The sequence below is a fragment of the Antechinus flavipes genome, chromosome 4 (genome assembly GCF_016432865.1).
Source record: "Antechinus flavipes isolate AdamAnt ecotype Samford, QLD, Australia chromosome 4, AdamAnt_v2, whole genome shotgun sequence".
Classification (NCBI taxonomy): Eukaryota; Metazoa; Chordata; class Mammalia; order Dasyuromorphia; family Dasyuridae; genus Antechinus; species Antechinus flavipes.
In genome coordinates, this window is record NC_067401.1 from 212,304,048 (window position 1) to 212,880,763 (window position 576,716).

Genomic DNA, 576,716 nt, shown 5'->3' on the forward strand with positions numbered 1-576,716 from the left:
ACACACATTTTCAATTTTGGTATCTTATTTATTTATATGGTGGGAGGCAGGGAGGTAGTTATGGGATGAAATACTTAGAACATCATTCTTTGCATTCTTTTGACACTTTTAACATCTATTCAGCCAGCACTGTATTCATGCAAATGGGAAGAGCCATACTCAAGAGGCAAACATTCTCCAAAATATTCCGTAGTGCTCAAGGGAAATCAATTCTGTCTTAACTTTGCCATTGAAGACTTCCCTTTCATCCCAAAATCTGATGACAAGGATAATTCTTGGTGAAGATAATTTCACACCAGTGAATTTTCCTCATCTAATTCTATCTACTATCATTGTGGGTCTTATTGTCTGCCTGTCTGTCTCTGTCTCTCTGTCTCTGTTCCCTTCCGCTTTCTTCTTGTTTTCAAATGAAAATTGCAAGTAATCAGAAACTGTATGCTAGGATAGATGAACAAAATACACTGGAATTATCAGAAGTGATTAGCCCTGTTGGTACCCCAGTTGTTTTCCAATGAGCTAGTAACTTGGTGAGATAGGCTATGGGATTTAAAAGAAAAGGATATGTTGAAATAAGAAAAAAAGAAAAGAAAAAAGATAATAATGATTTTTTTTAAAAGTGGGCAAAGTGGGAATACTAGGAAAAGAAAGAGTAGAAAAAAACATTCAGGAAAGGATAAATGGAGGATAGAATCATGAGTCAGAAGATAGAGGTTTGAATCCTGGCTGAGACTACATGTGACTATGCAAATCATTTCCCCTGCTGGGATTCATTTTCCCTGTCTTCAAAATGAAAGCTTTAGATTAGATGACTCTCGTGGGTCTCTTCCTGCTCTGAATTCTAAAATCTCAGTATAGATCTGGTTAAAAGATAATAGTTTAGAACTCAAATTGCACAGAAACTGGTAAACATAGACTATGTGAACTCCCTCCCTTCCTTTCTTCCTTCCTTTCTTTTTCCTTCTTTCTTTCACTTAAACTTAATTCTTACATCGGAATGTAGTATTGGCAAAATTAAAAAAAAAAAATTGTTTAAGTGCTTAAAGCTCTTAGGGAAAGTTGAATCTAACTTTTGCTTTCTATGTAACAATGTTTTTCTTTCACTCAAAATATCCCACCTGGGAACATTTACCTGTAATCTCTGCTACTGGAAAGGCAAGGCTCGTGGATCGAGTTCAGGAATTGTGAGTTGAAATAGGGCTAAAGCCAATCAGATGTCTTTTATTAAGTCTAGTACCAAGATGGTGAACTTTTGAGAGAAGAGGAAAGCTACCAGCTTGCCTAAATAAGGATGAACTAGTCCAGGTCATAATAGAGCAGCTTAAACAGATAGTTCAATATTAGAATAGGGCCATGAGTCTGGAAAAAGGTAGAGCATTGTTTTCTGATAAAAATATTTAAATGAAGAATTTTGTTGAATAAGATAAAAGTTAGCACAAAAAGGAATATTTGTCCTTGCTAAATGAGTCCTTTGCAGTGGTTTTTTTATTTATTATTAATTAAAGCTCTCTTATTTACAAAGCATATACATGGGTAATTTTTCCAACATTGACCCTTGCATAACCTTTTGTTGCAAATTTTCACCTTCCCCCCCCCCATCTGGCAGGTAATCCAATACATGTTAAATATGTTGAAATCATGTTAGATCCAATATGTGTATACATATTTATACAGTTATCTGGTTGCCTTTGTAGTATTTTAATATGGTAAAATAAACAGTGTCAGCATAGGTGGTTTGAGGACCATGATCAGAGAAGGATACTGGTACCATAGGAGTTCAATGCGTGCCAGTTTCAGGGGAATCATATGTTGTATCAGCTGGGGCAGCTGAAGAAAGAAAAAGGAAAAGTACAGTTCTTAGGATTCTGGTCCTTCCAAGAGAAAGCAATAGGGCTAATAGGGACAGTTAGTAGGGTATAATTAGTCACTGAATTGATTAGATTATGAGTTTCTTGGGGAAAGAAACCATATCTGATTTCATCTTAGTATTGTCAGTGCCTAGGATGCAGAAGATGTTTGCATGTGTTTGTAGAAGAAAATAGAATTGAATTTATTCAAATAGGGCCAGATGGGTAGATCAAATAGGTCCAGAAAGATGGGAAAGCCTGAAGGAATCAGTCAAAGAAGAATAAAAAATCAAACAGGTAGTCAAAGGCCAGAGGTTCTATAGGAGTTCAAAGCAGAAAACAAACAAGCCTAGAAACAGGCTAGCATCAAGGACATGGTCAGTTCAGTGCCCCAGTATTATGGGTATTTGTCTGGAGCCAATTCCAGCTTCTCTGGGCCCTGCAGGTGGGAATAAGCAATTAGATGCACTTGACACAGGTTGAAAGTGTGTGGACAGATGAGGAGCAGCAGCTATTGGCAGGTAAACTTTGATATAAGGCTTGTAACAACAACAACAAGCCATTGCACTTTTTTCCCCTTTAAAATACAAAAAAGGCAAGTGTTGGTGTAAGTTTTATTTTATTTTTAGTCGTCAGAGGAAGATGCCAGCAATGTTTAAGGTCCCTATTTCTGAAAATCAGCAGCACTAGATTGAACCAATCACACAAAACCTCTGGCTTTGCTTCTAAGTCACCTTGAACTTCTTAGGCATCAGCTCCATGCTGAGACTTGCCATGCAGAAATATTTGAATAAAAATTCTGAAAGTGAGAAATGCATTTGGCTGTGGGAGGTGTGAAGTATGATTCTGGAAAGAGAGAGAGAGAGAGACATGGAGAGAGACAAGGGGAGAGAGACACACACACACAAACACACAGAAACAGACACACACACACAGACATACACAGAGTGAGACACACACACACACACACACACATACAGAGACACATACAGACAGACACAGCAAGAGACAGAAAGGAATCCTTTATTCCATATTCAGCAGTTTACAGTCTTACTTTCACTGAAGATCTTTCTAATCATTATTCAACATGACCATAAATTAACACAGTTTATCATTCAACACTAATGATTTTCAATAAAAATGAAAACTATTAACACCAAGTAGACTGTTACTCCAAAGGCAGATTTGAATTGATATTGTCTTCTGAACTTTCTTCAGTTGAGTTCTGTGGTTCTAAGTGATCAACATTCAAATAAAATGTTCTATCACCTTACAGAATTTTATTTCCACTTTACTTACGGTGACAAGGGTGAATGAAAGACCTGAATTAGTCGATATGGGAGGTAAAACCTCTAAATTTACGAATCTCAAATGAATCTCAGATCTATTGTGTTTGAATCCATTAACTTTGAAAGATGTGGAGCCCATACTTGATTGTAATGTTAGCTATAAGAACAGAGATGGCATAACTGGAAGAAACTCTCAGTATTTAATAACAATTTTTTTCCCCAAAGATGTACTTCAGAGGCAACTAGTAAGTTGTCCATGTTGTCCATGAATGAATGGGTCTGGTAGAGCATTAACTTTGATGCCAGGAAGATCTCAGTTCAAAATGTGTCTCAGATCCTTACTAATTATATTAACCTGAATATTTAACTTCTGTTGTATCCATTTCTTCATATGGAAAAATGAGGATAATGATAATACCTACTTTCTAGGATTGTTGTGATGAATCAAATGAGATAATATTTATAAAATGTTTTACAAACCTTAAAAATATATAAAAATGCTAGCTATTATTATATGCCTTTGCTTCCTTAGCCAATCCTTACAAATGGCTAGAAAATGAAGAACAGTTTCTTGGTCACTCAGGGTCTTAAAGGAGGCCCTTCCCCTCTTAATTGAAGTCATGTTACATGACTACACTAAGAAATGTTTTCCCTTCAGATCCTTAAATAGAAGGAATATTGAAGACACCTATCTTACTAGTTGGCAGGACTGATTCAGTTTTGTCTTTGGAGAAATGATGGCTTCCAGAAGGCATTCAAATGCCTTCCTCTTTCTCTTGCTCAGATGTCACACTTTCAGAGAGAATTTCTATTGATTGAGTTCAACTTTTCAGCTCTTTAATATTGGCCCGAGTATAAGTGCCCAATTTAATTGTAGTTGTATACTAATCAGAATTTAAATGCAGATTTTTTGAAAGTGGAAGGATCCTTATATTTGTTAAATAATAAACTTGGATACTATATGGCCAGCTAGGTGGTATGCAAAGGAGAGTGCTGGACTGGGGAGTAAGGAAAAGATTAGTTTGAGTTCTGTCTCACATACTTGCAAGTTGTATGATCCGACCTCAGTTGGAAAGAGAGTAAGTGGGGGGGAGGGAGAGTGAGGGAAAGAGGGAGACAAAAAGAGAGAGAGAGAGAGAGAGAGAGAGAGAGAGAGAGAGAGAGAGAGAGAGAGAGACAAACACAAACAGAAAGAGACAGAGACAGATACACAAATACACAGAAAGAGAAATGGAGAGACAGACTCAGAGAGAAATAGACACATGGATGGACACACACACACACACACACACAGGGAGGGAAAAACAGAGACAGAGAAATCATTCCATATTCAGCATATTACAGTCTTACCTTTGGTCATTATTCAACATAATTATTAATAGTTTATCATTCAACACTAATGATTTTCAATGAAAATGAAAACTATTAACACCAAGTAGACTGCTACTCCAAAAGAACCTTTTTTTGAAAGAGAAGTAAATGTAATATAATAGAAAGACCACCTGCTCTAGAGTTAGAGAACCTGAACTCAGATCCTATTTTTCATGATCACTATGAGTGATCATTTAACTTCTCTGGTCCTCATTTTCTTCATTTATAAGAGATGGTTGGACCAGATGGACTCTGAAGTCCCTCCCAACTCTAAATCTATGATTCTGTGACAATGTAAACAGACTTAACATATTTCAATATCGATCTGAGCTTGTTTGGATAGGACATATACTAGATAAATAATGGAGCAATCCACTTTGTGAAACTTCTGAGCAAGAGATGTTTATTCTGAAGAATGAAACAGGTGTTAATTTAAATTGTGATTTCATTTGGATTGTTGAAGAAGATGCAAAGTTCTCTCAAAGAAGTCGTTTTGGCCAGCTTGATGCTGCAAATCTTGCTTTTTGACTTTATAAAGTCTCAAAAAGCATACAAAGTTTTATTCAAATGATCAATAGGTGATATTTGTAGAACTCAACATAGTGCTTAACACATAGTAGGTATCATGTAAATACTTATTCTCTTTTTTCTTTCCCTTCCTTTCTCCATTGCCAATTGATATTGAGTTTTGCTGGACATGTCACACAGGGACTAAACTGTTGAGAATATACTTTATTGCAGAGACTACCACAATATCAAAGTTAGGAATCTTGAAGAACTTCAGAGATCAGCTAATCCAACTGTTAACTGAAACACAGAACTTGACACCCTTCTTTTGTCATGCAGCCAACAAGCCCTTGTTTGAAAATCTCCAAGGACAGCCAATTGAAGACCATATTGTAAGGGAGTAGTGTGGTGTAGTAGAGAGAATATAGGATTTAAAGAGAGAAGTCCTATGTGCATGTCCCATCTCTGACATTTCTGATCTTCAACGTTCTGATTTGTGAAATGGATATGAGGAATGGTATACTGGAAAGAATAATATATCTTAGGAATTAGAGGATCTGCTTCTGGCTATATGTATGACCTCTGTCAAATGAAGAGGCTGGACTTGATGACCTTTGGGGTCCCTTCTGCCTGAAGATCTTTCTATGAAGACTACTTGACTCACAGGACTATTTTAAAAAAGATTACGGATATTCTAGCTTTGGAAAAATGGAAGTTTTCATTATCATCATGTTTCAAAGCAGTCCATTCTACTTTTAGAATGTTGTTCTTTATATCTAACCTAAAATCTTCTTGCCTATAATTTTCTCCTAGTCCTGACCTTTGGGAACAGACTATTTTTACTCCTTTCACATGATATTCCTTCAAATGTTGGTCTTTTTTTCCTTTCTCAGATAAACATTTTCAACTTCTTTGGTCATTTTATTGTGACTTGGCACAAGTCCTTCTCATCACCGTCTTGGTCATCTTCCAGCTGGACATCCTTCAATTTTCTGATATTTCCCTTTAATATAATATGCCAAGAAATTAATACAATAATACATATATATTTTGATTAAAGAACTGCCCAGGCTAGAACACGGGAAGACAATATGGAGTAGGTGTCATGAGGGTGATAGATTTCCAAGGTCATATCAATGACAATAAGCTTTGTGCTTATTGATTAAGAATATTTCATCAAAAGAGCCATCACTGAACTCCATGAATCAGTAGAGTCATTGAGGCATATATAAAGTCCAAAACATCTACATTAATTAATGATTCATGAGTGGCTTATGTCTACTTCAGGTGAAGAGGTTTCCAGTAGTTGATTTGAGTAGTCTAGAAAATGAGGCAGACTAATTAGTCTCTCAACTCCATCAGTTTATTTATGAGTTTCGGGAATCAATTTCATTTAATTTTAGAGAAATTATGCTCTTTTATAGAGTCAAAAAATGGAAACTAGCTACATTCAGAATAAGGCTTTCATAGAAAACATCAAGAAACCTAGAAGAACTGTAATAGATGGCATGAAACCTGGACTTCGCACTCAGTTCTCAGACAGGAAGTAGAATGTTATCTTGGACAATTTAGTACATTTGTCTGGGCCTCATATTGTTGACTTGCAAAAGGACAGAGTTTATTCTAGTTCATTTCTAGTTCCTTTCAGCCAGCTCTGATCTGATGACTAGATGGTCTCTAAATCTAATTGAATTTGTTGACTATTTATAAATACTGCATCCAAAAGCCAAAGTATCATGCAGTAATAGACGGCCAAACTTAGAGACAGGAAAGCCTGAGTTCAGATTGTGCCTATATATTAATTGAATGACCTTGGGCAAGTAATTTAACCTTCCAGTGCTCTGGTTAATGTACTAAACCTATTAGGGAGAGATGAGTTGCTGACTTTTTTGATAAACAAAAAGAGCTTTCATACTGGGATTTCACAGTAAAAGAAGAGGAGATGGGGGTGGAGAGGAGATTTTCACCAAATAACTAAATCAAATCTGATCTGCTCATTCAATTCAGGAAGGACCACCTCCATGTGCTTCATTATTTAATTTATCTATTTCTATCTTGGGGGGTGCATCTATTTTGTCTGCCTCCAATTAAGTCTTTTAGAGGACATTACTTTAATTTACTTTGCATAATTTCTATCACTATATAATACATAAGATTTTTTGGCTGCTACTCAATATAGGACAGTAGGATACCTGTAAAGAACAGCTCAAAGTCATTCCAACAGAGTGAGCCTATACACATTTATTTGCATAAGTGAGTTTTGACTTTAATAAGACCATGTTGTTAGATTTCTCAATAGAGATAGTGTGAAAACAGTTGAAAAGCATTAGGCTAAAAATTCAGAAGCCCTGGGTTCTAGTCACATCTCTGTGACTATGTAACTTGGATGTAGTTCCCTTGAATTTTTTAGACTCAAACTCCTTATAAAAAATGAGGAAATTTGACTAGCTGACTTAGATAGCTTTTTCCCACTGGCAACATACTAAAACTTTGTGTCTCTAATCTACAAAAATAAGAGACCAAATGGAGATGATAGGCAGTTTACTTAATAAGTTTTCAAATGAAAAAAGATCTGAAGCAAATTACAGAAAATGGATAATATCACACCAACATGGACATCCCCATGCCTGTTTCCTAGCTCCTTCAGAAAGTGACAAAGTCACTTTAGAGAAATATTACTGGACATGCACTTAAAGGCATGAGAGATTAGTGGAAAGAGTCCTGGACTTTGGGCTAAGGGACTTGCTTGACATTTCCAAATAAGGCTGTTTATATTTTATCTATCCTCATTATTTCCTTTCCTACAAAAGCTTAATATACTTCAAGTGTCCCCAGGATCCTGGGCTTTGTACTTTCCCTTTTGCTTGAAACCAAACTCATATCACTTACAAACCATGTGTTGTCTTCTCTCATAAAATGAAAATTCAGAAGAGAATGGACTTTCTTATTAAATCTGTATTTGTATTCATGGTGCTTACTATAGGCCCTGTACATAGTAAATACTTAATTAATGTTTTATTATTCATATATTTATTCCCAGTTCTGCTAATGGATTAACAAGCATTTATTGATAATAACTAACTATGTGAACTTACACAAAGTATTCTACCTCCCTGGACCTCAGTCCCTTCATCTATAAAATGAAGGGATTGGCTAGTTGAAACATCTATGAACTTCCAGCTTTGAATCTGTATGGCTCCATCACAGTTTTATCTTTTGCAAGAAGACGGAATTAGTTTAGATGAATTCTAAAGTTCCTTCTAATTTCCAATTCTAAGATTGTGTGAATATATATCACGGACAACTGTGAGCTTTACTATAATTTCACAAGTTATTAAACATGCTTAGTAAATCCACTTAGATTAAATCCATGGTTTGGTGAAAAGGGAATTAAATTTGATGGTGGAAAGACTTGGAATCAAATTACAAAGGGAAGTAAGTAAAGAAAATATTGAATCTCAAAATGAAATTTACTAAGCTATTGATGATAGAGCAGAAATATAATTAGGTGATGATATTAGTGCAGTGAATAGAGAACTGAACTTGGTATCAAGCACAACCTGAATTCAAATCCTATTTCAGCCACTGTATATGTAAGTGGACAAGTCTTTTAACTTTTTTTCTGTCTCAGTTTCTCCCTCTATAAAATGGAAAAGACAGTAGCTCCTACCTTGGGATTATTTTGAATACCAAATGAGAGCGTGTAAGTATAGTGCTTTGCTTACAATATTATAGAAATGATAACTTTATTATTATTATTAACCAGTGAAAAAGCAGATGTTGTAGATTGGATTAATGCTTCTATATCCAGAGCAGATATTTGAAAATAAAAAGGGTTCATATTTCCATAACACTTTACGGCATTAAAATACTTTCTTTATTATAACATAGTAAAATAGTCAATATAGGAATTATCAACTCTATTCTAGATATGTGAAAATTGAAGCTCAAGAACAAGGCAACCTATTCATGGTTAATCAATAAATTGTTGGAGACAGGGTGTGCATCCATTTTTCTGATTTCAAGTCCAAATGCTTTCTTTTTTTCTATTTCATGTTGCTGATAGAGTAAGGATGGGACACAAAACTAAGATTTCTGGGAAGATAAACTCACATTTCTCCTTAAGTGTAAATCACATTGATTTCATCTCAGTAGAAATTGCCTGATTATTGGTAATAAAGTTTCTTTGTTCCTACTCTTTGAAACCTCCAGTCTCCAGGGAAGTAATTCACTTGGTGTTTTTATGAGGCTAAGCAGAACATTGACTAGAGCAACATGAATTAAGTATTCATTAACTGGTATCTTTGACTTATAAGGATTTTCTCTACCCCCAACACTGAATATTAGAGCAGAAGGACTCTTTAAGATTATTCAGTTCAAACTCTTTATATAGATGGAGCCAAGGATTAGACAGAAGTGACTCAACTTAGGCAGTATTCATAATGAGACTAAAATCAAGAGTTCCAGAATCCTTGGCTAGGTGATAGTATCTTATACTGCTTTCTACATTGTCCACTGGTGCTTACTTTTGCCATGCAGGGGAAATGAAGGAGATGTACCCTTAAGAAAGTTTCAAAAGTTATTCTCAGGTGAAGAGTAAAGTCAATGAGACTGGTCGAATGGAGGAGTGAAACAGGATCTTCAGAGGATGGAAAAAACCCAAGTAGCTTGTAAATTTTGAATAGATTGTAAACACATAATAGATGAATGAGATAGGCTTGCCAAGAGACTCTTAAAATGGTTCAGTTGGGAAATGACTAATGCATGAACGCAAATCTTAGAGGCAGGCAAAGTTAGAGATCTGTGAACTTTCTAAAGGTTAAATAAGTGATAACAGCATTTTATTAATGCCCCTGAAATGAGTCTCAGCTATTAAATACATGATATGAATATAAAAGTTCCTTTAATTGGACATGATTAAAAATAATGAGATATGTTTAAAATAATGACAGTGGAGAACAAAATAATGGTTAAGAGAAATTGGTCTAAAAAGCCTAAAGTGATAGGTGCCTGGTGATTTCCTTGTTGTAAAGAGAGGTAATACTTCTCCTGTAATGAATTGGGCATTTGAGTACTTGAAATGAATTATAGGCCAACAGGATTTCTAGTCTCTCTAGAGTTCCTGGCATTTAGAATCTTTGGAACTCCCATAAGACAATAGCAGCCAAATAGAAGAGTATGATGCAATCCTTCAAGAATGTTTCATGGGATAATGATTGGGGATCATGTTTCAATCTACTCTCTATTTTCAAGAAATCCTTAATTAATCCTATCTTTACCACTTCCAGGGTAGCCTTGGACAAGACAGTCAATCTTCTCATGCCTCCATTTACTCATCTGGAAAATAAAGTGGTTGAACTAGATGGTCTCTGGGGTCATTACCAATTCTAGATTGAAGGTCCTATAGGCTTGCCCACCTCTGGGTCATTTCACTTTTGATCTGTACCTTCAAAGGGATCAATAGGGTAAAGAAAAGGAGTTTAAAATCTACCTGACAAATATTATTCCATTAATATTTTTACTTGAAAGGTGTAATGAGGGAAGAGGTAGAAAATCATGAGGTTTATTTAGTTTGTGTGCAGATGTTATGCTCTAGCTTCCCCCTTTCCTCAGTCAACACAAATACTTGCCACTCTATGTCATGGCTTCCTCATCTTTTGAAGAAATGGTTGAGAATAGACTACATTTTTGTATATTGAGAACCTTATCTCTACGTCATTTACATAAACAGAACCTAATTTTGTCCATACATAATATAGAAAAAATGGAATGAAAGACATGGGTAGCTGGATAGTGATACACACACACACACACTCTACTGCTGGTAGGAGTTGAAATCAGAGATCCATTTAAATATTGAAGTGAATATGTATGAATCTCAGATTATTTTTATTATTCTTAGGCTCTTTTTTTTATTCTAAGATTATGTGTTCTAGTAGAATACTGTATTTGAAGTTCAAAGTTATTGCTTTTGGATTTTACACATAACTATTTTTGGTGAGTCAGATACTGAGTAGTGACTTTGACAACTGGTTTTTCATGGTGTAAGAAGGAAGCACAGGTCCAAGTTATGGCAAAAATATAAAGTTTTATTTTATACAATACACTTTAGATTGATCTATTGAACTATTGTTCTATCTATCCACACACACACAAGTATCCTATATATGTGAGGGCTTCTATTTTTCAAAACCCTTTCACATTTGTTATCTAGATAATCAATTATACTATCTATCATGGAATAAGATGAGACCCTCAAATGCCATCTAGTCTAATCTGTTCATTTTACAAAAGAGGAAGTGAAGTCCCCTAAGTTGAATGACTTGCCTAAGGTCTTACAGATAATATTAGAAGCAAGATGTGAATTCAGAATCTCTACTATATCACACAACATAATGCCATGGAAAGAATATTGAATAAGAAGTCCTGAATTAAAATATTGGCTCTGCTAATTGTATCTTTAAGCAAATCATTTCTCTTTAGTTTTTTTTTCCTATAAAATAGAGATAATAGTTTTCAGACTAAGTAAGATAATATTTATAGATATTTTTACATATTGTAGAAATTTCAGTTGTTAATTTCTGAAAAAAAAATGGAATTGGGTTACATCATGTCTACAATTTTATCTAGCTCTAAATTCTTCTAATCTCACTTAATCATCACAATCATCCTAGACAGTATTATTGTTACTTTTTGACAGTTGAAGAAACTGAGATCCAGAGAAATGAAATGACTTAATGATCATAGAACTATCTCTTGACAGTGCCAGGATTAGAGTCCATAGTATATATAGCTTAAGAGTGGATATTAGTGTTACACTTAAACATGCCATTGTTTATGACATACATTCCTTTAGACTCCTGATATGAACACAGAAAAGAAGGAGAGAGGGGCTATTAGGGGCAGTCTAATAATATTTATTGTTGCATTGTTTTTTCAGTTATATCCAACTCTTTGTTATCCTATATGGGATTTTCTTGACAAAGTTACTGGAGTGGTTTGCCATTTCCTTCTCCATCTCATTTTACAGATGAGGAAATTGAGGAAAACAGGGTTAAGTGATTTGCCTAGGGTTACACAGCTAGTGAGTGTCTGAGGATGAATTTGAACTCTGGAATATATGTCTTCCTGATTCTAGATCTGGGTGTTCTGTCAACTTTGCCATCTAAACTACCCTTTATCTTCAGACAAAGGATCATGAGTTGTTTCTAGGATTAGCATTTGAATATTCTCAAATGTGTCTGGAGAAAATTGTAGAGAGGAAGGAAAAAGTCAAGAGAAAAAAGGAACTAACCTGCTTATCTAGTTGATTCCTGTCAATTTGTTGTCCTCTATCTTAAATGGTTCATAGAATTTTCAGAGTGACACAGTGATTGATTTACTTATCAAAAATCTGTTAAATGACTACTATTTACAAGGGTATGAGAGGTAGAGACTAGACATAATTTTATTATACCTGTGTCATAGGAAAACACATCTTGCCAATGTGGATCAGCACTTTGCTGTAATTTTGTAGACTTAGAAAGTTTTTTAGATCATTGAGATGTCAGGAGATTATGCTCAGAATCATACAACCAGTATATTTCATAGGTGGGACTTGAACTGATCTTTTGGTATTAAAGCAGATCATTATTTACTATTTAATATTGCCTCTTCTGACACTGGAGAGGAAGGAAGATAAAAGGAAAATGGTCTCTACCTCCAAAAACCTTATAATTACTGGGATTGGGATGGAAAACTATTATGCACAGGTAAATAAATTTTTAAAAATACATGAAGCAAATGCAAAATGCTTATGAGTAAGGAGTGCCTCGTAATTAGAGAGATTAGAGAAAGGCCTGATGTCAGTGATGACAATTGATCTGAATCCTGAATAAAGCTAGGAGACCTCAGAAGCAAGGGAGCAGGGAGAGCATTTCTAATCTGTGCACAAACATGGAAAAGAGGTAGAATGTCATGAAAGAGAACAGCAAGCAGGCCCAGTGACGAAAATTCAAATGTTACTATTGTATAAGCTTTAGCAAGGACAACTAAAATATGATTCAATTTCACTGAATATTTGTTTCTTGCTAGACCCTCAAAGTAAATGAGAAGTGAATATTTGGATGAGTGGCCTCTAATAACAATACTACCTCATTAAAATAGGTCCAGGCAAACACATTTAATAGACTTCTATCTACAGTAATTATAGGGAGTAATTAATAGGTTGTAGTCACGTAGATGTCTAGGCTAACTAATAGGGATCTGGGTTAATACAATTTGTAGTTGATTAAGAAAATGCCACAGTGATGATTAGATTTTAGGAGATGAAGAATGTGTGGTACACTGATGTCATTATTTACTTTGCTCATTATTATAGTAAGGCACATGTTTCAAGCTGCATGATATAGTGGGCAGGCTCCATCAAAATGAGAGTGTAATCCAAGGCTAGTTGTGAGAGTATCGGGGGCTTGAGTTCAAAACCTGATTCTTCTATTTGCTCTTTATATTACATCAGAGAAATCATTTTACTTTTCTGTAAAGGCCAGCTTTTCTTTTTTCACAAAATGAGGAGGACCCATGTGACAATCTTTAGTTCTAAATCCCCAAATCCCAGGCATAGGGTCTTAAGCATAGTAGGTATTTAATGATTTTTTTGAATGACATTGGCTTGTAGGAGAAATACAGCTAGCATGAACTGGAAAGATTTTATTGGTCAATGAGATCCAAGTAGATTATACCTGTTCTGTGGAGGAGAAGCCAACAGCTTGTCTAGGGAGGAGAAATAAACAATGCACAGATGAGTAGAGGGAGAGTCATTCCAAGAGCAATGAGCCTCAGTAAAAACCAAAGGGGAAATGGTGGGTTGCACATTAAATATCAACTAAATATCAGAGAGCAGTGATGCTAAGATGAGAGAATCAAATAATTTTCAGCTCTGCCACCTATGTGGTGATTTCATTTTCTGAGGAAGAAATAGAATGTATTGCTGTTTTGGGGGTGTCCAAAGGGGCAATTGCTTATCATCTGGTTTTCTTGGGCTGTGACTGGCCAGCAGCAGCAGAAATAAAAAACAAAGTACAGTAATGTCACCTCCCAAGAAACTGTGCTTTATGCAAAACTTCAAATCGACTCATTTATTAAGCATTCTCATGGGGATAAGATCCATTACTTATCTTTCACTGTTAGAAACACTATGATTAAGACAAGCTTGTTGACCTATTCATAGACACACAGAAAGATAATAACAGTAAAAGACCTGGTCCATTATTGGAGGAGAGAAAGGAAGGATATTATTTAACCTATCATCAATTTAAATGTTGGACTCTTCAAGTAGATATCGTACCTATTTTTGTGGTGTTAAGAGCATATAGTGGATGCTTAAAATGTTTGTTGAATCAGGTTAAATTGAACCTGAAACATTGTTAATAGTCAACAAAATAATATTGGTAAGGGAAAGGGAGATTTAAGGTCGTGATAAGTGATAGAGAATCTAAAAGTGATAGAGGAGAAGCCCACAGAAGAATGTTTGGAAATGTTGTCAGAGATGAGAATTGCTTCAGCCATAAAATTCTCAACTGGGAAAGAGACATATTTTACCAATATATTCAAAGGTACACATTTTCATTTGCGCGGACACATTTCTTTAAACTAGACAAATTCTCAACTCCATAATTTCTTATTAGATATGATCCTTGTTTGTGTTTTCCCATTAATCTTCCCAAAGAAAATCTGCCCAATGTTTTGGAAGCCTTTTTTCATTTTTTAATAACTCAAGAGTACCATATACTACTTGGGTTGTAGATCATTTATCTCTCTTTTTCATTACATGATGTCTACCTCCCTTTATTGTTACAAGCATTCTTGACAATATCTTCTGTGCTATTTATTATATACAAATTGTCATTGATGTCATGTAGTTATTAACTTATCTCCCATTGTACATCTTTCTGTTGACCTTTGGGTTGTTTGTAACTTTAGTTTTTTTTTTTTCTTTCTGAGATTATTGTAATAAATAGCCATGCAGCATTCATGGGAGAATTCATGGGGATAAGCTCATGGGAGCATATCAAAGAGATGAATTTTTGCTGCAGAAAGTGGTTTGGAATCATTGAAAGTCTGACCCAAATTCTTCCATGTAGTCTCATTTCTTCCTTCTCCTTGATTCTGTGTCTAGCTCCTTAACAATCTGTACGCCTTGTCCAGAAAATACACATATTGAAATGCATATAGGTGATCTGACACAGAATCAGGATGGGGACTCAGCTTCTCTGACTCCAAATTCAGAATTCCTCTTTTCTATATCATATCATGTACCCACAACTTATTAAAATTACTGCTCTAATCAGTCATTTCCCATCCCATCAGATAATGTCAGTTTCGTCTTTTTACTATGTTGTTTGACACTACAATATTCTGACTCATTTCCTCAAAAAAGTATTCATAGTCTCCAGAGGAAGGTGCTTAGAGAAATGGACTTTATTTCAATTATATTTAGGAGCAGCTGAAGGAACTGGCAATATTAAATCTAGAAATGAGAAGACTTGGGGATATAAAACTAACAGCTAGCACTTAAAAGTTTGCAGAACACTTTACAAGTATTATCTCATTTAATCCTCATGATAGCCACGAGAGGTAGGTGCTATTATCCTCATTTTTTTAGATGAAAAAAGTAAGAGAGACAGAAGCCAACTGACTTGCCCAGCATCACACAACTAAGAAGTATCTGAGGATATATTTGAATGCAGGTCTTCCTCATTACAAGTCTGGCATTCTCTCTACTATACATAGAATGTCTAGCTGCCTCCAGACATCATAGATATCTTCCAGTTTTAGAAAGGCTGTCATATGGAAAAGGAATTTGATTTATTCTATTTAATCTCACAGTAAAAAAAAATTAGGAACAATGCATAGATATTACTAAGGTAACTTTAGGATTGATAAAAGGATACCAAAAAAAAAAAAAAATCCTAACAGTAACATTTCTCCCAAAGTAGAATGGGCCATCTAAGTTTTCTATGATTGGAGGTTTTTAACCACAGTCTAGATGATCACTTCTCAGATAGCTTGTCAAAGGGACACTTTTTCAAGTATGAGATGGACCAAGTATCCACTGAAGACCTTTAGAATTCTGAAGTTCTATGATTTTGGGTTTTTTTTGCAATTGATCAGCTCTCTCATATCCTAATCTTGAACCATATTTTTTCCCAACATAGTTTTCACCATTTATTTTTGTGCCCTGTGCATATATTTGTACTTTCTCATTGCAGTTGCTGAATATCAAAGTACATGAGGACTTACTTTGGTTAATCTCATTAAATTCTTCAAAAAATGTTTCCTCTTTTAAAAAATCCTTGCAATAGGTATTGGGAAGCTATCCTTATCTTCATAGCGGTCTGTAGACTTACCATGTACAAAGGAAAATAACCAACTCTTCTATGAAATGACATTTCTTTTTGAATTTAGGTAATCTCTAAAAATTAGGAAAGAATAATCCACAGTTGGAGGACCTAAGAAGAGAGAGAAAAATAAAAGATGAAAAAACATCCTATTATTGCAGTTACAGGGGTGATTCAAAATCAAATTAGAAGGCAAGGTAGACAATATTATCTCAAGTTGGTGGTCCTGGCACATGTTGTTGCTGTCCTTTTGGGCAGTTGCTCTACTTGGAGATAGTTATCTGGAAGAGAACTTTACAACTATAAGATACTAAACAGAATATTTAATCCAGCCCTTCATTTTAAAGATGAAAAAACCCAGGCCCATAGGGATGAAATGATTTTCCTGGGATCATATGACTAATTGATGACAAAGTCACAACTAGAATACAGCCCTCTTGATTCTCACCTTAGTATCCTTTTCACTCCTCCTGCTTACTCAGTTAATTTGCTAATTTTCTTTCTTGAGAGACAGCATTTCATAATGCATAGAAGGCTGACCTTGTCAGGAAGTCTTGGTTTTAATTCTTGCTTTAGATTGATAGCTGTTTGAACACGGGTAAGTCTTTTTACTTCTTAATGCCCCTAGCAATTTACTAGGACTTTATGGTACAGATGATATGCCAATCAGTACCAGTAAAAGGTTTTGTATTCCTAAAGTTCCTCATACCAGCTATAACCTCCTAAAAACTCTCATACATAATATACACTAGAAAATTTTCACATATAACCAAAGAAAAAGAACACTTTAAGTCAATTTTGGAAAAATTATTATGACTGACAAGATGACTTAGGGAAAATGTAACAAGTCTCAAAGAACTTCCTAAATGGGAATAACTACAGACAGTAGTTGATGTATCCTTAAAAGACTTAAGATTTAATATTATAGGATTTAGAGCTAGAAGGGACCTTGGAGTTTATTTAGTCCAAATCAACCAATTTTATAAGTGAGCATACTAAGGCTGACAGGTGAAATGATTTAATTGGGGGGAAAAGGGGAAGGAGTCACTTAGGTTGTAAATAGCAGAACCAAGATTCAAAACTAGGCATTCTGACTCCAAATAAATCCAGGATTCTTGATGCTTCTCTGTTGTTAAAAGAGGTCAAACTTCTCTATGCCTTAGAAAACCTTCAAGTGATGAGAGTGGAATAGACAGTTGTTTGACCAAGGATAATACCCTGGTGCACACTCAATTAATATTTCTAGGACTCAATTTCCTCATCTGTTAAAAAAAAATGAGTCACTTGACTTTCATGGTCTCTAAGGTACCTTCTAGTTCTAGGTCTGAGATCTTATTAAGAGGATCACAGATCAATATGAAGGGTTTTTAGTGAAACAGAGATGAGAGAGTTTCTCTCTGGCCAAGAAGGTTCCCTAGTGCATGAGACAAAGCCCCAAGCTATAAAGAAATTGCCATCTCTATTCTTTTTTTCCTGTTTCTCTAAGCCATAGAAAAAGGAATTTGTTATGATGGATACAATGATTGTTATGTATCTACAAGATGGGTGGTAGTGATCTCATAAATCATTATTTTTTTTAAAATCACACAAAACCTTTATTTAATATCTTGGTGACCTTAGCCAAGTCATTTCCCTTAATCTTCAGTTTCCTTATTTGTCAAACAAAGGAGTTGGATCTGCTGTTTTCCTTGGTCCTTTTCATCTCCGAATCTGAATTGAATGAGTCTGCAGTTTCTTCATGAACAACTTAAGCATGATGTTGCATGTGGTACTTTCTGAATTGTTTGGAAAAGAAGGCTATTGTCTTGGAATTCAGTGATACAAGCAGAGATGCCAGAAATACAATGCCATAAGAAACACTGACTATTCATTCAGTAGACAGTACTGTACAGTCAATACAGTAGACAGTATCCTGTCTTGTATATTTTATATTCTATGGGGTAATGACTGGAGGGGTCAAGTCAACAAGCATTTATTAAGCATCTGTTATATGTCAGGCATTGTGCTAAATGTTGAGGATATTAAAAAGGGTAAAAAAAAAACCATTCCTGCTCTCAAGTTCACATCTAATGGAGGAGACAACATAAAAACAATGATGTACAGGAAGATATAGAAGTTAGAAATTGGGTATAATTAATTGAGGAAAACCCTGTCATTAACAGAGAACTTTATGTTTTGATAATATATGCCTCTGGGAGAATTATTGTTCTTTATTTCCATTACCCTCACTCTTTTTGCTGCCGGCTAAGCCATTTGAGAGAGACAGAGAGAGACAGGGAGACATACACAGAGACAAAGAGAGAGAGACAGACAAAGAGAGACAGACAGACACAGATAAGGAAAGAGACACACAGAGAGTGAGAGATAAAGAAACAGAGATTAAAAAAAAACAGAGACAGATACACATAGATATGATTTTCCTAGCCAGAGATAGACTAGACCCCTTCAACAGGGCATACCCCTATATGTCAGACCTCCTTTCTCTGAAGTATTCTAATTTTTTGAATATTCGATATAACCCTGAACAAATGAATTCCCTTTCTATCCACAGGTTCTTATGTAACTACAGCATTGTTGTGGAAGTGTTGAGCTTGGCCATTATACTGGAGAGAGCATGGTGTAATGGAAGCCAGAACTCCAAGGTTTGAGGTCTAATTGCCACTGACTAGCTCTGTGACCTTGGGCAAATTGCTTGACATTTTAAATTCTCAGTTTCCTCATTTGTCACATGTGGATCTTAATGCTTACCCTATCTACCTCACAGGGATGTTGTGAGGGTCAAATGAGGAAAAATTATTTCAAGACATTGTAACTGCAAAGTGGTCTATAAATATAAGATATTATTGGCACAGAAATGAAACAGAACCATGTTGAACTCCACATTTCTTAAAAGAATATGAAATCAATTAAATTAAAAGGAAGTAATTTTTTATGTTCTTTAAAGGTATGTTATTATTGCTTATTATTGTTATTACTATTATTAATTATTATTATTTGGTTTCTGCTGTTGAAATCAAATTTTCTTACAAAAGTTTGGTAGTAAGCTTCTAAGTCATATGTTCTTCTGGAGGTAACAAGAAGTTAACACAAATAATTGTTGGACTAACTTTGATATTTTCAAATGTCTCACTTAGAACTTCCTAATTATCTAATTTCACATTCGTCTTCACTGGAGGCAAAGGACACTGGCTTTAGGGTTAGAAGACCTGGATTCAAATCCTTTCTCTGATACATACTAAGTGTGGAGACTTGGGACTATTAACATCCCAGAGCCTTTGTCTCCTCTTCTGTAAACTGGGGTTGGGGAATGGGGATTGAACAAGATGGCCTTGGAGATCTCTTCCAACTCCAGGTCTGTTTATGATCCTATACAGTCACCTGTAGAGTTATCTAGGATAAATATCAAACTTAATGCTCTGTGAGGAATGGAATACTCTTTGATAGGTTTTATAGTAATCATTGTCATGTGTATATACAAATAAATGTTGCACTTCCACTCACTCCCAGGTTGCAACAACACTTATGCTTGTTGTGTTTAATAGTTGTAGGCAGCCCCTAAAAAGATGGGAAGTCATTGATGATGGATATTATACCCAGAATGCATTTTTGCTTTATCTGAAAGACCTAACAGATGGAAAACAGATGATGGTCACATGAAATCTTGAAGGGGATGATCATAATGTTGGGGCTGCAAAAGAAATAGCAAGAAAAACCAATTAAAGTATTTGATGCCCAGATACTTTATATCTTATTATCAAAACTTCAGTAATTAGATATTTCCAGTAGCTTCTATTTTCTTGTCTATTCAGATGTTCTATAATTTCATCAACGTGAGTACTCTTGCTATTGATATAAACCTCGATCCTTCCTTGTGAATTGCTGTAGATCAACAAATTCATTACTTGATAGCCATCCCTCCCATGTTGAGCCTCTCTGAATTTAGGATGATCCTCAGATAACAAGCATGAAAACTATCATGAAGTTTCTGTAACAGAAGATCCCTCCCATTCATATTATGATAAGGCATCAAGGGAGGACTTTGGTAGAGAATTTGCATATATAGAAACCTGAAATAATTTCTTGATATGTAATTTCTATTTTAAATGTAAGAATATTGCATGCTCTATATCATTTAGCTTATCTCTGATGAAACTTTGCTATTAAAATATTAATGTCAACATGTAGTAGATATGACAGTCCTTATATAATTTAGAACAGATAGTTTTAACATGAATGAAAGCATAAATAAATAAGCTAAGAAACAAAAAACACAAGTGTGTCTTGATCCAATCACCTAGGATACAACAAAAGATTTATGTTTGTGATTCATTATAATGTCATCTGAACATTTTGATGAATTCATAATGCTGGAAATGTCCTGATAAATGATCCTTTCTGTCATCAGGTATTTAAAACATTGTGTTATCTGATAACTGGGAATGCATTCAATTTAACTTGAATTATGTGTTAATATCACCCATGAGAATGTATAAAAGATATTTTTAGCTTCTTGCTCATTATTTATTGCCAGTAGTAAGGCAGCATGTAGGGGCATATTTGCTTACTGTGCTTAGGATTAAAAAAATTTCTTTGTCAGTTCCTTTCTTCATATTGAAAGACTTTTCCGCTTTTCTGTGTAAAGTCACAGCTGTGTTACCCAAGTGTACTTTGGAATAAAGCAAATATGCAATATTGACATTGTGAGTCATTTGGATTTTGTTCAGGCCTGCTTCCTTCAAATCCAAAAACCCAGCCATGTGGTATGTTACAAATGGAAAAAACAAGAATAAGGCTACCTCTCATTAATAAATCAGCACAAGTCAACAATTCTCCATTTTCCCATTAGAATGATGGACCTTCTTGAATCAAAAGGTTTGGGTAAAATGTTCAATGTTTGGGTATATTTTAAAGCATATTACAGTGCTGGGGGCTTGCCTAGCAATCTGGAATGTAGCTGTTATTTAAATCATTTATTTTTAGTGATAAAAGAGAAACAAACAGGCATAAGTGGGACTAAGGGTAGGCTATGAAAGCAGTTGCCTAGGGCACAACACATAGAAATATATAACAAAGGACAGTTTTTTCATTTCCTTTACAAAATGCACAACAGAGCCACATTTTAAAAAACATGCTTTGGGTACACAAATGCTGGGGTCAGCTGGGCAAACACACAAGTCTACCCTGAGCACTCTTTCCAAAAGAAGTTCCAACTACAAACACTGATTCTTCCATTTTGTATGTCTTAGTTCCTCTTTTTTTTTAAACTTAAGAAGCAACATAATTTGGCAGCAAGTGAAGCTTCCATTGTTGACTTTGAACTTTTATTTTAGGGTGGGAAACTTTTTGCTATAACTATTGAGCCAGAACAAAACCTCTGTGAAGATAAATAAATGGAGATAGCAACTTGATGCATTTTCGTTAGGGAAAAATCTGAAATACTCCACTGATTTAGTTTTAAATTAGGACTAAGAAACATAATTCAAAAAGTAATTGCCTAGTATAGCTAGTTAAGGTAAAAATATAGAAGAAAAGAGAGGGCTGTAGGAATGAAGAAAAAGGGAAACGGGGAGGGGAAGGCTGGGGTGGGTCAGGTAACCAAGAATAGAGAGACTTAGACAGAGAGACAAAAGAGGTAAACTCAAAGACACTGAAACAGAAACCAGAGATGGAGAAAGAGGCTGAAGGAAAGAAAGAGATAGCTGGAAAGACACAGAGATGGAGTAAAAGAGAGGCAGAGCCACAGTGAGAGAAAAACAGAAATTTGGGGGTGGGGAAGGGGAATAGGAAAGAACAGGAATCAGAGTGAGAGGGATGTGAGAGAGATGGAGATAAATGGAAGTAAAGAGACATCCATTCTCTCTCCCTCTTCCCTCTCTCTCCCACCCTTTCTTCGTTCCTCCCCCATCTCTCTTTCTGTCTTGTCAATGTTCTTTCTAAAGTTTGATGCCCATAACAGTACATAATGCTCTAATTCTGGTCCAGCCAAGTGGAATATTGTAACACAATTATATTCTTCATTCTGGATATTTTGTTTTTAAAATAAAGTATCAAGATTAAACTACCTTTTTTTTTTTTGTTTTTAAATTGGCTGCCATGAAATATTATCAATTCTTTTCAAACCTGTAATCTACTGAAGCTCCAGTCCCCTTCCCCTCTCCCAACCATCTTATTCTTTTTTATTTTTTGAATCCAAATGTAGACTCCTAATTGGGTTTGATATAATCATTCTTGTCTGTTGAAATCTTTTTGGATTTTGATTGTCAGCCTATGAATGTATTAGCTATGCTCCCTAGTGTCATAAATCTGCTAAGTGTGACAGCTATGCCTTCATCCAAGCTATTGATAAAAACATTGAACAGTACAACATCAAGGACCAAATTCTGTGGCACTCTACTAGTTGTCTGCACTCTGGAGGCATTAGTAATTCCACTCTGGGATTAATAAATTAATCAACATTCTTTTTTACTCCCCTAGTTCTGAATCTATTTAATCATATTCTTGTATAACCTGCATATTTCAAGTCATTTTGTTCACAAGGCTAGAGGAAGAAACTTTGCCAAATGACTTCCTGAAATATAGGCATACTCTATTTGTAGTATTTAATATTATAGGTGTTACTAAAGTAACGTGTCTTTACAAATTAAATTTTATTTTCATGAATATCTACTATCTCTCATACCCCTCCCCTCTTCCTCCTTTAAAAGCATTAAAAACAACAGTGTAGTAGCTTCTACCAAAAAGGAAATGATGTCAGTCTTGTAAGATGCCTTTTGATGAGCCCCCATGCTCCATTTCTAAGCAATCACAAATTTCTTCTTTAATAGTGAATTATACTCAGAAAATGCTTATGTGACCTTAAGAAAAATGAAATAAACAGATCTGTGAAAACAATGTGCACACTAAGGCACTGTTGGTACAGTTGTGAATTGATCTAACTGTTCTGGAGAGCAATTTGGAACTATACCCAAAAGGCAACCAAATACTCTTTGATTTAGCAATCCCACGACTAAGTCTGTATTCCAAAAGCATCACAAAAGTGGGAAAGGATCTCTTTTTGTAGTGGCTAATAATCGGAAGTCAAGGAGATACCCAGCAATTGGGAAATGGCTAAGCAAGCTGTGGTAAATGATTGTGATGGAATGTTATTGTTCTATAAGAAATGACAAGCAAGATGATTTCAGAAAAACCTGGAAAGACTTACACGAACTGATACAAGTGAAATGAGAAGAACAAGGAAAGCATTGAATATAATAACAGCAATGTTGTACATTGAAGAATTGTGAATTATTTAGCTATTCTCAGCAATACAATAAGCTGACAATTTAAGGGACTAATGATGAAACATTCTAACTGCATCCAGAGAAAGAACTGATTTGATCTGAATATAGACTGAAGCATGCTATTTTTCTCTGTCTTTCTTTTCTGAGTCTTCTTGTATACAATGATTATTATAGAAGTGTTTTACAGGATTGTACATGTATAAACTATATCAGATTGCTTATCATCTTAGAGTGGGGAGGGAAAGGGAGGGAGAGAGGGATAGAATTTGGAACTAAAACTAAAAAAAATTTATTTTAACATGTAGTTGGGGGAAATAAAATATACTTATCTACACATATGTGTAAATATATAAATAATATGCAAAATGAATACAAAAATGTTTATAAGAACAACTAAAACTCTCCTTGTTCCTAAAATCAAACTTGTCCTTGAAAAAGGGAAGGAAAGATGAACTTCCTTCCATGTATTGGACTCCTGGAATTTAGAGGAATAGAAGAAATCACTGGATTGCTGTGAAGATCAATGAGATAATACATGGGGAAACTCCTTGATTGTAAAATGGGCATAATGACAACATCTGCTTTGCAGGATTGTCGTGAGGATCAAATGAGTTAATATTTGCAAAGTGTTTAAGCATAATACCTAGCACATAGGAGGTGGTGTATATAAATGCTTATTTCTTTCCTATTCCTTTCCCCACTCAGTGACTTCCCATTGTCTAGGAGATAAAATCTAAACTTATTAGCCTGGCATTTCAAGTGCTCTACAATCTGATTCCCAGATCCCTTATAAACTCTGTTTTAACAGCACTAAACATGTAGTTCTCTGAACTAAATCCTTTATATTTTACCTCTGTTGACTTGAAAAAGCCTATAATGCATTCTCTCTCACCTCTGCCTCTCAAAATTATTATCTTTCTTCAATGTTCAGTTCAGGTGAAAGCTTATATGAATGACTGAATGAAAAGAAAAAAGTTTATTGGGTTCTTCTTGTTTACTAATTCCAATAGGGGGACATGTTACATATAATGAAATAATGGCCTGGGAAGAATTTTGATATGGGAAGTCCTGGATGAGGATTGGATTCACAGAGTGGAAGATTGTCACTCCAGTTCCAGTATTAAGGGCAATATTGATTTCATCAAGGTGTCTAGAATAGAAGTGAAAAGCTGAAGGAAGGGAGAAATAGATAATACATGAATGATGGCAGGGAAAATGGCAAGATGGCAGAGGTCAACTGCTGAATGGGATGTGAAGCATATTCTAGTTTAGAACTGATTAAATTTAGTCAGGAGTCAAATGAGTATGAACTCATTCTCTGGCCAACCAAGATAGGATAGAAGTTCCAAATCTGACTAGATTGAGACTCCTGCAGATTGGAGTTATGATTTCTCATGGTCTACTAGGGTGGGCACTGGTTTAGGTAGAGTGAGGAGCAGTGAGTAATGACAAATGACAAAATGGCTGTGGTAAATGGCCAATCATCCCAATTACCAACTACCAATTTTTCTTGTGCCATAATTAATTGGTATATGTTGCTTCACTGTCTCCATCAGGATGTCAGTCAATTAGACAACAACATTTATTAAGCATCTATTATGTGTCAGACAATGTGCTAAGATTTAGAGACAAAAGAGACAAAAGATAGTTGCTAGTTTAAGGAGCTCAGAAGGAATAGCTTTATTTTTCTCTATGTATGTCCAATAGTCAGAAGAGTGGTCTTATTTTTAATATTTATTTTATTTGCTTAATTTGTTTAATTTAAGTTAATAGTATGTTAAGGAAAAGATAAGTATAGGAAATAGAAATGGAAAGCACCTTAAAATATCATGTAGTATAGCTTTGCTAATTTTACAGATGGAGAAATTGAGACTGAGAGGGGTTAAGTTACTTGTTTATTGTCTGTCAGTGTCAGAAGTGAAATTTGAACTCTCTTTCTTTGGTTCTAAATTCAGTGTTCTCTTGTCTACATCATGGTCCAAAATGCACATATAGCAAATGAGCTATGAGCCACCAAAATTGATCTAGGAAAGGGATCCAAAGACAATTGTAGACAGTTCTTGGAAGAAACTGATTTGCTGTGTTGCTAAAGCTTAAAAAGGGCAGCTAAGGTGGTGCAGTGGTTAGAATGCTAGGCCTACAAGCAGGAAAACCTAAGTTCAAATCCTGTCTTACATACATCTTATCTGTGTGATCTTGTGCAAGTCACTTAACCCTACTTTTCTCACTTTCCTTATCTGTAAAATGAGCCAGAGAAGCTCATTTTAGTTGGCAAACCACTACAAGATCTTTGCCAAGAAATTACTAAATAGAGTTTCAGAGTCAGACACCACTGAAACTGAACAACTATAAAGGCAAAGAAAGTAAACAAGGGCTAGGAGGATAATTTTGAGAAAGAACAGATAATATGCATATTTGGTTAATGCCTTTGTCAGCAATCTAGGAAAGACTGGAGAACATGAGAACTTCTATGGAACTGGAGAAAAGAAAATGTTCTGATTTTTTGACAAGTGAAGAGAATGGAGCTTGCAAATTATAAACTGATCAGCTTGACTATATTCTTAGAAAAGAAAATTAAAATGTATCATGAAAGAAATGGTTAGTAAAATTCTAGAAAAGAAAATGCAAAGAAACAACTGAGAGGGAATAAACATTTTTATAGTGATTGCTATGTTCTAGACACTGTGCTAAGTGCTTTACGACTATTTGATTTTTAATGGTCATCAACAATAACAAGTATTTATTTAGCACACATCATGTAATAGATACAATGCTAAATGGTGGGACACAAAGTCAAAAATAGTCTCTAGTCTCAAGATACTCACACTTCAAAGTTAGATCATAACAGTTTAAGTTAATTTTCTTAACAGGATTCCTAGAATGGCAAATTGGGGAACACTGATGTAATTTACCTAATATTCTCCCCTCCTCTCCCTTCCTCCCTTCCCTTCCTCCCCTCCTCTTTTTCCTCCCTTCCCTTCCCTCCCTCCCCTCCTCTTTTCCTTCCCCTCCCTTCCTTCCTTCCCCTTTCCTTTTCCTTCCTCCCTCCTTCCCTCCTTCCTTCCTTCCTTCCTTCCTTCCTTCCTTCCTTCCTTCCTTCCTTCCTTCCTTCCTTCCTTCCTTCCTTCCTTCCTTCCTTCCTTCCTTCCTTCCTTCCTTCCTTCCTTCCTTCCTTCCTTTCTCCCTCCAACATACCTACTAGTTCTGTGATCTGGGACAAGTCACTTAACATATTTCTGTTTGTAAAATTGGAATAATTGTAGTACCCACTTCCGAGGATTGTTTTGCGTATGAAAAGAGAAAGCTAGGAAGCTTTTAGTAATAATTCCAACTCTCTTTTCAAGTCTATTTAATTTTTATAACTTTCTGTGATGTATTGCACATTTTTTATTGTTTCCTTGAATAATCTACATTGATCACTAAGCTCAGGATGGTTAAGGATAATCCTTCCTTAGTTTCTGAAGGCAGTAAACTTCGGTTTCCAAAAGCATGACTTAGCCACATTTGATTTTGTCAGCATGTTATTGATTGAGTTCACAAAATGACTTGTGCCTATTAATAGCAGGTATTGAATTCTTAGTAAATTTCTACTTATCCTGACAGCATTTCTATAGGGTGTTTCACTTGGTTTTTGGAAAGTAAACAAATATTAATTGCTTACTATGTATTAAGAACCATGACAAGCATAAGCATTTTACAGATATTAGTTAATATGATCCTTACAATGATTTTAGTTAATAGGATTTGAGTCTACATAGTTCTGAGTTTAAGGTATGCACTTTAACCACCACACCTGATATCACTAAAGGTTTTATTATCATCTTCTTCATGCACTCATTTCTTTATCCATCTATCAATAGAAAGGTGTTTCTTCATCTGTTTGACAAGGACATAATTTTTCCTATATTTTAGTAAAAAATATTTTCTCAAATCTCTTATGTTAAAACTTGTAAAGAAGGTAAAGAGAAATTATAGCGATAACAATAGGATTATCAGAATAGGGATAGCTATTGGTATATTTTGAACTGCTTGGATCTAGACCAAATCTAAGAATAGTCATTAATAATTTGAGGTCAACTTTGGTGATGTCATAATGTGGTGTGCAAGACAATATATATATATATTGTTTAACATTTTTCATAAATAACTTTTGACAAAGTGTGGTCCAGTCCAAGGCTGACCTCAGAGTCAGGGTTTTGATGACAATTCAATTCAGCAAACATTTATTTAGGGCACAATGATGAATTCTGGAGACACAAGGAGAGAAATTTGAATTCAAATCCTGCTTAGATATTTTTTTAAGTAAAAAAAAGAACAATAGAAAAGGAAAACAAAACAAGACAAGACAAAACAGAACATTTTAATGTACCCAGCAGAAAATCAGGAAGGATTCAAAATATATAACAATAAATTTCCTGTTCAAGAAAGGACATATAATAGTAGAAGAAATTATATTCATGAACATCAATCTTTTTATTTTCTTGTAGGTTGTTCTTTTGTTCTCTGTGGGGCACTTTTTTGGGAGTTTATTCTTTTTTTTCCCTCTTTCATTCCCCCTACCTTCCCTAAGCAGGCTATAGTTTAAAAAGAATATGTATATATATATATATATACATCCCACATCCACATACCTTTTCCTATTCCTCCTAATTCTTGCTTTAATTATGCTACATAACTTGTCTTGCTATTATTTACTCCCCCACTCCTGGAACCCTCCCTTGTCTTCTTCCCCCATCTTTTGCTTCCCCCCCCTGTGCACATATTCATCTTTATTTCTGTGTAGATTTTGGAGGGTGCTACACCCTTCCTTATATGTATAGTGCTGTTTATTTAATTCAAGGAAGTAGGTTTTCAGAACTCTGTGCCCTCCTATCCACTCTAACGCCTCTGTGTCTCAAATGACATAATTACTATTTTTACTTTAACTCTGCCCCATTCTTTCTTTTGAGTTACCCAATTGCTAATGTTAATCTCAAACATATGGTATACATTTCCATTTTTAAAAATCAACACTTTGTCCATGTTAAGTTTCTTGAAATTTATCTTTGTTATAGGCTCTTCTTATATGTTAAATTTTCTATTAAGTTTGGCTTTAGTTAAAAGTCCTGAAAACTGTGTTTGCCTAATATCCATTTAACTTCTATCTCCCTCAGTTTTTTCAGCTGTAAAGCAAGGATAATAATAGCATTTATCTCCCTGGATTGTTGTGAGAATCAAATGAGATAATATTGTAAAGCTCTTTGCAATTATTAAAGTACTTTATGAGTTTTTCACATTATGGAAGAAGTTTCTATTCTGGGAGTTATTTACATGTATAAAATCACAGGTCTGGAAAAAATGGTCTAATCATCAAATTTGCAGATAACACAAAACTACAGGGGACAGAAAACCAACCAAGTGTGTCCTGGATTCAAGCTTGTATGCACTTGTGAGGGTTGTTAAATTTCAACATTTATACCTCAGAAACTGGACAAATGCTACAAATCAGTGCTCGATTTATTATTTTCTTTCTTGTCTTTACTTGAGAATGTAATGGAGAAAATATTAATAAAGCAGATTAAACTTGGAAGTGTCAGGCATGTAATTTTTCCCTAGAGAGATGGTCTTTAAACATTTAATAGCCTACCTCTAATACACTTGATGAAAGTCAAAAACAAATTTATAGGCTAGTAATAGGGCACTAAACCTAGGCATTTGGGAAGTACAGAGCAAATAGTGAAGTCAGTACTTAGAATCAGGAAGACCAAAATTCAAATCTTGTCTCAGGTACTGAAAGTGGTGTGACCTTGTCTCTTTCAATTTCAGTTTTTTTCATCCATAAAGGGTTGGATTAAATGGCCTCTGAAATTCCTTCTACCTCTAAAGCTATGAACCACTGATAAGATGATATTTAGTAGGAATTTAAAAAACAAAAACTCAGAGTTGGTTTGCATGTTCAATATCAGTCAAGAAAATAATGTAATCTTATACTGTATAGGCCACTGGCATTTTGTTTTTATTTATTCATTTTAGTTGTGTTTGACTATTTGTGACACCATTTGGGGTATTGATAAAAATACTGAAATGGTTTGCCATTTCTTTTTCCACCTTATTTTACAGATGGGGAAACTGAGGCAAATGGTTAAATGAGTTGCCTAGGGTCACACAGTTAGGACATGTCTAGGAAAGAATTTGAACTCAAAACTTTCTACCTTTGGGTGCAGTGCTCTGTCCACTGCACTATCTGTTGTTTTTGATTTTTCTCCTTATTTCAAAGAGAACCATTATATCAGGAAGGTGATGCCATGATATACAAGTGAATTGGATTTAAGCAAGGGAGGGCTGTGCAAAGTCACTAATCTCACTTTCTTCCTCCTTCTTCCCAGCTTTTCTGGTCCAATGGCAAGAGATAGATCAGGAAAATGGCCTCAAGATGTAGGGGGAAACATTGACTTTTTTAACCTAAGGCCTTTAACAGGGCTCAGTTTGACTGAGGCAAAACCCAATCAATGATTAAGGCTAGATAAGAAATGAGGCAGAAAATAGCCTTTTTCACCTAGTCAAAAAAGTCAAACTCAGAGGCTAAGACCCTCAAGGCTCTTAGCCAAAATAGAAACAGTCACTATTTACATTCACTTTGAGTCAATCAATTACCAAGTTAGGGTTGGCCTTGAATCTCTTGTTGGCAAATCAATGAGAACCAAAGTAATTTGGGTTTAAGCCATTATTTTAAAGAAAGAAATCTAGCCCATAAACCCCAAGATATCTTGGGAGGTTTCAGTAATGAAAATTAGACTTACAGGTAAAAGTATAATTCCCTCAGTGCACAGAGAGAAAAGAAGATAAGGAAAAAAAGAAAGAAGGAAAGCAATCAATAAAGAGAGAACTATGTTGTCCAACTAGCCAGTTCCAGTTGGGTCCCCAATGGAGCAGTTCCTACAGAGCTTGTTGGCTTGTACATTGTTCTGAAAAAACTCCGGGGAGGGGAAGCTATGACTTGCAAGTGACTGTACCACTTACCTGTCTGGGGAAAGACAGGTAAGTACCTGAGATTATTAGGCAGTTGATTATTCTTCTGTCTTCTGCATTTTACCCTGATCAAATCAAACTAATGAGTAAGTTAAAAACAAATTGATAGGTTTGTAGTAGGGAACTAAATCTAGGTAGTTGGGAAGTACAGACTAATATTACATTAATTGTGGGCAATTAACCAATCAATAAACATTTGTTTATCTCCTACTATTTTCTAAGCACTGTGCTAAATCCTGGGATTGAAAAGGAGGCAAAACCATTAATTGGAGAATGTCTGGGTAAATTGTGGTATATGAATATTATGGAATATTATTGTTCTGTAAGAAATGATCAGCAGGATGAATACAGAGAGGCTTGGAGAGACTTACAGGAACTGATGCTAAGTGAAATGAGCAGAACCAGGAGATCATTGCACACTTCAACAACGATACTGTATGAGGATGTGTTCTGATGGAAGTGGATTTCTTTGACAAAGAGACCTAACTCAGTTTCAATTGATAAATGATGGACAGAAGCAGCTACATCCAAAGAAAGAACACTGGGAAATGAATGTAAACTATTTGCATTTTTGTTTTTCTTCTCGGGTTATTTTTACCTTCTGAATCCAATTCTCCCTGTGCAACAAGAGAACTGTTCGGTTCTGCACACATATATTGTATCTAGGATATACTGTAACCTATTCAACATATATAGGACTGCTTACCATCTAGGGGAGGGGGTGGAGGGAGGGAGGGGAAAAATCAGAACAGAAGCGAGTGCAAGGGATAATGTTGTAAAAAATTACCCTGGCATGGGTTTTGTCAATAAAAAGTTATTATAAAATTTAAAAAAAAAAAAAAAGGAGGCAAAAGATAATATCCTCAAAGAGCTTACAATCTAATGGGAGAGATAACACACAATATATACAAAACAAGTTATATACAGGATAAATAGGAAATAACACAGAAGAAAAGCACATAAAAGCATCTAGTAGAAAATGGAATTGTAGTTAGGACTTACAGGAATCCAGGGAAGTCAGTAGATAGATCTGAAGAGAGAAAGCTTATTCAGCAATGGGGGATAATCAATGAAAAATTCCAGAGTTGAAAGATGGAGTTTCTTGATTCTGACATATTCAGGAGGTCCAATGTTACTGGACTGAAGAGTATATAGAAAGGAGTAAAGTTTCTTACTGGAAAGGTAGAAGAAGCAAAGTTATAAAAAGTTTTCAATGAAAAGTAGAACATTTTCTGTGTTCGCTTGTACTTCACCCAGGTAAATTCCCAGCCTGGGGTCTTTCTTCAGATCTTCTTGGGTTGTACCAGGAGGACACCTGTTCTGCCCCAAGTCTTCTTTCTGTTTCACCAGTTTGGGGGGGAAAATCTGGAGAATGATGGAGAATGTGAGGAATGATAATTTGAGAGAGAGAAATACAGACACATCCACACACAGGAATAGAGAAATAGAATTAGAGAGATATACATAGAAAGGCAGAGAGAGTTAGAGAGAGACAAAAACAGACTAACAGTGTCAAAAGCTGCAGGGAGGTCAACAAGAGTAAATATTGAGAAAGCTTTTGGATTGGCAACTAAGGAATCATTAGTAACTTTGGAGAAGGCAGTTTCAGAGGAATGATAAGATTGGAAGCCAGATTTTGAAGGGCACTATTTTGAGCTGAGCACCACCAGAAAGATGAAGGATCTCAAGTTTATGTTATGTGAAGTAGGATCACCATCTTCTGGGCTTCTCCTCTCTCTCATAATATGATTAGGTCAGTTTTCCATGATAATTAACATTACTTTCACTGGGTTGGTCTAGGGGCTGGGCTAAAACTGTGTCTCCTTTGATTCTTCTTTTTGCTAGCCTCTGGCTGCAGTGACACAGTTTCCTAGTCACTTAAATGCATAAAAGAGATACCAATGAATTTAAGGCCCTTCAGACTTGGAAAAGTCCCGTGGCTACACAAGTCATCACATTCTGCCCTGCTAACAAGATGGTGTCCATGAGAGCAAGGGGGCTGAATCTATCCACATTAAATGCTAGGAGTACTGTTATTAAATATCTTTTCTATTCTATGAACAAGAAAACCTTTTTTTGATAGTTGTAGAATAAACTGCATTAGTTTTTATTTTATTCCAAAACTGAACCTGAGCAAACAGGCTACCATCATAATTTAGGCCCTTCCCAATACTGTGAAGATTGCCTGAAAGAAGTAGGGACATTTAGTTTGACAAAGAAATAGCTATCAGCATATATCTGAAGGTTTATAATGTGAAAGATTGATTAGAATCATTTTATTTGGCCTCAGAGGACAGAATTGGAAGCAATAGGTGAAAATTGCAAGAAGGCAATTTAGGCTGAGGTAAGGGAAAACTTCCTAACTGGTAGAGCTAACCAAAATCAGAATGGATTGTTTTAGGAGGTAATGGGCTTCCTGTCACAAATGTTCTTTGAGTCTAGGATTTTGGCTTAATACAAATAAAAACTTCCTAATGATTGAAACTGTTCCAAAGTGTGAAATGTTGTTTTGGGAGTTAGTAGGACCTCTCTAAGCAAAGGTTGAATGGCCATTTTTCAATGATATGCTGCTAATTCTGGTCAAGTGTAATTCTTCTATTTTTGAGATTCATTGTTTCTCTTAACTGAGAAAACAATTAAATAGATTTAACTAGGGTTTGCATAAATTCATGAATGATAGCTCCCCATAAAATATTCCTTGGTGGTACTGTCAAAGACAGAATAATGGTTTAGATGAATAGTTGCTTTGACCTGGTCTCACATTTCTATTCTTAAATTCTTACAAATCGATGAGTCAATGATAACTGGCAGTATAACTCATGATTGATGAGTTAGCACTGGATTTGAAATCAGGAATTGCATGTGTGATAAAAAAAAAAAAAAGGTGAACTTGTAGATGACTTTTACCTTTTAGGGCTGATTGACCATAGTCAAGAATGATATTAGAGCACAGAGGGCATTTTTGGATCCTCAGCTGACTTGGGAAAAGTGTAGAAGCCAGAGACCATGGAAGACATGGGAAGATCAGTGACATAGGGGAATGGCAGCAGTAAAGGGAGACTGGTACCTTATTTCCATTTTTAAAAATCTTATGATTTTTTTATGATCCAACCATACTGATTGACTTTCTTTTCTCATGTTTTGAACTGAGTATTTGTCAATCAATAAACCTTTATTAAACACCCACCATGTACCAGGTACTGCCTAAATGATGGGGATATAAAAAGAGGCAAAAGTCAGTCCTTGCCCTCAAGGAGCTCTCAAGCTAACAGGAAAAATAACACTCCAACAACTATGTTCTATAAGTTACGATGAGAGCCCTGTAAATTAAGAGGAATTGGAGAGGCTTTCTATAGAAAATGAAATTTTATTTGGAACTTGAAGAAAGCTAGGGAATTCATGAGGCAGAGATGAGGAAGAACAGAATTCCATATATGAGGGACAGCCAATGAAATCCCAGAGTCAAGAGATGGAATGTTTTCTTTGAGAAATGCCTAAGAGTCTAATGTTTCTAGATGGAAGATAACTAGATAGGTATAAGGTATAATAAACCCAGAAAGTGGGGATAAGTGATGGTTGACTTGGAAAGGCAAACAGAGGTTTTTTTTTTTTTTTTTAAACATATATATATATATATATATATATATATATATATATATATATATATATATTCTGGGGGTTAAAGGGAGCCTTTGTGATTTATTAAGTTTGTGTGTAAGGGAACATAGTTAGACATACACTTTAGGAGAATCATTTTGACCTCTGAATGGAGAATGGTCTAGAGTAGGGAAAAATTTATGGATGGTAGACCAACCAGCAGGTTATTGCAATAGTGCAAGGCTTAGGTGATAAAGTCCTGCGTCATGATGGTGACAATGTTAAAGGAGAGAAGGGGACATATTCAAGAGATGTTACAAAAATAAAATATATAGGCCTTGGCAACAAGGTGTCAAAATAATGAGGAGTTAAAGATGGCTTCTAATTGAGACATCTTGGGAGACTGGGTGATTCTGATGCTCTGGATAGTCATAGGGAAGTTTGCAAGGGGAAGAGGCTTTGGGGTAAAGCTTATGAATGTTATGAATTTAGTTTTGGACATGTTGAGTTTAAGATCTATATAGAATATCCAGTTCAAGATAGGCAGTTAGAGATGCAAGAATGGAAGTCAGTAAAGAGGTTAGAACTAGAGAAGTAAATTTCAAAATCACCAACTTAGATATGATAATTGAATACATGGAACTGATGAGATCACCAAATGAAACAGTTTAGTGGGAATAATAGAAAACTCAGGACAGAGTTTTATGGGACATTCAAGTTTAGCAGGTATAACTAGGATGAGAGTCCAGCAAAGGAGATTAAGAAGAAGTGGTCAAGACAGAATAGTGTTCCAAAAACCTAAAGAAAAAAGAGTATTTATCAAGAAAAAGGGATCAGCAGTGTCAAAAAGTGATCAGCAGAGTGGTCAAAAAGGAGAAAGATTGGGAAAAGTCCATTCAATTTTGCAATTAAGAGATCATCAGTAACTTTGGAGTATCAGTTTCAGTTGCATGATTAATCCAGATAACAGGATATAGAGAGTTAGTAGATCGTGAGAAAAAGGAAGTGGAGATAACTATTGTACATGATCTTTTCTAGGAATTTGGCCATCATATGGAATGATTGTTTGTAAACAGTAGAGAAATAGCTAGTAGAAAAAAAGAGGTTGAAGATATGTTGAGAAAGTCGGGGTGATAGAAAGCAATCTGTTAGAGAAGACAGGATGGCATGGCATCATGTGTACATGTATTGGGGGGGTTAGTTTAGGTAAGAAGAAGAGCTACCCCTTCATGTGAGAAAAGGGTGAAGGAGGAGATGGTGACAATAAGTATGTGGTTGATGTAAGATGAGGAGAGAAGAGGGAGCACTATGAATGACCTCAATTTTCCCCCCTGTAAAATATGAGCTAAATTTTTGACTGACAGAGTTGATTGAAGAGAAGCTATAAGAAATTTAAGGAATGATGAAAAGGTTTGGGAGATCTTTTGTGGAGAGTGAGATATTAGTAGGGAGAATTGAAAAGATTGTCTTGTATTAGTAAGGACCCAGATGAGGTTACGTAATGTAAATTTGTAATGGATTTGGAATGATTTCATGATTTTTTTCCACCTTTGTTCGGCAGTATATGTGAAAGCAGTGGATAGTAGGAGTGATCCAAGGGTAAGGCTTGGCAAGGCAAATTGGTGATGTGATTAAAAAGCAGTTCGGGACTTGAAAAGAAGACAGGGTAGAGTTGAATTGGTTCACTGTAGGATCAAGATGGGGTAAGGAGGAGAGTGTTGTTAAATCAGAAAAGAAAACTGAGGGGTTGAGGGATTGGAAATAAAGGTACTGATGAAAAATAGGGTTTGGGTTTGCTAGGAGAGGTGGGATAACAATAGGTTGTGATCGGATAAAGGAATTTCAGAGTTTATTAACATGAAAGTGGTGTTTTTAATGGATAATGGTAAGATTTGTGCTCGTGACTGAAGCAGAATGGAAGAGTAATTCATGCAAAATGAAACATTTGAGAAACTATGAAGTTGGAATGTTTGAGGGAATATCATTATACACAGTGAATTCCCCTAGTATGAGGACAAGTGTTGAGGAAGAAAGAATAATTTGTAATTATTCTAATTAGGTGGTAGATATGAATTAAGTGAACTTTGAAGAGGGAGAGGTTTCTGAATGATGATGGCAGAAGGATAATCTTGAAGTGGCAATGCAGAGCAAAGAATATTCCAAATCCCAACTCTCCTCCCTTGACCAGGATTAAATAAATGGGAAATGAGTGAAATTGGGGATAGTTCTGGAAAGAAGAGCCAGGGAAGCTGTCACTAGAAAACAACCAGCTCTCAGTGGGAGCCAGAAGATGAGAGGAATGGGAAAAGAAAAAATTTAAAATGAAAGCAAGTTTATCAACAATGGAATAGGTATTTCAGAGAGTATAATAGAAGGAATGAGTAGGCTTAGGGTGAGGCAATGGTGGGGGTGGGGATGGATTAAGGGAAATAAAGGAAATAAAGTGGAGTAGAGACAGATGGAGAATGAGTTTTGAATGATGAATAGTAGAGATTCAGAATTACTGGGATGGTGAGGGCATGATGAAAAGGGAATTTGTTAATTATTAAGGTAAGATTTTTAGATAGATTTTCAATATCCATAGGATTTTGGTCTCAGGATAGAATACTTTCAGAGTAATAGGCAGTTCAGGTGAGGAAATAAGTACTTGGAGTGGAAGCCTTATAATAGTGCCTACCTAACAGAGTTATTGTGAGGATCCAATAGATAATATTTGTAAAGTGCTAACTACAGTGACTGATATATAGCAGATAATAAATGCTTATTCCCTTCTCTGGAAAGGAGGAAACTGATGCTTGATGGAAGGGCATTTCTCTTCTGCTGTTATGAAGCAAGAGATCAGCAAAGAGACAGTGGGATGGAATGAAATTCTTTCCCCTAACCACAGAGCCAGGAAATTGGTATGATAGAATGACACTTCGTCTATACCACAAGGTAGGAGATGTGTATAATCTAACAAAATGATACTCTGCCATCTCATTACCTTCGATTATTAAGTGTAGGTTTTTGAATGTTGGGAGATGGCAAACATATGTTTCTCCATCTTTCCTTGATTCCTTTCATTTTTTCATTCAAGAGAATGAGAAAATCACTCAAAGTTTACCCAAGTCCTTTGAGCCATCAGGGTCTTTGCCATAAGAATTATAGTCCCAGTGAGAGGAGCCCGGAAGAATGGAGAGTACATTTGTTTGATCCAAGACATGAAGATTTCATTTATAGTTAGGATGAGCTTGAAGTGACAGAGGGACACCCCAAATCTGAAGATGACTTTAAAAGTTATTCTTATGTAAGTATAGGAGAGGAACGTGGCCACCCTCTCAGGTTAAGCAGTTCCTCTGATGTTGATCTTCCCTGAAACATTCCTCCATGTCATCAAGAACTGGAGACTTGGCTTTTCAGAATTTCCAGAAGTCCCTTTGTACATGAAATATTTAGATTTCTCTTTTACTTACTAAAAAACAGTAAAACACTTGGGTTTTATATAAATTGCAGAATAGACAGGTAGTGAAATATAGTTACTAGTTTTCCTTAAACACATGCACAAACACAATTACATACACACATACACAATTACACACACACACAATTACACACACACGTTAAAATCTAGAGGGTGTGTGTGTGTGTGTGTGTGTGTGTGTGTGTGTGTGTGTGTTTAAATCCCCCAACTCCACCAAAGAAGATTCGGTAATGGAAAAATTCCTTCATCGCACTAGGCAAAATGACAGGGGATATCTCATGAAAATCTATTTACAGAATTACTTTTCCATTCCTATAACCTTAAAGTAACACTGCCTTTCCTCTGGTAGGCTTTAGACTTCAATAATTCATTATATCGCATGTGTTTCTCTTACTGTGAAACTCTTCTGATTAAGAAGAGCTGACAGCTGCTGGAGAATGAAGTAATCCTCTCCTCCTTCTTCTCCCTCCTCCCTTCCTTCCAACAGCCATGCTTAATATTCCTCCAAGGTCAAGTTCAATTGAAAATAGGACAGGGTGACATCGCCATAGATTTGTACTAATAACTGGGTGTTCTCATCAGAGGCATGTTGGCAGCAGAGGGAATTTAACCTACCAAATGCTTAAGAAAGCAGAATTGGCTGCCAAAAAAGGGAGCTCCAAATATCTCAGCGTTCACCACAGATAGATTTCTCTTTCTCTGCAGTTAATAAGTATGAACCTCATGCCAGGATGACCCATTGGTATCTTTAAAAGCATGTAATTTCATATGGAAAAAAGCTATTTTCCTTAGGCTTTTATTTATAATCATGATTGTAAATTCACAGGATTATAGGATTTAGAGCTGAAGGAGACCTTGGAGATCATCTAGTTTTCTCCTTTCATTCTGAAAGTGAGAAATCCGAGGCTGGGAGAAGGTTAATGGATAACCAAAGGTCAGACAGAAAATGGAGACTTGAACTTTGGGCCTCTGACTCTAAATTCCACTGTCATAAAATCACTCAAGCTATTTAAATGTCATTAAGTTCAAAAACAGTTATTTGACTGATACTTAGGACCTTGTCTTCTAAAGATCAAGTGGCTCTCTGTTAATATTTGTTCAAGTGAGGCTTCTGCCTAATGATCTCTTCTTCAGGGCATCAAAAGACTTTTCTTGGTCATATGTCATATATGTAATAGTTCTCATTTAGTGGTTTTTAAGAATGGTCCTCAATGTAATGTAATATAATTATATTTGTGAGAATGGTCTGAGGGGTTTGATTTAATTTTTTAAATTTAATTTAATTTTTTAAAATGCCATCTTAAGCAGTAAATTGGGGCAACTAGATAGCACACTGGATAGAACTAGTTGTAAAGTCCGGAACACTCATATTCCTGAGTTCAAATCGGATCTTAGATACTTAGTAGCCACTATTGGCAAGTCACTTAACCCTGTTGCCTGTTTTCCTCATCTGTAAAATGAAGTGGAGAAGGAAATGATAAACCCCTTGAGTTTCTTTGCCAAGAAACTCCAAATAAAGAGTTCAATATGACTAAAAACAATTGAACAAAAGCAATAAATAATCATAGAATATTGTGGATAGTATATTATTATCCTGAGTATCTTTTGAGAAAAGACTTGAAAAAGATAAATTCATGGATGGAAACAGATATAGACAATTTCCCTGATGTCTTGTAATTTTGAACCAACCTGAACTTCACCAAAAACATAAAACTTCTTGTGTCATTGAAGAAATTAAATAAGTAGACCTAAAGAAAAGTAAAATTAACTAACAAAATGTAGTAGGAGGAAATAGAAAAAGAATGCTAATTTAATGGCAACAAAATATATTAATTCATTGTCTAGAAATTAATTTACCAAGACAGACATAGATTTCATATAAATACAACAGTAAAACTTTTTTTTTTTTCAGAAAAAGAAAGCTAAGTAATTGAAAAGATAATATTCATTTTTGGACCATGTCAACATAGTAAAAATGATGATACTCTACAGTTAAACTACAGATTTATTGCTATATCAAACCAATTACCCAAGGGATATTTAATAGAATAATACAAAAATCATAAAAATTTATTTAGATTATGAAAATTTAAGGAAATATAAGGGAAAGAATATTAAGGAATAGCATGAATAAAAAAACGAAGAGGAAAGGGATGTTTTAGATAGCCAGTTCTCATACTATCCTGCTAAATAATGACTAAAACTATCTGGTATTGAGGGAAAAAATTAAGGAAGATATATGAACTAAACTAAATCTAGCAAGATATGGGAAAAAATGTGCACAACCGTCTATTGTTTGACAAACCTAAGCATACAAATTACTGAAGAATGAACTTTTTATTTGACAAGAACCGCTGAGAAAACTAAAAAAAAAAAAAAATTAGCAGAAAAAATAGCTTTATATCATCCTTTTTAATTTTACCTAAATAAATTTCAACTCCTTAAACAATCTAAATATTAAAAAGTCATACCATAAAGAGAAGAGAATATAAAGAAATATTTTTCACAGTTGTAGGTAGGGGGAAAATTTGTAACCTGAGAAACAACAGAAGCAAGTAGAAAAAAGTCAAAACAGATCATTTCAATAGCAGAGTTACAACCAGGGATAGAGAGAGCAGAGCTTTGAGTGTCCAGCAATTTAGAAAATAATAACATTTGTAATCCTTCAGCAAACAGAAACAACTGGACTTGGCATAGTTAATAATGTGGAAATATGTTTAAAATATTATACATATATAACCTATATCAGATTACTTTTTGTCTAGGGGAAGGGTAAATAAAAGAGGGAGAGAGAAAAATTTGGAACTCAAAATCTTAAACAAAGGAATGTTGAAAACTATCTTTACTTGTAATTGGACAAATCAAATACTAATGAAATTTTAAAAAAGAAAGTAGTGGAAAAAATCTTATACTTGTAAATGAAAAAAAGAATAATAAGTTAAAATAGGAATTTTTCAGATGGTACATGTCTTCTTTCCAACCACTTTGGTGTCTGTACCTGAAGTTAGCTTTTTCTTGTCACTGTATAGTTCTTTGCCTTACTTCATTGGTAGACTCATCAGCAGCTGACTTGAGCTGTTCTAAGATCTCCATCCATGGGAGCCAATGTCTAAATAAACAACTAATCAATAATTATTTATTAAGTGTGTATATGTGCCTATTTATGAGGTATCAGGAAACCAAATAAAAAATAACCCTTGCCTCAAAATTACATTGAATGAGACAGCATGCATGTATATAAGTGTATGCAAAATAAATACAAAATACAGTCAGAGCTATTCTACCATAGAGCAGATTCCTAGGGTCTAAAGTGTCCCTCTGAGTACTCTATGCTTTCCTAATAGAGCTTTTCTTAAAAGAGTGTTTCACTTTGGGGATATTTGTCTCAGACACCAGAATTATAATTCCCAGTTCTCAGGTTTTAGAATTTTAGCTTTCAATAATATATCATTGTTTTTTTTTTCAAAATGAAACTAATTTTTTCTAGAATCAGGAAAAAGGAATGATATTGGAAACATTTCTTATAATAAAAAAATCTATAGGTAACTGACACAAATCTATAAGATTAAGTATTTCCCAGTAGGTAAATAATCAAAGAATATAAACATTAGCAAATGAAGAAATATAAATGATTAATTATTATCCTAAGGCTTGGGGAAGGAGGGAGAAAGAAAAAGACATAGAAACAGACAGTGGGAGAGAGAAAGAAAGAGAGAGAGAGGGAAACAAAGACAGAGAGAGACAGAGACAGAGACAGAGGGAGGGAGAGAATAAACAGGGAAAAATAAGTGGAGAGAAAAATGCATTTATTAATCATAACTATGAATGGGATAATCTTACCCATAAAAGGGAAGTAGCTAATAGAATAGATTAAAAATTAGAATCCAATGCCATGTTCTTTAGAAGAAACCTATACTTGAAACAGAGAAACACATGTAGTAAAAGTAAAGGGCTGGAGCAGTATCTATTATACTTTAACTGAAGTTAAAAATTTAAAAAGCAGGGATAGCAGACAAAACAAAAATAGACTTAAAAGAAATAAGGGAAATTACATTTTGCAAAAAATGCCACAATAAAACAATTAATACCAATATTAAACATATGTACCAAATTCTTAAAAGAAAAGATTAAATGCTTTACAGGAAGAAATAATAAAACTACTAGTGAAGTATTTCAACTTTTCTGTTTCAGAAAAGATAAACCTAATCAAAAAATAAAAAAGAAATTAAGAAGATGACCAGAATTTTAGAAAAGTTAAATATGATAGACCTCTGGAGAAAACTGAATGACAGTAGAAAGGAGTGTAAATTTTTTCGAGGTGTATATGGCACTTTCATAAAACTTGACCATTTATTAGGGCATAATAACTTTATGCCTAAATGCAGAAAAGCAGAAATATTAAAGACATTCTTTTCAGGTTATGATGAAATAAAAATTAAATTCAACAAAGGATCACAAGAAAACAGATTAAAAATTATTTGGGAATTAAATAATTTAACCCAAAAGGATGAACAGGTCAAAAAAAATCATAGAAACAATAATTAACTTCACTGAATGAAATTTTTGTTGTTGCAGAGATACTGCAATGAATTACCATTTCCTTCTCCAGCTCATTTTAAAGAGGAATTAACTTAGGGAAACAGGGTTAAGTGACTTCTCTACAACCAAATAGCTAGTAAATATCTGAGGCTGAATTTGAATTTAGGTCTTTCTGACTCCAGGTCCTGTGCTCTATTTACCTAGTTGCCAAAAATCAAAGGAGAGATTAATAATCAATCGAAAGTAAGAAAACCAATGAACTAATAAATAAAACTAGGAGCTTGTTTTATTAAAAAAAAAAAAAACCTGATAAAATAGATAATTTGATTTGAAAAGAAGAAAGAGGAAAACCAAATTATCAGCATCAAAAAGGCAGAGTGAATTTAATACCAGTGAAGATAAAATTGAAGCAATTTTAAGAACTATTTTTCCAATTATATGTTAATCCAACAATCTAAGTGAAATGAATGAATATTTACAAAGATATAAATTGCTCAGATTGACAGAAAAGGAAATAGAGTACTTAAATAGCTCTATCATATAAAAAGAAATTAAACGAACTATCAATAAGCTCTCTAAGGGAAAAAAAAGAGCATCAGGATCAGATGGATTCAGAAGTTCATTTTATTAAACATTTAAAGAACAATTAATTCTAATATATTTATGTAATATGTATATATATATATATATATTTATAGAAAAAACAGGTAAAGAGTTTTACCAAATTCTTCTTACAATACAAATATGATGCTAATAACTAAGCCAGGAAAAACAAAAACAGAGAAATAAAACCAGAGAACAATTTTCCTAATGTATATTGATGCAAAAATTTTAAATAAAATGTTAGCATTAGCAAGGACATTATAATAATATACCACAAAGTTCATAATCTATGAATGTGTGAAATTTATTTTATTTATTTTTTTTGCTGAGGTAATTGGGGTGACTCTTCCAGGGTCACACAGCTAAGAAGTGTTAAATGTCTGAGATCACATTTGAACTCAGACCTTTCTGACTTCAGGGCTAATGCTCTATCCACTGCACATCTAGCTGCCCCAACACATGAAGTTTATACTAAGAATGTAGGACTGGTTTAGTGTTAGGAACTGAGTATATTAATAACAAGAGTTACAAAGCTCACATGATAATCTCAATAGTTGCAGAAAATGCTTTTGACAAAATCCAGCTTTCATTCCTATTAAAACCCCTATAAAGAATAGTAATAAACAGAGCATTCCTTAACATAAGTAGTATCTATCTAAAAGTGTTATCTGCAACAGGGATAAGTTGGAAGCTTTCCCAGCAAGATCATAGTTGAAACAAAGATGCCCATAATATATTATCACTACTATTCAATATTATATACTAGGTGTACTAGCTATAATAATAAGAGAAGAAAAAGAAATTGAGGAATTAGAATAGAAAATGAGGAAATAAAACCATCTCTCTTTGCAGAATATGATGATACTTAGGAGATTCCTAGAGAATCAACTAAAAAATTAGTTGAAATGATCAACAATTTCAGAAAAGTTATAAGAGATGAAATGAGCTCATAAATCATCAATATTTCTATATATTACCATTAAAATACAGCAGGAAGATATATAAAAAATTCTATTAAAAAAACTGCAGATAATATAAAATTCTTGTGCCTGCCAGAATAAACTCAGGAACTTTTAAAGCCAATTAGAAAATACCTTCAAATAAAATTAGAGCAACACAATTGGAAAAATACTAATTGCTCATGGATAGGTAGTGCCAATATAATACAAATGACAATTCTACCTAAACTAATTTGCTTATTCAATACTATACCAATCAAACTGCCAAGAAATTACTTTGTAGAGCTAGAAAAAATAATAACAAAATTCATCTGGAAGTTCAAAAAGATAATATCTATAGGGAAAAAAATGTGAAGGAATGTGGTCTAACAGTGCTAAGAGCTTTCAAACTGTATTATGAAGTAGTATTCATCACAGCAATCTGGTACTGGATAAGGAACCAACTGAGGGAATCAATGATGTATTGCTATAATTTCCTTGCTAGTTCTAAAATACTATACCACACCATCTTGCCTCCTCTACTTTCATCTGTCCTCCCCCACTCCTGCTTAACCTTAATTGAATTTATCTTTAAAAGTAAACCATGTTTCTTCTGTACTCCTTGTAGTGGCCAGGATACTATTGAACATATTGAAAATACTGAACATACAGCCTCCTTAAGTTAGGTACTTGGTTAATGGGTAAAAATGTTTTTCCATGCAGTACAATACAATATAATGCTAATTATATGTATTGTGTTTAGCACTGGGGATTCAAATAAGAAAAAGACAAACTCTGCCCTCAATGAACTTATAGTTCTTGGAAAAAACAATACCCAAAAGGAAGCTGAAAAGTAGGATTGGGGAGACTAGGAGAATTACAATGACTCCAGAGATGTGGCCTTGAATCCAATTAGTGCATTAGCTTGAGAAATAAAGAGTTGAGTGGATTTTAGAATTCTCTATAAGGGAGGGTTTAGGGAGGAGTTTTTTACTTTGTCTTTCAACCATCAATCAGAGGGCAGAAGCTAGGGAGTGGATGTGGGATAGGAAGGAGGAGTATATTGATAAGGTGTGAATACCAAAACTAATATAATCTTCAGAGTGATGCATTTACTGGTGATTTTTTTTTTGGTGGGAGGAGTATTTGTGAGGATGATGGGGGTGCAGCTGAATCCAAGCACTACAGCTGGCAGGAAATGAAAATGAGATTTAAGAACTCAGGGAAAAGGCCCAGGAATAGTTAGGCTCTCTAACTCTTATTTTATAAAGAAATCACTAACTTTAAAGTAGATTCTAGGATTCTGAATGTTATTGCATCAGATGACTTCACTGAAGTCCATCAGTTACTGATATTTCATATATATATATATATTGTTTTTTGAGGAAGGAAAATTAAAAAAGAAATTGGAGGTTCTTCACATTTTAGTTTCAATTCCTTTGTGGGACTTTTATTGCTACTATTACTAGTGGTAGCTGACAGGGTGATGCATGATGACCTCTACTCAGCAATAAAAGAAGGAAGGAAAATTGTGGATTGTTCAGTCACTTTATGAAAAATAATGATATATTCTGAAAGGATGAGGTGGCTGTGATATTTGGGGAGCATGGATCAAAAGAGCTTTAATTGTCAGAACAGCTTTAAAAAAAATGCTGGTAGTTTACTAGAGGGAGAAATAGACCTGGTTCCACTACTTAAAATCCTCACAATGTGACTTTGGGCTAGAGATTTCATTCCCTAATCTTGCCTTTTGAGATAGGATCATAGATTTAGAAGTAGAAGGAATTTAAGAGATCATTTAGACCTCTTATTTACATATGAAGAAACTGAAGCCCAAAGAGCTTAAATGACTTAATCTTATTTGATATCAGTCTGGATTTGAATTCTGGTCTTCAGCATCCGAATTAAGCATTATTTCTTCTCAACTATTCTTTCTCTAGGTCAGGAGGGAAGAAAGACTTATCTTCCTGAGTTCAAATCAGGTGTAACTCTGGGCAAGTCACTTAACCCTATTTACCTCAGTTTTCTCATCAGTAAAATGAGTTAGAAAGAAAAATGGCAACAATTTGCCAAGAGAACCCCAAATGGGGTCACAAAAAGTGTGGACACAATTGAAAATTAACTGAACAACAATATCCCTTTCTCCGATCTATAAAAAATGATGCTGAATTAAATTTAGTCCTGACATTCTGTGCTAGACTACAGTTGACCTATTTTTCTTGTGTTTTTGTTTGTTTTGTTTTTCTTGACTATTATGAAAGTTTAGGAAAGTCTATTCCCCTTTGCTCTTCCTTAGCAGCAATCCTTGCAACCTTTAACATTCAATCAGTGGCCTAGTCACTCAATTCTAGCTCCAACGCATCTCTTGTTACATTTCTCTTTTTATCACCTCTCACCTGGACCATTGCAGTAGCTTTCTAATAAGTCTCTTCTGGGGCACCTAGGTGCACTAACCCTGAAATTAAGAGGACCTGAGTTCAAATCTCATCTCTTCTTAGTTGTGTGATCTTGGGCAAGTCACTTAACTCCAATTGTCTCAGCAAAGAAAAAAAAAGCATGCTTCTTTATACACATATCCCATACGTATGTATATATATTTATATATACCATCACAGATATGTATCTGGAGAGTAGTTCTTAACCATTTACTGCCACGTTGCTGCATACATAGATACATAATAATTTGCTGAATAATTAATATCACCTAATTTGATTAGGACATGGTGCTAATAAGACAAGGATCATAGGTTCAGTGATTATCAATCAACTTTGCTTTGTAGCTACTTGCTATGCTCCATGTCTGGGCCACATGTTTCAGAAATAAATGCTATCAGGTCACAAAATAGAGTTGGGGAGACAATGTAAATAGGAAGCTTAAACCCACTCTCACTGCTAGAGAAATAAATATTTAAAAGCACATGCCCTAGTGATGATGGTATACCAGTATCATTGGCTTTATATGGGAAGGACAGCATGAATTATAGTCTTTTGGTTTTCTACCTCTCTCTGTCTTCCCATACTAAAACGGACTGCTCATCCACAGCATGGCCTCCATTCCCTTGAAACCTGTTTTCTTCCAGGTCATAACTCTTGCATTAGTACACAGTGCTCCTTTCTCCCTCTTGGTATCTTGATGAAACAATTCAATTCTATATTATCTTTTTTTGAGACCTTGGCACCTTTATCATATTACTCAATGTGCATTGCCAAGTCTCAGCTTTGGATCAATTCCATAATCTACTGCTTTTGCTCCTAGTCACATCCTGTTGAATAAAGATGAAAAAAAAAAAAAACATGAAACTATACTGATTAGATCCACTATATATTTATATTATAATATATAATATATTTATTATATTAATTTATAATAATAATAATATAACTATATCCTTACTAATGCAAGGCGATTTCTTTATCTCCTTTAGCAATTTACTATCCCTCTTTCCACATAGTAAAAGCTTGGAAATTGACTGTTTTTTTTGGGGGGGGAGGGGAGGCAATTGGGGTTAAGTGATTTGTTCAGGGTCACACAGCTGGTAAGGGCCAAATATTTGAGACTGGATTTGAACTCAAGTCCTCCTGACTACAGGGCTGGTGTGCTATCTTGTACACCATCTAGCTGCCCTAAATGATTGTAAAAATGGGGGGAAATGTACATATTTGCAATATACGGAGATGATAAATAGCTGTTTGGTCCCTGACTCCTAAATGAGGTTAGAAATTTGGGGTATTTAACTATGCATAAGGAAGAGAGTCCTACAATGGAAAAATAAACAAGAAAAAGGAAAAGTCTTTTATGATACAGTTGGGTAAAAAGAATAATCAGCTGAGTCAAATCAAGGCTCAAGCATAGATGAATCTAGAGAGTTGTATAAGAGTTATAATGGAATTCTGAGGTGCATGGAGGTCAGGAAAAACCCTGTGAAGAGAGAAGAATCAGGCAATTATGAAAAATGGTTTATATTACCCAGAGTCTTTTCTCAAGATGGCATTCTTTTATGGAAGCCTCTCTATGGACCTTGAAATTAGCTATCTTGCTGGCATTTGGAAGATCCCTTTAATAATCACACTTTGGACTTGAAGCTATAGAAAGAGAAGAAAAAGAGTTCCTGGAGAATGTGGAAGAGGAAGAGAATGGAAAGGCAGGAAAGGCAGAACTGAAAGGAGAAATGGAGATGAAGAGTAAACTGTTTTCTAAATCTTTGATAAATCTGAAAGGTGAATGGAAGGAAACACAGACAGAGCATTATTAGCAGAAGTTAAAGACAGGAAAGTTGAGACATATGAGTCTAATAAAAATAAAAGGAATCTAAAAAAAACCTCTGGAAGTATAATTTGTCAGCAAGCACAATATTATGGATGAAAGCAAAGATTTGAACCCCCCAAACCCTAATTTCATTACAATACTCTCCAAATAAATGAAAAATTTGTGATTTTGATAACAGGCCACAAATCCAGGAAATATATTCTAAAGAATTTGTTTGAGGCATATAAAGTTTAAATATAGGGAAGTAAGTATAGCAGCAACAATATTTATAAAGTGTTTATCTCATTTGATCCTCACAAAAATCCTGGAAGATAGAATATTATTATCATGCGCATTTTAAAGATGCATATATTATGGTTCAGTAAAGCTAAGCAATTTGCTAGCACCCAACTATTAAATGTCTAAGGCAAGATTTGAATTTAGGTTTTTCTTACTCTAGGTATTTTATCTACTGTACTCTCGATATTTTATCTACTATGCCACCTGTTTAAGGGATTTGCCTAAGGTCATAAGCTAGTCTCTTCTGAACTTTAAGCCCAACAATCTATCCACTAGGCCATGCCACAAATAATTAGATGAAAACAGAAAAAAATCTAAAATACTCTTGGAAGAAGTTCTCAACAAGAAAAAGAACATTGGATTTGAATCCTGTTCTAAGTCATGGCTATCAACTAGATGGGAAAAATTGGATGGGTTATTTAATTTCTTTGGACTCTTAAAATAAGATGTTTGGATTAAATGAACTCTAACTTCCAACTCTTATCTCAAATGTGAGACAGAATAAAAGTCAGAAATTTTTCTAATAAGTGGAGGGATGAAAGTAAGAAAGACTAGAGTAAATAACAACTGTAATCTTGGGAAATGGATTCTTTATTGTGTAATGGTTTAATTCTGGTTTGCTATAATAAATCACATCTCTTGGTAAACAATATTTTTTGATTTACTGGTGCATTCACATATCTGCTGTGCAATGATAATTACTGTTTGTGTAGCATCTGAGTTACCTTCTTTCACATATGGTTGATTCAGGAAAAGCCCTGGTTCAAGATATTCTATGAATTTGCATATACTAAAAATCTGTAGTCCTAATTGAAGTGTTTCCTTTTGCTAGTAAGAGTAAATTATTTTTTTAAAAAATCTTTTAATGAAATAGCCTTGAAAGAAAAACAATCTATTTGATGACCCTGAGGTGGGAAGGTGACTTTATTATGAGGGTTTCTGGATATGAACTCACATAGAGCATGATTCAGTGTCAACTGAGAATGATCTCTTAAAAATATGGTAAAGGTCAGACTTTTTTCTTGCATCCTCTGATTATTGAGTTATGGTAAGTAGCTTGTAAATAAATTTTAGGATTGGATTATATCAGAATTTTCTCTAACTAGAATTCAAGATACTCTAGAAAAAAATATTTGGGCTATTACAAAGTCACTATTTGGTGACAGGACAGTTTTCTATTTTCTATACAACAAAATAAATGCCTGTGATATAAAAGATCAATAAAAGTACAAGAACAAATGTGTAAAGCATAAAATAATAATCCACCATACTTATTATACTTTCCTGGCAGGTAAAAGCACAAACAGGAACTGCTCAACAGTTTTCCCTACTTCCCTTTGTTGTCTATTTAACTCATGAATCTGGAACTACTCTAAGCCAGGCCTTTTAAAAGTCTCTTTCAGCTATGACATCCTCCTGTGGTTTCTGTAGTCAATTATGCATCTTCTCTGAGAAACGATGCAGTTATAGAAAACAACTCCTTCTGGGCATCTGGCACCAAATTGGGCATTCCTGCTCTAACTCTTAAGGTAGTAGCCACCAAGGCTGGAAACATACATCTTTAAGAATTACAGTTCAGTGACCTGTGCTTAGAGAATAGAAAATAGAAAAGCCAGCTATTGAAATCCAGGCTCAGTCTTGCCTCAGTAAGCACTAGTTCTCAAATGCATGTGTTGTAGCTACCAAGGATGCTACAGGCTCTTCCCTTTTTAGAAGTTTGTGGGATAGGTGGAAGAGTTTCAAGTGAAATGAAAGAGAGAGAAAGAGGAAAGGAAAAGACCAAGAAAGATAGACAGAACAGAGAGACAGAGAAGAGACAGACAGAGAACATGAAGGTCTTTCTCTCTTTTGATAGATACTAATAGGATAATTCTTTCTGGCTCAGTCACCCATTTTCTTTGACAGAGCTTCCCAGTCATGAGGACAAGTAAGAGTACCATAATATAACATATCTGAAGGTTCTTTTGACCATTCCTACACATTTTCTGTATACATCTGAGTCACACACTCTCTCAAATACAACACCATGGGTGAAAGGTCCAGGGGTCCTCAAACTTTTCAAATAGGATTCAGTTCCCTGTCCCTCAGACTGCTGGAGGGCCGGACTATAGTAAAAACAAAAACTTTGTTTTGTGGGCCTTTAAATAAAGAAACTTCATAGCCCTGGGTGAGGGGAATAAACATCCTCAGCTGCTGCATCTGGCCCGCGGGACGTAGTTTGAGGACTCCTGAATTAGACACATCTAAAGAACAAATTGGAAGGGGCACATATAGGGAATATATGGTAAAGCAACTCATAAGTTGTGATCTTGCTGGTTTTTTGCTAACCTAGTGATCTCATTGAAACTCCTGGGTTTGGCTCTACTGAATTCGGAATGGTAAATATTTTTTTCTGTTTCCATCTTCTGGCTTAAGCTAGAGTTCTTCCTTAGCTAAGGTGCTGTACTTTGCCCATAATTCAATCAGTCAAGGGTTTATGAAGTACTTACTATGTAACAAACAGTGTGCCAAATCCTGGTAATACAAATAAGGGCAAAGAATAGTCACTAGACATTCATTCTAATGAATGATAGAGACAATATGTGAAGAACGAAGTAAATAAAAGATTTATATAGATTAAGTGAGAGGTGCTTTTGAAGGGAAGGCATTAGCAGTGGAGCGGGTGTTGGTGGGAGGGGGGTAGGAAGAAGACAGAATTTGATCTAAGTTTTGAAAGATGCCAGGAAAGCCAGGAAGTGGAGGTGAGGAGGGAAAGTACCGCAAGCCTAGGGAACAGTCAAATCAAAGGCATGCAAACAGAAAACAGAGGGTTGTATTTGAGGAACTGCAAAGAGGTAGGAGTAAATGAAAAGTCTAGTGTGTGGAAGTGACAAAGCTTAAAGGAAGAGGTTTGTAAGAAGTTTGGAAAAGTAGAAAGATGGCAAGTTATAAAGGGTTATAGGTTATAAATGACAAAGGACTTTATTTTTGATCCAGTGGTAATAGGGAGCCACTGGAATTCACTGAGCATGAGTCAGTCCCACATTTTAGAAAAAATCACTTTGACAGTAAGTGGAGAATAGATTGGAGAAACCTGAGGCAAGAAGCATAATTAGAAGTTTAAATCAGTGGTCCAGGTGAGAAGTAATGAGGTTATGGTTTTTATTTATGGTTATGACTGGATGTACAGTCAGAAAGGGACTAATAAATAAATTCCTATATCCTATGCTGTTTCTAATCCAGCGATAATATCCAGAAGAGAATTTTTAGAATTTTTAGAATTTTAGGAAGGAAGTCCCTTCCTAGAAATAGCTAGGATAGTCGATGGGGCACTGGCTGGAGCACTGGGCTGGAGTCAAGAACACATGAGTTCAAATTCTGCCTCAGACACCTACTAGCTGCATGACTAAGTCATATACTTTCTGTTTGCCTGAATGATTTGAAGATAATAATAGTATGTACCTCCTAGGGTTGTTATAAGAAATAAATGAGATAATAATTATAAAGTGCTTGGCGTAGAACCTGGCACACAGTAAACAATAAATGCTTGTTTCCTTCCTTTCTTTCTTCACACATTCAGTTATCAATCTAGGTAAAAACCTTTATCTGCTTTTTCCTCAAAAGGAGAGGGAGATTTCTCAGAATCTTCATTCTAGGAAGCTTTCAGGAGGAAAGTCTTGCTACTGGGAGCCATATTCATTTGGACCACACAGCAGTCAGCCAGCTAAGTAAAGACCATGGGTGTATAATCCGTCTTCTGAATCCAATTTCCCTTCATTTACCATGAGTAACATTTCTATCCCAAGATAGTATTTGATTTAGATTTATCATCATTATTGCTTACAATCACTTCTCTTATGGGGATCCTTGGGTCCACAAATATACTTTAGGGAGAGAGGTGATCCACTAAAGAAATTCCATGAAAATTATGAGGATTATAGGAACCTTGGTTTTTCCTTAGCTTAAGTTTCTTAGGATTTTCCAAGAAAATGAAAGGCAGAAGATAAAAGAATAACATAGGCCTAACTTTCTCTAGGCAATGACTTGATCTTTATTTAAAATTTCTGAATTTATCATGTATATATGTGATAAGTCATAAACCTTCTAGAATTTGAGTAATAAACAAGACCCTAAAATGCCTTCTCAATCACCACAGGAAGATCACACTATGTTCAATGTAGTTCCAATGTTAACTTCATTTTATTTTTATTCTCTGAAAATTTATTGGAATTCTTTGGAAATTACAAAATAGTAGTTTCTATAGATCAAGTGTTGCAGAGTGAAGCAGCTAACAAGCTTATATAGAACAAGATTGATGCTAAAAGAAATGTGACCGAGATTTAGATGGAGTTAGGACTCCCTCAACATTCAACACACATCTACTACACACTCACTGCGTGTGAATAAAACACTTAACTATATGATAGAGATACAAAGATATAGTCAATAAAAGCTTGTCACTCAAAGAGATGTAATCTAATGGGGGAAAATTGCAGAAGCTAAGTGAGATATAAGAGAAAATTAACAAATGCAAAGGAGAAGGTAAAAGACTTAGAAATTTGAGGGGAGAGAAAACAGGATATAGGGAGGGGGAAGGTCATTATCAACTAAAGGATGGGGCTTCAGGGGGATGTACTTGGAGAAGGTGTTATTAAGGAAGAGGAAGAGAATGATTTAAATAGGTAAAGATGGAGTAGGTTTACTTCTGTCATGGAGAATGGATGGCAAAAACACAGACATGTAGGTGGGGAGATGAAAAGGGGTCCCAGAGCTTGTTTTAGATAGAATACTGAATAAGAGGAGGAAGGTAGAATGACATAAAGTGAAGTTGGTATTTTGGATTTGGATTGTGGGAAGCCTCAGGTACCAGGTGATTTGGAGCTACTAAAGGTTTGGGAGTAGAAGAGATCACGATCATATTGGCATATCTTAATATCTTAATAATTTCTGGGGCAGTTACAAATGATGTACAGATAGATGTGGGGCCTTGAGCCAGAAAGACTCATCTCCTGGGTTCAAATCCAGCCACAAATACTTACTAGCTATGTGACCCTAGGCAAGCTATTTAACTGTTTGCCTCAGTTTACTCATCTGTGAAATGAGCAGAAGGAAATAGCAAACCACTCTATTATCTCTGCCAAGAAAACCCAAAATGGCATCATGAAGAGTTGTAGATATCTAAAAACCAGTGTATAACAAGGTTACTCTGGCAGTGGAGGAAAGATGTATTGGAGAAGAAAGACTAGAAACACAATGAAAGGTTAGGTGGTTATTGCTATAGTCTAGGCTAATGGGGTCAAACATATAGAATAGAGATCATTAAACCATATCTAAGAATCCTAGCAAGTTGCATATTGATTAGAATATCTTAATATTATCTATGTTGTATTCTATTTTTATTTAATTTATTAAATATTTACCAATTACATTTTGATGTGGTTTAGGCTGCAGTTAGGAGTGTTATAGGCCTTCAAACAAAGGTGGCTTCAATGGAGGTTGGAAAAAAAATGGAATAGAGCTAAAGATAGTAAACTAGATTAGACATGACAACTGATTAAATGTGTGAGAGTTAGATGTGGGATTTAAATATGACTTAGAGATTCACATTTATAGAATGTCCCTGAAGTCTTAGCACAGGTATACTTATCTGTGAAAAATAAAATGAGGTGAAGAAACAGAGACTTAGAAGATGACCATATTTAAGGAGGTCTTATAATAATGGACACCAGAAAATGAAACAGAGAAGGATCAGTAAGAATAGCTGAGAGCCCTACAAGTGCTTTGTCACAGAAGTCAAGAGAGAAGAGCAAATCTTGAAGAATGGCAGTAGTTCCCAGTGTCCAATACTGCATTGAAGTCAAGGAGGACATGAACAGAAATTAGGTCATTGAATTTAATGATAAGTGACTTTAGAACATAGTTACCCCTTAAGACTTGTCTACGGCCCTCTTCTTTTCCTTATCTTTTAAAATTACAACATTCTTTGAGCACTGTAACATAGTGGCAAGTTATAGAATTCTATAAAATAATTTCAAAGAATTGAAAATGAGCTTAAATTACAAGTCAATAGAGATTACATAATAACCAGGCATATGATGATTATGAGAAGATAGTATCACGTTAGAAATAAGAAATCAAAATAATGTGTAAGTGAAAAGAAAATAGAAGTAATCTAAAGGATCTAATCAAAGAAATGTAATATTGTGAAAGAAGATAGGCTGGTCATATGGAAAGAGGAAGAGATAATAAATGGACAGACAGAGTACACATTTCTTTGTTGTTCTCTCAATGACAATAAATATAAGGAACTCTCCTGGATTCTTAGGGATGACTTTTTGAAAGGTCATGGATAGTGATCACACTAGATGGGAAAGTGTGAATGAATTGTAATCTGCATCTTTGGAAAAGATACTACTACATAGATAAAAGATCAATGATTAATTTGAATTTTTATTTTGTACAAGGCAATTTTATTTCTGAGTTTGTGGCATTTTACAATCAAGAGTCATTTAACATATCAGAGAACATAAAGATCTGTCTTTCCAGGCTTGAGCATGGGAGTCACTAAAAGAACTGTATGATTTCCTGAAAATTATTCAGAGTGATTTCCTCCTCCTATTCAATGGTAGATGAAACTCACATTGAGGTGGGAAATTAGTAAATTGAATGAACTAAAGACTTGTACTCTGTCACCATTTCTTAGACAAGTTTAAAAAATGAAAAACAATTACTACAATGAGGAGGCTGGATAAAATCAGAAGTTATTTCAATCAGCAAATGCTTGATTTCTTTGTCAAGTAAGAAGACAGAGCATCCAAGGATAGCAGTGGTTTAGAATAAATGGTAATTTGTAAATTATTACAGAAGATAATGGAAGACTACAGACATACTGTCTCATGAAACAATAAAAAAGAATTGTGAGGTAAATGAGCTTATAGAAAGTTTGGCATTAGACCCAATTAAGCCAGTTCAGACTATAAACATCTACAGAATCATAAAATTTGAACTGGAAGGGACCTCAGGGACTATTTAATCAAACTCTCATTTTATAGATGAGGAAGCTGACTTCTGGGTGATTATGTAAATTGCCAAAGGTCTATATAACAGAACTACAATTTGAATCTAGATCTTCTGAATCCAGAGTTAGGGCTTTTTCCATTGTATGAATGGTATAAAAGTATATTATAATGCTTAGAAATTATGCAAATTACAAATGTAGGAATGATAGACAAATAAAGCATTTATTAAGCATTCATCATGTCAGGCACTGTGCTAAGTACTTGGGGCAGAGAGACAAAAAATTCCTGCTCTTGAGTTCATGTTCTATATTCAATATGTATGTATGTGTGTATGTGTTTATGTGTGTACATATATGGATATATGGATAAAGAGAGACATTTGGGACAGAACAGAAATCAGAAAACCCAGAGAGTTGACAGTATCCAGAAGGTAGAGGATGATATTGGATATTAGAGATGTCAAGAAGGGTGAGGACTGAGAAAAAGTCATAAAATTTAGAAAAAATAGAGTATCATTAATGTCTTGGGAAAAGCAGGAGTAATAGGAGTCAGATTATGAATTGAGAAGTGAATTAGAGGTGAGAAAATTGAGTAAATAGGAGAGAAGTAAGATGTTCACTTATATAAATGAAAGTGTTATTTTTTTTTCTTTAAAGGATAGAAAAAGATCTGTTTATAGGCAGTAAGGAAAGAGACAATTAATAAGGAGAGTTTGACAACTTGGGAGATTGGAAGGTACAAGCTCAAAGGTACAGAAGAAGACCTGGTAATGGCAAGAATATCCACCTCATCCTCAGAAACTTGAGCTGAGGAGGAGAAAATTGAACAAGATGGTGAGGTAATCTCAGTTGTGGAATTGTGGAAGAGGAAGAGCTTGCGATAAGTGTAGTCTCATGAAGACAAGTTCCCCTATTGAGAAGGGGAGATCAGGTGATATCAATGGCTTGCTAATAGAAAACTCGATATAACTACTGCGAAAATGGAGTATCAATCAATGAAGAATAGAGAAAAAAAGTGTGCAGTAAGATGGACCTAGTTAAGATTTGCTAACAAGGGGGCAGCTAGGTGGTGCAGTGGATAGGATACCAGCTCTGAAGTCAGGAAGATCTGAGTTCAAATCTGACCTCAGACACTTAACACTTCTTAGCTGTGTGACCTTAGGCAAGTCTCTTAACCCCAATTGCCTCAAGGGAAAAAAATTGATAACAAATCTGAAGAGAACTCCTGAGTCAAGTGTGTGGATAAACACTCTTACTGAGAAGCTTAATATAGCCAAAGAATAAAGTGTGTATGAAAAAGTGAGCCCCTTATTATAGCAGATTCACACTGAAGGCCTCTTAAACATGAGGCAAAAGCTTCTTAACTACCCTATTAAAGCTATGAGTGAGATAATTTATCTTAAAAATTAGGTAAAGACCATTTGATTTTGCAAGGACAATTTTGGTGGCAATTCCCTTTCTGCTTCTCTTCTCTGTCATTGTGAACTACTTTTGATGAAATGATATTTAGATATTGCCTTTCAATTTGACTCTATATTGGGTTCTTCCTCATTTTGTTTTTGAGTCCCTTAGCAATATATCAACTTTAGGACTGATTTTGGATGTCTTTAGTTAATCTCCTGGTATCATAGATTCAGAGAATGTTGGAGCTGCAAGAACCATCAGCATCACTTAAATAAATGTTTGGGTTTAATTGTAGTAGATGTTAAGCATAGTATGCTACAGAGAGAAAAGAAAAAGGAGTTGTATAGTAATGATGGTGTTAGAATTTTAAGTCTAGTAGTATTTACTGTAGAGTTGCTTTGTAGACATACATAAATATTGTCATTTTCATTTAATTCACTTACATAAGCCTGCACAGAATTGGGTTAGAAGAGAAAAAGATACAAAATTGAGATAATATACAATCTGTTTGTATGGAATTTATAGTTTACTTTAGTTTTCTAGAGTCTCCCAGTCCAGTAGAAGTTTATGGCAAATATGTAAATAGTTATGAAGTAAATGAATGTTTGGAAAATTAGGACTTTGAGTATTAGGCAGAATCTGCTCTTTATTCAATATGTAGTAGGAAGTAATTGGAGGCTATAGAAGATTATGATCAGATCAATGTATAAGGAAGATACATCTGGCAGGATTTAAAATGTTTTTTATTAATTTATTTTTTTAAGATGACTTAGAAGAAAGGAGAAGCTATAATATCTATTAGGAGATTATTGCAGTTATCCCTGTGGTTTATAATTAGGACTTGTACTAGAATCATGCCAATGGGAATTGAGGGAAGAGGACAGTTGTAAGAGAGACTTTGCAGAGATGTAATAAGAAGGATTTTTTAACTGTTGCTATGATACGTGAAAGAAATATAGATAAAAGATAACCCCCATATTTTAATGTGGGAGATAAATGAATAATGGTGATAGTGATAGAGTAAATTCATATAGAAAAGTAGATTTTAGGAAAATGATTTCTCCAAGTAATCTTTATAATATGAAATAGTAAATTAATAAAAATAACAACAAAAAGAAAGGTCAGTATTTGTTTAATGCTCATTCTGTGATATAGCTCAGAAATAACAAAATAGACTTCTAAAATGAATCAATAGACACTGCAAAACAGTGAAGACCGAAAATAACATTGTTAATTAGTTCCTTCAAAATATGGCATCAGTGAAATACTTCTGTGATTGTTGAGGGCCTTTGGTTCTGCAGAGAAAATGTAGGGCAATAATAAGTGAACAGCAAATTGATCTTTAACTGGAGTTTGTATTGAATTGAGGGTAGAGTATACCTATACACCTTAGAAAAGAATAATACTTATAAGTAGTCATAGAATTCATGTTCTATTCATGCTTATGATCACTTTGGATAGAAGGCATGGAGAAGAGCAATTAAATTTGTGGTAGAAAGGAGGACCTCAATAGTTTTGAGCACCTTATACCAGGGTTTGATTATATATTCATATCACTATTTCGAAAGGCTTGGTTAGAGATAGAATATATCTGTAGGAATGAAGGGAACAAACATATATTAATCACTTAGTGTGATCTAGGCATTATGCTAAATACTTTCCAATGATTATCTCATTAAATCCAGTTATTATCTGTGTAAGTGCTTTACAACTATTATCTCAATTGATCTTCACAACAACCTTGAGAAATAGGTGCTATTTTTATCCCCATTTTACAATTGAAGAGGCCAACAGGTTAAAGATTTGTCCAAAGTCACAACTAGTAACTGTTCAAGATTGGATTTGAAATGAAGCCTTCCTTTCTCTAGGTCCAGTCGTCTATCCACAGGGCTACTTTATTGCCTCTCTCTCTCTCTCTCTCTCTCTCTCTTTCTTTTTCTCTCTCTCCCTCTCTATCTCTTTCTCTGTCTTTCTCTCTAAAATGGTATCATTTCCACAGACAAACACAGAACATGGAGATATAGTTTATGTATGCCTATGATCATTTTGACAAATGGCATGACACTGAGGGATTAAATTGAAGGAGGATTTCATTAAATTGAAGGAGGAGTTCAAGTCAGTTCAACTGCCCTAATTTAATTGGCATTAGGTAATAGATCTGAAGATATCTCCCATGGGAATCCCCTTTGTTGGCAATGCTAATAAATCATTGAAGAGCTCAAGACTAACAACAAACTTATATAAGACCAACTTGAACTGCTGAAGTGGACCTGAGTAGCAAGAGTGGAATAACCACCTAATTCCATTGGCCTAAGGCCAACAATATGCTGAGTCAGCTAAATAAATCAATACAACACAAGACTCATATCATGGGAGCTTATCATGCTACTGTAGTATTTGGTCTTTTTTGATCATATCTGGAATCTTGTTTAAGAAACTGAGAATAATTTTACTTCCTACCTTACTTATCCCTATCTCCTTTCTTCACCATATCTTCTTCTTCCTTTACTTCACCCTTTTACACTTAAGAAGTAGGGTGTGAATATGGGGAAAAGAAAAGGAAAGAAACTGGGATATTAATCTGGAAAAGAGAAGACTTGGATAGGGGAGGTGGGATGCACATAATTACCTTGAAATACCTGAAGGAGAGTCATGTGCAAGACAGATTAAATTAATTCTGTGTTGCTCCAGAGGTCAGAACTAGAAATAGTAAAGGGGAGTTCCAGGGATATAAATTAGCTCAACATAAGGAATAATTTTAATATACCTAAGATTTATCTGAGAATGAAATTGGCTGCTTCATAAAATAGTGATTTTCCTGTTTCTGAAGAGTCACTGGCTCACAAGGATTTTAGAGCTCAAAGGGATTCAAGGGATGATTGAGCCCACTCCCTCATCTAACAAAGGTGAAAAACAAACAAAGCAAAAGAAACTAAGGCCCAGATGTAATCAGCAGGATGTTGGAATGTGTTTTCAGCATAACTCTCCAAATCTAAAGGTCTTAAGAAAAGGAAGGATGAGCCAAATTTCTCATAATTAAATTTGCAACAAGAGGAGACAGAAATACTGCACAAAAATACTATTGGAAAGCTAAGACAATTCAAACTCTTGGACAAAAACAATCAAGTGAGAAAAGTTAGATACAAATTGAGCTCTCAAGTGGAAAAATCAACAGCAAGACCTATAAAACAGAAATAGCTGAATAAGTTTTGGTATATGATTGTAATGAAATACTATTGTGCTACAAGAAATGATAAGGGGGAATAGATCCAGAAAACTTGGGAAAATTTATATAAACTTATGGAAAATGAAGTGAACAGAACCAGGAAAACAATGTACACAATAACAGCAATATTGTAACAAATAAACCATGAAAGATTTAGCTAATCTGAACAATTCAGCAATCCACAACAGTGGTCATGCAATTTTATCAATTCCACTGAATTAGCACTTTGTAAGAATCCTTGTTTCAAGTCCAGAGTTCTGATCCATAATAATTCATGATGAAAAAATGCTACCTCCAGTGAGAGAACAGATGAACTCTAAACACAGTTTGTTGTATTTATTTGCACTTTATTTTTCTTTGATTTTTTTTTTTTTTGCAACATGACTAATATGTAAATATTTTGCATGACCACATGGATAATGGGTATCATATTGCTTGCCTTCTTAATGGGAAGGAAAGAATTAGGAACTCAAAATTTAAAAAGAATGCGTGTGTGTGTGTGTGTGTGTGTGTGTGTGTGTGTGTGTGTGTGTAATGTAAGATAAAATGTATCATTAAATAATCAAAGTTAAATTATACCAAAAGTAAAAAAGGATTGGGAAAGGCTTTTAGTAAAGGATGAAAGGATTGGTTTTGTTGGTTTTTTTTTTGTTTTTTTTTTTTGTTTTTTTGGTATTTTTCCCATAATGTACTAGTCATATGTCTTATCTTTTTTTTTCCTGGAAAAAACAAACAAAAAAAAAAAAACAAAAAACAATATCCTCAAATGATATCTGGTTATTCTGTCTGCATAGTAAGACATTTTTACTTGTATCATGTTTTCTTTCAAAGACATTATCTTTTGCATCTCTTCTGTATTCTTGAATTTTAAATGCCATTCTCTTGCTCAAAAGCTACTGTTATAGCAGGATTGTGCTCCATTTGGAGTCAGAGGACTTGAATTCAAACTAGTATCTTGCCACTTGATATCTATGTGACAAGAGCAGGCCATTTCACATCTCTGGGCCTGAGTTTCCTAATCTATAAAATGAGGAATTGGATTAAATGACCTGTAAGATTCCTTTCACCTCTAAATCTGTAATTCTTTGAGCTTTTATTCTAACTTGTCTACTGTTGTTTGTTTTACTTATTTCTGCTTATGAACTTGGATTTTTATTCTAATATAATATCTACTTTTTATTTTTATTTCTTTTTCATACTATTCTGGAGTTTCTTGTCATTCATTCAGAATATATATCCCACAGAATATATCTCAATTTTTTTTATCGTTTACTTTTTGCCATCACTGAAAGAGCAGCTATTCATTTTTTTTTTTTTTTTTTTTTACATAGAGGGCCTTTCCTATTTTTCTTTGTTCTTTTTGGGATACAGGCCTAATAACTTGGTCAAAGAGCAGACACAATTTTAAAGTTTCCTAGTATTTTCCAGAATGATTGAACCAGTTTTTAGCTATACCAACAGTGTATTAGTGACCTATTTTTCCATATCCTTCCCAGTATATGTTCATTTTTTGTCACATTAAGCGCATCTGATAGGTGTGAGATGATGCCTTAGAGTTGTTTTAATTTGCATTTCTCTAATCAAGAATGATTTAGAGTACTTAAAAAATATAACTATGAATAGGTTTGATTTCTTCTTCTGCAAACTGCCTGTTTCTATCATTTGACCATGTAGCAGTTGGAGAAAGACTCTTATTTTTTTAAAATAAATTTGACTCCGTTCACAAGAAAGTTTCATTATTCTTTCTGACTACATAATCAATAACTGAAAGGATACTTGTTTTCTATGTAATAGTCAATTGACTTCTGTGCCATATATGAAGTGTCATAGATGGAGAATTTAGCTCTATTCTGGACTAGAAGATGAGGAAATAAATAGCTCAATCTACTACATAAACTAACAAATGCATGGTTTACATAAAACCATAACACAGTGTACTTTGGAAGTCTAATCTGAGGCTCAGAAAGGGTCACACTGTCTTCTGGTTCTTCTGCTACCTGTATAACCAAGTCTTCTCTGAACTATCATGTCCCTGACCCCATGTATCAGGACACTGTCCAAGGATACTTTTCCTTTTCCTCTCTGTATTTTTGGGTAATGTCATTAGATCTCATGAGTTCAATGATCATTTCTAAGAAAATGACATCCAGATCTACATATTCAAATCTCATTTCTCTCCCGTGTGTCTCTAGACTTGTGTTCTATTAATGTTATATGATTTTTAAGAGAAGTTCGAATCCGCTTTTATAAATGATGCTCTCAGGCTCAGTTAAAGTAAAGGTAAAATTTAATTATACAATGCATGGGATAGAATGCTTGCAATAACAACACATACAGCAAATAATACACAAGAGGCAAAGAATAATAAGGATTATGATTAGAATAGCAGAGAAAGAGAGAGAATACATTACTCAGTATGATCGAGGGAGCTTCAACTCTAATTGGACCTCTGGGAAGGCCCCAATATTTCAGCCTGCGAGTCTCAATCGGGAAAGTCCTAGGCAGATCGTCATCTCCATAGGTGAGGCTTCAAAGTGGAGAAAGCTTTGCCCACTCTTTATAGGGGTCCAAACAAAGAAGGCTTTGGGCCAAATGAAGACCTCATCTTAGACAAGGACGCACCAACTAGGGCTCCAGGTGGTTATAATCAAATGTTGCATTGATAAGGGGGCCAGTCCTTATCAACAGCAACAGTTCCAAGGAGTGGCGAGTTCCTGGAATCATATAATTGGAGCTAAAACACTGGTGGTACATGCCTGTCTTATAGATTAAAAAGGAGAGAGTTGAAATATATGTTCTTATGGGTCAAGGAACGGTCAGGTTTTCATAGGAGAAGGAGTTAAAATATATGCTCTTGGGGTGAGAGAGTAGTCAAGTCCTCACAGGGGGAGTCACGTCCTTCCTCGATTGGGTTCTCATGGTTTACATGGGAATTAGGTTCATATGGGGAAAGTCATGTCCTTATAATGATTTGAAATGAACTTACTACTAATAAGGAGATTTCTTATTCAACTTGCATAACCAATTGCCTTTAAGCAGTAGGCATCTAAAATTCATCTTGTCTGAAACTGAATTCATCTTTCCTTTAACCCTAAATCTTCTTCTATTCCTAATTTCTATTAATCCCACCACCATTTTTCTAGTCACCAAGGTTTGCAACTTTGAAATTATTCTTAACCTTAAACTATATTCTTGAGAGTAAGTCCTTCCTAAAGGGAGGAGAAAGGAAGTCTCTATGCAACAGAATCATGGATTTTTAGTGCTAGAATGTATCTTTGAGATTATCATGTCTAACCTTAGGTCAGTAATATGCACATTTCAAAGGTAGACCCAGAGGTAGAAATAAATATTAGATCCTTATTTTCACTCAGTCAAAATTACAAACTATGATAATATAAAGGACTATATTTAAATGAGTCCAGTGAGAGGAAATCCATTCTCTCTTAAGGTAAACATTTTGGATAGCTCTACTTATGAGTAGTTTTTTCTCATATATAGCTGAATTGTTTTGCCTTTTATGTCCATTTTATCTAGTTCTGTCCTTTGGGATCAAGCAGGAAAAATACAAAAAACAAAAAACACTAACCCTAATTTTTCTTTCATGTAAAAGCCTTTCAAATTCAAGATAGCTATTGTGGTCCTGCTGAGTCTACTTTTCTCCAAACTAAATGCCCCAATTCAAATAAAAATATTCATTAAACCTATTATTTTAGTCACTTTTCAGTCATGATACTTCATGACACTATTTGAGGTTTTCTTGGCAAAGATATCAGAGTGGTTTGTTGTATACTTTCCAGCTCATTTTATAGATGAAAAAACTGAGGCAAAAAAAGGTTGTGACTTTTTCCACTGTCATACAACCAATAAGTATCTGAGATCAGATTTGAACTTAGAAAAAAAAAAGATAATTTTTAACATCAGATCTAGCACTCTAACCACTGTGCTATCTAGTTGCCTAACACTATTATATGTTATATATTATTAAGCCTATAATTAAAATTACCATACGCCAGCTACTATGATAAATACTGGGGATACAAATAGAAAGAATGAAACAATACCTTCTCAAAAGAATATTAAAAATGAGATTAGAGTCTCTCTATATATGTATATGTACATACACACATGTATGCACACACATATGTGTGTTTACTCTTGTATTTATAAAGGTATGTGTATGTACACATGTGTGTATAAGATTTGTATAGATATTATGATAAAATCCCTTGGTAGCTGATGTGGTTACTCAAAGAGAATATGAAGAAGCAAATCTATGATATAGTCATTAGAGGAATGACCACAATTAGAGGGTATGATATGGATGATGAGCTAGCAAAACAGAATGAGAAAGAGCAGTTAAATAGGCACAGAATAAGGATACACTATTATCCTAAAAATCCAGAGAAGAAAAAGAAAAAAGGAGAGGGTGTCCAAAAAGTGAAATTCAAAAGATGTCTTGATAGGAGTGAAGACTGAGAAATTTGTCATTGGATCTGGCAATTAAAAGATCATAGGCTTTTTGAAGAGTGGTTCCAGTTGAGTGATGAAGATGTATTAAAAAGAGTTTAGTGAAAAAATGAGAGGAGAGGAGAGAAAGTAGAGGCAATGGTGGTAGACAGTTTTTTTTTTTTTTCCCTAAGAATTTGATTGAAAAAGAGAGACTTAGAATGGTAGTTGACTTTGTGTTTATTAAACGTTTCCAAAGGAAGAGGGAGATGAATAGAAATAAAGGCAGTAGGGGATGGACTAATAAAAAGAGGCTGAAAATTCAACAAAGAGAGGATGAGTGAAATTATATGCTGCTGGAGAGGGTGGGATGAAGGACACAAATAAAGAGAGCCTCCCCTGCAAGGAGAAGAACTGCTTAATTGTCACAGACTGGGAGAAATGAAGAAAGAATAAGAACAATATCAAGATGTTTTGTGATGATGAAAAGAAGAGAAGAGAAAATGTATTTAATGGTATCAGTTTTCTCAGTAAAATAAGAAAGGATATCCTTAGCTGAGAAAGATGCGAGACTGAGTGGGGAGATCTGAAACAACTTTTATTGGGAGTAGTTTTGTGAAGCAATTAATAATAAGTTAACATTTATTTAGACCTTCCTATGTATCAAACATTGTGCTAAGTGGTTTTCAATTCTTATTCATTTGATGTCCACAGAAATTCTGAGATTTACATGTTATTATTATCCCTATTTTACACATCAGAAAACCAAGCTAAGCAGGCAAAGTGACTTGTCCAGAATCAAACAACTAGTAAATATTGGAGGCTGGATTTATATTCAGATCTTTCTGACTACAATTCCATTGTTCCCAATTAGGGAGAAATAAAAGGATGATTTTGCTATAGTGAGTGTCCAGTTGAAGTTGGACAACATGATTTTATAATGCACCCATTAGTGAGCACTGATGTGTGATATACTCCAGCTCCATTCAGAAGCACATGAGTAGAGACACAAGAGGCAGATGGTGGGAGCAATCCAGAGCTGATATTTGGCAAGGGATGAGTCATAATAGGAAAAGGAGACAAAGGATCTAAGAATATAAGAAGTTGAATTTCTTAACTTTTGGATTAATATTAGAGCAGAAAATGACTTCAGAGCACAAGTAATGGCTTAAAGTTAAAAAAGGTGGAGAGATTAGAGATTGGATTGAGAGGAAATATTGTAATGTAAGGTTTATTCTTGGGCACAATGTTTGGCTGATATAATTTTCTAGATGGAAGAGTCTGAGAAGAATACTCCAGGAAAGATATATACAATGTAGGTGTCCTGCTTCCTGACTTGGAACATGCATGGTGCTTGAAATACCTTACCAATGTCAATAAAAAGTTATTATATATATAAAAAAATAAATAAATACCTTAACAATAATTTTTTAAAATCTAGGTAGCATATCTATGGAATTTTCCTGATCTGTCATTTTAATAACTGAGGTAAAAAAATTTAGGTTAAGTTGGCATAATCTGTTTTGGTGAACCTCTTTGTGATTTGCTAATTTTTTTCCTAAATGCTCATTAACTGTTGCTTTTATATTTTTTCCTGGAAACTGAAGTCAAGCTATTTTGACTATTCCTTTTTTTTTTTTTTTTAAGAATTGGAATGGCATTTGTCCTTCTTTAGTACCTCTTCAGTTCTGCATAGTCTTTTAAATATTACAGACAATTGCTCAGTAATTACTGGAAGTCATTCTTTTAATATTGTGTGATGGAGTTTACCTCAGTCCAGTAACTTAAATTCTTCTAGGACGGTTAGGTGTTCTCTTATTATTTCCTTACTTCTTTTTTTTTTTTTTAGAAGTTGTCTCTTTATTAGCCATTTTCATTCTGTCCTTTATAGTCTAAATGTCTTTTATATTTGTAGAGTAAATAACAGCAAATCCAGATGATGATTATTTGTTTTCTCTTTGTCATCAATCATCATCATTCCATCCATCCCAAATATTAGTTTTCTCTTTCAGTTAGTATTTCTTCTCCCCAATATGTAGCACTTACCTCCTTTTTTTATCCTTAGCTTTTCTTAACCATTTTAGTTCTTTCTTATCTTTAGCACTCCTGTACTTTTACAGTAACAAGTCATACTATTGTATTCATTCCATGTTATTAGCCTTTGCTTCTGATTTCTGCACAGCATATGTCTTTGAATACTTTTAGTTGATAAATAAGTTTGTAATGCCAGAGAAACTGAGGCAAGAGAGAGATTAGAGAGTTTTTTTTAATATTTTATTAATTGGATAGCATAATTGACTGAACTCGTCTCAATAATTGACTCGTCTCAGATTATCCAGTTAGAGATTAGTAATTTATTAAATCGAGAAATATATTGGAACCAATGGACCATGTTGCTCCCAGGGCTGGACAAGACTGCCATCTTGAAGAATCCAGCATCCAGCGATGAATTTGAGTTCTTAATGACATATATAGGCACATGGCTCAGTTACAGGGGTAGACCAGGGCAGGGGCAGAGTCAGAATACTGAGAGCAGGAAGTTACAGACAAAGAAGGGGACAGCTTCACAGACCCACTTGGCTCTGTCAGGATGGGGAAGGCCATAAATTCTTACTAAAAGCCAGAGACAGGATGTCTGAATAAACAGAGGTAAAGATGTCAGTGAGGTATCCAGGATAGTCTTATCTCTTGGAATATTTTAGAGGGATAGTGTAAATTCTTGAGGACAGAAAGAGTCAAGAAGTCTAATAACCTTAAAGCAAATGGTTCTCAGCCTTAATGGACCAGCGGGGGGTTTTACAACTAAGGGGAACAGTTAAGGAAACGGAGACAAGGGAAACAAGTATAGGGAAACTGAGGTAGAACAGTTCAAAAGAGATTGTAGCATAACAAGTTCACCCATATTAACTTCTTCAGACAATTCCTGTTTTCCTTCATGATCAGAATTGTCAATTTCTGTGTCTTCAGAATTTTATTCTCTAGATTTTCTAATTTTCACCCTATCACTTTTGATTTTTAGTCCTGATATTTTACCTACTCTTCTTTTGAACCCTTTACAATTTGTGATCCGAATCAAACATTTATTAAGTATTTCCTAAAATCTATACACTGGTCACACAAAGAAAAACATGAAGTAGTCCCCACCCTTAAAGAGCTTTTATTCTTTTCAAGAAGACATGTACATAAATAAGTGTAATTGGAGGACTAGCTCAAGGACCCAGTCCTTAAGCCAATGATAGATATTCTCTGGATAATTTCAGTTTTGGAAGTCTCTGTCTGCTGCCAATCCCATGTATGGCTTCATCCATGATGACTCAGGGTTAGTACAACGTGATGAGGAAAACCCTTCTACTTGGCTTCAGAAACAGAATTATTGAAGATTTTGGAAAGTCTTAGCTAGAACTAAATATACATGTAAAAGATTAGTCTCTTAAAATTTTGATTGAGGAACATTAAGTAGGGGAGGCAAGCTGTTTGTTTTTTCACCTACCTGGGTACCTTGTGTCACTGAGAATATGGTGTCCCTGTTTCTTTTGAGATTATTTCCCCCCAATTTCAGATGAATGAACATTCTGAGATGGGAGTTCATAAATAATTTGGGAATTCCTGAGATTTATCAGAGGTCAAATCAACTGTCAGAGTGGAACAATGGTTGAGGAGCCCACCTGAGTGCTGGTGGCGGCAGAAAACATTAGCAGTGGGAATAAAAATGTCTGAAGACAAATGAAAAAGTATCAATAGCCACTGGAGGGAAGTGGAGATGTCATGTCCAGAAAACCTAGATCTCCTGAGCAAGGGAGTGACTTATCTGCCTACAACTGAACTTGATGTGGTGGACTTCATGAAGGGAGAAAAGGATTCTTAGAATCAAGATTTTGGAGGTACCATTTGCCTTCACCTTTTCCTAAACTTATTTCTCACTATGTTTGTGTTTTAACCTGGTACCCACTCTCCCAAGTCTTGTATATAAGGGAAAATGTAGCCTCAGTTGGGAAAATTCTTATGGGTAGCTACTTTTGTACTTTTGTAGGAAAGCTACATCACTTTCCTAAATATCCTTTTCTAAAAGGTAATTAATGTCAAATGATTGATATGGAGAACACATTGAAGGCTTAGGAATTGCAGTATTAGAAGGTAGATACTCTTTAGCTTATTCCTACAACTTAAAAGGGATCAGCAGTAGTTGCCTTGTGGGAACATTACCCCATCAGTATGGTTTAATTTGGATAAGTGGCCTCAGAAAGGGCTTTAAATATATATAAAACACAAATAAGATATATGTGATAGGTGGAGGCAATAGTAGCTAAGAGGAGGAAGCCTTCACATTAACAACGATGCTAGAACGGAGTTTTGAAGGCAAAAAAAATCTAAATGGCAGAAGGGAGTTAGGAAGTGGATTTCAGGCATGGGGGACTGTTAGTACAAAGGCTCATAGGAAAGATATGAAGTAATTAGTTTAAAGAATATAGTACTAGTATTAGTTCAACATTCTCCTATACCATACAGTTAGATAATGACTGAATGATCATTTATCAGGGATATTGTTAAGGAGATACTTGTGTAATTAGGAAGACTAAACTTATTGACCTCCAAAGTTATATTACTTTGCTTAAAATTTCATTTTGGACTGTTTGATAAATCACTTATCTATTATATGCTTCAGTTTCTTTATTTAATGAGAGCTTTGGACTAAATCAACTCTGAGATACCTTCCAACTTGAAATCCATGATCTTATCTCCAACACCATGTAAATTAACTTCTCAATGACATAATGATTGTCTGTTACCTTATCTTCCTTTCTCTACCTAATCATCCCTCATATTATTGCAAGAATTAACTTCCTAAAGCAATTCCTTAATCATATCAGTTCTCTACTCAGAAGAACTTTAGGAACTTTCTCTTGTTTACCATAGAAAGTCTACACTTCTGATCATGGCAGAATAGGGCTTAAATAATTTGGCTCCTGCTCTATCTTTCCAGTCTCATAGAGTGAGGTTGGAAATTTAATAAACAAAATCCCATCTCAGAAACTTCTTAGTTGTTTGACCCTGGGAAGTAACTCTTGGCTTCCTCCTCTGTAAAAGGAAAAAAGGTAGACTTGATGAAAGCAGAATCTTGACCATATCATATCTCTTACTCTCAATAAACTCTTGTTTTCTTATAAAAGACATTAAAATCTGGTCCCCTCCTCCCATGCCAGTTTTCTTACCCTCGATTTTCTCCACATTTTATATACTTTAGTGACACTGCTTTTTTTCCCCATTTGTCTAAGAAGATACTGAATCTCCTAAATATAGATATTTTCATTGACTGGCATATTTGGAATTTTCTTTCTCTTCATCTTTATCTCCTGGCTTCCTTTACTTCTCATATCAAATGTCATTTTCTCCAAGAAACCTTTTCCAGTCCCCTTTAATGCTAGTGCTAGTATCTTTCCTCTGCTGATTATCTCTAATATTTCCTGTATATATATTGTTTATACATAGTTGTTTAAGTGTTGTCTTCCCCATTAGAGACTATGAGACCCTTGAGGGCAGGGATTTTTTTTTCTCTCTTTTTTTTTCTTCTTTTCATTCCCAGGATTTATCATAGTCGTGACACATAAGTGCTTAATAAATATTTTTTGAGTTGACTTGATGACCTGTAAGTCTCCTTCCAGCTCTAAATCTATGACCTATAACCTTATTTAATTTTTATTTTTTATTTCATCTTAACTGGACTGATCTATGACTCCATGTTTTAATAATGCTCTCTCACCACTTCATGTCTTTGTTGAAGCCACCCTTCTACTTCTCTATATCAAAGGTAAATTCATTCCTTGCCTTCATGCATTTCCTTCCTTTTTTTTTTCAAGGTCCACCTATATTGTCATCTTTCATGTAAAGAATTATTATTTTTAATATTAGCTTTTTATTTTCAAAGTAAAGATAGTTTTTAACATTCACTCTTATAAAACTTTGTGCTTCAATTTTTTTCTTCCTCCCTTCCCCCTATTCCCTTCCCTAGATAGCAAATAATCTAATATATGTTAAACATGTATAATTCTTCTATACATATTATCATATTGCATAAGAAAAATCAGATCAAAAGGGGAAAAATTAGAAAGAAAACAAAAAAACAAAAAATCAAACAATAACAAAAAGGTATATTTACCTTTTGTGATCCACATTTAGTCGTCCCGGTCTTCTCTCTGGGTACAGATGGCTTGTTGCCTCCATCACAAGTCTATTGGAATTGGCCTGAATCACCTCATTGTTGAAAAGAGTCATATCCATCAGATTCAATAATTTTGTGGTTGCTATGTAGAATGTTCTCTTAGTTTTACTTACTTCACTTAGCATCAGTTTATGTAAATCTCTCCAGGCCTTTCTGAAATTATCCTGCTGATCATTTCTTATAGAACAATAATATTCTATAACATTCATAGACCATAACTTATTCAGCCATTCTTCAACTGATGGGCATCCACTCAACTTCTAGTTCCTTGCCACAGCAAAAAAGGGCAGCTATAAATATTTTTGCACATGTGGGTCTCATGTAAATATTTTGCTTGGCTCTCTCTCCTGAACATGTCATACTGCCCTTTGTGCTATATGTTCATGCATTTTCAAGTTGGAGAGTATCTTAAAGGCTAATTTTCCTCCTAATTTTCCAGAAGAGCTAACTATTATTCAGTAAAAGTTAAATAACTTACCCAGAATCACAAACATCTAGTAATTGTCTGAGGGGAGATTTGAATCCAGGTCTATTTAATTCCAAGTCCAGTGTTTGGCTGCTTCATACATTGTTTAATTAGATCATAAGCTCCTTGGAAATAAAGTCCTCTCTGTACATAAATGTTTATTGATTGAATACTGTAATTATTAGCAGTTCCTAAGGCCATAGGAGGGATTTTCTCAGGAGAATTATGTCCTTGTATAAAAGAGATTGATCTGGAAGACTTAAGAGAAAGCATAAATTATCTTACAATTTTTCACTGTCCATTATACATAATATCTAATGCTACTCCTACCAGATCCTTGAGAAACAGTATAGTGTAGTAGATAAGGTAATGAATTTGGGGTCAGGTAGACTTGGATTCATATCTCAGATATTAATTTGCTGGTTGATCCTAGGCAAATTTCTTACCCTCTCTGTGACTCAGTTTCCTCATCCATAAAATTAGTGAGTGGGATTCAGTAACTTCTAAAGTATCTTTCAGTTCTCAGTCTGTGATCCTTCTAAACTGAAATCTCTGGGGCCAGTTCCCAACTTTCACTTACTTTGATGGCCCAATTCCCCACAGGATAGCTAATGACTTCTCCTGTAAAGGATGGTAGGATTAACTCTATTCCTTATGAACTCTTGTTGCTGTGTTTCCAGATATTATTTAATAAATTAACATCACTTAACTTTTATAGAGAAATATCTACTCAGAAATTATAGCAAAAACCAAAGTATAACAATGCCACTTTTAATCAATAGGAGCATTGTCTCATCTATAGTGCCACTTGGTCTGTGGGGACGCAAATTTAGAGTTGTTCCTATAAAATGTTCCTTTGTCTCCCTTCCCTTCCCACTGGGGGTTACTTCTTTGCTCTGAAGTTTCTTGCTCTTTGGGAAATCCCTACTAACTTCAGCTCAATAGCTTGTTCCCTTGCTCAGCTGGGCTGATTTTTGACTTGGCTGTTTTAAGATCATTTCTCAAGGCAGCTGTATAGCAGATTCAGATATATATTTCTGATATCACCTCTGAGACTCTGAATAGTTTTGGATGACCTTTCAATCTTACTCATTGCCTGAGTGCTCCCACCTCAGAGCCTCATATCGTCAGAAATAAGGAAAGAAAAAAAAAAGCATACCAGGAACAGAGTCACCATGTTTTCATGCACATGTCAGACAAGTAGGGAGTTAATACAGCCAAAGTTTCTGTTTTTTCCTCCCCCTGTCACAAACCTAAAGATTTACAGCAGTTCTTCTTCAAAAGTCATCAGACAACGAACAAGCATATATTAATTTCTTACTATGCAGCAGATACTGTGATAAAGATTATGATATAAAGAAAGGCAAAAACATTATCCTTGTTTTCAAGAAGGTACTAGGAAGACAACATGCTAATAATTTTATCATTCAGAGTAATTGAGGGTAATCCTAGAGGGAAAACTAAAAAAAAAAAAAACCCTCTTATAGATAGTGGAATTTGAATTGAGTCTTGAAGGATAGGGAACCCAGGAGACAGAAGTGAAAATGGAGAGCATTTCAAACATGTAGGATGGGCAATAACAGGGCACAGCTTCAGGAAATGGAAATGTGTTATTCAGGGAAGACTATATAGGGAAGCACAGCTATATTATAGATGGCATCAAGAGGAATAAAGTGTAAGAGGCTGGAAAGAGGAAGGGCTTTAAATGCTAAAAAATTTTATGTTTGATCCTGCAGGTAACAGGGAGTCACTAGAATCTATTGAATGGAAAAACTGACCTGGTCACACCTAAGCATTAGGAAAATCACTATCAGTTGAATGGAGGATGATTTGTAATGGAGAGAAGTCTGAGGCTAAGAGACCAATCAGCAGGTTATTGCAATAGTTTAGCAGCATCAAAGGAGAGACGGGACATAGGAAAAAAGTTAAAGATGTAGAAAGGATAAGACTTTACAACAGATTGGATTTGGGGGGGGGATGAGTGTGAAAAATAGAAAATAATATTGAAATTATAAGCCTAGGTGATTGAGATTATAGGAGATTATAGGATTTAGAATGGGAGGAGAAATCATCTTCTGGAATTTTTTGGTATACACACAGTTTTGTTTTGAAGTTAATTAAAAGATTTTCCATCACCATCTGTAAGTGCAAAAGAAACAGTAAGTGGACAGCTTCACATTTCCTGAAGTGGAGGAAGGGTTTCTCAATTATTACCCTGAAGCACACTGCCTGGATACAACCAGTTAGGGGTTGCTGAGTGTGTTCTAAGAACTGGTTCTCACTGGCCAATCTCAGTGGCACTTTGGCTTGCTGCTTACTTGATCTACTTGTTCTTTTTACTATTCTCACATGCCTGGAATAGTATCTTTTCTTATCCCTGCCTCCCAATTTTCATGACTTTTTTGGCTTCTTCCCATTCCCAGACATGTACAAAAAAGCTGCCTATAGGTATTAAATCAACAGAAAGAAGGTATTAGAATAAAAGATTGAAAAAGGCTTGGTATACAAAATGGGATTTTAGTATAACCCCAGGATAATAGAATATAATTTACTGTCCATAGAAAATAATAATAATAACATACATTTCTTCAACACTTGATGGTTTACAAAGCATTTTAATTTCCATGAATTCATTTCAGCCTCACAATAAACTTATAAAGAAGTCAAGACTGGTTTTATTTGCTCCTTTATTCATATGAGAAAACTGAGGCCCATAGGGCTTAATTGAATAGTTTTCCTAAGGTCACATAATTAGTGACAGAATGAGCACCAGGATATTATTCTTTGTGTAGCAGTTAACAGTTTTCAAAATTATCTATTCGTTTCACAACGTTTTGAGATGGGTAAGGAAAGAGGATGGTGTCTGTGTGTGTGATTTTATTTCTTTAGGGACTTGTCAAAAAAAAAATTCCTCTGCTTTTTTAAAACTTGTTTTGGCAGTTTCTTGGAATACTGGGGATGAATGATTTATTTAGGATAATATAATCAGTATTTGTTAGAGGTGGGTCTTGAATCTATATCTTTCTGGTTTTGATGCCAATTCTCTATCCACTGTACTTTACTGCTTCTCTTGGTACATAGAGCAAATAAAAATATCTTCCTCTTACAGGTGAGAAAGTTGACTTTCAGGGAGATCAAGGCACTTGTCTAAGATCAAAGGACTAATAAATTATACAGCTAGGACCTGAAAGTGAATGATTATATTTCCTGAGTGAACATATTCTCTACTTTTGCTGTTCAATTTAGTCTGACTCTTTGGGCCCCATTTAGGGTTTTCTTGGCAAAGCTATCGTAGTGGTTTGCCATTTCCTTCTTCAGTGTATTTTACAGATGAGGAAACTGAGGCAAATAGTATAAGTGACTTACTCAGGGCCACACAGCTAATAAGAGTCTGAGGCCAGATTTGAACTCATGAGTGGTCTTTCTGATTCTCAAGGGCTCCATTACAAACCATCTAATTGTATTATGAAAATGAAAACAAAAACAGACAGAAAAGAGAAAGGAAGAATACATTTCCTGGCTTTCTGGATTATTTCCATTCAGCTTTCTTGAATTTTTAATTTTTTTTCTAATTTCTAGAATGAAAGGCACAGTACATAGGTCTGATGCCCCTTCTTTTTAAAAATGAGATCTTTCTTGCTGTCTCTAGTTATTAACACATTCATCTGCTTAATATTGTTTTGTATTATGTTGTATTTGTTTATGTGAATATGATTTCCAAATTGTATATTCTTTCCATGACCAGAAAGAGACAGCATACATTTGTTGTACCTCTTTGTCAGCCAATCAACAAGCATTTATTAAGAAACTCCTAATTGTAATCATTGTGTTAGAGAAAAAGAAAGGCGACAACAATTCCTGTCTTCAAGGAATGTGCATTCTAATGGAAAAGACAACGTGCAAATAAACAGATACATATAGGAAATATATCCAGTAGATAGTAGATAATCAAGATGAGGAAGCTATTAGAAGATGGAGAGACCAGGGGAGTCCTCTTCTATACTGATCAGCATTGGGATAAACACAGGGCTGGTTACTGCACTTCCAGTCCAGGAAGGAGAAAGAGACTTAATATAGAAGAAAAAGGGAAAGAAAGAGAAGAAAACAAAAGAAGGAAAAGAAGGAAAGAAAAAAAAAAAGGTGGCAGTTGGGTTGATTCTTGAAAGAAGCCAGAGCATATGAGGTGGAAGTAAGGGAGAGAAGAGTATTCCAGGCACAGGAACCAGCTTGTTCTACACTATGGATCTGGAGGTAGAGTGCCTTGTTCCAGTAAAGACTACCAGCATCTGGATGGGACTGACAGGTAAGAAAACTGGAGAAATAGGAAGGAGCCAGATTATAAAGAGCTTTTTAAAAACTGGGGTAAAGAGTAGAAAATGTAGAATGGTATCAAACAGTTTTAAGATGAAGAAAAGTTGGTAAACATCTTGAAGGCAGGTTGGTTTCTTTTTCTTTTTTCTTTTCCTTCTCTTCTTCCCTTCCTCTTCACTCCTTTCCCTCCTCCCTTCCCTTTCTCCTTCTTTTTTCCTCTCCCCTCCCTCCCTCCCTTTTCCCCTTCCTTTTCTTTCTCTCTTTCTTCTTTCCTTCCCTCCTTCCTTCCCTTCTTCTCCTCCTTCCCTCTCTTCTTCCCCTTGTCTTCTCCTTTCTCCTTCCCTTCCTCACTTCCCTCCCTGTCTTCCTTCCCTCTCTCCCTTCCTTCCTTAATACATGTTCGTTTTACTGAATTAAAAGGGTCGGTGTTTTGTCATAACTTCTCTGGTCTCCTGGATTTCTTGGCATGTGACCCACTATAGCTTAAAGTGCTAATTTAAACTAATTCCAGCTTGACCTTTCACCCTGATTTTTAAAATTTATTACAAAATTATTTTGTGATTAATATAGTGGTTTATAGAAAGCTTCTCTCACTTCTTTATACCCTTCCCCTTTTTCTCCTAGCTTCAGCTTATTTGTTCCTTGGAAATAATATAAAACTATATCTAGGTGGTGATCTAGCTTTCTTTCTACATCATGGTTTCCTATGTTTTTGCATTCAACAAAGTGCTATATTTCAAGTTTTTCCTTCTTTGTATTTCTTTTCCATCCAATTTCATTTGGTTTCTTTCATGCCTGAATCTGGTACATCTCAAGGCCTATATTTCTTGATTTCCTTCCCTTGTGAGTTATAGCAAAGGAGCCTGCTTTAGTCTCATCTGCAAATTTCATTTATCTGTGGTTCTGAATCGATAATAAAGATGTAAAATAAAGTTTGACTCCAGAGGCCCGGCTTGACACCTCCCTTCAGCAAGATTCATTTCTATTCATTTGTTTATGCTGTCAGCCTTCCAGCCATGGGAAGGATCCTGGCCAATACAGTTTGAAATCATTTTGCAAGTAAAATTTTGTGTAACACCATCAAAAATCCCTTTGGAAAATCTGAATATGCATACTCACGCTCTTCCTAGATTCATTTCTACCTATTTCTGTCTGAGTCAATTTTGAAAATCTGATCATCCTTATTGCTTATTTTGTGGTCACTTAAACATTTACTTATTTTCTGTGTATTGCTTGTTCCATTATTTCTCTAAACATTTAATTCAAATTTATCCAGTAAAAATTCTCTAGAGATTCTTTGTTCCCTTTTAGATAGACCATAATTTGTTTTCTGTACAACTTCTCTTCTGCCAGTTAAATTTAAGCCAGAAAGGCTATTGGTAAGAAAGAATATATTTTAATGAATGAATAAATGCTCAAAGTTTATGGTTAATAGAAGATTAATAATTCAATTAGGTAGAGACATGTAAACCAGGTGTTTTGGAAAAAGGTATAGACTGGGAGCCATTGTAGCTTTCCTCACCCTGTATCTATTACTCAGACCTGGGAACATGCCCAATACTTAACCTTCTCTCCCCTCACCTCCCAGGATGGGAAAATATCTTCACAGTATATGACTCTTAGGCAGATATAAACTCAAGGTGAGTCTTCTTTGTATATGACCTGTATTCTTTTTAAATCACAAGCCTTACAAGGGAGTGGGTTCTTCTAACCCAATGAAGTCCTAATTAGAATTAGAATCCTAATGCTGGCAATATCATCTCTGGGAGTCATAACATATGGGAAGTGGAAGATTAATTGGAGCAGTTACTATTGCTTAGAGCCATCTAACTAACTTGCATCTCTCTATCTACCTCTATAAAGTCTACTGGAGCAAGCCAACTATCAGTAGGTTCAAAGTCTTATATAGACTTTGAGCTTACTCTCTTTCCTTGTCAGGAAGAAGCCCAATCAACTATTATCAAGCATAACCAAATCCCAGACTATCCTGTTTCTATTGAGTGATTTGTAATGATGGAACTCTTTATAAACTTTCCTTGTCCATCCCTCAAATCTCTAGGTATCTTTAAAAAACCTTGGAAATACCAATTAGCACAACTTTGGAAAAGTCCATGATCTAGTTCTCCAAATTCTTTCCTGTTACTTCCCTTCTCTGAGAAACCCACAAAGTTGTACCCTTTAAACCCTTTAAAAGATCTGCTCATGGTGAAAATCTTTGCTAAGACCTTTTTAGGATTAAGTCTACTATATAGAATTCTCATTCTCCTCCTCTCCCCCTTTTTCCTTCTCTCCCCCCTTTTCTCACATATGATGTCTTTTTCCTTCCTGTGTGGCTAACTGGGTTAGTTTGCTAAACTCCTCTATGGATTTAACCTGCCAATCAATGGTGCATACTAAGTCCTCACAGCATATTTTTTAAGTAGATTCTTCCAAACTCTTTTCCTTGGTAACCCTATTGCTCTCCCATATCTATTTCATATCTACCACTTCTGGTGCCTATTTTACCCCTTCATTTTGTCTGTCACCTCTTCTAAATAAAATCTATCTTTTGCAAAAGAGAATGGCCATTGTGAATTTGTCACATGTTTGTTTTGAACTAGGAACTGCTACCCTGATCTCATTGGTAGGGATGATGGAGCACTAGGGTACAGAAATGCTGAACTCCCCAATATATTGGTTTCAGGTGTGATCTACCTGAATATTGGGGAGTGGAGTGGAGGTTAGCCATCCACCAAATGTTGGAGAGTGGAGGTTAACCCCCCAAACACAATGGGGTTTCAGGCAGGTGTTGGTATCTCAAAAGAATTTGTAGATTTAGACAAATCAAGAGGCAAAGATTTTATTACATTGCTGATAGTGGGCTATTGACTGATGGCTTAACCCTTAAAGGAGTTAAGGTCCTAATAGGAGTTAGTGAGGGATTGTGGTGCAAATAAGTACTTTTATAAAGAAGAATAACCTCTAGGGTTAACATAATAACTTGGCCTAGCTTAAAGGATATATATAGTAAGTGGAAAGTCATGATATTTTTGTCAAAGTGAGGAATTTGACAAGGAATTCAACCAGGGGCACTCCAATAAAGATCCCCTTAAGGATAATAGAAGGTCTGATTAAGAACAAAAGGTAGATATCAGTGATCTTCCTTGCTTGCCTCAGGGGGTACCTTAAACAGTAAAACTCAGATTCTCTCCTGTCAGTGTCCATTTACCTATCAAAGACCCTATTCTAAATAATTTTTGAACCCTATATCTGAGATTAAGATATCAAGACTGAGGGAAAGTGGGTGCCTATCACTCAATTTGATAAACAAGGAATCTACTATGGTGCTTATGGTAAGAAATTGTGAAGATGCTTATGATTTATTGGTACAGATAACTCCCACTGAAGGAAACTGTATTTATTAAGTCAATTTGTTATGTTCTCTACAACTTTTTGTTTTTGAGAGTTGCCTGGAATACTGAGAGTTTCAATGATTTGTTTAGAATTATAGTCAGTGGGTATCACTTGGGCTTAAACCCAGGGTTTCATAATACTGAAATCAGTTTTCTATATATTTTATGACATGTTGCTGAAGAAGGGACCCCAAAACTCTAAAACTTCTTGAAGGCGAAAATCTTCAACTCTGCCTCAGTGAGGGACCCTGCCAAAGGGAAACAAGACAAACAGTTTCATTCTGTTATCTAGGTGGGGTTGGTTCAGTCCTGAGCAAAAGAATTCCAACTCTATTGAATTAAAGAAACTCATTCAATTCTATTCAAATTCCAGCTCAAACTGAAACCCCGCTTGTAGATGAGCCAACTTGGGCTGTCCCAGCCCCCACTAAGACCCAATATAATAGCTTCCTTCAAGGAAGGTCTTTTGCAGATGGACCTCAGTAGCTCACTCAGCTAGCAGGACTTTCTGTCCACTGAGGACTGCATTCTCAGTGCAAAACTCCATTTTCCAATAGATCTGCCACTATAGAAGTCAGTCTCTTGGTAAACTGATTTCTATCTAACAATAAACTTTCATTTTGCAACTAATAATTCAGGAATGAGTGAATTCTTTTACTCCTAAAACCTGCCGCCGATTTAAAGGGGATTCTTAATAACTCTTTTATAGCTACAAATGTAGACCACTCAAATAACATCATTGCCTCTCATTAGAGTAAAAAAATAAAATCTGGAAAATATAGAAATTGAGAAGAACTTTATTCAAAATTATTTAGTCCAACTCTCTTCCTGATGCAGAAATTCCTTGCACAAATATCCCTGACAAGTGATCATTCAACTTCTACTACAATTCTCCCAGTGTCAGCAAAGGAGGCCTAAGGAAGAGTCCATTCCATTTTTTTTGGTAGTTATAATTTATTATGAAAATTTTCCTTATACTGAGCTAAAATCTTCTATTAATTCATCTACATTTAATTAGTTCTCCTCATTTAATCTACACAAAGTCAGTCTCTTACTTCTTATGTAGGGCAGCTTTTTAAATACTTAAAATTGGTCACCAAGTTTTCCCAAGTTTTTTTTTTTTCCAGGATAAAAACTCTCATTTATGTAAATTTGACTTTTGATGGCATAGTGTCTAGTGCTTTCAATATCCCAATCATTCTAAACTGGATGTCCTTCAGGTTGTCAATATTTTTTTTAAATGTGTTATCCAGATTTATATATAAAATTCTAGATATGATTTAACACATACAGAATACACTAGGTTTGTGAACTCCTTCATTCTAGAGTCTATATTTTTATTAGTCTAATTTTGTGGTCTAAGACTGTATTAGGTTTTTTTTGTTTTGTTTTGTTTTGCCAGCTCTAAAACATTGTTGGATTTTTGGATTTTCAGTTCATCAAACCTCTCCTCCCACTTTTGCCATAGGAATGGTAGTGTATTGATCTCTCTCTCATCCCACACTCGTATAACTGATGTTTGTTTTGTCCTAAGTGCAGGAATTTACATTTATCTTAAATATATTTTATTTATTTAATCTACCATTGCAATCATATCTAACTTTTTAAAAGGGAATGTGGTGCTTACCCAAAAAGCCAGACCTGGATTAAAATTCTATTTCTTCCACTTAGCTGTGTGATTCTGGCAATTGTCTTAATCTTTCTGAATCCAAATTGCTGCTTCTATAAAATGGGGGGATGATATTCTTACCACCTACCTAGTAGTACTTCCATAAGGAGAAATGAAAAAGATATAAAGTACTTTGAATATAAACTATAAGGAATATGAAATGCAAATGAAAATGTAAAAAATACTTTGCAAACTTGAAAATGCTGTAAAAATTATTAGCAGATTACTAATCTCAGATATTTTTGCAGACAAGTGAATGATTACAAAATTGGTTGCTTTTTAGTTTTTAAATCATGAAGAGCAGAACTTGGTCCTGGGTAAAATGATAAACCTAATAAAGTTTATCATTTCTTCTTCTCTTCTCTTTTGCTAGTTTCCAAGAAGATTTTTAGCTGACAAATACAGGCTAATGGGTGCAAATGGGTGATCATTCTCTCTTAGAGGAACCAAGTGAAAATGTACTTTAGTGAAGAGAACATTGCAGTTCCAGTTATATGAGACCTACTTTTGAATGGTACATTTGAGCTTTATTAGCTTTGTGACAGTGGGTAAGTTAGTCCAGCTTTTCTAGATTCAGTTTCCTCATCTATTAAATGAAGACAATAATATCTGTTGTAATTACTTCATAGGGTTGTTGAAAAGATCAAAAAATGTATGTCAAGCACTTTACCAACTTTAAAGGGCTAATGGGGATCCTTTGATTCTCTCGGATACAAAGGTATGTTATGGTTAGAATTAGGATCTGATATTTCAGGGAAGGGAATCTTTCTTGAATGTATGGCAAATAATACTTGATAGGCAGTTAACTACCTATCCATAGGTCTAACCCTGCTGAAGAAAAAAGTCTATCTAGAAAGTCTAACTGTTCTTTTCTAGTCTAGAAAAGTCTGTTATTGCTCTTCTGTTCCTTGCATGTGTAAGTGTAATAAGATCAGAAGAAACAAACTTGAATCCCTACTCTTAGTAGTTGTGTGGTCTTAGATAAGGCACTTCCCTTTCCTAAACCTATCTTCTGTGCTATAAAATGAGTTGTTGGACTAGATAGTTTTGAGGTTTCTTCCAGAGCTAACACTGAGTGATTCTAAGTTTGACTTAGGGAAGCTATATCAATTGCACTTTGTAAATAGAGTTATTAATCTCTTCTTAGGATGATGCTATAGGAATTCTTCAACCAGCTCCTGGTCTAGATGTTTTGGCAGTGTGCGATACCACATGGTTCCCCCAGACAAGAGAAGAGAAATCTTAGAAAACTATTCCAGTATTTTAATCAAGTGCCCCCAAAGGAAGAAAAGAGCCACAAGATTTATTTTATTTGACAAAACTTTAATTAGAAAACCTGTCTCCTCTGGTTACAAAAATTATACAAGCTGATAAATCTTGGTAAGTTATAGAGAGAATAATCTTTATGAACATTTTATACCTATTAAAAAAGTTAAAATAATTAACTGCATTCATCAGATTAATTTTTCCCCCACATTGTTTTCTAATATAAAAAAAGCATATAGTCATCAACCTTTATATAAACTCATATATGTCTGTAATAGCTTTTCAAGATGGGAAAGAGAGAATATTCATATATCATTGATGGTTTTTATAATTGGGGATGAATCAGAACTGCCAAAAAGCTGAAGCATGGTACTGTTCATGACCAATTTCATGTAATGAATTTGAATCTTCATCCAGATGCTGTCCAAATGATCTTTTGGAGGAACTTGGACTTCAAATGGATATTCCATAGGATTGTCCCACTGGAAACAATATCCTATGGTTATTTTCATGTTAGAACTTTTCTAAAGTGCCTGCCCCATCTTTTTGTAAGCAGTTTTGTACCCAAGGGGTTAGTATTGAGCTGGTGTATTGTGTTACCTATGGTAAAAGGTGGACTTTTCTCAGTGATTGGGAAGTCTTCCAAATAATGGGGACTTCCCTTCTCCATAGGCTCTAGGAATAGGTGAGAATGGAGAGTGCAAAGACTCATCTGAATGTTTTTGATGTGGCTTCTAAACCAATGGCTTGTACTCTGGCTTCCAGACCTAGATTGAGTGAGAAACCCAAATCCTGTCACCAATGGGCTTTTCCTTCATTCTTGGACCAAAATGACATTCCACTGATATCATGCCCATGGCCTCTAGCCAAGATGAAGAGCCATTCTCTGTCTACATACTGGCCAACATTGTTCTTCTGCTAAAAAATGTACAGATTATGAATAAAATATACACATGACATGTAATAGTCCCATTCAGATCCTTTTTCTGTATTTTCTTTACTGAACTTTGTTCTATTTCTGACTGTAATATTACTGAAATGTAACATTTTGCTTTTTCTATAGTGTACTTCAATTGCAAGTGTTGATTTGTCTATGCAATAGCATTTAATCATAAGAAAATTTTAACTCATTAATAGATCATTTATGGTTGTTTATGGAACAGAAATGAAGAACTTGAATAAATGAATTGGTAAATGACACTATAGTGGGTGCTGGGATATTAAATGTTATAACTAAATCTATTAAATCTTTCATTTTAAGACTGAAAGTAAGTGATTAGCTGGGAATTTCTTTCCTTCTTCATCCCTAAATGAAATGTAGTCCATACCAACATGATAGAATGAGAGAGAACCAAGTCATAAATCCAAAAAACTTGATTCAGTTAAGTTCCTAGACAAGTTCCATATCTTTTTAAAGCCTGTTTTGCCCATATGTAAAATGGGAGTAATGACATTCACATCACTTACCTCACAAAAGCTAATTCAGATAAATGTGAACCATTATTTTTGTTACTATTCTTTTATGTTATATTTATGGTGATGCTCATATGTAAATTAAGGTCTACACATTATAATGTAAAAAATTTAGTGTAGGTGCCATATAGACAAAAGGTAGATATTCTGTAGACAACTCTCAATTCACAAGTCATAGCCTAATACTTTTTTTTTCAGGCCAAACATTTTTAGACTAAAAATCCCTATTTATCTAACAAACAGAATACCAAATGAGTTCAATTAAATTGCATCCATGCAAAGGGGATATGACTAGCCAGCAGAACTAGATTTTTCTTCATTTGGTGATGTTCATGCAAACCTTTCCCCCTACCTCTATTCCTCTTGCTCCTTCTTTATGAACTATTTTATCCCAAAATGCCATGAAGTGAAAGTATCCTCATCAGATGGCTCTGTGCTCACTATCAAACTGGGTTGCTCTAATCAGAAACTATTTGGAAGGGGGCAGATGCTTAACTTCGGATGTAGACCTACATAACTTGAAAGAATTTATTTTGTAACCCTGGTGAACAATTTATCCCACATATAAATCCCACGTACAGAACACAATTATGATTAGAAAACAAAATAAAATAGAACAGAATCTACCATTTTGACATACTAAATGTACACATATATGTATTACTGTAAATATATATATATACACATATAGCCACACACACCTCTTATATATATGCACATCTATACTATGGTGATGTTTGGACAATATATCCACATGTCTACAATAACACACATGTAGCCACTCGAGGAACATATATGTATATACATGTACATATGTGAACATGTGTAATACACATACAGGCATATGCACACACACATGTGCACTTGTGTGTATGTAGTCATCTGTTACTGATTCAATCTATCCAAAGATAGAAAGACTACACCTGTGATTTCACTGGTATAGAAAAATCATGGGTAATAAAATTGCAAGTCAGTGTGCCCAGGCACACAAAATTAAACAAAAAATTAAAAGAGAGAAATTGTATTATTTTTATTTTATGAGGATTTTAATTTCACCTGAGCATACATGTTCATCTGGATATAAATAGAACCTTAGGATATCAAATGTCAAGGAATCATAAACTCAAGTTAAGTCCTATTAAATTAAAATATATTTAAATACAAATATAGCAATATTCTATATATTTGCCATCTGATGACTAGTCTCACCAAGTGTAGCAATACTAACTACTAGAATATTGACAATGGATAAAGAATATCAACTAAGGCAATGATTCTCAAAATGTGATCCAGGAATCACTGTGGAATCCCTAAGATAACCTTTTCTCCCAAGAGTTTGCAAGGACAAAATAGCTTTTCTAACAATATTAAGGAGTTTTAATTTCTACTATGACAAATATCTATGTAATTCATATGAACAAAAACTCTTAAGAAGTTATCAACAATTTTTAAGAGTGAAAAAGGGTGCTGAGAACAAAAGTTTGAGAACCATTACACTAAGGCATAGCAGGACTTAGGTCTACCTTGATAGAGGAAATATTCATAGAAATAAAATCAAATTCTTGAAGCTAAAGTTGGGAAAATTTCTTTTGTTAGTTACTTCAAACTCAATTTTAACAAATGGGAAAAATGATCACATATCAATTATACCAAAATTGTGTAAAATGCAACAAAAAGATACTAAAATTTATACTAAGAATTATAATAAAAAGAAAAAGAAAAATGATCCTTTGAGCATAAAAGTGGATTCATTCTTTTTCATTATATTCTACAGGCTCGTGAGAGTTGGGGTTGTTTCATTCTTTGTATATTCCCAGAAACTAATATTGTTACTATATTAAGTTGTTAATAAATGCTTGCTTTTTGATCAGCAGAGCAAATGAGTTTTTTCTTAATATTCTACAAAAATGTGGGAATTTCTCTAGAATTCCAAGAGAACAAAAACTTCAGTGGATCTGGCTGAAGAACCATCAGTAAAGGTTATTAATAGGATAAGAGACAAATCCACTATAAGTTTAAAAATTGAAGAGATAAAAACTAAAGTTGATTAAATAGGGCTCTATGAGAAAATTCCTAAATTTCTTCTCTATTGACAAATTCTCCATCTATCCTCAACATAATCTCAGACATTAATGGACTAGCTAACCCTCTTGCAGAGCTGATGATTTAATTGGAAGCACCTGTTTTTATATATGAATAATTAACATGCATTTGGCAATAACAGGTCTCACACCAATGAATTACCCACTTTTATAAAAGTAAAGGAATATTAACCTGATCATAGAATTTGAAACTGGAAGAGACTATAGAAGTCATCTAGTCAAAACTTCTTTTATCATTGAGAAAATTTAGGCTGAGAAAAAGCTAACAACTTCCCTCTGATCACAGAGTGTATGCAAAGGTTAAGATTTTTCATTCATATTCTTTAACTCCAAATTCAGTATCTTTTTAACGCTATCATGTTGAATTGGGTGGCTGTTTTTTTTCATTTTTATATTTATAAGACATAGATAATAACCTATCTCAGCTGCAAATAAATTAGGATGAAATTTTCTAGTCTATTGTTCAAGAAGCAGCAGCACATTGGCTGTCTATACCATCTGTGGTTACTTGAATTATTAATTCTTTTCTCCCAATTTTCTTAATTTCTTGCCTGCCAAAAATCTGTAATGGTGGTTACTCAGTCCTTGATGTAGTCAATAAGAAAATTATTTCTTTTTAGGGATTCTGGGTTCAAATATAAAATGGAGATCAAGCAATAGATTCATATCTAATGGAATCATTACCCATTTGTTAACCCTTTCTAGTAATTCACAAGGTAAAAGTTTATTAGTTAACTCTCAATTTAAGAATGATATTACTGGTTATGTGGCCATGGGCAAATCCTTTGATTTCTCTTAGCCTTCATTTCATAAGCAAAATGAGAATCATAAACAATGTGACATAATGAATAGAGAACTGACCTTGGAGTCAGGAAGAACTGGATTCAGATTGTGCTTCTAACATTCAGTAGAACACCAGCAAGTCAATTAATCTCATAGTGCCTTAGGCAACTATCTAAAAAGATAAATTAGGAAGGAGTTGCTGATCTGTATTGTTGGAGCTTGTTTCCACAATAGGAGTTATTATTCTCTACCTAGCTGAAATCACCAAACTACAGGAAAGCAAAATAAGAGGGAGAGGAAAAGAGAAAGAGGAGAGGAAAAGGGAGAGGGAGAGAAAGAAACACAGAGAAAGAGACAGAGAAACAGAGGCAGAGAAAAGGGGAACAGAGAAGATGGAGATATACATATCTAAATATCTAAATGTCTGAAATATCTAAATATCATTGTGTTGTTATGAGGTTACAAGAAGATAGTATATAAAAAGCACTTTAAAACATTTTAGTTAGGATAGAACTGTTTCCTGAAATGTGCCAATCTCTATATTTTTGTTTATGCTACTCCTTTCATTGGAAGTTCTTTTCTCCATTCCCTCAAGACTAAACTTTGCCTCATTTTTCAGGTCCTAGTTCATCTTCTTTCCACTATGAAATGTATCCTGACTTCCAATTCCAAACATTGATTCTTCTTTTCTCTGAGCTATAGCATTGGCAATCCTGTATTGGCACTTAGTTTTTTACATGTCGTACTCTGTTGGCTCTTGTCTCTTCTGGGAAGTATGACTTTCCACCTAGAATTGTAAGCAATTGTAGAATCAGAATCATGCTCTCTCTTTCTGGAATCTTACCCAAGTGCCTAGCCCACTGCTGAATCCTTAATTAGAACTTAGACAATTAAATAAGAGAAGACATCAAGAGCTCTCCTATTTGATTTGAAATAATAAGAAATGTTTGTGGGTTTGTCTTGCTCAGAAGAACTTTGTTTATAAAAAGTTGAAAATATTATCATTATGAAAAAGCAGATTTAAATGCCCAGGACAATTGAAAAAAAAATTCATCTCTTTCAATTTCCCAACGTGGAATCTTAAATTACATAATCATTAAATCTGGGATGACAGAGGTCATCTAAAGGCTGGGAACTCTTTGAATAATTGTAATAGTTTACATTGATATGGTGTAGCTTGGGTAGCACAATGGATTGAGTTCCAGTGGGAAGATTTATTTTCCCGAGTAAAAATCAGGCCTCAGACATTTACTAGCTATATTACTTCATTCTGTTTGCCTCAGTTTCTCATCTGTAAAAGCAACTGGAGAAGGAAATGGCAAACCATTCCAGTATCTTTGCCAAGAAAATACCAAATAGAGTCACAAAGAGTCAGACATGAGTAAAAGAGCTGACCAAAGACATTTATATAACATTATGTGCTAGACCCTATATAGGCATTTTACAATTTTTATCTCATTTAATCTTCTCAACAACCCTAGTAGATAGGTGACGTTATTACTTCCATTTTACATATGAAAAAACTGAGGCAAACAAACATTAAATAACTTGGTCAGGTTAATACAGACATTGCATTTGAACAAAAGTTTTCTTTGCTGGAGTCCTGACACCCCATCTACTATTGCTCCTTGCTGCTCCTATGTAATGGGCTGAGGCTTGAGTTGATGCACTGAGGTCCCAAGCACATGAGGCTAAATAGTAATTGGACATACTCTATTAATATATAATCTTGGAGAAAGAATGGCCCCCGCCCACTCTTTGTGCAAGTCCTGATGTGTTGTATAGGAAATGATGATTTTGGTGGGTGGAGGCAGGGGAGTGGAAAAGGAAGGGGAAGGAGAGACTTGTGGGATTGCCATTGCCACGGTTGGCTCAGCTCAGACCTCTCTCTCTGCTATCTGTTTGTTTCTCTTCTTCTTTTTGCTTTTTGCTCTACCCACTGCTTTTTGCTGAGGCAGTTGGGGTTAAGTGACTTGCCCATGGTCATACAACCAGGAATTGTTAAGTGTCTAAGGCTGGATTTGAACTCAGGTCCTCTTGACTTCAAGGCTGGTGCTCTATCCACTGAGCCATCTCCTCCCCCTTCTCCAAGATTATATATTAATAGAGTATGTCCAATTACTATTTAGCCTCATGTGCTTGGGACCTCAGTGCATCAACTCAAGCCTCAGCCCATTACACTCCATCTCTGTTCTTAGAAAATCAAAATTGTTAAATCTTTATCTCATTTAGTTTTGTATTTGTATCTTGGTACCTAAAAGAGTTCCTTGTATGTCACAGTTACTTATCAAATGTTTGTGGATTATTGATTAATCTAGTTCAAATTTTAAATTTAATGCTTAAAGAAACAGATCTAAAGAAATTAAGTGAACTAGTCAATGCAGGTAGAGGTATTAAATAGAGCCAAAACTTCATTCTAGTCCATCTGATACCATATACAAGTCTTTGCTACTGTAATATACTGAATACACCTCCTTAAAGTTAATGTTGAGAGCATGATCTTTTTTGTACAACAAACAAATGAGTACCAAGAACCCAATCAAATAATCAATGTTATTAATTAACTGGCATTTATTAAGCACTTACTATGGATCAGTCATTGTTCTGAGTGCTAGAGTCCAGGAAAAAAAATACAATCATAGCTTCCATAATTCTCTTCAATTTTTTATAAAAGTATTTTCTACTTCCTTCATTTCTGCTTTTCTCCTTAACTCTTATTCCTCAAGGCTTTCTAAGGTTCATAATACACTGTAAACAAACTTAAGTATTTTTTCCTTGGCTGAGGTTCCTAGCATTTGCAATTACATTATAGATGCTATTTGTCAAGTTTCAGACCTAGAGTCTGGGATATAGCAAAGAGCCTAGACTTAGTAAAGCTCGACTCTGGGTAGGACTTTGGGTGGGGGGAGGGAATAACCCTGGGTTTCTTCTCAAAGTCATTAAATCCATGAAAGAATTGACTTTTGATACAACATTCTGAGATCTCACTGCCTCTTAAAAAGGATTGCAGAATGAAAGGCATTATGACATTATGCCTTCTGAGAAAATAACTTCAACATATCTATTCCATATACCTCACCAGAAACAAACATAGCACAATGAATATATGACTGACCTTGGAGTCATGAATGCCCAAAGTCTGACATAAACTATTTCTGAGCAGAAAAAAGAATACTGGGTTGAAAGTCAGGACCTGGGTTTAAAATCTGGCTCTAATGCTTGGTACCTGTGCAATCTTGAACAATTGTATCTTTTCTGGGCCTTAGTTTCCTAATTCATAAGATAACAAAGTTGGGCTAGATGACCTTTAAAGTTCCTTCACACTCTAGCTCTGATCTTACAAGTTAGTCTCTCAGTGCCCTAGGGAACTCTTTAAAATGAAGTTAGGTACTCTTGATCTGTATCAATGGTTTAGTTTTATCACTGGAAGGTTTCTATAATAATGAAAACAGAAACATGTCAGCATTTTTCTATCTTGCCCCAAATAAAAATAATATCATCCAAGGGAATCTCAAGTACCAATCTTGAACAATGGATTGGATTTGGGGATTCAGTTAGTTCAGGTAACTAAATTTCTTCATTTTCAGTAGAAGAATTTTGGTTTGAATACTGGCTCTGCCATTTACTGCCTATGGGACCAAGTTAAATGTTCGAGTCACTTAATTTCTATAGGCATTGGTTTCTCCATCTGTAAAATGAGGTGGTTGAAATAGCAGAGGCAGCTAGGTAACACAATGGCTATAATATTAAGTTTGGGATCAGGAAGATCTGAATTCAAATCTATCCTAAAACATACTAAACCTTTGTCTGCCTTAGTTTCCTCAATTGTAAAATGGGGATACAAGTTAACACCTATATTCTAGTCTTGTTGTGAGAATAAGATGAGATTATTATAAAATACTTACCACAGTTCAAAAATGCTTATTTCCTTTCTTTCAAGTTTAAATCTAAGATTTTGTGAGAGCATTGGTCTCCCCAACACCAACCGCTATTACAGCAGTTTGAGTAATTGAATAGCTGCCCACACTGCAATTGGTATTCACCATTCTTTTTTCTTTATCCCTTTTGTGACAGAGATTGATTCTGCTTAGGGAGATCCCTATGCAGTCTTTCCCTCTGGAGAATGAAATCCTATTTTTTCTATTAGAAGCTGAAAAAGATACATTGGAGTTAAAAAACCAAGGAGAAAATGCTTAAAGGATAAAAGGGAAATACCCCATATAAAATACAACTTGTGGCAAAAACAAACAAAAAAATAAAAAAACACCTTTTTTTTTTGTTGTTCTTGTTTTTGTCCTTTCACACTATTGAGATATTTTGGTGAGACCACAGGGGCACTGATATTATAATTTGACAAATTGGCAAAATTGTCTTAATTATATTAAGACTCTTGGATAGTCACAAGTTTTCCATTCCTTCTTCCAGTCTGAGGGAACAAAAACAAGCAGCTTACATCTGTACGGCACAATTGCTTTATCCATATGCTTATTTTCATCATTACAGCAACCCTGCGAGGTAGATAGTAAAACTATTGTTACCTCCATTTTATCGATAAGAAAAAGATCTTGGAGAAGTGAAGGGACTTATATAAGATCATATGACAAATAAAGAGCAAAGTCAGAAGTTGAACTGAAACATTCTGATTCCAAAGTATCTTTTTTGAACTGCAACTATCTGACAGGCAACAAATAAATAAATAAATAAATAAATCACTTGTGGTTTCTATCCTTGATTGAAACCAATGAATGAGCCAGTTAGGCACTCACATTAAGTGATTATGAGGAAAAATTCCTAGAATTAGTAAAAATGTGATTTTAAGATACATTTTCTTTGTGATGCAAATTTCAGTGATTTTTAAAGCATATAAAATCACATGGATTCCTTTCAAATTTGGCAGGTTTTTTTTTTTTTTAATAATTTAGTATTTTGTTGCTTTTCTGTACTATCTTAGGTTTGATTAAACACTTAGATCTCCTCTAAAAGTCTCAGTTTCCTCCTTTATGTAATGAGGATAATACTTTTACTTCTTACCTTACAGGATCATTGTGTAGAAATACTTGATATAGAACAATAAGATACCACAGTTCTTCTGTGAGAAAGTCCCCCTTTTCCCCTTCTTTTCCACCTCAATTCATTACAACTAATTATTCCTAGTTCTTTTAATGGATCTTGAAATGGTAATACCTTCTATATGATCTAAACTAGACAGAATACAGACATGTGATTTTTTTCACTTTTATATATAGTATTTTTTAAAATACAGATCATAAAGGTCAAAATAAGTGTCAAATTAGATGAAAAGCTAAGGGTGAGGTTATATATGTAATTATGGAAATTCCAATTTTTGTTTAAATGAGCTGTTGATTCTGAGAAATTGTAAATAGGGAAAAAATAAAGATATTGCTTCTGTGACAATTTTTAAAACTGGAGTCTATGTGACAAAAACAGTTTTCTCAGATTTGTTATCTGAAATAGAAAGAGTTGAAAAACTTCAGTCTGGCAACACTTAGTCTCTTGCCAAGAGAACAAAAATGGCAATGTACCACTGATTTGAAGTATAAGCTTATCATCACCCACAACAACAACAAAATGGGGAAAATGACTAAGTTTTAATCTTTTAAACTATGGGAAAAAAGAGTTAGAAAAAGGATCTTGTAGGGAACTTAGTATTGGATTCAGTTAATACTAGTTGAAACCAACAAGAACTGATTAATATAATAAGAAATTGAAACTTGAAGGAGCACAACTAAAGAAGAAACAACATAGATCTATCAGTACTTTAATAGGGATGTGTTTTTATTGTCAGTGATAGCTGAATCATGAAGTTTCTGTTGCCTTAAATGTGTTCTTTGTGAAAGATGGCAAAGAAACAAAAAAAGATAAATTTAATATAGCATCTTGACCTGAGTAAGAAATTTATGAAATAATTGTAGAAAAAATTTTAATTCCTCAAAGACAGAAGGATTCTAAGAAAATGGAAAAGTCAGAGACTGTTTCTCCCCAAAATAAAAGATGGGAAAAAAAGACAATAATACCAAAAAATGACCCATCATCATTAAGTACTCACTTATGACTATCTTTTCATCTCTGTGAAATAGTGATGATGATGATGGCATATGCATGCATCAAGGATATATATCCTAGATAAAAATATGAGAAAAGAAGAGAGACTTTTTCTGATGTGTAGAGTATTTTTATGACTATAACACTGGAAGATATAGAGACTCAAAACCCTGATATGCTTATTGCTTGTTAGTTTTATAAAAAGCACTTAACTTGGTTGAACAAATTGCAGTCTTCAATATTCTTCCCAAACAAGTATCTCTTGCACATATGTATACAAAAGGCTTTATGAGACATACATATAGAGATACCTTTGTCTAACAATTCTGAAAACTGCCATGAAGTTGACAAGGGGAACCTCAGAATCCTAAAACTCCTTGAAGGACAGATTCTTCTTGAATCCTGGCCTCTGTAAAAGATCCTGAGAGACAGGCACCACCCCCATTGATAACACTCCTTACTGATAAAGCTTCCCATTGAATTAAAGAGATTCATTCAATTCTATTTAATTCCAGCTCAAACTCCACCCATGGGAGCTGGCCTTGGCTTGTAGCTAAGGCTTCTATTATTAAAAAAGCCAATTTTAAATCCTCTCCTTGCAGAGGACCTAACATGCCATGCCATGCCATGCTATGCCATGCTATACCAAGGAAACCTCTGCCTGCTGAAATAATATTCTCTTTCAGCATTGCCCTCTCTTTATCTTTACCTATTTCCCTAATGAGACTTTATACATCTGTTGGGATTTCTCTATTAGAAACTTTACTTCTTTGCCGGGACTCCTCCACTACTTTACTCCCTTGTCGGAACCTTGCCACTAAGGGATTTTGCCTTTCTATTCATGCACAGCAAAGGCTGACTTCCCAATGCCTATAATAAACTTCCTTTTATCAGTCTAGCTTTTGGGGTTCGTAACTTCCTTTACAAAGGATTTCTGTGCCTCCAGAAGGGGGTTCCCACAACTCCCTACCTTGCATGAATTCTAAAGGAAAGCCAAACCTCTTCATTGGTTTCCTGAACCCTGAACCTGCCACTAACCTCATCATTTAACTCCTTGACCACCAGGAACCCTAATCTCATCATTTTGGTTCCCTGAATATAATCTCATCATTTGGTTCCCTAACTAAATGGAACCCTGAAATCTAGATCTCATCAAAGTGATATCTTGACACCTGATTTTATCTCCATATCAGATTTTTAATATTAATAAATATGTTTTAGAGTCTAAACAAAAGGATTCTCTATTTAATGACAAATTTTTCCAAACATTTTTGTTGATGTATTATAACATTGTACTAATTACATCAAGCCCTAAAACACTGTAAAATATTCTTAGTGAAATTCACAGAACTTAAAACAGATTCTTCTAATCATTCATTTTTCTTATACTAGGGAATGTACCTGAATAGGCTTCCTTTTGAATTACTCTATCAATATATATCTTGGAAAGGTGCTACACATGAATAATGAATGAACTGGCCTAGAATTAACTAAGAAGGGGCTATGAATTTGGGTGGAGTTTGTGAGAATATGAGGTCTTTGTAATTAGGAATTGTTTAATTTATTGCATTTGTGTCCCCAGATCTTGTTCTACTGCTTGTCATACAGTAGGTACTTAACAAATGCTTCTTGATTGATTATAATGACCATAATGCATACTTCTATAAAACTCCATTAAAAAAAAAAAACAACATTTTATTTTGGCAGAAATTGTCTTTGCAAACTTTGCAAGTAGGAAAATAACTTAAAGTAGGGAGATACCAAGAATGGTAACGAAAACCATACCAAGGATTTCTCACACTTATTAAATCACAACTTATTTAAGGAATCCCATATTCACATTCTATCAATAATTCTATTTGCTTATGAATCAATTTCAAAAATGAAAATTACAAGCAACACCAAAAGTAATGGAAAGATTAATGATGGCTATTGCCAAAAAGACTTATTTAGAAAGGTATATAAAAGGCAAAATTAAGGTTGTCTATGACTAGAAGAGCAGATGTATCAATTGTATAAAAACAATGACATACAATGGATGAGAAAACCATATGTTACTTCAGTTTCTTCCAAATAATAAGACAATATGAGATGCATCCAGCACATTTGGTGGACCTTTTTTGGAAGATTTATATAAAGATGTAGAAAGAAATCATATAGGATAAAAACATGTAGGAATCACATGCTATATTTTTTGCAATGGGATACCTACTTATATCAATTTAAAGTAAGCATTTATCAAAATACAAAAAAAAAAAAACAACCCTATCATATTGGATTTTTTTTCAATGCTGTGTCATACTGTTGACTCAAATTAAGTTTATAATCCACTATAATACTTCAATCTTTTCTTCATGAAGTATTACCTAGTAATTTCTTCCCAATTATATACTCATGGCATTTATATTTTAGACATAAGTTGTATGAACTCATTTGAATCGCTTTTATGTCAGATTTCTATTTTATTTGATCCATTGTTCCAATCTGCTAAAATTTTATTTCTCTATTGCATTAGCTAACTTTCTAAGCTTCATACTGAAAAAAATAGAAAGCTTGTCACTTAAGTCATTCAAAGCAATAATAATATTGTTGAATGAAACAAAGCTAAGGACAGGACACGGAGGAATTGTATTAGAAATTTTTCCAGATTGATCTCAATCCACTAATCATTTCACTTTTGTTCCAGTCATTCAGCCAATTCTGAACCTACCTGATTGTATAGGGCAGTGCAATTTAGTGGAAAGAATACTGGACTTGGAGACAGGAGAAACCTGGGTTCTTCATCTGATGCTTATTTACATTGGACATTGTTAATAACTATGCAGTGTTAAATCATATTAAAATCCATAATAGATTATGCTACTATTATGCTCTAAAATTCCAACATTAAATAGATTGTTTTCTGGTCCTTCCTTTATCATGATACTATATATGTTCTTAGTATTATCTATTTCCCTCCCCCTTATATGATGTCTTCCCTCCTTATACTATAAGCTCTTTGAGGACACAGAGTTTTGTTTTCTTGTGTTTGCAACTTTGGTGCTTAGCATACCTTGCATATAGTCAACAATAAAGTCTTATCTATTAACCAGCATAGCACAGATGACTAAGGATCGAAGAACTTTGCTTTTATTAGAAGATTTAAAAAATCTATTCCTAACAACACATGTAAGAAATAAAACTAAGGCTCTAGAATACTGGAACAATCAGGATAAATCATGATCTCTATTTGCCCAGAGACTCAAGAACTGGTAATACTTAAGGATTGAGATATGGCCATGGAGGAAGTAAAGATCTTAGTTTGGATTTTTAACTTGTACCCAAAAAGTCTATGAAATGGAGACAAATGTCAGACATCAGTAAATAAATCAAAGCTTATGTTTATATTAATTTTCTAACCTACACATTAACTGTTGTTCTGGACTTATATTAGAAGGAACAGTAATAGCTATATAACTCCTTAAAGTTTTAAAAAAATCCTTTTGATATATTATCTCATTGGAACCTCATAACAACCTTGTGGAGGTGCTATTATTATCCTTAGTTTTACAGATGAGGAAACTAAGGCTCAATATATTAAGTGACTTACTCAAGGTTGCATACTTTGCAAGGGTCTCAAACAGGATTTACTCAGGTCTCTTGATTCTAACCACTATTACACATACAAATATACAGCAATTTGAGGACATTCCTCCATGCTGCACCTCCAAAAGTACACAGATGTACCCATTCTCATTCCATAATTCATGTTTGCCTCCCCCATTTTCTCTCACCTTCTGATTACTGCATTAGACTAGTGCCAATAAGAGCTAATTAAACCAGGAAGCTTCCCAAGCCACATATGCAGACTGCCAAAAATCTTCCATCATACAAGGACAATGTGATTCCTTTTTGGCATTTTGGAGTAAAAACAACTCTATAAAATTATTATCACCTCTAATTAGCACACCTGTCAAGGCAATATTCTTTGCCTATGACAGAATATTTCCCCTAGAGGTGTGAAATTCTACCATTTTGAAAGCCAAGGAACATACTAAGAATTAAATTCTTAAAATTTGAATTCCAGTGACTTTACTGAATAAAGAGTGATTATTTACTAAAATATACTGGTATTTATATACACATATATACATACATATTTAAAATTCTGCCTTGTATGATATAATATGTTGTATCATTCAGCACCCTGAAGAACATATTTTGGTTCGACTTTTTGGCTTTGAAGTATTCTCAGTGTCCAAAGTCTGAGTTCTGGGCTGTTCCAAAAAATCTGAAAGTTTGAGTAGTGGGGTAGTCTCCCTTTCCCAACCAGGTTTGCAACTGGCTGCAGAATCTATTGTAATTAGCAATTAACCCTGGAGTGTGGACAAAAGAAATTAGCATCAGTACACCCTGAAGTCCCAGGCAACAAGGTGCTAAAACAGGCTCAATATAGTTTAGAACTGGGAAAGAGATTAGAGATCCTTGTGCTTAAACCCTTTGTTTAATAAAGGAGGGAAAAGTGATAATTTCAAAGGAGAGGCAGTATCCTCTATCCCATTACCCTAGCTTATCTAATAGAATAGAGGAAGGAATGTTTGGATTTCTCAGAATCTGGGTTTTTGTCTCCACTCTTACTAAATTTATGAGAGGCTTAATAAACTTTGGGCTAATCCAGTCAGTCCCTTCAATTCTGAAAGCCTCTATTTCCTCATTCCTTTTTTGTATGTGATGATGGTTAGAATCCTTGCTAACAGTTAATAAGTTAATAAAAGTTTCTTTGCATGTTTTTAAGAGCACTATAATTGCAGAAGCACTTATTATATCTTTTTGACTTTAGGTAAGTAACTTAATGTTTCTAAGTCCAAATTTACTTATTTTTTTTAAGATGAGAGTTGGACTGAAAGGTTAAATAACCATTCTAGCTGAATACTGACAATCATATGATGTGATTTAAACCACAAAATACCACAATAGTATTATCTAAGTAGGTTTTTAAATGCACTGGAAAAAAAGCATCTTGAATTAATTATTAGACTTGTGAGATACCATGAATTTGTGGGGAGTTCATTCCCTATTGACATCTTTCCAGTTCACTCACTGATACATACATTTCTCACACAGGAAAACTACCAGGATGTATTCTCTCTCAAAGTAACATTACTTAGCATTGGAACTTTGAAAAGATGAAGTATGAATATCTATTAAACTAAATTCTCTTCTCATAAAAACTGACAAAAATGTTTGATTTTTAAATGCCTTCATCCTTCCCCCCTCCCCAAACAAACTGCTTTTGTAATGAAACAATGGTACATATTAGGGTCTGGCATGCAGGCTTAGAGAATGTAGTACAACTTTAGTTAAGTCTGCAGAACTCCTACATATCCTACAGATCCACATTTTGAATTGCTTTTCTATATATCGACTACAGAAATAGGAGAGGTGATATCTTTCTTGTATAGTCACTTTAAGCTGTTGCCTCTTCCTGTGATGCTCTTCCTCATCCTATCTCCTTTCAAACATTTTGCCCAACTTTCAAAGTCCATTTCAAATGTAACTATGATGCTTTCTTTGGTCCTCCCAGTTGGAGAGATCTCTCCTTCTCTGTGTGTATTTTAAGACTTCATTTATATCATTAACATGGCATGTATAAACTGTATAAACTACACTCCTATTTTAGTTATTTGTGAATGTATTTTTTTCTCTCCAGTTGGTTTTAAAACTCTCAGAGGGCAAGTATTTGATATGGTGATTTTTTGTATACCTATTCATATTGGCCTTATGCCTAGTAGTTATTCAATTAAGTGTTTTTTTTAAATGAATGGATACAATGCCAAGTGCCTCGTAAATGGTCAAAACCCATACCAACTGATTTACTTTCTGCATAGGCCAATGGGACTTTGGAGATGTTTTAGTTATATGATGGTATGTGCAATCCTGAACACTCCTTTTTTTCATGTTTAGGTTTTTTTTTTGTCACCTATCGTCTTTTCCTTTCTCCTCTTGCCTCTTTTGTTTTTTCTTTTTAGATTTTGATTATTATTATTATTATTTTTTTTTTTTTGGCAAAAGTGTTTACCTCCTCTTAGTAAAGCCACAATTTCTCCATTCTTTTTGGATATTGCTTGTATGTGGCTGCTATAAAGGAGATATAAAAAAAAAAAAATTAAAAACCCTGAGCAAAACCACACACTACTCCTTGACTCATGCCAAAATGTCTTTCTTTTCACCAGGTCACAAGGTCAGAGTACAAAAAATTCTAATCTCCAACATTTCTTGACCAAATCTAAAATCTGCTGAAAATTTCAAGCTTGATGAAGAAAAAGAAAAAAAAAATTATGTTTGAGAAAGTTAACTATACTCATAAGTTTGCTAGATGATCACAGAATTGAGAGATAGTTGGGTTTTTGGGATTACCCAGTAGCTTTCCCTCTGAAGTAGAGGAAACAGGATGTTGCAAACCAAAGGGAAAGTGACTTGGCAACTTATAGTAAATAGCATATTTGGGGTTTAAATTCAGACATTTTTATTCCATAAAAAGAGTAGTCTTTTCACTATATCATATTTCCTGAGAAATAAGTTTCTAAAAATTTATTGTCTTACAAAAAAACCACCTACTCATCTGCCCTCATTGTATATACCATCCTGGCATGTATCTTTTAGTATCCATTCAATTCCAGCCCATTCCTCTACTGAATAATATCAAGTCTCAATGACTCAAAACCAAAATCACTTTAGAAATGGCCCAAACCAAATTTGGCAAACCAAAGAAATAAGGAAATGTAATCAATGATGGGAAAGCTCCTAGAGAAATTTTAGAGGAAAATGCCTACTAGAGAGAGACAATGTGACATGGTGGAAATGTTATATCTAAATTCAGAAAGACCCAGGTTCAAATCTCATATCTGACCAGCTGTATGGCCACAGACAAATTATTTAACCTTTGAACCTCAGTTTCCTAATTCATAAAATGGGAATAATATTGTGCCTATCATATCTATCACATAAGGTTATTGTGAGATTCAAATAAGAAAGCATACCCAAAATACTTTTCAAACTTTGAGAAATGTAAAAATGTTATCTTTTTCAGAGGCTGGAAAAGAAGATCAGGAGTTCTCAGAGCTATGATTTTAAGGGTTTTAGAAACTCTCAATGTAGATACTCCTCTTCATTCTGGTGAGCAACTTTTCAATAACTAATTGTCACAAGAAATTGTTTAGGAATCTGAGGGGAGAGAAGAAAGCAACTTGCCAGTCTTAACCCAATATGTGTCAGAGGCAATATTCAAACCTACAGCTTCCTGACTCAAAGACCAACTCCTTATCCATTACATTATACTACTTCTCAAATACAAGCTATTATCATTAAATTCACATAAGCTTGAAGTATACCAATATAACTTAACTTGTCCTGGACATACCTCAGCAGAAACATATACTAATCTTATCATTATCCAGTATCATATCAACACCTCGGCTTATTATAGTAATGACATTCATCAAAATTCCTTTTGTATCTTAAAGATTAAATTGTGCTTAGTAAAATTTCAGTATGGAGTATTTTTTGTTTACTGAAATGTGAAACTGTCCTAAATGATCATAATTTTATCAGGTAACTAACGTAAAAAATGTTTTTGAAAGTAACTGGCTCTTGGATGGAGAAATACTGATTCAATAAATAATCAAATATAAATAACATGCTACACAGTGAGATCAGATGATATAATGGTTAAGAGGTGTAAACTCTTTTCTCCAATGAGAAAGTGAGTCCATTTCTAAAAGAATAGAGCCCTCAAAATCAAAGAGACATTGCTTACAAAGAAGTTATACTACAAGATTCAATAGGGCCATTAAGCAGTAAGAGAGAGAGAATGATGGCAGCCAGACTAATTTAAAAGCAACCCATAAGGGGAGTAGATTTTTGGGAAAAGATTCAGTCTTCTCACAGTTGTAAATCACAAGTCAGACCAAAAAAAAAAAAAAAAAAAAAAAAAAAGGCTGGCTATCTGTAGAGAGCATTGAGATAAGCAAAAAATGGGAAAACATAAATTCAATCTATCTCCTTTTTGATGTACTAACTGTTCCTTTTGCCAACTTCCAGGATCAAATATTGAATTGTTAGCTGGAAAATTAAAAACATAAGCTCAAAAATAGAAAGTCTGTAGAGCCTGAATTTTTGATTCTAAAAAAAATTGACTCTGAATTAAACTATGTTTTTGATTTCCCAAGGTAAATCTGTATGGCAGACATCAGATCATTTGGAGGTCAAATTTATCATTTTATCAGTATAGAAATCTATCTATAGTGATGCTCTCATTTAATAGCCATAATAACTTATTTGTAACTTAAGTTTTAGAAGGGTGTTTGGGCCACAAAGAAATTAAAAGCCTTCCTCAAAATTATGTTGCCATGTCCCAAGGCAGGACTTGAACCTAGGTTTCTGGACCAGATCAGCAAAACTAGCAAAACTTTGCCCATTCTTGGCAAAAATCTTTACATATAGCAGTAAAACAAAACTGTCTTTAGATTTTTGTTTTTAGCTTCATTAAGAAGATTTGTCCCAAATAATTCTACTAATAGTAATATACCTCATTGAAAGCTTAAATTTGAAAATAAGAAATACTGAAACTAGTATGTGTTTTTGATTCATGTCCAAAATTCTTTTCAGTTTGGAGTGTGAAAGAAATGGAGGAGAGAGAGAGAATATGAATGGGAGAGAAAGCATTCTCATTTCTTTTCTAAGTATGATAGCCTTTCCAGCTCAAGAGTACTTCAGCAAATAGTTGCTTGCTAACTATTTAATTTGAATTGAGAATAAAAAAACCTGAGGGAAAATAATGTGAAGCAGATTTTATACTTTAAAAGCCTTCTATGTTTTAAGTTCCTTTATCACACATATCATAGACTGAGGGAAAATGTTCTAAAGTTAGCTTAACTTAGGGAAATTTTATGGCATCTTGTGTTTTAAAAGAAGCTTGAAGACTCAAGCTTAACTTAGGGAAATTTTATGGCATCTTGTGTTTTAAAAGAATCTTGAAGACTTTCAGTCATACCTGAACCAACCAGATGAGTATTTGCCTAAGTAAAGATATACTACATGGAAAGGAAGAAGATAATTCCTCTAGATAATATGTTGGTGTTTGAAAATCCTTTCCCCTTCTGTTTCTAGAAATATTGTAGCTTTAGTTGGAGAATGCCTGTGGGCATTTCAGAACAAAATTTTGAGAGAATAATGGAGGTATTTGGATATTTGCACTAAACAGACTTTGGACCAGAGGGAATAAATGTATTCCTTGGATTCCAAATCACACAGAATATGGAAAAATAATGGAGAAAAGAGCCAGAAGATTCTAAGAGGAGAAAATATCTCAGATTGGGTTAGCAATTGGGAACCCATTCAGTGGTCTGCTATGGTTTTAGGCTGTTGAGCAACTGTATCATAAAAAATAACTTCCTTTGATTGCAAAATGGACATAATTTTAAATTCTCAAACCTTCCAACCAATCCTAAAATTTTTCATGTGTCTTAGTGGAATCATGTTTCTTAATGGAATCATTATCAGAACTAAGAGCAAATTTATTGTTCTTATCATAAATGTGATTTATCGTCTTCCCTATACCTCACCAAGATCAAGAAGGAGCTAAAAGGGGCAGGTTTTCCCATTTATTCCTGAACTTTTCAATGATTCGATCTCTAGAATGCCTTTCCATATTACAGTATCAAAGAAATACATTTTTTCCATATGAACAACTGGTTATACTAATGATATGTGAATCTTTAGATCAATCAAGATCAAGAAAAATCCTATTTTTCTCACATTAAAATAAATTTTAAAAGAATAAAATAAAATATATAAGATTACAAAGTAAATTGGAGTTTAGTGAAATCAAAGATGCACTTGTTGTCCTATCCAAGTTCATAGAACTCTTTGATTCTATCCATGAACCCAAGAGTAAGAACTCTTATCCTAGAATAAGATTAGATCATAAAGAACATGTCAGAGACCTACTGACCTAATTCCCTATCCAATAAGAGGAAATGTGATGTAGTGGAAAGAACACTAGATTTGGGGTGAGGTAAATGAGGATATATGTTTAAATTATGACTCTGCCATATCCTAACTACATGATCTTCAACAATCTCATTCTGTCTTGACTCCTGATGTCTTCAAAGAATGTGGGCATTATAATGCATGATCATCAAGAGGCCTGTCAGAATTAGAAGGGATTTCAGTTCTACTACTCTGATATTCAGAGAAAATAATTTCCCCAAGGCCACATAGGTAATATTATTTCTAAAGTCCCTTCCAATTCTAATATCCAAGACATAATTTAAATTCCTTATCATATGGAAATGAATTTTCTATGAACATATTGTGGCTAGGCTCTTTGTGAGCTAATAGTAGTTTGGAGACAATATTAAAATTGCCTTGGCATGTTTAATGCTAATGAATATGACACCTGAAGAATATCCACTCATGGGCTCAAATGCCTATGTTTGTGTACTCCTTTTCTGTATTGACTCATCTGAAGTTATGAAACAGAATAACAAATGGAGTATAATTGTTTTGTGACACAATGACAAATGATATTGCTTTGAAATATTGCCATTTAAAAAAATCAAATGTAGTATGCCATTTTCTTTTTAAGTGCCCCTCTGAGGTAGCTGGAGGAGATCTCTGCCCTATTCAGGCAGTGACAGATTTCCTTTGTGTTATTTAAGAACATGGAAATTTTATTGCTGATAAGTATATACAACTAACAAGAAAGGGTAATAAAGCTGTTACTTAAACTTTGCTAGGACTTCAGAACATTGATAATCATGAATTTAGTATCTTAAAATCTATATTTAGAACTACTGCCTCCCACTATTTTGTTAAAAAAAATCATAATATTCTAGTTTTCTGTACTAATTTTGATCTGACTTTGTAACTCTCCAATCATAAAACAATTCTAGTGTACTATACTGGTGCATTCAATAAAGGAAAAGCCCTGCCTATCTCTTTAACTGTCTATCTCTCTGTGGAATGACTCATTTGTTAGAAGATGAATCACAAATGAAGCTGTTTCCTCTTCAAAGAACTGTCTCATACTATATAACCTGCAGGCTTACTTAAATTATAGAGAAGATTGCTGAGGTCAAGAAGCAAAGTTAATCAACATATATAGCACCAGAGAACATCAGACTTACACCACTGTCCACTTGTCTTTTGCTCACGAAAATCTCTCCTAGTTAGTCATAGGAAATAAGCCAATGAGTTCCTCCAAAGGGTTCATCCGAAGCTGTCTGTAACCAGTTTAATAATCCACTGGTTCCACATAAAGTTTGTATCCAACAGCCCTGTGAGTCAAGTAGTCACCCTAGGAATTCTTTCAGTGCTGAAATAAAGGACATAGCACATAAGTTTAGGAGGAAGATGACACTTTTGTTATCTGCTAGAGACCAGTGATAATAGATTATTTAAGCTTCAGTCTGAGTCAGGAGAACATTAAAAATAAACCACTTCTCATTTTTGCACATGCAAAAATGTGATTATGACAGAAATCTTATAGAGTTACATAATGCAGCATCTACTACTCAATTGCAGTAGTCAGCTTTTCTATCAGTCCTAAAATTTGGTTGCTTTTAAGACTTGAAAATGGAAATAATAAAAGTTACTTTCTTTGGGAAAAAATCAGCTCAGAAACTCCCAAATGCAAAAGGAACAGATTCACTGATTATTATTCTTCTCTTAATTTTTTTGTCTTTGTATCTCTAACTATCTAACTAGATAGTTAATAAATAGTTGTTGGTTCCTAATAGGTTGACAAAAAAGCTTGTTCACAAGACGTAGCTTAATTTGGGATATAACCACAGTTTATTTTGTCTATGGCTTCAGAGACAGAAAATTAAGGATCTATCTGTATGAACCACTATAACTGCCTATACACGTTCACAAATTGGATTAGAAAGGATTTTTTTGCTTATACTATTCTTGATTTATAAATTATGATTTTGTGCAATACTTCTTTCCTAGTTTGCTGGAGTTGGAATAGTTTATAAAGGGTATACAGAAAAAGCAAGAATAAAATAAAACAAAATAAATCTCCATTTTGCTAGGAAATATAGGCACATTCTTATCATTTACGGAAAGATAGAAATAATAAGATTAAAACCCAGGCTTCATACATGTTGTCTTGATTAATCAGACAGTGTTTCTGAAAGCCCTAAGTAAGGAAGAAAAGACTATCTTCTAGTTTCTTTTATAGTAGGTGCCCAACTGATGCATTTTTACAAAGACCTTGTTAGTAGATTCCTTTTACTATAGGGATATAACAAACATCCTATCCAGAAGATACCAGATCAGGAACCTGACACTAAGAGGTAGTCTTTAAATAGTCTGATATTCTTTTAATGACTGCTTCCCACTATTAAGGAAGCTATGTTAAAGCTCCCCTCTGTCTTCACCTCTGTTCATATGAAGTCAGCAAAAAAGTAGGCTCCTTTTCTCTCCCTCCAGATCCCATTTTCTTGTCTACTTTTCCAGAGCACCTAAAAAGATTCCATACCAAAATACCCAAAGGTCAATGGTTTCATGGCAATTTTTGCCATTTGAAGGAATACTTGCACTGACAAAATCATAAATTTACTTGACTAAACAATATCCCATATCTTATACTGTATCACATGATTCTGTGGACTTTTTTTCTCCTTTTTAATCTAGAAAACTATGGAGCCTATTGCTTTTGTAACTGGTTCATAGATATACTAATACTGGTTCTGATGTAAAGATCATTTTTTACTTTCTCCAGTGTAAAGCTACTTTTATTTGATAATGCCTTTGATGCATTATTTTGAAGTCAAGTCCCAGAACAAACACAAACTCATCCTGTCCAGGCCCACTTCACTGAGATCACTTGCAGATTTCTGCTGGGGAAGATTTACCTTAGAATTGTGACATGGAGAGTCTAGTGTTAGCTTTCTTGTTTAGATTCAAGATGAATGACTTCAAATAATTATATATTCGGTACAAAGGAGTTTTAAATCAATCTCCTTAAATTTGTAATTTTTTCTTTGGTGACTCAGAGAGAGTATGTGTTTAATGGAACTGAAGAGATTATCAAGGACTTTGGAACAACTGACCACTTTTTTTTTTTTTTTTTTTTTTTTATGCGAGTGAGGGATGGGGCACCAAACATCTGAATCTCCAAAGGATAGCATTTTATCCCCAACTTTAGAGCATTACTTTCTATGTTGACCTTGAGAATACAGCTACATAGCATAAAAAAAATAACAAAAAGAAACAAAAATACAAAAATATGCCTAATTTCCTCTGGCTTATCACAGAATTTGTCAGAAGTCCCAAAAGACCAGATTCAATCCTGAGAAGAATTCTTTGAGTGTGGTAGGTCAGTAATTCCTAAACTAATTGACCATGAAACAACTTAAGGCTCAAAATCAATTGTCAGAATCCATCAAATCTGGTCTCCCATCAATGTGAATTTTGAAGCAGTATAGAATAACACCAGCACAAATTGGAATCCTAAAAAGTTCAGAGTTAAATAAATGAAACTGAGAAAAAAATATGTGGGTAATATTTTTGAGACACAGGGATGAGGCCTGACCTGTATGTAGTTTTATTGATATAGTGAAATCCTTGATAAGGAAACTCCCTCTCCCTATGCAGGTTGATACTTTCTCTACAATTCATAGACCTAGGGAATTGCCTGTGGGAAATGACAGCCAGTATGTCTCAGAGGCAGGATTTAAACCCAGGTTTTCCAAGATCTAGGGCCAGTACTTTATTTACTCTGACACATGGTTTCTCTTCCTGGTACACATTTTAAATAACTAATAATATCCATACATTAACATTTTCCCAAAGATCTTTTTTTAAATAGCATGTTTAACAAACTTTTTCTCCATGAATTGCAGTTTGAAAAATTTTGCTAGTAGTAAACTAATTTTGCTAGTAGAAGTCTATCATTGGATAACATAGAGGGCAGTCCTTTCCCCCTCCCCCCTAGAGAACATTAAAGGATTCTAAGTACTTGGGACCAGAACTTGCTGCAATATTCATGAATGATATGGGATTAAAAAATTATAAATAACCCTGAAAATAGTGACTTGTAAAATCTGTGCAGTATCAGTAATAATACATGCAGAGTGTCGTGCATTCACAACTATTTTGGTCATAAAATCATTTTGATGTATTTAATTTACTTACAGTTTATAAAAATAACACCTAGGAGTAGTTCTGAATGGCAAAGATTAATCTCTAGCTCTAAGCATAAGCCTTAGAGGAACAGATTATTATGGGAAATTGCAATGGGTAATTACAAAATGGACAGAGCTTCCACTATAGCCTCCTGAATTTGGTGTGCAAGAATGGCTATACAGATTTGCTTTGACCTATTAAAGTAACTTAGGAGCATCACTTATTACAAATAATTCTATTGCCTAGAACACAGGTTAACCTGGGTTTTGTGGAAATGACCAACGATGAGTTAGGCAAGGTAATGGATAACACGAGTCTTGCTGATATATGATAAAAAAAGATAAGCCTTTTGCTCTTTTTAGATAGTCACAGACAATTTTCAAGGAACTAATAGAAGAGCAAAATGCACCATTCTTTTAAAAACAAACAAACAAACAAACACTAGTTGGGTGTGTCTTAGAGATCCTGAAAGAAACATAAAATTGGGGGGAAAATCTAAAACTTTTATCCAAATTCATTAAACAATAAAATAAATTCTTTTTTTCCTAGTTAATGAAAATGTTTTGATTTTTGTTTTTTTTTTTTTTTTTTGGAATCTAGTGCATACTTTAAAAGTAGTGAAACTCATTTAGTATTTTGTTAATGAGATGGTAATAGCCATAGGAACAAAATAAATCATATCTCATACAAATTAATTCCCAAAGAATTTTTTTTCCCTTCTTTAAATGTCATCCCATACTCTGTGAATTAAAAACCAACAAATAGCAAACAAATGACAAACTCTTACTTTTGGATAACAAACTGAAAAGTTTGAGAACCAAGTCCTCTTGGACTGACTGGAACACACCACTCTTGAAGACTGGGAAGAGAATTTTCTTTTCATATCTTTTTCTCCAGTAGGATGACTGAGGATATCTACTGGCATCATATAAAGTTATTAGCATGAACACCATTTGTCAGATAAGTGTAAGCAAATGGAAGTACAGTCCTGAGAAGGCAAGGAGATATCCATGCAAGCTACACAAAATGGTAAAATGTAAGGGAAAGATTATGTTCTCATGTTTTAATATCTTTTTATGTATCCAGAAAGTAGGACACTATAAATTTCTATTTCCTAAAGGAGATGGAAAGAAATAATAATTGTTCAGATTCTCTTAGTGCTTAAATTTCTTCCTAGGGCTGAGTAAGACACAGGGAGTTATTCTAACTCTTAGAGCAAATGATGCTATTTCAATAAATTATTGCTGCAGTGTGCTAAGGGCCCCCACTTTGCTCTGGAAGAGCTAATGTACCTCCCAAAGTGTCATCCAGGTTTTGACTTAAGCAATGACAGAGAATCAGACAGAATTCTGAGGCTACAAAATTTTGAAGGGATGAATACTATTTTTTCCTCTTATTCTTTTGAATGGAGGAATGCTATTAGAACTTATCTGTTGAATTTGGCAGGATGGAAAACTGAACCCTGAATGGAGATAGTCACGAATATTCTTTGCTCCTAAGATCACTAGTCTCCTTTGCATATAAAGTTTCTGCTAAAATCTGTGGTGGAAGTCATATGAATGATGACCGAAAGGAATAAGCTTCTCCGGAATAGACCATCCCCCCTCCCCTTCAAAAGACTGAATATTTAATATCTTCTCTCAGCTAATCACCTGCCTTGTTTTACAAATAAACTAGAGTTGGGAGAAGACTTTGGAAATGGAAGGCAGTTCATGATGACTTTTGCCACCCTTCCATCCCCCAATCAGGAATGGAATTTTTTTTTAGGAATTTGCATTTCAGATGTGCAACTATGACGTAGAGATTTTGCCTCTTCCCATCATAGTTCTTCATGAGGCCAATGGCTTAAGTACCTTTAACATGAATCCACAGATAAAGTGAGTAACATAACTCTACCCCTAAATAATTTTTTTTCTAAATATTGACCTATACAATCTGTGTCTCTACAGGTATGATCTGGAACACATCGTTCATTTATTAGAAACTGGATGTACCTAAGGAAGGAAGAAGCAAACTCCCCTCATTAAGCTTAATTTTTACTTAGAATTTTTTCTTAACAGATAGATACATATTCACTTTGGAAAATGTTCTCTTTCCTCTTTAAATCCTGAGAAGCATTTTTAGTCAAAGACTGGCGTTCACCAATTGTGAGTGGTGCTTCATGAGTTAGTTTATCAACTTCCTTTGAAAAGGCGTCAGCCAGGATTGAGTTCTACGTTAATTATCTCCATGGCTCTCCCCTTGTTTTTAGCTGCATATTGCCAATTAAAGTACCGATGCAAACTGGCAGTATCCAATAGCCTTCTCCCATACCAGAGAAGGGAAGTGCTGTTTGATGTCAGATGAGATGGGAGTTTGCTCAGTCCTGCCTAAATCAGATATCACTTTGCTACTGGGAGTAGGGCAAAAGGCATCTTCTAGCAATCTCTTGTTATTGGAGGTGCAAAGCTAGCCCAGGAAGCACATTGCAGACTCAGTTCTGTCTGCTAGTGAGGCAAGCAGCTGTACACCTTTCACCAAATGGACTTCTCCACTTCATGGAATCTCCTAGAAAAAAAGTTGGCAATAGCCTTGGCCATCTACCACCTGAGGAGATCTGTGATCCCCTGAGAAAGTGGCCTGAGACAATTTACAGGTAACAAAGAAAATGATATTGTAGGAAGCTATAAGATGGTACTGAAATAGGTATAGTGACCATTATTTAGTGACTGTGGTCTGGTTTAACTTCACATTCACATTGATGCAAGGTACATACTAAAGTTAAGAGATATTAGAATATTTTATGCTAAGATTCAGTTAGTAGGCTCATGATGAGTGGTGAAGGTCCATTTTACTCTACTTTATAGGTTGCCCAGTTTTCTCTCTCTTTGTCTACATTCACTATCTATATTCCATAGCAGGACAGCTTTGCCATCTAGATCAATGAAGACATTATAATTGTGGTCTACACACATTCACACGTACACATACACACATATACATATGTTATGGTCCATATAAGGAAATCTGCCCATTTGCAGGTGTTATACCTATCTGTAAATGGGCAGATCATCCTGCCCAGAGGAGGGAAAACCATTTAAAGACCATTAAAAACCATTAAGACTATTAGCTCTGCTTTGGGATAAGAAAAATAACAAAATCTCTGACCAAGTGGGTACGGCCTTTTTCTGGTATCAGAACACATTTAATGTAACATTTTCAGAAATGGATTGCTTCACAAATACATTTTAATGTATTCATTGTTTTGTTTATTCTGCTTATCACAAGTCAGAGGTAACTCAGAACATATTGATAATTCTCCTTCAAAGTATATTAACCTTTCAGCTGATTTTGAATGGCTCTAACTGATTTTCTATATTTGGGCAAGACCAAAGTGGACAGTTGCAGAAAAGGCCAGCATGTCTGCAAATGGGCACTTTTTCCCATATGGATCACAATATATATTAAATACAAATACATGTATATGTATATATTATATATATATACATATAAACATATATATTTACACATACACAGAAAATGAATTGGGAAGTCCTTTGGTTTAGACTTAAGTTTCTACTTCCCAAGTGCATAGGTTTCCTTTGACCAATCTGTTCAGAAAACAAATATGAAAAGTGCCATGGCAATTTTTGATAATTCCTTCTTTTCCCTCCCCTTCCCTTTTTAAATGCTTCCCCCAACAACAACAATTCTAAGTCTTTTCAAAAATAACTTTTTTGACCTTCCATCTTATATATTACTAATTCACAGATTCTCTTGCAGAGTTTCACAATTATTTCCGGAAATTAGTCTATAATGACGACCAAGATTCCAAAGAGAATTCCTTTTCTGAAAACAAACAAAAAAAAACTCAACTCCTATTTCCACCCCTCCCTAGAAAAAAGCTGGCACTTTGATGTGTTGTAATTAATCCACTCTGAATCTGGCTTGCTTTGTTACATTTGGCCAGCCCAAGCAGCTGAGGTCTGAGCTTCCCTGCATCTCTGTGCGACATTTGGGAAAAAAAAATTAATTCAGTTTGTCTAAGCTTCTCAGACAGTTGTGACGTGATCAGGATTCTCTTGGATTTCTATGCACTCAATTTCTTCCCGCTCCTTTCGTTTAGCACGTTTCTTTTTCTTGTGGTGTTTTTTGGAGGGGGGGAAGAAAGTTAGGAAAACGGGTAAGATAACAAAACAGTGCAGAAGCGTGCAACTCCCGGTGAGCAGCAAGCATTTGAACAGTGTGAAGGTCAAGTTCGAAGGCACAAACAGGAGGGGGACCAACCCAATAAGAAAAGAAGTAACATTTTGCAAAATGGCTGTCCCATGCTCTTGTAGGGAACTTTTGATACACTGAGTTCGGGTGTGCTCAGTTGCTAATACAAATGTGTAAAGCAGGGGTGCACAGTGATCAATGGAAAAATTTAAAGTGTAGATAAGGCACAAGATAGAAATGCAATCCATGTCTACGTTCCACAGCGTCATTAAGCCCAGAACGCCCAGCTCTATTGAGGTGACACTGAGAATTAGCCAGAAATTTCCCAGAGGATGGATCACTAAGAAGAAAGTTAAAATTAACATTAGTAGGACTCCAAAGCCAGCAATCAGGACAGGCATGGTGACAGACAAACCATAGTGATCCATGAAAACAAAGGAAGGATTGAACACAATGAACCGAATGCTCTTGGCCAGAGATAGGGGCCTGAGTTTATCAAGTACTTGTATTACTTCCTTCTGCTTGTCTCTGCTAGTTCTGGCCACCAGATACAAGCGAGAAGCAATGATATTGCTTTCATCTCCTGCCTTGGAGAAAATAATATCATTTCGGAAGTGCTGGAACTCTGACTTTTTTAAAAAGGAGTTTTGCAGGACACTTATGAAGTCACTCTTGTTACTCGCGCTGATGTTGCTGACTTTCAGGAACTGGTAATACTGTTCAACCCAAGACACCGCAGTGAAGCCACTGCAAAGTCTTCTTAAGTCTTCCTGGACGGTGCCATTCCAGTACTCAAGAGGCTCATATACGTAGAATCCAATGACTGGACTGTAATTGCTGAAGTACTCTTGCTGCAGGATGGCATAGGAGACGCTTGGGGAGTCACTGGCAAGCAGGCTGATGATGTTGGCCCCATCACTGATCTGCAGACAGCCCATAAAGGAAAAGGAAGCATAAATGAGATAGAGGATGACAACAAATGGCTTCACATAGATATTTGTGATCCATTCATTATAATGTTCCCGGAGAAAATGCTGAATGAAGTGGTTCTGGTAGGGGTTGGTCTCATGATGAGAAGTCTGTTGATGTCCATCACTCATCACGGTCTGGAACCAGACAGGCTTACGATCTAGGTATTCTGCAGAAGGAATTTTGCAGCAGAAGATGCTGTGGTAACGGTTCTGCTCTAGTTGGCCAGCAAAGACCAGGCAGGAGCCAAAGAAAGAGAAAATGTAGAAGTAGTTCAATAGGATGGAGACACACATGTTCTGACAGAAGACCTTCACGGCCTCAATGTTGGTGAAAGGGCTGGCGCCCATACCAAACGTAATGAAGTACAAGGAGCTGGTCATGGTGTAGGTGACCATCACATCAGAATACGCATCTGCAACCCTGTCTTTGAAGGGCAGGTTCTCTCTGGTTCTCCGCCATCCTGATAGAAGCTCAAATACTCCCTTTGTTCCATGACCTACAAATAACAATACAGAATAAATGAATACAAATTCTTATTCTGCAGTTCAAAGGTTCTCAAACGTTTCTTGCTCATGGCGGAGTATTATTCTTTGCCATGAATACTCACTGGCACATTGACTGCTTCAGATGGCAATACTCTATAGGAGAAGTAAGAAACTTGAACATACAAATTGCAAGTATTAATTCTAGGCAATTAGTGGGAGACTCATAGATATCCAGGTGATTGGAAGTGTTAGTTCCATACAATTGATGGGGTGGGGGGGAGCTCCTCTAATGTCTATGTGAAAATAATAATAATAAAGAGCATTTATATGATGCTTTAAGATTTATGAAGCATATTACAAATGTTCTTACTTTATTCTTACAACAGTCATGGAAAGTAGGTTACATATTGACTATAAATTCCAAACATTTTGGAGTACACCTGGTATATTATGGATTATATCTCTTAAAAACCATGATGTAGTTTTAGTCAATTCTTGGTGGATTGGCTATGCTCAACATTGAGCTTAGATAGGAATATACATATGCACACATATATGCCTACCCCTTGAGCTTCTGGGTTCATTCCTCTTAGAAATCCTATATAACTGGTTATAGACTTTTAGCTTTCTCGACAAAAGTCTCTAAAAGTTGATCTACCAAGGCAAAATATGTTCTTTATCTGATTTAGCATATTTAAATTTGGGGGGACTAGGCTAAAGAGAAAATTCTTTGCCTCCAATGTTATCTAATTTTAATCGTTGAATGGGTATGGTTTCAGTCAAACTGTTGAACACCTTAATTTAAAAAGACCAACGTCTCCCATTTCATCCAGGGCCATCTACAGTCATCTTCATCAATATCATACCACTGGACCCAGATGACCCTAGAAAGGAAAGTGAGGCAGGTGATCTTGCCCAGCCTTCCCTCACTTAAATCCAATTCCCTTGCACCTCATGGCATCACCTCTCTGATGTCATGTCCTCTTCAAAAAGGAAGACAAACAAACAATAATAAACTCCAAATTTATAGAACTGCACATACAATGAAATACTTATCTGTTCTATGTTTTTGATACTTTCAGTACTTCCATACATTTTTTGGTATGTCTCAGAAAGTTATTCTTTCCCCTTCCATACATCTTATATACTTAAATAGGTTTTGAATTCCTTGAAGGAGAAAATAAATGATTATCTTATACTTCTTTTCATCCCTTATAGTACTTAAACAGTGTTGTATGTATGTAAGGTGCATGATAATAACAACTTTGCTATAATGCTAATGTTTATAAAGAATTTTTTTCAAACTATTCCAGTAAAGTGAGTCATTTCTAGTATTATAAATTCCCATTTTTCTCATAAGGAAATTCATCCTAAAAGAAATTCCTGTCAGGATTTTGAGTTGGATAGAAACTTAGGAAATTTTCTTATCCAGTTTCATAAGTTGACCCAGAAGGAAACTGAGGTCCAAAGAGGAAAAAAACATTTCCTCAAAGAGGTATGAATGATAAGTGGGGGAGCCGAGTTTCAAATTGAGGTCTTCTATTTCTATATCCAGTGCTACTCAAATCTTAATGCCTAGGAGTACATAGTTCTTGTCTTAGAACTAGGATTTCAACCCAAGTCTCTGCACTAGAAGTTCATCACTCTTTCAACTAGACAATATTTCCTCCCTCAACCTATCTTTTCAAAGTTCGATTATATGAAGAATACTACTAGCTGAGGTACTTCATTTAGGAAGCTGCAAGGTGATGTTAACCATTTCAAAAAAGATTGAAAATGTCCAAATTTCCATTTTTCCCATCAGAAATAAATGCAGAAAACTAAGTGGCTAACAAATTTCCATCTCCAGAGAGTTAGAGTGATAGGCTGTAAGCAACTAAGATCTACTGCTTGCTTTATAACCATTAAACATTCTGGAAGCACATACAAAGTGAATGTTTTCAAATGACTAATAGATTAACATGACTCATTATCCATATTAAGTCATGTGTTCTTGCTGATTTGGCTTCTAAGAACTTCTTGCTTAGATGATTAAGCAAGTGGTTTTGGGCTTTGGTGAAAGAATACATATATATACACATACAAACATTTACACAAATGTGAAGAAGATGCAAGAAACCAAAGGTACCATTCTAAAAATATAGTTTTCTTTTTATAGTCTATTATTTGGACATGATACTTTGTTAATATATATCCCTTTCATAGAATTTAGAATATTAAAGATGAAAGAGATCTTAGAGAGCTTATGGTCCAACCCTTAAATTTTGCAAAGAAAAAAACCTGAGACTCTGAAATAAAGCTAGGAGCCTAAAGCCAAATGAGTAGTAGAAGAGCAAGATTATAGCCAGGTACACCAATTTTTAGTTAGTACTCTTTTCACTACAGTGTTGATAGGTTGTTTAGGGTTGAAAGGCCAATCTCGTAACACATATGTAACATTCATCCCACTTTCATAAACTAATGGAGCATTTGATATAATGAATTATCACTATTTGTCCCTAGGGATATTCAGAAAGCTCCCAGTTTAGAAGATACCTTCCCAGAAAAATTTATAGGCAAAGTAAAATCAGTTACCAGTTTAAGCCAAGATCTAATACTTGTAGAAAAGAAATAAATATTTAGGAAAAGAACACTTCCCTTGAAGATGTTGTCTGGGAATATGATTTGAGTTGCAAAATAATAATAACAGGTTGGCCAAAAACCCAACACACAAAACACTGGCACCCAAAACACTGGTTGATAAAAATACATTTTCCTGGAATTTAGAAAAATGTAATCAAGATTTTAAACAGAAAAGGAAAATGGAGAAGTAAACTACATGTAGATATGGTACAATGGAAATAACTCTTGAATCTGGTGACCTGGATTCAAATTGAGCCTTTGATATTCAATACTTGCATGACATTTGACAAATCATTTAGCTCAAATGAGCCTCAATTAACTCATCTGTAGGGTTATGGAGAATACATTCCTGGATATAAGGAGACAGGTAGGTATGAAATACATGATGAGTTGTAGAATAGAACCATTAAGATCTGGAAACTGAAAGGATCTGTGAGGTGAAAGAAAGCTATTGAAGATTAACATGAGTGATAAGAAGAAGGAGTCTTAAATGGAAATGGAATTTTGAAATAAGGATAGTTTTGGGAGAAATATAATGAGTTCAGATTTGGACATGTTGAGTTTGAGATACTAAACTGATGGGCCAACATATTTTTAATAGGTATAGTACTTTCCATAATTATTATTCTGTGTAGTTTCTAGGACTCATTTTTAATCTATATCTAAGTATTTTGTTATTCTTCTTATAATTTTTTACCTTTGAGGAAATAAATGATTCAATATTGTTTTCAGTAGAATATGTACACACTTAATACACACATTTATACATATTTGTATTGAAATAGTAAGAAATTTTAGGTAGATTGGAAATATGTCCTCTCTTTATTTAATTTAAGCGAGCATTTCATACAACTAATATCTCTAGGTAGGGAAGTGGTGGTTGGGATACCATGATCACTACCACTACAAGGCTTTAATTTTACTTTTAATTCTATATGAAAGAAAAACTTAAGGTCATTCCCCTGGCATTTGTAATGAAATTGACATGTTCTAGGAATGCTAGCTGTCCTTTGCTTTTTATGTACAGTAAAGATGATTTCTTCTTTTCTTCTCCAGAGAGCTTGTCATGTATCCAGAGAAAATCAAAAGTATAAGTGAAAAACTCAGGGAGCATAGGATTGGAGAAAGGGCTATTGGATTTGGAAATTAAGAGATTTGTAATTTTAAAGAGAAAAGTCTCAGTTAAATGACGAAAGTAGAAACCCAAGCTACAAGAGATTGAGAAGTAAGTGAAAGGAAAGTAGATGCAATGAATGTAGACAGATTTTTATAGGATCACAGGATAAGACAATTAGAGCTGGAAAGAACTGAAGGTATCATATAATACAATATTTTCTCTTTACAAATAAGGAAACTAAAGATTAGAGCAATTAAGTGATTTGTTCAAGTCACATAGTACCAGAATTGGGATTTGCAAGCGCAACTTTTGATCACAGATTTATAGTTGGAAGTGGCTTCAGAGTCCATACAGTCCATTATGATCACTTTGCAGAAATGGAATTAAGGATTAAGTGACTTGTCCAATTTCATGTGGGTTGTAAATGGCAGAGTCTGCATTCGAATCCATGTCTTCAGACCCCAATAATGGATACTTTCCATTGGAGTTTGGCTGAGAAGGGAACAAGAGTTATATGATTATAGCTTAAGGGGATGATATATGAATTCAAAGGTGAATTCTTTGGGAATGAAGGAACTCTGGGTATGCTTCTAGGTGATAGAGAAAGTCAATGCATTAGAAAAGATTTAAATTTGAGAGAGTAAAGGGCTGAACATAAGAGTAATTTTCTAGAAGACAGAGGAATTGAGATCAAAGATAGAAATTGGCCTTGACGAGGAGAACTACCTCTTTATTGAAGGGTGGAGAAAAGAAGAGAATGGTGATAACATCAGGAGATACTGATAAAAACAAAAGGAAAAATACTCTAAAATTCAAAGCAGAGTTAAGAGAGTTTATAAACTATGGGTCAGTAAACTTTGAATCCAGGTAGTATTCTAAGATATATTATTAATAGGATGACTAGTGAACAACCAGAAAAGGAGACAGTAATCAAAAAGCATCTACATAAATTTATTTAAAACTGAGCAATATGGTTTTACATATTGATATATGTGTTAATTTAAAAAAAAAACAACAATTTTTCTTTTTCTGATATGTTTTAGATTGGCAAGAGTAAATGAATATTAAAGATACAATTTACCTAGACTTTCAGCACAGTTTTTGACAAAAACTCCCATGGTTTTATTGTGACAAAAAGAAATGGCAATATAATTAAGTGGATTTGTATTACACTAAAATCACAGAGTAGGTATTGACGATTTGATATTAAATTAGAGGGAAATTTTTAGTACAGTGTCCAGGAATCTGTGCGTAGGCATATGTTTCTTAATTTTATTATAAATATCTTGGCAGGCATTAAAGAAATATTTATAATTCTTTTAGATGACCAGAAGCCTGGAGGGATAGCTACAATACTCTGTGACTGTAACAGTAAAAAAATCTGAATAGCCAATATAGTGAATTGTATCAAATATGATAGGGAATAGGGAGAAAATTAATGAAAACTTTCATTTAGTTTCAACAAATAATACTCAAAAGCACAAATTGGGGGACATATTGGGTCAATATCACCTAATCTGAAAAGGTTTTAGGGGTTTCAAAATACTGTAAGCTTAACATGAGTTAAAAGTGTGATGTTGTAGCCAATACATTTTTAGGTATCAATAAAAGAATTTTAGTGTTCAGAACAAGAGGGAAAGAGCAATGACACCAAGAAACAGATTCTGGTTGTACTATATCCACAATATTTCAGTGAATTTTGAGTAATACATCTTATATAGGATGTTGATTAACTGAAGATCATTTGTATTGTGTTAAAGGACTAGAACTTTATTTGGAAAAGAGGAGATTATAGCTGTCTTTAAGTATCTGAAGGATTCTATTTATTTAGTGCTATACCAATCAGACTTCCAAGAAAATATTTTAATGATCTAGAAAAAATAACAACAAAATTCATATGGAACAATAAAAAGTCGAGAATCTCAAGGGAATTAATGAAAAAAAAATCAAATGAAGGTGGCCTAGCTGTACCTGATCTAAAATTATATTATAAAGCAGCAGTCACCAAAACCATTTGGTATTGGCTAAGAAATAGATTAGTGGATCAGTGGAAAAGGTTAGGTTCACAAGACAGAATAGTCAACTATAGCAATCTAGTGTTTGACAAATCCAAAGCCCCTAACTTCTGGGAAAAGAATTCATTATTTGATAAAAACTGCTGGGATAATTGGAAATTAGTATGGCAGAAATTAGGCATGGACCCACACTTAACACCATATACCAAGATAAGATCAAAATGGGTCCATGACCTAGGCATAAAGAATGAGATTATAAATAAATTAGAGGAACATAGAATAGTTTATCTCTCAGACTTGTGGAGGAGAAAGAAATTTGTGACCAAAGATGAACTAGAGACCATTACTGATCACAAAATAGAAAATTTTGATTACATCAAATTAAAAAGCCTTTGTACAAACAAAACTAATGCAAACAAGATTAGAAGGGAAGCAACAAACTGGGAAAACATCTTCACAGTTAAAGGTTCTGATAAAGGCCTCATTTCCAAAATATATAGAGAACTGACTCAAATTTATAAGAAATCAAGCCATTCTCCAATTGATAAATGATCAAAGGATATGAACAGACAATTTTCAGAGGATGAAATTGAAACTATTACCACTCATATGAAAGAGTGTTCCAAATCATTATTGATCAGAGAAATGCAAATTAAGACAATTCTGAGATACCACTACACACTTGTCAGATTGGCTAAGATGACAGGAAAAAATAATGATGAATGTTGGAGGGGATGCGGGAAAACTGGGACACTAATGCATTGTTGGTGGAGTTGTGAACGAATCCAACCATTCTGGAGAGCAATCTGGAATTATGCCCCCAAAATTATCAAATTGTGCATACCCCTTGATCCAGCAGTGTTTCTATTGGGCTTATATCCCAAAGAAATACTAAAGAAGGGAAAGGGACCTGTATGTGCCAAAATGTTTGTAGCAGCCCTATTTGTAGTGGCTAGAAACTGGAAAATGAATGGATGCCCATCAATTGGAGAATGGTTGGGTAAATTGTGGTATATGAATGCTATGGAATATTATTGTTCAGTAAGAAATGACCAGCAGGATGAATACAGAGAGGACTGGCGAGACTTACATGAACTGATGCTAAGTGAAATGAGCAGAACCAGGAGATCATTATACACTTCGACAACGATATTGTATGAGGACATATTTTGATGGAAGTGGATTTCTTTGACAAAGAGACCTAACTGAGTTTCAATTGATAAATGATGGACAAAAGCAGCTACACCCAAAGAAAGAACACTGGGCAACGAATGTGAACTATCTGCATTTTTGTTTTTCTTCCCGGGTTATTTATACCTTCTGAATCCAATTCTCCCTATGCAACAAGAGAACTGTTCGGTTCTGCAAACATATATTGTATCTAGGATATACTGCAACATATCCAACATATAAAGGACTGCTTGCCATCTAGGGGAGGGGGTAGAGGGAGGGAGGGGAAAAAATCGGAACAGAAACGAGTGCAAGGGATAATGTTGTAAAAAAAAAATTACCCTGGCATGGATTCTGTCAATATAAAGTAATTATTAAATAAAAATTAAAAAAAAAAAAGTATCTGAAGGGTTGTCATGTAAAAGATAGGTTAAAGTTGTTTTGCCTGACTTCAGAAGAAAAAATAAGGAATTAAAAAAAATGGAAGTAAAGAAAATGCATTATGTAGTCTTGATATCTGGAGAAAACACACATAATAACCTTCTGACTTCCTTATAATTGGAATTATTCAAAGAACTCTCCATCATTAGAAGAAATGGAACAAAGACCAAATTATTATTTCTTAGGTGGACTTTTGGAAGATATTCTTGGTTAAGCATGATCTCATTTATATAAAGTAGAATCTTAAGTCCTTTCCAACTTTGAGATTTTGTGACTCTTTGGGATCGTGGTCCAATTCTTGTCCCTTCATTCTTCTCTGAACACATAAAGAAAGGGTTGAGGACAAAGGAGGGGAAAAATAGTGTTTCTCCAATATCCTTCTCTTTATCTGAGACCCTTCTCCCTAATGAATCTACAAATTACCATGTGCTACATTTCATATAGTGAATTTCAGTATGAATGGAAATCTTCATATTGTGCTGCTATTACACTTGAAAGCACAAAGATAGTATAGAGAACCTTGGAATCCTGTGAATGGACACAAGCCATACTTGGGCTGCTCTCCAAGAATGCCATTAAGAAGCATATTTGACTGAAGAAAACAGAATGACTCACTTTCTCTGGTTCCCTGGTGCAAAGAAAATGTACTTCTTTGTGTCATTTAGCTAATGGAATTATGGATTACACTGTTCAATTTAGTGCCTTAATGATAGTTACTTAATAAACTGGACAAGTCACAAACTTCCTTGAATTTCATTTTTTTTTTTTAAATTTGTGGTAACACATGGCTAGACTTCTTGATCTTCTTCCAGTTCTTTGACTCTGGTATCAATGTTAATTTTATTTTTTTCTGTATTAACTAAACTGTTTGATAAAATCTCCATAAGAAAACACATTAGAGCCTTGTCTGCAGTCTTTTGATAAAATAGCCTGCCTTGATATATTTGTCTAATGAATGAGTGGATAGAAAAATATGAATGAATAGATGGATGGAAAAAATTCTTTTAAATGATACTTGAACTGGATCCAAGATAGACTCATTTTATCAATTTCAACTCAATGTACAACAGAGGTTCTACTCTATCTTATGATTATTTCTAGTTTTATGCATGGAAACTCCATTGTGGGCACTCATTAATAGGATTTGTTACTATTGGTTCATGATGAAAATTAGACGTTGATAACTGGTTTTTCCTTTATTATATTCTCCTATGATCATGTTACTGCTCCAGGTACATGACCTAATTCTTTCTTTATATTCATGGGCATGGCTTCTTAAGGTCTGATACATAGGGGTTTACTGGAATGAAGTAAAGTAGAGGAGAGCAGATGAAGCAAGCTCTCTCTTTTTCTTTATGAAGAAGACAAGTGCTAAAATTCATCTTTTGAAAGTTATCTCTTTCTCTATAGAGCCAGAGAAGCTTAGAAATGGAAAGGATCTTTGAGGTCATAGGATTATATAAATGTAGAGCTAAAGAGGGTCATAAAGATCATCTAATCTAAGAGATGGGACAAGTGTAATCCAGAGAAGTGACATCTCTTGTTCTCTACTATTGACTACTTCTTTCTTAGACATGACTATTTAGTTAGGAACTATAGACATTTATTCTATTCTTATTTACATAATACTCATGAATCATTTTTATATTTAGTTGCTACATTTATAAAATGACAACAAAGTATCTAGTAGATAGATATAGTCATAATATGAACCTAGAAGAAGTATAAAGATAATGATAATGTTTGTAGAAGAAGCTAATAAAAAGCTAACAGTGTGATGAAGGGAGTGGGGTAATGTTTGAAATTAGTGGTTCTTATTTTTTATGAGATAACTAACAATATCTCATATACAAAGAAAATTTTGTAAAGAAATTTCTATTATCTTATTTTTAAGTTATCTTCTTTGATAACTTTAAGACAGTATCATTCCCATTTTGTGGGTAAAGAAACTGAGACCATGCAGGGCAAATGACTTGCTTAAGGTCAAAAAGATAGTAAAAGATAGGTAGGATTTGAACCCAGATCTCTCATACCAAGAAATCTGTTTTCAATCATTCCAGACAGCTACCCCATCTATTTATAATGCTAAAAAATCTCCAACTTATGGAGCCTGAAGAAATTCTGTTTTCCATAACTAAGTTGTTACTCTTTTGGTTTAATAGAGAAAGCATGAGGGAGAATATCAGTGAGAAAACTTAGCTCTTCTAAACCCAAAACTAATGTCCTATTTCATACGTTCACTACTTTTCTACCTGTGAGATCACCTGGTTTTTCCACAATAAACAGAGTTAGATCATGCCCACTTCTCTCTTATCTTCTGGCATTTTGCCTGGTAGAATGAAATAGGAGCATGAAAAGGATATTCTACTTGCTCTATAAAAACAACCTGTTCTATTGATTGATTATTGGAATGTATCCACTACTGAGATCCCTGGGTACCAGTTACTTTAGCCATGCAATAATTAATTTAATTTTTCATTACTTCATAACCAAGATGAATTTCTCCCTCATCTCAGAATATACTTTAAATGAACAGATGGACCTAGACTGCATTAAAATTATCTAGTGGTTGAGAGCCACAGAGTTCTAAATTTCAAAAAAAAAGTACAAAAAACATTCTACCTTGCCTAAAGAATTTTCATCCTGGAAATTTTTATCACTAATATCCAGTTGCCATTAGGGTAAAAATCCCCCAAATCTGTTACTCTTTTGGAGTCATGGAGAAAGTATGAGATCTATATTACATTTAATTGTTTTTTAAAATCTTAACAATTTTCAGGATCTAAGAAAGATTTTAAAGTTAGAATCAGTTTCCTGAATAGAGAGATACCTCCCTTAAATGAGTGTACTTTATGGTATTGAATCCTGAATCAAATTGTCAATATTCTTCATTATTTTTGTACTTCTAAGTTCATATCATGACTATTCCTATCCACTGGATAGTTTTTTGTCATTTTACAAATGTGAGAACCAACTATAAAAATGATTCATGGGCATTATGTAAATAAGGATAGAATAAATGTTATTTATAGTTCCTAACTAGTCATGTCTAAGAAAGGGCTATCAAATTCTGCATACCCTTTGATTCAGCAGTGTCTCTACTCTATCCTAAAGAGATCATAATGGAGGGAAAGGGACCCACATGTGCAAAAAATGTTTATGGCAGCCCTTTTAATAGTGGCAAGAAACTGGAAACTGAGTAGACGCTAATCAGCTGGAGAATGGCTGAATAAGTTATGGTATATGAATGTTATGGAATATTATTGTTTTATAAGAAATGATCAGCAGGATAATTTCAGAAAGGCCTGGAGAGACTTACATGAACTGATGCTAGGTGAAGTGAGTTGAACCAAAAGAACATTGTACACATCAACAATAAGATCATGCAATGATCAATTCTGATGGACGTAGTTCTTTTCAACAATGAGGTGATTCAGACCAATTCCAATAGACTTAGAAAAGTCTGCATCCAGAAAGAAGATTGTGGGGACTAAAAGTGGATCACAACTGTTGGAATCTTTACAAACTGCTAACTCATTAGAGTTGATAGATTATTGATCTGATCTTACAAGATGTTTTGGGCCAGAACCTGAAACAAGGTACTAAGTAGAACTAATTGATACAATGCTTGTGTTCACACCTTTACTCATTGGAGTTCACATGTTTGGGAGATTTCGCGGTTTAGTATGAGATATGGGAATTCACATCTCCCTTGAAGCTCTTAGGGCCAGAGAGCATTATAGGAGAAAACCCATAATCCCTCTCTCTGATATATAAGAAGAAAGCAGAGGCCCAGTTTGGGGAGTTCAGCTGAAGATTGAGAAGGGAGCATCAGTTCAGTTGAGGAGAAGCACTCTCTCGGAGGTGCAACCAGATTCATCTTCATCTCACACCACTGTGGTGGCTGGGCTCCAGCACTTCCCCAACTGAGACCAAGATAGTCTGAAAGACTTGCCAGAAAGGTAGCCAAGCCCCAAATGAAGGAGACAAGAGATTCATTCCATCTTTGTGATGGATGGAGGCTGAAGATTTTAAAGTTCTTTTAACAGTCTCATTGTCAGCCATGCTCTTTCAATGGTGAGCACAATCAGCAACAGAACCACCTGATATTTCTTGGGTCTTCTCCTTCACTTCAAGGGTCTGCGCTATATTGGAGATTGAGAGCCAGAAGCCCTCTCTCCGAGGCAAGAGAGATCCATCCCATTTTCCTCTTGGCTGGCTGGAGGACTGAAGGACAAACCTTTGGATTTGGAGACATTCGGAGGGAGCTCTTGGAACCAAGCAGAGAGATAGGCCTCTAAGCTAACCGGGCTATATTGGAGACAGTAAAAGATCTGAACTTTTATCACCTGGCTGCATTTGGGGTAATTATTGATCTGAACTGCAACTAAGGCTGCCTCCAGAAAATCTCCCCTGAGAAACCTGCTCACTCCCAGAAAGAATCATATTATATTTATTTAAAAGAAGAAAATCACCACAGTATTTTCATCCTTTTTGTTGTTTGCTTGCTTTTTTCTTTCTTTCTTATTTTTCTCTTTTTGATTTGATTTTTCTTGTATAGCATGATAAATGTGGAAATATGTATAGAAGAATTACACATGTTTAATATATATTGGACTACTTAGTGTCTAGGAGAGGGAGTGGAGGGGAGGGAGAGAGAAAAAAAATTGGAACACAAGGTTTTGCAGGGATGAATGTTGAAAACTTTGCACATATTTTGGAAATAAAAAACTATTATTTAAAAATTTTTAAAGAAAATGGGGATTCTAAAACTAGAATAATAATAACAACCTATCACCTCAACATTATTGTTGTGAACTTTGTTGTATCCATATCTTCCTCTTAGTTCCTCTGAAGAACGCAAGAAAGTTTTTACTTTTCATAACTAATTGAATAGGCATTTTCCATTTCCTTCAGCACATTTTTTGATTTCTAATTCTTTTTAAAAGATGACTATTCTCTCTGTCTCGGTCTCTTTCTATCTCTCTCTGTCTCTCTCTGCCTCTCTCCTCCCCCTCATATCTTTCTACTTACCTACCTACCTACCTGCCTACCTGCCTACCTAAACTATCTCTGGGTTTTGGGTACTGACTTAACAGGGGCAGTTCCAATAAGCATTTGCATGGGTCACTGAACTTGTATGGATTTTCAGGTTGTTCAGCTAACCATTATTAGGAGTGCTAACTCGTCTTCATGACAACATTGGTCTTGATTGAATATGTAGTTTCACTGATAGGTGTACATAACCACCAGCAGAACTGATGCACTGATCTCAGTGGAATTGGCACATGGTACTTGTCCATATACTTAACACTATTAAAGCCACATGGTAACAGACATTATCAGACTTAGAAGTTTATTCTATACCATAATGGTCATCATTTCTCTGTTTTCAGTCAAGAAGTTCATGAATTCTTCTGGTATAGGTTCATGGTAATGGGACCACACTGATGGTAGGGTGTTGAGGCAAAATGATCAAGTCTTTGGATCTGGAAATTCATTGTTAAATTCACCCTTTGTGTAAATTACATGTTATTTTACCATGGACAGAGGTTTTAACTGATGAAGTAGGACAGGTATTTAATCATCAATGATCCCAGGAGAGATGTGTCTTACATAACTTTGGATTATCAAAAAATGTGTAGTCAGATATAAGGGGAGTAAGGGTAAATCTTTTATTATATGTGACAACTAAGATAATCAATAGATATGGTGAGATGACTCCTAATATTGGGTGTAAGAATGATATTCCATTTTCCATAGGCATACAAGGAGTAAAGATTGATTGAATTTTTAAATAATCAAAGGATCATAGTTCATAGCTAGAAAGGTCAAAGGGACTTTAGGGGGTCACCTAATCCAATTCCTTTCTTTTAGAGATGAAATTACAGAGGCCTAGAGATGCTAAGGGATTTGCCTAAGGCCACACAGCTAGTTAGAATGGAAGTCAGAATTTAAATTCAAATTCTCTGGTTCCAAATCTAGCATTCTTTCAACAGAGTTTAAATTGCTTCCAGGCATTTACTGGCCTGGAAAGAGTCAATTCTTAACTCGGTCCTAGAATGAAATTCAGACCTGAGAGGGGTTCACTGTATAATGATAGTAAGAGCTAATATTTATATATCATAATAAGGGTTACAAAGCATTTCGATTAAATTTTCTCATAGCAGGAGCCAAAGGAGATATTAATATCCCCATTTTAAAGATGAGGAAATGGGTCAGAGAGGTAGTGATATGTCTCTGTAATTTTAAGTAGTATTTGAAAAGAGATTTAAATCCAGTACTTAATTCACCATATCACACTGTCTTTGGAATCAGAAAGACCAAAATTCAAGTCCATCCTTTGACATTCCTCGTTTGAGACCACAGGACAATAACTTAACCTGTCAGAGCTTTAGAGCACTGCCTAAGACTTTAAGTTATTGATATGTTGTCTGCCTGCAATTGTGTGAGAAGTTTTCACACCAGACTGAAATAAATATGTTTATTTCAGAATTTAAATATTATGAGAATCAAGTTCTGTGGGTTGCATTGAAATGTTTCTTAATCATAATTTAGAGATTGATTCTCTTTTAAGTTGTTTCTATGGCTGATTGAAATTGATGGAAGTGATTGGAATTGAACTCAAGATCTCATAAGCCACAGCTATATTTAGAAACTAGCACCAAAGAGGGAAATTAATCTTGTGTTTTAATTATAGTTTTCTGAATATGCTGCATATGCAAAATAGATATTCCCTGACATCATTCATAGGTTCTATATAACTCTACTCACTTTTTAACTTAAGATGTGGCTTAAATTTAACCTTGAGTTCTTGATCTCTTTTAGGTCTAGCAGGGAGCTGACACAGGAGAAAATTATCCAGAAGAGTACTTAACAGAACCTCTTACTAGAATATAAGTTGTATAAGGACAGGTGTTTAAATTACTAACTTCTTTATTAAATTGCTATATATAGTGGTAGAGCCAAGATGGCAGAGTTAAGTCAAGAGCTCACCGGAACTCTCCAAAATTATCCTCCAACGAACTCTAAAATTACACCACAAATAAATTCTGGAGTGCAAGAATCAAGAAAAAATCAGGATGAAAAAATTTCTTAGGAGGTTGGCAGGAAAGGTCTGTCTTAAAAGAATGGTGGTTGGTCCACAACACATTGTAGTAAAGATCTGTGATAAGGCAACCAACAGGTCTTAAAGGCACCTGTAACAGTAGAAGCATCAACAGTTTAGGGAGTTAGCCCACAGACTGTTAAGGAGTCAGACTAGTTGTAAGGACATTACAAGGGATCCTTTGGCTGGCACTGGGTGCAGGATCCAGTTGTTCTGGGCCAGGCAAAAGAAGTAGCCTCAAGGGAGCAGAATTCCTGGCCATGGTTTCAGGGCACAAAAGAATGCACAAGGTTACTCACAGAAGAGGAGGAGCCCTGGTCAAAGACAGAAAGGAGTACCAAATTCCTGAGCTTCCAGGTAGAGGAGAAAATATTGCAAGCATCCAGAAAAAATAATTCAAATATCATGGAATCAAAGTCAGGATAATAAAAAATCTAGCATGTTTTACATTAAAGAATCAAAAGGCTTTGGACATGATATTCCAGAAGGCAATGGAGCTAAGATTACAACTAAGAATAATCATCCCAGAAAAATTAATTATAATCCTTCAGGGAATAAGGTTGAAATTTAATGAAATAGAGGGTTTTTAGAATTCCTGATTGAAAAAAAAAAAAAAAACTCACCCAGAACTGAATAGAAAGTTTGCCTTTCAAATATAACCCAAGAGAAGCATAAAAGATAAACAGGAAGGAGAAATCATAAGGGATTCAATAAGCTTATACTGTTTATTTTCTTATACAGGAAAATGATATTTCTAATTCCTAAGAACTTTATAATTATTAGGTCAGTTAGAAACAGTATACATAGACAGAAGGCATGAAAGAAAATTGACTATGATGAGATGAGTAAAAAAATAAAATTAAGGAATAAGAAAGAGGGATAAAATGAGAGAAGGGAAAATAAAGAGTTAAAATGGGGGAAATTATTGTACCTAAAAGGAAAGGAAGAACTTTTAAAATAAAGTGGAAGAATATAGGAGGCAGTCAATACTTGAATATAACTGTTATTATAATTGGCTCAAAAAGGGAATAACATACACACTTATTTGGGTATAGAAATCTATTTTATTCTACAAGGAAGGAGAAGGAAAATGAAATAAAAGAAGAGGGGAATAATTAAAAAGGGGAGAAAATTAGTGAGACAACCCTCACCAACAATGCTGTAAATGTGAATATGAATAATTCATCTATAAAATGGAAGGACATAGAAGAATGAATTAAAAGCCAGAATCTGAAAATATGGTGTTGACAAGAAGTACACTTGAATCAGAGAGACACATAAACATAAAAAGACTATGAAGCAAGGCACAGAGTTTTCCTTAAAATAATTAGTGTTTACCTAAAACAATAATGCAGCATTATCTGTAATGGGAATAAGCTAGCAGCCTTCCTAGTAAATTCAAAAGTTAAGCAAGGATACTGATTATCAGCTCTATTATTCAATATTGTATTAGAAATGCTAATTATAGTAACAAAACAAGAAAATGATATTGAAGAAATTAGGCAATGAACAAAAATATTACTCTTTGCATGTGGCATGATGGTGTATCTAAAGAATCCTAGAGAAACAACTAAATAATTCATTGAAATAATTAACTTCAGTAAAGTTTTCAGGATATAAAACAAAGCCACACAAATCTTTAACATTTCTATACTAACAAAGTCCAGCAGCAAAAGATAGTAATAGAAATTCCATTTAAAACAACTGCAGACAATATAAAATAATTAGTAGTCTACCTGTTAACACAAATATGGAAACTATGTGAACACAATTACAAAATGCTTTCTACACAAATAAAGACAGATCTAAACAATTGAAGAAATATTAATTGTTTGTGGATAGGCCAAGCAAATAAAAAAAAGAACAATTCTACCAAAATTATTTTACTTATTTAACCATTCAAATCATCAAACAATTTTTTAGAACTAGAAAAATCATCTGAGTCAAATTAGTAAGAACATAAGTCATTTCCCAGTTGAAAACAGTTAAAGAATATGAACAGGCAATTTTCAGAAGAAGAAATTAAGGCTATCTATAGTCATATAAAAAATGTTCTAAATCACTGTTGATTAGAGAAATACTAATTAAACAACTCTGAAGTACAATCTCACACCTATCAGATTGTTTAAAATGACAGAAAAGCAAAATGACAAATGTTGGGGTTTATATGGAGAAAAATGGGGCACTAATATATTGATTGGATAGTTATGAATTATTCCAACCATTTTGGAAAGTAGTTTTAAATTTTGCCAAAATGGCTATAAATCTGTGAGTGTCCTGTGGCTCAGTTATATCATTACTAGGTCTACATTCAAAAGAGATCAAAGAAAGAAAAAGGACCTGTATGTATAAAAATATTTATAGTGGGCTTTTTGTGTGCTGGCAAAGCATTAGAAATTGAGGGGATGCCCATCAATTGGGGAATGGTAGAACAAGATGTGGTATATGACAGTGAAAGAATACAATTGTGCTATAAGAAATGACCAACAAGATGGTTTAAAAAAACCAGGGAAAATGTATGAACTGACACAAAGTGAAATAAGCAAACCCAGAACATTGTACATAGTAACAGCAATATGTACGGTGATCACCTATGAATACGCTGCTATTTTTAGAAATACAATGATCCAAGATGATCCTAAATGACTTATGATGAAAAATGCTGTCCATCTTCAGAAAAAAAGAACTAATGGAATCTGAATACAGATTGAAGTATGCATTAAAAAAAAAACCCACAATTTTTTTCTTCTTCCTCTTCCTCTTTCCTTCTTTTCCTCCTCCTCCTTCTTTTTCCTTCTTTTTGTTTTTCCTCTCCTCTTCCTCTTCCTTTTCCTTCTCCTCCTCCTTCTGTTCCTCTACTTTCTTGTTACCATTTTCTTTTGTAATATGGAAACATGTTTTGTATGATTGCATTTGTATAATCTATATCAAAGTGAGTAGTTTCTTGAGGAGGAGGAGAGGAAGGAGTGAATGTGGAATTCAAAATAAAAAAAAGTCAAAATTGTTTTGACCTGTAACTGAGAAAAATAATAATAAAAGGAAAACAATTGTCATACATTGTAGAGGTCTGAAACTCTGAAAAGGTGTGCTTGAATCAGACAGCAGAGTACTTAAGGCTAATTATCTATTCAATGTGAGACAATGGCTCTATATACATATATTTAGATGATATGATAATGTGATGGCTCTCCTCGTGATTGAAGCTTGCTGAATGGGTGGTAGTGAGATAATTGTAGGCAAGGATTGGAGGGCTGGGGGAGAGAAGTCAGAGTTACTTGGCTGCAGGATTAGGAAGAGAGAGGCTGGAGACTCGGGACTCCAGAATCCAGGATACATCTTTGACAAGCCATGTGGCAGCTTTCCTGTCTCCTTCACTTCTCCCCCTAAAGAACAAGAACTTTGACTGACCTTGACTCTGATTGATCTTGAGGGATCTTTCCAGGGACCTAGCCTGGACATTTTAATACACAAATATGTACATATAAATTTTTTTTCAATTGGCTTTGCTTGATCTATAGTGATAATGGGAATAAAGGATTATATAAAAGAATTATATCTGAGTGTCTTAACTAAGGGAGATCAGGATTAGTTTAGCTTAAGCAGCTGTGACTTTGTATCACTTGTATTAGTTTTGGCTGCCTTAAATCTGCATAGCAAAAAAGTGAAAAGGGAAATTGACAATTACCTGATAGATGTCATCAGTGTTGGGACTTGAACTAAACAATTCAGGACAAAAAGGCCAATTTCACATGTCACTTCTTGAATCTTGAATTACCTGGATTTTCTGCCTTCTCTGCCAGAATTTAGTTTGTAATTACCAATATTCCATTTTATATTGTGTTATGTAGACAAAGGCAAAAAATATTACCCAAATAGTACCTGCAGTATAATGCAGTGCAGTGCAATGGACCATTAAAGGTGGGAGCCCATTTGGCAGCATAAAGGAAACCATTTAGTTCACTGAAATCAATAAACTTTAATTAGAGTCCTCCCAGAAATTTTTGCTTAGGGGTTAGTACTAAAATTCAAAATTCTTGGAGCATATGATAGCATGTAATAACTATGACATATTTCTGAAAACCATTTGACTCTTTTCCTTTTCTCAGGTCATTTGATTCATTTATTTCTTTGAGTTTTTTTCTGGCTTGGAAAGATGTATCACAACTTCCATTCCATTGCAATAGCCTTCAAAAACTTAAGATAAATTCCATGTAATTGGCCTTGGAAGATCAATAAGTTCAATGTATCTAAACATCAAATTGACATTAGTCAGTATGGAATAGTGCATGGAACACCAAATACAGTGTTAGAAATTCTGTATTCAAATTCTAGCTCTAAAAATTATTGACTGGGTTATAATCAGAAAGACATTTTAATTCCCATGAAATCTCCAAAAAGGGGAAAATAATAGTTGCTCTAATATACAACTTTGTTTTGAAGAATATGCTATTCAAATAGGAATTTTTATGATTTATTTTAATGATGCTTAATGCATACCATTAAAGAATTCTATCATTTTTTGCAAGGTTTCCTGATGTAAAAAACAAAACACCAAACTTCATCTTAGCAAAGTAGCTAATTTGTATTTTTACCATAATACCTAAGATACTCTCATGTTAATTTTATGGGGGGAAAATATGGCTAGATGGCAGTATAGTTGGGTAGATTCATAACTGATTAAATGGCGACATCAAGGAGTAATCATTAATTGCTCAAAGTTAATTTGCAATAGATTAGGTTTGCAATAGAATGTCCCAGGGATACATGATTTCACCTGTTCTGTTTAACATTTTTACACACATGTACAAAAATATATATTTGTGTGTATATGTATGTATTTTTCTGAATATATATATATATATACATATATACATATATATATCTCCATATCTGTATCTATATCTATATATGTGCATAGATACATACACTTTGGATAAAAACATAGATGCCATGCTTATCATTTATCAAACTGGAAGATGACACAAAGCTCACACTTGCATGATAAAATCAGAATACAAAAGCATCTTGTCAAATTAGAAACAGATTCAAATTTTAAAAAATGTGGATTTTTAGAGAAATACATATAAGTTTTAACATTAAAATAAAACAACTTCAAATGTAGAAAGGGGAGAAATAACAAGACAGCAATTCATGCTAAAAAAAAAAAAAAAAAGAACTGGAACTTTTTGTAGAGAGAAAGCTCAGTGTAAATAAAATATGTGATACAGTATCCAAAGGAGCCAAGATGACCTGCACTGATTCTACATTGAGATACAGAAGGTCAAGAATGAGAAGGATGAACATTTCTCAAACAAAATCAGATCTAGACATTTGGAAAAATAGCAATTGCTCATAGGTAGGCTGAGCTAATATAATAAAAATGACAATTTTGCTTAAATTAGTCTACTTGTTCAATGCCATACCAATCAACCTGCCAAAAAATTATTTTATAGAGCTAGAAAAATAACAAAATTCATCTGGAAGAACAAAAGTTCAAGTATATTAAGGGAATGAATAAAAAAATTACAAAGTCTGGTGGTTACCAGTACCAAATCTAAAACTATATTATAAAGCAGCAGTTATCAAAACCATTTGATACTGGCTAAGAAATAGAGTGGTGGATCAGTGGAACATGACACAATAATCAATGACTACAGTAATTTAGTATTTGATTAACTCCCAAACTCTGGCTTCTAGAATAAGAACTCACAATTTGACAGAAATTGCTGGGAAAACTGAAAAACAGTATGTCAGAAACTTGGCATAGGTCTATATATCATAATCCCTACCAAAATGAGTTCAAAAATGGGTATATGATTTGAGCATAAAGAATGATATCACAAACAAATTAAGAGAGCAAGGGATAATTTACCTGTCATATCTTTGGAGAAGGGAGGAATTTATGATCAAAGAACTGGAGAACATTATAGAATGCAAAATGGACAACTTTGATTACATTAAATTAAAGAGTTTTGCACAAACAAGATTAAAAGGGAAGTAAAAGGCTGGGAAAATTTTATAGTTAGTGTTTCTGATAAAGATCTCATTTCTAAAATACATAAAGAACTGTGTCAAATTTATAAGAATACAAGTCATTCCCCAATTGATAAATCATCAAAGCATATAAACAGACAATTTTTAGATGACAAAATTAAAGCCATCTGTCATATGATAAAATGCTGTAAATCATCATTGATTAGAGAAATGCACATTGAAATAACTCTGAGGTGCAACCTCTCAGGTTGACTAAGATGATAAGAAAACATAATGATAAATGTTGGAAGGGATGTAGGAAAACTGAGACACGAATGCATTGTTGGTAGAGTTGTGAACTGATTTGGAGAGCAATTTGAACTATGTCCAAAGGACTATAAAACTGTACATACTCTTTGACCTAGCAATGCCATCACTAGGCAAGTACTTCAAGAAAATCATAAAGGAGGGAAAAAGACCCACCTGTGCAAAAATGTTTATAACAACTCTTTTCATGGTACCAAAGAACTGGAAAATGAGGAAATGCCCATCAATTAGGGAATGGCTGAATAAATTGTGGCATATGAAGGTAATTGAGTATTACTGTTCTATAAAAAATAAACAAGTTGATTTTTAGAAAGGCCCAAAAAGATTTATATAAACAGATGCTGAGTGAAATAAGAAGAACCAGGAATATATTGTACATAGTAAAAACAAGAATGTGCAATGATCAATTATGAAAAACTTGGTTCTTTTCAATGATTCAGTGATCCAAAACAATCCCAATAGACTTTGGACAGAAAATGCCATCTGCCACCAGAAAAAGAACTATGGAGATTGAGTGTAAATCTACATATGCTATACTCAGGTCTTTTTTCTATTTTTTTTTCTCTCCTATGGTTTTTCTCTTTTGTTCTGATTGTTCTCTCCCAACACAATTCATAAAGAAATGTGTATTAAAAAATAAAATGAATTTTTGGAGAAAAGGAGAAGGATGATAGACTTTTCCCACAAATCCTTTTAGATTAGATCATATTCATTTCTAGGTGCCACATTTTAAGAAGGATATTGATAAGTCAGAGAATATTCAAAGCAATGCAAGTGAAATTATGTAGGACCTCTGGTTTGTGAGGATTGGTTCAAGGACCCAGGGATGCTTAGCCAGAGAAGAGATGACAGAGGTAGAAATGATGACTATATTTATATAACTGAACTGTTGTCAACATATAGGAGAAGTTAGCTTTATTCTATTTGCTTCCAGAACAAAGAACTAGAAACAATGGTCCTTGGGAAAGGCAAGGAAGAAAATATAAACTGATGTTAAGGGCCATATTTGGACTCAATATTGTTAAAAGGTGTATATTCTAAATAAGACTAATGCTGAACTAGTCTATACATAAGTCAAGATTGGCATTGACTCAAATAGTACAATTCTGTTTAGAACTAGTTTATTCTAATCCAGTGGAGAGGAGTGGTGTGATACAGAGGAAGCCTGTCATTTTGTATAGAATTTTAGTCTTGGAAATAAGAAGATCTGAGTTCAAATCTTACCTATGGTACCTATTAATTATATGACTCTGGTCAAGTTATTCAAAAATTCTGATTTTTTTAGTTTGCTTATTTCTAAAGTATGAATGAAAATAGTTTATATTACCTACCTCACAAGTCTCTTTTCCTTTGGGTCTAAATTTACTGAGAAAAAAAATATTTATAATTTTTTTACCACTTCTTTACCCACCATTCTCTCCTTGACCCTTGGAAATTTGGTTTCTGCACCACCTTTCCTGGAAAATTTGTCAAAGTCATTAATAACCTGTGATAATGGAAAAATGTTTTAAGATTCCACCATTTTACCTTCTCTCTTGACATCAGAAACATCACAACCACTTGTTTTTCACTCTATTTTTGTTGCCAATTTTGTTGTCAATTCAACAAATTCAACAAATCTTTCAAGTTGACTATGCAAAGTTCAAACACTTTTGCTAGTATTCAAAACATTATGTACTTTGACTCGCTCCAATTTTGACAGTCTTATATTATCTTCCTTAACTTACTTTATGTGAAACTGGGCTTTTCCCATTCAATATACATGGAAAGTTCAAATCAAATGATGTCTGCTCCATTAAGCCTTCTCTAATATACACTATGCACTCATTAATTTACTTATCACATAAAATAATTTATATTGTATTTATATCACATTTATATCATGTTAAAATAATTCATATTCTAATCTTATTCTTCCACAACCATTGAGACTTGATGGGATAAAAAGATTAACATATAGTTCTGAATGAGTTCATGTTTTAAATGATTATTAAAAAACAACAAAGGATAGTAAAGTAATGTGGCATATTAAATAATTATAAGCATGTGAGAAAACTCAGGCATTAAACTGTATAAGCAAAGTGAAAAGCATTTGGGTGAAGATGGATGGAGGTAGGTGCAGAAGTAATCCTTTTTTTTTTTTTTTTTTTTTTTTAGTAGATTATACTATAAACCACCAGGACAGAAAAAAGAAATTGGAAAGCAATTTTTTTTTTAGGATGCAGAAGAATGGTGTAGTATTCAGTTTTCTAGATAACTCCATGAGTCCTGTGTCTTCCAGAAGCAGAGTAGTAGAACATTTCTTGACTTGACTAATATTCTTCAAATGAAGAAGAAACCCCAAAATAAAAATTCTATTTGGATGTGATTATCAATAAAAGGGAACTACTAGTTGCAGAAGCAGAAAGGATGTCAAACTTTATGATAAATGACCACTCATTTCTAAAATATGTGACAGGAAAAGAGAGAAAGGCAAACTAAAATGACATAACAGGGACATTCATTTAAGAGAGATTTTATTTCAAAGTGTTCAGGGGAAAGATAGGAAGGCTCCATGTACAATAATTATGCAAAGAAAATCAACCCAGGAGGAGCAGGAAAACTCTAAAGAATTAAATCTTGATGGCACAAGGAGAAAAAAAGGGGAATTGTTTGAAGACAGTGATATAAATTCATAGAGAATTCATCAATAAATATGGCTTTTTAAAAGATCAATCAAAATGCATTTATCAAACCTTTAATAGGTACCAAGATTCTACTAGGAGATGAGAATTCAAATGCAATTAAAAAATCCTATTCTAAAGGATCTTATTTTCTAACAGGAGAGACATCAAGGGATAAACTGAAAAAATACAAATAGAGGACAATTAATCCAAGCTACTTTCAGAGAGAAGGCATTAGCAGTTGGGTTGGAATCATTAAAATTTCTATGTAAAAATCTAGAGTAAAATCAAGTTGTCTTGAAGGATGAGAAGAATTCCATGATATGAAACTGGAGAGAGAGTATAATTGTGGCCCTGATAATGGCTAGGGCAGGAGATACTATGCTATGGTATGTTTCCATTACAATTTCTGAATGTGTACATGAGGCAGGGTGAGAGATATAGGGAAAGAAAAAGGTTTATATAATGTCCAATGAATAAGGCTGGGAAAGGGTAGAAGGTGTGTCCAGGAAAGACTAGTACTTCTGGTGTGAGGACTGCCAAACTCTTTTCAGGGCTGTTTTCTACTTCTTGTGGAAACTAAAGAAGCTGTAGCACCTACACCTTGGTAAACAATTGGTAAACAATTTCAGCAGTCAGACTAAACTAGGTTGAGGGAGCTCAAATCCTTCAGTGAGTGAGTTGTCAACACTAAAAACATAAAGACTTCCTGATGGAATGGGCAGATCAATTAGTTCTAATGGCCATGAACCCAGGCATTATGGAATGCTTAGAACTTGGTTAGATTGTTGAAGCAAAGGTCATCCAATGTATTTGGAACCATCACCAGTCATCTTGACTTTGTCTTGACATTGGATAGTGATGACTCTGGAAGAGAGTGAAGCTTTTGACTTCATACAATTCTTCCCCACTTAAATCCAATTTACACAATTTACAATTACAATTTAGAATCAAAAGATATTACCCATGCCATTTTACCATGTCTACCTATCTCAAAGTCCTGTGGTAACAGACAAGTGACAAGATAAGAGGTAAGAATATACTGGGAAATGTAGAAATAACCTTGCACAGAGACAGCTCAGGCCATAGGGTCGTCTTCTCACTGGATTCAGTAGTGGGATTCATTAGCTTTCTGGGTGTCTGAATAGCTTTTTAAGGATCACACTGTTCACCTCCTTGTGCTAGAAAGGGGTTAGAAAAGGTCCCTTAAAAATCGCCTCGTTACCCAACCCTGGCCTGCTTACTATGGCAGGGCAGAGATCCTACTCTATGGTCAAAACACATTAAAAAAGTATAAAAACTTCTACAAAGATGATATTACTCACCATTAGCACATGGAGTGTATCCACATTTATAGACAACACAAAATCAAGTAGAATTCAAAAGAAATGTGAGATATGCAAATTTAGAGAATCCACTCCAAATGTTTACTTGGATTGTTTGAACTTGTAATGGTCTGATTAATTGCAGTAGGACACACTGTAATTTGGTTTTTAACATAGTGATTTCATTTTGGTTTTCCTTAAGGATAACAACCAAGACTGGAAAAAACAGATTATGATCAGGTTTGAACAACTTTAAAAAATAAAAGAGAATAATAATAATAAAAAAGTAAAAGAGAATAATAACAAGAGCTAATCACATTCAAGAAACTACAGGAGGATCCACTGGAATTTAGTAAGTAGGGAAGTGATACAGTAGCATAAGAAAAATCACTTCAGGGGCTATGTGAACAATAAATTGAAATAAAGGGAAATTTAAGGGAGACCAATTAGAAGGACATCTCAACAATCTAAGAAAACAAGAAAGAGATGGGGGGAAAGTGGTGAAGTTCTGAACAAATGTTCTGGCTCTATGAGGAAAGAAAGAAGTCTGATGTGAGAAATTGTATAGATGTAGAAACAGCAAGATTTAGAACCTGAATGGAGATGTTGGATGAGGGGGAATGAAGACTTCAAGGTTTGAAATATAAAAAAACTAGCACTATCATCGATAGAAATAGGCAAGTCTATGAAGATAATTCTGTTTTGAACATGTTGGGTTTGAGATATCTCTGAAACATTTAGTTTGAATCATTAGCTGATAGTCAGCTGGTGATGTAGAATTGGAGATATGGGAAAAAAATAAGGGATAAGGGTTAGAATTACCAATCTCAGAGTCATCTAAATAGAGATGATAGTTAAGTTCATGAGAATTGATGAGATCATTGAAAGAGAGAGTATAGATCGAAGAAGGTCTAGTATGGAGCCTTGGAGAACACCCACAGTGAGAGAACATGATAAAGATAAAAGCCCAACAAAGCGATGGAGAAGGAGTGATTAGACACTTAAAAAGAGAACCAAGAGAGAGTAAAGTCACAAAAAATGCAGCAATGAGAGATAAATGCAGGAGGAGAGGGTCTATTACAGAAAATGAACACATGGGAAGGTAACAAAACATGGTTTAGTACTGTAGGATAAGTGTCAGGAACACTGAGACTATAATTAACGGAAGAAAAGGAAAGTCAAGTTAACACAAAGGCTTTTTAAAATGTGTGATCTATTAGGACAGAAGTTGAGGAATGGGAAGGTGGAGATGGACAATTATTTGCTTTTATTTCCTTTTTCAAAATGAATGACTTGTGAATGGAATATGACAAAACAAAGATGGCTGATAGAGAATTGAAATTCAAGATAAAAATTCAAAATAAATAGTAAGAAAACACAGTTTCCCTGAATGAATGTAAATTACCTGGTTTTGATGAACACTTAGTCAATTAGCATTTATTAAGTATCTACCAAGTGGCAGACACTGTGTTAAGAAGTGAGTAGTAAAAAAAAATTGAGGAAATGTCAGTAAAATGTGAAAAATGGTGGCAAACATGAGAAGTTCTAGAAGAATGTAGAAGAGCAAATGTCCTATTTTTCAAAAAAGATAAAAGAATATAGTGTACATATTAAAAGCCAGTGAGTTTTAATTCCTGATAAAATTCTAAAATCAATTATTAAAGAGATGGTTTGTGATCATCTAGAAAAAGAAGCAGTAAACACAATGAGCCAATACAATTTCATTAAGACCAAATCATGCTTCTAAATAAACTTTTTTTTTTTTTTTATGTCTAGCAAGATTACCACATAAGAAGAATTCTGAAGTTTGCCTGATTTTAACCAAGTATTTGATGAAGTATTTTGTGCTGTTCTTATGGAAAAATAGATCTGTGAAGTAGGCAATATATAGTTAGCAGAATTCAGAATTGGTTGACTGGGAAAGTCAAAGTTATTAATGATTTGGTGTTGACTTGTCTTTTTTTTTTTTTTTTGGTGAGGCAATTAGGGTTAAATGACTTGCCCAGGGTCACACAGCTAATAAGTCTTAAGTGTCTGAGATCCTATTTAAATTTAACTGCAAAAGTATTTATCAGAAGCAACTTTGTATGGAAAAGAGTATTAGAGTCAGGAGATGATTTAAAATCTTTAATACTATCTCATCCTTTTCATTTCTGCCTACCATTTTCCCTGACTTGCTTTAAATTGCAACTAAAATCCTATATTTTATAAAAAGTCTTTCCTAACCTCTTTTAATTCTAGTGTCTTCTCTCTGTTGATTATATATTACTTGTTCTCCATTCTCTGTTTATTCTCTTCCCCATTATATTGTCAGAAACTGTCTTTTGCATATGCATATATATATATATATATATCCCTAGCACTTGTTTCCTTCCAAATTGCTCAAGTGATATGTCCATAAAGCTTTTTTTTTTTTTAATTTATTAAGGCAATTGAGATTAAGTGACTTGCCCAGGGTCAAACAGCTAGAAAGTGTTAAGTGTCTGATTCTGGATTTGAACTCTGTCCTCCTGGTTTTAGGGCCAGCACTCTATTCACTGTGCCATCTAGCTGCCCCCATAAAGCAGTTTCTAAAATTCTTAGCTAATAGGATGTCCTCCCATCCAAAATTAACTCAAACTTATTTTGTATACACTTATTTATCATTATTTTGTTTTTCTCCCTTGTTAAAATGTAAAGATCTTGAGGAGATCATATCTCCAAAATTCCCAACTGTGCCTGAAACATACTAAGTACTCAATAAATGTCTTTGATTGCTTAGATGAATGATTTGAATATATCTTATGAGCAGGTGCATTTCTTTTCTCAGTGTAAGCCACAAAGCCCCAAATATTTTATTCTGTACAATTTTTATTTATATCTGCTTATAAATCTTCTACATAGGAAGTATCCTATTCCCTGGAATCCTTTTTCTGATCTCTTACTATCAAGGGGGTATCAACCAATAGCTCAACAAGTATTTCTCAAGTGCTTACTATTTTCCAGTACCCATGGTAAATATATATAAATATAGAGAATTTTAAAATATCCTATTCATAAGGAGCCTTCAGTTTAATGGAGAAGATGATAAATAGACTCTTTATATAAATACATATAGAATAAATATAAGCTAATAAACACAAACCTATAAACAAATTTATATTTAATTATATACTGTGATTTGTACTGGATAATATTCAGCTGGGGGGATCAAGAAAACTTGGTGCCTGAGATACATCTTAAATGAAGAAAAGAATATTTTGAAGGAGAGGTAATGATGGAGGATTGTTAAAAAGTACAGTGGATAGACAATTAGATTTAGAGTCAGGAAGACTTGAATTAAAATTCTACTTTAAACATTTACTATATGACTCCAGACAAATTGTTCAACTTCCTTCAACCTCAGTTAACTCAGCTAAAAAAGACCCTTGATTTTGATTCAGTATAAGACCAAATCAGTGGGGCAGCTTCCAGTCCAAGCTCAGAAAGCAAACTCTGGGAAACCAGGTGTTTCCTAGAAAGAGCAGGCAAAGCTACCCCCTGCAAACTCCATGGGGTTACTTGTAAAGATCAAATGAGATAACTTATATGAAGCACTTTGTAAATGTTATAGTGCCATATATATGCTAGCTTTTATCATCACCATATTTATCATCCTCATTATTCTAGCCACAGAGGATGACTAGTATGAAGGTTCAGAGATAGCCATGGAGTATCATGAATAGACAAGAGAGAGGAGGTCAATTTTTCTGGATTACAATGCGTGAGACAAGATAATGTCCATTGGAGTCCAAAAGACAGTATGGAGTCACCTAAATAGAGGAGATTATATTTTATCCTAAAGGCAAAAGGAAGCCATTGGAGTTTTAGGGAAACAACACAGTTAGATTTGAAGTTAAGGATGGGAAAATAGCAGTAATGTATAGGAAAGACTGGAATACGGAGAGATTTGAGGCAGGGGGATCAATTAGTAGGCTAATGATCTAGGTGAGAAGCCAGGAGGACTTGACCTAAGTCAGTAGTTGTGTTAGGGAAAAGGAGAAAACAGACACGTTAATAGTCCAACTATTGTCTTATTCTCTCAATATCATCCCTCTTTGGACTGACATGTTAGCAGTGATGTCTTTTATACTACTACCATGTAAAAATGGACAGATACATTCTGGCCTGTTCATAGCTATTATTTGTCTTTTCAATGTCTACTAGGCTACTTATAAATTTCATTCTTCTGAGATAGTGATGTTCCAATTCTTAGGAATAAAGTATTGTCGGGGGAATATTGGTGTTAAGAATATGATGTCACTGAAAGCTTTGGATAATTTCCCAGATACAATCTGGCCCAATCTTATGTTACTCAAATATATCAGAATCAAGTACATAAGGCTCATGGGAGGCACTTAATAAATGTTGGTGAAACAAAATATGCCTGAGAATCTAATCATGAGGTCATCCATGTGTCACTCAAAGTCCAGAGTTTCCCAAGATGATTCTGGGTTCATTTGAGCCCTGTTTAATATCAGCTCTGGAACCCTATCAGAGTTCAGCTCTGGCTCTGCTTCCAAATATAGAAAAATCACAGAAATTTTAAATAAAATTTTATATCTAGATTTTTCCAAATGTAAATAAGAGTTCCTCTACTTCCCAGCAAGCAACTAAATAATATTGGTAATGGTTATAGCATAACTTTTATTTCCGTCACCATAGAAAATTTACAAGAAGAATTCTGGCAGTGGAGACAAGAAGGCAGAGTAAAGTTAGGAAGCTGGTCTAGCTCTCCCACTTTCTCTCAAAAACCACATGAAACCAAGACTTTGAACAGAGTTTAATGGAATGAAACCAATCCCCAGCTCAAGGTAGACTGGAAAAACTTTAAGAAAGGTGAGTCTCACTGGAATGAAAAGGGTGTTCAGTCCAGCTTAGACAGACTCTTGGAAAGCCAGTGAGAAGGTCTTAATCACAACAAAATAGTCACTGAGACCCTTGATTTTGACTCAATAAAAGCTCAAATCAATGGGATAGCTTCCAGTCCAAGCTCAGAAAGCAAACTCTGGGAAACCAGGTGTTTCCTAGAAAGAGCAGGCAAAGCTACCCCCTGCAAACATAAGGGGCCCCTGTGCTCAAAGTCAAGGCTCAGACCTCTAATGGAAGGTTGGCACAGCTCCCTATTTACCTTAAAAGCAGAGCTCAACCATAAAAGTAAAAAAGGAGGAAATACAAAAGGAAAAGGAAATAAAATGAGCAAGAAACAGAAAAGAACCTTAATCATAAAAAGCTACTTTGGTGATAGGGAAGACCAAACACCAACTCAAACATGGACAAAATATCCACAAAGGAAAACTCAAAGACTGATATGAATTGGTCTCAAGCCCAAAAATCTTCTTGGAAGTGCTCATAAAAGACTTTAAAAGGCAAATAAAAGAGATAGAAGAAAAATGAGAAAAGAAATGAGAGGTATGTATGAGAGAGTCAGCATCTTGGAAAAGAAAGGAAAAAAAAACTGATTGAAGAAAGCACCTTAAAACATACAATTGGGCAAATGCAAAAAAAAAAAAAATCCACTGAAGAAAACAAAATCTTCAAAAGTAGAATCACACAAATGGAAAAAAGAGATACAAAAGTTAACTGAAGAAAAGCATACATTAAAAACTAGAATGGGGCAAATGGAAGCTAATGATTCTATGAGAGAGTAAAAATCAGACAAATTAAAAAGAATGAAAAAAATGGAAGAAAATTTGAAATACCTAATTGGAAAAACAGCTCATCTGAAAAATAGATCCAGAGGAGAAAATTTAAAAATTATTGGTCTACCTGAAGGCCATGACCAAAAATAAAGAGCCTAGATAGCATTCTACAAGATATCATTAAGGAAAACTACCCCAGTGATCTAGAAAGAGGGGGAAATACTCAAAGATTCTATCGATCACCTTCCGAAAGAGATCGCACAAGGAAAACACCAAAGAACATTGTTGCAAAACTTCAGAACTACAATCTCAAGATAAAAATGCTGGACATTGCCAGACAAAAACAATTCAAATATCAAGGAACAATACTCAGGATTACTCAGGATAATGGTAGCTTCTATAATAAAGGATCAGAGGCCTGGAATATATTTTGGAAGGCAAAGGATCTAGGGTTACAAGCAAGAATTAACTACCCAGTGAGACTCAACATTATCTTTCAGGGGAGGTGTAGATTTTTAATGAAGTAAGAGACTTTCAATCAATTCTATTGAAAAAAGCAGAACTAAACAGAAAATTTAATCTACAAACACAGGACTCAAGAGAAGCATGGAAAGGTAAATGGGAAAACATTTATTATTAAAAGGTTAAACTCTTTACATCCCTAGATGGGAAAACAATACCTGTAACTATTGAAAACTGTATTACTTGGAAAGAAAGAAGTGGGTATCCTATGAATGGAGGGTGTGGTTCTGAATAGAGTCTGATGTGATGCTATCAAAGAAAAAGACATTAAGGGGTGCAGAAAATGTCTGTACATTAAAAAGAGGAGGAAATGGGAGTTTAATGGGACAGTTAGATTACAAGAAGAGCCACAAAAGACCTATTACAAATAAAGGAAAGAAGAGAAGGGGATGAGCACTGTCTGAAGCTTGATCTTATCAGTTTTGGCTAAGAGGAAATAACTTAATCATTCAGTTGGGTATAGAAATTTATCTAGCTCTATAAAGAAGTAGAAGGAGAAAGAAAGAAAAGGGAGAGGCAGGATAGAAGGGAGGGCAGGAAAAACTAGGGAAACAGGTCAGAAAAGGGGGAAGGGTTGATAGAAGACAAGGTAGGGTAGAGTGGTTTAAAAGCACTACTAAGGACTGAGTGGAAAGAGAGAACAAAAGTATATAAAGAGGAGAAAACCGGATGGAGGTAAATACAAAGCTAGTAATCAGAACTGTAAATGTGAATGAGATGAACTCTCCTATAAAATGGAAGTGAATAGCAGAATACATTAAAAAACAGAATCCTATCAATTGTTCGCCCTGTCCCCCTCCAAAAAAAAACAAAACACATTTGACATAGACACATACAGAGTAAAGATAAAAGGCTGGAACAGAATTTATTATGCTTCAGCTGAAGTACTAAAAGCAAGAGTAGCACTTCTAGTCAGATAAAGCAAAAGTAAAAATAGATCTTATTAAAAGAGATAAGGAAAGAAAGTACATCTTGATAAATAGTACTGTAAACAATGAAGTAGGTAAGGATACTAAATGTATATGCATCAAATGTCAGAGCAGCCAAGTTCCAGTTATAAGAAGAAATAAACAGCAAAACTGTACTAGTAGGGAACCTCTACCTTCCTCTTTCAGAATCAGACAAATCTAACCACAAAATAAACAAGAAAGTGAGAGAGCTTAATAGAATCCTGGAAAACCTAGACATAATAGACCTCTGGAGAAAATTGAATAGGGACAGAAAGGAGTACATCTTTGGCAGTACATGATGCCTACACAAAAATTGATTATGTATTAGGACATATAAACTTCACAATCAAATGTAGAAAGTCAGAAATAGTAAATGCTTCTTTTTCAGACCACAGTGAAATAAAAATAATTGTCAATAAAGGGCCAGGGAAATATAGACTAAAAACAAATTCGAAATTAAATAAACTAATTCTAAAAAATGAGTGGGTCAAATCACAGAAACAATACATAATTTCATTTAAGAGAATGACAATAATGAGACAACATACCCAAACCTATGGGATGCAGCCAAATTTAGGGGAAATCTTATGTCTCTAAATAGCTATATGAATAAAATTCTCTATTTTTTATTTGAGGACATCAATGAATTGGGCATAAAATTTAAAAAGCTAAAAAAAAGAACAAATTAAAAACTTCAAATTAAATCCCAAATTGGAAATTCTGAAACTCAAAAGAGAGATTAATAAAATAGAAATTAAGAAAACTTTTGTACTAATAAATAAAGCTAAGAGTTGGTTTTATGAAAAAACCAACAAAATACATAAATTTTGGTTACTTTGATTAGGGAAAAAAAAGGAAAAAAAAAAAAACCAAATCACTAGCATGAATGATGAAAAGCGTGAATTTACCACCAATGACAAAAAAAAAAAATTAAAGCAATAATTAGGAGTTATTTTGCCCAACTGTATGGCAGCAAGTCTGACGATCTAACTGAAATTGATGAATATTTACCAAAAAGTATAAATTGCCCAGGTTAATAGAAGAGGAAATAAATTACTTAAATAGTTCCATTAAAAAAAAAGAAATTGAAGAAGCCATTAATGAACCCCCTGAGAAAAAATGTCCTGAGCTAAATGGATTAACAAGTGAATTTTAGCAAACATTTAAAGAATAATTAATTCCAATACTATGTAAACTATTTGGAAAAACAGGTGAAGAAGGAATCCTGCCAAATTCCTTCTATCGTACAAATATAGAATTGATATCTAAACCAGGAAGAAGCAAAAGGGAGAAAGAAAATTACAGCTCTACTTCCCTAATGAATATTAATGCAGAAATTTTAAATAAAATATTAGCAAAGATATCATTAACAACATATCAGCAGAATAATACACTATGACCAAGTAGGATTTGTACCAGGAATTCAGGGTTGGTTCGATATCAGGAAAATAGTTACCATAATCAACCATATTAATAACAAAACCAAAAAAATCTATGAGAATCTCAATAGATGCAGAAAGCTTTTGACAAAACACAGCACCCATTCTTGTTTAAAAAAAAAAAAAAACACTAGAGAATAAAGGCATAAGGGGAGCTTTCTTTAAAATAATAAGCAGTCTCTGTCTAAAACCAACAGCAAGCATTCCTAATAAGATCAGGTTTGAAACAAGGATGTCCATTATTACTACTGTTATTCAACATTGTACTAGAAATGTTGGCTTTAGCAATAGGAAAAGAAAAAGAAAACAAAGGAATTTGAATAGGCAATGAGAAGATAAAACTATCACTCTTTGCAGATGATATGATGATATACTTAAGAGAATCTTAGAAAATCATCCAAAAACCTACTGGAAACAATTCATAGCTTTAGCAAAGGGGCAGGATACAAAAGAAACCCACACAAATCATCAATATTTCTATATATTACTGACAAAGTCCATCAGCAAGAGAGAGAGAGAAATTCCATTTAAAATTACTGTAGACAAAATAAAATATTTGAGGATCTAGCTGTCAAGACAAATTCAAGAACTTTATGAACACAATTACAAAACACTTCTAACACAAATAAAGTCAGATTTAAACAACTGAAAAAGTACCAATTGCTCACGGACAGGCCGAGCTAATATAATAAAAATGACAATTCTGCCTAAATTGATCTACTTTTTCAGTGTCATACAAGTCAAACTGCCAAAAAATTATTTTACAGAACCAAAAAATTATAACAAAATTTATCTAGAAGATGAAGAATATGAAGGGAATTAATGAAAAAAAATAAAAAGGATGGTAGCTTAACAGTACTAAACCTAAAACTATATTATAAAGCAAATACTCATCAACTCCATATGGTACTGGCTAATAGAGTAGTGGATTAGTGAAAAAATTACATACTCATGACACAATAATCAAGGCCTATAGTAATCTAGTATTTGATAAGCCCCCAAACTCTAATTTCTGGAATAAGAACTTAATATTTGACAAAAACTGAAAAATAATGTCAGAAACTCAATATAGACCTATATCTCATAACCCATACCAAAGTAAGATCAAAATGGGTACAAGATTTGGGCATAAAGAATGATGCCATAAACGAATTAGGAGAATAAGGAATAATTTACCTATCAAATCTCTGAGGAAGGGAGGAATTTATGACCCAAGACTAACTAGAGAACATTATGAAAGACAAAATGGACAACTTTGATTACATTAAATTAAAATGTTTTTGCATAAACAAAAACAAGATTAAAAGGGAACTACAAAATCTTTACAGCCAGTATTTCTGATAAAGATTTCATTTCTAAAATATATAAAGAACTATATCACATTTATAAGAATACAAGTCATTTCCTAACTAATAAAGGATATGAACAGACAATTTTCAGATGACAAAATTAAAGCTATATGTAGTCATATTGAAAAAAATGCTCTAAATCACTATTGATTAGAGAAATGCAAATTAAAACAACTCTGAGCAGACTCAAACATTTCATATTGACTAACATGTCAGGAAAAGATAATGCTAAATGTTGGAGGGGATGTGGGAATACTGGGACACTAATGCATTGTTAGTGGAGTTGTAAAATGATTCAACCATTCTGGAAAGCAACTTGGAACTATGCCCAAAGGACTATCAACTGTGCAAACCTTTTGACCAAACAATGCCATTACTAGGTCTGTATGCCAAGGAAATCATGAAGGAGGGAAAAGAACTCACATGTGCAAAAAATTTGTAGCAGTTCTTTTTGTGATAGCAAAGAATTGGAAAATAAGTAGATGCCCACTAGTTGATGAAAGACTGAATAAGTTATGGCATATAAAGGTATTGGAATATTATTGTTCTATAAAATAATGATGAACAAGTTGACTTTAGAAAGGTTAGGAAAAATTTGCATGAAGTCATGATGAGTGAAACTAGAAACAGGAATACATTGTACATAATAACAGCAAGAATATGCGATGATCAACTATGAAAGATTTGGTTCTTCTCAGTGCTTCAGTGATCCAAAGTAATCCCAGTAGACCTTGGACTGAAAATGCCATTTGCATCCGAAAAAGAACTATGGAGATTGAATGTAAACAACACATGCTATGTTCATTTCTTTTTTCTTTTTTTTTTCTTTCCCATAGTTTTTACCCTTTGCTCTGATTTTTCTCTCCCAACATAAGTCATAGAGAGATGTATATTAAAAATAAATAAATAAATGCATAAATTATTTGGCTTAAAAAATAGAAAGAAGTTGCATAAGAAACAAAAGGCTTACAAGAATATATGAACAAATATAGGAAGCAGAAAACATCCAGAAAGCCTAGCCAACTCACCAGACTCACTTGGAAGATAAAGAAATTTCACAATGAACAATTAGTTCTTAATAACTTTGATCTTGTACTATACAAGCAACTTACATCAACATCATGGAGGATAAACAAAAGTTAGGGATCTTCTGTTGAATCATTACATGTCTTTAGTGCCTCAGAAAGAAGATCTTCCTTACCTTTTATTCTCCATGAAGCTAAAGAAATCTTTCCCATTTGGATGACCTGAATCCAACTCTGGAATTCAAGAGCTCAAGAACTTGATACTATTTTTAAAATCCTTTTTCATTAGAATGCTAGATTGTGAAATCAAACTTTCTAAGAAAATAAATATCCTATTTTAGTATACAGAAGGCTGGAGTGCAAGAATGGTGATGTTGAACTCCCCTGTTAAAATAAGTGCAGTCATGTTTTCCATTTTCTCATCTGCTGAAAGTCACCATTGTTTCTGAGGAAATTAGAGGGGAATTTCTACCTTACCCCTTGCTATATTCTGAGCTAGATGTTCATGGGAAGGAAAGTACATGAAAAGGGACTAAATTAGAGGGCCGGTCCAGAGTTGACCAACTTCACAAATCATATTGATGGTCATTTCTCTGAAAAGAGTTTGTCCTTCAGAGTCTCAATCATTAAGACAATCAGACAGGTCTTCAATGTCTCCAAAAATAACTTAGGGTATGTACATCTCAGTAAGGAACAAACCTGGCAAAACTTGAGAAATGTCCATTTTGGTAATGCCCATATCCTATAAACCTTATTAAGGTGATTGGAAGGTTTACTAAACTGATTTGCTGCTTTCATAAGAATATTTGGAGACATCATCGTGGTAATTATGACTTTGTACTATTTTATGTCAGAATAATAAATACTAGTATTTAAAAGTATGTTTTTTGGATTAGATATATTGGCCTTTGCTGAAATTTTGAAGTTGGTGCTTCTTTGTATACATTCTGATGCTCAGAGAAGCTATCATGTGTGGTAGGTTTCTACATATTTTTGAGGGGGGAAGGATTCATTTTATTTTCATTAATTTGGCAATTATCAATTATAAAAGAACATTTCCTTATATAAAAATCATTGCCACATGCAGTTTGATTTGATTTCTATACAAAGTGAACAAACGAAAACTTGTTTAATAATTAAAATGAATCATTTTTACCATTGCAAAAAGTAGCCATTAATAAGTAATATAATTTTATGTTTCATTTGATTGCTAGATTTATAGGAAAGTTAGGTCTCTGTCCTCATTTATTTTTATGAGGTAAAAAGAAGGGGAACATATAAAAACAAAATCTATTGTCATCATTCATGTTTCCATTACCTTCAAATTGGACTTCATGAGTTTAACTGGGTACATATAGAACAGGATAATGGAGGCTGTGCAAATGGACCATATATCTTTTGTTTTAACAAATGATACTGTCTGAGTGAAAGGAGAGGTGTAAGTTACAATGTTTAGTGATGAATAGATAAGAGAATACAAACATGAAGGACATTTCTTTCCTAAATGTGGCAAAAGATGGAAGACAGAGGATAATTCAAATTAGAGTTGTCCAGTCTTTCTATTATATCATATTAGTAAGGAATAAAAGTCCCACAGATTTATGGAATTTATATATTAGAGTGAAATTTCTCTAGAAAGACTTCCATACTTTTTTTTCTTTTTCTTTTTTTCTTGCTGAGATAATTGGGGTTAAGTAACTTGTCCAGGATCACACAGCCAGGAAGTGTTAAGTGTCTGAGGCCACATTTGAACACAGGTCCTCCTGTCCATATTTTGATTTTTAAAACAGATGTATTAAGAACTTCTGATTGCTATTGCAAAAGATTTCATGAAATAATTTTAGAATGCTACATTTGAATAATAATTTACTTTTTTGCAATTGTTCTCTCATTTACTTCTTCTATAATATTGGTAGGATAGCACACCATAGGAATTGGAATACCAGACTACTACTCAGAAGAAGGATGGATCTGAATCCTGCAGCAGACACAAGTTGTATAACTGTGGTCAAGGTTTTTGGCCTCAGTTTTTATCTATCAAATGGGAATAATCAGAATAAATACCTTTCAAAACTGTGGTAAGTATCAAATGTAATAGTATACATAAAATGATTTACAAACCCCAAAGCACTGTAGAGCTACCAGTTATTATTATTACATATTTCTCCAAAAAATGTGTTTTAGTTGCTAATAAGTGACTTACAAATGAATGAATATCTGTAATGTAACATATAGAAGGCACAATTGACTTGGAATTGCTTTTGCCAAATAAAATGAAATCTCTGATAAATGAGATGCTTTGGGATCATCATTTCACACATTGGTGACCATTGTTCAAAACTATTCATGTAGAATATGTGAGAAGTAAGAGTAAATGAGTATTTAGCTCAAGACACACTCTAGAAAGTTACTTTTTATATGATATGCTGTCCAAAAATAACAAGATACTGTCCTCTATATATCTTATTTTGTTTAACCCATTTTTGTTAAAGGGCAAGGGCAAGGATAATTCTGGTCAGCTGTAGTGGAATAGCTCTACTCAACTTTCATAGAGATGGGATTATACAATCAGGATGGGGACAAATGGTTGGTGCAACAGAAAGAGAGCTGAGCTTGAAATTGGAAGATGGGGTTTCTTGATTTCAAATCTGGCCTCAGACACTAGCTATGTGATTCTAGGCAAGTTGTGTCACCCTGTTTGCTTCAGTTTCCTCATCTGTAAAATGAAGTAGAGAAGGAATGAAAAACTAGTCCAATATCTTTGCCAAGAATATCCCAAATGGGGCTCACAGAATCAGATGACTGAATGACAATAGTTATTTAATTATAAAATTTACCTCAAATTAAAAATTTTAAAGGATAAGATGATAAAAACTAGTATTTTTATAAATTATTAATGGTATACTAAAATACTATTTTAATGATAATGTTTTCAGTAAGAACAATGTGATTAATTGTTTTTCATTTATTTTACTAATAATGATTTAATGCTTTATGTAAAGCAATGAGAAGATCTGCTTCTAAGTATAGGAAATTTTGTTACTTGGATTTAATAGCTATCATAATTGAAAAAAAATCATTCCTCATAGACATATAGATCCAAATGGAAGGAACATATCACTGGCTATGCTTACTAAAATCATAATAATCATTTTTCAATCCCATTCAGCAATTATGCAAAAGTCTTTGTTAAAAATTTGCTAGGAAATATCCATTTTTCTTGAGCTTCATCAACTACTGTTTGAAAAATAGATTTTATATTTTTACAAGTGGGTTCAGCCCAGTTTGATGGAGCATTTCTGTATTTCAAGCTGTAGTGAAGACTGAGGCTGGTGGAATCCTTGAGTTTGGAAGTTTTGAGCTATAGTGGGATATATATATATATAACACATACACATACACACACACACATATATATATATGTATGTATGTATCTACACTAAGTTTGAATTAATATATTCTGATTCTATGATCATGGAGAAAGGGAATAAGCAGTTGGAGATGAAAGGAATCAGCTTGCCAAAGAAAGTGTCCATGACCATATACACTGGGAATCAGCACATAAGTAGCCTTCAAGCGTAGGTAAGATGGAAAGAACTAGCCTTTTTTTTTAAAGGAGGTTCAACTTGAAATCAAAATTTTTATTATGATGATTTTCTTTAACAATGGGTCAAAATTCTATAAAGTTTTTATGATTTCAGATATGGGATTTTGTTGTTGAATTAATTAATTTTGTAACATATTGCTTTATGAATTATGTTGGGAGAGAAAAATCAGTACAAAACAGAAAAACCATGTGGAAAGATTTAAAAAAAATCGGAAAAAAGTGAACAGAGTATGTGTTGATTTACATTCAGACTCCTTAGTTCTTTTTCAGGATGCATATGGAATTTTCTATCGAAAATCTATTGGGATTGCTTTAGATTACTTTAGAAGTGCTGAGAAGAACCAAGTCTTTCATAGTTGATCATTATACATTCTTGCTGTTTTTTTTGCTCAGCATCAGTTCATGTAAATGTTTCCAGGCCTTTCTAAAATCAGCTTGTTCATCACTATTTTATAGAACAATAATATTCCAATACCTTTATATGCCACAACTTGTTCAGCCATTGCACAATTGATGGACATCTTTTCATTTTCTGATTATTTTGTACCACAAAAAGAGCTGCTACAAACATTTTTTTTTTTTTAACATATGGGTCCTTTTCCTTCCTTTATGATTTCCTTAGGAGACAGACCCAGAAATGTCACTGTTGGATCAAAAGGTATGCACAGTTTGATAGCTCTTTAGGTATAGTTCCAGATTGCTCTTCAGAATGGTTGGATCATTTCACAACTCCACTAACAATGCATTAGTGTCCCAATATTCCCACATCCCCTCCAACATTTAGCATTATCTTTTCCTGTCATCTTAGTCAATATGAGATGTCTAAGGTAATAGCTCAGAGTTGTTTTAATTTGTATCAGGATTGTTACAAGATAAGTCGGTTGTCTAATTTTAGCATCGTGCTTAGTAATTCTCTGGTTCACTAGTGTATTTATTACTCATTGGAGTTCTATAAGATTCATAAGTTAGGATTTAGTCGGGAGAGTCACAAGTTCAGTGGAGGAGATTCACAAGTCATAGCTCTCACTATCCCATTCTTGGAGGAGAAGTCAACCTTTGAGTTCACACTTCTAAAAGAGCATATAAAAGGACAAGCACTAGAGAATTTTGGGAGATTCAGAACCAGGATTCAGAGAGAGCTGGAGGCTGAAGCTGGAAGAGACACAAGACTAGCAGCAAGAGGTATCGGAACCAAAGAAAGAGAGAGAGGTCTCAAAGAAAGCTAACTGGGCTATTTTGGAGGAAACAATAAAGGATCTGGACTTTTAATCCCTGGTTGCATTTGAGGTGATTATTATTCTGAACTGAAACTAAGACTGCCTCCAGAAGCTCCCCAAGAAACCTGCTCCCAGAGAACAATTATACTTTAAGAAGAATATTACAAATTTGCATTTCTCTAATCAATAGTGATTTAGAGCATATGAAAAAATATGACTACAGAGCTTTAATTTTGTCATTTGAAAATTGTCTGTTCATATTCTTTGACTATTTATCAATTGGAGATCAATTGGGGGAATGACTCGTATTCTTATAAATGTGATACAATTTGTGACACAAATGTGATACAAATGTGATACAATTCTTTATATATTTTAGAAATGAGACCTTTATCAGAAACATTGGCTGTAAAGAGATTTTTGTTTTTTTTTACCAGCTTTGTACTTCCCTTTTAATCTTGTTTCTGTTGGCTTTGTTTGTGCAAAACTTTTTACTTTAATGTAAATAATTGTCCATTTTGTCTTTCACAATGTTCTCTGGTTCTTCTTGGGTTATAAATTCCTCCCTTCTCCAGAGATCTAATAAGTAAATTATCCCTTGTTCTCATGATTTGTTTATGGTGTCATCCTTTATGCCCAAATCATATAATTATTTTGACCTTATTTTGTTATGGAGTATGAGATGTAAATTTAGATTACTATAGGTCTTGATTATTGTGTCATGTGTATGTAATCTATTCCATTGATCCACCAATCTATTTCTTAGCCAGTAACATATGGATTTAATGAGTGCTTACTTTATAATATAGTTTTAGGTTTGGTACTGTTAAGCCATCATGCTTTGTATTTTTTCCACTAATTCCCTTGATATTCTTGCCTTTGCTTCTAGATAAATTTTTTTTTTTTTGAATTCTGTAAAATAATTTTTTGGCAGTTTGACTTGTATGACACTGAAAAAGTAGACCAACTTAGGCAGAATTGTCTTTTTTATTATATTAGCCGAGAATTATTTCCAGTAGTTTTTTGGATGATTTTCTAGGATTCTCTTAAGTATATCTTTATATCATCTGCAAAGAGTGATAGTTTTATTTCCTCATTGTCCATTTGAATTCCTTTGGTTTCTTTTTCTTTTCCTATTGCTAAAGCCAACATTTCTAATACAATGTTGAATAATAGTGGTGATAATGGTCATCCCTGTTTTACCTCTGATCTTATTGGGAATGTGTCTAGCTTCTCTCCATTACAAATAATGCTTGCTATTGGTTTTAGACAGATACTGCTCATTATTTTAAAGAAAGCTCCCTTTATACCTTCTCTCTCTAGTGTTTTTAACAGGAATAGGTGTTGTGTTTTGTCAAAAGCTTTTTCTGCATCTATTGAAATTCTCAAATGATTTCTGTTGGTTTTGTTATTGATATGGTTGATTATGGTAACTGTTTTCCTGATATTGAACCACCCTGCATTCCTGGCATAAATCCTATTTGGTTATATGCTGCTGATATGTGGCTGTAATATCTTTGCTAATATTTTATTTATAATTTCTGCATTAATATTCTCTAGGGAAGTAGAGTTGTAATTTTCTTTCTCTATTTTGCCTCTTCCTGGTTTGGATATCAATTCCATATTTGTACTATAGAAGGAATTTGACAGGATTCCTTCTTCACCTATTTTCCCAAATAGTTTACATAGTATTGGAATTAATTATTCTTTAAATGTTTGCTAAAATTCACTTGTGAATCCATTTGGCCCAGGACATTTTTTCTCAGGGGGTTCATTAATGGCTTCTTCAATTTCTTTTTTTTTAATGGAACTATTTAAGTAATTTATTTTCTCTCCTGTTAACCTGGGCAATTTACATTTTTTGTAAATATTCATCCATTTCAGTTAGATTGTCAGACTTGCTGCCATACAGTTGGGCAAAATAACTCCTAATTATTGCTTCAATTTTTTTTTTTTTGTCATTGGTGGTAAATTCACTCTTTTCATTGTTGATGCTAGTGATTTGTTTTTTCTTTCTTTCTTTTTTCTAATCAAATTAACCAAAATTTATGTATTTTGTTCATTTTTTCATAAAAGCAACTCAGTTTTATTTATTAGTTCAATAGTTTTCTTAATTTCTATTTTATTAACCTCTCCTTTGAGTTTCATAATTTCCAAATTTGGTATTTAATTGGGAGTTTTTAATTTGTTATTTTTCTAGCTTTTTTAGTTGCATGCCTAATTCATTGATGTCCTCTTTCTCTGTTTTATTCATGTAACTATTTAGAGATATAAAATTTCCCCTAAGAACTGCTTTGGACTGCATCCCATAGCTTTATGTATATTGTCTCATTATTGTCATTCTTTTGAATGAAATTTTGCGTTGTTTTTAATTTCCAATTGGTTTTAGCCTATCTTTCCCATACCTATTATTGAATATAATTTTTATTGTATTGTGGTGTGAAAAAAAAAAGCATTTACTATTTCTGCCTTTCTGTATTAGATTGTGAAATTTTTATGCTTCTCTTGAACACATTTTGTATATTAAATTTTCTGTTTAGTTCTGCTTTTTTCAATAGAATTGATTAAAAGTCTCTTACTTCATTGAAGATATATCATCTCCCCTAAAAGATGATGCTGAATATCACTCTGTAATTAATTCTTGGTTGGAACCCTAAGTCCTTTGACTTTCAGGATAAGGTATCCCTGGTCCTCCCATACTTTATTGTAGAAGCTACCATATCCTGAGTAATCATCTTGAGTATTGCTCCTTGATATTTGAATTTTTTTTGGCTGACATCTTTTTTTTTTCTTTGAGATTGTTGTTCTGGAGTTTCACCACAATGTTCGTTGATGCTTTCCTTGTGGAAGTTCTTTCTGAAGGTGATTGATGGATTCTTTCAATAAATATTTCTTCCTCTGTTTTTAGAAGATTGAGAGTGTTTTCATTCTGTTCAGAGGTTTGGTTTCATGTGATTTTTGAGGAAAACTGGGAGAGTTTGAGCAGCTTCCTGATTTTACTCCACTATCTTGGCTCATCCCTTGGAAGTCTGTTGTTGTTTTTAAAATAGATGATGCATTTAGTTTTCAGCATTTAGTTTTTCCCTCTCCTTGAAATTACGTTGTACATATCTATGTTTGTATATACTATTAAATCTCTACTTGTCTTTATATGTAATTTTCCCACCCAATAAACATTAATTTCTTGGATGTTTCCTTCTTTTTTTTTTTTTTTTTTTGAGCCTTGGTGCTTAGCAGAGTATCTAACATATACAGCAAGTGCTCAATAAATGATTATAGAATGAATGAATGAATTGGAGGGTAGGGTCCATTATGTTAAAAAACCCTTCTAACCCTGTTACCACAATAGCTTGCTATGGTCAAGATTTTTTTGTTTCTTGCTCATTTTCTTTCCTTTTTCTTTTGATATTTCCCTTTTTTTTTTTTTTTAAACTTTTATGACTGGGCTCTGCTCCTGCGGTAAAGGTGATGCTATCCCAAGTTTTCTGTGCAGATCTCAGCCTTGATCTGAGCCCCTTGTGATTGTAAGGAATAGTTTGCCTTTTCTTTTCAGGAAAACAGCCTGGTTTCCCAGAATTTGTCTTCTGAGCTGGAACTGAAAGCTGACCCACTGATTTGCTCCTCTACTGAGCCAGGCTTAAGGATCTCAGTGGCTGATTTGTTATTATTAAGACCTTCTTACCAGTTTTCCAGAGTCTCTCTGAGCTGGGCTTAATATCTTTTTCATCCCAGTGAGACTGACCTTTATTGAAATTTTTCCAGTCTACCTTGAGATTGAGAGCGTTTTCATTCTGTTCAGAGGTTTGGTTTCATGTGATTTTTGAGGAAAACTGGGAGAGTTTGAGCAGCTTCCTGATTTTACTCCACTATCTTGGCTCATCCCTTGGAAGTCTGTTGTTGTTTTTAAAATAGATGATGCATTTAGTTTTCAGCAACCCAGAAAAGAAAAATTATTCAGGAGGATGAATGATCAACAAAATCAAATGCTGTCAAGAAGTTAAAAAAAAAGGTGAGGATTAAAAAAAAAGTTACCAGATTTTGCAACTGAGATCATTGGCAACTTCAAAAAGAGCACTTTCAGAACAGAGAGAGCTTTTAACAATAGCAGAGAGGCTGAGAAACCAGGGGAATTAAAAACAGAAATTTCAGAAAATGTTTTGATTTTGCAGGAATAATAATGTAAATGTAAAACAATTTGAGGAACAAATGGAAAACCATCCATATTTTCATATCATATACTATAACTTGAAGTTATAGTAAACTCAAAGTTCATTTTCATAATACTCTTTTCATTGGTGGGGGATTATTCAATATTATGTTTCTTTATGAGGGATGTAGTTAATGAAAGCTTGAGAGAAGAAATAATATGTATACTTCCAGGTGAGAAGTCCATAAAGGAAATAAAGATTCTGAGAAGAAGCTAAAGTGTAGAGAAGTTGGTCCCTCAGTCATGTTCTGTGTGATATTTTGGTTATTCTCTGTCTTTCTTCTGCCTCTCTCCTCTCTCATTCTCCCTCAGTCTCTCTGTCTCTGTTTCTTCCCTTCCTCCCCTGCTTTCCCCTTAACCCTTTATCCTATTCTTTCTAGATTAAATTGAGAAATCTTGGCATATATTCTCACAAAAGTAAAATATAAAAGAGAAAAGAAAAAGGGCTGGTTCAGGGCTATTGTCCTCATGCCATAGAGGCTGCCCCCTATGGTTCATGCCAAGAGACAATTTGAGTGACAAGGCATGATGATTTTGGGTGGTGAGGTTGCGAAGAAGGAACTTTAGTAGGGAATTTTATGTATCATTTGCTATGGTTATCAAGCTCAATATTTGGTTATAACCTACTTTAAGGGTTAAAGCTCATGGAAGTCAGAGGAGTCTAATTAAGTAGGTAACAAAATGGAGGACTATTAAGCCACAATGGGGTGAAAGAGATGGTAAGGTTGTATGAGAGACAAGACCATAATTGACTATTCCTGGGAGGGTAATTTGGTACCAGTCTTACCATTTATTGGTGGATCACATACCCCAATGGCCATAGGGACAGGCTCTCAATTTATAGATCACTGGTTTATAGTATAAAAAAAACCTTTGTCATAAAGTTATGTCTAGAATGACGTGAGGTTTTTAATACATGAGCCATTAAAAAAAAATTCTTCAGTTTTTAGTTCCCTCTCCTTGAAATTACTTTGTACATATCTATGTTTGTATATACTATTAAATCTCTACTTGTCTTTATATGTAATTTTCCCACCCAATAAACATTAATTTCTTGGATGTTTCCTTCTTTTTTTTTTGAGCCTTGGTGCTTAGCAGAGTATCTAACATATACAGCAAGTGCTCAATAAATGATTATAGAATGAATGAATGAATTGGAGGGTAGGGTCCATTATATTAAGAAACCCTTCTAATTCTATTTCTTTTCATTCTAATTAATTTTCAATATGAGTTCTTGGCTTTAGCCTCTGGATAGCACTGTTTTCTCTCAAAACAAATTTGCAGCCAAGCGTTGTTTCATACTAATTCCCTAGAAAGAAAATAGAGTTAAATGATTTCCCAGGAGATTAGCAGTATTGGGGTCCACATGAAAAACTAATTTCAGCAGTTGGATTTTACCACATTCTAAGACCTCAAAAACCCTCCTGTATGATATCTTCAACAAGCTCTAAATAGAGGTGACCATTTGGTCCTTAGGGCCTTCAAAAAATTCAATGTTGCTGCTTACAAGGTCATATTTAAAAGAACCGAATTGTAGAAAGTCCTCATTGTTCCCTTGTTAAAATGGTTCCCTCTTTTCCCCTCCCTGCCTATAACACCTCATTGATTTTTGTTCTTCCTCATTTCTATTTGCCAAAGGATAATCAGCAAAGATTGAACAGGGACACAGCCAAAGGAAAATACCACTCAGATGTCTATGACTATTCAGACTTTAAGTGGACTCCAGGGAATGTGTTTGTTGGGCCAGGTGGCTATCACACTCAAAAAATTACAAAATGTTGGAGCTGAAAGGAGCTCCAGAGACCTAATCCAACTCCCTTCTTTTGCAGACAGGCAAACTGAGACCCAGAAATGAACATTCCCTAAGCCAGAATGTTTAGCCATACATATTTCCGGAGATCCAGGAGTGCTCTAGGGCCTTCTTAGTAATTCTACAAAAGGTGCAAATTTTCAGGCTAAAGCTTTCCTCTAATTATTTTATGGAAGCCCTGGGCCTGGAAATGCTAAGCAAATAGCCCATTAAAGCATCCCTCAATAGTTTTTACAGGAACCTCTCACTACTTAATAGGATCTAAGATGACTCTCAAGTTCTTGAGGTGTATAGATAATGAGAAGATACCAATTAGTCAATCAATAAATATATGCATTTGCTATATGTGAAAAATACAAAGAATCTAGGACTCAGTCCCTGTTGACCCATCATTCAATCAATAGATTGATTTGTTAAGTGAATACTATGTGTTAGACACTATCCTATCTCTCAAGGACATATAGTGTAATTAAGAAGAAGAAAAAACAACTAACAATAGATTTCAGTCTACGATTAGTACCAAATAAATGGTACCAAGAATAAAACTGGAATAATGAGGGGAATTTTCAGAGAAACTTGAGACTTCAGAATCTTTGCTTAAAAGAGTAAAGCCTAACAGATCACCAGAATTGCTTTGAAAATCAAGTCCAATCAATTTGTTTCAACTGATTAAAAGTAGGTTAAAGGGTTTTCAAAGTCAATTTAGGATGTAGTACACATGGAACAGTATTTCTTAAAAATTTTTTTTCAACAGTGCTTTATTTTTCCAAATACATATAAAGAGAGTTTTCAACATTCATTTTTGTAAGACTTTGTATTTCAAAATTTTCTCCCTCTTTCCCTTGTCTCACCTCACCCCAAGACAGCAAGGAATTTGATACAGATGATATATGAAATTCTTTTATACACAGTATTTCTTATATAGCACTTTTTGTTCAGCTGGATTAATAATTTCTTTGTTGTAGGGATCTTTGGGTGGACACACATTTCTGTTTTTGTTGTTCTTTTTCTTTTTAAAATTTGTCTATTTCCATATTGTGGAATCAATCAAATATTTGCTGTTCATCTGCTATATGTAAGACACTGTAGAAAATACAAAGAATATAGAACCTAGTCTCTATCAACTCATCAATCAATCAATAGACAAACATTTATTAAGTGCCTATTATGTGCCAGACACTGTGCTGTCCTTCAAGGACCTATGGTATGATTAGAAAGACATGAAAAAAAAAAAACTAATAATAGATTCCAATCAATGATTAGTACCAAATAAATGGTACCAACAATAAAGCTCGAGTAATGAGAGGAATTTTCAGAGAAACTTGAGATTTGAGAAACTTTTCTCAAAAGAACAAAGCCTGGTAGAAGATTACCAGAAATGGTTTCAAAATCCAAGTCCAACCAATTTGTTTAAACTGAGTGAAGGTAGGTTAAAGGACTTTAAAAGTCAACATCAGAGGCAGCTAGATGGTGAAGTGGCTAAAACACCAGCTTTGAAGTCAGGAGGATCTGTGTTCAAATCTGATACCAGACACTTAACACTTCCTAGCTGTGTGACCCTGGGCAAGTTACTTAACCCCAATTGCTTCAGCAAAAATTAAAAAAGTTATTTTTAGACCTGTCCATACTTGTTCTTATGCCTTTTTATCTCTACTATTAAAAAAAAATTAGCTGAACATGGCTGAAGACTAGAGGAAATAATCCATAAATCAGCTTCCTTTTTCATTGATATCACAATTACCCTTATTTCATTCATCAAGTTCTACCTGTATATGGGGTACCTGATTTAGTAGAAAGATTTGATTTAGCTTCTTCTTCTAGCTCTAAATTATGATACCACAAGGTTTGGAGACAAGCATTTTTCTACGGGGAATCATGAAGCTATAGTCCAAATGCATGGTGGGTAAAAACAAATAATAGTAGATTACTAATAAGACCCTGCATGTCAGAGTTCATATAAAAGACATTACTGAGAGTGAACAATGAGCTAGTTTAGACATACATTGATAACAGCAGACAACAGATGGATGGCTTAGATGCTCAGATATAATTCTGTGATATAGAAAAAAATAAGAAAAAGACCTTCAACACATTTGGATGGAGCCTCTATGAGGGGTTCATAGAAATGAATGAATGAATGAATGAATAAGAAGAGCACTGAATAAGAAAGTTGTGATCAATGGTGGTGACAGTGGTAGTGACAATGGTGGTATGATGGTGATGGGAGAAACCATGCCATGAGATTATGAATAAGCCAGAGTGATTAAAGATCTCTGAGTTGACTTCATGTTCTCTCCTTCATTTCAAATTCTGAAAGTCAATAGAATCATTGGAGGGACTCTTTAAATGTTCTAAGCCTACATTTCTCGGCAAAAGATTCACATTAGTGGTTACTGCACAATTTTTTTTTAAAATTTTTATTTAATAATTACTTTATATTGACAGAATTCATGCCAGGGTAATTTTTTTTTTTAACAACATTATCCTTTGCACTCGTTTCTGTTCCAATTTTTTTCCCCCTCCCTCCCTCCACCCCTTCCCCTAGATGGCAAGCAGTCCTTTATATATTGGATATGTTGCAGTATATCCTAGATACAATATATGTTTACTGCACAATTTTTGATATCATTACTCAGTGACTTACTGTATTTTTTTTTTACCTCTAAATGCCATGCTCTATAAATGCCATATTCTTACTCAAAATCTAATTTTTACAGATTTATACAAATAGTGTACACAACAATTGTGCCCTTTGAAAGAGAAAGAAGTTATTAAGAGAACACCAATATTCATTCATTCATGTATTTAATATCTATTAAATATCTATTGTGTGCAAAGCACTGTACTCTATTGTTAATAGAGAAACAAAAAATTAAACTTTCAAGGCCTCCTTACTGTGACGCTTTAATTCTATAGACTTAATAAAGAAAAAATGGACAAAATACCCTTTTATGAAAGAAAGATGAAAAAGTCTTTTATAGTAAATATATGATCAAGGTTACAGGAATCTCAATGATATTATGGTCTAAATCATACCTGAAAAAAGAATGCTAAATTATTTTAGATTGTAATTTAATACAATAATTTTAAGTATTGAATTAAGCACACACACACACACACACACACACACACACACACACCTTTTCTAAATGTTAGGTATGTAATCTGCATTTGGAAGTAGCTTTATATTTGCGGCAATATGGTATGGTTTTTACTTCATAAATGATTAGTGCTTAGATGTCAGAGGAAAATTATAAAATAATAGAATTTCAAAGTTGAAAAGGACTTAAAGAACACCTTGCTCAACCAATAATTGAATTCAAATCTCTGCAATATAACTGACAAGTGGCCATTGAATAAGGCATTAGCTGCGGTGTTGTATTCAGTTCTGGGTAGCACATTTTGATAAAGGCATTCATATATCTGAGAGTAATAACAAAAGGACAAAGAAGATGGTGAATGATTGTAAGTTCATGACATATAAGGATGATTGGGAAAAAAACAAACTAAAGATGTGTTTTACCTAAAGGAGAGAAGACCTGGAAAAGAGGTCATGGGAACTCTACCCAAGAGTTTGAAGAAGAGTTAGACTTGTTCTATTTGGCCCCAAGGAGGAAATTTAGGAAGAATGGGTAGAAGATGCAAAGAAGGAAATCTGGATCTGAGATAAGGAAAAGATGTCTAACAATTAGTGTTATGCAAAAGTGGAAGACTACATCAAGTGGTGGTAAAAAGTGTTTTGTTTAAGGTTTTAAAGTAAAGACTAAATGGCTATTTCTTGGGTATGTAATAAAAGGATTTCTTTTTCAGATAAGAATTGAACTAGATGGTCTCTGTGTTCTCTTCTAATTTTGAAATTTAGTGATGAACCCAGAGGCAACGTATTCTGATTTTGGACAGCTCTAATTGTTTTTATTAATTATTTAATTCAATTAACTCTAATAGTTTTCCCTTAGATTAAATCAAAACTTGTCTCTTTGAAATTTCCATTTTCATTATTTTAATTTTTATCTTCTGAGTTCAAGCATAAGGAGTATTCCACATGATAAGCCTTCAAATATTTGACACTACATAGCTATTAAGCCTCCCCCTACCCTCATCTCCACCTCAAGTCTTTTTCTCCATACTAAACATTGCCAGTTCTGTCAAACAATCTTTTCAGATCTAGTATGGCTAAGTGTCATAATGAATAGAATGCTGAATATCATCTCAGATAGTCACTAATGTGAAGTTACTAAACTTCCTTAGTTTTATTCTGATCATTTGTAAGATGAGGCTAATATTAGAATCTATTTCCTAGAATTGTTTGTAGGAAGAAATGAGATAGCATATATAAAATGCTTTGTAACCCTTAAGAAAACTGTAAATACTTGCAATCAAATATAATTTGCATGAATATTAGGGTCTTACTACTTCCAAATGGTTAATCTTCTTCATAAAATATGGCATTTGGTATTAAATACAATACTCTTGATTTGGTCTGAACAGGACAAAGTTCAGCTGAGTAGTCATGTAATTATTTTTGAATTTTGTTTTGCTCTATATGTAGTCTAGACTTACATTCGCTTTCTTGATTACCATTCACATTCTTGACTCAAAGTTACATTGAAACACACAGATCTCTGTTAGAACTCTTATACTTTGTTAAAATTCCATTCTGTACCTATCAAAATAGAATTTTTAAAAATCTTAGTGTGAGACTTCATATTAATTTCAATAAAATTTCATAATTATTTACTTTGTGCCAATTTTCTAGTCTGTTGAGATCTTTTGGAATTTTGAATCTCTCTCTTGGCTTTATGTCATTTGAAAATTTGACACAATTATTAACTATACCTTTATCAAATTTAATGATAAAAATGTTATACAACATGGTGTCAATAATAGATATTTGAGATACTTCACTGGAGACTTCTTTCCAAGTTGACCTTGCACCATTAATGACTGTTTTTTGAATATGCCCATTGAACTCACTGATTATATTTAACCATACTATCATTTATATACTATTTCTCATTTCATTGTTCTACAAGCATAGCTTAAAAGGTTTTGTGAAATCCTAAATCTAAGCAAACTCTGTCACTTTATTAAAAAAAATACTTATAGTTTCATATACACACAGGGGGAGTGAGACAGAGAGGGGAGGGAGGGAAGAAGAAAGGGGGAGAGAATCTCATTAGAAAGTTATTAGCATTTTTGCTAATGAGAAGGTGGGATTTGAGATGAAAAAGTAGGGAAGCCAAGAGGCTAAAGAGGGAGAAAAGGGAGAAAATTTGAGTATAGTCAGGGGAAAGCCATGGAACTGGAAAATATACTGTCCTGTTTGGAAGACCAATCAAAAGGCTATTGAATATTCAAATATAAGATTGGTTATAAGTTCTTGGCTGTATGAGTGGAAAAGAGTCTAAAGTAAAATTGTTGTGAAAGTAGACATGAAATGACTTGGAGAGAAGTTAAGGATGACACTGAAATTGTGAGCCTTGGTGATTGAGAGGATAGTGATAGGAAAATTAGGCAAGGGATTGTTGAGAGGAAATGTAATTAGTCATATTAAGGTTATATAATATGAGTATATTGAGTTTGACATATCCAGTCCATTTCAAGATGTCCAAGAGAAAGTTGATGATTTATGATGAGAGCTGAGGAGAGAGGTTAGAGCAAGATATGGAAATATGGAAATCATTTTCATATAGATGATAACTGATTCCATAAAAAAATGATGAGATCACCAAGTGAAGATTCTATAATGGAAAAAATGAGGGCCTACTAGAGAACATGAGTGATATCCATGATTGGGTTTAACCTAGATGAAGAATCAGTAAAGGAAAGGAATAAACCAGAAGACAGAAGTTCCATGATAGATATGCTCAAGATCTGAGTATCCACAAGAAGATGATCATCAGTGTCAAAGGATGCAGAGTGATAAAAGAAAAATCTGAACTGAGAAAAATGAATTAGGTTTGGTGTTAATTAGATTACTGGTGACTTTGGAGAGAAGTTTCAGTCAAATAATATGATTTCAAGCCACATTGCAGAGGGTTTAAAAGAGAGTGAGAAGAGAGGAAATAAAAAGGCACTGTTAAAAAAAAAAAAAGTGAAGATGAAGTGGGATAACTCTTATAATCCATGAATATATGCAAAACACTTTGTAACCATGAAGTGCCATAAAAATGTCAACCATTATTATAAAGAAATAACTGAGGATCTGTCCTCAGGGCTGAGAATAGACTCTTCACAGAACATAATAGCACCTAAGTATTTTGCTTTTCCATTGCACTTCATGCATTTATCCTCTTATCCTCCCTAGTCTAACACTCAGCTAGACCAGATGACAAATGCCTTCAGCATAAAGGCATTGAACTGTTATAAGTAATGTTCTGTTAAATCTCAGTATTGGAATCCATTTGAAATGCTGATTAAACACCAGGCTGGCAATCTTGATGGTCTCAGAAACAGATATAGGCATTTTAGAGGAACAGATAGATTTACAAGTATATGGATATTAATGTTGGAAGTGATCTTAGCATCTAGACCAACTTTATCACTTTATAAAGGGGAAAATTGAGGTCCAGAAAAGCAAGTTATTTGGTGGAATTTACAACGCTACTGAGTGGTAGAACATTGGCTATAATCCTAATCCAATTTTTAACAGCACCTTGGAGATAATTTTACAATATTGTTTAGTTTCAGTATAATTTGAGTTGATAAATATTTATTTTATTGATCAACATAGATTTATCAAACATTGCTATGGTTTAGGGATAAAATACAAAAAAAATGAACCAATTCCTACTCCATTGAGTTTGGAAACAGAGCGGCTCTGTCAGTTTTATCTAAACTGTATTTCCTTCCTTCCTTCCTTCCTTCCTTCCTTCCTTCCTTCCTTCCTTCCTTCCTTCCTTCCTTCCTTCCTTCCTTCCTTCCTTCCTTCCTTCCTCTCTCTCGCTTCCTCCCTCCCTCCTTCCCTTTCTCCCTTCTTTTCTTTCTCTTCATAAGTAAGGTGAGATCTTCAGAGGCAGCCTCTTGCTTAATCATTTGGCATAATGTTACTAGAACCACAAAATGTTCTAGATCCTCTAATTTTGTAAGTACAGAAACTGAGGTCAAGACATATGAATGGACTTATTCAAAGTGAATTAAAGCAATAGTACAGTGACTTCAATACATACCCTCTTTACCCAAAATATAGAAATCTACTAAAATTTTTTTGTATGAATTAATTTATGATTTAAAAAAAAAAGTTTTAAAAGCTTTTCTTTAATGACTTTTGGTCTGAGGTTCAAGTTAACCCTTGCAAGCAGATAACTGGATGACAAGTTTTGTGGAATGATTTCAGTAGTACAAGGAAGATATTCATCCCTTTCTAAAAATACACCTTCCACCAGTTGATTGATGCTTGGGATTATCCAATTAGAGCCATTCCTTTGGCTTAAACATTTTGTCATTGATCACCAAACTTGGACTTTTTCTTTTTCTAATTCTTCTTATCACTCTCCCCTCCCCCCTCAGAATGTAAGCTAATTGAGTAAAGGGATTATCTGGTTTGCTTGTATTTGTTTCCTAGCACTTAATATATTATCCTATCACATAGTGAGCACTTACAAACCCCCCCCCTCCTGAAGGGATCATTTATAATTTAACCTTGACAGATATTTAAAGTTCAGAATAGATTAGTCTAAAATTTTTTTCTGGGGAGTAGGTTTTGGTATTATTAGGGAGTAGAAAACAATAAGTTTTATTATTAACTAATTACTATTAACTAAGAATGGTAGGATGGTATTAGTAAAAGGGGTGAGCAGAATGAGGCAAAGAAAGAGAACATCAAAACTTTCACTGCTTCACAATTTTACCTAAGAAAACCTTAATAATTTCATATAGAAATGAGACATATAAAAGATCAAACCAAAACAGAAGAAATTGACTTATGTGAAGGGGTAGGGACAGTTTATCTTGTATTCCAGTGCCTATAAAATATTCTTAAAAGATAAGGCTTAAGTTACGTTTGCTAAATAGAATTTAAATCTTTTTCTGTTTCTATTTTTCTTTATCTCTGCATTCTACCCTCCCTTTCTGTTTTGTCTGTTCTTTCCTTTCCTCCCTTCTTTCTTTTCTTCCTTCACATTTATTATTCCTCTTTGTCCCTGTGTTTCCTTTTTTCTTTTCTTTTCTCACTCCTTCATGCCCCCCCCCCCCCATATGTATTGTGGAACAAAGTTAAGAATTATTAAAAGATAAAAAAGCTAAAAGAAAGAATGGAGAGAAAATAGATGAGATACACAATCAAAATGACAATATTGACCTATGTAGAAAAAAAAATTGATAATGAAAAATCAGTAATAGAATATATATTAGTAGAGCTTTGTTAGTTTTAAAGTCTTTTAAATATATATATATATATATATATATATATATACATATATATTTTTTTTGTTTTTAAAGCTTTTTATTTTCAAAACATATACACATATAATTTTTCAACATTGACCCTTGCATAGCCTTGTGATTCAGATTTTCCCCTCCTTCCTTCCACCTCTGCCCCTAGATGGCAAGCAGAAGAATATGAATTGGAAAAGAGGGGAGAAAAGAGAGATCTTAGAAAAATGTTTTACTTTTCAGAAATGTTTCAAGGGGTTGTCTTCAGCTAAGAGTGTGGGAAATTAGGATGACAATACTTTAGAAGAGAACAAAAGATTTGGAATTGCCATTGTAGTGAATGAGATAGAGGATCAATTAAGAGATAAAGTACAGGGCTGATTACCTTGCTATAGTGAGTTACCACCTGATATTAGATGAAAAATTTATAATCATTCTATTCAGCATTCTACAGTTCTGTTCAGCTATAAGAGTAAGAATTAAGGAGGTAGATGTTAAATATAATATAGGGTTGGCATTTGGAATGGCATGATCAATAACTGGATAAAAGGGCAAGAGATTTACAAATTTAACTCTATAAAGTAGAATTAAAGTGATTTACCATAGTGTTAAGACTGAAAGGAGGGAAAAGTGTGGACAAAATGGGAATGATGGAGTGGGAAAATCTTGTTGGGTGGAGGAATTTGAAGTATTGTCAAGAAAAAGAACAAGATTAGGAGATCATAAGGCATAGGAAAAAATACATCAATAAAACATTATCAGATAAAGAAACTTTTTTGATTCATGAAGAAGAAAGTCAGTGCTACTGACATGAAATGCAATAGTCTATTATAATTAAGTAGACGAAGAAGCCAGAAAGTTAGAATGTTTGAGAAATAAACATGTATAATAAAGTTATAATAGCAGTTGAGTTGAGAGTAGTTTTACAATATTTTGTAGGTATTGCATGACTTGGGGTCAGAAGTTCTACCACATATGACATCAATAAATTAGCATCAATCATGACAATTCCTCATTTATAAAATGGCAGATATGGCCTAGATAATGTCTATTAGCCTGTGATTATGATTCTCAGAGCACCCTTTCCCCCATAGCATTTAACATAGTGTCTTGCCCATAATGTACACTCAAAAAACATTTACTGAATCAATAACATCACTATTAGCCACTACCAGCATCTCTACAAAGTTCTAAATTGCATGGTGTTTCTAGAACAACAACCATGTAAGGAAAATAGAATAGATAGAGCCTATCAATTCCATTTTACAATTAATTAAATTGAATCTTAGAGAGGTTAAGTGATTTGCCAGAAAGTGTCTAAAACAAGACTTGAATCAAAGTTTTCAGTTTCCAACTCCAGTATTCTTCTTAAGATGTTTTTGGGTTATCTATGTGAAGAGATAACATAGTATATAGAAAGACTATTGTAGAACACTCTGGAGTCATTGAACATGGGTTCATTTACTGTCATATTTACTACATATGTGAACTTGTCCAGATTGTTTAACTTCTCTGTAAGATAAAGAGGTTTGACTTAACTGGTATCTAAGGTTGCTTCCTGCTCAAAATCTATGACCTCAAGCCTAAAGCTCTCTTAAATGCTTGATAAATGTGAAGGATATTCCTATTCTTTAGATTCATCTTGTCAAGGGAACTGGAAAAGACATGTCAGACATAATGGATCAGAGAGACTTGTTTCTATATGGTAGTAGTCTATAGTTCCTGAGTCTGGAGTGATTCTAACAGTGATAAAGGGAACCAGAAAAGAAAATTCAAAGAAAGTCAAGTCCTGCCTTTCAAAGTATTTTGCAGACATAGAAAAGCTTTCCTGCCTCTGACGTCTTACCCTGCCACCTCCCCAATTTTATTCATAAATTACAACCCATCTAAACTTCATAATCAAACAGTGCTTGTGAAGCACCTACCTGATTTAAACCAATTCATCATCATTAAACAGTATTTATAAAGCTCCCACATGATTTAAACCAATTCAAATTTCCCCAAGGAGAAGTGAAGAGACACAGAACAGTTTGCAAGAGGATTCTAAGTCATGAAACATTAAAACACAAAGAGAGTAAGAATGAAATTTTAATCTGTCAGGAAAACAAATCTAGTTTCTTCTACGAGTATGAGATTTTTTTTATTTTGCTTTTTTATTTTTATAAATCATCTATTCTTTTTTGCCTTCTAAAAAAAGGGAATCTTCAGGTTAAACCTTCAAAATGCTGCCTTTTTTTCTTTCTTTCAAAAGTTTTCTTTAGATCTAAATTTACCCCTCAAGTAAAATCCTTAAGAAGAAACTTATCACATGAAAACCATGACAATATGCAATATACAAAGAACAAACTGGAACAGTAGCAAGTGTAAGTAATTTGGTCTGATTTAAATTTCCAAAGGCTGCTAAATAAAGTTTAGGAAGTAAAATTAAGGAAGAAGGAAGAGGAGGAAAATGAGATGGAGGAGGAGATGAAGCCTCTCATTAATAAGATTTTTAATGAGATCAATCAATGAACAAGCACTTATTAAATGCTACCATATACTAGCCACTGTGTTACCACTGTGAGGATACAAAGAAAATTATATCTTTCTCAGACCCAATCAGTTTCAATTATTTAGTTATTCCCCAAATGCCCACATCTGCTTTAATTTTAAAATTCATTTTAATAAATTCAAATTTTAATTCAATTCTTGATTTTTTTCTTTTGAGCAATCACTGTGTACTAGTTTTCTACATGGTAATGTAAGGCAGAGCTAAAACTAGAAATTCTGGTGTACAGGCAAATTTAATAATATGGGGAAGAGGGTCTTGCCTGAACACCTTGTCCTCTAGGAGGGTATACAGTGGAGAGAGAAACATCACCTGGAAAAATGTGGTGGCAAGGAAGGCAGTGCCCAGGAGAGATGATTTATGGCACCAGGACAGCTGGGGTAGATGAGGAAATAGACTTAGGATAGTTAAGCCATGTAGCACAAGACTAGACAAGAGGTAAAAGTATTTCTCCTTCAAAACACAGATCATCCTACTCCAGTTTTAGCTCTAGTAGAGGAAGATACACTGTTCTTTTCATGGAGAAATGTAGAGTCTCAGTGATGAAATAAGGCATCCATAAAGGAAATGGCAATTCACAAGAAAAGATTAAATTCCTGACAAGTATAGTTCATTCAAGTGATGTCAAGAGCTCTGAGAATGGGAGAACAGTGAGGGCTTGAGAAGTCAGGAGAGCTTTCCTGAAGCAGGTGAGACTGAGTCTTGGTAGATGATTCAGCTATAGACAAAGAGGAGGAAAATGGGGATAATTCAAGTGGGGAAAATACTAGTAGCATCACAAGTTTAGGTATAGAGTTGCTGAGGATAGTCTGGGGTAAGTTTGTGAAGGGCCTTGAATGCCAGACAGAGGAATTTTTACTTTATTTTGTAAGTAATTGGTCCATTGAAGATTTTTTTCCCCCATCAGTAGTGGGATGTGATCAAAGTAGTACTTTAGAAAGAATCCAGCAAGACTTTGCTTTACATTTTAAAGCAAAATGGGCTTAAAAGTGACAGTCTTTGAGTATATGCTCTGAAAGCGTTATCAAAAACAAGAACAACAAAGAGAACCATCTGTTCAAAGCTTTGCACAGTAGCATTATACTTAATTGAAAAAACAAACAAACAAACAAATATACTGGAAGCAATCTTTAAAAAAATCCAACGATGGGGAAATGGTTAAGTAAATCGTGTCATATTCATGTAATGGAGCTCTATAACAAAATCAGCAGTGGTGAGTAAAAGGAAAATAAAGAAATATGGAAAGACCTTTAGGAAATTAAGCAGAAAAAGCAGAGTGCAGATGATCTTGGTGAAAGGAAATGAGGATTGCAGAAAGAATCCTGATGGGAAGAACTGAAGGTTTTCTTTTTCATATTTATAAATTGAAATTAAAGTATAATTACCCAACAAATGACAAAATGTCAATCAATTTTTCCTTCTCCCACAGAACTCCAAACACATATTCATATGTTCTTGGTTTTTCTCTGATCTTATGTTTTCTTCTCACTTCCTTTCTCCCTTTGTCTCTCTGCCTTCCTTCTCTTCTCTCTTGCCTTGTCTCTGTCATCCTTTTCTCTTTTCTTCAGTTTCTTCTCCACTTGCATTTCTCTCATCTCTTCTCTTTTTCTATTGCTATATCTCTGTCTCTTCTCTTTTTTTCTCCCACTTCTCTATATTTATCTTTTGTTGTTGTTGTTTTTAGCTCTCCCTTTTGTTGTCTTTCATCTCTCTGTCACTCTCCGTCTTTGTTACTCTGTTTCTCTCTATCTCTGTCTCTGTTTCTTGCTGTCTGTGTTCTCTGTCTCTCTTTGTGTCTCTGTATCTCTACTGTCCTCTCTTCTCCCTCTCATATATTTCAAGATATCCTGTGTTTTTTTCCCAATTTCCCTATGAAATGAATGGCTAAGCAGCGTGTTTTGGGATTATTATCTGGTGATATAAAGGCTAGTTTTACATAGGGAAAGTCAAGGATATTTGATTCTAAAAATCTACTTGTACCTTGGTTTTATCTTTAATTATGTCTTTTATTTAGAAAAGTCACATGTTCTTTCTGCAGTTTACAGTTTAAGCCCTTTTTAACCCTCATTATTTTTTTTTAAACTTTGTCTTTTATCTCACAGGGAGGATTCCCAAATGGGAAGATGAGAAAACTGAGAGCTAGAGAATTCAAATGACTTGCTAGTGTCCCAGAGGTCAGACCCTTGAAAAATCTAGAAATTAAAGGGACTTTAGAGATGATCTGGTCCAAGTCCCCTATTCCATATATTAAGAAACTGAAATCCAGAGTTGTGTAGTGACTAGCCCAATGTCACAAAGATAACAATAGCAGAGTCATTATTTCAACCCAGGCTCTCTGACCCCAAATTCAATACTTCTTTTATTTATTTCACAATGCAGAAAATGCATCAAATGCCCAATAGAAAAGAGATATTTTCTGATCTTATACTGACAGTGTCTCAGGAAGGATCTAGGTAGGATGTGTGAATATAGAGGGCAATATTTAGAAATATCTGAATTACTAGAACAGGTGAACAAATACCATATATCCTAGGAGTATTTATTCCAGGACTTGTATTCCTTGGAGATTAACAGGTGAAGAAAAAGAAGTTTGTGATGGTAACATGGTTAAGGAGAATATAAGTTCAATGAAACCAGGGACTGTTTTTTATCATATGTTATTATACTCCTATCCTGGCATAATGCAGAGCATTTTTTCTAGATCTATAGGTTCTAGATCTATGATTTCATAAATGTGTGGAAACTTAGAGCAGGAAAAAAATTCTATCCACAAAGACTTACAACTATTCTGTAATATGTGATCTTAAAGAGTTTCCTAGTACATGGAGTGGTTAAATGATTTGCTTGTACTAACATAATTTAGTATGTGTTAAAGATGAGATTGACCTAACTCAGAAGTCCATCCTATATCAACTATGTCCCAATGTCTTAAACATAGCAAGCAATTAATCAGTATTTGTTGAATAGAATTGAGTTTAATTCAATAGCAGAAACACTCAGGAAAAAAAGGCTATATATAGTTTGCAGACAAAGCTTATCTGAGGTAGGATTCCAATAGTGAAATATGAATCATCCCTCTTCAACATTACAATTCACTTTAGATGCAAAATTTGCAAATGATAGGGACATTGACTTTTGGGATCTGGCCAACTGGAAGATAGGAAAATGAAATTGTGGTTACACTGAAAAGTTATGAGTGTCCCTAAGGATTGTTTAGAATGAGCAGCCTTAAGCAGATGGGGAGGTTTGTTAGCTACCAAAGTAATAGGCAAAGAATCACAGAACTAAAATATTCCCAGGCCAGATCAAAAGATATTTAAAATGGTTATTTGAGACACATGGTTTATACAGAGTACATGTTCCATAAAACTTATTGATTGGCAGATATGCTAATGGTCCAAAGTGGGTGTTAATTGTGAATTATTAGGATAAAATGAAAAGGGGCAGACAGAGGGCATCACATACTTTGAATTTTTAATTTGTAATACTGAACTTTAGAATACTAACCCACTCAACCCCTTCCCCCAAAATCCCCTCCTCAAATTATCTTCATGGATTTAAAGTAAAAAAAACCATAGATTTAGAGCTGGAAGGGTGTTTTCAGAATGTCTAGTTTATATTGGATTGCTTCTAGGCTAAGGCTAGAGGAGGGAAAGGTTAAGGAGGGAAGGAAGGGAGGGAAGGATAGAATTTGGAACTCAATGCTTAAAAAATGTTAAAATTATTTAGACATGTAGTTGAGGAAAAATAAAATATTAATGAAGCAAAAGCAATGTAAATGATCAAGAAGAATAAGTCAAAATTTACACTATAACTTTTTTAGACAAAAAAAATCTAATTCAAGGATTCTTCAGCTTTTTGTGTCATGGACCCCCTTTGTCAGTTTACCAAAACCTATGATACTATTCTTATAATAATGTTTTCAAGTGCATAACAGGGTAAAATATGAAAACTTATAAAAGACACTAATTATATTTAAAAATACATTTATGAATTTATTATTATCATCATCTGAATTTGTTACAGTATTCCTCCCCTTCCCAAAGAGTCATAGTACATAAGGAATAATTTTTTTTTTAAGAAAAAAAACATTAGCAAGGTGGATTGATAAAACAAAAATTCTGAAAATTTAGCCTCTGTAAAGAAGTGGCTCTACTCATATCTCTTCTTTGAAACCATGTTTGTTCTTTGTAATTTTGTATTTGTGCTATTGTGTAATACAATAGCAACAAAAATGTAAGTGGGAAGAGCAATACCCATAAAATGATTTTTTCTTGATTCTGATTACTTTACTCTGTATATGATCATGCAGATCTTTCCATATGATTCTATATTTACCATGTCTATTATTTTTTTATAGCACAGTTAAATTATATTACATTCATGATCCACAATTTGCTTAATTCCCAATTGATGAGTATATATTTTGGAAAATAAATTATTCTAAGATAAAGATGTATTGATTTTTTTTTCCTCAGCCAATATATCCATTGAGATGTGGAACCAAAATTAAAAATCTATGATCTAATTCACTCTCACATTTTGTAAATGAAGAAACTGAATACTTTAGTGGTTAAATAACTTGCCCAAAGTCACATAGGAAAGTTAATGATAGAGGTAAGATCTGAAAATCTGGATTCAAGTCTCAGATCTTTTACTTAGTATTGTAGCTTGGTGAAAATTATTTTTTAGACTTTAGTTCCCTTTTCTGTAAGTCATTTAAATAAATCCCTTCTTAGTTTCACAGGGCCATTGAGAGATTCAAAGGAACAATTACTGGCAGTGATTTGTAATATACAAAGCAGGGCAGGTAGTTTGTGAAGTGGATAGAATACCTGGCCTGGAGTGAGGATGACCTATCATTCTGAATTCAAATCTGGCTTCAGATACCTGGGTAAACTGAGTCACTTAACCATATTTGCCTCAGTTTCATCATCTGTCAAATAATTTGGAGAAGTAAATGGCAAACCCCTCCAGTATCTCTTTTCAAGAAAACTCCAGATGGGACAATGAAGAATTAGACAAGACTGAAACTACTGAAGAACCAATGTAAAATGAACTATGTAAATGAAAATATACACTGAGATATTATCTAAGCAGTGCTTAGCACATAGTAGGGACTTAATAAATGTTTATTTCCTTCCTCTTCTTACTATTGATTATTTCTTCCAGTTTGTTGGCATTATTCAGACAAAGCCTAAGAATAAAACAAAACATTTAAGAGGGAAGTTAACACAGACCTGTTATGAAATCATCAAACAAGGTTTATAACAACTGATAAAGTCTGTGCAGTCTAATCTAATCTCATAAAGGCAGGCACCACACTAGCTGTTAAGTAGCCCCTTGAGTGAATCCTTATTCAATGTGGAATAGAGCCAGAAAAAGAAAAGAATAGCCTAGATAAAATCCACAGTGCCAAATGAAGCTCAGAAAAGAACCAACTTGTCCTGTAATGTTTCCTATGCTTGTTGGAGTACCATTTCTTCTTCATATCTCACCCACAGTACTTTGTATTTCTTTCAAATATGTCTCTTGTCCATACATATATATGTACCACATATATATTGTACACACGTAATACATACGATGCTCCCTCCTTCCATCTCTTTTCAATTGGGCAGGATGGGAAGCCCAAAGAATCAACTAAAACTACAGTCTAATCTGGAATTGAGGATTAAAAAGATGGGGAAAAGGGAAAAGATGAAAGGGAGCAATAGATTGGTGATGCAGATGACAGTGACTATAAGACACACTTAATTCTTTAAAAGAACAGACTTGGAAATGTCTATGGTCAGCACCAATTCAAAAGCACAAAAGGATGTTGGGGTAGGGAGAAGGGAAAGAGAGGGGGTGGACTTTGTTCCTATATGGACAGTACAAGAAACATTTATTGATAATGTAGTAGTACACACTAAGATACATATTCTTCTTCTTTTTTTTATCAGATCTATGGAAGAAAGGGAAGAAAAGATTTCTTTTTTAGTGAAAAAAGACAAATTATACATACACACACACACACACACACATATATACACACATACATATATATACACACACACACAATCTTCTTTTATCCCATATGTAAATGTTTTTTATATATTATATATATACATATATAGAGAGACATATACAAGTATAAATATACATATTATACACACACAGACACTCATCTTCTGTTCATCTCATAGTTCACAGTTACTCACATATTTGTCTCCCTACCAGACATCTCATGGACATGAGAGCTGGGAGACTTATCTAAACTTTGCACCTTTCCCAATGCTAAGCACATTGCTCTGCTGCTGCTGCTGCTATTGTTGTTAAGTTATTCAACCATGTCTCAATTTTCATAACCCATGGGCGATATACTGCCAATGCTGTCCAATGAGGTTTTCTTGGCAAAGATATTAGAATGGTTTTTTATTGCCTTTTCCAATAAATTAACATAGAAAGTCACTTGCCCAGGGTCACACAGCTGGTGAGTGTCTGAGTCTGGATTTGAACTCAGATCTTCCTGACTCCAGACCCAGAGCTCTCTCCATTGAGCCCCCTAACTGCTTCCAAAATACTCTGTACATAGCATAAAATGAATTGAATTAAGCATATATTAAGCACCTGTTATGTGTAAGGAAAGCACTATATTCAAAGCTGGGGATACAAAGACTAATTGAGGAAGAATCCCTACTCTCAAGAAGTTTATATTCCACTGGGGGAATAACACATGTAGAAGGCAACATAATAACATGGGAAAAAAAAAAAAAAAAAAACCTCTCTTTAGTCAGAAGACCTGATCACAAATCCTGCTTCTGACCTATGTGATCTTTGGTAAGGCACTTAATTTCAGGGAACTCAGTTTTCTCATCTATGAAATGGGGATTTGGGATAGATGATGATTTTATGTACATATAAGATGTGTGTATTCCCATTAATAAATGTATATTACTATAAGGTTGTCTAAAAGTATAGAAGTGGCTCAGGTTGGTATTCATATCTCTAAAAGGTGAACCATTCCTTTCCAAGAGACTATATAACTTCTACCTTGAATAAAATTGTGGAAAAGCAGTGGTGGCCACTTCCTTCTTCCTTATCTATTTCTAAGAATTGTATCAGGTTAAATTTATAGCTATCTGCCACCCTTGAATATCCCTGGCCTAAGGATATGATATTTGTGAGGGTTTGAAAGGAAAGTCACTTCTCTGAGGGATGGTGGCCTTTATTCGTGTCAACACTTAGCCCCTTCCTAGAGAACACTATTTATATACAAGACCATCACAAATAATGAACAATGAATAAGCAAGCACATTTATAATAGAAAAAGGATTAACAGAAATTAAAGGAATTATACAGATTAAAATATATCAGAAAATATCCAAAATTGAATGACTTCCTTAAATAAGAATGGGATAAAATTTCTGCTCCACCAGAAAAAAGCTTTGATCTAGCCTAAGGAGAAATTCTCTTTCTTATGTCCCTAAGGAGGAAATCAGGGATGTGTTGAAGAGCTACTTTCCCTTCCATTTCCCCAGCTTCCTGTCTTTTCCTTTCAATGTCCTTCTCCCAAATGTCTCTGGTGCTAAACTTGTCACTAACATAGATTTATTGTGTAGCTTCAGCATTTTTCATTACATTTACGAATCAGATCTCTCATCAAACAGGAAGCATGCAAAATGCATTGGGCTTGGTTGAGAGCCCAGTTTTATACATAAATAAGAACACAAAAATTTGAAAAGGGAGAAAAACTTGTGAGGAATCCAGTCATATTCCTCTATTAGACAGAGCCATCAGACTCTGGATGAGGAAGATTTGGGGTCAAGATTGCTTTTGGTAAATATTAGCTTCTTGATCTTGGGCAAGTCATTTCCCCTCTCATTGCCCCTGGCAATTATTGAAGACTTTAAGTTGCAAATCAGTTGCTAATCAGTTTCTATCTAGGGATAGAAAGTTTCCATAAGAGATGGAGAGAAAAGGAAGGAGAGAGAAAGGAGGAAAGGAAAGAAGAGGGAAGAGGAAGAAGAGAGGGAAAATGAGAATTGATAACTAACAAAGACCATCAGGACAGGACAGAAATAGGTGGCAAAATTACAGAGACTTAAAAGAATCTAAGGCTCCTAGAGTGAATAATTGTGAGTTTGAGCAAATTGAGTGTGCCAGTATTTTAATTGCTCATATAGCCTTTATTGAGTGATATATTCTATCACTCAAGTGTTCACATACAATTCTGCTAAGACTGTATAGATCCAGACACTTAAAAGCTATATTGCTCTCTTTGCTAGCAATTTCAGTTTGTGAATCATCACCATTTTAATAAAACATCCCCCCTAAGGATGAGTCTATAACGGTGGGAGGTAAATGATCTGTTTGGGAAAGATTAAATGATGTGAATAATGACATAATAATACAATAAATAGAAAAGGTAATAATCTAAAATGTTTTTTGTCCATAAGGATCCATAAAAACATTATATGTAGATTTATCATTACTTCCCTTTGCAAATGATGTCATTGAGTCCCAGAGAACTGAAATCACTGGGCCAAGGTCACATAACTGACTATTCCATGGCTGAACTAATCTGTGGACTGATGAGTACCCTTTCCATGGTGATTGACTAAACTGGAGGCTGGATTTTTCCATTCATTGAATCAAACTGAAATCACAAAGTTTGGGTATAGTTTTAAACCCATAGAAGTCTATGGTACAATTTATTTGCCCACACAAGATATTTTCACGATGCTACAATCAGCAAGAAACTAGAAAGGAATTGGCAGCATAAAATGGCAATTAGGGTCCCATTCAGACTAGTGTGGCTAATTGGTTCACACTCAAATCCATAGTTCCTGTTTGAGTCAGCAGCTTCATTTGAATTCAGATTGGAAGAGAGAAATAGTAAATTTTAGGGAACTAGAAACCAAGAATTCTATATACTTCTTCCATGTAAGTATTATTCCATATAATTTTATATAATTGTTCCTTACTAAGTCTTAGAAAAATCATTTAATTATTTCATCATCTCTTCAAGAAGGGACTAATTATTACATGGGGACAGCTAGGTAGTACAGTTGATAGAGCAGTGGATCGTGGATAGTGCTCCTGGAGTCAGGAAGATCTGAGTTAAAATTTTGCTTCAGACATTTACTAGCTTTATGACCATCGACACATCACTTAACCTTGTTTGGCTCAATTTCTCATTTGTAAAAGGGGGATAAACTAAAGAAGAAAATGGCAAACCACTCCATTATCTTTGTCAAGAATAGCCCATGGACAAGTCTTGGATACAATTGAGCAATTGAACAGGTATCTTATAGTAACTGGTAAGGAAGGAAAGATGATTTTACAGTGGAAGGGTATATTGGATCTGAAGACAAGAAGACCTGGTAAAATTCCTGACTTATCCACTTAGTATTTGTGTGACTTGGCAAGTAATTTATGTTCTCTAGACCTCAGTTTCCCATTAAAAAATCTGTAAAATGAAGAGGGTAAACTAATTCTTGTCTTCTTCCATTTCCAAATCTTTAATTATGCGACTGCATGATTTGATGAAATCCTAAATGATTGTAAAGCACTATTCACATGAATAGTTCAAGAATTGGGATATCAAAATATAACCTTATTTTCCTAAAGTTAAATTATTATTGATAGAATTAAATATTAATGGTGAAGAATGCATGCTTAATATATTGCAGTAGTTATACAAGCTTGAGGGAAGCATTTTATTCTCTGAGCACAGGAGCTTAATATTCAAATTTTGTACCTTCTCCAATCTCACAAAGTTTTTTTCATAGCAGTGTGACATGTTGGAAAGTGAGCTAGACTTGTACACAGCAGTGAAGTAGACTAGAAAGTAAAATGTGAGATTTTAGTCTTACATTCAGATGCTTCTTATTCTTATGAGACTATGAACAAGGCATTTACCTTTCTGCCTCTCAGTTTCCTCAACTGGAAAATAAAGATAATTATACTCTCTTGTTTAAGCCACTCCAGTGGGCTCCCTTTTAACCCAAAGATAAAATATAAATTCCTCCAGTTTTAAAGATCTTCAGTCTCCACAATCTTCACAAATTTCAGCCTACTTTTCCAAACTTATTGTTCTATTCTCCCCTGTGAATGTGGCATTCTAGTCCACCTGGTCTTCCAGCCTGTTCATGCCATTCCCCATCTTTCTCCATACCTTTGTATAAGTCTATCACTATCTGAAATGTATTTCCTCTTTATCTCCAGCCTCAGAATAGTTTTAGATTCCTTAGGTAGGTAGCTTAAAGGCTATCTCTTATCTGTTGTTTATAGACCAGCTTACAGCTTTGCCCTGAGAAATTCTTTGTATTTAACATTTTGTGGATATTGTTTCCTTTATCAATGGAATATAACATTTTCAAAAGGGGCTTTTCTTATTTTTGCCTTTGAATCCCTATTGTGCTTTATCACAGTGGTTGCCAATTGGTCAACAGGGTTTTGTTGTTGTTCAGTCATTTCAGTTGTGTCCAACACTTCAGATCCCATTTGGCATTTTCTTGGCAAAAGTACTGGAGAGCTTTGCTGTTTGCTTTTCTAGTTCAATTTACAGCTTAGATTGTAGTTTTTTGTCCTTCAGTCTTGAAGAGGACCATGATATCAGGGAGGTGATGCCATCACATACAAGTGAATTGAATTTCAGTGAGGGAGGGTTGGGCAACATCACCTGCCTCACTTTCCCCTCCAGACCATCTGGGTCCAGTGGCCAGATAAAGGTCAGGATGACTGGAGATGACCCTGGATGCAATGGGAGACCTAGCCTTTTTAAGATGTCTTCAGCAGCTTAGAAAACTGAAGAAACAGTGGCTTAAATATCTTGTCCAGAGTTATGCCCAGCATGTGTCTGAGGCCAAATTTGAAAGTCCTGACTCCAGATCTATCCTTATTTCCATTATGCTATCTTGCTGCCTTATTCATTATTGAAAGAATTATGGTGTTGCCTATCACAGAAATGTCAGCAAAGTGCTTTTTAAATCTTAAAGTGCTACAGAAACATGAATCATTATTAATAAATGTTTGTTCAACTTGATCATCCAGGCCTAAAATGCATTAAGCACTTATTCTTATTAAAAAACAAACAAACAAACAAAAAACCCATAAGTTGGCTTGGGGTCAGTATCCTTAAAACTAAGAAAATTGTTGTTATAAAGTCATCAGAATAACATTTGTTATTTTTATTGCTTGAGGATGATATGAAATTTTACAGCTACAAACTGATTTATGGCCTCTTTCTTTTTCTATTCTTTATTAATTCATCAACTAGAACTCTGTGAAACGGGTCAGTGGTATTATTACCTTTTTTTACACAGGAATAAACAAGCACACAGAAATTAACTAATGGACCCATGCTTTTTCTAAGCCCATTAGCTGTCCTAACTCTTGTGTGACACATAGAATTCTGTTAGTTGTAGTGAAAGGAAGGTCATTGACCTGTCACAGAAAAGAAGAGAACATAGACAACCTATTTAAAAGTAAGATTTCTCTTCTCCATGCATGCACAGTGGAATTATAAAGATGGAACAATATTGCTTCCTGCTGCAGAAGGATCCCTTTAGCCTTACTAGGAGAAAGAAATTACTTTGACTTGGCAGAACCAGATCCTAAAATTATTCACTGTTAAAACCCCGTAGTATTGGGAAATGGACAATTGGTGCTCAGATCTTTTTTTAATCTTCTAGTTTTGTACTAAACATATTTTCAGCTAACAAAAGTATTGACTATCTCCAAAAATTAATAAAGGTCCCATGACCTTGGAATGTAAGCATCTTCTGAACCTAAGAAGAAAAAATGTGCTTTCAAGGACCAACTCTTCTTTGACTTTTTGCAGACTCATTAAAATCAAATCATCTGCATGTTCTCTGGGCCAATAATATAAAAATGGAATGATAGAAATATTCACAGCAATTGAGGAAGCCTCCACAAATATAAAAGGAAAGATGCCTCCAGCACCTGACCATTACCTGGACTTCTCTGGTCTATTGAAATTTTATTCATTTTCTGCTTTCCATTTGTCCCAAGTACAATTAATTTCATACAAATTGTCTGGTTAAGACTACACTCATGGATACCAGGAGTGAAAGTCATGCTTCTCTCTGATTTCAAATATTGATTCCAGAAAACTTAAGCTGGGAAAAGAACTGGTGCAGTACTCAGAGCTACTGAACACATCTGCTGCTCTTACACCCCCAAAGCTCAATAACTCTGCCTTTTTGGTTTGTGTTTTGCAGGGGCAATGTTTATTTCCAATTCTCTGTCTCTGCCAAAATTCTGTTTGGAAAATAGAAAGGCATTAAATAGTGCATTTATTAATATTTTAATTACTATTATATCAATACACTATATTAATAGTATAATTGTGTATATTAATAGTATACTTTTAGTCTGTTTTATTTGAAGTTGGTATCACCCTTGCTATACTAAGCAGGTATTCCTAGTAAAATATATTCGTGGTTTCAGTTCCCTAACTTCGGTTCTCTCAAGGAAGCAGAGAAAGCATAGAAATGAAAGAGAACTCATGTCATGCTCCTGAATCCTTGCTTTTTTTTTCTTGCTTTAGTGCCATCAGTTAGGGGGAAAGGCAGTGGTAGTGGTAAAAGGTGATAGGACACATTGCTGGCAAAAATTCTGCTTTAGAAAAGTTCCTATACCTGCCCTATCTACCATGCACCACACTTTCAAACTATTTAGACAGACTAGCTACAACTGCACTGGCTTCCCCCTTCCCTTTCCCTCCACCACCCACAAAGGCCTGGCAGAATCCAAATGACTTTCTCTGTGATTTCAACTGCAACCCACTTCATACATATGCTTCTTGCTCTTCCCTGGCTGCTTATTTCTTTTAGGATTTCCCTTATTTTCTTGGAAATGGAAATGCATAACCTAATCCCTCTATCCCCTCCAACCCATAATTTTCTCCTTTCAAATCAATTCATATTTAATAATGGATCATTTCCCTTTGCGGTCCTACCAGGAGAGGTGCCAGCACCAACACTGAACTTTCTGTTTCAAAAATGCCTTGAGCACCCTTGAAATGAAGGTGCTATCAAAATTTAAATAAGCGCTTTTTGCATTTAGCAGCTTTTAGGAGCTCATTAATGGCTCATTAATATGCATGAAACCTGACCAGGAGCAGTGAGCCCAATAGGGGATAATTAAGCCTTTGGCACTGGCTAGATGCCTCCTAATAGAATGTGGAGAACACTTCCATTTTTTTTTTTTTAATCTCCTAGGTCCTTCCTATTTAGGGATACCAGCAATGTGTCATTTTGGTTAATTGTCTAATATTTTGGTGTTTTGCTTTTAATATTTATTCATTTAATAGCATAATGGGCTGGGTAAGCATACACTGTTTACCTCCTGCATTCCCCCACCCCAAAAGACTGATGCCATCTGGTGCTAAACAAGTCCGCCCTCTTTCCTCAGAGAGAGTTCTCCTCAGAACTGGGAATCCATCAAAATCACAGAAGCCTCCAGTTCTCTGCAGTCCCTGAGTAAATGAGGATGAAAACAATAGAGAGGGAAGAGAAGGCAATGTTTGCATATGCTTTTGATTCCTGCCTTGGGGTTTGATCTTCCCTTGAAAGAGGTGTTTTCCTTTTTTCTTTTTCTTAAAGAATTAAATGAAAGTGTTTCATTTCACAAAACCCTGTGGGGAAAGATGGGGTTCCACAACATGAGATACTCTATTTTTCTTTTTATCTTTTTCTTCATGACAATGAAGAGGTTGGTGACATAAATAAATAGGGGGAAAAAATAAACAAAAATCCAATTTCCTTTTCTTGTAGAGGGAAACCTGATTCTTGGATTAGGGATTCCTGATTTCAAATATTCATGCTGTGCCTTGCCAACTCATTATGGGTTCAGCTGCTTCCTGCTCCCTGGTGCCAGTCTCCAACAAGATACTTTGGCCTGCCTTCCCTGGACTGTATCTTACTGTTCCCAAAATTTTTTCACTTCCTTTTCCTTGCCCAGCAAAACGCCTATTCCCTCTGTGCAGGGAACAGCCAAGTGTTAAGAATAACACTTTAAACAACAAATTGGTTGAATTAATGATTAAATCCATTTATTCTAATGTATGAGTGACTAATATGCCCCAATGTTATGCCACAGTTCTCTTTTATTATCCTGACTCAGTTTCCCTAATTATCCTGACTCAGTCCTGCCTCAGTTTCCCTGCTTCTCCATTCTGCAAAACCTCCCCTTCTTTTTTTATCAGAATATCTGATAAGGATAAAAGATCTTATGTTTTACAATATCAGAATGCATCTCCCCATCCCAAGCTATTAGAATATCAGATACTGTCTTATCAAGATGCCTCTTCCCATGTCCGGGGTGCCTCCCCCTGATTATGTCATCTTATCTCAGGTGGCTCGCACCACCCTGTCAGAGTCCAGTTCCACTCTCAGCACCCTGACACCGCCCCTGCCTTAGTCTACCCCTTGAGTCTGAGCCACGTGTATATATGTCTTTGAGAACTCAAATTGTTTGCTGCATTCTTGGAGATGATAGTCTCATTCAGCCCTGGGACCAAAACATGGATTCATTTGATCCCAGTATATCTCTCCATTTAATAAATTATTAAATACTCTCTAATCTCTATCTTGCTCAGTTTCTCCAGCATTATATCCTTAACCCTTCTAGTGGTATTTTCATTTTCAAAGAGGACCCATAAACCACAATAAATCTCTTGTACATAGAATTTCAGGCTCTGCAAAAAAGTGACGAATTTCAGGTTGTTCAATGGGTACTACTCTGGGGCAAGAAGAACTTTTCAGCATCATACCAAAGAATGGAGAATGCTTACCTGGGATATCTTAGGTTACAAGCCAGGGAATTTTTAGAGGTCTTTCAGAGCAGCTTAAGTGTAATTCAATTCAATTCAATAAACATTTATAAGTTCCTTCTTATGGGCAAGATACTATAGTAGGAAAAGGGGATATGAAAATAAAACATGGCATAGTGCATTCAAGAAACTTATATTTTACTGAGAGTAAGGAAGGTAATTGCATGTAGTTGAAAAATAGTGTACATGGCAGGGAGTTATAGGGAAAGGAAAATCTAGAAAAGATACCCTTAGAAAAATATTACTAAGTAAAGATCACTTTCACCTAAGGAAAGGGGAATTAGGGAAGATTATGTAGAAGAGGTGATTACTGAACTGACTCTTAAAGGACAAAAGGATGAGAGCCCAAGATGAGGAATGGAGAATGGCATATACAACTGACAAAAAATAGGCATGTTGAATTCAGAAAACAACTTTTAATACAATGTGACTGACCTAGAGTGGTCAAATATGAATGAAAAGTTAGAGAATAAGATGGAAACAGATTGTGGAAGGCTTTCTACAACCAGATAATGGAACCACTGCATATTTTTAAGCAGGGAAATAAGATGGTCAGATGAATGCCTTAGAGTATTATGACATCTCTAACACATAAAGATGGATAGAAGAAGAGAGATACTGTAAGAAGAGAAATCAGGTGGGAGACTATTAAAATAGTTTAGTTCAGCGTAAGAAGGATCTGGTCTTAGTATGACTGGAAATAAGGAAGTAGATACCAGAGAGATGTGGATAATAGAGTGAAATAGGAAATGCTATGGAAAAGGAACTTAATATTTCCTGATGGGAAATTATTCTGACCCATGCCTTTTGATGATCATTTTACTGTTGCCAAGTCTAGGAAGAACATCTCTCTACATCCAAACCTGGGAAAACAATGATTGGCCTTTCTCTCTGGGTAAGTCTCACAATTCCAGAAAGTGAGTTTGTCTTTTAAAAATTGTGATAGGATTTTAAAAGGGTGACTGTCTGTATAACTGACCTTTCTCCATTTGCTACCAACTAAACTCAGCTACCATGGGTATATATTCTTTTCTCTCTCTCTTAAAAGCATTTTTTTCCTGTTTTGCACCTTTGAATTCTCCCAAGCTATCTTGGGATTTACTGGCTAGATTTTTTTCTTAAAGACCAAGTCTTAAACCAAAACCAATTTGATTCTCATTGACCACCAATAGGTTCTAGACCAAGTCCCATATGATCATTGTTTGAGTCCTTATTAATTCAGACTGGATGTATATAACAATCATTTCCACTTTGGACAGAAACCCTGAGGATCTTCTCCTCCCAGATCCATTTATTTATTTATTTAGATTTTTTTTTTTTTTGGACCAGGTGAAAGACTTTGCCTCATTTGCTATCTAGCCTTAATCACTGAATGGGTACAGCCTTAGTCAAACTGAGACCTTTTTCAAAAGGCTGAGGTTTCCCATTTCATCCAAGGCCATTTTCAGTTGTCCTGATCTATATCTGGTCTTTGGATCCAGATGGCTCTGGGGAGAAAAGTGAGACAGATAACCTTGCACAGCCTTTCCTCCCTTAAATCCAATTTACTTGCATAACATAGCATCACCTCCCTGATGTCTTGGTCCTCTTCCAGAATGAAGGACAAACAACAACATTTTTCCTTTCAACCGATCCACCTCCTGCCCTGAGACTACACTTCTTCACTCTGATCATTTCCTGTGTGGCTGAACAAATTTCTTTACTACCAGATGAAAAGTACTATTCTAACCCAAGTAATTCCCATGCATAAAGATTTTACAGTTTATAAAATGCTTTTTGCACAAAAATCCTGTGAAACAATATCTTCATGTGTTATTATCTTCATTTTATTGATAAACAAATTTGTGACTCAGAGAAACTAATGATTTGCCTATGGTCACATAGTGCTAGTAAGTATTAGAACAAGAATTTGAATCAGTATAACTTAATGAGTCCAGGTTAGAATAACCAAAGACTTCAGGACATAGATATCTACCACCCTAACAAATGACAATAAATAATCATAAATCACCATAACTTGAGTTGCCATCATGCTATCAGAGTTCATTAGGAAAGAAATCTCAACAGGAGAGAAGTAGGCAGCAAAACCACTGACTCAGCACCTCTTCAGAGCATAATGGTGTCTGTGGAAAGCAGTGATTCATTAGCATCTTTGCTGCTGTTCCAAAAGGCTGCCTTCTTTCGATTTGGCACAAGTAGATTTTTTTTGATGGAACAGCCTGGAGGTATATATTGTGGGAACCCCATTCTGTGGAGTTCCCTGCTGGGATCCTGGTACTCATGACAGTGCCCACTCAAATGATCTTACTCATTCTTGTAATGAAACCGACTATTTCAACCTCTTCCATGCTGGGATGACCTGAAATCTCAACCTCCTATTTCTCAGAGCTGCAGTAAATTTCTATTCTTTTCATCTTAAGACTGACAGCTTACCTCCTCCTCCTTCTCCTCCTCAGACTTCTTTTTCTCTCCTTCTGCCTGCCTCTGTCTCCCCCTTCCCCTTTCCCCCCTCTCCCTTTCTTCTTCTGTCTCTCTCCCTCTTCCCTTCTTCTCCCTCCCCCTTTCCTCTTCTCCCCATCTTTCCCTCTCTCCTCCCTGTCTCCTCCCTATCTCCTCACTATTTCCTCCATGTCTCCTCCTTGTCTCTGCCCTGTTTCTTCTCTGTTTCTCTTTCTCCTCCTCTCTCTCTCCCTCTTCATCTTTCCCTCTCTCCTTCTCTTCCTCTCTCCATCTCTCCCTTTCCCCCCCTACTTTCCTCCTTTCCCCCTCTCCATCTTTGCTCCATTCCCCTGTGTGGTTTTGTGTGTGTGTGTGTGTGTGTGTGTGTGTGTGTGTGTGTGTGTGTGTGTGTGTGTCTCCTCTTTGAAAGAAAGACCTGCATTCGAATTTGTCCCCAGACACTTACTGACTTTGTGACCCTGGCTAAGTGACTTATCTCTGTTTTCTTCAGTTTCCTTTTCTGTAAGGTGGGAGTTATTTTAATCAGTGAGATTTTTATACTCATTTTCCCCCTATTGATTCTGTTTTTAAAAATACTATTTTCTTCAGTAGTTTTTTGTGCCTCTTTTACTTAGCTATTTATTGTTTCTTCATAATTTTCTTGCATTGTTCTCAATTTTTCATTTGCCAATCTTATTTGATTTTGAAAATAATATTTAAGCTCTTAGAAGAATTTTTGCTGGGTTTCTGTTTGATTTACACTTTTATTTGAGGGTGTTATGAGACCATTGTCTTCTGAGTTTATTGATCTTCCCTGTCATCATAGTATCTTTTTATTGACAATTTTTTTTCTTGTTGTTTGCTCATTTCCCCAGTCAATTTCTTGTCTCTGAACTTTATGTTAAAGTTAGGATTTGTTTCTGGAATATGAAGGAGTGGCAATATTGCAATCTTAAAGTTTTTTTGTATCGCTGTTTTCAAAGCTAGTTCTGGGGATTTGTAATTCCAAAATGGTATGATTGGAGGAGAGGTATGGTTAACCTTGGGACCAAATGCAACATTATTTCTCTGGGTCCCTGATTCCTTGGGACTGAAAATGATATTATTCCTCAGGGAACTGTGACCCATAAATAGGTATGGGTAATAGAGCTGCCAAACAGCATCTAGTTCGATACACATTTTACCATAAAGACCAATTTTTCCATCAATTTATTAACTCTGTATTAAACGCTCCTAAAATTGTTACTGCTGTTATCATATGTCCCCAAGGCCACACCTGATATTGCTACTGTTGTCTGGGCTCTGGAATAGCCCATACTCTCATAATATAGACTTTTCTTTTCAATCTTTCAAGTTATCTTAGAATGGAAAAAAAAATACATCACCTTGAACTTCTGTTGTCTCTGCTGCTCCAGAATTTGATTTGAAATGTTAATTTAAAATTGTTTGGAGTGGAATAGTGGGAAAAATTGGCTGTTTCTTTTACTTTACCATCTTTACTTTGTCCAGAAGTTTCATTTATAAAAGGGGAATAATGGCTTCTATCTCTTATGATTGTTAGGATCAAATGAGATGTTTTTGAAGTGCTTGGCACATAGTAGGCACTGAATAAATGTTATCTATTATTATCATTTTTCTCTCTGTCTCTCTCAAAAGATAAATATGAGAAAATGTGAAAAGAAGAAATGAGCTGTGACAAAAAAGAATATGCATTTCTCACTTTGAAGGTAGGCCTTTACAAGAGAAGACCACTGAATAATAAAGGAAAAATGCCTTGTACTATAAATTATAGAACAAATCTGGTGGAGAAGAAACAAGGAGGAAACCTTTGCTTTGAATGATTTTATCATGATATTTACATACTGCCTCATCAACTCACACAGACAATGGTATCACATCAATGTTGGAGTTAGTCAATATTGTGGAATAAAATATATTTTTCTTTATGATTCCTTTAAAAAAAAAACAAACTTCTAAATTCCTGGGCAGATATTCTGCTTATTCTGGTGAGTGTCCTTTGAGTAAAATGTCTCTTTTTTAAACACCACAGCCTCTAATGAATTCAATTAGGAAAGAAGTTCTTATAGTAGAAATTGATTTCTCAAAAAAAAAAAGTTGATAATTTGGTCCTCAAGTAATGATGGTTCCCTATATACCTGTGTTCAAGTATAATATTTGTGGAAGCCTAGAAGCTTCACATAATCATCAAAGGGTAGAAGTGCATCTGAGAATTAAATTCCATGTAGGTATATTATAATTAAGTATCAACAAACATTTCTTAAGTGTCTACTATATGCCAGAATAGAAATTGGGAATATAAATATAAAAGATTATCCCCATCTTCAAGAAGCTCACATTCCACAGGATGTGATTGGAATGCTAATATTACTGAGAAATAAAGACATCTACATATATTTCTATATCTGTCCATTTATTTCCCTGTCTATAAAGCAAGGTGATGTGGGAAAAGACAACTAAGTAGTATAGTAGATAAAATGCTGGGCCTAGAGCCAGGAAGACCTGACTTCAAATCTTACCCTAAGCAAGTCACTTAGCCCTGTTTGCCTCAATTTCTTCATCTATAAAATAAGCTAGAGAATGAAATGACAAATCATTCTAGTATCTCTCTCAAAAAAAACCTGAATGGGATCATGAGGAATCAAAATTGACTAAAATGTCAGAACAACAGAGAAACTACTGATACTATTAGTGAGCTGAATTTAAGTGAGGGAGAGCTGTGCAAGGTCACCTGCTTCACTTTCCTCTCCAGAACCATCTGGGTCCAGTAGTGAGATATAGATCAGGATGACTTTAGATGGTCCTGGATAAAATGGGAAACCTTGTCTTTTCAAGGTAAAGTCTTCAACAAATCTCAATTTGAGTGAGGCTGCACCCATTCAGTGATTAAATCATTGAGGTAAAGAATCTCCTCTTTCACTTAGTTTTAAAAATCTAAATAAAGTAATTAATTAATTAATAAGAGAGGAGAAAACCTTCAGGGTTTCTGGCCAAAGCAGAAATGACTGTTATTAATATTCAATCTGAGTCAATAAGGATTCAAATAATGACCAATGGGACTTGGCTTAAGATCTACTGGTGGCCAATGAGAATCAGTTGATTTTGGTTTAAGCCCTAATCCTTAAAAAAAGAATCTAGAAAGTAAACCTCAAGATATCTTGGGAAGGTTCAGAGGTGCAAAAGAGGAAAAAAAAATGCTTTTATGAGTATTTGTAAGGGTATGATACTCTTTGTGGCTTGAAATATGTGGACCTCAGATTCTTTATGTATACAATTATAAGGTTGTATTAAATGCTTTCTAGTTTCCTTTCAACTCTAAATCTATGATCCCATTTTTCTTTTCTTTTTTTTAATAGGTAAAGCCAAAGCTTCTTGTACTCAATGTCTCCAAATCCTTATCATCCATGTTCTCATTTCAATCCCTTGTAGTCTGGTTTCTGTCAAGACAATACATGATAGAATTGCTTTTTCAAAGGTCACCATTCACCTCATATTTCTAAATCCATTGTTTTTTTTCTTCCTACTTTTCAATTTCTTCTACCTTTTTGCAGCCCTTGGCATCTTTAATTATTTTCAGCCAATTAATTGTTCTCTCCTCTTAAAGGATAGATTCTCCTTATGTCTTTATATTTCTTACCACACCTTTTCTGTTTTATATCTTATATCATATCCTCTTCTCATTTGCTTATTTTGGGAGTTGTGTAAGAATATGACCTTCACAGTTTCTTGTTTTCTCTCTCAGGTGATTTTATTTAATCTCATAAATTTTGAGCCAGGCAGCTAGATGGTTGTTGATGATCAGGAGGACCCACATTCAAATTTGGCTTCAGATACATAAGGCTTATTAGCTGTGTGACCCTAAGCAACTCACTTAACCCCAAATGCTTCACCAAAAAACAAACAAACAAACTAAAAAAACCTCAAACATCCAAACACCCATCCTCCCCCCAAAAAAAAGTCTTCCAAAAAAAAAAAAAAACCAAAAAAATCAAGGCCTTAGCTCCAACTGTTTACATGCCTCAGAATCAATGATTTAAAAAGAACCTAAAATGTAATTTAATTTACTCTCTTGATTTTAATAGCTTAAAAAAAAGAACAACAACAACAAAAAACTGAGTTCCAGATAGGTAAAGCCATTTGCCCAGGGTCAAGTGACTTGTCAATGTAATAAGAGAAAACTGGATTTGAACCCATTTCCAAATCTAGCACACTTTCTATTGAAATACACTGCCGGATAGACTTCCGGCCAAGATGGCGGAGAGGAAATACACTTCTGTGTAATCTCCGTGTTTTTCTCTCACTATTCATTTCATTTCATGCCTCTGAATTAATGCTCGACTGAAAAAAAAAACCATACAATTACTTACCAAGAGAAACCATCCTTGAGACTCGTCAAGAAAGGTCTGTTTTTGCGCGAGGGCGGGGACGGTATTTGGAAGCAGTCTGCGGGTAGCAGCAGCTGCAACCAGAGCACAGATAGCAGCTCAGAACCGGGTAGAGCGGAGAGGGGGTAGGACCGCAGCCGTCTCTGCGGTGAGAGCTTTGCTATAGGAGCAAGTCAGCAGCCCAGCAGAGAAGCTAAAAACACCGGGGGTGAAGAATACAATCCCAAACAGCTGGAGTTTCTAGGGACCTGGCCACCCCTCCCCCACAGTGTCTTAGCCCGCTCGGATCTCAGAGCGCTCGGATCTCAGTGCGCAGGCGCCATAGCACAGTAGGACCTGTGCCTCACGAATACCCTGCCCCTCCCCCAAAGAAAGCAGCCTCCATTCAAGGGGTTTTTTTTCCTTCTGTTTCTTTGATAGTTTGTCTTTGATAAATAGACAGAATGAGCAAGAAACTGAAAAAGAATTTAACCCTGGACAGCTTTTATACAGATAAAGAGCAGACTCCAAACCCTGAGGAGACTAAAAACAAACAGTCCCCAGGTGAATCCCCGAAGGAGGAGACCTTATATCCCTCAGCACAGATGAATCTCATGGAAGAAATTAAAAAGGCTCTCACAAGGGAGCTAGAAGAAAAATGGGAAAAGGAGAGGGAGGCTCTGCAAAAGGAGAGGGAGGCTTGGCAAAAGAGCCTGGAGAAGTCAGTTAAAGAGAGAGTGGATAAAGAAACCAAATCCTTGAAAAATAGGATTAGTGAACTGGAAACAGAAAACAGCTCTCTAAAAAACAAAATTGGCGAAATGGAAAAAAATTCCACAGAACAAAAGAACTCAATTGGACAATTAGAAAAAGATCTTAAAAAAGTGAGTGAAGAAAATACCTCACTGAAAATCAGGGTCGAACAATTGGAATTGAATGACTCGAGGAGACAAGAAGAATCAGTCAAGCAAATCCAAAAAAATCAAACAATGGAAAAGGATGTGAAATACCTTCTGGGGAAGACAACAGACCTGGAAAACAGATCCAGGAGAGACAACCTGAGAATCATCGGACTTCCAGAAAAGTATGATGAAAAAAAAAGCCTGAACACTATCTTCCAGGAAATTATCAAAGAGAACTGCCCAGAAGTCATAGAAACAGAAGGTAAAATAGACATTGAAAGAATTCATCGATCCCCTACTGAAAGGGATCCTAAAATCAAAACACCAAGGAATATAGTGGCCAAATGCCAGAACCCTCAGGCAAAGGAAAAAATACTGCAAGCGGCTAGAAAAACCCAATTCAAGTATCAAGGAGCCACAATAAGGATCACCCAGGATCTGGCAGCATCCACATTAAAGGATCGAAGGGCCTGGAATATGATATTCCGAAAGGCTAAGGAACTTGGTATGCAACCAAAAATAACTTACCCAGCGAGATTGAGCATCTTTTTCCAGGGAAGAAGATGGTCATTCAACGAAATAAGCGAATTTCATCTATTTCTGATGAAAAAGCCAGAACTTAACAAAAAATTTGATCTACAAGCACAGAACTCAAGAGAAATCTAAAAAGGTAAAGATTAATCTTGGGAACTATATTTCGGCTGTAAAGATGTATAAAAAATACATGTATACCTTGTTCTAGAAACTAGTTGAGGGAAGGACATTGTACTAGAAAAAAGGGAAAGTGGGGGTACTACATTTCATGAAGAGGCAAAGAAAACCTAGTATATCTGAGAGAAAGAATGGAGAGGAATGAAAATAGTGAGTATTTTACTGCTTTCAGAATTGGCAGTAAGAGAAGAATTTTAGACATATTCAATCTATGGTGAAACTTCTCCCACCTCATTGAAAAGTGAGAAGGGAAAAGTGAAAAAGGAAGGAATAAGCTAAGTGGAAGGGAATACAGGAACTGGGAGGGAAAGGGGTAAGTTGGGGGGGGGGGAACTCTAAGGGGAGGGGAGGGATACTGAAAAAGGGAGGGCTGTGAGAAGCAAGGGGAGCTCACAAGCTTAATACTGGGAAGGGGGGTAAGGGAGGGGGTAAGGGAGTAAGAAGGGAGAAAAGCATAAACCGGGTCAACAAGATGGCAAGTAATACAGAATTGGTCATTTTAACCATAAATGTGAACGGGGTAAACTCCTCTATAAAGAGGAAGCGGTTAGCAGAATGGATTAAAAGCCAGAATCCTACAATATGTTGTATACAGGAAACACACCTGAAGCGGGGTGATACATGCAGGTTAAAGGTAAAAGGTTGGAGCAAAATCTACTATGCTTCAGGTGAAGCCAAAAAAGCAGGGGTAGCCATCCTGATCTCAGATCAAGCTAAAGCAAAAATTGATCTAATCAAAAGAGATAAGGAAGGGCACTATATCTTGCTAAAGGGTAGAATGAATAATGAAGAAGTATCTATATTAAATATATATGCACCAAGTAGTGTAGCATCTAAATTCCTAAAAGAGAAATTAAGAGAGCTGCAAGAAGAAATAGACAGTAAAACTATAATAGTGGGAGATCTCAACCTTGCACTCTCAGAATTAGATAAATCAAACCACAAAATAAATAAGAAAGAAGTCAAAGAGATAAATAGAATACTAGAAAAATTAGATATGATAGATCTCTGGAGAAAATGTAATGGGGACAGAAAGGAGTACACCTTCTTTTCAGCAGTTCATGGAACTTATACAAAAATTGATCATATATTAGGACATAAAAACCTCAAACTCAAATGCAGTAAGGCAGAAATAGTGAATGCATCCTTTTCAGACCATGATGCATTGAAAATTACATTCAATAAAAAGCCACAGGAAAGTAGACCAAAAAATAATTGGAAACTAAATAATCTCATACTAAAGAATGATTGGGTGAAACAGCAAATTATAGACATAATTAATAACTTCATCCAAGAAAATGATAATAATGAGACATCATACCAAAATGTATGGGATGCAGCCAAAGCGGTAATAAGGGGAAATCTCATATCTCTAGAGGCCTATTTGTATAAAATAGAGAAAGAGAAGGTCAATGAATTGGGCTTGCAACTAAAAATGCTAGAAAAGGAACAAATTAAAAACCCCCAATCAAACACTAAACTTGAAATTCAAAAAATAAAAGGAGAGATCAATAAAATTGAAAGTAAAAAAACTATTGAATTGATTAATAAAACTAAGAGTTGGTTCTATGAAAAAACCAACAAAATAGACAAACCCTTAGTAAATCTGATTAAAAAAAGGAAAGAGGAAAATCAAATTGTTAGTCTTAAAAATGAAAAGGGAGAACTCACCACTAACGAAGAGGAAATTAGAGCAATAATTAGGAGTTACTTTGCCCAACTTTATGCCAATAAATTCGACAACTTAAATGAAATAGAAGAATACCTCCAAAAATATAGCTTACCTAAACTAACAGAGGAAGAAGTAAATATCCTAAACACTCCTATCTCAGAAAAAGAAATAGAACAAACTATCAATCAACTCCCTAAGAAAAAAACCCCAGGACCAGATGGATTTACATCTGAATTCTATCAAACATTTAAAGATCAATTAACTCCAATGCTAAATAAACTATTTGAAGAAGTAGGGATTGAAGGAGTCCTACCAAACTCCTTTTATGACACAGATATGGTACTGATACCTAAACCAGGTAGGCTGAAAACAGAGAAAGAAAATTATAGACCAATCTCCCTAATGAATATTGATGCTAAAATCTTAAATAAAATATTAGCAAAAAGATTACAGAAAATCATCCCCAGGATAATACACTATGACCAAGTAGGATTTATACCAGGAATGCAGGGCTGGTTCAATATTAGGAAAACTATTAACATAATTGACTATATCAACAACCAACCAAACAAAAACCATATGATCATTTCAATAGATGCAGAAAAAGCATTTGATAAAATCCAACAGCCATTCCTAATAAAAACACTTGAGAGCATAGGAATAAAAGGACTTTTCCTTAAAATAGTTAGGAGCATATATTTTAAACCTTCAGTAAGCATCATATGCAATGGGGAAAAACTGGAACCTTTCCCGGTAAGATCTGGAGTGAAGCAAGGTTGCCCACTATCACCATTATTATTCAATATTGTATTAGAAACACTGGCCTCTGCAATAAGAGTCGAGAAAGAGATTAAAGGAATTAGAGTAGGCAATGAGGAAACCAAACTATCACTCTTTGCAGATGATATGATGGTATACCTAGAAAACCCCAGAGATTCTACTAAAAAGCTATTAGAAATAATTCATAATTTTAGCAAAGTAGCAGGATACAAAATAAATCCCCATAAATCCTCAGCATTCTTATACACCACCAACAAAATCCAAGAGCAAGAGATACAAAGAGAAATTCCATTCAAAATAACTGTTGATAGCATAAAATATTTGGGAATCTACCTACCAAAGGAAAGTCAGGAATTATATGAGCAAAATTACAAAAAAGTTTTCACACAAATAAAGTCAGACTTAAATAATTGGAAAAATATTAAGTGCTCTTGGATAGGCCGAGCAAATATAATAAAGATGACAATACTCCCTAAACTAATCTATTTATTTAGTGCTATACCAATCAGACTTCCAAGAAAATATTTTAATGATTTAGAAAAAATAACAACAAAATTCATATGGAACAATAAAAAGTCGAGAATCTCAAGGGAATTAATGAAAAAAAAATCAAATGAAGGTGGTCTAGCTGTACCTGATCTAAAATTATATTATAAAGCAGCAGTCACCAAAACCATCTGGTATTGGCTTAGAAATAGATTAGTTGATCAGTGGAAAAGGTTAGGTTCACAAGACAGAATAGTCAACTATAGCAATCTAGTGTTTGACAAACCCAAAGATTCTAAATTTTGGGATAAGATTTCATTATTTGATAAAAACTGCTGGGATAACTGGAAATTAGTATGGCAGAAATTAGGCAAGGACCCACACTTAACACCACATACCAAGATAAGATCAAAATGGGTTCATGACCTAGGCATAAAGAACGAGATTATAAATAAATTAGAAGAACATAGGATAGTTTATCTCTCAGACTTGTGGAGGAGAAAGAAATTTGTGACCAAAGATGAACTAGAGACCATTACCAATCACAAAATAGAAAATTTTGATTATATCAAATTAAAAAGCCTTTGTACAAACAGAACGAATGCAAACAAGATTAGTAGGGAAGTAACTAACTGGGAAAACATCTTTACAATTAAAGGTTCTGATAAAGGCCTCATTTCCAAAATATATAGAGAACTGACTCAAATTTATAAAAAATCAAGCCATTCTCCAATTGATAAATGGTCAAAGGATATGAACAGACAATTTTCAGATGAAGAAATTGAAACTATTACCACTCACATGAAAGAGTGTTCCAAATCACTATTGATCAGAGAAATGCAAATTAAGACAACTCTGAGATATCACTACACTCCTGTCAGATTGGCTAAGATGACAGGAAAAAACAATGATGAATGTTGGAGGGGATGCGGGAAAACGGGGACATTGATGCATTGTTGGTGGAGTTGTGAACGAATCCAGCCATTCTGGAGAGCGATCTGGAATTATGCCCAAAAAGTTATCAAACTGTGCATACCCTTTGATCCAACAGTGTTTCTATTGGGCTTATACCCCAAAGAGATACTAAAAAAGGGAAGGGGACCTGTATGTGCCAAAATGTTTGTAGCAGCCCTGTTTGTAGTGGCTAGAAACTGGAAAATGAATGGATGCCCATCAATTGGAGAATGGCTGGGTAAATTGTGGTATATGAACGTTATGGAATATTATTGCTCTGTAAGGAATGACCAGCAGGATGAATACAGAGAGGCTTGGAGAGACCTACATGGACTGATGCTAAGTGAGATGAGCAGAACCAGGAGATCATTATACACTTCGACAACGATATTGTATGAGGATGTATTCTGATGGAAGTGGATTTCTCTGACAAAGAGACTTAACTGAGTTTCATTGGAGAAATGATGGACAGAAACAGCTACACCCAAAGAAGGAATACTGGGAAATGAATGTGAACTATTTGCAATTTTGATTTTCTTCCCGAGTTATTTTTACCTTCTGAATCCAATTCTCCCTGTGCAACAAGAGAACTGTTTGGTTCTGCAAATATGTATTGTATCTAGGATATACTGCAACATGTTTAGCATATATAGGACTGCTTGCCATCCTGGGGGGGGGGGGAGGAGGGAGGGAGGGGAAAAAAACGAAACATAAGTGATTGCAAGGGATAATGTCGTGTAGAAATTATCCTGGCATGGATTCTGTCAATGCGAAGTTATTATTAAATAAAATAAAATTTATTATAAAAAAAAAAAAAAAAAAAAAAAAAAAAAAAAAAAAAAAAAACAGTGATAATAACAAAAAAAAAAAAAAAAAAAAAGAATTTTATTTAAGGTATTCTTTTTAAAAATATATTTCATTTTGCAAAATACTCTAAAAGCTTTTAGAAATAAGGACAGTCTTGATTCCACATAACTAAATGGTAAGAATTTATATCCCTAATAAGTCAAGGGAAGAAAAGAATCTGTTTCTTCTTTGCTTGTGTCTACGCCTTTAATTCCTTTTATTGTGTTATTGCTATCAATAGTATATGTAAACTTGTGTCACATAACTGTAAAGAAAGGGGCAGCTTGCTTTATTATGTCGTGTATTGGGAAAACTTCTAGTATTTATCTTTTGCAAATAATAAGGTTTTTTTTTTTGTTTTAGATACTTTTTTCATCATAGTAAAAATAAATAGGTTTTTTCTTCATAAGTTTTAAAAATCAAATCAGTATTATAATCTGACACTAGATCTCTCTATTGTTTTCATCATAATAAAAGATTTACATCAGGGATGAAAAAATCATGCCCAATTTTAGGAAAACAGGTAACATAATTTATCATACTAAATAAAAAATGGCTCAAACTAAAAAAAAAAAAAAAAAAAAAAAAAAAAAAAAAAAAAAAAAAAAAAAAAAAAGAAATACACTGCCTTCTAAATTAAGCATTTGTCACACTTGGTTTGCTAATCTCTTCTGCTAAACCTACTTTTGCTTTCAATTTTTTCTTTTTCAGAAGTAACAGCAATAGCATTCCACCCACTTTATTATATTAGTGTTATTAAATTGTTACATATGATTCTAATGGAATATTATTGTGTTATAAGAAATGATAAGCAGGATACTCTTAGAAAAGCTCAGAAAGATCTATAAAAATTTATGCAAAGTGAAATGAGAGAACCACAAAAACATCTTACACAGTAACAGCAGTATTTAATGATGATCTACTGTGAAGAATTTAACTATTCTCAGTAATAAAATAATCCAAGTCAATTCTGAAAGACTTATGATAAAAGGTACTGTTCATTTCCAGAGCAAGAACTGGTGGAATCTTAATGCAGATTGAAGATACTTTTTTTAACTTTATTTTTTGTTGGTGTTTTTTTCACAGCATGACTTACATAAAATATATATTTTGAATGGTTACATATGTGTAACCTGTGTTAATTGCTTGCCTTCTTAATAGGGAAAAAGTGAAGTTAGAGAAAGAATTTGGAACTCAAAATTAGAAAAAAAATACCAAAATTGTTTTTATGTGTAAGTGAGGGGAAAATAAAATCTCTTGGGTCAAAAAATTGGTGTTGCTGAATTTTCCTCCCTTCTCACCTCTTATTTACTAATCACACATTAATGTCTTTCCACAACTCTGTAACATCTGCCCTACTTTTTTAATTCTAGTATTTCCACCCCAGTAAGGATCCTGTTATCACCATCTTATACTATTTCAAAAGTTTCCAGTTGTGCCAATTAACTTTCATTATTAATCTTCTTTAATGCATTCTTCATAACATTACTATCCTTATATTCTTTGTTCACAATCATAGATGTGTCATTATTCAATTCAAAAACCTATGGTAGCTCCTTCTTAGCATTAATGAAGTTTAAATTCCTCTCCCTCCGATGCATTATAATCTTATACCACCATTCCTTCCTAACCTCATTTTATATGATTTCTTTGCATATAGAACTTGCCTCTATCCATAAAATTTAATTATCTCTTGGTGGAACCTTAAAAGACACTTTAGTATGATTAAAAGGGTTCTAGAATTAGATTCCAGGTTGAAATTCTACTTTCTACTGATCCTATTTCCCTCCTATATGATCCTGTGCAGGCCTTTAACTACTTTGGTATAGCTTTCCTCACTTATGAATTAAGGGTATAGGATTAGCTAATCTTTAAGATCCCTTTATCTCTAAATCTAAACTCATTTTAAAAATAATAACAACAAAAAACCAAAACCCCAAACCAATAACCACTTTTCCATTAATGTGACTTTCCCCTATATCTAAAATGTCCTTTGTATCCTTTTTAACCTGATGGATTTATCTATCCTTTGAGACCAAAATGAAATTTCAATTCTACCCTGAGGCTTTCTTTTATTCCAGATTTCACATAAATACTTTGTTTTGTATCTTTCCCATCCTATTGTGTTTATTTTGTATTACAATTATTTGATCAAATGGAAAAGGATCATAAATCTTGAGCAGAAAGGAACTTCAGAAGCCATTTAGTCAAACCCCCTCTTTTTTTTTCAGATGAGGAAATGTAGGCACAAGAAGCCTAAAAGACTTGCCTAAAGTAAGCATCAGAGGTAGAATTTGAACATGGCTCTTTGGAGTCCAGAGAGAGTGTAGTGTGTGTGTGTGTGTGTGTGTATGTGTGTGTGTGTGTGTGTGTGTGTGTGTGTGTGTGTACATACTTTATCTAAATTTTAGATGTCTCGTCTTTCATCTATAGCATGGTGCTCCTTATATGGTGGCTACTTAAGTGGTTGTAACAAGGATCTCTTATATATTTTTTCTAACTATAAATAGGAAAAGAAAAGGCCAGATTAGATGTATAAATACTGAAGAACTGAACTGTGACTAAATAAATTCAAAGAGGTCACCTGAATTTTGGATCAGGCCTTTTTCTTGATAAAAAGCTGTATGTGAAAAAAAACAAACAAAAACAAACATTTTATACATATATGTACGCATATATATATACATATACATATATATGTATAATTAAAGTAGGCTCTATTTATGACTCTGGATGGTCTTTTTTCACCTTGACCCTTTGAGGATGCTTTCTGGAGCCTCAGATTTTTATTATGCATTATCTTCCTCCAGAAATTAGTATCCTGCCTGATAATAATAAACATTACTGAATACTGGTTAGTATTCATATAATAGGACTATCAAACTTGGATATGTATTCTAAGGAAAAAACTGCTGTCTAGATATAGAACATAAATTTATGCGTTGATAATTTTACTAACAATCCCGAATCAGGATAAAATAATCTTTTAAATCAAATATGTATATGGCAAAAAGTTCATTAGAAAAAGATATGGGAGAAAAAGGTAAAGTAGAAAAATTCAGGCTTTGTAATTAAAAGTTCTGAATTCAAATCCTATAGACTATGAGGGAAGAAACTTTAGAAATTCCTGAATCCAATTTCTTCATTTTGTAGATCAAGAAAGCAAGATACCAAAAATATTAAATGCTTTATCCAGGGTTTCACAACTGGTAAGAGGCAAGGTAAGGATTTGAATTCAGAACTTTTAATTACAAAGCCTGAATTTTTCTACTTTACCTTTTTCTCCCATATCTTTTTCTAATGAACTTTTTGCCATATACATATTTGATTTAAAAGATTATTTTATCCTGATTCGGGATTGTTAGTAAAATTATCAACGCATAAATTTATGTTCTATATCTAGACAGCAGTTTTTTCCTTAGAATACATATCCAAGTTTGATAGTCCTATTATATGAAATACAGATATAAGTGCTTTATTACTATGGATCCTTACAGAATCTAACATATGTTACATTTCTGTGCTTCCTAGGCAGAGTTGCCATATGAGGGCAACCTGAGTCTGGCTTCCTGATTAGAAAATTTTGGAGCACTTATTGTGTATTAGTGGTTAAGGCTCTTCTATTTCAAGCCATTTCCAAAGGCACAATTGTTCTAGACTATTGTGAGGTTTCCTCAAAATAGGATTTGTATCAAGAAAAAAATATGAACCAAATTCCAGATTTATTGACAAGGAAAATCTGGGAAGCATTACTGGGAAACTGGAACTAAGGGGTCTGAAATGGAGGAATCACATGGGAATCCTTAGAGTCAGAGTGTCTGAATTGCAATTCCTGGTCCTCCTTGATAGTAGTGTAAACTTAGAAGAATTACATCACCTTTCTAGGTCACATTTTTCTTATCTAAAAAACAATGGGCTTGGACTAAGTAATCTGCAAATGTCTTTCCAGTTCAGCATCTATGATCCTATTATCCTTATAAAGAGAGAATTTGCATTTTCAGGGCTCAGTAGAATATGGGTCAGTCTTGTGATCAGTGGCTGTCCCCCTGTCCCTATGCTATTTGTAGCATTTGAGGTAATAGGAGATGGTGACATTAAAAAACATCCAAATGCTTAATAAGCTGCACTTTAGCAACAAGGTGGAGCAGTGAATAGAATGCAGGGTCAGGAAGATCTGATTTCAAATCTAGTCAGACACTACCTGGGCAAGTCATTTAACCTGCTTGCCTCAGTTTCCTAATCTGTTAAATGAACTGAAGAAGGAAATGACAAACCACTCCAATGTTTGCCAAGAAACCTTAAATGGTGTCACAAAGAGTCACGTGACTGAAAGGACTGAACAATAACAATACTTTTGTACTCATTCTTTCATTCACTTGGCAAATATATATCAAACACCCACTCTTTGGAACATTGTATTAGGCTCAGAGAAAGAGTCCAAAGCTCTGTCTTCATGGAATTTACAATCTTGTGACTAGCAGGTTTTTGGGAAATGAATCCATACATTTGTATGTTTATGTTTATTTTAAGAAAATAATGACCTGACACTGTCATTTTCATGCTGTTTGCAATAATGATCAATTTGCATATTAAACATATGTATGCATTATTAATTTTTTTACCTCAAATTTTCATGTTCTTTCTATACAATCCCAAACATCCATATGATAATTGAATCATCCCATCTATTATGTCGATTATTTCTCAGTCTTGGGATATTTAGAATCATATACACAAAACATCTGGATAACTTACTGTATCTTTCAGTCTCCATTTGGATGTTCGGAGTTATATAGAGATAATTTAAGTGATCTCATTGTGCATGGGAAGTTGTGAAAGGAAAGGAAGTTGAAATTAAAAATAAAATTAGTGAGAACTACATAATCAGGCTCAAAAGACCACATACAAACCATCCATTATTTATCATGTGGTGGGTTTTAAAATTTGTTTTTCCTCCTCTCTTACCAATTTCATCAAAATCTCTTTCTTGATTCTGATTAGAATTCAGGTCAGATTTTAGATAATGAAGAATTGTCTGCTTAAGGTAGTGATTAACAGTCCATACTGAAAAGTCCACAGCAACAATTCTGAGGCAAAAACTAATTAAATGCCACTGACTTTTTATTTCCTTGATATTTAAATAGGGAAGTCATAAGATAATTACCTTAGGCTCTCCAAAATAATAGTAAATATGGATTTTTCAAAAATAAAAGTTGATGCCAAATCTTTACAACTTTATTGCAGGAAAATGAGACTGCAGTCAGCATATTTATTTCTAATCCAGCAATGTTGATGTGTGTATATAATTTATGTTTGAATATTTACTAGTGTTCAAACATATGCAGAATCCAGAGTCTGGAACCCAAAGTAGAAAATGTCATTATGGAATTGACTTTAGTGATGACAACAATGTTTCCTTATGCTGAAGAATATTCTTTTGGCATTGAAAATCACTAATCCTTGGCAAGGCACTAAAATTACTGGAGAGTCAAACTTGAAGATGTGATATCTTTCCAAGAGGCCTAGCACATTTTTATTCTGAGTTCAATATTTCAAATAAAATGTATATTCCAGAAGACCAAAGCTGAAAGATGTTACACACTGTTTGACTATGAGGTGATGAACTCAAGGTGCAGAATAAGTCTTATTGTTTCATTCATGGCCAATGTAGGGAATTGTTTTACTTCATTATAAATATTTGAAAGAGTCTTAGTGGGGTTTTGCTTCTTATTTCTTTCACTCAGACTGAAGGAGAGGGTGACTAAAGAACAAATTTTCACAATAAAAAAAAGAGAAGATAATTGAAACATTCTTCAAAAATTCACAAGAAAACAGAAGGTCAGTAGGAAACAGAGATAAGCAGGATACTTCTGAAATATGTTGATCCATAGGTATAACGATATTGATAGAAGTTCTTTTATTTTTTCTTTTTTGTTGGCAAAGAAGTAGAAATTGAAGGGGTTCCTTACTATTGAGAAGGACTGAACAAATGCTGACATATGAATACAATGGAAAACTATTGTGCCATAAGATAAAAGAGAAACCTTGGAAGACTTATAAGAACTGATAGAGATAGAAGTGAACAGAATCAGGAGGATAATTCATACAACAACATTATAAGAATGAACAACTTTAGAGTTTTCATAATTTCTCAACATCTTTCACATCTATCCCTTTTTCTTTATTATTATTGCAATATAATTGTCCCAGGAAAAGTCCTCATCATCTTTTGAAAGAGCTTCTTAATTGTTCTCTCTGCATCTAGTCTCTCCCTAGCATCCTCCAAAGAGATCCTAAAGTGGGGCAGCCAGGTATCACAGTGGTTAGAGCACCAGCCCTGAAGTCAGGAGGACCTGGGTTCAAATTTACCTCAGACAATTAACACTTCCTGGCTGTGTGATCCTGGGCAAGTCACTTAACCCCAATTGCCTCAGGAAAAAAAAAAAAGATACAAAAGTGATATCCCTAAAACAGGGATCTGATCATATCATTCCACTACTCAAGAATGTTCAGTGATTGATTGTCTGTAGGAATAAGAATTCTAACTCCCATGTTTGGCTTGGAAAATCCTTTACCATTTGACTCCCCGTCCTATCTTTTCAGGATGATTACATATTACCCTTTGTGGCTGCTACATTCTAGCCAATATGTCCTGGTTGATATCCCCTGTATGTAACATTCTATTTCCTTCCTCCTTGTTTTTGTCCTTGCTATGCTGCTATACCCCTTGCCTGGCAAGCTCTACCTCATTATCTCCATATCCTAAACCTCCTAGATCCCTTCAAGATTCAGGTCAAGTGTCACCTCTTTTAGGTCTTTCTTGATTTACACAGATGTTAGCAACTTCTACCTCAAATCAATTTCTAATTATGTTACATATATACTATATTTAATTAGTTCTGCTCATTTCATTTCCCTTTATTGAGAAGAGGCTGCTAAATGACATAGTGTGTGAAGCATCAGCCTTGGAATTAGAAGAATCAGAAATTTAGCAGTGGTAAGACCCAGGGCATGTTATTTAACCCTGATTGCCTCCCGCTCCCCAGAGAAGGAAACAAAGTTAGCACTTATTAAATGTTTGTTGATCAAGTGATTAAGGCAAATTATAGAAGTTAGGTGATTTACTAAAGATCATCTTTTCAAATCAGTTTACAGACAAAATGATATCGACCAGTTTCCCATGATACCTACTATAATCAGTCATTCTCCCAATACAAAAATGATACTGCCCTTAATGTGTTTTTTAATCTTTTTTTTTTTGTAATGTATTATTGCATTGCATTGTTTTAAGAATACATTTGTTTGATGATAGTGGAATAAACACTCATTTCAATGGGTCTCTTAACACTTCAGGAGTTACTATGTCCCAAGATTTACTTTCAAATATGACAAAATACTCAAAAGAAAAAAAATGGGTAGAAGATAGATTTCTAAGCCAAAATCACAAAATGGTAGGAGTTTTCTAATATAGAAAAAAGTCAATTCAGAGGAATATTAGAACAATAGATAAGAGGAAAGTGATCCTGATACAAACTGTGATTTAATAAGTACCAGGGAAATAGGTCTATAGATCGGTCTGTAATATACTACTTCCATTTCCCAAGCTACAATATAAAACAATGGCATAGAGACTACCCTCAGCATTCATTACTAGGTTATACTAATCAGTAGTGAAATTTGGGGCAGAGGAGAAAGCAAAGGCTTATTAGTAAAGTCATTGTTGCTGTGCAGTTGCAGTTGTTCAGTTGCTTTTGATGCTTCATGGGATCACCATTTGAAATTTTCTTGGCAAAGATAATAGAGTAGTTTGCCATTTCTTTCTCTCGATCCTTTTAGATGAGAAAAGGTTGGTCACACAACTAGTTTTACTTGTCTGAGGCTAGATTTGCATTTAGGAAAAGGAAGGCAACTTACTATAACAAATCTACTGAAGAGAAAAATGTGTGGTTGGGGAAGCCGTGATCAGTAGCTGCTTTGTTTCCTAATTGGGTCTACTTAAAGCCAACTGTAAGTTGGCTCACTCACTTAAAGAAAAGGCTCCAGCAATGGAATTGTAGATAGATCAGGAGCCTCAGCTTTCTATGGCTTCTCCCAAATACCAAGCAAGTTTCAAGCTAAATAGCAGTGCTATCAAATTCAAATAGCAATGAATTCCTGCTGGTGGCCTACTGACTTAGAAAACCACAAATTAACATTATCTATGTTATATTATATTATTATTGATTTTGTTAAACATTTCTCAATTACATTCTAATCTGGTTCCTGCTGACATTATGATTTTGAATTTGTCACCTTTGGTTTCTATTATCTTTCTGTTGTACTATTATCAATTGTGTTTTATTCCCTAAGTAGACAGCAAACTCTAGGATGACTGACAGGCTGACTCTGTGTCTTATCAAGATTTTGTATTTTCCCTAGGACTTAGCCAGAGTACAGTATACAGTATACAGAGTAAGTATATTAAATGCTTAATAAATATTTTCTGAATTGGGTAGCAAGGAACCAGGGGCTCACTGAGTAGTCTGGACAGGAGGAGGTTAAACTGAGGCTTAGTGATAAGTGATTTGCTCATGATCCACAATTGTAATAATATCAGAGGCAGAAAGTCAACCCAAGTCTTTTAATGCCGTGATTCCTCTCATATGAGTGAGATCTGGAATCTTCTTACCATCTATTTGACCTTTGAAAGGTAAATCTCTGGTTTTTAGTTTTCTCATCTGCAAAACAGGGGAGCTGAATCAAATGTTCTCTAAGATGCTTTGTAACCCTATATCCAATTATCCTATAATGTCTTCTGACTCCAAAGCCTGTGTTGGCCTAATATTTCGGGATTTGATAAATTCATAACAACCACGATCACTTTAAAAATAGTGCTTTATTATCCAGTGTGGTCTAGTGAAAAATTCACTAGATCTAGAGTTGGGAGATCTGAATTTATGCTCTGTCATGAATTAACTATATATTTGCTAGGAAAACCAGAAGTTCTCATCTCTCAGTTTCCCCATTTCAAAAACGAAACAATGGGTTTAGATGATGTAAACGATCCTGCTCAGTGCTAACATTTTGCGATTCTATGGACTTATGTGTTTACTGAGGTGATAACCAAGTAGGCCTTTGTTATCATATTTTGACAGATTTTTGCTATCATCATATATAATCAAGTTATCTGACACTTTGAAGATCAGGAAGAATCCTTTAATGCCATCCCTCAGTTTTTCTATAGTTTAGCTTTCTCTGGGCACAAATATATTCAAATGTTTTCAGATGATGGGCTTTTTAAAGCTGCTACACATTGCCAAAACAAAACAAAACAAAACAAAAAAAAAAAAACCTGTCCAAATAATTTTGATTGGGAGGGCCTCTTATCTTAGAGATGAGGGAGATTTCCATTCAGAGTTTAGGATGGAAGTATTTTCTTCATCGGCCACTGACAGTTATTTCCATAAATAGAAATGTCAGCAAGAGGGAAATAAAAAAACTGAATGGAATCCCAAATGAAAATGGAATTGAAGGCAGTGAACTAAAACTAGGAGATGAGGTGGGAAGGAGAGAGGGAGAAAGGGGAGACAGAAAACCTTGACATTCTAAAAGATTTTGTCTCTACTACTGATAATATAGGAATTCTGAGAGTGGGGCTTTTGAAGGGGCATTTCTTTTGCCTTTATTTTTTAAAAATGAAATCGTACCAATAAATCAATCACATTGAACAACAACTTTCCACTAGAAAGACAGTTTAGGAAATGAGAAAGAGCTGTCACATAGTCTTTACAATATTTTAACAAGTAATATGTACTACTTATCACAGTGTGCACAGGGTCATGATTTGACTTACACTATAATCAAAACTGTGATTCCATAATTGAGTTTTCATTATTAGTAATAATTATTAATAATAATAAATGTAATAATAATACTTAAGCTCTGGGGAATACAGCCTATTCATTCATCTCTCCATTTCCCCGCAACATCCAGAAAACTATTCAGGTTCAAGATATTCAGAGGCTTAGTACCCACTGAGAACCATACCTCAGGAGTTCTAAGACATACCAATTTTTATCAGCTAGCCTGAGGACACATTGGCTCAAACAAAAGACATTTAATCAAATAGCATAACAAAGAAAAGAAATTAAGAAATGTCTTAAGTAGGAAGTGACATTTGAACTGAATTTTGGAGGAAGTTAGGAATTCTAAGAGGCAAAAACAAATGCTGATTGAAGAAGTAAAGGTAATTATCTCCTGTCTTTTTTGTTTTTATTACACATATTTATCAGCAGGAAAAATGCCTAGCTTTGCTCTATTTTGGCCAAGGGAAAAGACATCCATGTCTCTCTTACTATATCTTATAATTAAATGATGCTTTCCAGCTTAAAATGCTTTCACTTATATTGTCTTATCTGGTCTTCACAAAAACATCATAGAAAATCAGTCTCTCAATCAATAAACAGGTGTCATGTACTGTGCTAAGTGCTAGGAATACAAAAGAGGCAAAAAACCAAACCAACCCCCCCAAAAAACAGTTCCTATACTCAAAAAGCTTATAATCAATGTGTATCAAAGCAATCTATATGTAGAACACATGGGTGATAATTAAAAGGGAAGGCACTGGAATTAATTGGGGAAGATTAAGGAAGACTTTTTTTGTAGAAAGTGGAATTATTAGGAAATAAATAGGTATGAATTACATTTTATAGAAATTATAAAACATGAGAGGATGGGATGGAAGTCATTTATTCCTTCTTTTTCATTTTATACAAAGAGAGGCAAGTAGCACAGTGAATGGAGCACCAGGGCTGGAGTCAAAAAGACACATGTTTGTGAGCTCAAATCTAATTTCAGATAGTTACTACTTGTGTGACCTTAGGCAAGTCACTTAATCCTGTTCGCCCCATTTTCTTCATCTGTAAAATGAGCTAGAGAAGGAAATGGCAAATCACTCCAATAGCTTTGCCAAAAAAATACTAAATGGGGCCATGAGAAGTTAGATGAGAAATTACAACCAACAACCAACCACCACAATCAACAAGTACAACATTTTACATAAGAAGAAAAGAAAATCTAGACACTTTAAATTAATTTTGGCTTTGCAATGAATGGATTTTGTTATCCTGGCCAAGACACTGTACATCTCTGAGTTTCTTTTGTCTTGCCTTCTCTGGCATTATGTAATCAGGATCATAAATCTAGAGCAAGAAAGTAAACCATCCAGTCATACCTCTTCCCTTAGTGGATAAGTAAACTGAAGTCTAATAACTTGGTTTAATGACTTGATTGAGGTCATATCTTGAAGGATTTGTGACAGGATTTGCCCCCAAGCTTTTAAAATCTAGATCTAGTGCTGTTCTCTGCTTCGTAAGTCATACAAGTTAAAAAAAATGGCAGTCATAGGATGCCAGTCCCAAGGCTTTTATGCAGTCATAGAATAGAAGTATCATTCTCCTGACTCCAGATTTTTTCTACTCCTGGATGTCTTGCAATTTTAAAAGGCATCCTTTATGATAAGAGGGAGGGGCACTTAGGTGGAGACAGTGCTAAACCTTACAGTCTGGAAGACTCATCTTCCTGAGTTCAAACATGTCCTTAGATATTTACTAGCTGTGTGAATATGAGAAAGTTACTTTTGCCTCACTTTCCTCATTTGTAAAATGACTTGGAGAAAGATGACAAATCACTCTGAGATCTTTGCCAATAAATGCCAAATGGTGTCATGAAGAATTAGATATGACTGAAAACAACAGAACAACTGAAATGATAAATGTACCATTTTCTAAGAACTAAACCAACAAAAATGCACCTCTCCTCAAATTCTAATGATGTGCATGATAAAGTAAAAGTCATTTCATCTTGAGTCCCCCTCTCTTTTTTTAGTTTTATCTCCCCTGTAACTCTGAAACTCCTCCAAATCCTTTTGTTCACCCAGCATCTTACATTGCAACTCCTCAAACCAAATGCTTTCTTAGATAAATTTCACCTTGCCCTTTCTCCAGAACTGCCATTTGATTGATTGATGCTGTGGAGACAGATTTATAAGCTCAGGGGTAGAGAATATCAGCAATATTAATATTGAGCCTGGTGGTACTTTGCTTAAGTAAGCATCTTTGTATCTAAAAGCTCTATGTGTATTGGGTAAAATGAGGCAGAATGAAATAAGTTATCAACACAAAAGAGAAAATTTATGAACAGAAATGAAAATGCTGAAAGAGCAAACTCAGACATTCCCTCAAAGAAGAATTTGACTAGGCAGAAAGTAGAAGCAGCTTCTCTTATTAACATCATTTAAATTAGTAAATTAGTCTTTAAAGGTCAAAAGTTTAGATGGTATGAAGCAAAAAGGCTTTTGTTTTCTTATAAAAATCATTTGAAATAAAAACTTTGGAATTCTGAATCATTGAATGGGTATTGCTTCACATAAACTGAGACCTGGGAAAAACTATCTGTATCTGGGGTCATCTCCAGTTGTCCTGACCTATGTCTTGACATTGGACTCATCCCAGGAGGAGAGAGTGAGGTGCTTGACTTTGTACAGTCCTGCTTCACTTAAATCCAATTTACTTGCAAGTCAAAACATCACCCTCCTGAGGTCCTCTTTAAGAAAAAAGGGACAAACAACATCAACATCCCAACATTTTACTACATATATTCTCATTTGTTTCTGCAATGATCTTCTGGGGGGGCGGGGAGGAGAAGAACAGTATTGTCACTTTCATGTTAGAGATGATAAATGATGAGGTTAGGGAAAAGTAAATGGCACTCATTTTCTTATGTACTTTTCAAATCTCTGTGCTATCAATTCTTTATATATTATCAGTGAAAATCTTCTATTTAGATATGAGGGGAAGAGAATAAATATTTATGTGAGACTCACTATATGAAAGGTACTGTGCTAATATTATCTCATTTGATCCTTACAACCTTGTGAAGTAATATCTCCATTTTATAGTTGAGGAAACTGAGGCTGACGGAGATTAGATGACTTTTCCAGGTTCACATAGATAGTAAATGTCTGGTGCTGGATTTGAACTCAGAATTTCTTGACTTTAGGTCTAGTGCTCTACCTATTGCATCATCTAGCTGCCTCTATAAGAAAAAAATATGTATAAGGAAAAAAAAAAAAGAGTTTCCAAGTCTTATTGATTCTCTCCACCCAACATTTCTTTCATCTTCTGTCTTCTCTTTGCTCACTCAACCAGGTAATTTAGGCCCACATTACTTCTGGAGGATTGCAACAATTTACAAATTGCATCCCCTTGTCCTTGCCCTGTACACATCAGTCTCTAGCATACTATCTCTTTACTCTATCCTCTATATGAGCTACCATTTTTTTCACCTAACCTACATTTCTGACTATGTCACTCTCTCCTCAAGAATCTTTAATGATTCCTTATTGCGAATGGAATAAAACACATTTTTTTTTCTTAGAATTTAAAGATTTTCACAATCTGACATGTCTTCCTTTCCAGACTTGTTTATCTTCATATAGTTTACATTTCAGACAAACTAACCTGTGTCTATCTGCCTGTCTTTGCTCTGCCTGTGTGTGTGTGTGTGTGTTTGTCTGTTTCCTACCTTGTTTCTATCTCTGATTATTTCTTTCTCTGTTTCTGTTCCCTTTGGCATCTCATGTCCTTCCCTTATACACAGAAAGTCCTGCCTTCTCATCTTCACCTCATAGGATTCCTAGTTTTCTTTAAAACTTGAATCAAGTATTACCATTATGGGAACATTATTGAGAGCAAGAACTTTTTTTTTTTTTTAAACAATCTTTGTACTTCTAGCATATAACATAGTATCTTAGAGATGGTAGAGAAGGTAAAGAATGTTGGCTTACAGGGGCAGCTAGATGGCACAGTGGAGAGAGCATCAGCCTTGAAGTCAAAAGGACCTGAGTTCAAATCTGGCTTCAGACATGTAATACTTCTTAGCTGTGCGATCCTGGGCAAGTCACTTAACCCCAATTGCCTCAGGGGAAATAAAAAGTGGGATTATATTGGATTAGATGGGAAAACCAGGGGTCAGAATATTTAAAGGGATCCAACGTTATATTCCTATGAAATTGCAGATTTGGGACATCCTTCTTTTGACCCTCAAATCATATGCTCTTTTTAATCTTGTATGGAAACAGTACCAGTACTTGTAATACTTACATGAAACAATTTGATTGATTCCTCTGAGCTCCCAATTTTTTGAAGAAGATATAAATTCAGTACTCTGAGAATAATATAGGCAAATAGGTAAAAATACAGGAAAACATAATCACTCTTTTCATTTACAACACTTCTGTGCTCCATAATTCCATAAACTTCACCTGAATTTACATATGCTTCAAAAGAAGCATAAGTGGTCTGAAACTACTTCTTGGGAATTTTAGAATCATATAATTTATTTTGGTTTTGCTAGCAGTGAAACATGAACTAATTAGTTTTATTTATTTTTGCGATCTCTTTTGTTTTTCTATCATCTTTATTTATAATTATGGGATAGTAGAACTGGAAAAATCTTTAAAGACTGTATAATCCAACTTGACTCCAAAGAAAGTGAGATGTGCAAATTTAGAGACATCTCTACTCCAAATATTCATCTGGACTATTTGTGCCTGACCTGTGTCTATCTGCCTGTCTTTGCTCTGCCTGCCTGTGTGTGTGTGTGTGTGTGTGTGTGTGTGTGTGTGTTTCTGTCTGTTTCCTACCTTGTTTCTATCTCTGATTATTTCTTTCTCTGTTTCTGTCTCCTTTCTCTTTCTGCCAGTCTGCTTCTTCTTCTAAGGTTATGTTGGTCTGATTGGTCACAGTTAGACAATTCTATCTTTTCCCCCATTTAACAATATTTTATTTTCTTCAATCATATGTAAAACTAGTTTTAAACATTCATTTTTGGGTAAGATTTTGAACTCCAAATTTTTCTTTCCTTTCCCAAGACAGCAATCTGATATAGTTTGTAACATATACAATCATTCAAAACATTTCTATGAGTCATTTTGGGCAAGAAAAAAATCAGAACAAAAGGGAAAAATACAAGAAAGAAAAAAAGAAGCAAAAAAAAAAGGTGAAAATATATGCTTTGATCTATATTTAGTTTCTTTAGTTCTCTTTCTGAATGTGGAAAGCATTTTCTATCCCAAATCTATTGGAATTGTCTTAGATCACTGTACTGCTGAAAAGAGCTAAGTTTATCATAGTTAATCATCACAAAATCTTGCTGTTAATGTATACAGTGTTCTCCTGGTTCTGCTCATTTCATTCAGCATCAGTTTTTTTTTTTTTTTTTTTTTTTTTTTTTTTTAATTTTTTTATTTAATAATTACATTATATTTACACTCATTTCTGTTCCAATTTTTTTTCCCCTCCCTCCCTCCACCCCCTCCCCTAGATGGCAAGCAGTCCTTTATATGTTGGATATGTTGCAGTATATCCTAGATACAATATATGTTTGCAGAACCGAACAGTTCTCTTGTTGCGTAGGGAGAATTGGATTCAGAAGGTATAAATAATCCGGGAAGAGAAACAAAAATGCAGATAGTTCACATTCGTTTCCCAGTGTTCTTTCTTTGGGTGTAGCTGCTTTTGTCCGTCATTTATCAATTGAAACTCAGGTCTCTTTGTCAAAGAAATCCACTTCCATCAAAATATGTCCTCATACAATATCGTTGTCGAAGTGTATAATGATCTCCTGGTTCTGCTCATTTCACTTAGCATCAGTTCATGTAGGTCTCTCCAAGCCTCTCTGTATTCATCCTGCTGGTCATTTCTTACAGAACAATAATATTCCATAACATTCATATACCACAATTTACCCAGCCATTCTCCAATTGATGGGCATCCATTCATTTTCCAGTTTCTAGCCACTACAAACAGGGCTGCTACAAACATTTTGGCACATACAGGTCCCTTTCCCTTCTTTAGTATTTCTTTGGGATATAAGCCCAATAGAAACACTGCTGGATCAAAGGATATGCACATTTTGATAATTTTTTGGGCATAATTCCAGATTGCTCTCCAGAATGGTTGGATTCGTTCACAACTCCACCAACAATGCATTAGTGTCCCAGTTTTCCCGCATCCCCTCCAACATTCATCATTATTTTTTCCTGTCATCTTAGCCAATCTGACAGGTGTGTAGTGGTATCTCAGAGTTGTCTTAATTTGCATTTCTCTGATCAATAATGATTTGGAACACTCTTTCATATGAGTGGTAATAGTTTCAATCTCATCCTCTGAAAATTGTCTGTTCATATCCTTTGACCATTTATCAATTGGAGAATGGCTTGATTTCTTATAAATTTGAGTCAGTTCTCTATATATTTTGGAAATGAGGCCTTTATCAGAACCTTTAACTGTGAAAATGTTTTCCCAGTTTGTTGCTTCCCTTCTAATCTTGTTTGCATTAGTTTTATTTGTACAAAGGCTTTTTAATTTGATGTAATCGAAATTTTCTATTCTGTGGTCAGTAATGGTCTCTAGTTCATCTTTGGTCACAAATTTCTTTCTCCTCCACAAGTCTGAGAGATAAACTATTCTATGTTCCTCTAATTTATTTATAGTCTCGTTCTTTATGCCTAGGTCATAGACCCATTTTGATCTTATCTTGGTATATGGTGTTAAGTGTGGGTCCATGCCTAATTTCTGCCATACTAATTTCCAATTATCCCAGCAGTTTTTATCAAATATTGAATTCTTTTCCCAGAAGTTAGGGGCTTTGGGTTTGTCAAACACTAGATTGCTATAGTTGACTATTCTGTCTTGTGAGCCTAGCCTTTTCCACTGATCCACTAATCTATTTCTTAGCCAATACCAAATGGTTTTGGTGACTGCTGCTTTATAATATAATTTTAGATCAGGTACAGCTAGGCCACCTTCATTTGATTTTTTTTTCATTAATTCCCTTGAGATTCTCGACTTTTTATTGTTCCATATGAATTTTGTTGTTATTTTTTCTAGATCAATAAAATATTTTCTTGGAAGTCTGATTGGTATAGCACTAAATAAATAGATTAGTTTAGGGAGTATTGTCATCTTTATTATGTTCGCTCGGCCGATCCAAGAGCACTTAATATTTTTCCAATTATTTAAGTCTGACTTTATTTGTGTGGAGACTTTTTTATAATTTTGCTCATATAATTCCTGACTTTCCTTTGGTAGATAGATTCCCAAATATTTTATGGTATCAACAGTTATTCTGAATGGAATTTCTCTTTGTATCTCTTGCTGTTGGGTTTTGTTGGTGATGTATAAAAATGCTGAGGATTTATGGGGATTTATTTTGTAGCCAGCTACTTTGCTAAAATTATGAATTATTTCCAATAGCTTTTTGGTAGAATCTCTGGGGTTCTCTAGGTATACCATCATATCATCTGCAAAGAGTGATAGTTTGGTTTCCTCATTGCCTACTCTAATTCCTTTTATATCTTTCTCGACTCTTATTGCCGAGGCTAGTGTTTCTAATACGATATTAAATAATAATGGTGATAGTGGGCAACCTTGCTTCACTCCAGATCTTACTGGGAAAGGTTCCAGTTTTTCCCCATTGCATATGATGCTTACTGATGGTTTTAAATATATGCTCCTGACTATTTTAAGGAAAAGTCCATTTATTCCTATGCTCTCAAGTGTTTTTATTAGGAATGGATGTTGGATTTTATCAAATGCTTTTTCTGCATCTATTGAGATGATCATGTGGTTTTTGTTTGTTTGGTTATTGATATAGTCAATTATGTTAATAGTTTTCCTAATATTGAACCAGCCCTGCATTCCTGGTATAAATCCTACTTGGTCATAGTGTATTATCCTGGTGACAATTTTCTGTAATCTTTTTGCTAATATTTTATTTAAGATTTTAGCATCAATATTCATTAGGGAGATTGGTCTATAATTTTCTTTCTCTGTTTTCAGCCTACCTGGTTTAGGTATCAGTACCATATCTGTGTCATAAAAGGAGTTTGGTAGGACTCCTTCAATCCCTATTTTTTCAAATAGTTTATATAACATTGGAGTTAATTGTTCTTTAAATGTTTGGTAGAATTCACATGTAAATCCATCTGGTCCTGGGGATTTTTTCTTAGGGAGTTGATTGATAGTTTGTTCTATTTCTTTTTCTGAGATGGGACTGTTTAGGATATTTACTTCTTCCTCTGTTAGTTTGGGCAAGCTGTATTTTTGGAGGTATTTTTCTATTTCATTTAAGTTGTCGAATTTATTGGCATAAAGTTGGGCAAAGTAACTCCTAATTATTGCTCTAATTTCCTCTTCGTTAGTAGTGAGTTCTCCCTTTTCATTTTTAAGACTAACAATTTGATTTTCCTCTTTCCTTTTTTTAATCAGATTTACTAAGGGTTTGTCTATTTTGTTGGTTTTTTCATAGAACCAACTCTTAGTTTTATTAATCAATTCAATAGTTTTTTTACTTTCAATTTTATTGATCTCACCTTTTACTTTTAGAATTTCAAGGTTAGTGTTTGACTGGGGGTTTTTAATTTGTTCCTTTTCTAGCATTTTTAATTGCAAACCCAATTCATTGACCTTCTCTTTCTCTATTTTATACAAATAGGCCTCTAGAGATATGAAATTTCCCCTTATTACCGCTTTGGCTGCATCCCATACATTTTGGTATGATGTCTCATTATTATCGTTTTCTTGGGTGAAGTTATTAATTATGTCTATGATTTGCTGTTTTACCCAATCATTCTTTAGTATGAGATTATTTAGTTTCCAATTATTTTTTGGTCTACTTCCCCCTGCTTTTTTGTTGAATGTAATTTTCATTGCATCGTGGTCTGAAAAGGATGCATTTACTATTTCTGCCTTACTACATTTGAGTTTGAGGTTTTTATGTCCTAATATATGGTCAATTTTTGTATAGGTTCCATGAACTGCTGAAAAGAAAGTGTATTCCTTTCTGTCTCCATTACATTTTCTCCAGAGATCTATCATATCTAGCTTTTCTAGTATTCTGTTTACCTCTTTGACTTCTTTCTTATTTATTTTCTGGTTTGATTTATCTAATTCTGAGAGTGCAAGGTTAAGATCTCCCACTATTATAGTTTTACTGTCTATTTCTTCTTGCAGCTCTCTTAGTTTCTCTTTTAAGAATTTAGATGCTACCCCACTTGGTGCATATATGTTTAATATAGATAGTGCTTCATTATCCATGCTACCCTTTAGCAAGATATAGTGTCCTTCCTTATCTCTTTTAATTAGGTCAATTTTTGCTTTAGCTTGATCTGAGATCAGGATGGCTACCCCTGCTTTTTTGACTTCACCTGAAGCATAGTAGATTTTGCTCCAACCTTTTACCTTTAACCTGCATGTATCTCCCCGCTTCAGGTGTGTTTCCTGTAAACAACATATTGTAGGATTCTGGCTTTTAATCCATTCTGCTAACCGCTTCCTCTTTATGGGGGAGTTTACCCCATTCACGTTTATGGTTAGAATGACCAATTCTGTATTACTTGCCATCTTGTTAACCCGGTTTATGCTTTCCTCCCTTCTTTCCCCTTTCCCCCCCTTCCAAGTATTAAGCTTGTGAGCACCCCTTGCTTCTCACAGCCCTCCCTTTTTAGTGTCCCTCCCCCCGCCTTAGAGTTCCTCCCCCTATCTTACCCCTTTCCCTCCCAGTTCCCGTATTCCCTTCCGCTTAGCTTATTCCTTCCCTTTCCACTTTTCCCTTCTCACTTTTCAATGAGATGGGAGAAGTTTCACCATAGATTGAATATGTCTTAAGATTTTTCACTTAAAGCCAATTCTGAAGGCAGTAAGATACCCACTATATTCATCCCCCTCCATTCTTTCTCTCAGATATAATAGGTTTCCTATGCCTCTTCATGAGATGTACTACCCCCACTTTACCCTTTTTCTGGTACAATGTCCTTTCCACATCAATTTCTAGAACAAGGTATACATGTATTCTTTATACATCTGTATAGTCAAAATATAGTTCCCAAGATTAATCTTTACCTTTTTAGATTTCTCTTGAGTTCTATATTTGTAGATCAAACTTTTTGTTAAGTTCTGGTTTTTTCATCAGAAATAGATGAAATTCGCTTACTTCGTTGAATGTCCATCTTCTTCCCTGGAAAAAGATGCTCATTCTCGCTGGGTAAGTTATTTTTGGTTGCATACCAAGTTCCTTAGCCTTTCGGAATATCATATTCCAGGCCCTTCGATCTTTTAATGTGGATGCTGCCAGATCCTGGGTGATCCTTATTGTGGCTCCTTGATACTTGAATTGGGTTTTTCTAGCCGCTTGCAATATTTTTTCTTTCACCTGAGGGTTCTGGCATTTGGCCACTATATTCCTTGGTGTTTTGATTTTAGGATCCCTTTCAGTGGGTGATCGATGAATCCTTTCAATGTTTATTTTTTCCTCTGTTCCTATGACTTCTGGGCAATTCTCTTTGATGATTTCCTGGAAGACAGTGTCCAGGCTTTTTTTTTCATCATGTTTTTCTGGGAGTCCAATGATTCTCAGATTGTCTCTCCTGGATCTGTTTTCCAGGTCTGTTGTCTTCCCCAGAAGGTATTTCACATTTTTCTCCATTGTTTGATTTTTTTGGATTTGCTTGACTGATTCTTCTTGTCTCCTCGAGTCATTCAATTCCACTTGTTCAATTCTGATTTTCAGTGAAGTATTCTCTTCACTCACTTTTTTAAAATCTTTCTCTAATTGTCCAATTGAGTTCTTTTGTTCTGTGGAATTTTTTTCCATTTCGCCAATTTTGTTTTTTAGAGAGCTGTTTTCTGTTTCCAGTTCACTAATCCTATTTTTCAAGGATTTTACTTCTTTATCCACTCTCTCTTTAACTTTCTCCAGACTCTTTTCCCATTTTTCTTCTAGCTCCCTTGTGAGAGCCTTTTTAATCACTTCTATGAGGTTCATCTGTGCTGAGGAACAGATGATTTCCTCCTTTGGGGAATCACCTGGGGACTGCCTGTTTTTAGTCTCCTCAGGATTTAGAGTCTGCTCTCTATCTGTATAGAAGCTGTCAAGGGTTAAAGTCCTCTTCAGCTTCTTGCTCATTCTGTCTATTAATCAGAGATAAACTACCAAAGAAAAACAGAAAAAACTGGAGTCTTTCTTTGGGGGGGGGGCTGGGTGTGTTATCGAGCTTCCTCTACAGACTGCAGGTGGCAGTAGTGAGGCACTAGCAGGACTGTGCTGCGCCTGCGCTCTGAGATCCCAAAGCGTGCTGAGTCACTGAGGGGGGGGAAGGGGGGGGGGCCAGGTCCTGAGAGACTCCAGCTGTTTGGGGTTGTGTTCTTCAGCCCCGGTGTTTTTAGCTTCTCTGCTGGGCTGTTGACTTGCTGCAGGTTCCAAACCTGTAGCGATGCTCTCCCCGCAGAGACGGCTACGATCACTCCCCACCCCCTCTCAGCTCAGCTCCCGTGCTCTCACTGCCGCTGCCCTCAGCCTGCGCCCGATCTAAAACCGCCCCAGCCCTCCAGTAAAGACAGACCTTTCTTGGCGGATCTCAAGGATGGCTTCTCTTGGTAACTATTTGTGGGTTTTTTTCAGTCAAGCATTGATTCAGAGGCTTGTAATGAAGTGGATAGTGAGAGAAAGCGCGGAGCTTATGCAACTGTGAGCCTCCTCTCCGCCATCTTAACCGGAAGTCCAGCATCAGTTTTTACAAGTTTTTCCATAGTTTTCTGAAATCAGCCTGCTCATTGTTTCTTATAGAACAATAGTATTCCCTCACATTCATATACCACAACTTATTCATCCTTTCCTCAGTTGATGGATCTACTCAATTTCCAATTCCTTGCTACCACAAAAATTACTGCTACAAATATTTTTACAGATGAGAAAACTGAGGACTAGAATTGAATTCCCTTCCCCAAGGTCATAGGACTAGTAACTGGCAGAGACAGAAGAAGATCTCAGGTTTTCTGACTTATGTTTCAGTTTTCTTTTCTGCTCTATCTTGAGGCTTCTCACTGAAGGCAACATCTGTCAGAGATTTGTTTTGCAGAAAACAAAAAATAAAACATTTATGAGAGTTATGCTTTAAAAATATCCAAAGTCATTTTCAAGCTTCCATTCCAAATACAGCAAACTCTGGGATTAGAGTGAGTTAGCATCTTTAGGTTTTTTGAAAATGGCTCCTGGCAACCTTTCAGCTTTCACATTCTAAATACCTGTATTATGAAGCTGGCATGCTTATTAAATGTTTATTGTTTTCCCCGCTTTTCCTTTTAGGTAGGGAAGAGGGTTGTATAATACCTTGTTAAAGAGTGCTAGCATTGTGACAGCAGCCACAGAAGTAAACCACAGTGGCTTTTTTTCCCCCTTCTTTTTTTGGTCACAGGAGGTGTAAAAATGGCTCCGCATTCATAGACCCACAGCTGCAATTACTTGGGCAATTCAGGCAGCACACTCTGCTTTGACTTGAATTATTCAAAATATTCAAACAAGAATAAGGGTGTAGTTTGGCCTAGATTTTTCAGAATTGCACAGTCTCTTCTCTTTGCAAATGGAATTCTGCATAGCTGATGACTGGGCTGCAGGTGAAAGAAGGTGTTTGAGGACTAGGGAGGTGAGTTTCACATCAGAGATTAGTTCATGTGATGGCAATTTTTGAAAAACTTCCTACCCCACAAGTCTGAAAAAAAGAGGCTTTTTAAAATCATGGGAATATTCACATTTTTTAAAAAGATATAACCAAAGTAGGAAGGAAAGGGAGTGGAGTAATGTGAGTATATATGGATTTCCTGAGGGAGACTGACCTCTGAGAATAGCACTAAGCTTACTTCTTTACTGCATTAAGCAAACATGGTTAGACACATGAGGACACAGTTGAGTGGTTATGCTAAGGGACATAAAAGAAATTCTATAAAGTAAAAGTTTTTTTTTTTTTTTTTTTTCTCCTTGGATTCATCTCTTCTTTGTCCCTTCATTTTTGTACTCACTTCCAGTACCTTGGTTCAGGCCTTCAATATCTTATTATTAGAGACACAGTTTCTCTATACCTCAATTCATCTCATATACTACTGCCATACTAATAGATATATATATCGGTCATTTTTCAGTTATATCCAACTCTTTCTGACTCTATTTAGAGTGTTCTTGGCAACCATTTGCCATTTCTTTCTCCAGTTTACAGATGAGGAAACCGAATCAAACAAGGTTAAGTAACTTGCCCAAGGTCACATATTTAGTAAGTGTTCGAGGCTAGATATAAACTTAGAAAGAAGTATCTTCCTAACTCCAGGCCTGGCACTCTATCCTCTATACCAACTATTTGCCCTTTCAGCTTTACTAGCTCCATCCAGAGCTTGTCCTCCACTGGCATGGTTCTGTAAAATCCAAAGCCAATTTCACTTTCATTGTGAGAGTAGGAATTTAGGATAAAAGAATTTAATAAATAAATAAATATAAAGGAAAGATTGGTAACATCCTTCCTTATTTTGATAAGGGGAGCAGGAGGCCATTGGATTCTAAACTGAGAAAAGAGCTCATCACTGAGATGAAAAGGATACAGAAAACATAGACAAGTTCAAAAATGTTACTATTCTGTCTCATGTGAGATAAATACAACTGCTCAATTACAATTGGGGAGGCATGAAGTTGTGCCATGAAATAGTTCAGTCATAGTTGTAGACAGTTCTGCTTTCCATAGTTTAAGATTTTTCATTTCAAATCTTTTTGTGGCTGACTGCATAAAGTAGCTCATTCTAGTGACTCATTAATCAAAGTGTCACTGTATTTATTGACTGATTTATGGATTCACAATCCTGAGTATCCAAATAATCTCTTCTAGAAAGACAAATAATAAAAATAATGATAATAATAAATACATGATACTGAATTTGTCCTATGCAAGTGATGTCAATAAAATGCCAAATGTAAAGTCATGTACCTTTAGATAAAGTCTGTTATAATAGCTAAGATCCAAAAAATGAATTCAAAGGTCCATCCTGGGAAATAATTATATGAACTTAGAAAGCAATATGTTGATAAAGAAGCACTCAACATGTGACTCACGCAATGTGCTTGTAGAAATAGAGATATTTCTAATGATAATTAAAGAGTAGATTATTGACACCTAAAATTATAGAAAGATTATGCTTAAGGAGCCCAGATTTAGCATTCAATGCAGATTATATGAAGAAATGGTAGAAATGGTTTGACACATAATTGCCAGCTGCAAAAATTAGTATACACCAAATACATGGTAAAATGGGATTTGGTGACTAGAATTATGCATCACAAGGTCTCTATTTTTCAGAGACTGACAAGGAGACAAACTATCATATTAAAAACTCAGCTCTTACAATCTCTAAGTAAGTAATAAAGTATATTAGTATTAGACCATTATCACAGACTAACATATATAGAATGAATAACTTTGAAAATATAGGGATCCAAAAGAATAAATCAAAACTACAAAGAAAACAGGATGAGGTATCTATCATCTCCATTATCCTGTCTGCTACTGGAATTATCCACCAAACATTTTCAGTAAGCCTACTGAAGATTAGTTCTCCTCCCAATATTTTTATGTGATTGCAAAAAGCAGGCAGTTTTTTCAAGTATGTAATAGTTCACTGAATATTAAGGTCAAAAAGAAACAACACAGGATGGTGATTTTTCCCAGGATTGTTTCTATCTTAACTCTATTGAAAAAAGAAATGATAGTAGGTTACTCACATTGATATAGAATTCTATAAATGTTGCAAAGTACTTTACATAGATGATCTTAAAACAACTCTATGAGGTATGTGTTATTTTTTTTTTTTAAAATCAGGAACTTGTAGAAGTGAGAGATTGTGACTCCTATAGTTGTATAACAAATCATTTATATAAGGCAGGGTTAGAACTCAATTCTTATCTCCATATCAAGGATTCTCTCTATTAAACCTTTCTGATCACTCTTAAGGCCTTTTATTTATCAAATTTCTCAAGCAGAACCATCAGATTTTTTTCCATCCAGTATTTGAAGACCCACACTCCTGGACCATATTGTCAGACACTGCTAGAAGTCTCATCTGAGAAAAAAATACTATATCCTATTTACAGTGCTTTGTAATAGAAATATTTCTACTTTGAGCATCTTCTTATTGGCAAATCTTTACACATTCAGGAAAAGAAAGTGCTGTGAGAGGGATAATGCTGATGATAGGCTGCATGGCTGGATAGCTAAGGAAAGTATTTCCCAAATGACAGCTGAAAGGCTGGGAATTAAATGCATAAATAAAACAGGAAAGTTCTCATTGGTTGCTTTAATGGGAGAAAACCAGGTAATTTTGTAATCGTTACAATTTGATGGTACAACAATGAAATGCCCCTATTATCCAATGCTGAGATGCAATTTACTTTCTAGCATAGTCACTGGGTGTGAGATGAAGAAACAGTAAGTTCTCATTTCCATTTAGTCGGTTTACTCATATGGATGCTTTTTGTGGGACTTCAAGCTGATATAAAAAATCATTAGTATAATAGTAACAATAACAATATGGGGATAATAACAATATTAAAACCAATCTCTGAGGAGTTGAAGGAAATTCCATTGAAATTATATCATTAATTTTACCAATATTCCCATTAGACAGTGGACAGCTGCTGATCTACTGACATCTTTTGATGAAGTAATTAGGTTCCAGTTGGAACTAGTACCATACCATGACACTGGGGAGAAAAGGGGAGGTTTGTTGTTTAGTCATTTCAGTCATGTCTGACTTTATGACTCTGGGTTTTTTTTTTTTTTTTTTTTTGGCAAAGATGCTGAAATGGTGTGTCATTTCCTTTTCAAGATCATTTTACAGATGAGGAAAATGAAGTAAACAGTAATAGATTTGCCTAGGATCACACAAATAGTAAGCATCTGAGGTAAGATTTGAACTCAGGTCCTCCTGATTCCAGACTCCACATTCTATACACTGCATCACCTGGCTGCCCTGGAGAAGGGCTTATCATTGCCTTAAAGAAAAGAGTGGGGGCAGAGCCAAGATGGCGGAGAGTAGATAGATCTTTGAGCTCTTCTTGGCTTCTCTCAGAATCAGCACCAGATCAAACCTCTAAATGGCTTTGGAGTGAAAGAACCCATCAATATTTGGAGTATAACAAATTTCCAGCAGAAGATATTTTGGAAGGACTTCAGGAAAGGTCTGTTTCAATTTGGCAGAAGTGGAGGCAGCTTAGCACAGGCACAAGGAGGTGGAGTATGAGGGATGAGACACCTCCGGTCACTGAGGAAATCTATTAGGAGGATCTTAGCCAAAATATAGTAGTGTTGGCAATTCTGTCCTGGTTCAAGACTAATTGTGAGACCTCCAGTGCAATTAAAGAGGACAAATAGTGAGCCCCTAAACCTCAGCATAACAAGTGGGACTGGACCATACCCACCCCAGCATGCGAAGGAAGCTCACATCACTGACCCAGGGCAATATGAAACTGCATCACTTTTAGAGGACACTTGGAACATCCTCCCATTTGCCCTAAAAGCAGACCTAAACTTTTGAAAATGAGCATAAAAGCAAAAAGAGCTCTGACAATGGGTAGTTATTATAAAGATAGGAAAGAGCAGACCTCAAATCTTGAGGACATTAAAAGCAAACTGTTTCCAGATGAAGCCTCAAAGGATGATATGAGTTGCTCTCCAACTCAAAAGGCTTTCTTGGAAGAATTCAAAAAGGATCTTAAAATGGAGTTAGAAGAAAAATTGGAAAAGATAATGAGATCTTTGGAAAAGAAAACAAAGAAATTATCTGAAGAAAATAACTCCTTGTAAAACAGAACTGGTGAAATAGAAATAGAGAACAAATCCCTAAAAATAGAATTGGTAAAATGGAAAAAAAGGAAGGAGCATAATATAGTTCATAGTACACAAGATTTAGAGAAGAAAGATGAGTTTTGACTCAGGTTCTATCCTTTATCATTGTTACATTTTCTGCATATGAGAAGAGAGACAATACAGTGAGAAAAAGTGTTGAGTTTCCAGTCATAGGCCTTATGTTCAAACACCATCTATGATATTAGCTTGTGATATTAGCATGCGATATTAGGCAAATCACTCAATCTACTTGGACCTCAGTTTTTTTCATCTCTAAAATGAGGGGGTTGCTCTAGATGCCTCCCTGAGTCGTTTTCCTTCTCCAAATTTATAATGCAATGTTTTGCTCATCACTAAATGGACAACATTAAACTGGGCAAAATCTAAGGTCCCTTAGAGCAGAGACTGATTTTTATCTAAATTTTGTATCTCTCCAAGTGTTTATTACTGCATACTATAAGAGCCTAACAAATATTTATTAGTTTGCTTGGATTCAGTGACTCTGTATACAGCTAGAAGCCATCTCTTTTCTCTTCTCTTACTCTTATGATGATTTATTTACATGGGTTCCAGAATGATATCTAAATTCTCTTTGCTACAAAATTTCTGCATGTAGTATTAGAGCCAAAGATAAAATGATCCAGGGGCAAAGAATTCATTGTAAAGAATAAAGGATAAAATGTAACTCCATAGTTAAAACTCTGCTCTTGACTTTAATTTTAACCAAATTTGCTTAAATCACCTACTTCTCTGTTCCCATATTACCCTTCAATTTTATGTATTTGCTTGGCAAAATTTCCCCTATGAAAGCCATTTGGTCAGTGTGAAATATCCTCATATACTATTTCTGTTTGTCTTACAAATTAGATCTGAGCCATCTAAATGAAATAACTTCAATTTTCTGTTCTTCTTACCAGAGAGCTAGCTATGTAACAGTAGATGAACTAAGGAAAAGGTGATTCCTAAAGTCTCTTCCAGCTCTAAATGTTATGATCCATTAGTGATAAAAAAAAAGTGATGTGAAGTATCTCAAATTGGATGAGACAGGGAAGAGAATGAGGTAGGGAGGAGGGAGAGATAGGATACTGTTAGAAGGATATGAACTGCTTCCTTGGTTTAAAGAAGAGGGTAGGTAGAGAAACTGATACTTTGCTCTTACTTCTCAAGGCATGATAACTGATATGAATTAAATGAGAATTATGAATAGATTTGGGTAATATGTAAAGAACACTGCTTCTTTAATCAGAAGAATTTAGTTTAAACCCTACTTTTGAACTTTGTTTGCTATGTGATCTTGGGTCAGTTACTTCACCTCTTTGAACTGTGTTTTCCTCACCTACAAAAAAAAAAAAATGGATTTGACAAGATGGCTTCCAAGTATCTTATGATCTCCTTTTCTTTATTTTTTTTTCACTTCCCACTTCATGACTTTTCAGTGCCCAACTCTTCCCCATTGCCACTATGTCATCCTAACCCAATTTGTGTTTCTTTATTAATTGTTGTCCTTTATATTTGAAGAGGACCAAAATAACATTGCTATGTTGTGGTCAAGGTACAGTGTGTCTGATAGTCATTGATCAGAATAATACAAGCTTGGAAGACCCTGTAACAGATTGGGCACAATTGTCCATGTGGACATTTGCAAATGTCTCTAAATTTAATTATCTCATATTTCTTTTGAGATACTGCAATTTTGCTATATTCATAGAATATAACACTTTTTTATGTGGGCCCATCACTCTGGGTGATTCTATGCTAGTTTCACTCATATCTCATACTCCAACATTCTTCAGAAACCTTGAAAGTATCCTTATGTTGCTTCTTCTGATCTCTGTGTGAGCACTTGCCTCCTGTGAGTTCTATGTAAAATAGTCTTTTTGGCACAAATATATGTTTGGCATTCATGGCCAGAGTATCAGTGTTGCACTCTCTGTAGTAGAGTTTGAATGCTTGAGGGTTCAGCTCAAGAGAGGACTTCAGTGTCTGGTACCTTATCTCGCCAGATGATCTTCAGAATCTAAGACATTTCAAGTGAAAGTGATTCAGTTTCTTGACACAGCACTGATATGCTGTCCAAATTTCACAGGCATACAGACTTTCAATTTGGTAGGTAATCTAATACTTCTCTCAGACACTTTCCTTCAGAGCTTCCCAAACACTTAGCTAGTTGTGACAATGCATGTGTGTGGACATCCCTAGAAAGTATATTGCCAAGGTAAATGATTTTATTTACAGCTTTCAAAATCTCTCCATGTAAAGGTACTGATGGGTCCATATCAGCTGATTGGTGGAGAACTGTTTTCTTGGTATTGTCAGTCTCATATCATCATAAGTGATAGAGAATTGATCTATGCTCTGTTATATCTCAGTTTCAGAATTTGCATGGAATGCACAATCATCTATAAACAAAAAGTCACGTATCAACTCTACCTCCATTTTAGTCTTGGATTGTAGCCTTTTCAAGTTAAATAATTTATTGCCAGTGCTGTAGCTGACCTTAATGAAATTTTTGTTCCTGTTGAAGTCATCTAACAGCACTGCTGAAAACATCATAAATGTTTGCAAATAATCACATAATCCTGTTTCACTCCAATGTTGATTAGAAACATGCACATTAGCCTGCAAGGCTATTATAAAAGTGCTTTGCATTGTTACTCTCTGTATAAAACAGAGTTTCATTTGCCTTCTTAAGCTCTGCTTACACTTACCCATTAATGGAGTTAAATGCTGCCTTCTTAGAGAAGGATGAATTATCTTGTGGGGCAACCTTAGGGAGTTTTTGTTTTCATTTAGCAGTTTCTGAATTTTTCCATCAACTTCATCAAAACAATCTTGATGTGTGTGAGTATTATAGCCCAGATGAATAAATGCAGTGGGTTATATACCAATACCAAATTTTTGTAAACTGTTTTTCTGGTCTACTATTGCCAACGTGTATTGGCTCCATTTTCCATTTGAGTTAGCAACAAATTATTCACACTCAGAGAAGTCTTCTAATTTGTTGACATTAATTTTCCTGGTAGATATCTTGCCTTGTAGTCACTTTTTTGTGGAATTCAAATATTTAGCTTGAAGAGGATAAGTTTATGATTGGTCCAGCACTCTGTGTCACACATCACTTTCATAAATCTCACATACTAGCTATCTCTTCTTCTTCTTCTCACATTGATATAGTATATAAAATGCCAATTCTTGCTGCAAGAATACATTCAGAGAGATTTATTGCATTTTGGTAAATGAAAGATATTATTGGTGAATGAAAAAGTCATGAGATACACAAGTCTTCTGTAGTAAATTTTGAGGTTGATGTTTCTAATTCCATTTCTCCCCAAACCTACCTTTCATGTATGTTAGTCTGTGAGTATTCTGACATTAAAGTCATTAAGAATTATACGTTCATCCTCTTTTGGCCCATTGATAATTAGGGTCTTCAGATCTCCATAAATTTTTTTCTTGGTCCTCATTAGGTTTCCTCATGGTGGGAGCATATGCACTGATAATGGTGATTGGTGTCACATTTTCCTGCATGTGGCAATTGCATTGTCATGAGTCTGTTCTTTTTTTTTTTTTTTTTTTTTTGCCCAGAGGCTCCTAAAGACTCCACCAAGAACTATTGGCTTAAAATTATCTGGTGAGGATAGCTGTTACTATTTATAATATTATTTAAGTTTTTTTTCTTTATATGTTAGATTACAAACAAGGAACTCCATGGAAACCCCATATAGGATGTCATCAAAGAAATGTCTGAACAAAAGGAAAGAAGGGTCAGTCATATGGAAAAATTAATAAATAACTAGTGGGCTAGAGTTATGTTCCATTGGAAGACTCATGATTTCAAGGAAATGTGAAGAAAGTTCCCAACATGTTGCATGGATACTCAGGTGAAATTAGGGAAGAACATATATGGCAGGGATGGATAGGCTATAATGTGCAATATTGGAGGGAATATACACATGAATGAGCTCTCAAAGATACCAGGGTATTAGAATTGAGCTCTCAAAGATACCAGGGTATTAGAATTTAAAAGAGATGATATGATGGGAGCCATAAGGAACTAATAGTAGGAACAATTTAACACAAGGATGTCTCATTCCTAGAGATTGAAGTCAAAGATTTCAAAATTATAGGGATTCTTCCAGCCAAAGGGTAGGTTTGGAAATTAGAAGATAGTAGGAGCTCTAAATGATTCTTTTACATGTTTTCCCACAAATCCTCTTTAGAAGATCTATCCAATGTGCTGAAGACCTTCTTCATAATATCTAAAAGGAGGGTGATAATAATGTTATTCTCTGCCATGATCAGATTGTATTTTATTTAGTTATGGGTCCCGTATGAGTATATCCACAGATAGAGCCAATAGGGAAGTTGATTGGAGCCAGGAAGACCTGGGAACAAGGCTTATTCATTTACTGATACATACTTGCTATGTAATTCTGGCTAAATCACTTTAATGTTCATTTTAAATATAAATTACAATGAAATTTTGCTGACCTGATCTGGTTGAGGGAGTTTCTTCATCTGGGAGTTCTCCATCCCCATGAGAATCAACTCTTCTAGAAGTCCTTATCTCTGTTATTACTTGATTAGCATTTTAGAAGGGCCGCTAAGAATGTGGAATATATATAGGAAGCGAGACCAGGAAACCAAAAGAACTCAAAAATCATTTGGCTAAGAATATAACCTATGATTTAAAGCCTATTCATAAAAGACTCTCCTCATTGGTGGAGAACTGATTATTCAAAATTCAAAAAACTGCCTGCTTAAAGGGGCAGTTGGCAAAAATTTGGGAGTAGATTCTAGTGTTTTGACTTCTAGCTTGGGAAGATGGAAAGCATACAATTCTAGATTCCCTTCAGAGACCTGTATGATCAGTTGAAAATGTGTTTTATGATTCACAGTCTTGTGACGGTGTAGTTTTAACAATATTAGTTTTAAAGAGAGGAATCTGCAGCAGCAAATTTGGAATCACTGAAAATACTATACTCAGTTTTCTCCACCTACTCAAATCTGGATCTACATCATTATCTATTTTCAGTGCCTATAAAAATTACTGATAGGCTCTCTATCCTCAAGTCAAAGTCTAAACAGTATATGAACTTTTTCCTTTACTTGATATTTTTTTCCTATTGTGTATAGTACAAAATCAATTTCTTGTATCCTGTAGATTTGATGATGTAGTCATTGTAATGAACTGGTTGTTCAGTCATTTCATGTTCATTGTTCCTGTCCAACTCTTCATGACTCCATTTGGGATTTTCCCAGCAAATATATTGAAGTATTTTGGTATTTCTTCGTTAACTCATTTTATAGATTAGGAAATTGACAAAAACAGTGTTAGGTGATTCTCCCAGGGTCACACAGCTAGTGTCTGAGGATAGATTTGAATCCACAAAGATGAGTCTTCCTGCCTCTAGCTCCATCACTCTATCCACTGCACCAACCAGCTGCCCAATTTACAAATGTACAATACTTTATTAAAAGGATCAAACTTAACTAATATCATCATATTTATTTTTAATATAAAATTATCAAATAGCCAAAATTATTAAATGGCTCACCCAAAGTCAAGGAAGCAGCAGTAAGGTGCAGAACCTGAGCTATTAACTCCAGTTAACTCAAGATTTCAAATCTGAGATCTCTCATATCTCAAGACACCCAGGCTTCCCTTTGATATTTTTCATATTTAGCGAGAGCCAAAACTCACAAATGTAAGTCCTACCCCCCTGGCCACAAACATCAAGTGTGATAGGCTAACAGAAGTGGTCTTTCTTTCCTCAGCCTCTGACACACACTGGGCTGAGATAAACAGTATAATCCCATGGTAGCAGAAGACAAAATGGGGAGACTGTGGGAGAAGGAAGGGATTCATTTCCCAGAAGTCTTATCACTACATGAAAACTTCTTAAAGCATAAAAGGAAGTCACAGCCTAGGACTTCTTCCTTTGCTGACTCAGTTTCCCCTTTAACCATGCCGCTCACCCTAAAGCTACTAAACAATCAGAAGGCTAAGCCCAGAAATGTCAAGTATTGATGCGTGCCTTTTACTAAAGAGCGTCAGCTAGATGCTACAGTGGATAGAGCCCTAGTCCTATAGTTAATGATGATACACAAAGAGCAAACATTTATAGAAACTAAGATACAATTTGGTAACTCTCTCTTCTTAACTTACTCTCATAGCTTAATTTAAACTCAGTGGAAACTTCCAAATTGATTAGAATGTATCTTTCTCTGGACCAGCTCACCAGGATCTTTATTTTGGAAGTAGACCCTGATCTTGATTTTTCCTTTACGTTTAGACTATTGATATTAAAGGGCCTCTGAGCTGCTTTCCCTGCCCCATTGAGGTTTTGTTCCATCACAGCCTCTAAAAATATTCCTTTATCTTAACTGAGAATTGGAGGTGATAAACAGACTGATAACACTGTCCAAGGAATCATAAGATCACAGTATCAGAGATTAAGAGCTTGAAGGAACTTCAAAGAGAATCAAATCTCTATCCTACCCTCTATTTTACACCTAAAGAAAAGACATTTGCCCAAGTTCATACTTAGTAATCATCAAAAGTGGGATTTGAACCTAGTATTCTTACCACTCTATTCCACTGTCTCCTTGATGTACACATGCTAAATTGCTATTGGAGTTTAGAATATCTAATTTCACACCAAATTCTCTTACTATGTATATGCTGAGTGAGAAATCGATAGCTTTAAGGGAATAAAGAATCAGTCTGTTTCACACTGTCAGCAGGTAATCTAAGTGCACTAAAGTGCAAAAAATGGGAGAACAGGAGGGAAGGAAGAGATTTGGGAGCAAAACAAGTTCTGAACAGGTAGAACAGTCTGGAAAAATAAAGTGACAGCTACAGAGGGATGGGGATAGTGAGAGGATGTTCAGGTTGAAGATGAACCAAGATTTTTTTTTCTGGGGAAAGGAGTTTTGGAAGCAAGTAAAAAATATACATCAGTGCATCAAAGCATTGAGATCAATCAGCTGCAATCAGGTTTAAAGCAAAGAGAAGCAAACCACACAATCAATTCAAAGTAACCAGAGACCCATATAATGAATTTAAAAACCTTTTTTATTTTTAAATTTTACTCCCCATTATCCTCAATAAATTTTTTGAGTGATTGTAGCCCTAGTGTGCTACTTCATTAGGGACAGGGATTAGATTTATGATTTCATTGGTATAGGAAATTTCCAGATAAGGAAACTCTCTTTCCCAATGTAGATCAGCACTTGCTCTGTTAGTAAAAGTCTTAGAGAGTTGCTGAGGGAATTTTGAAATTAAATGTCTTGCCCAAGATTACATATTCACTATTTGCCTTAAGTGGGACTTGAACCCTTCTCTGGTCTTCAAAGCTAGTTATTTATTCACATTTCACATTGGTTCTTTTATTGATTAATTAAGTCTTTTCCCCCATACTTTTCTCTTTGTAGTTAATGATAGATTAGTAAATCAGAATCAGCACTTAGATCTGTGAAAGTTGAATAAATAAGGGGCAAGCAAGCTCCTAGTTTGTGGTTTCTGGTGCCCAGCAGGAAGTTCTGGCACACTAGTATGATTTCTATTTGTACATCTTAACAGGAAGATGTTAAAAAATTTTCTTTTTTCAAGTTTTAACTCATTCCCTCTAATCGCTCACTCCCCTATAGCCAAAACAGAAGATTAATCACATATGTCGTGTCCATGCTGCAGAACACAAATCCCCCAGTGATGTTTTTCCCCAACCAAAAGGAAGTAACCTTACACCCACTCTTAAAGAGCAGAAAAAATAACTATTCCCAACAGCTATTTCTAGTAGTTCGCTTCTAAGTATTTTCTAAATTTTACATACAATGGTCCCTTAGAAATTCTTTAATAATTTAAAAAATTTACTCCAAACTCTCTAATACAAATTGCTTTCTCAAATATATCCCCCCAAAAATCAAAGGTCTTTATATTTGAACTGAAATTAGACATGGCTTTCGAACATAAATTTAACTAGTTTCATCACACATACTAAGGAAAAATATTATCAGGCTAAATTCTTTACATGCTGAGGATCCTAATTAGCATAGTGAATTTCTTTTCATATATCAATGAGCTGACTTACCCTCGGGAAACATATTATGCATGTTCATTGTGCTGATTTGATATTCATCTGGTGTCAGTCATCTTCTCTTATTTACAGGAGGTAATATATTTATATATTTTTAACCCTTAACTGATACATGCAATTAATTGATACAAAATGAAGTGAATAGAACCAGGATAGCAATTTGTATAATAACAACAACATTACAAAGATAACCAAAAATGAAAGATTGATATAAATAATAAAGAGATTTGATCAATGCAGTGAGTAATCATAGTTCTGGAGTGCTGATAATGAAGCAGTTCTTGGCAGATAAGTGATGGATGCAAGATACAGAATGAGACACACATTTGGAAGTATGTCACAATATAGGAATTTGTTTTGTTTGTTTATTTGCTGAAAGAATTTTCTTTTTCTATCTTTTATATTGTGAGTAGATGAAAGGAAAATAAATGCTTGTTAATTGAAAATAAAAAAATGAAAATTACTGTGTATTAAAAAAAGATCAGAGAGGTAATGTTATTATATAATAATAATAATATAAACTATACAATTTTGAATTTATGTCCAAAATATTTTATATAATTCTATTAGCAAAGGAAAGTTAGCCTGTAGGAATATTTGAAAGGATACTAAGCTTTGCATATTTTTTTATGCTTGCATCACTATAACAGGCTAGTAAATCACTTGTACTTTATAACCAATGAGAGAGTATGCCTAATTTTCCTTACCAATTGCAAATTCATTGAAGTAGATGGGATGGGTACAAAAGTCTAAGGAAATCCTGGAATTGTCCTCAGATATAAAGTTATAAGCTTACCAAAGCAGGGGTATCATTCTAACAACTATATTTTTAGCTGGTTTCCCAGTTCACTAAGACTGGATACTGCAAATTAGAGGAAAGGAATAGAAGGAGAACAGGCACAGCCAAAACAGCAAGAACTGGTTGCATTTGCTGATGGCAAGTGAAGAATAACACAAGAAAGAATTCACATGGTTACTATAGTCTGCCTCTTTAGTCTGCTTAAGGAAGCAAGGAAAAATAAACATAAAAATATTTTAAAAGTTGATGCTTAATAATTTATTGTAAATAAACTTGAAGAGAAAGGTAAGTGGCATAGTGGAGAGAATATTAGTTTGGGTATCAAGAAGACTTGGGTTTCAATTAATTCTTTTTTTTTTTTTTTTTGGTTCCAATTAATTCTGTCTTAGTCATTTATCTGTTGTATGACTCTGGGTTTTCTTGACAAAAATACTAAAGTGGTTTGCCATTTCTTTTACCTTCTCATTTTGCAGATGTAAAAACTGAGGCAAATGGGGTTAACTGACTTGCCTAGTAAGTGTCTGAAGCCAGATTTGAACTCAAGAAGATTAGTTTAGCACACTATCCACTGTGCCTTCTAGTTGAATAATATTTTATTTTTCCAAATACAAGTACAGATAGTTTTCAACATTCATTTTTATAAGACCTTGTGTTCCAAATTTTTTTCAGTCTCTACCTCTCCCCTTTCCCAATATAGCAAGCAATCTGATATAAGTTAAACATCTACAATCTTTTAAAACAGATTCCAATATTAGTCATGTTGTGCAAGAAAAATCAGATTAAAAGGAAAAAAAACAGGAAAAAAGTAAACAAAGATGAAAATACCATGCTTTGATCCATATTCAGTCTCCACAGTTCTCTCTCTGGATGTGGATAGCATTTTCTAATTGCAAGTCTATTGGATTGTCTTGAATGATTGAATAGCTGAGAAGGGCCCTCACATAATCTTGCTATTTCTGTGTACAACGTTCTCCTGGTACTACTCACTCAGCATCAGTCATGTAAGTCTTTCCAATTGCCCCATTTTTAATGTTATTTTTTGTAACTTCATATTTTTTTTAAATTCTGGAGAATTCTGTTCTTTATGTTAACTAAAAATTCCCTTTGAAATAAGTCAAATTACATGTTATAGTATACATTCAGACTTGTTTCAATGCACCAAACATTTATTAAACAATCCTGGGATACAAGGGATAGAGATTGGATCTATACACTTAATTATTATAGGGAACTCTTAGATGAGGAAATTTCTTGAACTAATGAAGTCAATATCTTTCCTGTCATTGAGGGTCTTAGAGATTGCTTAGACCACTGAGAGATTAAGTAACTTGGCCAGAGTCACAGAAACTACATATATAAGAAATGAGATTTTGAACACAGGTCTTCTTGAGCTTTATAGACTGGCTTTTTATCTACTAAACCACACTGTTTCTTTTGGAATACAAAAGTAATGATCACTCTTCTGGATACATACAACAATGGAAAAATTTTCAACATTGGTCTGACGTATGAGTGCCTCATAAATGTTGGCTGCCTCATTGTATTCTTATTGTGTCTTGCACATCCTGTGTGTAAAATATAGCTGGTTATATACATAGCCAGGAAGACTTGAGTTCAAATTCTGTCCCTAATATCCACGAAGCTCTAGTTTTTCTGCTGCTTGACCCTATGTAGGAAGGTAGCCTAATGGATTGGAAAAACAGCTGAAGAGAGTCGCAAACCCTCCTTGGCTTTGAATTCTGAGTCTGTTATTTCCTACTTGTGTACTTGAATAAGTCATCTGATCTCTCTGGATTTCCATTTCTCCATTTAAAAATGCTAAAGTTGGAATAGATGACCTCTATGACCGCTGCTGGGTATAGATTTGCAATTTTATGTGATTATAGTCAAATTGCTTATCTTTCCCGAGTTTCAATTTTCTTATATGTAATGTGGGGTTAGTAATATTTTTGGCAACTGCTGCAAAAGGTTGTTATGAAGCACACTTGAAAATTTTGCAAAGCATTTTGCAAACTTAAAATTACTATACAAATGTTAGCTATAATTATGATGATTATATTTTAATGAGTTTATTTAATCATTTGAGAAGGCAGGGAAGCATGACTCATTTTTGACAGATTTCCATCAAAATTATTTTTTAAAAACATGCTTATGAGAAAGAAGGTTGTTATTTAGAAAAATCATTTAGAACACCTCACTATTCAATATTTGTTCACTACAAATGTAACTAATTTACGTTTATTTATGATTATATGCAGTCTTTTTAGAACACAGGAACCTGAAGAAAAATCTGTCATAAGTTTTCACAATTAGAGCTAAATATTGTAAAATGCTTTAGTGGTTTCTTTAAAAAAATTAAATTTATTTTTAACATTCATTTAAAATAATTTTGAATTCCAAATTCTTTTTTTCCCCCTCTAACCTCTCCCCTATTCTTTGAGAAGTCAGTACTTTAGTATTTTCAAAAAACTTTATAGATCTAGAACTTCATCTTCATAGTAGCTCATTATAATCATCATTACATAATTCTTTCCTAGTTCTCCTTTTGCTTCACTATTTCTCTTTTTTTCCATCTCTTATTCTGAGTCATTCTTCATGTCCCATCCCCTTTCTATATATACCCTTAGGCTTTGTTCTGACACACCTACTTTTCTCTTTTGAGTTCTTATCTATTTGTAAGCTCAGTAAGTTTTATAAGTTCAATTATGACTTCTATGTGAATGACTGCTAAATGTAGACACTCATTCCTAATCTTTCTTTTGATCTTCTGTTCCACATTGACTAAGTGCCTATTGAACATTTCTATATGAATAACCTGTATAATGTATTCAACATGTTTAAAACAGAAACCAACTTTCCCCTTAAGCCTCCCCTGTCTCCAAATTTCCTTTTTTTTTTTTTTAAGGACAATATTAATTTCTAGATTTCTAAGATTGCCACTTAGAGTCATCAACTTTTTGCTCTTGGATTCTCCTCTATAGCCAACCAATTGCCTAGTTTTATCAATTCTACCTGAACAACATTTGCTGTTTCCTTCTCTTTTGCTTTACTCATGTGATCCACAATCTAGTTCAAATCCCCATGACTTTTATTCTGAATAGCTGTGAATGCCTTCTAATGTGTCTATCTCCTATTCTCTCTCCCCTCTAATTCCTCTTCTAGTCAGCTAGGAAAGTGATATTCCTAAAGAGAAGGTCTGTGCTATTCTAACAAGAAACAGTAGTTTCCTATTAACTCTAGGATAAAATATAAATATCTTTCTTTGGCATTTAGGCTTTTCAAAGACTGGTTTCACTCTACATTTTCAGAGCTATTTAACATTGCTCACTTTCACCCAATGTTCCAGCCAAAATGGCCCACTTGTTATTTTTGCAACTTATGATTCCATTTTAAACCCCCATGATATCACACAGGCTGTCTGTCTCATATACTCGGAATTCAATCATTACCCATAATCCCATTTTAAAATTCTTAGCTTACTTCCAAGTCTTAATTCATAGGCTATTTTATATGTCTGAAAAGTCTTTCCTGATTCTCCTTTGTTTTGTTGCTCTTTACTTACTCAAATTACATTGTTTTTACATATTTATATAGCTATTGTATCTCCTCCAACCCTCAATGGAATATAAGCTCCTTGAGGGCAATAACTGTTTTTAATTTTATTATTGTGTGTCCAGTTACAAGACCTTGTATGGAGCAGGTGCTTTGTAGATGCTTGTCTAATTTCACTGAAGAAAGTACTAAGAATATTCTTAACCATATTTTGCAGATGAGAAAATGGAAATCCAGATAGGTTACAATGATTCATACTTGGTCATCCAGCTTGATACACATACACACACATACATAATATACATATGCATAATATGGAAAAACACAATTGTCTATATGTATATTATGTATGTATGTATATACAAATATATAAATATACATACATAATATATTTAATGTATATAAATAATATACTTGTATGTGTGTATAATACACAGATATAAATATATAATATATGGGTTGTATATGTTTGTATGTGCATGTAACAGGCAGCATGACCAAGGATAAGTCAACCACAGATCGATCTCTCTCTCTGTATATATATATATATTTTTTTTCTTGTTTTTATCACCTTGATTCTTTTGAACTTTCTCCTCTTCCCAGAGAGTCAATACTTATAAGAAATGTTATTTTTTAAAACAGAAAAAAAGCTCAACAAAATTGATCAATATGACAATAAATGCAATGTTCTACATCCATGACCCATCAATTCTGCAAAGATACTATCTTTTAATATCAATACTTTGGGCCAAGCTTCTTTTTAGAATTTCATAACATTCATTTTTTATTGTTTTGTGATTGTCTGTCTATTTTTGTTTTTATAGGTATTGTATACATTATTTTCCTGGCTACATGGCATCTGTTCCTTGATAATAAAATAGATCTTTTATGTAGTTCTCATACCAGTTTTGACAGTATTATTTCTGAACATGTTTTGCACAGCTCCCAATATACCACCACAAATGTGGAAGAGTTTGAAACACATCTGACAAATGGAAGGAGTACCATATGATTGGAATAATTTATGATAGAACATAATAAATTTCAGTCTCTGTACTCTCATTAGCCAAATGAAGACATTTGTTTATCTAAGGAACTCATCTCTACCCAAGGAAGGACAGTATAGATACAATATACACAGCACTGTATGGAGTCATTCTGGATTCAAATCCCACACCTGTCATTTACTAACTGTGTGATCTTGAGCAAGACTTTTAATCTTTCTTGGATACAGTCTCCTCCCTATTTGGCTCTTACTGCTTTAAATTCATAATATGAATTGCTAAGATTATTGGGACTGGGGAACAAGGAGAGGAAGGATATTAAGTTTATTGGATAATTTTGCTCTCCTTTTTACTTTGCTTTTCCAGTGTGTGTGGGAGGTGGGGGGGGGTGGGGGGGGAGGGTAAGGTACAGGGAAGTCTCCAGCTACAATGCTTTAACCTGGAATTTATATATTTAAATTTCGAATACTTTAATTGTGGGCACTGTTCCTCTATCCCAATATAAGATAGAATTGCCTTCCCTTTAACACATTGAGATGGCAGATGCTTGTTAATAAATTAAAAAAAGTTTTGTTGATGCCTTTTATTTTTGCATATTGCATATTTTTGCAGTAATTTCCAGACATGCCAGCACCCACCCAATGAGCATCTCTTTGTAGCACAGAACAAATGTTTAGCAAAACCAACCAACACAGAAAGTGTGTCTGACACCATATGCAACATTCTGTACCCACACCCCCACCTTTCTACTGAAAGGTGCATTTAGTCATCTGTTCCATAGGGCAAAGCTTAGTCATGGTAATAAGCTTATGCTTGCTATGAAGTCCAGTCTATCTCTGTACTTTTCCCTCTGAACTGCCAGTATCTGAATACCAGGGGCTTTCAAATATGATGGCAACAAGCACTATCTAGATTAAGCTAATTTTTCTTTCAAACATCTATCATCCTTCTGTTCTCACAGATGCCAGGGTGAATCGAAAAACAAAAAGAAAACACACAAAGGCTGGTATATATAAAGATACTTCAGAGATCTTCCTTAACATTGTGCAGAGAGCTATGGACTCTCTATTTCTCTATTGGATGATCTTATATTAAAGATTTGCTTTATTTCACATAGGAATTAGGAAAATAATGCTATTCATCAATTCCATTTTACTTAGTGGGAGAATACACTCAGTCTTTTTTTTTTTTTTTTGGATAATGCATGTTAAACACTTTGCAAACCTTAAATCTGCATATGTTACAGTTATTATCATGTAAATTATACAAGAGAAAGTAGAATCTATGATTTTGGTAAGTGTAAGGGACTTTCAGTCTACTACTAACCACTGAAAGATCCACTTCATTTATGTAATACTGAGGATCCTCCTCATCATGGACTTAGTAATAAACTACCCTAGGTTTTATGTATTTTGTAGATCAGAACTCTCTCTAAACCATAGCTCCTGAGTCAGGCAAAAGACATATTTAAATGCAAATGAAGCCATTTAATGAAATAGATAGTAGCAACAAACACAAAAATAACAGAAAATGCTTTCATAAATTTTGAGTTCATTCTAACACAAATACACACACTCCTTAGTATGAATAGTGGATCTGAATGGGGAATCATGTTTGAAAGGTATATACATGGGTAACTTGTGACCCACAATTCCCATGTGGAAAGAGTGTACATACCTGTGCACACATGCATGTACACACACGCGCACGCTCTATGGGTCCAGGATACAAACGTAGAGGGACCACACATGCTTCTAATGGGGTAGAGCAGCTGACATCTTCAAGCAATGTCATCATGCTGAACTCTGCTGGACCCGTTCCCTAATAGAACTTGCTTTCTTTCAGAATCTATTGGATATTATGTCACTCTTTGCTCCCCTCTGGACCTCATATCTAATTTATTGTATCCCTCCCAAAAGGCATCATGTCTCTGCTCCAGTTAGTTGTCAGTTACCTATCTATCTTCAGGATCTTTTAATATTTGGTGCAACATTGATGTAGTATCCTTAAAGACCAAGAGTGTACTTCTTTGTTTTAGGTACACAATCCAGTGTGTGTGTGCGTGTGTGTGTGTGTGCGTGTGTGCATGTGTAAATGTGGAACAAACCTTTCCTTTAAAAGAAATCGTAAGTTATCTTCAGTGTTTAGTACAGTGTCTCCCATACAGTAGGCATTCAATAAATGCTTGTTTTCCCTACTTTACTTTGGGCAGCTCATCAGTTAGCTCTTTCAAGCTGAAATTTGTGTCTTAAAGTTGCGAGTTGTAGAACTGTCTTCAGAACTACCTTCTACTTTGTCTTCAATCTAATACAAAGATGGTCATACCTCTCCCATGTAAGCTTTTTCAGTAGCTATGGAACTCTCCCCTTCAAACTAACTGATAATAGCTTTCTTCAACTAATCTTAAAGATCAATGGTTATGAATGTCTTCCCCTTAGCTAGGCTTTACATAGAAGGTAGTAGACACATTAAGATTTTTTTGTATTTTTCCTTTAACTTATTTTTCTTTGAACTACTTATTTGTTGTCTTCTCAAAGTTTCATCTTACCTATGATTGAAATTCTTATTTTCTTCTCTACTTCTTATGTATTATTCTGATGAGGCAAAATTCCACAAGCCTCTACTTTCTTATATGGAAAAAGATCTCAGTGATCCTATCTTTAACTTTACTTGGAATATTCTTGTTTTATGGAAATAACTCTTATGTTGATTATAGAAGGCTATAAAACTTACAAACATTTGTCCTCTTTTCTTCAGCTTCTTACATTATATAGCCTGGTTTCTCTCTTTCTCTATGATCTCTAGTCTCTATTATTTACAAAGTAACATTTACTGGATCCTTTGAAAATCAGCATAGTGTAGGAGGCAGAAAACTGGAATTGAAATCAGAAAACTTGTGCTTACATCTAAATCTACTATTTATTATTTGGTTTAACTTCACTTTCCTCATTTACAAAATGAGAGTGTTGGATTAAAGGATATCTAAAGTTCATTGTGGATATGATAGCATGAATCCTTTTCATTATATCTTATTTTTCTTAATCCTTTTTTTCTGGAAGATCTGAAATTAATGACCAGGTAAAATATTTTTTAAATAAGCCAACCAACTGCAGAGAGTAGACAAAAACCAAACATTTGTTCCACTTATATTTAGGTTGAGTCAGACTGTATCTATACTGTCGTACATAATCTGGTGAACTTTGCAAATTTAGCTCCCATCTCTGATAGTAGTAGGAATAAGTTTTAGCACCTTATGTGAGATAGGGGGAAGTTTGTCAGTTTTGCATAATTAACTCATTTTGCTTTAAGCCTTCATTTTATGATGGAACTGTTTTGACCAAGTTGTTTTTCAGTAATAAGTACTTATATGATATGATGTAGCATACAAACATGTGTATTCTTAAACAATTGGAAAAATGTGGACCTTCTAAAAGACAGAGCATCAATCAAAAAGCAAGTTTATTTGTAATCTGCATAGTAAACTGCCAATAAAATTATATGGTTAAAAAAAAACAAACAATTTAGGAACAAAATATAGCTAAATATATAACAAAAAAGCCCACTTGGCAGAAAGGGAACCTTGACCTGATTCTGGTATGAATGAATGAAGCTTATCTGAATCTCCAAGATTCAAATTTGTGGTTCTCAGATATGATTATTTGCATGCTTTGATTGCTTGCATTGGGAAGTATGAGTTTAATTGATATTTCCTTCATACTAGTTAGCATATGTAACTTAAATTGGCTATTTGCATGGACCATATGTCATACTGACATGGAAAATTTTGACATCATTTAGACTTTTCAATAAGTTGTTTTGGTATTGAGTAACCATTCTTAAAAACCAGTCTTTGTCAAGTCCACTTTCTTTGTCACCCAGTATTAAGCTAAAATTAAAAAATATAGTGCTTCAATCTGAATTCCTACTCTCAGCGATGTCTGAACACATTTTTATGGCTAGTCACTGAGTCAATGATTTAGAGCTGGAAGCATTCTCAGAGATGATCTAGTCCAATCTTATCATTTTGTAGATGTGAAAATATCTATATCTTGTGACTTGTCCAAGCTCACACAGACAGTAGATATATTTTGAATTTAGGTTCTCTCATTCCCGAGATATGTAACTTTTTTATGTTTCCCATTTTGCAGTTTAAAAAAAGTCATATGATGGACACATTCCTTTATACCATTTATGTTCCTATCAAATTATACTAGGAAATTTGTTTTGTTTTCTCTGATATTGGTTAAGTCAAAGCTTTTTTGTGGGTTGCCCCTCCATATGGAATCATGTAACTGAATATGGGGGCCACAAAATTATTATTCACTATCAGTAAATGTTTAATTTGCACAACTTTTATATATGTCAAAATTTCCTGGGTAAAAAGAGATCACAAATGGAAAAAAAAAAAAAAAAAACTTGTCTAAGTTAGGTGAGCGATTAATTTGCTGACTTTTTAAAACCAAAGGAATATATAACAGTGAATTTCATTGTTTTATGCATTTTATCTGCATATACATGAGTAAAGCAACACTACTTAACAAACCCAGTCCTTTCTGTCAACTCTGAAACTGATTAAACAATTCCTACTTTATCTAACAAACAGCATTTAGACAGTGATTTCAAATATGGAGAAACTTAGGGAGAACACTCCATAAAATAAATCCACTTTCATAGTCTCACTTGATGTGGGCATGTGATTTTTGACTAGTGACAATTCACTTATTTCTAGTCTATATTGGCCACAACTTCAGGGGTAACTATGTCAAATAAGAATGAAAAGATCTTCATAGTTATACTAGTTGCCCCTGTCTTCACTGGATTTCCTTAACCCCACTATACTTTCATATTCCTGTGACTCCTAAGGCCATATCATATGAGAAGAGTTGAAGAAATTGATGATTTTTGACCTGAGGAAGAGAAATCTTAGCAGGGACATGACAGATATCTTCAAATATTTGAAGTTCTCTAAAAAGAAAAAAGGATGAAACTTGTTCTGTTTGGTCCCAGAGGGCACCCTAAGGAATAATGAATGGAAGCTGAAAAGAGGCAACTTTAGAACTGATTTTAAGAAAAGCTTTCTAACAAAAAGCACTACTCAAAGGAGGAATGAACTTTCTTAGGATATAAAGGGTTCTTTATCAATAGAGGTCTTCAAGAAAAGATCCAATGTGATGGCTTTCTGTGTATGTCAAGAAGAGATTTTTCTTCAACTACAGGTTTTCTTCAACTACAGACCTATGCTGCTTCTTCCAAGTTGGAAGGTACTATGATTCTGGTTGCCATCATGGTCATTATTTAAATGAGTTCTTCTATTCTCTTAGCACTGCATATGGGTAAAACAAACTGAGGAATCCTAATTCCTTTATACTGTTAATTTGAAGTGAAATCAGAAGTTCATATAAGCATACCCCTACTAAATGAACACATTATAAACTCTCTTCTCTATTCTATCATGTATGACCAAGTTTATTTACCAGTAAATAAGCAGATTTGTCTTCAGTTTAAATTCAATGACCTATTATAACTTTGAAACTTATATCCGTTTTCTGATTTATACTGCATTGTACAAATAATGTATGAGTTGTAAAGCTTTATTTTTTTCTTTTCTTATTTTTTTTTTTAAAATTAGTTTTAATTTATGGGATAAAACAAGCATTTCTATAACATAGTATAATAATAAAAGATGTACAACTTGCCATTCCTTTTAAACATATAATAAACTTGTCCTGTAAATTTCTTTTCTTTTTCTTTTTTAATCATTTAAAAACATTTCAAAGCTATTGTTTTTATTTTCTATTACAGTATACATGTAACATATTATAAAATAAATTATATTTTATAGAAATATAAATACATTTTACAAATTTGACTAATTTATGCATAAAATTTATTACATTTGTATTTTAACAACTATATTTGCATATTTTACATATAAGTTATTTCTCTCTCTGTTGGAGGAGAAGAGGGAATAGTTAATGTAAGCATTCTCTTTTTTTGCTGTGAAATCTATTGTTTGATGTTAATCCTTATGGCTTTAAGGGAGGGAAGGGAAGAGAACTTTCCTTAATTTCAAAATTCTCACAGGCTGTGGCAAACAACATTTTTGGCAACACAAACTATAATGTTCAGTCATAGCTTCACAAAGATTTTCATTCTAGAATTCACCTTTGTAAGCTCTTCAAGAGTAGGGACTTGTCATTTTTGTCTTCCTAATATTTAAAATAGTTCTTTGCACATAGTAGGCACTTACTAAATACTTGCTGAATGGAATTCCCAGAAGAAAAGGTAGTTATTAGCATTTTTTCACATTTGAAATTATTTTGTATTATTTCATAAGTAACTTACATTTATTTATTGGGATTCCTATTGCATTCTCTCCTTTCTCCACCTTCTCTCCCTTCATCCACTAGAGTATAACTTCCTTGAAGACAGGAACTATTTCATTTTTGCCTCTGTAGATGCAGAGTCTAGAAGAATCCCTGAGAGATTAATTGAGTTCCCTTAATTAATGCTTGTCTAATTGAATTGGTGATTTGAGGGAAGCTTTCGAGTCAGCCCTCTTTCAGGGATATTGTGGGCAAAATGAGTGATATGCAGTAGTGGGGAGATGAACATTTTGGGGGAAAAATGAAATCAGAAATGTAGAAGTATGGAAGACACTTCATCTGCACAAATACAAGGCATAATTATTCTGATTATTATTTCTGACAAAGGTTCCTAATCAAGCATCCAGTAAAATCAACTGGAGGCTTTTTGAAGTTTTGCTACCTCTGTTGTCAGGGAGAGGCCACAGGGATAACACATAAATAGAAACACAGATAAGGAACCTAAAAACTCTTCTATTGCATCTTTAATGCTGGGTTTTCTTCTTCTTTTTTTAATTCTCGCTGGATGCTTTTAACAACTAACTGCAGCCCAGTTGCCTTCCTGAGTCTAAATTATCTATGTCATGTTACCAGGGGTACAGTAATGTAATGCAATTAGGAAGAAGCATGAGTTGGTTGTTCAGCAATAAGCAGATTCAGAGATGCCCAGAGGTCTTTCCCTATCAGTAGATGATGTATGAGGGGAAAAAAAAAAGTCTTAACAGGAAAGCAAGCACACATGAAGGGCAATTAAATACATTTTTAAAAAAATCTCTCCAAATGGAGCACTACAAAGACTTATGTACATTTTCTCGTGTTTATTCCATAATACATCTGGTTTTCTAGAAAATCTAGGTACTTAACCTCTTTAAGCCTCAATTTCTTACATAAAATGAAATGGGTTAAATTAGATGGCTTCTGGGTTCCCTTTCAGCTTAAAATCTGTGAATCATGTCAGGTTCCCTGTGACCCCATTTGGGGTTTTCTTGGCAAGGACAGTGGAGTAGTGTGCCATTTCCTTCTTCATTCCAGGCTAACAGACTTAAGTAACTTGCCCAAGGTCACCTAGCTGTCTGAGGCTGGATTTGAACTCAGTTCTTCCTAACTCCAGTCCTGGAATTCTATCCACTGTCTCACTTAGCTTCCCCTTAGTGATCTAAACTATGAATACTTAAAAAATCACCACTTTTATACCTCTTAAAGGCCAGAAAGGGGGGGGGGGGATTCTATTTCCCTATTCATTTCTATTCTAGCAATGATTATTTATGTTAGAAGCATCACTTACAGAAAGTAGATCCAGCAAAAGATTTAATGCTTAAATCTCTTGGATTTACAAATATAAGGAGAGAAAAAACAACTAAAGTTATCCATTTCACTTCTACTTAGTTAACCCTGTTCCCTCCCAGGTTTCATGATTTAGATAGCTCCATTTAAGTAATTTAATTCCAGAAACAAGTATTATCCCCGGACACAAATGGTCATTATTCAAACCAATCTTCAAACAGGGAAGGTTTTTGGAAGCCCTTATATTCCTCACTTGCTTGATGAAGCTATATGTGGACATGAGTAGATAAGACTACTTGAGGAATTCCTGAGGTATTTATTCCTGGCTGCAATAGGGCCAATTGTAATTCTTGTACCATTTGCAGTTGGCAGAAAGATGTCCACATTTTCTCATAGATAAAAAACTTTATCCTAATCATCCATGTCTTCAGGATTTATAGCTTGATTAAATAAAACTATAAAAGGACGAGATTAACTCAAGCATATCAGAATTCAAATATTCAAATACATATAGCACAATTTCCTTGAGGATAGTAGCTATTATTCTTTTTGTCTCTTTTTAATACCTTTTCTTAGCATAGTGCTTTGTGTATAACAGGCACTTAATAAATTATTGCTGTATTGGTTTGTGTACATGTTTATTCCCTTCAAAATCCAACGATAGCCTTTATTCAAAACCCTATTTGTTAAATTTCTCTTTGAATTTTGCCTTTTAAGTCAGGTTATAAGGGGAGTCCATATCATGCATTCTTGAAGTTCAACTTTTCATGTAACCTCCAAATTCCTTCCATAAATATCTCATTAAATTATACCTTTGTTTCTTTCTATCCAAAATACTGACCATTGATGGTGAATTTTACCATTAAAAATGAAAATTCACTCTCTATGGACTAATACTTGGAATCACTTAAGATATTAAAAATGTGCCACAGACTTTGAAAGTCATTTCCAAAAAGCAATTCTTCCCCCTAAAAAAAAAGTTTTTGAGCAATAATAGCCTGTTTGAAATAACTTGATGGTCTTAGGTGACTTAGGTGACCATTTTGAAGAGAGGATTTCACTCAATTGGGTACATAGATTATGGGCTATTTTAAAAAAATCAATTTTCCTACTCTTCCAAGATACTATATGTATGATATTATTTTGAAACACAATCTAGAGATAGCTGGGAAAGGAATAAGCATTTATATAAGGCCTACTATATGCCATATATGTACTGTGCTAGGTACATCATCATCATCATCATCTTTGATCACATCTACCTTTCAAATGAGATAATTATAAAATACTTAGCACAATGTTTGGCACATAGTAATAAGACTTTTTAAAAGTAAACAAGTTTTAAAAATTATTATTATACAAATATTATCTCATTTGAAATTCACAAAAAATCATGCAATGCTATTGTTATAACCATTTTATAGTTGAGAAAATTGAGTCAAATGGGGGTTAAGTGAATTGAACAAGATCACACAGCTATAAATGTTCAAGGCAAGATTTGGACTCAGGTTTGACTCCAGACCCAGTCCTTTATCCACTCTATCACAACTTGCTTCTGGCAAGGAAAAATGCCAATTCTTTTCAGTGAATTTTGCAAGTACAATGTGTCACTTTCCTGTCCCTGTTCCCCAGTCTTTTAGACCTGTATTTTTACCTGAAAATGCTGTCTCCGCTTATGTGAAAAATGTTGGTTTTCAGCGGTTTCCCAGTCTCATAGCAATCTATTGTTTGACCTTCCTCGAGCCTCTATATACACATTACATTTTTGCAAAGTGAAAACCTATTTTTTTTTATTGGAAGATGCTACCGGGGAGGGGAGGGGGGAGGGGGGAAGAGGGAAGTAGGAGATTAGTGTTTTTTTTTTTTTCCTTGTCTTGTTTTTGTTCATGTGCATAACTTTCACCTAGTCTCCCCAGAGCTTCAGCTGCCAGGTGAAAAATCCAACAAAAGCTTTCCAGGTGATCTGGGAAATATTTGTCCAGATGCCTCCATTTTTGTGGTGATTTTGAGGGCTGTGATAGCAATTTAAAAACTTCTTTGCAGGATTAATATCCTGTATACACAATCACCAAAAGGAAATGATCCATTTAATTGCTTTATTATCAATCCAGTTTTACTTTGAGACCAGCAATTGATCAAGATTAATCACCAGAGCTTGCCCAATTTCCCAACCTTATCCATTTGGGGATAGATCTCAATTCAGGCTTATCAAAGATTCTATATGTTTAAAAATCCTTGTAAATTAAATACACACATACACACAGGATTCTATTATTTTAAACCTTAATGTCCATTATGAAAATTTTATGCAAAGCACAATAAAGAAAGTGCCAATTGGGTACATCTCCTTTTCTGTTGGTTTTAAGTTGAGATAAAAATTAATCAACCAAACATTAATATAATACTTTCTTTGAGCCTAGAACTATGCTAAATACAAAAATGAAATAATTCTTGCCTTCAAGAAGTTGATGTTTATTTCTCAATTTGATATTGATCTCATTTGCCATATACTTCAATGTATATGTTTTAAAAATAAATGGGAGGTTTCTTTAGGAATATTTTATTGATAGATTAAAAACAACAACAACAACAACAAAAACAAAACAAAACCCTGCATTTACAATGATCAAATGACAATCATTCTAGTGTTAAATAGTGAAGTATGCACATTCATAATATCATATCTTCTTTTAAAAAAAAGATAACTGTAAATACTCAACATTCATGAAATTTCTGAAAACATTAATGAAAGTTACTTAGAATGGAAGGAGCTTGGTGCTGTTTTAAAAGCAGCAATCCCTCACAGTTCTAAGATGTGAATAGGACAAATCATTCCCAAATAGATAAATGATCAAAGGATATGAACAAGTAGTTTTCAGATGAAGAAATTAAAGTTATCTATAGTCATATGAAAAACTCTCTAAAGTACCATTGATTAGAGAATTGAATTATGTCATTTCACATCCATCAGACTGGGTGATATGATAGAAAAGGGAAATGATAAATATTGGAGAAGTTGTAGGAAGATTGAGACACTAAAGCATTGCTGTTAGAATTGTGAACTGATTCAACTATTCTTGAAAGCAATTTGGAACTATATCCAAAGAGCAATCAAACTGTACATACCCTTTGACCCAGCAATGTCACCACTAGGTTTGTTTCCCGAAGAAATCATAACAAAGGGGAAATGATATACATGACATTTGTGGAAGTTCTTTTTGTGGTAACAAAGAATTAGAAAATGAGAGATGCTAATCAATTGGGGAAGGGCTAAACAAGTTGTGTATATGAATATAATGGAATACTATTGTGCTATCAGAAATGATGAGCAATCAGATTTCAGAAAAGCCTGAAAAGGTTTACATAAAATGATGTTTAATGAGATGAACAGCATCAGAGTAACATCAAAGTTTAATTATGTTAGATTTAGCACTTCTCTGTAATACAATTATTAAAGACAGTTCCAAACACTCATGTTTGAAAATACCATCTACATCCAGAGAAAGAACTATGAAGATTAAATGAAGATAGAACATACTCTTTTAAGTTTATGGGTGAGCGTGTGTGTGTCTTATCCCTTTTGTTCTCCTCTTCTTCATAGCATGACTGATGTAGAAATATGTTTCCATGATATAATCTCTATCAGACTACTTTTCATCTTGAGGAGGGGAGAAGGAAGGGAGAAAAAGACTGAAAATCTTCTTTAAAATGAATATTGGCTTACTGTTGTGCAAGAAATGACCAGCAGGATGATTTCAGAAAGGCCTGGAGAGACTTACATGAACTGATATTGAATGAAATGAACAGGACCAGGAGATCATTATATACTTCAACAACAACACTATATGATGATCAATTCTGATGGACGTGGCCATCTTCAGCAATGAGATGAACCAAATCAGTTCCAATAGAACAGTAATGAATTTAACCAGCTACACCCAGCGAAAGAACTCGGGGAAATGAGTGTGAACCACCACATAGATTCCTCAATCCCTCTATTTTTGTCCACCTGCATTTTTGATTTCCTTCACAGGTTAATTGTATACTATTTCAAAGTCTGATTCTTTTTGTGCAGCAAAATAACTACGTGGACATATATTGTATTTAACATATACTTTAGCATATTTAACATGTATTGGTCTATCTGCTATCTGGAGGAGGGGGTGAGGGGAAAGGAGGGGAAAAGTTGCAACAAAAGGTTTTGCAACTGTCAATGCTGAAAAATTACCTATGCATATATATTGTAAATAAAAATCTATTAACAATAAAAAATAAATATTGGAAAGTATCTTGACATATAAATGGAAAAAATTCTATTTACTAAAAATGCATATAGGAATTAAAAGATGACAATAATTTGGGAAAGCAAAAGCTTATTTCTATAAAAAGTATAGAACATTAGCAACAAAGTTGAAAGAAATAATTGGACTTTATATCTACTATGGAGCTTGGTGCTAGGTTAAATGTTTAGATTAAGTAAGAGACATTCTGTGACTGCACAGAATTTTCAGGGAAGTAGGGAGATGGAACACAAACAGATTACTATAGCACAAACTTAAGCACACTGAGCACAAAAGAAAAATGAAAACTGAGTGCTGTAAAATGTATAAGGGGAATGACAGAGAAAAATTATTGCTGATCAGGAAGGGCAGGGAAACTTTTCTAGAGAAGACACATTTGCTTTGAAGGTTAAAATATCGGTATAGCACCTTCATATTTCTTGTAATCAAAAATGTTGCGTATGGATTAAGTTTTAATTTCTGACATAAAAAGTCACTGTCATCAAATTCACTTGAACATTTAATCAAATATCTTCAAGGTGCTAGGTACCATGATAAGTTCTATAAACAAAAGAGGAGAAGGATAGGACTTATGATTATATTGGTATAGTGAATGCCGGAATAAAGAAGCAAATTTGAACTATGCTGTCTTAACAGCATTGCCTAGGGCATTAAAGGGTTAAGTGATTTGCCCCTTCTGTATAGGATAAAAGTAAGATTCAAACCCACTGACTAAAGTTCCAATTACTATGCCACAATATCTTCCTAGGTTGTGAGAAAAATCAAAACTCAAGGAAACAAAACAAAAGAAACAAAAGTTCTTGCCTTTAAGGAGCTCACTTTTGCCTTGTGGCATACACAATGTATTTAGATAAGTAAATACAAAATGTATAAAAATAACAAATTAATTTCAAGAAAATGTGTGCTAAGAAGGGAGATGATCAGGAAAGATCTCAGGAACAATGGAAACAGGTGGTACAATGAATAAGAGTATTGGACTTGGAGTCAGAAAGTTCAAATCTGGCCTCAGACCACTTATAAACTCAGTTTATCATTAAAGTCTCAGTTTCAGTTTTCTTGTCTGTAAAATAATGACATTTTTATATAGGGTTGTTGTGAAGACCCAGTGAATTAGCTTATGTACAACTCTACAAACACTTAAGTCCTATATAATTGTGAAATAATATATTACTTACAAGGTGATAACTAAACTATGCTCTGAAGGAAACATTTCCCGGGATAGTATTTTCAACGTGTTTTAAAGAAAAAATGAGATTAGAAGTCAAATAAAAGTGATCTCTGAAACTGAAGATTGACAAGTATGCAACATACTGGGGTTTGCTTATTTACGTTGTCTTGCTGCTAGCTAGGAATACAGAAAGGGAAATAGTTCCCTAGGTTTGATAAGATATGTAAAGAACAACTATAAAATAGAAAAAAGACAACTTTCAGTGACTATAGTAACAGATGAAATGAATATTTAAAAGTTGGGAAATTGGGCAGAAATAGATAAAAGTTGAGCAAATTTCCTTAGAAGAAATTTGAAATAGGAGAAATGATCAAAAGGAATGAAGAAGATCTGTTCTCTTTTCAGCGTCAGAGAATGGTAGAACTTGTTAAAATGTATAAAGTTCTCAAGAGAATAAGTAAAAGAAAACCTCAAAACAAAGAAGATACTTCCAGAAGTTTAATGAAGAGCAAAGGATGGAGGGTTGGGAGGTGAAGAAATTAGAGCAGAAATTCCTAAAAGAGCAAAGGAGAGATTTCAGACTCAAAGTGATAGGAGAAGAAAAAGTTCATGGGTCTAGAAATATGGCAATGGCTCACATGCATTTTTAAGCTAAAGTCATTCCCAGGCCTCAGTTTGTCTGAGACAACACTAATTCCAACAATTAGTCTTACTCAAAAGGGGAATAGGTTGTTTCAGGGATGTAGTGGGTTGCCCCCTCAACAGGTCTTGAAATTAAAAGCTGAATAATTAAGCAATCTTAGAATTCTTTTGCCTAGAAATGATTAGACTATATGACATTTGAGCTTCATTCCAAGAATGCGTTACTATCAATATGTCAATTATAAGAATTGTACTGGCTCTGATACTTTCTGGTTATATCATCTTAGGTGGGACATTACTGTGTCTATTTACTTACTGTAAACTAAATATAATAAAATAGCCTACACATTCTACATAATTTTAAGTCCCTTATAAGACAATATTTGTATAGAGATTGTTCTTAGCATGAATATGTGTTATTTAAATATATTACTGTAAGTGCATAACAAATGTTTTTGGTGGTTCATTAATTAGTTCATTCAACAAATATTTACAAAACTTCTACTACTTCATATTAAGTATCAGGAAGAAAAGATAAATAAAACAAATACAGTTCCTAAGCTAAAATTTAGTGTCTTACATAGGATGTGTACACAGAGAAATATTATAGAAATGCCACATCTTCCAAATTGCTTATTTTACCTTTCCTAGAACTTTTTTCCTCCAATGGTATTTATCTCTTATACATTACATCTATTTCCATACTTCTTTTCTTCCCCCTTATAAGTCACCATGAGTCTTATTAGATATTACCTTTTTGGAATTATCTTTTTGGAATCAACAAGCATAGGACCTAGCAATCCTGGTACAACAATACTTCTTGGCTTGGATTAAAAAATCAGACGCAATGTCGGAAATGTATAAGAGAATATTCACTCTTATTTCCAGCTGCAGATGCAATCATTAATGACAAGGAACATATTATAAAGCTGAAAGATACCTTATTGATTATGATCATCTGGACAAATCTCTTTTTACAGAAGAAACTGATTGAGTGTCTGATCTGGGACTTGAATCTTAGTCTTTTTATTTCCAGTTAAGGACTCTTTACATCACAATCTCTTGTTTCCCTTTAATAGTGATTGCATTATGTAATGGAGATATCCCCCTCTTCTCTATTTACAAGCCACAAACCACAGGATGCTATCTTTGATCCTGAACAGTGAATCAACAAGCATTATTACAATATATGAGTAACGATTGCCTTTGTCTTAGGAAATTGTGCTAAATACTATGAAATAGAAAAAAAAATGTTTAATTTGGGAAATAACATATATAAACCAGTATATAAGAGGCAAATAGCTGGTAGATGGAAGGTGATTTTGATGAGAATGGCACTAGCAGTAAAGGATAAGGATAGACCTCGCAAGGGAAAAAGGATTTGAACTGTGTATTAAAGGGAGCCAAGGATACAAATAGAGGTAGGGAAGGAGAGCTTTCCAAATATGAGGAATAGACAAGATAAAATAGAGAGATGGGGGAAAGGAGTATTATATCAGGAATAGCTAGCAGATCGATCACAGCATACATGGAAGGGATTAGAACGTAAGAGGATAGGAAAGGAAGTCAGAACTAGAAGTTGTGAAGAAATTCACATCCTGGTTCCAATCTTCTTTTTCTGCCTAATTATGTTTATTTCTTTCCAATATTTTATAATACAGCCATACTGGATTTCTGGTCCTTCCTCATATATAATATTGCATTTCACATCTCTTGGCCTTTTCCCTGGCGGTGTTCATTGCCTAAAATACCTATCCCTCTTTGTATCAACGAATTCCTGGTTTCCTACAAAGTTCAGTTTAAGCATTATTTTTCTAAATTTTTAACATAAATATAATAAGTATTTCCATAATAGTATAATAAAAAGATAATTGTACACGAAACTGCAAATCTTTTATGTACAATTTACTAAACCTTTTAAAATATTCAATGAAATTATCATGAAAATGTTTTTTCCCTTTCCCCCCACCTGAGTTAACTACAATTAAATACAAATATTATTATTATATAGGCACCGACACTGAATGATATATATATGCACATATACACATATATATCTGTGTATATTATATATATGGTAGATATTATTTATGCAAATTATATATGTTATACAGTATACATATATATCATATATATAATATTACAAATTTTTGCCACCTTTATAATCTTTTATCATTCATTTATGGTCTTTCAAGTTCCAATATTAAAAATCATCAGAAAAATTCTCCTTTGTTGGATTTCTTAACATATTTCATAACAATTTCTTGATTTAGATTAATGTTATAGTAATTTCTTAAAGGAGTTTAATATAAATAAATTATAATAACAGACCAAAAAATCTAAATAGAATCTCAGTCATCTTACTTATATATCATGAAAGCCAAAGAAAACACAGGATTAAAATGCAAAAGAAAAAAAAATCTTAGAGAAGAATGATGGAAGATTTTGAGTCACAATATCTCAAAAAAACACGGGGACATTATGGAAGGTAAAACCAGATTAAAATAATCTTAAAAGGGGATCCAATTAGAGAAAGTTGTTGTGTCAAAATATATTTTGATTTGGAGGATCTTATTAAAATCTTCAAAGAATTTTTGCAATTATTTTCATGATGACTATTTTTGCAAGCACTTTTCACTGAATATGAGACCACAAAATTTCTCATAAAATCATGTTTTCTGTTTCCTTTGGACACATAACAAAAGTATTTGTTAACTCCTTTATTTTCCTCTCAAGGAGAATCTTTGCTCCATCCTTCCACTTACCTATAATTTCTTTCTATCTTCTGATTTCATTTAAAGCAAGAATGTCAAGTATGATAACATTACATTCCTCCCATAGTAAATCTACTCAATGATTACTGAACCAAAATCTTACAATTGAAGAGCCAACAATCAAGTTAAACTTTATAGACAATTTAAAACATTCTGCTCTTCTTTTCATCACTATGCTACCATCACTACAGAATTAGAAAAAGCTTTCACAGTATGTAAGCATATTTTATTTCTCTTTACTTCATGGGTTTTTATGACTGAAGAATTCATCATGAAGTGGGCATTCTACTGTTTAAGAACTTCTCTTTTTACTTAGCTTCTTTGGGTCTCAGAAAGCAGCTTCAATCAACTCCTAAGATTTACTCAAGTCTTTCCCATCTTTATATACCCTGAAAGAATTTGTATTTTTCTGGCATTGCCCTTGAGAATTCAGGGTCATCTTTATGTTATAGTAGAATATCAGAGTCGAGTTTTATGGAAATATACAGGATTATGGCAGAAAATTTTGGCAATATTAAGTTATAAAGAAAATCATATTTTAAGAACCCTTATTAAAAGAAAAAAGGAAACAAGAAGAAAAAAATCATGGCTTGGGATATAATGACTTTTTAAGGTATTTTTGCCTTCCAATCAATGAACATTAATACCTGATCATATTCTTCACATCCCAGGCACTCTGAATTCCTGTGGATTATCTTCCTAACCCTATTCCATATTTCTTACCACCTTATTTCTCATTTCCATTCCTCTCAAGCCTCCTACCCTAAAGTTTCAACCTAACTCCCTCCCCTTTCTGGGTTCTCTAGAATCCCCATTTCATAATCAATGTCTTTTCTTTACTCATTTCTTTTACCTATTAGTTCTTACCAAAACTTTGTGTCTCTCTGATGACATAGTCTCTCTGGCCATTCTATCCAGTACAGGCTATACCTTCACTTATTCTACTTGGCTCATTGGTTGAGATGGGGGAGATAGACTATCACTTCTTTGCTACTTCCAGTTTCTTTCTGTATACCTTCTTCCATCACTAAATAATCTCTTTTACTTTGTGGTCCATGCTAGAAATATCTATTACCCAATCAAAATTCTAGTAACTCTTGTTCCTCAGGTCACCTTCCTTTCTTGTTTAGTGAGTTCAATAACTGGCTCACAATTTTTCTCTCCACTTTAAATTCTACCCTGACATTAGGGAACTTCAATATATGTATTGCTTCTCTCTCAAATATCCTAACTATTCAGTTTCTCAAGTTATTCATCTACCAGGAATTACTCTTTCAATACTACTTGGGTCACACATAAAGATGTTCATACCCTTAGTTTTGCCGTTATCCAAAAATGTATTGTAATTTATCTGTTCAAGAATTCTGAAATCTTATCTTACCATTGTTGTGTTCTGCTTTCTAGAGCCTCCAAGCTAGGATGATTAAAATATACCTTCCTAATGGAGAAGTAATGAGGTAGGACTCCTGAGGATGGTGGGAAAATGGAGTCTGTTTATTTCAAGGGCTTTCCCCTTTTTATAATGTAACAAAAAAAAAAAAAAAACAAACAAAAAAAAAAAAAAAAAAACAAAAAACACTGAGCACGTGGGACCACATAAACAGTTTGCCACCTGGTATCACTTTGCTTCAATCACAACACAGGTTGTCACTGCTCCCTGATTTCTCAGGAAAGTTGAGAGCCCTTAGAGGAGATGGGGAGCTGAACCAGACATTGTCAGCAGGTTCCCTCTGGGCTGAAGGGTCTTATACCTCACCCAGAGTTTCTCTACTGACTGTGACCCTCTACATACCATAATTTTTTTAATATTTAAAAAAAATTTAAAAAGGTTTTTAACCCCTCTCTCTGCCTTACCCTTACAAATCCCTATTCTTTGACCATTCTGTTACTTTAATCCCTTGACCTGCTTGAGTTGTTCCCTGTACCTATCCTTTCCCCCTCTTCTTCCCATAATGATCTTTGGGGAACAAATTCAACCCTATCCTTCTTTCTTGAATCCCTTTCTCTTTTATTATATAGCAGATTTGCCTAGTCAAGTCTTAGCCTTCTTTCACTCACACCATTTAGTGCCTTTGATCATGCCCATGTACTACTGACCAAAGGTGGAGAAAATCATGCAACTATTCTGACTGGATCCACTATGAATTTATGCTATACAACATGAACTGGGCCCTCATTGTTGCTAAGCAGTCATACAATACATGCTTTGTCAATTCACTATTTTACTCTCTACAAGAGCAGCTTCAAACCTCTTTATGCTTCCTCAACCTGTCATGGTTCCTCTCCCCTTATTATCTCAGATGAAAGCCTTTCCTCATATTTTATGACAAAAAAAAAAAAAAACTGAGGCAAGTTTCAGTGAACTCCTCCCCTTTTCCTCATCTATCACTCATATGTCTTCTGCCATTTTCTCCTCTTTCACGGATTTCATATGATTTTGTAGTTGTACTCCTTACCATGTCTCTACTTTTTCAAATGTTCCTATAAAATTCTCTCTTCTCCCAAAACATTGACCCTTTCTCTTTTTAAAAATTTTCCTTTTAAAATTTCATTTAAGCCTCACTTGATTCTTCTTTTCTTGCTGTCATCCTATATCTCTTTTGCTCTTTGTAGATAAACTCTTCAAAAAGGCAATCTACTATAGGTGTCTTCAACTTCATTTTCTTGTACTATTTTTTAACTCTCTATAGTCTGGTTTCTGAATTAATCAGGAAACCGAAACTGCTCCCTCCAAAGTTAACTAAGGATATCTTAGTTGCCATGTTCAATTCTCATTCTCCTAGACTTCTCTACAGCTTTTGATAGTATTGATCGCTTTCTCCCCTTGATATTCTCTCTTTTTTAGATTTTTAAGACACCATTTTCTCTGAATTGTTCTATCTTCATTCTTCCTTTGCTTGATCTTATAGCAGGTCTGCTCACTATAGTTAGCTCTCAGGATTATGTCCTGGGACTTAGTTTTTTCTACATCTATATACAACTACTATATACTTCTACATCAATATTACTTACTGATCTCATCAGCCTCTGGGGATTTAATTTCCCTCTCCATACTAATAATTTTAAATCTACATGCCCTGCTGTAAACTCTCTGCTTACTTTTCTATCTTGCATCTCCTTCTATCTTTGTAACATCTTGAACTTCATATATAGTAGACAAGTGCTCAAAACAAGTGCTCAAAACAGAATTCATTATCTTTCTCATTATACCTGCTTTTCTTCCTACCTTTCCTTTTACTGTAAAGGCAACACTATCCTTTTAATTCTTTAGATTTGTAATTTAGGATTCAGCTGGATTCCTCACTTTTTTCACCCCACCCCCACCCCACATGCAAACTGTTTCCTTGGGCTCTTGATTTAGTCTCTGCATTTCTCTTGTTTATGTCTCCTTCCTTCTTCTGATATTGTCACCCCTTTAGTGAAAGCTCTCATTACCTCTAGCTTTGCAATAACTTGCTGGTGAACCTGTCTATTTCAAGGGCCTCCACTCAATTCCTTCCTTTATTCAGACATTATGCTGATTTTCTTAAAACAGTATAATTATATTATATCCCTACTCAATTATATCTAATTTACTATTTGCTCTATGATCAAATAAAAATGCTCTGTTTGGTCTTCAAAGTTTTTCATAATCTAACCACATCCTATCTTTTCAGTCTTCTCACACCTTACTCCTTAACTTATATACTCTTCAATGCAATGACAGTCTTCTTGACTATTCTATGAACAAGGTGCTCTCTCTCTCTCTCAGCCTTGACCATTTTCTGCACCCTCCTTCACTTTATATAATAAATGCCAGAGATTTCCTTCTAGGTAGAAATTGATAACAAATTCCTTTAATTTCTCTCCCTCCCGCCCTCTATCTCTGCCTCCTTTTTTTTTCTCTCCCTTTTATCTTCCCTTCCTTCTTTTCTTTCTCCTTTTATCCTCCCTTCCTTTCTTCCTTCTTTTTTCCTTCCTTTCTTCCTTCTTTCTTCCTTTCCCCCCTCCCTCTCTCCACTCTCATTGGCCACCAATAGGTCCAAGGCCAAGCCCCATTTGGTCATTGTTTGACTGTGATAGACTCAGATTGAATATAAATAGTAGCCATTTCTGCTTTGATCAGAAACTCTGAGGGTCTTTCCCTTCCAGATTTATTTATTTAAATTTTTTTTTTTAGGACTAAGTGAAAGAGGAGATTCTTTGCTTCAAGTGATACCCGGCCTTAATCACTGAATATGTGTGGCCTCTCAAACTGAGACCTGTTTGTTGAAAACCTTAGTTTAAAAAGGCCAAGATCTCCCATTGCATCCAGGGCCATCTTCATTTGTTCTGATCTATATCTGGCCATTGGACCCAGATGGTTCTGGAGGGAAAAGTAAGGCAGATGATCTTGCACAACCTTCCCTCACTTAAATCCAAGTAACTTGCATGTCATGGAATCACCTCCCTGATATCATGGTTCTCTGAGAAAGAAGGACAAATAACAACTACCTTTGAATACTGACCTTCCTGGTTTTCTTAAAATCCTAAGTAAAATCTTACCTTCTACAGGTAGCTTTCATCAACCCCTCTTAATTCCAGTACCTTCCCTCTGCCATTTATCCTATATATAGCTTCCTTTATGTATATATAGTGCTACCTCAATAGTTATTATTAATTGATGTGAGAAGACATGACCATGAAAATGATGAAAACAAAATAATTTTTCGCATATGGAGTACATCTCCACCCCATAGCCTAACTACCCCTTCTCATCCATAAGTAGGACTTTCAGCTGCAGAGAAAAAAGCCAGCCCAGTCCATATAATCCAGCCAGATTCATCCCTTTTTGAACCAACTCACTTTCTGAGAGGGATCAAGACCTTTATACTCTTCCCCCACTCCCACACCCAAACTTTCTGACTGGGGCAGGAGATGGTGATGGATGAGAAAGCAGAAGTCCTGTGCCCTCCACTACCCAGGGCCTAGGGATGCCAGGAGGGCTGGGTCCTTTGCTATTGCTGCTGCCACAGCAGCCTCCATCTGGGCTCCTGCTACTGTTGCTCCTGCTTTTGCTGAGCACATTAGCCCCTCTGTGCCCCTCTCAGTACTACTGTTTGGGAGGTGGGAGTTTTTACATTATCTGGAAGGAACTTGCCTGTGACCTGCCTGAGACATACAACCTCAGCATTGCAATCGCCAGCCTGACAGTCCTGTGCACTAACACCTTCACTGGGAAGGAGGTGCCCATGGCTGAGGGCAATAGAGGCAGTGGCAGAGGCTGGGTAGTATATCTGGCCAACCTCACATCTCTACTGCTCACCAAAGACAACAACCAAGTTCTAGGAGTGCTAAGCAAGCATTCAGTGATGAACATTTTTTTTTGGTCTTGTTGAAATGCATCAAATACCAAAATGCCTCAAATACCAAATTCAACAGGTACCACTGTATTTGTATGTTGTTTCCCCTATTAGATTACAAACTACTTATGATTTAAAAAAAATTTCTTATTTTTTCTGTTATAAATGTTAACAAAATTTTCTTTTTTCTCCTTCTTCCTACTAGGAAAAAACACTTATTACAAATATGTAACATCTAAATAACTAGAGATATAATTTTTAATAAATTAATAATTTTAATAAATAGACCAAGTCTTTATAAAGACAACATTAATTAAATTAATTTGCTAATTCAGTATAATATCTAATAAAAATTATTTTATTAAGATAGAAAAAATGAAATACAATACTAAATAATAAAATATAATAAAATAATAATAATAAATGCAATCTAAGAATCATAAAAAAGGAGAAATGAAGGAGACCCAATATTACCAGATATCAAAATATACTACAAATCAATAATTATCAAAATAATTCAGTAGTAATTGAGAAATGCTAACCCTTTTTAAGTCTCAGTTTCTACATTTATAAAATGATAGTAAATCCTGAAATAATAGCTTCTCAAAGTTGTTGAGATTAAGTGAAATAATGTTTGTAAAATGCTTCAAAACTTGAAATAACAGGCATTAACAAATACTATTTGGGGCTTTTTCTTAGCATTTTAAAAAGTTACTTTTTTTTTTTTTTTAACCTCATTACATGACCACTATCTGTTATGGGTCAGAACTCTGAACTTGAGACAAAGGATTCTTACAAGGTACAAAGTCAGTGGAATTGATAGAGACAATAGTTATCTAATTTAGCATGGTTCAGTATGATTGATTTAATCCTACAAGGAGATATTTATGGGCCAGAACTTGAAACAAGGTACTAAGTGGAATTGAGGAGACAATGATTAAATCTAGTTTAGCACTGATTTAATTCTACAACAAATGATGGTTTCCTAGTGACATAATGATTGGTGTATATTCAGTGTAGAGCATATAAGCGAGAAGCTCTTAGGGCCAGAAAAGACAAGCTCTCAGAGGCTGAGATAGATTCATTCCATCATCCACCTTTGTGGAGGCTGGAGGCTAGAGGCTGCAAAACAAATGTTTAGATTTGGAGAGATTCAGAGGGCAGAGAAGGGGGCAGGAGCTCAATCTCTCTGAACCAAGGAAAGAGATAAGCTTCTAAGAAAGCTAATCGGGCCCCAGGAAAGGAGACGAGACTTTGAAAGAGACAATAAAGGATTTGAACTTTAATACCTGGCAGCATTTGTGGTGATTACACTGAACTGAAACGAAGGCTGCCTCCAGAGACCCCAAGAAAACCTCAGCAGAAAACCTTACATTTTTAAAGAGAATATTACAACCATCCTGGTTTATGACCTTATTAAGTCTCACATTGACCATCCCACTATTTAGTTTCCCTGCCTCCAGTCCATTCTGATCCATTCACCACAGAACTGTTTGTTTCTTTTTCTTTCTTTCTTTTTTTTTTTAATTTTTAAATAATTTTTTATTGATAGAACGCATGCCAGGGTAATTTTTTACAGCATTATCCCTTGCATTCACTTCTGTTCCGATTTTTCCCCCCCTCCCTCCACCCCTTCCCCCAGATGGCAAGAATCCTTTACATGTTGAATGGGTTGCAGTATATCCTAGATACAATATATGTGTGCAGAACCAAACAGTTTTCTTGTTGCACAGGGAGAATTGAATTCAGAAGGTATAAATAACCCGGGAAGAAAAACATAAATGCAAGTAGTTTATATTCATTTCCAGTGTTCTTTCTCTGGGTGTAGCTACTTCTGTCCATCTTTGATCAATTAAGGCTCTCTTTATCAAAGAGGTCCACTTCCATCAAAATACATCCTCAAACAGTATTGTTGTTGAAGTATATAATGATCTCCTGGTTCTGCTTATTTCACTCAGCATCAGTCCATGTAGGTCTCTCCAAGCCTCTCTGTATTCATCTTGCTGGTCGTTCCTTACAGAACAATAATATTCCATAACATTCATATACCACAATTTACTCAACCATTCTCCAATTGATGGACATCCTTTCATTTTCCAGCTTCTAGCCACTACAAACAGGGCTGCCACAAACATTTTGGCACATACAGGTCTCTTTCCTTTCTTTAGTATCTCTTTAGGGTATAAGCCCAGTAGAAACACTGCTGGATCTAAGGGTATGCACAGCTTGATAACTTTTTGAGCATAATTCCAAATTGCTCTCCAGAATGGCTGGATGTAGAACTGTTTGTTTCTAAAGAGAAAGTCTGATCATGTCATTCTCCCAATCAATAAAGTTCTTTGATTTCCTAGTGTCTTTGGGAAGAAATTTAACTCTTTGGTTCTCAAAATTTTTTCCCAACCTATTTTTCTAATCTTATACTTCATCATTCTCTCTTCCACAATCTGAGATCTATTCAAACTGATTTTATTTTTCTTACATATGACACTGCATTCACCACCATCATTCTTTGATTTGCTGTGCTGGAAATGTATCCCCTCTTTATTTTTGACTCTTAGAATATTCTTCCTTTGAAAACTCATTTTAATCAATTTTTTACTACATGAAACTCTCTTTGATGCCCCCAACTACTAGTGTATTTAGTTCCAAATTATCTTGTATTTTTATGATACACACACACATATATTGTATATATACAAATATATAAACACACATTGCACTCTCTGATAGAAGATAAGTTCTTGAGGGTGGGGACTATTCCATTTTTGTTTTTGTAGTTCCAGTAGAAAGTAAAACTTCTTTATTAAATTCTATATTAAAATTTCTTAATGAAGACAAGTTAATTGATGGATACAAATGTAAAATCATATTATTATTCCTCCATTATAGTCATACTCTAAAGTTTTATAACATAATAGAACTTAACTTTTACTGCTTAACAGCATCAGGAACATTCCAACTCTGATATACGAAGTTAAAATAAAACTTCAAATATGGATCTAGGGAAACATAGTCTGTTTATCATTTCTGAATCAAGCCTAGCTAAACTTAGAAAGACTCATTACCAGAAAATTGGCTACCATATGATGAATTTTTTTTCAGCCATAGAAACTCATGAACATTTTGTAAGAAGGCTTAGAAAAGCTACAATAAAAGTTTAGGGAATACATATATCAATGAAATCATAGACTATTTAAGTGTGAAATTATTACTATCAATACTAAGTTTAATGGTGGAAAAGAGTTAAATGGGTTATAATAGTGATATCGAATGGACTGCAATATTGTTACCCAAGAAAGTATTTACTCAGATGCCTTAAGAGAATCATATCTTCCAAACACAGGTATAGTTCCTCTGTGCTTTGCCCTAGTTAGACTATTGTGTTCAGTTCTAAATGTCACATTATAAAAAGAAATTTAAGACATTTAAGAACATTTAGAAGAACATAATTACCATATGCAAAGACTTTGAGATCATGTCATAGAAGAAAAAGTTGAAAGAAATGGAGACATTTAGCCTGTAAAAGATTAGAGTTGAGGGAACATGAGAACTGTCTTTAAGTATTTGAAGAACTGTCCTTTAAAAAAAGAATTAGTATTAATTATATTTGGATTCAGTGGACAGCATCATAAACAATGGGTAAATGTTGCAAGGAGACAAATTTCAGACTGATGTCATGAAAAAACTTTTAAACAATTAGAGCTGTTTAAGATTATAATGAATTACTCTAAGAGATGGTAAATTCCACAATGTTTGAGGCCAGATAATTAGTGGTCAGACATATTTGTGGAAGGTTGAAATAGATGGCTTCTGGAGTCCCTTTCATATCTTAAATTATTAACCAAAACTTGGAAAAACTCTAATAGAGCATGAAGGAATTGCATGATTGGGCTGCTGAACAGTTGCCAGTGATCGCTGACAGATCATCAAAAATGCAAAAGGAATTACAGAGTTGGAAAAAGAATAATGGCAGAATTTTCAAAAACGGGAAGCTGATAGAATAAAATTTTAGAATATATTAAATGGTTCATTGATGAGCATTTAGAAAAGGAAGTAGCAATTACTGAAAAGTTGAAGGGATTTATCAAGACAGGTCATGTCAAGTTAATGCAATTAATTTTTAACAGGATAACTAGCCTGTTAGATCAGAGGAATACAAAGGATATAATGTTCTTAGGTTTTAGGACATAAATTTCTTCCTTCTCTACAGATCTGAACCAATACTTAACATCTTGTACTAAGATAAGATCGAAATGGGTTCAATATTTAGCAAATATTTTGATAAAGTTTCTTACATTATGCTTGAAGAAAAATAACATATATATGTATGTACATATGCATATATATGTGAAAACACATACACATATATGTTAATTCATAGTATCCTTAGGTAAATTCAGAACTAGTTAAAAGATATAAAGAGTAGTCAGTAGATCAAGGGCAACTTGGAAGGAATATTTCTAAAGTAGTACAGATATATATTGTTCATTCTCTGAAGTTCACCACTTTTATCAATGATGTAGATAAAGATAGAGAAAGGATACTTGTCAAATATGCATATAGTTTGGTGCTAAAGAAAATTGATGTTGAATAACAATCAGGATTCAGAGAATATCTTGATAGGTTAGAATAACGATAAAATCTAATCAGATGAAATTTAATAACAACAAATGTATAATTCTAACTATATATAAAAATCAACTTCACAAATATAAGGTGGAAGAAAAATATTTATATCACAATTTCTTTTAAAATTGGAGATTAAAATAAATATTGATGTCAATATGTGTCAATATTGTCACATAGTGGTCTTTAGATTAGATTGAGAGAACCAACACATCCAAAAACAGGGAACTGGTAGTTGTATTCTATTCTTAACTAAATAAACTATACTTGGAGTGCTATTTTAAATTATGGATATTGAATTTTAAAGGAATATTATTAACAAATGAGGGCAAACTTGGAAAAGAACAACCAGTGTCAAATTTGTAATTTAATCCTTCTTGAGGATTTTTCTCAAACGTTATCTTTCTTGACTTCTCTTTGGCATTTAACACTGTTGATTACTTTTTCTTCCTTTTTAGAAATTAAAAAAAAAAAAAACTAAGGTCGTTACCTACTAGGAGAGAGGGAGAAAGGGAAAAAAAAAGGAAGGTTGGAAGGCAGGCAGACAGGCAGGCAGGCAGGAAGGAAGGAAGGAAGGAAGGAAGGAAGGAAGGAGAGAAAGAAGGAAGGAAAGAAGGAAAAAAGGAAGGAAAGAAGAAAAGGAGGGAGGGAGTGAAGAAAGGAAAGAAGGCAGGGAGGGAAGAAGAGAGAGAGGAAAGAAAACGAGAGAAAGTGAAGGAGGGAAACAAGGAGGGGATAAGGAGGAAGCAAGAGAGGAAGGAAGGGACGAAGGAAAATGAAGAAAAAAGGAAGAAATGTGCTATTAATTTCTACCTACAGGGAAAACTTTGGCACTGGAACTTATATATTGGAACTTAAATCTTTTCAGATAATATACTATAATTGCTATGCAGCAGACCTAGATGAGTGATGATAGGATAAAAAATACATTAATAAATCCAAGTAAAAAGAGAAAATTCAACATCCTAAATTTTATTTCAGTAAAAATAGAAGCAGAATAAAATGTGAATACAGATATATATTCTTTTAAATAAAGCAGCTTTACATAAAAATCTATTGTTATGTTGAGCATGTACAAAGTCTCCTGAAGCCAAGAATTCTAAAAGTAATTTTCAACTTTTAATAGTAGAAGTTATGCAAAGTTGAACATAACTTGCCCAGAACTATATCTTCAAGTAATGGAATAACGAAGACCAGCATTTCATAGACAAATCAAATATGAGTCACAGAGTCAGATTGAGGGATGGAAGAATTTAAATATATTTATATCTATAAAATGTATCCCAGGGAAAATCATTTATCTTCTCTGAGTCTTAGATAAGGAATTATAAGAGTGAAACTCTGAGCTCTGGAATTCTGTGGTTTATTTTACTATGAAAATACCATAAAGAGAAAAAAAGGATACAATGGAAAGGACTAAGAGTCAAGAGATTTGGTTATTAGCTCAAGTTGTATCAATAATTAGCTGTGACCCTTGGAAAATAATTTTACCTCCTCAGGCCTCAGGTTCATCCCATATTAAACAAAGAGGTTGAATTAAATGATCTTTGAGGGGTCTTCTAGCTCTAAAATTCAATTTTTTTTTATCTCATTGACATGCTTTTTCAGATAATATGAAATAATCTGATCAGTATTCCCTGCATGCAAAAGATCCTATTATCAATCACTTAAGTGAATGAATGAAAAACATTTATTAAGTTCTTAAGACATCTAAAATGTTGTGTTAAAGATTCTATGGATAGAAATAAAAAAGCAAAATACTCTCAAGTTCACATTCTAATGAAGGAGACAACACATATAGGAGATTTTAGTTGCAAATCATTTGCAAAGTTTAGTGGTGCGTAGGGCACAAAGTAGATATTAATGGTCCCTTTTTAATGCTATTGCCATTGATAAAACTATCTCAGTTGCTATTGTTAAATTACTTTACAGGTTCAAAGTCTTTGGTGGTGAGAACTTTCTTTGAAGATGTGAGAGAAGATGCAGCACCTGCAGAGGGATGCAGGTTGGGTCTTCAAAAGGGTTGTTGCCTTCAATAATGCCTATTGGCTGAAAGCTGGTACACTAGTAGGGGGAACACTGCATTCTCCAGAGTCCTTGAGCTTTGGGTCCTGTCTCCCCTGGAATTCAAGAAGTCAAGTTTTTGGTAATGGTTTGAGCCCCTTGGAACAAGTTCCCTTCTGTCTCACCCTCAGAATTCTTTGAAGCTTTAGTATGTATTAATAACATTTACTATTCTTTCTAGATAGGAACAATTACTTTTTTTGCTCAAAGACTGAATGCTTTGCAGTTGGCGTTTAATTAATGTCTGTTGAATTCAACTGAAAACATTTAAAATATTTTTTGAAAAACTAAATTCTTAAAGAAAAGTGAGGAATGTTCACTTTTAAAATGTAGGGAAATTAGGATGTGTACATACACAAAAAATTATATGAAAGCTTGATTACATTTTTTGAGAGGAGGGTGGGAAGCCCCAGTTTATCCAAATATACATGTGTTCTCTGTATTATTTGACAACATTTATAAATTGGAATGCAACCTAGAAATAAAGCCATTATAGCTGTTATGGAGATAACTTCATATCAAATAACTAAGGGAAAAAACATCATTTGCTAAAATAGAACATTATTGGAACCTGCATATGGGCTACCCAATACAACAACAAGAGAAAGACAAGGTATGAATGTCATTTGCCATGTTCTCACTAAATGATCAAAAAGCACCTGAAATTACAGGGGGAATGAATACGTGCCAGTGCTTGTTGATTACAAAGGGTTGCTAGATGATGGTGAGCAAAATTGCTGAATCTTTCTACTATGAAAATGAAGTTGTCAAGTACATTTTAGGCATGGTTATACTATATTTAGACATGGGGACTAAATAATCTCTGGACTTCTTTCTATGGTCAATTTTTTTTAGTCAAATCTCCCTTGGGGGATATTCCAAACCCAGGAGAGTAGTTTTGGCAATTATTTTTAGGTAAATAATTTTTTAAATTATTAGATTATACTCTAAGATACCACTATCCTGTAACTCAAGCTAATGAATAACTATTTTAGGGCTAACCTCCATTGCCCTTCCTCCATAACTAAGAAAAGCAAGAAATGGTTGGGAGTAATACATATATTATCTAAAAGAATATAATGATCATTATAGACCATTGTTATAAAAATTAAGATTAAAAGTTCCTTTAGGGATGAAATGCTTTTACACCCAAATGATCATCAGGAACAAGGAATTATTGATCACTAAGTCTTAGACTAGATTTGGCATTTTCTTGCTCAATTCTGGGCCTCCTTTACATTTTGGGGACATATTCAGCCAGACCATCCCCTCATTCCTTCTTTCTGGCTTTCCTTTAAGTGTTTTATTCCCCCATTAGAAAATAAGCTATATAGAACAGGATCTGTCTTGTTTGCTTTTATTTGTATTCTGGCATGTAGAAAATATTATAATATGTGAGCATAATAAATATTCTATAATTTATCAATCTAACAGTTGGCATTCATATAGCACTTTAACGTTTGTAAAATATTACAGCTATCTTATTGGATCCTCACAACAACTCTGGGAAGTATATGATACTATTATCCCCATTTTTATAGATAAGGAAACCGAGGCACAAACAGTAATGTAAGTCAACTTGCTTGGGGTCACATAGATAAAGTCTAAAGCTGGGATTAAATTTAGATCTTTATGAAGTAAATGGCTCTAATTACTTCCCCATGTACCTGCCTTACTCTACCATCATCTGTCTCTATTTGATTCTATCTGTCTGCCTCTTTTTATCTATCCACATGCCATTATTCTAAATGACAGGAATGTATAGTCTTTGTCAATATAAAGCTAATAATATAGTTGGAGAATTGAACACATATGTAAAAAGGTACAAAGACAAATCATAAGTTTTATGAAGTATTGACACACGACTCAAAAGTAAAATACCTAAATTGTTCTTCGATGCAGCTGTGTATGTAGGAGGTGGGGAATGCATCCATACATATTTTAATTTGTCAGAGTGTAAATGAAGATAAGTAGAATCAATTCCAGGTTAAATTTAATAGTCAACTTTGCTTCTGGTACTTCAAGATTCTTTTTTGCACACCTTTTCCTCTTCTCTCAAGTTCTCAGGGTCCAACATTGCCCTCCTATCTGCTTGCTTTCATTTTAATGAATTAGTGAACAAGTTCTAATAACATTGTATATTATCAGGTGCTGTTTTTCTTTTTATGTTTGCATCAGGAATTCATAAATATATTGAGGCTTTTTAATTCATTTCTTGATTCAAATGATACCTCCAGTATTTTCTGCTCTGTGACATTAGACTAACATTTCTGATTCTCAGGTAACTCCTTAGGACTTGCTAAGTTATCAACCAATTGAAATCTATTTTGAGGGAAGGAGTTTCTACACTGGAAGTTTCCCACTTAAGGAAAACAGCTCCCTCAAAAATCCTCATATTCAATTATAATGTGATCTCTTTGGAAGTAGGGAATTTTTTTTTCTGAGTCTCTAGAATTTGCAACAGTGCCTGCAAATAGTACATGATTAATAAATAAATGATTGATATATGGTAAATAGTGAAAAATTGTGTCCTTTGCTATAGTAGTTCCATCCATAAGTGAGCAAGTGGAAAGTGTCTGCCAGAATACTTAGGACTTCTCCAGATAAATAGATAATGTACAATGCTATAGGCTATTAACTTCAATAGACCATGCCCTTTGATTCTGTTACTTCATATCTGCACCTTGATTTATTTTAAGCCTTTCTCTGTTGTTTATTCACCTCTTATGATTATAATCTATGCCCAAGGAAAAGACTTTTTAAGTCTCAAGACATTACATGTCACTGAATATTAAAAAAAATCTGGTCTCCTATATCTCTTTTCCTATAATGCTATGCTCTATATTGCTTTTAAAAAATGCTATTTTTCATTAAAAGCTTTTTTCTGCATCTACTGAGATAATCATATGATTTCTGTTGATTTTGTTGTTCTGTTGATTAATTTTGTGATAGTTTTCCTAATATTAAATCAACCCTGAATTCCTGGTATAAATCCCATCTGTTCCTATTATATAGTGCTATATTGCTATAATCTCCTTGCTAATATTTTATTTAAATTTTTTGCTTCAATGTTCATTAGGGAAATTGGTCTATAATTTTCTTTCTGTTTTGGCTCTTCCTGGTTTAGCTATTAGCTCTATATTTATGTCATAAAAAGAATTTGGTAGGACTCCTTGTTCATCTATTTTTTCAAGTAGTTTATATAATATTGAAATTAATCATATGTGAATTCATCTGACCCCTGGGAATTTTTTCTTAGGAAGTTCATTGATGGTTTGTTCAATTTCTTTATCTACAATAGGGTAGTTTCAGTATTTTATTTCCTCTTCTGTTAATCTGACTAATTTATATTTTTGTAAATATTATTTTCACTTAGCTTTTCAGATCTATTGGCATAAAATTGGGTTGCTCCATAATTCTGATAACACACTCTCTCCTTTCTGCATATCCCAAGATTAAAGCCATTGAGGGCAGTTGAATTCTTCAATTAAAATTAAAAAAAAAAGATTATGTGGGACAGGACAAAAAAATGCCCAGAGATGGTTATCAAAAACTACTAAAGAATATGACCCTTAAGTGAACATGTTATAATTTACTGGGAGAGCCTTTAAGGAACAAAATCAAGGTATTAATCCATATGTTTCTGTTGGAAACTTCTCTAGTTCAATGAAAATTTAATTATTGTTTCTGTAGTCCTGAAAGTAAATCAAGAGCTCTAGAAGATAAAAGGATGAAATCATACACAGCCCAAATCTCTAAGAAATTTAAAATTTTGTAGGGGAGATAAAATAAATTCATGACAATATATACTACACATTAGAAGTAAAGGCATAGACAATACTTATAGAAAAAGTATGGGGAATTTGAGGGATGGAAATGAAAGATCCCACAGAATGGGAAAGAAACCAGAGTTGGAGAAGAAATGTCACATTCTCCTCAAAAAATAAGTTTTGAAAACTACAGATTCATGAATTTGACAAATTTCTGGAAGGTTTTAAAATATTTTATTATGGAAATGGTTACAGATTAAATCAAGAAAAGGAAGAATCCCTGAAAAAGAACTAGCATGACTTTACCAAGAGCAGGTCATAGCAAACCAGCCTCCTTTTTTCCTAGATAAGAGTAATACTATGGATATAATTTACTTAGATGTAAGCAAAGCATTAATTTGTACTTATGATATTTTTGTGAATAAACTAGTATGAAGTGAGTAAAATGAAAATAAAATTAGAACTTGCTGAATAGTCTGATCCAATGACTAGTCATTAATAGTTGCATATAAACTCAGAAGGAAATCTCTAATAGAATATCTCAGGGAAATTTAGTAATATGTTTACAAGAAATGCAGACATCGCAATGATTAGAAGGATAGCTAACACATTAAATGATGGAATCAGTATTATCCTAACTTTGGATTACCTAGGACCTTGAACCAAATCTACTAACCACATAGATTATATGCTTAATTCTAAAATAGATAATTATGGGTTTTTTGAATACCTGATGCCATTTTAGTAAGTATATAAATAGGAGACATATCATGATTTAGTGGATATAGAACTTTCTTGATAGCCATTTTAGTAAGTATATAAATAGGAGACATATCATGATTTAATGGATATAGAACTTTCTTGATAGTCAAAGGTTCAAGTCTTGCCTCAGAAACTTGACTATTTAAAACTCTTAGTGTATAGGTAACTTCCCGAAACTGCTGAGTTCCAGAGAAGATTATTTGCTGCATTGATAAAGGGAGTTTCTCAAAAAGAGTTCTCAATAAACTAATGAAATAATAACTAGTCAAAATTATAAGACAATACATAATATTATTTGAATATCAGAGCCTTCACTTGGATGTCCTAGGAGAGATCTCTTTACAATTCCATTATTTTAAAATGTTTGTTTGGTTTATGATAAATACAGCTTGGGAATATCTTTAGTTATTACTGTTTTCTGGTAAAATTTAGATACTTAAACAAGACAGTTATTTTAAAATTCTTCATACTTCCAATAATAATAGCAAAAATCATAACTAGCATTTTATATAGCATTGTTAGGATTCACAAGTGCTTTATAAATATTATCTCATTTTATCCTTATAACGGCAATCTTGGGAGATATGTATTATTATTATCCCCATTTTTACAGATGAAAAAACTGGGATAAATAAAGTTAGTGACTTACTGAAAATGTCTGATGTGAGAGTTAAACATGCTTTTCTGACTTCTGGTACAGAACTATATCCATTGTACTATGTCATTGCTTTCTTGGCCTAGTAATTAATGAAGGAAATCATGCTGCACCTTTCAAATCTTTTAAATTCAAAAAATTAGAGTAGTTAAAAAATGAAAGGCAATATTATTCCTCTTAGAGAATAATGTCATTGGTTATACAAAAAAGGAACTCCCTAGACTCTATATAAGGATTATTCTTTTCTCTCTGTATGTCCCACTAAAGTTTGAACTGACAATCACTAAAACTTTGCCTCAAGGATTATAAAAGAATTTAATACAAATGAATTGTAGGATGTATAAAATAAGTTGCAAACTGAATGTTCTCATCTGAAAAGTTTGAAATTCACATGTTTCATTTGCTCTATAGTAGTAGCCTGATACTTCAAATATCACATGTGTAATGTGTGGTAATAATAATGGGATATCATATCATCACTTCTGAGTGTTTTTTCCCATGTAAATATTGTCATTTTTGTTACTTTTAAAGAAAAAAGGCCAGACTTTCTCTAAACTATATAGTGTTCTCAGGTTTTCCTGTGAGATTACAAAACTATCAAAATCTCAGAGCTGAGACACCTCAAAGGCCAATGAGATTAACCTATGTTTGAATAGGAACACCTTACAAGATATCTGACAAGTATTTGTCCAATCTTCACTCAAAACTTTATTGGGTAGTCATCTCCCAATGTATCAAATTACACATTGGGAGGATTCTAATGATTAGGAAATATTTCTATTTATTGATCAGAAATCTACTGTTCTGCAATCACCACTTATTATCAATTTTGCCATCAGAAGTAAAATATCATATGCGCATGTGCCAGTTTAGCCTGGATCTCATGGTCTTCACATTAATATCTATTGTTTTTGTAGCTAAATGTGTTGTATTCTTGATTTAGTTTTCACATCATTCCCACATATGGTAGATATTTTCCCAAGATTTCATATTATTACTGATTTCATTTTATAATATATATGTCTTAAACAAGAAATGTCAATAATTTTGCATTGAAGAAAAGCTTTTGGTCATGGTACTGAAGTGGCAGATTCTTTAAGCAGTTCTAAAATTCTGATATCTAGACACAAAAATGAATAAATTTCTCCTGTGGTACAACGGTTGCTATGTAACTAGAGTTGATTAGTCATCAGGGTCTCTCTCTAGCATTTCTGGCATCATTTTAGAAGGAACTGGTCCAAGGGAAACCCTCTTTCATCATCATTTCATTATACTATCTCCCTCAGAATAGAAACCTATATGCAATAGTAGAAATAGGAGACAATTTATGTTGGGAAAAGTGCTATGCTTGGAATCAGAAAATATGAGTAAAGATACTCTGCTTCTTTTCTGAGATGCTAACTTTGATTAACTTTCCCCCATTTCCACCCTTGCAATTATTTATTAGAAGGAATGATTATCTTGGAGATGAGGGGTAGGGTACACATTAGAAAATGCAGATGATGTAAAAAACAAAATATAATAATAAAATTTATTTTAAAATAACACTGCCTCCCCAAATACACTCATTTCCAATACTTATTATTCACATGACAATCTGTTAAATTATTTAATCTTTCTGAAACCAAATTTTCCCATTTATAACTTAGAAATAAAACCATGTATACTGTCTACTTTATAAGATTAATGTAAGAAAAATGATTTTTACAGAAACAAAACATGAATTACATTTTTTAATTTTAAAGGCAGATAAAGTATAGTGGAAACACTAAATGTGGGGTCAGGATAGCTGGGTTCAAATTCCAGCTCTGATAATAATTGTGCTATCATGGTAAAGTCAATCATTAGTTTCTCATCTATCAAATGTTTTAATAGGATCTATAATGAATAGTTACAGAACAATTCAAAGAAGATAATGTGTGTAAAGTGCTTAGTGAATTACAAAGTGTTATATAAATTTTGGCCATGATTACATTAATACTTTAATGGAATCATGATTGATTTGGTAGATATTGCCTCCATACTTATGAAATACAATACATTAGTCATCTTTATCTTTATAATTCCTGTTCATACTCCTCTATGAAATTCTAAGAAATTATCTTCTGATGCAATAGGAAAACTATTTCTTAATCTTTTAATTAATATTGCATAGAAGCTAACCAATACAAACTCTCATGTTGTCCACTTGTTATCCTTCATTTTCATTACATGATTGATTCATCGACTTTCAGGATAATTTCCTTAATTATGTATTTTCCCACTATTTTCTGTGTACAAGTTAATACTCAGATTAAATATCATTACACAATAAGCAAAACAACAATATGCGAGTCAGAGAAACTGGGTTTAAATCTTAACTTTGCCTCTTACTAGATGTTTGGTCTTGAAAAAATCACTGTAATCTCTGTGCAACAGTTTTCCATGTTTGAAATGGGAGGTTCCTGATCTGAATATATGGTACTAGGTTTCTAAATAATGATTGTCACAGAGCACTGTTGGATAGTGGGGAAAATATAAAGTTTAGATGAGCTATAATTCTTGTACTTAAGGACAATCTGGCGTTGTGGACAGGGAATGATAGAAACCAGGAAAACTTGGATTCATGTCACATTTATGATTCATACTGCGTTATCCTGAGTAAATCATTGCTCAGTGCACCCCATACCTTTAACATTTTAAGTTATATCCCAGTTCTTTCCTTATGTTTCTTTTCTGACCCCAGAAGGGGGCCACCCACATTGGTCAAAGAGATTCCCTTACTCATCAGTTTCTTATATGAATGAAAGTACAGGTTAGATTTCTATCCCTATGATAATGTGCCAATATAAAGAACTATACACTATATAGTATATGATAAGGAAATAGCTATGTTAAGCCCTTCATGTCCAGCCCTTATTCCCTATAAGGGCAATTTTATCTTTTAAATAGAACCTACTAACAGAAAATTATTATAATGATTACAACTGGTTTCATTTCTGATTAATATCTTAGTATAAAACAATTGATTAAGCAATTAGCACTTATTAAGCACCCACTATTTTCCAGGTACGTAACACAGAAACAAAAAAATGAAATTGTTTTTGTTACATAAAGAACATTATATTTTATTAGAAGAGACAACATGTGCATATCTAAGTATGTATAAAATATATAACAAGTAATTTTGGTGGTGGAGAGGCACTTGCAACTAGGAGGAGATAGATCAAGAAATGTCTTATATCAGGTATTCTAAACCTGACATCCATTAATTTAAATTATATAAAAATATTTTAACAATTGTATTTCAATATAGTTGGTTTTTTTTATAATCCTGTGTATTTTATTTTATGAACTTACAACAATATTTTTAGATGAGGTTCGTAGACTGTACTAAAATGACAAAATTGTCTATGATGCAAATTTTATCACCTTATCTTACATGGAATACTATAGTATCCTTTCTGTAAAATTCTTATTCCTCTGCCACAAATAGTGAGTAGTTTATTTTCAAAACAACATTTATTTTCAAAATGCATCTTTATATTCCTGTTGCCTGCCTTTGCTATGTTGGAGGAGATTTTGAAGGTTTAAAATTTCACATGGGAACATTATGATGACTCTGTTTTCAATGAAATGCTCTCTGAGGTGTGACACTCCAATATGATGACTTCCATAACACAACAGCTGTCCTACCAAGGCTGCTGTTATACCTTACTGAGAAATACCAAGCTCTCATTAATGCTCTGATTTTTCCCCAATTGCATACATATACCATTTATTTCCATCTTCTCCCAAGTTTTAAGTTTTATTAATTTTAATTAATTAATTTTGATCTGGTTAATTTAATTGGATCCTAATTTAAGAGAAAATATAAAAGACATAAAATAACTGATTTTTCTCAATCCCCTCACATAATAGACATTCAAGATATACCTAAAAATAAATCTAAATACCTTAAACATGTGTTGATTTAGATGGATTTGCAATTGCAGTTGAATAAAATATGCTTCCCAACAGAACTCTGTTATAGCACCAGTTGCAATGCTAGGACACTAATTATTACAAAGCATACTCAAGCTATATTCACTGTTCAGCTATTTGGCAACAGTTTTTAATTCAAAGATACTCATTTTAAAGCAACTTTAACAAGTGTCATAAGAAAACGATGGAATTTAAAATGGCTTGAGGACTTAAAGCTTTTATTTATTGACTAAATCAAGAAGTTTGTGCCAAAGGAATTCATTCTTTGCTAGAATATTCCTATCTTGAAGAAAACAAATGACTTAAAAATAGGTGGATATAAAATAAATGATGAACAATAGGATACTAACATTTTAGAGAGATGTTCATAATTGTTCATTGAGTTCTCTAAGAAAAAAAGTGTTCCTTATTTACTAAGGATGGTTATAGTACTTCAGAATTGTAAGTGATCCTAGAGAGTCTAACTTCTTCATTTAATGGATAAGAAAATGAAGCTGATAGCAAGTCAAGTCACATGGGTAATAGAAGGCAGAGATGGGACTGGAACTTATATCTAACAGCAATATTCTTTCCAATACACCATGCTACTTAGATAGTAAATTTTAGTCCATGTCTGCGTGGTGCCAAAATATCTAAATTAAAAGGGAAAAATTCATTTAGTTTTATTTGATATCACATGAACTAAGGGCCACCATATGACTAACTGAATCTCTTATTTTTAGTGTAAAGTGAAATCTTCTTTTTCAGATTTTTCAAGGGAATTTTTCCTTTATTCTATCTTCTATCATTCTTGTTTATGTTCATACCATATTATCTCAGTAGACTGTAAACTCCATGAGCCAGCATTTAGCTCAATGCCTTTCATATAGTAATCACTTAATAAATGTTTCTGGAATGGAATTATGCTACATAAAAGAAATGCAGGGTCCAATGATTTTGTTAAATGGGTAAGTGGAGAATGAAGTGATTCCCCTATGACATCTTAAACTTTATGAGTCTATAATTATCATTAATAATAATAGGAGAAAAATCAATCTGAGAAGTATTTCCTACTACTAGAGAAGCTGAAGTTAATGAATCAGTTGAGTTTTCAGATATTGAGCTGGTGAGAGGTTTAAAAATCATCAAATGTCCTCCCTAAATATGGCATTAATATCGGAGGCCTCTTGGAGCAGGGTGATTTCAGATTCCTTAAGGAACTTTGCTCAGAAGAAAAAAATAGAACAGGTTTTATATATATATATACTGATAAGCACTGAAATGGATCAATGAGTGGCTATTGCACTTCTAGCCCAGGGGAGAGCCAAGATAATGACAACAGCTACAGCAACAGAAATGTGTAGTCTATTGGTTAGAGTGCCAGCATCATGTTAACTTGGCTCAAGTATTGCCTGTTTCTCATACTCATCATATGTTCCTGGATAAGACATTTAACCTTCCAATATGCTCTATCTAAAACTTTAAATTGCAGAACACCTACCAATCTATGTTGATAGAAGGAGTTTCCATGTTGTCTAGCATATAGTAGACATTTGATATATATATTGATTTATTGATAAAGGTAGCAGTGTTCAGGGAAGAATTTGAACCTAAGTATTCTTTTCTTTCTTTCTTTTTTTTTTTTTCCCCTGAGGTAATTAGGATTAAGTGACTTGCCCAGGGTCACACAGCTAAGAAGTGAGTCTGAGGCCACATTTGAAGTCAGATCTTCCTGACTTCAGGGCTGGTGCTAAGTATTTTTTTTTTTTTTTTAAGAAATACAGAATGGTTTTCTTAGAGAGCCTTCATTTGAGAGCAATAAAAGAAAAAATAATTGATAAAATACATATTAGTACATAAATATAAATGTAGATGCTCACATAGTTTGTGTGTATTTGAGTGTGTATATAGACAGACACACATTTTGTTTCTAAACTTTTCAATTATTAAAATTTTTTCATCATTAAAAATTTGGGAAGCACCCCCATGGATATTGATGGTCCCAATGTCCATGTGAAAAGAAAATATATAATCACAAAAGCTACTATGAATTAAAACTTCTTTATAAAATTCTGCTTCCTTAATCATAATAGCATTCAAATATATTTAAAAATTGGCAATACAAGTCTTGATATGTATGTTTCTATATGCATATTCATGAACAAATATGTGTGAATATACATTATATATACAAATATATGAAAATATATACATATCTCTAGCATCCATCTATCTATCTCTCTTTAAAGCTACAGAAGATGTTTTTCCTGAGTCATTTAATGATATTACTTTTGCTCATATGAATTAAGGAACTCTTTGCAATAATTCTATACCCTCCCTGGGATCCATAAAACAAAGTTTGGGAACCACTGTATTAAAAAGTATACAATTCATCCTTTGTTAATGAAGAGCTTGATGTTCTCTAGTGTTTCCTTACTTCCAGGTTCAATTTCTCTAAGGGAATTTTATCCAATTACTTTCCTATTAGGCTTCCATCATTGATCAGTATGAATTTTTCTCTATCAAATGAAAAATCAGTGAAAGGCAATCACATTTTTGATTTAATCTGTTCTTCAAAATCTCTAGAGTACTTTTTTGGTTTTCATTTGATACTTGCAAGATCTCTTGCTTCCTAATCTTTTGTTTCTGTGTTTGATTAAGGGACAGAGGTAACTGAGTTATCAGTAGTTACACAAATAGAACAAAAAGTTCTTCAGGCTTTACCAAACTTGAGAAGATTCTGGTATGGGCTCAATAATGGAATATTAAATTTATATATGGAATATGATGAATATATTCCAAATATGGCATATAAGGAATTTATTTAATTTATTTTATTAATTTGTATATTTACATCTTTGTATAATATTATGTGTTTGTACCCTGAACAGAAGAAAGCTCCTAGAAGACAAGAGATGTTTTATTATTTTTGACCTTGTTTTCCTAGGGTCACATAATAGGAACTTAATAAATATATTTTGTTGCTTGATAAGAGTCATCAAATGACAAAAAAGCATACTGACAACATTGGAATCAGATGACAATAATCTTTGGTTAAAAAACTCAAAGACATTCTATAGAAAAATAAAGGGCTGCATTTTGCTGAGGATGACATACCACATAGATAAAATCGTACATAATCTGAAGTGATAAAGAAAAAAATTATAAATCCTTGTTTTATGCTTCTACTAAAGATCTAATTTAGCTACATCGTGTACCCCTATATTGTTGGAAAAAAAACAATAAAAAATGTACAGGTTATATACTGTCCCTAAAATTTAAAGAGCAACAAGGTAGTTTTAATTTTATATATATATATACACATATATATATGTGTATATATATACATATTTTTTTTTTCCCCTGAGGCAATTGGGGTTAAGTGACTTGCCTAGGGTTACATAGCTAGGAAGTGTTAAGTATCTGAGGTCAAATTTGAACTCAGATATTCCTGACTTCAGGGCTGGTACTCTAACCACTGCACCATATAGCTGCCCCTTATTTTAATTTCTTTTTGAAGATTATTGACAGTGACCTATATACTAGTATAGATTATCCTAACCATGTTTATTATCCTTCTTCAAGATAAATTAATTTTGGCATCCCTTAGAGAGTTATTTCTCCATGTCAGATATGAAATTAGGAAATTAAAAAAAAATCAGATTAACTTTCTCCAGCATGATATTATTATAAAATAAGAAGGGAAAATAAATTAATTTAAATTGCACATCAGTTATTAAGTATAGTGTGTGTGTGTTAGTGTGTGTGCTAAAAAAATTCAAGAATTTCTCAAGGGTTATTTCTCACTCTCTTATTGACTTAAATAAAATGCCAAGAAACCAGCACTTTTAGAATGAAAAGATCTTAAAGAAGTCACTTTGTCTAACTTCATTGTTCCTTTCTTATAAATGTTCTCTTTTGCATTTCCAGCAGATGGGAAGCAAGCCTATGTTTAAATATTTCTAGTTATAAGATTAGAATCTCTAAATCCTTAAAAATGAAAATAATTTAGAAATGGATTTAATAACTGTTTGAATGAGGTTGATGTTTTCAACCACATATTTGAAGATCTCTTTCTGCATTTAACACTTGTTAACTGTGAGGTTGATTGATATTTATTTTCCCATCAAATCACTGCGCTTCACTTTAAGTCACAAGATAATCAACTCTAGTCTTTAGGCTCACTGTGAAAAATCCTCGAGAACTGGAGTGATATTCAGAAGAGACTCATTTGACTGGTATTGCTGATAGAGTGGTCCTGGAATCAGGAAGATGAGCTCATATTTGGCTCAAGTCATTTAACCTCTGTTTCACTTCTTTCAAGTGTTAAATTGGGGGTAAAGTTAGCACCTACCTCCTAGGTATATAAGGATATAATGAGAAAATACTTTTAAAGCACTTAGCACAGTGACTAACATAGCAAGCACTATGCAAATTTAATAATAGTATTAGTAGTAATAGTAGCAGCAGCAGCCGCCACCATTAGGAGTTGTTGACTGTTATTATAATTAAGAATTATTTTGTGATAGGTCTAGACCATGATCTAGGGGTCATTTATAAGTTATCAAACTATTTAGAACCAGAATAATTATAAAAATCAGAAAAACCGTGACATTCAAGTGATTCATTTGAGAAAGATATGCCTGAGAAAGGAATGAGAAACCTAAGCTTTGGCTTTGGGCCTTCTATTTCATCAGAGGATGTTCAGAGCTTTCCAGAGTCCAGAGGATACCCGTATTCCTATCCTTCCACTGATGCATTGGTGACACTCTAGGATCAGCTGATGGAAGGAAGTACCTGCACTGGCAGTCAAGGACAGACTGAATGTAGATTTAAAACTCTCCAAGGCACTCAGCAAAGAAAGTGAATCGTGCCTAAAGGGAACTTCTTGAATACCCTAAGAATGGGAAGGAAAGGACTTTTAGCAATCAAGACTTATGGGTTACACCTTTATTATATAAGATCTTTAAGCTCAAGCTCACTTTCCTCTATATTCTGTATATACTGGTAGGGAGATATCACATATTACTTATTTTTATTGTGCCACTTAGTAAATATCCATTTCTAGAAGTTACTTAAGGCTGGCTACTAAAATTTGCTTCAACTAATATTGAGAGGAACATACTGCTGTGAAATTTCTGACTACTCAGGGATAAATTCTAGAGCTCTGATAGGAAGATAATCTTCCTTGGAGACCTAAGACTCATCTGGGAGTGTAAGAGAGAGAATAAAGGTTCTCAGAAATTATAAGGGTCATATACTAATCTACTACTTTCAACCAGTGTACATTTCTCAAATTAATAAAAATTTCCAATTTATTATATTTTTCTACAGCTTTTAGTATTGAAATCATGCTCAATGCAGAGTCTGCTAACTGCTAGAAGGAGGCACTAATAAATTGTATGATCTTACAATGTAATGAATACTTAGTGTCAAACATCTACCTCCTGGGGATGCACCTCCTTGTGCCAGTCTGGAATAATGTCAGACTATCTCTGGCTCTCAGCAAGCGGGTTATCTTTTTTCCTTTCTTTTGTCCCTGTGTTTGGTGGCAATATTTTACTCATTAAATCATAATTCAGAATGACTAGCGTCCCCATGCTAATGAAAGATATGTTTCTTTCATTGCAGCCCACTATCATAGAGCATTTTTTTTTTTTTTTTGGCTATGATATCTTACTGTTGACATATTAAATTAATAGTTCATTGAGGCCTCTTGAGGCCAGGTAACAGCCTCACTTGGTCTGAAGGAAGAAGGGAAACAGTGAATCCTTTCCACTCATATGGTTTTTCTAGTAAAAGAAAATCATCTAAATGATTGGGGTTTAGTTAGTGGAAGTGGTAAAAAATAATTCAGGGCTCTTAGTTTAAGCCCTTTCTCAAATCAACTACTTCTTAGCTTCCTTGGCAATCTGGATGGGATATTGATCCAATCCTTTCTTTGATCCCCCCTTTCTTTGCCTCTGATCTTGGTCTGCTCTATCTGTGTTTCCTGCTTCCTTTGGCATTTGGCTCATGCCCAAAGACTGTTAAGTCTGTTAAAATTTTATCACAGGAAAGGCTGGCTCTGTGACAAATTTGATTTTGCCCCTATCTCTGTCTCCCCTGTTTCACCTTTCCAAAAATTTCCACCAATCCCAAATCATCCCAACACTTCTGTCCTCCCTATTCAGGTGAACTCCTCATTTTAGCAGGGAAGCAGAAACATGCTTCATTGAGTTTCAAGGAATTGATCCCTTTTCAGTTGAGTCACCCTGATACCAAAACAGCAAATGAAAAATAAATCTATGCAGTAAGGGTTTTATTGACTTCAAAGCACTATGCTATAGTGAAAATTGTAATGGCTTTGGAATCAGAACTTTTAGGGTCAAATCTCTTCTCTAACACTTATTTTGTATGACTTCGAATAGATATCTTAATCTTGTTAAGGCTAATTTTCTCATCTATTTAATGGAAGGGACTCTAAGACAGGTCCTCCTTCAACTCTAGAGGTTTGATTCTTTGTATATGTTACTCTGGGGCATTTAGGCAGTGCAATTAATTTGGAGTCTTGAGTCAAAAAGACTTTTCTTCCTGATTTTAAAACCAATTTCAGATACTTACTAATGGTGTTATCCTGGGAAAATCACTTAACCTATTATTCTCAGTTTTCTCATCTTTAAAATGAGCTGGAGAAGGAAATGGTGAAACACTCCAGTAAGTGGGATCACAGAGTTGGACACAACTGGAAATAGCTGCACAATATCAACAAAGACATTATTCTTTCTCTTCTAATGTTATTTCTTCTAGTCTATACATTATTATTATCTGCTCTTATGTCAGTTCCTTGAGGAAACTTTCAAGAAGTTAATATCAATGCAATGAGAAAAATGGTACATTTGGAGAAAGAGGAACATTGGAGAAAGAGTTACCTTGAAATCAAGGTAACTCTACCATTTACTTAACTTTATCTCAGTTTTATTATCCACAGTCCTTCATTTGGTAACACTTTAATTTTTATCTTTATATCTTCAGTGACTATCATTGTATGTTGCAGGTAATACATGCTTAATAAATGCTTAAGGTATTTAACTGAATGATAGTAAACATCAAAATGCAGTACATCTCATTCAAAATAAATAGGCTGGGGTGGGGAGATAAAATAGTTTTTAGTTCATAGGATCAAGAGATAGAAAAAGATTTGGGATGCAATCATTTCCAATACTCTCATTTTACATATGAGGAAATGGAATGGCATAGAGGGAAAATGTTCTAGTTCAACTTCCAATCCAAGGTTTCTGAGTCCAAATTCCTTACTCTTCCCCACTCAAATAACATATGATAACTATAAAAAGATTCAGAGCATTTAAAGAAGTGACATTTCATGAACCTGCATTTTGGTAAAAGGACTTAGTGATTTCAATCCTGATTTCATTCCTCTTTAGAAATCACAAGCCTAGAAAGGATCTAACAGATCATCTTGTCCAAATAACTCATTGTACAGATGAACAAACATAGGTCCAAAGTGGGAGAATGATTTGTCCATGTTAGGAGATAATTAGTAGTAACCCCAGAATTAGAACCCAGATTATAGAAGTCCCAAACCAATGCTCTTTGTACCATACCATCCTGACTCTTTAACATATGTAAAAGTAATTAGGAAGAGCACAGTAGCATGTAGGGGCAGGTTTTCCTAGGGACTCTTTGAAGGAATGAATCAAAGCTATTAAACAATTTTATAAACAGAGTTCTGAGTGATTTAAGATAAATGCAAAGGGACTGTTGCTTTCCTTTGCTTTGGAAGGGTTAGTTATAAAAAAAATAAGAATAAAGCTTTCTTTAAACTAACAATTACTGTCTGTAGGTGGTAGCCAAACAGACAGCATGAATTGCTTAAGAAGTCTATGAGAAATGATGGGTATTCTAAAGCAGAGAAAGTATTTGAACAAATTTGGAAGAAATGAAATAAAGGTTATAATTTAAGAGAAATAGAGTTAGTGTTGAATGGGAATCATTGATGAGGACAGAAGCAAAACTTATAAACAAATTGCGCTAAATATCACGAAGGATCTAAGATTAAAATTCAATTGGGTGGGTTTGATGGAAAAGTTTTATTAGTTTATTAAACCTGAATGCTTAAAAATATCAGAGACAATAACCTCATGATAATTTGTATGGTTATGGGCTTCTCCCCATTTAAACAAGCTTGTCTTTGGAGGTTAGTCTATTGCTGAGACAAACTGGGTGCCTTTTCAGTTTAGTAGGATCAGTACTCACTTTGGTAACACAACCATTAAGAACTGAAAGGAAACATCAAACCATGAGGAGACACTGGGAGAAATGTTAGTTTATGACAAATTATAAAAAAAAAATGTTGCTTTAAAAGTATAAAATGTAATTGTTTAAAGAAACATCCCAGAAGAACTCTCAGGATGGCCTTCATCTTCTGAATCCTTATTCTACTCCCAATTCTCCTAAATATCCTCCATATAAGTTGTGAGTTTTCTTATCTTTTTTTTAAATTTATAAGATTTAGGGTTCCCATATCTAGAAACTAGCTTTGATAGTATCAAGAAACATATTAAAAAAACTGCCTTGTAGGTGACTAGATTCCTGAAATATTAAAGCATCCTGCATCATATTGTTTAATTTCTTCTCTACCCTATCTTCCTGCTAATTCTTGTAGATATTTTAATCCTGCTTGCCTGTCCTTCTTGAATTTGCACTTTCCTACTTGATTATCTTTTATCTACTTATGTGATTTGTCTTCTAGATTTTCTTCTGGATAATCATAGTATTCTTACCCTGACTGCTACCAGTAGAAAACGCAGAGATTATGTATAATGCTTTCATTATTGTTTAGTTGTTTTAGTTGTGTTTGACTCTTAGTGACCTCAGTTGGATTTTCTTGGCAGAGATACCAGAGTAGTTTAATGTTTCCTTCTCTAGTTAATTCCTCCCAAATGAGGAAACTGAGTCAAACAGTATTAAATTATTTTTTCAGAGTCATACAGCTACTAAATGTCTGAGACCAGATTTGAATTCAGGTGTTCTTAATGTCATACCTAATACTCTATCAACTGCATCATCTAGCTCCCTTATATATTGGTAACCAAAATTCTATAACTTAATAATTGTGTAATCTTAGGTAAGTACTTATCTTTATTGGGCCTCAATGAAGGATTAGATTAAATTCCTTGCATGGTTCGTTTTGGTTCTGTCATCAATGAAACCATAATGATTCATAATATGAGTAAGTCAAACAGTATTTATTAAATACTTAATTATGTGCCAGGCACTGTGTTAAGTTACCATATGAAAAAATATAAAGCTCAGGGAATCCACATGCTACTGGAAAAAACATTATGTAAATAACTTTGTGTTCAGTTGTTTTTCAGTCATATTCTACTATTTATGATGCAATTTGGGATTTTCTTGGCAAAAGCACTGGAGAAGTTTGCCATTTTCTTCTTCAGTTCATTTTATAGATGAGGAAACTGAGGTAAACAGAGTTAAGTGATTTGCCCTGGGTCACACAATTAGTGAGTGTTTAAGCCAGATTTGAATTTATATCTTCCAGAATCCAATGCTGGGATTCTATTGTGCCAAAGACAAAAACAAAGCAACTTATGTTTTCAGGATGGGCAGTTGAATGGCACAAGTGGAAAGAGTATTAAACCTGGACTCAGGAAGACTCTTGTTCATGACTTTAAAATCTGGCCTCATAAACACTTAACTAGCTAATTGGGCAAATCACCCTATTTACCTCAGTTTTCTCATCTGTAAAATGTACTGGAGAAGGAAATGGGCCAGTATCTTTGCCAAGAAAATCCCAAATGGCATCACAAAGAATCAGTCATGACAGAAAAATAACACTACAGCAACAACACAACAACAAGAAGATATATACAGAGTAAATGAAAGGGAATCTGAGAGAGGGGTGTGAACTGAGTCTTAAGTCAATAAGACTAGGAAGCAAAAATGAGCATGAATAGAATAAAGAATTACTTGTCTCCTTTTCAAAAAATAGGGACAGCTGGTAAGGAGATGGTAGATTGAATACTATGTTTGAGAAAGAACAAGCAAGTCAATGTTCTTAAATTGTAGAGCTCATGATGATGATTAAAACATAAGAAGAATGGAAAGTCAAGAAAGCTTTAAATGTGAAATAGAGGATTTTATATTTAATTTTGGAAATATTAGGAAACTGTTGAAATTTATTGAGGGGGAGGCATAATCCGCAGGCTTAGGAAAATCATTTTGGTACCTAAATGGAGGAGAAATTTGAGTGGAAAGAGACTAGAAACAGGGGGATCAATTAGAAGGCTATTGCAAAGTCTAGATGACAGGTTATAAAAACCTGAACAGGTGGGGGCTATGTAAATGGAGAAGGGCAAATATGTAAGATTTTAAGAAGGTAGAATTAACAAGATTTGGTAACTTATTGGACATGTAGAATAAATCAGAGTGAGAAAAGAAGAATAATTTAAAATTTCAAATTTGGGCGAATGGAAATATAGTGGTATCTTCATGTTAATATAGAAATTCAGTCACTTTCTATTTTCCTTTCGGAGTATAGATCTCCATGTTTCTAATGAGTAAAGTGAGACGAGAATAATGAAATAATTTATTCATAGTGAGAGAAGTCCAAGCCTTCCTGAGTCCAATTCTAGAAGCACTGTGATTAAAGATAAAATGATAAAATATTTATCTGGGTGGAAGGCAAAAGTATTTGGAAGGAGGAAGAACAAGCTCTTTCTAAAGAAGGTGCTACATTAAAAATGAAAAGTTTGTGAGGCAATTGTTTCCTTTTAATTCCTTTAAATTAGTCATTACTTAATCTTATATTTCTCATTCCTAGTGAACTCTAATTTTAAATTAATATTAGGCAAATTACTGGAGCTAGACATGACACAACTTGTCTTGAACACTCCAAAGAACATTATTTCAAAAATAATATGTATTTATTCAAACTGTCTACTCTAATATCATGCTATCAAGTTTATTCTTTTTCTCATTATTGCAAATATTATTGGTTATTGGCTTATCTTTAATGGATATATAATACGTAATGATGAACTCAAGCAAAGGCATTGAGTTGGAAATGAGAAACTTGGGTTCTAAGCACAACTGGGTCATCTAGTTTCTATGTAATCTTAGATAAATTGGGCATTGTCTCAGAGCTCAGTTTTTTCTTTTCAGTTTTTTCCTCTCTAAAATGAGAGGGTCAACAGACAATTTCAGAAAGGCCTGGAGAGACTTACATGAATTGATGCTGAATAAAACGAGCAGGGCCAGGAGATCATTATATACTTCAACAACAATACTATATAATGATCAATTCTGATGGACCTGGCCATCTTCAGCAATGAGATGAACCAAATCAGTTCCAATGGATCAATAATGAACTGAACCAGCTATGCCCAGCAAAAGAACTCTGGGAGATAACTAAGAACCATTACATTGAATTCCCAATCCCTATATTTTTGCACATCTGTATTTTTGAGTTCCTTCACAGGCTAATTGTACAATATTTCAGAGTCTGATTCTTTTTGTACAGCAAAATAACGGTTTGGTCATGTATACTTATTGTGTATCTAATTTATGCTTTAATATATTTAACATCTACTGGTCATCCTGCCATCTAGGGAAGGGGGTGGGGGGAAAGAGGGGGAAAATTGGAACAAAAGCTTCGGCAATTGTCGATGCTGTAAAATTACCCATACATATAACTTGTAAATAAAAAACTATTAAAAAAACACAATATATTGGCAAAAAACAAACATACAAATAAATAAATAAAAATAATAAAACGAGAGGGTCAATCTAGTTGATATCTAAGGTACATTTCAGCTCTTTTATTATATTATTTTATGACAAATAAAAACATTTTATACATTTTATATTTTGAATCCCAAAATCTCCCAAGTGATTCTTCAAAGTGAGTGAATAAGGGATATTAAGCAGTCAATAAACATTTATTAATCACCTACTATGTGCCAAGCACTGTGCTAAATGCCTGAGAAGCAAAAACAGGCAAAATTTAGTACTTGTCTTCAAGGAGTTCACAGTGCAATCGGTGGGGAGAACAGAAAAAAGTAAACAAATAAACAAATATATATGAATAAGATCTATCCAGGATAAAAAAAAAAAGATTAAAAGAGGGAAGACACAAGAATTAAGGAAGATTGGGAAAATATTCATGTAGAAGGAATCTTTTCTATGGTAAGAGGTCACATTCTAGTCACTGTAAATGAGGAGGCAACCTATAATAAATTGACTTCCCTAGAAGCTTTCAATATTTAAATGGTAAAGCCATGAAGGAAAAAAAAATCTCATTTTGTTGCACAAATGAATATTTTGGTATAGGTTTACTTGATTATCTCATGGGAATATGTTCAAGAGATAATAACTTGGCATTGGATGTTTCTATATCTCATGTTCTCTCCTCTCTTCTTCATTGTTGGAGAAATTTCTTTTTCTTTAGTTTTTCTATTCCTTAGATATATTTTTTCAAAGTCTTGGCCTTCTCTTTATCCTTCAGCTGACTTATAAAAGGGCTCTTTTCCAAAGGTTTGAGAATTAATTATGGAAAAGGGTTCTGAAATTACCTGTCCAAAATATATTATAACTGCTGTCTTTATTATCTAATGGAAATCTATTAAAGATTTTCTTTAAACCAGTTCTTCAGTTTTCCTCTTCCATGCAAAAATGATCATCCCTTGGAACCCAGTTGTTATTTATTGATCATATATTATTTTTATTTCTATATTTTTCTTTAGCACTAATAATTATTCTATAATTTTTCAGTGTATAAAGAATGTTAAAGCAGCTTACATGACACCAAAAAATCTCAACAACTTACTAAAATATCCAATTTATCAGGATGTTTGGCATCCTGTAGATAAAATATGCACAACAACAATAACAAAAGTCAACAAATATTTCTTAAGTGTTTACTGTGTGCCAGACACTTTGTTACACTGCTATAGAAAGACAAACATAAAACCATCCCTGTCCTTGAAGAGGTTTCATTCAATAGAGGTAAAATCTATGCATATTAATAAATGCTGCATAATGTCAATGCAAAGCACTTTTTGAGGTGGGTACAAATAGTTGCAGCAATTTAGAAAAGAATTAATAGGAACTTGAGTTGACCATGAAAGAAAATTAGGGATTTTAAGAATTGAAGATGAGGAAGCATGGAGAACAGCCAGGGCAAATTTACAGAAATAGATGAAATTTAGTTTGTGAGAAATTGCAAGAGGACCAGTCTGACTAGACTTCTAAGTGGGGGAAGAGGAGTAACAATATATCAAAAGATTGGAAAGATTTGTTGGTACTAGGTTTTGAAGGGATTTAACTGACAAAGATAAAAATCAATGACTTTTTTTTCTTTTTTAGCAAGACAATGATGTGGTTAGACCTTCACTTTATTCTTTTTCAAATCAATCAATTAATTAAATGATTTTAAACTTAAATACAACATAGGAAAAAAAAAACACATTGCTATGTGCATAGCAGACCATGAGATAATTCAAAATATAGAACAATACTTTCATTCCAAGAACTCCTAAACAATAAACACTACACTACACACTGTGTTCAGAATTGTCTGTCTGCTTTTTTATAGATTTTCTTTTGTTCTCTGCTGTGGACTTTTTACGTTATTCTTTTTTCTCTTCCTACTCCCTGCTCCAAGAAGGCTACAATTAAGTGCAGAATACCTAACTACTTACCTACATAGCTATCTATCTATCTGTCTATCTATCTATCTGCACTTACTGGAGAGCAGAGTTCCTGGTTTCAGTTGCAGAAGATAAAAGCTGAAAGAGGATCTGAGGGGTGTGTGTGTATGTGTGTGTGTGATATTGTATATAATACATATATATGTTATATGAAAATACATATGTATAAATAGATGCAAACATATACAATGCTCACATACATTCATATGCATATTTATAATCATACAAATAAGTTCACATATATGTTCATAGTCATCAATGGAAGACTATCTTATGCTTGCTTGTCCTCTGTTTCTCTGAAGATAGGTATCATCTTCCTTCCTAAGTCCAAGTCTTTCCATATTGTTCTAACTCCACCAACTCATCATCTCCTATATCACAACACTATTCAAACCTTATACAGTCTTGTTATTTTAAATAGTCTAAGACAATATTTATTAATATGACTGATATAGTATAGTTTTTCTGTTTTTCTCTTTTGATTATATCTATTTTACCTTTAATTTTGTCTGAGACCATGATTACTATCCCTGCATTTTCTACACAATAAATTCTACTTCTGGTCTTTATTTTATATTTGTATGTATCTTGTTTTCTATCCCTTTCAACTCCTTTTTGTTTTATTGTCCTCTATTACTTAATCTATACCCCAAAGATCTCTCCCTTATCCCCCCATCCTTTTGCTCTCTTCTTTCTATCTGAATTTAGAAGACTCTTATAACCTTTCAAAAATCTATGTATATAATATAGATGGAGATATAAATATATAAAATAATCCCTTTTTCCAATTTCTGTTGATCTATACATTTTATCTCATTTCATCAATCTTTACACTTTTCTATGCCCCTCCTTTATTCTATTCTTTCATCTTATTTCTTTATAAATTTAGACTTCTAAATGTATGTTGTTCTCTCTTTAAAGCAGATCTGATGTGAGTAGGATTCCCTCTAAAAATTACCCCCTTATACTCTCCCTCCTCCCTATCCTTTTATCCTCTTATTTCTTCCTGAATCTAGATTTTATACATATATATATATATATATATATATATATATATATATATAAACACACATATACATATATATGCATGTGTATGTATATATGTGTTATATATGTATGTGTGTGTGTACACATACAAATGCACACACAGAGAAAATGTATAAATATAGTTTCTTCATTCTCAAGGAGAGTAGTTCTCCAGAACTACCAGCCTTCCTCTTCTATCTAATTTCTCTGTGTCAGTTATTTTTATATTTCTTGTTTGTTCATAGTTTTGCTTTTTAGAGTCATATAATATTCAGCTCTACTGAATCTTTCAAACTATCCATTTACTAATGCCAATCTTATACTTATGGTTTACATTTTCACATATAAAAATAGTTTATTCTATTTGAGTCCTTTCATTAGTCTTTGACATTTACCTTATATTTTTCTTTGATATTGTATGTCAAATTTTCTATTAAGTTCAAGTCTTTTTACGACAAAACCTGGCAATTCTTTTTGTCCCCAAAGATTTCAATTTATTTTCCCAAGTTCACTAAGCTATTAGTCCAATGATCTACCATGATCTTTTCATTACAATATGGTGAAGCAGATGAGGAAAGAAATTTCTCAGGTCACTCCCCACTATCCCTGTCTCCAAACATACTTAATAGTAATAAACATTTAATGATAGAAAGAACGTTGCCTATATTGAATTTTGTTTAATCAAATGATTCTTTGCAGGATCATAGATCCTACATAGATAAAGAACAGAAATTTTAGTAATTGTCTAGTTAATCCCCATATATTATAAATGAGGGAACTCCTCCTTCTCCTCCTCCTCATTACTATTTGCTTCTTTTCTTTATTTTTTATTATTATAGCTTTTTATTGACAAAACATATGCATGGATAATTTTTCAACATTAACCCTTGCAAACACTTCTGTTCCAACTTTTCCCCTCCTTTCCTCTACCCCTTCCCTTAGAAGGCAGGTAGTCCCATACATGTTAAACATGTTAAAGTATATGTTAAATATAATATATGTATACATATTTACCCAGTTATCTTGTTGCACAAGAAAAATCAGATTTAGAAAGAAGGTAAAAATAACCTGGGAAGAAAAACAAAAATGAAGGCAAATAACAGAAAGAGTGTAAATGCTATGTTGTGATCCACATTCATTTCCAGTGTTCTTATGCTGGGTATAGCTGGTTCTGTTCATCACTGATCAATTGGAACTGATTTGGATCCTCTCATTGTTGAAGAGAACCACTTCCATCCAAATTGATCCTCATATATTATTGTTGTTGAAGTGTATAATGATCTCCTGGTTTTTCTCATTTCACTTAACATCAGTTCATGAAAGTCTCTCCAGGCCTCTCTGTATTCATCCTGCTGGTCATTTCTTACAGAACAATAATATTCCATAACATTCATATACCACAATTTATTCAGCCATTCTCCAATTGATGGGATCCACTCAATTTCCAGTTTCTAGCACTACAAAGAGAGCTGCCACAAAGATTCTTGCACATACAGGTCCCTTTCCCTTCTTTAATATCTCTTTGGGATATAAGCCCAGTAGAAACACTGCTGGATCAAAGGGTATGCACAGTTTAATAAATTTTTGAGTATAGTTCCAAATTGCTCTCCAGAATGGTTGGATCCATTCACAACTCCACCAATAATGTATCAGTGTCCTTCCAACATTCTCATTATCTTTTCCTGTCATCTTAGCCAATCTGAGAGGTGTGTAGTGATATTTCAGAGTTGTCTTAATTTGCATTTCTCTGATCAATATTGATTTGGAACACCTTTTCATTTGACTAGAAATAGTTTTAATTTCTTCATCTGAAAATTGTCTGTTCATGTCCTTTGATCATTTATCAGTTGGAGAATGGAAGTCTGGAAATTCTTGGATGTCCTTTTTTCCCATTCTGATTATGCTTAACTTTGCTAAGCATGGTATTTTCAATTTTTTAGGGAGTTGTTTTCTTATATGGATTATGCCTTCCTACATCAGACTAGTTTCCATATACTTTGCAAATATTTTGTATGTATCAATTTGTTTATTTTTTATCCATTAGAATGTATGCTACTTGGGTACAGGAAATGTTTTTAATTTTTTTCTTTATATTCCTACATGGACATAGAAAATAGTCACACACTGACTTGCATATAGAAAATAATAATGCTTGTTGATTTATTGATATATCCTACCACTGATATATTGAAGTAATGAAAACCCTTTTACTGTACATCAGTGATATTTACAAGTTCATATTTTGTCTTGAGGAAACTAGGTGACACAGTAGATAGAGCACGGCTGGAGTCAGAAAAACTTGAGTTCATATTCGGCCCCAGATATATATTAGTTGGGAGACCTTGGGCAGCTTACTTAACCCTGCTTGCTTCAGTTTCCTCATATGAAAAATAAGTTGGAGAAGGAAAGGATAAACTTCTCTAGTATCTTTGTAAGGAGAATTCCAAATGTGGTTACAACATAATTACATGATTGCAACATTGTTGAAATTTCAAATTAAATTATTTTTACTTATTGGTATAAAAGTACCACAATTCATAAACACTGTTACCGTTGCTCTTCTCATTAATTTTCACATATGAATTATTTTTTGCTATTTACCATACTTATTGTTCTTTATGATATTTGCTTTAATTATTTTATCTGGTTACTTTTAATCTCTACTCCATTTCAATTTAACACCTTTTTGAGATCACCAAGTTTTTAAACAAAATCATTCTTTTTGTTGATGGGTTTTGGGGGCATTTTACTTGTTTATTCATTTTATATGCATTTGCTTTCTGTCCCTTCTATTTCTTCTCTTTCTCAACTGAATAAAAGATTATGAAATAAAGATAAAATCCTGATAACCAATATGCATAGTCAAGCCAAATCCAACAGAACAGATTTTCTCATTATTTATATGCGTCTTATTTTCATTTTAATTCTAATGCTTCTGTAACAGGAGATCAGTAGCTTCAGCTTTGATCTTCTTTGATAGGGTTTATCATTATATTAACTACAGTTCTAAGGTCTTTTAAAGTTTTTTTATAATATGCTATATATTATTATTATTATTATATAGTCTATATTATTATTGTCCCAATCACTTCATTCTGTATCAGTTCATAAATATTTTACCAATTTCCTTTGAAATTATCTATTTCATTATTTCTTATAGGGCAATAATATTCTTTTATTTTCAGATTTGCTTGGCTATTCACCAACGAGTAGGTATGCCATTGTTTTCCAGGTTTAGCCAATACAAAAAGAACAGCTATAAATACTTTTGCACACATTTTTCCTTTTATCTCTTTACTTGATCTCTTTGTGATATTGACCTAGTTATGATATTGTTGGGTCAAATGGCACAGAAACAGTTTAATGATTTTTTTGAACATGCTTCCAAATTGCTCTCCAGAATGGCTGGGCAAATTTGCATACCCACCTGTTTTCTGACAGTTGCTCTCATTTATTCTTGTTCTATATTTGCTATTCTAATAGATATAAAATGCCTTTGCATTTCTCTAATTATTAGTGATTTGGAATTTTTTCAAATATTTGCTGATAGCTTAGATTTCTTTCTTTGTATACTGCCCAATTATATCCTTTATCTATTTATCTGTTGAAGAATGGCTCTAATTCTTATGAATTTGGACCAGTTTCTTGTGTATTTTCAGTACTGGACCTTTCTCATTAAAATTTCTGCAAAGATTTTTCCTTTTACCCACTTCCTTTCTAATTTTCACTATGTAACCCCAACTACATTACTTTTGCTTTTGGAAACCCTTTATGACATTTTATATAATTGAAATGATCCATTTCATCTTTTGTGATCCTTATTTATTAAGCCCTGTTTGGTCATGAATTTCTTCCCTATTCAAAAATCTCAAAGGTAATTTCTTCCTTGCTCCTTAATTTGCCTATGACATCACCTTTTATATTTAAGTTAAACATCATCAGAGTTTATTTTGAATATATGATAGCTCTGTTGATTTATGCCTGTTTCTGCCAGGTGACTTTCCAGATTCTTCAGCAATTTTCATCACAGTGAATTCTTACACTAGTAAGTAGGGTCATGGGGTTTATTGAACACCATGTTATTGTGTGGGCAGAATCATTCTCCATATCAAAGAATTCACCATTCTAATGTTGGAAAACAATAAAACCAAACCAAAACAAAATACTCTTCACTACTCCCCTACTTGGTGACTTATTAATTTCTTAGATCTTTCTTTCCCTTTGAAAATTCAAACAATTGAGTAGAATAAGTAAAACATTATCTGTACTTCTAATTAATTTTCTTTCTTCTCCAGGATTCTAGAATCACTAGCTATTTTTTCTCATCTTCTATTGGAAGCATCCTTCTTTCCACATAATTATGTGAAGTATGTAGTAATTAATAGGTTTCATAAGTAACAGTATGCAAATTAACTCAAACCAGTTTCTTCTCCAAAAGAAATCACAGAAAGGTAACACTTAGAATGTGTATTCAGTTACTTATTTTGGAAGATAGAAGTTAAGAACTGCTTCTAATTGGTGAAGGAAAGATGAGATGTTTTATCTTTTCATGTCAGGAACTGGCTATAGACCTGTTTTTCTCAGTAAGAAAAATGACTGAGAAATACAGTAAGTACTAGGCATCTTGGAAGCAAGCAGGCATCTATCTTTTGATGAAAATAATTCTATAAAAGAATCAGAGAAATTTTAGACTTTGAAAGTCCCTTGATAGCCATTTGGTCAAACACATAAACACCACCAAAAATAAAATTTCCATTATATGCTACTTGAGAAGTGTTCATCTAGAACCCAAAAGATTTCTGAAGAAGAACCCATCATCACCTAAAGTAACCCATTGCACTTGTGGACAGCTTTAAATTGGTAGGAAGTTTTTTCTCACCTGACATCAACTTTAAAAGTGTCTCTTTTCACCTTCTATCCATTTCTCTAGGGCCAAATAGAATATTCCCTTTCCCACTGACAGTCCTTTGAATATTTAATGGCAGGTTATTAACATATCTCCCATAATTCTTCTCTTTTCCAGGCTAAACTTCTATTCCTTCAAAATTATACTCATATGTAATGGATTTAAAGACCTTCAACATTTTAGTTGTCTTTCTCTGGGTACTCTCTAACTTAGTATTAATGTCTTTCTTAAAGTATAATGCCCAAAGTGAATATGACTCTAAATATGTTCTGGACAGAGTAGAGTACAGAGAATATTTATTTTCAATTTATGGTCTACTAAAATTCCCAGATTAACTGTTATCCTGAATTCACAAACTCCCAGACAAATTATCTTGCCTCCCCTATCTTGCACTTTTAAAGTTGATTTTTTGAACCCGAGTAAAACTATTTATCCTCATGCATTTTTCTCATATTAGATTATGTACAGTTGTCTAATATTTCAAGATGTTTTTGCATTCTGATTGCATTTGCTATTTATTCTAGTTTTGTACCATCTATAAATTTGATGAACGCAATTGCCATTTATGCTTTTCTTTAAGTTACCAATAAAGAGCATGAAGGCAAGCAAAAATCCTTGAAGCATTTTCCTGGAACTGCCCTGCAAAATTGATATTGAACCATTAACTACTCTCTGGTTCTGTTCTTTCCAAATCCATCCATTTAGAAATCTAGTCTACTTCTCTCCATTAAATCCAGAGAAAACAATATGATTACTTTATCAAATGATTTTCTAAAATTATGTAAATTAGCTCTACTGTATTCCTCTAAATTTTAATTAAATATTGCTTTCCAAAAAGAATATATGGTGAGCCTGATTTGATTTCTGCTTGATGACACTAGGATAGGCAACTCCTTTGCCAATTTATCAATAACTTTGAAAAACCTGTTCTTTTCTATTTAAAAAAGATATTTGTTCCTTCCAGTCCTGTAATACCTTCTTCTATTTTCTAATTTCACTAATAATAGATGAGGAATCATCTATCAGGTTTTTTTTTTTTTTTAAGTATAAAAGGATATAGTTAATTTTGGTCATGTTATAAGCCATACCCTTACCATATCTTCATTTGTCTTCATACCAACTATCTTCTCTGGTCTACTAGTCCAGTTAGGCTTCTATTGAACTCAGAACCATGCTTCTGGGAATTTCTGAATTAAGATGATCTGCTATTCAGACATGTTATTGATACTTCCCCCTCTTCTATTTGAAGCTTAAGCTATACTCTCTTGTATTTCCTATGTCTTTAATAAAATACTTTTTATTACTCCATTGTAGATACAGTTTCACATGGTATTTTCCCAAATACCTAAACTTGGACCATTCATGGTCCAAATCTGATACAATGAACTGGTTAGGAAGCCCTTTAGAAAGTGACCTGACTTTTTCATTATTGTTATCAGATGGATGGAAAGATGTGTTTTTATTGATCAAGGAATTCCAAACTGCCATTGTTTTTCTTCCTCTGAGTCTTACTGGATTATATTTCACCTGAAAGCTTTTGTGACTCTATTATATTATTTCTCAGATGATAAGCAGCTATTTACTTTTCACAGCATCTAGCTTCCTCTTTATGAAAAGTTTTAAGCCTAGTTTTTTTAGATGCAAGTATATAGCTTTCATTTTTCTTCTTTTCATCCTTTTTATGACATTACTGACATTATTCCCTCATCTTCCTCAAATCTCTGTCTTTTTTTTTTTTTTTTTTTGGTCATGAAGTTCCTTTCAGAATATAGCCTTCACAGCCTGAAAATGAGAAGAGATTTCGTGGGTTCCTTAAATTTCTCTTTGGGGACAAAGATTATACTAAACTTTGAATACAGAATTTAGTTTGTTATGGTAATCATACCATATTTGATTCAAGTCTTTAAAACTTTTTCCTGGTATCCTTACTAAGATTATCAGAATTCTTAAAAAAAAAATCCCAAACTTATGTTGTTGTTGTTCAGTCACTTCAGCTATGTCCAACTATTCATGACCCCATTTGGAGTTTTCATCACAAAAATCCTGGTATGGTTTATTATTTCCTTTTCTAGTTCATTTTATAGATAAAGAAGCTGAAGCAAATAGGGGTAATTGGCTTATTCTGGGGTCATAGTGCTGGTAAGTGTCTGAAGTCAGATTTGAATTCTAGAAGATAAATCTATCTTCCTGACTTCAGGCCCGCTACGATTACATCTGATCCTTGAGCATCTCCTTAGAGGCCATCTAGTTTATTCACTTCATTTTTTAGACACTGAAAGTCCCACAGAGATTGAGTGATTTGTCTGTTCCATCTCCACCTTCATGACTTTGTTATATCCTTTGTTGTATCCACATATAGGTTGTATCCTATATATGAAATGTTCTTTCTCCTAACCTCTGCTTCCTAGAATTTTCATTCTCCCTCCTAAAACTCAGATCAACATGAGCCTTTTCTTGATCCCCCTAGGTATCTTTCTCTCCGAGGTTATTCTATATGTTCTTTATGTGTATTTTACATAGATACCTATATATATATTATAACCGGTGTGTATGTACATGTTTGTCTATAAACACATATACATATATGTATACAAATACAATTACACACATATATGTGTGTCTCTCTACATGTTATACACACACATATGCATACATACATAATCCCTGCTCCCCAACATTAGAATCAAAAGCTCTTTAGGTCAGGGACACTTTCATTTTTCTCCCTATACCCAGCACTTAGCACAGTGTCTTGTGTGTATATTGTTTACTTGCTCAGTCTTGTCTGAATGTTCATGATCCTATAGACCATATTGTGTATAGTTTTAGTTTTTTTTTTTTTAATAAGGCGGTTAGAGTTAACTGACTTATCTAGGGTCACACAGCTAGGAAGTATTGAACAAGATAAAATGAGATCTTTCAAGACAGTTGTGAAAATCGAGTAAGGCTTCATCTATTTCAAAGTTTGAGTAGGCCTGAAGGACTTTAAGGTCAAGGGCATACTTAGTGTCTCCTCCCTGCAAAGTGTCTCCTCCCTGCTATCTTAAGGACATATTTAAAGTGTCCCTGCAATCCCCTCCCTGTTAGCCCCCTAAGGGCATACTTAAGTCCCTTTCTTGTTATCCTCCCTATTTCAGCCAAATATGGCTTGTTGGTTAAATTCAATTTCTTGGATAGTTTCCGCGTTTAGAAGTAAGATCCTCAGCCAATAAGGATGAGGGTCAGTGGTGGAAGGGGGAATTTGCGTTAGGGATAAAAGCGCCGACCCTACCCCCTACGGTGCCTCCTCCCTTTGATTGTCTGCTCCATTGGTGGGACTCCCGTTCTCGAGAATGTAAATAAACTTTGCTTTGCTTCTAGAGATCTATCCAGTTGTTTTATTAATGGTTTCTGACCCACACAGTATTAAGTGTCTGAAGCCAGATTTAATTTAGTTCTCCTCACTACAGAGCCATTGCTCTGTCCACTGTGTCATCTAGTTGCTCCCCCATCTTTTGGCAAAGAAAATGGAGTTGTTTACAATTATCTTATCTAATAGATTAAGGCAAATAGAGCTTAAAAGACTTTCCAAGGATCACTTAGCTAGATTTGAGCTTACTTCTATCTGATTCTATGCCTGTACTGTATTCACCAAGACACTTGGCTATGTCTTATTCTTAAACATAGTAGGCATTTTAAAAATGATAACTTGCTTATCTTATCTGAGCTTCCCAGTATCTGCTTGAAGTAGATCCTACAGAAATAATTTCCTCATTTTATAATAAAAAAATTGATAGAGAAATTAGGTGATTCATTCATTTTTTGGGCAGCAAAGAAATATCGTGGGAAGTATCTGAACCCAGGTTTTGCAGTGTAATTTATAGTACAAAGTACTTAACCTTGAGTTAGGAATTCAGGAAGTCTCAAGTTTAAATATCAATGCAAACAAAATATTAGCAAAGAGATTATAGCAAGTTATTACCAGGATAACACATCATGACCAAATAGGATTTATACTAGGAATTCAGGGTTGGTTCGATATTAGGAAAAGAATTAGCATAATTGACTATATCAAAAACCAAACTAACAGAAACCATGTGATTATCTCAATAGATGCAGAGAAAGCATTTAACAATATCTAATACCCATTCCTTTTAAAAACACTAGAGAGAAAAGGAATAAATGGAGTTTTCCTTTAAATGATCAATATCATCTATCTAAAGCCATCAGCAAGCATCATATGTAATTGGAATAAATTAGAAGATCAGAGATGAAACAAGGTTGTCCACTATCACATTTGCTACTTAATATTGTTTTAGAAATGTTAGTTTTAGCAATAAGAGAAGAAAAAGATATTAAAGAGATCATAGTAGGTAATGAAGAAACAAAATTATCACTATTTGCAGATGATATAATGATATACTTAGAGATGACTAGAGAAGCAACTAAAAAACTACTAGAAACAATTAATTTTAGCAAAATTGCAGAATACAAAATAAATACATGTAAATCATTAGGATTTCTATATATTACCAACAAAATCCAGCAGCAAGAGATACAAAGAGAAATTCTATTTAAAATAGCTGTAGATACTATAAAACATTTGGGAGTCCACCTGTCAATACAAAGTGAGGAACTATGAACACAATCACAAAACATTTTTCACATAAAAAAAGTCATATCTAAATAATTGGAAGAATATCAAGTGCTTTTGGGTAGGTCTAGTTAATATAATAAAAACGACAATTCTACCTAAATTAATCAAGTTATTCAGTGCCACACAAACTAAATGGCTTTTTTTTTTTTTTTTACTTTATAGAGCTAGAAAAAATAAGAACAAAGTTCATCTGGAAGAACAAAAAGTCAAGAATTTCAAGGGAATATACATATATATATATATATATACATATATATATATATATATATATATATATATATATATATATATATATATGCAAACGAGGGTGGCCTAGTTGTACTAGACTTAAAACTCTATGAAAAAGCAGTGGTCATCAAAACTATTTGGTACTGGCTAAGAAATAGAGTAGTTGATCAGTGGAACAGATTCATAAGACACAATAGTCAATGACTATAGTAATTTAATGTTTGATAAACCCAAAGACCTCAGTGTGTGGGATAAGAACTCATTATCTGACAAAAAGTGCTGGGAAAATTACAAAATAGTTTGTCAGAAACTAACTAGACATTGTCCAAAACCTACCACCTTATACCAAGATAAGGCCAAAATGAGTTTATGATTTAGATATGAAGCCAATACTATGAGCCAATTAGGAGAACAAAGGATAATCTACCTCTCAGATCTGTGGAAAAGGAAATAATTTATGCCCAAAGTGGAAATTTTGAGGATATTAAATTTAAAAAGTGTCTGTATAAGCAAAGCTAATACATACAAGATCAGAAAGGAAGCAGAAAACTGGGAAAAATTTTATATCCAAGAGTTCTGATAAAGACCTCAATTCTAAAATATAGAGAGAATTGACTCAAATTTATAAGAATATAAGCTATTCTCCAACTGATAAATAGTCAAAGGATATTAACAGACAATTTTTGGATGAAGAAATTAAAACCATTTCTAGTCATATCTAAAAATGCTCTAAATCACTATTGATTAGAGAAATAAAAATTAAGAGAAATCTGAACTACCACTGCATACCCCTCAGATTGGTTACATTGACAGGAAAAGATAATGATAAATGTTGGAGGGGGATGGGAAAACTGGGGCACTTTTGGTAGAGTTGTGAACTGATCCAACCTTTCTGGAGAACAATTTGGAACAATGCTCCAAGGGCTATCAAAGTGTGCATATCCTTTGATCCAGCAGTATCTGTACTTGGCCTGTATCCCAAAGAGATCATAAAGAATGGGAAGGGACCCACATGTGCAAAAATGTTTGTAGCAGCTCTTTTTGTAGTAGCAGCCTTTTTATAGTGGCAACTGAATAGATGCCCATTCATTGGGGAATGGCTGAATGAGTTATGGTATATGAATGTTATGGAATATTATTGTTCTATAAGAAACAATCAGCAGGATGATTTCATAAAGGCCTGGAGGGACTTTATATACATATAAAGTAAAGAGTAAAGAATAAAGAGGGGACAACTATCCACTTTGTTGCTGCTCATTTCTAGAATCATTGAATATCATTGCTTAGAAAGATGCAGCAAGATAAAGTAAATTTGTGGATTTATATAGACCTGGGTTCTAGTTCTAGTTCTGGCACATACTAACTGGGTAATCCTGAGTAAGTCACTTAAGCTCTCAATGTCCGAGTCTTTCCCAATTTGCACTGGTAGAAATAGTTTCTTCTAAATTGGCTAATGTGATAGGAAAAGGAAATGAAAAATGTTCTAAGGGATGTGAAAAAAATAGGCACTATTACACTAATGTACTATTAGTAGATTTTGAACTAATATAACTATTGTGGAGAATAAATTGGAATTATGTCTCCAAAGCCATCAAAAGCCAGCAATATCATTATTAAGTCTGTAATCCAAAGAGGGCAAATAAAAAGAAAAAGTATCCACATGTACAAATATAGTTATAGCAGCTCCTTTTATGATAGCAAAATTTGGAAAGTGAAGGAATGTCCATCAACAGGAGAATGACATTGTGGTATAACATAGTGAAGGAATGTTATCATGGTGTAAGATATGATGTTGATGTCTTTGGAAAAATGTGGGAAGCCATATATTGACTGATGAAAAGTGAAGTGAGCAGAATCAAGAGAATATCGTATACAGTAACAACAATATTTTAATGATGATCAACTGTGACTTGGCTGCTCGATCAATATACTGATGTGCAACACTTCCAAAGGACACATAATAAAAAAATGCTATCCACCACAAAGAGAGAACTGAAGGACTCTAAGTATAGTTAGAAGCATATTTTTTAAACTTGTTTTTTTGCTTTTTTGGTAGCATGACTATTATAGAATATTTTTCATGACTTCACATGTATAGTCAATATTATATTGTTTCCCTATTTAATGAGTGGGGGAAAATTAGAGGGAGGAAGAGAATTTGGAAATGAAAATAGACAATGAGTGTTTAAAATGTTTAAAATAATGAATGTGAATATAAGTTTAAAATTGTTTATTCATAGGAAATTCTATATCTGTATCATTAAAACTATAGTTTTTTCAAAATGCTTTGAAAGGCAGCATGGTTTTGTACTATTGTAATAAATGTAGAATCATGAATAATGGAGTTCAAATTCCTTTTCTTATAATGTTAATTATTTGGCCTTGGAATTTTCAATGACAACTCCAAAGTTCAGTTTCCTTCTCTGTACAATGGAAATAATGATAAATTTAATTATTACATAAAGCTGTTGGAAAACTCAGGCAAAATAATGCATATAAACTGCTTTGAAAACTTAAAATAGATTATATAAATATCAGATATGACTTAAGTTTAAAAATTTTAAAGCCTTAAAAAAATCCTACACCAAAAAAGCACAAAAAAAGTATTTGGCATTTCAACTGCTGCTATTAATCTTTTCCAGCTCCTTCCTTCCTTCCTTCCTTCCTTCCTTCCTTCCTTCCTTCCTTCCTTCCTTCCTTCCTTCCTTCCTTCCTTCCTTCCTTCCTTCCTTCCTTCCTTCTTCCTTCCTTTTCTTCTTCCTTCTTTCCCTTCTTTCTTCCTTCTTTCCTTTTACCTTTTGAAATTACAGTTATGTATGCATAACATATCCCTGAGGCTAAGAGAATCAGCCTGTAAAATGTATTCATTTTTTGAATGATTTTTATATGCTTTAGAAATAAATAGAAGTTAAGGAACAACCAATAAACTGCTGCAAGAATTATACTAGGATGACTTAAGTATCAGGAAATTTCAAAATAATTCTCCTGTATTCACAGCCATCTTTATAAGCCTCCATTATCACTATAGAGCCTAGTAAAAGAAGAGAACAAAAATAGCAATGCTCTTCATGTTGTCTAAATGTTGTCTAAAAAAATCCAACAAATCACAAGTCATAAATAGCAAATAATGCTGAATTTGGCACATAAACTTAACTACATTTTTTGACCCAATTACCATCTTAACGGGTGACAGTAGAATATGGGCTATATTTAAGGCCTTTCCTTACAATGTTTAATGCTAAAATAAAAGTGATAGGTTTCCTTGTGTACAGATGGCCAATATAAATGAACTTATTTTAGAATAGTAGAAAACATGCTTTTTTTTTGTGAAACTACATTTCTAGCTTTACAATATTCACTTATTCACAGTTAAAATACATTCAGGGCTGCCACATTTTAAAATAAACAGAATTTAAAACTAAACTGAAACATATTTGAAGGTTATCAACAAAACAATTTTAAAATAAGTTTTCTTTTTCTCTTTCTCTCTTTCTCTTTCTGTCTTTTTTCTTCCCTCCTTCTCTTCCTCCCTCATTTCCTCCCTTCCTCCTCCCCCTGTCTCCTTCTCTTCAACACACACACAGAGAAGAAAGGACAGGTGTTAATTCCCAAAGTAAGCCAATTCATAATCACAAAGGTAATATGAAAAATAGGATTTTATTTTACTTTTAAAGGAATTACCCAATGTTTTCCTGGTATCATTAAACAAAGTGTTATCTATGTCTGGTAACTTCTGTGAACTACAGCACAGATTACAATACATTTAAAAAATTCAAATTCACTTCTTTGTGAATATTAATGATATCATTATTTTTGATGTAATAGTTAACATTTATATAATGCAAGTAATTAAACTAGTTTATATACAACATTACTTTGATCCCCACAACAATTCCATGAGATCAATAATATATGATTTATATTCCCATTTTATGTAGGAGGAAGTTGATAATGATCAAAATGACAAATGATAAAATGATAAAATGACAAAATGATAAATGACAAAACCGTGATACTGGGAAATATCAAAGATAGGATTTGAATTCAGATCTCTTTGATCTGGGTTCTATTATCCTATGCTATCCTTCCTTCAAATGACTTTTAAAACCAAACTTTCTGTTCCATGTCCTCTGCAATTTATAAATTCTTTAAAGACATCATCAATGGGAGGGGATTCCTAAAGCATAAAATAGGAAGAAAACAATTATTTTTGAATGCTGGTCAGGGCAAGAAGGGAAATAACATAAGGGCACAAACCAGAATCATTTAATGTTTTCTAAGAATTCCAGAGATGTTTCATTAAATGTATAAATTGGCTAGTATCCATAAAGAAACTATATTTTACATAATGTATTTTGTGTATAATTAAAATATGTATTTTGTGTATAATTAAAAGAGCAGCAAAGAAAGTACTTCTGGGAGACAAGATGGTAGAAGAAGCAGCAAATTACCACAAGTCAGCCATAATCACCAGCCCCAAACCATAAAATAATGCCCATAAACAAATCCTATAATAGCAGAAGTAGCAAAAATAAGGGAGGAAATAATTTTTAATCCTGAGCAGGATTTTCCTGATAGCAGGAAAAGTTTGCCTCACTCATGTCAAAAGAGAACGCAATGCAGGACAGGAAGCATCCTGGTAGAAGAACACTAAAGTTTCACCTCATCAAACAAGAGGTGGATCCTGAGCTCTCGTGTAGTTAGGAAATGCCAACACAAGGACCACAATGTATCTATCAAAAACTTCCATCAAGCATTATCTGTAATGAAGATAAGCTAGAAACTTCCTAATACAATCAGGACTGAAGCAAAGATGCTCGTCATTACCACAATTATTCAATATAGTAAAACGAAATGTTAGCTATAGCATTAAGAAAAGAAAAATAAATTAAAGGAATTAGAAAAGGCAATGAGGAAACAAAACTATCACTCTTTGTAGATGATAAAATGGTAAACTTAGAGAACCCTAGAAAACCAACTTAAAAATTACTTGAAATAATTAACAACTTTAACAAAGTTGCATGATATAAACACATATAAACCATCAATATTTTTTATATGAGCAACAAAGCCCAGTAACAAGAGATAAAAAGAGAAATTTCATTTAAAATAACTGTAAATAAAATAAAATACTCAGAAGTCTACTTGCTAAGGCAAACCCAAGAACTATATGAACATAATTACAAAAAACTTTTCACACAAATAATGTCAGATCTCAATAACTGGAAAATATCAATTTTTCATGGGTATGTCAAGTTACTACAAACAAATGACAATCCTGCCTAAATTAATTTGCTTATTCAATGTCATACCAATCAAACTACCAGAAGATTATTTAATAGAACTAGAAAAATAACAGCAAAATTTATCTGAAAGAACAAAAGATAGAGAATATGAAAGAAAATAACAAAAAATATAAAAAGGGAAGTGGCCTAGCAGTAACAGATGTCAAACTATATATATATATATATATATATATATATATATATATATATATATGTTATAATGCAATAATTATCAAAACTATCTGCTTTGGCTATAGAATGATGGATTAGTGGAATAAATTAAGTACACGAAGTATAATTAGTCAATGGTCATAGTAATCCAGTGTTTGATAAACCCAAAGCTTTTTGGGATAAGAATTCGCTATTTGACAAAAACTGTTGGGAAAACTGGAAAACAATAGGATGCAAACTAGTTAGAGATCAACATCTCATACAGCACACTGATAAAGTAAAAAAGGGTGCATGGCTTAGACATAAATGGTGACTTCACTGGACATTTATAAGAGCAAGGAATAGTGTACCTGTCAGCTCTACAGGGAAGAGAAGACTTTATGATCAAATAAGAACAGAGGGAGTTGAAAAGTATAAAACAGAAATTTTTGATTAAATTAAATTAAAAAAGCATTTGTAGAAACAAAACTAAAGCAACCAAGATTAGTAAGAGAATAAAAATCTTGGAATCAAGCTTTTAAAAATTATTTATTTTTAATATGCATTGTTCCATGAAGCATGTTGGGAGAAAAAAATCAGGACAAAAGGGAAAAATCATGAGAGGTAAAAAAAAAAAAAAAAAAAAAAAAAAAAAAAAAACAGAAAAAAGAAGAGAACATAACATGTGCTGATTTACATTCAATCTCTATAATTCTTTTTCTGGATGCAGATGACATTTTCTGTTCAAAGTCTATTGGACCTGGCTTGGATCATTGAACAACTGAGAAGAACCAAGTCTTTCATAGTTGATCATCTGGTTCTGCTTGTTTTGCTCAGTATCAGTTCATGTAACTATTTACAAGCTTTGCTAAAATCAGTTAATCTTTTTTTTATAGAATAATAATGTTATATTAACTTCATATATCATAACTTATTCAACCATTCTCTAATTGATGGACATCTACTCTTTTAAAAAATTTTTGTTACCACAAAAAGAACTGCTACATATAGTTTTGCATACTTGGGTCCTTTCCCCTCCTTTATGATTTCCTTGGGATATAGACCCATTAATGATACTTCTGGGTCAAAGGGTATATACAGTTTAATAGCTCTTTGGGCATAGTTCCATATTGCTCTCCAGAATGGTTGGATCATTTCACAACTCCACCAGCAATGCATTAGTGTCCCAAGTTTTCCCATATCCCCTCCAATATTTATTATTATCTTTTCCTGTCAGCCAACCTGAGAGCTATGAGGGAGTACATCAGAGGTATTTTAATTTGCCTTTCTCTAATCAATAGGGAGATAGAGCATTTTCTCATATGACAATAGATGGCTTTAATTTTGTCATCTGAAAATTGTTCATATTCTTTGACCATTTATCATTTGAGGAATAACTTGTATTCTTATAAATTTGACAAGTGCTTTATATTTTTTTAGCAATGAGAAATTTATCAGAAACACTGGGTGTAAAGATTTTCCCCCAGCTTTGTACTTCCCTTTTAATCTTGTTTCTATTGGTTTTGTTTGGGCAAAACCTTTTTAATTTAATGTAACCAAGTTGTCCATTTTGCCTTTCGAGTTCTTCTTTGGTCATAAATTCCTCATTCTCCAAAGATCTGATAGGGAAATCATCCCCTTGTTCTACTAATTTGTTTATAATATCATCCTTTATGCACAAATCACATACCCATTTTGAGCTTATTTTGGTATAAGGTGTGAGCTGTAGGTTTATGTCAAGTTTCTGACTTTATTTTTCAGTTTTCTCAGCAATTTTTATCAAATGGTAATTTCTTAGGCCAGAAACTGGAGTTTTGGGGGTTTATCAAATACTAGATTACTAAGGTCTTGGTTATTGTGTTGTGTGTATCTAATCTATTACACTGATCCACCACTCTATTTCTTAACCAGTACCAAATGGTTTTGATGACTGCTTTATAATATAGTTTTAGGTTTGGTACTGTTAAGCCATCATCCTCTGTATATTTTTTTCATTAATTCTTTTGATATCCTTGACCTTTTGCTCTTCCAGATGACTGGGAAACAATCTTTAAGAAAGTTCTCATTCTCTCTCTCTCTCTCTCTCTCTCTCTCTCTCTCTCTCTCTCTCTCTTTCTTTCACCTCTCTCCTCTCTCTCTCCTTCAATAATTAATCCTCTTTGAATAAGGCCCTAATTAATCTGCTTGACTCCTTTTTTCTCTCCCCCCAATACATAATCCACACAGTTGACTAAATGATATTTCTGAAGTATAGATCTGACCATTTCATTTCCACATTCAAGAAGTTCCTTGGTTTTTTCCTTTCACTAGAGGAGGTGAAAGCAAAACCAAAGTTCTCTTTTAGCAACTAAAAACCTTTCAAAGTCTGGTTACACTCTGGCCAAGTTCCTGTGAATGTCTACTTTTTAGCCTACTCATGATGTTTATGGATTTGACAGTGTTGCCACTATTTTACAAAATAAAGAAAAAAACAATAAAAAAAATAACAGAAGATTATAAAGTATAATGGGCCTTATAAATCCTCTAGTCCAACTCCCTCCTTTTACAGTTAAAAAAAATTGAGGTGAAAATTAAGGGAAATTTTTCAACTTCACACAGCTAGTAATATTATTTTAATTTTAACTTTATTATTATTGACAGTATTATTTATTATTATTTTATTATTAGCGACAGTATTATCTGTCAGGTTTGAACACTGGTCTTACAATTTGGAATTTAGTACTCTTTTAACTATATTTCTTTGGATAGGAAGCCAAGAAGTCTAATCAGGGGCACTCAATTGAAATACTTCAACATCTCCCTCCATACAAGTTTAAAATAATATCTCAAATCAAATTTTGAAGAGGCAGAGCCAAGAGGAACTTAGGGTAAGACATTTTTGCAGCTTAAGAAAATGAACAGTTGGCAAAAAAATCTGTGACAATGGGGGTAGAGACCTTTCTATAGCCCAGACACTCAATGACAGTAATAGAAGCTACAGCCCAGTTTCAAGAGCTTCCGTTCCAGAGATGGTAAGGGGATCAGTCAACTGGTCAGAAAAAGATTACTTTGTTTTTACTAGATATAGTCGGCTGTGACTGGCAACTTTGTTGTTCACACGCAGTTTTGGGTCACAGTTCTAGGGGAGGATAGGAGAATTGGTGGTTGTTTACAAAAGAGCAGGGCCCCTGAGCTATGGTTTCAAAGCCAAGATGAGCATGTGTGCTTGTGAATATAGTGCAGCAAGGGCCCTTTCTGCATAAAGATCAAAGTGTTCATTAGGAGAACAGTAGTCTTCTCTCCAAGTATCACACTACCTTGGAAGCACCAAAAAATGGAGACCCCTAATACTACCTCTGAAAACAGCAGCATGAAAAAGTCTGAAGATTGATACAATATTTCCTCTCCCTATCCCTCAATTCTCCCACCTCCAGTGAGCAAAGTGCAACATTAACATAAAGTTTAGAGTAATAAGTTGGGGAAAAAACAAACAACAAAAAATATTTTGCCATGAAAAACTCACGGATATGCTGGCTCCTTCTTGTTCAGGGTTATGTCCTGGTGTGATATGGAAGATCCCACCTAAACTCTAAGGAAAATAACAATATGAAAATAGACACAGAAAGCCTTAAAATGCTAATTGAATCTAAACCCAACAAGAATCTCTGGAAGAGTTAAGAATGAAATAAGAGTGGTAGAGGAAAAACTGGAGAAAGAAATGAAAGTAATTCAAGAAAATTATGAAAAAAATACATAGCTTGGGAAACACACACACACACACACACACACACACACACACACACACACACACAAATACTGAAGAGCATAACACAAGCAGAATTTTCCAAATGGTAAAAGATGCACAATAATCTTTTTAAAAAAAATCTTGAAATGCTAGAATTGACCAAATACAAAAGTACAAAAATTAATTAAGAAAAGGATGCCATTAAAAAAAGGTTTTGAACAAATGGAAAAGGAAGTACAAAATCTCACTGAAGAAGATAATTTCTTAAAAATTTGAATTGGAAACAAAAAATTGAATTGGGGTGGGCAGCTAGGTGGAGCAGGTGGAGCACTAGCCCTGAAGTCAGAAGGACCTGAGTTCAAATCTGACCTCAGACAAATAACACTTCCTAACTGTGTGATCCTGGACAACTCATTTAACCCCAATTACCTCGGGGAAAAATGAACCAGGCAAGTGAAAGGTAAAACAACAAGAAACAATAAAACAAAGTCAAAAGAATGAACAACAACAAAAAAAGAAAATGTGAAATATCTCATCAGAAAAACAAATAACCTGGAAAATAGATCAAAAGGAGATTATTTAAGATTTATTAGAGTACCTGAACATCATATTTCAAGAAATAATCAGGTTGTTTACCCCAATAATATAGATCCAGAAGATAACATAGAAATGGAAAGAATTGACTTATCATTTCCTGAATGGGATCCCCGAATAAAACCTCCCAGGAATATTATAGCCAAATTTCAGAGCTCCCAGGTAAAAAGAAAATACTTGAGGCAACCAAAAAGAATCATTTCAAATATCAAGGAGTCACAATCAGGAAAACTGAAGATTTAGCATCTTCTATATTAAAGAAATAGAGGAGGAAAGATTCTGGGAAGATGGCAGAGTAGGTTGGTAAATTTCAAGCTCTCCAGATTTCCCCCCAAATAAAATAAATTTATGACTCTTGGTGAAACATAGACTAAGTAAAACTTCAAAAAGTCTTGGAGAAGAACAGAGGTCCTCCTGGGACAACCCAAAAAAATCTGAAGAAAAATCTTAGTGTGGGGATTAATCATGTGAAGTACAAATACCTCCTGGCTAGCTCAGCAGACACATCAAGTGGGGACCCCTGGGGAAAGCTGCATAAGGCTGGAGCCTTAGCAGGAACCACGGAAACTCTCACCTCCTAGACAGTGTGAGGAGCAGGGGATCTAAGCCTAGGAAGACTGAGTAAACCTCAGCTAATTAGGAATGTCAGGCCCACCTGTGCTGGAGAGACATATCCCTGAGCAAGAAGGAGCCAGCACAATCATGAGTTTAGAGGCAATAGGGCAGGAATGCTGCTGGCTGTGAGCACTTGTGAGAAGATAGAGTTTTTGGTTTGGGGTTCTTGATCAGAGGGGAGAGCTCAAATGAAGCTAGAAGCACTATCTCTCTACCTCACAATTAGAGGTGTTTATACTAATACCACTTTTTTAAAAAAAAGGAACCAGCAAAGAAGAAAGACCTTGACCTTAGAAAGTCCCTATGGGAACAGATAAAACTTTGGTTCATCTTCAGAGAAGGACATTGAAGTAAAAAAATTAAAGCTTTTATCCCGAAAGAACAACATAAAATGGCTCTATGTCCAGAGAGAAATTATAGAAGAACTCAAAAAAGAACTTAAAAAATCAAATAAGAGACATTGGAAAAAAAACTAAAGAAGTAGAAGGCTCAGAATATGATATTCTGGAAGGCAAAGGAGCCAAGATTTAAAATAAGTATAACCTACCTGGCAAAACTAAAAATAATCTTCCAGGGAAAAAAATGAATATTTAATGAAATAAAATACTTTTAAGCACTCTTGATGAAATGATTAGAACTGAATAGAAAATTTTACATTCAAGAAAAGCATAAAAAGATAAACATGAAAGAGAATCACAAGGGACTCAATTAAGTTTAACTATTTATATTCCTTTTTTTTTTTTTTTTTTTTGCCGTTTAATGTGTACTCATTTTTATTATACTGTATTATGTAAATGCTTTTATTTTATAAAAGCAAAATAAATAAAACATAAAAAATGAACATTTTGATGGTGGTATTTTAATATATTGTTTTCTTTTTTTTTTTTTTAATTTTTTTATTTAATAATTACATTATATTTACACTCATTTCTGTTCCGATTTTTTTTTCCCCTCCCTCCCTCCACCCCCTCCCCTAGATGGCAAGCAGTCCTTTATATGTTGGATATGTTGCAGTATATCCTAGATACAATATATGTTTGCAGAACCGAACAGTTCTCTTGTTGCGTAGGGAGAATTGGATTCAGAAGGTATAAATAATCCGGGAAGAAAAACAAAAATGCAGATAGTTCACATTCGTTTCCCAGTGTTCTTTCTTTGGGTGTAGCTGCTTTTGTCCGTCATTTATCAATTGAAACTCAGGTCTCTTTGTCAAAGAAATCCACTTCCATCAAAATATGTCCTCATACAATATCGTTGTCGAAGTGTATAATGATCTCCTGGTTCTGCTCATTTCACTTAGCATCAGTTCATGTAGGTCTCTCCAAGCCTCTCTGTATTCATCCTGCTGGTCATTTCTTACAGAACAATAATATTCCATAACATTCATATACCACAATTTACCCAGCCATTCTCCAATTGATGGGCATCCATTCATTTTCCAGTTTCTAGCCATTACAAACAGGGCTGCTACAAACATTTTGGCACATACAGGTCCCTTTCCCTTCTTTAGTATTTCTTTGGGATATAAGCCCAATAGAAACACTGCTGGATCAAAGGATATGCACATTTTGATAATTTTTTGGGCATAATTCCAGATTGCTCTCCAGAATGGTTGGATTCGTTCACAACTCCACCAACAATGCATTAGTGTCCCAGTTTTCCCGCATCCCCTCCAACATTCATCATTATTTTTTCCTGTCATCTTAGCCAATCTGACAGGTGTGTAGTGGTATCTCAGAGTTGTCTTAATTTGCATTTCTCTGATCAATAATGATTTGGAACACTCTTTCATATGAGTGGTAATAGTTTCAATCTCATCCTCTGAAAATTGTCTGTTCATATCCTTTGACCATTTATCAATTGGAGAATGGCTTGATTTCTTATAAATTTGAGTCAGTTCTCTATATATTTTGGAAATGAGGCCTTTATCAGAACCTTTAACTGTGAAAATGTTTTCCCAGTTTGTTGCTTCCCTTCTAATCTTGTTTGCATTAGTTTTATTTGTACAAAGGCTTTTTAATTTGATGTAATCGAAATTTTCTATTCTGTGATCAGTAATGGTCTCTAGTTCATCTTTGGTCACAAATTTCTTTCTCCTCCACAAGTCTGAGAGATAAACTATTCTATGTTCCTCTAATTTATTTATAATCTCGTTCTTTATGCCTAGGTCATGGACCCATTTTGATCTTATCTTGGTATATGGTGTTAAGTGTGGGTCCATGCCTAATTTCTGCCATACTAATTTCCAATTATCCCAGCAGTTTTTATCAAATAATGAATTCTTTTCCCAGAAGTTAGGGGCTTTGGGTTTGTCAAACACTAGATTGCTATAGTTGACTATTCTGTCTTGTGAGCCTAGCCTTTTCCACTGATCCACTAATCTATTTCTTAACCAATACCAAATGGTTTTGGTGACTGCTGCTTTATAATATAATTTTAGATCAGGTACAGCTAGGCCACCTTCATTTGATTTTTTTTTTCATTAATTCCCTTGAGATTCTCGACTTTTTATTGTTCCATATGAATTTTGTTGTTATTTTTTCTAGATCAATAAAATATTTTCTTGGAAGTCTGATTGGTATAGCACTAAATAAATAGATTAGTTTAGGGAGTATTGTCATCTTTATTATGTTCGCTCGGCCGATCCAAGAGCACTTAATATTTTTCCAATTATTTAAGTCTGACTTTATTTGTGTGGAGACTTTTTTATAATTTTGCTCATATAATTCCTGACTTTCCTTTGGTAGATAGATTCCCAAATATTTTATGGTATCAACAGTTATTCTGAATGGAATTTCTCTTTGTATCTCTTGCTGTTGGGTTTTGTTGGTGATGTATAAAAATGCTGAGGATTTATGGGGATTTATTTTGTAGCCAGCTACTTTGCTAAAATTATGAATTATTTCCAATAGCTTTTTGTAGAATCTCTGGGGTATACCATCATATCATCTGCAAAGAGTGATAGTTTGGTTTCCTCATTGCCTACTCTAATTCCTTTTATATCTTTCTCGACTCTTATTGCCGAGGCTAGTGTTTCTAATACGATATTAAATAATAATGGTGATAGTGGGCAACCTTGCTTCACTCCAGATCTTACTGGGAAAGGTTCCAGTTTTTCCCCATTGCATATAATGCTTACTGATGGTTTTAAATATATGCTCCTGACTATTTTAAGGAAAAGTCCATTTATTCCTATGCTCTCAAGTGTTTTTATTAGGAATGGATGTTGGATTTTATCAAATGCTTTTTCTGCATCTATTGAGATGATCATGTGGTTTTTGTTTGTTTGGTTATTGATATAGTCAATTATGCTAATAGTTTTCCTAATATTGAACCAGCCCTGCATTCCTGGTATAAATCCTACTTGGTCATAGTGTATTATCCTGGTGACAATTTTCTGTAATCTTTTTGCTAATATTTTATTTAAGATTTTAGCATCAATATTCATTAGGGAGATTGGTCTATAATTTTCTTTCTCTGTTTTCAGCCTACCTGGTTTAGGTATCAGTACCATATCTGTGTCATAAAAGGAGTTTGGTAGGACTCCTTCAATCCCTATTTTTTCAAATAGTTTATATAACATTGGAGTTAATTGTTCTTTAAATGTTTGGTAGAATTCACATGTAAATCCATCTGGTCCTGGGGATTTTTTCTTAGGGAGTTGATTGATAGTTTGTTCTATTTCTTTTTCTGAGATGGGACTGTTTAGGATATTTACTTCTTCCTCTGTTAGTTTGGGCAAGCTGTATTTTTGGAGGTATTTTTCTATTTCATTTAAGTTGTCGAATTTATTGGCATAAAGTTGGGCAAAGTAACTCCTAATTATTGCTCTAATTTCCTCTTCGTTAGTGGTGAGTTCTCCCTTTTCATTTTTAAGACTAACAATTTGATTTTCCTCTTTCCTTTTTTTAATCAGATTTACTAAGGGTTTGTCTATTTTGTTGGTTTTTTCATAGAACCAACTCTTAGTTTTATTAATCAATTCAATAGTTTTTTTACTTTCAATTTTATTGATCTCACCTTTTACTTTTAGAATTTCAAGTTTAGTGTTTGACTGGGGGTTTTTAATTTGTTCCTTTTCTAGCATTTTTAATTGCAAACCCAATTCATTGACCTTCTCTTTCTCTATTTTATACAAATAGGCCTCTAGAGATATGAAATTTCCCCTTATTACCGCTTTGGCTGCATCCCATACATTTTGGTATGATGTCTCATTATTATCGTTTTCTTGGGTGAAGTTATTAATTATGTCTATGATTTGCTGTTTTACCCAATCATTCTTTAGTATGAGATTATTTAGTTTCCAATTATTTTTTGGTCTACTTCCCCCTGCTTTTTTGTTGAATGTAATTTTCATTGCATCGTGGTCTGAAAAGGATGCATTTACTATTTCTGCCTTACTACATTTGAGTTTGAGGTTTTTATGTCCTAATATATGGTCAATTTTTGTATAGGTTCCATGAACTGCTGAAAAGAAAGTGTATTCCTTTCTGTCTCCATTACATTTTCTCCAGAGATCTATCATATCTAGCTTTTCTAGTATTCTGTTTACCTCTTTGACTTCTTTCTTATTTATTTTCTGGTTTGATTTATCTAATTCTGAGAGTGCAAGGTTAAGATCTCCCACTATTATAGTTTTACTGTCTATTTCTTCTTGCAGCTCTCTTAGTTTCTCTTTTAAGAATTTAGATGCTACCCCACTTGGTGCATATATGTTTAATATAGATAGTGCTTCATTATCCATGCTACCCTTTAGCAAGATATAGTGTCCTTCCTTATCTCTTTTAATTAGGTCAATTTTTGCTTTAGCTTGATCTGAGATCAGGATGGCTACCCCTGCTTTTTTGACTTCACCTGAAGCATAGTAGATTTTGCTCCAACCTTTTACCTTTAACCTGCATGTATCTCCCCGCTTCAGGTGTGTTTCCTGTAAACAACATATTGTAGGATTCTGGCTTTTAATCCATTCTGCTAACCGCTTCCTCTTTATGGGAGTTTACCCCATTCACGTTTATGGTTAGAATGACCAATTCTGTATTACTTGCCATCTTGTTAACCCCGTTTATGCTTTCCTCCCTTCTTTCCCCTTTCCCCCCTTCCAAGTATTAAGCTTGTGAGCACCCCTTGCTTCTCACAGCCCTCCCTTTTTAGTGTCCCTCCCCCGCCTTAGAGTTCCTCCCCCTATCTTACCCCTTTCCCTCCCAGTTCCCGTATTCCCTTCCGCTTAGCTTATTCCTTCCCTTTCCACTTTTCCCTTCTCACTTTTCAATGAGATGGGAGAAGTTTCACCATAGATTGAATATGTCTTAAGATTTTTCACTTAAAGCCAATTCTGAAGGCAGTAAGATACCCACTATATTCATCCCCCTCCATTCTTTCTCTCAGATATAATAGGTTTCCTATGCCTCTTCATGAGATGTACTACCCCCACTTTACCCTTTTTCTGGTACAATGTCCTTTCCACATCAATTTCTAGAACAAGGTATACATGTATTCTTTATACATCTATATAGTCAAAATATAGTTCCCAAGATTAATCTTTACCTTTTTAGATTTCTCTTGAGTTCTATATTTGTAGATCAAACTTTTTGTTAAGTTCTGGTTTTTTCATCAGAAATAGATGAAATTCGCTTACTTCGTTGAATGTCCATCTTCTTCCCTGGAAAAAGATGCTCATTCTCGCTGGGTAAGTTATTTTTGGTTGCATACCAAGTTCCTTAGCCTTTCGGAATATCATATTCCAGGCCCTTCGATCTTTTAATGTGGATGCTGCCAGATCCTGGGTGACCCCTAATACTACCTCTGAAAACAGCAGCATGAAAAAGTCTGAAGATTGATACAATATTTCCTCTCCCTATCCCTCAATTCTCCCACCTCCAGTGAGCAAAGTGCAACATTAACATAAAGTTTAGAGTAATAAGTTGGGGAAAAAACAAACAACAAAAAATATTTTGCCATGAAAAACTCACGGATATGCTGGCTCCTTCTTGTTCAGGGTTATGTCCTGGTGTGATATGGAAGATCCCACCTAAACTCTAAGGAAAATAACAATATGAAAATAGACACAGAAAGCCTTAAAATGCTAATTGAATCTAAACCCAACAAGAATCTCTGGAAGAGTTAAGAATGAAATAAGAGTGGTAGAGGAAAAACTGGAGAAAGAAATGAAAGTAATTCAAGAAAATTATGAAAAAAATACATAGCTTGGGAAACACACACACACACACACACACACACACACACACACACACACACACAAATACTGAAGAGCATAACACAAGCAGAATTTTCCAAATGGTAAAAGATGCACAATAATCTTTTTAAAAAAAATCTTGAAATGCTAGAATTGACCAAATACAAAAGTACAAAAATTAATTAAGAAAAGGATGCCATTAAAAAAAGGTTTTGAACAAATGGAAAAGGAAGTACAAAATCTCACTGAAGAAGATAATTTCTTAAAAATTTGAATTGGAAACAAAAAATTGAATTGGGGTGGGCAGCTAGGTGGAGCAGGTGGAGCACTAGCCCTGAAGTCAGAAGGACCTGAGTTCAAATCTGACCTCAGACAAATAACACTTCCTAACTGTGTGATCCTGGACAACTCATTTAACCCCAATTACCTCGGGGAAAAATGAACCAGGCAAGTGAAAGGTAAAACAACAAGAAACAATAAAACAAAGTCAAAAGAATGAACAACAACAAAAAAAGAAAATGTGAAATATCTCATCAGAAAAACAAATAACCTGGAAAATAGATCAAAAGGAGATTATTTAAGATTTATTAGAGTACCTGAACATCATATTTCAAGAAATAATCAGGTTGTTTACCCCAATAATATAGATCCAGAAGATAACATAGAAATGGAAAGAATTGACTTATCATTTCCTGAATGGGATCCCCGAATAAAACCTCCCAGGAATATTATAGCCAAATTTCAGAGCTCCCAGGTAAAAAGAAAATACTTGAGGCAACCAAAAAGAATCATTTCAAATATCAAGGAGTCACAATCAGGAAAACTGAAGATTTAGCATCTTCTATATTAAAGAAATAGAGGAGGAAAGATTCTGGGAAGATGGCAGAGTAGGTTGGTAAATTTCAAGCTCTCCAGATTTCCCCCCCAAATAAAATAAATTTATGACTCTTGGTGAAACATAGACTAAGTAAAACTTCAAAAAGTCTTGGAGAAGAACAGAGGTCCTCCTGGGACAACCCAAAAAAATCTGAAGAAAAATCTTAGTGTGGGGATTAATCATGTGAAGTACAAATACCTCCTGGCTAGCTCAGCAGACACATCAAGTGGGGACCCCTGGGGAAAGCTGCATAAGGCTGGAGCCTTAGCAGGAACCACCGAAACTCTCACCTCCTAGACAGTGTGAGGAGCAGGGGATCTAAGCCTAGGAAGACTGAGTAAACCTCAGCTAATTAGGAATGTCAGGCCCACCTGTGCTGGAGAGACATATCCCTGAGCAAGAAGGAGCCAGCACAATCATGAGTTTAGAGGCAATAGGGCAGGAATGCTGCTGGCTGTGAGCACTTGTGAGAAGATAGAGTTTTTGGTTTGGGGTTCTTGATCAGAGGGGAGAGCTCAAATGAAGCTAGAAGCACTATCTCTCTACCTCACAATTAGAGGTGTTTATACTAATACCACTTTTTTTAAAAAAAGGAACCAGCAAAGAAGAAAGACCTTGACCTTAGAAAGTCCCTATGGGAACAGATAAAACTTTGGTTCATCTTCAGAGAAGGACATTGAAGTAAAAAAATTAAAGCTTTTATCCCGAAAGAACAACATAAAATGGCTCTATGTCCAGAGAGAAATTATAGAAGAACTCAAAAAAGAACTTAAAAAATCAAATAAGAGACATTGGAAAAAAAACTAAAGAAGTAGAAGGCTCAGAATATGATATTCTGGAAGGCAAAGGAGCCAAGATTTAAAATAAGTATAACCTACCTGGCAAAACTAAAAATAATCTTCCAGGGAAAAAAATGAATATTTAATGAAATAAAATACTTTTAAGCACTCTTGATGAAATGATTAGAACTGAATAGAAAATTTTACATTCAAGAAAAGCATAAAAAGATAAACATGAAAGAGAATCACAAGGGACTCAATTAAGTTTAATTATTTATATTCCAAAATGAGGAGATGTAACTTCTAAGAATTTGATCATTATTGAGGGAGTTAAAAGGAGTTTACATAGAAAAGAGAGTAAGCATATAAGTTGACTATGTTGGAATCATCATGGAAAAAAAATGAAGGGCTGAGAAAAAGGTATACAGTCAGAACAAGAAGTGAGAGAGAATATTGGGAAATTTTTCTTATATAAAGGAGGTTCACAAGGAAAAGCTTTTACACTGGAAAGAAAAATGGGGCTGGGTGGGTAATGATTGACTGAATCTCATCAGAATTATTTTAAAGAAGAAAAATATGTCTATAGAAATATAATTTACATAATAGGAAAATTGGCAGGGAAAGCAATAAGAGAAAGGAGGAGGGTGATATGAGGGCAGACAGATTAAGAGACGCGGTAGTTAGAAGTAAAATAAACTTTTAAAGAGAGTGGGGAAGGAAAAAAAACAGAAGAAAATAGGATAAAGGGAATACACAGGAATCATCTCTGTTAATGTGAATGGTTTGCGTTCATGCATAAAACAGAAGTAAAGAGAAGAATAGATTAGAAACTAGAATTCAACAATATGTTGTTTATAAGAGATACTTCAAACATATATATTATTAAAATAAAGGGATGAAGAATATAATATAGTTCAGCTAAACTTAAAAAAAAGGCAGGGGTAGCAATTATGATCTCAGACAAAGCAAAAACAAAAACAGACCTAAATAAAAGAGATAATCAGGGAAACTACATTATGGTAAAAGATACCATACCATAGACAATGAAGCAATATAAAAATTTACAATCAGTTTCCTGATAAAAATGTTACCTCTTATATAATAAGTATAGAATTGAGTCAAATTTATAAAGATGACAGACATTCCCCAATTGATAAAAGGGGGGAATATAAATAGGTAGTTTTCAGAAGAAGAAATCAAAGCTACCTATAGTCACACAAAAATGCTCTATATGTTAGAGAAAGGCAAAATTAAAACAAATCAGAGATACCAGCTTACATCAGAAATAATAAATGCTTGAGAGGATGAGGAAATAATAGGTACACTAATGTACTGCTGCTGGAATAGTGAACTATCCCAACTATTCAAACTATATTCCAACTATTCTAGAGAACAATTTGAAAGTATTCCCGAAGTGCTAAAAAGCTGTGCATACTCTTTGATCTACTAATGTCACTATTAGGCCTGTTAACCCAAAGAGATCAAGTAAAAAGGAGAAGAATATATAAGTACACGAATATTCTTAGTAGTTCTTTTTGTGATAGGAAAAATAGAAATCTAGAGGATGCTCATCAATTAGAAAAAGACTGAACAAGTTGTGTTATATGATTATGATGGAGTACAATTGTGTTATGAGAAATGATTGGAGAGCATGATGGTTTCAGAAAAAAGTCATGGCAATATATGTATGAACTGATGTTAAGTGAAGTGAGAAGAACCAGCATATCATTGTGCATAGTAATAGCAATATTGTAATGATAACCAATTCTGAAAGACTTGGCTACTCTTATCAATACAATTCCAAAGAACTCATGATGAAAACTGTTACCCATCTCCAGAGAAAGAACTTATTTTCTATGAGTGAAAATTAAAATATTTCTTTTTTTGCTTTTAAAAATATGGCTAATATGGAAATGTATTTTGCATTATTTCACATGTCTGATATCATTTTGCTTGCCTTTTCACTAGGAATGGGAGAGAATAAGAGGGGGGGTAAAAGAGAATTTGGAATTCAAAATTTGAAAGAAAAGAATGTGAAAAATAAATAACCATTTGAAAGTTAAAAAAAGAAAACAAAAGCAAAGCCTTTATACATAGAAAGTTAAAGTTGGATTGCACTCATCATCAAGTCTATTTTATAGATGAGAAAATTGATACCCCCAAAGGAGAAACTACTTGATGAAGGAAAACAAACTAGTAAGTAAATGAGATAGGATCAGAGTGAAGTTCTTCTGCAGGGCATATTTTATTATTCCATGTTCTGTCTTAAGAGGTCGAGTGATATCATACATTGTCAGGTACTGATACAGCTGTTATTTAGTTCATAAAGTCCTTTTCATATTCTTATGCATGTCTTTGTGTAGTCTGTACATAAAATAATCTATCTTGGCCTGAGTTGAGAATATAGGAAAAATCTAATCTTTTACAAGGATATTGATATGGCATTTAAAAATGATCTAGTATAAAAATGTTTTTTTTTTTTTTTTTAAATCTTCAATTGAAACATTATCTCATTGATTAAATACTAGGTGAAGAATTATCAGGTCAATTATTCACTTATAAAATTGCTTGTGCAGATAGATTGTGGCAATCATGATGTGCATGGCTGCAGGGTTTGAGTTTAGGTCTCATTACACTTGATAGCCTTGCTAATGATCTTTCCAGGGCCCTTTTAATTTAAACATATAACAAATGACAGGTTTTGAAAATAGTGTCCAAAGATGGACAAAATAAAGCATCCTTAGACTGAGGAAGATAAAGAGGTAGATGGATTTATGTCAACCTTGAAAATGGAAAAATAATGCCTTAGAGGGTTAATGAGACACAGATACTCAATGAGAAGGAAATACTTGGAAAGCAATAATGCTGAAATAGATTCCAGGGTGAGAGTGGACAGCAAATTAGATGGGAGCTCACAGCGTTACATGCCAGGAAGGAACGCCAATGTTATTTTGAGCTACAGAGGCAATAGCACCATGGCACAAAATGAGGGCAGGTGGCCTCCCTTTCTATATTTTTAGAGTTTACATGTAAAACAGCATATTCACATCTAACCGCTTTAATCTTAAAATAGACATAGTGAAGATGAGAGACATCATAACCTAAATACAATGGAGAGGACAAGATGATGCCTGGCTTGTAAATGTCCACATGATAGTCATTTCCCTGTTCTTTATGCAGAGCATAGGCTCTGTAGAATGCCAGCATCCTTCATGAAACACATGGAGCTGAATAAGTTGCAGAGAAAACACAAGCTATGATCATATTCAGAACTTCCTTTACTAGTGAGTGCCATGGTGCAGGAATTCTTGCTGTTTTCACTCTATCAAATCAAGAAGCCTTCAAATGTGACCTTGGGTTGCTAAAATCCAGGGAGGTTAAAGGAATCACAAAGATCTGGGATTATTTCCCTAAAATATAAAAACTTCTCTATCATCACTAGAATGAAAGAAAATCCTTGGACTAAACTAAGGGTTGATATTTGGAGGTGCCAGTAATCAGGAGAGGCAAGATAGTAAGCAGAAAAGCAAGAAGAAGACACAAATGGATAAAGATATAGAATAAGTGAATGATAAAGGAAATAATGGACACATGGTAGAAATGGGCTAGAGCTAAAATAAGGTTTAACCAAAAGTTGTAACAGTCTGTAGGAGTGCTGCCCAATCAATGTGTTGGGTGTGGTTTTTAAACTTATTTTCCCAAAGCATAGTAAATGACAAATTCCATTCACATTTAAATATCAATTGATTTATTCAACAATTTAATCTTCTGAAAGCTGAATGGAAGAAGGGACAAAGGGACAAAGAGGAGACTCTCGCTCTAGGCTCCAATATAGCCTTCTATATGGTGTTAAATCATAAAATAATATGATTCCTTCTTAATACAATTAACAAATGACATGACTATTGGCAGTGATTTTTTCTTAGCCTACAGATCTCTAGTTTGTGATTGAGATAGGGCAGGGCAGAAGGCAGATTATTGATTTTCCCAGGAGATGAAGGCTGAGTCAATTAAAAATAATTTTTGACATTTTATTAATTCTGAGATAGCCCAGAGAATACCAATCATATTGCCTTTGGACCAAAAGAGAGAAAATTGATAAAGAAACAAGCCAGTGACAGAAATTGGTAGATATTGGTACAGCAATCCCTTGAATATATCAGGAAGGCACTGCATTACACATCCAAACATCAGAGCAATATGCAGAAAAAAGACAAAAGGATGAAGTTGGTCAAAGAAAACCACAGAAATGGATTGATGCTGTCAAAGAAAACAAAGTCTAGTGAAGATACTATGCAGAAGTCAAATTTAAATCACAATTCATAGAAATATTTTAAAAATTACCTTTTAAAAAGAAATGATTGTATTGAGCACTTGGGCACAGATGGTGGGCATTTACCTACCATTTTTATACATTCCATACAATGAATATGGATAAATTTTCATAAAATTGTAGCATCTCTTAGAGGAATAAATAAGTAGATTTGAAGTAGATACTGATTAGGTTAATTAAGAGGCATAGACTCCACTCCTGGCTTTAGTCATTACTTAACTATATGACTCTATATAGGTTACTTAAGACTCTCTGAGTCATTTTTTTTTTTATTTGCAAAATGTGGGTGATACTTGCTTTACTGCTTCAAAAGATTATGTTGAGAGTAACTAAAATAATGGATATAGAAAGGACTTTAATATGATAGAAAGCAAAATGCAAATAATAATCTTAAAACTAACACATTCTTTGAAAGCCAAAATTTTTTATTGTTGCATGTTTTTGTTTTTTGTTTGTTTTTTTCTGGACCAGAACTTTGATTCCATGATCACAGAGAAAATTATTTCTATGACTGTAAATTAATATCTGATCTTCATCTTATACTCTTAAAGAATTGTTATAAATCTGAAAAGTTATTTTCCTACAGTCAAAAATGCAGCAGATATCAGAGATTGGCTTCAAATCCAAGTATTTTGAGTCTCTATCCATTGTAATCTGTTTCCTCAATTTTGCCAATAATCTATGTGCCATGACCACAGTTATCTAAAAAAATATTTCACCAGAATTCTAAAATCCCTTATCTGTACACAAACACAAAATTTCACACTCCAATCCAAATAAACCTCTTGAAAAACAATATAATTTTCTTTTTTTCTCCATGTGATACTTTACCATTTTGACTAGAAAGTATGAGGGGAGAAAGTAGAAAAATAAGTGTTTCCTACTCTTTTGTACTGAAGATGTTAACTTACTATTAATCCTTTATTAATATTTAATAATAGTAATATATTTCTATACTACTAAAATTTACTGAATACTTACAATATGTACTTTCATGAGGCAGTGTAGTTTTATTTTAATCAATTTACAGATGAAAATACTGAGATTTAGAGAGATTGCAAAAATTCCACATTTAGCAAATATTGGTATTCAAATTTGAATCCAGATTTCTTTTAACTCCTAATTTAAGACTGTTCCCATTACACCACTGTGTCAATTGTGCCAAAGAACAAATTACCTAAAAGGGTTCAACTGTTTAGGGGGGAAAAGCAGGTTGTTACTTAAGATCTTGAGAATTAGACTATTTGATTACCCACTAGTAACATGACAATACAAAAGCATAGAAATATTGCTCCATTCTCACTTTTTCCCAAATATAAGCGAGAAAGACAATTGAGAAAATAAAAACATCATATTGCAAAGCTGTATGTGAACTCTGAAATGTAATTTCTTTAAGACTGCTCAGGGTTTTCCCCTAGTCTTAGAGTTGAATATTATATGTTAGAACAAGGCAAGATGAAGGGATCTTCCAACTTGAAATTCCGACTTCCCAAAATAGCCATTTATTATACAGATAAGTAACCAGCTAACATGAGGGTTAAGTGGTTTCTGAAGCTGGGAATATAGTATTTCAAGAATTCATGGATGGCTGAAGCCTTAGTAGCATGGGGCATGCTTCTCAGTCTTTCAAGTGGACACAGTCACATCTGTGCAACTTATCTCTGCAAGTCTTTGATGAAAACTTCTCTGTCATGGGGGATAAAGATCATAGACTCATAGATTTAGAGCTTAAAGGAATGTTAGAGGTCATCTAGATGGATCTTCTTTTTTGACAGATGAGGAAGTCAGGTTCAGAGAGATGATATGAAACACCCAAAGTCATACAGGAGCAAAATTCAAAATTCAAAAGGAATTTAACATTGAAGATGTAGGTTTTTATAAAAGATCTGGAAGGAAAACAGATGCCTGTTGCTTGGGGAATGATTCAATAAATCATAAGATATAATTCTAGTGTCAGAAGGCCATCCAGGGGAAATCCCTCACTTTGGAGTTGAGGAAATCCAAGGCATAGAAAAGTCATATGACTTGCCTAGACTTGTCTAGCAGTTGTATAATGTAGGATTTGAACCCATGTCTTCCTGATAGATGCAATATTATTGTGTTGATTTAAAACAAAGCATATTAAGAATAGAAAATTTTAAGAAAAAGTTTATGAAATGTCACAGAGAGAAGTAAGTGGAACTAGGAAGAAAATTTATACAAAACAATAATTATATAAAGGAAAACTGTACTGAAAGATTCAGAACTATGACTAATATGGTTCTAACTCCAGACTTGAACTGATAGTAAAACAGGTCTCCTTCTCACAGGTAAAGAGTAGTCAAAAATAATTGTGGAATAATCACACTTTTTTCTACCCACATGGCCAGGGTATTTATTTGTTTCACATATCTTTATTGATTTGTTGCAATGGAGAATTCTATTGGGGAAGGGCAGTTATTGAAAACAATGGTATAAAAATAAGTTTTAATAAAGAATTTATCCCTTCAAAAGAGGAGTGTGTGTGTGTGTGTGTGCGTGTGTGTGTTTGCAGATTTCTTGGGATTCCTCTCTGGAAACTTACTCTATTTTATTTTCACTTTTAAAAACAGAATCTTCATTCTCTACTGAATTTTCAAGTTCTATCCTTAGCATTTACCCAGATGCACTGAAGTCATCAAGAACTTGGCTTGCCATTGAAATGCTCAAGCCCAGGAATAGTTTGTCCTGGGACACACTGGCACTGCAACAAAGACAAACTCAATTATAAAATAGAATTGTTGAAGGTTGCTTTTGACAAACTAGTATTTCAGGATGGCATTAGTGTCCAGATTAAAAAAGAGGAAAGAAAAATCTTACATACTAATACTACTGGATAAGTCAGTGAAATTGATGTCCCCCTTTATCTTAGGATGTGCTTCCTTGTCTGTTTATATATTCAAACCTGATTCATTGCTTGATTATGGTGAAAAACCACAGCAGCCTAGATTACATTTTACATGCTACTGAAGCATCCACATGTATCCCTCCATTTGAAAAGCTTGGACTGAAATGTAAAGTCTATATGGGATCATTGAGCTTGTCCAGTGAAGACCATAACCAACTACTTTTTGTTGTTCTAGGTATGCTTTTCCTCTTCAGGAAAATCAATCTTATGCAACAGCACTTATTCACAGATCTAATATAATTCTGATAAAGTTGCCACTGTAAGGAAGCTTATTAAGATTACAAAAGAGCTAAGGGCTGAGATAGACCTCAGAGAAAGTGCAAAATCTGCACAAATCATAAAAAAATATGGGATACAATTAAAATTCAGTACATACTGTAACTGGGACTCTAGGACTGCACAGGGCTTTTCCATAATCTTAAAACTGAATATCATTTTAACCTAAACCAAGATAAAAGCATTGTTCAAAACTCACTACCTTTGTAGTAACACATAAGGGCCATATTATTATAGCTCTATAATAGACTGCACATCCTCCTCCATTCTGTTTCACATGCTTAGAATAGATTTCATTATCCTCTTCAAAATCTGTGTCCTCTAGCAAGCCTAACAAGGTCAAGTGGGAAAGGTAAAACATCATTGATTTCTACAATAATAATAATAAAAAGGCACAGCAGCCAATCAACTCCAGTATTTAATATACCACTGATATAGATATCAAAGAAGTTCAAGAAAGGAAAGAAAGAAGTTATGGAGGCTACTGGCTTCTGACTGAAACCCACAACTACAGAATAACTAACACTTTTTCTCCAAGAACACCAAGAGTCCTCAAAGCAATCAATCAATCAAATAATAAATATTTATTTAACTCCTATTTAGCTTCTACCTATCTAACTATTTAGCTTCTATATGTGTGGCATTTCTCTGTCACTGGGTATTACAAAGAATTAGAAGGCACAATTCTTATTTCCGTTAATCAGGTTAAGACAAAAATTAAGGCAGTCTACATATAAATGGTAATTAATAATACAGATATACATGTTTATCCTCTCTCTCTTTCACCCTTCCCTCCTGGAGAGTGTTTTGCTTCTATCACCTCCCTTCATCTATCCTTTCTTCTGTTAATTCCACTCCTTTACTTAATATCCCCTCCAAACACACTTGCCTGTCAGATAAGATAGATTTGTACATTCAACTGATTATGTATATCATTTCATTTTTGAGCCAATCCTGAAAATAAGGTTCAAGTAATGCCTATCTTCCACTCTTCCATCTTTCCATCCACTGTAGTAGGGCTTTTGTTCCACTTTGGGTGAAATAAGTTACCCCTGTTTACCTCTCTCTTCCTTCTGCATCTGCTCTTTATCACCCCTTAATTTTTTTTAATGTCATTCCCTTCCATTGACCTTATACCTAGGCCCTCTATGTATAGTCATTCTAGATGTATTATTAGTCATTCTTGATATACTATTAGTATTATAACTTTTAAGAATCATTATTAATAATATTATTATTACTTTTTCTGAGAAAATTGAGGTTAAGTGACTTGCCCAGGGTCACATATCTAGGGAGCGTTAAGTATCTGAGACCCGATTTGCACTTAGGTCCCCCTGACTTCAGGGTTGATGCTCTATCCACTATACCACCTAGCTGTCTCAATTTTTAAGAATTATAAATATCATCTTCCCATGTAGGGATGTAAGCCATTCAGCTCCATTGAATCCCTTGTATTTTCTTTTCCCCTTTTTTAGAGTTCTCATGGATCTTGATATTGGAAATCAATTTTTTTTGTTCAATTCTGGTTTTTCCTTATGAAAACCTATTTTCATTCAAAATTTTTTCTCTTGAAGAATTATGTTTAATTTTTCCAGGTGAGTGTTTCTGTAGTTTTAGTTACTTTTCCTTTCAGAATGTCATCTTCCACGACCTTTGATCTTTTTAATGATGCAGCTACTAAATTCTATATAGTCCTGCTTATGGCTCCACAATATTTGAGTTTTTCTTTTTGACTACTTGCAATATTTTTCCCTTGACCTAATGGTTCTGAAATTTGGCTGTAATGTTTCTTGGAATTTTTATTTTGGGATCTATTTCCTGAGATTATTAGTGAATTCTTTCAATATCTATTTTGCCCATCAGTACAGGATATCAGGGCAGTTTTACTTGACAATTTCTTGAAAGATGCTGTCTAGGTTTGCCTTTTGATAATGGTTTTCAGGTAGTCCAATGATTCTGATATTATTTCTCCTGCATCTGTTTTCCAGGTTAGTTGTTTTTCTCATAAGACATTTTATATTTTTCCCATTTGTCATTTTTTGAATTTTTTTATTGACATAATGTCTCATAGAATTTTTAGCTCCCATCTGCCCTATTCATTACTTTTAAGGAGTTGCTTTTCCATTTGGCCAATTCTACTTTATAAGGAGCTTTTCCAAACAGTTGATTCTTTTTTCATAACTTTCTTGCATCAAACTAATTTCTTTCCCCAATTTTTCTTCTACCTCTCATATAATTTCAAACTCCTTTTTGAGCTCTTCTATGAGTTCTTTTTGGGCTTGAGATTACTTCCTGTTTTTCTTGGGGGGAGGGGGGTTTGTCCACTAGTGTTTTGATACTATTTTCCATTTCTGAATTTGTGTCTTGATTTTCCCTGTCATCATAATAGCTTTTTAGGGTTTGATCAATACTAAAATACATAAAAATATGGCCACTGGAGGCTACCCATTTGCAGGATCCTATCCTATCTATCTATCCTAAAACACCTGATGAGAGTCTGATGATAGCAACTGCTTGTTTGCTTCGATATCTGTAATGTTGTCATCTACTGTTTGCCCAGGGTTATAATGAAATACATAAAGTTCTTAGAGCTGGAGTCTGTCAATTCTTCTGGCTATGCTGAGGCATGTGAGGGATCCTGGTGTTGGTATTTATCTACTCCACTGCACTGAGTCTCAGATCTGCTAATTTGCTGAGGTGGAAGTACTGCTGACTTGCTGGGATGCTTCCCGTCCTGGACTGTGCTCCCCGTTTATGTGAGTAAAACAGATCTTTATGAGCCTCCAAAGTTTCTTGGACTAAAAAAAATTATCCCTTCTTTTTCTGGTTCTGCTCTTCTGGGATTTGTTTGGGGTCACATTTGAGAATTTTTTAGATGTGAATATGGGAAAATTATTGAGCTTTATTGTTTACTCTACCATCTTGGTTCTCAAAAGTCTCTCTCTCAATGAATATTTTTGATAAAAGGCTACAGAATACCAAAGTAGTAGTCCCCTGTTTCTCTATCATACAGTTATATATTATTATGTTTTTCATATATTCAATGTTGAACTTCCTTTTAACTATCCTTTCATTTATATTATTATAGTTATTGTACATATTTTTATTTTGGTTCTGTTTATTTTGCTTTGCAAATTTTCTTATGCTTTTAAAAATTTCTCATAGTCCTTGTTTTCCCTTTGTACTCTACTTTCCCCAAAATACCTACAATAGTACTGAAACTATAGTAGATTCTTGATGAGTGCCAAACATTTATAATATGGTAAAAATAGCTTATCTCTTAAGCTCTTCTCTAAAATAAGTTTTTTTTTTTTTATGATACTTTTTCTAGCTGGTTAATTAGTACATGATGGTATTAGAAATGTTGACCATGCAACTGATGTTGAGTATGATTGGTGTCTCTTAAAATTTATTGTCAGTTACATGATACTGTTCCTGAATAATAATAATCATCAAATGTTTTTAGACATCAAATTTATTTAGGCCTGATACAGCTAGGCCACTTTCATTTGCATTTTTCATTAATTCCCTTGAAATTCTTGACCTTTTGTTCTTCCAGAAGAACTTTATTAATTTTTTTTCTAACTCTAAAATAATTTCTTGGGAGTTTGATTGGTATGGCACTGAATAAGTAGATTAATTTAGGTAGTATTGTCATTTTTATTATATTAGCTTAGCCTACCCATGAACACTTGATATTTTTCCAATTTATTAGATCTGACTTTATTTGTGTGGAAAGTGTTTTGTAATTTTGTCGATATAGTTTCTGACTTTGCCTTGGCAGGTAGACTCCCAAACATTGTATATTATCTACAGTCATTTTAAATGAAATTTTTCTTTGTATCTCTTGCTATGGGCCTTTGTTGGTAATATATAAAAATGCTGATGATTTATGTGGCTTTATTTTATATCCTGAAACTTTGCTGAAGTTGTGAATTGTTTCTATTAGTTTTTTAGTTGATACGCTAGGATTATCTAAGTACCATCATATTATCTGCAGAGTGATAATTTGTTTTCTGAATCTTACTTCTTAAAGGAGAAGTTAGACATTAGAAGTGATGATCAAATAAGATTGGGAGCATTGAAAACATAAAACAGATAATTTTGATTATATTAAATTAAAAAGATTTTGCACAAAAAACCTACTGTAACCAAGATTAGAAGGAGAGCAGGAAGCAGGGAAGCAAACTGTATCTCATGTGCTTTTGATAAATGCCTTATTTCTCACATTTTTAAGAATACAAGTCATTTCCCAATTTAATAGTCAAAGATATGTACAGGTGTTTTCATATAAAGCTATCTATAGGCATAGAAGAAGTTATATAAGTCATTTTTGATTACAGAAATGCAAATTAAAATGACTCTGAGGTACTATCTCATACCTATTAGATTGGTTAATGTGACAAAAAAGGAAAATGATAAATATTGGAGAGGATGTGAGGAAATTGGGATACTAATGAATGTACTGTTGAAGTTATTTACTGATTCAATCAGTCTGGAGAGCAATTTGAAACTAAGTATATGTACTCTTTGATCCATCAGTGCCATTACTAAGTCTACCTCCCAAAGCAAACAGAAAAAAAAGGGAAAAGGACCTACACATACAAAAATATTTATGGAGCTCTTTTATGGTTGCAAAGAATTGCAAATTGAGGGAATGTCCATCAAATGGGGAAAGCCTGAACAAGCTGTGGTATAAGAATGTAATGGAATATTATTGTGCAATAAGAAATGATGAACAAGTAAAACAGAAAAACCTGGAATGACTGGTATGAACTGATGCAAAGTGAAATGAGCTGGGAACTGGGAAAACATTGTACATACTATCAGCAACATTGTGTGTTGATTAATTATGAATGACTCAGCTTTTTGCAGCAACACGATGATCCAAGAAAAATATCCAAGAAAAGTGATATCCAGATAAAAAACTTGTGGATTCTGAATGCAGAACAAAGTATACTTTTTTCATTTACTTTATTCTGTGTTGTGTTCTTCCCTTTTGATCTATTTCTCCATTCACAACTGTGACTTATATAGAAACATGTTTCACATGATACCACATGTATAATCTATATAAAATTGTCTACCATTTTTAGAAGAGGGGAAGAAAGAAAGGAACAGAGAAAAATCTGAAACTCAAAATCATATAAAAATACTAACAATTGTCTTGACATGTTATTGGGGGAAAATACTATTATAAAATATAGATAAAAATATGTTGCACTATCTTAAAAAAGTACTTATTGTGACAGATGTTTTTGGTACTCTTTGCCACAAGGGAGTTTTAAATAGTGAGGTTGGGAAATTTCCTTTTCTTACTCTTAGAATGTATTTACAAACATTCCTATATCATCAAGGTTAACTAGATGGCTTAGTGGATAAGATTCCAAACCTGAAGTCAGACAGACTCATCACCCTGAATTAAATGTCAACCTCAGACACTTACTACGTGTCTGAGCCTGAACGAGTCATTTAACCCTATATCTGTCTTAGTTTTCTCATCTGTAAAATGAACTGGAGGAGGAAATGGCAAAGTACTCCAGTATCTTTAATAAAACAAATCCAAATGTGGTCATAGAGAGTCACACATAAATGAAACAACTGAACAAAAAAAACCATCACTAAATGCACACATGCTTGTGAATGAGTTGCTATCAAGGCAAAATGCATCAATAAGATATTTTTATTTATTTGTAAAGTTTTATTGATCTGATTTGTTTTTATATCATATATTTACAAATCATCCCCTTTCATTGAGAAATTTTAATAAAACAAATGAGCAAAGCTAAAAAAAAAAAAAACAAATAAGCTACAATGATCTTTTCTATCAGTTCTGTGTAACATCTGACATCTGTAGCACCCCTGCTTCTCTATTTCAAATTGTTTTCTTTAATTAATAGAAATCTATTTATCTGCTTTCCATTCCTCATTCTATTGAAAATAAAAACAGAAAAGAAATACAAATTCCTTGTAAAAATATGTATAGCAAACACAGCAAATTAGCTCATTGACAATATGCAGAAATTAAAAAAAAATTTCCTGTTATGAAGTAGATAATGTCTTTCATTATGAGTCCTCTAGAACCACATGTGGTCACTATATTTATTATGCATCTGGTAGTATATTAGATAGAGTGCCATAAGCCTATGGTCAGGAAGATCTGAGTTCAAATGTAGCCTCAGATACTTATTAACTGTGTGATCCTTGACAAGTCATTTGACTGCTATTTACTTCAGTTTTCTCAACTGTAAATAGGAATAATAGCACCCTTGTCCCAGGATTTGCAAAGAGATAATATTTGGAAAAGTGCCTGACACATTAGCACAGTGCCTGACACATAATAAGTACCATAAAAGCACATATTCCACTGCCTCCCCTCTGCACACAAAACTTTTGTAGTTCTTATAGCCTTCAAATTTGTCTTTAAATTGTTTTTATTATTCTTTTACTTCTGCCTATTTCACACTTTAAACATTCATTAAAATCTTCAAAATTGTTCATTTTTATAACATTGATATTCTTGCATGAATTGGTCTCTCTGGTTCTCCTGATTCCACTCTGCATTAACTTGTATACATCACCATTTCTGAAATCATTTATTTCCTCATTTCTTACAGCATAATTATATTCCATCAAATACACATCACAATTTATTCACCTGTTCCTAAATTGATGGGCATACTTTTAGTTTCCCAGATTTTTTTTTTTAACATCACAAAAAACTGCCATGACTTTTTTATATATGGGCCCTTTTCCTTTTTCTTTGATCTCTTTTGGTATTGGCCTAGAAATAACCTAGCTGGGCCAAAGGGTAAATTTAGTAACTCTTTGTGTATAATTACAAATTGCTTTCCAGAAGGGAAACTCAGGCCACTCGGGCCAAATGAAAAAGATTCAAATTATTACTAATTAGAGAAATACAAATTAAAGAAATTCAGAGATTCCACTTGATAGTCATCAAATGAGATCTCTTTTTAGCCTAACTCTGGAAAATTTGAATAATTTTAAAAAGTAGGTAAATTCCTAGTTACAGACAAGCAGACAAGAAAATATTTTGCTGTAACTTTGTGGTGATATCCTTAGTCCCTCTGTCATTTGGGGAATAGATTTTTATTCTGGTAAATTTGAATCAGTTCCTTATATATTATTGAAATGAAATTTTTATGAAGGAATTTGCTGTAAAGATTTTTTCCTCTAGTCAATTATTTTTCCTTTTCATTTTACCTTTATTGGATTTGTTTGGACAAATTTATTTTTAATTTTATGTAATCTTTTCACTATTTCTCTGAAGATTCTTGGTATTTTTTTTTTTTGCCTCTATAAGAAATAAAAATGCTTTAAAAAAGTCAAGTAAAACAAATGATATAGATCTTGCCTTAAACATAGCCTCAGTTCTAGCTCTCTGGGAAAAGAAATTACCTATAAAAATTTCCTCATGATCTCCCTTAGATCTATAGTTAAGTCAAGTGTATCTATTTGGGTCTCTTTTTAGCCTAACCTGGAGGCTCTGAATGCTTTTAGATAAGAGGTAAATCCCTAGTTACAGGCATGTATATAAGAAAAGGTTTTGAAAGGGCTAAGAAACACAAGCAGTTTGGAAGAAGGAAGAAAATTTCGTTTTGAATGAAGGTTGCTAATACTCTTGGGAAATTACCCACAGAAGGTCAGAAAGATGTAGCATGAGCCAGTTTGGCTGTAGATTAGCTGACTGTTCTCCCAACAGAAGGAGAAAGTGGATCTACATAAAAGCAAATGAAATAATAAAAGACTGATAATTAGGAAGTTACAAATTAAATTAGCACCATTCCCTTTGGATTGTGATTACAAAAGGAAGAGATTTTGGTCTGAAAATGAATATATAGTCATTATGAGTTTTTATTTTTAATCACTTTCATTTTATACATCGCCATATTTTATTGGGCACACTGAATCCAATGTGGAGCCACATGCTCCTTAATAGACATGTAGAAGATAAAGTAGAACAAAATTTTTAAAAAGCAAGAGAATTACAGAGATGGAAACTAAAGGAAAGACTTTAGGAATGAGAACTAGCGAAGCATGTAAGGTAAGTTAAAATGAGGATCAATTATCTTGAAACTTAGCAAGACAAAAAGGAATAAATCTAAGTTTACATCAGAGAGAAAAAGTCTCTGAATAGGAAATACAGGAGGATGTAGTTAGAGGATTGTTTTTTTTTTTTTTTTTTTTTTTTAAGGTTGTACTTTTTCCTGTTATATAATGGGCTTTGAAGTGACATCCAGGTCAACATGTCCAGTTCAGGAGCCACCTTTCAACATGAAGTCTTTCTTAATCCTTTCCAACAGCGGGCTGGTGCCTCTTCCTGGAACAATTACCTTTTATTTACTTTATATATACTTATGTAATTCAGTGTTTGGGGGGGAAAGGTATGATGTTCAGGGTGATTGTTGTTCTGAACTACATCTGGGAATGCGCTCTGGTCTACAGGAAATGCTCCAGTCCCGCAGATGAAGTGTGTTCCACTGATTGTCTCCTCTATAGAAACACATTGTGTCCTCTGATTGAATGTAAGATTTCTGAAGTCAGAGGCTGTTTCCATTTCCTTTTGCTTTGAGTCCTAAGCACCCAACATAATTTCTGGCATATAATAGACACTGATTGATATGAAGTAAGCAGAACTTGAGCAAGGACCTTTGCATGGAGCTGATAATGATATAGGACATGAAAGGCTTATCCATGTGATCGAAAGGAAAAAGACCTGGATTTTCAGGAGTTCTAAGATCCAGATCCAGCTATACCAGTTAGAACTATGTGATCTTAGGTGAGTTACTTAAGTGTCCCAATTTAGTTTTCTTATGTGTCAAATGAGGGAATTGAATTAGCTAGATGATACTTGCAGAGGTTCCATTTTAATTATTGAGCTCTATAATTGTATGATATTATCAACAATTGTAACATTGTTAATGGTTATGAGTAAATCTTTGATGGGATATAGACTGATATAGTCAGGACTGTTGGAGCTCAGTCTCTAATACATAGCTTATATTATGAAACAGCATGATATAGTCAAAAAAGGGCTAAGAAGATTCAATATAAACCTTACCTCAGTAATTTTGAATAACTAGAATAACTCATTTAATTTCACTCAGCCTCAGCTTCTTCATTTGTAAGATTAAGGAGTTGGATTAAATGTCCTTTCATGTTGCTTTCAACTCTCAGTTTATAATATACTTTAAAAATTATATAGAATATATAATTTATTTATTACTACATTAAATATAATTATATGAAACTATCATATGACATGATATTATTTCATATAATTGTTATATATTATATATCTAGATTTGTTTTTACATCATTTTCATTTCCAATATCTGACCCTACTCTTCTTTTAAGTTTACCATCCCTTGGAACACTGAATGATCAGGGATGGAAAGAAGAATAAGACAGAGTATGGGAAGGGAATAGGGCTAGGATGAAGGAGGAAGAGTAGGGGGAAGGAGAAGACAAAAGAGGATGAGAAGAAGGAGAAGAAGAAGAAAGACAAAGAAAGAGAGTATGAGAAGGAGGAGAAGAATGAAGAAGAGAAAAGGAGGAGAAAGAAGATGATAACAAGAAAAAGGGGAAAGAGCAAGATGGAAGAGAGAGGAGAAGAAAGAGGAGAGAAAAAAAAGGAGAGAGAGAGAAAGGAGGTAAAAAGCAGTTTAGAAAAATTAATCCACATAGCAGCCAAATCTGATAGTCTATATAACAATGTCCTTTGGCCATACTTTATGTTATTTAGGGTCTGTATTATTCTTAAATATTTCACCCCCTCACTTTAAGGTGTTGGTTTCACAGTTACCTCTTTTACATGAAATAAGATGATTTGTTGGGAAAATTACAACTTGTGAAACAGAACACAGGAATAGGATAGCCAGAGGGTCTTTGTGACAGAGGTTCCAAATCAAGCAGGCATGCATTTCATTCCTAAGGGACGTGCTGTTTCTCAAAGCTTGATACCAGAGAAGATAGGCCATTTATCTATGTGAGTTAATTTACCACTACATAGTTCTTAGAAATTCTAGACACCTGGATGGATAGAATGGAATAAATACCAAGGTGGCTCCTGCTGCTGTAAAAATCCATTGATTGGCTCCCCTGAAAATAATATACAAAATTGTGATGGCAAATTCTGTGATTTCAAAGGTCAGTGATGTAGATTTTGATTCAAATATATAAGTGAAACATAGCTCTTATGTCCCTTGCTATTTAAACTACCTACTAAAGAATACAATTTTTTTTTTCTTTCTTAATTCTTTTTTTTATAAAGATCATTGATCAGCTAATGTTCCAATCTGACAGTTCTTTGATGTGAAGACTGAGTTAGCACCCTGGATATCTTAGAATCAGCTGGAGTCTGATAAGCAATAGTCCCCAATCTTTATTCTTGGTCTTTAGGGGTAGAAGTGAAGGGAATGGACACAGGATCTTGGAGACCTTCCTTTTCCACCTCCATCACCCAAGTGACTCTGGCTTGTCTTACTCCACCCCCTAATCCTTCCCACAATTCTCTGTATACATCAAAAGATTGAACCAGCACAGAATAGTGAGAAGGGCCATTTTCCAAGCATATGCTAATAGAGTATTGTCCAATCGGTAGTTAGCTTTAAGTGCTTGGTTGTCCGACCTCAGTGCATCAACTCAAGAGTTTCAGCCTTTTACACTTTGAGGTTACTCTAATTATGTTCTAGGTCTTAGGGAAATCCAGGGAAATTTTCTAAAAACTTTGTTAAGTGTATCTCAGTATAATTTCCTTTATATTTCTACATATGTTATTTTAAGCATTTAAAATACCCTCCTCCCTCCAAGAAGGGACTTGCCAAAAGGTAATACAAAAAAGATTTAAAAAAATAAAAAAAACCTTCACTGACTAAGGACATTCTGGAAGTATCTAATATTAAATGCATGATAGTCAACTTCCTAGTTATAGATTGTCTCTAAATCCAGGGAAAGCATAGTTCTTGGAAGCAAGATTCCCAGAATCCAATATATTTGGAAGCATAAAGCAATGGAGAAAATACTGGGCCTGTGGTTAGGAAGATTTTGGTTCAAATCACATTTTTAGACACTTGTTAGCTGGGTGACTCTAAACAAGTCTCTTAAGTTCTTTTTGCTGGTTTTCTTAACTATAAAAGGAAGAAGTTTGACAGGCTTGCTTCTAAAATTCCTTCTAGTACAAATCTATCATGCTATGAATGATGTTTAGGGGGTACAGGGCTAATTAAGGAACTGAAATCTGTTCTTAAATGGATTTAATCGAGTTCAATCTAAGAGATTTAGAATCACTTATCCTTTGATGGAGGAAAATCAAATCCCTTAATTTTTTCTAGAAGTGACTTGATCTCCCAGGGGTCCTCCAGATATCCTAAGGGTGACCTAGGGCAATAATGAACATACCTCAGAACTGAATTATTTCCCCAGGCCTGCAGAACCACACTGGTCACTGGGAGATAAAAAGAAAGTAGCTACATTAATCTAGGCATTTGTCTCATTTTTGTATTTCTAGGCTAGTAAAGGTCAGTTGTATAATACAAGAAATTGCTATCAGAATTTTATAATGTACATTTTATTATCTAGCTTCTTGAGAGACACTTTTTTTGCTTCTTATGTGCTTGGGGTGTATCACTCTATCTTTCCCTGATAAATGTTTCCATTACATAATTTTCTTGCTCATAGATTTTGAAAGAGCCTCAAAGAGCTCTTAAATAACTAATTTATACCCCCAAGTATAGTCCTGCCCCTTTGGTGAATGATATCAGTTGCATCCCAGAATTCTCATTGTATTTCATTTAATGTAACTGAATCTCTTATGAATAACAAAATGTTCTAAATACATAATCAATGCCTGTTTTGTGCCAACATTTCTGAAAGCATGCTTTTCTGGTGAGAGAATATTTCCCATGATCAAGAAACATACATCTTCCAAAAGACTTGGAAAATTCTTGTCTACCCTTATTTTTCCCTTGTTCCTGAGTCTTTCATTGCATACTATGGGTTATTAAGGCTATAAATCAGAGAGCAGTGCAGCAGATTTTTAACCTGGAGAAGTAGAAACTATTCATTGTCAGCTATATTCTCTCCTGCTCATGCCACTTGGCCACCCAGAGTCCATTTTTACAATTTTTTGCCGAGTCTGTGCACACAAAGGATTAGATCACACATGCAACTGACAAACCCTCTCCTGCAATGCCATAGATATCAGCACTGTAATCACCTGGAAGATAAGACCCATCAATCTTGCTCTGGAGCTATAATTCTCCCCTTCTTCTTCCTTCAATCTTCCTTTTAGCCACATACCTATGAACACCAAGTCACCTCCCATCCTCCATAGCTCATCCCCCAACACATTTCCTCATCTATTAATGAATGTCTTTGAAGCGGTACCTTCTAAATGAGAGCTTGGTAGAAATCCGCCTTTACAATCGTTAGCATGAGAGCTGCTACAAACCCCTTCTCAATCATGATGGAAAAAAAGAAGGACATGTCTCTAAGTGGTAGCAGGAAAGAATTTAGGTTGGAAAGATGGGACACTTTTAGTCTATAAAGGTAATAGAATAATGGGGTTACTACAAGGGTTCCTCTTTTAATATTTTAGAGGATAATTGACTGATGGTTCTAAAGCATCTTTATCCCTTGGCATCAACTGCATAAATATTTTCATAGCTGGACATGCCATTCACAAACATTTAAAACCCATTCAGGGTCATTGCAAGGGGTTCTTATCATTAAATGGCTCATCTTAATAAATAAGCAAACAGACACTTGGCTATGAATAAAATAAACAATATGACTCGCAAAGAAATTATAGAATAGAAGGAAATCAAACTGTAAGTGATCCCAAAGATCATTTAGATCAGAGGTGGAGAATGTCTGACCTGTGGGCCATATAAGATCTGCAAATCATTTGGTTTGGCCTGCCAAGGGAACTGTAGGTGATGATGAGCTGAAAGTCAGGTAAAACAACCTCTCACTGCTTGAGTTTTTAAGATGATAACTTTGTATAGCTTTGTATATTACATTATGATGATATTATCAATATCCAAATGGCTCATGGTAAGAAAAAAAAAGGCAGCTCTGATCTAGATAAACCAATTGTTCCATTTTGTGGAGAAGTAACTAAGGTCCCCAAATGATATATACATAACTATACATAATATATGTGAAGGCTGGAAGGACTTCACAAAGTATTTCCTAGACAATGACTGAGCTATGTGTCACAGAGGGTACATATGTATATATTTCATTTTTTTCTTTCTTTTCTTTCTTTCTTTCTTTCTTTCTTTCTTTCTTTCTTTCTTTCTTTCTTTCTTTCTTTCTTTCTTTCTTCTTTCTTTCTTTCTTTCTTTCTTTCTTTCTTTCTTTCTTTCTTTCTTTCTTTCTTTCTTTCTTTCTGAGGCAATTGGGGTTAAGTGACTTTCCCAGGGTCACACAGCTGGGAAGTGTTAAGTGTCTGAGACCAGATTTGAACTCAGGTCCTTCTGACTTCAGGGCTGGTGCTCTATCCAATACACTACCTACCTGCCCCTATATGTATATATTTCAAATATATGTAATATTATTGTGAATCTAGTGAGGGGACTAATATATCTATTGATTGGGAAGTTGATATGATTTTTTAAAAAAGTATCAATAAAGTATAATGTTTTAAGTTGTAATAGCAAAGAGACGCTCATTATATATTTGCTTAATGGGGTGGAAAGGAAATAAGCACTGTGATTATTATTAGCACTTCATAAATAATATTTCATTTAATCCTCACAAAAATTGTGGGAAGTGGGTACTGATATTGACATTTTACAGATAAGGAAACTAAGATAAACAGGTTAAATGACATGTAGAGACACACAGTAAGAACATGTCTGAGGTCAAAATTAAACTGGGCCTGATCCAGGCTCAGTTCTTTAGCCACTGTGCTAAGTAGCTGCCAGACGTATGAATGGTATAATTCTATAATGTGGAGATCCATGAACTCTTTTTACTTTCAAAAAAGAGTCCTTCTTCTCCTCTCCCACATCTGCATAGCTGAGGGCAGGGATGTACTAGCACCAGTATGAACAGGTTTAGATGACCAGATTGTCAGCTTTTCAGTATGACCTTTTATACTTTGGAAAACTGTCAAATACTACAAATTAGGGCTTTATTTATTCATTATTGATTATCTAGATTTAAGAAAGAAATAACAAAAAAGTTAATACAAATTATGCTTAAAAGTGTGTTCTGTGTATTAGATTTTTTTTTTTTTTTTTGTATTTATTGTAGTTCAACATTTACCTGTACACCTCTGGGTAGGAAACTATGTATATGAAACATTATATGAGATTAGACTTTTTTGATGTGTAAATAGCTTTTCTGAACTGTCTCATTCCTTTTTAAATTCTTTACAATGAAAGATAACTAGCTCTCTAGGAGTAAGAGAAGAGAAGAATATATTGGAAAATGAAATATCATTTTTTAATATTGAAGATTAAAAATAAATTATCTGTTTTAAAGGGGGAGGGCATTTCATACAACAATAGAGTAACAGCCAGAAAGGAATCCAGAGCCCAACCTCTCTAATTTCATAGATAAGGGCACTGCTATAGAAGAATGCCTCCACTAGCAGTAACACATCCACAGTACTATCCCTTAAACTATAAGTTGGGAGCCATTTGTTAAGATGTATTTCTGCCTGAAATGCTTTGATCAGTGGAATGTATTTCACAGCCCAACTAAACCACAAGTTAGACTTAAAGCAGATGTAGCAATATCCCTAATTCTAATGCAAAGACAAAAATCTATCTGGAATCTCTGACACCAAAGCCACAAAAATCTGATCATGATAAAGAGGGATAATTACCCATTGCGAAGAAAGGGATCCCCAGGAGGGTGGAATTGTATTTTCCATCAGTGATGAAGAATATCCCTGCCGCAGTTACACTGGATATGCAAACTGTCAGGACACCCAGGAGGCCCAGAAAGGGCTTGCTCCGCAGGCAGTCTTTCATCGAGCTGGAGAGAGTGGCTGTGGTCAAGATCAGCATGAGGCTCACCAGGATCTTGCTCCTGGCCAAGATACTGGTCTTATGAAAGTCTCTCCAGAGGCTAAACGATGCTAGAGAGAACAGCTGGAAGTCCTGGTGCTCCTCTTGCAGTTTCCTCATCAGTTTGCAGAACTCACTCTCCCACTTCTCCCCAATGAGGTCTTGGGTAGCAGAGCCATAGGTCTGGAGGTAGTAGGTGATTTGAATGGCTCTGGCTGACTTGACCCGCTGGTCTTTGCTGTTGGGCACATCGACACCACCCAGTTGGTGTCCAATAAAGGTGCTCCTCCCATCCTTGGAAACAAAAAGAAACTATATTATGGTGGAGCATAGTATACCATATTTCAGACTCCTAAGGAAAGAGTCCAGTAAATTGTGAGCTCCTTGAGGGTGAGAACTGCCTTTTTCTTTTTAACTTCTGTGCTTAGTACATAGTAGGCACTTAATAACTATTAATTGACTAACCATTAAAAGGGGAGATTAACTGGGATATAGAGTCAATTTAGGACTAGGAAGTAAATTGAGCCCTTTAAATCAATATGGAACATACCATGCATGATTGTCAATATTACAAAAGACTGCTGCAAAGCCACAGACCTCGCTTCCTACTACCCACATGCACATTAATAACTTCACAATCATCCCACACTTTCATCCTGAACACTTTCCTTCTTTGGGAGCCAAATGTAAACTCCTAGAACAGAACACTACATTCCCGAATCTGATTTCACCTAATAGGAAACATGTCGTGAAAGGCAGCGTAGCCTGGTGGTCTGAGAGTTGAATTCAGTTCAAGTTCCACTTCTCATACATATTAACTTAGTGATCTTGAATAAATCATTTAATTTCTCAGTGTACTGAGCAACTTTCTAAGTTTGTAAGCTGTTGAAAATGGTGCTGACCTTTATCTGTAGAGGATATTCGTCAGCCAGGCAGTTCCCTGTACCAATAAAATCATAGGTCTAGTGTCTGTCCCCAAGATGCATGGAATAAGTTATTAGCAACCAACAACAGCAATCTAACAACTACTCAATTTAGTATTCTGGATTTTCATTCCTTAGCTAAAGTATTTATATTTGTACAAAGGGAGAATTTGTATTGTACAAAGGAAGAATCATACCATGATTAGACAAGTAGATCTCAGAGCCATATTTTCCCCTGTGGTAGAGTATGGCCAGCCAATTTATGGTTAAAACTAGGTTAAGGAGATCAAGAATAAAATTAAACTGAGGATTGTAAAAGTTTAGGAAGATGAATGGAGAATAGAAAAAAATGTTTGAAGAAATACAAATTTAAGAGATTAAAAAAGATATGGTGAGCTAGAATAGTAACAAACTGGTGATGGAAACATTTTTAAGGTTAAAAAAGGGACTTTATATTTGGGCAAGTTGTTCTATTTTCCTGCTTAGACCTAGCATTTTTTCTTTATGAAAATAATCATAGTTTGTTGAAGTTAGCAATACCAGTTCTGTCTATAGACCTTTGTTGTGATGGCAATCTTTCTAAATGCAAATTGATTAAATGAAGTTAGGGTTCTGCTTTTACAATCAAAAACACCATTATGCTATCAACCATGTACACAATTTATTCTCTCTCAGCCAGAGTTCCTTAGGAATAATTCATTTCTGGCAATTTTTTTTTCCTGAATAAGAAATGAACATTTAAAACATTCCAAATTCTAAATGCCACCTGTCATCTGCCCACCAGTGAATTTTCAAGCAGAAAATAAATAATAAATGTTTCATGAATGGCCTTAATGCCAGTAAAGGCAACTAAATGATACAGTACAAATGCTGAATCTGGAATCAAAAACCTGAGTTCAAATCCTGCCTCAGACACATACTATCTCTGTGATCATGGGTAAGCTCTCTCATCTATAAAATTGATTGTATTTGATGGCCTCTTCAAAGTCCCTGCTAACTCTAAATCTACAATTCACTACTCTGATGATTGGTACTCATTGGGAGAATCAAAGTAAGAAGAGTAGGAAAGTCAATAGGTAAGAAATTACTTTTTCCTCATGGTCCACTTTTAGAAAATTAGGATGAAAAATACTTGGGTGAGCACTCCAACAACACAGATTGCATTGCTCCTTCCTTTTCTGCCCTTTCTCACTGCTCATGTCTTAGTAGATGACTTTCATGAATTCTTTGGCCAAAAAAGAGAGAAAATCATAGTACAAAATCATGTAGTTGCCAGTCTTTTGATGCTGAACCTCTCCACATTTAGATAGTCTAAGTATTTCATATTGCAGATACACATTCTTTTTATATTAGTTCACCAGCAAAAGTTTGTGCTCCGCTGACACTGATTTTGAGAACTCAGGTTCATCTCCATGACATGATGAAGCAATAGTATAGAATGTCATCAAAGATAGCAAAGAATAGTAAGAGGCAGCTAGGTGGTGAAGTGGATAGAACATTGGACTTTGAATAAGAAAAACCTGAGTTAGAATCATGCCCTAGACATTTATTATCCATGTAACTCCATGGACAAGTCATATAACGTTTTCAATCTTATAATATTGTCTGCAAAACCTTGGAAATAATAATAGCATCTACTTCACAGTGTTGATGTGAGGACCAAATGAGATATCATATGCAAAGAACTTTGCAAATTTAAAAGTATTTTATAATTGTTAGCTATTATCACAATACCTAAGATTATTAGAAGGAATTTTAATAGAACAAGCTAAAATACATATAATAAATGCTTCTAAAAGGGTACTTCATATAGATTCTAGATGTTGAGTTGAAAGAGACTATAGCTACTACAGCCCCGTTGTTTTACAGATGACAAATCTAAAATCAAGGGAGATTAAGGAATTTGTCCTATGTGACACAAGTAGCAAGTGTTAGAGATGGGATTTAAAGCCACAATCATTTACTCAGTAATAATTGTTGCCATTTATGCCAAACATTGTCCATTTCTTTTCCCAAACTTAAAAAATAAAGGTGAAGAACACTTTATCAAATACTCAATGAGTCAATTGACTCAGTTCAACTAATCTAAACAAAATTGTATTATTCTGAGCCAGGATTTGAAAGGTTTTCACCTTATTTGCTATTGAGGTATCAAATTTTGCCCTTTTTCCCCACTTATGTTAACCTTATATTCACTTTCCAGTATTTTCTTCTAATAGCATCACTGATGGAACTCTGAAGTCTCATGTGAGTCTTTTGATTAAGACATAGCACAGATTTTTGGAAAAAGAATTGATGTTTGAATTAAAGGACCACAGTTCAAATCTTGTCTTTTTTGCTATCCGTGTGACTTTGAAAAAAAATCACTTGATCTTGCTTCCCTCATCAACAGGGAATTAAACTACATGTCCCCTAAGATCATTTTCAGCTATTATGCCATGATCCTATAGTCTAAATTCTGTGAAATGATGAGAATAAATGAAGATACATAAAGAAGACTAGGTAGCATAAAGTAATTCACTTTGATGCCCTGGAAACTCCCCCCCCCCCAAAAAAAAAAATCAAGACCCTATTTAAGCAACTCAGTATCAAATAATCAAGTCAGATAATTCCCCAAGAATACAAATTTATTTACTTAAGTTTTTATGAGTTTTTTCCTTTCCTCCCTTCCTTCACTTCCCTGCCTCTCTTCCTCTCCTTCCCTCCATTCCTTCCTCCCCACTTTCTTTCCTTCCTTCCTCCCTCTCCCTCTTTTCTTTCTTTCCTTCCTTCCTTATTTCCTTCCTTCCTTCCTTCCTTCCTTCCTTCCTTCCTTCCTTCCTTCCTTCCTTCCTTCCTTCCTTCCTTCCTTCCTTCCTTCCTTCCCTCCTTCTTTTCTCACTCTCTTCTTCTTTTCTCTGTCTCTATGTCTCTCTATATATTTCTGTCTCTGTGCCTCTCTCTTCCCCTCTCCCTCTCTCACTCCCTTCTCTGTCTTTCCCCTCTCTGTGTCTCTGTTTCTGTGTTTCTCTGTGTCTCTCTCTGTCTCTGTCTCTTTCCATCTCTCCTCCTCCACCTCCCCTCCACCCCCCACCCCCGCGCCTGCATGTCTCCTGGCCTGCCTCCTTCCCTTCCTTCTTCCCTCCCTCCCTTTCCTTCTTCCACCTCTCCCTTGCCCTCTTCTTCACCCTCTCCCTCTCTCTGTATCTCTGTTTCTTTCCCTCTCTCCCTCCTTCTCTTCCTTCCTCCCTTCCCCCCCATTCCTTGCTCCTTTTATTCCTCCCTCTCTCATAGATAACTTGTTTTTGAAACTGATTTGCCCTTCTGGGTATTTGAAAGGGAAAGTATCATAAAAACTTACACTATGTCATTCAGCATGTGTTGCTCTGACTGCCTGTATGCATTTTAGTCATCAAAATGATTTCTGAGGGATTTTTAACAAGTGAATAATCTGAAGATTTATGGGTCCCTCAGGAGTCATTTTGCATATTATAATGGATCAAAGGAAATGCTGATAATACAGTTGGCCAAAAATTTAAAAAAAAAAATTAGGAAGTCTAAATATAGTTTTTTTTAAAATTACAGGTCTTCATTGGGCTTTGCTTAGCAGTTAAAATCCCTATTTTGAAGTTATCTGATTTCTTTCTTTCTTTCTTTTTCTTTTTTGTTAACAAAAATTACATCCAAGAGGACATGCTTTTTATCTTTTTCTTATATCTAAATGGATGGAGCAAAGAGAGCAGATTTCCCTCTCCTATGAAAACAAACAAATACAGTCCAAGGTCCTTTGAGGTTTTCAAATAGAAAATGTTCCCGAAAAAGTTAGTCTGTTTTTGTTGCAGTCTATCCACTCTAATTTTTGCAAGAAAGCAAGAATGATCTTCTCACAAAAACCCTTGGAGCAAAAGCCAAATATTATTTTGCAAGGAGCCTTTGAAGGAGAAATACTATGAAGCCACCTAAATCAACTTTGGCTAAAGACCTTGTCATTTAAAGGGGCAAAAATGGTGTTTTTATTGACTTAAAGTACAGAAATCTCTGTGTAAGACAAAGTATCATCACAACAAAATTGGTCATGGCTTAAAGAATAATTCTCCTTAGCTGTTGTCCTCCTCTTTCTCTTCCCCCTTCTCTTCCTCCTCCTTTTCCATCTCCATGTTATTCCTTTTCTTCAACACTGGTCTCCTTATCTTCAAAATTCACTTGTTCAGTGGTTACTCAGGAATGACTCTACTACTGATATGTAAAGGAGTTTTGCCATTTGCCCCTCCTTAAGCAACCTCCTTCCTGGTACTAAACATAATCGAAATAGAACAATTTCATCTTCCCCCATTCCAATAGCAAAAATTGTGTAATCTTTGAGTAAACCACTATAGCTGACTCTGGATAGTGATTGAAAAAAATGCATAGAGTTGGAAGGGATTGTATAGGTCACCTGGGCTCACAATCTTGATTGTCAGATGAAGAAAATGAGTCCCAGAAAAATTAAGTGACTTGTCCAATATCACATAGTACATAATTCACCGAGCTAGGATTCAAATTAATCACCGTTAGCTCCCAAACCAGGACTCTTTCCTCTGTGGCATACTGACTCAATCAATTAATATTTATATTATTAAATTTTAATATTAAGAATCAATTAATACTATTAAATACCTGCTCTAGGTCAGATGTTTTGCAAGGTGCTAGGTATACAAATTCAAAGAATGGTCTTGTCTTCCAAAATACTTCATCTTCCTTCTTCCTCATGTTCTCCTTTAGAGCTATGTCTAAATCCTTTTCTCTTTTTGTCAGAAACAAGCCTTTCATTCCACAATTAAAGATAAAAAGCAAACAGTAAATGTACCTGGCAATATAATGACAAGAATTCATAGAAATGTGTCAATGATTATGTTAGAACCTTAACTTAGAGAAGATTAGGGAATTAAAATATGAGGGAAAACATTGGGCCTTTAAAATACAGAACAGGTAACCCAAGGGAAGAAGGAAAGGAATTCAGAATAAGACATCTGGGGGCTCTAGAGACAAATGACTGCCTATTTCATAATTTGTTTTAGGACTGTCACTGTGACTTCAAGAAAACTTTCTACATATTTTAAAAGTATGAAGGTTAATTCTCTTTTAAAATAGGATATCTTGCCTTCCAACTTCTTTCTTAGTGAAGCATATTTAAATAAATGAATATAGTCCTCTACAAAAGTTAAATGAATCTATTTGATAAAACTACCAATAGTTTTAGTACTTTGAAATATTGTTGCTCACCAGTCTCACTCAAATCCATCATTGTTTCCCTTTACCCCATTCTTCACACACTATTTCTCATGCTACCATCCAAGGAAAATTAGGTTTTCAAATGCTGGTATTTTTATCTAACAAAAAATTAATTACAGAAAATCTGACCAATATATGGTAGAAAGAAGAGGCAGTCTATATACTTTTGTTGTAGCTTCATTATGATTTCTCTTAGGTTTTCAACCTAGTTTCTTTCCTGCCGTGGGCAAGAATTTCATCATTCATCATTAGGCAATTTTCACTTTCTTGAGAACCTAAATCTTAGTTACCATCTGACATTCATCACCTGCCACACTTACCAGTTTATTATTAAGGCTATCAATATGTTGAAAGAATATCTCTTCTATCTTAGTTCATATCCAAAGGCATTTTGGAATGTACATTCAAGATATCATCCTTTCCACATATTCTCAGCACACTAGCAGAAATTTGAATCCCAATATTCAAAAAAAAGTTCCACAACTTAAATATTCCTCCCTGTCTCCTAATTAGATAACTTTTATTACTCAGGTGCTACTGATGAAAAGAGATAGACATGAAAGAATAAAGACTGATCAAATGTTGTTGGGAAAAATAATTTATCTTTCATTGTTTCATCCATTCATTCATCATAAAAGCAATTGAGCACAAGAACAATTCTAAGAAATTTGTATAAAATCACACAACTAGGGGCAAAGGCACAAATCAAAATGCTCTGTTCAGCCTTCTATCATAAAGCAAACATTAATGATTCTTTATACATATAATTTGTCCCAATGGAGACAATGTCAGAGGCACATAGAAGAACAAGAGTTAAGTCAATCAGTAGTCAATATTTCAATGATCCCTGATTGTGGGGATATAAGGTCTATTGGCTCAGATTGTAACTCTATCTTTTCCTTAAAAGATGGTCTTTAAGAGCTTCTCTAACTAAAAAAAATTCAAAACCTGAAAGCCAACCTGTTAATTAGACTTTCTAAAATGAGTTACACTGGTCCTTAGACTAGACAATTCAAGTCAACATTCATATATTGAGCATCTATTAGAGAGGCAGTAAATAAAGTAGTAGATAGAGACTCTACCTTAGAGTCAGAAAGATGATTCATCTTGACTTTGACTTATAATATCTTTGTCACTCTGGACAAGTCACTTAACCTTTCAGTATCCTTTGACAACTGGAATTTGGAGAGCAGGCACCTTCTAGGAATTCCCTACCCTAATTAAATCACAGGTATGGTCCCCTCTCCTCCATGCTAGAGAGAACAGTGAAAACCTTTGTGAGGCATTATATTAAGTCTGGGAATACTAAAAGGGAAATTAAACAAATCCCTACTATCAAGTAGTTTTCCCAGTGAGGAAAAATAACCAGAGCTTGACAATGAATAATCCAACAGTAGTTCTTTCCTCCTTAAGTCATTTTTCATTCACTAGAACAAGCAGTTTGACCAAAAGAACTTTTCTCACAAATCGCAGAGGTTCAATCTTCAGCTTAAGTTGAAGAATAGTGAAATAAGTGATTTCAGTGGGAGATGAAACTTGGTTTCAAATATTATCTTTGACTTTAATTGTATAAGTAAGACAGTCAAATCATTTCTTTAAACCTTAATTTTTTTCATTGGTAAAATGAAGAAAATAAACTGTAATATTGCACAGATCTCAAGAGTGCCAGGTGAATCAGCTATTTTTATTAACTTGTTTCTTTCAGAATGGTATGATTTTCATTATTCTATTCAGAATCATATCCAAGGAAAGACTTGACACCAATATGTTTTAGTGAGTTTTATATCTCTAATCAAAAATAAGGGTAGGTTCAAGAGGACTAGTAGGTTAGTCAACTGGTATCTTTTAAATACCTACTAGACATTTTCTAAGCCCTGGAGATACAAAGAAACAGTATTTCCTTAAGGAGACATTACAATGGGAAAGAAGGAAGAAAAGCAATTTGATTGGAAGGGGACGAGGTCAGAAAAATTGGATCTAGGAGTCAGAAGCTAATCCTTCCTCTGTCATTAACTAGTGATGCAGTCTCTCTGAACTTCAAATTCCACTTCTATATGAAAAGAATAGAAACTTCAGGAAGTACCTTGTAACCATAAAACATTAACAATGTGACATTGGAGCATCTCACTTCACCTATGCCTGCCTCAGTTTCCTTATGTGGAAAATGGAAATAATAATAGCATTTATGTTCTGGGATTGTTGAGAGGATCAATGAGATAATGTTTGTAAAGTACCTTGCAAACTTAAAAAGTGCTATGTATTGTTGTTCAGTTATACCTGATTCTTCATGAATCCATTTGGGATTTTCTTGGCAAATATACTGGAGTGATTTGACATTTCCTTCTCCAGCACATTTTACAAATGAAGAAACTGAGGCAAACGGTGTTTAAGTGACTTGTCTAGACCATAAAACTAGTGTCTGCTAGCTAATAAAAACTATTATAATTATTATTACAAGCTACATAAATGCAAACTATAAATGTTAATTGAATTATTTGGAACATCTGTAAGAGACATTTAAATTCATTATTTATTTATTCATACAGCCAATTTTTTTTTTTAAGCATTTAGATTTTGCAAATCACTGTCAGCCATTGTGGGTGATAAAATGTGTATATGTGATCAAGTGCCTGACTACATAGAACCTACAATCTGTGAGAGGATTAGACACCTACAGTGATTAAAAGAATGAGCTTTTATCCAGTAAGTACATAAGTAAGGGTTATATGGGTGTTCAAGTAAAAATTCTTAATGCTTTCTTGCATTTGTACATTTTAATTTAAAGTAAATTATTCTCAAGCAAGGTAGTGTGCTGCAGTAGAAAAGGTACTTAAAGTCAGAGGACCTGGGTCCAAATTCTGGATTTGTCACTTGCTACTTTTATGACCTTGGGCAAAACAACCTCCTTGGGCCTTAGTTTCCCCATAAATAAAAGGAGAAAGTGGAACCAATTGACCTCCAAATGACCCTTTCAGTAGGAATACTAGGAATGAATATATTTAAAATTTTCTCTTTGTGGACAAAATCCCTTAATGCAAACTCCCTAGAAATAGGAAGGAATTGCATGAGATTTCTTCTGTCACCTGAATCTTCAAGTGAAATTCTGAGCTCCTTCAGCTTATGTCATAAACTAATGTAATCCCTTTTGCAGCATTTGAAATTTCCCCATTCAGTCTCCACCTTCACAGCTGGGAGGAGGATTCACCATTCACAAGCAAAATCAAAGAGCAGATTCCAATAATCAGCCTGGAGGACTGAACCATTAACATCAGAACAAAATTGAGGTTGTAGAAAATCCCCAGGTGATGCTTTGGAAACAGAGGGTAGAAAGGGCCGTATTTACTCAATGTACATCTATTTGGTGTTGACTTTCAGATGCTTTCTGTCACTGCAGGATAATTCAGCAGCACAACCCCTGCCTAAGACAATATATTGTAATTCAGGTTCTATCGATTTTCAATGCGGCATAGACTGCAAGGTTACTGGAAACTCTTGGATGGTCAGCTGCCTCTTTTGCTAAACAGAAAAATCTCCTCATGAAAGGTAGGTGATGAAGTGTCTAAGGAAGCAGAGAACTTCTTACCACAAGAGCATTTTCTTATATTTAATATCTCATTTATAATTTATTTGAGGCATATCAACTATGAATTTTAATTAAATGGAATTCTCAGTTACTTAGACTTCTCCCTACTCCCATTACTTCACTTTCAGGAGAAAACAAGGGTTTGAAATAATTTTGTCAAAAAAATTCCAATATGTGACTTAGGTTCTATACCTATGATCCAATTTTTCATACCTCTATTAACACCCACTGAACTGCACAATGACTCTTTGTATTCCAAATGATGACCCTGAGACAGTATGATGTCCACAGTCTTCAAGGAAAAATTTACTTGTAGCCATGTATTTTTCAAAATGTGCCTTGAGCACATTTTGGAAAGACTGTCGCTAGCAAAGATAGAAGCCAAAAGGCTTCCTATTTAACTACAGGTGAATAAGAAAACGCAATCATCCAGCATCTCTGGGGTGAATTGGAAAAGAAAAAAAAAAAAACAACAATCTTAGATTAACATCAAAATATCTGGGCTAAAATCTTAACCATGTAATATTTATAAGACCTTGGGCAAAGCAGACTTTCATTCTGGGCTTTAGTTTTCCTATTTGTAAAGTGAAAGAGAGTGATTTTTAGATAATTTTTAAAGTCCCTTGTAGCAATTAATACTATGATCTAATTAATAGATATTTGAATGAGAATGAGCATACAAATATGTATGTTCATATATGTGTATATAGAAGTGAGCACACATGTATGTATAAGCAAACCTTCTTTATGTGCATATCTTTTGGGGGATGGAAGAGGGAGATCTAGACCTATGATAACAGTATATTCTATAGCCAATAGATCCAGAATCAGGAATTTTGAATTTTACTTTTGGGCTAGGTAGGTTGTACAGTGGGTAGAACACTAGCCCTGCAGGAGGACCTGAGTTCAAATCCAATCCTAGATAATTACTAGCTGTGTGATCTTGGACAAGTCATTTAATCCTGATTACCTCCAAAAAAAGAGAGAGAGAAGAAGAGTTAATTCTAACTCACTTTCTATACGATGCTAGACAAATAGGTTAACATTTGTTGGTCTGTTTCCACATATTTGTAAAATGGGGATAACAGTATCTATCTCACAGAGTATCAAGTAAGAATACAAATGTGAAAAATTTTGTAATCCTTCAGGCAATATATAAATGCTAGTTATTATTATTAATAACAATTTCATTGTTATAGAGCATTTCCTATTTAGAAACTTCCTCCACTGAAGTTTCTAAATAGGAAATGCTCTATAACAAAGAAAAGATTAAACAACTCCCATGTAACAAATGTCTTTTTTTTTTTTGTATTAATATATAATCTTTAAATAATTCATCCATCCCAACTAATACATATAGTTATGTAATTCTGGTTAATATCTGAGGAATATTTTAATCTCATTTTCTGTTAAGAAAACAAATTTTATGCTTTTTCCTGATACTATTTTAACCTTGGAATAGTCTTGGAGAGCTGTATGGGACTCACAGAGGTTATGTGAATGGTCTAGGTCATATAACTAGTATGTGTTAAAAGGATGAACCTGAACTTATCTTTCCTGATTTTAAGACTGGCCTTCTATCTATCCATTACGCTAGGTTGCCTCTTCAATGTATATGCTTATTTGTATATTATATGTGTGTTTTCATAAGAGCTGTTATGAAAGGCAGGCAGTCAATAAGTATACATAAAACACCTACTGTGAGCCAGGCACTCTGCTAAATTCTGGAGCTACATAGAAAGGCAAAAGATAGTCCCTTCTCTTAAGGAGCTCATAATCTCCTAGGAGAAGACAATAATACACACACACACACACACACACATATATATATATATATGATAAACTAGAGAAAATTTTGGTATAGTAGTGTGCTGACTTTTGAGTCCAGAAGATATGGGTTCAAGCCCCACCACATGCTGGCTGTATCACAGTGAGAAAATCTTTTCAGCTCTTCCTTGCTACTCCCTAAGTCCATAAGTTACAAAGCAGGTGCAGACCTACATAGGGAATGGGGGTTTCCTCACTAGGACTACTCAATAAAAATTTCCCAGGAAAACATGGAATCAGTACTATTATTATGCTCAATACTTATCATGACATGCATACATGATTACATATATTTATCTCTATATTATATATAGAGAGATATTGTCTCTACTCGGCAATCTAAGGTTGTATTCTTAAAAAAAATAGAAAAAAGTTTACAATAGTGAAGTTTATAAGACAATGCATTCCTGGAGATGATTTCTGAATAGGAGAGAAGCCTATTTGCATGAGATGACATAGAACAAGTCCTAATGGGAAGCAGTGACACATATTCTCCCACTCCTAAATATTCTCTAGGTTCACTTTCAAAGAATCACAGTTGTGTCTTCTCTTAAATCTCATCCAATTGTTGTCAACACTTGACTGAAGCGTTCTTTTTTTTTTTTCTTTCTTTTCCTTTCTATTACTTTTAAGAGACCTCTAAATAAGGCAATAGACAGTTTGACTGGACAGTTATGAAGACTGAAAATGTCCCATTTCAATTCTATGTATATTATATCCCCCTAGCACTGATAATTCCCTTCACTCCCAACTGCAGGTTTAAATTTATTTCAATTCTAAGTCTCTTTGTTGTTACTATTTCTTCTGTTGTACTATAGTTCCCTGTTTAATACTATCCACTGTTCCCACTAAAATGTTCTACAAAGATTTCCATTAAATGTGCATGCTTTTAATGATGATTATTTCTGAAATATTCTCTAACATCTTCAAAAACAACACACTATATCTAATCACTGTGATTTACATAAGAAGTCATATCAGCAATGACTGATAAGACTTTAATGAGTCTTTCATGTAAGGATTTCAAATGTTCCACTTTATATAAAACTTAATGCTAATGTTGCCTTGAAGTATGGGCACTGCTATGTGGTTTGAGGATCATGACAAAGTCCTGATTAGGCCCACTCATTCCCACTCATGGCCAGCAGCAATATCTGAAATTGACACAGCTACAATTATTACTTTGGAACCAGGAATTTTCTTTAGAAGACTCTTGTTTGATGTTATTGAAATGTTATTGAAATTGTCTCTTAAGTACAGAATAAATTTTTAAAAAATGAATAAAAAGAACAATTGATCAACAAACATTTCTAAAGCCTTTACTATGTACTAGGCAGTGGAATAATAGGGGGAACTCATTAGCATAAATTAGTTCATCAAATTATCTACATGCATGCTAGAGCATATCGGGGTTCCTAGGAAATATAATATAGAAGAAAGTTTTATTTTTTTAAGAAAAAGGAAAAAAAATTATGGTAAAAGAGTTAGTGGTAGAGTAAAAAAAATGTTTTTTCAGAATGAAAGCACTGTGTTCTGGTTATAATATGTTGGGAGAAAAGTTGTGAGAAAAGGAAGAGACCAAAAGAGAGGTAGAGTTGCTGGAGTTAGTTTTTATAGGCTACAGCCAATTGTTAAATTTTTATTGTAAGCACTTACACCTAGATAAACAGTGATTCAGGGCTTAGGGGAAGAAAACCGAGATGATTTATTTTTTATTGATTGTCAAGACTCAAGAAAGTGATAGGAAATTTAATAATGAAGATTAAAATTAAAAATGTGTTGATAATATCCTTTCCTACCTCACACCAAAAGCCAGTCATTAAAACAGTTACTATCCCACCATTGAATTGTAGGTAGCGAATACCTGAAATCTGGCTTTTAGTACTAACCACTGATTTACCATATAATCTTGAGCAAATCATATGTTTTGGCACTGAATGATTATCTCCTTTATTTTCATTTACAGACAACTTAGAAGTACAATAACTTGACCAAGATCAAACAGGTAGAAAGTAGGAGAACCATGATTTGAACCCAGGTATTCTGACTGTTCATACCATGCTGTCAGTTTGCTCCCTATGAATGTGACAGGTTTAGAGTAATGATTGAAGTCCTTTCCTTTGTTGCCACATTATCAGTATTAACAATGTTGCCCATTTCAAAATCATGAATAGAGATAGCACTAACAAGTCCGCTGGAAGATCTCAAAAATTCTTTATCATCATGGAACTATAATTGACTACATCCTATGAGAATTCTTTTTTTCCTTGTAGTATAGAAATATACTGCTATATGCAGAAGGATAAATTATTTTCTATGTGGGATGTGGAATACCATAACACATTCAAAATGAATATGTTGCCTGACTATTGAAATCATATAATAAATTAGGAGAGAATAAAATTGTGTAATTTCCATTACTGCGTAAAAGGTGAGTTCTTAGCTCTACAAGAGATAACAGCAAGGACAAATGGTGAATCAGATTATTTTGTGCACATGAAAAAATAATTCTGGACAAGGAAGAAAGTATTTTACTGCTAAAAAAAAAATCTTCCTATCATCCATCTCTGAAAATGATCTGATTGATAGTCAAATTATATGGAGAACTAATAGAAGACCAAAAGTCATCACTAATAGAGAAGTGGTCAAAAATATGAAAAAACATTTTTCAAAAGAACAATTTCAAAATATTAATAACCATGTGAAAAATTTCTTTAAATCAACATTAAGATCAATCCTATACTCTCTTCAGTATTGAGATGACTCAAACCAGTGCCACTTGTGCAGTGATGAAGAGAACCATCTACCCTCCAGAGAGAGAACCATGGGAACAGAGGGTGGAACACAACATAGCATTCTCACCCTCTCTGTTGTTATTTGATTGCATTTTTTTTCTCAGTTTTTCTTTTTCTTCCTTCTTGATCTGATTTTTCTTGCATCACCAGTTAACTGTATAAATATGTATACACATATTGGATCTAACATGTATTTCAACATATTTAACATATATTGGACTACCTTCCAGATAGGGGAGGGAGTGGAGGGAAGAAGGGGAACATTTGCAACAAAAAGTTATGCAAGAGACAATGTTGGAAAAAATTACCCATGCATATGCTTTGTAAATAAAAAGCTTTAATTAAAAAAAAGGAAAGAAAAAAAAAAGATCAACCCTATATCCAGCAAACTGGCCCTCCAAGACTTTGCTGATTACATTGTGTATTAGTACAACCATTCTGGAAAACAATTTAGAATTATGCACTTAAGTCACTAAAATTTCCATGCCTTTAAAATGTCAAAACCAAGAGATTTTATTGTTAGGTCTCTTAACCAAATATTAAATGAAAAAAAAAAAAAGACTTCATAAACACCAAAATATATGTAGCAGAAGTTTTTTTTTTTTTTTAAATGAGAACAAATAGCTAGAGAAAAAAATAGATGCCTATCATTTAGAATATAGATGTAATATTACTGTGAAATAAGAAAATATAAACATAATGAATTCAGAGAAGCATGAATCAATGTAATACTAAGCAAGCAGAAATAGGAAAATGATATACACAATGAATACAACATTAGAAATGGAAAAATAACAAGAATAAAATAATTAAAGCTGTCATAATAATTTAAATGATAAAACTTTGTCACAAAAAAGAGATATGAGAAGACACCTTTGCCAAATCCTTTACAAAAAGGAATATCCAAAGGTGGGGAACACCACAAAAAAAAAACATAGCCTTTTAAAATGTATTGATTCATTTTGTTATTTTTTTTCTCTTTTATAGTTCTTTATCATAAACAACAACTTTATAGGAAGAAATAGAGGAAGAGATGGGGTGGAATATAGAAGATGTAAAAACAAAATATATTTGTAAAAATATTTTAAAATATTAGCAACTAGCATTTTACTCATGCAAAGTAGTTCTTCATTGATATCTGCTAAATCAATTAAAAAGTACTGATGATTGATTGATTGAATGAATGAATTCTACTAACCCATCATTAAAAAGAATAATCTCCTTTAGAGAAAAAAAAATTCTCCTAAAAGAATGAAAGGTATTTGCTCATACAGATGATCACATTCTTTTTAAATAGTCCAAGAAAAAAATAAAGAGAAACCATGTCAGTAAACAATAATTTACTAAGTCCTTATGTGTAACCTTATGTGAGGTGATAGGTGAGAAAAAGTGAAGAAAAGGAATAAACTGTGTAATTTGTTCCAATCTAATTAGAAGCATAACACACATGAAATGACTTAAGAACAATAAAAAAAAAAAAGCAATTCATATAGAATCATAGACCTTAAAGTTGGGAAGAACCTTAGAAACAATATTGTTGTGTACCTGGATAGAAATTCCTTTTAAAGCATCTCCACCAAGTCTTTATCCAGTCTCTGCTTCAGTAAAGATAGCATCATAGAGGGTACTGCTCAGTGCAAACAGGCATTAGCAGTATAAAAGAATGATCAAAGTGGCATATGATTAATTAAGGCAGAGTCACCCAAGCAGGCAATTTCTGAGTCAAAGCATTTCAGTTTCTAATCTTGTATTAGAACAGTGGTCACTAAAGTCGAAGTCATAGAATGTTTTCAAAGGGCCTATAGCTGACTCTCAAGGATTATCTTATTAACCAACCAAGGGTTATCTTATTAACCAATCAGAAGGTGGAATGATGGGCCAAATGTCACCCTCCCCAGTCAAATATGGCTATCTCTAAAATAATTAAATCTACTTTGCCCTTTCCTCTTGCTGATTGGAAAAAGACCCACATGTCCAAATCAATTTGTGGCTGCTTTTTTTGTAGTGGCAAGAAATTGGAAACTGAGTGGATGCCCATCAGTTGCTATTCTGGATTTCTTCACCTCACATATCCAATAGATGCCGAATCTTATTCCTCCCACTTGTACAATCTTTCTCACATCTGGCTTCTTCTCTCAACTTATACTTTTCCTGCCAATACCTTTTTTAAGGCCTTTATCATCTCTTATTTGAACAACTTGAAAAGCATTGTTAATTGGTCTTTCTGCCCTAAAACCTTCCCTTTTCCAATCTAGCCTCAAAACAACTACAGATTGATTTTCTTAAAATGAAGGTCTTACCATGTTTTTTTTCCTAACTAATTAAGTTCTAGTGGTTCCTTATTGATTCTAGGATCTAATATGATTTTTATGATAAAAGAATATCCTTTAAAGTTTTCTACATTTATTAAGTTTAATAAAATACAGAAAAATAATTACTAGAATGATGATGCATATAACAAATAAGCAAAAATACACATTAGGGAAACATAACTAGTTTTTTTTTTTAAATGACAGTAAAGGACATTTTTAAAAAGTTTGACAAACACTGCCCTAGACAATTAACTTCAAGTTTTCCAAGTAAGCTTTTTCAATGTTGATTTATTTCTGGTTTTTTTTTTTTTTTTTTTTTTTTTTTTTTTTTTTTTTTTTGATAAACACTTCTTTCACTGAGATACTTGGCAATGAAAGATAAATCATATTTCAGATGACAGGCAAGTTACTGTTGGGGCCTATGCTACGACTACTAACTTGCATATACTTTCAAGTTTTCCCTTCATAATAACTAGTCTTCTCCCCCTTTAAAGAGAATCAAAAAGTCTGAGGAACTTATGTACTTAATATTGGTTCTGATTTACATGTTCATTCTTCAGAGGAAGGAGTTTGTTTTCTAATTCTCCTATCCTAAACAATCCTTTCCCCTCCAGTTACTTTGGATATGAAAGCCAAATAAATCAATAAATGTTTATTAACTACCTACTATGTGCTGAGTAATATGTCAATATGTTATGCCAAAGTTGGATGAGGTACCTCCAAATCATCAAATATTTATAGTCACAGAGTACTGGCTTGAGAAGCTTGCCAGTCCTCTATCCCTATATTTCATTCAGAGATCTTAGAAAAATTAGTGATTTGTCTCATGTGGCAAAAGAGGTATTAGGAATTTTAGCCTCTATTTTCTCAAAACCTTTCTCTATACCTGAGTCATCTAATGATTAACATAAACAACCCTCCTGAAATAAACTCTGGAGACTAGAGATGGATGTAACACTGTTCCAGAGCCAAATAAAGCTAATTTGAAGCTTCTGTCTCAAGGAAACTCAGTGACCTGAACATATTTTGATGAAATCAATTGCATATCCTCTGACTGCAGATGCATCTAAGAAGATATCTCAGAATTTAAAGGTGCTCATTTCCCTAAGAGAGCAAAGCATACCATTCCCATATTTCAACTTAAGATTGTGCTGGTTTTTATCATCATACAGTCGTCCTTCAGAATGGTGCCTTTTCTTTTCTTTTCTTTCTTTTTTTTTTTTTTTTTTTTTTTAGAGACATCTCTCAGGCCCAGTGAAAGATAATTACTGGACAATGTCAGTAAAATACACAGATAAAGAATATGAAGCAGGTTTAAGCTTATTTTATCTTAACTAAATTACCTTTTCTTTTTAATTCCCCAAAGGACAGAAAAGGTTAGGAAATATTTTATGTGGCGTACATTCTAATGTGATCCACACCATTGCTCATCACTGCTACCTAACCATCCAACCTCACAAAGATATTAACATAATTGAAAATAGTGAGTGTTTTTCCCCCCTTAGGAAAGGACTTGCCTATCTTACAGGAAAGTGCAGGATTTAAATAATAAATCCCTTCTTTGTAGGAGATAAAGGTAAAAATGTATATATATTTTTAGATGTGATAACATTTCTTTTAGGTTGATAGGATACATTTTCACCAAGTATACTTAAAAATATATTCAATGTGTTAAATTGAACTCGAGGTAAGAAAGAGTTCCTTTACTTCTAATAAATTAACACCACTTTCTCACTGTAATATAAGCAACAAAGTTTGTTAAAATATTTAAAAATATCTAGAGTCAAAGGTGCTTACTGCAACAGAAATACTTTATTCACATTAGGTTAAGGGTTCATTGTCTAATTTAAGGATGATAACAGAAATTATTTTGAGGATACCTTTAATTAAGTAAATTCTCTAATGCCTCATGGCAGCACAATGGGAACTTTATGATCTCAAAGCTATGTTACTTTGAGTAACATAAGTAGAGCATAACTCTACTTACTAAGTTAGAAAGGCTTCAGTCACAGGTCAGCCATACAGATCTGTAGGAAATGGTTCAGCTAAGGATAGATAGGTGCTGCTACCACTTCATATATTATCTGGGTAAAGCTCATAAATGATTTTTAATGTGTGAAGATGTTATAACTTGTCTTGGTAGAGGTAATGAACAGATTAATGAAATAATGGGTATTTTGAAATATTTAAGTGTATTTGCTTAAGTTAGGATAGCTCAGTGGTTCTCAGAGTACTGAAGTCAGGAAGACTCATTATCCTGAATTTAAATTTGGCTTCAGACACTTAACTAGTTGGGTGATTCTGGGCAAGTCATTTAACATTATTTGCCTTAGTTTCCTCATGTATAAAATTATCTGGAGAAAGAAATAACAAACCATTCCATTATCTTTACCAAGAAAACACCAAAAAAAGATCATAAAGAGTCAGACATGATTGCAAATAACTCAACAACAAAACCAAATTAGTTAAATCAAACCAACAAGCATTAATTATTTATTATTTATCAGTTCTGAGAATACAGATACAAGTAGGAAGACAGTACTTGTTTTCATGCGCTTACTTTCTAATAGAGGAAAGATTATACATAAAAGGTAGGTGAAAAAGGGAAGAGATAGAACTCTGCTTAAAATGGAAACTTTGAGAAGAGAGAGAAAAAGAGAGGGAGAGAGGAACAAAAGGAGGGAGGAAAGGAGAGATGAAAAGAAAGACAGAGATAGATACAAATAGACAGAGACAGAGAGAAAGACACAGAGACACACACAGAGAGATGGAGAGACAAGAATAAAGAGAAACAGAGAGAGAGAGAGACATAGAGAAACAAATGGAGACAAACAGATTCAAAGACAAACAGTCAGAGAGAGATCATATGGAAAGAGTTCTTCTAGCATTTGAAATCTAGGAATAGAATGAGCTTCTAAAGTTGAAAAGATTTCAGGGGTATTGTAGAGAAAATTTGGGAAAATTTAGGAGTGAAATTCATCTATTTTTCCAAGCTGAGCTTCAATCATCCCAATCCTGCCACTGTCTTCTGTTTCTTTCTCTTGTGGCTTGGAGAGGTGCAACTACTGTCTAATCCACATTATAGTTACTCCTTTTTCATATGTTCATTACATTCCAGTCATCATACTAAACAATTCAAGATACAAATAAAACAGTGAGACAATCCCTGCTTTCAAAAAGCTCACATCCTGGAGATAGAGATAATTTACATAGATTTCTGCTACAAGACCATTAGAAAAGAGACATGGTTATTAGAATGCAATGGCAGCAGATAGTTATGCCACTTCTTTGATATTATTTTCTCATATTAATTCCTCATGTTAAACCATTTGACAATACCAAAAACTGATGGAAAGAACTTTCTTTCTAAGTCTTCAAATAGATGTGGCTATAGTACCTTTAGGAATAGTTGTCAGGCTTCATCTCCGTATGAATTATTTATCAGGATGATGGCTGAGAGCAGTGGGGTGAAATTATTTTTTATTAAAGCTTTTTATTTTCAAAACATATGGATGGATAATTTTTCAACACTGACCCTTGCATACATAGTCTTGTGTTTCAAATTTTCTTTTTTTTTTTTTTAAAATTTTTATTTAATAATTACTTTATATTGACAGAATCCATGCCAGGATAATTTTTTTACAACATTATCCCTTGCACTCGCTTTTGTTGTGATTTTTCCCCTCCCTTTCTCCACCCCCTCCCCTAGATGGCAAGCAGTCCTATATATGTTAGATATGTTGCAGTATATCCTAGATACAATATATGTTTGCAGAACTGAACAGTTCTCTTGTTGCACAGGGAGAATTGGATTCAGAAGGTAAAAATAATCCAGGAAGAAAAACAAAAATGCAAATAGTTCACATTCATTTTCCCAGTGTTCTTTCTTTGGATGTAGCTGCTTCTGTCCATCATTTATCAATTGAAACTGAGTTAGGTCTCTTTGTCAAAGAAATCCACTTCCATCAAAATATGTCCTCATACAATATTGTTGTCGAAGTGTATAATGATCTCCTGGTTCTGCTCATTTCACTTAGCATCAGTTCATGTAAGTCTCTCCAGTCCTCTCTGTATTCATCCTGCTGGTAATTTCTTACAGAACAGTAATATTCCATAACATTCATATACCACAATTTACCCAGCCATTCTCCAATTGATGGGCATCCATTCATTTTCCCGTTTCTAGCCACTACAAATAGGGCTGCTACAAACATTTTGGCACATACAGGTCCCTTTCCCTTCTTTAGTATTTCTTTGGGATATAAGCCCAATAGAAACACTGCTGGATCAAAGGGTATGCACAATTTGATAATTTTTTGGGCATAATTCCAGATTGCTCTCCAGAATGGTTGGATTCGTTCACAACTCCACCAACAATGCATTAGTGTCCCAGTTTTCCCGCATCCCCTCCAACATTCATCATTATTTTTTCCTGTCATCTTAGCCAATCTGACAGGTGTGTAGTGGTATCTCAGAGTTGTCTTAATTTGCATTTCTCTGATCAATAATGATTTGGAACACTCTTTCATATGAGTGGTAATAGTTTCAATTTCATCCTCTGAAAATTGTCTGTTCATATCCTTTGACCATTTATCAATTGGAGAATGGCTTGATTTCTTATAAATTTGAGTCAGTTTTCTATATATTTTGGAAATGAGGCCTTTATCAGAACCTTTAACTGTGAAGATGTTTTCCCAGTTTGTTGCTTCCCTTCTAATCTTGTTTGCATTAGTTTTGTTTGTACAAAGGCTTTTTAATTTGATGTAATCAAAATTTTCTATTTTGTGATCAGTAATGGTCTCTAGTTCATCTTTGGTCACAAATTTCTTTCTCCTCCACAAGTCTGAGAGATAAACTATTCTATGTTCCTCTAATTTATTTATAATCTCGTTCTTTATGCCTAGGTCATGGACCCATTTTGATCTTATCTTGGTAGTGTTTCAAATTTTCTCCTTTTTGCCCCCACTCCTTCTCCTAGATGGCAAGCAATCCAATATACCTTATGCATATTAAAATGTATATTAAATCCAATATATGTAAACATTTATACTATTATTTTATTCAATAAGGAAAATCAGATCAAAAAGGAAAGAAAATCAGTAAGAAAACAAAATGCAAGCAAACAACAACAAAAAGAGTGAGAATATTATGTTGTGATCCACACTCAGTTCTCATAGTCCTCTCTCTGGGTATAGTTCACTCTCTTTTTCACAAGATCATTGGAACTGACCTGAATTGTCTCATTGTTGGAAAGAGTCATATCTATCAGAGTTGGTTGTCATATAATACTGCTGTAGACGTGTATAATGCTCTCCTGGTTCTGTTCATTTCCTTTAGCATCAGTTCATGTAAGTCTCTCCAGGCCTCTCTAAAATCATCCTGTTGGTTGTTTCTTACAGAACAATAGTATTCCATAACATTCCTATAACATAACTTATTTAGCCATCCTCTAACTGATGGGCATCCACTCAGTTTCTAGTTTTTTGCCACTATAAAGAGGGCTCCCACAAACATTTTTGCACATATGGGTCTCTTTCCCTCCTTTAAGATCTCTTAGGGATATAAGCCCAGAAGAAACATTGCTGGATCAAAGGGTATGCACAATTTGATAATTTTTTGAGCATAGTTCCAAACTGTTCTCCAAATAGCTGGATCAGTTCAAAACTCCACTAACAATATATTAATGAGTGGGGTGAAATTATTCTATTCCCAAAGCTGCTGGACTGTTTCCATCAGAATATCAGGCCATGGTGATGATGGGTTTGATTTTTGGCACTTGCTACCTCCTATCTCTCAGACTGCCTTGATACTTCAGGTAGAGTGACTTGTCTGCTCTGTAGGTGGCAGTTGGTTGGGATGACTGTTCCCATTTTTACAGTAGTTATTGATCTAGACGATGTCGTTAAAGGCTGGGTTAGAAGCAAGACCAATGGGCACCTTTTTTTCCCAGGATTTTTGTGCCCAGATAGTCAGCAGATACTTTCTAAAATTCTTGAGGAGAGATCACAAATGGAGCATAGAGCATTGACTCTGAACTGCAGATAGAAGACCTAAGTTTGACTCTTGGCTCTCATCTTTACTAATAAAATAGCTTTAGATCAATCACTTAAAACTCTCTGAACCTCAGTTGACTCATCTATAAACAGTGATAATAATAAAGAAAGTAGGCCTCTTCTTCACAACAGTTTCCCCCTTCAATGGTGGCTCCAGGAGTTGAGCTAGACACAAATCCATTAGCTTGGAGAGGTGCTGCTATTCCTAAGGCTTTAGGGTTCAGGGTCTTGGGCTATTTCTATCAAGATCTGAGGAAGATGATCAGTGAGTGGTGTTAGTTTGACTTTCTTGATACATATTGCTTCCTATTTCTCCCTTAGGGTACCTTAATTTGAATGTATATCCCCTTCTGATTCCAAAAATAGTGTTTTTTTTCTATTAGAGAAATGTAGTTTTCACTACTTGTATACTTTTCTATTGATACAGACCACAACCTCTTCATGTTTTAAGAGATATTATTTATGAGTTACTATGTTTGAAAAAAAATCATTTCCTCACGGGCAATTTCCTAATGAGTACCATATTTAACTAATTGGTCTTAGGATGGTAGGGACAGATACTGCCACCCAGTTATCAGAATTTTTCTAGTTTTCAGGAGGCAGAGTACGTATTTTGAGGCTTGTTATTATGCCTGTTGAGACTACAGAATCAATTCAATACCCATAAGGGAGAATGAGAGGAGGATTTCAATTGAGGGTCAGTTTTAATATTATTTAAATTAGCATATGCCTCTTGGAGATATACCTTCAGCTGAATTTGGTTTTCTCACAGGAGTAATGAGTTTTAGCACTCTCATTCTTACTACTCTAACAACAAGTATTTTGTCTTCACATTTACTTCTGATATCAAGAAATTACAAAATAGATACTCCAGTTATCTAATTTTTTACTCTCCAAGTGGCAGATACATGACAAACTGTGCCTTGTCTTTCTAATTTTCTGAAGGCTACAATGGGGACTTAAGTATAATCATTTGGCTTTCCCAAAATTAAAAAAAAAAAAGATAACTTGTTTTAGAATTAGAATAATCTAACTACTGAATCTTTGAAAGACACTAAAACTTCCAGATATGGCATAAGTGAGCCATTACACCATCAACAATCTTTTATATTCAATGAAATAGTGATTTTTACAAGCTTGTATTTATAATGCTAAGATTCCCCAAAATTCACTGAAAGAAAGACTTTAAGTAGAGCAAAGAGATTTACTGTGTAGTCAGAAAACCTAAGTTTAAAATCTGACTCTGATCCATAATAGCTATATGGTTTTAGGTAAGTCATTTTACTATCAGGCCCTCAGTTGCCTCCTCTGTAAAAGGAGATCATAATATTTGTCTTTTACTTCCCTCAAAGGGATATTATGAACATCAAATTTTTCTTTTAAAAAAAGACATGTCCCAGAGGAGGTACAGAACTTTTATTTGAGTCTAATTTTCCATTTTTCTCTGCCTCAGGATTCTGTTCTATTCTTATTATAGCACTCAGAGTAAAATCATTAGGTAAATCAATTTTGTCTGAGATACTTTCATGACACAAATTTGTTTAGAGTAAGTATGATGAGTTTGATTGAAATTGGCCACCTCTAGAGCACTCTTTTCGTCATAAACCTTTGAAATCAGTAATCAGTTCATTTTTGAAATTTGACAAGGACCTATCAGCTGAGATATGTAGAAGATATCACCTAGTAGAGTATGTCTATTTTTGTACTTATGTGCTTTTGTATTTGTCCAATGCCCAAGTGCAAAGAGAATCTGAGACATTGAGCCATTCTCTGTGAACATTTTGATATAATATTCAATAGAACTAAGGATGAGCTCCTTAATTAGCAAATTTTGGCATACAAAAGCACAGTGTAGTCATGCCCAAATGAGAAGTGAGGGAGAGAAGTATCTGCAGACCTTTACTATATCAGTGATAACTAAACATAGAACATGGGAATTACATCACATACAAACACAAAAGATGATTATGCTCTCAATTATAGCATATTCCAATTGCCCTTCTGTGTTTATTGTTATATTATTTATATCCAATATGACTTTTTAAAGAAACATGATTTGAATATCAGAATTTAAAAGATAAAAGGGAGCACATCCATCATCTAGTACAACCTATATTTGAAATTACTTTTTACAGTAAATACTCAACAAATGTCTAGCTTCTGCTTGAAGACCTTCACGAGGAGGAAAAAGATCATCTACTAAGGTAGCTTATTCTACTTTACTAGAACATTAATAGTTAAGGTTTTTTTTTTCTGATATCAAGTCCCTTTTGCTTTTTTACCCATTGCTCCCACTGTTATTTGTGGTTAAACAAAATAAGTCTATTCACAATTCCATAAGAGAGTTCTAATATTTCACTTCTCCAGGATAAACAACTCAAGTTCCTTTAACTCTCATTCAAATTACATGTACTTAAAGCCCTTCACCAACCCAATTGCCTTTTTCTGTGTGCTCTCCAACTTATTAATGCTCTTTTTAAACTATGGTGCCCACAACTAAGTGTAATATTTCAGATGAGATCTTAGGGAAGCAAAACATAATGAGGCCATCATTACTTGTTCCTAAAAGCTGTCTCCTTTAATGTAACCTGACACAATTTTCCCCTGACTACATCATAAAGCTGATTCATATTTATCTTACTAAGACCACCAGATCATTTTTTTTAGACAAACTGTCTAACCATGCTTTCCCTACCTTTTGTTTGAGAAGTAGATTCTTGGATTTGATCTAAGAGCATTTGTTATGCACCAATCTTAAAGTTTACACGGTTCCTATTGATCACAATCACAGAATCAGGGAAAGGACTAAAGTCCTATAGACAGGTCACCTTTTTAAATCTACAACTGAAGAATGGATTCTTCTCTATGATATCCCAATGCATGGCTATGTATCATCTCCTTGAAAACTTCCAGTAATGAAGAATTTACTACCTCTCAACCTATACTCTTTATTCAGACAAGTTTAATATTTAGTACATGCTTTTTAAAAAATAATATTTTATTTTTTCCAATTGCATGTAAATAGTTTTAGTATTCATTAAAAGTGTATTCCTCTTTTTCCCTCTGTGATATGATAAGCAATTTGGTATAGGTTATACATGTGCAATCATGCAAAACATATTTTCTATTAGTCATATTGTGAAAGAAAACACAGAACAAGAATAAAAGACATGAAAAAATAAATAAAAATAGAATGCTTTGAGCTACACATAGACTCCATTAGTTCTTTATGCAGAAGTGGATAGCATTTTTCATTATGAATCCTTTGGAATTATCTTGATTATTGTATTGCTGAGAAGAGCTATGTCATTCACAGTAGATCATTGTACAATATTGCTGTTTCTACCTATAATGTTCTCTTGGTTCTGCTTACTTCACTTTGCATTTAAATCCTTCCAAGTGTTTCTGAAACCATCCTGCATATCATTTCTTAAAGCACATTATTATTCCATTACAGTCATATGTCGTAATTTGTTCATTCCCCAATTGATGGACATCCCCTTACCTCCCAAATCTTTGCCACCACAAAAAGTTGCTATAAATAATTTTGTACAAATAGGTACTTTCCTCTTTTTTGATCACTTGGGGATACAGACCTAGTTCTGATATTGCTGGATCAAAGAATATGCAGTTTTTATACTCATTTGGGTACAGTCCAAATTGCTCTCTAGAATGGTTGGTTCAGTTCATAATTCCACTACTTAGTGCTTTAGTATCTTGATTTTCTTACATCTTATGTGTCATATCAGACAGTCTGACAGGTACCTCAGAGGTGTTTTAATTTTCATTTCTCTAATAGTGATTTTGAGTGTTTCTTTCATAGGATTATAGAGAGCTTTAATTTCTTTGTTTGAAAACTGCCTGTTCATATCCTTCAACTATTTATCAATTGAGGAAAGACATGGATATTTAGGACATTCATCCATCTATTTATCCTAGCTCTGCTCAGTTGCTCTTCTCAAGTTTTTTGATGCCTTTGAACATCAACAAGATCATGAGGCACAATTTCAAGACTCTCCAACATCCTGGCCCTTGTTTTCAAGCCCAGCCTGTGATTCTTTTCAAAACATCGTACTCAGTACTAAACATCACTGCCCCCTGTCTTTGAATAATTGTAGTAAGATACTTTACATTTATTTTCTTCACAACAACCCTCTGAGGTAGGCAAAGTTTTATTACCCCCATACAGAGAAGGTAACTCAGGCATAGGAAATTTAAGTTTGTCACCTACAATCATACAATTAATTCACAGCAGAACTACGGTCCAATCTTTAAGTATCTAAGATGTTACCCAATGCTCTTGCAGTGCTTCTTTGCATTTGACTTTTAGGCCATCTCCAATATAAGTTCATTGAGATAGATATTGCTTTTTTTTTTTTTTTTTGGTCTTTCTAGTACAGTGCAGGGCACACTATGCACTAAATAAATCCTTGTTGATTTGAATTGCCCATAGATAACATATATTTTGCAAGATTCTATAATATATTTTTTAGGTATAACTAATACTTGCTCAGCAACTCTGAGATTTAAATAGAATTGAAACAAATTAAAACTTTTCTGTCGATAGCAAATATCTTCCTTAAGATGTCTCAAAAGGCAAAAACCAAGATAGTCAAAACAAAGAAAAAGAATGAGTAAGTTGAGAAACAGATATATCTACTATTCTCAAGCTAAAAATTCAAGTCAACAAATATTTATCATTAAGCACTCAAACACTACACAAATTGTCCTCTTCAGTCATAGAAGACTTGGGTTGAAGTCCCATTTCTGTTATATGATATTTATGTGACCCAGAGAGTTCACTCAAACTCTTGGCTTCCTAGGCAATTCTATATGATTATAAATTACAGAACAGTTCTTGATTCACTTTGGTAGGGAGTATTTTTTACTCAGGACCCACCACATTGCAATCACCAAACACACACACGTACACACAAAGAGACAGTTACTATATGCTGACATTGCTTAAGGAGAACACTATGGAGTTCTGATAGAAATACAAGATATGCTACTACTCCAGCTGCTACTAATTTTTCACTAACCTCCTCCTTCCTTTGCTACACTTCCTTAACGTTCTGATGAAAAGTCAATAATCTAAAGTGAATGTAAGGTTGCAAGAGTAGGATAAAATAGGAGAGATGGTTTTTAGGTGCAGGTTTTGCAAAGAAAACAATCCAACATTTCTGATTTATACAAAGGCACTCAATGGCAGTGCAATTAACTTTGAAAGTGAAGCTGTGCTTTGCCTGAGAGATCAAGGCTATTTGAAGCCAGTGCAATCAGTTATATAAGTAGATATTTCAGGCAGATTTTTCAGTTGCATGTTATATCAATGAGCTGTTAAAAAAACACTCCAATACAAATACACAAACATACCTATATACCCCTTCACCACCAGCATCAACACTGACAATAATAACACTCCTTCAGAACCAGGGATTGGCAATTACCAAAACTTACAGAATCTAATATGAGATATATTTGTAACAAAAGTATTGAGATAAGGAGGCTGGGGGGGGGGGAGGAGAACAAATAAAAAATGACAGTAGAAGTGGGATAACTAAAGAAGAAATAAGCGAAGGTGTTCTTAACTTGGGAGTAAATGGAGCCCATGAATATATTTCAGAGGTTCTGAAATTTAATGAGGAAGATTGAGGGTAATTATCTTTATTTTTACTAACCTAACTAAATTACTAACTAATTTAACTAATATATACTTATATAAAGTGATTGGATGTAAAAGAGAGCTCAGTTATTCAGAACCAAATGATCTGGGGGCAAAAATTAAATTGGAAATGTAGGATTTCCTGCAATTGCTTAAAAACATTTTGAACAGGAATCTATAGGTTTCACCAAGCTACCAATGAAGCTCACAATACACATAAAAAATTAAGAACCCCTAAATTAAAGGATAAAAATAGTGTGGATAAATTTGTCAACTAGTATTTAACTAGATTATCAAAAGTTTTAATAAAGAACCGGAACTCATTCTTATTGAGGGACAGAAGAGTATATGAAGCCCATGATTTCACATTATCAGGGCTTTTGGACAGGTTGTTAATATCCCTACAAATAACATGTAATGTATGTGACTCTGATCAGGGGTCTGTTCTTTATCTAAAAATCCTGCGAGGAGGATGACAAAACAAACAAAAAAGCAATAATGACAACAAAATGTTCTGAAACCAGAGCCTCATAGCACCTGATTTTGAATCCTAATTCTTTCACTCATTACTTATGTAACTTTAGACAATTCAGTTCACTTCTCTGGATCTTAATTTGCTCATTTGGAAAATGGGGGGTATTAGATTATATGAATTAGAGGCAGCATAATATAGTGAAGTGGATATTAGACATGGTGCTAGGAAAATCTGTGTTCAGGTCCTGCCTAAGACACTAGTTGTGTAACTTTGAGAAAGATATTTAATATTTCTCTATTTAGTTTCCTCATCTAAACATGAAGGATTTGAATCTTCTGACTCTCCATCTTTGATTCTCAGCTCTTTCAAATTATTTCCAGATTTTAGTCTATAATTCTATTAATTAGAATGGGGGAGGAGCAATAAAAACAAGTATTTCTCATGAATTAAATCTTGATGTGATAAAATTACCAAAAGAAGTTAATTTGCAACCCCACTCTTTTCACAAGCCCCTAAAAGGAAAAAGGAGACAGAGAAGTAAACAGTGTCAAGGAAGAGTAAGAGGTCAGATATGGCTAGACAAGATGATTTTCTATCTAATTAGATAAAAAACTTAGTGAATGAAATGTGAATCCTCCAGAGTGACACAAGAATCCCAAGGTGATGTGACCCATGAAGTAAATAAATATCAACATTTCTCACTCAAACATTACACCAAGTATGGAGTCGTCTTTGCTTAATGATAAGTGAAATAAGAAAGGAAGTATTATTATAAAGACTGACATGACTGATAAGATTTGCTTAACACTTGCAAAATGAGTTCTGTGAGGTTTACACCGAACAAAAAAATATCTAATGAATAATCAAATGAAAGTGGTACAAGTACAAAGAATATTCAAATGTTGGATTTTTCCACAGTGAATTAAAAGGGCATTGTGTCTGGTTAAGTTAAAGGTACTTTCCTTTCAATTCTCTGAGATGAATAATTTACCTTTTAATAGAGCATATGCATTTCCTTATAAAAACATACCCATTTTCTTTGGTATAGGTATTCTCTATAAAAGAGTAACAGAGATTATTAGTAAATGTATTTGCCATATAAGAAATAAGACCTATGTAATTAATGAAATATATCTGTCACTCCTACAAATATCTGTGGAAACTATAATCTCTACTTCCATTGACTGAGTGCCATATAATAGAAATTCTCAGAACTGACACTACTAACTTCCTATTTTGCCCACAAATAGTGTGGAAAAAGTGCTGGGTTTGGGGATGAGAGACCCTTCAGAATCCCATTATTCCATAATTTCTGTAGGCTTTTATTTTTTGCTAGTAATAAAAGAGAAGTAGAAGACTAGATGATCTCAAGTATACCTTCTAACTCTAAATTTTTATTTAGTACAGAAGCAGAGGAGGACACAATTTTATATAAAGTGATTGGATGTAAAAAGACAGCTCAGTTATTTAGAACCAAATGAGCTGAGAGCAAAAATTAAGAAAAAATGATAATAAATATTTTATATAATGTTTTAAGGTTTCCTAACAACACAAGAGATATACAAGTATATTATCCCTATTTTAAAGAGAAAAACTGGAGGTCATAGAGATTATTGTTTGCCCAAGTTTACCAAGCTAGCAAATGTCCAAATCAAGATTGAAACCCAAATTTTTTCATTCCTAATCCAATATTCTTTACACATAATACTAATGATGATTCTAATACTACTAATAAAAATAAACATTTATATAGTGCTTTAGGAGTTTGTAAAGCCCATTTACAAATATCATTTTAGTCTCACAATAACTTGGAAGAATTAGGACTATTATTGTTGCCATTTTACAGGAGCAAAAACAGGTAAATAGTTAACAACAACAACAACAACTTGCCTAAGATACAATAGCAAGTATCTGAGGCTGATATCTCACTGCCACTAGGTATGGCATTCTATCTACTGCACCACCAAGATGCCTTATAGAAACTTTAGGGATCTATAACAAAAATACTGATATATTCTAGATCAAATCATCAGTAATTTTTTTGAATTAAATGAACATTTCTCTAAAAACAGTGTCAACAAAAGTCAACTGAAACTGAACTTTCCCATCAAATAGTTATTGAAACATTGTGTCTGAATCTCTCCTCTTTATATCTATTACACTCTAACTCATAGTATATTTATTGGTAGGCATATTATATCTCCTTCTTATTGGTGAGATCCTTGAGAATAAGATTTTTTAAAAAAATTTTTATCTTTATATCTCAAATGCCCAGCATATACTATTTTAAATATAGTAGACAGTTTAATATGTTCATTGAAATCAGTTGAATTGCACATGAAACATCAATGCTACATTTAAGGAAAGAAATATCTTGATCAAGTTTTTGCTTGTTACTCCATTTAACTGTTTGAATCTAATAATACTTGGTGTAATAAGATTGTCAGAAAATGTCATTATTCTAGCTCTTATTTTCAAAGCATTTTATTATTACATTAAAGTTCCCATTTATCTAAATAACTTGATCTATTTTGAAATTAAATAGGACCTGAAGAAATTTTATAAAAGTCCCTCAGATTTTCACTGAGTTCTGAATTTTTTAGACATTTTCTGGTAGCTTTTGGCTTTCAAGTCTTTTCTGTCCCTGACTATCTAGAATAGTATATCTTTGTATTCTATGTTACATATTTCTTCCTTGTCTCTTTCCCTTCTGCCCAGTTTTAATATATTATGGGAAATACACAACAGGGAGGGGGGGCATACATAAATATATTATGTGAAAAAAAAAAAACAACCAACTATACAGAGTTGTATTTTGTAATTCTAGAATCTGTAGTCCTTTCACTAACTACTCTTTGGGACCAAATGAAGTGGACTATTGTCTAACTTTTTTTGTAATGAGGCAAAATAGAAAATCACCTTAATGTAAGAAAAAACTTTTTAAGAAGTAAAGATGCCTAAAAGTGAGTGGGTTTCAATGGTAGGAAAGTAAATTTTCAAATACAAAGGGAAAGGTCTTCAAAACAAAGACTGGATAACCACTTATTTTACAGCTGAGGAAACTAAAGCTGAGAAATGTTGAATGAATTTCTCAGGACCACATAGACAGTAATGTTCAAGGAAGAATTTAAACTTAAGTTCTTCTAGAACTTAAGTCCAGCACTGTATCACTTAGTTTCTATATTTTTTAGTCTAAGGGTATTCTTTTTCACATAGAAATTGAGGTAAAGGGCCTCTGAGGTCCCCCCTAACTGTGAAATCTTTTAATTCTGTGATAGAGCAGTTTGTAAGTTTAAAATGATTTCATATGAAACTGGTTTCACTGTATATTTATAAAATCAGGACCAATTTATCAAAGCTTGGAAGAGCAGGTTAGTTTTTAGAAACATTATTCTTTAAGGATTCCAGAGACCTATTGAGGCAGGTGATATCTATCCAGAAATGAAGAAAGGATGTGAAGAAACAAGAGTTGTAAGTAAATGAATAAATGGACAGTCTCCACATATTTTCCCCTCCTCTTCCTCCTCCTGTTCTCCTTTTTCTCCTCCTCCTCCTTTTTCTCTTCCTCCTCCTCCTCCTCCTTCATTTTCTTTCTTCTTCCTTCTTCATCTTTTTTCTTCTTTCTTCTTTGTCTTCTTTTTCTTCTTCTTGCATGGGTTTGATGTAAAAGAACATTCCTTTCTCTCTCTCTCTCTCTCTTTCTCTCTCTCTCTCTCTCTCTCTTTTGCCACCACACCAAATTTTCCTATTTCACCATTATGATCAGAAAATAAAATTCCTTGCCCAGAAAATTAAGGCATCTGCAAAAATGTATCTATTATCTCAATTGTGGTGCTGGGTATTATTCCCAGCTGGTACCTAAATACATATTAGTTAAACGTATTTGCTAACTTTGAAACTAACACAGCAAAATAAGTGTTAAGTAATAGGGCAACCAAATAAGTCTCACTGCAAGGTAGTTGCAACAAACATAGAAAGAGGTAGTAGAGGTGGAGAGATCCATTTGAAGTTTCCTAGTTTATAGGATCTTAGATCTAGGACTCAAATGATCTTAGAGGTCATGAAGTACAATCTTTTAACTTTATAGATGAGCTGATAGAGGGTTCTGTGTCCTAGAAAGGATGGTAACATGGGAACGATTAGCACCTATAGAAGAGATTGCATATTTCCAAATTTGGATCAGGACTAGCCCTGTAATCCCTCTAATATAAAAGTAGTGAGTAGGATTTGTGTTGTACAAAGAGGGACACACTAGTATTGAAAGGTAAAATATAAGTGGGATATGAAATAGATTACCTCTAACCTCAAAATGAAGAATGATGACAGATGAGAATGTATAATTTCTTGGGATGTGACTTGTGGACAATCTTGCCAATTAGTTTATTGGGTTTTTATTGGGGGGGAGTTCCTTTGTCACCATGAGCTTTGTAATATACAAAGAAGAACAGATTTTAAAAAGATTGTTTGCAAGACTTTTATTAGGCATAGTATTATTGAACTTGAAATTTGAAGTTGGTAGGAATGGAGAAAAAGTAGAGATAGAATTTAGAATGTGGTTGATCTAACCTCCCTGGAAAAAATTGAGACCACTGAGAAGATTAGGTAAATCAAGTGACCAAATGTGTCTTGGTGAGTTGAGAGTGCACAAATGGAATTTTTAAAGTAATTTTTAAAAACTTTAAATTAAAAAAAATAATGAAATCACTGTCTTTTTTTTTTTTCTTTTTGAAATTGTCAAAGTTAAGAGAGAGGGAATTTTCCAGTGGGATGTTCCCTTGTTAATAGGTTCTCTATGCCAAGATAGCTTTCTCTTACTCCTTAGGCTACGCTTCCCTGATCTGTCAGCAGATCCATCACTCAAGGCATAAGTGCTGCAGGCACCATGACTTCTCAGAAGAAATACCATGAAGTCAAGGAGCATTTTATTTTCACCCTGTTTTCTAAATCCTTGCTCTAGATGGAGAAATAAAATTTTAAAAATACACAAAAAAGCAAGTGATTATTTCTTGTGATGATGTAAAAAAATTCTAAGAAGCATTGAGCTCTGACTGCAAGTATAACCTATCTACCTTAAAGATGCCCTCACTTCCCAGTAAACACATTTGACTTTTATTGTCACAAACACATTATGTTCTTTATTGGCCTCTTTCTCCTTAAGAGAAAGAGAAAAGACATTACCTAAAAGGGTTAAATAATGGAAAAGCAACACTGGTGCTCTTTTGTATTTGTAACATATATTGTAAATGTAAAATATGAAGGTTTCAGTTTTGATTATTTCTTATCACTATCCTTTATGGCAAGATTTTTTTTGTCTCCACTGTGCAGAGAATGGCACTGAAATTCTATGTCTCTTTTATATTTACAGAGAAAATCACTGACATCACATAAACCCTTGCTCACAGTTCTGCCATGAGCTACCTTGGACTTGAGGGCTGAGTCACATCCTAAAAACAATCCAATATGTCATATTGGTAAAAAATAAAAAAAGTATGCCCCGAAGGCAATAATGTATAGGAGAGGCAAGTTTTTATGGTCAGAGGTAGGTAGGAAAGGATCTGGAAAAGTCTGTCTTGTCCCTGAGTGGGATACAATAATGAGGAACATGAACACCAGGGCACAGCATAAGGGTACAAGATACTTTGGGGAGGTACATAAGGATTGAGCAATGAAAGAAAACCTGCAGTGGGAAGGTGAACTGAAGAAAATTAATGCTTAGGTATATGAAAATTGTAGATATTTTCTTTATTTTCTTTTAGCAATTTTCTTAGTAGGGAAATTAACAAGTATAAATTAGTTATTTTTATTTCATTTTAACTAAAGAGATGTCATCACTATTATATCCAGACCATAGCTACCACATGGACACTGTCACAAATAAAAATAAAAGTGACCTAATAATGCAAGGGAAAAAAGGAGGCTTTCTCTCATTTCAGACTCTATGCTCATTCTGACTCCTAATATGGTTCTTTCACTTCATATCTTTTCAATTGCTATGTTCTTTTCTCAATGACTACATTAAGGGTGTCCACTTGGCATGCTGTCTTATCAATGGCTGCCTTAAGAGAATCTGATATTCTTGGATTTATAAACCTATTAAGAGACTTTAGAAATCATCTAAAATATCAATTCACATATTTAAAAAAATCTACACTCAGGCACAGAGGGGGAAAGGAAGGGAAAAATCCCTATTTTTGTTTCAAATTTCCATTATCCTACTTTTCCTAGTGATATTATTGATTCTACATGAGAATGTAACAACAATCCATTAACTGATTAATGCCTGGACAAACACAACACATTTAGAGGAATACAAGAACTGGTGGAAAATGAACAATGGATATAATGACATAGATGAAAAGAACTGAAAGGCAACTGAATTTTGATTACTTATAATGAACAATTTTTGCTCTGTGGTACAGATAATGAAAACCATTTACTTTTCAGTAGACAGATAGGGGAATATGTATATAGAATTCTGCCTACCCTTTTAGATATAACTGCTGTGTTTGTTAGTGTAATCCCCATCTTGAGCCAATGTTAGAGCATTTTCTATGAGACTTTCATATTTGATGGAAAAACATTGGTGGGGTGATTTTGTATGTGTGTATGTGTGTGGTGTGTGCCTTTGTGACATTCTTTATTCTAGACTTTGAATCAGACTTCAAACATGGAGGGGGAGAAATAGTGAGGAGAAAGAGAGACAGAGTCAGAGAGAAAGGAGGAGGCAAGGAGGGAGAAAGAGAGAGACAAAGAAAGAAAGAGAGGGACCAAGAAAGGGAAGGACAGACAGAAACAGAGACAGAGAAACAGAAAAACAGAGAGGAGAGGGATAGAGACAGAAGCAGAGATAGACAGACAAAGACAGAGAGAGATGAAGAGAGATCGAGATACAGAGAGGGAGAGGCAGAGGCAGAGAAAGAGACATAGAAAGATAGAGACACAGAAAAAAGAAACAGACACATAGAAACAGAGACAGAAAGACAGACAAACAGATTTTGGAAGTGGCAGATCTGTAGATAAGGCTGATGTCTTCAATATGCCTCTTATTTCTAGCTTCTTTCCACCTCAATAGTTTATTTTTTTTTTTTTATTTTTTTTTTTTGCTGAGGCAATTGGGGTTAAGTGACTTGCCCAGGGTCACACAGCTAGACAGTGTCTGAGACCAGATTTGAACTCGGGTCCTCCTGACTTCAGGGCTGGTGCTCTATCCACTGCGCCACCTAGCTGCCCCGCACCTCAATAGTTTAAAAGTAAATGAAAATTTTGAAAACAATTTATATATATGAATATCAGTCTTTTAGAGTTGTTTTCATCTATGTGGTCATGTAGATTGTTTTCCTAGTCCTTTTTATTTCATTCTCCATCAATTCATGCAAGTTTTCTTATATTCCTCTAAATATCTTGCATTTGTCCAGCCATTATTCAATCAATGGGCTTGGTGTTACACTCTCATGTAGAATTAATAATATCACTAAGGACACTGGGAAAATGGAAATCTGATCCAAAAACAGGGATTTTGCCCTTCCCTCCCCAATCTCTCCATAATAATAATGACTAAGATAGTAAATATGTGGACTAACAAGAAATCTGCAAAATAATATAATTCAATATGAAAAAATCAGATTCTGAAGAACAGCATAACAATAAGACCATGAAAACTTAAAATATACATATTTTCACAAATGCAGAACAAATACAACAGAAGAAAATGTAGAGGTTGTGACTAATATGAGATAATGAATATGTCATATGTTTTAATTATTTTAAAATTTTGAACAGTGTTAAGTTTGGTTTATCTAATTGTGTTCTTCATTAAGGTATGATATCATTTTTTTCAAAAAAGAACCTGAATATTCACGCAGCTATGTCAAAAGCTTTCTCTGTGTCCTATTTTAATTAGAATCCTAGCTTCACCCTCTAAGGTGGGAAGTCAGTTTTGTAGATTATCACAAGACTGAATCTAGGTTCAGGGAACATTCCCTGGGGAGTTCAACACCCACTGATTCAATTTAGTGGGAAGTGTTAGTGCTTAAACTATAGAAAAGGACAAAAACAACAAGCATCACAGACATTTTTGTAGCAGAAAGAAATAGACCTTTGAGTGGGTCATGTGGAATCTTTTATACCCAAGCCTAGATAGCGGCCACATTCTGAGCTTCTACAATGTAGACCAGGCTTTCAAAATTTTATTTTTATCATCTTAAGGACAGCAGGAGCTGGCAAAGACAGGCTAATGATTTTTTGGTGAGTACTGTAAACATCATCTACTCTCATTAACCCTAAGAGCAGAGAATAAGATCATTAGAGTTAGACAAATTCTTTGGGACCAATTTTTTTGAACTTTTCACTTAATAAGGAAAGTGAGATCTATGGGGATCATAAAACTGATGCTACAAGATACCTTAGAGGTCATCTAAAACAGCTCTTTCATTTTTTTGCTTGAAGAAACTTAGTCTAAGGAGGTAAGGTTATGGGGGGGGGTGTCAAGGTAAGATTTGAATCTAGATCCTCTGACTAGACCCAATGCTCTTTTTGCTGCATTGAGACACTCAGAAAACATATATTGAATGTTTACTATGTTTCATTGTGTCAACAATGGAGGTACAAAAGAAGGCAAAAAATGTTTCCAGCTTTAACAGAACTCATTCAATAGAGAAGATGACAACATACAAATAACATGTCTTTCTATGTATACACACACACATATATGATGTATGTATACACAAAGGGAAGATTATATACAGGAGGAGGGGTGTACACATAGAAAAGATGTGATATATATGTATAGACATATATGTAAACCATGTATATGGTACATGTACACATATGCATGTCTATATAATGTGTGTGTACACAGAAAAGTCAGTGACATGTGTGTACATGTGTTTGTACATGAACATATACACACGTGTATGTGTGTAGTCACATGAGAGAGAAAACATTTGATATATATTGAAGGAGAAAGAAAGAAAGAAAGGAGGGAAGGAAGGAAGGAAGAAAGAAAAAAGAAAGAAAGGAAGGAAGGATAATGAAAGAAAGATAACCAAAAGAAAGAAAGAAAGAAAGAATGAAAAAGAGAAAGAATAATGAAAGAAAGAAATGATAATTTATTAAGTAGCTACTTAATATAGTGCAAAGCACTATAAAACATTATTTAATTTCATTTCCATAACAACCCAGAAAAATAATTTATTATTTTTATTTTCCAGATGAAGAAACTGAGGCAGACAAAAAACAAGCTACTTTGAAAGGGGCACATGGCTGTTATAAATCTGAAGCTGGATTTAAACATAACTCTTCCTGACTCTAGGCTCAGCATTCTACCCACTATGCCATATAATTGCCTGTAACTGAGCAAAGTCTCCTATAGAATGTAGGAATTTACCTGATTCTGAAAAAAAAAAAAAAAAAAAAAAAGCTGAGGGAACTAAGAAATGAAGATGAGAAGGGAGAGCATTCCAAGCATGAAAATGCATGAAGTTAAGAGACTGATTATCCCAGGTGAAGAACTGCACATAGGCCTGGGTATTTGGAGTGTTACTTCTTATACAAGACCCACAGCCATTTTTGAGAACCTATTACTTACTAGCCATGGAATTCCCAATTGCTGTCAATCCCTTGTTTGGTTTGTTTTATACCCAAAACTTCAGGCATAGTTAATAGAAAAGTAGATAAAACACCAATCCTAAAGTCAGGAGTACTTGATGTCATATCTAACTGTATGACAAGTCACTTAACCCCAATTGCCTTTCAAAACAACAGAAATAACAACAAAAACTCCATACAAAAACAAAGCTCCCAGATTAGAAATAAGCATGTTAATTTTATAGTTAATAATTTATACACACACACACACACATACATACACACATACATATATATTATAGCTCGTGGGGCTCAAAGCTAGAAGGAACCTACCTCAGAAACTATCTAGTAGGGGAAACATCCCCTACAGACAGATGAGGAAATTGAAGCTGGAGAGACAAAGTGACTTGTCAGAAGCCACACAGCTAGTAAATGATAGAGTTGGTATTTAATTCCATGTATTCTGATCTCTCAAAAACTTTTTCTTACCACAACAGCCATGCTTTGTTTAAATAAGGGGCACAAATATAAAGCTCTCATACTTTACATTATTTTATAGGCTGCACATAGTTTTAAATAAAACATATCTTTAACAAAGTTTAGTTGGTAGATCCCTTATTTCTTATCCAAGTGGAAGCTACCTACTCATTTTTGAGAACTTGTATATGCCTTATTTGTGATATTCTGCACTATGATGGAATATGCCTAAATATCATAATGTTAAACTGGAGAGGTTCTCAAAATCTGATATGGGAATAAGAATTGGTTTTATGGCAAGATCATTGAACTGGGTATCAGAACTCTTGTTCTGATCTTGGCTCTGATACTTAATATATGTATGATCTTGGGTGAAATACTTCAGAATTTGGAACCTGGGTGTCTCATATGCAAAATGGTAAGAGTGGGCTGGTTGGTCCCTTCTATTCCTCAGTCTGAAATCCAAAGAGAGTAAGATAACTGTCATTTATATCTGTCCCATTTTTTCTGACTTCATTCTTTGCTGGACAGCTCCCCCAGGCTGACTTGCCTGGGCCCACTGCACTGCAGTTACTTCTCTCCCCTTTATCCATCTAAAACCTGGCAGTTTCATTCTTGGGCAGCTCTGGATGGTTGCTTCAGTCCATACCCTAGGCAGGTGCCTTGTAGATACAAGATAAATATTAAATCATTCAATAGGACAATGAGCCAAAAAACCCAAGTCCCAACAAAATCTGTCAGCAAAAATTGCTAATGGGATTTTCTCTTTTTCTTAGTTTCTATCCAGAGAATGTTAGCCAGAGGAAAGTCCTAGTACCTATTTGACTTCTACTGTGCTTGGTGTTGATATGCCAGTAGTCTTTTGCCTGTCATATCAAGAAAAATTAGAGTTTACTGTCTAATGGGGGGGAACTCAAAGATATGCTCCTTGACAGGGACCATGCCATCTATTCAACAAATTTAATGCTACAAATAAGTACTGAGTATCAGGGATTGTGCTGGATTTAAAGGATACCAAAAATAATATCTGCCTTTAAAGAATTTATAAACTATTAAAAGACAGAGGCAACATTAACATATCCCAATACATCAGACATAGCCTAAGAATATTATGCAATAAAATGACTAAAATTTCCTACCATTTGATTCAGAGATTCTATTACCTAGCATATAATCTAAGGGAGTCATTAATAAAAAGAAAATTCCCATACATACAACAAAATATTTATAGAAGCACTTTTTGTGGTAGCAGTGCACTGGAAGCAAAATAGATGGCCATTGATTGGAAAATGGCTAAACAAATTGCAGTATGTAAATGTATAGGAAAACTACTAAGAAATTAGAAACCACAAATATGATGAGCACTGTAACAGACAAACCTTTAGACAGGTTATGAGAAAGACAGTTCAAATCCTGCTTCAGATAGTATTAGCTGTGTTAACCTGGGCAAGAAGCTTAATATATCTGTGAATCAGTTTCCTCATACATCAGACAAGATTATGAACTCTGTGGTTCCTCCCTGTTCTAAATCAATGATCTTATTATGCCATACACAAAAGTTTATGAATACAAAGACATTTCAAGACTTGGGAGCCAGTAGGTGGCCAGTCTTATGCCAGCATCTCCCATGTCATACAATCAATTCTAAAATTCTTTAAAAAAATCTCTATTCTAGTTATTCTCTAGGCCAAACTTCCCTTCCCTAGGTCCAAATCCCCTTAATGTATTGCATTCTGTTATTAAAGTGAGAGAGGCATAGTATGTCTGAATTTTGTGTTAGAATCCTGAGCACCTGAACCCTTATCTGACACATAGTACTAACTATAAATGACTTTTTATTCATTCATTCACTCATTCATTCAGAGATTCATTCTTAAAACTATTTAATCCATTCATGCTAAAAAGACCTTTTATAACATTCAAAATCCAGAAGATAGAAATCTAAATTTTAAGTTTCTGCTTCTTATTCTTTTTCTATCATTGTTTCAAAGTTTTGCCTTAAGCACTCATTCAATCTTCTTATACCTTCCTTTGGTCTTACCAGTCATCTAGTTGTGATAAGGGTTGTGATAAGAATGAATTTATATTGGCAAAATACTACATGCAATTTTAAATTTCTTATTTTTGATATTCAAAAATCTGCACCTGCATCTGTATGCTATTTCTTCTTTATGCAATATAACATCCACACCACCATTACCACCACCATACCACACCATATACAAGACAATTCTCTAGGAATGAGAAAGAAAGTAAGAGAGAGAGAAAGAGAAAGAGAAAGAGAAAGAGAGAGAGAAAGAAAGAGAGAGAGAGAAAGAGAGAGAGAGAACAAGAGAGAGAGAGAGAGAGAGAGAGAGAGAGAGAAAGAGAGAGAGAGAGAGAGAGAGAGAGAGAGAGAGAGAGAGAGAGAGAGAGAGAGAGAGAGAGAGAGAGAGAGAAAGAGGGAGAGAAAGTGTGTGTGTTTCTGGAGCCTGCTAAAAAGAATAGTAGGCTGTAGCAAGGAGGAAGAGGATATTAAAAAAAAAAAAAAACTAGTACATTTACATGTCATTTAAACTAGAGTTACAAGATGATTGTTTTCACTCTTCATGCCAAAATTTAAGCTCAGTACCCCTTCCCCAATATATAAGATTTTAAGAAATTAAATAAATGGAGGATCTTGAAGAAAGCAAAGTGAAAAGATTGATAAATCACTGATCTCAAAAAACCCTTACCCTTTCCATGATGCTTACCCTTCCATTTTCTCTTCCTTGCCTTCCCTCTTTATCTCTCTAAGAGGCCCACCCCCAAGGGGATTTAATGCAACACTAACTGTAGCCATTTTATGTATTTTCATTAATATTTTAATTTGACACTAGCATCCCGAGGCAGTTTCATGAAGGGAACAATTTTAAACTCTGAAAAGGAAAGAAAAATATATTTCGAATTTCTGGGAGTCTAAAATTTCTAAGACATTACACAGGATCTTTCTCATGTGATTTTCTCCTTTTCTAGGCTAGGCCATGAGAGGAAAAAACAAACCAAAAACACTACCCACCACCACCACCACCAACCCCCCCACCCAAAAAAAAAAAAAAAAACAATAATGCCTAGTAGTTGGAGTATAACTCTGTGATTCAACTTGACACACTTGTCTCATTTTTGTTTGTCTTTGAGTCTCACTAAAGGAGCACCTTTGGTGCTATAGTCATTATCAAGTGACATTCGGAGAAACTGACAGTTGAAAGATGTCCAAAGAACCACTGGTCTGGGTGCTAAATGGGAATCTTCATGTCTCTTCTCAGCTGCTAGTTTTCTCCCTCCCAAACCATCTTCTATTTAACCAAGTAGTACTTGGCATATATTTATTTTTATTCATGTGATATTTTTGCTGCAAATATTTATATTGTACTTGTCTTCCTGTTAGAATGTTAGCTAAGAGAAAGTTAGGATTTCATTCATTATTTCATTCCTTTGTATCTGTAATATCTAGCACATTGCCTAGCATGTAGTAAATATTTAACAAACACTTTTTAATTGATATAGAGGTCTATGACTATTTAATACAGGTGGAAGATAAAATAAAAGGCTCAATTTTTCCTACTCCTGAGAATAATTACATATTTAAATCAATTTCTCCATCTTTCACATCCTCTCTTTATCTTTCTTTCCTCCCTCATACTCTTTTTCCCTCTTTTCTTCTTCCTTCCTCTCATTTCCTCCCCTTTCTATCTTTCTGCTTATTTGTCTTTCTCCTCTTTTCTCCTTCCTATTCCATCTTTCCATAATGTTCCCTCCCTTTTCTCCCTATCACCCCATCTCCTTCTCTCGGTCTTTGGCTCTGTTGCTTTCTTTCTGTTTCTCTGTCACTCTATGTGTCTTTGTATTGCATTCCATTATTAAAGTAAGAGAGCCTTGAGGGCATGGTATGTCTGAATTTTGTTATAGAATTCTGTGCACCTGAACCATTATCTGACACGAATACGAGCTTAATAAATGACTTGTAATTCATTCATTCACTCATTTTTTTCATGGGATTTTTCATGTCTGTCTGTCTCCTTCTCTCTCTTTTTTTCTGTCTCTCTTTTTTTGTTTTCTGTCCCTTTCTCTTTTTCTTGTGGTCCTTGTGGTCAAATCTTTGCACAAGAACAGTCCTCATCACTTTTAAATGATGAGTATTTTCTGTCAAAAAAAATCATACATTTTCTATCCTCGTGTGTGTGTGTGTGTATGTGTGTGTGTGTGTGTGTGTGTGTAAAACACTCCATAAGTCCTTTCCCGTTTAAATGGGCAAATTATAAATTGTTGAAAATGCAGACAGAGAGAAGTTAGAGGGATGAGATTTCTGAAAGTTTTTGACATGCATTTCAAATGACGAAATCATCAAAATTCTATCAAACAGCATCTGATTGATTGAAATGGGAGTATGGCTTCAGAGGAAGAACAGCAAGGGACATAAAGCCCAATAATATTAAGGATGCTTGACTAACAACTTATTCTCCAGTGCTTTTATATCACACACATTCTTTTTAGAATATTATTTCACAGATTGATTAAAATTTCTTGCTACTTGACTTAGAGATTCCACTACTAGATATATATTCTAAGGAAGTCATCAATAAAAAGAAAGTCCCTATGTATACAGCAAAATATTTATGGCAGTACTTTTTCTGATAGCAAAGAACTGGGAACAAAATAGATGTCCACTGACTGGGAAATGGCTAACCAAATTGTAGTATCTAAATATGTTGTAATATTATTGGCTATCATCAATAAATCTGATGCACACTGTACAGAGAATCATGGAAACTTACATGAATGGATGGAACATAAAATAAGTAAATTTGGTAAAAATAATACATACAATGACTGCAATGATGTATTAAAAACAACAATCACAAAAAATCTGAAGTGAACTTTGCAAAATGTTAAAAACAAAGAGATATATAAGAAAATACTCTCCCTGCACCAATGCAGAGATGAGAGATCCCTTCCTATGGAAAAATGCACATATTTTTAGTTCTTTTTCTATGTAGTCATTATTTTGCTGATCTTTTTTGTTTAATTTGTTCTTTATTGTATAAGATGACACTCTGGGGATATGGAGGAGAAAGGATACGGGGGGAATTATCTGATGTAAAATTGAAAAATATCAGTAAAATGTATTTTTTAAAACTACAAAAAATTATGCAAATTTCCACATTTTGGGATATTTCCAAACCACCAAATCTTACAAATTCCTGCAGAACACGTCTTCTGACCTTTTACTGTTTCCTTTCCATCTCTGCCAGAATGGTTTATTGTATAATGTCAGCTCTGTATATCCTCCCTGCATCAATCATGAGATAGGAAGGGACCTAAATAGGCCATAAAGCCAAGGCCTCTGGCTCTAGTCAGGCCAACAGCTAAATCATCCGAGCAAGGCTGTGCATATTCCTAAAATTTTCTAGAGGAGGGAATTCTAGGACTACCTTCAACAATTAATTTCACTGGCACATAATTGTAGTACCATAGACTGAGAGCTAGAAGGAATTAGAAGTCATTCAGGCCAAACCCCTCATTTTGTAGATAAAGAAATTGAGGCAAAAGAGGTTAACTGACAGCTAAAATCAAAAGGGCAACTAGGTGACACAGTGGATGGAATACCAGGCCTGCCATTAGGAAGATACATTTTCCTGATTTCAAATCTGGCTCCAGACACTTACCAACTGTGTGACTGAGGAAGTCACTTGATCATTTTTGCCTCAGTTTTCTCATCTATAAAATGAGCTGGAGAAAGAAATCACAAATCACTCCTGTATCTTTGCCAAGAAAATCCCAAATAAGATCACAGAGAGTCAGACATGATTGTAAATAACTCAACAACAAAATCAACAAGTTCAAACATGACCTTAGACACTTCCCAACCATGTTATCCTAGGCAAGTCACTTAATCTTTATGTGCCTCAGCTTTCTCAACTATAAAATGATGAGCATAATAGTACCGATCCCAAAGGGTTGTTGTGAGGACCAAATGAGATAATATTTATAAAGTACTTAGCACAATATAGACACTTATTTAAATACTTGTCCATTCCCCCCAGGATTTGAAACCATCTCATTGACTCAAAGGCTGGCCCTCTAGAGACCACAACATATTTTCTTTTTTCTTTTTTTTGTGTTGCCTAAACTAATTTTATTTTTTAAATTTTTTAAATTTTAAATTTTTATCATTATAGCTTTTGATTTACAAAACATATGTATAGATAATTTTTCAACATTGACCCTTGCAAAACCTTCTGATCCAAATTTTCCCCTTCTTACCCCCACCCCTTCCCTAGATGGCAGCTAGTCTAATAACATGTTAAATATGTTCAAATATATGTTAAATCCAATATACACAACATGTTTTCTTAAAACTATTTCTTCATTTTTTAGTCCTGTTATCATTCATCTAATTAAAATATAATAACAATAATCACCACATTTTAAAATAATTCTTGACAACTTATATAGAGCTTTATTATCTTTTTTTTATAGATTAAGAAAAATTGAGAATAAATTTCACAACTAGTAAACCTAATTCTTCAGGCTTCAAATTGTTCAAGGACAATAAATTAAGGGCCTAATAGTCATCATCATTCAATATTGATTCCTAGTCTCTTCTTTCTAGCAACTTTGTCCTTTGAATCTCTGGTCCAAACATAGTTACACTCTGGCCCCTTGGACACTACAAGGAGTTGTGAGCTCTGTCCAGTCCCTGAGCTCCTGGAAAATTCTTACAAAGTGTTTCTCTTTTTTAACACCTAATAAAAGGAGGTTTCTAGAATAAACATTATGTTACTTTTTAATTTAGTTAAGGTAGTGCTCACTTAACTAAATGGAAAAAAAAAAAAACCTTTTCTATTAAAATCAGTTATTTTTAAAAGCCCAAGGCTGTACCTACTCTAACATGGCTATATCAAAATTATCAGAACTAAAATATTAGAATGAAGTCTTCTGAATCAAAATACTGTGTTCTTTCCAGTACAAGAAATAATGCCTAGTAGTTTTCAAACAGATGAAGAATTCATATAGATGAGGCCGTAAAGAACGGCCTGTGAATTATTATAACCCAAAGTAGGACTAGACTTTTGGCTTCTGAAAGGAAGATATGGGATGATGATTATAAAGAATCCATCATATTGGGGGTGTGGTGTGGTGGAGAATTTCTTGAATCTCTAAAGACAAAATAAATCTGCAGAATTAGACTTGTACGAGATCTCAAGACACCATCTAGTCCAACCATCTCTTTTGACATATGAGAAAATTGAAACTCATGGAAGTTAAATAACTTGCCCAAAGTGACAGGTAAAATATTTGCAGAATATGTATTCAAAATCACCTCCTCTCAACCTCCAAATCAATAATCCTTCCCCTATAACAGGGGCTTGCACCAACAAATCATCTCTTGGTCCCACTGTCAGAAACATGAAACATTAATTCAATCTAAGAGAGAATTATTTTAAAGATATTCTTATGAGAAAAGGGATAGATTTCATCAAATGAGCCAACATTTAGATTTTGTTTACTCATATCTGGGCAGATTCCCGGTATATAATTCAATTTAATCCATCCATGTGGCCTGTGAGATTCCCTTAGGATAATGTAATTAAATTAACATTAAGGACATGCATTGCATTGATCATCCAACTATCTACACACAGACTTTTCCCATTGTTTTTCTTCACAAGGGTTAGAATTACTTTAAGTGGCTTTACAAAACCTGAAGAACCCAACTGATGGGAAAATTAGATATTTCATTATGTCATTATGAATATGAATTATGAATAAATGGACCTTTTGAACAGAGAGAACAGACCAGAATTGTTGTGAGACTGGAGACTAGACAGACCTGCTAAGTCAGGGAAGCCAAGCCAGAAAGGTCCCTATTGTAGGATATGGTCTGACAGGTGGAAGGTGTGTGGAAGGGATTAGGATAGCAGGCAATAGGCAAAGATCCAGGAAGACAGATGGCTGACAGCAGGAAGTAGGTCTAGCTGTGGGCAGCAGGTGGGTGTCTTAGAAGGCAGATAGAGCAAAGAATCAAGGTAGTATGGCAAAATTCAGAGACCAGGCACTCAAGCAAATGATGTTAAGTTTTGGTAGGGGAGAGGAGGAATCTGGCAGCAGATGTTAACAAGTCAGCCTCAGGAGTTAGATTCCAAGGCAAGATCATAGTTCTAAAAGAACTGGAGTATAGGTCAAGGTACCCTAATAGGGAGATAGAGCAAGACAAGGACATAGCTGCCAAGATTGATGTGCATGGTAAAGGTGTTGGTCAATTTAGATAGAATGAGAGCCCAGTTATTAGACACAAAGTATTTTAAGGTCAAAACATGTGCAATAGTCAGTATGAAAGGTTGGTGGTGAGTTATAGATCCATAGGAATCCATTGCTAATCTGTGGTTCTGATTCCAGATCTCAAAGTATGATAGACTCTGGGTGAGATTTATGTGGGTAACTGGAGGAGTTGGTGGGCAGTGAGACAGAACAGAGAAATTTAAGTTTCATATGGGGAGAAACTTCCTAGAACTTAGAGATTTCTTAGAGTGGAACAGATTGCCTCAGGAAATAATTGATTTCCCTGAGTTACAGGACTTGGAATACAGAATGTATTGGGCTCTTGGCAGAAAAGGATTTTTTTTTTTTTTTTTTTTTTTTTTTTTTAGGTTTGGGATATATTAGATAGCTACTAAGAGTCTCTCCAATTCAGAGTCTGATTTTGTGACTATGGAATTAGCCTCTTGACCTCTCAGTTTTCTCATCTGTAAATGGAACCCACCTCTAAATTCTACCACCCACCAATCAAGGTCAAGAATCAATAATAATTGACATGGATATAGTGCTTTATAATTTACCAGTGACTAATCTGAGTCTCACAACAACCTTGTGAGGCAAGTAGTAAAGGTAGCATTTCCATTTTACAGATGAGGAAACTCAAACACAAAGAAGTTAAATAATTTGCTTAGGATACCACAGATTTTAAATGGTAGAACTATTATTTAATTCAGAATCTCATGCCTATAAATCTAGGTTTCCTTTCATTATACCACAGCAAATTCCTAATGTTTTATCATAATATACATATATACATATATAAACATATTGTGCATATATACATATATGTTTATGTGTAAATATCAATGTATATAATAGATCTGTGCTTGTAGTTTTACTGAATTCGTAGGTCCACCCTTTGTCATTTATTGAACAAATTCTATTTATGTTATATTAAAAAAATCAGTGCTTTAGAAGTAATGCTAAATCTTTCAGGCTACTGGGACACCATTTAATAAATGACTTTGCCAGGATTCCCATTCACTGGAACAATGCTAATGAATTTCCCAAAGTGCTGGAACTTTCTCAGCAAGTTAGTTACTTCTGGCCCATTTTAAAATTGCTTCTTTAAAAAAACCCTGCAATGTTGTTTGCATTTCATAAAGCAAACAAAAGGGCAAGGTTTCATGATAATTTCCAATGGCCAGCCTGCTCAGAAATTATCATCTTGATAAAGGGTCCTAGTGGCAAGGAGTAGTTAGTGCAGCTTTCCAAACCCAGACATAGTTTCTGTACTAGAAAAATTTGATACAATATAGATATACAGGCAATGACATGAATCCATACAAAAACTCAAAGAGAAATATTTATAACCATGGAATCATTCAAACCATGTCCTTTTCTTTTTTTCCAAACTATAGATACTTTTCCTTTTTTCTTCAACAATTATATTCAGATTTCTGGAGAGTCGTGGGTTTTTTTTTCCTTTATTTTGTTTTTTAACAAGAAGTCAAAATATTTCACTTTCAGACGGAACCCTGGCTATGAGTGGCATTTAATGACAACCTATAAAATGCAGAATGACTGGCTTAGCTCCCCAGAGCTTCATCACATATTTCCTCTGTTCCCAGGGTGGGATGAAATCAAGCTACCAAATAGCAAGGCCTCCCCAAATTCTCCCAAAGCTGTGGGAGAATGGACTCCGTGATTTAGGAGACCTTTTCCATTTTTAGTCCCAATAACTAGGTTTTGCAATATTACCTTGAGATTTACAGCATCTCTACTCTGCAGTTTCTGATTCTTCATTCAGAGGAAGATGAATTATTTAACATAAAGAAAGCACCAGCTGTGCAGTGTCCTAAACATGGAACTTTTCCTGCCCACTGGATTTACAATTGAAATAGGTTCCTAATCTAAATAAGCTTACAGCTTTGACAAGTGAAAAGAACTAACAGGGCTCTTCCTCAGTGTGAGAGAGAGGTGTCTATGAGCAGCCATTAGTCATCCCTTTGTCAGTCCTCCAGGAGATTCTGCAGGTACACATCATCCAGGTTTCCTGCCAAGGGAATTGCATCCTTTAAAAAAAGGTCTTGTGGTTTCTATCGGCACTGAAGAAGTGTATTAAAAACTGCATTATGAGAGGGCTATGATGTTCTTGACGATGAGAGACATTCAGTGAAGCATCACAGACTCATAGAATCAATGATCATAGAATTGTAGCTCTTAGAACTGGAAGGGACTGCAAAGACCATATTGCCCAGTTACAGAGGAGAAAACAAGCCTCCCCAGTTAGAGTGACTTGCTCAAAGTCATACAGGTATTGGAAATGGGATCTGACATTAGGTTATCTAATGTCAGAAGAACACAGTGCTACACACACACACACACACACACACACACACACACACTTTCCTCAGAAGCTTTTTAGAAACAGGGTGGACAGCAATCTATTTGGGCTGGCTTAAGTGCAGACCAACCTGAGGGAAATGGATTCGTGGATCTCTGATGTTCCCACCCAATCCCAATCTTAAAATGTAACACTGTAATTGTTTTTTTTTTTTTTTTTTTTTTATTATGTACTTGTTGCATCCTCCCAATAGAAGGCTCTATGAAGGTCTCAGTCTTAAAATGTAACACTGTAATAGTTACTTTCTCATTTTTAATTATGTATATGCTGTATCTTCCCAGTAGAGTATAGGCTCCTTGAAGGCAGAGGCTATTTTTTTCTATTGTATCTGTATCCCTAGGAATCAACACATTGCCTAGAACTCCTTACTTTGGTTTTGTTTTGTTTTTTAATCTTCCTATGATTTAATTTCTATAGAGATCTCTCAATGAGGAGATCTCTTTATTAATTCAGGTCAGCACCTTTTTGGCAATGTAGGGAGGAGAGAGATTAAATGACTTTCCAAGGGTCAAACAGGTAAGCAATATGAATTAGCAACAGGACTTGAACTTGGGTCCTCTTTGGTCCAAGGCAGACTTTCTATTCACACTGCCAGACTGAGTCTCACATATACTTTGCATGTAACAAGTGCTTAATAAATAATTTTGAATGGAATAATTTCTCTGAACAAAGAGAAAATCTAAGGAATATGGTACTTAACCCATCTATAAAATCGGTATTCATAATGTTAAAATTTCTACCTCATATATGCACAATAACATTGTGAGATTGTTACTCACTCCTTCTGCAGAAATTCTGCCCTTTCTACCTGAGTCTAATAGTTCCTTTAATGCCAAACTTATCTCATTTCTTCCATGAAACTACAACAACCCAAAGTGCACTTTTCTCTGAAATCTCATAGCACACATGTCTGTGCCACTCTTTTTAGAACTTATCTCATACAACCTTGCATTATTACCTTCCCACGTGTCCCTCAGCTAGTATGGTGTAATATATACAGAATTGGCTTCATAAACAGGACAGATCTGGATACAAATCCTGTGGGTAACATACATTAACTTCTCAATGTTCTAGGCAACTCTCTTAAAATAAAATACAGAGCAGATGTAGATTGTAGATCTACTATAATAGTATAGAATTTTTACCGAGACCTGCCGATATCTATGTAATTATAGGATCAATAAAGGAGATATCATTCAGTAAATATTTATTAAAACTCTTATCAACATAATGGCCAACCACAATTTCAGAAGACTCAAGATGAAATGTATTGCCCACTTCTGGAAAGAAAGATGATAGACTCAGAGTTCAGAATGAGACTTTTTTTTTGACCTGGATAGGAATTGTGTGTGTGTGTGTGTGTGTGTGTGTGTGTGTGTGTGTAGCTAATAGAAATTTTATTTTTCTTGTTTTCTCAATGTGTGTGTATATGTATGCGTAGGGGTGAATGGGAGCAAGAGGAGGATCTCAAAGTGAAATTAAATTAAATTAAAAAAAGAAAAAGGCAAGCATGTATTAAGTACTAATTAGGTCTTAAAGATTATTGCTGTTGTTGTTGTTTAGTCATTTCATTCATATCCAATAATTTGTGTTTCAATTTCTTGGCAAAGATCCTTAAATATGGGACAGGTAGATTGTGCACTGGATAGAGCATCAGCCATGGCGTCAAAAGAACCTGAGTTCAAATCTGACCTCAGTCAATGAACAATTACTAGCTGTGTGACCCTGGGCAAATCACTAAACCCTAATTGCCTTGCAGATTAAAAAAAAATAAAATCAAAGATCCTGAAATAGCTTGTCATTTTCTTCTCCAGCTCATTTGACTGAGTAAGAAACTGAAACAGAGTTAAATGACTTGCTCAAGGTCACACAGTTAATAATTATTTGAGACCAGATTTGAACTTGACTCCTGACTCCAGGCCTGGAGCTGAATCCATTATACCAAAGGAAAAAACAACAATAACAACAAAAACCAACAACAGTAGCAACCAATGTAGATTTTTAAAGGTAGGAAGCTACATGGCACAGTGGATAGAGTGGTAGGCCTGAAATCAGTCATATGTATATTTATGAGCTCAAATCTGGCTTCAGATAGTAGCTATATGACCTTATATATGATCTTTATTCCTGTTTGCTTTGGTTTTCTTGTCTGTCAAATTAGCTGGAGAAGGGAATGGCAAACCACTCCAGTATCTTTGCCAAGAAAACCCCAAATGGAGGTATGAAGTCAGCCATGACTAAAAAATAACTGAGGAATATCCTCTCAAGGAATGAACGTACTATCAGTTATGAAAAATTGGACATTTTATTAACTATTTAAGGGAAGAGACTATAATTTCCTGGATATCTGGGGAAAGAGAGCTAGATTAGAAGTCACCTAGGCTTAAAATCCAATGATGCTACTAATATCTATGTGATATTGAATGAATTACTTACTTTCTCCAGGCCTCAGTTTACCTTCTTTGTAAAATGAAGAGTTTAGATTAGATATCCCACAAAGGGTGTTCCCTATATTTTTCCATTACTATGCTCCTCAGCTTTCTATAAACCTCCTCTTATGCCTTATTCAATATAAGAAAAAATAAATTTTAGTCTATCTTACAAATGTAAAAAATTAATAAAATAAGATTAACTAATTCCTTATTCACCCCTGATAAGCTTCCCTTACCTACCCTCTGCACCCCGGGCCTATAAAATTCTATCAAGCTCTAAAATGTATCAGTCTTCTACTTATTAAGGAGTCTGTAAATATTTGTTGAATATACTTTCATGTGTTTTGTGTGCCTATAAGGCAAAATCCTCCAGTTTGTACAAAATAAGGAGATTAAATTAGATAACCTCTAAGGTCTCTTTCAGCTCTAAATCTTATGATCCTAGCTGTCAAGTCTATTTTATGTGTTGCTAAGTGCAACTGGGGAGACAGAGCTATAAACATCCAGAAGTCTGAATTTGGAGCACGTCCAGGAGTGTGCTGATAAATGGTTAACAATTAGCTCTCTGAAAATGTAGCAGGAAATGCTTTTAAGTTTAATTTGTATCATTAACATTTTCTACCTTATTTTTTAAAATTTTAACCCTTTGAGCTGATGCCGCTAATATTTTTATTCAACAAATTATTATAGGAGAAGCTAAAATTTTTGGATAAATTTGGGTATAGGTTTTTATTTTGTTTGTTTTGATCTTTTCAAAAACTTACATTTACTTATCTTCTTAAATAAAGGAGAATAGTTTGGGCAGAGTTTCCCGACTTGAGCTCTACAGGCCCCTCCCCTACACCACAGGATTCATGGAGAGATTTTAGGTGGTCTGTGAATTTATATTTTTCCTAATATTTTGGAATGTATATTTTAATAAGTGGTCATCTTTACAATTTTTTATTAAATTAAAAACTTTTTGTCTGTGCAATTTTATTTTATGAAATTAAAATCTTTCTGAGAAAGTCCATAGGTTTTACCAGACTGCTAAAGGGATCCATGATGTACTCAAAAAAGATTTAGAATCTTTGGCTTGGGGTCACCCTCAGTAGCTATTATAATTAGGAATAATGGAATTAAATACTAAAGAAAATAGCTCTATATCAGCAAGATTTATTATGACTTTTCAATAGCACTCTAGCATAAATGACAGAATCCTCATCAATTGAGTGAGATGCTCATAAACCGAGCTCTAATAAAATTGAGTAAATTGCTTGTGAAAAAAAATTACCATAGGGAATATACCTTTATTAATTCTTGGGTGAAAGATAATAGCTGGTACAGTAATTTTTTTTTTTTCATTTCTAATCTTTAAGTTTAAAGAACAATCATTAAGAACAATATTAGGAATTTACATTGGCATATTCAATATGCAAGGAATTATAAGGCTAATCAACTAGTCTATTCATTCATTTGAAGCAAAACTGTATTTATATATGATATTAATGAGTATTCTTTTTAGTTGTACTGACATTCTGTGACCTGTAGGACCAGGATACAAAATGAGATAATTCATAGTTATAGTTTGTACCTGTAAAGGCCTAATTAGATGAAGCTTATATCTCTTAACCTTGTTGTCCCTTTTTTTGCTAGCACAATTATCTTCATATGATAAATATTTTGTTGAAATTTGGAGGTAGTCGTGGTACTTTAATAGAGGCCACAAAACTCTTTTGTTTTAATGCAGGTAATTATTGTTCTGAAATACCTAGACAATGTCTAAGATGACCAAATCTTGGGTAATTATTCAAAAAAGCCTGGTCCCCAAAATTCTTTCTAAATCTAAATTTAGATCATATGATAATAAATTGATCTCAGAATGAGAAAGAACTAACATCAAGCAGTTCCTCTGATATACATTGATGGTATAATCCTGACTGAGTCATTTAACTCTTTGGAATCCCTAGGCAATTCTCTCAAGAATTTAAGAGATAGAACTGTTGCCAATCTGTATTGGTAGAAGGATTTCATCATTGTGGGTTCCCTACACTAATTAAATTACAGATTTGGACTCTGATTCACATTGATGAAAGGTATATCACTGAATAATGGGTAGGGATATTCTTGTCTCTGGTTTTCTTTACACAAAACATTTTTTTATTCCATGAGATATACATAGTCTTCCGGGGCGGAGCCAAGATGGTGGAGCAGGCACACACGACTCTCTAAGGTCCTCTCATTACCCTCATAACCAAATATTTAATCCAGCCTCAAAAATAACTCTTCACAGCTTAAATTCATGAAGATAAGAAGCACTACAACTCACCAGCCGATCCGGAAGCTCGCCAGGAAAGGTTTGTCCTGAGGGGCCAGGAACAGACTAGCACAGGCAGCTAGAGGCTAGCCTCCTGAGCAGACCAGGGGCGGGAGTGATCTCTGTGGCTAGAGAAGTTATAGGGACCACTCTGTTATAGGCTAACTGCTCTACCTTGATTACAAAGCAGTAAACTGGCAGAGAAGCTAAAGCCTAAAACAGAGGGTCCTCTAAAAAACACCAGAACCTAACGAGATCTGGCTATAACCCCTCAAACCCGGAAGTGACTCAGGCAGACTTTACCGCAGGCCTGTGGCCACATCCGGCAGTTCGAGGCTTTTGCGGGGGCAGTTACTAATCTGCACGGCAGGGGGGCACAGCCTGGGCAGCCTCTAATCGGCAGTGTGGGGGGCTCAGCCTGGGACAATAGAACATCCCCAGCTGACTGTGCTTCCTGGGCAGACACTTCCGGTCCCTGCAAATCCATTCACTGCTCAGCTGCTAATACCCACAGCCCCAGGGCAGGGTTTGGCTTGGGGCAGTGAAAGTCTCACTGCTAAGTGTCTAGCCCCAAGGCAGTCATTATCTCACACAGCTGAGGTTCTTTGAAAGGCACTTTCCCAGCCCGGCCCTGCAGGCCTGAGTTACTTTCGGGTGGGGAACTCTTTCCCAGAGCATTCCAGTACCTCGTTGCTTTTTGTAGCTGGTCGACAGGACAGCTACCCTGTCCATATACCTTTCACTGCTCTGCAGAGGAAGCGGTAACCTCTTGGCTCTGAAGGCAGACCTTACAGGCTTTAACAAAATGAGTAAAAAAATCAAAAGAACGATTGATAGTTTCTACACAGAAAGAGAACAGCTTTTCAACCCTGAAGAGACTAATAGCAGACAGTCTCCAGACGATTGTTGGTCTCCAATACAAAAGGCTCTCCTAGAAGAGACTATTCAAAACCTTAAAAGAAAGCTAGAAGAGAAATGGGGAAAGGAAAGAGAAGCTATGCAAAAGAGTACAGAAAAGGCACATAACTCATTAAAAGAAAAATTTGATGAAGTGGAAAAAGAAAACAACTTCCTGAAATGTGAATTGGAAAAGGCAAAAAACAGAGTTTGCGAATTGGAAAAAGAAAATGACTCACTAAAAAAAAAAATTAGTGAAATGGAAAAAAATTCCATAGAGCAAAACAACTCAATTGGACATATACAAAAAGAAGTAAAAAAAGCTAATGAAGAAAATAACTCACTAAAAATTAGAACTGAACAAATAGAAATGACTGATTCATTGAGACATCAAGAATCAGTCAAGTAAAACCAAAAAAATGAAAGATTGGAAAAAATGTCAAATATTTACTGGGAAAAACAACAGATCTGGAAAATAGATCTAGGAGAGATAACCTGAGGATCATCGGACTACCCGAAAATTATGATGAAAAAAAAGAGCCTAGATACTATTTTACAGGAAATCATCAAAGAGAACTGCCCAGAAGTAATAGAACCGGAAGAGAAAATAGGCATTGAAAGAATTCATCGAACACCTTCTGAAAAAAACCCTAAAATAAAGACTCCAAGGAATATTGTGGCCAAACTTCAGAATTTCCAGACTAAAGAAAAAATTTTACAAGCAGCCAGGAAAAAACAGTTCAAATACCGAGATGCCACAATAAGGGTCACACAAGATCTGGCTGCATCAACATTAAAGGATCGAAGGGCCTGGAATCAGATATTCCAAAAGGCAAAAGAACTTGGAATGCAGCCAAGAATAAACTATCCAGCTAAGCTGAGTATTTTTTTCCACGGAAGAAGATGGATATTTAATGAAATAGAGGAATTCCATCTGTTTCTAAGGAAAAAACCAGACTTAAACAAAAAATTTGATCTTCAACAACAGGAATCAAGAGAAGTAGAAAAAGGTAAAAGGAACTCTTGAGAACTGTATTTCTGTTGTGAATATGCATAAAAATCATATGTATAATTTGATTTTACCGATATAACATAAAAAAGGGAAGTAGAAATGGAAAGGGGATAGTGCCAGAAAAAGGGAAGAAGGGAGATAAAAAGAGGGAAACTACATGCAACAATGAGGCAGAGGAAACCTATCATATATGAGGGAACTTAGAGAGGGGGAGGAACATTGTGTGAATCCTACTCTCATCAGAGTTGGCTCAAAGAGGAAACAATTGACATATTTGTTTTACACAGATTCTTCTCTCACTTCATTAAAAAGTGGGAGAGGAAAAGGGAGAAGGAAAAAGAGTAATAAGGGAAGGGTACAAGAAAGGGGAAGGGATTCCAAGGGAGGAGGGAGGGATACTAAAGAGGGAGAGCTGTGCGACGTTAGTGGGACCAATAGGGAAGACGGGAAGGAGGGCAAGAAAAAGAAAAGTATAATCTGGGGATATTAGGATGGCAGGAAATGCAGAATTGGTTATTTTAACCGCAAATGTGAATGGGATGAACTCTCCCATAAAGAGGAGGAGGATAGCAGACTGGATCAAAAGTCAGAACCCTACAATCTGTTGTTTACAGGAAACACATTTAAAACAGGAAGATACATACAGACTAAAGGTAAAAGGCTGGAGCAGAATCTATTATGCTTCAGGTGAAGTCAAAAAAGCAGGGGTAGCCATCCTTATCTCAGATCAAGCAAAAGCAAAGATTGATCTAATTAAAAGAGATAAGGAAGGAAACTATATCTTGCTTAAGGGTATTATAGAGAATGAAGCAATATCAGTATTAAACATATATGCACCAAGTGGTATTGCATCTAACTTCCTTAAAGAGAAGCTAAGAGAGTTGCGAGAAGAAATAGACAGCAAAACTATAATAGTGAGAGATCTCAATCTTGCACTCTCAGATTTAGATAAATCAAATCACAAAACAAATAAGAAAGAAATTAAAGAGGTAAATAGAATATTAGAAAAATTAGGTATGATAGATCTCTGGAGAAAACTGAATGGTGACAGAAAGGAGTATACTTTCTTCTCAGCAGTTCATGGAACCTACACAAAAATTGACCATATATTAGGACATAAAGACCTCAAAATTAAATGCAGGAAGGCAGAAATAGTAAATGTTTTTTTTTCAGATCACAACGCAATAAAAACTACATTTAACAAAAAGTTAGGTGTAAATAGACCAAAAAGTAATTGGAAACTAAATAATCTCATCTTAAAGAATGATTGGGTGAAACAGCAAATTATAGACACAATTAATAATTTCACTCAAGATAATGACAACAATGAGACATCATATCAAAATTTATGGGATGCAGCCAAAGCAGTAATAAGGGGAAATTTTATATCCTTAGAGGCTTACTTGAACAAAATAGAAAAAGAGAAGATCAATGAATTGGGCCTGGAATTTAAAAAGTTAGAAAAAGACCAAATTAAAAACCCCCAATCAATTACTAAACTTGAAATTCTAAAATTAAAAGGAGAAATTAATAATATAGAAAGTAAAAAAAAAAAACTATTGAACTAATAAATAAAACTAAGAGTTGGTTTTATGAAAAAACCAATAAAATTGATAAACCTTTGGTAAATCTGATTAGAAAAAGGAGAGAGGGAAATCAAATTGGCAGTCTTAAAAATGAAAAAGGAGAACTTACCACTGATGAAGAGGAAATTAAAGAAATAATAAGGGGTTACTTTGCCCAACTTTATGCCAATAAATTTGATAACCTAAGTGAAATGGATGACTACCTCCAAAAATATAGGCTTCCCAGATTATCAGAGGAAAAAGTAAATTGCTTAAATAGTCCCATTTCAGAAAAAGAAATAGAACAAGCTATTAATCAACTCCCTAAAAAAAAAATCCCCGGGACCAGATGGATTTACATGTGAATTCTACCAAACATTCAAAGATCAATTAGCCCCAATGCTTTATAAACTATTTGAAAAAATAGGGAATGAAGGAGTCCTACCAAACTCCTTTTATGACACAGACATGGTACTGATACCTAAACCAGGTAGGTTGAAAACAGAGAAAGAAAATTATAGACCAATCTCCCTAATGAATATTGATGCTAAAATCTTAAATAAGATATTAGCAAAAAGACTACAGAAAATCATCCCCAGGATAATACATCATGATCAAGTAGGATTTATACCAGGAATGCAGGGCTGGTTCAATATTAGGAAAACTATCAATATAATTGGCCATATTAATAATCAAATTAACAAAAACAATATGATCATCTCAATAGATGCAGAAAAAGCATTTGATAAAATCCAACATCCATTCCTATTAAAAACTCTTGAGAGTATAGGAATAAATGGACTTTTCCTTAAAATAATCAGTAGCATCTATTTAAAACCAGCAGTAAGCATCATATGTAACGGGGACAAACTGCAACCATTCCCAATAAGATCAGGAGTAAAACAAGGTTGCCCGCTATCACCGTTACTATTTAATATTGTATTAGAAATGCTAGCTTTGGCAATAAGAGTTGAGAAAGAGATTAAAGGAATAAGAATAGGCAATGAGGAAACCAAATTATCACTCTTTGCTGATGATATGATGGTATACCTAGAAAACCCCAGAGATTCTACCAAAAAGTTATTAGAAACAATCTACACCTTCAGCAAAGTTGCAGGATATAAAATAAACCCACATAAGTCATCAGCATTCTTATATATCACTAACAAAACCCAACAGTTAGAGATACAAAAAGAAATTCCATTTAAAGTAGCTACTGATTGTATAAAATATTTAGGAATCTATCTGCCAAGGGAAAATCAGAAACTTTATGAGCAAAACTACAAAACACTTTCCACACAAATTAAGTCTGATCTAACCAATTGGAAAAATATTAAATGCTCTTGGATTGGGCGAGCAAATATAATAAATATGACAATACTACCTAAATTGATCTACTTATTTAGCGCTATACCAATCAGACTCCCAAAAAACTACTTTGATGAATTAGAAAAAATAACAACAAAGTTCATATGGAAAAACAAAAGGTCAAGAATTTCAAGGGAATTAATGAAAAAAAAAAATCAAATGAAGGTGGCCTAGCTGTACCAGATCTAAAATTATATTATAAAGCAGCAGTTACTAAAACCATCTGGTATTGGCTAAGAAATAGACTAGTTGATCAATGGAATAGGTTAGGTTCAAAGGACAAAACAGCCAATAACTTTAATAATATAGTGTTTGACAAACCCAAAGACACCAGTTTCTGGGATAAGAATGCATTATTTGACAAAAATTGCTGGGAAAATTGGAAATCAGTATGGCAGAAACTAGGCATTGACCCACACTTAACACCGTACACCAAGATAAGGTCAAAATGGGTTCATGATCTAGGCATAAAGAATGAGATGATAAATAAATTGGAAGAGCATAGGATAGTTTACCTGTCAGACCTGTGGAAGAGGGAGGAATTTATGACCAAAGAAGAACTAGAGATCACTATTGACCACAACATAGAAAATTTTGATTATATCAAATTGAAAAGTTTTTGTACAAACAAAACAAATGCAAACAAGATTAGAAGGGAAACAATAAACTGGGAAAACATTTTTACAATCAAAGGTTCTGATAAAAGCCTCATTTCCAAAATATATAGAGAATTGACCCTAATCTATAAGAAATCAAACCATTCTCCAATTGATAAATGGTCAAAGGATATGAACAGACAATTCTCAGACGAAGAAATTGAAACTATTTCTAGCCATATGAAAATATGCTCCAAATCATTATTAATCAGAGAAATGCAAATTAAGACAACTCTGAGATACCACTACACACCTGTCAGATTGGCTAGAATGACAGGGAAAGATAATGGGGAATGTTGGAGGGGATGTGGGAAAACAGGGACACTGATACATTGTTGGTGGAATTGTGAACACATCCAGCCATTCTGGAGAGCAATTTGGAATTATGCTCAAAAAGTTATCAAGCTGTGCATACCCTTTGATCCAGCAGTGTTTCTACTGGGCTTATACCCCAAAGAGATACTAAAGAAAGGAAAGGGACCCGTATGTGCCAAAATGTTTGTGGCAGCCCTGTTTGTAGTGGCTAGAAGCTGGAAAATGAAAGGATGTCCATCAATTGGAGAATGGTTGAGTAAATTGTGGTATATGAACATTATGGAATATTATTGTTCTGTAAGGAACGACCAGCAGGATGAATACAGAGAGGACTGGCGAGACTTACATGAACTGATGCTGAGTGAAATGAGCAGAACCAGGAGATCATTATTATTCCACTGATGGAAGTGGACCTCTTTGATAAAGAGAGCCTTAATTGATCAAAGATGGACAGAAGCAGCTACACCCAGAGAAAGAACACTGGAAATGAATATAAACTGCTTGCATTTATGTTTTTCTTCCCGGGTTATTTATACCTTCTGAATTCAATTCTCCCTGTGCAACAAGAAAACTGTTTGGTTCTGCACACATATATTGTATCTAGGATATACTGCAACCCATTCAACATGTAAAGGACTCTTGCCATCTGGGGGAAGGGGTGGAGGGAGGGAGGGGAAAAATCGCAACAGAAGTGAATGCAAGGGATAATGCTGTAAAAAATTACCCTGGCATGCATTCTATCAATAAAAAATTATTAAAAAATTTTTAAAAAAGAGAGATATACATAGCCAAAGACTAAATAGCCACCAGAAAAACATTTATTGCACAAACTTTCAGAGAAACAGGTTTCAGTTATTTTTTTTTATCAAGATAAGCAATGTATACAAATATTAACAAAATAATTAAGTAGGATGATGTAATCTTTTATAAAAGTGGATCTGGGTTCTTCATTTGTTATACATGTTAAAGATCATAGCTGTGGTAGAGTATAAAGTACATTGGGTTCAAATCCCACCTCTTTCATTTACTTGTCATCTTGGTTTAAGTCATTTAATCTCGTCAAGACTCAGTTCTTCATATTTACTGAAGGTGTATGATTCATAGACCTCTGAGGTCACTTTAAGGTTTATGTGTCTGGTATAATCCAATAAACTAATAGTTCTCAAACTTGTTAAAATTTCATACCCTCTTTACATTTTTAAAATTATTGAGGAGCACACCCCTAAAGAGCTTTGTTTATATGGGCTATATCTATCAAAATTTACAATATTAGAAATGAAAATGTGTTAGTACTTTTATGATTTTTGACCTCCTGAAAAGGTCTCCTGTTCCTCTAGGCCCCATTTTGGGAATTCTTGCAGTTAAATCCTTTTTCAGAGACTAGAATATCTCATTAACGTAAAAAGTATGACACATATTGACACAGATATTATCTGGGTGATCCTGATCCTCAGTTTCCTCATCTATAAAATAGGAATAATAATAGAACCAATCTCCCAGGATCATCATGGCGATAAAATGAGATATTTGTAAAGTATTTTGCAAACATTAAAGTATTTGTACTTATATTCAAGTCCAGCTTATGTCTGGATATCTGATTCTAGATAAATGATTTTAACCTCTCACTTTTATGATTATAAGATTCATATAAGTTAGTGATCTCCCTTAGTTGTAGGCATTTGCAAACTAGAACTAAGCATTCTCTATAGTGATAAAATAATAGGTTTAAACTATTTTCTCCCTCTACCCATCCCCCCCATCTCACCAAAAGGGACTTTGTTATTTAATTCGAGGAAGCTCAATATATAACAATTTTGATTAGCTATAAGGAATAATTTCCTACTAAGGATAATTGCTCAATATAAGCCTGATTTTCTGCACGAGTTATAAAATTTACACTGGCGATCTTGACTTGAAGAGTAATAAAATGTGCAGCCCTTTTGGAAAGCAGAGGGATGAATTAGATGACCTTCCAAGGTCTCTTCCAGATAGTGCTCTGATTCAATGATCTCATGCCCATTTAGAAACCAAATGTGATATTTATTATGTTAGTAAATCTTTGAAGTAGGTCAGAATAACTCCACATTTCACAGATGAGGGTACAGAACATTAGTTGCCATCATATTACAAGAGAACATAATAAGGAAAAAATCCCACAAGCATTTCGGTCTTCTTAGGTTATTTGATCTATCTGAGAAAAGGTGTGGTATTTAATGCAAAGGTTTTTAGGGGACTCTAATCACTTCTTATAGCAGTGGTCAGTCATGCAAGCTCATGCCTCCCACCAGCTGGCAAAGTATCATTTCTGTGCAGTGTAGAAAGTGATTTATAATTGCCATTTTAAAACAGTAAGAAGAGGTAGGCTATGATTTGTGAACTCACTCAGCTGCTAATAGATAAGCTTTTTACTGACCCAAAAAGAGCATGTAGATTGTTATGTCTTGTAACTGGAATTCAGTTCAAATATTCACTCTATTTGAATGAACACTTTTTTGTTAAGCTGGACATTATATTAATTACCTTCTAATATGATTTGGAATACCACACTGGTCTGGGAAGCCAAGATGATTTTATAGATGAGTTGGGGGTCTCTACCTCACTACATTCATTAATTAATTTTGCCACTACTCATGCCTCAAGAGAGGTAGGGCAGTATTATTTTTCACAGGTGGAGAAACAGAAGATGAGAAATTAAGTGATGTAATTGAAGGTCATCTATAAAGCTCCAACTAAAATAGAATGTCAGGACTTCACAGGACCTGATGTTGTGCTTACAGTATTAAAAATGTGACTGCTGGAACCACCATTCCTTCCTTAATTCATTCAACAAATATTTGCAAAGTTCTTATTAAGTCATAATGCTGTGGAAGTAAAGGAAGGAAGGAAGAAGGAAGGAAGGAAGGAAGGGAGGGAGGGAGGGAGGGAGGGAAACAGGAAGGAAAGAAGGGAAGGAGAAGGAAAGGGAAAGACAGAGAGAGGCAGGGGACAGAAAAATGTGCAAGTATCATAGTCTCAAAATCTTGTGATTACATTTAAAAACAGGGATTATGATGATAATAAATTTTAATAAAAATATAAAAATTTATTATAAGGGATAATATGCTTGTTTAGGTTTCAGGGTCATATTGTCCTCTGATCACTGAGATTATAATGCCGCAGACCATGTGTGTGTGTGAATTGACTTGTCTTGGTTTAATTTACCTACAGTAATGAGTAAAGTAATGGTATCTTTAAAATACTATGTACTATTTTCACAATGACTCAGAATCCAGGACATCTTTTAAGCATAGCAAATGGATATACATTGATAAAGACATGCCTATATAAGAGGATCAGCCAATCAAAGACAGTTTGATGAAGACCTGGCAATGATTCAAGAAGTGGGAGTGGGAGTGGTGATGGCAGTTTCTCAATTTTTCACACACTTCCAAAAGTTAGGCAAAGTAACTCTGGAATCAAGGAGAGGACACTTCTTCATTAAGGATCTTATTTTAAAGGGGAAAAAAAGCTGCTACTCTTTAAAAAAAAATCTTCATGTTAAGCATGTGGCTGTAGTACTTAGATGAGAGCATGGACTCTGTTTTTGTGTATGGAGAAGGGAGAAGGGTCCCATATCTTGTTCTGCAATACAATCAGGCTGCAGGCTGCCTTTTATGCAGGATTTATATGCCAAATTATAGGCAAGCTGAAAAGTAAATAAGAATTATTCTGTGACAGCACAAGCACAATTAATAAAATGCCTTCAAAACTTTGATGAGAGATAGAGTCTTTTAAATCATTATACTGCAAAACCATTTGTTCCTGTGTACAGTTTCTTCAATATTTCTGCTTACTTTGCAAAGATTACATAAAATTGGTATGTCTGATCACCTTAAACTGACATAGGAAGGTGAAAGTTTGAGCTACATTAAAAACTATTTTTTCTCCCCTTTTCTTCATAAGACAGAATTTTATTTCTTAATATATCTCACTGAGCCTACTAAGAGTGATGTAAAATACCTTCTGATATCTCATGAATGCTTGAAAATTTATAACTAATAATGCCCAAATCTTTCCATAACCAACATGGAGGGGAAAAAACAGAAGAAATTAAGCTATAGTATTTTCCACTATATTCTAAATTGACCAAGTAGTTAATGACTGGGAGTAGCTAAATGAAACCTTTTAATTGACTTTAGAATAGCATGAAATTGAGCCTGTAGAGATGAAAAAGTTCTCCTTCATATTTTTAATATCAGCTAGTAAAATCCCCATCTGTCAGAAGGAAAAAAAAAGATATCATCATATGCATACATACATAAATGTATATGTAACTATATACATACATGGGCATGTGTATATAGATATATACACATGTGCACATACATGTATACACATGCATGGCTATATATACAATGCTATGTCCAATGTATATGGACACACATTTTTGTGTGTATACATGTATATTTATTTAACACATATAAACATAAATGCATATATTCCACAGGACACTTTTTTGGGAAAATATAGAATAATAGAATGAAACATATAAAATTGCACATGATTCAAAAGGTTATCAAGGAAACTGTGACCCAAAGTAGGCAAGTAATCAGCCCAAGGTAAGAAAGGGCAGAGTTAGCTTTCCAACTCAGTCAGGTTCAGTGACTCAAAGCCCCTTTCATAGCCCCATCTTCACTAATTGTGTTCTTCTTATGAACTCTCAGATCTTCCATGTGTACATTAAGATAAAGTCAGAAGATTAACTAGCATTTATTAAGTTCCTATTTCCTTTCTGATGATATTTATAATTATATCTCCACTGAAAAGCATTAAGTCTAGACATAAAAATCCAATATATAACACAGGAATATGCTGAGTTACTAAAGGCATGATTAATAAGATTGGGAAGATGTCCATACCAAAAAAAAAAAAAAAAAAAAAAAGAACAAAAATCTTTCCCACCCACTGGCTGCAGCATGCAATTCCACTATCAGAAGTTCATCCCTTTAAGCTAAATCTTTAATGCATTAAAATGCAAATACTATGAACATTGAAATAATTTATTGATCCTTATACCTTAGTGTAGGTGAAGGGTCTGGAAGTAGATTTTTTTTTCTAGTGGCAGAAGAAAAAAGTAATAGGACAAGCAGAGTGAGAATGAGATTACTAATGGAGCCACACAACACAGAACAAGGTGTGTAAACCAAACCTGACCTCAGTCACAGCTATGCTCCACCCTGAACCTGAATGAAGGTGATTCTCCTGATAGCCCCTATGTTAGGGATCCCACAAAGAGATAATGTGACTCAGTTAAAGGTTCTGATAAAGGCCTCATTTCCAAAATATATAGAGAACTGACTCAAATTTATAAGAAATCAAGCCATTCTCCAATTGATAAATGGTCAAAGGATATGAACAGACAATTTTCAGATGATGAAATTGAAAGTATTACCACTCATATGAAAGAGTGTTCCAAATCACTATTGATCAGAGAAATGCAAATTAAGACAACTCTGAGATACCACTACACACCTGTCAGATTGGCTAAGATGGCAAGAAAAAATAATGCTGAATGTTGGAGGGGATGCGGGAAAACTGGGACACTGATGCATTGTTGGTGGAGTTGTGAACAAATCCAACCATTCTGGAGAGCAATCTGGAATTATGCCCAAAAAGTTATCAAACTGTGCATACCCTTTGATCCAACAGTGTTTCTATTGGGCTTATACCCCAAAGAGATACTAAAGAAGGGAAAGGGACCTGTATGTGCCAAAATGTTTGTGGCAGCCCTGTTTGTAGTGGCTAGAAACTGGAAATTGAATGGATGCCCATCAATTGGAGAATGGTTGGGTAAATTGTGGTATATGAATGTTATGGAATATTACTGTTCTGTAAGAAATTACCAGCAGGATGAATACAGAGAGGACTGGAGAGACTTACATGAACTGATGCTAAGTGAAATGAGCAGAACCAGGAGATCATTATACACTTCGACAACAATATTGTATGAGGACATATTTTGATGGAAGTGGATTTCTTTGACAAAGAGACCTAACTCAGTTTCAATTGATAAATGATGGACAGAAGCAGCTACATCCAAAGAAAGAACACTGGGAAAATGAATGTGAACTATTTGCATTTTTGTTTTTCTTCCTGGATTATTTTTACCTTCTGAATCCAATTCTCCCTGTGCAACAAGAGAACTGTTCAGTTCTGCAAACATATATTGTATCTAGGATATACTGCAACATATCTAACATATATAGGACTGCTTGCCATCTAGGGGAGGGGGTGGAGAGAGGGAGGGGAAAAATCACAACAAAAGTGAGTGCAAGGGATAATATTGTAAAAAAATTATCCTGGCATGGATTCTGTCAATATAAAGTTATTATAAAATAAAATATAAAAAAAGAGAGATAATGTGACTTAACTAGCATCAAATAAGACTAACACAAAAGAGGTAAGTCTGGAATTCAGTTAGAGACAACTAATTTGGTTTTATTATGGAGTTAATGTTGCTCCTCAAGGTTGGCCCTGAAAATTAAAAATACCTTGGAAAAGCATTCTGAAGAAGTGTTATCAAATTCACACACACACAAACACACACAAACACACACACACATGCCATCATTAAGCCATCCATAGGGATCTCTGCTGGCTTCATATTGACTGAGAAAACCACATACTAACATTATCTATGTTTCATTATATTTTTGTTTATTTTTAAACTTTGAATCTGATTATGCTGGATTGTCAAATGTGGCTTTTTGATCAGGGTTTGACTCTTCTGACCTAAAGCATAATTTCTGAATCGAGACTGGTGAATAGTGAAGTTGCCAATTGATTGTGAAAGAGGAAATCATGGATTCCCTAAGGAGCTGGTAAAAAAAAAAATCCCTCAGGGAAACACTTGTGTGATGGGCTAAAGCCTATTGGGAAGAAAAGATAGTAAAATCTTGATTAAACAAACCTAGTGAAACTAGAACTCTTGTTTAACAAGACATCCATACATTATCCTTTCCCTCTCTTCTTCTTGACCTTAACACTATTTTAGGAGGAAATATGGTGAATTTGATTTTTATTAAGATATGGAACAATGAGAAATTTTGAGAGGTTTTACCAACAGCTTAGACTACAGAATGGATTGTATACTGTATACTAAACACTGAGAATCCCTTTCCAGAATGAAGACACAGAGAAGAGAATAAGATTTTTATAGCTCTAGTCCTCCCAAATAGCAAAGGGAAGGGAAAGGAACATTTATTAAATACCAACTAAATGCCAGTCAGTATGCTAAGAGAACATATGTTATTTCATTTCCACAATTCTGTGAGATAAGTACTATAAAGTTCTCCTCTTTATAATTAAGAAAACTGAGGCAGAAAAGTGATTTGTGCAGGGTCACATAACTATTAAGTGTTTAAAGACAGATTTGAACTCAACTCTTCCTAACTCTTGGCTTATATCATTGACTGTCTCCATAAAAGTCCATATTTACAAAACAAAAAACAAAAAACAAAAACCTTTCATCTTTGAAAGGGGTTAAACTTCCACATGATCTTCACACTTCTGTTTTCCTTTCCACACCAAAAATTAAAAATCCTTGAAAGTATTGAAGTAGGTGCATACCCTTTGATCCAGCAGTGTTTCTACTGGGCTTATACCCCAAAGAGATACTAAAGAAAGGAAAGGGACCGGTATGTGCCAAAATGTTTGTGGCAGTCCTATTTGTAGTGGCTAGAAGCTGGAAAATGAAAGGATGTCCATCAATTGGAGAATGGTTGAGTAAATTGTGGTATATGAATGTTATGGAATATTATTGTTCTGTAAGGAATGACCAGCAGGATGAATACAGAGAGGACTGGCGAGACTTACATGAACTGATGCTGAGTGAAATGAGCAGAACCAGGAGATCATTATATACTTCAACAACAATACTGTTTGAGGATGTATTCTGATGGAAGTGGATCTCTTCGATAAAGAGAGCCTTAATTGATCAAAGATGGACAGAAGCAGCTACACCCAGAGAAAGAACACTGGGAAATGAATATAAATTGCTTGCATTTTTGTTTTTCTTCCCGGGTTATTTATACCTTCTGAATTCAATTCTCCCTGTGCAACAAGAAAACTGTTCAGTTCTGCACACATATATTGTATCCAGGATATACTGTAACCTATTCAACATGTAAAAGACTGTTTGCCATCTGGGGGAAGGGGTGGAGGGAGGGAGGGGAAAAATCGCAACAGAAATGAATGCAAGGGATAATGCTGTAAAAAATTACCCTGGCATGTGTTCTATCAATAAAAAGATATTTAAAAAAAAGTATTGAAGTAGGAAGCACAGGAAAAAGAGGCCAACATTCATCGGCAGAATATCTAGGTTCAAATTCTATATTTGATGCTTACTCTTTGTGAGACATTTGATGGAAAATTTAACTTCATGGGTCTTGGTTTCCTCATCTATAAAATAAGAGGATTGGGGCATGATGTGTCTGAGCTACCTTCGATTCTAGATTCATAATCCTTGTAAGTTTTCAATTCTTGATTACTGTTATTTTATAATTATGGAATTGTTTTGTTTGAATTATATAATATCTCTCCAGTAAACTTCATGAAGACAGGGGCGATTATATAACTTTATATACCCCCTAGCACCATATTTTACACATAGGAAGCTTTACACATAAAAGACTGGTAAGTGAATGGGCTAAACAAATGGTTTTGAATTAAAATTTTATTAAAACAAAAAGGTCAATACTACAACAATAAAATAACTTTCTTTTTTTAATAAACAGATGGTATATGAGGTGACCACCTTGAACAAATAGCTTCATCCTATAATAATTCTGTGTTTAATAATAAATATTGTATATACTCTACTATCTATTTTTACTATAGTCTATTTCCATAAATAGTCATTTATATATTATAACACATGTTATATATAATTGTTATATAATGTAGTCAATATATATTTATATATTTAGTAAAATACATATTCATCTATTTATATAATCTTTTTATTTTTAAAGATCAGCGTTTCCCTCTGCATCCAGAAGCATCTTTAGTTATCCTGAACTATATCTTGCTACTGGACCCAGGTGGCTCCAGAAGAGAAAGTGAGTCTGGTAACTCTGCACAGCCCACCTTTATTTAAATCCAATTCACTTATAAGTCATGCCATCACCTTCCTGATGTCATTTATAGACTCTACATTAAGAATCCCTGATATGATGTAAAGAGAACTGACTTGAGTTTACCAAAGTTGAAAGCCTGTCTCTAACACCTATTTACTGTGACTGTGGCTATATATAAATAGGATATATAAGATAGAATATCGATGTAGATATAGATGATATATCAATCAGGGCCAGAATTCTCCAGAAATCATTCATGCCTGTTCATGATTATCTATGCTTTTTGATATTTTTTGGATCACAAGAAGGGAGAAGCAGTGTCTGAATGAACAGCTACAATAATGACTAATTGATAATATCCCTACCCTACTCCTAACACCATCCCATAGACATGTGATATAAGAAGCAATAGAAACATTAACCCTTGGAAGCAAGAGAAATAGAATTGAACCCACATTCATAAAGGCCTATAAGCTCTAAAAGACCAAGAAATATGGTCTCCTTTTAAAAAAAAAAGTATTGGTTTATCATGATATAGTACAGGTGAAGATTCTTCAAGTGAGAAGATTGATCTGAAAGGAAACATTTACTGCTCAAACACATCCTATGACTAAATGAGACCACAAGTTTCCAGTGCTGTTCATCAGGAACCTTTCAGAAACCCCCAATTGCCTTGAATGACAGAAAATGAGCTTTGATTTCAGTGAATGGTGGGGCAATAATTTTGTCTCAGGATAGCAGGGATTGGAGAGATGCTTTAAAAAGACATTCCACTTTAATTTTGTGCTTCACTTTCCCTAAAATAGTCTTGCTCCTATGTAGAGCTATGTGGAGACATACCTTAGGTACTTACATAATATTAACATAATTGACTATAATTGACAACATAATGCTGCTGGTATTGTGATATAAAATGCAAGGAAGCTTGAAGAAAAAGATGCTGATTTTTTTTCTCCTTAAAGCAATGGTTAGATTTAATTTCAAAGTTTTCAGAAAATATTGAAATACAGTAATCAGTATGAAATTTATCCAGGTGACTATCATATACATCTCCAGCAAAGGTTGGGGGGAGAGCAGTAACATGTACTGCTGACAGAAATCCCACCAACTGTAGAAAAGCAGGTCAGATTCCAAATTGGGATCTAAGCAAAAATAAACCAGGGCTAGGCCAGGTCAAAAATCTGGTTTATCAAAATGTCTACAATTAAAAGGGGTCTAGATGGGTAGATTCAAGAGGGCACAAAATTAAAAAAAAGTCTCAAATTTATGAGTTTGATGCCAAATGAGGGAAGCAAGCTATTAGGAATATCACTAGAATAAGAATAGCCAATTAGCCCTCCTCCCCCCATCCTCCACCCTCACCTAATTCTGTATGCGAAGAAATTAAAGTCCTGAAAGGTGAAAAGTATTTGCCCAAAGTTGATCAAATAATAAGTAAAAGTAGAATTTGAACCCATGTTCTTTGGCTTGAAGTCCAAAATTCTTTAATATCCATCATTCTGTCTACATGTATATATCAGGCAAAACTGCTGTCTATTAAATGTGGTCTGCCTCTTCTAATCTTCAGTATTATTTCATAGTACTGATGTATTCTCTTTTTTTATTATTGGTATTCTTTGTCCCAATTTATCTTTATATATTTAGAAGTAGTCACTTAATCTTTGTATCAGTTTCCTCAGTTGTAAAATGGGGATAATAATAGCACCTACCTATAGGATTGTTTGTGGGGATCAAATAAGATAGTATTTGTAAAAGCACCCAACACTGCATGGCACAAGGTAGACATTATGTAAATGGTTGCCTCTTCCCCTAATATGTATTGCCACACAGTAAATTGAAGTTACCATTAATTGGCTTAGTTGACCCATAGAAGGTAGAGATATAGTAGCAGAGAAACAACAGGCTTAACTGCCATAAAAATGCCGAAAAATACTCGATTAAATATTTTTTTGACATTTTTCAAGGACCTGCCACCATATAAAGTGATTTATTAAAATACAAATGATTGGTTGATTGAAAATCAGCCACATTTTCTCCTGGCCCATGGAAGCAAACTAATCTTATTCTTGAGATTTCTCAGCTCTGGAGAACACTCCTTTTAAAAATCTGAGCTTCACTTTATACCATGGATATTCTTCCCAAGTAAAATGTGGGGTACAAGGATATTATTTTCTCCCTTTCCTCTGGGAGCAGCAATGATTTACAACAGAAGCACTTGGCCATGGTAGACATGTGCTTGCAGAGTCTGAAAAGAGAACTCAAGCATATTGTTTCTGTCATATGTGGAGAAGGGAAAAAGTTAAGATTATAAATTCTTTAAATCAGTAGTGTTAAACTCAAATAGAAAAGGGAGTTACCAATCTGTACAGAAGTATAGTAGTGGGCCACATATTAACTTAGTTTTAAAATGTAATATCTATGTGTTTTATTGCATTTTAATTTAATTTGTAAAATATTTCCCATTCAGTTGTAATTTGGGTCATACCATACACAAGAATGCTGTGAGCTGAATGTGGCTTACATATTGGATACTTTTAAGGTAACTTGGCAATATAATCTAGCCTTTTAGCACAGAAAGGAATTTTTTTGAAGAACATCAGCTTTAAAAGTTGCTTCCAAGTTCAAGAATTCCTGCCTTTGAAAGTCCAAGCAGGGAACTTTCTAGAGAAAGAATGAATTTCTTGGTTTATACTATACCTTGCAGAAGCAAAAAGGTAGTACACATGGTTCTTGCACAGTGTCTATTACAGGAGTGAATCCAGTGAATTATTCAGGCAGTGTAAGTATGATGAGCTTGTTCAGAAAGCTCCAAAACATGTTTACCCTTTGGAGTAGTCTAAAGTACAGAGTCATCCTAAGAGACTTGGGAAGAATGGTAGAATTCTGGGAAAGGAGTTACTAGAATTTATTGTTGTACAGATTTTCAGTCATTTTCAATTCTTTTTGACCCATTTGTAATTTTCTTGGCATAGATAGTTGAGTGGTGTACCATTTCCTTTTCCAATGTCTTTTCTTGCTGATGAGGAAACTGAGGCAAACAGGGTTAAGTGATTTGTCCAGGGTCACACAGTAAGTATCTGAGGTCAGATTTGAACTCAGGAAGATGAATTTTCCTGACTCCAGGACTGGTATCTCATGCTCCTCACCACATAGCTGCCCCTCACTGGAATTAATTATACAAATAGCAATCACATCTTTATTTCCCTTTGAGAGGAGGTGGAGAACTGGGGAGCTAGGTGTTTCATAATTCTGAATTTGTTCATGGAATCTAGTGAGTACTTAGCTTTTTATAAATCTTCTTCAGAGTGAAATAAAGACTGTCCTGAATCCAATGACCCCATGGTACTTTGAGTACCTATATAAATTTTGGGCATTCTTCTGTCACACCTGCAACATCTTAGACACATTATGTATCTAAGTTTTATTTAGGCTGTTTTGATGGATTAATCCAGGTGGAGACAATAAGAGAAAGGGAATTAAATTGAAATTTTAGGAGAAAGCCTAGAGAATGGGATTAAATCTGTGTGAGCTCAGAGTATTTGGGTTACTATAGGTTACACAAGAAACTAAGTTGTTGATGCTCTCCCCTCACCATATTTCTCCCAGACCAACTCAGCAAGTCTACTTCTTAATATCCTCTTCTTTTCTTCCAGCTCCCAATTTCTAATTCTTGCTCTGAGCATTTTGTTGTCTAGTCATTTTTCAGTCATGTCTGACTCTTTGTAACCCCATCTAGAGTTTTCTTAGCAAAGTTACTGGAGAACTTTACTATTTCCTTCTCCAATTTATTTTATAGATAAAGAAACTAAGGTGAACATATTTAAGTGACTTGTTTAGAATCACCCTGCTAGTAATGTCTGAAGCCAAATTTGTACCCAAGAAAATGAGTCTTCCTAATTCTAGGCCTGGCACTCTATCCACTATCCACTCTATCCACCTTTCTGCTCCCTGCTCTGAGCATAGCATATAAAATATTTAATGTCATTATCTCTGTGATTTCTTAGACCAAAACTTTCTCTTCCTTTAAATGTATTGCATTCTTCTATTAGAATAAATTCCAAAAAAGCAGGACTGTTACTTTTTACATTAGTATTCCCAACATTTAGCCCATAATAAATGCTGAGACATTTGTAAAAATAATTGTATTTATCTTGTGCAGTTTTTGCATTTGCTTAGATATGTACCTATTTTATTCTTCAATTAGAATGTAGATTCGTTGAGGAATTTTTCATTTTTTGTCTTTGTATTCCCAGAACCTAGCACAGAGCCATAAGAAACTTTGCTTGTTGAAATAATTTGTTTAATTGATATTTGAAAATTTCTATTTCCTTATCTATGAAACAAAGAGAAAAATTTCCTTATCTATGAAAAAATCCCAAACATATTCAGCATCTTTCAATAGTATGACTCCAGGGTTATTTTAACCCTTAAGCAATTCACTTTTTAATATCATTAATTTTGTCTTAATCAGTGAGCAGCTCTATTTTTTCCCGTATGCATTCTCCCACCTTCAAATAATCATTTATTTAGTACCTAGTATGTATCATGCACTATGTCTGTAAATGGTAATGCAAAGATAAAAGCTATGAATGATTCTTACCAAAGAACAGATCTAACTTTTTCTTAAAGAAGAGGCCCATGTTCAGAATTTGCAAGTAAAGGAAATGAGAGGAGAGTGAAATGGAAGGTATCTTTCTAATTATGACAGCTCAAATGTCTCTCTTCTTTTTTTCCCCACTTAGTATCTGAATTCAAGGAATAGAAATGATTATAAATTGGCAGCTGTTAAAATATTTAGGTTAGTATAAAATGTAGCTTGTATGGCCAAAGAATTTGAACAGGAAATTTTCAGAAAAAAGAAATCAAAACTGTCAATAGTTATATGAAAAAATACCCTAAATCACTACTCATTAAACATGCAAATTAAAACAATCCTGAGTTACCACCTCATATCCATCAGATTAACTAACATGACAGAAAAAGAAAATAATAAATTCTGGAGGGAATATAGAAAAACAGGTATACTAACACTAAAATTCCACTAGCTGGTGGAGTTGTTAACTGGTCCAAGCATTCTGGAAAACAATTTAAAACTATATTAAAAGGACTACAAAATTATACATACTCTTTGACCCAACAATATCACGAGTAGGTTTATATCAAATTTTTAAAAAGGGATATACAAAAATATTTATAGCACCTCTTTTTATGGTGGCAAAGAATTGGAATTTGTGGAGATGCTCATCAATTGTGGAATGGATGAACAAATTGTTGCATATGATTATGATGGAATAATTTTGTGCTATAAGAAATGGCGAACAGTATAGTTTCTGAAAATTCTCAAAAGATTTACATGAACTCATTAAATGAACAGGACCAAGAAAATACTGTACACAAAATTGTACAGCAGCAATTCTGTAAGGATGATCAACTGTGAAAGTATTAGCTACTCTGATTAACACAATGATCTAAGACAATTCCAAAGAACCCCCAATTTTAAAAAGTACAATTGACTGGATGAAACTCTGAGTGCAGATTGAAGCATCCTTTTTAAACTTTATTTATTCTTGCCTTTTTTGCAGCATGGCTAACATGGAAATATGTTTTGCATGACTTCACATGTATAATTGATAACATTTTGCTTACTTTCTCAATGGGTGGGAGAGGAGCAGCAGGGAGAGAACCTGAAACTCTTAACTTTTAAAAATGAATGCTAAATAAAAGGGAGCATTTGTTTATCAAAAAGTATATTCTCTGAAAGGGTAATGGAATAATTTTTGCAGTTACTGAATTCAACAAAATTCCCGTACAGTTCTATTTACAGCTAAGAAACATTATTGAAAAATATCTTTCCAGAGCAGTTGAAATGCAGTGGTATTCTTCCATATTTTCCAGGGGAAAAAGGGTACTATTATCTTGAATGCATATGCAGATGTATTATGTATTGCGCACATCTACTGACACAACAACAAGAGTAATAATAAAAATAATTTTAGCAACTATAGCAAAATTAGCACAAAGAATGAACATTATATAGGGCCTACTATGTGCCAAATACTGTGCTAAATTACAGATGTTATCTCATTTGATAGTCACAAAAACTCGGAAGGTAGGTGTTATAACTATCTAAATTTTAGAATTGAGAAAGCTGAGGCAATAAGAAATTAAATGATTTGACCAAAGCTATAGTTAGCACAATGTGGGGTTTGGGATGAGTTAGTCTTTAACGTAGGAGAACATTGAGCCCTGATATAGATGAAAGAACATGGCTTATTTCTTTGGACATATGTAGAAATGCCATGTTTCTCAAGTTTTCTGCAACACAGGAAAAATCAAATTGTACTTTTGACTAAACAGGTGATTTTTATGAGTCCTTTAGAAGCAGCTAAGATTATATTCAGGAAAACCTTGTTTTAGGAATTATGATTTTAGAGGTACTGGAACTACCTCTTCTTAGTAAAAAAGCACTTCTTGTTTGTTATAATACAAACTATTGTGGATCTTTATTGAAAAGAATTTGATTTACAATTTCAGATATTTAGTTAGCTCTCCAAAAACATGCTTGTTGATGGCCTAGTCTCAGAGAAGGACTTTATTAATAATATATAATTGAAAAATACTGCATCTGAAATCAAATGACCTGGGTTCAAATCTCAGGTCTGGAATTTGCTACTTGTATGACCTTAGGCAAATAATTTCACATCTCTAAGCCTCTTTCACATCTCTAAACCTCACTTTTCTTTCATCTGAAAAAATAAGAGGTTTAGGGGTCCTTTTCAACTCTAACTCTTAAGGCCCTAAGACAGTCAGATTTTTATTTTTCTCAATAGAATATAGGTTTCTTGAGGAAACAGATTGTTTCTTGTCTTTCAATTCTCAATCTCTAGCATAGTTGCCTTTTTTTCTTATTTCTTTTCCTCCCTCCCTCCCTTCCTTCCTTCCTTCCTTCCTTCCTTCCTTCCTTCCTTCCTTCCTTCCTTCCTTCCTTCCTTCCTTCCTTCCTTTTTTCCTTCCTTCCTTTCTTTCTTCTTCCCTTCCTTCTTCAATCGTCTAGATTTGTGATTTCATTACTGCAGGAAACTCCAAATATGGAAACTTCTCCCATTGATGCTACTTAACAACGAACTGTGACAGAATTTCTGAGAGGTTCTTTGAGTACTTAAAAGTTTAAATGATTTGCCTAGATCACACAAGAAGTTGGTTTTATAGGTATAGTCCAAACCCAGATTTACCCAAATTTAAAGCCAGCCCACTTTCCATTAAACACCTATCCCATAGTAATTTTTGAAAAATGCATACTGAATTCAGTTTAATTGTATTATGATAAATTAGTCACAAAATAGGCACAGAGGTCCCCATTATAGTGAGATCCCATTATTTAATATGTATCTGAGATGGCTTAAGAATTATTATAATAATTCTTCCTTAGAATGAAAAGTTTACTATACAGAGAGTCACAGTAACTCTTCTTTATCTCTACTAAGGGATAAAGATGAAATGAGCTTAAATGTAGCCATAGAAAAAGTTTCCAATATATAAGTTTTGTTGTGTGTTGCATTTAATAAGGTAGGGAGGGGAGAGAAGCTGTGGATTCACTTTTCCTTGGTGATCTTTAAGAATATCAGAGACACTCATCATTCCATTTTAAATCGCTCTAACTAATGGTGGGTAAAGGGTAGACTAAATGACTTCTGGAGATCTCTTCCAAATCTAAGATTCTAAGAATATGCCTGGGAATATTCTGTCTTCTGTTAAGTAATGGGAAATTCCATCTTTGCAACGATTCTTGTGCACAGTACAAACTAACTTCATCACAACACTGACACTGAAATGTGGTTTCATAACTGAATTCAGGAGAACAAGGTGAAATAAAACCAAATCATTTTTGTCACTTTCTCGGTCAAAGTAGTGATCTAGAGCAATGATAAAATCAATTATTGAGGACCATGCTTTTTTGGGACTTCCCTACCTTTCCTTTCTCCTATTGTCAGCACTATTTGTACCCTAAATGCTACTGTAAATTGCCATGTTTTGAGGCTCAAATCAGTGGAAAAAAAGTCATGCATGATTGTGTCTTCCTAAAATACTACTGTGAGAAATCCCTTCATTTAAAGCAGTCTGGTATAGTGGAAATTTTACTGGACCAGAATGCACTTTAATATAAATTGATTATGCTGTAACAATGTTCAAGGGCAGAAGAGATAGCAAATTTAGTGAATAGAGCTAAACCTAGATTCAAATCTCACCTTTGACAGATGATGGCTATTTAACCTTTGACAAGCCTTGCAGTTTCTCAGGATGCTAGACAATTTTTTCAAGATTTTAAGTTGTAGAGAATATGACCTATATTACAGGTTCTTTCTCTATCTCTATCCTTATGTTCAAAGAATATTCATTTAAATTTGGGCTCTAACACTGTTTATGTGACTATATGGAAGACAATTCATCAATCCAAAATGAAGCCTTTTATCTGAAATAATAAGTATGACAATAGTTATAGTGTCTACTTGAAAGGAATAATATAAAACACCCCAGAAATTTGAGCCATTATTAGGATTATTGCCTATTTTGAAGTCAAGTGATAAGAAATGCTACCTGAAATCCATTGTACCATTTGAGCAAAAATTAAGACATATCTTAGATTTTGGAGTAAAATCTATTTGGGTTTTCAGGATGCCATTTCAATCTTAGCAAAAATATGGGATTTAAATATCATTTTAAGTATTTTGTTTAAAACTCAGTCTCAGTGTCATAAATAGCATTTAGTCCAATTCCCTCTTTACAAAGTTAAATAAATTGAGGCTCAGGGAGATCAACAGACTTATCCAAAGTCATGTTTTCTTGTGTAATATTATTTTGAAGTCTCAAGGCTAGAAAGTAGTGGGTCTTATTATTGCATCAGGACTACAATAAAGAAATTTCAAAAAGAATCAAGAAAACTTCTTAGAGAAGTATGGGAAAAAGTATAATTAAGGATATGAATTTGCTTTTCTGATTATGGTCAAGTTTTAAAAACAATTAGTTAATCAAATATTTGTGAGCAATGTATTATATAACATCATAGTTTAATGGAAAAACTATTAAATTTGAAGTCAGAGGACTTAAATTTAAATCCTGACTTTGTCATGCTTTGTGATGTTCAGCAAGTGACTTTATCTCTCTGGGCCTCAGTTTCCTTATCTTTAAAATGAAAACGTTGGACTAAATAATCATTATAGTCTCCAAAGTTCTTAATTCTATGAATCTATGACTACCAATATTATGGGCACAGTGGGAAAAGCAAAGGAAAGACAGGGTACTGTTCCTTCCCTGAAAGTGCTTAAATACACTTGAGGAGATGAGTCTGACACACATAAAATAAAAGAAAACAATGTAATTGTGTGATGCAAACATATAGTTGATATATAGTTGATATTTTAGTCTCGTTTCCTACCCATCATTCATTTCCTCTAACAGAATTGTGATGCCTTCATATCAATTTAATTCGGTTGTTTTAGGGTCAGTTTGAAATTTTTATAAAATTCTGCCTTCACTAGGTTAACTTAGTTAATTTATCTCTCATTAAATTTTGATTATGGACCATTTGAAAATCAAACTACATTTAGTAGATGCTTTTAAGTGTTGTTTTTTTCCTTTAAATTTTCCCACTTTTCACATAACTCCATCAATGTTAATTTAACTTCAGGATATCTACAAATATATTTCTTCTCCTCCTCATCCCTGAGCCACTCCATCAAATTACTGCCAATTCTTAGATCCCCAGTTTCCTTCCACATTCAACTCAAATCTTTTTTTGTTTTTTAATGTTCTTTGACTATGGAAATATTCATGCTTATTGACCTTTGTCAAGTTCTAAATAATAAAAAGGAAAACAAAGGAACAGGAAAAAAATCAGCTCAAATATCACCTTCCATATAAAGCTTTTTTTCTAATATTCCTCTTCAATTTCCAATGTCAAGTATTCTTTCTCTTCAAATTACTTTGCATTTGTTTCATAAATATTTTGTTAACATACTCATGTTTATTGTCTCACTTGGTAGGATAATGTAAGCTCCTTGAGGGCAAGAACTGGTTTACATTTGTCTCTGTATTTCCAGAATCTATCCCAGTACCTGGCACATTGCATAGGCACTTAATAAATTTTTGTTGACTGATGAGGTCCATGTTGCAACATTCCCAGCAACTATTCACTGTATATCCTTTTCTTCAATCCCCAAACTGTCATGAATCTTAATCTTTAGTGTAGCTAGTGCATGAAGTAGATCTGGTATCAGAAAGACTGGAGTGTAACTCCAGCCTCAGACACTTCCTAGCTGTGTGACCATGAGCAAGTCACTTAAGCTATGTCTACTTCAGTTTCCTCATCTATAAAATGGGAATATTAAGAACATCTACCTCCTAAGATTGGTGTGAGAATCAAATGAGAGAATATCTGTAAAGTGCTTTGTAGACCTGAAAGTGATTTATAACTATATCACTGAACTGTTCTCAATGCCTGGGTTTCCTTCCTCCACATTGCTTGTTGAATTTTTAGCTACTCTTTAAAGTCCAACTCAAATGCAGTTTCCTTTATGAAGTCTCCCTGCTGATAAGGGACTTTTCCGTTTCTGACTTTACCTAGCACTTGGTGTAGTCCAAATCTAGTCCAAATCACAGCTCAGCTGAAACAGTTCTAGAAAGTTGCCAGAGTGGAAGAGATTAAATGACATGTTCATGATCACATCATACCAAGTGTCAAGAAAGAATTTAAATTCAGATCTTTGTTATTTTCATTTCAACTGTGTATATATTAGGCTCTGTGATTGTTCTTCAACTTATGATGTACTGACATGGATTATAACTGAGTTTGTTTTTTATTCCTTACTTGTTTTATTGTTATTCAGTTAGTTCAGTCATGTATAACTCTTCTTGATCCCATTTGGGGTTTTCTTTGGTAAAGATAATAGAGTGGTTTGCCATTTCCATCTCCAGATGCTTTTACAAATGAAGAAATTGAGTCAAACAGGATTAACTGACTTGCCCAGTGTCCCACAGCCAGTACGTATATGAGGTCATATTTGAACTCTAGACCTTGTTTTCTATCAACTAAACCACTTATCATTTTTTAAACTAAAATATTAACTTCTCTAGGCTAGGGACCATGTCTTATTTACACTTGGTACTTTCCCCAATGCCTAACATTCTTTTCTATATGCAGAAGAAACTCAATAAATGTTGGTTGTTGTTATATGGTTGTATTTTCCAGCCAGAGGTAACATCTTTTAGTCCTGACAGTCTTTTATGAAACCATAGTAGAAAGACCTTACAATTCCTGGTAAAAGTTAGTAACTTTCCCAAAGAAATTGAAAGCACAAGAATATTTTGCTCTATTTTAACCTGAGAATGATGGTCCAAAACAGATTCTGAAAGACTTCTAAATAAGATGACTGGAAGTAGTGCCTTGGTTTATAAAGCTAATTTATAAATATTTTGTTTTATTATTGGTAAAATTCATTTTCATCTGATTATAGTATCATAGCTTAATAGGTTGAAAGCTAGAAGGGACATCAGGAACTATCTAGTCCAATCCTTCATTTTAGAGATGGGGAAACTGAAGCTAATAGAATTGAAGTGACTTACCAAGGTGACATAAGTATATACTCTGTATATACTCTGATTACTATGCTCTTTCATGATTATTAACAGATGCCTATTCAGGTGTAAATCATTTGGTCAATAAGCATTTATTGAGAACCAACCATAGGCTTAGTAGAATTATTTCAGATTCAAGTGTCAAGAATGTGCCCATTCAAGACATGGCATGTTCCCTAAAACACATCTGGGAAGGTTTTATGTTGGGGGGGTAGATATTTGCCAGTATAAGAAAGAAGGAATTCACCTGGGGCCCTGCCATTGCATCTTTCTATTTGTAACTAGTTATTCTTGATAACCGAATATTAAGTTCACTTATTTTTTCTATGTTAGTTAAAAAAAAAAATGAAAATGCTACCAGAAACCTCCACAGAAACCATCCCAGAAAAAGTCTCAGCTATCTCATCCAGCTGCAGCTCTTTTTTAGGATTAAGTAGGCACAGTGGGAGTATAAAAGTATATGAGGTGATGTCCTTGTACAAAAAACTTTGGTGAGGTAGTAATTTACTTCTTATTCATATGTTCAAAAAATTTTGGTCAGATAGGTTACTTTTCATTCACTAAGTACTCCATTTTATTCAGTATCTCAATAATTTGTACAGTGGGCTTTGGAGGCAACTAAGTGGTACAATGGATATGACACTGGACCTGGAGTCAGGGATATATATATATATATATATATCCCTGACTCCAGGTCCAGTGTCATATATATATATATATATATATATATATATCCAAATTCAACCTCAGACACTTGCTGTTCTGTGATCCTGGGTAAGTCATTTAGCTTCAGTTTTCTTGGGTGTAAAAAAGGTATAGCATATACCTCCCAGGGTTGTTGTAAAAATTAAATGAGATAATAGGCAAAGTGTCCAGCACATGGTAGGTAATTAATAAATGATTATTTCCTTCCTTCCTTACTAGGGTTTTGGTGATAGAGGTAAGGTAATAGCATTTATATAACACCTACTGCATGCTAAGGCATAGTTAAATACTTTACAGATATTATGATCTGCATAGATCAATGTAATATTCAGGTTCAGGCAATATTACCTTATTCTAAAGAAAGTAGAAATAAGTCCCAGTAAAAATTGAATATTAGTAGAGTGTAAACTTAAGAAAGATTTGATGTTAAAGAAAAAGTAGTTTCAAGGTCTATTTTACATTATTTAGTCTATTTAACAATGATCTATATATAAACTTTGCAGGCTAGGTGAATTACCTTCCAATGTCATCTATTTCTTTTGCAAGTGATAATGTTGATCTCAGAAAATTCAGTAATTTAAAAGTTACTACTGCACATACACATGTGCATATCCTTTTCTCTCCCTTTAGTGATTGGAGAAAGTACAAAGTCCTTACCTAGATTTAACACTGACGGATCATTTTTCTTGGTTCACTAAATCTCTTGGGGCTCCTCAGCTTTGAAAAGCTGACACCATGGTCATTCTCTAGATCTTTTTTAACCAGGACACAACACTTCAAGAAAGCTGGTTAAGGGCCTCTCTAAGGGATTCCAAATGTCAGGATATCATGCCTAGTGCATCCAACTGTAATTCAATTTAAGAGAAAGACGTTTTATACGCTCACTTTCTTACTGCTTTCAAATTGGAAACCATCACTATATTAAGGTAAATAAATAAAATAACCAGGATGGATGAACATCTTGTGATTTCTGTATGAACACCATGTTTTCCCTTCCATACCTACGTAGAGATGGTGGGAATCATTTAATTATAGGAATTTATCATATCAATTAGAGAACAATTAACTTTTTTATTCAGTACACTATACCTAGCTTACAAGTTACTTTAATAATCAACAATTTCAGAAGATTCACTACCTTAAGCCCATAAATGGTGCAATGACTCTTGGAAAGTCACATTTGTCCCTGAAACTTCAGTAGCCTGAAGGTTGCATGCCTCATTGCCTGCAGCTGATAAATTCTGACAATCCAGAAAATGACTGAAAAATCTCATTTAAAGTTATAGAAATTGTAGGAAGTGGGTCAAAAAAGACAACCTGCTTTTTGCTCATTTATTATTGAAATTATTCAACTTTGCTAAATTGGATGAACAAATGGGTTTTGTTATTGTTATTATTTGCTTGTTTTTTGGACACAAGACCTTATAATCATTTTGTTTTAGTTTGAGGTTTTGTGGGAGGGAAAAGATAATGGGTCTTTGATATCATGCAACCCACCAGTAGATCAGTTAGTGGTAGACCATTATTTTTGCCCACAGACAGAAAATTCCCAACCTTTTTTTTTTATATGCAAATACACACTCCCACAATTCCTGGAACCTTACTACATTCATAACTCACTACTGACAGACACACAGACATAGATATAAACTCTTTGGGACAGATGGGAAGCCAGCCTTTACTGGGACCATGGCATCTATAATTATGTTAGCAACTGGACTTATAATTAGTAATGAAAAAATAAATCTTACTCCCCCCTCCAGGGGACAAAAGAAATTCCCCAAACTATTAAGGATTCCCACTCCCAATTCCATTCACTGATTTTTTAACCCTTAACAAAGATATAATTGCAGGGTCTCAGAAACTGCTTATTTGTTTAAAAAATGTTTTCGATTTTTTTGCTTATTTAATTACTTAATATCTAACTGTAAAATTCATGTTTCCTTCATTCAGCCCTTTCCATTTTAACTCCCCCCTCCAATCTCCCCCCAAATCCCCTTCAGATGAGACCTCTGCATTTTCTTTGCTTGTTTAGGGCAAGAAATGAAGAGCTTCCTCTTTAATTGGCAGAAGCATGCAGGAGGAGCATACCTTCAATTTAGTGTTGGGATACCTCACTTGCACCCTGGCTGTTGTCTTATTGGAGACGGCAGCCTGCCTGAGATCCTCTAGCACTGAAATTATATCATCCAGCACGCATTTCTTATCCTGATTTCTCAACGCACACAGATGGGAAAAAGTATAATTATAGCCCTTGTGGTTCACCTTCATTTCCAGCACGGCTCTGTGGGTCTGCAGGATCCCCTCAGCCTGAAGCAAAATATTGTGTCCGGGTGGGGATAGGAGGATTACCCTGCCATACCTCCCAGGGGTGTGCAAGTCCGAATACAGCTGGCTTTTGGACTGGTCCAGGGGGAAGAGGCTCCCCGCCAGGCTCCGCTCGATCTTCGCCAAGCTGTGGCTGGGAGCGACCAACCGCTCCAGGTCGCTCTCGGGCTGGAAGCGGTTGAGCACGCTGAAGCCGAAGATGATGGTCAGGACTGCAGGCACGGTGAGGAAGAAGACGGGGTGCCGGCTCACGCACAAGCCCAGCCTGTGGCAGAACGACTGGAGCCCTCTGCGAATGACCTGCCGCAGCATCCTCCACCCGATCCAGCTCGCAGACGCTCCCGGCCGTCTTAAAAAGCACATGTGACATGTGTAAGCGCCGGGCTGTCCCCCCTCTTCACCCCGGATTCCCCCCTCTCCCGTTGACACCCCCTCCCCTTCGGCCACTACCACCGCCACTGCTGACAAACCCCCTCCCCCTCCCTTTTCACCTCCCTAACCACGCTGCTTGTCTTTCCCCATCCCCACCTCCATGCACTCCTACTACTCTTTCAAACACTGCAGCAAGTTGCAGCAAGGCGGGCACAAATGGATAGCGGGCGTGGGGGCGGGGGGGTGGGGAAGCAGGCAGACTTGGGGCCAGGCGATAGAGAGTGGGGGACTCAGGTTGGACGCCTTGGTGCCGGGGACCCCACCTTCATCCTCCTCCCTGGCGCCCCTCTCTGATTCTCCCTGGGCCCCTAGCTCACCGCATGGGCAGCTTTCTTTTCCTCTCTCGCTATCCCTTCATCTCTCTGCTGCAGTCCCCCCGACCTCCCTCGGAGGAGGTGGTTCGGTGTGGAGCTGTCCCAGGGCTATCCTATCAGTTCGGTTGGATTTATGTACTTAACTAGAACCATGTGCCTCGGTGTTGTAAGAGGCAGACATGTGCCCCGGGAGGGGAGGGGTGGGGGGAGGGAGAAAGGAGGGGGCGGAGGAGGGAGAGAGAAAAAGGGGGCAGAGATGCTCTTGTTTTTTTTTTTTTTTAAATTTTAAGTACCAACAGTTATTTTTAGAGTTTTTGTTTTGTTTTCCTTCTCTTTCTTTCTTTCTTTCTTTCTTTCTTTCTTTCTTTCTTTCTTTCTTTCTTTCTTTCTTTCTTTCTTTCTTTCTTTCTTTCTTTCTTTCTTTCTTTCTTTCTTTTAACTACTAGCCCAGGGTCACCCAAGTAAATGAAAGAGGAAACAAGTGAAGGTGCGAAGACTCAGTTAGGCAGGGGGCTCATGGAAAGGAAGAGCTATTAGGAAGCTGGGAAAGCAGGTTAACCCATCTCTGCTATAAGAAGCTGCTTTCCTCTCCAGTTTCCTATGGCCCGCGAATTTCGCGTTTCAGCTCCTGTGGAAAAGAGCGGGGAGGATGATGCTGCATTTTTAACATATCACAAAGCGTGCGAAGGATTTCCGCGCAACACCTCCGGGAGATGCCCTTCTCAAGGCGGTGCCTGCTGCAGCTATGGAGCTGCCTGAAGACCCTGGTCTCCTTGGTACTCTTGGGTGCCCAGATCCTTTGCACTCATTTTTGGCTCTCAGGTGTATCAAGAAGAGACATTTGGCGATAGAGAAGCCTGTAGCACGCACGGGTTGGTGGTAGTGGTGGTGGGGGGGCGGGGTAACAAACCTAAAAATGTATGTGATGTATGTGATAACATTGATGTACTACAGAATATAATAGTCAAGTGTTCTGGAAATTGAGGTTTAAAAATCTGAAGTTCTCAGAGTTCCCCTTAAGGACACACCCCCTCTAGATTCCTCCCTTCTTCAGGTCCCGTCCTGCTTCCCCACATCTACCCTCAGGTACCATGCCAAGTAAAATCATAAGGTTAGCTCTAAGGGTCTGGAGAGATCTTAGTTGGGAGCTGAGCTGGTTTCTTGGGTGAGTTGAAATTGAACATTCAGCAGTTGGGACACCCAAATCATTTGGTTGTAAGAGAAATCAGGAAGGTGGAAAAGGCTCACAACTGCAGTCACCTGATGTGAGAAAGGTGGAAGCAGGTCACTTCATCAAAAAGAAAAATACTTGGTCTTTTCCTACCATGGTTGTTTATATGATTTAGCCACTTACCGGACTCCCTAAATAGGAGTGCTTGGGAAGTGTTATCTTGTAGAAATTTCAGCATCTGCAGACCCAGGGGTACTGATCTAGAAGTCTTGCTGTGTAGAAAAAGGCATATTTTAAAGCTACTAAAATAATTAGCATTCATCATCCATGTAATAAGTCTGTAACTCAATGAAGAATATGGAGAAATTTGGGAATAAGATCTGAATGACCTGAAGACCAACTTAACATGTGAGTCTCCTTAAGGGTTTCTTTCTATTCTCTCTTCATACTTGTTTCAATTTAGCCATTCTAAAACCTGTTTAATAAACACACAAAATGAGCAAGTCAAGAATATACTAACTAGGGTGATGGTCACAAGAGGTTCATTGTGAGATCTTTAATAACACAGCAGGGCATCTATTACTCCACTAGTATAAATAAAAATAACTGGAAAAACTCAAAGAATGTTCAAAGAAAGAAATGATTTGACTTTCCCTTGGTAGAATTTATTCTTCCCTTAGGAGACCAATTATATTTTGAAGAATTTGGAACAAGGCAATAAAGATGAGTGTGAAAGTCATGAGAGAAGCATGGAATTAGTTTTAGATTTTGAGAAGGGACTATAATGATAATCCAGTAGTCTTCCCAATGTAGGAAATCTTTCACAGCATTATTCATATGACCATCCCACTTCTGTTTGAACACTATCAGTCACAGAACACTCATTATTTCAAATCCAGTCAATTCAACAAACATTTATTCACATCACCATACTAGTTAGTGGAGTTACAAAGACAAAAAAAAAATCCTCTTTATTGAGTATAGTAGAGACGATATAGCGTATAGATAAGCAAGCACAAGATGCATACAAAAATAGAATATAAATTTTAAGGGGAAAATAGCACCAGTGGGATCACAAAAGACTACTAAATCTGATTTAAAAGTAGCTAGGAATTCTAAGAGTTCCAGGCAAGAACATAATGCACATATGTGTGCACATGGCAGGGAGATGGGAGAAAAAATGCCCCATGTGGATAACAGCCAGTAGTCTTGTTTGCTTGAAAGAAAAGTCTGTAAAAATACTAATATGAAAAAATTCTAGAAAGGTAGGTTGGAGCCAGAATATTGAGGACTTTAAATGCCAAATGGAGATAATGCATTATCTCATTTGCAATAGGGAGCCATTGAATATTTTTAAGTAATGGAGAGATAGGTCAGATCTGTATTTTAAGAATATCAACTTGACAGAAATTTGGCAGCTCTAATAAAAGCAACTCTACCTTAATTTGATCCAAATTGCATCTTTCTAATTTTCATCAACTGATTGACTCTTGTTCCAGAGTGACAAAGAGTAAATATGATACCTTTTGCATTTGACTCTGATATTCATATTTCTCTTGGGAAAATAGTCTAGTGATTCCAAGAGATGGATATTTGTTTGAATTTTCAGGAAAAAGGAAATAAATATATTATTTTATTGTCCATTCTTTGTCACAAAGAGGGAATACTACATTCATTCAGTCAGACAAAAATTACTTATTAGAGTATCTACTATATGCTAGGTACTTTAGACTAAAATATAATAAATGAAAAAATCTCTGTTCTCAAGAAGCTTGCATTCTAATAGTGATAAAGTAAGGATCTTATCTAGCTATCTAAAAATGAATACAAGTAAATGCAAGACATTTTGAGAGGAAGAGAAGTAGAAATCAGGAAAGACTTTAGGTATTAGATAGTGTTTGACATATGTCTTGAAGAGAATGATTCTATGAAGGAAAGGTAAGGAGGGAGGGTAGCCAAACCTTGTGGGTTAGTCAATGTAAAAGCCTGAATTTGGAAAGGGCATTTTTCCATATTACAGACAACCTGTAATAGCCTTCAACATAAATCCTCTTAATTCATCAAAGTCCTGCTCCAAAGCCTTAATTTTTGTGTGTGGAGGTGATGCCAGAGTCTTAAAGACTAATTCAGTAGGATGAAATTTCTTGTTATCTTCAAGATGACATGATAAAGTAAAGGTGTGAACTGACTCTCCTCCCTCACAATGGAAACTGAGGGGAGAATATGAGCTAGGATAAAACAAAATGGGCAGGCATATATGAGCTATCACCTGCATCATTGAAGGGAATGTTGAAATAGAAGAGATTTCAGATCATATTGTTTGAGCAAGCTCTTAATAGTCCAACCAAGCTAGAAAGACTTAGGATTTAGAGTTAACTCAGCTTGACTATAGGATGCTAAGTTTTTTGGCCACCTCAAATCATAAAGGCAATCTATGAACCATTGTTTGGGTTGGGAGTTATGGTAGGGTGAAGAGGAAGCACAAGAATATATGTTGATAAAATTACAGAGCTTTCAAATATTGAATTATAGCATCCCTTGTGGTGCTGGACAGTTCCTCACAGATCATCTATAAAGAGCTTGACAAAACACTTTGCTCCAAACAACCTGTGAAGTAGATAGTGCTAATTCCAAATTAAGCACTTGAAGCTCATATACCTTTTACTCAGTAATTCAGTCACATGTTTAAATAGTGTTTTAGTCTTTAGTAAAATAGGCCATGAATCTGTTCCCTGCAAAAATTCTTCTACCTTGTTCATTATAAACCATGGCTTAGTCAGGGCAGGGAAAATCATTGTGCCTCTGGTCCCTCATCTCAAACCTCATATATTAGGTTGAGGTATTATGAAGTACTGACCTTAATTCCTAAGATGGTGTGCAACACAGCACAAAACCATAGTATTGGAACCTGAAGACATACAATCCCACTTATGTCAGTAGTTAGCAGAGTGATCTTGGAAAATCTATACAACTTCCCTGAAACTCAGTTTCCTTAGGTGTAAAATGAATATAATAATATTTTCACAACATAACTTGCAGGGTTGCTGTGAAGGAAGGAAGTGGGTAATCTGGGTAACTAATTGGTTCAGTGGGTAGAGTGTGGGACTTGAACTCTGGAAGATGTGATTTCAAATATTGATTTAGCATTTATTAGTTGCATTATCAGAGGCAAGTCATTTTCCTCAGCAAAATGAGGATAATAATAGCACCTACCCCACAAGGTTGTTGTATAAACTAAATGACATATTACATATAAGGTGTTTAAAAAACCTTAAGTGTAATATAATTGATAGTTATTAAACAATTAATATAGAAAAATTAACTATAATTAGGATGCTGCAGGGACCCACCCCCCAGTAAAGTTGATAAGCTGATATCAAGTCAATTACAATCCTTCTCATGAGCCTTCCATGGGATAGAATTGAAAGTGCTGCCCCAGGACATGGGACATCATTTTTTTCTCTGGGCAGAGCTGATTGGCCTATATGGAATGAAACCAACTGACCTAAGTAGTTCAGGCCAATATCATATTTTCATAATAGGTTGAAAGCAATTAGAGGCCAAAGACCACATTTTAGCTTAGTTGTAGAGAGCACCCACCACTCCTGAGTTTAGGTTTATTACTTTATAGTCATTTCTTTTTAATCATTTTCATATATATGTATGCTTAGGACAAACATTCTTCTTATTCTCCTATTATTTACTATATTCTTCCTCTATCATTTTGGACCTATTAAAAGAATAAGCTGATGAGCGCAAATCACTTCAATTACTTTCAAATTATGTTTATTAAATCTCTATTACATGCAAGGTAAATCCCAGGGACAGAGCATATAAAGAAAATACAAAAGCAAAAACAGTCATATGATCATAGATTTTGAATGGAAAAGAAATTTATAAACCCTTGAATTTAATTATTTCATTTTACATGGAAGTAAATTGGAGCTGAAAGAGGTTAAGTTAATTACTTTACCTGAGTCACATAGATTTATGATAAGGGATTTTGAACTTGTGTCTTTCTTACTTAAGAACTGTGTCACATTTATAAGAATATTAGTCATCCCCCCAATTGATAAATGAGCAAAGGATAGGAAAAGAAGATTTTCAGATGAAGAAGTTAAGGGCATCTATAGTCATATGAAAAAAATGCTCTAAATCACTATTGATTGAAGCAATACAAATTAAAACAACTCTAAGATACTACCTCACACCTCTCAGATTGGCTAAGTTGACAAGAAAAGATAATGATAAATGTTGGGGAAGATACGGGAAAACTGGGACACTAATGCCTTGTTAGTAGAGTTGTGAAATGATCCAACCATTCCAAAGAACAATTTGGAACTATGCCCAAGGGACTATAAAATTGTGCATACTCTTTAACCCAGAAGTGTCACTACTGGAGTCTATATCTCAAGAAAATAATAAAGGAGGGGAAAGGACCCATGTGTACAAAAATGTTTGTAGCAGCTCTTGTTGTGGTATCAAAGAACTGGAAAATGAGTAGATGCCTATCAGTTGGAAAATGGCTGAAAGTTGTGGTATATGAAGGAAATGGAATACTATCATTCTATAAAAAATAATAAATACATACATACATAACAATTTCTATAAAAAACGAGCTGACTTTAAAAAGGCCTGGGAAGATTTACATGAATTAATACTGAGGAAAATAAGCAGAACTAGGAATACATTGTACACAGTAACAACATGATTGCACAATGATCAGCTATGAAAGACTTGATTCTTCTCAGTGGTTCAGTGATCCAAGTCAATCCCAATATACTTTGGTTAGAAAATGCCATCTGCATCTAGAAAAAGAACTATGGAGATTGAATGTAAATAAATACATATGCTATATTCACTTATTGTTTTCTTTTTTTTCTCTCCCATGGCTTTTCCTCTTTTGTCTGATTTTTCTCTTTCAACATGATTCATAAAGAAATGTGTTTTAAACAGTTAATATACATATATAACCAGAAAAATAAAGAAAAAAAAGAAAAAGTTGAGTTTGAGATAACTGTGAACATCTAAATGGAAGTGTCTAATTGTCAATATTTAGGACAAAGATTTATATTTGTTATATAGCAATGATAGTTGAATTTCTGGGAATGAATGAAGTTGTTTAAAAAAAAAAAAAGATGAGAGAGAAAAAGAAAGATAAATTATTACAAGAAAGGAATTTCAGAGTTCAAAGTAATACAGATAGCACATTGAGTATCACATGATCATGATATTTATCACACCAGAAAACTCAAGAACACATGTATATATAAGATAAATTATAGGTAGTTTTAGAAGGAGCATACTTGCATTAAAATGGATTGGGAAAGACTTCTTTCAATGGTAGTATTATATCTGTGACTTAAAGGAAACCAGGAAAATTGGAGATGGAGATGAATAGGGGCAGAATTCCAAGAATGGAGAATAGTCAGCAAAAAGGCTCAATGGGAGAGTTGAATCATCTTGTGAGAAGAACAGTAAGGAGACCAGTGCCACTGGAATAAAGAATACATTTAGGAGAAGAGGGTATAGGAGGAATGGAATGGTACAAAATAATAAGGAATTTGATTGCCAAACAAGATTTTATTATGATCCTGTATATAAGAGGAATTCATAGCAGTTGAGTATGTAAGTGACCTGAACTTTAGGAAGATCACCAATAGCTAAATGCAAGATAAAATGGAGTGAGGAGAGACTGGAGGAGGAAAGACCAAATAGAAGACTAATAAAACAATCTAGACATGAGGTGATGAGGTCCTTCACCAGAATGGCAGTAGTAACAGAAAAAAAGGGACACATATCTGAGATACTGGGAAGATAGAAATGACAAAACTTGGCAACTGATTAAATAGAGGAAGTGAGAGTGAAAACTTGATATTCTTAAGCAATGTGGCTGTTGACATTTGTCCATTGTTTAGCCACTACAATTTATATATGTACCAGTTCAGAGAATAGAGGTTGAATTTATTAGTTTGTTCTGTGTTACTCCAGCTCATCTCAGCGGCTTCTTGTGGCTTTTACTCCAGTTCTCTGTCCCCATCTGTTTTTTTTTTTTTTTTTTTAGCTTCACAAGGCCATAGTTATGTAATGTTATCACCATAGACATCATCTTGCTTTAACTGTTGACTTAAAGGGTAACAGGTAAGGAAACAGTTTTGTCCCAGAAAAGTGGGCACACACCAAATAAGTACCAAACCCAGATTAAAATTCTAGTTCTTCAGAGTCTGAACTGAATATTTTCCCTTAAAATATCACACTGAAGTATATGGAAATTATTCTTTCCACAATGATGCTACAGCATCATTGTATCCTGGGTTTGCTTGTGGTAGCTTTTGAAGACTGATCCATTTGGATTTACCTCAAATAGATTACAGAGGCTTTCCAAGTTACCTCTTGTAACAATGTATTTTTGTGATTGATACTACAAGCATCTGTAAATTGTGTTTTAATTCTTTAGGCAACTCTTTTTGTTGCTATTGCATGTGTAGTTGGAAAGAACCAGGAGCAAAATATGTGAATGAAGACATTTCATGGAAATATAGCTTATAGAAAAGGGTTTCTAAATGATCTATATATACAAAAATATTCTATATTATGTGCATATTTTATCAATTCTAAAGTACTTATGGGAATTCTGCAATAAATGGACTAAATGACCATGGTTATAACTTGATTTTCTGGACCTCAATTTTCTTTAGATATTTTTTAAAGTAAAATTTTGTTTTATTCATATTTTTTCATTGTTGCTAATTTAAAATATTAATAAAATAATTTTAATAAGAAAATAAATTACATTTAAAATTAAAATTTCTGAAAATTTTGATTATATCAAATTAAAAAGCCTTTGTACAAACAGAACGAATGCAAACAAGATTAGTAGGGAAGCAACAAACAATTAAAGGTTCTGATAAAGGCCTCATTTCCAAAATATATAGAGAACTGACTCAAATTTATAAAAAATCAAGCCATTCTCCAATTGATAAATGGTCAAAGGATATGAACAGACAATTTTCAGATGATGAAATTGAAACTATTACCACTCACATGAAAGAGTGTTCCAAATCACTATTGATCAGAGAAATGCAAATTAAGACAACTCTGAGATATCACTACACACCTGTCAGATTGGCTAAGATGACAGGAAAAAATAATGATGAATGTTGGAGGGGATGCGGGAAAACGGGGACATTGATGCAACGGGGAGTTGTGAACAAATCCAACCATTCTGGAGAGCAATCTGGAATTATGCCCAAAAAGTTATCAAACTGTGCATACCCTTAGATCCAGTAGTGTTTCTATTGGGCTTATATCCCAAAGAAATACTAAAGAAGGGAAAGGGACCTGTATGTGCCAAAATGTTTGTAGCAGCCCTGTTTGTAGTGGCTAGAAACTGGAAAATGAATGGATGCCCATCAATTGGAGAATGGCTTGGTAAATTGTGGTATATGAATGTTATGGAATATAATTGCTCTGTAAGGAATGACCAGCAGGATGAATACAGAGAGGCTTGGAGAGATCTACATGGACTGATGCTAAGTGAGATGAGCAGAACCAGGAGATCATTATACACTTCGACAACGATATTGTATGAGGATGTATTCTGATGGAAGTGGATTTCTATGACAAAGAGACCTAACTGAGTTCAATGGATAAATGATGGACAGAGACAGCTACACCCAGAGAAGGAACACTGGGAAACGAATGTGAACTATTTGCATTTTTGATTTTCTTCCCGAGTTATTTTTACCTTCTGAATCCAATTCTCCCTGTGCAACAGGAGAACTGTTCGGTTCTGCAAATATGTATTGTATCTAGGATATACTGCAACATATTTAACATACATAGGACTGCTTGCCATCTTGGGGGGGGTGGAGGGAGGGAGGGGAAAAAAACGAAACATAAGCGAGTGCAAGGGATAATGTTGTAAAAAATTACCCTGGCATGGATTCTGTCAATACAAAGTTATTATTAAATAAAATAAAATTTAAATTAAAAAAATTAAATTAAATTAAAATTTCAAATTTATTATTGTATTCATATTATCCAATATTGGAAATTGGTCAATAAGGGATGGGAAGCTTTCAAGAATGAAATGTTGTGGGTTTTTTAATTTAAATTTATTTTTTATTATGAATTTATAATCCTCTAGAAAATTAAAGGATTTCTAGTCAAAGGAATTAGGCTAGATGATCTCTAATGAAATTTCCAAATCTAATGAACTAAGTTCTGTGTTATCCTAAGACACAGTATTATTGTGTTCAATGTATGGCATTCTATGTCAAATGTAAGTATTTCTTGATATAAGAGGGTTGGGGTGGGGTGGGTGGATATATATGCAAAATAAAAATTACTGTGATTATATTTCTGAACATTTTATAAGCTCCAAAACCCAAACTTTGTTCTGACAAAAGTTTTGTCCTGCATTGTAATCCTATATTTTTTTTCTTTTTTTTTTAAAGCCATCACTAAAACATTTATTCTATGACACTTTTTAAATTTTTTTTCATAAATACAAATTTCATTTCTTCCATCTGTTCTTAGCTAGGCCCTCTTCTGGTTTCTACAATTCTTTTAGAATCTTGAGTTAGGATATTGCAGTTCTAATACCATGAAAATTTCCTGACACTTTTGTTTTTCTGACCAGGAAGGATTGTCAGGGACTCAGTTAAACATTCCATGACCACTTCTGGACCATAGAGAAGAGAGGTAGCACAGGAGAGATTAGTCATCATTTTGTCCACACCTAATCATGAAATGGATCCTCTTCCCTAACAAGACAGTTCTTCTGTCAGAAGCTGACAAAATATAGAATTTTATGAAGCCATTTACTGGGCTGCAGTAGGAATTAGAATGATAGCAAAAGGGCTATTTTTAAGGGGAAGCAATGAGACCACAGGCCCATGTCTGAAATCCAAATTTATTATAGTTATCAGATTTAGGCATTAAAATCATTAAAAAAGACAGCAACAGACTGCAATATTCTCTTGCTCTACTAGCAGCAGGGACAGGAGCACTGACATAGTCACTAGGCAAGGGGAAGATAAAGATAGATGAAGCATCTGGTAAGGTGTTTCTGGGAAGATGCCATGATCTATTGCCCCCAGAAACTGTCACTGTGATTGCAGGTGATATGCTGTTCTGACCCACCAAATATCACATGGCCATATTTGACTTAATTAAAAAAAGCCACACACACAAAGGGCCTACTGTCTGGTAGGTAGTATAGTATATACAATTTGGAAGCAGAGACATTAATGAAAAAATTCCTACCTTTAAGAAGCCTGCAAGCTTCTTAGGATATGTGTATGTGGGGAAGACAGAATATAAACATGTATAAAAATCAGGCAAGACTGTGGGAGAACTGGTATTTGACCTTTTCATTGCCAGGAGATAAGGATACAGAGAAGAGATACCTTGTGCAAATGTAAATGAAGAAAATAGAATGCAAAGTTTGGGGAATAGTTCACAATCCAGTTGGAGTAGAAAATAGATTGTTGGAAAGGAAATAGTGTGAGAAAATACTGGCAAGGTAGGATGAACCTTTTTTTGAGGAGCTGTGACTACAAAGGGAAAGAGTTTAAATTTTATCTTAGAATAGGGGACTTCTAAAGTCTTTTGAGCAAGGAAATAACATGGGCATCTTTAGGAAGATATTGGAAAGCATTTTCAGTCTCAAATTGGAATAAATCTTGAACATCCAATTACTCAACATATATATATAAAATAAATTTGCTGAGGCAATTGGGGTTAAATGACTTGCCCAGGATCACGTAGCTAGGAAGTATTAAGTTTCTGAGGTCAGATTTGAATTCAGGTCTTTCTGACTTCAGGGCTGGTGTGTTATCCACTGCGTTATATAGCTGCCCCAACTAATATAATTTTGATCCTGAGATCTGGCAGTAATTTTTATTCAAGATGATTTAATTGCAACAGGAAACCACTGGTTTCTACATATGCCTTAATTTTCAAAAGCTTTCTCTCATAGGGAAAATGGATCTTTTGAGAAAGCAAAAAAAAAAAAAAATTAAATGATAGGCAACAGACTAGCTTAGACTATTTATATGTATTTTTGAAATTCAGAGAAGCTATGCTGCAACCCGTCAAACAAAGAGAAGAATTTCTTCCTCTGTGACCTTTCAAAAAATATCAGCATTTGGACAGGAAGAGTCTGATGGGCAAAGTGAAAAATTCAATGAATCATCTGTAAGTATGGTTTACATCATGCTAAACATTCAGATATTTCAAAACATGTAGACTAAAAAATGTGATAGTTTGGCATCTTAAGTAAAATCAATACAGAGATGAAATGATTTTATATCTTAACTATAAAAAACAAACATTTGTTTCAAAATTTCTTATTCAGGAAGAGGCACAAAAAGCAGTTTTTGATACCAATTAATATTTCTGTAATTCCAAGCATTGAAAAAAATAAAATACAATAATAGGGAAAAAATGCTGATCATTCACAGTTACTAAGGGAAATCCCAATTTGCAACTAAAGGATTTGTCTAAACTGAGGAAAAGACAAGCCTAGATAATGAATAATAGAAGGAAGACCTAGAAATAAGCTGCCAGCAAAGTTCTGATTTTATAGAATTAATTTAAAGGAAAATTTTAATCTGTGAATATATGATGTTGTTTGTTCTTCTTCCTACTTCTGTATGTGTGGATGAAAGGGAAGCTCAATGGGAAATTACTTCAACAACAGACTATAAAATAAGGATTTATCAGAAAGATTCAATATCTGAAATATCCATAGCCAGTAGTATTAGGGACAAAAAAAGGGCTTTTCAAGCTGACTTGAAGTCCCAGAAATATTGATTCATCTGCAAAGCACTAAATTATAAAAATAAAAAAGTAAGAAAGACACATTATAATCAAGTCATGGAAGTGAAATGGACAACTTATTGGAGTTTAATAAGAAAAATATGATTTTACTACTTAGATTTTTCAAAATCATTCATCTATATGGCTCATATTTAAACTTATTGTTTGAAATTAGAGCATTAATTTATTCTTTTACTTAAAAGCTACTTTTACTTTAAGAAATCTAGAAATTTAATTAAAAATGTTTTGTGAATTGTGGTTGCTCTTGGCCCCCTTTATTTACTGTCTAGCTAACAACTTTTAAGTTATAGTAAAATAGAAAGTACATTGGATCTGGAGTGAGAGAAACTAGGTTCAAATCTTATCTCTGGTGCCTACCATTGCTGTAACTTTTAGTAATTTATTTAATGTCATTAGTCCACAGTTTCCCCATGAAGGAACTGGACTAGATTGCCTCTGAGATCCCTTCTAATCTAAATCTTGGATCTTATGATCTGAAAAATCTATGTCTGGTTTACTCAGGATTCACTCTCATTATAATGGTGGGAAGAAGAGGGAGAAATAATCTTATGATATAAAATGTCATTTTAGTTTAACAGTTTAAAATCTGATGAGTTTTAGCAAAGGCATTACAGATATAGTACAAGCTTAATAATTCATATCAAGGGACTCTGGTACACTACTGTCATTTTGTGGAAATGCCCATTAAATTGTAGGCAAAAATGTAAAGGCAGGGAAGGTCTCTTGACTTAATGATTTTCTCTAATCTTGACTCTTTTTGCTCCCTGATCTTATTGTTATAATCTCTTCCTCAGCCTTCATTATCTCCATCATTTATCCTCTCAGCATTTACTTGTATACTGTGGAATTACTAATTTGTTCAGGAATTCACAAATATTTTCACGGTAAATATTTTATCTTATCTCAATTAGGCTCTCCTTACTGCATGGCAATCTTTTTACTTTTCCCTTATTTGCTCCACATCACACTAATATGAGTGTCATGTTTCCCTTCAAATCATTCCTATTGTTCCTCATCCATCCCTCTCAATTGAAGACTGCTATTCATAATTCAGTGGAAAAAATTGAAACCACTGGTTATATGTTCTTGTCTTTCCCCAATGCTTACCTAATTATCGTTCAACACTACTCCTTATTCCTTTCCCTTCTCATTTTTTTTTAACAGAGAATTTTCTTTTTTGCACTATAACCATTTTGCTTGTCTCTTGAATTCTTAAAAAAATACTCACTAGACTTTATCATCCCTTCAAGCTTTTTTCAAATAGCTTCCATTTATTTATTAATATATTATTATTTCTAATATTTTAATATTTAATATATTATTATTTATTTTTTCCTTTAACAAATTCCTAAGGGGAAAAAAATCCCCAAATATGTATTCTTGTTGCCTCCATCTGTCTTCTCTCACTCCTTCTCAATCCTCCAAAGTGTGGTATCCAACCTTATTTGTCAAATAAACATTCTTTTTAAAAGAAGAAATTGGCAATTTTTTTTAATAGCACAATCTTGCCAAATATGATGGTGCTAATAAATCAATGCAGATATCACATGAACTTTGGAGCTGCAGTAAAATGAGAGCTAATTGTCTTCATTCAGTTGTTCAGTGATTCTTTGTGACACCATGGACCACAGTATACCAAGCCTTTCTATCTTCCCCTATTTCTTGAAGTCTGTTCAACTTCACACTTGTTGTTTTCATGATATTCTACATCTACTAATTATTTGCCATCCCCTTTTTCTTTTGCCTTCAATCTTTCCCAATATTATAGTCTTATCCAATGAATTCCATCTTCTCATCATATGTCAAAAGTATTTAGATTTCACCTTCAATATTTGATTCTTTAGTGAATAACTTGAATTAATTTCTTTAAGTTTCAACTGATTTGCCCTCCTTGCTGTCCAAGTAACCCTTAAAAATTTTCTTCAGCCCCACAATTTGAAAACAATGATTCTGTGGGGCTCATCTTTCCTTATAATTAAACTCTCAAACCATATATTGCTACTGGGAAAAAAACCCAACAACAACAGAAAAAAGCATAGCTTTGACCAAAGAGATCTTTGTCAACAAGGTGCTATCTCTGTTTTTTAGCATGCTGTCCAGTTTTGCTATAGCTTTCCTTCCAAAAGGAGGTATCTTCTAATTTCATTTCTGCAATAGCCATCTGCAGTGATCTTTGAACTCAAGAATAGAAAAACTGACATTGTTTCCATTTCTTCTTCATCTTTGTTAGGAAGTGATGGGATCAGTTCCCAAGATTTTAGGTTTTTTTTTTTTTATTTCAAACTTCATTCAACTTTTTTTCTCTCCTCTTTTACCCCTCACAAAGAGGCTGCTTAATTCCTCTTTACTTTCTATCAGAGTGGCATAATCTGCCTATCTGAGATTATTGATATTCCTTAATTCTAGCTTTTGATTCATCTAGCCTGGCATTTCCCAAGATGTACTTTACATATAAGTTAAATAGATAACTTGTCTTATTCCTTAGGTTTCCTTTTCTCTTTTAGGATTCAACCCAATTCCAACTTCTACATGAAGCTATTTCTGAACAATCTAGCTATTAATGTTCTCCCTTCCCTTATTACTTTGAATTTTTCTTGTATTTATTGCGGATTGTGTTTTTTTATGTATGTGTGCAATACTGTTAGGTGCTAAAGAAAATTACTTTTCCTTTTAAAAAGTTAAATCAATTGGTGAAAGATGCATTATGTTGATGATTTCATAAATAAATGGCTTGATACTTAAAAGAAATAAGAAAAGAACATAAACTTAATAAAATTGTTAGAATATAAGTAAACAGTTATATTTGTCACATGGGGTTCAACAGTATGGGACAGAAAATAAACTATTGCATAAATATAAAGAGAACTTGCTTTTTAAAGGACATAGGGTAACTTTTCTTTTGTATTGGAGTGATTTAAAAGGGACACAAATTGTATTGTATTGTATTTGTATTGTTCCCTCATATGTGAAAGATATGTCACTAAGCAATAGGAGGCTATGACTTAAGCATTAGACTGGCATATGAGACTGAACTTGAAGCTAGAGTGATTAAAAATGAACTGGAGGGGAATACTTAGTAGAAGTTCAAAAATCTGTTTTTGTTCAAGAGCAATTAGCTGAGAAGAAGGCTTTGATTGTTCAACTGAAACAAGATTGTAGTTCCGGGTATTGTCAATTAGTACCATCTGGATCATAAGAGAGGAATATTTCTGTAGTGTTGGTTGATGTACTTTTCCCTGTGTGATTTTAAAGGGAAAAGCAGAAAGAGAAAAGAAGACCCATTTTATAGAATGACATGATGAGATTTATTTGAATGATGCTGAATTCCAGTGAGTAAAAGATTGTGTGGGGATTTTGTTTGCCTCATCTACAGAATTAACCTGAGATATTTTGTTATGAATTTGGCTCTAGTTAGACTGTGTTCTACTTAGTGAATCTCTTGGTGAACTATTTTATAGCTTGATAAGGTTTGAAATTCTATAACTTAAAAGTGATTTCTAATCACCTTAAGTATACTACTTTTCCAATTCTTTTCTTAAGGATGATTTTTAGTTGAAAGACCTTTTAAACGCTATGCCAGTTTAAGAATAGAGAATATTATTTTTCTGGCTGACAAATGGTAAGGAAAATTAAACAAGTTAGAAGAGAAATGACTTTGTGTAATGTGTATTTTCCTAAATAGATCAATAATATCAAACCCTGAAAACCAGAGTTGTGTGCTAGCCTGACTACATGGGATTTCTTTCCTTATGTGGTTGCCTTACAGATTTTGGTAAGCATATGCCCACTCTCTTCACAGATCTAAAATATATTGTTGGGAGGATGTGACTTAGTTTAAAGATAAATGGTATTCTGTTTGTTATTGCTGCATTTATTAAATATATGGGAACTTATGATGTCATTGGTATTTCTTTTATTTTGTTGTTAAGTAAATGTTTATAAGATTTAAAAGCATCATCATTGTGAATAGTTGACTGCATAAATAGAAGTACACTCATGGAGACTCAAGAGCTAAAGTGATGAGTAGGGGGTGATGCATTCTGTCTTTACAATTTGTCTCCTCACAGCTTTAACAAAGTTGCAGGACATAAAACAAACTCACACAAATCATCATTTTTTCTACATATTACTGACAAAGCCCATCAACAAGAGATAGAAAGAGAAATTCCATTTAAAATAACCACAGACAAAATAAAATGCTTGGGGGGGGGTCTACTTGCCAAGACAAATCCAAGAATTATATGGACACATTTACAAAATACTTCACACACAAATAAAGTCAGATCTGAACAATTGGAAAAATATAAATTGCTCATGGGTAGGCTGAGCCAATCTTTTAAAAATGGCAATTCTGCCTAAATGGATCAGTGCTATACCAATCAAACTACCCAAAACTATTTTACAGAACTAGAAAAAAATAATAACAGAATTCATCTGGAAGAACAAAAGGTCAAGAATATGAAAAGAATTAATGAAAAAAATACAAAAAATGCTGGCTTAGCAGTACCAAACTTAATAGTATATTTTAATAATATACTAATAATAGTATATTTGGTACTGTCTAAAAAACAGATAACACAATAATCTGAGCTTATAGTAATCTAATACTTGGTAAACTCCTCTAACTCCAGCTTCAGAAATACTTATTATTTGACAAAAATTTCTGAAAAAAATGGAAAATAATGTGTCAGAAACTCAGCATAGACCTACATATCACATTCCATACTAAAAGAAGGTCAAAATGGGTACACTATTTGGGCATAAAGAATGATACCATAAACAAATTAGGAGAGCAAAGGACAACTTACCTATCAAATCTTGGGAGAAGGGAGGAATTTATGGCTAAACAAGAATTAGAGAACATTATGAAAAGCAAAGTGGAAAACTTTGATTACATTAAATTAAAAAGGTTTTGTGCAAACAAAACCAACAGAAACAAGATTAAAAGGGAAGTACAAAGCTGGGAAGAAATCTTTATAGCCAGTGTTTCTGATAAAGGTCTCATTTCTAAAATATATAAAGAACTGTGCCAATTTATAAAGAACTGTGCCAATTTATAAGAATATAAGTCATTCCCTAATTGATAAATAGTCAGAAGATATGAACAGACAATTTTTAGATAAGAAAATTAAAGCTATCTATAGTCAAATAAAATTGCTCTAAATCATTATTGATTAGAGAAATACAAATTGAGACAATTCTGAGGTACCATCTCCCACTTCTCAGATTAATAAGATGACAGGAAAAGATAATGATAAATGTTGGAGGGAATGTGGGAAAACTGAGACACTAATGCATTGTTGGTGGAGTTGCGAAATGATCCAACCATTCTGGAGATCAATTTGAACTATGTCCAAAGGGTTACAAAACTGTTCATACCCTTTGACCCAGCAGTGCCACTACTAAATTGGTATCCTGGCTCTGCTTTGACTTTTCATTGTACTACTCTCTTCTACCTCCTTTCCACCTATGTGACAGTTAGTCAGTTTCATTTTTTGGATCAATCACCTATGTTACATCTCTCTTTATGGATGTAATCTCCTCCAGGATGCTATCTTGGGCTCTCTTTTCTCTTTACAATTTCTCTCTGTGATATAACTCATCATTTCTAAAAAGTTAAATTATCACCTCTATGAAGAAAACTTCTAATTTATATATCCAGTCCCCATTTCATTTAATCTCTGGCCCTACATTGCAAAGTGCTTACTACCCATCTTATAGACATCTTATATAATATGTTCAAAAGTGAGCTCAATATTCCCTCAAAAATATATCTTTCTTCTAACTTCCCTCTTGCATTTGAGAGTGTCTCAAATGTTCATAGGTAGCTCTGCATTGAGGGGCTTTTAAAATTTTAAAAGAAAACCCTGGTTCCTTACCTAAAGATACTTCCAAAGTTATAAAGAAGAAAGCACCCAAAAGGAATGCTTGAAAACCATACAATACTCATAAGGCAGGTTAATTTTATGATAATTTACTGTGGGTATTGAGAGATACACATATTTGTGCTGATGTTGCATTGGTATGCTTGGAAGTTCTTCGGATCAAATCTGGAATTTGAAGGTGAATAATTCTGGGAAGAATTTCATTTTTCATTTTTATTTTTTTTCCAAATAGTATTTTATTTTTCCAAATATATGTAAAGATAGTTTTGGGTATTCTTTTTTGGAAGATTTTTGCATTCCAAATGTTTTCTTTCTCATTCCCTTACTTCTCCTCTCCCCATGACAGCAAGCAATCTGATATATGTTAAACATGTAACAATTCTTTTACATATATTTCCATATTTGTCATGTTGAAAGAAAAACCAGACCAAAAGGGGAAAAAAAAAAGAATACAAGAAAGAAAAAGCAAACAGACAAACAAAAAAGGTAAAAAATGCTATACTTTCATCCACATTTAGTCTTCATGGTTCTCTTTCTGGTTGCTGATGGCATTTCCCATACCAAGTCTCTTATAGTTGTCATGGACCATTGCATTGCTGAAAAGAGCTAAGTCTATGATAGTTAATCATCACATAATTTTGCTGTTACTCTGTACAGGGTTCTCCTGGTCCTGCTCAGTACATGTAAGTCTTTCCAGGTTTCTTTGAAATCAGTCTGCTCAATCTGGAATTATGCCCAAAAAGTTATCAAACTGTGCATACCCTTTGATCCAGCAGTGTTTCTATTGGGCTTATACCCCAAAGAAATACTAAAAAAGGGAAAGGGACCTGTATGTGCCAAAATGTTTGTAGCAGCCCTGTTTGTAGTGGCTAGAAACTGGAAAATGAATGGATGCCCATCAATTGGAGAATGGCTGGGTAAATTGTGGTATATGAATGTTATGGAATATTATTGCTCTGTAAGGAATGACCAGCAGGATGAATACAGAGAGGCTTGGAGAGACCTACATGGACTGATGCTGTGAGATGAGCAGAACCAGGAAATCATTATACACTTCGACAACGATATTGTATGAGGATGTATTCTGATGGAAGTGGATTTCTATGACAAAGAGACCTAACTGAGTTTCAATGGATAAATGATGGACAGAAACAGCTACACCCAAAGAAGGAACACTGGGAAACGAATGTGAACTATTTTCATTTTTGATTTTCTTCCCGAGTTATTTTTACCTTCTGAATCCAATTCTCCCTGTGCAACAGGAGAACTGTTCGGTTCTACAAATATGTATTGTATCTAGGATATACTGCAACATATTTAACATATATAGGACTGCTTGCCATCTTGGGGGGGGTAGAGGGAGGGAGGGAGGGGAAAAAACGAAACATAAGCGAGTGCAAGGGATAATGTTGTAAAAAATTACCCTGGCATGGATTCTGTCAATACAAAGTTATTATTAAATAAAATAAAATTAAAATTAAAAAAAAAAAAGAAATCAGTCTGCTCAGCATTTCTTATATAACAATAATATTCCATTATACTCATATGCCATATTGAGCTATTCTCCAATTGATGGGTATCCACTCAATTTCTAATTCCTTACCTCTACAAAAGGAGCTGTTGCAAACATTTTTGCACATTTAGTTTTTTCCTCCCTCTTTTATGATCTCTTTGGGATACAGACCCAGTAGTGACACTGCTGGATCCTTTTATAGCCCCTAGGGCATAGTTCCTAAACTATTCTCCAGAATGGATGAATCATTTCACAACTCCATCAACAATGTATTAGTGTCTCTGGGAGGACTTTTAATGAAAATCCTCTTCTTTCTTATATTTTCCTTTGGTGCTAGAGGCAGAGGAAGCCTAAGAGCTGCTTTTTCAAATAAGTATAATTTGGCTTTTTTGTATCTAGGATTTAATCAGTATTCATGACTGCTAACAACCTAATCATCTTAGATCAGTTCTTTATTTCCTTCCTAACAATACTGAAGATAAATAAGCAAAATTATTCCTCCCACCTCCCATCCTCTATTCTCTTTTGTTATTTTCCTATCCAGCTATCCACCAAAAAAAAAAAAAAAAGGAAGTCACGTTGACATTTGCCATGTCAATCTCCTCCCTGTGGAACTGCAGCTTTCTAACTAGATCTCCTGAGACCATTCCAGTTAATTTACTTAGCTTAATGGTCCTGATCAGTGAGTGTAAGTGTAAATTTACTTCACTATGTCCAGTAGATCCTTTGTATCTCATCCATCAATCTACCTCCAGGAAGCTTGCTATCTAGTCTGCTACAGCAAGAGAAACTCCTTCCCCTCAAGTGTAAATTTCTTTTCCACTTAACAACCCATCCAAGCAGGATGGAAGAAAGGATCTAGCAGATGTCAGGAGTACTTGGCAAGTGCTGTCTTCACACACCCATTCATTAGCTACCCTAGCCTTCCTTATTGTCCTAATGTTAAGATGCTAACCCAATCATAAAGACTCACTGAAAGGTCAAATGAGGAAAGATTCAGGTGATCATACAAGGAGATTTTGCTACAGAAGATCCCATATAATTATTTTGACTATGGAATCACTTGGCATTACTAAAATACAATAACCTTTCTCAGGAAGCTGAGGAACAATGGAAGGGGATGATCAGGTCAGCAGTGACATACTATTCCCTAACTTTGGTAAGCATAGTCCACAGCAGGGAAGACACATGATGAAAACAGTTCCAGCTGTGCTGCCTACATGGCTATTCTCTCTCTGCTGTATGCCAATGGTCCCCCTCCTTTTCAAGCTCTCAACTGTTGACCATAATTACATGGTAGGTATTGCTTTTGCCCACTGTGTATGAATTTAGTTCCTGCTGGGCACCTTCCCTCAGGAGCCCCAGGGTATTTCCCTGTCATCTGCAGGATAATTTTGAGCAGCTGACAGGAAGAAAGAAATCAGTGAAGAAGGATTAACTCAGAATTTTGTGTTTATGTATATCTTTTCCTTTTCCTTGGAAAAGAGCTCAGATGTCAAATTTATTATGCACCACCTGTCCATAGATTTAGGGAATCTCTTCCTTCTGTTAGAAAAGAAAATTTTATTCATGGCTTCTCATCTGTGGTATTCATAGGACCATAAATTTAGAGGTTGGAGGAAGCTTAGAGGTCATCTAAGGAGAAGACCATATCTGGTGTATTATATGATGCATTTTAGGATGGACATTAGTGAATTGGAGAGTTTCAGGAGGAAGACAATTAAGAAGATAAAGTGCTTTGAGATCATACCATATTAACACTGGTTGAAGGAATTGGGATTGTTTAGCTTGGAGAAGATTAGAAAAGGGACAAGGCCCACCATAGTTTTCTTCAACTCTTTGAAGGACTCTTATAGAGTCTGAGAGAGTAGAATGAGGAGCAAAATATTAAAGTGTCAGGGAGACAAGTACATTCTTGATGTAGGGTAAATAAAGCAAAACAATAAAAAAATCCTGATTTATAATAATATTTTACCTCCAAAAATAATTAATTGACCCAGGGCATAATGAATTTTCCTTCACTAATGATATTTAATCAAAGCTTGGATAGCTACCTATTAAATACACCACAGAGATAATTCTTGTTCAGATATGTATGTGTAGATAGATAGTCTTTGACAATTCTCCCAACTCTGCCATTCTACAATCTAGTTTAACTATCAATTTTACAGAGGAAGAAACAGAGGATCTCATAGGTTAAGTGTTTAACAGCATTCAGGTAATAAGAACTTGGATTTGAACTTGTTTTCTGAATGCAGATGGAATATTCTTTCCAATACACTAAACTATCTTTTCTGTTGAAGTAGGATTTACAGCACATACATTTAGCAAAGAGAGAGGGGAGGAAGAGGGAAGAAGAGAAAGAGAAAGAAGAGAGAGAGAGAGAGAGAGAGAGAGAGAGAGAGAGAGAGAGAGAGAGAGAGAAAGAAGGAGAGAAATTTTCTGCTGAAAGTTTTCACACGATTCATCCAGGTTATATTTTGTTGGATTAGCACTTTTATTTTGTCAGTAGTTTAAGACTTTGATTTTTCAATCAACCTGAGATTTCACCAATATAGTTATTCCTTCTGAATGGGTTGATTACAAATAAATTTTTCAGAATAGATTCATCCAATATGCAAGTCTTTCACTTAGATATATTTAATGTTTTGTAGACAATATTGAAACACCTTAGTTTTCCACAATCAGCTTTTAATCTTATAACTTGACTAACCTACTTCATTTCCCAAATACATTGATTTCACTAGTAATACACATTATCCCATTGCTTCTATACAGTTCTTTGTTAATAATATAATCCAATATATTCACTTCTATCATGTATTTCTCAGTCGCTCTTTGGGTTACTTGGAAATGGTGGTATATATTTCCCTCATACTTACATGGCATCAGTGGGGAAAAAATACCTGTGCTAAAAATGGGTCTTTGTTAAAGAGAGAAGTTTCATATCAATAAAAGCATTGTGAAAATTTCAAAAGGCAATTGAGTTCTTTTTCTTCTTCCTGTTCAATTCCGGGATAAATTTAGTGTCCATTTGAAGTATTTGTCCAAAATATGTGGGCTATCTCTATAATACCTCTTTCCAATTATATAATACAACTAGGAGTCTACATAATAAGGGTGATGGCCTTACCACAATCTGTGAGTGACCTATAACTTGAAGGGTGGAAAGATAAGTTGACTTTCATCTTTCCCAGAATAGTTTACTTTTTAAAAATACTACTATGTATATGTTTATCCCCCAACATTCTTCAACTCTGTCACCCTTTTCCTTTCTGCAAGTCCCCTCCTCCTCCCTTTTGAACTTTTCATTAGCATCTCAGGGTAGGTATAACCTAATTACTAGCCAGACATCGATAGCAATAGCATAGATATCCAGTGAAAAATTTCCCTTCCAAGCACATTTACCCCCTAATATCCTAAACAGTACCTGGTGATCCCTTCCCTCACAATTAATTTTAAGTGAGACAGAATTAATCTATAGAGTGATTCAGTGTATAGTCATCTGTAGCACAGCTTTTAATATATTCTCTTCCCTCTTCATCTACCCTGCTCCCATTCTTCCAAAATTCATTATTATTGATAAGGGCAGAACCAGCTACCCAGGTTCATAATGTTTGATTCCTTATTTTCTTTCATTATATATATGCAATAGATATAAAATGTCATTTTTACTTCAACATCATCTTTCACATCTGTTTCCTTTTTTTCATTACCAAGTCAACATCCTAGTTCAGCTCCTCATCACCTCTCCCTTTGACTATTGCATTAGACTCATTAAATTCCTTTTCTCAAATCTATCCAATTTACAACCTATTGTTCAAATAACTACTAACATGATTTTTCAAAAGTGCAAGTCTGACTATCTCATTCCCTTACTCAGTATTTATTATCCCCTACTCTCTATTTATTAGGGGATCAAATGCTATTTCATCTTTCTCTTATCCTTTTAAGTTTAGATTTTTATTTGAGTTTTGTAATGATCATAAATACAAGTAGAGTAATAAATGTATATAACATATAAATATTATTATTGGAGATGCATGCTTACAATTGTTTACTAATTGGGTACACAATCATAATGGTTTGAGACTACCATTTTGAATAATAGGAATTCTTTTTCCATTTTATTATTCCTTTTATGAATGGGGAAATCATACTCATTTGAGGGATTATTGCTCTCATTTAAAAGACTACTGTAATCCAGAGTTTGGTACAATCAATACAATGTTACCTATAAACAGGAGAATCTGGAGGATCTTGAATTTTCTAAGGGATACCTCTTTGGAACATTCCCCTGTATATTCTCTAAGACAGTGGACAGCTTCCTTGTAAAACTTAGTGTTATGAGTCAGAACTCTGTCTGAACTTGAAACAAGGATTCTTACAAGGTACTAACTGAATGGAATTTGTGAGACAATGGTTATTTAGTTTAGCATGGTGATTAATAGTTCTCTGAGTTCAGTATGATTGATTTAATCCTACAATAAACAATGATTTCCTAGTGATATGATGATTGGTTTATACTCGGTGTGGAGCATATAAGCAGGGACTGAGAGCCACAGAAGAGAAGCTCTCGGAACCAAGGAGACAGAGATTCATTTCCACCTTCAGGCAGGCTCCTGATGGCTCTTCTGGGGGTCTGAAAGAGCTTGGATTCAGAGCTAGGGAAGACAAGCAGACTGGAGGCTGAAGCACAAGCCCTTGAACTCAGATTCAGTCATCCCATCTCACACCACCTTGGTAGCAGGGCTGTCCTCCTTAGCTTTTCCACTGAAACCAAGACTCCAGGAGGTCTGTAAGAAAGCTAGCTGAAGCCCCCAGCAAGGAGACAAGACTTTGAAGGAGATAATAAAGGATTTGGACTTTAACCCCTGGCTACTCTTGTGGTAATTACTGAACTGAAATGAAGGCTGCTCCCAAAGATCCCCAAAGACCTCAGAAAATCAAACTGAGAACATTATAACTTAGATCTCTGTTTTATGATGGGATTGAGTTGTTTTATTAGAGGGTTATCAATCAATTAGAATTTAATGTCTACAATACTTCATTTTGCGTGGTACAAAGGACACCATATCAAAAATGAGACAGAACCCTCACAAAGTTATCTCTGAGGCTGCATTTTTTTTCAAGGAATAATATAAGAATTACATAGGCATTAGATGAAGAAGATCCTTTGAGGAGGCATTTTATTCTAAACTTTTAAAAAGTGGTGATATTTATTAATAGCATACAATAAGTACAGTGAGACATTTTGTTTCCCGCACCTTTTAAGACAAGTATGTGAATTGTAAAGTCTGCTATTGAATGCCATTTATTAAACCCTGTTCTTTACATTAGCATAACTTCATCAAGGATGCTCTCAATATATTTATAGATTATTTTTGTAAAGATTTATAGAGAAGCAAATATAGAAATATACATCAGTCATTATTAATATTTTATTGATCAAATTTTTGGTAACAAGAATTTCTTTCCCCAAAAATTTTTGCTAATTTCCTCTCATTCCAATGTCTTAAGAATTAATACTTCAAACTCTCTGTGTTGTTTTATGTCCACTACAGACCTTTTCTGTATATACTTGGTCTAGTATAGCTGTTCTTCTCATATGTTTTTCAAGTCTCATTTGTAAACATGTGTCACATTTATGATAAAAATGATACAATCAAATGTAGTGGATCTACTTTAAGTGATGTACTTGTGATAGAAACTGAAACAGAAATTTTTGGAGAAATAGTTTGTGTCAACTCTTCTTACTCTATTCACAAAGAAAATCTCTAAATAAAAGTAATTTTTCTTTAATTGGCTAATTGGTGTCAATTGAATTATTAATATGGTACATAATGGTGGAAATTTGTGATGATGGCCCAGGATGCAGTTGATAGTCTTCTGACACCTTAACATGGTTCATAGCACCTGCTTCAACTGCCTTCATCATCACCGGAGCAAATTGTTCTCATCTGCCCATTTCACAGAGGAGAGTTTTTCACTTGCTTTGGGTAGACACTTTCCTAAGTCATCAACGGCCTGGTTGAGTCATTACCTTTAACCTGGTTTAGTGTATCTGCCCAGAAAGTTTTAGCGGATGGCCTCTGCACATACTATAACTTCTTGGAGCCACAGATAAGAGTTGGGTGGCAGATGGACACCAAAGATGTGTGTGTGTGTGTGTGTGTGTGTGTGTGTGTGTGTGTATTTCTGAAAAGGACTTGGTTAGTGCTCAAATTAGTGTTACTAATCCTTTTGAACACCCTAGTCAATGTTGCTATGATAATTTTTTTAGTGGTATAACTCTTCATTAGTTAATAAACAAATATTTCACAGTTGTAGTGTCAAAAAATAAATTAACACTTGTAGAATGACTAAAAACTATGACTCTTAGTGACTTCTGCCTTCTTTTCCACCACTCTTACAACATTGCTGCAAACATTTGAGTCAAATTGATCTGATGATTCCCTAAGTTTATCGAAAAGGATACAACAGAAACAAGAAATGAGACTCTCTCAATCAGGAAATATTTATTAATCATTTACTAAGTGCCAGGAACTGTTCTAATTGCTGGCCATACAAAGAAAAACAAAGAATAGTCCATGTCCTCAAGTTTCTTACAGTTTAATGAGGAGATAGCATTTGAACAACTGTGGACAAACAAGCAATATACTAGAATAAACTGGAGATATTCAAAAGAGGTATGATATTTGAGTTTGGATTTTTTTTCTTATTTTAGTGAGAAAAATATTGATTCTGCTCAAGGAAATGAAAATTACTGAGTAGATAGTCTTACATGAGAGGGACAAAAATCAAACATGTTTTTCCTATGCATAAGTGATTTTTATCACTCCTGCAAAAAACTGGAATTTTTGTCTACCCTTTCCAATGATTATTCAGCTACTTTTTCCAAAGACTTTAATAGAAGTATTCATTTCTTCTAACATCTATCAGGTCTTTATATCAGTGTATAAGTATTTATACTTATTACTAATAATAAGTATTAATAATATTATTATTACTAATAATAAGTATTAATACTTATATTAAGTGACATTATGCTCAGAATTAGACTTATGCTTTTAACTTTCAAAATATGGCTTCCCCAAATAAAAAAAGATGTTTTTTAAAATTTCTAATATTTGAGAGGCTACAGGTGATATTAGCTATAACATCATTTAGAAATATGAGATCTGCATTCTCCCAATTCCAACAACTAATATTTGTGTGATCCTGAATAATACCATCCTGTAACTCCATTTCCTTATATGTAAGATGAGGGGAGGTGCTTGCATTATTTACATCATAATGGTAAAACAAACAAACAAAAAAACATTTACTTGTCAAAGGAAAATTATCTTTATAAACTTTTAAACAATAAGATCTCACAAAATTAGTGTTGAAAAGGATCTTGGAGATCATACCATTAGAGATTTAGAACTAAAATGGGACTTAGAAGATATTTCATTTTAGTATGAGGAAATTATGATTTAAGGAAATCAAAGATTATAGCCAAAGTGGCTGGGAGACCCCAGTTTCACTCAAAAACAATATTAAATTAAGCCTCTAAAAGAATTCTGTAGCAGCAAAATCCAGAGAGAAACAATTTTCCAGCCCAAGATTACTTAGCAGGACTTGAAAAAAAAATTTGTCTTACTTGGGTAAAAGAAGATTTTTTGCAGTGTCCAGGTAAGCTAGGGGGAGGCTCTTAGTCACAGAAAAGATCAAGAATTAAGGTCTTATGCCCTACACTGAGCAGACTAGTGACACAGCAGGCTAGCTATCAAGTCTCCAGCCTCAGTGCAGCAGGCAAATTGCCAGCCCTATAATCCAGGCACAACAGGTACAACTAGACTGGGCCACATTAACACAGTGGGCAAGCCTCCAGCCCCAAGGTTCTGGTACAAAAAGCCAGTGACCAGACCCCAGAACTCACTGTAAGAAATTTGGGCCTGTGCTCCCTGTACCCTAAGGATAGAATTCAACTTAAAAAATGAGCAAACCCCCCCCCCCCCAGTAGCCCTTACCATTAAAAACAAATAGACAAACAAAAACTAGTGTAGTGAAAGGGAAAAACAAAACAAACTCAAAATATGGCAACAAAAAAGTACTCTTGAAAGAGCTCAAAAACATTTTAAAAATCAAGAAAGAGAGGTACAGAGGTAGGAAAAAAATAAATGAGGCTTATGGAAGAAGATTAGGAAAAAAGAGTCAAAATCTTGGAAAAGGAAGCACCAAAAGGGTAAAAAAACACCGAGGAAAACAATGCCTTTAAAAGAACACAAAAGAACTGGCCAAATTGGGATGGGGGGAATCACTGAAGAAAATAAAACTATAAAAGTAGAATTTGCCTAATGGAAAAGTGGTGCAAAAACTACTGAAGAAAATAATTCCTTAAAAATTTGAATGGTGGTGAAGAAAGATTCTAGGTAGATGGCAGAATAAATCAGTGAATATCAAGCTCTCCAGATTTCCCCCACAAATAGAACACATTTGTGCCTCAGGAAGAACATAGACTGGTGAAAAATTAAGAAGACTTGAGGCAGAACTGGGTTTCTCCTCTCACAAATCAAGAAGATCCAAATAAAGACTCCAGGCCACACATTAACTAGGGTGAAGTACCACACATTAACTAGGGTGAAGTACAAATACCTCTGAGCTATCAAAGAAATCACCAAGTAGGGAGCCTGGGACTAGCTGAGTGTGGCTGGAGCCTCAGGAGGAACCACAGGAACTTTCACCTCCTGGATAGCAAGTCTGGGGTCTGACTCCCAGAAAAATGGCTATTTGGGAATGCCAGACCCAGCTATGCTGCAGAGAAGCAGCCCTGGGCAAGAAAGAACCAGGACACCTGGTGAGTGTAGCAGCAATAGGGGCAGTAATGCTCCTGGTTCTGGGTACTTGCAGGAGAATGGAGCTTTTGGTTTGAGTTCCAGGTCAGAGAGGAGAGCTGAAATGAAGCTAGAAGCATCATTCTCCCCATCCCATGATTAGAGCTGCTTACACCAATACTTTTCATTAAAAGAAAAGAAGAGAAAAGAAATGGCAAAGAAGAAAGAACCCAACCATAGAAACTTATTATATGAATAGGGAAAACTGGGGTTCATCTTCAGAAAAAAACACAGAAATTAAAAAAAAAAGCTTCATCTACTCCAAAGAGTAATGCTAAATAGCTCCCTTCCCAGAGAGAATTTATAGAAGAATTTAAAAACCATATGAGGGACTTCCGGTTAAGATGGCGGAGAGGAGGCACACAGCTGCATAAGCTCCACGCTTTCTCTCACTATCCACTTCATTACAAGCCTCTGAATTAATGCTTGACTGAAAAAAAACCCACAAATAGTTACCAGGAGAAGCCAGCCTTGAGATTCGCCAAGAAAGGTCGGTCTTTACTGGAGGGCTGGGACGTTTTAGATCGGGCGCAGGCTGAGGGCAGCGGCAGTGAGAGCCCGGGAGCAGACTGGAGAGGGGGTGGGGAGTGATCGCAGCCGTCTCTGCGGGGAGAGCTTCGCTACAGGTTTGGATACTTTGCTCCGGCAGCAAGTCAGCAGCCCAGCAGAGAAGCTAAAAACACCGGGGCTGAAGAATACAACCCCAAACAGCTGGAGTCTCTCCGACCTGGCCGCCCCCCCCTTTCCCCTCGTGACTCAGCACGCTCTGGGATCTCAGAGTGCACGTGCACACAGTCCTGCTAGTGCCTCACTGCTGCCCCCTGCAGTCTGTAGAGGAAGCTCGATAACATACCCAACCCCTCCCCCAAAGAAAGACTCCAGTTTTTTCTGTTTTTCTTTGGTAGTTTGTCTCTGATTATTAGACAGAATGAGCAAGAAGCTGAAGAGGACTCTAACCCTTGACAGCTTCTATACAGATAGAGAGCAGACTCTAAATCCTGAGGAGACTAAAAACAGACAGTCCCCAGGTGAATCCCCAAAGGAGGAGATCATCTGTTCCTCAGCACAGATGAACCTCATAGAAGTGATTAAAAAGGCTCTCACAAGGGAGCTAGAAGAAAAATGGGGAAAGCATAGTGAGGCTTGGCAAAAGGAGAGGGAAGCTTGGGAAAAGGAGAGGGAGGCTTGGCAAAAGAGCCTGGAGAAAGTTAAAGAGAGAGTGGATAAAGAAGTAAAATCCTTGAAAAATAGGATTGGTGAACTGGAAACAGAAAACAGCTCTCTAAAAAACAAAATTGGTGAAATGGAAAAAAATTCCACAGAACAAAAGAACTCAATGGGACAATTAGAAAAAGACTTTAAAAAAGTGAGTGAAGAAAATACTTCACTGAAAATCAGAATTGAACAATTGGAATTGAATGACTCGAGGAGACAAGAAGAATCAGTCAAGCAAATCCAAAAAAATCAAACAATGGAGAAAAATGTGAAATACCTTCTGGGAAGACAACAGACCTGGAAAACAGATCCAGGAGAGACAATCTGAGAATCATTGGACTTCCAGAAAAACATGATGAAAAAAAGAGCCTGGACACTATTTTCCAGGAAATTATCAAAGAGAACTGCCCAGAAGTCATAGGAACAGAGGAAAAAATAAACATTGAAAGGATTCATCGATCACCCACTGAAAGGGATCCTAAAATCAAAACACCAAGGAATATAGTGGCCAAATGCCAGAACCCTCAGATGAAGGAAAAAATATTGCAAGCGGCTAGAAAAACCCAATTCAAGTATCAAGGAGCCACAATAAGGATCACCCAGGATCTGGCAGCATCCACATTAAAAGATCGAAGGGCCTGGAATATGATATTCCGAAAGGCTAAGGAACTTGGTATGCAACCAAAAATAACTTACCCAGCGAGAATGAGCATCTTTTTCCAGGGAAGAAGATGGACATTCAACGAAGTAAGCGAATTTCATCTATTTCTGATGAAAAAACCAGAACTTAACAAAAAGTTTGATCTACAAATATAGAACTCAAGAGAAATCTAAAAAGGTAAAGATTAATCTTGGGAACTATATTTTGACTATATAGATGTATAAAGAATACATGTATATCTTGTTCTAGAAATTGATGTGGAAAGGACATTGTACCAGAAAAAGGGTAAAGTGGGGGTAGTACATCTCATGAAGAGGCATAGGAAACCTATTATATCTGAGAGAAAGAATGGAGGGGGATGAATATAGTGGGTATCTTACTGCCTTCAGAATTGGCTTTAAGTGAAGAATCTTAAGACATATTCAATCTATGGTGAAACTTCTCCCATCTCATTGAAAAGTGAGAAGGGAAAAGTGAAAAGGGAAGGAATAAGCTAAGCAGAAGGGAATACGGGAACTGGGAGGGAAAGGGGTAAGATAGGGGGAGGAACTCTAAGGCAGGGGGAGGGATACTAAAAAGGGAGGGCTGTGAGAAGCAAGTGGTGCTCACAAGCTTAATACTGGGAAGGAGGGGAAAGGGGAAAGAAGGGAGAAAAGCATAAACAGGGGTTAACAAGATGGCAAGTAATACAGAATTGGTCATTCTAACCATAAACGTGAACGGGGTAAACTCCCCCATAAAGAGGAAGCAGTTAGCAGAATGGATTAAAAGCCAGAATCCTACAATATGTTGTTTACAGGAAACACACCTGAAGCAGGGAGATACATGCAGGTTAAAGGTAAAAGGTTGGAGCAAAATCTACTATGCTTCAGGTGAAGTAAAAAAAGCAGGAGTAGCCATCCTGATCTCAGATCAAGCTAAAGCAAAAATTGATCTAATTAAAAGAGATAAGGAAGGACACTATATCTTGCTAAAGGGTAGCATGGATAATGAAGCACTATCTATTTTAAACATATATGCACCAAGTGGGGTAGCATCTAAATTCTTAAAAGAGAAACTAAGAGAGCTGCAAGAAGAAATCGACAGTAAAACTATAATAGTGGGAGATCTTAACCTTGCACTCTCAGAATTAGATAAATCAAACCACAAAATAAATAAGAAAGAAGTCAAAGAGGTAAATAGAATACTAGAAAAGTTAGATATGATAGATCTCTGGAGAAAATGTAATGGAGACAGAAAGGAATACACTTTCTTTTCAGCAGTTCATGGAACCTATACAAAAATTGACCATATATTAGGACATAAAAACCTCAAACTCAAATGTAGTAAGGCAGAAATAGTAAATGCATCCTTTTCAGACCACGATGCAATGAAAATTACATTCAACAAAAAACCAGGAGGAAGTAGACCAAAAAATAATTGGAAACTAAATAATCTCATACTAAAGAATGATTGGGTGAAACAGCAAATCATAGACATAATTAATAACTTCACCCAAGAAAACGATAATAATGAGACATCATACCAAAATGTATGGGATGCAGCCAAAGCGGTAATAAGGGGAAATTTCATATCTCTAGAGGCCTATTTGTATAAAATAGAGAAAGAGAAGGTCAATGAATTGGGTTTGCAATTAAAAATGCTAGAAAAGGAACAAATTAAAAACCCCCAGTCAAACACTAAACTTGAAATTCTAAAAATAAAAGGTGAGATCAATAAAATTGAAAGTAAAAAAAACTATTGAATTGATTAATAAAACTAAGAGTTGGTTCTATGAAAAAACCAACAAAATAGACAAACCCTTAGTAAATCTGATTAAAAAAAGGAAAGAGGAAAATCAAATTGTTAGTCTTAAAAATGAAAAGGGAGAACTCACCACTAATGAAGAGGAAATTAGAGCAATAATTAGGAGTTACTTTGCCCAACTTTATGCCAATAAATTCGACAACTTAAATGAAATAGAAAAATACCTCCAAAAATACAGCTTGCCCAAACTAACAGAGGAAGAAGTAAATATCCTAAACAGTCCCATCTCAGAAAAAGAAATAGAACAAACTATCAATCAACTCCCTAAGAAAAAATCCCCAGGACCAGATGGATTTACATGTGAATTCTACCAAACATTTAAAGAACAATTAACTCCAATGTTATATAAACTATTTGAAAAAATAGGGATTGAAGGAGTCCTACCAAACTCCTTTTATGACACAGACATGGTACTGATACCTAAACCAGGTAGGCTGAAAACAGAGAAAGAAAATTATAGACCAATCTCCCTAATGAATATTGATGCTAAAATCTTAAATAAAATATTAGCAAAAAGATTACAGAAAATCGTCACCAGGATAATACACTATGACCAAGTAGGATCTATACCAGGAATGCAGGGCTGGTTCAATATTAGGAAAACTATTAGCATAATTGACTATATCAATAACCAAACAAACAAAAACCACATGATCATCTCAATAGATGCAGAAAAAGCATTTGATAAAATCCAACATCCATTCCTTTTTTTTTTTAAGATGATATTATTAATTTAAAATTTTATTTTATTTAATAATAACTTTGTATTGACAGAATCCATGCCAGGATAATTTTTACACGACATTATCCCTTGCAATCACTTATGTTTCCTTTTTTCCCCTCCCTCCCTCCTCCCCCCCCCCCCCAGGATGGCAAGCAGTCCTAGATATGTTAAATATGTTGCAGTATATCTAGATACAATACATATTTGCAGAACCGAACAGTTCTCTTGTTGCACAGGGAGAATTGGATTCAGAAGGTAAAAATAACTCGGGAAGAAAATCAAAAATGCAAATAGTTCACATTCATTTCCCAGTATTCCTTCTTTGGGTGTAGCTGTTTCTGTCCATCATTTCTCCAATGAAACTCAGTTAAGTCTCTTTGTCAGAGAAATCCACTTCCATCAGAATACATCCTCACACAATATCGTTGTCGAAGTGTATAATGATCTCCTGGTTCTGCTCATCTCACTCAGCATCAATCCATGTAGGTCTCTCCAAGCCTCTCTGTATTCATCCTGCTGGTCATTCCTTACAGAGCAATTATATTCCATAACATTCATATACCACAATTTACCCAGCCATTCTCCAATTGATGGGCATCCATTCATTTTCCAGTTTCTAGCCACTACAAACAGGGCTGCTACAAACATTTTGGCACATACAGGTCCCCTTCCCTTTTTTAGTATCTCTTTGGGGTATAAGCCAATAGAAACACTGCTGGATCAAAGGGTATGCACAGTTTGATAACTTTTTGGGCATAATTCCAGATCGCTCTCCAGAATGGCTGGATTCGTTCACAACTCCACCAACAATGCATCAGTGTCCCTGTTTTCCCGCATCCCCTCCAACATTCATCATTATTTTTTCCTGTCATCTTAGCCAATCTGACAGGTGTGTAGTGATATCTCAGAGTTGTCTTAATTTGCATTTCTCTGATCAATAGTGATTTGGAACACTCTTTCATGTGAGTGGTAATAGTTTCAATTTCTTCATCTGAAAATTGTCTGTTCATATTCTTTGACCATTTATCAATTGGAGAATAACTGAATATTTGGGAATCTATCTACCAAAGGAAAGTCAGGAATTATATGAGCAAAATTATAAAAAAGTCTCCACACAAATAAAGTCAGACTTAAATAATTGGAAAAATATTAAGTGCTCTTGGATTGGCCGAGCGAACATAATAAAGATGACAATACTCCCTAAACTAATCTATTTATTTAGTGCTATACCAATCAGACTTCCAAGAAAATATTTTATTGATCTAGAAAAAATAACAACAAAATTCATATGGAACAATAAAAAGTCGAGAATCTCAAGGGAATTAATGAAAAAAAAATCAAATGAAGGTGGCCTAGCTGTACCTGATCTAAAATTATATTATAAAGCAGCAGTCACCAAAACCATTTGGTATTGGCTAAGAAATAGATCAGTGGATCAGTGGAAAAGGCTAGGCTCACAAGACAGAATAGTCAATTATAGCAATCTAGTGTTTGACAAACCCAAAGCCCCTAACTTCTGGGAAAAGAATTCATTATTTGATAAAAAACTGCTGGGATAATTGGAAATTAGTATGGCAGAAATTAGGCATGGACCCACACTTAACACCATATACCAAGATAAGATCAAAATGGGTCTATGACCTAGGCATAAAGAACGAGATTATAAATAAATTAGAGGAACATAGAATAGTTTATCTCTCAGACTTGTGGAGGAGAAAGAAATTTGTGACCAAAGATGAACTAGAGACCATTACTGATCACAAAATAGAAAATTTTGATTACATCAAGTTAAAAAGCCTTTGTACAAATAAAACTAATGCAAACAAGATTAGAAGGGAAGCAACAAACTGGGAAAACATTTTCACAGTTAAAGGTTCTGATAAAGGCCTCATTTCCAAAATATATAGAGAACTGACTCAAATTTATAAGAAATCAAGCCATTCTCCAATTGATAAATGGTCAAAGGATATGAACAGACAATTTTCAGAGGATGAAATTGAAACTATTACCACTCATATGAAAGAGTGTTCCAAATCATTATTGATCAGAGAAATGCAAATTAAGACAACTCTGAGATACTACTACACACCTGTCAGATTGGCTAAGATGACAGGAAAAAATAATGCTGAATGTTGGAGGGGATGCGGGAAAACTGGGACACTGATGCATTGTTGGTGGAGTTGTGAACGAATCCAACCATTCTGGAGAGCAATCTGGAATTATGCCCAAAAAATTATCAAATTGTGCATACCCTTTGATCCAGCAGTGTTTCTATTGGACTTATATCCCAAAGAAATACTAAAGAAGGGAAAGGGACCTGTATGTGCCAAAATGTTTGTAGCAGCCCTGTTTGTAGTGGCTAGAAACTGGAAAATGAATGGATGCCCATCAATTGGAGAATGGCTGGGTAAATTGTGGTATATGAATGTTATGGAATATTATTGTTCTGTAAGAAATGACCAGCAGGATGAATACAGAGAGGACTGGCGAGACTTACATGAACTGATGCTAAGTGAAATGAGCAGAACCAGGAGATCATTATACACTTCGACAACGATATTGTATGAGGACATATTTTGATGGAAGTGGATTTCTTTGACAAAGAGACCTGAGTTTCAATTGATAAATGACGGACAAAAGCAGCTACACCCAAAGAAAGAACACTGGGAAATGAGGCCTTTATCAGAACCTTAATTGTAAAGATGTTTCCCAGTTTGTTACTTCCCTACTAATCTTGTTTGCATTCATTCTGTTTGTACAAAGGCTTTTTAATTTGATATAATCAAAATTTTCTATTTTGTGATTGGTAATGGTCTCTAGTTCATCTTTGGTCACAAATTTCTTTCTCCTCCACAAGTCTGAGAGATAAACTATCCTATGTTCCTCTAATTTATTTATAATCTCGTTCTTTATGCCTAGGTCATGGACCCATTTTGATCTTATCTTGGTATGTGGTGTTAAGTGTGGGTCCTTGCCTAATTTCTGCCATACTAATTTCCAGTTATCCCAGCAGTTTTTATCAAATAATGAAATCTTATCCCAAAATTTAGAATCTTTGGGTTTGTCAAACACTAGATTGCTATAGTTGACTATTCTGTCTTGTGAACCTAACCTTTTCCACTGATCAACTAATCTATTTCTAAGCCAATACCAGATGGTTTTGGTGACTGCTGCTTTATAATATAATTTTAGATCAGGTACAGCTAGACCACCTTCATTTGATTTTTTTTTCATTAATTCCCTTGAGATTCTCGACTTTTTATTGTTCCATATGAATTTTGTTGTTATTTTTTCTAAATCATTAAAATATTTTCTTGGAAGTCTGATTGGTATAGCACTAAATAAATAGATTAGTTTAGGGAGTATTGTCATCTTTATTATATTTGCTCGGCCTATCCAAGAGCACTTAATATTTTTCCAATTATTTAAGTCTGACTTTATTTGTGTGAAAACTTTTTTGTAATTTTGCTCATATAATTCCTGACTTTCCTTTGGTAGGTAGATTCCCAAATATTTTATGCTATCGACAGTTATTTTGAATGGAATTTCTCTTTGTATCTCTTGCTCTTGGATTTTGTTGGTGGTGTATAAGAATGCTGAGCATTTATGGGGATTTATTTTGTATCCTGCTACTTTGCTAAAATTATGAATTATTTCTAATAGCTTTTTAGTAGAATCTCTGGGGTTTTCTAGGTATACCATCATATCATCTGCAAAGAGTGATAGTTTGGTTTCTTCATTGCCTACTCTAATTCCTTTAATCTCTTTCTCGACTCTTATTGCAGAGGCCAGCAACATCCATTCCTAATAAAAACACTTGAGAGCATAGGAATAAATGGACTTTTCCTTAAAATAGTCAGGAGCATATATTTAAAACCATCAGTAAGCATCATATGCAATGGGGAAAAACTGGAACCTTTCCCAGTAAGATCTGGAGTGAAGCAAGGTTGCCCACTATCACCATTATTATTTAATATCGTATTAGAAACACTAGCCTTGGCAATAAGAGTCGAGAAAGATATTAAAGGAATTAGAGTAGACATTGAGGAAAAACTAAAGTAAATAACTAAATAACAACCATCTGAGAAAAACAAGGAGATTGTGTGTGGGGGAGTGGAAGTTAAGAGGAAAAGGAGATACAGAGTCTTATAAATAAAAATAACTCATTGAAAATTAGACCTGGGCAGAAAGCAAAAGAGCAACCTATAAAGAAGCAAAGAAAAGATGGACACAAAAGATTTGATCATCAAATAAAACACTCAAGAGAAACATAAAAAATGAAAACAGGAAAGAAAAAAGCAAACAAAACAAAACATGGTATTCCTATACAGAAGAAAATATTTGTAAATCATAAGAATTTTATTTTTAAAAATTTTTTATTAAAGCTTTTTATTTATAAAACATATGCTTGGGTAATTTTTCATTACTGACCCTTGCAAAACCTTCTGTTCCAAATTTTTCCCTCCTTCCCCCCACCCCCTCCCCTAGATGGCAGGTAGTCCAATACATTAAATATGTTAAAATATATGTTAAAAACAATATATGTATACATCTTTATACAGTATCCTGCTGCACAAGAAAAATCAGATCAAAAAGGAAAGGGAAAAAAAAAACTGCAAAAGGAAACAAAATGCAAACAAATAATAACAGAGAGAATGAGAATGCTATGTTGTGTTCTACACTTAGTTCCCATGGTCCTCTCTGTGAATGTAGTTGGCTCTCTTCATCACTGAACAAGTGAAACTGGTTTGAATCATCTCATTGTTGAAGACAGCCATGTCCTCAGAACTGATCATCATATAGTCTTTTTGTTGCTGTGTATAATGCTCTCCTGGTTCTGCTCATTTCACTTAGTATCATTTCCTGTAAGTCTTTTCAGGATTCTCCGAAATCATCCTGCTGATCATTTCTTACAGAACAATAATATTCCATAACATTCATATATCATGATTTATTCAGCCATTCTCCAACTGATGGGCATCTACTCAGTTTCCCGTTTCTTGCCACTACAAAAAGGACTGCCACAAACATTTTTGCACATGTGGGTCCCTTTCCCTCCTTTAAGATCTCTTTGGGATAAAACCCCAATAGAAACACTGCTACATCAAAAGGTATGCACAGCTTGATAACTTTTTGAGCCTGAATTCTATATTAAGGAGGACAGAGAATATGGGCATAAGTTGACTTTGATGTGATTATAAAAATTTGGGTGAATAAAGGATTGTACTGGGAGTACAGGAAAGAGGGAGGGAGAATGGGATAAATTATAATTATATGAAGAGGCATGAAATATGTTACAGTAGAGAAAAAGAAGGGAGGTGGTAAGCATTGTTTGAATCTTATTCATATTTGATTTAGTTCATTGAGGGAATAATATGCACTCAGTGGATAAAACAATATTTAGGAGGGAAGAGGAAAAGAAAATAAAGAGGGGGAAAGGCTAATAGAAGGGAGAACAGATTAAGGAAAGTGGTATTCAAAAGCAAAACACTGTACAGCATAAAAGGAGAGAGAGAAAAATAGAAGCAGGGAGAAAATAGGACAGAGAGAAATGTACAGTAATCCTAATTGAATGTGAATGAGAAGAACTCACCCATAAAACAGAAGTGGATAGGAGAGTGGATTAAAAAAAACATAATCTTAAAATATGCTGTTTATAAAAAATACTTTTGAAGCAGAGAGACACATAAAGTGTACCTCTGTGTAAAAGACTGGAGAGAATACATTAAATTTCAGATGAAGTAAAAACAAAAACAAAAACAAAACAGGGGTTAACAATTTGTATCTCAGACAAAGCTAAAGAAAAATAAATATAATTAACATAGGAAAGAAACTGTATCTTGCTAAAAGGTTCTATAGATAATAAATGAATATCAATACTAAAAATATATGCACCAAGTGGTTTAGCAATCAAATTAAAAAGCCTTTGTACAAATAAAACTAATGCAAACATGATTAGAAGGGAAGCAACAAACTGGGAAAACATTTTCACAGTTAAAGGTTCTGATAAAGGCCTCATTTCCAAATATATAGAGAACTGACTCAAATTTATAAGAAACCAAGCCATTCTCCAATTGATAAATGGTCAAAGGATATGAACAGACAATTTTCAGAGGATGAAATTAAAACTATTACCACTCATATGAAAGAGTGTTCCAAATCATTATTGATCAGAGAAATGCAATTAAGACAACTCTGAGATACCACTACACACCTGTCAGATTGGCTAAGATGACAGGAAAAAAATAATGATGAATGTTGGAGGGGATGCGGGAAAACTGGGACACTAATGCATTGTTGGTGGAGTTGTGAACGAATCCAACCATTCTGGAGAGCAATCTGGATTTATGCCCAAAAAATTATCAAATTGTGCATACCCTTTGATCCAGCAGTGTTTCTATTGGGCTTATATCCAAAGAAATACTAAAGAAGGGAAAGGGACCTGTATGTGCCAAAATGTTTGTGGCAGCTCTATTTGTAGTGGCTAAAAACTGAAAATTGAATGGATGCCCATCAATTGGAGAATGGCTGGGTAAATTGTGGTATATGAATGTTATGGAATATTATTGTTCTGTAAGAAATGACCAGCAGGATGAATACAGAGAGGACTGGCGAGACTTACATGAACTGATGCTAAGTGAAGTGAACAGAACCAGGAGAACATTTTACATGCTAACATTGACACTGGGCAATGATTAAATATGATAGACTTAGTTCTTCTCTGTAATACAATGATCCAAAGCAGTTTCAAAAAAACTTACCTTGGGGAATGCTGTCTATCTCTCTCTCTTTTTTTTTTAAAATTTTTATTTAATAATTACTTTATATTGACAGAATCCATGCCAGGGTAATTTTTTTTTACAACATTATCCTTTGCACTCGTTTCTGTCCCAATTTTTTTCCCCTCCCTCTCTCCACCCCCTCCCCTAGATGGCAAGCAGTCCTTTATATGTTGGATATGTTGCAGTATATCCTAGATACAATATATATTTGCAGAACCGAACAGTTCTCTTGTTGCATAGGGAGAATTGGATTCAGAAGATATAAATAACCCTGCTGTCTATATCTCAATAAAGCACTATAGAGTCTGACTAGATTGGAGCATATTATTTTCACTTTTTTATGGCTTTTCCCTTTTTTTGGTTTCTTTTTTCATAACCTGACTAATGGGGAAATATATTTCTATTATTGCACATGCATAACCTACAACAGATTGCTGGCCATCTTGGAGGGGAGAGGGGAGAGAAGGGAAGGAAAAAATGAAAAAAAAAGTGAAACTTTCACTATTATAAAAATGAATGGTTAAAACCATCTTTACATGTACTTGGAGAAAATAAATACTATTTCCAAATATAAATTAGAAAAAAAAAACAGCAAGCAAATAAATTTTAAAAAAACCTTAAGAAAAGATTGTAAATTTAAAATAGGACTAAGAGAAGACTTGTCTTGCTGTCTCATTTTTAATGGTGAAAAATGAAACCAAGATAAGTTAAATGACTTTCTAAAAGACCCACAGATGGTATGTAATGGGGTCAGAATTTGAATCCAGGTCCTTTTAAGTTTCAAGACAGTCCTCTCTTCATTATACTACCTCTTTATATGACTGTGAATTATTGATATATAACGAGCAACAAGAATGTGACTTAAAAAAAAGTTAAAATATTTAGTGTGGTAGAAAAGCAACTGCCTTTAGAGACAGAAAAACATGTGATCAGATATGCCTCTGACAAGGGCCTATGTGGTCTGGAGCAATTAATTTCACTATACCATGTCCAAGGTAACTCTTAAAGATTAGAAGTTGCCAGTATTCCTAGATATAAGAAGGCAGCTAGGTAACAGTGGAAAGAATGTTAATTGGGGTTCCTGAATTCTAATCTCACTTCAGACATTTACTAGTTCTCTGATCCTGAACAAAATAAGTATCCACTTAATGCCTCAGTCTTCTCATTTTTAAAATGGGGATAATAAAAGCACCTACCCCCCAAAGTTGTTACAGAAATCAAATGAATTTTTTAAGTGCTTTGAAAACCATAAAGCACTATATAAATGCATTCATGGTGTTGTTGTTGATGATGATGATTATCACAATTGTGATGATTTATAAGTAATTCTGGAAATCGATGAAATCACAGATACCATCAAAGTGAAACCAACCCATACTTTGGTTGCTTATGGACTGTGATTAAGATCCTTCCACTAGCTTTCCCTGTCTGAGCACTCCTTCTACTCCAGTGAGAATGACCTTTCTTGAAGTCCTTCCAATCTATGTTAACCTGGAAAATTGTTTCATTCTATATCTTTGTAGCTTCTATTAATGGATTTATTTTGTATCCTGCAACTTTGCTATTTTTTTTTTATTTTTTATTGATTCTCTAGGATTCTCTAAGTATCCCATCATATCATCTGCAAAGAATGATACTTTGGTTTCTTCATTACCTGCTCTAATTCCTTTAATCTCCTTTTCTTCTCTTACTGCCAAAGCTAACATTTCTAGTACAATATTGTATAATAATGGTGATAGTGGGCAACCTTCTTTCACCCTTGATCTTATTGGGAATGGTTTTGCCTTGTCCGCATTATATATGATGCTTGTTGATGGTTTTATATTGATACAAGTGATCATTTTAAGGAAAACTCCATTTATTCCTATATTCTCTAGTGTTTTTTTTTTTTAATAGGAATGGGTGTTGGATTTTGTCACATGCTTTTTCTGCATCTATTGAGATAATCATATGATTTTTTGTTACTTTGGTTATTGATATAGTCAATTATGTTAATAGTTTTTCTAATATTGAACCATCACTGTATTCCTGGTATAAATCCCTACTTGGTCATGGTGTATTTTCCTGGGGATGACTTGCTGCAATCCCTGCTAATATTTTATTTAAGATTTTTTCATCAATATTCATTAGGGAAATTGGTTTATAATTTTTTTTCTGTTATACTCAGTTTTTTAAAAGGAATTTTAAAGGATCATAAATTTAAAACTAGAAGAGAATTTAGAGGTCACTGAGTCAAAGATTCTAAATTTCTTCTTTTATTATTTTTATTAAAATTTTTATTTTCAAAACATATACATAGATAATTTTCAACATTCACCCTTGAAAAACCTTGTGTTCCAAATTTTTTCCCTGCTTTTTCCCCATCCCCTTCCTTAGGCAGCAAGTAATTCAGTATATGTTAAACATGTACTATTCTTCTATTCATATTTCCAAAATTATCATACTGCACAAGAAAAATCATATCAAAAAGGAAAAAAAATGAGAAAGAAAACAAAATGCAAGCAAACAACAATAAAAAATGAAAATACTACATTATGATCTACCCTGAATTCCCAAAGTCCTTTCTCTGGGTGCAGATGGCTCTCTATCACAAGATCATTGGAACTGGCCTGAATGACTTCACTGTTATAAAGCTTCATATCCATTAGAATTGATCATCATATAATCTTGTTGTTGCTGTGCACCATGATTTCCCGGTTCTCTCATTTCACTTAGCATCAGTTCATGTAAACCTTTCCAGGCCTCTCTGAAATAATTTCTGCTGATCATTTCTTATAGAACAATAATATTCCCTAACATTCATATACCACAACTTATTCAGCCATTCTCCAATTGATGATCATCCACTCATTTTCCAGTTTCTTGTCACTACAAAAAGGACTGCTACAAATATTTTTTGCACATGTGGGTCCTTTTCCCTTTTTTATGGTCTCTTTGGGATCCAGGCCCAGTAGAGATACTATTGGATCAAAGGGTATGCACAGTTTGACAGCCCTCTGAGCATAGTTCCAAATTGTTTTCCAGAATGATTGGATCAGTTCACAACTCCACCAGCAATGTATTAAAGTCCCAGTTATCTTCTCCAATATTTATCATCTTTTCGTGTCATCTTGGCAATCTGAGGATGTGTAGTGGTACCTTAGAGTTGTCTTAATTTGCATTTCTCTGATCCATAGTGATTTAAAGCATTTTTTCATATTACTATAATTTTATCACCTTAAAATTATCTGTTCATATCCTTTGACCATTTACCAATTGCAAAATGACTTGAATCAAGATTCTCATTTTCAGTTGAGTAAACTGAGGCCCAGGAAAATAGAACGACTTGATTAAGGTAATAAGTATTAAATCTAGGATTTGCACTCCAAATAGATGATTTTGTTCCATTATTTCATCCTGTTCCCTTTTTTGAGGAAGGAGCTAAAAGAGACTCCTCTCTACGAATTCTAATTAATCCTTGGAGCCAGTTATACTTTAGCTCTTGCTTTTCAATTATCTTTTTGTCAGAATTTTTAGGAAAAGGAGAAGATAAAAATAGTGAGTGTATTGGCAAAGTTCTTTGGGAGGGAATGTAGACAGGATATTATGAAGAGGTTTTGTTCTAGATCAGAAGAAACAAAGTAGACTGAAAATCATTGAAATAAAATATTAAATACTTTCTTCATTCAGAGAAATTTTATGAGTTACACTGTGTTCTGTCTTCCCTAGAAAGACATAGACAAGTAAAAGGAATTGCTGAGAAGAGCAAAAGAGTGATGAGGGAACCAAGGGAATAATTTGGAGAAATCATGAAAGGAGCTGAGTATATGAAGCATGACTGAGTGATAACCCAAAGAAAGAACTGGGTAGATACCCTGAGAAAAAGAGGAAACATTTAGCACCGTTTGAAGGAATACAGCTTTCAATAAGGGAATAAAAAGAAGAATGTAAAAAAAAAAACACAGGTTTGAATTACAGATGAAGAAAAAGACTCAAGAGTCTCCAAAGGATCGAGGGAAACATCTGTAACTCAAATCAAATAAGCACAGATTAGAAATAATATGAAAAGGTGATTTTGGCTTGTTCCTGCAACAAGATCATTTTTTTTTCTTTGTAAGTTTTCTGGACAATTGTAGAAATATGAATTGGCATGGCAAATTTTAAGTCTCAAAAATCTTTAATAAAATGAATGATTGTGCTTCATCCCTTAAACTTATGGTATATATATTGTGTTTTCAAAGTTTTATGAGGTAGAATACTATAGTTAGTGGAATTGCTGTGGCACCTAGATAAGGACACATCTTTGAATCCTACCTCTGACATTTATTATCTGTATTACAATGAACAAGCTATTGAACCTCTGTGAAACTCATTTTTTCTTCTCTCTATGAAGCTGAATTTTAAGTGCATACAACCACAAACATAGATTAATTCCCTTTTGCTTTCAGACATTCAAATGCAAACTCACTCATGACAATTAACAGATTCACAAAAATATTATGTTTATGCTTCAATTCCAAAGGTTAAATATTGTTTTAAACCATGGTTCTTGCATGGATCAGAATTTGAATCTGAAAATACTGACTGAATTTAGTTTTCTGATGGGTAATTCTAAATTAGGGAAATTCAAATATACTTATCAAATTCAAGCATAGTTTTAGTTATTAATATCTATTAATCACTTAAAATCAAAATAGGACTTCATAGATAAAGAGACTAAACAATCAGCTAGCACGTCTAACGGGCAAATAATAATTAATTCATAAATTTATTAATGGCTTTTCCTTGCTTAAACATTAGCTGGAATTCTTCCTTTATTTTTTGATATATGCAAATATTTTGCTTCAAAAGTTTGAAAAATACATTTGATGAGGGGCAGGAGGGGGCTATTCTTTACATGTACATATACATTAATTTCTCTCTACCCTAAACACATAGTTTTAATCATTAGTGGGCTCTGACTATTTTTTCCCTACTGGCCATTCTGATGAGCCTATCCATGGGCATGTTGGCTGATCTTTGGATAACAAAGACACAGTCCATTTTGAAATCCCTACTTGAAGTCTTTTCAAATTGGGAAAGTGCCAAGATTTAGTGGTTGCCTTGTCATTTTGTTTGGCATGTAGGTCAAGTATTTACTAATTAAAATCATTTTTAGTCTCTTTTAGTTTCCTAGGAATATTGATTAGTTAAAATTCTATTTGAAAATGTTATAATTGATGATGAAGCCCTTCCATCGTTTTTCTTTTTCTCATCATCAGTAAATTTTAAAAGTAAACCAAGTTTGAGTTGTTTTAATTATATACAGATTCTTCCCTTATTTTTATCCTTTCAGCTCTGTGCTAATTTTGACCTTTTCCCTAAAAGTTTGTGATTTGACTATATACAGATAGTTGATTCAGGAATTACTCTCACAGCAGAAACAAGCCGTTTCCTGTCACTTAAAATATAAAGCATTAATTTTGTGTGTGATACTATTAAATGTTCACCATTTCTAAATCTTGTAATTTTTTGAATAATATATTTATCTTATATACCTGAGTTTTCTATGTGCTCTGCAAGTCTGTCCCTTCTCATTCCTTATTTTTGACTCATACTTTTCCATATTTGTTTTTACATCTTCATTTATTTTTGCTTTTGCTGATATATGCAAATTAGATTAGATGATGTCTGATGTTCCTTCAAGATTAAATTCCATGCTTCTATGATAGATAAAATACTATAATGGTCTCATTTTTATTTAATAAAAAGTGAATTAAGTATCAAGAACATACAAAATGGGGGAAGATTTGGTTAGATAACTAAAAATTAATTGGAAAAAGACCATAAGATTTTTAGGAAGCTTAGTTTGAGTCAACAGCTACACACACACACACACACACACACACACACACACACACACGACCAGACTGTGGTTTCATTGGTTTAGGGAATTCCTGGTGAAGAAATACCATTCATCAGTGCAAATCTGCAGCTTATGCTCTTAGAGAATTGTTTGAGACCTTTTCACACAATCAGAGGCAGGATGTGAACCTAACTCTTCTTTTTTTAAAATTTATTATTTTATTTCCCTCCAATTATATATAAGAAGTAGTTTTAACTTTTGGTTTAAAAATTTTTTAAATTCCAGAGTCTCTTCTTCCCTTCATCTCTCATTATCCCCAAATAAGAAGGGAAGCAATTTGATATAGGTTATATATATTCATATAAAACATATTTCCATGTTAGTTATTCATTGAAAAAACCACAGATATAAAAAGAAAGTAAATAAAGAAAAAAGTATGCTTTAATCTTCATTCAGACTCTATAAGTTCTTTTTCTAGAGATGGATAGCATTTTTCATTATGAGTCCTTCAGAATTTTCTGGGGTTATTGTTTTGCTGAGAATAGCTATCATTCATAGTTGATCATTAGGCAATAATATGCTTATTCAATGGTGTTCTATGGTGTCTTGGTTCTGCTCACTTCAGTTTGCATCAGTTTCTCTAAGTCTTTCCAGAACCTAAGTTTTCTTCATACCTTTGCCAGCTCTCTATCTGATATGCCATATTTACTGCCTCCTGTGAGGTATGAAAGATAAAAAAAGATAAGTTTAGTCTTCATCAAATGAGAACTGAGTTGTAATAGTGGGTTCATGATGTTCCATCTCTTTTAATTCTGAGATTTCTGTACTTATCAATGGGAAATCCACTAATTAAATCAGAGTATACTATCTTTGAAGACAAAATGCTATTTTGGAATGCCAAAGATCATTAACAGAGGTATGTTGGAACTAATTTGAATTGGCTTGAGAAAATCAATTGTGAAATTTTCATTGTGAACTTTATGCTTTGAAAATCAGAAAGTGCTACAAATGAAGAGATGACTTATTTTCATGATTGTCTAGATTTAAGAAAGTGATGGAACAATGATAATAATTCAATTTAACTTAAAAGGGTATTATATAACATTTTTTAAGGGAGAGGGAGAGAATTGGTTGTTAAATATTTGTCAATATGTCACCGGTAACCAGCAAAGAGCACTAATTCTAAGATTCAGTCCTAAGATTCAGATACAAGATTGTTATTTTAAAGTTTTTTTTTTTTTTTTTTTTACTTTATGATATTCTTCCCTCTCTCCCAAATTACATGGAAAGGTAGTTTTCAACATTCATCTTCATAAAATTTTGAGCTTCAATTTTCTCCCTCTCTCTCCAAAACTGTGAGCAATCTAATATAGGTTATGCATGTACAATTATGGTAAACATATTTCCATATTAGTCATGTTGTGAAAGAAGACCCAGAATGGGAAAGCCATGAGAAAAAAAGGAAAAAAAAGGAGGAGGGGAAAGCTAGGTGGTGCAATGGATAGAGGACCAGCCCTGAAGTCAAGAGACCTGAGTTCAAATGTGACCTTGGACATTTAACACTTCCTAGCTGTGTGACCTTGGGCAAGTTGCTTAACCATAATTGCCTCAAAAAAAAAACAAAACCAAAACAACAACAACAGCTTTAAAATAGATTTTAAATTTTAAACAACAACAACAACAACAACAAATCCTAAGGCTTTGATATACATTCAAATACCATAGTGCTTTCTCTGGATGTGGTAAGCCTTTTCCATTATGTGTAACTTGGAATTATCTCAGATTATTTCATGATTAAGAAAATCTAAGTATACTGGAGTTGTTCATTGCACAATGTTGTGGATTCTGCTGACTTTACTCAGCATCAATTCATGTAAGTTTTTTTTTTTTCCAAATCTGCTTGCTTATGATTTTTATAGCACAATAGTATTCCATTACATTCATATAGCTTGTTCAGCCATTCCCCAATTGATAACATCCCCTTCATTTCAGATTTTATCCAAATACAAAAAGCTGTTACAAACAATTTTATACATATGGGTCCATTTTCTTATTTTATGATCTTTTTTGAGATACAGATCTAGAAGTTGTATTGCTTGATCAAAGCTTATATAGAGTTTTATAGCCCTTTAAGCATAGTTCTAAATTGTTCTCCAGAGTGGCTGGATCATTTCACAACTTCACCAATAGTGCACTAGTATTCCATTTTCCCCAAATCTTTTCCAACATTTATAATTTTTCTCAAAGGAATTTTTTATAAAAAGGGATATGAAATCACAAAAACAGAGATTAGCTATGAAATTGGTAGTCATGGGGCACATGAGAATTATGTCAATAATAATCAACATTTATAAAATATTTTAATATTTTCAAAAGACTGGTTGGTACACTGAAGAATCACTTAGAATCAGGAAAACATGACTTTGAATCTTCTCTCACATATTTACAGGATATGTAACCCTAGGCAAATTACTTTACTTTTCTCAGCTTAGGTTTTATCATCTATAAAATAAGGATGTTAATATCACCTAATTGACAGGACATTTGTAAGGACTCAAATAAGAAAAGACATTTAAATTATTTCATAAAACTCTATGTAAGTGTTAGTCATTGTTATTTTTGTTATTTCTATTATATTCTGCCAGGTCATAGTATCACAGTTTCAGTGCTTAACAACATATGCCAGAAACCATCTAATTCAACATACATTATTCAGCCATTGAGAAAACTAAGGTCTACACAGATTAAATAGGTGGAATTCCCAGAATCTCACAGATAGTGAGTTGCAATCAGCATTTGTACCCAGTTCTTTAAGTCTAAGTCTATGTATCTTTAAATTGTGCCATGCTGCAAACATAATGTAATGGACAAACTCCTTATTTCTGTTATATGATGTTGCCAGAATTAAACATTCAACAAAAGGGAATTATTAGCAAATTCTTATCATTAGCATAATTGAACAGTATGAGGAACCAAATCTCAAATCAGAGGAAATATAATGCCATCAGTAAAATCACAGATCTATAGCATAGACCAATTGTTGGAAGAAACAAAAGAACAAAAAGTTGGAAAGATCATAAGGAAATAATATAGAGAATAGTTCAACCACAAAGAAACTGGTGAAAGAGATAAGTGTTAATTAAATGGATACTTGGAGGTAAATGGAAGCATCTCATCAATGAAATTAACATTGCTGTGATCCAAAATATGGTCCATTAAGTACTGCTGTTTGCCACTTGATACTGGCTGAGAAGTAAGTGATCATCCCAGAATCCAATCCTCAGGTTATATGTGAAATCATGTGCTCAATAAATCCTTTTTGGATAGCGGAAGAATCAAGGAAGTGTGGGGAAAAAAAGCAAAACAGGAACTTTTTACATTATAAGGCATGACAGAGAGCTGGGATTTTAACAGTGATACTTTGAAAATAGAGCTATTATCATTATTTCATATATACAGGGACAGAATTCATGTCCTTCTTCAGATTTCTAAAGGAGCATAGTAGTCTTCATTTTCAGGTTTCAAATAAGCATTTTAATAGTAAATTAACTTCTATTAAGGAAAAATTGATATATTTTTGTGCTGAACTGATATGAAAAAAAGGTTTATTGCTTGCTCTCTCTCTCTCTCTCTCTCTCTCTCTCTCTCTCTCTCTCTCTTTCTCTCTCTCTCTCTCTCCCTTTGATTGAAGAGACTGTTTCTTTCCTGGCAGAAATTAGCTGAGCATAAGTTGATTCTTCCCTCATCTAAAATTCCCATGTCCATTTTAAAAGGTCTCTTCAATTTATAGGATTTAGGCGAAGGTATTGCCAACTTCCTTTCTGTGGTCCTTAAGTGGCCATGTGCTTCTAGGATTAAGGTGCTAAATAGTGATTGGATATTTTGGCTGGGATCCTGTGTGATATGACTTCACCTGCTTCAGAATTGAGAAGGAACAGCAGAGACCTGGAAATTGCTCAGTGAACTGATATCATTTGGTTTTTATTTACCTATCCTCTTCTATGGGCTGAGGTCAACTCTCTTTTCTATAGTCTGAAATTGAGACAAAGCAGGAACTTCTAGTGTTCTTCTTCCAAATAAGGACAAATTAGTGTCATTTTGCAAGAGACTGTCAGTGTTTGGAATAGTCCCCCACAAGTGTCAGGACCTCACTCATGCTCAGAGTTCCACCAAACATCAGTTTCTACAGTCAAGAAAAACATGCATGTGGGTATATCTGTGGGTTTCAAGTGCTGTCAAGGTTTGGTGAGAACCTTGCCTATCAGGAAAGGTGAAAAGATCAATACTTTCTAATTTACCTTGGAGCAAATATTACAAGAGCCAGCAGATGGTCTCCTACCATTGGTGTTAATTATGCCTATGGACCCAGAACTGTAGCATCTGGATGATGCAGAATATTGGTCTTATGGAGAAAACATTTGGCAGCATCAAATCATCTTAGGGATACCACCTATGCAGCTGGCTAGATTTAATACTTCCTTTGTAATCTGAAGGATTTAAGCTGCACATGTGTGCTGTTGTGTGTTGAGGTTCTTTATGACTATTCTTGTATTTAGCAAATTTTGTAGCTATAATGAAATTTACTTTATTCTTATGATTTCATCCATACTACATTTAAATCAGCAATAATTCATTCAGCATGAGAAATGCTTTCCCTCTCTATAATGAATGGTCATTTAGTTTCCTGGTCTTATGTCATTTAGTACAACTATGAAGCCCTATGCCATGGGACAATTCTGTGGCTGACCCTACTCTCTTATAAAAACTATGGTTGTCATTTCTAGTGTATCACTGTGATTACATGCAAATGATGAAAATCCTTTTCCCCCTTATGTCAATTATTTCATCAGTATAAAAAAATGTGAGTATGTGTATGTGTATGTTTCTTGGCTTCACCTTGAGATTTCCTGCATCTTTGTGCTTCTGAAAGCTCTATAAATGTCGTTCAGAGAAATCAGCCCGTCTGTCTGAAATTACCCCAGCTAGATAACCCAGTTTCACCACTATCCAACCCAATCCTTGTCATACTGGGGCAGAATCATAATTAAGATTTATTATTATTGTTATTATTATTAAAGACAAAGTCACTTGAGAATACAAGAAAGAAGCTCGTTTTGCATTTGGGAATACTACAGGATCTCACTGTGACCAGTATATATCAACCTCATTACTAATTTTGAATGTCACATTTCAAAAATGTGTAATTCCCTGCCCATCTGTGGCACAGCCCAGAACTAGTGGATTTATTCTAGGAGAAAGTGCATCCCATATTCCAGAAAATGCAAACATCTATTCCATGGCATAACCATCCCTCATCTCTCACTTCTTCATTGAGGTTAAAAGATAAAAGACTGAAAAGAACAGGGAGCAATCCCTGGTATGGGGTGTATGTGACCAAATTTTTTTTTTTATTTTAATATAGGTGTAAGGTACAGCACTTTTCACACATGGGTGTTTTGGTTGGTAAATGGGACAGAAACAAAACTTTTTTTGTAGGGAACATTTTTAAATCACCTTCAGATAAAAAAAAAGATAGATTAGACACAGACTGTTTGTAGAACTGATAAAGTTAAATAGTAGCCATATAATTCTTCGTGTAGGAGTATCAATTTGAACTCCTATTGTGAGGATTAACAATCTAGTAAGAAAAAGAGTGTGTAAAGCTGCCACATTGAATGCCATGCCTAAGCCACACTTTGTGGTTTTATTCTGGATTTATTAAATTGCCCTTTACCGTGGTGAGTTCCTATTTAAGATATTCTTCTTCAGAGAATTATTGGATAACCAAGCATAAGAGGGATATATTCATTATATTTTTCAAAGTTTCTCAGTGGATTTTCTTTTATGAATAATAACTTTGCTATAATATCTTTGATTTTATGAATATTTAATTTTTAACATCTATTGATTTTCTGTACTTGCTAATAATTATAGAGGCCAACATGACTAATAGCCAATAACATGATAATGAATTTTTTCTTAGCAATGCAGATATGCCACACAGAGGACCCTTAGATAAGGGTGTATCACTTGAACTGAGAAATAAGATATTGAAAATATTTTACAAGATTCTTTTGAGATTGTATAGAAAGTGAAGTACTGAGTAAGAGATATAAAAAGAAAAATAAAATCTTATTAAAAATACTTTAGAATGTACTTCCTAATAAAATTTATAGTAGGGTGTGATTTCAGAAAGTGATTGGAATTTGACTGTTAAACTTCTTAAAGAATATTCAAATATTTAAGGTAGTAAACTAATATTAATTAATATGAGAATATCTATAACCAAATTGTTAGAATAAAGTGGGAAGAAAAATCCTTTTGAAAAGAAAGAAATAACTAACATGATTGTTGTCCTAGCAGTATGACTTATTTTTAGGAGGAAGAGACAGAGTTCCAAATTTTGGAACCAAATGAAGAGAACTGAAATTATTTTCATAGTGAAAAGAACTGCCACCCAAGTTTCTCTGATGTATTTACATTTGCATAATTAAATATTTCAATTAAGAAAAAAGTAATTTTAAAATTTTATCTTAGAATTTCTATTTCCATTGTTTTAAGGAGTTTTATAAACCACATACAGACATTATTATGGAATTCAGCAAGGTTTTTGACTAAGTCTTTCATGATGTCCTTGTAGAAATGTTGAAGAAGTCTGAAAGATCACAATAAATAACCATAGCTGGGGTGGTACTGATAGGGAATGGTGTAGACCTTGAAGGCACTGATATTGATTTGAGAGATGCTTTCCTCCAGTAATCCTCTAGCTAATGACAACATTCTATGAAGTACGTTCAAATAATTGGATGCATTACAAGGTCCTGGTTTGTCTTTACCAATGGTCACATACACCCCATACCAGGGATTGCTCCCTGTTCTTTTTAGTCTTTTATCTTTTAACCGCAATGAAGAAGTTAGAGATGAGGGATGGTTGTGTCATAGAATAGATGTTTGTATTTTCTGGAAAATGGGCTGCACTTTCTCCTAGAATAAATCCACTAGTTCTAGGTTGTACCATAGATGGGCCAGGGAATTACACATTTTTGAAATGTGACATTTAAAATTAGTAATGAGGTTGATATATACTAGTCACAGTGAGATCCCGTAGCATTCCCAAATGCAAAATGAGCTTCTTCCTTGTATTCTCAAGTGACTTTGTCTTTAATAATAATAACAATAATATTAAATCTTAGTTATGATTCTGCCCCAGTATGACAAGGATTGGGTTGGATAGTGGTGAAACTGGGTTATCCAGCTGGGGTAATTTCAGATAGACGGGCTGATTTCTCTGAATGACATTTATAGAGCTTTCAGAAGCACAAAGATGCAGGAAATCTCAAGATGAAGCCAAGAAACATGCACATACACATACTCACATTTCTTTATACTGATGAAATAATTGACATAAGAGGGAAAGGGATTTTCATCATTCGCATGTAATCACAGTGATACACTGGAAATGACAACCATAGTTTTTATAAGAGAGTAGGGTCAGCCACAGAATTGTCCCATGTGGCATAGGGCTTCATAGTTGTACTAAATGACATAAGACTAGGAAACTAAATGATCATTCATTAAAGAGAGGGAAAACATTTCTTGTACTGAATGAATTATTGTTGATTTAAATGTAGTATGGATGAAATCATAAGAATAAACAATAACGACCTCAACATATTAATTAATGAATTTATCATCAACAACAAAGGAATGATATGCCATAGTGTCTTATTCAAGATTTTCATGAACAAATTGGGTGAAAATGTAGAAAATATATTTTCCAAATTTGAGGAAGGCACCAAATTTGGAGACAAAGCTTACAATGAAGACAAAAAGACATCACTATATAGAAACAATGGCCTGTAATCAACAAGGTGAAATTGTATTTTTAATGATATAAAATCTAATTTTAGGATTAAACATAATTAGATAAAAATTTGATGGAGAAGATCTGACTCTAATAAAGTTGGCATGTGTTGTGATCTTCTTCTTCTCAAAACGCAGTCAGGTGATCAAAGTTCAGATCTTTTATTATCTCCAATATAGCCCGGTTAGCTTAGAGGCCTATCTCTCTGCTTGGTTCCAAGAGCTCCCTCCGAATGTCGCCAAATCCAAAGGTCTGGTCCTTCAGCCTCTGCCTCTGCTTTCTTCTGCCTCCAACCAAGACAGAGATGGAAGGTCTCTCTTATCTCCTTCTGGGGAGCCCAGCCACCAACTTGCCGTGGAGAGAGGGCTTCTGGTGTAGCTCCACTGAAATCCGTCAAAGTGTTCTCTGCACCAGAGTCGTTCCTCTCGAGTCCAGCGCGATCAGCCAGCCAAGAGGAAAAAATATATTCTGCCATAGATCCCTCATTGCTGGCCTTTTATCTGACTCTTCTGAGAGAATGGGATTATGGGTTTTCTCCCATAGTGCTCTCTGGCCCAATGAGCTTTAAGGGAGGTGTGGACTCCCTTGAAGTTCCAATGATTATCACAACAGGCATGAACAAAATAACTATGATAGGAATAAAACACAATTATCTTTCTATATCTGTTTCCTCATCTATAGAATGAGGGAGTTAAATTGATGCCTTCAAAAGTCTTTCCTCCCTTATGAACTTAAAACAGAAAATAGCTTGAAGATTTCTTTGCTCACCAATTTTAAAATGCAATAATAGTGTGACAGAGATCTTTTTAAAAGTCCGTGTAATCTTAGGTTGCATTAGTAGAAATGCAAGCCTCCAATATAAGAGGGATAGTATCCCTCTGCATTCTTTATTAACAGTACTTTAATAAATTCATGTTAAAAAGACAAAACAAACTAACCTTTAATTTAGTTTAGTCTGTAAACTATCAATCACCTAACCCATAAATCAATTAACAAGCATTTATTAAACACTAAATTCACGGCAGATTCTATATTAGGAAGTAATAATAGATTATGCCTTAAAAGGTATGATTTAGGAAATATGAAGTGTTTAGCTTAGAGGGCAGAGCCTGGAAAAAATATTATTGGTACCTTTAATTGTTTTAAGGGCTCTTGTGTAATAGTTTTATTTTATGAGTTTTATTTAATGTAATTCCAGAATACACAGCTAGGAGACCAATGCTGGAAATTTTGATAGAGTATATTTTAGCACAATAGAAGGAATAATTTCCAACAACAAAAACAACAAAAAAAGGATTGTTTAGGCATTGAAGAAATTTGCAAAGCTATGAATTTTCCATCTGTGGAGGTGTTCCAATTGAGGATGAATAGCCATCTGCCAGGGTTGCTGCAAGAGGAACTCCTGTACTGGGAGAAAGGGAAGAATAAAGGAACTTTTATGGTTCCTCTTTATTTGTTCCAAACAGGCAGACTTCTGAAGGAATTGATTCATGGAAGATAAGGACACTAAGGTGGAAAGGGTCTGGGCACGTCCCTGACGTTTGGGTCCTCCCTCTAGTCAAAGAAGTCACTAGGTTTCCAAGAAACATTCTAGCTGAGTCATGGGATGTGTCTCTTTTTACAAACAATTGTAATGATGAGGATTAGCACTCTTGGAGGTGTCCTGACATTCTAGCAGAACCTGCTTATTAAGTAGAGAGGGCCAACAGAGGGAGAAAATTGAAGTCAGCTCACATAAAATATTTAATTTTGGCATATACAGCCTCCATTCAGAAACATGTAAGATATACCGATCAGTTTCATTACCTTGTTTAGCACTTATCTGTCCTGCTTTGACTTGGAATCTCTGCCCAGCATTGGTCTGTCCAACTGTAATTGATATCCAATTATTTATACTTTAACATCTGGTATATCTTTACTTGTACCCTTGAACTACTCCTTTGGACATGACTATTGGCTATATTTAACTATTTATTTATTTATATTTAATTTTATGTACATTTATTCTGTATGTACTTATATATGCCCTTGTCTTCCCTATAGAATATAAATTCCCAGAGTTAATGCCCATCTGTTGGAGAATGGCTGAATAAGTTATGTTATATGAATATTATGGAATATTATTGTTCTATAAGAAATGATCAGCAGAATGATTTCAGAGATACCTGGAAAGAGTTACATGAACTGATGCTAAGTGAAGTGAAGAGAACCAGAAGATCATTATACACAGCAATAAGAAGATTATGCAATGATCAATTCTGATGAATGGTGACTCTTTCCTACAATGAAATGATTCAAACCAGTTCCAATTGTTTAGTGATGAAGAGAGCCATCTACATCCAGAGAGAGAACTGTGGAGTCCGAGTGTAGATCACAACATCTGTCATTGTTTACTTGAATTTTGTTTTCTTTCTCATTTTTTCCTTTTTGATCTGATTTTTCTTGTTCCAACATGGTAATTGTGGAAATGTGTATAGAAGAATTGCATATATTTAATATATATTAGATTGCTTGCTATCTAAGTGAGGGAGCTGGGGAAAGAGAGGGAGAAAATTTAGAACACAAGGGTTTGCAAGGATAAATGTTGACAATTATGTATATGTTTTGAAAATAAAAAGCTTTAAAAAAGAATGTAAATTCCTTGTAGGTCATTACAGTTTCATTTGTTGCCTTAGAATTTTTAGTACCTAAACACAGTATCTAGTCCACAATAGATACTTATTAAGTGTTTGCTGACTGATCTGACCTATCAATCAGAAATAATTTTTGCCTGCCTATATTTAGCTAGTTTTGAATCTGTTTGTTATATGGCACCTCAGTCAACTTTCCCAGGGCTACTACTGGGATTAGTGGCTAACATCAATACTCTCTAAGCACAAAGTTCTTGGCTTTAGTGGGTCTTGTAATATAGTAATGTAGCTCAGGTACATTATGCATTGGATTTTCATAAACTGAAATTTATAACATTTCTATGGGGCCTGAGTTCCAAACAATCAAATTTCAAATGAAATATAAAAATTATCCTTTTTAATACTGTTTTACAGAAACTTAAAAAGACTCATATGAACTAATTTCATAAGAAATAAGAACTAGAGAAACAATTTATATAGTAACAACACTATGGTAAAACAACTATGAAAATTTAGCCACTTTGATCAATACAATGTCCAACTATAAATCTAGAGAACACCTCACTTTTTACTTTCTGATGAAGATGAAATCAAGACGCAGAATAAGTCATGTATTTTCAAATATATCTATTTCAGAAATTTGTTGTATTTGACTACACAGATTTGTTACAAATATAGGGGTACACAATCTCTTTCTGTATCTCAATTTCTTATTCCAGTCGGGGAGAAGAAAAAACAAATGCTTTTCAATTGAGAAAAAATATATTCTTTTGTGAGTAGAGAATCATCCACACAATGGTTTTTTTAAATCAACTTGGCATGTGTCCCAAATTTATATTTTATCCTGCTTATACTTTACGAATAGATTTGGGTAATGTGGATGTTGAATATTGGAGGATAGATCCTTATGGTTCCATCGTTTATCTTTTTACTATAAAAATCCATAATTATATATCTTTATAGGAGAAGAAACATTGTATCATATTGGAATGTTGGGCCTGGATTCAGAAAGCATAGTTGGAATTTTGGCCATATCACTCGATTTCTTATGTAAAGATCTAGAAAAGATGGAGAAAATTCTTTGTTGTTACCTCATTTAGCATAAATAACCTTTGATGACTTCAGCATGTTATATCTTAAAATCAATGCCAAAAGCCTAAATTACTGAATAATTATTAGTCCAAATTCTCCACTATCAACATATTAAAAACCCTAATCTCTGTCTTGTCTCAGTTTCTCCAGCATTACAATCAGAACTCTCCCTCAGGATATATAGGCTGCCCTATACTGCAATTACCATTGAATTGTAATAATAAATTGTAATATACAAGGACAAGGACAATTTATTTTACTGTCAGAATCTGTAATTTTATTAGTGTAAGGAACTCTTGGTCTAGAAGTTCCCTCTATCTTGGCAGATATAATAACTTATTTTTGGATAATAGTTTAGGGCACTTAGGGCTGAAAAGACTTCTTCCTAGTGACATAGCAGGTATGTATCAGAGACAGAATTTGAACAGTTTCCTTTCTTTACAGCTGAAAGTCTATTCATTCTACTATATTATCTTCTAATTATTGCATTTTTGTCATTATAATAATAATATAAATAAAATAAAATTATAATATTTTACTCTGGGCAAGTCACTTCTCTCTTTTTGCTGCTCAATTTTCTCATCTGTAAAATGGAGATAATAATTGCAATATCATCTCATGGGGGTGGTGAGAGGAAAGTGTTTTATAAACTCTATAGGATTATGTAAGTGTGAACTGGTATTAATCATTATTGTCATAACCATTACTTTGAATTTGAGGATGATTCTGAAAGAGCTCCCAACTATGTTGTTATCAATTATTTTTTTACTTTGTCTGAAAATCTGGATGCTCATCCCATTGACCTCTTAAAATTGCTCAAAGGACAAATACAAACATAATATTTCCAATTCAGATTTTCCTGGTTGTACCAAATGAATCAAGTATTCTTCACTTCCTGAAGAAAGCTGTTGAGTTGCATTTAAGTAGGTGCCAAGTACTCTTAAGTAAATGCTGTATTCTCCTCTGAATTGCTAGTCCTATTTTTAGGGTAAAGTCTCTAATGGAAAAGTGCTAGGGAAAAGACCCTCAGAAGAAAGTACTGTGTATAGTCCCAAATGAAAGCCTCAAGAGTCAATGCAAATGCAAAATACCTGATAAATGAAATCAATGTGTCCTCAAATAAATAATCTAGTATAATTTCGGTGTTAATAAAAAAAAAAGCAGTTCAACATGCTGAAATTGTAAATTGTTATTATATAGCTGATAACTGTAGCAACAATTGAAAATTTTCTCTCCTTTTTCCACATGTTCACATCAAATATAAAGAGTTTACTCCCTATCTTTCACCTTCTTTGATTAGCATGCAGAATTAAATAAAATCTGATAATATTTTTTCAAAGTAAATTTGAAAAATGCAGTTATTTTGTTGAGAAAATCTATGTGTGGGTGAAGGGAAAAGTAAAGACCCAACATAGAAGGCAAGGAGATTCTTTAAGTATTTATGTATTCACTATATATTTCTTCTTTTTAACCTTGCTTTTATTGGAGTAAGAAAAACTGTATTACATTCTTATATTGTTAATCTGAATAGTATGAGAGTCTGAAATGGCCTTTTGAGTTGTTATTTTTTCTGTTGAGCTCTATTATAAACTGTGATATAAATTTGTGAGGGAAATATGGGTGAGAAGGCAAAATAAGAAACATAAAACCTCAGAGGAACCAAGACTCAGGGGGTTTGTTACTTAAAGCCATACAAGCACATGTGACTTCCTCTGATTACAATTCAATAGTAATTGCAGTATAGGGCAGCCTGTATATCCTGAGGGAGAGCTCTGATTGTAATACTGGAGAAACTGAGACAAGACAGAGATTAGGGTTTTTAATATTTTAATAGTGGAGAATTTGGACTAGCAAAGCCATACCATAGCCAGCCCGCTGGATGACACTCTTGTCTCAAAGCAACCAGAATCTAGCAATTAATTCCAGAGACTTTTATAAGGCTCCAACTATCAGGGAAAAAGGTAAGGTGGAAGAAACATTTAGTAAGCCATAATTTCAGGAAGGACCATAAATTATGATAAACTGGGAGTGAAGAAGGTGATTAAGCAGAAGACAGGAAATCTGGGCTAGAAAAGACAAAGGGTGCTATCTAGGTATTTGAGATCAACCATCTGGTGTTTTATGACTTTTTGGAATGCCAGAGTGGCCATGACTTCGAAGCCCTGATTATCTCAGTCACCAGAGAAACTGAGGCATTACAAGATCTCCTATGTTGCTAGCTTTATGTCAGATTGTTATATGCTGAGGAGATTCAGAGGGATTGAATGGGAGGAGGATATTAAGCATAATCAATAGAGGATTTGGAAAGTAGGAAGGACTCCTCTTAATCAATGAAAAACATTATGATCAGTAGTTTGCTGAGGTGGTCCATTGGATAGAGTGCCAAGTCTTGAGTCAGGAAGACTACTTTTCCTGAGTTAAAAATCCAACCTTTGGTACTTATTAACTGTATTACCCTGGGCAAGTCAATTAGCTTTTTTGCCTCAGTTTTTTCATCTGTTAAAATGAGTTGGAGAAAAAAAAAAGGCAAATCACTTCAGTATCTTTGCACAAAAAGCCCCAAATGGGATCATAAAGAGATAGACACAACTGAAAAATTACTAAACAACAGCAAATATTACACACTAGGACTAGGGGAAGTTTATTAAACTAATAGCTTGCTAATCTTAAATATAACTCAACTAGCCATGAAAACCTCTCTATATAACAGTATATAAATAGGTCAATCAATGATTTTTATAATAAACTTCATCTAAATGATGAAAGAGAGAGAGAGAGAGAGAGAGAGAGAGAGAGAGAGAGAGAGAGAGAGAGAAATTTCTAGTGATTGATTTTGATAAACATTGGAGTTTTGTGAGGTGCTAATGAGATAATGAAATTTTGCAAACACATTTTTAATTTTAATCTGCATTCTAAGAACTGCTTGGATAGGTTTGTAAAGTTTGTCTTCAAAAACTTCTTTAGATACTTTCTAATTTGTCAATAACCAATAAGTCAATGAGTGCACCAAACTGAACATAGTAGTCGATCAGTTGATAAGGATTTTTAAAATATCTACTGGATGTTAGGCACTGTACTGGGCATTCAAAGAAAGGTAAAAGACAGTCCCTGTCTTCAAAGATTTTGGTTATAAATGATCTCTAATGATGCATCAGGATTCTTCTCTTCCTTATTCTCAGCACGACACTTCTAATAATGTGTTCTAAAACTGAATGAGAGTTTATAATGTTTGGGTCTCAGCTCTGGACCATGTTAGCCTGTGTTGAATTAAAATGTCTTCTTCAGAAGATCTAATTCAGTTCCAGTTGATCAATGATGGACATAAGCAATGATGGACACCCAAAAAAAGAACATGGGGAAATGAGTGTAAACTGTTTGCATTTTTTGTTTTTCTTCCAAGATTATTTTTACCTTCTGAATCAAATTCTTCCTGTGCAACAAGAGAACTGTTCAGTTCTGCACACACATATTGTATCTAGGATATACTATAACATATTTAACATGTATAAGAATGCTTGCCATCTAGGGGAGGGGGTGGAGGAAGGAAAGGGAAAAGTCAGAACAGAAGTGAGTGCAAGGGATAATGTAAAAAATTACTCAGGCATATGTTCTGTCAATAAAAAGTTATAATTAAAAGATAAATAAATAAAATGTCTTCTTCATATGAACTCCTGCCAAGTTTATCTCAGATCCCATTTTCATGCAATTATAATTATTTTTTTTTAACATATAAAGACTTCAAATTTGTCCCTGTTAAATTTTCATTTGGAATTACAAAAGTGACTCTGATGATTCTGTCCTCCAGTGAAATAGCTAACTTACCTATCTTTGTCTCAACCAATATGCTTGATAAATGTACCTTCTATGATGGAAGCCATTGATGAATATATTGAAAAGGACTTGGTTAAAGACAAGAATGTTGTGTGAAGAAACTGAAGATGAAAGAACCAGATTTCAACTTATTTTCAATTCTTTTCTGAAAATAGGGATGGAAATAATGTAATGTAATACAATGGAAAGAGCACTAGCTCTGGAGCCAGATGATCTCATGTTTATTACCTGTTTGATGCTGAACAGATCATTCAATCTTCCTGTGCTTTAAATTCTTCATATATAAGATTTCAATTCTATTGGAATATGTGGTATCTGATGGGCCATCTAGATCTATGATTTTATGAGTGAATGACTTTTTAAAGTCTCTTTCAGCTTCAGCATTTTGTAATTTGGAAGATATATCTAAAGTAGCAGGCAAAGTTCCATATACTGGAATAGCTCTTTAATCAGTGATTATTTTCTGACACTCTTAACTGGATTGTATTACCCCTACTCATTTGGGATATCTATTATCTACAACCCAATCTCACAATGATCTCCCAATTAGCTGCTGAGCAATTTAGAATTGATGACTTTAATTATTCAGCTATTGAATGCAAATGCAAATTTCCAAAAATAGATGTTCTTCAGTAAAGAAGCTTTTATTTAGGCAGAGGTAGGCCATAGCAATAAAATGGAGACAATATCCTGATTTTTTACTGGCTGTATGAAATGAGTGGATCTCAGGCAACTCCCTAGTTGATTTTGGGACCTATCAGGTGCTCAGGGAGAACTTAAAACATCTCTTGTGTGAGGGCTTGTTGAGCTCTTTTCAAGACAGCTCATTCATCTTTGGAATCTACCTTCCCTCACTTTACCTGTGGTTTCCACTACCTGTTACTTGTGTAACAGTCACAGCCCCCAAAACCATCTCAGCACATGGGCTAAACCAGGTTCAGGGTAACTGACAAGACCTCAAATCTACCAGTGAGTAGGAGGAACCCCTACTCCAAGTGAGGAAGACTTTCCTCAATGGAATGGCTGTATGAGAACAGTTCTTTTCAGTAACCATGAAAATGGCTGAAGCAAGCTCTGTGGAACTTGGAGCTTGAGCAGCCAAAGATGTCAAGCTCATACTCTGCATCCCAAGCCATCTCCAGTCATCCTGACTTTTATCTTACTACTGGACTTCCACAACTCTAGAAGTTAGATTGAGGCTGATAATTTGTGCAGCTCTACCTCACTTAAATCCAATTCATGGACAAGTCAGGACATCACCAGGTGATGTCATTGGTCAACAAAATCAACCGATTTTTCGAGCCTCCCTAATAAACATACTGAAACTATGGGGTGTCACCTTGTTTGGAAGTGTACCTCTAAGGGATCAACCTCTTTTTCTCTATCTCCTGGCAGAGAGAACTCTGGAAGCTCCTTTGATTGTTCCTAATGAATAGGATCGACTTCGATATGATTGATACTTAAAAGTTAGTAGCAGTAGTCTCTTGTCAGAAGAGACATTTTTTCTGTGGCATATAAAAGCTGAATTTCAAACTATTTCTTTTCTTTTCAGTTGATTTCTTTCTCTTCCATTTGCAAATGGGAGTTTCCCTATCACTCCCCACTCAGGAGGAGAAAATGGAGACTGGAAGGAGAAGCACATAACGAGATGCTTTTAATAGATAGGGGGAATAGTGGATGGAAGATTGAATTTGGAGTCAAGAATAACTGGGTTCAAAAGTTATCAAACTGTGCATTACCTTTGATCCAGCAGTGTTACTTCTGGGCTTATATCCCAAACAAATACTAAAGAAGGGAAAGGGACCTGTATGTGCCAAAATGTTTGTGGCAGCCCTGTTTGTAGTGGCCAGAAACTGGAAACTGAATGGATGCCCATCAATTGGAGAATGGCTGGGTAAATTGTGGTATATGAATGTTATGGAATATAATTGTTCTGTAAGAAATGACCAGCAGGATGAATACAGAGAGGCTTGGAGAGACTTACATGAACTGATGCTAAGTGAAATGAGCAGAACCAGGAGATCATTATACACTTCAACAACGATACTGTATGAGGATGTATTCTGATGGAAGTGGATTTCTTTGACAAAGAGACCTAACTCCGTTTCAGTTGATAAATGATGGACAGAAGCAGCTACACCCAAAGAAAGAACACTGGGAAATGAATGTAAACTATTTGCATTTTTGTTTTTCTTCCCAGGTTATTTTTACCTTCTGAATCCAATTCTCCCTGTGCAACAAGAGAACTGTTCAGTTCTGCAAACATATGTTGTATCTAGAATATACTGCAACATATTTAACATATATAGGACTGTTTGCCATCTGGGAGAGGGGGTGGAGGGAGGAAGGGGAAAAATCGGAACAGAAGCGAGTGCAAGGGATAATGTTGTAAAAAAAAATTACCCTGGCATGGGTTCTGTCAATAAAAAGTTATTATAAAAAAAGGAATAATTGGGTTCATATTTTCACTATCTGTAACTCATTTACCTCTCTCAATCACATTTTCCTCAACTGTTAAAAATCAGGATCAGAATAACACATACTTTACAGAATTGTTGTGAGGACAGAATAGAGCAATATGTGTAAAAAATTTTATATACATTAAAGCACTATATAAATACTAGATATCGTTATTACCATTATTCCTGCTTAAGTGATCTGAACTAGAAATTTAGAGATCTTGATGCATCCATTCATTAAATCTTTTATTTGCTTATTTATTCCTTCTTGAGCTGAGCATTTGTGACAATGGATTTTCCTTGAACTTAAGTTCAAGTATTTCTGTGAGAATTACTAAGTTAGACACTGGTTTCCTAGAAGGAAAAACTTTCACAACTGTGAGCATGTTTGAAAATGTTGAGTAGTTTCACCAGAAGATCAACCCTATAACTGAAGCCATGCCAGTGAGGATAAGGACACAGAATAGGGAGAGCGTTAAAACTTGCCAATCTTTCTATTCCCATGATTTGCTTGATGGAAGAGGCCCTAGGTGAATAGTGATGGAGATTATTTTTTCAGTAGTGTCTACAATTTGTTTTTAATCTGGGGGAGCTTAATGGGATATTTGAGGGTTTAAAAAATGTTTCAACATTATTCATAGGCTTTTGTGAATTTTGTTGATTTTCTGTTATTGTACTATATACATTTTTTGTTGTAGATGAAATAAAGACTTTTGCAAAATAATATTCATATCACATATTTAGTGCCTGTGTGAGCATTGGGTTCTTTGTTATACACTTCATTTGAGATGACTTAAAAATGGACTTTTTCCTGGAAATAATATATTCATTTCAGGTAAGGATAATGAGGTAAAGAGAGTTAATGATCAGTCCCCAGTTTAGACCCAATATGTATAAGCTCTGAGTGTTTGGGTTTGGGATGAAGTGATAATGCTGAGTCTTGAGTTACTTGAATTCTAAATGTGGTAGAGAAATTTATATAAATAACATTGACACCAAATTGAGTTCCATGGTGGAAGATTGAATTTGGGCTAATGTCCAAAGCAGAGATCAATTTTATGAGTTACTTAACTTTCTATTTTCTAAAATAATTAGCTATATCTTTGCTAGTTTGATTCATTTATTAACACCTGTCAGGAAAACATGGCATGTTGTTTGTTACTTGAATTTTCTTGAGAAGTACTCAGGCTTATTCAACATGTGAGTGGGAGACAGTATTAATGGAAAAAACATTGGATTTGACATATGACCTGAATTCAAATCCTTGCTCTGCTATTTGCTACCGATTCAACATTTATTTATTCACTCTGGGACTCAGTTTCCTCCTGTGTAAAATGAGGAGCTTAGAACACTACTCTAAATTCTCTTCTGGCTTTAAATTCTATGAACATAATGACAGTTGTAATCAAAGCAAGCTGTCTATCCTAATTTAACTAATTATTGTCATTCACAATGGAACTACAGCTAGAATCTTAATTAAGGAACATCCTAATTGTTCTTTGTTGTTTATGTCCCTCATCCTTTCTCTAGTCATTATAGATTATGCAATCTGTGCATTTATTATCTTTCACTAAAAGGCTTCTCTGCCTACTTATTATGGCATGCAGGTGACCCTCATTCTCTAAGTGTTTGGTAGTGGAACACACACTTTGACAAATCCTACCACTTATGCACTTAAGATGAAAGGTTTTATGCATAAACCCTTCCCAGAAATCTATGCCTACAGTCTGAGGGTCAGTCTAGCTAAACTCTGAGATGTTCTTCACCAGGTGACTGATTTTCTACCAGTGATTAATTTTAGAGAATGTGGTAACAAAGGACACTTGCTACAAAGGGTTAGTGGGATTGGACTTAATGGTCCTGGAGAAGAGAATCACATTGATGAAATAAAGGATCCTGCAGGTTTTGAAGGCAGCAAATATGTGAAACACAAACTTTTTTTTTCTCCCAGATATCATAGACAGCTCTCCATTCTATAGCTTACAATTATATAGTGCTTTAGTATTTACAAAACATTTTCTTCAAACTACCTTTGGAAGTAGATAATGGAAGCATTATATCCATTTTGCAAATCAGTCAACAGGTACATATTAATCCCCTGCTTTTTACCAGGTATTATGTTGAATGATAGGAACATAGGAAAAAAATGAAAACTATTTTTGACTTATTGTCTAGCCACTTTTTACTTATACATACATATTGAAAATAGATATAAAGTGATTTTTTTTTCTTGGGGAGTGGGAATCCTATAAGTAGAGTGAATTAGAAAAAGAATCATGCAAAAGATGTTGCATGAGCATGACTGAAGGAATTTAGGGATTCTGAAGGAGTAGGTAAAGAGGGAGAACATTCCAACAATGCCAGTGGAAAGGTCTAGATGAAGGAAAGTGTCATAAAAGTAAAAGCAAGAAGGATTATATGGTTGAAATATGCATGGAAGGTAGTTATGTGCAAGGGTAGGATGGATACAATATGTGAAGGATTTAAGTACTTAATGGAATAGTTTATATTTGATCCTGAAAGTAATTGGGTTTCTTTTCTTTTTTTACTTTACTTTTCTTTTCTTTCTTTTTCTCTCTCTTCCTTCCTTCCTTCCTTCCTTCCTTCCTTCCTTCCTTCCTTCCTTCCTTCCTTCCTTCCTTCCTTCTTTTCTTTCTTTCTTTCTTTCAATAGATGAGTGATGTGATCAAATGGACAATGAGTTTGGCAACTTTGTGAAAGACATATTGAGAAGTAGAAAGACTGAGGGGGAAAAAACTATTAGAAACTATTGTATCAGTGTAGATAGAACTTGAGGCTTAATGAAGTTAAGCTTGACTAGTCTCTAGACCAGGTTTCTAAGATAATAACTTTTTTGGGAGGGAGGGGGAGAGTGAGAGAGAGAAGAAATGACAGATGATGCTTAATCATTTAATTATATTATACCTTTCTATTCCTATCCCCAGAATAATTTGCATTTCAATACAGAATAAAGATTTTAAAAAGGTGAATGAAATTAAAATGTATTCTTTCAAATATTAGCTAGTCCTGAGGAGGTACTTGGGCAAGGAGAACTTGCCCACTACCCTTAAAATTATAGCAAGGGCCATCTACTCTTTCTTAAATACACAATCTTCACTTAACTACTTTTTCAGCCACCTACTGCCCCAAACATTGCCAGGATTTTTTTTAATGGCCATTATAGGGTTAGGGGGTGGACAATATAATCATGGAAGAAAGTAGAGCTAGTTGACCTTGTAAAGTTCAGATCACTACTGGCCCTTTGATACAGTGAATCCAAGAGATAACCTTAGGCCTTCAACTTCAGGGTCCTAGAGTTTTCCCAAACTAAGAAGTAATTTAGAAAAAAAGTCAATCCTCCAATTGAGCTAAAAAATAATACAATGTATAATGCCACTAGTAATCATAAAGAGGGTGAGATTTCCCATCCCAATTTAGCTAGAATAAGACTTCTCTTTGTCCTTTCCTGACTTCTACCTGAACAAAAATTTCAGAGCTACACTGGATTTCTTGCATGCATGCATACCGTGTTTTCCCGATAATAAGACTGTCTTATTATTATTATTTTTTGGACAGAAAAACACCAGAGGGCTTATTTTCAGGGGAGGGCTTATTTTAATGAACATTGACAGCAATTTTAATAAACAGGTAAATGTGAACAAAAAAAAAAGTACCTTTATTCAATAATGATTATGTCATCTTCTTTAACAACATCGTCATAAGTGTCCATACCCTGAATTCCGTCCTGGATGTCTTGCGCCTCTATTTCCTTCAGAAGAAGTGGACCCAATCTGTCATGTCCAGCAATGTAGCTCTCTTTAAATGAACATGTCTTGTCCAGGTAACCTGCTCGTAGTGCCTTGGCAACACAGCTGTCAGTAATTTTATCCCATGACTTCTTCACCCAAGTCACGATTTCTTGCAGACAGGGCTTCACAAAGTTTCCACGCTGGTTTCTTTCCATTCTATTTTCAATAGTCATTGACTTCCATGTGCAAATGGTCCTTGAATGGCTTGTTTATTATAATATCAAGGGTCTGGAGATAGGCAGTCATTCCTGCAGGAATCATTACTTGATCTATTCTTCTCTCTGCAAGGAAGTTCTTCATTTTTTTAGTGTGGTGAGTGCTGGCTGAGTTTTTCTTTTATCCTCCATCATGCCCCTTTTATCCTCCATCATGCCCCCTCACTCCCGCTTACATACCAGGTTTTTATGTTGTCCTGCCTCAGTCTCCTCCGCAGCACTGCTCTCAATGGTGCCAGCAAGCAAATCACTGGGGAAGAAAAGGATGACGCGCTCACTACTGCAGCTCGGAGCCTGGCATGCGTTTCACCGGGGGGGGGGGGAGAGGAAAGGGGGGGACGACAGTGCATACAGAGGGTACCGTAATGTAGCGTGTAGCGCAGGGGATCACCTTCACTACAGTAGCAATCTCAATAGAGCTTATTTTCGGGGGAGGGCTTATTTTAGAGGAATCTTACACAGTAAGGGGAGGGCTTATTTTCAGGATAGGTCTTATTATCGGGGAAACACGGTACACACAATGCATATCTATACATAAACATGAGTTTTTATTTGTTTAGATATACACATGTATGTAATTTTCTCTGTACATATATTTGTATATATACATAGAATACATATGTATACATTCAAAGGGATAGGTTGGTGGCATAATGGATAGAGTGCTGGGCTTGGAGTTAGGAAGGTTTATCTTCCTGATTTTAACTCTGGCTTCAGTTCTAGGAGCTTGGGCAAGTCACTTAATTGAATCAGTTTCTGCATCTTTAAAATGAACTGGAGAAGGAAATGGCAAACTACCCCAGTATCTTTGCCAAGAAGACCATAGAAGAGGTCAGAAAGGTTGAATGTGATTTAAAAACAAAAACAAAAAACTAGATAACAACAAAAAATGGACAGTGCCTTAACTTAAAGAAATGCACTTCTAATGGTAGAATTTTAGGCACTAGCTATAGGCTAGTGGGGGAAGATATTTTTAGACTACACCAATTGAGTAGCTGTTTTGTTCTTATCTTTGTCTGGTTCTTTTTTTTTTTTTTTCTTGTTCACACTTCTCATCATCAAGTTGATGATGCTGAAGCTGCATTAGGAGGGTTCCTAGACTCTTTATGACCCTGCTTTTGCACCAAGACTAGTTTAATCCTAGTAGCAGCTCATTAAAGGCAATTGCTTTTGCTTGTAAGAATGATGTTTTACTGTTCTTTTATTTAAGGGAGAAAAAAATCAGATAATCCCAAACTGGTTAATTTGGAGTGCATTTTATTTCTGGTCCCTTGCATTTCAATTTAATAAGGCTTTGCTGTCGATGAATAGCATCTTTCACTCTAATGCCCAGGGACTTAGGCAGAATGCTATTTTAGCACTAAACAACACAAAAAGAAAAGGGAGGCCAGAATGAGAGTAAACGAAACAGAATTCCCTACCCATCTGAGTCATTATGTAAGAAGCAGCTTCAAAAATTAGGCAAAACGGATTAAATTCTTTCTAAAGTCACACTGTGCATTTAAGTCTAATGGGAAAGGAGCTTAAATGAACTTGAACATTCAAAAAAATGGTAACAAAATTCAGTGTATAAATTCCCATCATGTCTGGACCAGACTGATTGCATTTTTCAAAGTCTTTTCTCATTGACCACTCCTCTCCCTTATCTCCCTCCTCCTCTTAAGAAAAAAAAAAAAAAAAAAACCTCCCTCAAATTTAATGTTCAGTGATGTACAACGGGTTGGCCCCCCTTGGAAGTATTTAATCTTTGTTTTTCTCTTTAATGAGATAGACTCAGAGGATATTTGAGGTTAGATTTGGAAGTTTCAACAGACAATCACAATATCACAAAACATGGGAAAATATTTGTTTGTTACAAGAAAAAACCCAATGAGTTACATTCTTACATAAGTTTGTATATTTGTGATGGTACAATAAAAAGAGGAGGAGACAGGAAGACGTGTGGTATAGGAAGGGAAAGCTAACTCCTTCTGAAGGGAAGGTGATGGCAAAAACTGTATTCTTTTGCCTTGGGAACTGCTAGACTATGAAGATAGGAAGGTCTGCTTATCTGCAAAGGACCCACTGCACAAGCATTTTTCCCTGGTTGGCACAGATTAGCTGGCACCTTTCTTGTTTTTCAAGGAATCACAGGGAATCCAGCTTGGGGTGCAAACAATACATTATATTGGTTGGGGGGGGGGGTTTGTCCTCGACATGTTCAGGGTCTCCTGCATGTTACAGTGTTTCTGGAAAATATGGCAATTCCCAAAGATAAGTTCAGGGGATTCCTGAACAGCTTTTAATATCAGATATTTTGGGTGGTCATCTATTTCAATTCAAACCTGAAGCATGAATATATTTTCTATAATATCCCTGACTTGTGGTTATTCAGCCTTGAATATTATCAGAGATGAGGAGCTTATTTTCTATTGAGCTATATCCATTCCTTTTTTTGTGCCAATCTAATTCAATGAAAGAAAATGTATTTTTGTTGTTGTTGTTCAATTATGCATCCTTCATTCATTCATGTAAAGTGGAATAGGTTCTTGGCCTGAATCTTACAAATTCCTGCCCTTAAGCACTTTTATTCTTATTCTACACTGATTCAAATGGAAAGGTGAGGACATGTAAATATATTTTTGTTGTTGTTATTTTCAAAATATTTACTTTATGGAGTATTTCAGAAGCATAGGTTTTTACTTTCTACCATTCTAGTTTGTCTAAGAATACAAAGTCAATAAAATTCAGTTTCAGCAAGCATTTTTGACCAAACTCAATGCATCTAGAGGATACAAAGTAAAACTAAACATTTGTTATACCCTTAGGAAATTTACTCATAGAATTCAGAACTGATGAAAGAAAGTATACACTCCAAATGCTGCTTGTATGTAATAATGTTTCAACATATCCAATTATTTGACATAGATTTTATTGATGATCTATTCTGCTATCTAGGTGAAAAAGAAGAGAGTATCTTAGAGAGAAGACCTAAATTTGAATCCTCTCAGAAACTTAGTAATTGTGTGATCCTGGGAAGGTCATTTAAACTTTGTCAGCTTCAATTTCTTCATCTAAGACTGACCTACTAGTAGCATTTACCTCCCAGGGTTTTTGTAAGTATCAAACAAGATGGCATATGTAAAACATTTTTGAAAAGTGCTACATAAATGCTAGCTCTTATTGTTATTGTTATAGCCATGTATATGAGACGTGATAAAGACTATGAAGGAGTTCAAAGAATAGTCTCTGTTCTTAAAAATGTATGCTACTGACAAAGACAGAACAAGAACCGGTATTTATATAACTCTTTACATGGTTTTATATACCTGAATTTACTCATATGTAATATTGGAATAATAATCTATCTATCAATTAATCAATACTTATTAAGCACTTGTTATCCTAAAATATGATTATATAATGCCAGAAACAAAATGGTCCTTGATCTCAAGAAGCAGACATTTGTTTAGTGGGAACAATAAGTGCTTTTACAAGCATATATGACTTTAAAAATTAAAAAAAGTAATTTAGAGAAGGAGAGCACTAACAGTTGTGGGGATCAGAAAAGATTTCATTCAGAAAATGGTGCTTAAACTGAAGAGTGAAGGCAATAAAGATCTTTATGAATCCCTTCATTAAAAAACAGAGAAGTTTTAAAGTGAGGAGGGTGTTTTTTAGTGGGGTACTAGGATGATTTCTGTTTTGGACATAATTGAGCTGATTATTGGACATAATTCAAACTAGTTTAAAATTACCAATAGGGAGTTGGCAAAGTAGGGCTAAGACCTCAGGAGAGTCATTGGGACTAGATATATAGATCTAAGAGTCAGCTGCACAAAGATGTTAATTAAACTCATGGGAGCTAAGGAGATCACTAAGTAAGAATATAGAGAATAGATAAGAGGAATAAAGAAAACATGAGAAAATATAAAGAAATAAATAAGGAAAAATCCTAATTGTACAAGCACAAAAACTGAGGCTCACAGAAAGAGGGTAACTTGTCCATGATTATGTAGTTAATTCATGGTAGAGCCAAGATTAGAATCTAATCTATCAAATTGTGAACTCAGTCTTCTTTTCTGTAATAAAAATGATAATAGTGAAAGCAGGCCTTTATGGAACACTTTAAAATATGAAAAGTAGTTTGAATTTTTTATCTCATAATAATTGTTCTTTCCACTGTAATACTAATAGCTAACACTTAGAGGGCTGTATATACATTAACAATTCATATTACTATAACACTTTCAGGTTTATGAGGCACTTCCAGAACAACTTTGCAAAAATATAATTGGATATTTTCTAGCTAAAATAAGTGCCAAATCTGATGGTGTTTTTCCTTTGTCTTCATAGCATTTGACATTGTTGATATTCATGATATTCTCCTCTTCGGAATTATCATAGCATAGTTCTCTTCTGATTGTTTTCTTACCTTTTTGACAAGTCATTTTCCATCTTTTTTTAATTTTTTTTTTTTGCTAAGTAATCATCCATATAATGTCCTCTAACTACTGACATCCTTCAAGATTCTGATTGCCATGAGTGGTTAAGTGACTTGCCCAGTATCATATAGCTAGTAAATGACTGGGGTCAGATTTAACTTCAAGCCTTCTTGACTGGAGATACAGTGCTCTATCCACTGTGTGATGTAACAGCCCTAGATGTAGAGAATAATTCTCAGAGAAGCTGAAACTAAAAAGGCCGGGGTGCTAATCCTGTTTCTGAAAATAGTTGTATGATTTTGACAAAATCTTTAGTCTTTATTTTTCCTTTTCCATAAAATGAGGTTGTTTTTACTAGATATCCTCTAACAACCTTTCTTCCTCTAATTATTTTTATATTTCTTATTTTACTTTTTCTCTATCACAATTATGCTTACACATATATATTTATATACACATGCACATATGTACATACATATATGTGTATATGATAAAAATTAACTGAATTCTAGATTTTCTTCCTTTTTCCCTCTCCCTTTCTTCCTCAAGAAGGTAAGCCATTTGCCATAGATTATATGTGTGAAAACAGGTAAAACATAATTACTTATTAACCATGTTGCAAGAGAAAACAGACCAAAAATACAGGAAAATCTGCATTCAATCTACATTCATACTACTTCAATTGTTTCTCTGGAAATCATAAAATCTTCAGAATTGTGTTGAATTATTATCTTTTTCAAAAATAACTAAGTCATTGATAGTTGATCATCATTCAATATTGCTATTGTTGTGTACAGTGTTTTCTTAGGTCTCCTCACTTAACTCTCTATCAGTTCATATAAGTTCATATAAGCGTTTCCAAGTTTTTCTGAAAGCATTCTGCTCATTTCTTATAGGACAATAGTATTTTATCTCAGGCATATACCAAACTTGTTCAGTCACTTCCCAATCAAAGAGCATCAATTTGATTTTCACTTCTTTGCCACCATAAAAGAGCTACCATAAACATTTTGGAACATATACGTCCTTTTCCTTTTTATTATATTTCTTTGGGTTACAAACTAGTGGTAGTATTGCTGGGTCAATGGTCATATAAAATTCTATGGTCCGTCTAATTTGCCTTCCAGAATGGTGGATCAGTTCAGAATTTCACAAACAATTCATTAGTTTACCTATTTCCCCCCTGAGCATTTGTCTGTTAGTTAAGTGATGGTACTGAGAGTTGTTTTAATTTTCCTTTTTTTAATCAATAGTGATTAAGAGTATTTTTAAAAATATTACTATAGATAATTCTGATTTCATCTTCTAAAAACTGCATAATCTTTGGCCATTAGCCAAATGGAAGAATTACTTGTATTTTTTATAAATGACTTTGTTCCCTATATATTTGAGAAATTGTCTTTATCAGAAAACTTGGTATTCCCCCAATTTCTTGCTTCCTTTGTAATCTTAGCTCTATTTTTTTTTTGTGCAACCCTTGTTTAATTTACTGTAATCAATATCCATTTTATAGCCTGCAAGGTCTCTTTTTCTTGTTTGGTTATAAATTTTCTTTATCCATAGAGCTGACATGTAAAATATTTCATGCTCCCTTAATTTGTTTATGATATTACACTTTATGTTTAAGTCATATATCCATTTTTACCTTTCCTTGGCATATGTTATGCAATGTTGGTTTATACCTAGTTTTTGCCAAAGTGCTTTCCAGTTTTTCCAGCAAGTTTTGTCAAATAGAAAGTTTTTGTCTTACAAGATTGCGTTTTTAGATTTAAAAAAATCAGATTAGTATGGTAATTTGCTACTGTATACAGTGTACCTAATCTATTCCACTGCTCTACACTTTATTTCTTATTCATTATCAGATTGCTTTTGATAAGTGCTGCTTTGTGATACAGTTTGAGATCTCATACTGGTAAGTAACCTTCCTTCATTTCCCCCCCCATATATTCTCTTATTGACCTCTTGGACTTCCAAAGGGATTATCATTATTTTTACTGGCCCTATATACTTATGTTTTGGTGGTTTGATTAGTATGACACTGGGAAAGTAAATTAATTTAGGTAAAATTATGATATTTATTATATTAGTTCAGTCTATTCATGAGCAATTTTTTCCTATTTTTCAAGTCTAACTTTGTTTCTGTGAAAAATATTTTGTAATTTTGTTCATGTAATTCCTGGATTTGTTTTGTCATATAGACTCCAAAATATTTTATATCATCTACAGTTATTTTAAATATAATTTCTATTTTGCTGAGAGACTTTGTTAGTAATATATAGAAATGCTGGTGATTTTGAAGAATTATTTTATATCCTGCAACTTCACTAGAGTTGTAAATTATTTCAACCAGTTTTTCAGTTGATTGTCAAGAAGTCTCTAAGTATTCCATCATATCATTTAAGGAGAGTAATAGTTCAGTTTATTCATTGCTTATTTTAATTTCTTCAGTTTCTTTTATTTATCTTATTGTTAGAGCTAGAATTTCTTGTACAATATTGAATAATAGTGATGATAATAATCATTCTTGTTTTGCTCCTGATCTTACTGAGAAAGCTTCTAGCTCATCCCCATTACAGATAATGCTTGTTGATAATTTTAGAGGATATTACTTGTTATTTTAAAGGAAAGCTTCATTTAGTTCTATTATGGTTAGTCTTTTAATAGGAATGTTTTGCATTTTTGACAAAATCTTTTTCTGCATCTTTTAAGATAATAATATGATTGTTTTTGTTTTTTGTAATTGATTCGATCAATCATGCTGATAGTTATCCTCATATTGAACTAATCCTGAAACCCTAGTATAAATCCCATCCATTCAGAATGTATGATCTTTGAAATATACATTACATTTTGCCAGCATTTTATTTAAAATTTTGCAGCAATATTAATTAAGAAAATTGATCTATAATTATCTTCTCAGTTTCTGTTTCTCCTAATTTAGGTAGCATGATGATACTTGGGTCATAAAAGGAATTTGGAAGAACTCCTTTTTTTTACCTATTTTCCTAATAATTTAAATGATAGTGGAATTGTTCTTTAAATATTTGATAAAATTCACTTGTAACATCATCTAATCTTGGAGATTTTTTCTTAGGGATGTCATTTATAGCATGTTCAATTTTTTTTCTAAGATCAGATTACTTACGTATTCTTTTTCTTGTTCTGTTAGTCTGAACTGTAGTGTTCTTGTTGGTTTTCTGGAGGTCATGGAGCAGCCTTCCTTTCAGTAGATTAATCACTACCAGAATAGCAAGGTGTTAAAGTCCAAATACTTTATTATCTCCTTCACAATCTAGTTTCCTTCGAATGTGAACTATCTGCATTTTTGTTTTTCTTCCCGGGTTATTTATACCTTCTGAATCCAATTCTCCCTATGCAACAAGAGAACTGTTCGGCTCTGCAAACATATATTGTATCTAGGATATACTGCAACATATCCAACATATAAAGGACTGCTTGCCATCTAGGGGAGGGGGTGGAGGGAGGGAGGGAAAAAAAATCGGAACAGAAACGAGTGTCAATATAAAGTAATTATAAAAAAAAAAAAAAGACAATCTAGTTTTCTTGCCTGGGGCCTGGGCTAACTTTTATAGAGGCCTTCCAGACTCTTGGTTTCAGTGGAGAAATGAAGGAGGCGAGAGCCCTGCCACAGTGGTGTGAGATGGGATGAATCTGTCTCTGTTTTATATTCTATTATAATTACATCATCATAGGTGTGAATCTTGTAGAACTATATTAAGTACTAAGTACATGTACTAAACTAGAGAACTATTAATCACCATGCTAAACTACATAACCATTGTCTTATTAATTCCACTTAATTAGCACCTTATAAGAATCCTCATTTTAAGTACAAGAGTTTTAGCCCATAACATTGGACAACTTGTATTTTTGTAAATACTCATCTGTTACAACTAGATTGTCATATTTGTTGACATATAATTAGACAAAAATAATTTCATATTCATTGGTGGTAAATTCATTCTTTTCATTTTTGATTCTGGTAATTTTGTTTTCTACTTTTTTAAATTGAATTAATCAATAATTTATCTTCTACCTGCCTCTAAAACTAACTACTAGTACTGTTTATTAATTCAATGGTTTTCTTGCATTCAATTTTACTAGTTTTTCTTTTGATTCTCAAGAATTACAGTTTGGTGCTTAATTGGAAATTTTAATTTTTTCCTTTTTCTAATTGTTTTAGTTATTTTCTTAATTCATTGATGTACTCTTCCTCTTCTTAACTGGTGTGAGCATTTGGAGAAAAATTTTTTGTACATTCTTTTTTGACTGTATCCCATAAGCTTTGTTATATTGTCCCACTGTTATCATTCTCTTTAATGAAATTCTTGATTGTATCTATGATTTTTCCTTTGATCTTTTTATTCTTTGGAATAGATTTATTTAATTTCCAATTACTTTTTAATTTATTTCCACAATATTTTGTTGAATGCAATTTTTATTGCATCGTGATCTGCAAAAATGCATTTTATATGTCAACTTATTTGCATTTGTTTGTAATGTATTTATGCTTTATGGGAAATTTTTGTGGTGATGTCATATATAGCTGTGGAAAAAAGTATACTTCTTTATGTCTCCACTCAATTTTCTCCAGTGGTCTAGCATAACTAGCTTTTCTAAAATGCTTGTAATATTTTTTAAACTAAATTAAGAATAGTTATGACAGGGAAAAGTTGAGGTTCCCTCTTAGTATAGCTTTTCTCTCTATTTTCTTCTATGACTCAATTTTTTCCTTTAAAGACTTGGATACTTATTCCAATAGTGTAATATTACTTCATTGTCTATGGCACTTGTTAGCAAAATGTAATTTTTCCACTTTTAATTCAGTTCATTTTTTTTCTTTTTCTTTGTCTAAGATCATAATAGATATTGGGTTGTTTGCTTGTTTCTTTGTTTTTTGACCTAAGCTAAAACACAATAAATTCTGCTCTCACTCCTTATTTTCATTCAATTTTATTCATGTTTCTTGTAAACAACATATTGCTAGAGTCTTATTTTTAATTCATTCTGCTATTCACTTCCATTTTATGGGTGTGCTCATCCCATTCATATTCACATTATGATTTTTGTTTATTTCTCTTCATCCTATTTCTGCTTATGTTTTCTGTTTCTCTCTGTGTGTCTGTCTCTCAGTCTCTGTCTGTCTCTGTCTCTCTCTCTGTCTCTATTTGTCTGTCTGTCTATCTCTCTCGCCCATCTGTCTTTGTTTCCATCCCTTCTCAAAAGTCTGGTCTGCTTCTGAACATTGCCTCTTTTAATCCACATTTCCTTTTGTCATACCCTTATTTTATTCTTCCCTTCACCTTCTCTGTAGTATAAATAAGCCTTCTGTGAGAAATGATTATTAATAATTATTTATTTGGAGAGATCCAGAAATTTCCTTTTCTAAAATCTTGATTTCAAAAGTTCAGTCTTTTAAAGGATATTACTGATAATGAGACTATATTAACTTTAAAAAAAGTAGTCTTATTCAGGTGCCATCCAGGTAAGAAAGCCAGAATTTTGGCAGCAGAGCCAAGATAGCAAAGCAAAGTCAGGAAGCGGCTTGATCTTTGCCAGTTTCCTTCAAAAACAACATGAAACCAAGCTTCTGAACAGAATTTGTAATGACAGAACTTATAAAGATGGAATGAAACAATTTTCCAGCTCAAAATAGATCAATAGAACTTCAAGAAAGAATCTTACTGAGGCAAAAGGAGTTAGCTGAGATAGTGTCTGGGAAAACTATGGGGGATCTTAATCATAGTAGAACAGCAACTGAGACCCTCTATCCTAGATCAGCAAAGCAGATGAGTGGAGCTGCTTCCAGCCCCAGCTCAGAAGACAAATTGCTAGTTCAAACAACCAGGCAATAACAAGTTGGACAGTGAGCTACCTTCTCCAGTGAGCAAGACACCAAACACTGGGGACAGCTGTGCTCAAAGCCAAGTCTCAAAGCTACACAAGAAGCTTGGAAAAGAGATCCTGTATCTCAGGAGCAGAGCTCATTTTAATAGTTATGAAATAGGGGAGAAAAGAAAGAAAAAATGAGAAATAAATAAGAGAACTTTGATCATAGAAAGCTACTATGGTTACAAGGAAGGAGGAAACACCAATTCAGAAAAGGATAAAATGGGAACATGTAAAAACCTCAAAGAGTATATAAATTTGTCTCAAGGCCAAAGAGCCTTCTTAGAAGAGCTCATAAAAGATTTTAAAAGTCACATTAGAGAGGTACAAGAAAAATGGGAAAAGAAATAAGACATATGCAAGAGCAAGTCAACAACTTAGAAAAGGAAAGACAAACATTTCCTGAAGAAAACACTTCCTTAAAAACTACAATTGGCCAAATACAAAAAAAAAATCCACTGAAGAAAACAACACTTTTAAAAATAGACTTCATCAAATGGAAAAGGAGATACAAAATCATACATTAAAAACTAGAATCAAGAACATGTAAGCTAATGACTTTATGAGACATTAAGAGCCATTCAAACAAACTAAAAAGAATGAGAAGCTGGAAAAAAATGTAAAAAATACCTTATTGGAAAAACAGCTGACCTGGAAAATAGAAATAGGAGAGGCAATTTAAAAATTATTGGACTACCTTAAGGCCACAACCAAAAATGATTCTGGATAACATTCTTCAAGAGATCATTTAGGAAAACTAGCCTGTTATACTAGAACCAGAGGGCAAAAGTCATTGAAAGAATCCATCTATCATCTCCAGAAAGAGATCCCATAAGGAAACCTCCAAGTAAACATCACTTCAAAACTCAAGGAGAAAAAAGTGCTCCAGGTGGAGAAGTTATTGTGCTCTGTTCAGGTTTTGGTGGGGATACATTCTTTGAATAGATTGCACAAGACTGGAAGTGGTCTGGATATATAAGTAGACTATTTTTGACATGATGTCATCCTCAACTACTCATTGAAATATTCATCTTCTTTAATTATTAACCAATCAAAGTTGATTGCCACTCTTGGGAATACCCCTCTCAAAAGGGCATATAAACCATGTTGAGTCTACTTCTCTGATAGCCAGTGGTATTTTTTTTTAATTAAAATGCTGCATTATTAATAAAAGTATTAAATTATTAAGAAATTATGTTTCTTGGACTTTATAATCATCACCTTTCTTCTTCTAAATTGAAGATTTTCTATTTCCTTCCAGTTTTAATTTTTTCAGGCAAATATATATTAATAGTATAGTTCTTTCTTTGAACTTTTTGTTTCTTTAATTTCCTTTCCTATATTTTCTGCCATTTAAAACATCCATTGAATTCATCTTGGTAATGTCTTACTTTTCTTTCTCTCACCCTACTCCTTGGATATCCATAATATGTAACCCTGGAAAAAATTCCTTGGATTATTCTGTTTGATTCCTCCTCCTCATATAAATTCCTGATTGTGCACGATTATCCTCATGGCTTTGCCTTCGATTGCTTTTCAAGCCATGTTATTATGCTCCCATACAAAAGTAATTCAATTAATTTTGCAAGTAAAATTGTTGATATATTGTCTCAGATGCATGGGAAAAAATAAACATAAAATACAGTTACTATAGTTATTTCATTTTTTCAGCTATCAATTTTGCAACTATCAAAAAAGCAATCATATTTGTCTCATCTAATTTGTTCTCTAACATCTAACCAAAATTTCATTTTTGTGTTAGTAATCTCATTTTTCTTAGTACAGACTGTGCTAAAAAACAATACACTGGTGCTGACGTCTGTTGTCCTCTTCAGTATTTAATTTCTTTATAGGTGCCATATTCTCATGATGCAACATAATACTTGAGAAAAGAAAAAAAAATCAATTAGTGAATAAGGGGCTGTTTATATTGTCCCTCTACTTCTTCATCTCTTGCAAATATCTTTTAAAGTACAACAAAAGTACCACCTCTTTCAGAAAGGGATTCCATGTTTGTGGCAGACAGTATGGTCCAATGAAAAACATACTGGATTTGAGGTCAAAGCACCTGTGTTTGTGATATTTTCTTTGTATCTTCAGGGCTTAATGCAATGTCTATCAATGAACCAATAAAATCATAGGGTGATGTTTTGACTTGTATGTGAATTAGATTCATGTGAGGCAGTTGCCCACCATCGTCACTTACACTATCTCTTTCAGAGTTATCAAATTTCAGTAGCAAAATAAAAGTGAAGATAACAAGAGAAAGCTTGGGATGCAGTGGATGACCTTGGCATCTTTTGATGTCTCACTAACCTCTAAACAAATCCACAGAGCTTACTTCCACTACTTTCATGGCTGCCATGAGGGCTTAATGAGTGCTTGTTAACTGACCTGACTGTCTAAGGGTTCAGCTTCCTCTAATTTTATAAGAAAAGTAAAATCCAAAATGGAGCTCCAACTTGACAAGGTTACACAGCTAATGACACAGTTGTTATTAGAACTCAATTCTTAGGATTCCAATCCAGTGTTCATTCCTTTTATCTCATTATCCCGATTATCTAGTATTTTTTTTTAAATTGACTGTCAATTGTCTGATTTTGAGGAAAATTTTCTTCCTACTTTGAGATTATAACTATTTGATGAAAAATCTCAGAATGATGTGGTAGGAGAATAGTGTAATTTCCAAGAAGACATTACATCTTTCCTCCTTTCCTAGAAGCTGTCTCTTTAGTTAAGAGTTTGCCTTGCACTTCTTGTCAAAGAGCTATTATATCTGCCAATTCTAGTTCTTCCAGTAAGGAAAGAGTAAGGAGAAGAGATAAAATCCAGATACCTCAATTTCCTCTACACTTTGATTGATCTCCCAGTTACATTACCACCCTATCTTAATATTTTGATAAAGGCTTTTTAAGTATAATAAAAGAAATTTAGTTTGCATATAAACATTATTTCATTTGATCTTTATAACAACCCTCCAAGAGATGTTATGTAATTTTACTATGCCTGTTTTATTGATGAGAAAAGTAAGCATTAGAGAGTTAAAGTGATTTGTCCATGGTAGATGACAGAGGTAGGATTCAAAGCTAAATGTTCAGAAATCAAATACAGAATGCCTTCCACTAAGTCCCATTGACACTCAACAGAAGAGGATCTTTACATTCAAGGAAGTTTACATATTAAAGCAATTATAGTATTTCTTTTGTATTCATGTACAGCACATGTAACTTAACTAGAGTTTTATATAAAAATATAACACATTTCCATTTAGTGCTTAATTTAAATGTCTTGACAATTCTTCACACCAAAACTTCCCTCCAAAATAGAAAATTTAGTTGATTACCCTTGTCTTCATTCCAATTAAACAATCCTCTTTGTTTCCAAAAAACACAATAGATTCTGTTTTTATACATGCAATTTGATTTAGTCAAAATGACCAGAAAAGTAACCTGAAGACTTAATTTCAGTGATACTAATGTAACTTATGTTGGTTGACACTGATTGGTACAATAATAAGAAATGAAACTCAGGAGCAGTAGAGTAACTCAAATTAGAAGTGGAGAGTCTTAGGAAAAGAATCAGTAGAAGACTAATTTGATTCCTGGACAATTCCGAGATTGAGTAAAAGTATTGGATGAACCAAGACACTGAGGGTCAGAACCAAGCAATGCACCAGTACAGACAGTAATTGGAGAAAGGTCAGAAATTTTATATTGGATTTAATATAACAACATAAAAATGGGAGCTGAAAAGAAGGTAAAATATTGATATGACTTGAGAAATCAGGAAGAAGGTAAGTTTAAAAAAAAAAAGACTTTTACTGAATGCCCAGGTTTTCTTTCTTTTTGCTGAAACTATTTGTTAAGGCTGAAAACAAAAACAAAAACAAAAACAAAAACAAAACAAAATGCCAGACATGGAAAAAACTTAGTTTCTAGTCCTTGTTCTACCTATCTCTTTCCAGCTGTAAAATCAGTAAGATTATTCCTACTTGTCTGTACCTCACTTTTCTTATGGATAAAATTGGAGTATTGAACTAAGTGAGATCCATGTTCTCTTTCTGTATGGATATTAAGAATTCTGTGGTCTTGGCATGCTGACCACATTGCTTTCCAGAAAAAAAAAATTGTTGAATGGGAATGAACAGAAAGGAAATATGCTGTTAAGCAGGAGGACCTAAAGAAAATCTTTTGTCCTCATAACCTGAAATTCTTATTTAGTTCCTAGATTTCTGCTGATCTCTGTAATACTTCTTTTGGTAAGTATTCTTTTGGTAAATTACCTGTGTGTTTGTGTGTTGTATATATTGATTAGAACTTACCATGTTTCCTGAAACACTTAAGTGCTGCAGTCATTCCCCTTCTCTATTTGGCATTCAGATTAACATCAATGTTTTACCTGCCCATTAACTGAAAACAAAACAAAACAAAAAATCCAAAAAACAAAATATGCCCTCTCCATAAGCAGATGTTGTTTGATATTTTCTTTTCATTTATTTAAACATGCAAATTAGTATGATCATTGGCAAATTGACTACACACCAATTAGAGGAAAATATCCTTTCGTTTTGGCCAATTTTCCCATAGTATAATATTCATTTTTTCCAAGTACCATTCCCTGAGTTTGAGCTTTTGGAAGCTTATTAGCAGCTGGTATTTTGAAGTTTTCCAATACTGGTATCAAGCTGTGTTTTAAAATTGGATTTAGATTTTCTCTCTTTTTTGTTTTTATTTTTTAATTTATGGAGCATCAATCATACCTTATACAAGTACAGGAGAGAAGTTTCTAGCCCTAAGGGAACTCTGTGCTATCTCAAATTGACAGAGGATGCTGTTGATTCATATAATCTGCCTGTTTTAGTGGAGTGTAATTTCTTAGTTAAGATTTGGAATCAATGCTCTGCTTATCAACAACAACAACAACAACAACAATAACAATAATAGCAACAATAACACTAAATCCATTTTTCTTCTCTATCTTCATCCTCCTTGATACCTCACTAATATAAGATAGTTTTTTTAATTGAAATTCTCATGTCCCTTGACTTTAATGATGCTATGCCATTCTAGCTCCCATTCCTTTATTTTATTCTTTTCTCTCCTTCATTAACTTTTCTCTTTTTTTATGCACTTTAACTTAAGTATTCCCCAAGGCTCAATTTATAGCCTTCTGTTATTCTTTCTATATATTCCCTTCTGTAGGAAGCTTATCCATTCTCTCAGCTTTAAGTATAACCACAGTGCTGAAGACTTCTAATTTACATCTCTAGTCTGGATATTTTAACAATGTCCAATCCCACATTTGCAGGACCCACATTGATGTGGTGTGAAGCAAATAATAAGTCATATTGGAAAGAATATTGAATTTGAAGTCTTTGTTCCTTCATATGCTGATTGTGGATGAATTCCTGTACTCTAAAAGCACCATTTTCCTCATTTTTAAAATGGAGATATTAATACTCATTATTTGCTTTATGAGATTTGGAAGAAAGTGCCATATAAAAATGAATTATTATTTTGGATTTTTATCATGGCCCATTTGACAACTATTACTTTCTTACTCCTTTTATTTATGCCAATAGATTGCTCCTTCTTCTGGCCCCTCAGTGTTAGAATCTTGGAATCATGGAACCATAAAATGAGATCTAGAAGGGATTTCAGAGCCCATGTAGTCCAAATGGGACAATTAACTCTTTTGCTTTTGTTTCACTTATGATTTCTTGAAATAAAACATTGGAAAACTAGACTATAATAAAATATTGGGATTCAAATGGAGCTAACTAACTCTGTCTTAAAGCCAAGCTACTCTGGCTCTCACTTATCTAGCCAACAAAAAGTATTGGTCCAAGTCTTATTTATTCATTGGGTTTTGATAACATAAGGGGTATAATTAGCAATTATTATTTTGGAAATAAAATCTGAGATCTTCTCTTTCCAGATTGATTTTTTGACTAAGTAAAAAAGGTCACCCTCCCCCTCCCAACTCCTTTTTTATCTAGCCTTAATCACTGAATGAATGGATGTTGCCTCAGACAAACTGAGAAAGATGAAACACTTTGGCCAGTGTCTTCCACTGCATCCAAGATGATTTCCAGATATTCTTATCTATATTTTGCCACCGGACCCAGAAGGTTCTGGAGGAGAAAGTAAAGCTGGTGACTTTGCACAGTTCTATTTCACTGAAATCCAATTCACTTTAAAGTCAAAACTTCACTTTGTTCTCAGTGATTCTCTTTGAGAACAGTTGGTCAGTAAACATTTATTAAGCACCAACTTTAAGCCAGGCAGTGTTTTAAGCAAAGCACAACATTGCAAATAATAAAATTGAGACCCAGAGAGGGTAAGTGACTTTCTCAATGTCATATATGTAGTAAATATCAGAGAAAGTTTTTTTTTTTTTAATTTATTTTTTCTGAAGCAATTGGGGTTAAGTGACTTGCCCCCAGGATCACACAGCAAGAGAAAGTTTTTTTCTTTTAAACACAAATTATTTCATTGTAGAGGTAGCATTGTGTGTGTGTGTGTGTGTGTGTGTGTGTATGTTTGTTTTTTAAACAAATTTTAGATATTTAAATTTTTATTTTCTCCAAGTAGATGATAAAACAATTTTAACATTCATTATTTTTAATTTTGAGTCCTAAATTCTTTCCTCATCTTCCTCCCCTCCATCCACCTTGAGAAAGCATGAAATCTGATATAGATTATACAAATGAAGTCATACAAAATATATTTCCACATTAGTCATGGTATAAAAAATAAACAAAAAAATCCAAGAAAATAAAGAAAGTTTTAAAAAAAAGTATGCTTTGATTTACATCTCAACACCATCAGTTATTTCTCTGATGGTGGATATCATTTTCCATCAAAAATCCTTCAGAATTGTATTGGATCGTTGCATTACTGAGAATAGATGTCATTCGCAGCTGATCATTCTACAGTATTACTTTACTTTATAGAATATTATCCTAGTTCTGTTCACTATATGTCAGTTCATGAAAGTCCAGTTTTTGTTTGTTTGTTTGTTTGTTTTCTGAGAGCATCCTGCTTGTTATTTCTTATAGCACTGTAACATTCTATTATAATCATATACCACATATTGTTCAAGTCAGCATTCCTTTCAATGGACCACGCTAAAACTGTGTCTTTGATTCCCTCTCCTGCCCCACATATCTTGTTCCTAACTCCTCCTCTGCAATATATCTCAAACCTATACCCTTTTCTGCATTTCTGCAAGAATAATTCTTTCCCCAGTCTGCATTAGTTCACAGATGGGTTTCTAAAATATTCTCCTAATTTATTTTTTCTGTCTCTGTTCCCAAACTATGCTGTACACAACCTACAGATTACTCTTCAATGATTTCTCTGTTTCTGTCTCTATCTCTCTCTCTTTCTCTCTGTGTGTCTCTCTCTTTTCCTTAGGAATCATGTTAGCATAGATAACCATTACTTTTAAAATTATAGTCATTAATAGAATCATGGAATTCTAGAGCTAGAAAGGAATTCTAAAATTAGACATTGTATCCTTTTTGTTCCTAAATAAAAAACTGAAGTCCAGAAAAAAGGAAATAAATTACCTAGATATTCATATAGAAACTCTGAAATAGCATAAAACTAAAATCCAGATTTTTCATCTCCTAGTATAAAGTATTTTCCACTTCAAGGCATAATAAGTCTTTTTCTAGCATGGTTTCATATACCAGACCTGGGACAGCTTAATGACACATTATATAGAGCCCTGAGGCAGGAAGACCTGAATTTAAATTCAGCCTTGCATGCTTATTAGCTGTGTGCCTTTGGGCAAGTCACTTAATCTTAATTGTTTACATTTTCTTACCTATGAAAATCAGGTAATAGTAATATGTATTTCCTAGAGTTGTCATGAAGATCAAATGAGATAATAATTGTAAAGTACTAAATCCTTTGGATATATTAGTTATAGTCATTGTTGTCATTATCATTATATCTTTGAAGATTTTGTTGTTCAGTCATTTTCAGTCATGTTTGACTCTTCATAATCCCAATCTCCTATTCTAGCCTTCGCCAGGAAGCCCTTTATAGTACAAAAGTCCAATTTCAGCCACCTGAGTTGGGGCTTCCAGCTTTCTTCATTACCAAGACAGTTACTTCTTTGTTCTTTCATCTTCCTAAATACCTCAAGCCTCTTTCTCTTTTCCCTAAGGTCTAAGGTCTATGAGCAGCTAAGTAAAAACAGGTTCCAGGATCCTTTTCTCATGGGAAACCCATTCAAAGGAACAGTTGTAAAAGCACCTTATTGATGGTATTATTTATCAATTTAGCATAGAAGCTTTTAAAATAGGGTGACTAGGTGGTGAAATGGACAGAATTCTGGGTCTAGAGTTAGGGAAGCTCATCTTTCTGAGTTCCTAGCTGTGTGTTTAGCTAGATAAGTTATTAAGTTCTATTTATCTTAGTTTTCTCATATGTAAAATGAGCTGGAAAAGAAAATGGCAAACTACTCCAGTATCTTTGCTAAGGAAACCCCGAATGGCATCACAAAGTTGGGTACTATGGAAAAATGACTATTATCTGAACTATATATTGGTCTGATCTACTAGGAGATAAGGATAGTGTGTCTTGTTCCTGATTCCTAGGGCATAAAATAAAAAGTAAAACAAAACAAAATTTAAGAAAACCCCAAAATCCCATGATGCCAGAGGGGAGCTATAACCCAGGGAAAGAATTTTAGAGGAAAGTTTCCTTGACTGGCACAACATTATACCTTTAATTCAGGGATAATTTTGCTTTCTATTAATAGAGAAGTTCTGAAGTATCCTACTGCATGGGAATGCTTATGACAAAGAAGAATTTTCCCTAGTGAAAAGCTTGATACATAAGAAATGAAAAATATGAAAAGCTCAGAGTAACCTGGATATTTTCATTTAGAATAAATGATATAGAACAAAACAAGCAGAATCATGAGTGTAAATAATATAATACACGTAATATATTATAAATAATGACTTAATAATGTAAATACCATTGAAAGACACCATATCTTTGGTCAATAATAAATCATGACTTCAAAGGGTTTGATGCCCTCTAAATTCTACCTGCCTGTTGACAAAAAGATGATGAATAATTGGTCATGATTGAGATATACATTTTAAGACACATAATATTTTTAATTTATTTATATATTTATTTTTGCCCCATTGTGCTTTTTACAAGGGACAATTCTACTAAAAGAAAGATAGTCTGTACAAACAAAACCAATGTAGACAAAATTGGAAGAGAAGCAATAAACTGAGAAAAAAACATGAACTGATGCTAAGTGAAGTGAGTAGAACCAAGAGATTATTGTACATAGCAACAAAAAAAATTATACAATGATCAGTTCTAATGGACATTCTTTTCAGCACTGAGCTGATTCAGGCCAGTTTCAATGATCTTATAATGAAGAAAGCTTCTTTACACAGAGAGAGGACTGTAGGGACTAACTGTGGATCACAACATAGTATTTTCACTCTTTTTGTTGTTGTTTGCTTGCATTTTGTTTTCTTTCTCATTTTTGATCTGATTTATTTTGTGCAGCATGATAATTGTAGAAATATGTATAGAAGAATTGTACATGTTTAACATATATTGGATTACTTGTTGTCTAGGAAGGAGGTGGAGGAAAAGTAGGGGAAAAGTTTCAAACATAAGGTTTTGCAAGGGTAAATGTTGAAAATTATACTTATGTTTTGAAAATAAAAAAGCTTCAATAATAAAAAAAAAATTAAAGAAGAGAAAGATAGCCATGCTTAAAAGTTAGTATAAATGTAACATTTCTACCCCCTCCCAAAAAGTTTGTGATTTTTAGTTTGTAAGAAACAAACAAAAAACAAAACAAAAAACAAAACAAAACAAAACAAAAATCTAAGATACTTTGTTAAAAAGAGTGACCTTGTTACCATCTACTGGGATTTATTAGAATTGCAAGAAGAATCAACCATGACGAATGGAGGGAACAAACAGTCACTGGGAGTCATATGCTCAGATTTAGATTTAGAGCTGGAAGCAGGAGTGTGCTGGAGCCAGCTGGTAAAGAATTAAAAAAAAAAAATCTATATCTATCTATCTATATATATATATTGCTAATTTCTTTTAAGTTTGAGCATTTATAGCCTGAAAGTCAGCAAACACTACAAATCAACCCTTGATATATTGTTTTGTTGTTTGTAGAAATCAGTAGAAAATGAGGTATCAAATGGTATTAGTATAGATAACACTTAAAAGTGTGTGCTGCTTCCATTTTTTTTTACTTTGGATAGCAAGTTGTTAAAAATTTTCCATCACACTACTAACTGGAAATAAATCAATAGATATTTACTATCAATAGATATTTACTAAGTACCCACTATGCACCAGGCTCTGTGATAAATGCTTTCTATTTAAAGAAAGGCAAAGCATAGTTTTAGCTCCCAAGGGCATCACAAACTAATAGGGACCTTAAATGTAATTTGGTACAACTCTTTCATTTTATAGTTGAGGAAATTGATGTTGATGATGAATTGATAATGGCTTGTATAAGGTAAAATATGTAGAAAGTAGCAGAGAAAAGATTTGAACCCAAGTCATGGAACTCTATATTCAGCATTCTTTCCATGATTCTAGTCTTAACTAGGGCAAGTAATTGAGGCTCTGTTCATTTCTCTTATACATGGTAGCTGAGGAGGTTTATTATGGAAAGATATCTATATTTTCCATTAATTTTTACCTTGAGTTCTACTTTGTTTTCTTTGTACAATCAATAAAGCTTTCATTGTTTGAATCTTGAGGTAGCAGAGACAGCAAACTTGATGGTATCATACAGGGAATTTCACTGATCTTTTGATTAGAGTAATGATTTAAGGAGGTAAGATGTCCATCAAAGATAATTTTGACATAAAGGGCCTTCAAGAAACATATGTTCTAATAGGAAAGTCAAATGTAAATACATGTACATGTACAATACATATAATACATACATACACACTGTATATAGGGCAGACATAGGAATCAGATCTGGAACATCTTTGGCAGAAGGAACTAGCAGATCGAGGTAGCACTCAATACCTATGTAGGTCAGTACCATTTCTTCAACTTATAGTTTCAGAGGGTTACCTGGAATACTGAAAAATTAAGAAGTTTGTGAAGAGTCTTGAAGCCTGTAGGTGTCAGAGGCTGAAATTGAACCCAAATCTTCTGGCTGGCTTTGAAGACAATGATATGTGCACTGTTCCTTAATGATGCTATGTGCATACTCTTACATATATGCGTATACTATATCCTAAATACTATATAATATAATATATATTTATATACAACACATATCTGTTTATATTATAATTTATCTGCATTGTATATAGACAAATTATAACATTTACACAGAGAAAGAATATATATGTGCATATGTATATACTCACACTTATATATATAATCATACATTATATATGTAAATATATAGGTGCATGTAATGCCTTTCAAGTTCACAGATCATTTTAGTATTAAATGTCAAAATATAAATAAAATAGCTAAAATTAACTAGTAAGGAAGAAACTATCAAACTGGAAGTAGGTAAAGGATATGTGGTTAGAGAAATTGGAGGAGATTGTCAGAAAGACCTTGAAGATAGAAAAGTTGATATTGTTAAAGGTGGGAGATGTACTTATTTAAAATGTGTTAACTCTCTAGTAATATACCTGAACAGTTTCCCTTTCCATTAGAAATCTCAAGAATGCACTTATCTAAAGACGGGATTCTCACACCTTTCAGATAACAGGTTCTTTCCCAAGGCTGAAAACTCTTAACTATTGGTTCAAAGTGATTTTTAAAAAGATGACTAGCATTTAAATTTCATAGTACAGGGAAAGAATAAGCAAGTCTCTTGTAATGTGACAGTTCAGTGATGGAAAACTACTTTGGACCAAATGGGAGTGGTTTAGAAAGAACACATTTTCAATTCTCTCTGGCAGCTAAAGCCAGCGTTCCTGGCCTTTAGTCAAGATGTTGCTGAATATGTGATCTTAGACCTACCCAGTTGGATCCTTACAAGGCACAGCTTTTCAAGAAGTCATATAGCTTTTACCAGGATTCAAATAACTTTCAATACACATGGTGATATTCTTCTCTTGGATACAATTTGAACTAATAGGCTTTCTGTTTGATATTTTTAATTTTACCTCTATTAGAATCTTCAGCTAGGGAATCTCATAAGCTCCTTTTCTTGGGGGTATCACCTTCACTTAATAAATATTTATGTGATGAAGGAAAAAAAAAAAACACATGAGAAGAATTCACCTATCCAAGGACTTAAGCTGGGCTAAGCATATCTGCTTATTGGAATTTATTTTTCACTGCTTATCTATCCCTTGGAATTAGGATTCACTCTTTATTCTACATTCATAGATGATTACACTCCTGGGGCATTTTAGATTATATGACAGGAACACCTCTTCCCAATATGTATGTTTAAGTGGTTTCTGTTTGCTCCAACCAATCAAAGCTGAATTGACTATAGCTATTTCTTGTTCTTTCAAATGAGTTTCCTGAAAGAAGATGATATCTGACTTTATTGCTAGAGATAATTTATACTTTTTTCCCCTTGAAGCAAACCCATTATAGTCATTAGTATTCCAGGAGCCTATTTAATGGGCTTAGTATATTCTGATTTCCACCTATTTTTGAATTTATCATGAACAATTATCCTTCTTGGGGGGAAGGGGATTAATTCTGCTATGGAAAGATACTGCTTCCAGAGGCAGCCTATTCTAAGGATAAGAACCACAGGCCTAGAGTTGAAAGACAGGAAGTTTAATTTTATCAGTCATATTCACTGGCTAAATAACTGGATATAAGTTACTTGACTGCAACTCTATTTTTCCATCTGTGAAATGTGGTGCTACTTTGTCATGGAGAAAGCTAAAGGCAAAACTTAAAGTGTAATATAAATTAACAAGGATGATAGGGCATTTTTATTCTCTGTTAGTGAGGGAGATTTTCAGTAGATTAAAGCTGATTGGTCCCCACTAAATCCAACACAAATATGATGAGTCCCTGGGAATTAGGTGCACTGAGCTTCCTAATAAGGAGTAAACAAGTGGAGATGAGAAAATATAGATGTGATTGAAGCTTCTGTAATTCTCAGTATTGGAATTGGACCTGTTTTGAATGACATACTGTTGTGCTTTCCAGAATGATTAAGTTAGGAAAACCCAATCTTAAAAAAAAGAAAAAAAAAGATGAATTTCTATTTTAAAGGTGTTTAAAGAATATCTGAATTGTTTAAAATAATAATATATTCCCTGGAATGGATTTGGAAATACCAATTTAAAAAAACTGTAATAATTGTTTTATTTCCACTTAACCTGCCCCACAATTCAATTTCAATTCCTATTTAAAGTTTTTCAGTGGAGATGGTAGCATTGCATGGGAGTATTGGTTTTCATGTGTTTGCAGCATTCACAGTAATCTTACTATAAAAGCATCTTTCATTTGAGAGCTGAGCTAGTCCCATAGATAGGGAAGCTGAGCAAAGGAAATTAATTCATTCACTTGAGATTATGTGGTTTTAAGGAAATAAGGCTCAGTGTCACAAAATTTGTTGCTCTGTATTTTTTTTTTTTTTTTTTTGAGAGGGGAAAAGTAAAGAAGGAGGTTGAGTGTATTTATCTCAAAAAAATCTGTCCCTGAAATTTTGATGTGTTGCCACGAGGTGGCAGTAGGGCACCCCAGACACTGAATTCAGAATATTGGTTTTCCTTGACAGTCATATATCTTTGTTTAAGACCACAAGATTTAATGATGATTTTTTATTTTCTACTTAAGAAACTCCAGAAAGCTAGGTTAATATAACTTATGAAAATACTGAGGCTCAGAGAGATGAATTGGCTTGTTCTGAGACCAGAAATTAGGTTCCCTGAATTCCAGTCCATTGCTCTAATAATGGTCCCACACAACCTTCAAATAAGAAACAAAGAACAGAAATACCTACTTAAAGGTGTTATTTGTTTGTGATTCAGTTATTTTTCAGTCGTGGCTTAGTCTTTGTGGAGGTTTGTCATTTTGTTCTCCAGATCATTTTACAGATGAGGCAAACAGTTAGGTTAACTTAAGTGACTTGCTCAGGTAGCATTTGTCTGAGGCCAGATTTGAACTCAGGAAGATGAGTTTTCCTAATGCTAGAGCCGACACTCTATGCACTGCATCAACTAACTTCCCCTGTTATTTTACAGTGCAAATAAGTAAACATTACAGGGAGCAAGGATGCTTGAATAGATTGAGAGCAGCCCTTTGAATAAAGAGTACCTGAATTCGAATTTCATCTCAGAAATATTCTGCTTGCATGACTTTGGGCAAGTCACTTAAAATTTCAGGTACCTCCTTAAGGCAATAACTCCTGCTCTGCATTGGGAGAGGGAGTTTCCTTGTAGAAAATCTTTGCACTAATGAAATTGCATCTTTCTAACTCCCCCCAAATAAATAAACATTCTTGTTTTTCACTAATCTTTACTTCTTCCTCCATGCATTCTTCTTGACCATAACGAAATCCACAGAAGCTAATTAGAATGTCCTGTTTTAATGTACTCTGAATCTTAGTTTGGCTTCAAAAACTTTTTTGGCTCATAGTGTCTCCATTATTTACCTTACTTGAATCCTTTATTTATTTTTTAAAGTTAGTAATCTTTTTTTTTTTACTTGGTCATCATTTCTTACCTAAGAAGACAGTATTTATAGGATTCATTTTCTTGATTTCTTGTTTGATGATCCCTCATTTTTTCTTCATATAAGGAAAGAGGTCAAATGCCTATTTTCTTGAGAAGCAGGTATAGACATAGAAATGATATTCTGATACACACAACCACATTGATGTATATGTATGAATGTGTATATTACATGTATGCACATATGTATAAATGTATATAGTTATGGGTAAAACATATCACATTTTGTATATGCACAAGTGCATGTGTGTATGTACAATACATGTGTGCACATATGTTTCTATATAAATACATGTGTATATATATGCATATATTAATGCTCACATATATACTGATGGACAAGCATTGTAAGTTGAGGGGTTAAACTCCGTCTGACTGTATACAATAATCTAAACTGATATTAGTTCATTTCATTGACTTTTTTTTTCCTGGGCATTATAGGGCAAACTTTTGGGAATTAGAGATCTCTTCCAGGAGAATTCATTTTAGTATATATCTACCCAAACTAGATTTCTACCAACCATAGATTCCTTTGTAACGCCAGAGAAACTGAGCAAGACAGAGATTAGAGAGTATTTAATAATTTATTAAATGGAGAGATATACTGGGATCAAAGTGGATCCATGGTTTGGTCTCAAGACTGAATGAGACTATCGTCTCCAAGAATCCAGCAAACAATCAGAGTTCTCAATGACATATATACATGTGGCTCAGACTCAGAGGGTAAACTGAGGCAGGAGGGGAGTCAGAGTATTGAGAGTAGGAATGGGATTCTTGACAGGGTGGGGTGAACCTCTGGAAAGGGGAATCACATTATCAGGGTGAGGCACCCGGACTGGGCAGAGACAGATTGATAAGACAGTATCTGACATTCTAATAGCTTGGGATGGGGAGAGGTATTCTGGTGTTCTATCAATATTCTGATAAAGAGGGAGGAGAGGTTTTTCAGAACGGAGAAGCAGGGAAACTGAGGCAGGACTGGGTCAGGATAATTAGGGAAATTGAGTCAGGACAATAAAAGAGAACTATGGCATAACACTTTAGACTTGATGTTTTTGTTTTTGTTGCGTAGTTTTAGTCATGTCTCACTCTCCATGACCCATTTTTGGATTTTTTTTGGAAAAAAATATTGGAGTGGTTTGTCATTTGTTTTTCTAGCTCATTTTATAGATCCAAGAAATGGGGCAAATGGGTTAAGAACATCTGTATCTTATTGGATAATTTTGGAGGAGAAAGTGAGACCAGTAACTTTGCGCAGCCCTTCCTCCCTTAAATACAATTCAGTTGCCTGTCATGTCATAGTCCTCTTTAAGAATGAAGAACAAATAACAACTTTTCTAAGTAGAAGTAAGAGCTGATTCACTGGGGATCCAAATGGAAATGGCTAGTTGGCCATTTTCTTTAATTATCTTTTCTTTCTTCTTTCCCTTCTCTCTGTCCATATAGACTATCATACCTTTACCTGAAGGTTAAGAGACATTTGGAAAACTGAAACTTCCAAGATATGTTAGGGTTCATGGGTTAGGACCATACCTTAAATCAAATTACAATGACTCTCATTAATTGGCCCACAATAGGCTCCTGTCCAATGTCCTTGGTCATTGTTTGGGCCCTAATTCATCATAAATGTGAGTAGCAAGTAAGTACTTAGTAAGTAAGTTTCTGTTTTGACCAGAGACCTTGAGGGTCTTACATTCCCATACTGATATACACAAAAATAAATACACAGTAATGTATGTGTATATGTATGCATGCATGCATGCATATGTGTGTATATATATATAAATATACATACACACATATTATATATATATATATATACACACACACACACACACACACACACACACATATATATATATATATATACATACCTACACACACACACATACACACACACACACACACACATATATATATATATACACATGCATACATAGACACACACATACATACACATCTATTTATTTATATTGACCAGGTAAATGAGATCATTCTCTGCCTCATTTCCTACCCTAGCCATAATCATTGATTAGATATTGCTTCTATTAAACTGAGACCTATTAAAGACCTTAGCTCAAAAAAAAAAAAAAAAAACAATACCTCCTACTGCATACAGAGCCATCTCCAGTCATCTTGATCTACATCTTGGCATTGGATCAGATGGCTCCAGAGGAGAAAGTGAAGCTGGTGACTTTGCCCGATCCTCCTTGATTTAAATTCAATTTATCACTTCCCTGATTCCACCGTCCTCTTCAAGAATGAAGGACAAACAACAGCAACAACATTATAGTAGTTTGCCATTTCCTTCTGCTCATTGTACAGATGAGGAACTGAGGCAAACACAATTAAGTGACTTACTCAGGCATCTTGATAAGACAGTTAGCAAGTGGCTGAAGTTCCATTTGAACTCAGGTTCTCCTGATTCCAGAACTGGTGCTCTATCCACTGTACCACTGAAATGCCTGTTCTGCTTTTTATTGCCAATCATATAATGGAAAGAACAATGCAAGAGACTTGGGTTCTAATTATGGTTGCTACTACCCCCTCTCTGGGCATTTGTTTCTTACCTCTAACAAAGATAAGAAATAGGTGATCACTAGGGTTCCTTCCATCTTTGACATTTTTGCATTTTTATTATGCTATTTTTGTTTTTAAAGAAGTCATTTTGGAATCCTTTTCTCAAATGTTGTACTTAAATCTCAATATTTTCCTGATTTTACTTAGTAGAGGTTGCCCTCAGCAGTAGTTTTGTATATAAACTTTATTTCATTCCAGTTCCTTTAGAAAGGGTTTGGGGAATGAGGGAGCAACATGTTGCAAAATCAAAGTGCAGAAATAGAACAGTAAATTAAAGCAAAAATTAAACTGATTTCATTACATTTACACTTTCTGATTCCTCCTAAATGTTTCATTCATGCTCTGCAGCTTCTTGGCAAGGGAATAGTTAGACAACTGAAAAATAATAACAAGACTAAGAAAATAGTCACCAAAAAGAAAAATAAAACCACAAAATAAAAATCACCCAAGAATATAGGATAGCCCACAGACAGACAATACATCTTGTAGACAGAATCAATCACAACTGACACATGGTTCCAATGCAGTTTTAAATGGAAGATGTGGATGTATGAGGGCATGCAAAGGGCAGGTGAGGGTTTTTTTAATTACAGTAAATGCTTTGGGACATTTGGTTTTTTCCTTTTTGAAATAGACACAAGGCAAAGCAAGAATATATTAAAACCCCGAGTTTGCAAATGTTCTTTGAGTAGAGCATTGGTTTTGAAAAACTAGTGAAATTATATAAATCCTATGAGCCTTTTAACATAGCTAAGCTTTTCAGTCAATAGCTGTTTTGCAAAATGGGTCCAAGCAATTTCAGAGCTGAGCAAAATAATCACTCTGGGCTATTCAGGAATCACTGCAGGACCTAAAATATTCAAAACAATAACTCCATCATCCTCCACCCTCTTCACTCTCACTCAGTTTATCCCCCAAACTAAACAACATCCTAATTGCCCTGCTGCTCTACTGAGGTATTGCTGAATGGATAGTGGTCTAAGCTTTTCCTATTTTTCCTTTTTTCTCTCATTTTAACTTCTGTACCACTGCTATCCTCTTTACCTCATCCCCTTACCTTCCCTAGTTAATTAGTAGTTTGGAAAATTATTTTAAAATAAACTTGGATGGGATCATAGAATTGAAGTTCAATGACTCATCCAAGACCACACAGATAGGGAGTAGCAGCTTTTTCCAAACTATTTCCACCCTTTGAGTAAGGGTGAATAAATTTTGTGTAGGAAGTCAATTTAATATCCATTTTTAAAATATGTTGGAAATATTCTCCCTTTTCCTTCACCCCTCCAATGAAAAAAACATTTTTTCCCCAGTATGCTTTTTTCCCTAAAAATTGTTTTGGTAAAGACTTCAATCTTCTATTGATAAACATTTTCACCTGAGTGAGATAATACATTGAAAGCCTATCAATCATTTCCACCTTACTGCAAATATATTTGTCAATTATTTCCAAGAATATATTTTTGTAGGACATACTAGACAGGAAACTGGAAAACCTTGAAAGACTTTGGGGATAGGAAAGAAGTACACAAAGGATGAAGAAAGAGGAAACTGTGTATCAGTATGAAGAAAGAGAATAAGACTTTAATAATTTAGGGAAGTTTCATAATTTTGCTATGATTCATTATGACTATATTATATCAAAAATTACTCTCAGGAAAATGTAACACAATGAATAGTTTTAGATGATCAGTGAAGGATATTAGCAGAATTATTATTTCCTCTGATTCAGGCAATGCAAGTTAAAATTATATAAATTTTTTATGTTATATTATTAATATATATTATATATGTGCATATTATATTATTAATTATTAATATATATTAAACAGGTTAATATGGGTGATGCTGAGGGGAGAACAACAAATAGGTGAAAAATGAAACAGCTTTGTAATTTCTTTCTATTTTTATAATTGGTCACAGTGGAATCACAACATTTGGACTTTAATCTGATCTTCTTTATAAAAAAATTAAAATAGAATTTTATAAGACGAAGTCAGACAGAATAGTTGAACTATATTGTCAGCATAGAGGAAGTGTCATAGCTTTGAAGAAAAAAGTTTCATAGCTTTGAAGACATTTTTTATGTATCTCAAAAAGAGGAAGATATAAAACATTTAGAAAAATCACAGATGTCACTAATACACACATATAATAATGAAAGGGTTACCAACTATGATTACTTTCTGGATTGTACAATAATTAAACATATTAATGGAGGAAATATGAGAAAGGAATAAGCAGGCATTTAAAAAAGATTTTCTATAATGCACAGAACTGACTGAGAATTGTCAAGAATACAAACATTTCTTCTTATCATTTCCTGATTTTAAATATTTGTCTTGGCAAAGAAAAGTTAATAAGTAGCTGGGGCAGTATTTGAACTTACTTCTTGACTCCAATCAAGTATTTTATCAATTAGGTCACTTAGTTAACTTGAATATGTCTAAAGTATTTACACACACACACACAGAGTTAGCATCAACCTGAAAAGAAAAAAAAAAAAAAACAAATTGAATAATGCCTATCTCTCAGATTAATGACATATAGTTATACAGACTATCCATTAAGTGAACTCCCCAAGTAAACATATTGTTGATAAACATTGTAGATGTACATGGACAAAAAACTGCATTCCTAATTGATTGAAGAATAGACTGGATTACATTTGGAACATTGTAGAGTGCTCTGGGTTTGGAGTCTGAGGTGTTTTTTGCATAGGTAAACCTTGATGAGTGAATAGAGAGCTGACCATAGAATCAGGAATTCAGTTTTGAGCTCACTTCTAGGATATTCTGACATTGAGCAATTCTCTTAACTTCTTCATGTTAAAGGCAACTTTAATCTAAGAGTAGAAAGCTGAGTAATGTAGAACATGTAAGATAACATATGTAAAAGTATTGATAGGGATAGATCTTCACTAGGAACTCTCTCTACCAATGATATCAGGAGCCCAGACAAAAATGACAATGAAATGGTGGATGGGGGGAGGGGAGAGAGAGAGAGAGAGAGAGAGAGAGAGAGAGAGAGAGAGAGAGAGAGAGAGAGAGAGAGAGAAGTGTGGAGGTTGAGAAGAGAGAAGAGAGAAAGAATCCTCTAAAGTGATTAATGGAATGTTTTAGGTCTTTCATCATATTCCCACTATGTCTATGAGATGATATCTTGTACTTTCTTTCCCCAGTAATCCCATTTTGATGTCTCAATGTAGTGTATGGAGCACCTTAGAGTCTTAAAAGTGATTCCTTTTTTTTTTTTTTTTTTAAAGGTGATTCCTATCTAGCAATCTCAGTCATGGCCTGCCAAGCTGGAAAGACATATTCTATGGACCAGTGACTGACTACATTTAGAAAGGCTCATTTCTAGACATTGGGTCACTTGATGGTTATTTATTTAAATCCAGCAACCCAGAAGACTGTCTATTTAGGTATGGAGGAGTAGATAGTAAGTATCATTCTGATAAAGTTGTAGATTCTTCAAATTTTGAAATTAGTGTAAAAATGAAGACAAGGAGTACTGTGATAAAGAATCAAGGACACTTGCTTATAAAGAAATCCACAGCATAAGATCATTTTGACAACTGACCACTTCTGACGAAAAGGCTTAGTGAAAAAAAAAAAAAAAGAGGCCATGCTCCTCCTGAGGTTCCCCAGTCATCCTACATATATGTTTCACTTTATCACTTTTATTAATTCCTGTTGAGATGTAGTTTGAGATAGTGGATGGAGCACCAAACCCACCAAGTCAGATTTCAGTTTTTATCCTACCTTAGACATTACTATTAGTCCAAAATGGAAAGTTGCCTTTGAGCAATTCCTTGGAATCTCAGTTTCCTAGTAATTACAGAATTTCTGTGAAGATAGTGTTTAGCAATACTTAGAGTATTAGAGGGAGGGAGTTATTATTTTTGTGTCATCTTAACTTTCTACCAGCCAGTTAAGAAAGTTGGTTACACAACTGTCCTCCTGTGACTTATAAAGTTTTTGAAACACTTTCTGCAATTTGGGAAAATATCTTGGATTGCTGCATTGCTTTCCTCATTAGTATTCAGCCACACAGCCCCAACATGACAGACAGAAGAGAAAATGCCGAAACAGAAGGTGGGGGGTGGGGTTATCAAGAGCATGAATTTTTCTGCATTGGCAGAGAGATTGAATTAAACAACCTACCAGGTCTCTTATTTTCTATTGTTATGGTTTTCATTCTAAGAATTTCAGTAAAGTGAAGTTGCCTGTGATAGCCCAATTTTTATAGCACATGTTTTTAAAGCTTTTTCCCTATAATGGTCCTTTAAAGTAATAATTTACAAATATTATCATTCCCATTTTAAATATGAAGAAACTAAGTAAAATTCCCAGACTCACAGAGTGAGTAAATGTTAGTGTTGGAACTTGAATTCAGTCTTGATATCTCTTGTCTCAAAGACCAGTGGTCTTTCTGATATGTCCTGTGGTGTCGAGAATCTGAAACAAACAAAATGAAAAATATATATATAAAATTCTGAAGAAAGATTAGTGCTAAGATTCCGAGAACAGCACCAAGATAACATTATAAATGTAATATATTTGTAAAAGATGATCCAGAGGAAAAGATAAGCTGCATAGGGTAGTATCAGAGCTTAAATTCATTAGCTGAGAGAAAAGGCTCAGGGACAACAGTAATAAAACTTATGAGCAAAACTATAAACTAAACAAAATTAGTAACATATTGAATTAATCATTTAACTGATTCAGGATTGAATGCTAGAAACAACACTATGTACAGTTTAAGTACACAGTTAGCTTTTATAGGGGTGATTTTAAGGGCTCTGGAAACAATTTCTTGGTTCCCAAAAGACTCTTTCTGTGTCTTTGCTGATACTTGAAATCTATTACCTAGGAGGAAATGTCTTTTATTTCACAATTAGAGTTATAGCTTAAGATTTATATTCTTAGAACTTTCTCATACATATCGATAAATCCATAACTGAAGTACAAATAACTAATATAAGGATTTTTTAGTTTGCTTTTGATATGAGATTGGAAGTGATTGGGGTGAATGATGTTAGACTTCATTAGGGAACTGGATACTTTGAGGTAGTTGAAGGAATATTTAAAATGTCAATAACAGAGAGACTGAAGTTACTGAAGATAATCTTTACTGATCAGTTTTTTTCTTTCTTTTACTGAAAGCAAGTTCTATTGAATGCTTTTGCTTGATGATAAATTGTGGGATGAGTGATCATGCTATTTCAAAGTTCTACTTTCCTCCAGTTTTATGATAGCAAGATGAAATCACAGCATTTCAGAGGTGAAAGGGACTTTTAATTATGTCACTTAAAGTTTGCGAAGTACTTTATAAACATTATTTCATTTACACTCACAACAATCCTGAAGGTTAGTAAGTGCTATTATTATCCCCATTTTATAGATGTCAGACAGAGGTTATATGACTTCCTGAGGGTTTCACAATTAATAAATGTATGGGTAGGATATGAACTCAGATCTTTCTAATTCTAATTTCAGAAATTTATCTTCTCTGCTACCTAGCTGCCTTTCTACAACCAAAAGTGGTCATCCAGCATTGACATGATGAACTATAGGAACAGAGATCAACACCTTCTTCAAACAGTCTACTTCACTTTGGGATATTTATAATGAGTTTATTAACTGACACCAAGCTCAAATCGGCATTTCTGCAACTTTTAGCTTTTACTCCTAAATCTGCCCACTAGGGAAGAATAAGTATCATTTCTCTTCATGATGACAACCCTTCAAGTATTTGAAGATCATTATCCATAGCATCAAAACATTTTTTTGCATTTATTTTAATATTCTACTGAGAGATTTAGAAAATTTTTTTAAGTCTTTAAGTCTCTGAATCCTATTTATTCATTTTTAAAAAAAGGTCTAGATATTTTAGTTTTCTTCAAGATAATGAATTCCTCTGAGGTAGGTAAGACTAGAGAACTGATTTAAACAAGATCTTAACTTTAAGACAAGTACTATGTCTACTATACCAGCAGTTGGGGCAGTGAAGTGGTGCCATGGATAGAACCTTGAATTTAAAATCAGGAAGACTCATCTTCCTGAGTTAAAATCTGTCCTCACGCACTAGCTATGCAATCCTGGGCAAGTCAAGTAACCCTGACTGCCTAAGTTTCTTCATCTACAATGAGCTGGAAAAAGAAATGAAACATCTCTAGTATCTTTGTCTAGAAAACCCCAATTGGAGTCATAAAGAATCAGACACAACTGAAATGACTGATCAACAATAGAGAACCAGTAGAATTCATTGAGTAGAAAGGTAATATAGTCAAGCTATTGCTTTAGGAAAAATGAAGCACTTTAATTGTATAACCTTTAGGGTCTCATCCAACACTAAATCTATAAATTCATGATTCTTTTACCTGAGCTTAAATTTAAACTCCTGAACTACTGGCTTTGAGACCCTGGGAAAGTGTTACTCTCATTTCTTTAAGTAACTCTCGAAGACTTATAATTTGCAAAATGATTGAATATTAATAGAAGAGGTTTACTTACAGAAAGTTCCCTAAATCAAGGAAATTAGAGATATGGAAGAAAATAAGAAAGGAAAAATAGACTATCTTTAAGTATTTGAAGGGCTAAAAGGTATGCCATGCACAAATTAGGTTCATTCTGTGTGACTCCAGAGGATAGACCTAAGACCAGTATGAATTATAGGGAAGAAAATAAAGGTTCATTTGATATAAACAAGAACTTCTCAATGTTTAAAAGAATTATACTGACCAAAAATGAAACAGGTTGCCTTATGAGGGAGTGAGTTCCTACAAATTGGATGTGTTCAAATACAGGCTGGATGACCATATAGAAGGATGCTATGGAAAGAAATCATGGGGTGGAATAATGATCTTCCTTTTATCAATCATTATCCTCCCACCAATATTACTGTTGCTTCTCAATCCTTTTGGTCTTTATTCACTTTCCTTCCCTCTCATTCTATTCTCTGGTCAGTGGATATCCATAAAGACATTAAACCATTTGATTTAGAGGATATTCTTCCTTGTTTTCTAGAATAGTAGATTTCAAGCTAGAAGAGGTCTCAAATTTCATTTCATTCTAATTCCTCATTTTACCAGTGAGGCAAATGAGGCTTAGAATGGGGAAGTGAATTGTCTAAGATCACACAGGTAAAGTGGCAGAGGCAGGATTAGAATGCATATTCTTTGATTTAATATCCAATGTTTTCCATTTTGCAGTATTGTCCTATTTAATCTTTCTCTTTCCCCTTTTTATGCTTCATGGTATTTTTAGTTATATGTAAAATAATTTTCAACATTCATTTTGGTAATTTTTTCAGTTCCAAATTTTTCTACTTCTTTCCCCTCCTCCAAGCTTGATATAGCTTATACATGTACAATCATCTTAAATTTGTTTCCACATTGGCTGTGTTGCTAAAGAAGAATCAGAACAAAAGTTAAAAACCATCAAAAAGGAAAAAAAAAACAATAAAAATGAAAATAGTATGCTTCTATCTGCATTCATAATTGATTTCTTTCAAGAACCATTGCTGTACTCCAATCACAAATTCTATCTCACTACATTTCAGTGCTGCATGTGAGATGATAATATTTCTTTGAATTAAAATTTAAAACCTGGTTTATTTCTTTATTTGAATAAAGGCATCAAAGCTATTTGGATTGTTCCCCATTCTCTTTGCTGCTCATTTCTCTTAAGAATTTAAAGGCATCACCGTCATTATTGTCCTTTTTTGAATTCATAACTTGTCCTCAACACTATCCATTTTTTGCAAATTTCTATCTGCACATTTTCTCCCTTCCTCTCAAATTTCAACTTATGTACTCTTGTTTAGGTCAGCAAGTCTTCCAACAAACACAGTCTTTGCAGTTCTCATGAGATGCAGTCTGTCCCTTGCCAGGAACCCATCATCTGGTATTGGAAGCCTTGGTCCAGAAAGTGAAATCTTTGTCTTTGACACCATCTATCCGACCAGCTGTTCATTTCGCATATCTTCCATTTTCTTCTAAAGCCATGACCTTCAATTCAAAGATATAAAAATACCACCTGTATTCCCAGTGTCTTCACTTTCCTAGTTGAGTTGTGTTAGGACCAGAGAAATTTCACTTTTGGGACTAGTTAAGGTATGGAAGGAATCTGTTTTTTTAGATTATATGGATCTTTTTGTCAGGCAATAATCTATAATTATAATTTTATTAAAATGTTATCTCCTTTGTGGACTTGAAATGAGGGGAACTGAATGAATAAAAATGTTAAATTTACCCCGAGAACTCTTAATATTCTGAAAGGTGAATATAGTATTATAGAAAACAGTGTAGCAGTATGGAAAAAATATTAGGCTTGGAGTCAGGAAGAACTGGATTCAAACCCTATTTTGTATTTATGTCACTCCGGACAAATCATTTGAACTCACAGAAACTTTTTATGCAAAATGGGGATTCCAATAGCATATATTTCACATGGTTGTTGTGACATGAAATGAAGTAATGTATAAACCATATAAATATGAGTCACTAATAAAGAAGAGAGATATCATAGAATCTGAGATGGAAATGACCTTAAATAACCTATTATAATTTGTATCTGATAAAGAATTCTGTTTTCCCTGATTGGTCATTCAGGTTCTATTTATCAGTTTATCAAATTCTATTTATCAATCTCCATTAATAGAAATTGCATAACTCTCAAGGCATTCTACATTATTAGGAAGCTTTTTCTCATGAAAAAAAAATTTCCCTTTTTGCAACTCAATATGGTTGCAAATGTTTCTTCCTACTTGGACCAAGCAAAATACAAGAATAATTCTTTTTTGAGGAAGCTACTTTCTGGAGATAGCTATCATGTTTTCACTAAGACTTCTTTTCTATATCCTATCTGACCCTAAATGCATGGTCCATTACTAACATGGCATGAGTTAGTTTCAGATTCTCTTATTTTCCTGAGTATTATCTGTATACATCCCCGTTTGCCAATTCATATTCTAAATATGTTTTTATAAATTCATCTTTTCAATAGATATCCCTTGTCTTTCATGTTTTGGAGTTTGCTCATATTTCTTCTGGGAAGGTGATCTTGAAGCACTGAAGAACTCTTTAATTAACCACAGTGGGGTGGGAGAAAGAGTCAAAGAAAATGCATCATTCTCAGAATTTTAGGCTTTCTTAGAGTCCCTGGGTATAGTAACCACCTGGAACCTGGCTGAAATATGAAGTATGCTTTATTTTTAACCAAATAGACCTTATATGCTTCAATATTAACAATAAAGATAGCTAACATTTATATAAAGCTTATTATGTGTCAGCCACTTTTAAAATAAGTACTTTTCAATTATCTCATTTGATTCTCACTAGAACTATGGGAGATTTATAATTATTTTCATTTTACAGATGAGAAAACTGTGGCAAACAGAAATTGTCAGGACCACATGACTAGTAAGTGTCTTAGGAAAGATTTGAATTCAGTTCTCTCTGACTGCAGCCCAGGTATTTAACCTACTATATTAACTAGCTGCCCCTAACATTTAAGGATATGTTATTTCTTTGGTGTGGATCTTTCCTGTGCTGACACAGGTCAAAGCTTCTGTATGTAATTTAGTAAACAAGCTGTTTAGAGTTGCTTTGGTGCCCAGATACAACATACTCTGCTCACACTACTGATGAAGCTTCTCATAACTTTACTAGGCTGGTCTTCAGACAACAGATATGTATAATCAATCACTCAGAAGTCTTTATTGGATGCTCCAGAGCTTGAATTCCCTTGACATAGTCTACTACAACCCAGGATAATCTGTACACTAAAATGAGACAATGGAATTTATAGTGTGTACTAATATATCAGGCAAAGTTGTTATACAATGACATAAAAAGATCTGATATCTCAAAATTCAAATTATTGACTTATTTCTTTCCTCACCTAGTGATCTTTTCCTTTGCAAAGTATTTATTTTAAATTATGTTTCCCAAATGTATTTCATATATTTGATGTACAAAACCAATACAATTTGCATTTCACTTTTAGGGCTGTCTTTTGCAGAAAGTGAGTTCAATTTGCAGAACGTCTATGTTCTGAAAATGCTTTCTTATCACCCTGACACTACCCATTACAAAAAAAAAAATCAAGCTTTCTGGTTCTCGTGAGCAAAATTATGTGCTTTTGCTGCTATATTTTGCTGTTTCATCAAAATATTTTGAACAACTTCAATATTTTAACCTTTTCAAAAATGGCATGGGGCCAATTGAGATTTGGAGCAAAAGAAGAAAATACTAATGACTTTTAAAAGGAATTGATTAGAAGTAAAATACTTTTATATGTTGTTAAAGATCTGGATGAAAACCTTGATCAAATATCTGTATCATCCTTAATATCAAGATGTTTATCATTATTCCTACTAGACACCAAATTTTTGACTAAAATTTCCTATTTACTTTCAAATGATTTGGTTGCTCTTTGCTCTTTCAGGCATTAAAATTTGTAATTTTTTTACTTGTAGGCTAACAATTCAAATGCATTGTTCTTGAATACTCCAAGTCCTTTCCTCTGAAGCAGTGACCCACTAGGTTCCAGATTAGGATTTGTTAAATTTCTAGTACCATCCGATAGGATCTACCTTCTGTCAAACAATAGAAGAGAAGGCTGGCTAAAAACTGACTCACAAACAAGTTTCCCTTGTGTGCCAAGCCCATAAATCTGAGAATAGCTTAATATCATTAGTATCCATTATTCATTTAGTGCTGAACACACATCTACCCAATCATTTAGAACAGAGGTTACACTTGCCAAGAACTAAAGTCTCAACCCTGAGTGATTTAAAATCTGGAAACAGAGAAGTGAATGCTGGGATATCCCTCACAAAACATCAATTCAGCAATTTCAATCCAAGAATATTCAGAATGGGACACTTTGTTGATGCTCAGAAAGAAATGAAAATAACTTTACCTTCTGTTTGTTTGACACTTTTAACTTTCCAAGTTACTGTTGCATCTATTATCTCATTGTAAATGTCTTGCCTGGTAGCAAGGTTATGTCTAATTTCTATCTACTTTACTGATAAAGAACCTGCGGCTAAAAGATGGCAAGGGAAAAGAAGCAGTTTTGAACGATTATTTTGGAATCAAGAAACCTCACAATCCTCAGTTTAAATTTTATCTCTGCTACCTGATACATGTGTAATCATGGACAAGTGACTTACCTCCCCTAGACATTCCTAGGGAAAAAATCCATATCTGCAAAATGAGGGAATTGGATGAACTGACATTTAATCTATCTTCCAACTCTATAATTATGATCTTATGATCTTGTGAAACTGTTACCTTTTTAAAAATATGGCTGATCCATGGTAGACTTGGAACTCAAGTTCTCTGACTTGCTGTCTTGAATTCAAATGTCAGCATGGTACAGTAGAGAGAAGATTGGTCGAAGAGTTCAAAAGCCTGAGTTTAAATCCTTTCTCTGACACCCTATATTTCTGTAACTAAGAATGATTCATTAAGCCTCTCTAGTACTCAGTTTCCTCACATATAAAAACAAAAAAAAAAAAAGAGGATTGCTAGACAATTCCAAAAAACTCATGATGAAAAATGCAATTCACCTCCAAGGAGAATGGATGAATTTTGGATACAGTTGGAAGCATATTGGTTTTCACTTATTTTTCATACCATTTTTTTGCAATATGGAAATATGTTTTGAATGGCTTTACTTGTACAATAAATATTATATTGATTGCCTTCTAAATGGGTGGGAGAAGGGATGGATGAAAGAAAAAAATGGAACTTAAAATAAAAAAAAATGTTAGAAACAAACAATTAAATTAGTGAATGAATAAATAAAAGAACAAAAAGGGAAACAGTTGAACTAGATGGCCCCAGAGACTCTTTTCAGGTTTGCATCTATTCTCTTTTTCTCCCTACTTGACCATATTGCCTGCTATGAATGTTAGGTTCTTTTAAGCATTATTAGCAAATTATAATATAATTGATGGCTGCGGCTAAAACAGCAGGCCCTACCTTGTATCAGTAAAGCATGTCCCTTGACTTATCTTGTATCAGTAAAGATATCTCAATATACTAGTGTGTAAATGAATTAGCACTAGATGATGGGTCCATGATTTAGGCATAAAAAATGAGAACATAAATAAATTAGAGGAACATAGGATAGTTTACCTTTCAGGCTTGTGGAAGAGGAAGGAATTTGTGACCAAAGAAGAACTAGAGATCATCATTGATCACAAAATAGAAAATTTTGATTACATCAAGTTAAAAAGCCTTTGTACAAACAAAACTAATGCAAACAAGATTAGAAGGGAAGCAACAAACTGGGAAAACATTTTTACAGTTAAAGGTTCTGATAAAGGCCTCATTTCCAAAATATACAGACAATTGACTCCAATTTATAAGAAATCAAGCCATTCTTCAATTGATAAATGGTCAAAGGATATGAATAGACAATTTTCAGATGATGAAATTAAAACTATTTCCACTCATATGAAAATGTTCCAAATCACTATTGATCAGAGAAATGTAAATTAAGACAACTCTGACATACCACTACACACCTGTCAGATTGGTTAAGATGACAGGAAAAGATAATAATGAATGTTGGAGGGGATGTGGGAAAACTGGGACACTGATGCATTGTTGGTAGAATTGTGAACGAATCCAACCATTCTGGAGAGCAATTTGGAACTATGCCCAAAAAGTTATCAAACTATGCAAACCCTTTGATCCAGCAGTGTTACTACTTGGTTATATCCCAAAGAGATCTTAAAGAAGGGAAAGGGAAGGAATTTATGACCAAAGAAGATCTAGAGATTATCATTGATCACAAAATAGAAAATTTTGATTACATCAAATTAAAAAGTGTGCATGTGCCAAAACATTATCCGCATTTTGTTCCAACTTTTCTCTTCCCTCCCTCCACCTCCTCCCCTAGATGGCAAACAGTTTTATACATGTTAAATATGTCACAGTATTTCCCAGCTACATTATATGTGTGCAGAAAAGAACAGAAGAATTGGATTCAGAAGGTAGATAACTTGGGAAGAAAAACAAAAATGCAAACAGTTTACACTCATTTCCCAGTGTTCTTTGTTTGTGGCAGCCCTTTTCGTAGTGGCTAGAAACTGGAAAATGAATGGATGCCCATAAATTGGAAAATGGTTGGGTAAATTGTGGTATATGAATGTTGTGGAATATTATTGTTCTGTAAGAAGTGACCAGCAGGGATTTAGAAAAAATAACAACAAAATTCATATGGAACAATAAAAAGTCGAGAATCTCAAGGGAATTAATGAAAAATAAATCAAATGAAGGTGGTCTAGCTGTACCTGATCTAAATCTATATTATAAAGCAGCAGTCACCAAAACCATTTGGTATTGGCTAAGAAATAGATTAGTTGATCAGTGGAAAAGGTTAGGTTCACAAGACAGAATAGTCAACTATAGCAATCTAGTGTTTGACAAACCCAAAGATTCTAACTTTTGGGATAAGATTTCATTATTTGATAAAAACTGCTGGGATAACTGGAAATTAGTATGGCAGAAATTAGGCAAGGACCCACACTTAACACCATATACCAAGATAAGATCAAAATGGGTCCATGACCTAGGTATAAAGAACGAGATTATAAATAAATTAGAGGAACATAGGATAGTTTATCTCTCAGACTTGTGGAAGAGAAAGAAATTTGTGACCAAAGATGAACTAGAAACCATTACTGATCACAAAATAGAAAATTTTGATTATATCAAATTAAAAAGTCTTTGTATAAACAAAACTAATGCAAACAAGATTAGAAGGGAAGCAACAAATGGAGAAAACATCTTCACAGTTAAAGGTTCTGATAAAGGCCTCATTTCCAAAATATATAGAGAACTGACTCAAATTTATAAAAAATCAAGCCATTCTCCAATTGATAAATGGTCAAAGGATATGAACAGACAATTTTCAGATGATGAAATTGAAACTATTACCACTCACATGAAAGAGTGTTCCAAATCACTATTGATCAGAGAAATGCAAATTAAGACACCTCTGAGATATCACTACACACCTGTCAGATTGGCTAAGATGACAGGAAAAAATAATGATGAATGTTGGAGGGGATGCAGGAAAACGGGGACACTGAAGCATTGTTGGTGGAGTTGTGAACGAATCCAACCATTCTGGAGAGCAATTATGCCCAAAAAGTTATCAAACTGTGCATATCCTTTGATCCAGCAGTGTTTCTATTGGGCTTATACCCCAAAGAGATACTAAAGAAAGGAAAGGGACCTGTATGTGCCAAAATGTTTGTAGCAGCCCTGTTTGTAGTGGCTAGAAACTGGAAAATGAATGGATGCCCATCAATTGGAGAATGGCTGGGTAAATTGTGGTATATGAATGTTATGGAATATTATTGCTCTATAAGGAATGACCAGCAGGATGAATACAGAGAGGCTTGGAGAGACCTACATGGACTGATGCTAAATGAGATGAGCAGAACCAGGAGATCATTATACACTTCGACAACGATATTGTATGAGGATGTATTCTGATGGAAGTGGATTTCTATGACAAAGAGACCTAACAGAGTTTCAACGGATAAATGATGGACAGAAACAGCTATACCCAAAGAAGGAACACTGGGAAATGAATGTGAACTATTTGCATTTTTGATTTTCTTCCCAAGTTATTTTTGCCTTCTGAATCCAATTCTCCCTGTGCAACAGGAGAACTGTTCGGTTCTGCAAATATGTATTGTATCTAGGATATACTGCAACATATTTAATATATATAGGACTGCTTACCATCTTGGGGGGGGTGGAAGGAGGGAGGGGAAAAAAATGAAACATAAGCGAGTTCAAGGGATAATGTTGTAAAAAATTACCCTGGCATGGATTCTGTCAATACAAAGTTATTATTAAATAAAATTAAATTTAAATTAAAAAAAATGACCAGCAGGATGAATACAGAGGCTTGGAGAGACTTACATGAACTGATGCTGAGTGAAATGAGCAGAACCAGGAGATCATTATATACTTCAATAACAATACTGTATGAGGATGTATTCTGATGGAAGTGTATTTCTTCGACAAAAAGAAGATCTAATTCAGTTCCAGTTGATCAATGATGGTCAAAAGCAGCTACACCCAAAGAAAGAACACTGGGAAATGAGTGTAAACTGCTTGCATTTTTGTTTTTCTTCCCAAGTTATCTTTACCTTCTGAATCCAATTCTTCCTGTACAACAAAAGAACTGTTTGTTTCTGCACACATATAATGTAGCTGGGGAATACTGTGATATATTTAACACGTATAAGACTGCTTGCCATCTAGGGAAGGAGGTGGAGGTAGGGAAGGGAAAAGTCGGAACAGAAGTGAGTGCAAGGGATAATGTTGTAAAAAAAAAAAAACTACCCAGGTAATATGTTCTGTCAATAAGAAGTTACAATTAAAAAAAAAAAAAGAATTAGCATTAGATGAATGTACCAATATATATTAGCAAATTATATTATTAATACTAATGCTAGTATTCTTAGCATGGTGCCTAGTATACAGTAAGTATTTAATGTGTTTGTTTAATTTGATTAAAAGATCTCTTTGTCCTTTACCTGATACTGTAGATATCTTTATAATCTCTATAATAACTAAGATTAAAAATGGAAATAGTATTTGAATTAGAACCAGAAACCCTAGTTCAAATCCTGTCTGACATACTTACTGGATATATGACTTTGAGAAAGTCATTTAATCTTTATGGGTCTCAATTTCCTTATCAGTAAAATGAAAATAGGACTTAATCTAAAATTTCCCATCCATCTCTGACATTCTATATCTCTAGAATAAGTAATAATTCCACCTCAAATATAGATGGCCCATATTTCTGGCACATTAAAGTTTTCAGGGTTTGTTGTCTATGTTATCTTACATGATCCTTACAATAACACTATAAAGTAAGTTGTATTGCTATTCTCATTTAGGACCAAAGAATAAAGTAATTTGCTCTAATTTACATAACTAGTAAATGGTTGTGGTATGATTGGTATGTGGTATGACTAGGTTTTTCAACCTCAAACTTCAGCATTCTATATATTATGCTCTTATGTCCTGTAGAGGCAACCTTTACACAATTTGATGGTTTTATCTAACTGATGATCTGGCTAACTAATTTGTTACCCTAATTCTACTTTAAGAGATCAATTAGGCAGTTCTTCAAAAGTTCCAGTCTAAACTCTTCCTACTATAAAATACTGTAGCGGTCTGGAGGGCAAAGACCACTTGGAACACCTCACTGACTTCTTCCCATCTGGCTCACACCAGGATCTTTTTCATATCCCCCATCTAAATTGAAAACTCTTTGATAAGAGGCACTAATTTTCCTTTAAATTGGTATTCCTTGTGCTTACAAAGTAATAAGTATTTAATTAATGCTTTTTCCATTTTATTTCATTCACTTGTAATGCTGCTGAGAATTTTGCTGTAAGATATTCAGTTTCTTGTATCTATATTCACCTTCTTTTAAAATAAAAAAAGTCCACATATCCCTGCAGGTAATAGATATACCAGCAAATTTTTTTCTACTGCTGTTACTTTCCAGAAACTATTGCCTAAGTCTCATTGTTCAATGTCACACTGCAGAATATCCTTAAAACAGAGATTTTTAACTTTTCTTTGTTATGGAATCCTTTGGCAATCTGCTAAACCTAAAAACTTTTTTTTTCAAAATAATGCTCTTAAATTCAGAAAATTAAATAACAGCATATTTGAAATATAGCTATTGAAAAAAGTTCAAAGACCCCCAAGTTAAGAAGCTCTATCTCTTCTCCCATCCAACTTGCTTGTAGGAACATTAATATGCCTCACTCAGCAGAAGTAAGAAGAAATCCTATTGTCACTCATCCAACTGCGGTGTCCAACCCAAGGAAGTTGAGTTGCAGGGAACAGAGACAGCTTTGGAGCTGGAGAACTGGCTTTGCTCCAGGGCTTCGTCATTGATGGTCTTGCCTTGCCATCTGACACTAAGTACAGTTTGTGAATGTTGCAGTTGGAAGGACTCCAGAATTTTTACTTTCTAGTGTTGAAGATACAGACAGCATTGTCCTCTCTTCTCTTTTAAGTTGAATTCTTTATCCCTTATCTATTCTGTGTCACAGTGAAACAATCAACAAATATTTATTTACTGTTGATTTATTATATGCTAGGCACTTATGCCCTGGACAGACTGTCCCTCTCCCACCAAAAGGGGCAAAAATATGCCCTCAAGGAGCTCACATTCTAATGGGGAAGACAGCATGCAAATAACTATAAGAAACAAATTAAATACAGGATACATTGGAAGCAATCTCAGAAAGGAGAAATTAGGATTAAGGAAGAGGAGGAAAAGCTTCTTGTAGGTAAGATTTTAGGAAAGAGGACAAAAAAAATCAGGAGGTCATGAAGTGGAAGAGTATTTGTGGTATGGGGTATAGTAAGTGGAAAAAACATGGAGTCAGGTGATGGAGTGTCTTATTCAAAAAATACAATGTTACCGGATTATAGAATGTGTGGTATTGCTCATATTCTTCTAAGGCTAGATTTACCCTTATCAATATGTGAAACAAAGATGTGTGGAGACAGAGGGGAAAAAAGTGGAGCAATAAATAGAATGTCAGACTTGGAGAAGGAAAAACTTATCTTCTGGAGCTCAAATATGGCCTTATACACCTAACAGTTGTGTGACCCTGGGTAAGGTACTTAACCCTATTTTCCAAAGTTCCTTATCAAGAAAATGAGCTGGAGAAGGAATGATGAATCACTTTAGTATCTTTGTCAAAAACAAACAAAAAACAACTTCCAAATGGGATGATGAAGATTAGGACAGAAATGAACAACAAATTTAAAGTAACCTCTCCTCTGCTGATATGCTTTTAGCTTCTTTTTACAAATAAAAACACAAGGTATGAAAGTTGTAAGTTATGAAAGGGCCAGGTAAAAATTCTTTAAAAGCTAAACAGAGAAAGAGAGATGACTAATGAGATGTTAAGGACTTGTACCAAGATGATGGCAATGTCAAGGAGAAAACAGGCTAGGTGTTATAGTGGATAGAGTGCTGGATTTGGAGTCAAGACGTCCAAAGTATTAATCTATTCAGAGAACAAATAAGACATTTACTATGTGATTCTGAGGAAGCCAGCTTACCTCTGTCTCAGTTTTACCATTTATAAAATGGGAATAATAATAGCACTTATTTGCTGCAGTTGTTATAAGGATCAAATGAGATAATATATGTAAAGGGATTAAAAATTCATGCAAATTCTAAAAAGCTGGAACTCAAAATCTTGTACAAATGGATGCTGAAAACTATTTTTACATATAATTGGGGAAAATAAAATAATATTTTAAAAATACATAGCATCATATAAGAAGGAGCATGGTATCAAAGAATTTATGTTCAATTCCCAAATTTTCTATTTAGGACCTGTGTATCCTTGGGTAAATTGTATCATCTGATTGGTCCTCAATTTCATTATATATAAATGATAGCTATGTTTTAAAGACAGAACTGACAAGATAAACAGATTGTTCCTGATTTCATATCACCATACATGACACTATCATTCTTTTGCTGATCTTATCTCTTCAATTAGATTGTGGTCTCCTTGAAGATAGGGACTTCTAATCGTTGGAATAATTGTGATACATGCTTACTACCTGGCTTCCTGTTTTCCATACTGTTGACCTCATTTCCCAGTATTCTTATGATGAACTCTGATTGTCCTGGTAGTCTTAAAACAAATCCCTATGACTATGATTATGTTCACTCTAGGAAAGGGAAATGATGGTTGAGAAGACTTTGAATCTAAATCTATGGATTTAGAGATGGAAGGGAACTTCAACCTCTTTTAATCTCACACCCTTCACTTGGCAGATGAAAAAATCAGGCTATATGGGGAGCCAATTTGCCAAAGCATAGAGAAATAGTTTGTTAACAGAAAAGACTTGAACTCTAATTCCAAACGCAGGTCTCTTTGCATTATACCATACAACAATGCTGATCAAAAGGTTCGTAGATACAGAGCTTGAAATGGACCTTAGAGATCATTGGAGTGAATCTCTTTTTATAGAAAATGAAACTGGGACCCAGAAAGATGACATGATTTGCCCAAGATTCCACAGGTTCTAAGTAGAAAAGGCAGGAATTGAATATAGAACCTCTCATATCATTCTCTTCCTTGTTTGGTACTATGTATTTTTAAATAGTATTTTCCCCAATTACATGCAAAATAGGTTTCAATGTTCATTTTAATAAAATTTTCATTACAATTTTTTCTCCTATCTTCCTTCTTCTACCCTCCTCAAGATAGCAAGCAATTTGATAGAGGTTATACATATGAAATCATGAAAACTTATCACCACCTTAGTCATGTTGGGAAAGAAGAAACAGAACAAAAGGGAAAAGTCATAAAAAACCAACAAAATTATATGCTTTGATCTGCATCCTGACTCCATAGTTACTTTCTTTGCAGATAGATAGCAAGAAGCCTTTGGGACTTCAAAGGGTGATATGAGTTGGTCTCCATTTCACAAGGCTCTCTTTAAACAATTCAAAAAGGATCCTAAAAAGAGAATTAGAAGACAAATTGGGAAATAAAATAAGAACTTTGCAGGAATGTTTGGAAAAGGAATCACAGAAATCATATGAAATAAATTCCTTTAAAATAGAAATAGTGACATGTAAAAATAACTTCTTACAAAATAGATGTGACAAAATGGAAAAAGAACACAACTTTTGGAAAAAAATTTCTGCAATGGAAAAAATCAGTGAACGAAACAACTCCTTTAAAAGTTCAATTGGTCAAGTGCAAAAAGAGATTAAAAAACCTAACTGAAGAAAACAATTCACTAAGAATTATAATTGAAAAAATTGAAGTGAATGACTCAATGAGACATCAAGAATCAGTCAAACAAATCAGTCAAAAAAAAGAAAAAATAGAATAAAATGTGAAATACCTCATTGGAAAAACAACTGACCTGGAAAATAGATGCAAAAGTGACAATCTAAGAATTATTGGACTACATGAAAAGCCCTATGAATAAAAAAGAGCTTAGAAAACATCTTTTGAGAAATTATCAAGAAAAACTGCCTTGAGGTCCTAGAATCAGAGGGTAAAATAGCCATTAAAAGAATTCACTGATGACCTCCTGAAAGAGACCCCAAAATGAAAACTCTAATTGAGTGTAGCTAAATTACAGAATTATCAGATCAAGGAGAAAATATTATAAGCAGCCAGGGGAAAAAAATTCAAATATTGAGAAGCCACAATCAGGTTTACTCAGAACCTAGAAGCTTTTACTTGAAAGGATTGAAGGGCCTGGAATATGATATTCTAAAGGCAAAAGAGCTTGGTTTGCAGCTAATAATCAAATATCCAGCAAAATTAAGCATTATCTTTCATTGAAAAAAGATGGATATTCAATGAAATAGGGGATTTTATTTATTTTTGATGAAAAGATTAGAGCTAATCAGAAAACTTGATTTTCAAATACAGAACTCAAGAGAAGCATCAAAAGGTAAAAAAGGAAAGAAAAATATGATGTTTTTTTTTTAAAAGTTAAAAAGTTTACATTCCTATTTGGGAAGATTATATGTTTAACTGTTGAGAACTGTATCTCTGTTAAGGATATACTTAGAGGGTGTAAGTATAATCTAACTTTATTGTGATGATATAAAAAAGAAATAAGAGGTGGAAAGTGATTATACTAGAAGAAGAGTAAAGGAGTGGTAAAATGGGGTAAAATACATTTCAGAAAGCGTCAAAAAAGACCTATGATAATTGAGGGAAAGAAAGGAGGTGGATGAGCATTGTGTGAACCTTAATCTCATGGGATTTGGCTCAAAGAGAGAATTTTAGACATATTTAATTTCATAGAATAACTTCATTAACCATTTAGGGAAGTAAGAGAGAAAAGAGGAAAGGAAAGGGAGAGTGGAAGTAAAAGGGGAAAAGGATTATAAAAAGGGAAGAGGCTGGGAAGAGGCTGGGAAGAGGAATACTATTTGAATGAGATGGTGAGGGAGGAGGGAAAGGGGGAAAGGAAAGAGAAAAGTGTAACTTGGGGAAAATAAATGACAAGAAATACAGGGTTAGTATTTTAACTATGAATGTGAAAGGGATGACTTCTCCCATAAAACAGAAGTGGATAGAGACTAGATTAAAAACCAGAATTCTACAATACGTTGTTTACAAGAAACATATTTAAAGCAGAGTCATACATACAGAGTGAAACTAAAAAGCTGGAGCAGAATGTATTATGCTTCAGCTAAAGTTAAAACAAAACAAAAGAAACAAACAAAAAAACAGGGGCAGCAATTTTGATCTCAGATCGAACAAAAGTAAAACTAGATCCAACTAAACCATAGATAATGAAGTAATAGCATTACTAAATATATATTCACAAAGTGGTATAGCATTTAAATTCCTAGAAGTGAAATTAAGAGAACTGCAAGGAGAAATAGACAGCAAAATTATACTAGTGGGATATCTCAATTTTGCTCTATCAGAACTAGATAAAGTGAACCACAAAATAAATAAGAGGAAAGTTAAGGAGTTAAGTGGAATTTTTAGATAAGTTAACTATAATAGATCTTTGGATAAAATTGAATGGAGAGCAAAAGGAAAATTTTTTTTTTCTCAGCAGTACATGGAACCTACACAGAAATTACCATTTATTAAGGCATAAAAACCTCAGAATCAAATGCATAAAGGCAGAACAAGTAAATGCATCTTTTTTTTTCAATTATAAAATTACATGTAATAAAGAGCCAGAGAAAAATAGACAAAAGTTAATTGAAAACTAAATAATATAATCCAAGAAAATGAGTGAGTGAAACAAAAATGGTCACAGACATAATCAATAATTTCATACAAGAGAAAGACATTAATGAGACAACATACCAAAAATTATGGGAAGTGGCTAAAGTAGTTTTTAGAGAATATCTCTAGATGCTTACTTGCATAAAATAGAAAAAGAAAAGATCAATGAATTGGGCATGCAACTAAAGAGCTAGAAAAAGAACAAATTAAAACCCCTCAATTAAATACCAAATTTGAAATTCTGAAAATAAAAGGGGAGATTAATAAAATTGAAAGCAGTAGCAGCCCTGTTTGTAGTGGCTAGAAACTAGAAAATGAACGGATGCCCATCAATTGGAGAATGGCTGGGTAAATTGTGGTATATGAATGTTATGGAATATTATTGTTCTGTAAGAAATGACCAGCAGGATGAATACAGAGAGGACTGGCGAGACTTACATGAACTGATGCTAAGTGAAATGAGCAGAACCAGGAGATCATTATACACTTCGACAACGATATTGTATGAGGACATATTTTGATGGAAGTGGATTTCTTTGACAAAGAGACCTAACTGAGTTCCAATTGATAAATGACGGACAGAAGCAGCTACACCCAAAGAAAGAACACTGGGAAACGAATGTGAACTATCTGCATTTTTGTTTTTCTTCCCAGGTTATTTATACCTTCTGAATCCAATTCTCCCTGTGCAACAAGAGAACTGTTCGGTTCTGCAAACATATATTGTATCTAGGATATACTGCAACATATCCAACATATATAGAACTGCTTGCTATCTAGGGGAGGGGATGGAGGGAGGGTGAGGAAAAATTGGAACAGAAACGAGTGCAAGGGATAATGTTGTAAAAAAAATTACCCTGGCATGGATTCTGTCAATATAATTATTATTAAATAAAAATTAAAAAAAAAAAACAAAAAACAAAAAACAAACAAACAAAAAAACAAAACTAAGAGTTAGCTTAATGAAAAAAAAAACAAATAAAATAGAAAAACCTTTAGTTAAGTTGTTTAGAAAAGGGAATAAAGAAAATCAAATTGTTAGTATCAAAAATGAAAAGGGCAAACTTTCCACCAATGAAAAGAAAATCAGAACAGTGGTATGAGCTATTTTGCTCAACTATATGCCAATAAATGATGATCTAAATGAAATGAATGAATACTTACAAAATATAGATTGCCCAGATTAACAGAGTAGGAAAGATTACTTAAATAGTCCCATTTTATAAAAAGATATTGAACAAGCTATTAATTAGTTCCCTAAGAAAAAATCTCCAGGGCCAGATTGATTCACATGTGAATTCTAATAAACATTTAAAGAACAATTAATTCCAATAAAATGCAAACTATGTGGAAAAATAGGGAAAGAAGAAACCCCCCACAAATTATTTTATGACACAGATATGGTATTGTTACTTAAATCAGATAGGGTCAAAACAGAGGAAGAACATTATTATAGACCAATTTCCCTAATGAATATTGATGCTAAAAATCTTTTTAAAATATTAGCAAAGAGATTGTAGCAAGTTATCACCAGAATGATAAACCATGACTAAGTAGGATTTATACCAGGAATGCTGCGCTGGTTCAATATTAGAAAAAACTATTAGCATAATTGACTATATCAATAGCCAGATTTTTTTTTTATCAATAGCCAGATTAACAGAAATCATATGATTATCTCAATAGATGAAGGAAAAGTAATTGACAAAATCCAAAACCCATTCCTATAAAAACTCTAGAAAGTATACGAATATAATTAAAATTATCAGAAGCATCTACTTAAAACCATTAGCAAGCATTGTATGTAATTGGAACAAACTAGAAGCATTCCCCATAAGATCAGAGGTGAAACAATGTTGCCCCATCACCATTAATATACAATATTGTATTAGAAATGTTAGCTTTAGCAATAAGTTAAGAAAAAAGAAATTAAAGGAATTAGAGTAGGTGATGAGGAAACCAAATTATCATTCTTTGCAGATAATATGATGTTACACTTAGAGAATCTTAAGAGAATGAATAAAAAAAACTAATAAAAATTAGCAAAGTTGCATGATACAAAATAAATCCACATAATTTCTATGTTACTAACAAAGTCCAGCAGTGGGAGATACAAACAGAAATTCCATTTAAAATAACTGTAGAAAATATAAAATATTTGGGAGTCTACCTGCCAAGAAAAAGTCAAAAACTATACAAACACACTTTTCACTCAAATAAAGTCTAATCAATTGGAAGCATATCAAGTGCTCATAGGTAGGCACAGCTAATACAATAAAAATGACAATTTACCTAAACTACTCTACTTATTTAGTGCTAGCTCAATCAAAGTGTCAAAAAATTGCTTTATGGAGGTAGAAAAATAATAAAGTTCTTCTGGGAGAACAAAAGGTCAAGAATTTCAAGAGAATTAATAAAAAAAATACAATGAACGTGGCTAGCTGTACTAGACATAAAACTATATTATAAAGCAGTTGTCAACAAAGCCATTCATTATCTGTTAAGTAATAGAGTGACTGATCACTGGAATAGTTTAGGTTCAAGGGAAAAAGTGGTCAATTATTATAGTAATCTAGTGTTGGACAAACCCAAAGACCCCAGCTTTTGGGATACGAACTCACTATTTGACAAAAATTGCTGGGAAAATTGGAAAATGGTATGGCAGAAGCTAGGCATTGACCAAAACCTAACATCCTATACCAAGATAAGGTCAAAATACTTTCATTATTTAGACATAAAGAGTTATACTAAAAACAAATTAGGAGAACAAAGGATAGTCTATTTCTCAGGTCTGTGGAGAAGGAAAGAATTTATGGCCAAAGAAGAATTGTAATACATAATGAAATGCAAAATGGATAATTTTGATTATTTTAAATTAAAAAGTTTCTTTACAAACAAAACCAATGCAGACAAGATTAGAAGGGAAGCAGAAAACTGGGAAAAAATTTTATATCCAAGGGTTCTTATAAAGTTCTCATTTCTAAAATAGATAGAGAATTGACTCACATTTGTAAGAATACAAGCCATTCTTCAACTGATAACTGGCCAAAGGATATGAACAGACAATTTTCAGATGAAGAAATTAAAACCATTTCTAGTCATATGAACAAATGCTCTAAATTACTATGGATTAAGGAAATGCAAATTCAGATAACTGTTAGGTACCACTACACACCCATCAGATTGGACAAGATGACAGGGTAAGATAATGATGAATGTTGGAAAGAGTATGGAAAAACTGGGATACTAATACATTGTTGGTGGAATTGTGAATTGATTCTACCAGTCTGAAGAGCAATATGGAACTATGTCCAAAGGGCTATCAAATTGTGCATTCCCTTTGATCCAACAGTGTCTTTCCTGCGTCTGTTCCCCAAAGAGATCATAAAGGAGGGAAAGGGACCCACATGTGCAAAAATGTTTATAGCAGCCCTTTTTGTAGTAGCAAGAAACTGGAAGCTAAATGGGTGCCCATCAGTTAGAGAATGGCTGAGTAAGTTATAGTATATGAATTATGGAATATTATTGTTCTATAAGAAATGACCAGCAGGATGATTTCAGAAAACCCTTGGAGAGACTTACATGAACTGATGCTAACTGAAGTGAGAACAAGGAGAACACTGTTCACTGCAATAAAAATATTATACCATGATTAATTCTGATGGATGTGGCTCTTTTTAAAAAATGAGGTGATTCAAGCCAATTCAAATGGTCTTGGGATGGAGAGAGCCATTTGCATCCAGAGAGAGGACTGTGAAATGCATGCAGATTATAATGTAATATTTTTCCTTTTTTTGTTGTTGTTTACTTGCATTTTGTTTTCTTTCTCATTTTTTTTTTTTACTTTTTCATCTGATTTTTCTTGTGCAGTTTGATAATTGTGGAAATAAGTATAGAAAAATTTCACATGTTGAACATATATTGGATTACTTGCTTCTTAAGGGAAGAGGTGGAGGAATAAAAGTGAGAAAAAATTTGAAATGCGAGGTTTTGCAAGGATAAATGTTGAAAACTATCTATGGATATGTTTTGAAAATAAAACTTCCCAAAAAAGAGTCAGGATTCTTATCCTTGACTTTCTGGGCAGTAGTCTATGCTGCTGGCAGTTTGCCCACTGTGGTAGGCTGGCGAGTTGTGCTGGAGGACTCACAGTTGTCCTCTTGAGACCAGACTATGGAACCTTATTTGCTGATTTTTGCTCTGCCTAAGAGCCATCTACAGGCTTGCCTGATACTGCATCACACTAGGCTGAGCTCCCCTTTTGGCTCAATTGGGACAGATCTTTGCTTAAATCCTTCTAAGTTATTGTGGGCTGAGCAATTTTTTCATTCCAAATTTTTTGTGGAATAGGTAGCTCCAAAATTTTTAGAGGCTTGATTTAACATTATTTATGTGGAAAACTGGGGAGAGCTCAGGCAACTTCCTGACTTTTCTCCACTATCTTGACTCTACCTCCACTCCCCAACCCTCACATATATACATACATACACCACCCCTGTTCTGCATATTTCTTATCAAGAAATATTTAAATAGGATTTAGGAAACCTGTGTTCCAATTTCAACTCTGCTATTACCTTGCTCTTATAAACTGAGCAAATGTTTTCCTCTTCTGGTCTTAGTTGCCTCATCCATAATATAAGGGGCTGGACTGGATCTATAAAGTAAAGGAACAAAACAAAAGTAAAGTACAAAAGGAGAAAGAACATTACTGAGAGTTAGAGAAGTGATAATTTAAAAATTTTTTTTTTGTTCAGTCACTTCAAAATCTTCATGACCTCATTGGGAGTTTTCTTGGAAAAAACACTGAAGTGATTTGTTTCTAGTTTATTTTACAGATAAGGAATTTGAGCAAACAAGGTAAGTGACTTGTTCAGGCTGGCACAGCTAGTGTATGTCTAGGGCAGGATTTGAACTTAAGAAGATGAGTCTTCCCAATTCTTATCAGTTACTCTATCCACTGCACCACCTAGCTATATTTGTTCCCACACCTCTTTCTCAACTGCACACATAGGGATAGGTCTGATAAAGGGATATTAATAGGACCTATGATTCTGATGCATTGAGAAATATATTACCGTCTGTTATTGGCGCTAGGGTTGCATAGGTCCACAGTGCATGGCTCTCTGGACTCTGCATTTGCTATGACAAAAATCTGAAATTGGAAAGGGAAAAATGATTCATAGCAAGGCATTCTGGGTTTTTTCTGAACTCAGAGGCTTCAGGAGAAAGCTATATACACTGTAATCCTGCATCAAGCAATGCTGGCTCCCAAACCTGACAAACTTTGCACAGGGAAAATTGCCTCATCATAATGGCACCAAAGGAGTTATCCTGTGGTAAGAGAATTAGGATTTTAGTGAGGTGGACCAATAAGGTGGTCATAAAAGGTTTGGTAGAGGAGGAAGAAGAAAGATTTTGTGCTACTGAATAATATTGAGATCTGTTTTAAATTTCAAGAAACCATTTCTTTTTAGTAGATTTCAAAGACTATAACTGAATTAAAAAGTATTTGTTTAGTTTTTCTTTTGTACCAGTCACAGTGCTAAGCACTGGTATACAAATGGGAGTGAGCAAAATAGCTTCTGCCCTCAAAAAAACTCTCATGTTAATTTGAGAACACAACCCAAATGGATAAGTGATGGCCTATAGGGGCATTTTGCACTAGGAAGTCCTAGGGAATAAAGATTGTACCATGACTCATGTGATTAGCATGTCCTTTCTGGAAATGTAGGTAGATAGCATAATGTCCAAAATGACATTGTAGATGTCTGAGAAATAGCATAATAGTTCTGAGTTCAGAACAAGATAATGTGTATTGCTGACTGGTCAGAGTCCAGGATGTGATGGGAGTTGGGGGGTGGAGGGATTTAGGCGGGGACTATGGGTAAAGAATACGACATATAATGCCAGGCTTGATTGATATCCTGTCTGTTTTGCTGAAATGATTTTTCCCTTCCCTCTTACATACTTTAATAAAATGAGGGCTGTAAAGAAGGGAAGACAAGGATAAACTGGGAAATAAAAGTGATGTAAATACAAAAGCTATCAATTAAAATTGATATTACAAAATAACAAAGCAAATGCATAAAATATGCAAATCTTTTCATGTACTCTTTTGAATCCTGATGCATAAGGCTTTTCTAGTGTCACTCTAATAAGCATCAGTGACAGTAAGACAAACAGAGTTCTGGGAATGAAGACAAAATGCATCCTCAGAGTCACAGATTACAATGACAAGTACAAAGGATGTCACAGCTAGATGTCATGTCCTTAGATCACCTCAGTGCTATTCAAAATCATGTACTTTGCCAATGCCCTTGTTTGAGCAAGATTCAACAATTCATTTCATTAAATAAATAGTACAAAAACAGAGATTAAATGCCCACTGTGTACAGTTTACAAGCAAGGCCCATTATCCATCTGTGCTCATCACATATCATAGCATACTGTCTACTTGTATTAGATCTAAGGCTGGTGGGTATTTCAGAGGCCTCATGGTCCAACCCTCTTATTTTAAAAATAAGGAAACTGAGGCTTAAGGAGGTTAAGTATCCTACTCATAGTCATAGGAGTAGTAAACATGTAAGATTTTAAACCCAAGTCCTCTGACTCCAAAGCCAGTGTTCTTTCTACTATTCTATCTACCATCATGTCCCAACATGTTATGGCTGAACCATGTTTCATAAAGTCTTTGAACAATGAATTATTTTTAATTTAGAGAAAAAAGTGATAAAACATCTTTCAAATTTCCAACTTCAGCTCTTATGTTTAGTAATTTTTGTTTTAGCAACAATCTTAGGAGTTTTAAATTAAAACCCAACACACATAGACATAGACACGGATACATACACACAAAGTATTAGCACTTGACCTGCATGGCTCCTTCATTTGGAGTCAGATTATTTAAGTTTCAGTCCTGGCTTTGTTGCTTATTGTGAACTTTGATTAGTCAAATCATTTTTCTAGGTCTTTGTATCCTCACTCATAAAATAAAAGGTTAAATAAGGGTAGAAGAATAAATGGTATAATTAATTTCATTTGCAATCTTGTATGTTTTCTTTTATTTATTTAAAATTTTATTTAAAAATGAGTTCCTAGTTTTCATCAAACTGCCAAAGAAAGAGTTCCATCACCAGAGAAAAAGTAAAGACCTCTAACTATAAGTTATCTTCCAGATCTAAATCCTGTGATCACATGGTCTAGAACGATATATATGCATTTCTTTTCTTGTTTTTGACAATTTCAGAATTGACAATCACCAAGTCAGAAGACTCCAATTGTCTAGGCAAAATATATACTGTCAGGAAACCTAGAATAGAGACAATATCCAGCTTGTACATCAGAGCCATTGTACCATGGCTACCTCTGGCCTCAGTTTATTAAAATCTTGATTCACTTGCCCCTGGTACAATTCCCATTATGATGTTTTTAATCCTCAGAGGTTTCCATGGGCATGCACATGATCTCACCCTAAAGTTCTGCTGAAAATTATAACAAACTTCTTCCCAGCATGCACCAGCCATATTTTCCTGACCTCATCATTACAAGGTCTTAAGCAGAAGAAAAAGCCATCCATGTTTCAAATTATTATGTGGGAGATGACTGTACTGAATGCCGAATGTGTCCTTTATAGCTTCAACCCACACAGTGATATAAAGAAAATAAACTAAAACCTGATAATGAGGAGGCACCCTGGTGTGTAGCATGTGCTCTGAGAAGCCAGCACAAATAGGAGAATCCATCATAATAATCCTTTGCGTTAAGCTTAAATATTTTATCCTGGCTCTCCTCTAATACTAGAGTTACGGGCACCATACCTCTGTGCACTGCATTCCAATATACTAATTCAAACAATATCCTTAATACTGTTACCACCACCACAATGACCACCACCATCTTCACGATCCCTATTATTTGGTAATCAAAAGTGCTTAAGATAGAAATATTGGGACCCTTTGCAAAATAGAATCAAAGCATACCATTTATCTTTTGTGCTTTACTTTCTGAATCAAATGATGTTATCAGGTTTTCCTGCTATATGGGGAAATGAGCTTGAGGGAAAGAAATACCTTGTAATAAAGGCTCTGCTCATCAAAACAAAACAAAAATTATTTATCTTTGCTAAATGGTTACTTACCCGACAAGTTATTTTGGTTAAAAATTAATAATAATGAGCAGAACCGAGCTGTGATAGAAAGAAGCCTATTCTTGGAGTTAGAATGAGGTGCAAAGATGATGGATCTCAGATCTCTACATTTTATCAGGGCTTAGAATTGTAGTGTTTCAATAGTAATGGAAGGAATCACCAATGCAACCCAGGAAAACATTAACTCTTTAAACCCTATAAAGATTTTTGGGTAGACGGGAGTGGGGATAAAAAGAAAGGAGCAAATTGAGATCAAGACCAGAGTATACACTCAAGTGACTTTCAGGATATTCGTAGCTCAAGCCTATCTGATCAAACCTGAGGTTTACCTAAGACTTCAGAACCTTCCAGTACTCCTTGCCAAAGCCATGGAATTCTGGAACCCAAGTTAACCTTCAGTTGATACATGGTTCCTAAAAAAGCAAAATGGAATATTCTTAATGGGTCTAGTTAGGCATTCTGAAAAACAGACTAAGGGTCACTCAGTTAGCAACACAACCAGATCCTAGCCTCAGTTTGCCAGAGAATGCAGCTTAGGTGCATTATATTAGTGATCCCAGTCAATCTGTAAAGAAAAGGTCCTAGGACAAAGCCAGTTAGAATAGTCTATGAAAACTGTGGTAGGAGCCCAGTTTATGATTAACCCTTGAGAACTAGAGTCCATTTTAAGAGTAGATTAGGCATCTTTTTAAGGGAGAGTTTAGTCACTTTTATCAGAATTGATCAGGTCTTGTCAACATCATTCAATTTCAAAAGTTTGTCTAAGCAACTCTCTCTTGAACAAATCAAGAAACACTTTGAGCACCTTGAAGAAATATCTTGGATCAAGAAACATTCAAGAGCTAAACCATAAGGAAGGTAGTACTCCTACTACAAGTCCAGTTAAAGTCTTAGAGAAAAAATATTCTGACCACAGAGGACTACAGGTATACTTGAAAGAAATGAAACAAGAGCTATAGAATGAAAAAGCTAGGAAAGAAAGCATTATGAAGAGTATTTCCATCATCTTACAAAAGGCAGTGAAAAATAGCACTTAGGAATTGAATGACCTGAAAATTATAATGAGCCAGAAGTGGGAGTGAAATTACAATAATAAAGTAAGAAAAAAATTGAAAATTTAAAAATGTGGTTAAAAAATCTTGGAAAATGATGAGAACAACACAAACTGACATGAAAAATAGGTTGAATTAATCTAACAATTATTAGATTATTTTGAAAATTGTGATTGAAATAAAATCTAGATATGACATTCCAGTATGTCTTATATGAAAATTTCTCAGAAGTTTTAAAGATAAAAAGTGAAACTCACTGATCACTTCCAGAAATTAGTTTTGAAATTAAAATAGGAACATCATAGGCAAAATCCAGTGCTTTCAGTTTATTGGGAGAAAAAAAAGCCAAAAAATGAATTTATAGATCAAAGAGTAACAAAAAAAAAGGATTATAAAAGATTTAGTAGTTGTCTCTTATAGGAGAGCATAACTTTGAATATGATATTCCAAAATCCAAGCAATAAAAGTTTGCAATAAAGATAATCCATTTTTTTTTTACTTTTTAAATTATAGCTTTTTATTGACAGAACATATGTAACTTTTTTACAACATTGTACCTTGCACTCACTTTTGTTCTGACTTTTCCCTTCCCTACCTCCACCCCCTCCCCTATTTGGCAGGCAGTCTTATACATGTTAAATATGTTGAAGTATATCCTAGATACAATATATGTATGCAGATCCATATAGTTCTCTTGTTGCACAAGAATTGGACTCAGAAGGTAAAAATAACCTTGGTAAAAAACAAAAATGCAAGTAATCCACATTCATTTCCCTGTGTTCCTTCTCTGGGTGTAGCTAATTCTGTCCATCACTGATCAAATGGAACTGAATTAGATCTTTGTCTTTGTCGAAGATATTCACTTCCATCAGAATACATCCTCATAGAGTATTGTTGTTGAAGTGTATAATGATCTCCTGGATTCATTCAGCATCAGTTCATGTAAGTCTCTCCAAGCCTCTTTGTAGTCATCCTGCTGATCATTTCTTAAAAAACAATAATATTCCATAACATTCATATACCACAATTTACCCAGCCATTCTCCAATTGATGGGCATCCATTCATTTTCCAGTTTCTAGCCACTACAAAAAGGGCCACCACAAACATTTTGGCACATACGGGTCCCTTCCCCTTTTTTTAAAATAGCTTTGGGATATAATCCAAGTAGTAACATTGCTGGATCAAAGGGTTTGCATAGTTTTATAACGTTTTGGGCATAGTTCTCTCCAAATTGCTCTCCAGAATGGTTGGATTCGTTCACGATTCCACCAACAATGCATCAGTGTCCCAGTTTTCCCGCATCCCCTCCAACATTCATCATTATCTTTTCTTGTCATCTTAGTCAGTCTGACAGGTGTGCAGTGGTATCTCAGAGTTGTCTTAATTTGCATTTCTCTGATCAATAGTGATTTGGAACACTCTTTTATATGAGTAAATTTCATCATCTGAAAATTGTCTGTTCATATCCTTTGACCATTTATCAATTGGAGAATAGCTTGATTTCTTATAAATTAGAGTCAATTCTCTATATATTTTGGAAATGAGGCCTTTATCAGAACCTTTAACTGTGAAGATGTTTTCCAAGGTTTTTGCTTCCCTTCTAATCTTGTTTGCAAAACTAATTTGTACATAGGCTTTTTAATTTGATGTACTCAAAATTTTTTATTTTGTGATCAATGATGATCTCTAGTTCTTCTTTGATCATAAATTCCTTCCTCCTCCACAAATCAAGAGGTAAACTATCCTATATTCCTCTAATTTATTTATAATCTTGTTCTTTATGTCTAAATCATGGACCCATTTTGATTTTATCTTGATGTACTTTGTTAAGTGTGGGTCCATGCCAATTTTTTGCCATACTAATTTCCAATTTTCCCAATAGTTTTTGTGAAATAGTGAATTCTTCTCTCAAAAGTTGGCATCTTTGGGTTTGTCAAACACTAGTTGCTATAGTTATTGACTATCTTATCCTGTGAACCTAACTTATTCTACTAATCAACTAATCTATTTCTTAGGCAATACCAAATGGTTTTGGTGACTGCTGCTTTATAATATAGTTTTAGATCAGGTACAGCTAGGCTGCCTTCATTTGATTTTTTTTTTTCATTAATTCCCTTGAAATTCTTGACCTTTTGTTCTTCCATGTGAATTTTATTGTTATTTTTTCTAGGTCATTAAAATAGTTTATTGGAAGTCTGATTGGTATAGCACTAAATAAATAGATTAATTTAGGGAGTATTGTCATCTTAATTATATTTACTTGGCCTATCCATGAGCACTTAATATTTTCCAATTATTTAAATCTGATTTTATTTGTATGGAAAGTTTTTGTAATTTTGCTCATATAATTCCTGACTTTCCTTTGGTAGACAGATTCCCAAATATTTTATACTGTCGACAATTATTTTGAATGGAATTTCTCTTTGTATCTCTTGCTGTTGGATTTTATTGGTGATGTATAGAAATGCTGAGTATTTATGTGGATTTATTTTGTATCTTGCAACTTTGCTAAAGTTGTGAATTATTTCTAATAGCTTTTTAGGAGAATCTTTGGGGTTCTCTAATTATACCATCATATCATCAGCAAAGAGTAATAGTTTGGTTTCTTCATTACCTATTCTAATTCATTTAATCTTTTTCTCAACTCTTATTGGCAAAACTTGTGTTTCTAATACAATATTGAATAATAATGGTGATAGTGGGCAACCTTGTTTTCACTCCTGATCTTAGTGGGAATGGTTCCAGTTTATCCCCATTACATATGATGCTTACCAATGATTTTAAATATATGCCCCTGACTATTTTAAGGAAAAATCCATTTATTCCTATACCCTCGAGTCTTTTTATTAGGAATGGATGTTGGATTTTATCAAATGATTTTTCTGCATCTATTGAGATGATCAAATGATTTTTGTTAATTTGGTTACTGATATAATCAATTATACTAATAGTTTTCCTAATATTGAACCAGCCCTATATTCCTGGCACGAATCCTATTTAGTCATAGTATATTATCCTGGGGATGATTTTTTGTAATATTTTTGCAAATATTTTATTTAAGATTTTAGCATCAATAGGAGATTAGTCTATAATTTTCTTTCTCTGTTTTCAACCTACCTGATTTAGGTATCAGTACCATGTCTGTGTCATAAAAGGAATTTGGTAGGACTCCTTCAATTCTTATTTTTTCAAATAGTTCATATAGCATTGGAGTTAATTGCTCTTTAAATGTTTGGTAGAATTCACATGTAAATCCATCTGGTCCTGGGGATTTTTTTTAGAGAGTCGATTAATAGCTTGTTTTATTTCTTTTTCTAAAATGGGACTATTTAACAAATTTGCTTCTTCTTCTATTAATCTGAGCAAGCTATATTTTTGAAGGTATTCTTCCATTTCATTTAAGTTGTTGAATTTATTGGAATAAAGTTGGTTAAAATAACTCCTAATTATTCCTCTAATTTCCTCTTTTTTAGTAGCGAGTTCACTCTTTTCATTTTTAAGACCAACAATTTGATTTTCCTCTTTCTTTTTTTAATCAGATTTACTAAGGATTTATCTATTTTGTTGTTTTTTTCATAGAACTAACTCTTAGTTTTATTAATTAATTCAATAATTTTTTTTTTTTTACTTTCAATTTTATTAATCTCTCCTTTTATTTTTAGATTTTAAAGTTTAGTGTTTGGTGTTTTTTAATTTGTTCCTTTTCTATCTTTTTTAGTTTCAAGCTCAATTCATTGACCTTCTCTTTTTTCTATTTTATGCAAGTAGGCCTCTAGAGATATAAAATTCCCCCTTATTACCACTTTGGCTGTATCCCACACATTTTGGTATGATGTCTCATTATTGTCATTTTCTTGAGTGAATGTTCCAAAAATTTTAATGTAATCATACAGGGAAATATGGATCTTTAATAGAAGAGAGGATTTCCAAACATTCCACTTGAAAAGATCAGAAATGAATAATCATTTAAAAATGGAAATGTAGGTATACTAAAAGAAACATAGAAAGATACAAAATTTTTTAAAAAACTTTTTATTTTCAAAATGTATGCATAGTTTTCAGCATTCACCCTTTCAAAATCTTATGTTTCCAATATTTTTCTCTCCCCCTTCCTCTTACTCTCTCATCTAGATGGCATGTAATCCCATATATATTGAATATAAAGGCACAAATATTTATATAATTGAAAGGGAATAAGTGAGAATGAATTGTTTACATGTTAATATAAATGTTAGATATCTTCTCAAAACCCTAATATCTTTAATGATAAAAGAAAAAATGAAATGATAATTTCTGTGCATTTTTTCATTATAGTGGTCTTAGCAGAGGTATTACACTAATGTACTACACCCTATGTAGGAAAAAGGGGAATAATAATTTGTTAATTTTTCAGTCAATTATGAGTTCCTCATTTCATATCCAAATCAAACAATCAGATGGTATTGGTGTTGAGTTTGTCTCTAATATTGTTTCTATGACATATAATCAATTCTCTGAGTGATGTTTGGTGCTTACCACTTCCAGTATCTTTTGATTCTCTTTTAAATAAAATACTGATAATAATAACTATATTTATGTAGCACTTTAAGCTTTAAAATTGTTTTACAAGTACTATCACACTTCATTTTTGCAATAACCATATAAGCTAAGTGCTATTATTTCCCCATATTACAAAACAGAGACTCAGAAAACAAAAATGATTGATCCATATTTACATACAGTTTCAAGTTCCTCCTGACTGCAAATCTATCCATTATGTAAATTATCTTTCTTATTGGGCACAGAATTCTCTCTTTTCTTATTATCGAGTCATTGTTTATGTCATTTTTTCATTATTCTCTATATACTCTTCATTGGGGCTTCTAGATTATTTTTAGATATGCATAACTATCACTATTATTATTATTATTATTTGCCATTCACCCTTTAATATATGAATGCTTATAAATTATATACATGTGCTGCTAATAATTATGGTACAAAATGGATCTGCCATTTTACTGATATAGGGAAATTTTATATGAAAAAATTCCCTCTACTAATAGAGATGAACATTTTCACTGCAACTTTTAGTATTAGACCTGTGTAGAACATTGAGAAGGTAAATGACTTGCTCAAGATCACATAATTTTAATATATTAGAGTTGGATTTGAACCCAGGTTATCCTGTTCTGAGATGCATTCTTTATTCATTAAGCCACTATTATCAATGATACCCATTATTAGGTTCTTTTTTTTTTTAAATTCCAGATTCTAGAACAGAAGACTGAAAAAAGAATCCTTGAAGTCTGAGGGTTTTTTATGCTTCTGTATGTTGTATATTTTTTAAAATTTTTATTTATTTTAATTCACATTGCTTTATAAATCATATTGGGAGAGAAAAATCATAGCAAAAGGGTAAAACCATGGGAGAGGAAAAACATAAAAAAGAAGTGAAGATAGTATTGATTTACATTCAATCTCCATAGTTCTTTTTCTGATTGCAGATAGCATTTTCTGTCCAAAATCTATTGGGATTGCTTTGGATCACTGAACACTGAGAAGAACCAAGACTTTCATAGTTAATCATTGCACATTTTTGCTGTTATTGTGTACAATATATACATGGTTCTGCTTGTTTCACTCAGCATAAGTTCATGGAAATCTTTCCAAGCTTTACTAAAATCAGTTTGTTGATCATTTTTTTTTTATTTATAGCTTTTTATTTACAATATATATGCATGAATAATTTTTCAGCATTGATATTTGCAAAACCTTTTGTTCAATTTTTCCCCTCTTTCCCCCCATCCCCTCCCCCAGATGGCAGGTAGACCAATACATGTTAAATATGTTAAAGTATAAGTTAAATACAATAATATATATATATATATATATATATAATATATATATATATATATACACACACACACATACACACACACGCATGTCCATACAGTTGTTTGCTGCACAAGAAGAATAGGACTTTGAAATAGTGTACAATTAACCTGTGAAGGAAATCAAAAATGCAGGCAGACAAAAATAAAGGGATTGGGAATTCTATGTAGTGGTTCACACTCATTTCCCAGAGTTCTTTCACTGTGTGTAACTGGTTCAATTCATTACTTCTCTATTGGATTTGGTTCATCTCGTTGAAGAGAGCCATGTTCATCAGAATTGATCATCATATACTATTGTTGTTGAAGTATATAATGATCTCTTGGTCCTGCTCATTTCACTTAGCATCAGTTAATGTAAGTCTCTCCAGGCCTTTCTGAAATCATCCTCCTGATAATTTCTTATACAACAATAATATTCCATAACATTCATATACCATAATTTATTCAGCTATTCTTCAATTGATGGCCATCCACTCAGTTTCCAGTTTCTGGTCACTAAAAAGAGGGCTGCCATAAATATTCTTGCACATACAGGTCCCTTTCCCTTCTTTAAGATCTCTTTGGGATATAAGCACAGTAGTAACACTGCTAGATCAAAGAGTATGCAGAGTTTGATAACTTTTTGAGCATAGTTCCAAATTGCTCTCCAGAATGGCTGGATGTATTCACAATTCCACAAACAACTGTTCATCATTTTTTATAGAAAATTAATATTTCATTATCATGTATCACAGCTTATTTAGTCATTCCCCAAATGTTGGACAGCTATTCACTTTCCAATTCTTTGCCACCACAAAAAGGACTGCTATCAGCATTTTTGTACATGTGGGTCCTTTTCTCTCCTTTACAATTTCTTTGGGATACAGACCTAGTAGTGGTACTGCTGGGTTAAAGGGTATGTCTAATTTTATAGGCCTTTGGGCATAGTTATAGATTACTCTTCATAATGATTATATCATCTCACCACTCCACTAACAATGCATTAGTGATCTACATCCCCTCCAACATTTATCATTATTTTTTCCTGTTACCTTTGCCAATATGAGAGGTATGAAATGGTAATCAGTTTTGTTTTAATTTGCATTTCTGTCATTAGTGATTTAGAGCATGTTTTTCATTATTTCATAGAGTCATATAGATGACTTTAATTTTGTCATCTGAAAACTGTCTGTTCACATCCTTTGACCATTTGTCAATTGGGAAATGACTTGTATTCTTATAAATTTGACACAGTTTATTATATATTTTAGAAAGGCTATCTCTATCAGAAATAATGGCTGTAAAGATTGTTTCCCAGCTTTGTACTTCCTTTTTAATCTTGTTTCTGTTAATTTTATTTGTGCAAACCCTTTTTAATTAACATAATCAAAATTATCCATTTTGCCTTTCATAATGTTCTCCAGTTCTTCTTTAGTCATAAATTGTTTCCTTCGCCAAAGATCTGATAGGAAATTATCCTTTACTTTCCTAATTTCTTTATAGTATCATCCTTTATGCCCAAATCATGTACCCATTTTGACCTTATTTTGGTATGGAATGTGATATGTATGTGTATGCTAGGATTCTGACATTATTTTTCAGTTTTCCCAGCAATTTTTGTCAAACAATGAGTTCTTAAGCTACAAGCTGGAGTTTGGAGGTTTATCAAATACTAGATTGCTAAAGGCCTTGATTATTGTATCATGTGTATTTAATCTATCTATTCCACTAATCCAACACTCTATTTCTTATCCAGTACCAAGTAGTTTTGATAACTGTTGTTTTATAATATAGTTTTGGATTTGGTACTGCTAAGCCACCATCCTTTGTATTTTTTATTAATTTCCTGATATTTTTGACCATTTATTTTTCCAGATTAATTTTGTCCTTATTTTTCCTAGTTGTATAAAATAATTTTGGTAGTTTGATTAGTATGGCACCTAACATAGATCAATTTAGTGAGAATTGTCATTTTAATTATATTAACTTGGCCTACTTATGAACAAATGATATTTTTCCAGTTGTTTAGATCTGGCTTTATTTGTGTGAGAAGTGAGTTTTTGTTGATAGGAAGGACAAAAAAAGAAGAAAAATAAAGTTTTCTAAAAGTAGAATTCCTTAAAATATTTTAAATGTAGAAAATTTTAAAAACAGATTTTTTTTTTCCTTTGCATAGCTAATAAATGTCTGAGACAGGTTTTGAACTTAGCTTGTTCTACCATACCACCTAGTTATTCCTAAAAAGAGAAATTCTAAAGAAATATAGAATATTTTTCTCCATGGTGGTGGCTTTTTTGCCACTTTTGTTAAAAAGGCAAATATACTGCTTTAGTTCAAAGTATATAGAAATGCAAACACCAAAATCCCTGACTCGTGAACAAAACTATCAATTTCATCCTTTTGAGGAGTAATAGTGATTGTTATTACATAGATTTAATTAGAAAGTAATATTAGTCTTAGGAAAAATTAAACTTGAATAAGATAGTCAGTGGGTGGTAGTAGTTTTCCAATCACTTTAGCCTCACAATTTGACCTTATAATTGAAATCCTATCCAACCTCTGATTAACTTTTGCCTTGGAAGGAAATAAGCCTCTTTAAATGATTACTAAAGATCAGTTGCTTAATCCTGTTGGTAGAGCAGATATTGGTCAAGGATTTGGTTACTCAGAATAATGAAGCTTGATAAACCCAGTTTTTGACAGCCTTTTGCAGCTCCATTAACTAGGGGTCTAGGGAAAATTTACCTCCTGAATTTCATTTAAAAGAAGTAGGTCTCTATCACATATATTGATTTTGGAATGATAGCAGACTTTCCTTGTACTTCATTGTGCAAAATATTATTGATATTGGGATTGATAAATAATATTGATATAATATTGATATTGATATAAATTTATTGATAAATAAAATATTATTGATATAAAAGGAACACAGTGTCTACTATTTAGAAAGAATTGGAATTCAGGGGCCATTTAATTTAGCACCACAAATTGGATTTGGGGGAGTGGGGAAGTGAGAATCCCAACTCCAACATGTCAAGTAAGTGGTCATCCCACCTTTACTGAAAGATGCTGGGCATCTCTTTCTACTTTTGGACAGCTCTAGTTAGAAAATTTTTTCTTACCTTGAGCCCAAGTTTGCCCCAGGAATTTCTTTTCTCATGACCTGCTAGATGTAGTTTTAGACATAATTTCTGACTTTTGCAACTTATAAAACATAAAAGACCAATAAGCATACATGGCTATATCTTGTTAAATGTTCATTTAATTGAGATGATACAGATTGTAAAAAACATTGATGTTGAACAAGATGTTAGATTTTAATAGAGACAATGTTTATAATTTTAGCTTCATTTACTACTACCTGCAGAAGAACAGAATGAAAGCAACATCTGCTCTTTAGTTCTAAGTACTTTAAGTCCCTATTGGATAAACTCTCTGGTGCAAATTTATAGGAGAAAAAAAAGAAAGTCACACAGTACTATTGCTCATTGCTTGTGTTACCCAAAGAAACTCATTTATTGAATGAGTTCTTCTATTAGTCTCATCTATAAAATCAAGGGCTTGGATTAGATGAAGTTCCATTCAAACTCTGACATTTTGTGATTAAATGATTTCAAATGTTCTAATATGGAAATAAATGCCTGAATGAATAAATGAATGAATGGAGATGAGTGAATGATAGCAGGCTAAACCTCTCATTCCATTTAATATTACCCATTTAAAACTAAGTGAGTTCTAGCACTGCAGTAAATGTCAATCAGAGTATCTGAGGGAGAAAGCTTTCCTTGGTTAAGTTCCATTCATTCCTCTCAAAAGATGGGCCATTTTCTCCCAAAGCAGCCAAAATCAAAGCCAGTTAGTAAGGCAGAGCAAGCATAAGAAAAAGCATAAAAAAGCAGCAAGAAAAATGCTTATGGTAAAGATCTATCAGCATCAGCACACGTAATTATATATACATTCCCCCCCCCCACTTACATGATAAGGTGCATTATCTATTTTGTACAAGAAGAAAGAAAGAAAGGAAGGAAGGAAGAAATGAAGGAAGGAAGGAAGGAAGAAAGGAAGGAAGGAAGGGAGGAAGAAAGGAAGGAAGGAAGGAAGGAAGGAAGGAAGGAAGGAAGGAAGGAAGGAAGGAAGGAAGGAAGAGAAAGAAAGAAAGAAATAGAGAGAGAAAGAAAGAGAGAAAGAAATGATGAGGTCTAGATTTGGGGTACCCAAATGAAAATTAGTTCTAGTGGCAGGTTTGGGATGCAGGGAGTCAAATAGAGCTTCCCTGCAACCCCTTTGGATTTGGCACAAGTGTAGAGAGATAAATGAGACCTAGTGGTGGTGCAAGAATCCCCTGTAAAGGAATTTACAGACTCGAAAAACTAGATTGATAAAGGAGGTTTATTATGGGCATAGGAAGTAAGGTTAAAGTCTAGTTAGTAAAAGGTGTTAGGTAAAGAGAAGAGGCACTGCAAATATTATTCCAGTGGGCAGAGCCCCTTGACATGCCAGGCATAAGGCTGGCATGTTTGGAACCTCTGTAAAGAGAGGACTCCAGCTTGACTCTTTTATAATGAGAGATTTAGCTAAATTGGCTTGTGGGTGGAGTTCCAAGTTGGCTCAGATCTGATGGGGGCTGGGACAAGCCCAGATCTCCTATTGGAATTTAAAAGGGGTTCTTATGACCAGGATTTGTGAATCAAAGGTCCTAGCTTCCTGAATTGATAATGCATCAGCTAGGAGAGTTTGGGAATTAGAAAGCGATAAATCAATCTGAAAGAACTAGTTTCTTAAAGGGACCACAATCCACTTCAGAAAGAAAGAAAGAAGGAAAGAAAGAAAGAAAGAAAGAAAGAAAGAAAGAAAGAAAGAAAGAAAGAAAGAAAGAAAGAAACAAGGGAAGGAGGGAAGGAGGGAAGGAGGGAAGGAGGAAAGGAAGGAAGGAAGGAAGAAGAATGGAGGAAGAAAGGGAGAAACAAGAAATAAAGTGATCCCAATAAACTCATCCCACTCTCCAAAAGCAAAAATAGCATATGGGAAGGCTAGAGAAGTTAGGAGACTTGGGTTCTATTCCTAGCTTTCCCATTAAATATATAATACTTTGGCCAAATTATGTCCTTCTTCTGTACCCTGGTTTCTTCTTCTTCTTCTTCTTCTTCTTCTTCTTCTTCTTCTTCTTCTTCTTCTTTGTTTGGGATAGTAAAAACAATCAGAGATTCTCAGAATGAAAAAAGAAAAAAAAAAGGTTTAATTGGATCTCACCAGAAAAGACAACTGCTAACCTACAAGGTGCAAGTTAAAGGAGTGCAAAACACAAATTGCAAAACACAAGATTGAATAGAACAGAACCGCTCCCCCTCAGCCTTTGACCTTTTCTCCCATTGTCTGGGAGTCCAAGCTTACTCTCTAAACAGGGAAATCTGTTCCAGAAACAAAAGAATAAATTGCCTTTAAAAGAAGTACTTAACTGCTAACTAAGAAATGTAAGGAAACAGGAGGGGAATGTTCATTCAAGACAATCCAACACCTGCAACTTTTTAACTATAGCTTAACTTGTTATTCCAAAGTCTCAAGTCATAATTAGGGTATAAACCCAAGCCACATCTTTATGAGAGAGGCTTCACTCAGTTTATCCCATACATGTTCATTTTTTCTATAGCGCTTCAGCATTTAGAAAATGCTTTCAAGATCATCTCCCCAAAATAAATTAAAAAAAAAAAAGTCCATCTCCCAATGCAGAGGCATTGCAACAATGCAAATAAAATGCAAATGTAAATAAACAGATCATTAAAATAGAAATAGAAAGAGCCAATCCCAAACCCAAAAGTCATCAGTGGGGAGGGTGAGACAATCCAGAAATGACTGAGATGTAAAGAAAAAAAGACATTATTGAAATTTAAAAGAAAGTACTATAACTACCCTGTCAATTAGGTCAATGCAATTAGTATCCTCACTTATAGATGAAGACAGTGATTCTCAGATAAGTGAAGTGACAGAAGGATTAATTGTTATAGGACTTAATCAGGTCTTTTAATTCCATCTGATCCTCACTAGAAGATCTCTGAGATCCTTTCCAATTCTTAAATCTTAAGACTTACAATCTTCTACAGTATGCACTCTTGACCATCCCCTGGGCACTTTCTCTAAAAAAGCTCCTTCTTAGCTTCATTCTTCCCCATCACCTTTGCATATTCCTTTTGTATGTTACTTTTCCTTACAAGAATGTAATTTTCTGTCTTTCCACTTGCCTTTGTATTCCTGATGCTTACTTAGCATAGTGCCTGAAACAGAGTAAGTGCTTAAAAAGGCTCATTGACTTGACATGATGATCCTATATCTTATTCTAATTGGGGGATAAGGCTGGCATAGGGTGGAGATTGGAATAGAATGTAGATATTTATACTGTCCTATAAATGCTGTGAAATTGTAACTTGAATAAAGGGGGGAGGTAGGAGCATGTTTGATTATAGTAAGTCCTCAGAGATAGGAACAGATGCTCTTTACATCATTGGACTTGAGGAAATTTTGCCCCAATTCCCTTGCTGCCTGTTCCATGTGAACCCCATTAAAATTTTGTGTTTGAAAATCTTTTGTCATATATTGTCTGCCAGAAGAAGGCTGACAGGCAAGTGTGCTAGACATCACATGAAATGCTCCAGAGACAAGTTTCCTTCTCAACCATCTGTGTTAGAAATTGCAGTCAGCTTCTGCTTCTAGCAGGTATCTAATGCAATAAAAAATAATATGTTTAAAGGCACTGGGTGCTGTAGCTGAAGAAATTTCTGCATTGAATTTTTTTCTCTTTCCATTAGACAGAATAAGCCTGATTTTAATCTATGTATGTCAATCACAGATCATGAGTTCCTTAAATGGGGATCATTGGAATAGAATTGTGGAGGGGCCATTTTCTCCTAAGCAACACAGTGAAGGAGGGCAATAACACATGAATTATTCCTTCCATTGGAAGGCAAATTTGGTGTAGTGGGAAGAGCATTGACTAGGATTTAAAAACTTGGTCTTACCTCCATGACTTATACTCATATATTTAAACTCATAGTTTAAATGAGCAAGTAACTGAGATTCAATTTCTTGATCTGAAAAATGAGAATAATATTATTTTCAACGAGATGGGAAAGTTCTTTCATAGGCCTTAATTTTACCATCTATAAAATGGTGTTGTTAAAGTAAATTGGAAAACAGTATGACATAATGCTGTATTTGTGGTTAGGAAAAGTGGGCCTAAGTCCCAACCTGGCACTAGTTGTGTGAATATGAATGAGATGTCTCGGTTTCTTCATTTGTAAAGCAATATTCCATAATTGGTTTCTAATGATTTAAATTCTCTAAGTTATGAGAATGAATTTAATTAATTCATCAAAATAATTTAATACATGGAAGATGAAAATTTCTAGCCAAGTAGAATCTAGAAAAGAATTTCAGGGAAGAGTGAATTCAGAGAAGGGATTGCATTTTACACATACACACATATATACACATATATGTATAAATATGAATAATAATGTATATGTATATATTATATATGTAGATGTGTGCATGTATATATTCAAAGATATTAAAACATAAGGAAAACATAACTAAGAAATCATTTAGAACATTGTTAAATAGCTCTTACCATAGTAGCTTAACTATAATAGGTTAGCATTGGAAGAGACTTTAGAAAACATCTGGTCTTTTCTGGGGGAGTGGGGGGAGTTGTCTGAATTTGTGATTTCATTGTCAAAGGGAACTCCCAATGAGGAAAATTCCTCTATTGGAGGAAGAATTTTCAACTCATCTACAACTTTTAGTCTTAAAGTGTTACTTTGGGATACTGAGAGGTTAAGCGATTACACAGTCAACATTGATCAGAAATGGAATTCAAGCTGAGCTTTTCGTTACTCCAAGGCTACTCCCTTATCCACTATACTATGATGCCCATGTAGAGTTCCATACTGAAATAGAATTTTTACAACTTGAAGAGTCATGCCAAAGAAGAGGGTTCCACACTATTTGTCTTCCTGACACCTTAGGAACATTTTATGCAATCATTCTTGGGTTATGTTGACTTGAAACATGTACTACATTCCTTCACAATGGAACTTGAATCAACAGCCAAAGAAAACACAGTTTCTGGACAGACACTAGCAATAAGAGATTTCCTGAATCATTCAATGAATAAAGGTCATTTTCTGTCAAGAGAGGAGCAAAAAAAATAACTACAAAAATAGCATTCCATTTCTCTAAGTAAACTTGCCATTAGAAAGAAATTGTATAACCATTCTCCCTTCCAGAAACCTTCTGGGAACAGATTCAAATCTTAAACACTAAAGTTACTTAACTTTAACATAGCTGTGCAGAGGATGCCATTATACATACATATATATACAGATACATAGATACACACACACGCGCACACACACACACACAGATATTCAGAGAGACATAGAGACAGAGATTCTAACCACCAGGGGAAAAGTATGTTGATTTTGATTGCCACAAAGCCAAGAAAGCATTATTTGAAATTCATTTGCCTCTACTTTTCCTATCATAGGAAAACATGAAAGCTTAAGAGGAAAAACCACCAAAAGGAACACTTTAATAAGGGATCTAATCCTATTTCATTGAAAGCCGCCATACAATGATAAGCATGTTTTACATAGGAGACCTATACAACTTGTTTTTCCCTGAATCAGAATCATAACTAAGGCAGAACAGTTAGGGTTTTGCTCTAGGGTTCCAAATTTAGAAGGTGCTAATAACACTCACTCTCCTTATAAGATTGAAATAACTGAACTTGTCATATTTTAAACAAAAAATAGTTAAAATAAAAAGCTACAAAATAACCCTATAACATGACATCCTATATGAACTTCTCTTCTCCATGCTTTCTCTTTCCTTTGACAGTTGACTCTTTGCCTACATGACAAGTTTCCTGGGATCTCTGATTCTCTCTCATAGGGACTTATGTCTGGACATTCAAGATGTCTTCTCAAAGTACTCTCATGAGAATTTATTCCTTATGCTTAGGACCAAAACTAATAACTGAAGAGTTCTGCCCTGAATAAATATTTTGAAAATCAGAAGTTTAATTTTGTAAATACCACCCATGCCTTAAAATAATATAGCATTTCCTTTGGGAGTACTTTAAAAGGCAAAAATTTAATTTAATTATTTAATTTCCTCTTCATTGGTGGAAAGTTCACCCCTTTCGTTTTTGATACTAGCAATTTGATTTTCTTCTTTCATTTTTCTAATCAAATTAACTAAAGGTTTATTTATTTTGTTTTTTTTTTTTTCATAAAACTAGCTCTTAGTTTTGTTTATTAGTTCAATGGTTTTCTTATTTTCAATTTTATCAATCTCTTGTTTTATTTTCAGAATTTCGAATTGGCATTTAATTGAGGGTTTTTAACTTTGTATTTTTTTTCCCTAGCTTTTTTAGTTGCATGACCAATACATTGATTTTCTCTTTTTCTATTTTATGCATGTAAGTATCTAGAGATATAAAACTTCCCCTAAAACAGTTTTGGCTGCATTCCATTAATGTTGGTATGTTGCCGCATTAATGTCATTCTCTTGAATGAAATTATGTATTGTGTCTGTGATTTTTTGTTTTACCCACTGCTTCTTTAGGCTTAGATTATTTAGTTTCCAATTAACTTTTGGTCTATTTTCCCTTGGCCCTTTATTACACGCAATTTTTTTTTTCCACATGATCTGAAAAAAATGCATTTACTATTTCTGCCTTTCTGTATTTGATTCTGAGGTTTTTAATGCTCTAATACATGGTAATGTTTATGTAGGTTTCATGTACTGCCAAGAAAAATGTATATTACTTTCTATTCCCATTCAATTTTCTCCAAAGGTCTATCATACCTAACTTTTATAAAATTCTTTTTCTCTCTTTAATTTTTTTTTCTTTATTTTGTGCTTTGATTTATCTAGTTTTGATAGAACAAGATTGAGATGCCCTACTATTATAGTTTTGGTGTCTATTTCTTCTTGCAGCTCTCTTAACTTCTCCCTTAGCAATTTGGATCCTAAATATCTTGGTGAATATATGTTTAGTATTGATATTACTTCGTTATCTATGGCACTCTTTAGTCTGATATAGTTTCCTTCCTTATTTCTTTTAATTAGATCTGTTTTGCTTTTGCTTGACCTGAGATCAGGATTGCTATGCCTACTTTTTTTTTTTAACTTTAGCTGAAGCATAATAGATTCTGCTCCAGCCTTTTACTTTTATTTTGAATGTATCACTCAGCTTTAAATGTGTTTCTTGTAAACAACAAATTGTAGGATTCTGGCTTTTAATCCAAGCTGTTCTCTGCTTCTGTTTTATGGGAGAGGTCATCCCATTTACATTCACAGTTAAAATTACTAATTCTGTATTTCCTGCCATCTTGTTTTCCCCATTATATTTTTCTCTTTCCTTTCCCCCTTTTCCTCCTCCCCAGTATTTCGCTTCTGATCACCCCCTCCCTCAAATAGCCCTCTCTTTTTACAGCCCCTTCCCTTTCTTATACCTTTCCCTTTCTACTTCTGTTCTTCCTTCTATTAGCCTTCCTCTTTCCTTTCCTTTTTATCCTCCTACTTTCCTACAGGGTAAGATAAGCTTCTCTGTTAAGCTAAATATGTCTGATAATTTTTCTTTGAGCCAAAAGATTGAGGTCTGCTCTTAAGGCACTGGGTAGACAGCCACTTTTGGTTGCCCTGGGGCCAGTGTTGCTGACTGACTTTTGGTGTCGGGAAGGTGTGACCAGGTTCTGCATTTTTCTGGGATTCAGAAGCTCACTATTTGCCTTTCTTATTTGTGTTGGATATCTCACAGCTAATCTACTGATCCACTGGCTTATAAAAGGACAGAATTACCTAACTGCCTTTCCTGTAGATTCCTGATGTTGGACGCTGCAATGTCCTGGTTCCCTGTCCATCCTCCCTTTGCTGCATCTGGGCCCAGCAGCCTCCTACCCTGCCCAATTGAAACAGACGTTTTCTGAAGTTCTTCCAAAGTATCTTCTTCTGGAAATTCGTTACACTACAAATATTTGTGGGTTCTGTCACTCCAAAACCATTTCAAAGGCTTGATTTGATATTTATCCAAGGGAAAGTAGGACAAACTCAGAAAAAGCTATGTCTACTCTGCTTCATCTTGGCTCCACCTCTTGAATAAATTTTCAATGCTTAAATAGAAGTTTAAATCTCAATACATTAATTCAATTACAAAATAAAAGTTATATTTTTTCTTGTATCATAATCCATAGATTTTTAAAAATTTTATCTTAAGCAATAAAACAAGCTTTCCTTAACATCCTTAACATAGTATAATAAAAAAAAAAATTGATTCCACATGAAACTGAAAATGTACAATGTACAGCTTGTTAATCCTTTAAATATATAATAAGGTTATCATTTATATTTATTTATTTTTCTTTTCTTCCTTCTCCCTACTCTAGAGATAGCAGATATTAGACACACACACACACACACACACACACACACATACATATACAAATTCTGTGTATATGTAATTACATAGTTTTGGTTATATAGTATAGCCATGCTACTGCATTGTCTCCTGAGTGCTTAATAAATAGTAGCAGTAGCAGTAGTAGTAATAAAACTCTATAAGTATTAGTCTATGGAGACATGATGCTTCGCATTCCCAGTCTATTATTTTTACCAGAAGATTTTTAAAAAGAATTTGGAACATGCTATCTGAAACATAAATCTAGAGAAATAATATGGGCTAGTACCTTTGAATATGACCAGCCTGTATATCACAAAATCTAGAATGTGCAAGTTTCACAATGACAAAGGCCCCAAATTATGAATAATGATGATCAAAAACAGAGATATATAATTAGATAAAGAGAATTATTAATCAATATCAATGAAAAATAGCAAAACAAAAATTTTAAATAAAATATTAGCAAAATAGTCTTATATTAGGAAATAGTATAGATGTGGGTATTACTAATAGTAATGGAAAGCATTCATAACAAATCATAGTAATAATAAAAACAATTACAATAACAACAAAGAAAAGCCCAACATGTTTATGTCAAAAGATATAAGGAAACATCAATAAAATACAGCATTCATATGTTTTTAAACTGCTAAAAGTGAAAGAATGAAAAGATTTTCTTAATATGATCAGAATCACTTATCTAAAACCAAAAGCTACCATTATTTCAATGATGAAATGTTAAAAGTTTTCTCAATAGATTAACAATGAGGTAAAAATGTCTGTAATAAATAGCAATAAAAAGATGAGATATAAATTGTCATTGTTCATTAACAAGGCAAATAAGTGCAAGAAAATCTCAGAATAAGAAGAGGGAAGCTTTGTGAAAAGCACATGCTATGACATGGATATCAAAGGAGATAGAAAAAAGTTATATCATCATTACTATCCTGTATTACACACATGCTAGAGAATAAAATGAAATAGAAGAGTTTGCAAAACAGATCACAAAAGTCTTATGGTGATGTATGATAATATAGTAATTAGATTATCATAATATTATAAGATTATAGATTTAGTGCTGTCCTTCAGAGGCCATCTAGGCTGCTCCTTTCCTTTTACAGATAGGTAAACTGAGGTCTTGAGAGATAAAGTGATTTGCATGTTGGTAATGTCAGAGAAGTTTGAGTCCAAGAGTCCAAGTCTTCTGAATGGAACCAGAGTTCTTTTTATTGTCCCATGCTATTTTGTAATTACCCAACATTTGCAAGAGCTCTTTTTTTTTTTTTTTTTTTTGTAGAAACTAAACAGTGAAAAGTTTCTGATACAAGCAAAGTATTACAATTTTTTTTTCATTTCTTTAGATAATAATTTCATCTTTTATAAAGTGGAAGAACTAAGACTATAAAATTTTATTCTATATCTGATTCTTAAAAGGAAAAGTTGGTCTCTGGAAAATAAATGAGGGCTACTAAACAGAAGTTACCACTCCGTCTTAGGATAAGTAAGTGTGTGTGTGTGTGTGTGTGTGTGTGTGTGTGTGTGTGTGTGTGAGGGGGATAGCATAGTTTCACATGAACCCTAGATTTGTTGGTGTAAATTTCAAAAGGAACAGATTTTTTGGACCAAATACTTGGATTAAAAATCTGTAGGGGATGTCAACCCAAAAGATACAGAAAACTCAATAATAAATGCTAATGAATCAAAAAAATTAAAGAAAACAAAAGGATGCACATGTACAAAATAGTATCTCTTTTTATGGTGAACTGGAAATTAGCTATTATTTGAAGAATGAACAAGCTAAAGAATGTGAATATAATTGATTAGTGTTACACTACAAGAAATTATGAAAGGAAGATGTTCAGAAAACCTGGGATAATTATATATACCTATCAACAGAGAAGTGAGTAGAACAAGGAGAACACAACACAATAATGAAATTATAAAGAAAAATAACTAAGAAATAACTACTTAATACCAATAACTAACCATGATTCAGAGAACCAGTGATGAATCATGCTATTTTATCTCCTGACAGTGAGGAGAATAACTCAAAGTGCAGAATGAGAATTTTCAGACATCTTTAGTACTAGGATTTGTTTTGCCTACCTATGCATATTTGATACAAAGGCTTTGTTTTTCTTTCTCACACTTTTAGAGAAGAAATCAGAGTGGAGGATAGAATGTTGTTACCAGAATGGCAAAAAAAAAAAATGGCAAAAAAGTGGGTCATCAAAACATTAGAAAACTATACAGAAGAGCACAGAATAAAAATGGTAATACCTACAAAGCAGAATAGCTTTGGAAATTAAAAAAATATTGACTTTATTGTATTAAAGGGAGAACTAAGTTGCACGTGAAGCAGAAATAGATTTATTTCTGCATGTACAATTCTTTCTCTCTCTGTCTCTCGTTTTTTACATTGTATATGAAAATAAGTTCAAAATAAAAACAAATAATCTTAAAACAAAGGAATATAATTCAGATGAAGGAAACAATGAAAATGCCCAAGGGTCTCCCTAAGCACTTAAATATTTTAAAGTGTACAAAAGATGGAGATAAGAATGGGGAATGAATAGAAAAAGTCTGGCATAATACTGTATGAATAATGTAAAGAATGCTAAACTTAAAAATGAATTCTGATAAGAGAAGGTAGTAATAAGAGTATTTTACCTAAATGTATGAAAAGAGAAGGATCAGAAAGCAGAATCAGTGATCATACTGATACTAAGTAATGGAGAGATGACAGAATTATTTGTTTTGTTTTCATTTTCTCTGCATCTCTGCCCTGGGGAATGATCTTTTGCATTAGAAAGGTCAAAGTAAAAAGTGGCAATATTGATCTCAAAGTTTATCAGGGGATAGTAAGAAGGTCCCTAGTTCATATACTTGATTGAGTGCCTGACACTTGACCTAGGTGAACTACAACCTACAACAATCACGGATCTGGCACATGTGATTGCTGAAGCATGGTCAATGATATTTGAAAGATTATGGTAGAAAAAACCAGAATTGAGGAGAAATTTTGAAACGTAATGGAGTTAAGAGAAACCTAGAAAGGAAACCAAACATATCTGAGCAATTTGAAGGGAGGTAAATGCAGTTCATATGCCTTCTTCTTAATTGACAGTAAAGAACATTGCTACTTTAAAAGTCTTGCTGTCTTCTTGTCAAAAAGGGATCAAACAAAGAGAACTTTACTGTCTGAATGGTTTTGTTTTACTTATGAAAATAAAGAAAAAGGAGGAAAAAAGGAATAAACTGGAAAAGAAATGAAGAAAATGGAGTTCTTTTTATAACTGAGGTACATCAGAGGAATATATAATCATGAAAATAAAAGTTAAAGGTGGATATCTCATGGTATTTGAACTAAGAGAAGGAACCTTTTGTCAAAATACTATGCTTATTTTTATTAAAAATAATAAAATGCCAGAAATCATAATAATAAATAGTGCTTTTCCTAATATGGAATATTAGATCTATTGAATCAGCATTATCTGTAATAGAGAAACATCAGCTGTTTTTCTAATAAGATCTCAAGATAAAGGGAGAGAGTGATTGTTATAAATGTTATTTAATATAGTTCTAGAATATATATATAGTTCATTATACCAATGATAAGAGAAATAAATTGAGGCAATAAATAAAAGAAAAAAGTAAACAATTATAATTATTTACAGATGGTATGTTTTATGTAATAAGATTATTTTAAATAATTATTAATTTCAAAAAAGTAGTAAGATATAAAATAAATTCTCTAAATGGTCAACTTTCTGTATACTACTTTAAAATAAAAGCAACAGCAAGAAAGGATAGAAAAGGAAATCTGGAAATCTGATTCAAAATAGCTACAAAATATATGAATTATATGAAAATTAGGATTCAAAGAAACATTCAGATCTTTTAAAAGATTTTCAATAGTATTTTATTTTTTCCAAATACAGGTAGAAATAGTTTTTAACATTCATTTTTGTAAGAATTTGTTTTACAAATTTTTCTCCTGCCTTCCTTACCTAGCCCCTCCCCAAGATAGCAAGTAATCTGATAATAGGTTTATTATGTACAATTCTTTTGAAATATATTCACATATTTGAATGTGTATGAATATGTTCTATAAGACAGTATGACATTAATATGACAAAGTCCATATTTGTTATGTTGTGCAAGAAAAATCAGATCAAAAGGGGAAAAAAAAATGAGAAAGAAATACAAACAAAAATGGTGAAAATATTATGCTTCAATCCATATTCAGTTTTCATAGTTCTTTCTCTGAATATGGATAGCATTTTTCATCTCAAGTCTACAGCAATTGTTTTGAATCACTTCATTGTTGAGAAGAGCCAAGTCCATACCACAGTTGATCATCACATAATCTTGTTGCTATACAGAATGTTCTCTTGGTTCTGTTCACTTCATTCAGCATTAATTCATATAAGTCTTTCCAGATATTTCTGAAATCGCCTGCTCATTATTTGTTATAGAACAATAATATTCCATTACATGCATATACTATTAATTATTCAGTCATTTCCCAATTGATGGGCATCCACTTAATTTCCAGTTCCTGGCTGCTACATAAAGAGTTGCTACAAACATTTTTTGATACTTTTCCCTCTTTTCTGATTCCTTTGGGATATAGACTGAGCAGTGACACTACTGAAAGAAAGGATATGCACAGTTTTATAACTCTTTGGGCATAGTTCCAGATTCATGCAGGTTTTATACAAATGCATGCATCCAAATGCAAAACACTTTTTGAAGAAATAGAGACAAATGACTGGAGAGATTAATTTTTATGATTGGATGATGCAAATATAATAAAGTCATGATGTATATGTTTATTTATAGATTTAATGCCATCTCAATAAAGATAATTGGGGTTATTTTATAGAACCATGCAACTTATTAACAAAATTCAATTAGAGGAATGGAAGATAACAATTCTATGGGAAATAATGGGAAAAATATAAGAATGGAGGGTTTGTAGAACTGAAAGAAATCTCAAACTATACTGCAAAGTAGTAATCATCGAAGCAATTTGTTACTGGTTAAAAAATAGAAAAGTTATTCAAAGGAATGGATTGGGCAAGCAAAATATATAATCAATTGAACATAATAATGTAGTATTTAAAAAATTCAAGGACATGAATCACTTGCATAATGATGTCTTTCAACAGAAAACTGCTTGGAAAATGGAAAAGCAAGCTGGCAGAACTTCAGTTTATAGAAACATTTTTTATCCCAAACTCTGATAAATTCCACATAGATACATGACCTAAATATTAAAGTTCATATCACAAGTGAATTAGAGGAAAAAGAAAGAGTTCATTCTGAACTATGAGTAGGGGAAGAATTATTCCTCAAATAAAAGACAGAGATTATCACAAAATACAAAATGAGCAATTTGAATTACATAAAGTTGGAAACAAAAAAAAATCCACATAGACAAAATAAAGACAAAAGTAATACAATTACAGATATTCTTTCTTTCAAATTTCTCTGGTAAAACTTTAAACCTATAACTACATTGAGTACTATAAACATTAGAACAAAAATTCACTTAAAAATGTCTTAAATAACCATATAAAATGTTGCAAATTAGTAATAAAAGAAATGCAGGTTAAAACAACTCAGAAATGTTGCTTTAATTATTAGATTGACAAAGATGTCATAAATGGAAATCAGAAAATTTTAGAAGATTTTTAGGAAGAGACAGATGATAGGAAGGAAGGAAGAAAGGAAGGAAAGAAGGAAGCAAGAAAGCAAGCAAACATATATTGTCACTTACTATGTCAGGACCTGGAAATACAAATGTAAATAGGAAAAAAAAGACAGTTCCTATCTTCAAAGACCTTCTATTCTACAGGGGTAAGAGAGAAAACAACAAATAAAAGAGAATAAAAAAAGACTAGCCTTGTGAGGAGATAAGATAGCTTAAAAAGAAATGGGGGGGGGAGAGGATGGATTGAGAAATAAAATGAATATGGACAGCCTTGGAATCTCTTGAAATGATAGTTGAGCCAGGTATTCATCAATCAGAAGAAAGAAGGAAAAACAGGCATCTCTAAGATGTGAAAGCTGTTTGAAGGATATGGGAAGTCTTGAGATTAAGAGTGAAGTGAATATGGATAGCCTGGGTAATGATGCTGAATGATTATCCTTCCTCTCCCCAAATCACTAAATTGAATATAACCTTTCATCTAACAATATGACTTTTAGGCATATTATATAGAGAACTTAAAAACAAAACATTTTTATAGTAGCAAAGAACTAGAAATAAAATGGGTTTAGCTCAATGAACTATGGCATTTAAGCATAACAGAATTGGAAGAATATAAGAAATAATGAATGGGACAATTTAAGAGGAAATCTATAAAGACTTTAATTGATGCAGATTAATATAAGAAGAACCAGGAAAATAATTCATTAATTTATCATAGTTATGTAATGACAAATATTTTTGGAAAAATTTCAGGAGTATGACCAAAGTAAGAATTAAACATAATTGTTTCCTGCTGCTGGGACAAAATGTTGGGGAATAATGGTGCAGGATGAAATATATGTTCTCAGACAGTACCAATATATTGATTTTTTTTTTTGCTTGACTATACATATAGGTAACAAGAGAGGTTACGTATAGTGGTTTATTAAGAAGTAATAACATGGGGCAGCTAGGTGGTGAAGGGGATAGAGCACCACCTTGAACTCAGGAGGACCTGCGTTCAAATCTGGTCTCAGACACTTAACATTTCCTAGCATGTGACCCTGGATAAGTCACTTTGCTGGGTAAGCCTCAGCAAAAAAAAAAAAAAAAAAAAAAAAAAAAGTAATCATATTTTAAAGACCATTAAAAATGGTCAGAAGATATGAACACAATTTTCAGGTAATTTCTTTTTTGATGAAATTAAAGCCATTTCTAGACATATGAAAAAAATGTTTTAAGTCACTATTAATTAGAGAAATGCAAATTAAGACTACTCTGAGGTACCACTTCACATCTTTCAGATTAACTAAGATGACAGAAAAATATAATGATAAATGTTGGAGGGGATGTGGGAAAACTAATGTCACTAATGTATTCTTGGTGGACTTGTGATCTGATTAACCATTCTGGAAACTAATTTGGAACTGTGCCCAAAGAGCTATAAAACTATTCATACTCTTTGATTCAGCAATAATTCTACTGGGTCTGGATCTCAAAAAGGATCATACAAACAGGGGAAATAACCCACATTTGCAAAAATGTTTATAGTAGCTCTTTTTGACATGATGAGGAATTGGAAAGTGAGTAGATATCCATCAATTGGTGAATGGCTGAATATTTTATACTATATGAATGTAATAGAATATAATTTTTATGTAAAATGATGAGCAGACTGATTTCAGAAAAGTCTGGAAAGACTTACATGAACTGATGCTAAATGAAGTGAGTATAGCAACAAGATTACATGATGATCAATTGAGATGGACTTAGCTCTTTTCAACAATGAGGTGATTCAAGGTAATTCCAATAAATTTGTGATGGAAAGAGTCATCCATATCCAAAGAGAGGACTATAGAAATTGAATGAGAATCACAACATGGTATTTTCACTTTTGTTCTTATTGTTGTTGTTTTTTGTTTGCTTGTTTTTTTTTTTCTTTTTCATTTTCCCACCTTTCAATCTAATTTTTCTTGCGCAGCATGATAAATGTGGAGAAACATTTAGAGGAATTGCATATGTTAAACCTATATTGGATTGCTTGCTGTCTAGGAGAAAGGGGAGGTGAATGTTGAAAACTGTCTTTGCATATATTTTGAAAAATAAAAAGCTATTTTATTTTTTAAAAGACCACCAATACAATGTTTAAAAATGCACAGAAGAAAAATAAAGTATAAAAGCTGACAGAAACTATCTTGCTGCTTTGTTTAACAGACATTAATAAAAAACCCTGTACTGAAAAAGTCATAATTTCTTATACAATCAACCTTTCTGTTCTTTGTGTCTTGAAATGGCTTTGTTAATGATCAATGTTTGCCATAGTAAAAATTTATTAAATTATTGCTTATTGATTGATTTATATGATACATATTTATATTTTATTATATACACATTTATATGATACACTTTGAACATAATACATGCTTAATAAATGCTTGTGAAATGAAACCTCTTGATTTGACTGGAGA

The 576,716-nt window shown here is 34.1% G+C and overlaps 1 protein-coding gene across 1 annotated transcript; it reads right to left on the reverse strand.

The window, feature by feature from the left end:
• Nucleotides 1–109,981: 109,981 nt before the first annotated feature.
• Nucleotides 109,982–425,219, reverse strand: PTCHD4 (patched domain containing 4). The gene is made up of 3 exons (XM_051997117.1): nucleotides 424,579–425,219; nucleotides 340,508–340,985; nucleotides 109,982–112,015 (listed from the first exon to the last, which is right to left on the reverse strand). Exons 1-3 carry the CDS (start codon nucleotides 425,002–425,004, stop codon nucleotides 110,382–110,384), a joined length of 2,538 nt encoding a protein of 845 aa, XP_051853077.1. The 5' UTR covers nucleotides 425,005–425,219; the 3' UTR covers nucleotides 109,982–110,381.
• Nucleotides 425,220–576,716: the final 151,497 nt, after the last annotated feature.

Excerpts from the sequence above, each read along its gene's own strand:
- PTCHD4 (XM_051997117.1), bottom strand. The coding sequence starts at position 425,004 with ATGTGCTTTTTAAGACGGCCGGGAGCGTCTGCGAGCTGGATCGGGTGG. Across the intron at positions 340,986-424,578 it reads GAGCCGTGCTGGAAATGAAG|GATGGGAGGAGCACCTTTAT; the intron begins GTGAACCACAAG and ends TTTGTTTCCAAG. Across the intron at positions 112,016-340,507 it reads GATCCCTTTCTTCGCAATGG|GTCATGGAACAAAGGGAGTA; the intron begins GTAATTATCCCT and ends TGTTATTTGTAG.